Raw genomic sequence first — 576,716 nt, 5'->3', positions numbered from 1 at the left:
TGTGCTGTGTATAACATACTAACCTCAACACACAGCTATTATCACTAGCGAGTTTCTATTAATATATTCACTTTAAGTGTTGCTCTTCATGACCATTTCTAAGTGTTTCTTTTCTTCAGCAAAGGAGACACAATGCAAACTTACCTTGGGATTTTAATCATTTTAAATAGCAAAAATACAAACAAACCCAGCGGCTGTCAACGTACTTGAACAGTAAGGCCAAGTAAAGAAGCATACAGCTTGTGTAGGAAAACACCGGAGCCCCTAGGAGCAATAATTCGCTCTTCTTGATCAAACAGTTTTGCTGTTATCCAGTATTGTTGTGACTAAAGGACTTCCTTGCTGAAGGCCTTTCAGAAGCCAGCAGGTTGCTTTCAGCATAGCCCATGATTCCTTCTGTGCCTTTCACTAACACTTCTTTTTCTCCTCCCGCACTTCTCCTTTCTGCTATGTCTGTGTCCTTAAGTCACAGGGAGAGGGAGCACAGTTGTTTTGATGTAGGACTTGATAGATTTGTTTGCTGCTGCATTCATTTGCTCTGTATCAGGGAGCTGACAGGCCGTAAAATGAAAATTTGCCTTAGATTTTCAGCATGACTGTTTGGGGGCAAATGTGAAAGAACTCCCCATGCATTGCAGATAGACATTTTTTTTCTATGTCTTTAAGTGCGTGCATGTTATGCTGGGTGATTAATAAGGATTCAAACCTTCCTGTTGACTGGAAACGATGCAGATTATGTCTGTTTAAGTTTTTTCTTCCTTTCTTTTTCTTGGTTTGACAAATCCCCCCACACTGAATTCATGTTGTCCACGATGTTGTGCTGCTGTGATGAGAGAGGTTAAAAAAAACTAACAAAAAAAAACTGGTCCACTTATTTTCTTCCTGTTGTAAAGGAACCTCGTGATTAAAAAGTGACAGTTATGGATAGAGTCCTGCTTTTCAGGTAATTAGATTAAATTAAAATGCATGTTGTCATCTTGCGATGCCCACAGCCCCTAATTAAAATGAATGTGATGCAAACAACAGGAAGCGTTTTCTTGTTAAAAAACAAGTTGAAGGAGAGAAAGTCAAACAACAGACTGGCCTTTACCGAGGCTAAATTAGAAACCCAACCTGCTCTCGCAGAAATACGGGAAGTGACCACAGCCTCTGGAAGAACACATTATGTGGCTGCGCTGTGGAAACAATGCCAATGGAAAGCCAATTAGGAACTTTATTGTGGTAGACACATAGATTCCCTGATGGTAATGTTGAATGAAACAGGCACAGTCCTGTTTGTGAATAGCGTGGCGGTTGCTTGAAACAAACTCATCTTTCATCCAGGAGACTGGGGTTCAACTCCCCTCTGGGACTGTTCCTCGTAATCACTTTTGTTTTCTGTGACAGGCGGCAAAAGCATGTGATCGAATTTAAGGAAAGATCCTAGTTGTGGTACACTGAATAAATTCATAGAACCTTTTTAGGAAAATTGCTGATGTTGTTACCAGTGGAGAACAACCTTTTTTTTTTATACACTGTGGGCATTTCACAGTGTTGAAAGTAACACGTTACTGTAATCACATTACATTTTTCTGTAACGCAGTAATGTAACGTGTTACTGTACTAAACTGAGTAATTACATTACAGTTATATACAATTAAGTTGTTACTTCATTCATAAAGGTTCTTCTTTAATGCAAACTGTGTCCAGGACACACACAACTGCATTATGTTGGTAACACAACTTTGGCTCTTTGCATGCATCTGCAAAAAACAGCATGCTAATGCAAAGCTAGTGGAAAACCCAGAGCGTCAATAAAGCTGAGTGGATGCCAGTCCAGCAGCCAGAGTTTGAACTTTAGCAGGTAACAAAGGCAGTGATGAGCAGTCAGGTTTGACGCCTTAATTTCTATGCTTTCATGTTTGTACAGTATAATCACTGCAGTGATCGCTTTAAAGTCTCTGCCGATTTTGTGTTCATATTGTAAAAGCTAAAAGAGACAGTCCCTATTAGATTAGTAATTTATGTTGGTTTGTGGGACCGTAGCCTAAAGGCCATTACACACTGAGTATGTTGTGAAAAGCAAAAAAACCCCAACTTTTTTATTTATTATTATTATTATTTTTTATTTTATTTCCAATGAGAAGGCAGTAAAAAAGGGAGAATTTCATGGAGAAGGTTAAGGTTTATGGAGTAAAGGGAATGTAACAAATTTTTTTTTTTTTCCTGGTGAGTAATTAAGTAACTTAACTGCATTGCTTTACAAAAAAAAAAGTAATGAGAAATGTGTAATATGTTACTGTTTGGAGTACCGACCCCAACACTAACCAAACCAGAGTTATATTCTGTGTCATGCATGTAGTGACGATGATGTTGGTGCAGACTGTAAAATTGTATAATATCATAGCCAGCAGGTAAACAAACATTTAATTTTTTTGGTAACTTTACGGTGTCAAAAAGACAAAACACTGTGTGCTGTTTATCGTGGGCAGTGGTAATGGCCTTGATCATGAGCAGTCACCAAGGTGCTTCCTCTTTGTTCATGTGCAGGCGATGCGTGAGTCGAAAACCAAAGCAGGCCTTGTTGTGGCACAGGCAAGGTGCTCGTGGACAGCACGACACCCCCATTGCTCTTTTCACCTAGTTGCCCAGCTGGTGTCACGGAGCGCGTTGGATGATGGAGCACTCTCATTCCGAGCTGAGAGAGTGCTGAAGGTGAGAGTCGGCCGGAGACCCAGTTCTTTAATCCTGGCTGGCTTCTGCCACCTTGTTTAGCAAGATAAATGGACTTTTGACACTCAGTCAAATCACACGCTGGCCCAGCTTTAATAAACAGATGTTTTGTTTTGTTTTTTTTGCATTTTCTCATCTCACTCAACTGCCATGTGGTAATCAGTCATCATCATCAAGTTATAATAAAACTTGACTTAAACAGTAATGTCCTTGCAAACCAACTACTAGTCCAAAACACATATAAATGCAATGGCACGGCTATGTATGATTGTGTAGCAACAGAAGCACCAAAAAATAAAAATAAATGTTTTCAAAGCAGTTATATAGTTCATTGACTTTAAAAGTCAAAAAATAGAATTCAAAGGATTGTCAAAAAACAAATCTGTTCTTCAAGATGAGACGTGCGCGCATGCTTTTCTGACAGTCGCAACTGTTGGTGTGCTTTGTGGAAGTCCAGGTGTTCTTCAGACAGGCAAACCATGGGGGGCAATTACAGAGGACGTCCAACACCTGTGTCCACAAGTGAGATGGGAGCTCAAGAACATCCCAAATGACATTTTGTCAAGAGCGCTTAAATTCACGAGTGCTGCGCCAGGGTCTATTTCATACAGTCTGTCAGAAGTTTTTAGCCGAGAAAAGCCAGTGACGATGCTGTCATCATTTACAGTTACATATTACTCGTGTTTAGAACCAGATAAACACCAACAATTAGCAGACTTAGGGCATTAAAGACTGCTGCAAAAAGAGTTGTACTAAGAATTAACAATGAAGTGTTTTACAGCAAGCACTAGTAAATGCATTAAAGTTCCTTTTTTCTTGAATGCCTCGCCAGATTACATGATCCAGCTTGTAAAGTGCATCTCTCACACCGACACATCCTTGTACTCTCTGTAAGCACTGATGGCAGATCAGTTCAACACAAGAGCGAACACCACGTGAATGTTTTCAGCTGTGTCTTTAAAATAAAAGCTGTTTAGTGCAAAAATAATTAAGAGTATACGTGGGATTGGTTGCCTCTTGAATTCAAATTATGGGGAGATAGATACCTTCTGCATTCTTTTCCATTATACAACCTGATTTTTAAAAGAGAGACACTGCATATTATCCACAGAAATCAGCGATTTGTAAGTCATATAAACCCTGTTTTATAGAAAATGGTGTTAATAAAATCTTGAAAGGTTAAATGCAGCTTAGAAAACAGTAACAAGTAGTCTCAGGTTATTGTCTCCCCAGAAAAACAAAAGAAATGCTTTGGGGAGACAATAATGTGACGGAACAGCTGCGGAAGTGACAAGCTAACAGTAAATGGCTAATAGCGTACATGTATCAACATTACTGAATCATATTACACACATTATATGCATCTTTTTCTTCCTCACAATGCTGATGAATGTTCTGCTTCTTTTAAGCTTATCTCAGGTCAGTCCTTGGCATGTTTTGCTTTCTGTGGCTTCTGCAGCTGTTCCGTCACATTAATGTTTCCCCAGAAACACTTCCGTTGTGTTTTGTGATATTTTTTTTCTACTTCCATTGTGCTTTATTCAACTTTGCTGTGCTTTATGTGCTTTTGCAGTGTTTTTTTCTATCTGCTGGTGTGTTTTTTTGTAACTTGCAGTTTGTTTGACCTCTCAGAGCTAACATAAAAAAGTTTACTTTTACTGTTTCCTCTTTGTCACAGCAAAACATTCACCTCTGTAGCATCGCCTTCTCACACCAACCCTCTGCATGTCTTTCACAGCCACATATTGTTCCATCGCCTCCTTTTTTACAAGACTCGATATGGGTTTGGGAGCAGAGGACAACAATTGCTTACTTTTGTAAGCGAAATATTTTTCCCATTCTCACTTTATGTAGAAATTCAGAACAGTTTGAGGTCTGATTTGTAACAGTGTTGCCATTCATAACTCAAGAGTGTTTTACAATAGAACCCGCTAATGCTAAGCTTTTCATCACAAATGCTGGCTTTTGATCTGCGTGTTCTTCTTTAGCCTTGAGGACACAATCTCCGACCCAAAAAGAACTAGAGTTGTGATTCAATAGACATTTTGACTGAATGTGTCTGAGCTCAAAGATGGCAGTTTCACTTGATGTTTATATATCTTTTTTATTATTCTTTAATGTTTTCTATAGTTTTAGCTCGTATTCACGGAAGCACTAGCAAACTGTTCACTGATGATGGTTTTCAGAAGTGCTCCTCAGCCCATGCAGCGATTTCCACTCGAGCATCCTATCTGTTTTTAATGCAGTGCTGTCTGCGAACTGAACATCACATGTTTTCAGTATTGGTTTTTTTCCATCTCCTCATCTCTTGCAGATATAGAGATTTCTCCAGATTGTCGGAAGCTTTTAATGACATTATGTGCCACTGATGATAACATCTGAAAGTAGCTTGCAGTTTTCACGAAGAAAAGTTGTCGTCTTAAAAAAGGAGATTGTTTGCCCACAGTCTTCCACGAGGGTCGAGCCTCTCCTACATGTTTACTAAAGAAAAGACGTTTCTGAGGTTCTCTTTTCATGTCTTAAAAACTCTGTCCACTGGAGTACAAGGTACTTCATGCTTATATGTTGAATTCAGTATTGATTAAGTATTTATTCCTTCTTTGTTAAGGCAGTTTCTAAAAAATGTAAATAGCAAACAGCTGTCTCTGTAATGAATATCTCTTGAGACAAGACTACACTTGTTTTTGTTTAGATTCTGAAAAGGTAAAGTTGCGGGCAATTGACTGGTAAAGTGAGCTCGATGCCCCGTAGTGAACACACCGGCTGTGGGATTTCGGCCTTAATGTTTCAGGACTTTAAAACAAAAGTGAAACAAATATTACCTTGCAGCATTAAAGTTCCTTTGTTCTTCCCCTTATGCAATTCTGGGTCACTGGAGGTGGGACCATCCTTGCAGAGGCAGGCTACACTGTGGTCCGGTCACCACTCTATTGTGGGACTAGGACAGACAACCATTCAATTTAGAATTACCAACTGCATACCAAATGCATGACTGTTGCAGTACCTGGAGAAAGTCCATGCAGAAAGGCCTCAGTCAGCCAGTGAACCCAGGACCTTTATGCTGCGAGGGGATGGTGTGGCACACCACGATGCCGATGCCAGTCTAATGGAAGACATCTATTCACCCGTCTATCAGACTGTCATCAGGATAGCCGAGATATGGCAGCGTCTCAGACCGGCCTACTACTGAGAACTCCAAAGAGAATTGCCCTCACTTACTATAAAATGTAATGCTCACTGGTACTGTACCACCAGTTTTGCTCATACACTACCAGCAGAGATCTTTCTTTCCACCCTTTGTTTATCTCTCCATCTTTTTTTCGGAGACATCTTCCCTCCTGGCTCAGAGCATAAATGGATTTTCATGCATCATCTGAGCGTGTGTATTGGAGTTGATGGAGTGAGGAGGATGACGCAGATTCCAGCCACACAGCTCCTGTCCTGCACCTTTCTGCCAATTCCCTCTTCCTCCGTTAGCTCCCACCCCTTTTCCTGAGCCTTGTTTCTTGTTTCTTCCTGTTTGGTCAATTGCACTGCTCTACAGACTAAACTCTGTTTTTGCAAAGAACAGCTTTGCATAGGGTTTAGCCTGTCGTTGACTGTATGTATCTGACAGTACACCACATTTAGATAGAAAACAACATGTCCTCTACTCTTTGTCTTAGTTTGTCAGATTATAATTAGTTTGTAGTTTAAAGTTTAGTGATATTTTAAAAGACTTTCTTCTAGTCTGGGTTACTCCAGCTTTAGACCCCACCCACTCCCTCTGTGCCATCAGAAAGAATGAGAACTGATATTGTTCCCCTTACCGCAAGTCAGCTTCCCATTTGATTGCTTATCTCTTTTATTAGCTTGATGCTATTACTGGCATGGCTTCTTGGCTTTCATTATCCATTTTTATGCTGCAATATTCTCTTGGAATTGTTATCGGAGGCGAGTTCATCTTGTCACGTTGTTTATGCGTGATTGATTTGTGGGTTGCTGATCTCACCCTCCACCCCTTGCTCAGTGCCGGCTCGTCGAGCCGACAAGGTTACTTATTCACAGATGATAGACATCTTTATTAGGAGAAGAGAATGCTTTAAAACCTTAAGCACAGGCATTTATCTGAAGCACGGCATCTTATGGCCCAACACCCGACATGCCCAAACTCATTCATCACGAGCAGGCCGACGGCCCAAGTTCAGCCTGTTTGCCCTCTCCATCAGCCTGAAGGACAGAGCAAGCCAAAGATGGCAGCAAGAGACAGAGAAGAGCAGTGAGCGTTTGTCATGACAGAACTTGGCCTGGGGTAAGTCACTTCCCAGTTTGTGTTGACCACCGCTATTTTTCTGCTCATCAGTATGACCCTGTAGGTTCAGCTTAAGGTTGAAATTTGCTGAGCTGTCAGAGGAGAGTAGTTTTCTTGGCCAAGACGTCTTGGAATCCAAGAAGAAAAACATAAATTAAGTAGTTTTTTTTTCTCTCACGCTCTCTTTTTTATGTTTTAATGTATCAAGCAAAAGTAGATGACTTTGAAAATACTCATTATGGATTCTACTGGAAAAAGAGAGCCTCGTTTACCCAGCGGCCCAAGCTTGAGTCTTTATGCATTTATGCCTGTGTAATGAAGTTTTTGCCCAGTAGTGATGGCAAATGTCATTAATGCTTGCAAAAATGATGACTTGGAGTGCTCACATTAGGCCAAAAGTGCGGATGCTACTTGTTTTCTTTAAGACCTATCATTCTCGCCTCCTGCTGTGTATAATGGCACTTGGCATCAGTCGTCGATGACGAGGCGATTTGATTTATCTCTCGCCATTTAGTCTTTTCAAATGTGTGGCACGGCTCTGCAAGGGCTATGGTTATCACGATGAACCTTCACCAGTCAGAATGAAGGGTATGTATACACGCACGCACGCACGCACACATTTTTGCATGCTTGGTTTTTGTAGTTTCTGAGATTGCTTGCTCAGCAAAGGCATTGCCTTTCAGGCTCCGTCTCATCCTGTAGCTCAGTAATCCTGTTGGTATTACTGAAGCCCTGTGAAGCTCAAACAATCCCTAACGAGCTAATAAGTTAAATAAATATTTTTAGCCAGGACAGGTGGCTTCCACTTAGAAATAGCATGTTAAGCATGCAGTATTTAGATTCTCCACGGGGATGTTTCATTTTCATTACTTAGTCCAGCTGATGGCTTTTAACCTTATTGACAAAAAAGGAGTCAGTGTAATTTAAGACTTTAAATGAGGGCCTTACTAGAGATTCAAAATTTCAGCGTTTAATGTGCCACTTCTTTTGTCTTTATTGGCCAGCTAAATGGTCTTTTCCCAGAGCTTTAATTATTCATCGGTATTAAAGTTTAAATCCACTGGCTCTTGGGGATGGAGTCATATGGCTTTGAAATACAGGTCATTAACATTAAACGATATTAGCTTAACTGTTCCAAGGTTCTTTGTACCTTTTGTCTTCTGGCTCTTGAAATGTGCAGTGCTCACATGACAGTGGGTTGAATTATAACATCGCACACTGAGTTTTGGTTGGTATTAAAAAAACAGCCCCATCTTAAAAAAACTAACACATTCACCATCGTGTAATATAAATGCAGATGTTAAAATCACATTTTACTTTCCTCCTTTTTTAATGGAATGTGCTTGTATTTAATTATAGGGGGTGAATAATAGACAGTTTTATAACTTCCTTAAGAGCAGGCTGCTCGTTTTCTTCCTTCCCCTAGATCAGCATTGGTAGCATAACGAGAAGAGGTCAGTGTCGAGCAACTCGATGTGTCAGGCGTCAGTGTGACGCCCGATTCCGTAATTTTTGCCGATTGATTATTTATGCTTGGCTGCCAGTTTACATTAGAGCCCCTGCTGCCCCCAAGAAGATTGCTTCCATGTGCTCAATTGATCCATGTTTGAAGTTTAATTACCATTTGATAACCATTAGCCTTGTTGACATCATAACAGAATGGGTGCTAAAGTGGCTGCCTTGACAGTAATAATTGGTCAGTGTTGATTAGATGCTGTCCAAACACTTGGCTTAACTGTATTTGTGGGAAGATCATAAAGTGCTCAGTGCACTGCCCAAGACACCACAACTTAAAAACAATTCTACAACCCTTATTCACTCAATCCAAGGTTGTGTGTTGGTAACAGGTGTTAACCCTTCCACAGGGTTAGGCACAAAATGGAACATAAAGTCATGGCAAAATACACCTTTCAATTCTGAGTTTTTATGTGACATGACATATACAAAATCCTTTAAATACAACCTTGGATAAACAACAGCCCATGACCTACTACCTGCTACTTGTTTCTTTAAGAAAACTACACCATCTTATCGAAGCAGTGTAAGAAGAACTCAGTACACACCATTCAGTAGCTTGTAGAAGCATGTTTGGAAATAATAACCAGAATAATGTAGCTTCAGTTTGTTGAAGTTTGTGGGAATTTGTTTAATTACAGCTCTCTTAGGTTCCACCATAGTATTCCGATCCACTGGATTTTGACTGGGACATTACAGAACCTTGAACCTTCACAAAAGAGCTTTCTTCTCTTTTTCAGCCATTCTGTCATAGATTTGCTGGCTGATGTAGTTTCAGCCAAGTTTTAGTGTTACAGATGGCCTCATGTCTGACTCTGAACCCCTCTGTATGCTTTGATATACAGAGGAGGTCATGGTGAACTCAATGACCGCAAGGTGTCAAGGTCCTGTGACAGCAAAAATAGCCTAAATCCTCACCCCTCTACAGCCATACTTGACGGTTGGTATGAGGTGATTGTGCTTATATGATGTATTTAGTTTTCTCCAGACATGGTGCTGTGCATTATGGCCAAGCATCCCCACTTTGATCTTGTCAGTCTGAAGAACATTGTTCCAGAAGTCTTCTGATGCAACTCTGCAAACCTAAGCCATGCTGCCCTGTTGTTTTTAGAGAGAAGAGGACCCTTGATTATTGCCTACTTGATAAATCATAAGTCTTGGACAAGAATTTGATATTAGGGAAGAGAAAGAAGTTTCTGGGAGTAAAAGGTGGTGGATTTTTGCTCCAAGTCATGAGTGATGATAGTGGTGATGCAGCCCAAAACAAACTCCTGTCTATTTTCGATGCAGTGTGTGAGTGGATTCACAATGAAGCCTCTGTGTATGTATAGTAAGAAAGATCTGTATTTGCTTGTCCGTCTGGATTCCTGGTCAGGCTGCTAGTTTATTCTTTTTGTCCCTTTTGCTTTCCCATGCTGTCAAACTTAATTCTGCTGTCAGTTTCAGGTGCTGTAAATCTCAGTGCTTTTCTGTCATTCTGCACTTTCACACCATCATCCATCCACTTCCTTACCATCCCCATCTCATCCTGGTTACCCAGGCCCTCATCCAGGTCTCTTAACTGTTCAGCATCTCCACCAGCACCTTGCTGTCTACCATTGTTAGGGCTATGCTTCAATCATTTGCAGCGATTGTTCTCCCTCTTGTTTTTCAGTAGAACTTGAAGTTAAATGCAGGCTGGTGGATGACTTCAAGGCATTTAACCCAGTTAATGTCAAAGAAAAGCCCAAGCACATTCGAGGTCACGCTCCTGACCTGATGTGTCATCTTTCACTGAGGATTGCTCTTTGGTCTCTGGGTCAATGCCTGAGACACAACTCTCATTACCAGTTTTATTATCCTTGACTTGAAGGTTACGCCAGTTTGACACAGAAGTTCATGTTTGCTCTCTCTGCAAGTCTGAGGTCAATTGTGAAATTACAAATGCACGTATGGTCAGAAAATGACTTCCGGGAAGCGATCCAAATATATCAGGAATGCATGAGGAAGATTTAATTTTCATTATTATCACCATGGATACTGCCTTGTTGAATATTTTTAAACAGTGATGAAATGTCCAAACCAAATGCAGCCACCGAGAGGTCATTGGATTATGTGCTGCTAAAAATAAGCCTGTGTTGTTAAATGAGTGAACATCAATCTTCCGAATACTTGACTAACAAGAGCAGAGACTGTTGTGTTCCACTTCTGCTGGAGAAGCCTGTACATTAAAAAATGTACATAAAAATATTAATATGTAACAAAATTAACTACTCAGTGTGTCGCTATTAGGTTCTGTATTCAAGTTTGTTTCAGATTGTTTGAAAAATCACATGACTGACTTGGGTTACGCCGTGAAAAACCATCAGTACTGTCACACCTCTGGGTATGATTCACTCTGTTGGGTACAGTATGATGGTTCACCAGTAAGCCCATGTGAGTGCAGTCTGAAGAGGACTCATAAATCTTTGCAGTCTTTGATTAGTGAAAAATATGATTGACTTTTCAGGGTCTGATCGATGAAAGCCCTCACCGTTGATGGTTCAAAATGGTATGCCTTCAGTATTGATAAGCACTCATTGGGTGGAAAAAAAGTCTACTTGTTGGATCGCATGAAGCATTTTCGACTCTCAGGTAATGGAACTGTCATTCTTCCTCTCCCAGATAAAAATCGTCCTCCCCTTTCCTCGTTCCTTCCTGCCATCTTCTGCCATATTAAAAAGGGTTATAAATTTAGCAAGGTGGCAACACTATTCCTGAAATAACTTGACTGTTTCTTTCTCTATTGCTCGCTCGAACTAAAACGGAAAAACAGACCCGAGAAATATTTAAAAAGAGAATTAAAAAGATTTTGTTTGTCAGTGGTCTGTATGAATTTATGTTGGTCTTCTGTTTCTTGGGATCTTGTCTCTCAATTTGCATTGTTCATGGTGAAGTGCAAAATTGTGATTGAAATTTTTGTAGAGTGATGAAATGAAAGGCTAACATCATAATGTAGTGGTTCTGTAATTCTCGATACATTAAAAGACAATCACCTTCGATAACTTACAGTATCTGTTTCATTTATTATGGTTTAACACTAAGGTTTTGGACAGACTAGTTTTGCTTGATGAAGCTGTTAATGAAGATGTTGATGTCTCATTAAAAAGTTCATCAACATCATCATCCATGAATTCAGCTTTTTAAATGCTGGTAAAAGACATGCAAAAGTTAGGAGCAGGTCCTTTTTAGTGGAGTTGGGCAGATCGATCCAAATATTGACACTGATATCAGTATTGGTCAATACTAACGCACTTGGATCGAGACTTTGTTTCTATCCTCGAAGTTCAGTATGTTTCCCACTGTCCGTCCATCCATCCATCCATCCATCCTCTGTTCTGCAATTGAGGGTCACGGGGGACAGCTGGAGCCTATCCCAGCTGTCTTAGGGAAAGAAGCAGAGCACATCCTGGAGAGGTCACCAGCCTTTTGCAGGGCTAACACAGAGAGACAGCCAATCATTCACACTCACATTCACACCTGGGGCAATTTAGAACCACCAAACAACCCAACCCCACCGTATCCCACTTAACTGTGTTAAATACATATTTTTTTTATTTAAATGAAAAAATAAAGTCACGTCAATTCTTTATAGCCTACAGCACATTAAAACAACAGAAGCTGACCCAAAGTCCTTTAAAGCAGCGGTCCCCAACCTTTTTTGCGCCACGGACCGGTTTATGCCCGACAATATTTTCAGAGACCGGCCTTCAAGGTGTCGCGGATAAATACAACAAAATAAAACTAGTACCGGTACCGAAAAAATAAGATTTATTCATAATACACGTGAAAAGACCCAGGAAAACCGAGTTAACAATAAAAACGATAACAAAATAACGCTGAAAACCGATAAAAACCCTGAAAACCATACATTTCACACCTGAGCCTCAACTCTCGCGGCCCGGTACCAAACGACTCACGGAGAGGTACCGGTCCGAGGCCCGGGGGTTGGGGACCGCTGCTTTAAAGAGATCCACATTTACATTACAGGTCTCTAAAAAATACAGTATCACTATATAAGGAAACTGTGTCAACTAAACTGCATTAACTAATTAAAATCACAACACTGTTGTGTTGGTGTTCCTTAAAATGTATTCAGAATTTGGCAATCGTAGAATGATTCATCTCATTAATCATGACACACTGCTCTCCCCTATATAAGCTCCCTTTATAGGTTAAAAGTATCGGTATCAGTAATACTAATTTGCAACCACTACTTTTAGAATTATTTTTGTGTCTAATGAGGTGTTTCTTTAGATTATATGGGTTGCTGTGGCCAGCTTTCTAGTTTTTGTTTTTGTTTTTTTTTACATATTTTACCGAAAGTCCGCATTGAGTTTTGAAGCCCAACTGAGACTCCTTTTGGCTTACCGCCGCTGCCTTTGCTACGTGTGTTTATTGCCCTTCAACACGTCACATGGGTGACGTCACATGGGTGCTCTAACTCAACTTTGTTACCAAATTTAGCACTGAATGATTTAGTGTGAATTTATATCCGGTAGTAGCCCTACAATCCAAAACGCGGGAATTATTTATTTACTGTCTTCTGGTGCTACTGAGTGTTTAACATGTTATTCATTTTAAAGTTGTGTAAATTCCCTCTTACCATATTTTCCTAAGCATCGTTTGTTGTTAACCTTTGTTCACTTTATCGCCATTCATGTGAGGTTTGTGGGGAAATCTGTTTAGAGTGACTGCATACATTATGTATTATAATATATATTATATTAAAGATATAAAAATATCAATCTTCAGTGCCAGTATATTGATAATCATACAATTTCCCCTTCTGATTACAATATATTGTGATGTTGATATTTTGTCCCACCACTATTCATTTTATTTGATTTCATGTTCAGTCCCCTGTAATTGCCTGAATAGCTGATTTACGATTCTTGTCACTGCTGTTTCATGTACAGAACATGCTTTCTCTTTGCCACACTGAAAGTTATTATTGACGTGGGAAGAGCTTTTATATCTATTATTATCCCTGTTACTACTTTATTACTGTGACTGCAGGTTAAAAGAGTAAATGGTGTTGGTGGATAACTTCCCTGATTCTGTTTCGCTGATTTGCTGAGGGGTCAGCACGACATGTGACATGACTCATACTGTATTTCTGGGTATCTTCCTACAGTTATTCTATTTCAAGAGCACCTGGGATGTGTGGGATATTTTTTGTATTTTTTTATAGGCTGTTCACTGACTGCACACGTGTCAGAAAGAAGGTAAGAGAAAGAAAGTGAGTTATGGAGAAAAGTCTCCAGAGATTCTGTTAAATCTCCCGTGCACCCTAGGAAGAGTGCCATCTATACAGTTGAAGGCACAGGGAATGTAGGAGGGAAAGTGAATGAATATTACAAGAAAGAGGCAAAAGGATGTGGACATGGAGTCTATATAAAATCAGCAGTGTCTCAGTGGGCTGACTATGTGGAGCTCTTGTGCTCAGCTCATCAAATAATGCAACACTATGGCTATTAACATTACTGCATACTGTACCACTCTATTATCACAGTATTTAATGTCTTAGAACTGTGGACCGTCTATGATCCCTGCATATTACTTTGTAAAAGCTCATTCGTTTTTCATGGCTGTTTCGGGTCATGTAACCAGATTGCAATTGCCAGTGTTCAGGTGGCTGTTTGTTAAAGCAGCTTTCATCAATCAGGTTTTTAGATTTGGCACCTGGCTCGATCAGTTGGTACAACATGCTGCCGACAACCCTGATAAATAAACCTGGAAGAACTACCCGTCCCATCTGCCCCTACATATGTCATCTGATGTAACTTACTGGGATGGGAGCTTACACCTTACTGAGTCTGAATCAGCACACGCTCTGCTGCCAAGTGGCTGGAATACATTCATTCAGAGGAGGATGTACATATTTCACAAACAGAATGAGACTTCATTTAAGATTTTAAAGGGCTAATGGTCAAATATACGTGATATTTAAGAGCTCATCCATGGATACGATCTATTTCAAATTAGCAGTTTGGTAGTTTGTGTGTGAGTTTGTGATTCTGACCCCCTAATGCACCTGTGGTGTCACGTTTTCTGATACTGCGCATTCATCATCGCCTTACAGTGCAAAGCTCTGCTGGAAAACAGGGATTCACGCAGATATACTTTGATCCGCATCATCCACGTGTTGCAGAACGAATTGCAAGTTTAAGGCTTTCACATTGCTAGCTAACATTCTGTAGCGTCATTATTTTGCTTTTGGGGACAGATACGTGCTTTGACATTGTTTGGAGGGGGGGGGGGGGATTTGTGTCACATTCAGCCAGTCATAAACTAAGGGTTACATGAGATGAGCAAATTGTAGTTGATGTGATACAGGATTATACATTGCAATTACTGTTAGTTTGCAGGTTTGGTTAGTTAAAGACAAGGTAAGAGCAAATTTAGCTGCAAGAAAGTTGACTGGCTGGATAAAAAAAGATCTCCTGAATAGGTTAGCATGAATTACTCTTGACATTTGTTTGGAGAGGGAACATTTTCCGAACTCCGAGAACCTCGGATTTCAAGGAACGACAGAAATAAAACTAAACTTTGAGGGGGGACATGGAGAAGCACTTAAAAACTGAATAGATTACTGTTTGTATCCTATTGTGTGGTGTGTTTCTGTGTTATAAAAGTTGCTGGTGAGATGTTGCATTATTCAGCAGGACAGCATAAAAGATGCAGCATGCAGGCAGAAAAATTCTCATTAAAAAATTAGAGCTCTTGTTCCCTTACTTTATTAATGAATCAATTTATATATATCATTTAATATCCCTGTCAGGTCTAAGAACATGTCTGGTAGGGCTTAGTGACTTAAGGAGTAGCTCACTATTGTTTTTTCTATGTATGTGTTGCAGTGACAAGAAAAGTGTTGATATACTTTTCTTACACGGGGTAAGAATTTATGTAAACTCTGAATGTATAGAGAATGTTCAACAACAAGCATAATTAGCACTGTGTGCAATGCAGTGCAGGGCCTTTGCATCATCTGCTTTTATGGCAGATTACTGCCATGACACCAGACATCCCTGTGGGATAAACAGTACAAACATCTGAGTCCCTGCGATTCTGGAGAGTCGGTTTCTTCTAAGTTATTAACCAATAATGACAATTATGTCTGCACGTGTCTCGGAAAATGCAATGCTTATTTTTCAGAACTGCTTTTAACTTAAGTTCTGTATCGTGTCAGCCGACATGACATTCCTCCTAGGTGTGTATATATATATATTTATATACAGCTTTATTTTCATGCACTGCTTTTCAATTATAGCCCCTCAGGGGATGGGGAGCACTCTATTATGTGTTCTCTGGCACAAAGAAACTTCCATTTTCCTCCAAACTTTCAATATATCTTAAGCTATGATGGCCTACACATCCTTATTTCTTCTCTGTGTGGAAAATGGGGATGATAAAAGTGAAGAGGAAATCCCTTTTCATTATTTATTTTCAAAATATATGCTCATTACTTATTATCTACAGTACTGGCGGTTATTATTATATGTATTTTTGAATAAACAAGAGATAACTGAAATCCCCCATCTCTTTCCATAACCTTGGCTCAGACCTGGAGCTTTAGATAATGAATGCAATTAAGGGCTTGCTGCATTAAACCTGCTGGTAAACAGTGGGTTTAAGAGCTGCACAATGTTAGACTTACAGTCAGTTTTTAGGGCATTTATCCATGAGGGAGAAGCCATTTTCATAGATGAAGGGAAACTCTTTCCACACACAGCGGTTAAGGCAGGTATTAGAATAAAAGCACTGATTGTCACTCTGTAAAAGAGTTAGTGCATTAACTGTGTGTGGAGGGCAACTTCAAAGAATTATGTCTGTTATTTCTCTCTAATTAGGAATGCATGCCAGTGAATGTAGCAGTGATATGTGATTATTTTTGCTTACCAGCAGTATCCTCTAATTGTTGTTTTACACAAAATACAAATAAAATGATTGATTCTTCACTCTGAACATACAACCCAGTGTTATATTTATTTTTCCTTAAAAAAAGACTTTTCTCCTAGCAGATGCATCCAAAAACCTGACATGCTGATAATAAAACCACTCTTCACTTAAACGCATATTTTTGAATAATCAAAAACGGGGGAAAGAGTTTTGAAAAATGCAAAAAAACAGACAACACTAACTGTCCATATTCAGCTTGTGTCTGGTAAAGCAGTTTGCACCCATGTTGCAGAATGTATCACATTAAATTTTGATGAGAACTGTACCTAGTTTCAGGTTGGACTGTCAGCGTGAAAGCCCCCAGAGGTATCTATTCTATCTCCAAAACAGTGCAGCCACTGAAGGTTCTCCACAAATCTTTACTATATAACATGCCTCCTGCTTTCTTGACAGCAAATAACTTAACTTGTATGTGAGCATTTTCAGAAGAAGACAAATAACGCAACAGTTCAAGCCGCAGGCTAGACACACCGAGCCGAACCATCACAGTTGGAGAGCAGCGGGAAAGCAGAGTTTGTGGGGTTTTTTTGAGATTGCTGTGCAGCTTCAGAAAGGTGCGTGAAGGCGATACGGTTGACGTGTGAGTGTTGTGGCATACTACGGGGCCATCTTATCTGTCATGGATAGAAAGAGTCCTGTGGCATTTTTCTAATCTGTTTTCATTTTCTAATTTCCTGAGTGTACCAACAAGGTCTCCTGTGAGTGAGTACTTGTCAATCACAGTGTGAAAATATTATGCTCCAATACAGTCCAGCAGTGATGCCGTAATCTACTTCCATGCACAATAAATCGTGAATTATAGCAGCAACATACCCTTGAGTGATATGTTGTTAAACAATTTGTGTCTGTGTGGTTATTTTTATTGGAGTAAACATAATTTTGCTTTGATTATAATTACCTTTCAGGTGGTTTTCATGTGAATTGAAGCACACCACCAATGGTTTAAACAAATTTTGCAGTTTCCTGTGGAAAAGATCCATTTTGTGTCTCAAAATGCGCGCACACACGATGCCGCTCATTTAGATGTTTGATTTAAAAAGCAGGTTAAAATAATGGTAGCCTGTGACACATAAGGAAATTATAGTTGGACAGCAGTGGATTAGGACAGAGCGCCGAAAACTCTCACAGAACAAGAATTACAGTTCAGGCTCCTAGCAGTCGGCCCTTATTAAAATAAAAGGTTGTAGCTATGAATTGAGTGTGTCGGAAGGGCGCTGAGAGTTGTAACAGCTAAGCTGTCCTAAATCAAAGAACAGATGGTTAACTTACCTGCTGCGAGTCGTTTGGTCGACACCGATGCAGAGAGGATAGATAGGAAAGGTTTTTATAGAAACTATAGCAGTTGTGCAGAATTGGATACATAAACTCATCGGTTTTTGTCATCAGTGGTAAAGGGAACAATTTACTTGCACATTTGTCTAAGGGGAAATTGAATTTTAAAGATATGGAGTACTAAAAGTGGATTTGGTGTACCAAGGTTTTATGAGTCAGGCAGTACAAAGTGTATAAACTTGGCCATTTTGAAAAAAAAAAAAAATTCAGCTGTGGCGTTGAGTCAAATAACTGTCATTTAAAGTCAGTTCAGCTTTTTGTGTGTGCTTATTTCAGCATGCTAGCTTTCCACATTATTAGTTCCTGCTTGGTAGCACTGGGCTGATCTGCCTTTAATGCAATTGTTTTTAGTGCTGATAACAATGGGCTAGAAATTCTACTCCATATATCTTTAGATATTTAAGCATATACATATATAAAAATGCGCCATAGTCACTGTTTCTTAACTTTCCATTCATTGCATAAACTAGGACATTAAAGCAGCTATGCCTATGTACTCTTTACTATAAACTTGCTGTCAGGCACATCTTCCATAATTTTTTAATTCTGGGGCATAACAGTGCATCTATAGTAGGCCAACAATATCAGGCTTTATTAGCATTGAGCACATTTGTGAGTCTCACCTTCATGATGGGGTTTTCCTGACCCACCACATGCTGGAGGCGTTGCATTGAGAAGTGGTGACTCTGAACTAATTGACAGGAAACCAGTCTGAGATCATATTAGCTTTGTAATATGATGTAATTCTTCTGGAAGTAGTCATTAAAAATATATTTAAGTTATAAAGGGATAGGCATGAAAAAGTTGTGTAGTGTCAATGTTCCTCAGTTTATATTTACTGGTCAGCTGAGCTAATTGTGACACAACCAGCTGAAATTGAGACTCATCAGACTGGGCAGTGTTTGCACATTCTTCTATTATCCAACTCTGGTGAGACCATGCATTTGTAGCTCCGGTTTCCTGTTCTTAGGTGATATGAGTGGTATCCGATGTGGTCTTCTGCTTCAAGGCTTAATGTGCATTCAGAGATGCTCTTCTGCATACCTTCGTTGCAACAACTGGTTATTAATATATACCATTTTTTGCCACTCTAATGCTTAGTTTTAATGTCAGCAGACTGTCTTGACCATGTCTACATCCCTAAATGCTTCACATTGCTGGCATATTATTAGCTGATTAGATCAGGGTGACAATGTTTTTCAGTGGATTTGCTTTCTGGGTAATCCAGCTTCCTTCCAGACTCATGCATTTTATGTTGATTGGTGATTCCTAAATCCGCTGTAGCTACACCATTGTCAGACAGCCATTAAAAAGTACCAGTGTGCATGCAGCAAAACGAAATATGTCTATTTATTTTATTTCACACATACTTTCTTAGGAAGTCTTGCACCTGTGTTACCCATGATGGAAATGGATTTCTGGCACTTTGATTGGAGTTTCAGGTGTGTAATGCCAGTAGCAGCTAATGCGGTCAAAGCTACTAGCCTCCAGCAGAGAAAAAGGGAGAGGCTGCAGAGGTCTGGTAAACCCATTTCTTCATAGCTCCACACTCAGAGATGTGTTCTTTTTCAAACTACATACTCCATTCATTGCCAGTATCACTTGAGGCAGTCTATCAGACTTTGTGGAGCCACAAAAGGGTTTATGCAACTTTACTTTATATTTACTTTATATGTAGTTATCAAGACCTCATATGTGTGAGTGGTTGTGTTCCCCTTTTAATATTTCCTCAATGAACATCCAAATTCTGAATTATTGCAGCATATTTTGTCAGTGTTTTTCAATTTTTAACTGCACCATAAAACAGATTCTTGAGGAGTGCGGAGTAATAATGACTATATTATTATAAAAAACACAAGAAAAATGTTCCATGATCAAATTTACATTATTATCAATATTAATTATTTATCTGCGCAGAAAATAATTTAGATGGTCATTACATGTCAGGAAATCTCTGATGCACCGCATGTAACTCTGAATATTAAATGGTCTGAATATTAAATGCATGCAGGTACACATAAGCGTATTTGCTAAAGGACAAAAGAGGAAGATCTGCAGGTGGGCTAAATAAAAGTCATATTATTGGCAACAAAAACACACACACAAAAAACAATCAAATTAAAGCAAATGACACCTTTTCAGAAAGCCAGCAAGGGGTCTGTCAGCCTGATGGAATCCTCATTTCTCTGGACCATTTGGCAGAGAGTTGCACCCCTCTTTTCCTCGTTCTGCCTTAATGGCCACGCTGACAGTGACATGATATTCCACATAAAAGGAGCCAAGAGGAGCGAGACCGGGTGCAAAACTTCCATTAAAGTGATCAGAAGTTGTGTTGCTTCGAGGCCTTGACAGGGTTGCCCATTATCGCCTTGTCTGTTTTCCCCCCAGTTTAGATTTGGTTAATGCTCAGATTCTGCGTTTAAGTGCAGCGCGCTTTGCTGTGAGGTTTCCTGGATCTTTATATGAAAAATGGGTCCCAACCACTGAGGCCGTAGCCACTACAGTACGACTGACAGTTGCGAAACTTAATGAGGATCTTTTTCTTCATGTCTCTAAATATTTGACCATTTATACCTCATGTTTGTGTTAATGATTTTATTAATTTCTTTGCAGGAAGAAAGAAAAGAAGTTAAAGTCTTATTTAACTAAAAGTATTGCTATAGTTGTATTGGATTTTTGTGTGGGGGGGATATTTAAGAAACCATCTCACAAGTGTGTACTTTATGTCCATACATGCATGTGACATTTGTTTGCAAAAATGAAGGGGGGGGGGGGCGAGTTTGTGTATATCCAAGTGTACTAGATGCTGTCTAAACACCCCAACTCCTCCCCTCAGCCTTGTTCCGTCGGCACAACTTCAGCAAGCTAATTATAGCCGTCAATCACTGCTGTCTCCCCATAGTTTTTTTTTTTTTTTACCCAGCAGCCCCTTTGTGCCCTTGCCCACTGCCGCCCACACTGCTTACAGCCAGATTAGCTACAGCCAGGCGCCGCAACGAGCTCCACTGCATATGAGAGCGCGAGAGAGTGTGATAAGAGGAGGGAGGGGATTCGAGGTGCTGTTGATGGGTTTTGCTGCATGCTTTGATGGAGATAGTTGCCCAACATCCATTTGGAGCCATGTTGAGCTGTTTCTATAACAATGTAAGGTGGAGAATGTCTTAAATCTAACGACACGAATCTAGGAAAAGTTGTGGCAGTGAATGAACGTTCGACCTTTTCTTTCTTTTTCCTCTCATTAGCCTGTGTCGCTTTCATTTACATCAAAGTCACCTTTCCTTTGAAGTTATATCTAAAAGCACTTGTCTCGAGTTATGAAATCACTGTTTGCTTTTTCCTTTGTTGTGCTGCTAAAATTAATTAAAGATTTGCTACTATTTGGAACGCTAGATCAAGTTCAGTAAAGACCACAATAACGTTAATCAGCGCTGATTAAATGCTAGGCGTTATTAATTAAAACAAAGGCAACAGAAGTGGATTATTATAGGTCTCTGTAGGTATACTTGCCTGCTGAGATCTCCTCCCTCTCACCCTTCTTTATTCCTCCAGCTTGTTATTACATTTTCTACACCTGGGGGGCAGTGTTGTCTTTCCTTGTCTCAACTCACAATTACAGTTGCAGTGATATACACAGAAGCATGCTGCTGGATTTCATTTTCATATTACCATATTGGTTGGCCCTCGCTGTTGGTGAGAGGGAAATAGTGAGTCTCCCCCTGACTTCAACATCTTTAGAGTATGTGATGAGAGGGATGTCTGACCCCACTGAGGTAAGATGAGGTTTCAGACACATGGAGGCAAAACGCGTGCATACATGTATTCAGGATGTGCATCCAGTATTTAGTAATTTCACGTAGCGCTGAAGCTTGCGACAGCCCCCCAGATTTTCTCTCATGCTCTATTTTAAATATGTGTTACTTTTTTAAGGAAAACCACAAAAAAGTAGTGGCGAAAAAAGAGAAAAAAAAATGGGGGGTTTAGACCTCTAGAGAAAACGAGAAAGTTTTAGATTTTGAAAAAGGGACTTTTTTGAAAAAGGACAATTGCATTTGAATGTGTTTCCACGTGACTCGAGCAATGAATCGCCGCCTTCCTAACTTGTCCTAGAGGGAGCAAGATGAAGGTCCAAGAACCGTCTCTCCCATCTTTAATCACAACAACAACCATTATGACTGCTGGAACAGAACTGATCTGAAAACAGCAGCTTGCTATCTGCACCCTGCAGTGGCTCCACTGTGGATACCATTACATGATAAACACCTTTCACTATCAGAACCCAGGCGCAGTGCAGTACTCGGAGTCCAAGAAAGTTGGACTCAGAAATAGCAACAGGAAACTTGTTGGACTGATTCTGTAACTAACTTAAATAGGATCACGCATGGACCTAAAACCAAATTTGCATTTAACGAGCTGTGAACACATCAAGCTCCTGTTATATACTCTTTGAAATTTACTCTGGTAACAACAATAATGAGAGTGCATTTTTGTGATTGGAGGACCTTAATGATCAAATGATACACATTTAGAGAAGGACCATCTAAAAGCACCTGGATTTTTTTGTTTTGTTTTTTGGGGGCCTGGAATATGCCAGACAATTTCAAAAATGTGGTTCAGACCATGACCACGCATATGCCATTACTCCCCGAGAGAGAGAGAGACCAGCTTTTAAGTGTGATTGGCTCTTTGGCCACCGTGGAGACCATTTTATTACCCTCACTGGTCTAAATCTCAGCAGGCTCATGACCATGAGCAAATGAATAGATAGTGATGTTCTGTTTACCTGCTGGGCGAAGAACTTCCACCATCAACAATTCAACAAGGCTCTGCTTGTACCTACTGTGAGATTAACTATGCATTCAATTTCTATTAGAAGAGAAAGTGATTCCAGCAGTTCATGTGCTGTGAGTGCAGGAAAAAGTTGCAAAGGTGTGCAAAGAAGCAAACTAGGTTCCTGTCAAACATAATATTCATTCCCCGGTTGATGAACACGATAAATCCGACTCACCTGTCAGCTGTTATCAAATCCTCGAATGAACATTTTGCCACTTGCAGACATTATTTGCACATCTTTATGACCTCTTCGCACATTGCAAACAATGACATCATTTCGAATATACTTCCTATATAGGTTTTCGCAGGTGCATGGCCAAAGATCTTTGTTGTAAAAATAGCCACTGATGGTTAAATCAACTAATGCTTTAACTCAAGGAACTAATTCAAACCGTAGGTATGATATAGTTTGTGTTCCTAGGGTGAGAAGGGAGGTTTTAAGCAACAACGTTCCCACTCTGTTACATTATAGAGGAATATAAAGCCTTAATGTGTCTTTGACATCTAAATTTTAAAAGAAAGAACTAATGATTATGAAGCCAGTGCATAAGTTTAATAAGGCTGATTTGTAGCTACTCAGCTGCCTACATTCTCAAGTGTTTGGGCTGCTGGCCTATTCTTTATATCACTTTTTCTCTCTCCAAGCCAGATCCTGAGGTTCGAGGTCCTCTTTAAATCCAATGTACACATCTTAAAACTAAGGGGGATTGTGGATACCAAACCTTAAAGCTGTCCCTTCATAGCCTGGACTCCGTGGCATGCTTTAAAAAACATCTTAAATCTTACCTATTAAGAGAGGCATGGAATGTTTTTGTGTTTGTGTTGTTTTTCAATGCGATGCACTTTGTGACTAGTTTCTTGTTAAAAGGAGCCAGGTCTCTTGTGAACAACCCAATAGAAATAAATTTTATTTCACAGATGTTTCACACTTTCTCATATCTATCATCATTGCACTGCCCCAGTGAATTCCTCATCCAATGGTAAACGGACTGCTTCTTTTCTACTCTACCTGCTTTATGTAACTTGCCTCATTTTATATGCTTTAGAGCAAGTGTTTCCTATCGAACGTTCACACTTTGACAGATGCATTGCAGAGCAACTTGTGGATTGAACCACCAACCTTGTGATTAATAAATAACCTATCTCCGGAGCTACAGCCCCCCACCAAAATTAGCCTCTATTCCATGTGCTTTGTGTCTCAGCGCTCTTCTGTCATTCTGCCTTTTAGACTCTTGCTCAATACAACCCACGTCCTTCACATCTGTACCCCATCCTGGCCAGTTAGAGACCGTTTCCAAGACTCTGGGGTCTTCTGGGGGGGGGGTCTGGGGGTTCTGTGATACTTCCTACCATCGTTGGACAACATCTGGTTTGTAACAGAGCTTCATCAAAGTTTAATCACCAAACTCAGTTCTTCAATAAAATAAGTTCTTTCAAATGAGCTCTCCTTGTTGATCTGAATGCAATCCAATAATCAGTCAGCAGGAAGGTAACAGGGTAACACAACACCCAATTTTCAAATGAGTATTCATGTTCTCACAAAGAACATATACTGTCAAAATAAAAGAATTATATCCTCAGTATAGACAATAAAGGTTTGTTTTATCAGTGTGTTTAAGTTTATTAATAATTAAATAGCCCAACCAACCCTGTTTTTTTCCACAAAATGTACAATATACTTGGAAATGAGTGATATCATACACTACATTTGAACTTTAAACCTTATGTGTGTGTTAGTGGTTAAAGTGTGAGCACAAATTACAGCTAAGAGGATTAGAAAAGTATAAAAAAAAGTACATCAAAGTTCTTAACATTGTAAATGTTAACTTTTAACATTGTTCTTGAGGTTCCATTACATGAAAGCATGTGGTAGTGTTCCATAGTGCCAAATACTAATGCCTCTACTGAGTTTATCTCTTGAGCAGTGAGGTCCTGTTACTCTTGTGTGGCCCTGGCAGTTAATGAAGGTGCCAGGTCCGAGCCCCGACAGGTAAAACAGTGGTTTTTACCAAAATGAACATAAAGACGTTCAGCCAGAGGCTGTGTACTGTTACAAAAAGTGACATTATTTTAAAGGTTCTGTTCTTCAGCTTCTTTTCCCTTACATCTTTCTCTCTCTCTCCATTTTCTGTCTTTGTCTTTGTGTTTTTGTGTCCCTCTTGCAGGCTCTAGTGAACACAAACAGCTTTTGTCAAGGGATTTGTGGATGTGTACGACTCGAGACTGAGACTTGGGAGCACTGGGCGTGCCTTTTGTTAATAGAATACGCATGGTTGGGTCTCCCTGGGGCTGTTAGTGATGAGGGGAATGAAAATGTTAATGTTTTTGGAGCTGTCGTGGGTTCTCAAAGACCTCTTAAATTAAACCTATGTACATATACCCTGCCCGAGAGGAAGCATGGATTTCTTTAGAAGTGAAATATCTACGTTTCAACCCATATTTAATTGTTTTTACTGCAAAACTAACTCAAGTCATCGTTGCAAGTTCTACTGAGACTTTGTAGGTTAGGCTATTACTAAGATATATACATCTATGTAGATCCAGAGAGGAAATATATTGCAGTCAGTTACATAGGTTAGACCAGAGAGGCTTCAGCGGTGCAGTCGAAGAATGTCTTCGATTTTCTTGTCTTCACCATCAAAAGCAACACTTGCGTGGACACACCGGACTGCAGAAGTTGACTTTTTATTTACGGTCTCACGAACATCATCCAAAGAGGACCTGGCAGATATTCAAGTAGTGTTGGGTTCCTCGGTGTTTAGTGCTCGCTGTAAATAAACATGTCACATCAGGAAGATATTATTACTGTTGACCACTATAGTCGGGTAGTGTGGTAAACAGAGTGGCCACTGTTTAATGATCATGTCAGGCTGACAAAAACGACAAATCAGCACAAGGCTGACACTAGTAGCTGCTGTTAGAGTGCAGACAAAGACGAGGGGAATGACTGCTGTGTGATTTGTGAAGAAAATGCGGCTGTGTAGCACACATTACTCCAAAGGCACAAGCTAACCACTAGATATCTCTGTACTTTCCTGAGTGGAACAAACAGATAAAGTGGCAGTCTGCTTTAAGGATGTACTCTGAGGTTAGCCTTGTATAGCCAGTATCCACTGTATGAATCATCTTTTCCAATACAACGATCACACAATCATCCAAACATGCACTTGGAAAAAAACAAAAAACCCCTACCATTCGGTCATTTACACCCGGCTGATACCTCTCGTACACTTCCCCTTTTCCATTTATGCGCCCTCACCAAAAGATTTAATTTATACACAGTCGAAAAAAAGAAGAGTTGTGTGGTTTCTCTAACTCCCTCTTTCCTGCAGCAAGTGTCAGAGGCAGTTCATATTGGTGCGGCAGAAACGGGATAAAGTATTTCTGCAAATATCCATCTTGACAGTCCATAGATCAGAGAGGGAGGGAGCACTTCAATGCGTGTTCACCAGAGTGAGCGGCAGTGTCACAAAGGACGTTTTCCATGCTCTCTCCTCTTTTCACCTCAATTTATTATTGTCGGACAGGTTTTTCTATCAGCGAGTGTCCTGAAATGGAACAATGTAGATTTTCTAAGCTTTATTTAAAGCTGTGTTCTGTTTTCCCCCTAAGCTGCTAATTTGTTTAGCGTATATTCATCAATTAATCAATTTCTATCTCATGAAACCACAGGGAAATGTTATATGCTTTGCTGTTATATGCTCTTCCGTTGCAATGTATGAGAACAGAGTCATGATTCATGCAAAATGGTTGGGCTCATGCCAACTTTATCTAAAGCCGGATCATCAAGGTGAATAAATGATTACATACAAACAACGATTTTGGCAATGCTGTCGTTCTTTTTAACCATTAGTTCCAAAAACACAACAGTGATAGAAAAAGGAACATCAGGGCAGAAACAACATAAATTGGTAAAAAATAAACAACAACATTATAACAGGTAGATATTAGGATGTGATTGTGTGTGATAAGTGTTGCATGAGAGTGAGTGCTGTGTGGGTGTGTTGCCTTTTAGCACCTTAAATACCACGCCATTGTCATCTCTGAGTACCGATAGGTGGAGCCGATCAATCTCCAGGCCCTCCACACACCAAAGTGCACCCCCAGCATTTGAGACGTTAACCCCCTAGTTGCTCCCGATGGCGGGTGAGCATTTTGAACGACAACTGTGTCGTCAGACGTGAAAGTCTGTACGTGAATGGTTGAATGGCAGACATGCTTTAAAGCACTTTACTGAGCTGAGGTTAAAAGTGCAGATTGCTTAAAAAAACACAACCAACTACATTATTGACCACAATCAGTAAAAACCCTCTTTATGAACCCTGAAGCAGCTTTCTTTTCTTGTTTTTCTTTTATGGTCTTTTCTGTGTAATGCAAACCAATCTGAGCAGCGTTAAGGCACCAAAGCACCAAGACCGGGGAATTATTTTATCTATTTGTAATCAGTGTCTGATCCTCACTTTTACAAACATTCAAACAGGCATCGTTACTTGTGCCTATTCTCCAGTGAGCCATAACTGTTCCACAAACAAGCTTGGAGATAAACTCAAATCTCACATCAAATTTTACTCAGCATTTCATCAGTGCAGTCTCACCATCAAGTTCCCAAATCCTGAAGAGAATGCCAGACTGTGTCCTGCTGACATGTGCAGTCATTTGTAAAGTATGCCACAGCTGAAATGGTAGGATGATGCCAGGATGTGGCTGGTTTATCTTTCTCAGTCATTAAGCGAGTGTGCAGTGCTTTCAGCCCACCATAATTAGACTAACAGTTGTAAAAAAAAATTTTTTTCCTGAACTCTAGAAATTCAATATAACATCAAATAGTGAGGATACTTCAACAGAGCTGCTGGTTGAATCAAAATGGCAGTGAGTGTCCAATTAGTTTCATATATCCTATTCTTTTCCGCTTAGTATTAATAATAATAATAATAATTATAATGGATTGGATTTATATAGCGCTTTTCAAGGCACCCAAAGCGCTTTACAATGCCACTATTCATTCACTCTCGCATTCACACACTGGTGGAGGCAAGCTACGGTTGTAGCCACAGCTGCCCTGGGGCAGACTGACAGAAGCGAGGCTGCCATATCGCGCCATCGGCCCCTCTGGCCAACACCAGTAGGCGGTAGGGTAAAGTGTCTTAGCCTGATCCACGGTCGCCCACAAATGCCATGTAAACCAACAAACTGATATCAAAAGAGACTGTCTGGAGTACCAGATATGACTGAACACAGTGGTACAGTAATTCTACTTTGAGAAAGCACTTGCTTTACCTACTAGGAAGTACTTGCAATCGACCTCCAACAGGAAAAAAAACTCAACTCCATGACTGAGCAACCACCAATTTTCCTTAGTCGCACGTAAGCTGCCATTCTAATTTACCTCTAGTGTCACTGAGCAAGTAAAGACACTACGACTATTACAAAATGATCGTGTATGCTATCATTTATAGATCACAGAAAAATGAAAACTTAATATTGAAAAAAAGAAGTAATCGATACAGTACAATGGTATGGTGTAAATTTCTTGTATTTTTCATGTGTAAAATCACTGCAGTGAAGCAGACTGTATGTTTGCTGGCACTGGAGATGCATGTGCTGCCTCATGCAGTCACTTCATCTGGCACATTTTCACCGCCTGCACATATGGATTGTCTAAATTAACAAACTCTGGAAGTAATGCCTAACATAAAGTGACAGGTCTCATTACACTTCATATCCTCATTAAGAGTCCCAATCACGATTCAGCCCAGGTTCACATCACCAAACTCAAACAAATTTATTTCCTTCACTTATCATATTCCATTCCTAAATGATATCCCAGGGTCGGAGATATCGCTGATTATCTATCTCATTTTGGCAAGTTGTGAAATAATCAGCCTAATTGCTGTAAACTTATAAATGCTGTGCAAGTAATGTTGCATGATGGATGCACTGACTCTGACAGAGGTGAATAAAAAGAACCACCGACGAGTAGGTTCAATATACATCAACATTCCTCAGGGCTCCACGTGCACATTTCCAGGTGAACTATGATTTTACAAAGGGAACATTGCCTGCAGATGCATGAGCAGTTTTATTAGTCTGATCTTTTAGTGCAGCCCTTTTTTTTAACTTTTGGTCCACATACACAATTTTTGGATAGAGCAACAGTTCATCCTTGATTCCTCTGCAATTAACAAAGCTGTCTTCCAAAGTTTGTATTTGAAAAAGACTTTAGCTTAGCCTCAGAGAAGAGCTCTTTGGATTTTACTGTATGAGTTATGTACAACTGGAAAAAAAACAGAACCAAGGTGGGTGAAAGGTGATAAATATGTGCAGTCTATTTCATATTTTGTAGCTATTTAGTTGGTGTGTTTTCGGTGTGAGTTCAACCAGTTAGTTTAGCTGGTCTCCATCTATCGCACGACCAACCAAAGTGACATCCAGAGGTGGCAAAAGTAAAGGCATTATGTACTAAAGCAGAAGTACAGTACTCAATATGTACTCAAAGTAACAAAGTAAAAAAATAACTCTTTGGATTTTTCTACCAGCCATTTTTTTTGCAAAACTAACTGAACCTTGTGCAATATTGGTTTGATAATAAAATGATATTAATAAATGAGAATACAAACTTTACTTCAGTTTAAAATGGAATTGTAATAAATGTAATCCACTTGAATCAGTTAAGTAGAAAATGAGCAGAGAAAAAGAAGGAAAATTTTAAAATATCTCTATTTTCTGTTGCCAACATTGTCGAGGGTGACTTTGCCTCTAAACAGAAAATGAGTAGGCGATGGTTTAAAGTGGGATTCAGCAGGTGGGGGAACTCTAAAATCGGTCGTAGTGGCTCAGCAAAGAATCTCAATTTCTATTCAGAGCTCTGGTAGTTTTTCTTTGTGTACAGGCTGTGATCAGCTGATCTGGGCTGCTGGTGCTCTGAGGTTTATTCCTCTTTGTCGATTTACACACCTGAATTTAACAAGATGTAAGCTGGTGTTTTATGAGTTGTCCTGGCTGATTTCCATCATCTACATTGACAGCACACTGTTTATGCTGTCTTCACACTAAACAGTATGAAGGTGAATATCAATTAATGAATCTAAGCGTCATCAGCTGCACTTCAAATTTGTCTCTGATATACTTAATAAAACCTAACCATGAGCACCGCAGCCACTGTGCACCAGTTCAACACACTGTTTTATTTTAAATCCATCACATTACATGTACATGTGACAATACTAAAAACGTAATGTTACATGAACAGACCTAACATCTGATTTAAAATTGTGAGGCGTACATGTAAGCATTCAATTCCCAGTTTATCAAATCCCACTAAGCAGTCCTTACCTTAAAACTATAACCTCTTTTCTTCCTCTCCTGCGCTGTCTTTTGTATCTTTTGCCATCTCTGAGTGAAGTTAGCTCTCCTCCTTTTCTCTCCCTGTGAAAAATAGCATCTGGACGCTTAGCTAGCAACACAGCTAGCTACCATGTTGTGCGAGAAACTGCACACAAAGTTTGTGTTTGCTGATGTTTGTTGAGCTGATAGAAACTCTACGTTTGAAATAACCTGCTACTTGAAAAACATTACGCCCTTTACGCTTTCTCGCTTCTCACCTCTCTTTCGCAGTATTTTAGCATCTAGCGCTAGCCAAATGCTAAAATACTGCAATACTGTAACTTATTGACACCAGAATTTAAATACCTTGGACTCCCTATCAGGGTTTGGAACTGAAGAAGCCTTTCGGATGAGTGACGAAACATCTTCAGGAATATAAAAAAAGGAGTTCAGTTGGCTTCAACCATGACCTGAATGTCTGAAGGCCTCACAGACCATCAGACACCATATGACTTACTGATATTTCTGTGACAGTCTGATATAAGCCTATAATAACCACTGATTTCATTTCCAGTAACCTTTTAACCATGCACTTGCACATTTCCATGGAAGTCCATCAGAGAGATTAGGGGCTGTGGTCTGCACAGGATTTTATCATGATTTTATTCAATCATGGCTTTTGCTGCAGGCTGTCTTAGAAGTGTGTTGTTTTAGTTTAAAGAACACACTTTGAGTCTGCAGGAAGTGGAATAGTAAGACCATGAAATTCCAGATATATCGGACCAGTTGACCACATACAACACTGTAACTTCCAAACCTCAAGACATACTTGCCAAGCAAACCACAAGAACAACATGACTGCTCTCCAGTGAGCACAGGCCTGCTATTTGTCATACATACAAGTAGTTCCCACGATCAAGATCAAACATTCATTATAATATTATAACTATATGTGGGGTACATGTTATAAAGAGATGGATTTCAGTTCTTTTTCTGTCCATACCATACTTTGCCCAGTGGTAAAATTTATCTATCATTATATTCTGAGTGTTGTGTTTTGACATGAAGGGCCGTTACACATGATATGTGCTCTTCGTACCAGTTTTTTCTCCTGTTGATGTAGAGGAGATGTTGGATTTCTCCATAGCGGATAGCTGAGACGAGGGGATATCAGATAGCCTCAACACTCCAAGTGATCAATATGGGATGGTGCTATGCGATAACAAATGACTGTCATGGGGCACTCATTCAAGAAAATGAAAGCCCATTCTCCAACCCTGAAACAACAGAATTCAGTCATTTTTCATCCTGGGGGAAGGGGGGGGGGATGTGTACCTGTTACGGTTTCCTTATTTTCTGTCATACTGTTACAATGGTAAATGTTTATATTAATCATGAACAAAGTTTCAGATAATAAGCTCAAGCAATTCCTTTGACCTAATAGGGAGAGAACTTGTTTCGGACATACGATGAATAGGAAATATTTGAACTGTTAAATTAACCGAAGCTATTCCTCTGAAGTTCAAGAAAAAAATATAGAGCTGGAAGTTACCATAATTTTCGCTTACTTAACAATTGTAGCTTTTAGGAAAGCCACAATACCAGAGGTTTAGTAGCTGGTACCAGTACCTGTAGAATTCAGTTCTACTAACACCTGTAGCAGCTTTTGCCTAAAACAGAAAATGAAAACCTCCAGTGCATAGGCCTAGTGGGGGGCAAACTGAAGCTGCTCATGCAGATAGCCGTAAGCAAAGGAGACGATTTTTATTAGCTTTCTGGTTTCTGTTTGTAGTTCTCTTGTTGTCTAAGCCATCGGTCTAGTAGACTAGTTGACAGATTCCGAGTTTGTACCAAATAGACTTCATTGAAGGCAAACCATGATGCATGTTGAAAATAATAAGTGCATTTTGCTACTGTTAGCAACAAAAACATTGAGTTTGGACCATTTCCTACTTGGGCAACAGAAGAAAAGATTATGGCCTTAACGGGCTAAATAGAGAAGTTTTTGTGGCTCTTTTTGGCCCCCTTTTCTGTCATAAAAATTGTTGCTTTTAGGTGATAAAGTAAATCATCATGCGCCTCCTTCTTCTAGCTTCTCACCAAAGTAAATGTTTTCCTTGTACAGTTGCACAAACAATAAATCAGTAGTGGTGGGCTGATGTTATTTGCCCTCTCGTTCCTCTCGCACACGGTCTCATATATTCACACACGCACATCACAGACACAGACAGTAATCCTCTTAAACTGCTTTTTATGCAACCATTTGTCATCCCGCTGTTGCATCTTGGGAAAATTGCAGCCCTACAGGAAGAGAAGGCAGTGAAGAAAGACAGAGAGATAGCAAACAGAATCACGTAGCAACCTTTTGTAAATGGCCACTTTTCAGAGTCATTAAAGAGGATCCAGTAGCTCAGGACTCATACTGGCAGTGAACGTCTTCCCACGCATCTTTACTCCTAATAATCACTGTTAGCGTCGTGTAATCTCTTTCAGCTATTGACATCAGGGGGAATAAGGTGGACCTGAACCAGAAAGTAGTTATCCTTATCATTATTCTTCAATTAAAGGCCATGGGCATTAGTCTACAAGAAAGACTGGGTAAATAAAAGCCTTTTTTTCATTCCAGTTGAGTATAGAGCTAAATCTATCAGTTATTTGTAACACAGTATGGATAGATCATTTCTAATTTTGCAGCCTGCTATTATTTTATTTGTCTCTGTTGGTAAATCCACTTGATTAACTATAGAAGTGAAAAACTGAAACATACACAGTACAGTAGATCATAACATTACAGTTAGAAAACCAAACCAATTGTGGCTTGTTTGGAAGGATTCCAGAGAGGAAGTTTCTTCCCTCTTAAAAGAACGTGGCAGCATAGCTTACATTTGCAAAGTTGCATCTGAACAAACCCCAAGACTTCTAGAACAATGCCTTTTGGACTAAAGTGCAGATATTTAACCATAATGCGCAGCACAAGTATGGCATAAACCAAACACAGCATATTAACACAAACATCTCATATCAAGCAGGATGGTAGAAGGGTGATGATTTGGGCTTGTTTTGCAGCCAGAGGACCTTGACATCTTGCGGTCTTTAATTCAGCCATGAACTCCAATCTGTCCAGCAGCTAAAGCTTGGCTGAAATTTGCTCATGAAACTGGATGGCGAGCCCAAGAACAGCAGCAAATCCAAAAGTGAAGAGTAGAAAAGAAAAGAATCAAGGCACATTGATCGAATCAAAGTTCAGACCTCAACATGACTGAAATGCAGTGGTGGGAACCTAAGAGGGCTGTGCATGAACAAATCTCGCAAATCTCAATGAACTGAGGCCACATGGTAAAGACGAGAGGGCAAAAATTATTGAGTGACTTATAAAGTCATGCAGAAAATGATTACTACAACTTCTTGCTGCTAAGGTGGTTAGACCTTAACAGCAGTCAGTTTTTCAGAGGAGCCCTGTGAAAACTTTCTTTTTCTCATGACTACATGCTGTTTTGCTATTTTTGTTTTTCTCTACCTCAGGCCACCATACAAACTAATGGCTGCAAGTATGGCGATGTTGGTCAGCCACCATGTTGGTCCAGATGGAAATATCTCAAGCCATTAAATGGCCTGACATAAAAGAAGTGTCCAGAAAATAAATCCTAATGACTCCGGTGATCTCCTGACTTTACCTCTAGCACCACCATGAAATGGTGATTTGTCATATTGGTTAACTACCATGGCCATTACCTCTTAATTTTAATTTGAGTTTGGCAGACTGCAGGGGCTCTCACAGCCTGAAGGGTCTATAATTATGTGTGCTTTGGTATTTCAGTGTTATTTTTCAAAATAAATGACAACCTGACCATATATTTTATGTTTTGGCAGCCCCACTAAGACTCTAGTTGACTGGAGACATTCAGGTAGTATAAATGGATAGACTCACACGATGCTCCATTAATGCATGCCAGCATAACAGCTGTACATAAAGGGCATTCACAGAACAGACTTGGTTAGTGCAGCTATCAGAGTTCTCCAGAGAAACAATAGCACTTTTGTCCCTGTTTTAATGCAATGTCAAGACACTTCTTTTTTTTCTTTTTAAATCACCAAACTTCTTTACCGATAAGCCCGAATAATCTAAAGCAACAACAGAGTGAGCTGCGACTTAACTCAATTTATATGCAAATGTAATATTTTCTGTGTAATGAGCTTATTGTATTATGTCAGCACTGACTGGTGTTGTTTTGTGTCATTCGGAATGAGAACCAAAATCAATATCGGTACCTTATTATTCCTGTTCTTCAAGATGGTCAGAGATTTGCATTGTGCGCTCTGCGTTGGCCTTAAATCTATGACAAGAGCTAGCAGTGCTGAACATAAAGGGGTGAACATAAAGGGGGATTATGTTTATTAGCATTCAGTTCACATAACAGTTTCCTTCGGTGGCTGTGAGTTGCAAAGCATTGTGCCAACATGTGCTGTTTAAAAGTGTGGATTATTTGTAATGTCATCAATACACCTAATTGAAAAGTCAGCTAAAGTAGATGGAAACTGTTTGGAATGATACCTTTATGCAGTGTGTGCGTATGTGTGTGTGTGTCCCTTGTGCTTGTACAATGCGTAAATGATCCATGATGCATGTCGAACTCTTGTGTCAGCACTTTACAGCGAATAGGTGTGATAAAAAGTGAAAAAGTTGTGATTAGTAAATGTGCATTCTTTAGATCATAGCAGGTACTGTGCACGTTTGCCTGAAGTATCATCAGTTATCACTGTATTGTTCTTTATGGCGTTGTCCTTTCATCCAATTCATAACTAAGGTTCAAATGCTATTAACGTTATTACTGTGATAAAACACACAAGAGATTTAAAGACGCATTTTCATCTGTTAACTAGCTTGATCTTGGTGTTTTGTCTTTTATAAAGGGAGGCTCACTCAGGCAGTGTTTTAAATGTTTTTAATCCAGGAGCCTGGCAACACAGCCTTATGTTAACTGTAAAGCAAAGCAATTAAGCTCATTATTGTGTCTGCATTTTGCTTGCCAACACAGGAGTGCAGAAAACGCCACAGAGCTGTGACATTTCTTATGGTAATATTCTCACTTTGTACAAAAGTGAAAATGGAGATTGAAGGTGTCAGCAAAATGTATGCGCACATCGACCACTTAATGTCTTTGCTCATGACAGCAATATTAAAGTAATACCGGGTATACTTTTGCCATTTCGTTTAGCAGAGTTCTGTCTATGTGGTGTTTTTCACAAGTGCGATAAAATGTCTAACAGGAAAAAATGCAAATAAAAAACGAAATATTTTAGATGTAAGGAACGACTGCTAGTAAAGCGGGGTGGTGTATTAGCCGAGCTGTTACAGGAACACATAGCGTGATGACTGTATTGACTTTTAGTGGGTAAAAATTCTGATATCAATAACTACATTTACTGCAGACAGTGCAGGGAGAATTTTAAATAGTGGAGTCAGGGCTGCTTTGCATACAAACAAATGATTGCAAGAGCTGTGTTCTTCACAGCTCCTATTTCTGTGTTATTTTATATAAAGCAAACATAACTACATGGAATAACATAGGTGGATGATACCTGCTGACTTTTTAAAACTTGTTTGTAGTTTAATTCATACTGACTTGCCCCTTTTAATAGTGGTATCAGAGACTGTCCTTCTCCAAGGGTCATTAGTCAAAGCTGTTATTATGACCTACTGTTTTTTATTATTAGTGCTGTTAATCTCGTTAAAATGACGTTAACGCCATAACCGCATTAACGCGGCAAATCTCCGTTAGTGAGTTAGCATGGATCGCCCCTGTGTGGGGGTGCACGGTGTCAACGCGTTAGCTCGGTTAGCTTCTTAACGTGTTAGCGCCGTGCAGCCCCACGTCATTTTAACGAGATTAATGCTGGCAGCACTAATTATTTTTTCAGTTTTAAATAATCTTAAGATTCTGAGTGAAGTCGTATACTTAAAATGCACGTGTGTTATAGATAAACGTGCTAACTTGCCAAGTTAATTTGGTGACTAATGCTAACCAAACAACTAGTGAAAAAGGAAGTATGTAGTGAGTTAAAGCAAAACTTAAAAATCATCCAAAATGGGCCTGAAATTCAACTTTTTCCAGTCTAAAGTCTGTTATATTTGTAGCTCCTAATAGATGTTTTTGCTTTATGTTTTTTTTTTATGTATTTTATGAAGAGAAACACATTTACACTGTTTCAGAAAATGCATACTTAGCCTTATCTTGTTTCAGAAAATCAAACAAACAACTGAGATATACTACTGTGCAAAGCTCTTGAGCCTCGGATGGTGTGTTCAATGGACTTGGACAGTTACCCAAGTCCATTCTGGCTCCTTGGGCAATATTCTGGCCTGAAGGTCTTTCAAATTTTGTTTTGGGGCATTGGCTGCTTTCGCTTAAGACTAGCACAGTACTGTATAATGTCTGTCTAAGTCAAACCTCATTCACTTCTTCATAATGCATCTCAATTAAGTCAACAGATAAAATAAAACCAATCAATGGGCACATTTGCCCTCCTACCAGCAGTACTGTGACTCCAAAGACAAACAACATTATTGGTGATAGGCGCAGATCATCTGTCAGCTACTAGCAGGAAAGAACTGCTGGTGCCACAAACCTTGTGAATGTTGAGTGATTTTCCCTCAATCAGTTTCCCCAGTTTGAAGAATCTTATAGAGCTCAGTGATACCAATCCCCAATCCCCCACTGTTACAAAGCTTACAAGACCACCCGAACCACGTCAAAACATACTTTTTTGTGCTGCCTGTCTTTATTTTTTATGCTGACCGTCTCCTGCATCTTGCTATACTCTGCTTGGAGGTCATTGCCTTTCTGCCATCATTCCTGGTTGAAGAATTGTAAATTATTATTACTTCTGCAGGTATCATCTAAATATTTATTATTAGTTAACAATGATGAGTGGTGGACGACCTTTATAGAACTATTCCTTCAGGAAATGTACTGATAAAACACCTCTTAGGTGAGAGGTGAAACTTATGCACAAAACTTAAAGAAGTCCAATGGCTTTCTTGTCCTGTGAGGACCTCATATCGCAAAATTTCGCTAAATAAACAGCTTTTAATTATCTTGCTTGCCCTAACAGAACACTATAGTTTACTATATGGAATGTTAACATCATGTTAACAATTTTCTTGCACACACACCCTGTGTATGAAAAATCTACTTCACGTAAGAAGGTCTGTACTTTACTGAATCCAGCAGATGTTTAAGTAGGATGAGCTTCTGAATGTGATGCTTGTTTTTTTGCTAACGAGCCTCCATAGTATACTGTTTAACATGTTTTATTTGACAACCAAAAGATTGCTATTCTTTAGGGTTGCACCAGGACAGCCATTCAGTGTGAAACTCTGCTAAATCAAACTTGCAGAGTAACCTGTTGTGACAAGGAAGCAGCTGGAAGTAGTTTTATCCCAGTTAGTCCTTCTACTGACATAGTAGAAGTACCAAAAACATTTTGCCATCTATTTCATGATTTTATTTTTTTGGAGAATTTTCTGGAGATCGTGTGAGTAAACCGGAGCATTATATCACAGCATAGTTCCATTTCCCCCCCAAAACCACTTTGTGAACATAACCACTCTGGAAGCTGTGATTCACTCCTTCCTTAAGCTGTTGCTTTTGCAACTCCAGTCACGAAACAATAAACATCTCTGACAAAAACTGACGTGTTGGCTTACAAAATGCAAACAACAGGAGTTTATAGAGGCTAATTTAGTTGTTTTCAACAGCAGTGACACATTGGAGGTCTGGTTCCATTTCTGCCAACAATGCTGTAATCAGCTGGTACTGATTCAAGAGGAAAATTTAGAGATTTATCTCAAGTGTGATGTTTAGAGAAACATTGCTGGGAGAGGAAGAAGCAGAGAGAAGAAAGCTAAAATAATGCTGAAGAGTGAAAATGAGGCAGCAGTAGAGGTGGACGGACAGAGCTGGTCAACAAACCCTTAGTTTCCTCTTCACCTGACACTGTCAAGATACAGGCAACATGGAGGAGGCTGAAGATGGAGGGCTGGAGGAATAGCAGTCAGGGGAAAGGAAAGCAAGCGCAGGCCAGACCCTGATAACGGAGAGCTTTCGGGGCTCAGGACAGGAGTGGGAGACATTAGCCAAATCCGGACGGATCACAAGCCTCTGGATGCAATCCAGTTTTGCGGGGCTGCGATAAGGAGGCTGATTATGTGTCACCCATCAATTCGCCCACCTCCCGCCGCTGTCTCCCTAGCCATAAATCCACTCATGACAAGCTCTGCTCCTCGGCAAATCACCCCTCTCTGCTTCGTCATTCTGTTCACTTCTGTCCGTAGCATCCTCTCAGTGGTTTGCTGCTAAGAGAAAGTAAAGATGGGGATTAAGCAAGTCTGGAAGTGACTGCAAGGATTGGTTTCAATGTAAAAGAGATTAATTGATAGATCCTTTCTGAGGGAGTCAATCTTTCTGATAGGCAGGAGTGGAGTTTCTGGTTGTACTGAGAATAATACTTTATAAGCAAAGCATTTAATAAAATGTCAGAATCAGTAAAGGCACTTTCAAATGTATGTACAATATGGTTATGAATCTTAAAATCTGATCCAGTGGGCAAATCACTGGAAAGAAATGTTAAACAATAACTGATTATAATCGCTAAAGATAATCATTTATTTCCCCCAAATGATCAGACAAATATTAACAGATCTAGAATTAGTTTTTTCTTTTTTTTCAGCAATTTCCAGATGTCTGAGTTCTGCATTATTACATACAGCTTTTTGCGTTCCTATCTCTTGGCAACCTAATATTTTTCCTTCCTGTTCACACAAAGTTTTCCTTAAATAGTCACTTCAAAGTGGCATCCGCAAATTACAGCTGGTTAAATGCTTTTAGCACTTATTAATTACATTAGGAAACCAAATTGGGCAGCCGAGCTTTGATTTATTACTCAGCTAACTAGTTTTGTCACTCTGGGAATATGCAGATGGGGGCGGATGTTAGGATGTTCGCCATGAGAAAGATGGAGAGAGACAGCATGGCCAAACTCACCCTGACCCTTAAACACATCCCCATGCTAACCTTCATCTAAAGCAACAGAGTCCTCTCGACCCCCGCGGGGTGAAGATGAACACATTCTAGAGTTGAATAAAAGCAGAGTGATGAATAACGTGTAATTTGTCCCTCATGGGTCACTCGTTTAATCCCTCCTCACTTATGATTTACCAGGTCTTGCAGGCCTACATCCTGACCGTGGCATAAAATGCCAGTAATTATTTGCAGAAAATAAGCACAAGAGCTTTATAATTTCAGTTTGCTGTACTATAATTTATCAGCACACTAAGTGTAATCAGACACCAGTTAGATTTAAAACTATACTCTAACCAACAAACCAGTGATGCCACTGATGACATAAAATTTAATCAACCATTTAGAAGTATACGTATCTTTTAAATTAATTAATTTCAGAAGTTTCACCTCTTATCCGAGAGGTTTATATTAGTACATCTACTGATGGAATAGTTAAAAAATTCCTCCACTGCTTATAATTGTCAGCTAATGATAAATATTTAGATGATACCGATTCAGATTTCCATGCAAGTCTTGTAACATTGGGGGAGCATCTTCAAACTGGGGACACTGATAAAGAAATGGTTAAAATTCCTTTGATTTTAAGTAGATGTCAAATCTAAGGTCCAGTACTACACTGAATGACATGTTTTTGCAGTATGAGGGAAAATCACTCAACTTTCATGAGGTTTATGGCACCAGCAGTTCTTTCCAGCTAGCAGCTGACAGATGATCTGGTCCTATCAGCAATAATGTTGTTTGTCCTTGGAGTCACAGTACTGCTGGCAGGAGACCGACTGTGCCCGAGCAGAGTATCAGTGATAAGTTTGGTTTAACCTGTTGATTCAACACAGATGGCTCATGAGGAAGTGGGTGGATACTGTGCACTTCTAAATCATTTCTTTATTTTTTGCAAGGAAAATGGGAAAAAGGTGCAGTGATTTATTGAAACAGGAATTCTGATATTTGACCCAGACAGACATTAAACAATACTGTGCAAAAGTCTTGAGCCACCCTCCACTTCCTTCTATTTAATGCGTGCGGAGATTTAGGAAACATTTGTAAGGATGCATGTATTCAGTGTATAAAAAAACAGAGTTTGTACAGTTCTAATGAGATTTATTTGGTATGACCATCACTGGCATGTTGAAAAATGACGCTCTTGCTAATCAGATGCTTTCCAGATTATTTTCTATGGTGGATCAAAATCTGATGGCAAAGATTTTACTGTATAATTCCATCAAGTTTGTTAAGCTCCTCACCACCGCTGGCTTAAATGCAGTCTCAATGGCTGAGTCTCTACCATGCTAAACAGATCCCTGTCCACTGTTGTGCCTCTCTCCTGACTTCATCTGTGCATGTACAATCCAGAATGGAAATATTCATTTCACTCCTGGACTGATAAGACTTGCTACTGTTAATTTTTCCCTTCTTGTGCAGTTTAGCAGAACTCAGCCTTTTCTCCCTTTTTCTCTTCCTTAAGAAAGCTCTTGGCAGCCACCCATCCACTGAGACTATTTCTGATTACTTCTTTGACATACAGTTGATAGAATAGCTCAAGAGCCAGATTCAGGTCCTCTCAGGTCCTGTGTCATGTCCTTGTTGGATTATTTTTTTTTGGTCATCCTTAAGTACATCATCAAGGATGCTGTTCATCTGCTGCAAATCGTTTTTTGAGCCTGCCACATCTTCTTTGTCCTACACTTGTCAGGTTTCCTCTGTTTGTTTAAGGACACACTCCACACCATGCTGAGATATGCCCAGTTTTCAACTTATATCTCTTTGGAAATCACCTTGTTGGTGCAAAAAATACTATTTTATGTCTGTCAAACTGTGTGATGTGACTCCACTAAAGGAATAGGAACAAATTATGTGTTTTTATGGCAAAGTCCTTGAAACAAAGTGTCTAAAGATGCAATTTAAGTTTCTTTCTCCTAAGTCGTAAGTTGTCTGTTGCTGTGTATGTAGACACAACACTGGTTCCTCGAATTTTGTGCTTTTTGTTATGCTTGATTCATAGGTCAGTGGCTTAACAAATCCCCCCAAAATTTGGTCAGCTACAAGGATGGGACTGAAAATGAATTAAAAACAAACAATATCCAAAGGAAAAAAAAAAAACGATATCTGGGAATGCTATTGCTCAAGACAGCTTCAAAAAATATCAAGAAACTTTGACTCTTTGGATGCAAAATAAACTGAAATGGGGTGGCTCAAGACTTTTGCACAATACTATATAGTAAATCTGAGTCATAGACTTGGTTAAGGCTCTTTTGTTGAAGTATGTAAATATACACATATGTCAGGAAACTGGCATATCTTGGTTTCTGTCATCATTATTTTGCTGTATCCTCACTATACATATTTGTTATCCAGAAGCAGTAGTTTAATTACCAAAATCACAATGTGCTTTAAATTTATCAGCTCTGATTATGGGACTTCCAGCCTATGTTTTCTTAGACTGATAAAAACATGATTTCTCTATGTGCATGTTTATTTTGTTTAAGGTTATAGTCCAATGAGCTCTCTCAGCCACTGATGCTAAGGCACCCTTGTAATGTTAATAAGTGAACATGCTTTGCATTTGAAAATCAATTTGTCAAGTTATCGCTGGTCTTTCCTTCCCAGCGGTGCTCTAAAGGTTGTTTCACATTCCATGCCACTGAAGGTGAAAAAATCCCCAAGATGATCAAATATCCTAAGTGCCGTGCTCGTTCACTGACTGACCCTTCTGTCCTCTCTTGGGGTTGTGGTCAGCGAACATCCAGACTGTATTAAATAACTTTAAAATGCTCTTATATAAACTTTTCTGAAACCATTTTTATTTTTTTAATGTTACCTGAGCTAGAGATAACATTTCTTACAGTGCTGTTTGAGTATGTGCGTTGAGTTTCACAGGGGTTAAGTGCCAACGCCGCCAATAATTTCCATTAGCTTTAGGTGATGGCTTTAAAGAACAAGTGCACAACACAAAGCTGAATAGCTAGATTATATTTGATAGATAACTTAAACAATTTTTCATTGAAGATGTTGTTGTTGAAGCTGTTGAGGTGCATGTTTATCAGCTAAAATATGCTATGAGTGTTTCCGGACCACAATAAACCTTGTGAATGGTGAAATCTTCTTAATGGACTGTGAATTTGCTGTGGCCTTGAATTTCTCATACTACCTCTGCATGGATTCTTGCATCTCTTTCTCAGATTTGCTGTGATAAATGGCTGTCAAACTCCAGCCCGTTTCTCTGCTCAAATGCTGCTTTATGCGCAGCCCCCAGTCACCGCTGCCCCGTCTAATAACTCTTCCCATGTTTAAGCAAAGCGTGTGCCTAATAGACTGATCTCAAATCACACATTAGGGGACGCTGGAGTGAGCTGAATGTCACAGTGCATTTATCTCCTCCTTGCCCCCCGACCAACCCATCTATGCTGGGACCATTATTTAACCTAAGAGAGGTCAGATCCTCCCTGTGAGGCTCGAACGGAGCATGAATTAAACCGAATAGTGTATCCATCCATTAATGTAGCCATTGGCTGCTTTAAAAGCTCTTGGAACGCTACCGTCCTGGACTGCTTTATGGGTGTCACCGACCAAATGGAATGACAGCGGGTGGGCCCGACAGCATGTGACTCCCTCACCTGCCAGGGGAGGGGGTTGAAGGGCAAGAAGAGGGTAGAGAGCTGGGATGCTGCTAGGTCAGCACTTGGCATTCTATGAGGAGAGTAATGATCCTTACAGAGAGATCTTCCCCTCCCTCCTTCCCTCTGCCGTCTGTGCCACATTATATATTTAGCAGAATTCTCTTGGAGGTATTTTTTAAATTTCACTTGCTGTTGGTTTAAGTTTTTCTTACAGTTTCCTTAAAGACTTAAAAGAAGAAAAGGGGGTTTTTTTTTCCCCAAGAAACACCTAAAGCAAGTACAAAAGAAGAATAAACATAACTCGGGGCATTTCAGTCCATCAATAACAGAGATTTTGACAATAGAAATGTTTTATAGACATGTTTGGTTTTTCAATCAACCCTAAAATGTGCATCAATTCAATGCACTTTGGCAAGAAGTTTGGAACTGGAAAGAGAGCGAGCTACAAAAGGGATATTTTTTTTTATTTGACTCTAAAGATGTTTGAGCAATGAAAGGAACAGAGAAAAAAGGCTTTTGTATTCTGACTTAGAGTTTAGCGTTCAGTCGACCAACGGGAGTCAACATCAAGTGGAACAACCTGAGAAATGTACAGGTTGCAAAACAAGGCAAGTCGTGTTCTTCCTTTATCGACATTAAACTGGGTTTCATTGTTAAATTTCATCAGGCTTATAACATAATCGGTGTACAACATTCCTTAGCATTTTGGCTTCTTAGTGAGAGAATTACGCTGCAGGCTAGCTTTCAGGAGCCAACTGGACAGCTAAATTTGGATTTACCCAACAATGAGACCAAGATCCACAGCTGTGTGACCATATTGCATAGAAGACATGGCAAGACATGGCTTATTTCATATTCCCCCAACCATCTGTGATGCATAAATAAAGCTCCAGTTTTCTGACATTCCAGCAACCAAGAACTTAGTTTGTAAAGACAAATGGATTAAATAATGAAAACACACAGAAACCTCAGTCAGGTTTGGTGACTGCTAAAAACAGTGCAAATCTGATCATAAGCAGACGACTTAAACAGATGTTCTGGCCTCTGTTTCCCCCCCCCCTTTCTTTGTGTGCGTGTGTGGTTTTGGTTTAATTTCCATCTGAGTGTCATGGTGTAAATTAAAAGTTTATCTGGGAACACAATGTTGCAAAATTGAAAAAGGAATTATAATACGGAATAAGAATAAGAATAAAAATGCAACTATGTTGGTTCTTTTGCAACTTTGTAATTAGCTTGGCTGATATCCATGTCTCACGGTCTACCAGGGTATCTGGATGGTATTGTTTTTAATGCAGTCAATAAAACAGATGCTCCTTTTGACAGTAAAGTGACTTGGAGACGCTGTATTGACTTCATTTTTTGTAGTGCACTGCATAGCTTAAACCAACAGGGGTCATTCTCTACCGGCAGATGAGGCCAGCTGAGCTCAGCGAGCTGTGAAAGATGGCTGTCATCAATGTTCCCTCTAATTTTTCATGTGTCTGAGCGAACACACAAACTCCCTGATCGGACACTTGGACCACTGTGAGCAACATTAGATGTGTGCACTGTGGTGATGCCAGCATCGAATCCATCCAAGTTACATGGTTTATTAAAATAATCAAATTACAGCATTTATGTTTTTACTATTGGAAGTAAAAAATAACTTGAACTCCAATTTTGAAAACACAACTTTTTTTAAAAAAAAATTTTTATTATTATTATTTTTTATAAAGCTCTGACTTGTATTATGAGTATGAGTCTGTGGTCTGGGAGAGAGTCCTGTAACTCTCTGTCTGCAAAATACAGTATATAATGACCAATGTTGGGCAAATTATTATACAGTTACTTCTTCAAAAAAGTAACTCAGTTTGGCAAACAAAGTTTTTTGCAGCTGTTTACCTAAAAACTATTAAAACTATTTACAGAACAATCAGCTGTTCTGCATCAAATTTGATGCCACACAAATTATTTGTGCCACTCCAAAAAATAGTTTCTGTCCACTATGAGATAAAGGAGAACAACAGCCTGATACCTGCAGGACTGACAGCAGGAGATGTATCACTCCTGTAACACCTGTAACATTCAGCAGTTCTGTAACTCATTGTTCTGACACACACAACAAAAACAACACTGCACACTAACTACACAAGATTTGCGCTAAACGTCGCAAATCTCTCACATCTCAAAACACCGCCGTCACTCCTAAAACTTCCCCCGTTTCTTAACAACTAAATGCCATGTTGCCATATAATTTTTTGATTGGTCGATATGGTACATTTTTCGACCAATTGGAAAGGGTGGGAATTTTTTGCTTTTGTTTTTGCTCTCAGGCGAGAGCGCTTTCGAACCTTTTTTCTTATAAAACGCCGTTTTTACCGTTTCTTCCCGCAGTAAATATAAACAATGATAGTATTCAGGAAGAAAACCAAACATTGCATATATTTTTATCATAACTGTTCCATCTGTCCTGCTCACATCTCCAATGGTTGTACACGTTGTCATTAACGTGGCTTCACTCCACATCATCCACGCCGCTTTGCTAGCTAAAACACCGGTGTCGGCACATAAGGACGCTGTCATAGCCTGTCGTTGATTAGCTGCGTATATATGAATGTGAATCGCATTATTGGCTGGACTATGGGATAAGGTGGCATCGTTCTAATCCCATACAGGAGCAGGCAGTCACTTACTGACTAACACTGCAAAACAGAATTGTTAAAGTTTTAATTTTAATTTCAATTCAGGTTAGTTTTCTTTTTTGTGCACAATGCAGATTTTCTGTGGGCAGAGACCGTGCCAGCAGTGCGCAATTGCGCACACGCGCAGCTTAGAGGGAACATTGGCTGTCATGATTAGTAAACCAACTAGTAAACATTTTGTTAGTATTGTGCAGTGTTGGTCAAGTTACTTGAGATTACTTCCCCCAAAAAGTAATCCCATTACTTTACTGATTACTTATTTTCAAAAGTAATTAATTACTTAGTTACTTAGTTACTTTTTAAAAACACGATTTACAACCTGAATAGGTGATAAAGCGATAGATCTTTCAGCCCAGTTCTACTTTTTCTGCATAATCCATCATACAAAATGTAATCAAATGGAAAAGTCTCTTTTTTTTTAACTTGTTTTATCAGTTTTAATCTTTTAACTTTATGCATCAAGTAAAAATTAAATTATATGCACCATTCTCTGACTTGAAGAAATTAGTTTAACATTTAAACCTATTTTCTGCACATTCCAGCACATAAAATAAAATATTTTTTGTGTTTACACTCGGTCTTTCAAATAGATGCAAGTAAAACAGCAGAAAATAAATAAAGTCAAAGACTAGCGGTCCTGTTGCTCTATTTTCACCTGTAAAGCAGGAGTGGGGTAGGCGGAGGTGTGCTCTGGTGCAGGTGTGCCGCAGCGGTCAGTGGAAGAATCCGCGAGTTTCTCTGTGAATTTCCCATTACGTCGTTGCGCACTCGGTGCTTGTTTAGGGGGGTTTTTTTCGCTGTAAAAAGAAGTTTTCTTCCCACGCACAACGGACACTGACACTAATGTTTTTGTCACTTTTTATGGAATCAAACTCAAAGTAAGGTCAGTACTTCCACGCTTTAAACGGCGTACTCGATATATTATCCATTGTTGATCTGCGCACAGCTGTTGTCACGAACGTCGCACTCGCTTACGTCACTGTCATGAGACATTCTCGCAAAAAAATCACGGTTTTAGTAACGCAGTAACGCAGCGTTCCTACAGGAAAGTAACGGTAATCTAATTACCGTTTTTGCGATAGTAATCCCTTACTTTACTCGTTACTTTAAAAAAGTAATCAGATTACAGTAACGCGTTACTGCCCATCTCTGGTATTGTGGTGTGGTTAGTCCTGCTGTTACATGAGATCGTCCCAAAAGAAGCTGTGCAAACTATTTGTTGGTAGAAATTTGTGGCTAAACTAAAATTTCAGTTCAGCTGTCATGTGTGACAGCTAGTGTCAGAGTGGCACCTGGCCATAAAGTGTGAGAGCAGTTCATTAGTGACTGATGACCTAATTAATTAATAGAAGTTTGAATTTATGCTACTTTATAGTGCTAGCACTAGCATTGTTTTTTCCTTTGAGTTTAGGATCTCCTGTGTACTCACTGTGGCTATACATTGCTCCATTTAGGAGGTTAGGCATCAGTTTACTCTGACACAGCTCATACAACACTTATTTTTTTTGTAATGGTGGACATCACAGCGTTTACTGTGTCATCTGTCCACATTACATCCTCCTGGATTACAGTAACCATTATAGGTCATAACCAGGAGCTGTCAGGACTCATATTTCTGGTAAGGTTTAATAAATTTATTTAGCCATACACTCACATCCCTAAATATGACAGAATCCGTCATCTACCAGGATCTCAGCCTTTTCATTTTATTTATTTCTTCTTCTTTTTTTCTCTTTTTTCCCCACACAGTCATAGCCATATACTCCATGGTAAGTGGCAAAGCACTATGATGGCATGAAGGGATAAAAATTACACACTAATTCAAGCATGAATAATAATTGGTTCTTGTTACTCTCTTCTTTGAACAAAGCTCTGCTTTGTTGGATCAAAAACATGGATTCTTGTGCTGATTTAGGGCCAGTGAAGCTAAAGCATCATCCATTCTGACTTGTCTGAGTAAGCTGTCACAATGGATCTTGGCAGTGCCAGCTAAAAGCTCAGCTAATGTTTGGGGATGAAATAAAGCACCAAATAACACAGCTGCAACATAATAATCAAACCACATTATGCCCCTAAGCTCGGATCTCTGAGCAGGTCTTTAGAAAACGCTTTGATCTAGTTTTTCCAACTAGATGTTTTTTTTTAAGCCTCATGTGAAAGCTGATAAAACTGGTTCAGGGGGTCATCTTGGATCTTTGCATGTGATGGATCTTTACGAGGGTCCTTTGAAAGGACGTTATTTATTATACTATAACACTTCACTGGTGACCTGTGAAGGTCTAGCTTAACAATGATCTACACATCAGCTGATTCACATGCAAGTAGAAAAAGGTTTGGGTACAGAATCAGTAACATCACTGAGGAGAATCAGACAAATGGTGGCTGAACATAGGGAGCTGTAAAGGTTTATCGATGAGTTAAAGGAGCTAAAGGACCCGTTTCCATGCTTTGCATTGACTCTGAAAACCAAATAAAAAACAGAATAAAAATACAGACTAAATGACATATTGGCATATGTATGTCAGCTTTCCCAATGCAATTTTGCTTTTGCAGCTGCTCAACAACAATAAGATCTGGCAACCTTCCATCCAGCAAATGGCCCTATTATTTTTGCTCCTCACTCTCCAGTTACTCTGAATAAGCAGAATTTATCTATGTCAAACAGCCTTGTCTGTGTTGTTCCTTATTTTACCTCTTCTCTTGTTGTCGCTCCACCGCTACTGCCACCCACGTACACAGACAACCCAGCACAACCCCATCACGTCAGCCTTTGCTCTTTAGAACTTGCCTCTCCCTAATGTTGTCTTTGAATTTGCAGTTTTGACTTTTGTTGTATCTTTACCTCTCCACAAGTTTCCTTTCTTTCTATTTTCAAAAAATAATAATGAAATAAAACCAGTTTCAATGTATTTGCCAGTGTTTGGCTGTATTGTGGTGTACCGCAGTATTCGATGAGTTTGAAAAACAACACAATAAAAATGGGGACTTGGACTGTTCTTTTAAATAACGGGCAGTTTTTCGATGCCCAATGTGTGGTTTTAAACTAAGTGTATTCAAATAAATGTGGTTATCAAGGTGTTTACATTAAAACTTGAATGAGTTAACCACGTGTTTGGCGTAATTAGCACTACTGAGAGGGCTAGCTGCCTGCTCTGGCTATAAATTGGCACAGTCTGCACCTAATGATTTCATCACTTCATAACCGTCCTTCCAACTAGTTCATTCATTCAGTCATTACTCAGAATCACAAGTAATGACTAATTATCCCAAAGGGTAAAATATAACAACCCAGATATTAAAAACTTTTCTTATTAATATTTCCGTGTCATTTTTTCATCATCATCATCTTATGTCCACGTCACTGCTGTGCTGTGATATTAAAAATAATAAAAGATATATTTGTCAGTGGGATTTCTGCGAAACATAATCATTTAATTTAATCACTGTATGTCATGGCAGCTCTTTCCCTCAACTGGAGAATCCTTAAGTTAACCTGAGCCTTTGACTTTAAATGGTGATGACACGGCTCTTCACATCATTACTGCATTAATATGCAGTTAAGACCTTCACTGCCAAATGTAATCTGAAATCACTCTGGTGCAATTAAAATAACAGAAATCGCTGAAGGCACTTATATGGTCCTTAAAACGAAAAATGTAAAACAATCAAATGTGTCTGATATTTGACGACGCACGGTGTAACGTTACCTTACCTAAACCCTAACCCTGACTAAAGAGTAAAGAGGACAGTGTTGTCCTGCTGTGTTGTCTGGAGAGTTTATAGCCATTACTCATTTCCACGTCTCTTCCCTAGTTGACTTTTATATTCACAACACACAGATAGACCATGCATTTGTTGCATAAAACCACAATATATTATAGAGACAAGACTACTACCCCCCCCACAAATACTTAGGAAAATACATTAATGTAATGAAACACATATAGAAAAGATACATATACATTTAAGTACATTACATTATGGAATTATAGTATAATTACTTTACACAATTACATCTCTGATCTGGCCAGTCCTTTACCTTTGCTTACAAGGATTTAACATCAGTGATTAATTTGATTTCTGCTGGACGTGTGTTCCACAGACAGGCTTCCTATGGATAACGCCAATTATCCTATTTCAGAGCTACAGCGTGGTATTTCACAATCACCATGCTCGGTGTGACTCCATCACTATCTTGTCTGTAAATGGAAAAAGGCTCTCTGCAGCAAAGCTGTTTATATATTTGAAAACTAATAAAAACTCTCAAAGATAAATATTTTGGATTTGACATTTATATCTGACAATGTGACAAACAAATGCTCCGATGCCACCAAACAGGCTTTTGAGTCATTATTTTCAGACTGGCTGTGTAAGGATGCCAGGTGCTTAATTGTAGACGGTGAGCCCATGCTGTCACACAATATGAAAAATTAGAAAATATCATGGGGATGTCTAAATAGCTGTGTTGCTGGAGCGAACGTGCGGTGTCACATTAGTGTAGATCACCTTATGTTGCAAATTCTCAACCATATTTAAAAGCAACTTTACGCATTTATCATATTTGAGTTGTGGATCTTAATCCGACTCACGGACCGGTACCGGTCCGAGGCCCGGGGGTTGGGGACCGCTGGCATAAAGCTTACCAGTGTTGAGAAGCTGACAGGCAGGTCATAGACAAACACTAACAGCGGTGAGCTGAGATCCTTGGGGATTACCCATTCTGTTTTTTGGTAAAGATGACTTCTCTTGGCCAAACCTCAGACACTGTTCCCTTGTTTAAAGATATGACTTGCAGTACTTACAGGGAACCACAGGTTTTGAGTCACAGCTACAACAGTCCCACTCTTTAGATGATCATTGGCAAGGTTTTTTCTTGTGTTTTTTGTGCCTGTGCGTTCAGCTTGAACTTGATGATGGTTTGAACAGAGCAGCTATCGAGTGGTTTTAGTCTTAATGGATTGCATTTATATGTAGCGCTTTTCAAGACCATCAAAGCGCTTTACAGTTCCACTATTTATTCACACACTGGTGGAGACAAGCTACAGTTGTAGCCACAGCTGGGGCACAGCTGGGGCACAGCTGGGGCAGACTGACAGAAGCGAGGCTGCCATATCGTGCCATCGGCACGCCAACACCAGTAGGCAGTAGGGTGAAGTGTCTTGCCCAAGGACACAACGACCAAGACAGACAGAGCTGGGGCTCGAACCAGCAACCTTCCGGTTACAAGATGAGCTTTCCAACCCCCTGAACCACGGTTGCCCTGAATGCTGTTTCTCAGTTTATACTCAAGAAGTGCTCATTGCTCAAACTGCTTTATTTTCTGGTTTACTATAAATTCATCCCGAAATTGTAAAATAATGTTTGAACAGCTGCTTAGAAAAATACACTTTTATGTACAGACCTACCTTCGTTTATTAATGAGAATCGGATGAACAGCAGTGCATGCTTATTCTTCCAGTGTGGACATTGGAATGACTTCATATCTGTGAATTTCAGCAGCAGTGTGCAGTGATGTGTTTGGTGGCGAGGCAGCACCGTCTGTATTTTTGCAGATGCGAGTCTGTTGCACGCTCTTTGAAGATAAGACATGCTCCCTGATCTAAGTTCAGTGATTATTAAAAAGATACCTCAAGTCGAATTTTGCAGCGCACATCACCATCTTCATAAAACTACTCAGCAATGTATAAGCACGCATAATTTAAAATGTTCTAACTGACTGTGACAGTGGTCCCATTTTCCCTCTATAGCTTAACAGTTCTATTCATAAACTGACTATAAAGAAGCAGATCAATGTGTGATTGCTAAGTAATCACAACGCTTTTATATTTTTATACTTTGTCAGTGTGTGCGCACCTCGAGTCGAGTGCCTCCATTTCACTTTTTACCAATGCGGCGCCTGTGACTGGATAAGCAGATCGAAGCTAATGTCTGTTCCATAAACACTATCCGAGAGACGTTCCACTTGATGGGTTTTTTTTATATATATTTTTTCAGACAAGAAAAGTATTTTCCTATGCTCTGTTGAGTTGATGCATAACTATTATGAAGAAAAGCAAAACCACCCAGTGTAGCCAACCACCAATCAAAACTATTATGCACATATGAGTCATTCATTCTTCCTCCCACACAGTTCAGCCGAGGTGAAAACAAGTAAGGTCAGATGACAAAGTCAGGTCGCGCACGCAAAGTGAAAACCCCAAAATTAAACATAAGATCATTCTCTTTGTTTTCCTCTCCTCATATTTTCCTTTTTATCTCTGTCCAAATTTACACACAAACACACTGCTTGAGTTTTATAGAACTGCTTCTCACTCAGATCAGAAGATGAACACAGAGTTGAACCCGCACAGGCTTCACAATTGAAATTGACGTATAGTTTCTCACATTAGAAGGGAGGTTCAAAGGCATCCTTCCAATGCATTCATATTTTATTTTTAAGGCGCCCATGTTGGGCTCACTTAGAGGTTCAAAAAGCTGTTCTCTCCAGCTCATATTTTTTATTGCTGTTACACCATTTTTCACACATGACAGTTTGCTAATTCACCTAATTTTCCTCCTTTCCTACTGTTTACGTATCACCATCATCACATTCGAAATCGATTGCAAAAGCCAAGATAAAACTTCTTTGGTTCAAACAGCTAAAGTCTAACAAAATGGGAATGTTTCAGTATAACTAAAAAAGGGCGATCGTGGCTCAAGAGTTTGGCGTTCGCCTTGTACTCGGAAGGTTGCCGGTTCGAGCCCCGGCTTGCACAGTCTCGGTCGTCCAAGCCTTCACCCGTTGCCTACTGGTGGTGGTCAGAGGCCCCGGTGGCGCCAGCCTCGCCTCTGTCAGTGCGCCCCAGGGTGGCTGTGGCTACAATGTAGCTTGCCATCACCAGTGTGTGAATGTGTGTGTGAATGACTGGTTGTGTAAAGCGCTTTGGTGTCATTAGGGACTAGTAAAGCGCTATACAGGCCATTTACCATTTTAACCCTGGAGAACCCATGGGGTCAGAGCCGACCCCACTAGTTTTCTAGGGAAACCATGGGGTCAAATTTGACCCCATGGTTTCTCCAGGGTTAAAAAAACAAAAAAGGTCCTAGCTAATGTGCTCAATGATAATAGAACAGCGAGTTTTAAGGGTAAGACCAACGTTATCTGAATAGACCTACATGATCAGTATATACTACGGGTTTTGTGTTTGAACATTTATATAAGTGGCAGGTTTCCTGTGTTGTCCAAAAACTGTTTTTTTTCCTGCTCATTGATGTTGAAAATGAAAGACTGCTTATTAGCCAGCGTGTAGCCTACGGAGCAATCACATGAATTCACAAGGCTACAGCATAAAAATCTCCAAACAAAAATGGTCCAGATTATGATTATTATTATTCCCTAGGATGCTTTCTCCTAGGCTAATATTTCCTTCACTCAGCGTCCATCAAAGTCCTGAAAGTACCACCAACGCTATAATTTGAATCCAGGAACTTCTTGCTGTGAGGCAGCACTACTAATAAATGAGTCACTTTTCTGCTTTGGGAACTAACTTTTTATATTTTGCACTTTGTGCCTGGATGCACAAAGTGTTTGCATACACATTCTTTCCATGTCTTTTGTTTTAAAACAGCTGTATAATATTAAATTGTGGTAGATATTCCCACCATTAAAGCTTCTCCTTCTGCCATATTTTCACAACAGCAAAGAAGAAAACTTGTCTGCAATTTGATTTTTAATTGTTTTAACAAAACCATGCATCTGCTAATCCTGTAACTATTCCGTCATATCCAGGGCATCTGCGCTCATGACTTTCGTTTCCATTCCCTAAGACTTTCAACCAAAATGAAAACTACAACCCAGTGGAATTTGTTCCAGTCAATGCACTTGCTTGGTGTTTTAACCATACTAGGAAAGGTGGTGTAAATGTCTGCATTTTTCATGGGTGATGCAGTAAGGAATGCTGTGGAGAATTGAGTGTTTAGTGGAGTAGCTGGCTGAGAGGGTTAGATCTTCTCTGGTGAGCTGTGGCGACGTCGCTGAAACAGAGTAACCATTTATCATAAACTGAAAACTTGTGCCATTCTTCTGACTCTCAGCATCTTACCATCCAGCCAGACTTGGGAATGTCTTGCTTCCTTTTTATTTAATTTCTTTAGATATCTTGGAACCCACCCCCCTATTTTTAGTTAATTAGGTAAAAGTCCTCTGATTGGCTGATATTCAACAAGACACGCCTTCTTGAAGCTTGGCGAAGTGAATCAATGAAGGTCATCCTTTTAGGAGAGGCCATTATTACAGTATTAATTGTTAGTGAATTAAGTAGCAGTCTGCCTTCAAGTTCTCGGTGTGTTATAGACAAAGTGACGGTAAAATAGAGATAATGAAGCTTGTCTTACACTGTAAATTAATATTAGTCAAGTTTATTTACACTGCTCATTTAAAAACAGCAGCAGCTGATCCAGTCCACTTTCCCCATGTTTTTCATATATATATGAGTGATACTGTTAGACTTGTGACAGTAGAGTAAAGATGTTAGCCAAACTCACCCACACGATTGAAAACCTTCATCCCACCAGAGATTCTGGTCATGTTTGTATAAAAGTGTTATATGTGTTATTGACATTTCTCTGTCTCAATGCATTTAAAGCAGAATTCTTCCTTATTTGCTCTCTTATATTATATTACAATCATGAACACATGTTAAACTTGGCCAAAGTTTCAGATGATTATTCAGTAATCAATCATCGTTATGAGGATTCGACCAGTGTAAACACTCTGGCTCTGCATCGTGTTAAAAAATATATGCATCCTCCTTAACATAGCCATCTCACACACAGTTCAGGCCAATCCAACTGCTATTCAGACCTTCTGTTTATGAGGAGCAGCCAACCAGAAAACAATGTTTAGGAGAGGGTGTAAGGCATGTAAGGCAGTGTTTGTCAGAGACCGCTATTAATGATTCAATTCTGAATACATTTCATGCATAAACGTGCATAAGCAATAAAAAGTGAGATACTTTTTTTGATGAGGACTGTAGGTTTATTTTGCACAGTTTAAATTTAGTGTACAGTGATTGGTCTAATGAGCTGTTATCCATCTTCATTTATATGTAGCTAAATTATGGTTTACATGAAATGGCAATAATTACATTGTGTGAGTATCTTTGAAATAGGGGGGAAGATACATCCTACTGATGTGCTGGGATGTGGCCTCCATGATGTTTCCGGGATTCGTGAGGCTTTTTGGGTCGTAGGTGACACAACTGCGGTTGTTTAAGTTCTGACTTGTGCTCCAGCAGCACAGAGCCGCAGCGCTTGATCCACTGTCTTTTTACTGACCAATCTTAATGGCTTACTTTCTGAGTAGGGTATAGACTCTGTAAAGACAGATTTCCACTGGATAGATCCTTGCCATCCCTTTCTACTCCAGAAGCCTGTATTTGGCCAGCTTCCTTTCAACAACTTCCTCTTTAAGATCTTCTCAGGGCACAGTGCGATCTATCAGGGCAGAATGACAATGTCTAGTTGCAATGATGCTGCTGTGATATGTGCTGGAAACTTAAGTTGCTTGTCCAGGTTTAGCATTATCTGCCGTTCCTTAGCAGTGGAAAGGACCTGCAGCAGTTCTAGGCTGTGGTTTTAGTCACTCTCCTGCCTTGACAAATGTTATGTGCTTTCTGGGGGACAGCCTGGCCTGCTTATTATTACAGGGAATGCAGAATTATTAGGCAAATGAGTATTTTGTCCACTTCATCCTCTTCATGCATGTTGTCTTACTCCAAGCTGTATAGGCTCGAAAGCCTACTACCAATTAAGCATATTAGGTGATGTGCATCTCTGTAATGAGAAGGGGTGTGGTCTAATGACATCAACACCCTATATCAGGTGTGCATAATTATTAGGCAACTTCCTTTCCTTTGGCAAAATGGGTCAAAAGAAGGACTTGACAGGCTCAGAAAAGTCAAAAATAGTGAGATATCTTGCAGAGGGATGCAGCAGTCTCAAAATTGCAAAGCTTCTGAAGCGTGATCATCGAACAATCAAGCGTTTCATTCAAAATAGTCAACAGGGTCGCAAGAAGCGTGTGGAAAAACCAAGGCGCAAAATAACTGCCCATGAACTGAGAAAAGTCAAGCGTGCAGCTGCCAAGATGCCACTTGCCACCAGTTTGGCCATATTTCAGAGCTGCAACATCACTGGAGTGCCCAAAAGCACAAGGTGTGCAATACTCAGAGACATGGCCAAGGTAAGAAAGGCTGAAAGACGACCACCACTGAACAAGACACACAAGCTGAAATGTCAAGACTGGGCCAAGAAATATCTCAAGACTGATTTTTCTAAGGTTTTATGGACTGATGAAATGAGAGTGAGTCTTGATGGGCCAGATGGATGGGCCCGTGGCTGGATTGGTAAAGGGCAGAGAGCTCCAGTCCGACTCAGACGCCAGCAAGGTGGAGGTGGAGTACTGGTTTGGGCTGGTATCATCAAAGATGAGCTTGTGGGGCCTTTTCGGGTTGAGGATGGAGTCAAGCTCAACTCCCAGTCCTACTGCCAGTTTCTGGAAGACACCTTCTTCAAGCAGTGGTACAGGAAGAAGTCTGCATCCTTCAAGAAAAACATGATTTTCATGCAGGACAATGCTCCTTCACACGCGTCCAAGTACTCCACAGCGTGGCTGGCAAGAAAGGGTATAAAAGAAGAAAAACTAATGACATGGCCTCCTTGTTCACCTGATCTGAACCCCATTGAGAACCTGTGGTCCATCATCAAATGTGAGATTTACAAGGAGGGAAAACAGTACACCTCTCTGAACAGTGTCTGGGAGGCTGTGGTTGCTGCTGCACGCAATGTTGATGGTGAACAGATCAAAACACTGACAGAATCCATGGATGGCAGGCTTTTGAGTGTCCTTGCAAAGAAAGGTGGCTATATTGGTCGCTGATTTGTTTTTGTTTTGTTTTTGAATGTCAGAAATGTATATTTGTGAATGTGGAGATGTTATATTGGTTTCACTGGTAAAAATAAATAATTGAAATGGGTATATATTTGTTTTTTGTTAAGTTGCCTAATAATTATGCACAGTAATAGTCACCTGCACACACAGATATCCCCCTAAAATAGCTAAAACTAAAAACAAACTAAAAACTACTTCCAAAAACATTCAGCTTTGATATTAATGAGTTTTTTAGGTTCATTGAGAACATGGTTGTTGTTCAATAATAAAATTATTCCTCAAAAATACAACTTGCCTAATAATTCTGCACTCCCTGTATGGCTGAGGTAACACTCTCAGCAACTGCCTTTAGCTTCTGGTCATGGCACCATCAGTGCCAACTCTCCCTTAAAGCTTTTGGACGGCTGCTCAGGTCGCGTTCGAGTGTCCTCTCACTGAGTGGATTGGACACGTGGCTTGTGTTTCAGTCCAACAGTCTGAGGTCTACAGGGCTAGGTATGGTGTCTTATATAAAGTATGAGTAAATCTTCATGAAATGAATGTAGGTCAATGTAGTCTTTAAAGTGAAAGATGTTAATATGCCTGTCACACAGTCAACATAAACTTAAATTGCTTGGTTTACATCCTTCCTCCCAAATCACCTATCCCCCTTCACACAACTTGCAGATGATATCCAGCACCACTTTCCCTGGACTCCACTCTTTACATGTATGCCAGGTTTTCAGTGACGGTGCGTAGACAGGTATTCTATTGTCTTTAGGAAAACTGACATTTTGTAACTCTTGTATTGGACCATAAATTGCACGAGGAGTCATCGCATTATTATTATTATTTTTTCTACTCCAACTCCAGCGTCAAATAATATGTTTTTACTTTTAAACTGGCTTTCATTGTCTTCTTCATTGCAAGATTTGCACGACTGATTCTGCAAACAATTCTTAAGCAGATTTGTCTGCTTTGGGTTTTGGGTTAGGAAGAAGGAGACGATTCAGAAACGAGATTCATCAGGAGATATTACACATGCCTCAGTGAAACAGGGTAATAAAAGAATGATGAATTCCCGGCCTTAGGTGGACCATAGGCGTAGCTCAGGACTGTGACCCTTACAAATCACAGTGGTTAACACTACCTCAATTTGAAGTGATAGATTTGAAATAAGGCCTTCAGTTCTGCAGATGAGGCGAGTACGGCTCTTTCAGTTGACGGATGTGGTCTTCACGCTCAAGCCTGTAGCATCAAACATATCAAGAGAATGTGAAATAATTCCAGGTGAATTGTCATGGCTGTCATTTTGAAGTAAATTAAACAAGAGCAAATTACCCTTGTCTGTATTTTATTGTGTGTTTCCTGCAATAGGAGAATTTCGACGGCAACAGTTTACAATGAATGTAAACTGTTGTGCTGAAAAAGAGCGTAATTATCTTTGTGCTTACAAAAAGTAAAGGGAAAAAAAGAGAGAGCTGTTTCAACATAATCCTGTTTTTCTCAGCTTTTACTAACTTCATGGGGGGTCTTATTGTGAACAGGCAACAATCTGCAGTGACATTGATTTAGAGTGTAATGTGATGTAGGTCTATATACAGAAATGATTCACGCATTTTACATCCCTAATTGCACATTGTCCGCACAAATTCATCCAAATCCACGTCCTAATATCTTGCATGATTTTCAAAGGCATTGCATTGAAATTGCAAACATTGTGGGATTGGATATCTATGTTTAGAACGCGGTAAATACTGGGTGGATTATTAGCTCGAGGAGCCTGCTGCAGCAACCACCTACATAGGGTGGATTTGAGGCCTATCTTTGGATGCCACCCTGGAGAATATATTGTTTCTATTTCCCTGAGAGTTAATGATATGCTTATGCTATGCAAATTTTTTTGCACTGTTTTTAATTGTAGCGTCTGCAAGAGCCCACCTGATGTTCCACCCCCACTTAACTATAAAAAGCTAAAAATTCAATATGATAAACATGTCTGTCTCCTTACTTGAAAACTTCAGAGAATGTGGTACTTTTAAAGTTTGTTTTTTTTTCTCCTGGGCTGCGGGCTCGCTTCATTTAGTGCCTTTCTAATTGCACACGTCGAAACTTTCTTGTCTTCAGTTGGCTCTGCTACAATTTTAGCTGTTGATACAATTCAATGGTAAAAATGTGTTTATGTTCTGAGGACTCTGGAAGATGTCATTGTCCAAAAGCTGTACCGCAATTCCTAATAAAAGATAGCTACGTCAAAATCTTATGGTGTAGTAAAGCCACAGCACAGTGGAGAGACACAGTAACTTATTGGCCAGGCTGGGTAAACCAAGTGTGTGGTTCCCAAAAGGCTTCCTCTATAAGCAATGTCATGAATTAGGATTGTAAAAGCTTTCCAAATAATAAACCTTCAAGCAGCAGTGAAGAGGCCCAGCAGTTCAGCAAGGTACAGTCACCATGGCAACTTGATCTGATTATGTTAAAAGCATGGCTGCATGAATTGAAAGGAGAAAATGTGTTTTTGCTGATTGCAGCGCCACCATAATGTTCAAATGAAAAGTTTGGAATTAATACATGAAACAGTGGCTGAGGTGCTGTATAGTATAATCCACAGTCTGAAGGCTTCGTCTGTGAGTTCAAGTGGCTATAACAACAACAAAAAATCTTTAAGGTAAGGCACCAGTGTAACACATGCCTATTTCACCCTAGCGCCTCCGTTGAAAAGCTATGATAACATGAAGGGTAACATGAAAGGTTATTACCGTAGAATGTATTATATGGTATCAGCAATGCAAGCATAACAATAAAACATATTAAATATACTGCCAATAATGCAACAGTACATATTTACTAGGAGTGCAACGATACTCGTATCGATATTGAACCATTCGATACAGTGCTTTCGGTTCGGTACGCATATGTATCGAACAATACAAAATTTTTAATTTATTTTATCAACTTTTCTTCTGACGATGCTGTCTGTGTTGAGCGCTCAGTGGATCTGCTTTCGACTACTCTGCCTAGGCTGCACTGTGCAGATCCACTGAGCGCAGCACAAGCTAGCAAGACAGAAGCTAAGCTCGTTGCAACATGACAAAGTGAACCTCCCCCACCCTCATTCAGATCTGGCCTTTGGAACTATTTTGGTTTTCATGTGAAGCATGACCCTGAAGGTAAGTGCGTCATGGACTAAAGTAAAACAGTATGTCGGATGTGCCACGCAATGCGCAATTACATGGGTGGGAACTACTGCGTTAGCGCAGTTTGCTCGTTAACGTGTTGACGCCGTCCAGCCCCACGCACAGGGCGATCCGCAGTAACTCGTTAATGGAGATTTGCCGTGTTATGGCGTTAATGTCATTTTAACGAGATTAACACTGACAACACTAGTGGGAACACAATGAATATGACTGCACATTTATGCCGACATCATCATAGTGCAAAGACAAGTGGAAGCAGACAAAAACGACAAGCATGCATGCTACAAACTTTACCCGCGTCATTTAGACAGCCGTTAGCACATGATTCTCCTTATGGGGACGTGATATGTTTAATATGCTGCTGAGAATATAGCCCAGAAGAAGCGTATAGTATAGCTTTTATTTTGGAAAGAGCCATTTCTCTGTAATAAACTCTCTTTTCCAAAGATGAGTGATTTCTTGATCAGATAGATTTATTATTTTTATCCCTTTGTTGTTTCAGCAACATAAAATTTAAAAACTGTACTTTTGAGTTAAAATATATATTTATAATTTTAATAAATGACAAATTAAAAAAGCATGAACATTTTTTTGTAGCGAAAAAATATCGAACCGTGACACCAAAGTATCGAACCGAACCGTGAATTTTGTGTATCGTTGCACCCCTAATATTTACTGGAATGTCAACAAACATTACACTCAGTTTATACAAGTCTCTATTGCACACATAAGGGCATATTTACTTGACAATGCGAAAAAATAATTTGGTCCATGTCAGAAAGATATGAAATTTATCTCAGTTACGGTGAACAACTCACCTTATTGAGATGCTAAACATGCAACCTAGCTTGATATACTCACTTTTGTTTTATGTTATATTATGTTTCCTCCCTCACCCCAACCGGTCGCAGCAGATGGCCGCCCCTCCACGAGCCTGGTTCTGCCGGAGGTTTCTTCCTGTTAAAAGGGAGTTTTTCCTTCCCACTGTCGCCAAAACACTTGCTCATAGGGGGTCATATGATTGTTGGGGTTTTCTCAGTTTTCTTTGTATTATTGTAGGGTCTTTACCTTACAGTATAAAGCGCCTTGAGCCAACTGTTGTTAGGCGATTTATAAATAAAAATGAATTGGATTGAATTGTTAATTCCAACATATCTTCAACACTGTATTTGTGAAAGGTGTGAGTGCGAGCATGAATCATTATTTGACTCTGTGTGTTATGCTTAATTTGTGCCAATTTGATTGTGTCCATTTGTGGATATCTTTGAACCTACAGAAAAACTTTTTCAATCACAGCAAGCATTCTCCTGAGCAGTCCTCCAAAATGCCAATATGGATGATGTGGAACTGTGAGAATGCACCTATCTATTACTGGATATTTTTTGGCAGGTAGACGGCCACTCCAAAGCAGTCCACCCACTGCCAGCGGACTCCCCATGTTTCCACCATAATTTTGCCTTTAGCCCTGCAATAGATTTGCAGCCTGTCCAGGGTGTACCTTTTGTCCTATGTCAGCTAGGACAGTCAACCCTAAAGTGGATAAGCCAAAAAAAAAGGATGGTGCAAGAGCTCCGTGACTCCTTGGTGGCATTAGAGAGCTAAACAGGGCAGAAAGAATCAGGAAATGCTCAAAAAAATCAAAGTTCTAGAAACTGTTTTTACAGTACGATAGCACAAGATGAAAGAGGGTAACAGAGTTTTACCTCAAGTTTTTGTGATTTATGTTTTATCAGTAGTGTAAACCACATGAAATAAGCCAAACTTTTATTTTAGGCTTATTGCAGGTTACCGGTAACTTGAAAGTTCTGCTTTTGTGGCTCACAAGTGCACTTCAGTGTCAGCGCTCTATTCATGCTGAGGCTGAAAAGAGGCTGTCAAAAAAAAAAAAACCTTTCAAAACCTCTTTACATATGTGCCAGCACTCCTTTCTCCACATAGAAACTGCTGTAACACATCATTCACATTATATTCAGAAGAAGCTGTAAAGTTACGCTTAAATGTAACATTTAATGCAGTTTGAAGATGATGTACAATTTTTTTAGCTTTTATAATCATAAGAACAGTCACGGTGTTAAAATTACCTTATGACACGTGAGAAACATGGTGACACATGATTTCATATGTACAATTACATTCATTCAACAGCAACCGATTGTCCCAATAGTAATCTCAAATTTGTACAGAATATTCCTCAAATTTGAATTTTCCAGACTAAACTGATCAATCATTGGTTGATTACACACTGTTTGTAACAGCATGCTACTTTGAGATGACCTTCTCTTCAGTCCTCTGAAGTGATGTTTTAATGATGCATGAAATGTGCAGATTTGCAGTGTTAGTTTTATTTCAGTGCCCTGCGCCAGTGTCAAAATTGGTCATAGGTGCTTCTATGTCATATTTATGAGAGCCGAGCTGTCTATTCAAAGAGGACCTTTTATACTCTGCACATGGGAACAGGTCAGCAAATGTCAATTGCAGTGATTCATATTTCATGTCAGGATTGAAATGTCTCCCCCTTCCATCATACCGGATCCAACAAAGTGGTAGCGAGGACATATTTTTTAGATATTGGTTTTTTAAAGGAAAATTAAACTCCAGTTTTATCAGCTAAATGCATGTAAAACACGTCGTGCTGCATCAATTCTCTAAGGAAATTCTCTCCACACCTGACTTGCTAGGGGTGGGGACAAAAGGGAAAATAATTTTCTCCCATTTACGTAAATTAGAAATCCAACAAAGGAGGTGCCTTCTGGCAATATCAACAATTAGAAAAGAAAGGAGTTCTGAGTAAAGCCATAAATTACATTTTCCTTAGAATTTCAATGAGGTGAGCGGTTACTTGGAAGTTATCCGTGATTGTATCTTTAATATTTCGCTGGGGCCACGAGGGTTCATATTTTTATGGTCTCTTGCTCACCAAGAAAAAAAATATTTAGCAAATTAACTTTACATGTTATTCCACTGCCGTATTTTCATTAGACTTTTTAATGAGCTTTAACTACAGCCCTCAGCAAAATCTTTGGAAGGGGAAGTCTGAAGTCTGTCGTCTGTTTTGCACCCGGCAACTGTGAATGGTTTCTATTGGCATTTTGGCAAAACAAACAAACCAAAAAATAGATAATATGTGATATTTTTAGCCTGATAAATATCTAATGTTGGCTGGAAGGGCTTTGAGTTGTTTGGGAATTGTCATTGGTCTTTTAAGCTTCAATAAATTTAGGGATGAATGAATAGATAGATGGGTAAAAAGAAGCTATATTTCTACCAGCCATATTATAGATCATGTTTATTCACTCCAACAAGATATGTGAATCGATGTCCCTGAGTTTGTGAACCCCACCCCTCAAAACAGTGTAAGATTTCATGCTGGGCAGCTAGACGCAAACGCAACCCTGTGAAAGAGAGAGATGTCTCTGCTGCTGCTGCTGGAGTATTGGCACCTGCTTAATGGATGTGTGGTAAATGACCCTCATTCTGCAGTGTTTGTCAGCATTAACTGCGTTCCTCTCTGCTGAGAGTAATGCCACAAAACTGCTTGGGTGACACCCTGCAGTGATTTGTCGCTTTCCAAACACACAGCATCATGACACCTCAATAATGGACCTGTGTGTTTTACCCAACAAATGGCACAATGACTGCCACGATGGATAAAACTAGCTTCGTTTTTATTCAGACAGGGCTGTTCAAGGCAGTACAACGGGGCAAGAAAAGTGCAGGTGTGCCGTCATCAACGCGAGATAGATCCACATTGATGACGAATTAATGAAGAGGAATGGAGCACTATTGGAGTGCACGCACCTGAAGGGCCTGACTCCTCTGAAAGCCTGCCAATACCTGCTCAATAAGACACAAAGAGGACACAGGCCTGGAAGTTTTCATCAGAGCTGTTGTTGAGAGCTTCCTGTTTGACTTTAGGGTCATCTTAAAGTTGCATTTAAGATCTTTATAGAGACAACGTAGCAAAGTATGACAAGTCATTTTGCAATTGCTGTTGCTTAGATGTGCTGGGATTTAAAATATATAAATAAATGAAACAGAGAGGCATGACTTCTAGATTCCGTTTTGGATCTGCTCCAATAAATTACCCTGATTTGTTCGGCTCCGTGGCCAACAAATCCATTACTGTTCCCTTCACTAATCTCTTTGAGTTAGTTAGTACTTTTGCCTCTTTCTTTCCGTAGACAGAGTGACAAAGGACTGATGACATGCATAAAATGCTCGCTTTCTCAGCAACTTTAATATTCTAAAGCGCTACGCTTTAAAATAAGCATGCTCTTTATGCGCATGCAGGAACAACATTTGCTGTCAAATCTCCCATTCCACCACACCCCAAAGGACTGAGTCAGTGAACAGTGAACTCAAGAAACAGCAGGTTGTCTTGACCATGTCTGCAGTACAATAGTAGTAGATGCACTGAATGCTACCATGTGACTGCAAACAGCTGAAAAGGCGTACCTAATGAAGTGGACGGTGAGTGTACATAGTGTAAAATATTTAAATACATTTCAATACTTATGATGAACATTCAATTCATTAGTGCTATGTTGCAGTTGATGTTGTTTAGCCTTCATCTCATACTGATACACAATCTGGAGCCACAGTGATCACATTTTAATGCACTTGGTAACCCCTTTAATATAGTTTTTCTACATGCATGGTAGTTCGAGAGCCTTCAGTAGACCCCTGAGTCAGACACCATGGCAGTCAAAGCAAGTGTCCTGTAGTGATGTCGTTAATATTGCTGGATATGTATTAATTCATCCACAAGGCACCAAAAGCAGTATGGCCCTTCCTGTTGGAGGTGGGCCAACAAGAGGGCAGACCAATGTAGCTCCTGCAGACTATTCCCAGGAGGGCCAACAGCACCTCACATTCAAGCTCCTACCCCGGCCTGGCTCCAAGGGGGACCCCAGTAACCCTAACCCAGGCAGGGTATTCCTTAATATATATATATATATATATATTTTTTTTTGGTCATCATAGAGTTTTTCAGAATCACTCTTTCTCTGACCTCTAAGACAGGACCAGTTTGCCTTGGTAGACCTGACCATGGGCAAAATGCTCCCTGGGATCAATGAAATGCACAAATCCTTAGGGCATGTCAGGAGTACTACCTGGGACAGACTCAGAACTTGCTGGAGAGATTATGTCTCTCGGCTGGCTCAGGAATTACTCGGTGTTCCCTCTGGATGACCTGGAAGAGGTGGACAGATTGAGGAAAGTCTGGACCTCTGCTTAGGCTGCTTCCCCTGTGAAGAAACCTAAATAAGCAGTATAAATGGATGGATGAATGGATGGATGGAACCAGGTGAGCGGAATCTGCCCTGAAACAATAGTTTTTATATTGTAAAATGCTGAATTATAACTTAAACTAACCTATTTTCCTAAACATAATCAAGTCAATTCAGTGCCTGGGCCTAACCAAATAGTAAGAGAAAAGAAAATGTGAAAAAGAAATGATGAAAATGATAGCAAATGATGATCAAATGATAGCATAAAAATAGCAGCCCCAGAAAAGGGAGGATAAAGTGATAGTCCCCCTGCGTAACAGTGCCATTGGGGGAGTTGTTTTGGTGGGACATTTGCATGTTTTCAGCGAGCACTGTCATTAAAGTGGTCAATTACCCAGAAAAGAAAATGCCATAAAACCGGGAAAAGATGTGTGAAAATAATTTTACCAATAAAAATGGATAAATGTGCACACTGTTGAGGCTGTGGCTGTTGTTTTGTATTTTAGGAAGGATTTTTACAAAGGCAACACACACACACACACTCATATATACACATATATAGTGAAAGGTATTGAAGGAATACTCCATGCAAACATCAGCAATTTATTTCATAGTTAGCCAATAAATTTCAAAGTAGAATGAATTTAATTTTTACTGTGTTGTTTTTACTTTACTGCATGACATGTAGCTCCCAGTTGTGGAGTAAATAAAATATGATGCACTTTATTTTTCCCAAAAGTTTGGAAATACTTTTGGTTTGTTTGGTTGCTGTTGTTGACTCTCTCCAGAAAAACAGAAAAGAGTCAGGAATGTCAAAAATTGAGTTTGTATTTGGGAGCTAATTAGAGTGGTTTATAGCCGATGTCATGCTAAAATAAAAACATAAGCTAATTATACAGGCAGCAGAAACCCAGAGAAAGAAGAGGAGCAAGGAGAAGAACCATCATGGAAGGACCGGCCCCTGCACGGTGTGTACCACCGGCTGATAGAAGAAGTCGCTGACATCCAGAAATCCTACCAATGGCTGGACAAAGCTGGACTGGAAAACAGCACAGAGGCACTAATCATGGCAACACAGGAACAAGTTCTAAGGACAAGATCCATAGAGGCTGGGGTCTACCACACAAGGCAAGACCCCAGGTCCAGGCTGTGCAAAGATGGCCCACATACCCGCTTGAAGGACAAAGACTGCCCCACAAGGCGAGTGGGGAATTTATATATATATATATATATATGATATACATATGATTATTAAAGAAGACAAGTGATGTCCATGCATGTATATGCAACTATAAATATAAACCCAATCATCTTGCAGATGCAGACTTGTAATATATGGCACAGTATGGTGTTGACCTCATGGCGAGTTTAATCAATGAACCAGAGTGGAAACTTCGTCGACATCAGCAGATCTCAGTCAAGTGAATCCAACGGCAGGTAGTTAGAAGGACACACATGCCTCGTCTACTGTCACTCCTGCAGACTTCTCCTGCCATTATGTCAGACCTCTTCCTTTGTACATATAACACACTGCTGCTTGTGGCAGTTAGACAATCTTTGTAGGCTTGGGTCAAACAAAAAACAAGTTATTTGATTAAATCATCACATTAATAATTAAAAGTAAGTGACTGACTAACAGAAAGGAAAGCTGCCTTTCACACATCTTTCTGCTGCCTCAAGACGATACCGGCATACTTTTTTGAAGCTTTGAAGTGTGCTTGTTTATTATGTATTAAGTGTGCAGGAAGATCATTTGATTGCAGGCCAAAAGAAAAATGCATTTAAATTGGTATTGTTCTTAAGCACAATCTTCAAGCTGAGACCGCTTCAAGGCATTTAGCTTATTAGCTATCAAATAGAAGGACAACAATATTTACAGCAATTATAGAAAGACTCTATAATCAGTGTTTTTTAACTGAATTTTTATCATGCAGAAAGTGCGCTCGGTAAACGCCACGTATGTTCTTGAACACCTGTAAATGATGATGAAATGCTGTTATAGGAATCAAAGGAAACAGTAATTCTAAACGGGTGTCCACACAAGGAGAAATTAACAGCAATCTACCAAACAGAAACTACGAAACATCAACAGAATTCACCAGCTTGTAGCAAAAACAGACAAGATCACTTTTAGTGACACAAAGGAGGCGGGCCCTGTGTTATACTTATCTCAGCTCTGAGGCAAGCAATTATAGTGACTAAGAATGTGATCAAAGAATACCATTGATATGACAGGAAGGTAAATACATTAGAAGGTAACCTATGCAGCTACAGGCTGAAATGCCCACTACTGACCAATCGACAGCAACAAAGTAGCACTCAGTGAGTGAATCACTTTATATTGGAATGGGGGTTTCACACTATTTACCTTCAGGAAGCATAGAATGTACATAAAAGATGGAAAATGCTTTCTTCCATTCATGCAATATCTCTGAAATTAGAAATATCCTGTCTCAGAGTGACGCTGAAAAACTAGTTCAAGCATTTATTACTTCTAGGCTGGACTACTGTAATTCATTATTATCAGGATGCCCTAAAAACTCCTGAAAAGCCTTCAGTCAATCCAAAATGCTGCAGCAAAAGTACTGACCTGGACAAGAAACAGAGAACACATTTCTTCCCTTCACTGGCTCTCTATTAAATCCAGATTTGAATTCAAAATCCTGCTCCTCACATAGAAAGGCCTTAAAAAAATCAGGCCCCGTGTTATCTTAATGACCTTATAGGACATATTAGAGCACTTGGTGTTCCTAGTGTATTTAAAAGTGGAACACGAGGCAGAGCCTTCAGCTTTCAGACCCATCTTCTGTGGAAGCACCTTCGCAGACAGACATGTCTTTTGTCCTGTCTTCCTCCCCTCACCCAACCAGTCGTGAAAACCAGCCGCCCCTCCCTGAGCCTGGTTCTGCTGGAGGATTCTTCCTGTTAAAAGGGAGTTTTTCCTTCCCACTGTCGCCAAAGCGCTTGCTCATAGGAGGTCGTAGGATTGTTGGGTTTTTCTCTATATGTATTATTGTAGGGTCATTACGATATAAATCGCCTTGAGGCGACTGTTGTTGTGATTTGACGCAGTATAAATAAAATTGTATCAAACTGAATTGAAAGTAGCATTTCAGTGTGAAAAGTGAAACCAGTGATGAAGTGCCTTACACCTGTATTTTGTCAACCATTGTTACATAAAGACTTTTGATTATCTGTGTTAAATGAGAAAACAGCTCCTAGATCCCTTGCACGTTGAGCTCTGCAAGCACTTGATTTTATTGGCTCAGTTGCGCATTTTCTAAAATTCAGTCCTTATTAGGGTGAGAAGGGAGGCTCAAACGGAGTATTCTCATTGGTTAATAACCAGTCTATCACAAGTCCCTCAGTTTCTCAGTCAGATCAACTCCTCACTTCTAGTTTCAGAACACCAAGATCACCTCAAGGCTTTACAGTATCAATTCACTAATTATGAGAGGGGGTAGGGGATCTGTATCCCCTGAGCTAAGGTTTTATTTTGAATAGTTCTCTAATGTAGTTCTAATGATGGATTGTATCACATACAGACAAATGGACTTTGAAGACCAGCCTGATCGTTGACATAATGCCTGAGCAAAGAAAAATGCAAATGCAACCGATTTAAATATGGCTAGATTGTATTCATTAAAAACTCATTTGAGGGAGACAAAAACAAGAAATAGAGAGAAATAAAAGAAAACATTGGCTTATCAACGTGACAAAGATGGGAACTTTTCAGTGACATCAAATTTTTAGATCTTCATTGTTTGTGGCATTTTTTTTTACTAGTTAAAAATGTTACACAGAGAAAGTAAAACTCGTCCTGGGGAGGCCTTGACAAGTTAATTTGGCTGCCTGTAATGGAGAGTCTTTTTATACCTGCATTTTCTCTAGCTCGCATTTCGTTTGTTCCTTTGCATGTTAACGCAACAAAATATCTTGGTAATTTTCGGCTTTTAAGTTTCTTTAAACTCTTCTCTAGACTCCTCTTTAAAGATTGCAGTGACCGTACAGCATACATCTTTAATGACTTTAAAGAACAAGAATTGGGTTTGAATTTATTTTGTATCAAAAGCATACATACATGCTCAAATATATACATTACCAAGGTGCACCTCGATAGACACTTTTGGTAGCCATGAACAAGCATCTAGCATAATTCTGGCTGAATATTTGACCAATCTCCTTAGCAGAATTGGCAGAGTTGATTTAAATTGGTTGGTTTCCTGCCACAGACCCATTTCACAAAATTTCAACAGGGTTGAGGTCAGGAAGGACATTCTAGAAATTAAATGTCTGCCAAACACACATGATCCTAAACAAACATTAAAACCAGTTTTGACGTGTGTTTGGGATCACTGTCCTTTTGAAATATCCAACTGTGTCCAAGTTTCAACCATCTAGTTGTTGATTTGAGGTGACGTTGAAGAATTTGTAGGTAGCCCTTCTTTGCCATTATTCCATCCACTTTATGCAATGTACCCATACAACTGGCAGCAACACAGCCCCAGAGCATTAATGCTACCACCAACATGCTTGGCTGGTTCAGTGTTCTTAGGTCTGAAATCCTTATCTTTAGTCCTCCAAACACACCTCTTGTTATTGTGGACAAATAACTCAGTTTTTGTCTCATCTGACCATAAAACTTTTCTCCAGATGACATTTGCTTTGTCTGTGTGGACGACTGTAAATTTGAGTTGAGCTTGAAGGTGTCCATTTTGAAGTAAGGGCTTCTTGGTTTGCACCCTCTCTGTTCACGGCGATGTCAAACTGGCATCACTACGGGTAGTGATGCCAGTCTTCTAGCATTTCCAGTTTATGGCAGGCTTTAGCCTTGGTGGTTGTTGTATTGTTCCTGAACATCTATCAGTGGCTGGACATAGCTGGACTGAAATACAGCACAGAGGCACTAATCATGACAGCACAGGAACAAGCTCTGAGCACAAGATCCATAGAGGCTATGACACCAGGCACGACCCCAGGTCCAGGCTGTGTAAAGATGCCCCTGAGACAATCAGGCGCAGAACAACAGGGTGCAAGATGCAAGCTGGCAAGGCATACATGGAACGCTATAACCAAGTTGCTGCCATAGTATACAGAAACATCGAGTGCCGAGTATGACCTGGAAGTCCCGAGGTCAAAATGGGAGACGCCACCTAGTGTGGTCAAGACCCTGCGGTGGGACTACCAGATGTTTCAAACTGGTGGTGGCTAACCAACTAGACACAGTAGTGGTACACAAGCAGAGGAAGACAGCCGTAGTGATAGATGTATCGATACCGAATGACAGCAACATCAGGAAGAAGGAACACAAGGAGCTGGTCTGTATGCATGAAAGAGTAGAATTGACTTTCACTGGCTGTTTTTAATTAAAAAGGCAAAGTAATATCTAATTATAGAGGGATTCACTATCATGTGTATCATTTTATTGAGTAGTACATGATGGTTTATGGTATTGAACACTGAGCTTAGATCCATAAATAACAGCCATTATAATAGCTTATGCACAAAGGAATTATTTAAAGCCCAAAATTACCATGACATTCATTCCCACGATGAGTTTATGTAAACTTTTGACCTCAACTGTAGTATTGTGGGCTGTGGTAAAACGGGTGGTATTTTGTTAAATACTGTAATGCATCATTTTGATACTGCACCCACTGCTTTTGGTTCGTGTTGACTACTGATGTTGACTAGTGTTGCCTTACTAACAGACACTGAAATGAGGACAATTTTCCAATTGGAAATCTATGTAGTTCTTCCTGCACTTTTCATGGAGCATTAAAACGAACAGCTAAATGCACCATTTTCTTATCCTTCAATACCCTTTTAAAAGTCTTCGTGCTGCCAACTCAAACTATTGAACAGGTTGTATTCTCTTTTCTTTTTATTTCTTGTAAACAAAATAAATCCTCGGATACAAGGTTTGCAGAACTGCAGCGGAGCTCAGACTACCGCTGGCCAGTAATTTGTATTTGACAATTCAAGCAAGCAGCGTACTTTGTGTACTCACTTTGTACGAGCAAACATGTTGGCCGAATGAATGTATAGAAGCCAGATGCTTTGCAGGCACCCGGAACATTGTGCGTATGTGCCCTCTGTGGGAGCGAGATAGTGAAAGTACGGAGGGAAAAAAAGGACCCGAGGAAAGGGTAAGACAGAGGGAAAAAAGTGAATTAAATGAGGTCGAGGAGGAACATATGAAGTGCGGCAGAGGAATAAAAGAAGGGTCATTCAAGAGAACAAAGTCAAGCTAACAAGGTGGGAGTAGAGAAAAATGATTAGAAAAAATATTTTAAAAACTAGAACCAGTAGTGAACATTGTCAGCTTAATACCAGTGGAAAGCAAAAGTTTTCTGCAATACTAAGTTACTATGAAAATGTTCAACGAGAAGTTGATTAATTTAATTGTTTATAACACATTTAAGTGCTTCATGTACTTTTATGTATTTACTCGATGCAATAATCGGCCTGCAGAAGGGTAGCCGGTGGTGGACAGAGTGTCATTCTCTTAGCGAGGTTTGTTTGCCAGGTGATCAATTATCAGTACTTTTGCTGTATAATGCAGAACACTTTTCCATTAGGCCTTAGCTCCTGCATAAAGATATACAACTTTAATTTAAGCATAGGTCTCATAGGCTAATGTGAGTGTAGGAGTGATGTTCCTGCACTGTAACACTATTTTATTTCCTTTTTCTCAACACACATTACATATCTATATGGGTCTTTGAGGCCAAATAGCTCTCAAGCAAACAGAGAAAATGCATTTATTATGACAGTCAGCCTACATGTTAAAAGTTCCTCAAGGTGTTTTTGAAGGCGAGTTGTGCTCTGGGTTGTTTATGTGTGTGGGTCCTGGCTTGGTTATTTAATGCATATACACAGAGTGAAACAACACAGTCTAACAATGGAAGCATTTCAGCAATAAATACTAAACTTTAATGCTAAGTAAGTATGTGAGATTTGTAAAATGTTTCGGAGAATCAAAATTGAGCATTCACATAATCCATGTAAGTAAATCAAAATCACACGTAACTTTATTTAACAGTACAAAGGGGAGTTGTAGCACTAGCACAACTGTAGTTTCACACTGGCAATGTGCCGCCACCTTGTTTGATTTTTGAGCTACAGACAAAATGAGCTTAACATTCATTATAATAGTTTTAAGAGTTTACTAGGGTGTTATTTAATCTGTTCATCAGCTCAGTGCTACAAAGTCTTTTTGGATATAAATCTGATTTATAATTAAATGACTTGGTGTGCAGTCAATTAGACATGTTTCTCCTTACTGGCCCAAAGATACAGATATTAATTTCACATTTCAGAGGGCATCGACAATGTCTGCTAGCAAGTCTGTCCCCTTTAACAGGCTTTGAGATAGGGAGACAGAGCAGCATCTGATGCTCCTTAGTGGCTTAAATTAGATTTCTTTGTATGAAGCAATATTAATAAAATATCCTCTTCATTCTCTTTTCTTTTTTATTCTCAATTCACTTGACAAATAGCTTCTTTTCAAGGATGGCCTGGACCACGTTTGTGAAATACTGCTTCAGGCATTGCTGTGTATGTCACTGTTCCTGTTTGCTCTGCTGGCCATTCTATTAGATTGCATACAATCGCGAGACAGTATATAATTTGATTTCCACTATGCTGACTGCGCCATTAGAGTCTTAGATCAATAACATAGCAGTAGAATTATTAAGAATAAGAATAAGAATGGCAATGTGTGCTAAAACTGACTAAAACAAAAATAACAACGCAATGAACAGAGATGTTTAATAAGTAAAATTTCATCGGTCATTTTGTTTCCTCCTTTGGGAAGACTTGTTGCACACAGGCAGTGATTCTCTGATGGTAGAATGCACTTTTATAATTGTTTGTTTGTAAACCAACACTAAATGCATTTCTTTGTCTCCGGCGATAAGCGCATCAGAAATGCAGAACAGTTATGCCACCGAACTCAATCATATTCCTCATCTATGAGTTCTATTCATTTAGACACTTTGGGCTCCGTCCCTAAAGATGGTCTAATGCTATCCATTCTTTATCCAGGCAGTCAAATGTCATGTCCTTCCACTAAAATCCTAACGATTCACTGACTGATTATTCTTCATTATGCTCTCACGCCTGCCTGAAGTCTGTCCCATCATCTTCTTTTGTCTTTAATGGCAATTCCTATGATTAATTGAATCTATTTTTGTTTTACATGGCAGGTGACGTGGTACGACCGCTTATCAGTTTCTCGTCATTAGGTGGTAGGGCTTGACAATGGGGCCGCTGGCTTGGGTCGACATGACTTATCGGGATAATATATGGCCTCGGGGTTTCAGGTTCAGTATCCTTCCCCACAGGTAATAAGTCTTCGTTTTTGCAGCCATGGTTGGCCCGTCAGTCTGCCGGGTATCCGGTCTTGTAGCGCTATCCCGCTGGGCCGCAAGACGGCTGATGACATAATGTGTAATTTTCTGACCTTATAAAGTATAATTATTTTAAGAGATATCCCTGAAAAGTTTCACTTTAAATTTGACATTTTGTGCTTTTGAATGCATTTAAGAATGAATACTGATACTTGAGTTATGATGATGATACTATGATGCTAAAAAAAGATATCTGGATGTTAGCTCGTGTTTTTAAAGACATTTCAATTAATTTGAGCATGACAGCATCTGCCGATACTGGACTCTATGGAGGTGACTCTGTTTATGAATTATTTAATTACGTTAAATTAATTTCAAATGATTTTTCTTTCAAAGCGAGCAGTTTTAAAGGTCCATTTCTAATTTGACTTCTCCTTTGTGTTTCAACACATGCCACACTTTCATTGTTGTGAAAAGAACTCGCAGTATGTGGCTTGTTTTAAACGGGAGGCCTGTTTTAACTTTTAATTCGCATTTTAGTGCCTTTATGATGATTTTTCTTTCATATGCCTTTTTCTTTCTTAATGTTTTACTTCATTATGTGAAGCACTTTGAATTGCCTTCATGTAGGAAATGTGCCATACAAATAAACTTCCTTCCTCCGCCTTTTAATGAATAAACCTGACAGCAGGATCAGACTTCACATTCTCTTTGTACTCTCTCTAATGGCATAGAAGCTGTCCCCGCACCAGCTCAAAGACCTCATGACAAGCCTCATTCGAGCCAAAGTACAAAGTGACTGTGAGATTAGCCAGACATGACATGCCAGGGAAGGTGGGGAAGCTGGTGATAATGCCATCGGCAGCAGTCTGGGTCAGCTTAGTGCCAGAATAGAAGTTGGCAGGATTGGCATCCCTTACATCCTGCACAGAGATGCCAGGTACCTGTGGGACAAGTGATGTGTGACCAATGTCATGTCTTCAGTGTTACAATTTGCATTTAGCACGGGCTGTCTATTGTACTGCATCATCACAAAGGAATGGTAGGCATAAGCACATTGTCATTTTTTACTGTCGGATATCTTACAGAGGCAGAAACTGGTTAAAATTGAGAAACAAAGGCAACTATTGCAGATATTTTAAATGTAATCTTCCTATGTTTGTGTGAAGGGAAATATGCAGCTTGAGTTCCATCGTGTCCTGTTATGTCTGCTTGTAAACTGGGACGAGAAGTACCACTGGCTTCCAGCCTCTTACCCCTTTACCATGCAGAATGTCCAAAAATAATCTAGCACTTTATTTTCCAAGTATTCCTCTAAACAAAACCTGTGCATATGTGACTTGTTTGAAACCTCTTGTCATGTAGCAGGTGAAAAATGTCACCGATCTGTGCATCTCGCACTTCCCAGCTCACATAATCCAGTGAGGTTTTTGAGTGGTTTCACTTGAATTTTCTGTGCTACACAAGATGAGTTTACTGGGCTGCAGATAACTCGAATGGATTGGTGCAAGGCATGCCAAAGCTCAAGTGAGCAGCACTTCATTTTGCAAACTATTTCACCTTCTCATTCACCATCAACAGGGAGATTTCTAATGCTTCTGACGTGGACATTAATGGTTAGATGTTGATGATGATAATAGAATAACAACACTTTATTTCATATAATGACAAGCCATTGTTAGGGGGGGGGGGTTTGTATTCTCTTCACCACAAACACAATGTTGAGCTTCAATAATGTAATGTTATCCTGTGTGGTTTCATGATTAGATTAGATATACATGCATATTTATTTATTATTTGTATATTTTTCATTCCATTTTTCTGCTGCAAATATTGTCGTTGAAGCTACAGTCATACACAGAACATAGAACTACTTCAAGCAACTTACTAGCATGAGTTTGAGGGTCCTGCTCAGTATCTTGGACTGAACTCTTCTGCACAGAGATCTCAGGTGTTGTTCTTAGGATCAGTTAGAGCTACTCGTCCAGTTTGGGGTCACTGCCATGAGTGTCCGCTGGATTACTTTTGCCCTAACCTTCCACGTCTTCTGTAGGTCTTCTTGCTCAGCCACTTCTGCTGTCTGCTGGTGGCATGTAGCATGCATTGGCCTGCTTTGAATGATGATTCCTCTCCTTGCTCCTCTTCTTTCTCGAGTTTCTGCTGCCTAAGGTATTCACTAAGCACACGACCAGTTATGGCCATCTTCCTGATGTACTGGATATTTGCTGCTTCATCCTGGACACTCACTAGTCCTTGGCCTCCTTCCTTCTGCTTAGTGTACAGTGTCAGGGTGCTGGATTTGAGATGATACCCTACATGCAAACATGTGACCTCTCCATGGTTTTCCTGTGGGAATCCAAGGTACGAGGTAGCTTTCCTCAATGTCTGTAGTGTTGCCTCCTTGCAGTGCAGTCCCCTCATTTCTGACTACTTTCCCTTTTTGTTACCATCTGACTAATCTTCTCCAGTCCAAATGACATTACAGTGCCATTGCTATAGATCCTAGTGGTGTGGATCACTGAGTCGATGTGTCATTCACTCATGGCACACAGCTTTATAGCATCCATGTAGAGGAGGTTGCTAATAATTCTTCCATTCTGTAATTGGTATCCGTAGCCAGTCTTGTTTATGATCTGGATGAGGGGTTTAGGCTTATGCAGGACCCCAGTAGGGACAGAGCATCTCCTTGGTAAATCCTGCACTTGATGGTGACTTGTGTAACTGGCCTGCAGTTGGCCTTTAGTGTTTTTCCCCACATTCCCATCAAATTCATGATGAAGGCTCTTAGGATCTTGTTCATCTTGTACAGTTTTAGGCATTCCAGGATCCATGTGTAGGGCATGAGTCGTTGTTCAGTCTGGTCTTACAGTCTTGAGTGACTGCTCTATCTAAACTGCCCCTCTGGTGTTTCTGCCAATACCTTTTTAGACCCCGCTCATGTGCCTGTTCATTTTAGTCGCTTTGATGCCTGACAGGAGCTTCCATGTTGTTCTGAGGCAGGTTATTGCCCAATAAGTTGATGAGACTGGCCCCTTATGGAGATCCTTGGGGATCAGGACTGTCCGGCCTTCGGTTACCCATTCCAGATGCGTTTAATCCATTAGCAGCTAATTCATTTGTGCCACCAGACATTTCTGAAATGCAGTTAGCTTTGTTAGCCAGTAGGTGTGAAACATGCCATGTGTCAGATGCCTGGTGCTGTCCAACAGTTCATGCTTGAGGCACTTTCTTGGATGTCTGCCCCTGTGATGGTTACTGAATCTTTTTCAGGGAGGTTGCTGTGGTCAGCTCCTGTAACCTCTAGCTATTGATCACTGTTATGTGTTGTGTACTTCTCCTGTATCCTTTTTTAGTATTACTCAGTTTCCAACCTTGGTGAGCTGTATGGGCTCAAAATGTGGTCATAAATATTTTGTACTTGTAAATCAGTTTTGTACTTGTAAATCAGGATTTGTATGTGTAAAAAGAATTTGTGTGTGCGTAAAAAAGATTTGTATGTGTAAAAAGAATTTGTGTGTGGACCAAAAAAACCGTGTGAATCTCTGCAAGTTACAAGTACAAATTTTGACCCTATTTTTCTTCCTTTCATCTGATTGGTCAATGTCATGTCAATCACAAATGTAACAATCCAATCAGAGAACAGATGGGTTTGGCTGTCGGAGGGGAGCTTTTTTGAACTGCAGGTCCTTGAAGGGAATAAATGCCCTTTTACATGCCAATCCAGCATTTTCCTTCATCTCCACGAAGGAAAACAGTCTGTGGTCGTCCGAGTTTGGTGATTTTTGTGTCACAGGTCTACGTGCTTAATACAGGGACTTCCACAGCCTTTTCAACAGCGCTGCGGACCGCGGAGGGGGGCAGTGTTTTGAAAATGACAGTCTTCATTACAAAGCTTTCTTCGTTATGAATTGGCACACACGTTTTTATTGAACATTTGAAGAACTAGCAAAAAAATCAGAAACTCTTGTAGAGGACATAAAGTCAGAGATAGAAACGACAAGGAGCAGGTGCATCTAGTACAGGTAGAGCTGCTGCAAAAACCCACAGAGCCCAGCAGCCAGCACAACAAATTCTGGATCCTTTGCTTTTAGTTAGCATTAGCAGCACATCCTGCGTACGGACTTTTATGCTGCGCACTGTGACTCACAGCAATGGTCCTGGGTCAGCCCTGACTTTGTGTTAAACTAATCCTAAAGTAATAATGGTATTTCTAACCACTGATATACCACAACTTTATCCTTTCAACAGCTGCTGAAAGTTAGGGGACCTAGCTGCTATTGGATATTTATATAGAGATCCTCCAGCTTCAAACTGTATTACCCTTCAAGGACCTGCAGTTCAAAAAAGCTCCCCTCCGACAGCCAAACCCATCTGTTCTCTGATTGGATTGTTACATTTGTGATTGACATGACATTGACCAATCAGATGAAAGGAAGAAAAATAGGGTCAAAATTCGTACTTGTAACTTGCAGAGATTCACACGTTTTTTTTTGGCTAAGTCCACACACAAATCTTTTTTACGCACACACAAATTATTTTTACACATACAAATCTTTTTTACGCACACACAAATTCTTTTTACACATACAAATCCTGATTTACAAGTACAAAACTGATTTACAAGTACAAAATATTTATGACCACATTTTGAGCCCATAGAGCTTTGAGCCCAAATGTTGTTCCCCTGCCACAGAGCATACACTTTGGATGGTTCAGTGGACAACAGCTGGTTTATTCTTCTGGCTTCTATCTCTCTAGTATACCTCTTCAGGCGGTTGGGCTTGGTAGTTTCTGAGGCCTCAGTAATGGACAGTTTACTGTATACTTATGCATCCCTTTCTGCAGCTCCCCATATTTCAGACCCCTTGGGGCTCAAGAGGTTAATATGATCTGTTTATTGCCTATGTAAGAAGATAGCATTTATTATTTCAATTAAAAGCAGTTTACCTTGGGTTTCTGAGTTTTTTTCCTTTTTTGCTATTGTTCTTTGGTGTGTGTGTGTGTGTGTGTGTGTGTGTGTGTGTGTGTGTGTGTGTGTGTGTGTGTGTGTGTGTGTGAGAGAGAGAGAGAGAGAGAGAGAGAGAGTTTCACGGTATATTTCTCTACCTCTACTTTACTTTTTAAACAGAGCTCAAAAAAGGATGAAGCAACACACACACACGTACACACAAACACACACACACACACACTTTTACTTTCCCATTTCTGTCACTAATGGCTCAGTCCCACTAGAGTAAAAATAGCATAGCAACCTTTTTGTGACCAGGGAAAATCAGTGGTTGCCAGGTAATTGCATTTAATTTTTTCTTATTTGGTAACAGAGGTAGTTTTGGAATCCTGAATAGTTTCAGAATTTTTGTTTCAAATCTATGAGGTTCTGTCTGGACTCTGCATGTAAGTAGTTAATATTAATTTATTTTTAATGTGAATTTTTGACAGCAACAGAAATGCAGCAAACAACAAAAAAATTGCAGTTTTTATCAGTTTATCCCTGTTAATTGCTGTATTATCACAAATACATTAGTGCTAACTGGCAAAGCAATTATTTGACTGCATTCAGTTGTGAATTGTTGTCAGACTTATTGCATTTTTCAGTGTTTTATTGTCGTCTTGACTCACCCGAGTTGCTTTGAAGATGGTAACTAACCGTGATCGGTCATAGACCTGGTCCCCATCTTTAAGCAAACATGATCAAAGTAATTTTGGTTGTGCCACAGTCACTGTTTTCACTAGTGTAACTCCTGCATAAAAAGTTAAGATTAGGTATATTTTAAAACCCCTAATTTAAAAAAAAAATATATAAATATATATATAAATATATTTTAGTTTAACCTATGATCTATGATCTACTCACCTCGCAACTAACCCTGTGCTATTAATTTAAATTTATTCAGTTCAATTGTATTTACATAACACCAAATCACAGCAACAGTCTCAAGGTGCAGTTGTAAATATGTGAATATTGGTTTTTGAAAATTATCATTTTGGCAATCAGGGATCAAAATAAATTATTTTAGGATCACTTCTCATCGGTGATGATGCCTTAGCTCTCACAGGGTTAAATAACTTAATATAATCTACTTCATAGTTAATGAGTTTATATGATACATAACGTTCTGTGTTTTCCAGTTATTAGACTCTCTTCTCTTGCATGTAAAGACATAGCCACATAGCCACAAGCTTCAGGGTCAGTATTTCAGGAAGTGCGTGTAGAAAAACCACACAGTCCATACATTATGCATTAAGATCTCACAGGTTCCTGGCATGAAAAAAAAAAAGAAGGACTCGAAATTCATTCACAGCTGCAGCAGCCTGGTCTGCTTTTCTCAAGGTGTAGAGCGAGTTAGGTTGCTGGTTGGATAATGAGACAGATGGACAACACAGATTGCTGACATTAGCTTGCTCTTGATCTAGATCATGATTCCTCATCAAGCTAATCATTTATCAGAAGAGTCCATCTTTTTTTTTTGGAGGGGGGGAGAGGACAAGCTGTGCAGCCCTGGCTGCTTCAACACTTGACCGCATGAAAAAATGGCTTCATGGAGCGTGTTGAAATGACAAAACATTAGGGGTCTGTTGCAAATGCTGCATTCATTGAACACATCGTAACACACTTTGGAGCTCAAGTAAAGTGGCTGTTTATAAAAAAAATTCTAATTTTCCACTGATGTATATATACATAACTCAATGACTGACTAATGTGCTGATGCACTTGCATCTAACTAGAAAAAAAAAACAGATAGAAAATAAAACTGTTCATCAAAGACTGCCCCTCGTAGTTCTTTTAAAGCCATTCATTGAAAATATTTAAATATATTTAAATGTATTATTGCAGCTTTATCAACATAAAGAGCTCAAGATTTCCTTACTCAAGTGCTGTCACTGTAAGCTCAAAGTCTGAGAGTCAAAGTATGAATGAGCCTTCATTTAAGTTGCAGGGAGTAATAATAATATTTCTCTGTGTTCCTCCATGATATGTAATGTTTTAAGTTGACAGGTATTTAGATTAACATTATTCATTTAGATAAATTTTAATCAAATAGCAAATATTTGATTGAATATATAATTCAGCAAAGATGAATAGCTGCTAAGTTAGCTAATAGCTACACCTCTATGTACGCCTCGCAATTCAATAGCTGTAGAACAGCAGCCCTAACTTGGACTAATCATTTTCTGTTTGGCTTTATCAGATCATTTTATTACATTATTATGGAGGAATTTAGGCCCACTCAACTAATTGTTGATTAGTATCAATAACAGGCTTAGCTAATAGCTAACCTAGCTGTTGTTCATCTTAGCTAATAGCTAAATTAGCTGTTGTTCATCTTAGCTAATAGCTACAAGAAAGACTCTAAAATGCAAGTAAATGAATAAATAAATAAAAACTTGCCCAGGATTACAATACCAGAAGTCCAATGTCCTTTCAAACTAAAGCAACATGTGCCATACTGACTTAACCTGCATCTCTGGCCTTTGTGGCTTTGTCGACAAAACTTTCTACTCCCTGAGGATAACAGAATTATTATTGAAAGAAGGAAACATACAACTACTGCACTCACTGACACTGAGTCAAGGACCTGGTGTGCCTTCACCTTACTGAAGGTTTAAAACTCAGCAAGATAACTGTTGTTCAAGTCTATACGATAAATAAAACGTGCTGAGTATGATAGCATCTGAAGATAATTTAAGATGTCATTACCGATTTTAAGGTACCATTAAGGATAAACACTCAGAGATGGATGGTTTTTATTGGCAACAGGCACAATGAGTAGCTCTGCCCTGACTTCTAGCCTATATTGACGGGGTTCAGACAGACCTGGCATGCATAGTTTGTTACAGTGGCTAAGCCATGAATAGATAATCACCCTTTGGGAGAAGGGTTTAGCAAAGGGTCAATTGAGTTTATTTGATTTCTTCAAGCCAAACAAACTTCCAGCAATACATTATTCAGATTTTAGCACATACTGTTGTTTCTGTGGAAACATATTGGGGTTGTGGTAAGAGACCCGAAAACACTCCACACACTGTACGCTGTCACTGAAGGATAGATGTGGTATATTTATCAGTCTCTCTCTTAGACGTGGTTCACCAGAGTGATTTCGACTTGGGATGTGCATAGCATGAGGACATTTCACCAGAAATGGATTTTATTTTATTTTTTGGGCAATATTTTGATTTCAGCATTCCACAATTTGTATGATAATAAACACTGTGCTATCAAAGCAGTTCTCTGGGTGCTCACTGCATCTTTACTGTGTTTATTGAATCTGAACAGAGTACACCACAGGGCATAATCTTAATATTTCTTGAAATACACCATCAGGCCTGACATATTGGCCTGCTCTGTGCCACCCATCTGTTCACAGCTGGGCATAGTGGCAGCAGCCAGTGCAGACCATAGTCAGTGCCACAGGGGTTAGGGCTGGAAAGGAGGGGAACTGTTCTAATGAGAGGCATCCGCACAGACTCCCCATCTATGGAAATATAACAGAAAACAGACCAGTGTTTCCCCTCTGAGTTTCCCATCTCTTTTCGTGACCTAGTGGGAGATGAATGGCTTCATTTTCTTTTGCCCTCGGTTAAAGCGGCATCTTGTCCACTCATTGCCTCTCTCGTCAACTGATGTTGGGAGAGTAAGGAGAAACGTGCTGGTAACATGCCAGGGATTGCTTTTTATGTGTCAACAGAAAGACACATGAGCAAAGCAGGCAACATAAAGGCTTGCAGGCAAATTGGATTTGAGTAATGACTCACACTGTCACAGCAGACAGAGACGTGAAATGAACACCCGGGACTTTACCCGGCTGTAGCAAACTAAAGCAGACCACAGTAGTCAAAACAAAGCTGGGTTATTTAGTTATTGGTCTGAGTTTCTTCAACCTTAAGGTCAGGAGTATAAATGTCTTGATGACGCTGCGTGTTGCGCGCTGCAGTGATCAGTTAACCACTGAAATAGGACAATAGCTTTCTGAGTCCTAGGAACATTTAAACCAAATACACTCTAAATATGTTTGAAAAAGTCCGTTAATACACCGGAATCTCAATACTTATCATTCAAGCTTTGTCCTTCAGTGATCACCAAGTTTAAAAAATGATAACGTATTCGTAACAGTAACTAAGAATACTGTTTTGTTGTTACCCTTCTGGTTCAAAGCATTTCATACAGAAAAAAAGGCTTCACTAACAAGTGACACCACCATCACAGCCCAAAGGAGAAAGCTGCCGATCCTGCCAGTGTTAGGATGTGGACAAACAGAATTTAAGATTAAAGAGTCACTCTAGCCCGGTGTCATGCTGAATAGACTGACTTCTATGTCACGGGAGAAAGTAATTGCCATAAACAAAAACGACAGCACAGACCACAGACTAAACCTTAGCTTACAGCTCATTTCAAAGCTTGGTTTTGCCTACATTATGAATTAACCTCCTAGGACCTGGCGCCCACATATGTGGACATCACATTTTTGGTTATTTAGACCAAAATACTCAATTTTGCTCTACAAGGGCCTGATATCCACTTACGAGGACATCATACTGCTACTGTTCTATCAAAGTTTTAAACGAATATCCTCATATGTGGCTCTCATTTTTCTTAAAAACAAAAATAAGGTAAAAAAAAAAAAAATCTGGTAATTCTTTGTATTTACATTCATCGGGCCCCAATATGCCCAAATATCAAAGAGAAATTAAAAATGCATGCAGTGGAAGAGTTCGGGTCTTAGGAGGTTAAAGCTGTTATATAGCTATAAGCTATATGTAAAGAATTTCCATTACTGTAGGAGAATTTCCAGTAAATATTGTGTTCTTTAAATAGGCTCGATGGCTGCACTCATCCTAATCGCTTCATCTCTACATCTCTTCTTCACTCAAATCAAGGATCCAGACCTAACCCCCACCCTCACCTCTTTTACTCAAGTGCGGCTGGCCGAGAGCTGATGAAGTGGTGGCCATTTTTATGTAACAGATACGAAATGGGGAAACTCCTCTGATGCTATCATGGACTGTGTTATTATTAAGTTCACAGACACGCCAGGAAAAGTGGAAGATTAATGTTTTTCACACGGAAGTAGCACAACTTAGACAGTTACAAAGCAAACAACAGCTCGAGGATTCCCTAGAATATATCTGTGGGACTTTAAGATACGTTTTACTGCACCTAACCTAAAAACCTAAAACATAGCATTAGCAGTGGATCATAGCTACCGTGAGCCACCTACATACATAAACCCTTGCCTGTGAAGACATCTGTAAAAGAGATTTGATAAATAAAGGGTGATAGGGAGTCACATTGTACTGAGGCAGTATAGACTCAGTAAATACAGAATGGCAACTACTTGGGGAAAGGCTTCATTTTCATTGGCAGCTCACTGAAACTTGCCAGCATTGATTAGTCATAATCACCTCCAACCACACAAAAGAGAATAAATGGCAAAAGCTCCTTACTCCATCTCTTCTATTCTTTCTGTAGCAACCAGCCTTCTAATCCAATTATGGTCACACGGTGCTCAAGGAATCTCGTCTGAAATCAGCCTTTGTTGTTTCATCCTCACGAGCTGCATTTACTCAGCAAATGTGAGTACCACATTTCTAGTCTCTCACATTCAGCTGAATGTAATATTCTAGGAGACTAGCACCAACTGTTAAGTAGGTTTTTGTTAAGACCAGTTTTGTAAATGGACCAACCAAGCATAAGCCAGGCTTTGTGATGCAGTTGTATGAACATGCACACATCACTGTGCTCATTGCCTAGTAGCCTGCTCACTTGCAGCCACTATACACAGTAGCATCAACTGAAAATATATCATTGATCCACTGGGACACATTTTCAGTGATGTACTCGAGGTCCCTGAGTGTTTCTGGTCTTTCAACATCTTTCGCCCTCACTCAGACAACCTAGCCAGGTGTTCCGGCAGCACTAGCCCACGTGAATATTCCTCCTAATCCAAAACCAACTTGAGGCCCTTTTTCACCTCCATTGTGAACTTCTGAGCCATAATGCTACTCTGCATTACTTTAATGCAAAGTAGCATGTAGAATACAGGAGAAGGATATTTGTTCTGCAGATCCTCTGCTCCCCATTTCAATAGGCTTGCAGCGTGACTCCCAGCCTCTTTTCTTGCAGAGCTCCATGAGCTCTTGGTATGTGGATTACATCCTTTCATTCACTCCCTCCATGCGGTCCTCCCTGGAAACTGTAAGCTCTAATGAGAGCACCTGCTTGGAGGAGATTGATGCCAGCACCACATCTGGCTTCAACAAAGTTTCCACACATGGTCTGGGAACTTTAGCTGCCCTCCCAGATTGACTCATAGCTCCCAGCCCAATGCTGAGGTAAGCAGCCCCACTGCTGGTCTGCACTGTGGTTGTGACAGTTCCTCATGATGAAAGCAATATTCCTATTTAGGAATACAGCAGACATGTTTGTTCTAGAATAGCTTTGGAGATAGTATCAGCAATTGTCTTTAGCATCTGGTCATGCTACAGTAATGACTTTCCCCCCTTGCAGGATCTGTCTGTCAGATGTTGGTCCACAAGATCTTCTCCAAACTATAGTCCCTGCTTATCCATGCACTCTGCTTCTACATGTCCACCATCCTGCTGTTCCTCCTTGACTCCAGCCCACACATCCTCCAGGACTGGATGGTACCGGTCTTTGCCAAAGCAATCACTTTCACCTGGGAAGCTGCTGTTTATCCTAAATGAAATCGAACACAGTTATGGATTATATTTAGTCCCATGGATTGGCGATGAAATGCCAACAACTGCTCCTATTAGAAAGCACATTATCATTTATTTTGATTTATTGTGATTTTGTGCGAATAAATGCATGTAAAATCCAATGGAGTCAATAGATTAGTAACCTAGAAAATGGAGCTTTCTAACATGTTTTTTAATGTGCACACTGTGAGAGCTTATTTTAACCCAAATGATGATCTTTCCCTAAAACAGTAATTTTGGTGCTTAAACCTAAAACCAAATGTAGGTTTGCATGGAAACAAAACTAAATAGCAAGTCAAAACATTTACCTGTGCTGTTTTACTTCCTTATTTATGCAAATCATTTTTGAGATGTGGAACTACACTGGCAGTGTTCTAAGCTGTAAAGCCTACAGGGCCAGAAATGCTGCAAACTTGATTACTTTAATTGATTTGTAATTGAATGTTTTGGCCCTAAGTGGGATGACTAAGAGGGGTCTTTGGCAGCCAGCCAAAATAGTAAGTGCAGCAAAAACTCGTGTAACTAACCTTTTCATTGAACAATAGCGCTCAGCAAAGATACACAACAGCCATTAGAGGGCCAGAAATTATGTTTCGCAGGCCAACAACATTTGGAACAGTTTGATGCACTGGCAGCATCAACCAGGGACAAGAACTAACTTTTAAGGAAGTGTGTGCAGGAATTCACACTTCTATTTACGATGTGTGTGCTTCTTTTGGCTGCTCTCTTATTCACAAGGGGTCACCACGGCACATGGCTCCACATATTTGACTTGGCAGATTTATACGCCGGATGCCCTTCCTGAAACACCTCCCAAGGGATTTTGGTCTCCTCCTGATCTCAAACCAGGGATCTGTCACGTGTTAGGCAAATGTAAACCACTACACTATAGAGACACAATCTCGGAAATTTTATACACACAGTAAATCATTTGGTCTTTAGAAAATGTCTGTGGAGATCTAAGAAGCAATTTCAGCAGAGGATTTTTGTTGGGTATTTTTGGCCAAATCCAGTCTGCAGTGCTGAGGGTCAACAAGCCAAGGGCCATCTTCACCTGCTGCCTAGCTCACAATGAAGGTGAGCACAATGCCCGTCCACAGGGTGGCGGATTCATGTCATTTCTTCAGGTTGTGCCGGCCAAATTCCGTGAATCCAGGCCTGGCCACTAGATGTTCACCTGTGGGTTCCTCTCCTGGCTCTGGCTCAAGTAAGAGGACCCCGTATCCCATTTCCAGGTAAGGTTAGAGTTCCACTTCATTGGGGTTTGTCAAAGTGCTCTTAGTCTGCTCCCTTCCCTGGAACCAGTTTGTGTTGTGAGACCCTACTAGGGGTTATTGCCCGGACTACATAGCTCCCAGGAACATAATGCCATGTAAACTCCAGAAGTTGCAAACTCACTAAGTTAGCGATTCATTGGAGTGAGGGGGTAGTTCATCTGGAATGCCTCACAGTCACCTATGAGAAAGTGGAAATTGCTGGGGAGAAGAATGTCTAAAATAACCTGCTCAACCCGGTGCCAACACAATCCAAATTGGGATAAGTAGATTTTTTCCCTGCAGCTCTAAACCAAGAGAGGTGGAGTTCACGCTAGGAGGGTCCATCACAAGGCTGGAACAACAAGTCAGACCCACCATTTGACCTAACATGTGGGTTATCATGGCTCAAGAGTTGGGCGTTCGTCTTGTAATCGGAAGGTTGCCGGTTCGAGCCCAAGCTCCGACAGTCTCGGTCGTTGTGTCCTTGGGCAAGACACTTCACCCGTTGCCTACTGATGGTGGTCAGAGGGCCCGGTGGCGCCAGTGTCCGGCAGCCTCGCCTCTGTCAGTGCGCCCCAGGGTGGCTGTGGCTACACTGTAGCTTGCCATCACCAGTGTGTGAATGGGTGGATGATTGTGTATAGCAGCGGTCCCCAACCCCCGGTCCTCGGACCGGTACCGGTCCGTGAGTCGTTTGGTACCGGGCCGCGAGAGTTGAGGCTCAGGTGTGAAATGTATGGTTTTCGGGGTTTTTATCGGTTTTCAGCGTTATTTTGTTATCGTTTTGATTGTTAACGCGGTTTTCCTTGGTCTTTTCACGTGTGTTATGAATAAATCTTATTTTTTCGGTACCGGTACTAGTTTTATTTTGTTGCATTTATCCGCGACACCTTAAAGGCCGGTCCGTGAAAATATTGTCGGGCATAAACCGGTCCGTGGCGCAAAAAAGGTTGGAGACCGCTGGTGTATAGTGTAAAGCGCTTTGGTGTCCTTAGGACCAAGTAAAGCGCTATACAAATACGGACCATACCATAACATACATATTGTTGCACTGTCTTTGGTGAAGGCCCTAGCTAACCACTGCACCACCATGCCATCTCCCATAAGAATCCATTAACATTTTTAGTGTCCCAGTTATCTTTGAATGCTCGGCACTGGCCTGTAATGCTATGCTCTTAACCCACAGCTTTCAGATTTGGGTTGAAGGTGCTAAAAATATGAATTTACAATATACGAAAGATCACAGAGACGCCTATGTGTTTGGCCATTTTTTCAATTCCAGCCAACAATCAATGAATATTCACAAACAGGGTTAAAAAAAAGTCCCCCACATAAAAATCTGAGGCCCCTTCCAAGATCAACTCCAATTCAACAAGATGAGAGTTGAAATGTACTGTATTTGCTGTCGCTCAAAGTGAAGCTCGCACATGCTGAGTCATTTTGACAAACACATTCACAAATAAACTGAAACATTTCTTGTAAGAATAAACTGTAAAACTGCTTCTTCTCTTCCTATCTTCTTCTTCCAATATTATTTTTCTTTAGAGAAAAAATTCAGTCTGCTCAAAGCTGAATGTTAACTAATTATTTTTGTTATCTTTCACTATGGCTAGAGGCCCTATCAGACTTATATGCATGCAGTACAGATAAGGGCTTATTGGCAGAGAGAAGCGGACGTTTTTTAATCATAAATACAGGCTGCTCTGCTCATCAAAGTACCACTGTCTGTAGTTTGTCTAATCTGGTCTTTCCAAACTCACCCTACTTCCTCTGTTTTACCAACAAGATTTTATTCACCTACTACTCCCCTCACACTGTCACTGTTCTTCCATCTTGCTCAGTGTTTACATGTCTTTACCACAACAGATGCTTGTAAGTGAATTTGGCAACACTGATTTAAAGCCACCTCCTCAGAAATGACAGCTGTTATCCATAACCAGATTAGGATAATTTTGTGCGCATTCATGTTTTTCGGGGTGCTATTTAATTCAAGACACGCACAGGAAACTAATGGCTTCATAACTCATGGACAACTAAAATAGTGATTTAATTCTTCTAAAGGGCTTTCAAATAATACATGTTTTGTTTCACTCTTCTGTTGAAGAATGCATCCACTTTTATTTATTTATTTTTTACTTGTGTGCTATGTTGTGTTTTTGCTTCCTGTCTCAATTCTTTCCCTGCCCTTGTTATTTTTTGCTCCAACCACATTTATTTCACTTGTATTTGTTTATTTCTGTGTCCTGGGGCACAACGAGGTCTTGTATTAGAAAGTGAGGATATCTTTCTGTTATCTTGATCCATTTATCCTTACATCAAAGCAAGCAGTACTAGAAGCTGGCTATCAACTTGCTAAGTTAACCCAGGGTTTCTCCTATGCGTTTACATCTAAGAGGTGGCGTTGGCAGCATCTGACCAGTCAAAGTTATGGATAAGTCTGCTGGCAACAGAGCAGCAACAAAGGAAAATAAAATTATACTGTGGGGAAAACAGGAGGTTAAACGCATAACACAGACTGAAAGCAACAAAGCTGCTGCAGACAAAGCAGCACGATGAGTGTCTTTAACAGGAAAAGAACCTAAAAGTAGCATTGTGTTAAAAGTTTTGCATGAATGTATGTACGCTGCAAGCGCTGTGGTCAGTAAGACTGGAAAAGAGCAATTGGGCAAGTTAACTTACTTAATAGATTGTAACCATGTATTTCATTCAGTTAATGTTTCTAAAAGAGTTTCAGCTTTCGGTGTTTAAGAGCCTGAGAACAAATAAAGAATACAAATAAAATAAAGTGCATTCAAACACTGTAGGCTTATAGTCTATGTGCAAATTTGATATAATGTCAGCCAGCACAAACAGACATGCTGTTTTAGAAGGATGTATTATAGAACAACAAAGTTGCTGTATGTTGTTGGCATCCAACAGGAAAAAAAGCATCTAAGAATTTATATTTATTACTAATGCTCATCAAACACACACAAACACATTAGATGTGATTTAAAAAATACCCAAAACTTTAGACACTGCTACTCTAAGGCAGCGGTCCCCAACCCCCAGGCCACAGACCGGTGCCGGTCTGTGAGTCATTTGGTACCAGGCCGTGAGAGTTGAAACTCGGGTGTGAAATTTATGGTTTTCAGGGTTTTTAGTCATTATTTTTTTATCGTTTTTATCGTTAACTCGGTTTCCCCAGGTCTTTTCCCGTGTGTTATGAATAAATCTTCTTCTTTTTGGTACTTGTACAGGGTTTTTTTTGTATTTATCCACGACATCTTAAAGGCCGGTCCATGAAAATATTGTCGGACATACACCGGTCCGTGGCACAAAAAAGGTTGGAGACCACTGCTCTAAGGGATCTTCCAGGTGTGGGCGTCAGTATTTTTGGCGATTGGTCAGTAGATGGTGATATGCTGCTGATCACTAAATCACCTAATCTGTTCTGGAGCACTTAAGTTACCATGCAGAATAAATTACCATGGTGATATGGCTGAGTAAGCCCAGGGTTAACCTTAAAATTAGCTGGACACGAAATCCTGCTTCGTAGCACAGGCCTCAGGTCTCCTCTCCTTGCTTTTCCTCTAACGTCTCTGTGCTTATTTTCAAGACCCCGGTAAGTTAAGTGCACAACCTCACTAACGACAGGTACTATTTATTGTCAGGTGTCAGGCCGTGTTTAACGTCTTCTTAAATTCATTAAAAATTGTTTGATTTTCTATCAGCTGTTGGCCAGTTTCAGTATGAAAGCCCTGGTTTGGGGGCATCATGAAAACAAAAGTGTATCCTCTGAGGCTGGTCATAAAACTTAAAACACAGTTAACCTGCACTTAAAGCATTATCATTACAACACAGATCTTAACAGTATATGAGTTAGCGATGATGGCTCAGTGGAAGGAATGTTTTTTTCTTTTTTATGCACACGTCTTAGTTGTAATGTACATTCTCTACAGGATATTGACTTTAGGTGGAGTAGATTATTTCTCAGTTAAGTCATTAAAAATGATGACAGTGCTTTATTTTATTTCTCTTACACTATTACGGTTCTTTTATCCCACTCCTGGAGGGCATATGAATCAAACGACAGCATCAGTTGTTGACAAATCTGCATGAAGTTGCGGTCTGAAGGATGTATTTAGGATACAGTAATTCATTTTATTTTGCAAAATGTAGGATTAATAAAGAAAGCATCCTTTAAAACCTACATAGTCAGTTACTATCAGCCCATTTTTGTACATTTAAAACAAATGTTTTCATTAATTTTTCACCACATGCTTTTTTTAACTAACAATTAGTGTAAGGGATCGCTTAGAAATGAGAATAGCTTTGGTTTGCCTTAAAAAGCCTTAAAGGGGATGTGGGATGGTCCGTGATTTCTCCTGCTCCTGCTTTAGTTGTAGTTTAGACATTTCTGATATGAACTGTAGGCGCTGGTGGCAGGCCGGTAAGGCAGATAGGATGGAGCACTGTAAGCCTACACATCTCGGTGTGAAAGTCTGTCAGTGAGGCTGCGCGTTTTTTCTTTTCGGTGTGCTGATGCTGACATTGGGCAGAACAGCACTGAGGATGCAGACACTCTTCCTTGGCTTGCATGTGCACAGTGTCACTGTTGTCTTGCCAGCTGTCAGCCATGTTGTTGAATATAGTTTTCACAATATGCTGGTTTTTGCGAGGAGGTGACAGCTCCTGTCTCGTTTTACTCGTGGTTGTGAGCAGACCTGTCTTTTTGGCAATTAGCATGTTGGCCAGGGAGAGTGATGTAAAGAACTTATCCATGCTGACATTTTTCCCTTTTCCTGTGACACACATTCTATGAGATACATCATGATGTCTCACAAACGCCTGTGTATGTGAGCATATCTCTAATGTGCCTTTGTATTACTGGCTTTTTCTGTATTTTGTGCTTGTTTTTTTTTGTACATAAAAATGAGAACAAAATAAAAATGATGGATCACAACAGTCTTTCATTGTAGTACAATAGGGTATATCCCCAATAAGCAGCGGGCTTTGGTGTCTAAAGTTTGACACCTAATTTGTCTGTGATGCTGCTTCCTAACTGTAGTCAGTACTATATACTTGTACACAGTTTGTTCCAAGTAAATGTCATGTTAATTGTCTCTGATTTTAAAAAGCACTAACTTTGTTTTTGTCCTCGTCCAGTGTCTTCCCATTTAAATAGTGCAGGATGTCTACTGCTGTACATATTATACGCTCAACAAATGGGAAGAGTTCACAGTATGCTGCTATTTAACAAAACTGGAGTGGGGCTCAGCATGACAGGCTGGGTCAGATGCACATCATCCCACACGCATCATCTTATTTCTTTGTAAGCCCTTTGATACCGCTCGGTATCACCAAATGAAATCAATGTTTTATTGTTCGGGCTTTTCAACAGTGGCTGGCTTCGCTGAACATGACAAATCTCTCATAAGCTTCCTCTCAGTTTGTGTGATAAAGGTTCTATTAAAATGGCCTTTATTTTGTCTCCTGTGCCAAAACTGCCTTTGCTTTATTCCGCTGGCATAAACCTTGTGAAATGAAAAAGGTAAAAAATGACAGACACAACCTGGCGCTGACGTCTGGGATGACTTTGCTGGTGAGTGTTGTCACCTCTCGCTTCAAAATTCTGCTTCTGCAGCACTGTACTGCAGGGATGATGCGCTAATTTAGCTTACAACAATCACAAACTGTATGTAGATGTCGCTGTGCCTCCCTGTTGGTTTATGCCATAGTTTGCACTATGGCATTATTTGCTGAGTATAACGTTATGGCTGTTGCTTTTATTTTATTTTTATGAATTTATAATATTTGGATGAGAGACTGCTAAGCTCTCAGCAAATCCAAAGTAGGTTGGCTAGCAAGGTGCAGCCATAGACTGTATGGACACAAAAACGTGCTAATTAGTGCTAAGTAAGTTATACACTTACTACTTCAATAATTTTACCTTGCTAATACAGCGTTGGCCCCATTTTGCCTTCAGAACGCCTTTAATTCTTCATGGCATCGATTCAACAAAGTGCTGGAAACATTCATCAGAGATTTTGGTCCATTGTGACATGCTAGCACATGCTAGCGTCACACAGTTGCTGCAGATTTGTCAGTTGCGGATCCTGTTCAACCAAATCCCAAAGGTAGATTGAGATCTGGTGACTGTAAAGTCAATTTGAGTACAGAGTACTCATTGTTATAGTTCTGCTCTAAGTAGCCATCAGAAGATAGTTCACTGTGGTCAAAAGAGGATGGACATGGTTACCTACAATAATTGGTGATAAGTTGTTACTAAGGGCCAGAAATGTGCAAAGTCTTTAAGAGTCTTTAAGGGCCCAGTCACACAGTAACTCCTGAGGAAACCCCTGGGGAAAGATGTGTATTCCCCGACTGGCTGGTTCCTGGCAGTCGTTATGTAAAGTTGGTTGCTGCTCCAAATTCTTCCTTGTGACTGATTTGCTCATTGGCAAAATGTTGCAGGTGCCCGTGCTTTGCATACAATGCAAACTCTCACCAACTACTAGCCAACTGGTAGTAAAACTTAAAAGTTCAAAACGGGAAAGGGAAACCATTCACCTTGAAAGGAAAAGCTAAAGCTCAGCCAACATGTTTCAAAAGGCGTAACAACCAGTTTTTGCAGACAGCTCGGTATGTTACACAAACTACAGGCAACTGGAGGACTCTGCAAGTGATCAATGCAATAGATCTAGCCTAGCATAGCTTTAGTATAGCTTAATAAAACACAGTTGGTGGTGCCAGGGATTAGCAACATACTTTTTCTCATATCCTGTCATTACCCAGAAAATACCATATTAGAATAGAAAGATTAATTTCAAAATGAAAGTACTATAATGTTTGAAAAGCTATTTGGATGCTGTCAAACAAAAAGTGGTCAGAAGTTTTTGGGGGGGTTTGGAAACCTCCTGTAGTTCGGCAATAGTAATAGCAGCTATGATGGTGGTGATAGTGCATGAACTCCTGCTCACCTTTCTGGTTGTCGCTAAAAACCTATTCATTGGCAGCGGGCGCAGATAGGACGGACACACACTCTCACTCACTCTCATGCATGGCTCCCGTGGATCCGCTGGAATTGGTAATGACACAATCCATCTCTAACCTATTTCCAATTCAGCTCTGGGAAATGAGATAGGATGGTAATGGAATCTCATTGATCTGAGTTTGCTCTCATGTTTATGGTCCATAAGTATGAAAGTCACTTCTAATGTTCTTTCCCACACTGGATCTTTTTTGCATGCCATTACATCTATGTGAGGTTTCGGTCAGCATTAGAGTTGAGGGAAAAGTGCAAAATGATTTAATTTGGACTACCTTAAATTGTGTAATTTTAGAATTAATATTCAGCTAAAGGTAAAATGCTAACAAGCATGTGAGGTGTTTAAACACCCATAAGCTAGGACACATATATGACTTTTTATAGGTTTGTGATACAAAGTAAGATGATACAGAGCTAGCGCTAAAAGAGCTGATTGCAGTAAATCAAGTAAATCCCTTTAACTGGAATTGTGAGCAGTGGATAGCGGGAGCGCTGTAGTGTTGATTTTCCCCATGTTTGGGTCTTACATTTCAGGATGATGAAAAAGCTGCATAAATATGAAACAAAGTGAATATTTTGTTTGACTGCTGTATTTCAGATATTTTTTCCCTTTGGTGACAATCAACAAGTTCCACTGCTGTTTGCAGTGACAACAAGCAGCGACTCTGTGACAGCACAGGCAGATTGATCTTCATATTTTCCTTCCAGTATTACCACATCTAACGCAAATCCAATCAGAATATCTAAGCTTAGCATGAAAAGATGTATGAGTCATTTTGCATGGCATGCATTTCACCTGTAATGTAACATCGTAGGATTGCCAAAATGTCACGTCATTAAGACTGGTACTGTATTTTATTACTGCATTAAAATTAATAAGGAACTGGAAAATCCTTGACAACTGTATGCCATGGTGGTTGCTGATGTGATTTAAAATGCAGGTTGTAATCTTGACTTGGCAGGATGTTGCAGTGGTCAGCACACCAAGAAGGTCCTTGTTCAGCTCCACCAGCTTGAGTCTTGCTATGCCTGTGGTTATTGTGTCTCAGTACTCCGGCCTCCTTCTACAGGTAAGTGTTAGGTTATTTCTAACCTGTCCATAGGTGTGACTGTGACATCTCTACAATAGATGGGCAACCTGTCCAGATCGTACCCTGTCTTAAAATCTTTGGCAGCTAGGATAGGCTCCAGCACCGCTCCAGCCCTGAAATGGGTAAGCAGAAAGAAAATTGATGGTGGATGACTGTCGTTTAGTCTTCAGTGAATGCTAAATGTCAAATGGATAAATGCATACAAGTTAATACAAGTATGGAATAGAGCTAAGAAAAGTAGCATTCCCATGACCTACTTCAAAGAAGGTGCCATCAGAAGATGAGCCGGCCTTTCAGTCATAAAATCATGTGACTGCATGATAAGGAGAGCCCTATTACTTTGGATGTTTTAGCAGCTCCTCCGGATCATCCCAACCACCACACACACACACACACACACACACACACACACACACACACACACACACACACACACACACACAGTACCCTTACCTTATCTACCTCACCCTCAACTTGCTTCAGTCCAAAACTATTATGCTACAGTCCATTCACTAATTCCAGCCACTCTTTTACATATTCATCTGCTTCATATTCTTGGTGAATGTGATTGGGCTGACCGCGCAAGACCGCAGCAGTAATGCTTCCCATTGCATCACAAAGTATCAAGCGAAGTGTGAAATTAACTGATGAGATGACGTGTCTCGATTGTTCCCTGTACATAAGGAGTGAAAAGAATGGTCCGCATCAATCCGTGAAAGGTATAGACAGTATAGTCTGTATTAAATATGGTAAAAAACCTCTTTGAAAACCATGTGGATGCGATGCTGGCTCTGCAGTTTTATCCCATGGACATAATACTATAGTGGAAATGTATGAATACTGTCTGGTAGTCCATTTTTATTGCAGTGCCAGCTGGAAGTCACTCTATGTTGTGTTACGGGGAGTTGGTGTAGGCGTGTTTGTACATAGATTTCATTGTTTACCCCTCTGCGGCCACCTTTTGGCTGCTAGTTTGGTGATGTTTGGGCGACTATATTATATATTCCTTCCAACCCAGCACTGCAATAACAGCGCAGCACTTTGCAATGCTACGCGGCAACAGCATTACCCCAGAGAGCTGCATTAAACATAACAAATCCTAACCTGTTGACAGTTGTTTTGTTATGACAAATCAGTTTCACATTCTGCAGCGCAGTGTAATTTAAAATGTGCTGGCTGTGTGCTCCTGCCACTCAAATACACACACGCACACATGCACATCGTCCCTAGATAAGTACAATCTGTTGTCCTTTCGTGGTTCAAACCAATTTGTATACAAAAAGATAAGTGTGTTCAAATGGTCTCTATTGGCAGATTTGTCAGAATGGGAGGGGGGGGTACCCCAGAGATTCAAGGACAGATGAATATATCAGAAAATATACAGAAGCATGTGAAGACTGTAAAATTGATGAATTTACAGTAATTTTACACTTTGCAATTAAAGTCCAAAGCTGCTTTTCTATCTTATGTAGAATATCTGAGATGTGTTGCTAAAATTGCACTTCTTTTTTTGTATTAAAATATCTCTAAACGTCTTTACACTTATAGAAAGACACGTTTCACTGGTCCTGCCCACTTACAATCATACACGGCCCACAAGGTAAAATGAGTTTGATATCCCTGCTTTAACCTTCATCCATATGACAGCTATTCCTCAACTACTTTTCTATTTTATTTTATTTATCTTCTCTGTGACTAATGACTTGCTATATCTACTTAATATAAAAAAATCAATGATATAAGCTACTTTTGCACACATCACTGCATTATCCGTGGGATGAATCCGAACACCAGTCAAAAATCACAGCTCAAAATCCCGACGCCTGCATGACCTCCCGTTATTCAGTTAGACCTTGTTTAATGAAGATTGTTCCCATCTATACGCTACTGGCAAAGTCTTGTTGGCTGTTTTAACTGAGCTCATCGATCCTGTTATGTTTAAGGGGCAAAGGTTAATGTGTTGCCCGTCGATCTGAATCGGGCTTTTACATAACTCTGCAGGTAATGCGTTCAATAAAGCCCCGCAGGTGCCGCATGCACCTTTAGCTCATTTTAGCCTGATATGCTGTTTTGGATCCAGTGCATGGCTTCAGGGAATTCTGCTGCTGACTACATAGAGACTTCATACGCTCTAAGAAATGTACTGATGCGGCTGACATTTGTTGCACAAGGTTTCAAGCTGATTTGAGCCTTTTATAAATAACCAAGACTATTAATGAGGGGGGGGAGCTAATGAAAGAGAGGAATCACGAAGCAGAAGTGTTTCAGTGAATGTCTGACTATCCACTGTGAGTCAGTGCCAGACAACGACCTTATGAATAAATCCAGTCGAGGTGGGTAGGGTATAACAAGAGTATAACCAAGATCAGCCAGCGTTTGCAATATTTTATTCAAGTAAGGACACTTGGATATTGATGTGGACGGTTTCTATTCTTAGGTGAGGCATTCAGAAAAGCTTGTTTGCGGTCACGGCAAGAGCACAAGAGTTCTCTCCTCAGTGAATACTACTCATACTGCAAATACACACTCATTGCGCTGCGGTTTGTATGGACAAGACTGCCATTGCTGACCTGTGATGCTGAATCCTTGACTTACCAAAGCTGGATATTACACTTTAATGTGTTTTTTAGTGCTTCACTGGAGGATAAGCAATGCTGGTTTGAAATGATTTCCTGGATGGAAAATTAAACTGACCAACACCAAAACATCAAGCTGTAGGAAAACCTTTGAAACCGGCAAATCTAGTGAACAGATGACGGCACGGGATGTAAAAACTGTTATCACAGAAAACTAACTGTCAGGAATACAACATCAGATTGAGTTCTCTGTGGAGTCCTTTTCCCTATTACAGAAATGAATGGTTTCAATATCTGTGCAATGGTGTGTTAAGAACGAACGGAATATCATTAACAGGAAAAGAGGCTATTAAAACATTTTATTTCTCAGAAGACTTGGAAGTGAATCCTGCCACTGAGCAGAGCTACTTTTGTTTACAGAAGTCATGCCACATTCACACCCCAACAACTGATCATAATTGAGATTATCATATTAAGTACTTGCAGATTTCATTTCATTAATAGGTACCTTGGATGAACGAGCAGCCGAAATTCTTTTGAATATGGTAACTGAAATGCAGGTTTGATGCCAAGCCAGGTCGTTGTAAAGATGAGGTATGGACATAATCCTGTCGTTAAGTGATGACGTGACGAATCCTACTTCCGGGCCTAAAGTAGTCTGCGTTTAATATGGCTTTTGTGTTGTTAACATGTTTAATGTTTTGTATTTTCTTCTATTTAATCTCAAAAAGCTCCTAAAACAGTCAGGGATCACTGTTGACTTCCCTCGGCTTTTATTACCGCTAATCATTTATTTAAGCTCAGTTTTTGAAACCTTAGGATGTAACTACAGCCCAGCCCATGCAGCAGTATATGAATGACTAACCTCGTATTGTGGATGGATTATCTCAGTTCTTCTCCTGGCTGAAGTTTGGTCCTTTTACAGCATCCTGCCATGCGATTACATTTGTTCCTGACCACCGAGAACACTCACGTTAACTTTTATCGAGTGGAAAAAAAGTTAGCTTGTTTATATTATGCTAACATAGCTGTGTTGCTAGCGGTCACGTAGCACATCATTATATACCAGCTAGCCAAACTTCAGTAACCCTACAAACGTCACTGCTGTTTAGCTTTCTGTCTTCATTTATGTTGGAAGTGATAACAGAGCTGTACGTTTTAATTTGTTTCCAAAACCCCGCAGTCAGGACATGCTATATTGTATTTAGATAGAAGCTAGCGAGCTAACTTCCTGCTAACTTCTAACTCCGTTAAATGTCATAAATTCCGTTTTCATGGATGCCTGGATGTTAAACTCAATTGTTACACCTGGTAGAGCAGAACGCTGATCATTTCATTAAAGATCAGTAATGCCATAGTGATCGTTTGATATATGGACCTGCAGCGGAGTTTAGGCCCAGACACGGCAAGTGACGTCAGACTTAACGACCGGATTGGACCGACAACTGGTCAACAGTTACACTGCATATCTATATGCAGCTTGTGACGGTGCAATAGCTAATCTTCACCATACTGCAGGGCACATTAAGTTTGCTTTTAACATTTTTAGAACACGAGAACTTCTCTCATCCTCGTAGCTGAAGCTCTGAAAGTCTTTTCTTTATTTTTAAAATTTAAAAAAATTTTTTAATACAAACAAAAAAGCACTTCAAGAGAGCAAACCTCCACCAAGGCATCTTGTTCTCTGGGCAGTATTTACTTTTAAGGGAATAATATTATAATTTGTATATATTCATTTTGTACGTTAAGAAGGTTGTAGTGCCATAAAACAAGAAGAACACTTTTAAAACTCATTTTAACTTACATTTAAATACATAACAATTGGAAATTGTTATGTATTTAAATGGTTGTCATTTGTTACTGTAACATACATAATAAAGCAATCATAAAATAATGCAATACCCCCACAAAGTCATGGTTTGCAGTCTCAGTGATTCCCTGATTATATATTAGAACCTAACTAATAATTGTATAAGGGCTTTTTTGTGGCAATATATAATTTTTCATGTGTTTGAACCCCAAATTATTAAGAATAATATAATTTACTAAATAAATAATACATTTTAATTAGAAATAAACATTAATTTACTAAATAATTCTTAACATAAATTCAGCAAAATTTTGATATAAAATATAATACTGTATACATTTTTTAGTAATGTAGTGAAAACACAAAGCAATAGTAGAAAAAAACGTGGCTTGGGATGGTGAAGCACCCCTGTGCTCAGAGGGGGGAGCTTTGTTTCCACGTCATTTCCATATGTAGCTATCTCGAGTGTCTTGCTGAGTGTTCTCATGTTTTTAATATTGTCTTTCCTAAAGCCCCAAGATGCCATTCATATGCATATTTAGGGTTTAAGCTATAAAAATAGGTATTTTTGTGACCGCATCCAAAATTCACAGTTTTTCCCAGTTTGTGGGTGCTCTAGTATACTCAAAAACATAACCGCCTTGGCAGAGGTAAAAATGATGAACTCATGAATAACCTGGGTAACAGCAGGTATCTCCTTTGTTTTCAGGCAGTTAGAAATATTGAATCAGATCTTACACCGCTAACTTATTCTGACTTAAGATTTCTTACACATAAATAAACCCATGGCCAAATATGACTTTGAAAGGCTGTGTTTCTCTGGCTAACTTTAATGTTCATGTTTCTTTGATTACAAACTGTTAAACCATAATTGGCTTACCTGAAACCCTGATACGGATCCGGATCATCTCACTGCCTGCTCCTACTCCTTGTAGACTATAGTTGTGATTTAGTGTCTGCTTTGTGGTTAGCATTAGCTTTAAGAGCTGTTCTCTGAGAAACTGTAATTTATTATGGAGGGAAACTGTGAAATATTTTAAATACACTTGTTTCTACAATAATTAAGACTGGCTATGTATTTCATAGTGAACTTATGTAGGTGTAAGTTTCAAAAGTTTTAATGATCTGCTTTAATAGGATTTTTAAAGAGTACTGATCAAATTAATAAAGTCAACGTGCAAATTATATTAATCGTGAATTATTTAGCTTTTGTTTCCTGCACACGGGAACAATATTATTTATTATAATGAACTGCCATAACATGTAGTTGGTTAAGATTTTTATTATTTTTTTGCTGCTTGTGGGAGGGGAATGTTAAACCAAGAGAATCTGTAAAGCGGAATACATTATCATTTCGAGTAGGTGGTGAAAACCCCGTCTCTTACATTATTATGAGACACAGAAAAACACCTGTTGCTGAAATCAGCGAGGCTTGCAATTTAATTTTATCAGCCCACAAACAATCACTCATTAGGAAGCTGGAATGATGATAGAACCCAGTCAGCTGTGAAACTCTGCATTCGGGGGGCACAGCACATAACAAGAGAGTGCTTTTTTACATGGGGGAGGAACCCGTTTGGCTGAATCCTCTTTGGCAGGGCTGCCCTTGTGGCAGCAACACTGGTTATTCACAGCTAATGTCATGGTCTTTAATCTTTTTAATACCTAATGAAAAAAAAATGAAGCAAATATATGTCCAACATCAAAATTCCCAGAATAATTAACTTACTTACTATTTAATCAAACAAGCATTTGAAATGAACTCAGCAGGCCAACTGTTTTGCAGACAGATACGGGATAAATGCTTGGCTTTCCATTATTATGCACCTCCCAGATGGGATTTGCCTTTGGCTGATTGGCAGATGTTTAACAACTGGGGCCCAAGTTCAAATCTAATATAGCTGAAGCTTCTTTGTTGTTTAGTTTGTGAATAATAAAGAACACCTTTGATTCTAGCCCAGTGTGAAAGCTCGTTTTTATACTTTTGTATATGAATTAATCCAAAAACACAGTTTGGAAGACCTCTGGAAGTCTGCTGATGATCAGCTAATTGGCTTCGGGGTCTTGATCGGTTCTCCATATTGGACTGTTAGGATGGTGTTGATGAAATTACACATGTACTGCACCAGGTTACTTCTTTGATTTTAAAGAGACTTCAAGATGCACGTTAATCTGACATTTGACCTAAAATCATGAAAATGAATAGGTATTAACTATGATAATGGTAGCACTTTCTATTACAGCTCGGTAATAGAGGGGTAACAGTAGGGTAACAACGAGGAAACAAGATTATACAAATGTGGTAATTTAATAACCTAACGCTTCTTTAAGTTAATTTTAATAGGTTATCAATATGTTACCACTTTATTACAGAGCTGTATTTCAATATTATTACCCCCAGTTTTTGGGCTCTTATTATCCTATTAGATAGATTTCAGGGTAATATTACTCAACTGTAACCATTGTTGCTACCATGATATTCCTTGGATGTTACATGGTTATTACTTTGGTAATTGCATAGTAATAACCTAGAAATTACCATATTATTACAATCTTTTTCCCCCCTTGTTACCTTATTATTACCTCTGTATTACTGAGTGCTACCAGCACTATTAATCCATGGATAGTGGGAAAAAAACAACAGTGTGTCTTTCAGGTATCATTTAAATTATTGATTAGTGCTTGCAGTATTAAAATCATCCAACCCTCCCTTGACAAATAAATCCCTCCCCAGTGGGGCTCGCTCACTGTTTCAAAGTACAGCCTGCCTCAGTGTAATATCTTCCTGCTCTAGGCTCACTTGACACCCACAAAGAGACAGCTGCACGTCCTTTGAATCTGCTGAAAAACACAAGTACACACAAATACTAAAGCAGGGTCTGTCAGTTTCCCTTTAGTTACTTGTGACAGCAAAATAAATACATGAGCTCTCTGTAATCTGAGCAGGGCGACTTGCCTGATTTCTCCCTCAAACACACAAACATACACAGCCCGCCCTGAAACGAGTCTGCGTGGCTTTTTCGGTGAAAAGTGGAGTCAGACTCAGCAAACTGCATGGAACATTTAAACTGTTGATATTGTGGCTTTGAAGTGCTCTGGATGAAGTAGCAGAATGGAAAAACGAGATTTCATAATGAAAGTCGAATCAGTTATAGTTTCTATTAAACATGCTGTCGTTAAAAGAGAGTTAATGTATGAGCCACACGGCAGCTCTTGAATATTAGCAATGGAGGCTGGGAGCAGCTCTTTCAGCTCATTATTGTTGTTGTTAAGTTAACTACAATATCACAAATAGCGTAATCAATCCTCACCATTGGAAATTAAAATAAGTAATAGAACTTTAACCATTTAAGTTTATTTAATCACGTCGTCGCATTTACGGTAGATGAAAAGACACCCTCTTATCCTGCTGAGTTTTCAAAGTGAGTTGTTTGTTCGCTTATTTTCTGAATAAATAAACTGTATTCTAATGTGTCTGAAAAAATAATAACGCTGTAAAAAAGAAGTCCAGTGTCTAATTTTGAGAATATTTCCTGAGATGAGTTAAAAAAGGAACAAATCCTTAGTTGGGATTCTTTTATCACAGATTACTGGATCCATATAACGGTAGACAGTCATGTTGACTTTGGACTCGGTAAAACACAGTAGACCAACACCAGCAGATGACATGGCATTACATACTGACAAAACTTCACACTGGATTTCAAACATCTTGAATTCTGTGCTTCTCCACTCTTCTTCCCGACTCCAGGTCTCAATTTCTAAATTAAATGCAAAATTTACTGTAGCCTGGAAAGAGGATTTTGGACCACCGAATAACAGTACGGTTCTTTTTCCTCTTTACCCAAGGTAAGGTACTTCTGACGTTGTCTCTTGTAAAGGAGTGACTTTATTTTAATGCAACAGTTGTAGCTCCTTTTCTGAAGATATCTGTGCATATTGGCTCTTGGTGAACTGACTCCAGCCTCCTTCAGGTTCTTGAATTTACTTTTCTTGACATTCCCTTCAAGGCTCAAACCATCCCTATTTCTTGCGCACCTTTTGCTAACACTCCTTTCCCTTCTACTCAGCTTTCCATAAATCTGATTCAAAACAGCCACTCTTTTGTGTTTATGTGTTTATGATGGTCACGTACCGAGCCCAAGAAATACGCAGTATTTATGAAGAATAATCTGTTCAAACCCAAAATGAAATGTTCTAGTAATTTCAGTTTTTTGATTTTCATGAGCTGCAAGAGTTTGCCTTGAAATTCCACACACCGGCACAGTGGATTCTCTCAAATATTGATCAATTAAATTAAAAACAACATTGACAATATGAATTTAGCAAAAACACCTTAAGAGTGAGGAAGACTGAGGCTGGCAATTCAAGAACTGGTCAAATGTCAACTGTTTTAGTGGTTTGGTGTCACAATCAACACAAAACTACAAACAATTTCCTGTTTGTCCACATTCCATAAAGCGCCTTGAGTGCTCAGGTAGACTGAAAAAGCGCTGTATAAGAACCAGTCCATTTACCATTTACCATTTAAAGCATGGCAATATTTCTAATTTTAAAAAATGTAGGTTATTTTATCTTCAACACATGGACCTTTTGAGTCAAAAACCTCGGATCAAATTCCATCTACGATGCCGATCACAACAGCCGCTGTCTGACATCAAAAATCCATCGTATTTTCAATTGTCCCCGCCAATCATCACAAAAGAGGCAGCCTACAGTGTGGCTGCGTGGTGGTCGATTGAAAGTGTAATTTCTAGTAATATGAGCCCCAGCGGTCGAGAAGAAATTGCCTTGTCTAGATTTCTGAGCAAATGTGAAGTAAAAATGGATGCTCTATTCCAACTAAGTAAGATGGGAATTACAGTGGGCAAATAACGTTGCCCTGAGGTTAGGAAGGCCTCATTGGGCACACCATATGAGAAAGGGACACTTAAACTATGTGCTTTCTATTGCCTTCCCATACTTTTGACAGCATGTGCCCTCTCATCTCAAAATTAATTGCCAAATAATGTGCATTTGAAAGATGGTTTTACTTGACAGCAAAGGATAATATACCTTAGAATAAATATGTTAAAAGTAAAACAGCTACGATTGTCTGTAACTTAGGCTGGGCTGCTTGATTCATCCGTTTAAAAAACTACCAAACTACATCAGGGCAAGTTGTAAAACTTTCTACAAATCATTGAAAAAGGAAGAAAAATAGACATAAAACTGGAAGTTTCATCATTCAATATAACAAACAGTATTAAAAAGACATTTTCCTGATAAATAAAGTAAATTTAGCTGTACTTCAACCCAATATTTATTTGTGAGTTTTGTATAATAACATTTTCATGCTAATTCCTGCCGACGAATTGGGTTTGGTTGAGTTTTTAGTTGGTAAGATTAATCTGAACATTCCAAAGTCATTTAACAACCCAACTGCTTTCAGCAACCCCAAATGTGGTCTTTGCAGATTTCTTCACAAATGGCTGTTGTCAAAATAATGGCATTCAGATTAAGACTTTCCATTTGTTTCCATGAGTGAGGCTGTGGCTGAGCTAATAAATAGCAGTCAGATTCTCCTCTCCAAATGCTTCATTGCAGAGCGTGCGTTCTTGAAGAATTTGCCTGTGCCGTTTTCTTTATTGCTTCATATGTTTCTGTCGTTTTCGGAAAAAGGTATGTAGTGTGGTGGTATGACTCATCCACGGTATTGACAGTATTCTTGATTAAAATCTGAATTATGTAGTAACACTCATTACCTCATGTACGGCAGGTGGCTGGAGCAACTTGCATAAATCGAGGCTGAATAAAGGCAGCGCCGCTTAAGAGAAATAATATTCTTGTTTACTAGTTCAGTTCCAGCCTTTGAGAAATGTAACAGCAGGTAAAAATCTCTAAAGACTGAAGTGCTCTCTGCAGCTGGATCCACAAGAATATTTCACATGAATAAACAGGAAATCATCTCATTTCAGTTGGTGTAAGCCCCAGGAGTAGATTGAGCCAAAGCAACTAGTTACATGATTATACAAAAAATAAAACAAAAGTAGAGTAGAGAGGAAGTGGGGCTCTAGAGATCCATTTTCTGCTGCCTATTTGGATGTGAGCCTAAAGGGCAGTAATCTATGCAGTAACGCGCAGATCTTCATCTCTTCAGCCACCAACTCCAGCTCTCAAACACCGATGTATTTCCAGGCCAGCTGAGAGATATGTTTTCTACATGTTCTGGGTCTGGCCTAGGTCATCCTCCTGGCAGGACAAAGACCTCACCGAGGTGGCTTCCAGGGGGCGTTCCAGTCAGATGGCCAATTCACTTCAACTGACTCCTTTCAATGTGGAGGACTAACGGTTCTATTCTTAAGTCCTTAGCGCTTCACCAAATCTCTGGCTGAGCCTAAACACCCTTCAAGGAGACAAATTTCTGCCTATTGTGTAAATCAGCGGTCCCCAACCCCCGGGGCCTCGGACCGGTACCGGTCCGTGAGTCGTTTGGTACCGGGCCGCGAGAGTTGAGGCTCAGGTGTGAAATATATGGTTTTCAGGGTTTTTATAGGTTTTCAGCATTATTTTGTTATCGTTTTGATCATTAACTCGGTTTTCCTGGGTCATTTCACGTGTGTTATGAATAAATCTTCTTTTTTTTGGTACCGGTACTAGTTTTATTTTGTTGTATTTATCCGCGACACCTTAAAGGCCGGTCTGTGAAAATATTGTCGAGCATAAACTGGTCCGTGGCGCAAAAAAGGTTGGAGACCGCTGGTGTAAATGGTTAATAGACTTGTTCTTATATAGTGCTTTTCTACTCTACTTGAGCACTCAAAGCACTTTATTCAACATGCTTCGTTCAGCCATTTACACCAATCCATACAAGCGCTTTTTCTGTGCTTAAGTGCTCAAATGGATGCGTCAGAGAGCAGCTTGGGGTTAATATCCTGAGTTCGCGTGTTTGTGACACTGCCTCATATTTGCATGGGCTGTTAGAACGTGTATATTATGTATTGCCAGCTGTATTTTTGTGGCATGGTCTGCTTTAAGACTAAAAATTCTTTATCATTGTTTCAAAGTGCATTGTGCAAAATCAACAAAAGCAGGCAAAGGCCAAAAAATGTCCTATTTTTAAAAATGATTTGTGTGAGGAGTTAGTGGAAGACCATGTAACTCTGGGGCAACACGATCTATCCATTTAGTGGGAGGATGCCACAGTCCAAAGACTAACATCACTGTGATACAGCACTTGCCTAGTCTGTATGATATGATCCAAACAACTCTATCTTCTGGTTAAATTTGCAATGTTTCTATTATTTTCTATCCAAGGTTACTTTCAGACTGTTTAGTCACCGTCCAGAGGCTGAGTCTCGAGCCACAGGGCAGTGGTGTTGATTTATTTAACACTGAGCTGTGTGAATTTAGATTTATAGGTGTATTTATGAAATTAAAAACCTCTGAAATTCAAATAAAAATTGTCTTATCTAAAGGCGTCCACAGGCAAGACATTTCATGGGAAATTAAGGAAACAGGAAGTGAAGTATTATAATGACCTCAAGTCATATGTTCATGATTTATCATGGAGATTAGAATCATTAGCAGCGAGAGCAAGGACGGCGAGATATGCGGAGGAGCAAATGGTAAATTCCAGTCCAGCAAATGGAGCAGGGACACAATCATTTGAGAGAGATATCAAACAGGATCTGTTCTATCATGGAAAAACCTTAATATGTGTTATTCTTGGATGCTTTTTTTCCCCTAAAGTGACCAGCTGGATACATTTGAGATAAATTGTCTTAAAGTGCTTTCTTTCAACTGCCAAAACCCAGTCGCTAGATTGGAAAACATTTTGAAAATTGATAAAGTGCAGTTATTTCCCAGTGCAATGACCCTTTTCAAAAGAACATCTCCGGGTGTCCCTCTCAATTAACATTTGTCCTCCTGATACCAGTGACAAGTTGTCACCCAAGGGAAAAAAAGTTAGTAAAGGAAGAAAATGGTTCTGTCCTCGCTTGCCTCCAAGGATCAAAAAATGCTACAGACAGTTTTTTTCCCTTTTCATAGCAAACATACACACTTTCCCTCTCCCTGTCCTCTGCCAGATAGCCCTGAGGCTGCCAGAAGGGAAGCCATTGATTATTTAGCTCACAAGATTTACTTTGTGATGTTCTGAGTGAACATATAGCACGGGAAAAGACTATCTGACTAGAAAGATACATGTTTACCTCTTGGGTGCGATCCATTAAATATGGCGCTTTGATGGTGTCAGTGCGACGGACTCCACTCCATTTCTCCTCAAGTCAATCACAGCAGTGCAGACACAACAGCAGGGGACGCGCATTTCTCTTCTGGAGAGCTGGAGCTGGGATAAATTGTAGTTTAGTAAAATTATAAAGCTTTACAATAAGGCTTATCAACATGGGTAGGGACACAGTTGTTTTCCTTTTTTGTGTACTTTAACTGTGGACACTTGTATTATGAGCCGCAAGTCTGACAAGTACAGAGATTCATTGCATTGTTGCCACTAGAAGCTAGTTATTACTCCAGAAAAAGTATATATTTTTGAGCTTTTTCTGCTCTCAGCCATTACACAACGAAGACTAATTGATCCCTGCAGATGGCAGACAAGGCAATAGGTTATAAAGCCCAGCCACTTTGCTTTCTCACAACTTGCTATCACTTTCCTCCCAAAGTGCCATCAGCGGGCACTGGAGGAAAAAAAAAAATCGGGACATAATTTGAGGCAATACATCTTTGTAGACGGCTACTTCTGTCATCTTAAGTGGACAAAGGCAGAAGAAGAAAACACCAAGAGCCAGTTGTGAGATTCAGACTGAGAGCAGCTCTCTTAGAGCCATTGTGAAAATGTGCAGTGAAGAATAGGAGGCAACACGTGAAAGCAGCTTTATAAAGCTTTTAACAACTGACTTCTTAAAATTGTGGTTATCTACCACGGTCGCCTAAAACAAGCCTCTGAATGACTTGTAAAGCATACGCAGGACATTATGTTAAGTATTATGGGAGTCACTCATTTTCTTCTTTTGCAATAATTGTTGCGTATGTTCATGACAGCCCAGAATTCATCTCGTGTCTGAAATGTTAAAAGTGAAACGGGGACAAAGTAAGCACGTGTTTAATTAGTACTTTCCTCACTCCGGCTGATTAAAATCGTCGGGGTGTTGGCAGTCAGCTGACGCATTATCAACATTTCTTGTGAGAACTTCATTTCATACTTTTTTACGGACCAGCTGATAAGGGTTTGATTTTCAAAGATGACTTAATGATAGGATGGGATGATGGGTAGAGGGGGAGCGAGAGAGAGAAAGAAAGACGTTTCCCTGGAGATGGAGACTTCTGGTTATCACACAGAAAAATGTAATTGAGATGAGGACTCTGTATAGATGTCAAGTTCCCAACACACAGCTTTTTCCTCCCTATCATCTGCATGTAGGGACATGTCCATCTTGTCACAAAAAATACTCAAGGAGATGAAAGGATGCTTGAACACTTTGTTACTTGTCACCTGGTATAAACCTTATACATCTTTTGAGCTTTTATTACTAGTAGTTGGTGAATAAAGGGTATTTGCATCAAATCGCTGCATATGACTATATGCCACTGGTGTCTCCTTGGGTATTAGTGAGACCCATCTCACGCCCACTACATGCACGGCTGTAAAGGAACCCTTGATGCGACATTTAAACATGCTGTGTAAGCATCATATTTCAAAGTGCAGGGTTAAAGGGGATAATCTTTCATTTAAACCACAATGTTTTCCTTAACCTTATAACCGAGACGTTTTTGGCACCCAATCCAAATAGCAGTCTCCTGGCTGGCAAACTTGTGATTTAGTGCACCTCCACCCCTACATCTTCCAAATGTTGACTTTGTCGCTCTTTAGGCTGTTATCTCTCGGCAGCCGAGGCTAAGGTACACCTTGTGTATACACTGTTACCACTGTTGGGGTAAAACAAAAAAGTAACGTCTTACACTTTTTTAATAAAAGTACATTATGTATTTAGTCTATGTGGAATGTAAATCAATACAGTACTCGTTACATTGCTTTTGTGCTATTGTGTGGCGTTGTCTGAGAGGGGAAAAAAACCTTTTTGTAAAGATATACCCAATATCTTAATTATACTGTTTAAATACAGTATAACACAAGCCAACAGAAAAGATGTGAACCAGCTCAAAGAGCATTTGACAGAAGAATGTGCCCACTGCAAAAACAGGTCAGGGTAGGAATGGAGGGTATCCAAGCAACAAGCTTTAAAAGTGTATTGGGTCAAAATTCCATTGCTGCTAGCTTAGTGTTAGCGTGCTATCTTTACAGATCCAAATAGTGGATCTGCTGTTTCCAACCAATAAAAATCCGTGAATGTTCATATCTACACTCACAAAAAGCTTTTTGTATTTTTGTATTTTATTTCTCTATAAGCCCAATACCCAGATAACTTATGAACTGATTTAATGCAAGTAACAACATCATCTTTGTTTACTAGCTATGATTACTAGAACTAACTCGTTTAAAGAGTTTTTAGTAGTAGTTTTTATAACTTTGAGCAAAAACCCGCCCTGCAGCATCTTTTTTTAAAAATTTAAATTCCATCAACAAATTCGACCACGGATTCAAATTTTGGGTGACCATCAGGTTGACATAAAATGAATGCAAACCAAAAACGTAACATGACATTCACAGTGGGACAATGAAAAGAACAAAATATATAGGAGAATCAAAAGAATTGTGATTTACATATGTTAATAATTGCTCTATGTTTGACAATGTTCATGCAACTTGTCCTTAGGTTAAGAGGTGGGCCAATCTCAACGATCATCTCAAATAAAGAGGAGATAGTGTATGTATATATGTCTGTATGTACCCTATGATCATTGTAGTAAAAATACCAAAACAAACACAAAGCTTTAAATGAATGCAAACCTCTTACTGATAAATCTGGAATTAATACCTTTAACCTTGTTAAGTGGACTTTGTAAGTTTTTAAAATAGGGTGATTTGCTCTAGCAGGACAATATTGCAACAAGACACCAACACCAAACGACTCCATGTGTTGACGCAGCATCTAACAAATTGGCATTATGTGACCCCCTGGGATGCGAACACACGGAGACCCACGTTTTACTGGCAGGCAGCCAGGCCGTGTGCTACACGCTACTGTTTTCTGCATTTCCTGTCGCTCTCGCTCGTAATATTTTGTTTTCTCTCACTCTGTCTCTACCCAACCTTGCAATGCAATTACGTACATCTCCCATTGCTGTATATAAAAGCATTTCCATAGTAACCAAATTCCTTCCATAAGGACAATATGACTTAAGGGCTGCCATAATTGTAGGTTGTGGTTGCTAACTGCTTTGGCTCTCTGTGTGTGATTTTTCATATAAAATTGCACCTCTTTTTGTCTGAGGTAAGTACTTGGCTTTTTAACTGTAGGGGGAAAAAAACGCTATGGGTTTTACGGATCTATCGAGCATCCATACGCTCATGCAGAAACCTAGTTATAGAACACAGCAGGAGGAATATTACTGTGTTTTTACAGACTGCAGAGTTTAAACTAGGGCGGTTGTTGCCTCCTTCCTTTGAACATAGATCCTAATGTTTAAAAAGGCCAACAGTTTGCTAGTGTATCTGTAAGATAAGTTCTTTGTGTCGCGGCCAAAGGAGGCTAAAACACTGGTCTTTTATACAGAGAGTAGAAAATGTTACAGCAGGTTAGATACTAATGAGACCAACTAGCTCAGGGTTTCAACACAGGAGTCTGTTTTTCCAAGTTTAGCTTAAAAGGATAAAGTATGGAATTTGCTTCTTTTTTTTCATACTTTCAAAGAACACTATCAAGACCGGGCTCTGAAAAGGCGCTCAGCTGCTGGAACGGCAGCTACAATACAGAGCAGCAGCCCTGTGCTGTTGAACTCAGATAATTCAGCCACAGCCCGCCTCCCCTCCCTCCATGTTTCTCATCCTTTTCCTTCCTCCCTCCCGCTCCATTTCTCTCTCCATCCCGCTCTCTCCCTCTCACCCGTGCTGTCTCCCTCTTTCTTTGAGCAAGGCCTTGGAGGGTTCTGCAATTACTTTTGGGGCCGTTCAGAAAAGGGGATCACTCCAGTGAAATAAATCGCTCCATAACAGCTGCGGTGAAATGTCGCTAATTGCCGATTGATTTGAAGCAGAGGCAGCAGATATCTGCAATGCAGAGCCGCATCTGCCGCACTCTCCTCATCATTCCCCTCTCTGATTATCTATTGTTCGGGCTGTTTACTTTGTAGTGATGAGTGGTAAATGGCAGGTTAAGGAAGCTAAGGGGGCCAGACACCAAATTGGGTCCCTCTCAAAAAGACGGAGTGTAAAATTAGACATAATTAACACTCCCCTTAGGCAGATTCTCCAAACCTCACAGAGATGGCAGAGATGCAAATTAGCTGTAAAGATACACACTTTATATACAAAAACAGTGATTAAGCTGCCTTTAGTGTACAGAGGCTACAGCCTGTCTTGATTGAGAGCAAATTAACCATTGAGCAACTCATTTTGGTTTTCAGGACTCTGGATGTTTTGTTGCATTAAGCACCATGCCAACAGAGAAAAAAGGAAACGGCACAAAGTTAAAAGCTTTGCTTTTGTAATCAGAGTGAAAAAGCTCCACTCTTTTTATTTCCATTTTTGAAAATAAAAAAAGAAGACAGAAAAGAAGAAGCAAACACGTCCCTGCTAGGAGCTGAATGTGCTTTTCAGAACCTGGCTGATTCGACCAGATATGAAAAGTGACAAACTCACTGTGTACCTGACTCAAAGAGCAGCTGACACATATATAAACCAGCTGTATAATTGGTATGCTGTACACTTGAAACTTCGCAGTGTTTACTTACTACTTTATTTGATACAATAAGTGTTTTCTTGCTGATCTTCGCTGTTCTACAGTGACGTCCGATCTCTTTTAAATTTGTTGCAAAGCATATCTTGCACATTTTCTAGTCCGACCTGTCAAATACAGAGAAGATAGTAGGCGTTATCTCTCAGTCCAACTTGGGAAACATAAAGCTTCTAGTAAAAAATTAGAAAACTGAACACATAAATAAATCTGAGACACAATTAAGCTGTAAGTGTAACCAATTCTTGACATACTCTCTTTCAGTAACACAACAGAAGATCTATTTTTCCTTGTACTTGGTCCATCAGCAAAAAAAAAATACTTTGATGTGGGGTCGAAACAAATCATGTACCGCATATATACTGTAAATGCTGCTCTTGCCGCTTGAGTAGTGGTTGAATAAGTGGTGAGTACATGAGTCTTGCTTTGTGCTATGCCAAACAGAACTGCAGTGGCAACTGCTGGATACTCAAGACATGGACATGCTTCAGTTACTGTAAATCGAATCAAACCTACAAATGTATAAGCGTACATTTTAAAGGCCTAAAGTTTGATAACGCTGTCAACACTGGATGCTGTATTTCATGAGATATTTATTTACCGTCTACAAACAGAGTGTAGAGGAAGGAACAGGAACATAAAACAGGTTTAGACCAGAAATAGCGTGATTGGGGGGAAAATACAAATGCACATGATCCTGATCATTAATACAAATGCATGTTCTCTGGCTGATTTGTCATCTTCAACTTGTGAACCATAAAAAGGCGAAGAAGCACAGCCAGTAACTGCTGAGGCTATAAACAACATTTTCCTAGTTGACATTAAATAGATTAAATCTTATGCTTAATAATGAGGTGTGGAAGTACTTATAAATAGATTAAATCCATCTAAAGTTGATTGGCAAATGTTATCAGTCTCAAAGTGTTGATTATACATTAACATTTTTATATTGAAATTCTATCATAAAAAACGTATTTTATTAAGAGAGCTCATAATAGAGTGCATTGTGGATGGTGGCCCCCTGTGGAACAGATTGTCTTTTCACAGCAGGTGGACTGCCATTTGCTGCAAACTCTTGGAACTGACATCATTACACCTCAATTTTGTGATTCATGTTTGTTCGTAGGCGGCGAAATGTCTTATTTCCACCGAATTGGATACTGTTTCCCCAAAAGGTTTTGTTTTTTTTGTGATCATTTTTATGATTCTCATTGTCATCAGCATTTAGAGCATAATGTCGCCTCTGCGATGACTTAGGCAAAGAGGGATCGCTTCTGTTTGAGCGAAGAAGTGTGTTTGAGCAGAGGGAAAAAAACGCAGCGAAACAAAAAAACAATATGTTGGCGCTTCTCACTGTGACAGACTGTGGGTACACGTCCCACAGCTACTTCAAAAATAACATAATTCCTACAATCCTGCTTGACAATTAGATGAAATTATGACAATTATAATAAGTGAGAGGTTTTGTGTTTTGTATTATGATGTGGGCAGGTGTGTACCTTCGAAGGAGAAAAAACAAAACAACAACTTTTAAACCAAAGTAGTCGCACACTCTTGCTAAAGACATTGCCACTGAGACCGTAGCGTCAGCTGATTCTGTCGTGCATGATCGTTCCCTGTTCTCTAACGTCACGTTTACATTAAAAAATGGTAAACTCTTGTAAACATTCATGGAAATAAGTAAGTAAATTTGGGTTTTTTGTAAGGTTTTTTTTTTTTTTCAGTTGCAACTAATATATTTACTACATGGCTGTAAACAGACACCCACTTACACAATAATCTCTTTATAGAGTCTTTACGAATTTTTTAGCTCTAAATTCTAATTCATTTGTTGCCTGTTGCAGTGTCAGCATCATAAACTCCAAAATACCACAGCTTACATGGAACGTGAGTTAGCTTGGTAGGCTAGTTGATTGACCAGTGAGGTGGAATGCAAGTTTTGAGTTACTACTGCAGTAAAGTTTTTATTTTCTATCAAGAAACAATTTTTCGTTAGTTTTAGTCTTTTTGATGAAGAGAAAGTAGAAAAAAATACTATGCAAACAAAATGCAAACCTAATCAATCTACCAACAACACTTAGATGGCATTCAAGACGTTGTGCTAATGGCCTTGGTGTAGGTTCAGCTTTTATTTTGGAACTATTTTTTAACCACTATCAGAACCTGAGAAAATAACGTTTATTTAATGTTAAAATGAAGTAATAATGGATTGTATTTATATAGCACTTTTCGAGACCCTGAAAGCACTTTGCAATTCTAGTATTCAGTCACTCAGACTGACAGAAGCGAGGCTGTCCCTCTAGTCCAGCGGTCCCCAACCTTTTTTGCGCCACGGACCAGTTTATGCCCGACATTATTTTCACGGACCGGCCTTTAAGGTGTCGCGGATAAATACAACAAAATAAAACTAGTACCGGTACCGAAAAAAAGAAGATTTATTTATAACACACGTGAAAAGACAGAGGAAAACCGAGTTAACGATAAAAAAATAACGCTGAAAACCATACATTTCACATCTGAGCCTCAACTCTCGCGGCCCGGTACCAAACGACTCACGGACCCGAGGCCTGGGGACCGCTGCTCTAGTCAACACCAGTAGGGTGAAGTGTCTTGCCCAAGGACACAACGACCAAGACAGACAGAGCTGGGGACTGAACCGGCAACCTCCGGTTACAAGATGAGCTTCCCAACCCCCTGAACCATGGTTGCCCACAAGTAGTCGTACTGGTAGTACCTGAGTACTGGGAAAACCCTTCATGCAGGCCTGACTCTGGCTATATATGATTGTTGTCATTTTCTCTGTATTACAGTTGGGTCTTCACCTTACAGTATAAAGGGAATTCAGGTGACCGTTGGTGTGATTTGGCACTATATTAAAAAATGTTATTGTTGCTTTTGACCTCACCCCAACCAGTCGCGGCAGATGGTTTCTTCCTGTTAAAAGGGAGTTTTTCCTTCCCACTGTCGCCAAAGTGCTTGCTCATAGGGGGTCATATGATTGTAGAGTTTTTCCCTGTATGTATTATTGTAGGGTCTACCTTACGTTATAAAGCGCCTTGAGGCGACTGTTACTGTGATTTGGCGCTTTATAAATAAAACTGAAGTGATTAGAGCCAGAACACATTTTTCCCAATATTTTGAAGAAATAATATTCATTTGCTGTAGTTAATCATGGTTGACATACTGCTGAAGTCCTGTAGCTACTCAGTCATCTTTTTTAGTGTTTGTTTTAATATTAATTGAGGGTCCAAAAATGATGAGGCGCCCACATCAGTTTAAAAATTATTCAGTGAAATTAAATTTGAAAGTGGAATTTTGATTTAATTTCAGCAATCGCTATCTGGGACTGCTCTCAGTGTTTAAGCTAAGCTAACCGTCTTCTGGCTGCTATCTTCAACAAGAAATCAAATAAACACATTTTCCAAAGATTGATTTATTCTATTAAAATTTAAAATGTGGCACAAATGAAGCAAGCTGAACTAAATGAGCATTTGTCTTGAAATGGACGTTTTTTTCACTCAAGCTTTAAACTACCCAACACAAAGCAAACACTGAGTTTCTTTTTGCCACCCTGGCACACAATGATTCATGTTTTCTTTGCTGCCAAAGCTGCCGCGGATCCAAGTTTGATCCCACACAGCTTCTCCCATTACGTAAGCGTGTCCCCAACCCCTGGCCAAGTCCGAGGACAGTGTGGTCAGGCAATAATAGTCTCTCACATAACCAAAGTGCTATGATGTCAACATAATCACATTGTTTGTACAGTAACCACTATTTGGAGAGGTGCAGTGTTAGGTTAGTCCTTCCCTGTTTACGAGACTCTCTGTGTGAGGAAAGTGAATGATGGCACGCTATATCCTGCATGCATCCAAATGTGTCCTGCTGTTCCGCGCTGAATAGTTTCACACACACAGCCCCTCCACCAATCATCGCTAATGGCCTCATGGTGAATTTTCTATGTGTTTCATCTCTCACAAATAGGCTAATTTTAGACCACCCACAAAGTGTACACACAGGCACCCACGAAACCAAAATATTCATCAGACATGATGCAATGCAACCGCAGAAGTGAACAAGAAATGTGGGAATTCATTCACACAATATTCCCAAGGCCCAAGTCTCACCCTTTACAATCTTAAGCCTGACACTCTAATGGCTCACGAGAGGCAGAGCCACTGAGTTGGCGCACCGCTTATGAGAAAAAGACAAACGTCCTGCGGAGACCATTGAGATTGGAGCTCCTGTTTTCATTACTTTGGTTTATCGGCTCAATAGTCACCCCCTTTCTCCCGGTGCTAACTGTCCCCTTGATTTGCTCTTCTCGTGCCGGCACCTGAAACAATTCATTAAAAATGAATGAGAAGAAGCAAAACACAGAGGGCTGAGAGATGAGAGGTAGCAGTAGACAGGAAGAGAGAGCAAAATAACACCTGCAGTCTGAGTACAGGTAAAGATTATTTAAGCTATTCACAAAAATCTCTCTCAGCATAGATCCTGTTCTATAGCTTGTTCTGAAATTTGACATTTCTATCATTTTTATGCCTTTCTAATGATTTTATACGACGCGTGCGGATTCAAGAGGAAGGAAGGTATTAAGACCCACGTCTACAGCTGAAGGCAAACCTAACTTATCATTCCCACAGCTGTTTCTGCCATTGAACGTGTGTTCTTTCTCTAAATTGAGAACGACTCTCAAGTACATTTTCAGAGAGGGGCAATCACAGCTTTCAAGTGACATAATTTCTCCAGTTAGTTCATAACTTCCCTTTCTGTCAAAAGAGCCCATGCTTAATAGTTCCACAATGATTTTTTTATGCTTATGTACCATTAAGAAATCACTGTGGGTGTTTTGAGAATTTATGGTTACATGTAAGTGCTATTCCACTCTGCCTTTGAAGTTAGCTTTTCATGTTGTTGAGCTCCTGAACTCGATGTAGCAGAAAATGTTTACTTTTGAAATGGCCAGTTGTTGATTTTGTGTGATGCTTTCTCCTAATTGTGCTTTGTCTCGTTTCCCACTAGGAAACCTTGAAAGCCACCACCAGACAAGCTTTTCCAGTGTCGTGCGAACTCTCGATGAAACATTTTCTTTGCTCTTTAACTTTGATCATACATACATGAATAGTTAAGGAAAACACATATGGTTATTTTAGCGACACTAAGTCAGCAGTAGAAAAACAAAATCCTCTGTCTTTACATGAATAAGCCTGCAATTTTATGTCAGCACAACTCAGATCTGTTTTTGTTTTGTTTATCTTTCCCCATTTGCATCATTATGAGGAAGAAAAAAATCCATAGTAGGGTTTGAATAGCTCTGTAATGAGGAGGAGGAATCAATCATCCTTTCAAAGTAGGCCCACTGCAGCAATGAGAATATAAATTCATGCTCATAAATTCTACACTTTTAGGTCCCCACATCCTTCTTAATGTCTCTAGAGTTTACAGCGGCCTTGTGTGTGATACTCCACTGTAGATGGTTTGCTTGATTTATGGCTGGTTTTTTCCCTTCTCACTGGAAGGTAATGGTAGAGATGTCCAAGTTAGCCTCCCATGAGTGAGCTATAAAAGTGCTGTAATTACCGTGTTAATTTTGGGCCGAGCACAAAAAGATGTTCTGCCGATCCATCCAACTATCAATCTACCTATCATCTCAGCATTTGTTGTTTGGCGTGTCTGCACCATTATTACATATGTCACATAATTGGGCATAATTAAAAGGAAGTGCAAGTACTGTAATTAATGTCAGTTGTCAAGCACCAAAAGGCAGGAAGAGGATAAGATTTTTCAGAAGCTGGAGCTCAAAGACCTCTGAAATGAAGGCATTTCTGACTGACAGGTTCTAAACTTGGCACACAACATGAATGATGATGCAGATATTATTTGGACTTGGGTGTAGATATGCACTTAACTTGTGTTTTAAACATGCTGGGATTAAAAAAAAACAAAGGAAATGCCAAAGTAACAAAACATGTAGTTTCTACAGTGTCACTTCCAAAGACTTTTGATGTTCCTCATGTAACATTACGAGTTATCTGCCAGATACAGCGCTCCCTGGAGGTTGTAGCCTCTTTGTAGGTGTAATCAGCTGCAATAAAGCTGCTGTAACAAAAACATAATCACCACGATCGTCACATATTCAGAATAGATGTTGTTAGTGGTCACATGCTAATGGTTGAAGCATCCTATTGGCCTCTTACCTTTTTTAAAGCAGGCATCTTGATCATGGGATAGCTGATAGTTTACAACACACTTGCTTAAATTTGTGATGGATCCTGGAATTATGGAAACCATAATTTACTAAATGAATTTGCTACATTCAGTGTGACCTGAAACTAGTATATCATAAAGTGACCATTAAAAAGAATCCAGGTTTAATGAACTTCCATACTGGCCCCAGTTAAAGTAATAATAATTAACAATAACGGATTGCATTTATATAGCGCTTTTCGGGGCCCTCAAAGCGCAGTACAATTCCACTATTCATTCACACACTGGTGGAGGCAGCTACAGTTGTAGCCACAGCTGCCCTGGGGCAGACTGATAGAAGCGAGGCTGCCATATCGCACCATCGGCCCCTTTGGCCATCACCGGTAGGTGAAGTGTCTTGCCCAAGGACACAACAACCGAGACTGTCCAAGCCAGGGCTCGAACCGGCAACCTTCCGGTTACAAGACAAACTGCCAACTCTTTGAGCCACGATCGCCCCAGTGCACAGTTTTACCACAGAAATTATTAAAGTTAGTCTGATTTCTTAATTAGGAGATTTTTGTTTTATGTGATTCACCTGTTTCAATATTATTAAGCTTGAAGTCACGCATGATTAGGGGCACGGTTGTCTTTGAATCACAGGTTATCCAGGTTACTGGTCTTCTAGGCCTCACTCATCTATTTAACCTTGTTTGATAACTATCGTCAGTGGTGACAGTCTCAATACTCCACATGTTTTAGTGGGTAGATCATCTTTTATGGTGTCTAGTGGTTTTTATTTGCCATTTCTTTTGGAAAAAAAGACCAAAAAAAACTGTCTTTTGGATGAGGTGACCATTTACAAACCTTCTAACACTAGTTTTCCTGTCATAGGTTTCCAGACAGTGTGCATGGCACTATATCAAAAACAGTACTTGAATGCTAATAGTTTGTAAGACCTGTGCCTTTTTTGGTCAGCTTCTTCAGAATCAAAAGACCAAAATGAAGTAATAACTAATTTGCTTACTTTATAGCCGTCATGTTGGTGTCAAAGTTGGTGCTGCAAAAGTTGTGTGCTGACTATGAGTCAAGGGTGCCACAACATTTATTTCACATATATGTGCTATATACTTTTGATAACATTTCAGCACACAGAGAAATATGCAACATGCACTGTACATTAACCACAATTCGTTTCTCACTATTAATCATACGTCCGTGGAAGCCTACAGACTTCCATGTCTAAATTTCTGAATTTAAAACACCTGTATAAAAAAATACGTCTAAGACCTAGACTTAGAAACACTGTAACCTTAACACAGAGAAAGAGCAACCTAAGAGAAAGCTCGGTCATTTGTTGTGTTCTCTTTTTGATTAAAATCAACATAACAGCATTATATGCAGCAGACGCAACCGTATCCTAAACAGAGAGGTTCTGGTGAGTGTTAAAGTATTTGACCATTCAGAGCAAGGTTACACGTGGCACTGAAATACTAAAATAGCTCAAATAAAATAAGAAAAGAAAAGAAAAGAAAACATATGGTGCCCATTATTTGTATTCATGCCCATGACCTGTAGGAGGCCAAAGAAAATAGGAAGGCTTGAAGCACGCAGTTCAAGGAATACCGTAAGAAGGGAACAAGCAGCAGGAAGTCAGTTTAATGTGGAACGTGCTGTCATCACCGTTCGGTTTGTTTTATTTACTTATTAGTTTTCTTTAAACTGCATTTGACCCTTACCGCCATGCAAGTTGTGGAAAAACAACTTCACTTAGCTGGGTTCAAAAGTTTCAAGATTTTCTTTGCGAACAGCTAAGAGAGAGCTAATATTTTTAATGTACATCTTCCAGCAAAAGTCTGGGGGCTGATAATCCAGTGTTTGATGATAATATTTGGATTCGACAGGCCAGTGAAGATCAAACCACATAAATAAAATCCACATTGAATAACATGACTTCATTGAGATTTTATTACCCTAAACTCGTGGTTTATACGACGCTTGATGGGTGGCATTTTACTGTATTCAGGTGCAGAGAATTAGACAGGGGGGTTAACACTGGAGCCAGACTTTACCTCCTTTTAACATTAGTTATATCGGCGTGTTGCTGTGTGCAGTCAGGATTCCCTGTGGAGCGGAGCCAGGCATCAGAATGATACTGACATTGCTTTCCCACATCATTTTTGACCCGGAGCTCCCTGCCACATTCAGTTTGTGAGTACAATGCTGGATAGCGCTTTTTATTGTAATATGAAGCAGCCTCTGCAGCCGATCAAGTGGTGACCTAATGCAGGGAAAGAAGAGGCAACGTCCTTTTTGAAAAAAATAAAAAAAAAACACATCCCACATGGGATCTATTTCCTCTCAACATTAATAATACTCTGGAGCATTAAGGCATGCAGCTAAAGCAGATGTATTCTTCCTCAGGCTGATTCAACTTGTAAGCGTTTCCTTTCTCAACCCCCCGCCCCCCAGACCTGAGGCGAAGCATGATTACCCGATTTTAATGAGATTTTTAATGTGATTTTTTTTTTTCAATTCCTTCAAGACAATCCGGCTCTCTGTTATGTACATATAATGGTTAATGTTTGCAGTTTGATGGTATGCAAAAAACGAGCTAATGTTGACATTCTTCCTTCTGATGCTTTTTCTCTTTGATGGGGTAGGTTTGACTTCCCCAAGTTCTGCTTTCTACTTTTCTTTTCGTGTGTTGTTAATAATTAACCTGGGACTTTTCCATCACTTTGCTGCACTGGTAATTAATCAGTGCAAATACGAACAGGTTGCACATCACAGAAGACAGATGTATGATCATTAATTTGAGCCACAATTGTCTAGTGCAGAGCCAGTGGCATAGGTTATAATCTTATGTCATTTGATTGTGCTTGAATCAGATTTATCATACTAACTTTACTAATACTGTTGAACTATAATAACAAACAAAAAATTCTCTTCTCTTTCTAAAACTATCATAGCTCAGTATCCAAGAATAAGTAAAACTCTCTTGTGTTTATTAAGCACCAAAAACATTAAAGAACTTAAACCTGGAATTGTAGAAAGGGGAACACCTGTGGTTACTGCTGAGGACAGCATTTCTCAACTTCTCCCAGCAGTGTGGATGTTATTACTCGTGTTTCACCCTCGAGAGTTTGCTCACTTAACTGCAGGAAACATTTTCTTGAGTGCATCTAAACTATAGAGGGGTCTGCTTGTATACCCCGTTTAAAAAAAAGAAAAAGGTACGTGCTCAGAAGTTTAACAGTCAGAGAAAATTCCTCAGACGTATGATAGTAAATAATGTTGGTAAAAGTCCAGAAAATCTTCTGTGTATTAAACTGACAAATTAAAGTGTTTTGTTAACCAGTCTAAGTGATTCCCAGACGATTGAAGTTACAGCCACTTTGTAAAAATGCATATAATCCAAACGGTTTCTTTTTTTCTGAACTTATTCACATAACCAAATGAAGTTGTACGCGTGGAGTGGTGAAAAAGAGCTGGACTCTGTACACATCTACTCCTTCCAGAGGGGTGCACCAGATGCTGACAATCAAATGCCTTTGATGAACTGATCGCCTGAGCACCTGTAAGAAAGAAGTTTTGGCAGTTTGCTGCTCTGGATAATCAGGTGTGTTAACACAACCCCACGGAGGAAAGACATCAGCTTCTTGATATTGAAGGAGTAATTTTTGCTGCCTATCAATATGGCAGCTGTTTAAAGTCCACTATTTTCAAGCAGGAATGATCATTCCCAAGTGGAAACATTCTAGCAAGTTGGGGTCACACAGGTGGTTGAGGGGTGATGACTGGGATTGTTTTGCAGTCATCGAGTCAACCATGAACTGCTCTGTACTGTATACCAAAGTATTCTGGGGTCAAATGTGAGGCAGTCTGTCTGACAACTAAAGCTCGGCCAATATCAGTCAGCAGGACAGTGTTTCCAAGCACGGCAGCAAATCTACAACACAGTGGCTGAGAAAGAAAAGGATCGAGGTGCAAGTCCAGATGGTGCGGAGTCAGGAGAGAGCCAAAATTCCTCCACAGTGATGTGAGAGACAGACGAAGTACAGAAATACAGAAAACAGTTGATCGTGGATCCACATGCTATTGAAACGTGAACTGTAATTTCTCACTGAACTACACATAAAATGTTCTTTTTCCCATGCCTTTAAGTAGATTATGTCCTTAAAAACCAAATTGGAAAATATTGCATATTGTTTAATGCATTAGAGCCTGGCTGTAGGAAGCATGTGTTCAGAGATGCTCGACAGTCCAGCCCATTTCTGTTTTCTCAAATCTAGCACAAACTGGGACTTAAGGATAAAATTGGTCAAAGGTAAAGGTCACTGTGGCAATGTGTCCATCCACTTCCTGTGAACACAACACATTAAGAAATTGGGGTATTTCCAGATTTATTTTTGCAGAATTTCCTACAAAAACCCAATAAGATAAAATCATGGCACGGGAGAAAGGTCAAAAATCAGTTTCTCTGTACTTACAGTGCAAAGATGTGGCTACAGAAGCTAAAACAAAACCGCTGTCTTAAAACTAAAATTCCATGTTTGCGTGAAGTGAATCCTTGTGCAATGATGCCTGCTGCACTGCCAAATTTTGGGGGTTTTTTTTGTGGTTACAAGTTTGCTCAGAGGTTAGCCTTTCTTAACTGTACTTGCTCCCACTTTCGCTCTCCTCTTTCTTTCCCAGTCTCCATTCCTCGACAATGGGGTCACGGCTCAGTATTAAGCACGTGTCATCCCAAATAACGGTGAGAGACGACAGACCTTTGGCTTCCCGTTCACATACTCGGCTTACATTTGGACTAGACCATGACATCACTGAGGCAAACTGCCTAGTTTCCGTGCCGGATTTGTCCTCCCTTTCAGTTTACCTTTGTTTCCCACTACTAAGACAGCAGCTGTTCTCGGTCCTTTTTTGAATGAAACCCAGGATTTCCTGTATTTCTTTTTAGACTGATGGTCACCATATGCTTGGACAACAGCCAGAGCAATAACAGTCACAGGATTTGAATTTATTTTCTTGAGATACTTCATCCATCAGCTAGTGATGTTCGATTCGTGAACGAATCGTTCAATACTCGAGAATCACTTTACTGACTCGTGAATCATGATTCACAAGCCCAACTGACTCACTGACTCATCCCTATTGCTGTTAGCAAACTAATTCCATTAGTAGAAATATATCTAGCTTATAATTAAAATTGTGGGGGAAAAAAACAACAGCCAGTTTCGTAACAAAAGCATTTCTGCTCTGAACTGGAAGAAAAAACCCTGAGTAGAAGCTCACATCAAGAAAATAGCTCCTCGGTTCAGAGTAGCATTGCGCTGCTAACATGCTAACAACACATTTGAGCTACTCACCCCCTCCCTTCCTGTGCTGAATCGTAAGCATAAGCGAATCACTCAGGACTCGCTCCTCCCTCCTGTGCTGAATCATAGAGTGAACGAATCACTCACTCACTCACTAACCCCCTCCCTCCTGTGCTGAATCAAAGAGCGAACGAATCACTCAGGACTCACTAACCCCCTCCCTCCTGTGCTGAATCAAAGAGCGAACGAATCACTCAGGACTCACTAACCCCCTCCCTCCTGTGCTGAATCATAGAGCGAGTGAACGAATCACTCACTCACCCCCTCCCTCCTGACTCACAGCTTCTTCTTCTTCTTGGTTGGCAACCAATGTTAAGGCGCATTACCGCCCCCTGGCTCACAGCGCAGTGGACATTTAGATGAGAAAATATATATTTGACACACTTAAGGAATATATTATTAAAATACAAATAAACAAAATAAATGTTTATTAAGCAATTTTGATAGGAAATTGCTTAATTTTAGAAATGTTTTTGCTCTTTTTTCTCTATAAAATAGTTGTTGTTGTTTTTTTTTTTTTTGAATCATTCATCTTAGCAGTGGGATTTACATGAAAAGGGAAACAAATTAAGTTTGAGTGAAAATGTAAAATTTTTGCACTCTCTGGTCAACTGACTCAGTGAATCAAATGACTCAAAAAACCCGATTCACTTTGGTGAGTGACTCATTAACACTCGATTCAGTAAAAAGAATCAAATTTACCATCACTACCATCAGCTCTAAAGTGGCGAGATCGAGCAGGTGCTAAAAGCACACCAAGACGGAATACGTCGTGCCGTAAGCCTGAATAAACAAAAGTCTGTCATAAATACAGGACTCAGTGTCACCCCATTAGCAGGTCATTTAATATTAATCTTTAAAGAGAAAGCTCGGGGTATAATACGGGTATTTTGTGCTCACATTAACTTTTTAATTAGATATTTTATTAAAATCCACTCTGTCCTATTATTTACAGTTTTATCTGCTCTAATTTCTACTCATGTAAATTGAGTTGCTGTTTTTTTTCCCTCTCTTTTTACTCTCAATCAAAGATGTAACAACAAGCTATGCCGTAACACTGTAATAACCATATAAAAATGTTAAACACACAACTTTGGTTAAGATTTTTTTTTGGTTAAGTCTAAAAATGAACTAGTTACATTACTGTGGTGGTGAAAATGAAGTTTAACAAACTGGTAAACAGTACTGTAATACTGTAAATACTGTGTATCCGGTCGTTAAGTGATGACGTGACGAATCCTACTTCTGGGCCTAAAGTAGTCTGCGTTTAATATGGCTTTTGTGTTGTTAACATGTTTAATGTTTTGTATTTTCTTCTATTTAATCTCAAAAAGCTCCTAAAACAGTCAGTGATCACTGTTGACCTCCCTCGGCTTTTATTACCGCTAATCATTTATTTAAGCTCAGTTTTTAAAACCAATCCTTGCAGCAGTATATGAATGACTAACCTCATATTGTGGATGGATTATCTCAGTTGTTCTCCTGGCTGAAGTTTGGTCCTTTTACAGCATCCTACCATGCGATTACATTTGTTCCTGACCACCGAGAACACTCACGTTAACTTTTATCGAGTGGAAAAAAAGTTAGCTTGTTTATATTATGCTAACATAGCTGTGTCGCTAGCGGTCACGTAGCACATCATTATATACCAGCTAGCCAAACTTCAGTAACCCTACAAACGTCACTGCTGTTTAGTTTTCTATCTTCATTTATGTTGGAAGTGATAACAGAGCTGTACGTTTTAATTTGTTTCCAAAACCCCGCAGTCAGGACATGCTATATTGTATTTAGATAGAAGCTAGCGAGCTAACTTCCTGCTAACTTCTAACTCCGTTAAATGTCATAAATTCCGTTTTCATGGATGCCTGGATGTTAAACTCAATTGTTACACCTGGTAGAGCAGAACGCTGATCATTTCATTAAAGATGAAAGACTTTAGACAGTTTTTCAACTCTCAGTAATGCCATAGTGATCGTTTGATATATGGACCTGCAGCGGAGTTTAGGCCCAGACACGGCTAGTGACGTCAGACTTAACGACCGGATTGTTTAAAGTAGAACAGTATTTTAAAAAGTTGTAAATGATTTCTGCACTGCTGGTTTCAAAGGCCTTATAAAGTGAGTATGTTTAGGGTCTTGCATGTCTGGATACAAGGTGATTGCAAAGATCACGTGGTGGGAAGCAACCGGTCTCCAAGCAATCATGGTCCGACTTGGACAGACAGATGGCAACACATTGTAATCTCACGGCTCACAATAATAATTATATTTTAGCGTTACAAATATTGTTTTGATTAAAGAGCACGTGCACGTTGGTGAACCAAGCATCACAGAAACATAAAAAATGATTTGGGTAATTATCAGTGCTGTTAATTTTGCATTGGTTGGCGGGCTAATAGATTTGTTAAGCACTGTAATGCCAAAGTTTGCGAGAGTCAGAAAGGAGGCAGGGATGTGACAAGGATTGTGACTCCCCAGCCACAAATTTGACGTGTATACAGAGGACGAGTTTTCTTCTCTGCAGCTTGGAGACACTGAAGCATGGAAAAAAGAAAAGTCTCCAAAGCAGACTCACTGTTTCTACTCCACTAACCCTAATTCCTTGCTCATATGTAAGATATATGTACATACCATGCAGCAGTACACAGTAAGCCTTTGGGTGACAGTGAATTATTCTTAATTCTCGCTGAGGAATCTGTATACAATAAGCAGGTTTAGGTGCGTGGGGTTTTTCAACCCTATAAACTGTTTTTTTTTTCCCACCACAGAGGATTTCCGGGAGCTGTCGTCGTAGCTCTGAGACAGCTCTGAATTTATCTGCAGGCTGTCGCTGGAATTAACACAGATAAGGTGAAAATATGACAAAAGTTTGGGAGTGTAGTCGAAAGGCAGCTCTCTGAATGCCTCATTATATTAAAGAGTAAGAGGGGGGTACACTGTATCTTTAATGGGTCGCATTTGGAGGCTTAGAGTTTGGACGACACCCACAGCCAATTATATCTGCACTCCGGCCAAGCTTAATCAGCACCCCAAGCTCTTTGGGCTTATACATTAAATACTATAACACACTATAAAAAATGTTTGTCATGACACAGTTTTCAATTCCTTTTTTTGTGTTTCTTGTGAAGGAAGACCCTAGTTGTTGGACTATTTTTTTTTTGCCTTTGTTTCTCTTATGTTAACAACTCCAGGCACTCCAGGGTTTTAATGGTAGCAATAAAACGAGTGTCAAGTTAAAGGGCGAAAGCTTTCCACTTCAAATAGCAAATCCAATGTCCCATTCCCGGTATTTATTGCCATTACGCTGCCGTTCAAATTCATGAGTCCCGGCGATCGTTTGTAAAGTTTGAGGAGAAAAACAAATGTAAATCTTGAAATATTTACATTTAATTTTAAGTGCAGGTCCTCCTGCTGCCTGATCATCCACTCAAATAATTAGAAAACTATTTGAATGTGTAAGGCTCACAGCAAAGAAGGCAGATTGTCAATGTTTCTCCTGAGGGGAGTTTGTGGTGTGTTTTCCTAAGCGTATAATCCAAACATCCTTTCTGCTGTACGTTGCCTGCTTGTACTAGATAAATAACAGTCTTGTTTGAAACCTCCAGCATTTTGCTCTCGCTCATATGTACATCACAGCACATGACAAAATCACTTCCTCTCGACGTATTTGTGCGAACTTTACCCATGACCTTTAATTTGAAATATTTTCTATGGCTTTTCTCCCACGAAGACAGAGACGTCTTCTGAGCAGCGCTTCGCAAAGGCAGCTCTGCAGAAGAGTGGTTTATTTTTAAATATGAAATAGTTGCCCTGACTCCAAATGTGACAGATGCCGTTGGGTATTCAGTGAGGCTTTTTACTGCGCAGCTTTACAAAGACTGACTCTTCCTACAGCTACCATGGTACTTTTATAGATACTTCTGGAAACACTTAACTGACTCATCTGTTCTGCGAGTAACATAATCCAATATCTGGGTGGAATAGCTACTGTAATCTTCACGGTGTTACACTAAGAAGACATGACATCACTTTCAAGTTCTCATTGTCAGCAATAATTCACTTCCTAAAAGATCAACGGATAGCTCTTGTTCATGATAACATGACTTTGTTGTATATTTCATACATATACATATACACTAGTTACTGTAATATATGTCTATTTTAAAGGCAGGATAATATCTTCCTGGAGCAAAGCAACAGACACATTTTTCTCAAAGAAGGCATTTCTTAATCCATATTATATATCTCTCATCCCTCAGATGGTGTGTTGGGAGGAGGAGGAATTGCCAAAAAAATCTATAAAATCAAATCCTATTAAAGCGCAATAAACAAGAAGACACTAATCCATCCCACGCGTGCCTCTGCCAACTCTCAGCCCGGCTCTCTTGGTAAGACACTGGCTACAGTTGTACTGAGTATTTACCACTCACTCGCCCACTCTTTCTCATCAGTGTAAATTAACTGTAATTTAGGCGCTAACGCACTGCAAAGTGGGCTTGATGCTCTCAGATAGGGCTACTAGATGGGCTTGATTTTGAGTGTGGCACCGTTGGACGTTGTCTGACTTTGATCAACTCTGTTGTGCTTTGGAACACAAGAGCGCAAAAGCCATCGGTTTATTTTAGGATGCGGGCAGATGAAAACAGCATTTGTATGTGTTTGATGGTGAGCGGGTGCGAAAGCAGGTAAAATAATGTTTTATTCAATATCGTGTGATTGCAGCAGAGGGTGATGGCTCGGGCAACTTCTGTTGGAATTTCTTTGACACCAGGATGAGCTGACGTGTGGTGCAGAAGGACTCGCAGAGGTCTTGGCCTCGACAGCTGCCCCTTTTAGTGACGTCACTGTTGGTTGCAGAGTCCCTACGGCAGCATTTAAGGCTGACCTCATCTTCAGGATCTCATGAGTCAGCAATATTAAATTGCTAGCCGGTCCTCCAATGGGGTAACCCCACTGTGGACATGAGCAGAGCTGCCAATTCCATCTCATACACATTAAGTAAATTGACTTCATCAGAAACACTCCAGGCTGTATTGGATGACATCATACCTATGCTTAGGTTATTTCCTCAAGCTCAGGAGGATGCAAATTTGACTGACCGTACAGTGATGACTGATGTTGGTGGAGCCACATATCTTTCATTTTTTTTCTAATTGCAGATATTTTATAGTTTGGTCACACGTCTACATAAGCATTATATAGATGCCGCAGACCAGTCTAGATAATTGCATCTGTCGTGTCTTAAATGGCTTTGCACAATATCTTTTATTGACTTTTAAATTATTGTCGCTGATGATGGCATTGATTCACCTTTCTGAATCTGCAGAGATGCCACATGAACTCCATTAAGGAAACCTATAGAAATGTTAGTTGTTATTCAACACGATCTTCTGTATTATGAACTCTCACTGCAGCAAACTGCCCTGTTATTTCTGCTCAGCTGGAAATAAGAAGGGGAAAGTTTCTGTTTGGCTCACATGTGCAAAAGAGAACGTCAGATTTGTCCGCTTGGCTTTACTGGTTGCTTGGACTGAGATACTGCACCGTACCTGCCTGTGCTCTGCTAAAGCCAGACTAATATTGATGGGCTCCTATGCACTCAGCTAATTCAGTAAGCATGGTGTTTTTTTCTCAAGTAAACCATCTGTGACCAAGAGGAATATTTCACCAGAGAGCACGTGAAATAGACAACAGTCAAGTTTGCCAACAGAAAGGCATTAATCACAGATGATGAAATTTGCCACTAGCAGATACAGCAGCTCATGATATCCCCATAACCATAAGGTGGCCGGTTTTTTTCTTTGTTTTTCAACATGTAAAACATGTTCAGATGATGGGAAACAGCTAATTAAACAGTGTAGTGTAAATCCTTTACAGTTGCCAATAATAAAGCATCTTTCTGAAGCCCCTTCTGGGGGGGGGCTCTGTTTTAATATGGCAAACTTTAAGACTGTACAGTGCTGTGAAAAAACATTTTTCCACTACGTTTTTCCTATTTGTCACAGTTCCAAACATCAAACAAATGTAATAATAGACAACGATAACCGAGTGAATACAAAATGCAGTTTTAAAATGACACTTTCATTTCAAGGAGCAAAAAAAACTATCCAAACCTACCTGGGCCTCAGTGAAAAGGTAATTGCCCCCTTTGTTAAGTCATTAATTAACTATAATGAAGCACAGATGTTTGAATCACAAAATCAATTAAATATAACATGTTGGACAAAGAGAAGTAGACAACAATATAAAGAAACAGCTGAGAAGCAAAGTCACTGACATCTATCAGTCTGGAAAGGGTTACAGAGCCGTTTCTAAGGTTTTGGGATTCTACTGAATCACGGTGAGGGCTATTATCAACAAATGGAGAAAAATTGGAACTGTGGGGAACCTTCCCAGGAGTGGTCAACTCATCCAGGAAGTTACAAAGAACTCAGAACAATCTCTAAAGAACTGCAGGTCAGAGTTCATGATTCAACACTAACAAAGAGACTGGGGAAAAATGTCCTCCATGGGGAAGATTCAAGGAAAAAAACACTGCTGACCAAAAAGAACATAAAGAAGACATCTTGATGATCCCCGGGACTAAGAATCTGAGGACTAACGAGATGAAAGACTATGTTTTTTCAGAGGACTGACGCCTGTTACGTCTGATGTGAAACTAACAGCGTTTCATAAAAGAACCTCATGCCAGCTGTCAAACATGGTGGTGGTAGCATAATGGTCTGTGGCTGCTGTGGTGGCATTCGGGACCTGCACGATTAAACCATAAATTCTGCTCTCTACCAGTAACCCCTATAAGTGTGTGTCTGCTTAGCTCACGGGCTAGCAGGTGATCAAGTGACACAAGGCTAAATTCTAGCAACCTAGGTTCAAATCCAACCCAAGGTTCTTTGCCTTTTGCTTTCCTGTCCGATCTTTACTATTTATTGAAGGCAAACACCCTCCCCCCCAACCAAAAAAAGACTCCTGAAGGCAAATGCCCAACCTGAAGCTCAAGTACTTGGCTTTTGTAGCAAGATAAGGACCGAAAATACAGCAGCAAGTCCAGCTCTGAAAGTTTTTGGAGTGACCTAGACAAAGTTCAGATTTAAATCAGGCTGAGATGCTTTGACATGACCCTAAAAAGACTCTTGATGCTGAGAAACCCTACAGTGTGGCTGAATTCAAACAATTCTGTAAAAAGAAAGACTCATATCAGTTATCACAAATGCTTGTAGTTTTTGCTACTGAGTAATTAGGCCCGGTATGTCTGGATACATTTTTTCTCCTAAAAAAAATTTAATAATTCTTTTAAATCTGCATTTTGTATTTACTCAGCTTGTCTGATGTTAGATAAATAGATTTAAAAAATCAGGAAGGGGGCAAATACTTTTCCACAGCACTACAGCTCATTTGAAGAATCGGTTATCTTTGGCAATGAGCTGGTAGAAGCAAATCTAATTCTGAAAAAAAGATGTCTGTGAAGGTTCTCAGTCATCCAGGTCATCGTAGTCAAAGGAAAAAAAGATATATACCATCTAGTTCTGCATCCGTGAAACTAAAAGCTAAAAAGTAGAGTGTAACAATGTGCTGGTATTGGCTGGAAAAAAAGAGGGGGGAAGTGTTGTTATGATGTGCAGGATACAGCTAACTTTTTCTTTCTCCTACAAATCTGGTAAAGTCATTAAAGCATTCTTTTCTCCTGCATATGCTGTGAAAATGTTGAGTGAGACTTGTTTAAGGTAGTCATTTGGTTCATGCCTTGACAAGGCAATAATAGCTCTTGTACATACCCGCAATGTGTTGCTCGGCGGTATGGCTCCAGTGCAGCTTGTATGATTTTATTTCCTTCTCTGAGGTTCAGCATTAATTCACTGTTATCACTGTCACACTGACACATTTCAATTGCCGTGACAATTACAATGATAGAAGCAGAGACAGGTGGCAAGAAATATGGTATCATTCAGCTCACACCACCTTAATGTCAGGTGTTAGAAAAGGCCAACGTATGTGTTGATCAGTTTGTTCACAAGTTTCCAAATTAATTTAACCGATCAAAACTGGTCCTGTGTTTAATTTACCACTGAGTTAACTTCAAAAAACTCCACCATTCACCTGTAGTGAGTGCACTCAGGTAGTAAAGTTACTCCGGACCAGATGTGTCCTTGAGTTTTTCCTTATCTGCGTTCAGTTGAGTATTCAGTTATCAGTTGACTGTTTACCTCAGCTGTCAGTGTTGGGTGAGAATCCTGTAAAAATTTGTAGAAGAAGTCTGTGAAGCTTACTTCTGTCCAATGAAACTGATACGGACATGAGTTGTTGTCATGAAGTTTTCTGTATGTTTTTGTCACTGTTAGCTGCTGTTAGCCTGCATTAGTGAAACTGTCTTTAAAGTGAATGCAACACTTGGTAAATAAACTGTTATATGACGTCTAATCAAGCTGTTCATTTGGGGGAAAGTGTGACTTTTAGAACAATCAAGCCTAGTGCTAGCTAGCATAACTTTAGCTCATAACCAGCTAATGTTGCTGTTTAGCCAGCTTGTCAGCTTTCCAAGAAGGGAGGGTTGCATGTCTAATCTGAAAAGGAGAAGCTTTTTCCCACCCTGTAGGTTGTGAGTTATATTAACTATACAACCCTAGCTCTCAAAATCCATTTTTTGAGATTGTCCTTAATCAATTGTAGATCCATGGCGGTGTTGCCTAGCCATAGCATCGATTGTTTTGTTGCATCTAAAAAAAGATACACATGGACATTTTAATGAGGTTAAAACGTGATTTTAATTGAAGGGGGATTTTAATGTAATGGCTCAGTAATGACTGGAGCCAACAGCTTCCAACCCGCTGTCTCAGCATTACAATTCAACTAGATGGTAAGTTTTCCAATAACCATCACCGTACGCTAGCGTCCATACTCACACTCACAAACACTCACATACAATCAAATGAGGCCTGCAATGATAGCCAAATTTATCATCATCACTGCGAAGAGTGAAGCTTCTGCTATACCCAGACATTAACCCACACGCATCCGCAATTTTCTCAGGCTGACACTTCAATTAGGCTAATCCTGCCTGCATACAAAATGCTGCACTTCTTCTCTCTGAACCAGCAATGCTGGATACATGCCATATTCCTGTGCTTTCTCTCCTGCTCTGCATCACAAGTAGAGGAGCTTTATTCAGTGATGGAGGAGAGAATCCGGAATGATCGGTTCCACTTCCAGGCAGAAGCACGGAGAGGGAAGATGCAGGGAAGCAGAGATAGAGAAACAGAGCGGAGGAAGGATGAAGGGAAAGTGGTAGGCGGGTGAGGGAGGCCAGAAAGACTAAGTATCACTGCTATATGTCTCCTGCATCCATATATTCCACTGGAAAATGGAAGATATGGCGTAAGGAACAACTCAAGGGTGTGTCCATAGAGGCATCTACTGTCCTCAGTTGCTGTTAAGCACTTAAAAGAACTGCAAGAATAACACAGCCTTAATTACAAAGCCAGAAAAACCTGAAAATATGATCAACAATCCTCCCAGACAATGATAATGTCACTGCAATGCATTATTATTTGTGCTTGTGTGATTAAGCTGTGGTTATACTTGATTGCACCTGAAATTTGTTGATTTTTTTGAGAGACATAACACATGTTAATCTTGAGGCATTATTGATTACTGTGTGCAAAAAATGTCCAACTATGCTTGATATGGAAGTAAAAAAAAACTCAGTGTAACAGGAAAAAAAAAGTTTTCCTAGGAAAAAAAATAGTTTGCTCAGGTTCACTTCTGTAATTGCCTGCTCCGATGCCTGATTTTCAAAATTAACTCAGTCATCTTAAAGTTGGGAGTGTGGGTTTTTTACCATTTACCTGGATGACTGCTGATTGCAAGGCACTGCAACCTTGGATTTTGTGTGTATGTGTGTGTGTCAGAGAGACTGATTTGACTGAAACATATCATGCAGCATTATAACATGAATGGCAGTGGGTACGGCCGTGACGTTATGAACGCTAACGAGAAATGGCCCGAGAAGATGTCACAGAAGGAATCAGGAGCAGTTTGAGGAAGTTCCACAAATATGTCCGTCCGAGTTAGATCAACTGCTGTCATGTGTAGGCTTGGTCAAGACAGTGGGGGAAAATGGGAGACATATTTTGGGAGGGAATAAATTGACTTGTGAACACAGCTGCTGTGCCATCATTTTTAAAGTTTAAATAAGGTGAATTCAAGTTGAGGTCTGCAAAAGGATGTGTATTCCATCATTTTATTTTCTTTCTTTTTTTTTTTTTTGTTATTCTCAATATACAGAAGTCATTAACACCATCCTCACCCACCAGGATTGGGATGATTTCTTGTGGCATGCAGTAATCAATATGACAAAATGATCACCACCTTACAGAGCAACTCAAATGGTCAAAACACATGGAGGCTGAATGCTTTTGTTCTGTTTCACCTGTCACTCTATAATATCAAGTTTTCGAATCCATCTCCACGATATGGACACTTCACCCCACATCCTTCTTCTTTTAGGCCTTCCACCACTCCCTTCCTGGCATCGCTCCTCCCTGAGGTGCTACTCTAGGACATCTAGACTACCAGTGGAAATACAGTAGTTAATCTCTGCTAGTTAAATGCTCTTGTATTGCCTCGAGCAGTAGCAGTCAACCGTCCACTCTTTTGTGTTTTACATTTTCTCTGGGGAATTTGCTCAGCCTGTTCTAAAGTGTTATATATGGAAACAAAGCAAACATTTTTCAGTCCTGTTATGGTATCTGTACTATTCTTCTGCCTGCTTCCTTATGCACAAAGGGTGACCCCAGTGGAAGGAGCCACATGTATTTGATTTGACATAGAGCTTGACTGATATATTGGCGAATAGAATAGAATAGAATAGAATAGAATAGAATAGAATAGAATAGAAAACTTTATTTGTCAATTCCTTCAAATGTACTTGCCATACAAAGGAATTGAAATTACGTTTCACACTGTCCCATGCGTATACATTGACAACAATAAAGTGCAGATGCACAACAAAAAAAACAGCCCTAACAATAAGGTAATATTGAATGGGGACCTAAAAATAAATAAAATAAAGTGTTCCAACATTAGCTATTATATTAGCTAGTTGCCAATCTGTCAGCATTGGGATTATTAACAGGGGTAGGTGGAAATTTAAAAAGTAACACTGTTAATGTCACACAGTGGAAATTTGTGTTTTTTTGTTTTATCAATCTGTGTATTGGTACATAGTGTTGATTTTATTTGCATGATTTTATTGTGATATTTATACTGCATGGTTTTATCCTCATATTTATATTATGTGTGTTAATGTTGTACCATATTCCTTTAATCCACTGTGGACTAAACAGACAATTGTAGGCACCTGTGAGGTGGGGGCGATCCCCAAGGTGGCCTATCAGCCGCCAGGTTGACCTGTTAAAGGGGATAGTGAGCGCAGAGACAAGGAAAGCGACGCACGAAAGGTGAGCAGGAGAAAAAGGAACGCGTGCAAGCCCGCACGTGTGTGGAAGGAACTGCTGCCTGACTGTGGGGTGCCGCAAGTCGTTCGGCGATCCAGTCCCAACGGCAGGAACGGCAACAGTGGGTGGCGATGCCCGCAATGCACAACAGGGCAGGGATGCCCTTCTGCCTGCATCTGACGGTGAGACGAGGGAGGCCGTGTTCAGGTGTGGAGTGGGGCGGGACTGTGCGGCGACGCGCTGTCCGGATGAGACAGGTCTGCGACAGGAGCCTCCTCCCTGGTCTGCTGCTGGCGAGTTTTACCATACCGGAAGAGAAGTTCCCCTCCTGTCTCTTTCAGATAAGGACCATTCGCCCATGTGTGGCTGGACTGTGGGATTATGGGACTGTGGGAGGGTAATTTTAGCATATGGAAAACATGTTTTAGCCTTGTTTTAATAGTGTATAGTTAGTTCTGCCGGCAGGGTTTTTAGCGGGTTGCAACACTATTTTTATTGTATAGCGGGGATTTTAGCTTGTATTTGGGGTTCTGGCTGTGTTTTTTTTTTTTTTTTTTTTTTTTTTTTTTTTTATGGAAATAAATGGTGTGTTTAAAGCCGGCTTAGCTTCTGTGCTCCGAGCGCTGACCCACTCACTCCCTTTCCGCTTGTATGTATACAAACGTGGTGGTGAAGATTTAGGTCCACCAGTTTAGCGGCTACATTAACACTGCACAGCAAGAAGGTCCTGAGTTTGGCTCCATCATCCGGTTGGGGCCTTTCTGGAGTTTGCATGTTCTGACAATATGCATGGGTCCTCCCCGGGCTCTCCGTCTTCCTCCCTTCTAAATTGCCCATAGATGTGGGTGTGAGTGCGTATGATTGTGTCCAGGGTATACCTGCCTCTCGCCCTATGGTAGCTGGGCTTAAAGACCCCACGACCCTGTTAAGGATAAGTGGAAGAGAATGGATGGATGAATAGAAAAAGAAGAAGTGGGAGAAACACCCTTTAACCGTGTTATGTGTGTTGATGTTGCATGATTCACCCACCAGAGGGGGTTCCCAAGATGTGTATTACTAACAAAATGCGAACGAGTGATGCAGTACTTGTTGTGACAGTAAAAACAGGGTTGTTTCAACCTTCATTGTCATATTTTTAAATCACAAATTTTGGCCTTAAAAGTCCTTCATGTTGAAGATTTGTACACCTGACACAACCCTCCCAGGGATACATGCCTGCTCTCAGGGATCTTTTGCAGTGGCGTCACCCACTACACTACACTTACACTTCCAACTGTGCTAAACTGATTAAAAGTCATTTCAGCTACAAGTCGGTTTATTTTTTTGCAGTTTTGCGACATTAATGACATTAATTATCAGTGAAATAGTTTCATTGTTTTCTGTACGATCCTGTTCTCCTTGTGTCACATTTTTAACAAACTAGACCCAAATTTTCATGACTTGTGAAACTAATTTCTGCAGTATTTTCTGCGCTCATTAGCAACCACCTATTGAGTCACCACTTTTGATCACCACGCACAGTAGGCTCACAGATGAAGGTGCTTCTGAATGTTTTTTTCTTTTTGAAATGACAACAATCTCCATGCTTTAGCAACTTCAAGGGGAATCCAACCTTACTAAAGTAAAAACTGGAATGTGCCGCGCACTGTAATGAAGGCCAGCAACTCTTAGCCTTGCCCTGCAGTACTCGATATGCAGTGCAAAAAAGAAACTATGATAACAGCTGAACTAGATTAAAGGTTGACTCAGTAATCCTATTGAAACCGCATTTTTAATCGGTGCTTTTTGTTCACTATTCAGTGTGCTCAAAATCTATGATAAACGGACTGAAAATACATTGAAAATACTTTTGAAAGTGAAAAACAGCAGCATTTTGATTCTGAAGCGCAGCATGTAGCTGAAGTTGCACAACCTTGACTTTTCTAGCAAGTGCCTCTTCCGTTGGCTCCAGTGTTCGGCAATATCGCTGACTGACTCTGTAAACCTTTATAGGACAGCATGACAGTTTCATATTATCCCTGATATAGCTTTGTCTAATGTCAAAAGCAAAGCTATTGTGAAAAAGACATTGGGAAGAAGATGGACAACGTGAAAGCCTTGTTGTGTACGAGGAGCCCCCTAAAAGCACTTATAAATGGGAAAAAAAATAGGTCCCTCAAGCGGAACTGTCTTCACTATCAGCGGAAATTATATACTCCCTGACAGTGAAATGACTACCAGCTGGTGAAGGGAAAAAAATGAGGGGGAAACATCTAATTTTATGACTGCTTTTAATGACATCCCATTCCCCCACCTCCAACCCCTCGCCCCACTGTGGATTGCTCAAGACCACACTAAGCTGTAATAATGCATTCAAGTTTGAACTTCTTCCACGTTTCTCTATTATATGCAGTAAGCTGAATTTTCCTATTACAGTGAGTTAGTCACAGCCACTTTCAGTTAGCGGAGCTGCCATATGCACAGCGGAAGGGTTTTATCATCAGAAATGTATTATGTAAGATTGACTCTAGGGTGCAAAAGGGGGGGCAAAAAAAGAAACCCCTGTTATCAGCTCCCGCGTCTGAAACGGAAGGATCCTGTGGAGGGTGGTGGTCAAAGGTTTAGAACCATTCAAATGGGCCAAGAGTGTTGATGCGTCCTGTTTACCTTTGTGTTAATGGATTTGTTTGCGGCCCAAACCAACCCTTCCACCCCCCCGTCTCGAAGGAATATTGAGGGCTTAGCTCCATTCACTTTCTGCTGCCCTGGCCATTTATTTTGATTAGGGAATGAAGTCCTCCACCCGGCCCTACCCCGAATAATTGACACTGTGTCCTCCTAGGTCAAGAAAAATATACCCTTAGTACTTATCCCCTTGGTGAAGTGGCAGTGTATGAAAAGATTGTGGCTGAGCACTGAACTGAAAGTGTATTATTGCTTTAGGTTGCAACAAAAAAAAGGAAAAAAAAAAACTGTCGGGGAGCTCGTAAATTATATTTCCGGCTCTTTTTTTCCCCCCACGCTTGACAGGATAATTGATGTGAGCTGTGAACTTCAAATTGGCTTCAACTAGCCTATATATTATATATTTTTCTTTTGTTGTCAGGAAGATCTAAAGTCACTCAGATGTTGACGGTTTAAATAAAGGACGTTGGAGAAAATAGATGAAATATGTTAAAATATTTCTTATGCTGGGCCTTGGTGCAGCTCCTCGGGTCATTTTTTCTGAAGCAAGCACTCTTTCCTCTTCCTTTCAGCAAGCTTTCTTCTGATTGGCTGCCCCTCATAAACACAAACAGTAGGTGGGAGGAGCTTCTGAGGTGACCACATTGGGCATATCCTCTCACATTTATACCACACCAGAGCCGAGAGAAGAAAAAAGCTAACTTTTGTGTGCATGGTGATTACGTGTACATATCCTGACCTCATTATTTGAAACCGCTACTGTAAGAGAAGAATGCGTAATATGCTCCCTTTATATTTTTTTCAGCTTATGTACAAGCTGCTAACAGCAAGTCTAGAATTAACTCACTGATTAAAAATCAGAGTTTTTGCCTAATCCCTTTCACTTCCTTCCTTCTACATTGAGACATTAGTTCCTAAAACAGCACTGATGCATGTCCACTCCCTCGTGAAGCCAACTAGGAATCAGCAGTGCAGGCAGAGAGAAAAGGGGAAGCAGATGGCTGGCCTACAGAGGTTCTGATCGCAGGGATATTGGCAAGATGCTGAGCTGGAGAAATTAACCTTCAGAGGTTTATACACTGCGGCAACTGTTGGCTCAGGCTGGATTGCTCCCTGGCCCTCATCTCACTACCGCTCCTGTTTTTCCAGTCAACCTTTTCACTGAAGTTGTCTCTTCCTTATCGGTCTCGATTTTAATCAATTAACTCCCTGTTTTCTCTGTTTGCTTGCTTTTTTTCTCACTTTGTCACTCAGTAGAAGAAACTTAATCTGATAATATCTTTTCACTGAGATAGCTAGCAATAATTTACACTTCAAAAACAAACAAAAATTTGCAATCACACCGATAGCTGCAGCCTTTTATTTGTCTTCCTTTCCTTTCGTTCCTGCCGCAGTCGTAACTAAAGGTCAAACCTTCCGTCTGCCTCTGAAGTAGCTCTAATATGATGTGCGCATGAAGTCAAAGCCTTGGCAGCGGCGTCAACTCTTTTCTGGATTCGTTGTTGTTGATCTGGGAGCTGGCTTGATTGAGGATCCCCATATGGATCGTCGTCATCAGTCTGCTGCGGGGCATGCTGCCTGTCTAGCTGCTGCAAAACAACACTCTCCACCATTCTGCCGGCAAAAGGCCCCATAGCTGTGTTTCATTTGTAGCACACAGTCACTCCACTTGGTCTACATTGTACCTTTAGTTCATTGAAGCCAAGAATCCAGCAAGTACGATGTCTGTTTGCTCAGCTGTGTAGCTTCCAAGTTTAATATTGGTTTAATATTAGCTTTGCTGGAAGCCAGCAGCAACAGTGAAGTAGTATAGCTCTGACCTTAACAAGTGTATAAAATCTCTGTTACGGTTTGGTAATCGACGTTGTACTAACAGAAACGATATGTAAAGTATAAAGTGACTTTAGTTTAATAGGGTAATCAGTGAGTACTTGGAAATCATTCCAAGTTACAGGCAGCAGTGCTCCATTTAAATTCACTGTGATCTTTCTGTTTGGCTATTTTTAACATGTCAAAGAAACTACTTTAAAGTGCTGTAGAAAGGGCTTAAAAGATGAAACGAAGACCTATCAGTTATTAATAAAAAATAATAAAACACCCAAAGATGTTGAATCAAAGAATGTGGAAAAGTGCAAATGTGTTCATTGCCAAATCTCATCAATGAATGAGATAAGAAACTGAAACAATCCAGACACACATAAAGGAAGAGGTGGAAGAAAAAACATCCAGAGTTTTTATATTTTACTATTTGAGTCCCCTTCAGATTCAGAAAATAAGTTCTGTGCATCATTACTAATATTAAAATGGAAAAATATTAATTGAACAGTGTTTCACCTTCAGGGCAAACATTTGGAAATGTTTTGCACTTGATAACTAGCATTGTGAGACAAAAATCAAATATTTTGTAAATGAAACATTTTCCCTAAGTAAATAGCCAAATCATGACTGGCTCTATATCACAGTTATTTCCAGTGTTGGGTAAGTTACTTTAAATTAGTAACTTAGTTACATTACTAGTTACTTCTCTCAAAAGTAACTCAGTTACTTCAAGTTACTCGTTACTTTCAAAGTAACTAGTTACTAGGGAAAGTAACTTTGGTTTTACTCAGAATTCTCTTGTTAATGTGTTGCTCCCATAACTTTGCCAGTCTTCTAGCTTGCTTACTTGCCACAAGTGCACTGTGCCACCTACCAATAGAGAGGAAAAGATAATGTGCATATTTCCACGAGAGAAATCCCACGCCTGGACCGTCATTGACCGCTGCCATGATTCTAGCCTACGTCACAGCGTCATGTGCGCCTTTTACATCCAACACAAAAACTGCAGTCGTGGTGCTTTCGATTGTACTCAGAACTCAGAAATTCTGCCTTCTGAATAGGAAGATGTAGGCAACACCAGACTGCAGATGAGCTGCATACATGGCTGGACTGGGACAGAAAATTGGCCGGGGCATTTTGACTGCCCGCCATTATAGGAAAAATCATAAAGCCTTTGAATGAAAATAAACACTGTTGTGACAGTGATGTACACTGTTCTGATGGTATATATGCATCAGTCTATCAATCGTTTGTTGTAAGATTCAGATAATTATTTTTTAAAAGCGAGACATTTTAAATGAGAATAAGAAAGAAAAGTATTTCTTTGTGCCCCCCTTTCCCTGTTAATGCCCTACCTGCCCCCCTGGCAACACTTTGCTAGACCCGCCCCTGCACAGTTACCAGCTGTCAGCTACCTAAAAAAGGATCCTGGTGTTATTTGTCTCTCAGAAACAGTTCATAACTTCCCTTCAACTCATTCATGTCACCTAAAAGGTAAACCTGTTTCTCCATCACCTGCTCAGCTCTGATGATTCAGTAAGGACATCTCCTGGTTTCATCTTCATGTTTCCCTCTCACCACATATCCAAACCATATCATGACCAGCAGCTTTTTTGCAGCTGTGGCTCCAGCAAACATCAGCTGATACTAGAAATTAATATTAAATAAATTCTAACAACAGCTGATCAAGCTTAAACGTGCTGCTGTTGTTTAACGCGACATCGGCTGGTTTCCTCTTTCGGCGCAAAGTGAGCGATAAACAAACAAGAGAGCCGATCAGCTGATCATTGATCAGTTTTAATGATTGAAGTAGAAACAGGAGAGGGAGGGGGGAGAATGAAAGAAGAAGAGGCAGCTGTGCAGCAAAGACACAGAATAAATCCAGCTTTGTGCCTTTTTCATTGTAGCTGAATTACGGGACAAACTGTTCCTTTTCACCTCAATAAGAAACGCGTAATATTTTCTCTGAATACCAGACGGGACGGTTGGCAACTCTAATAACTTATGAACAAAATAAAGTTCAACATCATTAACTTCATAGCACCCACCCAGCTGTATAGAAACCCCGTCATGCTAGCTAGCACGCAGTACGGAAAAAGTCAGAATAACGAAAATAAACTCCACCTAAACTTGGTTTATATCTGACCCAGAGAGACTGCAGGTCATAACTTCTTACCTGAAGTTCAGTTCACACTTGGACCGGCGGCCGCCTCGGGTCTCTTTTCCTTCTGCGTCCCTTTTCCTTCATCCACCTGCTGGCTTCCACCACTTGCTAATGTTACTGAATCTGTGGAAGCTCCGCGATAGCCACCACACGAAGTAACGAGTAACGAGCCTATCTAAATCCCAGTAACGACTAACGCGTTCCTGATTTTGGCATAATAACTAGTTACCGTGCTCGTTACCACAATAATAACGTAGTTACTGTAACGCGTTACTTAATAACGCGTTAGTCCCAACGCTGGTTATTTCTGAACTCTGTCTTTTTTCTTAACCATTTATCCAACCAGGGCCGCAGGCAGGCTGGCAGCTATCCCAGCTGACAGTAGGTTCACCCCAGACAGGTTATTTCGAAGCCAATGTAATTGTTCTTCAAAAGATTTCTTAAAATCTTGCTCTGCCACATATATCATTTTTTTGTTGCTTCGTCAGTAATCATGTTCACTTATTTCTACTGTACACTATATTCTATTTCATATTGCCATTGAGTGGACATGAATGTTTTCACAGAGCATCAAAAACAACAGCTCATAATTGTGCTCCATCCATCCATTTTCTTCCCTTATCTGGCTCCAGGTAACAGGAAGTCTAAGCAGAGAGACTCAGACATTCCTGTCCCCAGCCACCCTAATAATAATAATAATAACACCAGAACAGACCTCTACCTCCCAAACCACCTCTTCCACCTCTTCCGGAGGCCACCAAGATCTTCCCAATCCAGCCAAGGAATACAATCTCTTTAGCGTGTGCTGTGTTTGCTCACCTAAGATGCACGCAGGAGGTGTCCTGGTCAAATGAATGAGCCTCAACCTTTCTTTACCTTTAAATACGAAGGAGTAGAGGCTCTACTCCAAGCCTCTCCTCCTTATCTCTAAGGGAGAGCACAACCACCGTTTGGAAGAAGCTAATTTCTATCACAGGGATTTGCAGTCTTATTATTTTAGTCACTACCCAGAGCTAGTCCATGACTTGGAATAAGAACTCCACCCTCTCTTCTGACTGACGACCATGGTTTCAGACTTGCAGCCGAGGGTTCCAAAAGAGTCCAAAAGAGCTGCATTGTCTCTGGAGAACAAACACATGATCCTGAGGTCAATAAAGTGGTAAAAACGTCCCAACTGGCTGTATCTTGAAATTCTGTCCATAAAAAGTATGAACACAATCAGGGCAGCCCTGATGGATACAAACTCTTAAACTCTCAAACCTCACCTGACCTCAAAGCAAGGTCTCACTACAGTTGTACAGGAACTGAATGGCCTATAGCATTGGACCCATCAACTTGTACTCCCCAATCACTCCTCACACGATGTCCAGAGGAACCTGGTCGAATGCCTTCCAAAAAACACACATAGAATGGTTGGGCAAACTCCTGTGTAGTTTTGCACAACCATGAGACAGACTCTTCTCTCCAGCACCCTGACATAGACCTTCCCAGTGAGGATGAGGAATTGGAGTATACCTCCAATTCTTCCTTCTTAAAAACCCTCAGCAAAGAGAGTAGACGCCTGTACCATGAACTTTAGTTTACCCTTGGGGTGTTTAAGGTTACAAATGTAGCTCACTTCTTTTTGGGGGTACGCCACCATGGTTACTCATGCTGAAGACCAAACAGGGTAAGATAAGATAAGATAAGATAACTCTTTATTGTCATTGCACAGTCATACATAGTACAGTAGTACAATGAAATTGGAAAAACTGTCCTACGTCGGCACTACATATAACACGACACGATATGACACATCACAACGCAACAAACAACACAACACAGTATATTAACTTAGTATAAAAAAGACGAATAAGTGTATGTGTGTTGCACACTGTTATTATTGCACATTAATTATTATTGCACCTTGTTATAAATATAAATATTATTATTGTTATTGTTTTAAACATTGTTACCTCCCCCCTAAAAAAGTCCAGGGAGGTAGCCAGTCAGGTCAGCTATTTGCATTGATCAGGGCTATTGCCCTGTTGTAAAAGCTGTCCTTGAGTCTATTTGTTCGGGACCTCAGCAGCCTGAACCTCCTGCCAGACGGCAGCAGCTTAAACACCCGGTGTCCTGGGTGTGTGCAGTCCCGTAGGATGCTGCGTGCCCTCTTGAGACAGCGAGTGCTGTACAGGTCCTTCAGGGAGGGAAGAGGATGTCCAATGATTTTTTTGGGCCATATTGATGACCCTCTGGAGTGCCTTTCTGTGTGCTGTGGTGCAGCTGGAGAACCACACACCGATGCAATATGTCAGCACACTTTGAATGGAGCAGCGGTAGAAGACGGTCAGCAGCTCCTTCTTCAGGTCCATTTTTCTGAGGATTCTCAGAAAGTGGAGACGCTGTTGGGCCTTCTTTAAGACCGCAGAGGTGTTAGAGCTCCATTGGAGGTCTGTGTCTATGTGCACACCCAGAACCTTGAAACTGGAGACCCTTTCCACGCACTCCCCGTTGATGCTGACAGGCTGCAGCTCGGACTTCCTCCTTCTGAAGTCAACTACCAGTTCTTTTGTCTTGGTGGTATCGAGTTTTGTTTGAGCTGAAAGCAGCATGTGCTAAACTACTGCCCACTGATCAGTCAATCCTCTGGAAAATATAGTCACCGTTCATCTAAAGTCTTTGTCGTTTCTTTACAAACATCAATAAGAAATTCAGGTTCTTAAGAGCAGCAAGATTAACACTTACGACTTAAGACTGCAGCAGAAAGAATCAGGCAATCTTTTCAACAGGAATACTTTTATTTAAAAAACACGTTAATAGAACTGAATAAATAAGTCAGTAAATATGATCAGATTTTGCAGTCTGCAATATTTTTGGCAAGTTTTCCCTCCTGGCTTTAAATAGACTTCATTAATGTAACATTTTTACAGTCATAATTACCACTGCACACAACATGCCCACACATTCATACGATGTTAATATGCATACTGTGAAGCACTGTCTTGTTTTGTTTTATTCAATCACACTCACTAACACAGCACTACTCTGGCTGCTGCAAAGCCTTCTTTCAGTTGCTCCCTTTAAAGGTTACCACGTGGGTCTTGCGCCTCCATCTCATCCTATCCTTAGCATCCTCCTCTGTCACACAAACCCTCTGCATGTCCTCCTTCACCACATCCATCAATCTTTTCTCTGGTCTTCCGCTTTTTCCACGTACATCCTTTGTCCAATATAGTCACATTCCCTCCTCTGGCCCAGTGCTGTCTCCAACCTTCTCACCCTAAGCTGCTCTTCTGAGATATCAATTTCTACCTCATTTCTCATCTTTTTAAGTTACTTTTGCTCGTAAGACATCCTGCTAGCAGACCTCTTTGTGATTAGCCCTACTCTGCAGCCACAGACAGGGAGGCGGGGTAAAGAGGGTTGCCAAAATGGTGCTCCATTTGATATATTGAATTGGGGATCAAATTTGCATCAAACCAGAACACCGAGATTTAAAAGCCAGTGGTTTTTGGCAAAGGGTTGAAGAAGCTAAAGTGTCTTTTTGCACCTCATTTGCACCTGCGGAACCTATATTTGAGAACTTAGCAATCCACAGCAATGTTCATATGAAAATAGATGCAGAACGTAGCTGCCAAAGTGCACATTACTGAAAACCACAGGAAGATGAGTCACAAAATGCACGAGTTGATGAAGTGGTAACAGGTGATTGTTTATCAGCACGGGGAAGGAGCTTCGAGAACAGTCAGCGTCTGAGTTCTTGATCGAACTGAAGTGACAATATAATTGAATTCTTTTAACACTCAATTATGTAGTGTTGCTGCAGTAGAATTAGGCACAGACGGCCTTTTCTTCTTTCAGAATTGAGAGAATTAAAAGAAATGTCTTTCTTAAATCCCGCTCAGTACTGCTGACAACAAAGCCACGCAGCATTTGGACATGTTTCATCAAATTTAGGATGTTGAAAATAAAGCACCAGGGGACTGAGGCAAGCTGTCGTCGTTGAATGTGTGTGTGTGTGTGTTGGAGTGGGGTGGTGGGTGGGTGTAAATGAGAAATGACTTGTGCAAAGTGTTGTGACTGGCTGGTTGGTTTCATAATTCTCCAAAAACTGCTGAGAGACGGAGTCGGAACATCTGCTCGACACATCTGAAGTGCAGTCTCCGGTGAAAAATAAAATCTGATGACAGTAGAAGTTCCTTATTTTGTTGTACTCTTGACTAGTGTGAAGCAGACATCTGCACTGGCACGATTGCCCAAGAAGTTTGGGGATTCGTTTTAGCCAATTTCCACGAAATTGTCAGAAACAAGGTGAAGCGATAATCGCTCTCGCTGTGCAGTAATCTGCGATCGTTTCCCCCGCATGTCATGTGAACTTTTGCGTGCATGGTAATATAATACTCAAGCATTCAGAGCGTTCGGTTTGTTCAAGCTTTCATAATGTTGTCTCTAGTCTTGGCAGTGTTTTTCCTCCATAGGGAGTAATGTTCTAAGCATATGTGGGGGTAGCAAGGCTGAAATTAATGTAAATTTATGTGATTCCAATGCTTCATAACGCAGCAGAAAACATCCGAGCGCAGTAAACAACATCCTGTACATTATTCGTGTTGAGTTTTCAGGTGCGATTTGTAAAAACAAAGAGCGGAAGGCAACGTGTCACTCCTGTGGAAATCACTGCCGCACATCCGCTCTGCATTTCTTGTAGTATATCATTGTTTTTGACACATAATATACAGCGCGATTTTCTCTTTAAGACAGGTGCTTGTTATTTGTTGCATTCCAACTCTGCTGTGATCTGACACGTGGACGAAGGCTTTGTTAAGTTTGTTATCAGAAAACACGTTCAGTAGTAAACTTGGGAGTAATGTTTCTCCAGCTCACCGCCAAAGCTGACGGCATCTGTCATTTGCTATCATGTGGAATGATGTTTTCTAATTGAGCGCATGGAGAGCTTCCTGAGTAACTTCTCCCAGCAAGCAGTTATTGACTGTGCTCCCCAGTTGTCAAGTAGTTTAATACTGTTTTAAAAGCTCTTTTTAGTTCCCGCACTTGCTCTTGCTTCAGGTTATTAACATTTTATTGTACTTGTGACATTCTAATTGATGGAGGAACATCCGCTAATGTTATTGTGACTAATAAGTAGTCTAATTATAAATAGATTTTGTGTAGTAAGACTTTAATTAATTCGCAGTGACTCAGTGAAGTTACTGCAGGTAATTATTCTGTCTGTAATAGAACATTTGTGTCCAATTGTTACCAGTAAAACCATATTATGTGCACTTAAATGAATAGCTACTTTTTTGGTTGCTACTTTTATGCGTTTGCGTTTATTTTGGTCATTTAGGCTTCAGCCTTCTGTTAGTATCTACACAGGATGCGTTTAGGCTCAGTGCATTAGCAGGTCGCCTGTAATTGTGGCTCTTTCTAGAGCTCCATACATAATCCACAAAGTCATACATTTACATTTTAAGCCTGGAAATATGCTAAGCTTGGGACCCCTCCGCATATAAAGTGAATAAATATTTGGGACTCTTATGTGGATTTAATGCATTTCTGCAATTTTACTGACTTTCAACATGCCTTTGCTTTATCATGTTGGGAAATGTCATCCAGGATAGAACAATGTCCAGCACGCACATTCAACCCGACTGATGATTAAAACTGTCCTATTAGGTTTGATGCAGAGTAGCAGATATCCAATATATACTTTAACATCATATAATATATTGTCAAAAACATAGATTCTCAAATTTTATTCGTGATATATGGATATCACGTGTTATTAAAGAGTTCCAGCATTTAAAATCTATATAGCACCAATTCATAACAACAAAGAAACCCCAACAATCACACAACTCCCTATGAACGAGCACTTTGGCGATTGCGGGAAGGAAAAACTCCTTTTCAACAGGAAGAAACTTGCAGCAACCAAGATTGTTGCACAGGAGGAAACATGTCACCAAACAACTGGTAGGTCTAAATTGGTTCGACTGCATTCATTCTCCAACAGATTGGTGAAGGTTTGCAACTAATTGCTCTGTACTTTATAAATTCAGACAGATTGCCAACACATTGCAATCAACCAGTTGGTCTGTGTTGAAGTGCACAACTTTCTTCAGTGTGTCTCTTTGCAATAGGGGACCCAACTCAACTTGTTGCCAACAGGAAGTATTTTGATTATATTCTTATGTAAAAGTGAGGTTGCTGAGCAACACTGCTGTTCTGCAGCAACTGCATCACTATTACTGGAAGGATTTCTGCTTCAAATCTATGAAGTTCTGGCTGGACTCTGAATTTAAGTAACTAATGCAAATGTAAGTAGTTCATTTCTCTGCATGGAGATGGTGACAAATATTATATTCACCATTTATCACCATCACAGATTGAATGCAACTGCAATCCAAACATAAACTGACTTAGCTGCATTGCCATTTAATGCATGTGGTTCCAGATCTGTTTCCTGCCTTAAAAGCAACCTTTTTTAAGGCAACGAGATTGCAAGCTTATTGCACACAGTCACAGTAATTTTGATTGTACCTTGTTTTCCCCAGTGTGACTGCAGCATTAGGTAGCCAGGGTCTCATACATCACAAATCTAAAATAGCAATCTTGTCTCTCCTCAGCTCACCGTTTCACCACGTGTGCCACCTTTGCTCCCACTCCTCTCCGTGTGTCACAGTGAAACAAACACACACAGAGCAGAGATGCTTTGTTTAGCTTTTGTACACAAGCCACTGTGGAGCTTTTGATGTATCCCATGACTTGCTTGATCTATCAGAACAGCACTCTGTATGTACTATGGGACTTGCAGATTTTCAGAATAGTGAAACATACACCTGGATAGTGTGGACCAATGTGGATCTCCCTCTATGCAAGCAAGGCGCAGAAGGATGAAGCAAGGATTAATTTGTATTTTCATGGATATATGGACGCTAAATGAGCCAAAGGTAAAAACCATTTAAACATTTAAAGGGATTATAACCTAATAAAAAAACCCTAGTAAATATGTAAATTTGATGAAGAGGAAAGTGTTTTTTAGACATTTAATCAATGCCATAATAGACTTTAAGTTCACAGACACTTAAACAATAGATTAAATGCATAAACTTGGAGCAAAAACCTCAACGTAGCAACAGGGAGCTGCATTTTTTTTTTTTAAATGACCGAATTGAGGTTTTAATTCTGAGTAATAGTACCATTCCACCGTGTTACTAGGGTGAACAAAGTCTGCGTTAAAAAACAAAGCAGCTTCGAAAACATCGCACTTCATTCGTCAAAGGTTCCCCCGATGATTCATTGTGGCTGACATCAGTGACAGAAAAACCAGAGCGATGGAAATCTATTCAAATGTGGTGAGGCTCAATTTCCCCTTTCATGAGAGAACTGTGGATAATATGTTGGACCCAGACCAGTAGGGGGTAAAATAGCTTCATCAGTCTTTTCAAGTCAAAGTGAGGTGGAGGGAAACAAGTGAAACGCCGATGCATAACACTGACATTTTTTAATAGAATTCATTTATAACAAATGGAACTCGTGTCAGCAAAGAACTGGTTTTCGTACAGACTTCTTCCGCCACCAATGTAACCTAAGTAAGAAAATAAAAAGCACTCCTTTCATTCAGAGAAAGAAACATTTTACGCTAACAACTAATCAGAGGTAATTGTATGATCTTTTTAACAAGCCATTTTTTTCTTTTTTTTTTTACAATTTCATTATTTAATTTTCAGTCTATGCATCCAGACGAGAGATAGATAGAGAGAGCAGAGAACACAACGTTTATTTCTGTTAATGACACTCCAAGCTTGAATGGCAAAGCCACGAGAACAGATGGTCGGGGGGACAGATTGTTCTGAAGTCATCTGCTGGAGTAACCATGGCATCAGAATGGATGCTCTTTTTGCCACAAACTTTTTTTTTTTGTCTTTTTCAAGAGTTGATACCATTTTGTGTTATTTACATACACACAAAGTGAACGTTTAAGGAGATTTTTTTTTCTTTTTATAGATGGGTTCAAGTAATATATTATTGGGTTTAGAATCAATAGGGCAGTGCATAGTACAAAGATAGAGAAAGTGCAAGTCTTCCTACCAGGCCAGCTTTGGCCGTTCTGCAACGTTTAACCATGCATATGAAAACCAAAAGAAAACAAATCGATAAAAAAAAGGGGAAAAAAACACAACGTGTTCTGAGATTAACATAATGTAACATTAGCCACCATGAGGTTAAATAATAGCACTTTTATATCTCAAAACTATGACAAAAGTAATCAGTTAAGCAGACACAAATATAACACATAGCTGCTTCAGTTAACAAGGGAAAGAAAGCACCTGGAATGCACATCCACAAAGCCATCAGAGAGGGTACTGAGAAGTTATAGATGCTGCTCCACATGAAGACTGAAACATAACCCAGATAAACCCCCTGTCTCCAACTGCTGTGCCAGAAAAAGAAAAGAAAAGGGGGGCTTGAAACACCGTTTAGGATTGTCAGGATAACATAAATGATGTTTTGTTTGCAGTTTGTATTTCTCTACATATAAAGTAAAAACCTAAGGCATGAAGAAGAAACCCTTCGGTGACGACCTGTGCACTGGGCTTTTTTTTTTTTTTTGGCCTGATCGTTTTTTATTTAAAATCTAAACAATGTTGGGAAATGTGACTGTAAATGGTAAAGAATCGGTTAACCTTAGGTTGGGCCTTAAGACATGATGGATATTATCCTGTTTAGTTCTGACGCCAGTCTCTTCCCTGTTTAAAACCTGTCTGGTAATTGTTCGCAATGTTGCCCGTTTTCTATAAAGGCCAGTAGGCCAGTATACATGTAGTATATATAGATATATACTGTTTTCCTCTAATTCGCTAATTCGCTTCACAGCCACAATAAGGCCACTGAAAATGACACGTATGACCTTTGAAACGTTCTTATTTGCATATATATAATCTCATCATGTGACAAATGAATACTAAAGGTAAATAAACTGTACATTTACACTAAATGCCTCGATTACTCAAAGGATACATTGACATGTTAAATGAAACATTATAAAAACAGGCATAAATATAAGGCACTCTAAATGCAAAATGAAAGAAATGTCCTCACCACCGAACGCTTCGAAGAACCACAACAAAGTGACGTCTTTGTACCTTGCCCTATTGCGTGGAACGTGAGTGCGGCTGCGCGACCCCTCTGTCTCTGAATACAAAGTGTACGAGAGCTCGGAAAAAAACGCCCTGACCGGCACCGGGGCGTTCCCACTCCCACGCCTCGCTCGCGGGGGGAAACGACAATGTCAATGAGTGAACAACATATCCACGTAAAACCCCTATCTAAACACACACATATTTATTGCACAAGAAAAGATGCACTGAATCAGAATACAGTTTTGTCCTACTGATGTGCATTCCAGTGAAAAATCTCTTCATTTCCCCCACAGCACACAAACTCTCAATTTAAAAGATTTCATAGATGATCCATATTTCATTTACATTTTCACTCATAAATTATGTACTTTATCAATATATTTAGAATGTTATTTACTTTAATATATATATCTATGTATATATATTTATATATCTCACATATTTGACAATCTATACCATATATTTATATAGTCGTGTATGTCATCGAATTCATCAGGTTCTCTCTTATCATTGGAACATGGAAGAACTAAGATAATCGGTAGCAGCAACTTCATACTTTGCTCATCCCTGTTGATTCCACAAAGCCCCAGTTTATCTCATGGGAGTAATTAAGTTACCATGTAGGTGATCATGGACAGAAAAAACAAAACCAACAGAGGAAAAGAATCAATTGTTTTAGAAAAAAAACAACAGAAAAATCAAGACCAAAAAATAACTCTTTAACAAAGTTACATTTTGGTTGTGTGAATTCTGTTCTGTGGACTAAGTGCAACAAAATGCACGGGGGTAAAAATAAAAAGCAAAGAGACCCTCTGCAAAACAGCACATACTGTACGTTAGAACAGTTCTACAGCTTTGAGAAAAAAATAATGAACCTTTACGTAAATACATTTTATCACTTTTTCCCCAAGCGATAAATTTGTGTAAAAAAAGGAAATTCACACAGTTCAAAAAAAGCACATCAGCTGTATAATAAAGTACTAAAAAACTAAATCAATAATTTGTATTTATTTCATAGCTCATTTACCCTCTTCCCCAAAATTTAGATGATGAACATTGTGACAGAAAACGGGGCTATTTATTCATTGTTACTTTAAGTCTGTCCTGCTCTTGTGGACCAAGCATTGTCTTCTTTTGTGATGGGTTGTCTGTGTGTACTTGATTGTGAAACAGATTTTTTTTCTTCTTTACAATGTGCATTGAGTTTTTTTTCCCTCCCCCGCAATACTGTGTTCTTCCGATGCCTCTCGTAATGGTTCATAATCACTGATGCATTTCTGACGATGTCATTATTGTTCATTTACTTTTTTGTTGTGTTGGTTTCGTTCAGTTTTATGAGCCCCAAAATGAATCCTTGAAGCAAGAGAAAAGGTAATTCCGTGTAATGCTTCAACAGTCAGGATTCCCTCACTCTGAGTCAAGGCGAGGTTTTTATCGGGGTTGGGGAAATACTTGGTCCTCCTGGGAATCATTTTTTTTTTTTTTTTTTCGTTTTTTGACAAGTCATGTCGCACATCCAACATGTAATGAGTTGTTAGCAAGGAGTTAAGGAGTACTTTCTCAAGCAGGACTTTATGGCTCAGAAGAGAGGCTCACTGGGTTTTCTTTTTCCAAAGGGCCCTCTGCTTTTATCTTCCAATACTGGGTCTTTTACGTTGCATAGTGATCAAAGCTTCCCAAGTACTCCAAGCCAGCTCTGTAGCAGAACTGGTATTGATCCTGGAAACAAAGAAGAAAAGATGGTTACATAGAATCATGTTCGCTACATTTTCCATTTCAGCCAACCAAGAAATTGTCTGTACTGTAGATGCAATTCATTTTTTCCAAAAATAAACACAAACTACATTCTCAAAGCTTGAAATTTGTATGCTGGTCAGTTGAAATGGAGAAGTGGAGAACTGCTCCACTACTAAATTAATCATAGTCTTTAACAGAGCGTCGCTTTAGTTCATCTGTTTGGCTAAAGAGGCTGCTTGGAATCTATCCAGACCTTTCAGGCAATTGGAGCTAACTGTCAAATTAGTAACATAGTAGCTAGTTACAGTCAAACACCTATAGTACAGTATGTAAGTTGGGCTTTTCCTAGAGTGTGAAAGTACACCAATAACAAAGGATGGGGATGGAGGCAGCTCACCTCTGTCTGCACCATAGCTGGTCTTTGCGTCCGTAACATTTTCACTGTCTGAAAGATGTCTACTACGCCCTCATATCTCATTCGTTCCAAGACGATGCTGAGGGTGATGAAAACTCCGGTTCTACCGACGCCCGCGCTGTGGAAAAGAGATCAAGACGGCAAAGAGGTCAATGCTCCTGGCCAGAACCTTAATGAACCTACAAGTAGTGGTTTTTTTTTTCTCCGTGAATGGAAATTGCTAATTTCATCATAATTTATCCCCTAATGTGAATATGTTCTTGCACGTTTTTTTGCCTTCTGAAAAGACAAAGATGGTTTGGTGCATTATCCTGGTCACTTACCTACAGTGGACCGAGATAGGGCCATCTTGGCCGAACTGCTCTTTTGTTTTATGTACTTGGCCGATGAAATCAATGAACCCCTCTCCTGATTTTGGCACTCCTTGTTCAGGCCAGTCTGTGAACTGAAACTGCCTTACTGTCCGTGACTGCCCATCCTGGGAGAGAAATAATGTAGAAAAACGATCATGACAATGAGAATTGAAGCTAGGAATGTAGCTGAAGGTATTTTGCAGGTAGCCCAGTTCATTCCATGATCGTTGTTACAGTGCAATCGTGAAATCTTGAAGAAAGGCGGTTGCGCAGATGCCAAGAGTAAAGCATCAGAGAAAACGTTTTGTTATTAAACAAGACTGTAATTTTACCTGAATGTATTTAACATGAACACTAAAGATGCTAATTCCTTTGATGTGCTACCCTTGACAGGGTGCTTGGAGAATCGACTTTGAGGATGTGCATTACTTAAGTGATGTTGTATCCCCTTGATAAGGAAAGCAATCCCATTGATGAGACAGTGTAACATACTCTACAAAGAAGGGAGTCTGTGCCATTTATCTGTGTAAGCCTTTGATGGAATTAAAAACTCTGGCAGCTCAGTGCTGCCGGCACCACATTTGTTTTTTTTAAACACATTGACATGTGTCATAATTTCCATATATTTATATTTCTTCTCATGTTACACTTAAGGCCATAATGGTGTTGTAAACAAATATTTGATACAATGCCAAAATTGGAGCAAATTACTGCTGCTGCAGAAAAAAATCTAGTTAATTACAGTTCATCATCCAGCGTGTTCAACCCCATTAGTCAAATCTCCTTTCTTGGTAAATAAAATCATGTGATTAACAAATTGCATTATGGGATTTGAGACATTAAAATAACCTATTGTGTGCTCAAACACTCACTCGGTTCTTTCTAAATTGTCTACACCTGCACCTCTCTGTAATCCACTCAGTGTCCTCCATGACCCTTGGGTAGGTCACAACCCAGACGTGGAGAAACAATAGCACTAGTCTAAACTGTAAACAGCACTGATCTGAAGCAATACATTCCCACAACCTTTGATCTTTAAACCGTGTTTTATGAAACAGTGTCTGCTTACCCTGGCATCAGTCACTTTGAACTCTCTCAGGATATACTGGGGCATGTTATACTCGGCCATGGGGTCCACCACAAAGTACTGGTATCTGGCCGACCTTTCTGCTGGCCAGTACTGGTGGCACTTTTCCTGTGGGAAGTGAAAATAGAATACCACAGTGAGCCACAACATTCTCTTCACAGACTAGCTTCATTGTGTTCGTTCCCAGAAATGTCTGTCTTTCAATTCACACTGTATCTGCTCTTTGAAAGCTTTTCTTCCCAGTTCCTGAATCTAAGTATAGCTGTTTTCACACATGCACTGCAGCCCTGAACTTTTTCTAGACTTCTTTAACCCGGCGGAGCTGCACGTGAGGACAGGATGCAGTCGGACCGGAAAATAACCTGTCTTTAACCTGCCGTCTCCCTAGAACCAAGTCTATATAATGTCTGTTTGTGTCAATATGAGAATGGCACAGGTAACAGCTAGGTCACCACTGCTTGCCCCTACGTCTTAGCTCCTACGTTCTCTAAACTTAAACCAAACAGAGTATTTCCAAGAGGACAGCACTGCTAAAGTGGACTATACAGCTTATTGTATTTCATTTCTTTCAAAGATTGCCAGAAGAAAAGAATAGCAAAACAGTGTTTCCGTACCCTGCCCATTTCTCTAAGCTTGGTTAGCATTACAACAATAGTAGAGTTATGCTCCCAGAGCATCCTCCAAAAGTCCTCCGTGGTCTCTGCCAGTGGTCCCTGTGTTGCAATGTAGGCTTTCTGTTGCCTGCGGAAATGAATCACATGACAAAGGGGGGAAATAATCAGCGCGGACGCATATCTGAATGTTACATGGAACTACGTTTGCACTGACGTGAAGCCTTGTGTTGATTCACTTTCATTTTAGTGCTTACCTGTACCCATCAATGAAACTGGCATTGATGTAGTCAGAGCCCTCAACTCCTCGAATGGGCTGTAGACACACTCGTGTGGACTCGTATGGCATTATGTTAACAAGGCGGTTCTTGAACTTGTTGCAGGGGAGATTGGCACTGATGAATCGTGATGTATGGGCTTTAGTGTTAGCTAAACGCTGCAGGGGAAAAAAGGAGGAAAAAAAAGAGATACCCTTGAGTGTATGGGTATCAGGTAAGAACAATGGCATTCAGATGTTTCTGTATTTCCCCGGTGACAGATTGTGTTTGACAACAAAGGTATGTTGCGAGCGATAAAGATCTGAGCAGTCTAGCGAATTACACACCTTGAAAGCGGTGAAAAAGAATCAAAAGTATAATATGCTGCACACAGCTGGGTCATGTAACCATAAAGTATGGAAATGGCATCAAAGTGATTATTATCACAGCTTGCCCTTTGCCCGTGTTATGATGAAAAGACAGGGAAATGGATACACCAGGAAGATTTAAGTAGTCAGAAGAGCAGTGTAATCTGACCTGTTTATAATCTCTTGGTTGAATCAGCATCCATCAAAGAGAACGAAAGTAGGCGCGTGACAAGCAAGGCAATAGCATATATACAGCAACGCTGGTGGAGCCTTTCATTGTAAATGCAGAGTATATTGCTCAAGTTCTTCTGGCAACTGCTCTGTGGTGGGGAAAACCTGTGTTTGCCGTTTTCATGTAAACCAAGACCCCTGTTTTTGAAGGAAATGGAGCTATGGAAGGGGGAGCCAGAAAGGGGGGAAATTTATCCTATGTCATGTTACACAAGTGAGTCAACTAACTGGAATAGAGAGGAAACCACAGGCCCCTTGCTGTCTAGTGGGGCCTAATAGCGGCTGGAAAATAGTTTGGGAGTTGTATTGAGAATGGGAAAAAATGACTCCTTGGTGTGAAGTGGGGTACGGGATGCCAGTGGGGCGCAGGTAAATTCTAAATACTTTCAAATAACTTCATCAGGTGTGGTTTGAAAATACAATATACGATAAAACTGTCTTTAGCATTATTTATCTTAATCAGCCCTTGACCCAAGCCATTTTGCTCAGTGCTTATCCTTTGGTAAAGAGTTAAGATACCTTGAACTCAAGTTCCATGCCGGTGACATTCTCTCCACCCTCTATCTGGGTCAGTTTCTGGATGTAGGCGTATAGGTTTCTGGCGGGCACTTCGGTGGTGCCGCAGTTGACGGCCTCCTGGAGCGCGTCATGTATGAAGACATACTGGTCCTCTGTCTGCACCATGTAGTTGCGCTGGGCACGCATTAGCGTGACGTGCCCGTAGATATCCACGGTCTTCTCGTGCTTGATACGTTCAAGCATGGCATCAATCACGATGAAGCAACCTGTGCGTCCCACGCCGGCACTGGAGCCACAAAGGAGACAGAGATGGAAGGATGGAAGATGGTTATTCATTTATGAAATAACGCTTTAGACTTTATTCAGATGACAGAGTTTTATGGCAAACTCCCACCAGGGTCTATAACCTCATGTTTTTATGAGTTATATCATGCTGATGTTGGCATCACAAGCTTTTTATAAAGCCGGGATAAAGCCACCATGACATCACCCACTGGTCTGCGGACTGGTTTTGAAACCTTGAAACATTTTGGCTGTCACCAGTTAGTTGTTAGAAACCATATGCCACGAGTCATGGGTTGATATGACTGACACACTCATTAGTGACATAAGCGCCTTGTCAATTAGATCTCCCCACCGCTGAATTATACTCTGGTTCATCACTTTTGAGACCAAATGTTTTTAAGCTAACATCATGCAGTACTAAATGACACTTGAAACCAGAAACTGAGACCACAATTTCATCAAGCGCTTACAAAGTTATTAAACTGACTGATATTGGATTTTTTTAGCCCGATATTGGTATTTGAAAATGTAAAAACCCATTACAAAAAAAGCCGATACTTTTTTTGTTTTAGTAGTTATTTATTTGTTTGTTTATGCTCTGCTAAGATCGCCTAGTCGTTGTGTCTGTGGCGTTCCAAAAACAAGCGCTGCCAAGTAAGAAATTGCATAGTGCCCTCTGGTGGAAAAACTGTGCAATGTCAACACTCATATTATGTTAGAGGAGTGTTTTTCCATGTCTACTTTAGTTTAGCTTTACTTAGTTAGCCTAGTTTTCATTTATCGGCTGTTATAAATGCCGATATTGACAGATTAGAAAATAGCTATTGTTGGCTGCTACTTGATGAGTATTAAAGTGAGTAGCCAGGTGAATTTTTATCCAATGACGCATATGCAACTGGATTTAGAAAGAATGCAGGTTTAGGTCATTTTGATCTGCATCAGCCCAGTGGAAGGAGAAGTGTCTTGTCCAAACAAGGACAGGGAGCTTGAATAAGTTCCCTTCTTCCGGTGATGAGGCCAAAAGGTAAACTCTCTTTGCCAAGTTTTCCACTGTAGGATGGACCATTTGGCTTGGAGTGTAATTAAATCTGAAGTGGCACTATGTGGAGAAGAGGGCCCGGTACTCACAGCCTTGAGCAAGCTCAACACTGGCTTTGCAATCCAGTCCTTCTCCTTTGGACCCCACCTGCACTCTTCAACCCATCAGGACTAATAACTTACGCAACAGCAACATTTAACCTTCATCTCGCAAATGAGAAAAGTGCCACTAGAACAAATGTGAACACAAATGTGGCTCCGGAGTCGCAAATTTCACGTGAACATTTTTTATTAATGTGCCGGACAACTTCTGAGAAGTGCAGCTGACTACAATTAATGCCATTAGATTAGTACTGTGCACCTAAATGGAATAAGAGCTTTAGAAGAGGCACTGAAAGCCAGGTCTCCTCATTAAGATTCACACAGGTACATTTGTGCATTAGTGAGCAAAATGCACATGTGGAAAAAAGACATCCTGCCAAAGACAAAAATGTTTTACTGTTTCACTTTGACCTCTCCTTGCAGGCCAGCTTGAGACACGCTCTGTAGATGTAGCGCGTTGGCAGTCTGCTGACGAATGCTCACCCCTGCACATTACATGTTTTAATATTGCATGGTTCAGCACAAAGATGTTTTCTGATGACAATTTATTTACCGCGGGGCGACGGGGTGGTGTTAAATCTTGTTCGTTAACTCTCCTCCCACCTCCCGCAAAGCTCGGCATTGACAAGACAAGTCCTTGCACTTGGCACTCCAAAGTAAATAGGTTATTCAATTCATTAAGCTGACATGCCTACGAGGTGTGAACCATGCTCTTGTGCCTCCTCGTGATGAAGCATTTGTTTTTCATTTGCTCTGAGGAACAGGGAAAGGCTTGAGAAGGAAAACTCAAGAGGGAGTAAAGTCAGTCCCCGGGGGCCAAGTCTGGTTAATGTGCCATGCTGCACTGGAACTGTGCTGCAAATGGAATAAAGACACGTATGGGAGTCATTGGCTTTAACAAATGATCTGATGATCACTTTCAAAATGGCTGACATTGGCTGAATGAGACTGAACTTTTTATTTCTTTCCTGACAAAACTCTTCACACCTTTAGGGCAGAAGGGAAAAAGAGTCAGTATGAGTGAGTGAGAGAGAGAATTGGGCTGCAAAGAAATGTGAAATGTGTCTCAGGGTTATTTGAAGAATGAATCACTTCCAGGTCTGAGAACACCTCAGCTCCTGGCCATGGGATATAGAAACAAGTCGAGATTTTTCCCTCTACCCCAGCTGTTTCCAATCTGAAGGCATTTTACAGTGCAGACTTGAATGTGGGAGAGTGATGACCTGCAAGAGAGTAAGTGACAGAGTGACAGCAGAGAGCTAGAGAGAAGGAGACGGAGGACGACGGGGAGCGCAAGGGCGTTGAGAGCGAAGGCAGACTTGTTTTAGCTAGAGATTCTCCTCGTTTGTCTCATAAGCATCTGGAATTGCTATTAATTAAAAAAACAAGCAATGCTAGGAAAGTGTAATATTTCTTTATTGACAGGTGTGTGTGTGTATTCGGGGTGAGACGGTGCAGAAAGCTGTCGGTACATTTGGCAGTTGAAGGAGAGCTGGCGTACTGACTGCACTAATGACCTGACACTGCCTTTTCAACCAGTCAAAACCAGCTGCTCTGGACGTCGATACACATTAAGTGTCAGACTAATATTCTTTCCAGGAGTTTAGGGAATAAGGGATGGGAAAGAAAGTTCAGCGTGAAATACAGCTGCAACGAGTCCTGTGAAGATAAAGCGTGAGCAGCAGTGAAAGCAATTACATATGTATTGTTAAAAAATCTCTGGCTGTCAGCTAACCTGTCACCATTTTGCTACTCTGCCTATAAAACATGCACACATAAAGCGCAGCTCACCAGGACCGCTGCACTGCTGTTAATGGGGTCGATAATCATTTCAGTCGCGTGCGTGCGCGAACACTTGGAAATGTGGAAAGTAAATCAAAGAGAAAAAGAACGCGTTGCTTACTCGGGGAGTATGGAAGGTTGGTCTTTTAAACACAACCCACTGGCTAGTGTTGACTGTCCACTGGGTTGGCTATAATCCAAACCATTTGTATAACTGTACTGGAATCACTGGGAGACACAGCTATAGCTTGAAGGAAAATAGAGGACAAAGGAGCAACGTTGCTTAACCTAACAGCACCACTGACATTTCATTATGTCTTCAGTCTTTAACACTGGCTTCTCTATCGTCAAAGAATTACTAGCTTTAAAAACCAGTACTGGTATTAGAGTATGACTCCGACCAGATGTGGTGTGGAGGAAAAGCACTGCTACACTGAGCGTTATAAGTCTCTGACCACATGAATGCCACTGGGTGCAGTTAGGTGTGGACTGTTTTGTTTTCGCCACGCCCTGCGGCTGTAACACCTCGTCACAACTGCACAGCCTGTGGTCACCACTAGTAGGCAACGCTGACAAAGTTGGTTGCCTGGTTTTTTACTATGAAAACGAGAAGCTTTTCAAGGCAAGCCTCAGACTTGTGCTATCGATACAGCAATTGCAGTTTGTTATATGGCCACTTGAGGCTTGCCCTAAAAATCAGTCATTTATCATTTATTATTGACCCCACGGATGTTGTAAAACATGGATGTAGCCACTAAGCGACCTCTGCAAACAGTATCCTTCTGATTTGATGGCCTCATTCATTCAATTTGGGTCATACTGAATCAAAAATAAAGTCTGTTATGGTCATACCATGTTTCAAAATGGGGGATTAGCTGTGGTATGAAAAAGCACCCTCATTGGCTAACGACTTATATTGCCAATAAGCAATAAGTGTGTTGTTTCACAGACAGACCCATCATCACTTATCACATCTGGGGGGTTTTGTAACCAAGATGGCGGCGGCACAACTCAAGGCTTCAAAACTGGAAAGCAGTGGGAGACTTCATGGTAGCTATGTCCACCTTTTAAAGTTCTGAAATTACTTTAAAATTATTTTGAATATATATACAGTTGCTTATTTAAATAATTTACTATGAAATTTATAAAAATTAATCTTTCCATTGAACTTTTTTTGTGATTTTCTCCCTTCTATGGAGCTAAAAGAGGCCACCCAAACACATGAAATATCAATGGAAAGCCCAGGATGTCCTCTATTTAGGACATCAGGACTTTGTGTGGTAGCTCAAATAAGTCAAAAGATACAGACCATAAACAAATGTCCATTACAGAGGACATAAATGAATAGGCTGGTTCTGAGGAGGATATTTATATCACACATTGGCCTTAAAATTTTGCATATGAGCGGGTAGCATTAGCAATTTATAGCCAACAGCCTGTGTTGTTTCCGGTTTTTGAATAAAGCTTTCTTGGAAATGCCTCACTTTCTCTTGTATTTTGATTAGAGTGAAGTGTTAAGATTGGATGGACCCCATGGGGTTCTCTGGTTTTTGGGTGGGCCGCAGTACTCTGACACTGGGAATCTTTACAGCGTGGTAAAAAAGGAGGAAGGAAATGGTTTGGCTGTTACTTGTAACTGTGAGTTGTTCTTAAAGTTTCCCTTCTGAGTCACTGGGAGAGGCCAGAGATCACTGTGACATTTAATCATGTCCTTTTGACCTCTTCTGAAACCTCACAATGCCTGACTAGCCCTTTAGCTACAAGAGCAAAACAGCCCCTGACCTGTGGGTTACTGAAAACAGCAGGACCTAGGAAAGCAAGAGGCACGCTATAATGTCCCCGGAAGAAAATTCCTCTAGTCTTACCTTGTGACAAGTGTTCGCTCGGCAGTGGAAAACAGATGAATGTATTTTGATTGATACTCTTAAATACTCCTGCGGGGGGACGCATTAGCTACCCACTAAACCCATATTAATGATGTTTCATAAGCAAGCGCGACAAAAAAGAGTGCTCCCTGTAGTGGACATTTCTTAGCCTAACTGCTTTATACAACAGAGGTATAGCTTACGAGCATGAATGCATTTTGCAGCGTCTGTATGGATTCATCTAGAATCCGAGAATGTGAGCGACAGGAGGAGAGAGAAACGTGCTTCTAATTAGCGACTCGTGAGGGAGGAAATCCTGTGCAGTTGATTTTTAAAAGTTCTAAACCCTCTCATTTAAGCTCCTATTCATTCCCTTACACAAAAATAAATAAAAAAAAATCAAAAGACTTTGATTGCTTGTTTTTTATGCCTTTATGGTCTTTACATAAGGCGCCTGAGCACATGCAAGCTGATTTTTTTTTTTTTTGGGGTGCACCAACTAATCAGTCGACTGCTCCGTAGACTGCACCATGCTGTCAGTTGTGGATTTTTTTCCCCAAGGCTTTTATTTTGGCCTCTTTTCATGTGCGTAAACAGCTTCAAGAAAACAAAAACCTGCACAAACTAAAGGAGAAAATATATCTTTTTTAAAGTATATCTGCTAAACTGCTTTTTCTCTTTTTTAGTGAGTGAAAAAATGTATTGGAAGTAAGTAAATATAAAAGATAGCTCTATTTAAAACTGTAAAACAGAAAGTTAGCTTTATAGGATTTGGAGCTGGGGCATGACTGTATCTGATAGGGTGCCAGAGGAATTAAAAACTCCCATCTGCACGGTGACATTAATTCCTGCATTCTGCTTCACCGTAAAAAAAAGAAAGAAAAAAGTCAGGGTTTTCAATTGGAAGCGATTCGCCAACTAGCACTAATTAACTTCAGCATGTGGTAATTCTAATTCTTCAGTAATCCCCCTACCCTTTTTGTCGCTTTCTGACAAAAGTTTGTATCTGTTACACTCGCTATCGCTGCTTCTTAATTTCGACTCCCCCCCCTCCTCCTTCTGTCACTTTTCTTTTTCTTCTTCTGTGCAGCGCCTCTGATGACTTCCTGAGTTAAGGGAAGCCAGAAGTCTGTGTTATATCTTTGTGCTCTCTGCTGGGAGTCTGGCCTCTTATGTCGCTGAGGGAAGTGAAGTTGGCATGAAAGTTATTTGTTTCAGATGCAATAACCCAGGGGATGAGCCAAGGACTTGTGGGCTGCAGATGCGCGACATGTTAGCGGTGTAGCGAGGAAGACGACAGGTCTGCGCGTAGCTTTGTGTCACCGCGTGGGAGGAGATGTTTAAGTTTGCTGAGGGCAATGACACCAGTACACTTTGTTCTGCGATGTTGAAAACACCTTCTGATTTAAAGTGCTTTCTGTGAAAGCTGGTGGGCTGGATTATTTTCTTTATTTTTGGTTTTTCAGATGGGAGGAACAACAGTTTACATCCTATCAAACAGTCGTCCTTTCACTGATAGTTCATGTCTAATTTCTCTTTCAAGTGTTAGTCCAAAAAGAACTCAAACGTACACCTCTAAATAACCAAGAATATGTTGTGTTTTTGCCATATGTATTCATATATTCATTACAGCAAATGGAGAGAAGAAAATCAATTTCATGCTTCAGGATGTTTTTGCGAAGCCGTGTTGTTTTTTACCTGCAGTGTACCACCATGGGCCCTGCATCTGGAGGATTGCAGGCTTTCACCCGTCTCAGGAAGGCCAGGAATGGAGTGGGGTGCTCGGGTACCCCGTGGTCTGGCCAGGCCGTGAACTGGAACTGCCTCACCTCCCTCTTCTCACTGGAGCCATTCTGAATGTTAACACGGAGAAAAGCTCAGTGACCGAACACAGCTTACATCAAATGATTTGACCTGCAGATGCTGCGCAATACTGCAAATCCTGGTATCGATCTGATACCGAGTAAAAATAGGGCCAGTATTGCAGATATCAATGTTTTTAAGTTACAAAGGCAGCTTATGTAGAGCAGTGTGTCATGACATATGAGATGACACCTTTCAGCTTTTCATGTATTTTAAAACTGTGTTTTTTTAGCCCTGGAATGTAAATGTGCACTTTGGGTCAGCGTCTGTTGTTTAATTGTGCTATAGGCTATAAATAAAATAAGGAATTTAGAGGACAGAAGCAAAGTATCGATCCTGTTACACTAGTATCGATCTGACACCAACATCGATGCTATATTTGCATAGATCTTCCCTCTACTGTGAGGTTTAAAGCGCTACTATACAGCATACAACAGAAATACTCACTTTAAAAAGTGCAAACGTCCTGACACAGTATGTGGCCAGCTCTACCGTGTCCAGCAGGGTCACTTGGATTAGACCGTATGTCTCCGTCCCTCTTGTAGGCCAGTACTGGTCACACTTTACCTGTAGTGGAGAGAAATATCGCATTAGGCGAGGAGTCAATAAAACCTTTATGTATTTGGTGTTTGTTCACAAAGCATGAAGGCTCTTTACAGCAATTCTCTGCATCTCAGTTACACACTCAGTACAAGTGCACCAAGTCAAATAAAGGCCAAATAAATGCCCAAATTCCCTTTATTCTTGCTGACTAGGTTTGATTTTCTAATCAATGAAATAGCTTGAGATATTTGTAGTGAACCAACAGGGCTATTAATTGTCCTGACGTACTCCATAATTACAAAGGTAAGCACGGTGTCCACTCATATTATCGTCTTAGCTTTATTGCTATTTGAGTGTACTCTTGTTTCACAGTAAACGGCCAATAAAACATTGTATTGCAATACTGCTTAGCTGACAAAGAGAAGAACTATTGGCTTTGGGGGAAGGAAAAGCTGGGTTCCAGTGCAACTGTTTTTCTTCAGATTGCCCCCTAGCACTGATGTGGTTTTCGGACACATGCTTCACCAACATATCCTGCTGTAGGATTCTCTGCCACTGATTAATATTACAATTGAACAGCACTCTGGAATCATCAGGTTTTTAACCAGCCGCTAATTCAATTTCCCAAGCATCTGTTATAACATTAACATAAAGCGCAATGAAGTGTCTGTGACACCGGGAGTAATGTAATGATTCATAATATTGTTTACTTGCAAATAGTCGAGCTTTAGATATGCAAAACATATAAAGGCAGCATGAGTGAATGAGTTCACTGATTAATATGAAAGACGTGCACTTTTAGCAGCAACAAAAGAACAATATTTGCAACAAATGTCAAACAATATAGGCAGATTTGAGGGTGGGGGTGGTCTCCCAGCAAACAGCATAGTAATGTGCTTACATAGCACTGCTTCTATAGGCCAATGCAGACACCTGGGCTCTTATTTGCTTTGCAGATTGTGTGAATGCTCAGTGAAACCCGCTCTCTCGATTGAGTCCACACTCCTGTTAACACTAGAGCGGGCTCTTAAAAAGAGGCATAGAAGTGTGAAGGTCAGTAGCTGATGGAGTCCAAGGAAGCTTTCATATGCTCAGTCGAATATGGCAAGACGTTTGGGGTAGGGGGAGGGGGGGATAATAGCTTTTGACTGTGTCAACCTTAAAGAACTAGTGTGTACTGCGGGGAGATGTGGCTTTACGGTCTGTCCTTTTTTTTTACCACGGATTGTAATCCGGCGCCTTAAGCAGTATGAGGCCGATGAAGTAAGTCTGGATACTAATCAGTCAGGACTGTAAGACAAGAGTGTGTGTGTGGATCGAGGATATCAGTGGGTAACAGAATTCTGCTTGGCTGCTTCTTGTAGTGAATAAATACATAAAAACTGTCCCAGAGGAGACAGGACAGTGTCCCAATTAACATTATCCCTGCCAGTGACGAAATATTCCTGCAATCAGGGATTCCGGTGCATCAGTGGTTACAATCTAACAGTGTGCTGCTTCTTTTTATATATGTGGAGCTAAAATATTCTGGGAAGCCTTAAATGATTGATGATTCATGAGTCACTAGCAAAACAATTCTCTGGTGGGAAAAATGTTAAACGGTGTCACGAAAAAAGTCATCATGATTTTATAGATGCTGATGAAAGAATATCGGTGAACTCTAGCACAGGCTTTAAAAATGATTCTTAAAGCTTTACCCTGGACCGCTCTTCTAGTTTGGTCATCATGACGATGGTGGCACTCCTCTGCTCCCAGATCATCCTCCAGAAGTCCCCAAACGTCTCGGGTAAAGAACCCTGGGTGGCGATGTAGGCGTTCTGCTTCCTGTAGCCATCGATGTAGTTGGAATTAATGTAGTCGCTGCCAGGGATACCTGTACAAAAAGTTTACAGTGGGTGAAAATGGATTAAAATTTCAACTTTTGTTTTGTTTGTCAAGCTCGATGTGAGGCAGACCTTAAATGTCACACAACAGTGGCATTTGTGGCTAGGTAAATTGGTCCAGGCGTTTATTATCCCTACAGTTTATTGGAGGTAATTCTCCCCCAAACAGTGTTCGCACAATGCCACGTTATCGTCCGTGGGTCCTAAATTTATGCCAGTAAAGCCACTGTTGTTTTGTATTAAAAAAAAAAAAAAGCACAGCAGTCAGTTTTGGAACCAGTGTTACAGCCCAAAAGGATTTGTATTTGCTATCAACAACACATTTAAATCAACAGCTCCACCCCCCCACCCACCCCTCAGCCCCATATGTGCAACTGAGTTACAGATAAAGCTCGGTCCCTAGAAGTCTATCACCTCACACGGAGAAAAACAAACCAACAAAAAACTCGCAAAACAATTTCCCCCCACCGCTCCTCACTCCTCCTTTCCTTTGCTTATATTAAATGAAAGGCACAGCAGCCTTTTCGAATCCAGGGGAAAGAGACAGAGCTGACAGCTAGTCAATGCTTTAGGACTGGCAGTTTAGGGGCTTCGTGCACACATGGTCGACCAAGATAAGTCTCATCTGCATGGGCGCCACGTCTCAGAGAATCCCCTCACTCCAACTGCTTCCTCTCCCCCCCCCATCTCTCTCAGACTCCCTTTTACTCCCAGGTAACTTATTCAACAGAAAAAAAGGGAAAGAAAATGGAATATGAACACATTCAAAAACCCACACACATTATTTTTATTTATCTTTTCCCCAAAACTGTCCACCGCCCGCTCATTTTGCTGTTGAAGCTGTCCACACAGCCAGGCGGTTGTGCATTTCTGTGATGGACAAGGGATAAGTACAATTAAGCCCAGTGTGTATTCAATTTGAAAAGGGGGGGGAGAGAAAAAGCAAAAAAGGAGACATCACTGTGGTTTAATGAGAATGAAGCAAGTTGTTTAATGCACATTTGCAAATGGATTTTGCCTTTGTGCTTTCTGTCAGTCAGGATTTGTCTAAATTCAACCATTTTCTCTGTAAATAGTAAGAAATAAACATTGCCACGGTGTTGTTCCGGCACTCAGTCGTCAGGGAAAGGCAAAGTAATCTCAGAGAGCTTTTAAAGTACAACACTGTAATTACTGTATTAATGAGGAATAGTCACTACCAGTCGTGGTATAGTCAAGTTCAAACAGGTTAACGTGTATAACGTTTCCGTTAAATTTCGATTCCCGAGCTCGCTTATTACAGAACGTGTGCGTCCGGAGAAGTTTTCTCGTGAGAGTTCCACTTAATTTTCTTAATAAACGACCTCTTTGTCGGTCAGGCGGCGACGAAATCAAGAGCAGAGTATTTTTATTACTTGCGACAGCTTCCGCGCTTGAAATAGATCAATGGAAAAACTAGTGAGCTCATTCATAACTTTGCTATTGCGAAATAACAGAGCTGATGGGAAATGGAGCGCAGATCTTTTAGTTAGTCTGTTATTTTTTTTTTAAATTAACTTTCCAATTTTACATTTTTATTCAGTTACATGTACAAATACCCGACACGAAGTCACGCAGACGTCTCGGTTTGAATTAACACCGGTGCCTCCTCGCAGTGGCTGCACTGACAAATATGTCAAACTCACTAAAAGACTTAAATTAAAGGTAATTCCTGTAGTTTATCTGCATATTTTAAAAATATGGTTTCACGAGCACGCAATGACACCACTATGGAGTAAACGCGACTTTCGGGTTTGATCTAAAACTTTTCTAAAACGCTAAAGTGAAAGGAAGAAAAAGTTTTAGGTTCCAGTTTAGTCTTGCGAGTGTATGCTATGTACGGTCAGGCGGACGGTCAAGAGTCAGCGAAAGTGGAGCAAATTCAGTGACGTCACCGCAATTAAAGGGCCGCCTGTTTGCCAAAGATTCGGTTGATCCGTCCCCCCACATCAGTGAATTCCGTCTTCAGACTCTGATGTGAAATCCCAAATCCCTTTTATTCAAAGAACTCAAAGTAAACAATAGACACATTGCTTGCCGAAAGGCTTTGTTTAAGCTTTAGCAGGAATAGAGGAAGTCCCTCATGTCCCCCTGGCTGAGAACTACTCACTTTCCGCAGCACAAAGTCTCCAATGTGGTTGTACAGATGTGTTTATACGTCTGGCTAATGGAGCTCCATCAGTGCTCAAGCTGTGTGCTGTTTCTGAGAGACTTGCGAAAAGAAGTGTGGATGTGGGGGGCTCTATAAGGCTGTTTCTATCTGTTGTTGTCACATTATCCATTTACTAATTTGTTTATTTGCCTTTCCCCCCCCCGAGAGCAGTTCAGTGGAAATGCTTAATTAATAGCTGTATGTGAAGTTGTGTTTAATCCAATAAAGTGGTGAAGGAGTCGGCACTTAACTGTCCATTTCAAAATGTGCTTTCATTCATTAGAAACTCGTGAGCAACGCGTCTTTAACGTAGCGAGCAGCGTACTGGTGGGGTTCAAATCGAGCCTGTAATGGGCTCAAGTTCGACTCTGAAAGTACAAAATCATGAATGAGTCCTTTCCGTATAACTCTGCACTAAATCAGCACCAGCAATCTTGTGGGTTGTTGTGAGTTTGTCGAGTTCGACTAGGTTAAAAAAGGCACAAAAAAAGTCACGCTTGTGTGTGTATGCTGGATTCAGCGTGTAAATTCTGCTTAAAAACAGGCCTCGGCTTAATGCAAAATGTAACCCTGAAGTGTAATAAAGCAGCAAAGGAACAAATGCCGGTGAAACACACTTGTATCCCTAACTGTGGGTCATTGTTTGGTTTCATTTGAATGCTTGCTTCAGCATTTTAAGACAGAAGTGCCTTTTTCTTTCTTTCTTTCTTTCTTTCTTTCTTTCTCCCGAGGCCATTTTTTTCCCTTTTCTTTGCAAGAACCTGGGGTATCAAAACAAATAAGCAGGCTGCCATGCTCGTGAAGGAATATAATTTAAAAGTACAGTCTGGTTGCACTCCCAAGGTCCCAAAGATGAGGCTGCACCGGCTATCTGCAGAATCGATACAGCAGTTAGGAGCGAGGATGTAGGTGGGCGACATACCGTCAATAGCTGAGAGCAAGACCCTGGAGTGGTCGTAGGCTATCACGTTGGCATATCTGTTCTTTGGTTTGTTGACCTCTAGGTTGGAGTGCTCCCATGTGAACTGCTGGCCAGGGTCGATGGACTGTAAGAGAGAAGATATTTGTTTTGTGACTGCAGTGAAACTATTTTTGCTCCGTTTGGCACGTAAAACAAGATTGAATTTCACTCTTTGGCGATTCCTAGCGCGTGTTGTCAGAATGCCCACTGAAAAATGCATTTCACCTCACAATGGGTGAAAATGAAAATCATATCTATTACATTATACGGGTGTTTAAATAAACCACTTTAAGAGTGTGCTTGGGACTCGAGGTCACGTCTGCTGCTGTTGTTAGACCGGGGATGCTGAAAGGTTGAAGGATACTGTTTTAACATCATGTGTGTGGAGTACAGTACAACACCCACTCTGCATACACAAAGATATGAAGTTGGTGAGTCCATAGATCAGTCTTACCCACACATTTAATCTCCCACACTTGATTTGGGTACTACTACCCAATAGCTTTTTTAGAAAGTGGGGTGTCTACACACACTGGACACAAAGTTCACTCTTTTGCTGTGCAAATGTTAAAACAGAAATGTGGGAAAACTATTTGAACTATGTGTTGTTTTTGGCATGAAATAACCTCTAGATATAAAAGATTAGATTAACAAAATAATGCATTCTGAATTGGTCACAGAGGAAATTGCTTGTGTTCACATCAGCTTTTCTTATTTGATTAGCAGGATTTTATGGCTCATAGTAGAGCGCTACACTTGAGACTAGTTCAGTTTTGATATCCAGGCCCTCCTTCAGATTTGTTAAGCAGGGCTTGATAACGGTCCCGCGTTGCAGAGAAATGAACTATAAAATGTAATATCACAAAGGGAAAACATAAAGACGTGATAGATAGAGTTTCATTTCGCATTAACAGGAAAATATTTTTCCTGTGCTATTAATGATTTTTGGTTTTTTGAGTTAATCTCCAGTGAAGGCGACGGAAGACCAAGTGCAAAATAGCAAAATATGAGAATGATCGTACTTTTTTGATCATCTGTGTCATCAATAAGATCAAAATCTGGCATTTTGGTGCAATTTATTGCTCATAGTTTCTTTATCTTTAACAAGTATAAACATATAAGCAGTTTAGGGTTAAACAAACATTACACGGATGATGCAGAGGTGTGTATGATTAACTTGGGTGTTTTCATTTATTTTACATTTAAGCCCAATGGGAATTTATTTTAAGACTGAGTTCTTTGTATGTAGAAATCACCTAAGCAGAAATATGTGGGAGACAAACCGCAGGCTTAGCCTGATATTTTATCAAAATATGTTGAAACAGTGGGCTGCAACATTGCTCATAATAGGAATCTTTATTTCATTGTGCTCGCAAAATTGCTTTCCACTGCTCTCGAATAAGCACTATGAAATTGGAATTCAATGTACTTAAGCTGCAATAATGATTGGGCAGCTTGGCAGGCACCCATACAGTGACCTCATAGATTTTGGAGTTGTTCAAGGACCTGCAGAGAGAAATTGGCAGAGAAAAGGTGACCGTTCATATCTCGTACAGAAAGCACCTCTTGCTTGCATGTATTTTGAGGTACCATGAGTGTTCTGCCAGTGTAATTTCATCTACATGGCAATACGCAGGTAACAATTACAACTGCCTGAATACAGTCAGCAGGTAAGGGAAACGAAGGCCTGATTGCATGACACTTGTTCATTAATGCACTTTTATCCTGATGATTGTCATGGTCAGTATGCATAGGTGACTAGCAGTTACTGAACCATAGGTCTTAATGTTTAGATGGGAGTGTTTCCCATAGCATTGATACATGCACATATACAAGGAGACACACAGCTATGGCTTCTATTAACATGTTCTTATCATTAACTTTGTTTAGGCATCTCTCTGCAAATACGTTCATTGTTACGTACTTAATTGTGGCCTGCTATGCTCCACAGTCTGACTCCAACTACAACGTATAAACTGCAGCTAGCGATGGTAGTCCATGCTGCTCTGTAACCTCGGTGATCTTGGTGGAGTCGCACATGAGCCAGTTTTCCATGACTCCATGTTCTGGTGAGAGTAGCTCTGCAGCTCACAGCAGAGCAGAGCAGAGCCAGCACTGCTAGCTGCAGTCCAAAACAGTGGAGTTGGAGTTTGTCTGACTGAGGATGATGAAATCTGATGAGTCAGCTGAAGACTAGAGACACCCCTTCAGCCCTGTTCATTATAAATTAATATTGGGTGACAAAATGAACCACCAAATACAGGACATCATTTATATACCAGGTTGTCCTGCCCAAGTAGAGTCAGCGTATGAGAAACAATCGAGTTCTAGAGAATAAGCAATGCTAAACATCTGTCTATACATTTGTTTGCCCCATCCAACATATTTCTCTTGTAAGGTGTAGTGCTATATTTTAAAACCTTTTAGTATCTATTTTCCCACCCCCTTAGATACTGGAAGCACCAACAGCATAATTTTTAATGATGAGAGTTCACCTTTAAATCATAAAATGATATATATATTTTAGTCATGTAGGCTTACTTTATAGCATACACTTGTCAAAGCGGAAAAAAGCACAGGTGTTACTAATGAAATTAATAACCCATTCAGCTGCCTCGGGAAGCAATGTCACTGAGCCAGCAGGCACAATAGCAGGGTCCTGGAACTAGAAATGGAATGTGCCATTATTAGTGTTATTAATTATACCTGTGTTGACATGTCAAACAGCCTAAAGCCTTAGTTTGGTGATGAAAGTAGTTGCCAACACCCCTACCGGCAAGCCAGCCACCAAACACATGCAGCTAAATATCATTAATTTAATATTAATTAAGTAAATTTATGTGATTTGGCCAACACTCCCCCCAAAAAGTTGTAGTTTAAGCAGCTGACTCACACTCACAGAGCTCAATCAACATTAGGAATTTTCCGACACTCACCTCGTACTCCTGTGAAAACTTGAGGTTATCGTTGGCTTTCAGGCGCTCCAGATGATCCGCTAATTCCATGACAGGGATTGGAGGGTGGCTGGCCATACCTGCCAATCACATTGGACCCAAGGTCAGTCCCCAAGTCTTTTGAGAGGGCATCGCCCAAGCACAAGCAAACGGTGAATCATTAGATAAGCGGCATGTGGTTACAACAGGGAAAATGGAAGAGCGGATCGTTGTTAGGCTAGTTTGTTCACTCAAAGCAGTGACCATGCTGGTAAAGAGAATATGGGCACAGAAGCCAATGAGGAGTCACCGAGCACACTTTGCCCCCACTGGGACCTCTCCCTACTGAGAGAGAAGAACGTTATTCACGCTGCAGTGGACAGTTAGCATGACATTAAAGCACAGACACGAACGAACATCCCAAAACAAACAGAACGAAACAAAACGAAAAGACATTCAATGTTAGGCCAGATGTTGACGTCTGCTTTGAGTGATGACATGGTTTCAAGGCTGTCATTTCAAACTCCGCCTCCTGTGATGATATAGGGTTAACATAAGATGGATTAGATGGGGATGGAGATACAAGGCTTGGCAGAAAAAAAAAGAAAAGAAAGGAGTTAAAGCTGAAAAAAAATATTCCAAAAACAAGTCGTGTCAAATGTGTAATCGAGACCAACTAACTTGACAAATGGAGGTTACTGGGGTGACTGGGCGCACCTGAACCTGTGGAGGAAACGGCGGTGGAATTAAATATATTGCAGACGTCAGAGCAATGTGATGACTATTGTCTTTACAAAGAGAAGGTAGAAATTGAAATGTGACAAGAGGGAGCTGCATGATTATGTGTTTTCTAAATGGGACATTCATTAGTAACATACAAATCACCATGCTAGAAGCTTTGCTATGCCACCATGCTTATTTCATGGAAATAAGAAAGCATACGGGGAACTGAAAATCCCAGAATCGCAAATCACTGCGACCGCTTTATTTGCCACTGTTTTTACACTTGACCGCCGGCATTGTAATGTATCAGCTGATTCTCGATCCCCCCTCAAACTCTGCTTTTGTGTCTCACAGGTGGCCTTTGTTGTTGGTGAGACGACACCGGCTTATGACGATAGCTAGACCAAGCATTCAATCCCAGCTTGTCCAATAATGTCCTTTTTAAAACAAGCCTTTGGAAGCGGCACGTTTTTCGACTTGCAGGGTTTGTTGTGGGGTTTCACACATTTATCCAAACTATAATCTCTTTCTCTTTATGGTATCGAAAACTAAGAAGCATAAAGCAAGTAAAAAGCAAAAATGAAATCAAGCAACACAGAGTCCAAAATGAGATACAAACCGCTATCTCCTGGCAGGCTAACTTATGTCAGTACCATACTCTGCAAATGAGAGCATCGTCATTGCTTAAGATCCAGTGTTGCTGCAACCAGTGCATCAAGAAATCAATGCAAAATAACAGCAGATAACTAACTTTATTAAAGCTGATACTTTTGCCCTGCTGATATATATCGCCTGATATTACCTGTTTGCAGATACACCGATGTCGCCATTTATAACAGCTGATGAATGAAAGTTAAAAAACTATAGAAGAGATTGGAGAAGCACCCTATTAACTATGTGGATAGCCTGTCCACCACAGAGCAACCTCTCTGTTGGCTACACTACTGAAAAGGGACTTTTTCCTTCCCACTGTTGCCAAGTGCTAGCTCATAGTCTGCCATCTGATTGTTGGGGTTTTCTCTCTATTACTGTGGGGCCTTTACCTTACAATATAACACACCTTCAGGGGAATGGTATTGTGAATCGCTGCTATATAAATACAACTGATATGAACTGAAACGCTACAAACAACCCGCTAATCTGAGCAGTTTAGAAGAGCATAAAGGAGTAGCTTTTTGTGATAGTACAACAAGATTATTTTTAAGCTGCAGTGTCACACTATCTTAGCAAGAACTCATCAATACACAGATGAAACGTTAGGGGATCTGCTTATATTTTATGTGTCTGAAAGAAAAAGAATATCGGCAGATTTTTGCCTCACCAAGTGTCTTAAAAGTCCTGTCACTTTTGCTCTAGTGTTTGATGCTCTGGGGTGAGAACGTATTGAACGTACTACTTGGAGGCTTGGCAGTATAATAGCAATGCAATAGTCTGTGTGTAGGTGTCAGTGTATTTAAGAGCTTAGATAAAGGGAAAAAGATGAAAGAAAATTCAACAAGGCTCCTTTTTGTTTACGGTGTCAACATCTGGACTATGGCAAAAGATCTCCGCTTTAAGAATTTATGTGCCATCATGACACACCAGCTGGGTGTTAGTCTGTCTCTGCAGAGGTGATATCTCATTTTGGTTTCTGGCACAAGTGGGCATTAGCTAATGGAAGCTGCAGCGTTTTCCCACCCACTCTCGCGTCCCTCTGAAAGACGGCAAAGGCTGTTTCTATTGCAACCCACTACTCAAAATCCATTTCCACCACTGGGGGACAATGAAAGTACCTTTTCCAACACACTGTCGCTCAAACATCAAGCGTCCTTAAGATGAAAATGTCCATTGACGGGGTAAAGAGCTGAGAGAGAGTAGGGGAGAGAGGTGGTCTAATGTAGAAGCTGCTTCAGGACTTGAGAGAAAGTGGTCAGGTGGTAGGAAAAAGAAATGTTTGGCCCTTTTTGAGCCAAGATACCAGCTCTCAAAAAGGCTGTTTGGGGGGAAAAGTGATGGCTTGAGAGGTGAGCGAAATAGTGGAAGGATAGTTGAGATCACTCTGAGCCAAAAGGAAAAATACCCCTCTGCTGGGATGAAACACTCTGTAATGGCCCCTAAAATCATTGAAGAGCATTCATAAATATGCATAATCTTTAGCAAAAATGAGCCTGCGGGGATAATTCATCCTCCTTTCATACTAGCCGACCTGAAAAATATGGCTTTGATATTACAAAATTATTGGCAGTCTCTGAACACCTGTCCCAAAGCAGCGAGTGCCAGAGGAACTCAAACGGCAGTCAAGTGTGCCACTCTTGGTCAGCATGGAGGCAAAGATGCATGCCACCTTTCCAGGCGATAAATGGACTGTGACTCCTGTCTTTTCCCGAGGCGAGAAACGGCCGCACGACTGAGCCACGGCGCGACCGCTCACCTCAGCACTAAAGGTCGGCGCGAGTAAACATCGCTGTTTACAGCTCGTCACCGCTTTCGTATCCCTATGGCCTGCATACCGAATGAAACACACGGACGTTCTGTATTTTGCTCAACTTCCGCGATGTTCCTTGTTCTAACAGGACTACACCGCTACAGAGTGACAGGTCTGGATGACCTGGATAACCCAGGTGCAGAGGAAGATGACAGATGTCACGAAACTGTGAGGCTCGCATTTCTGCCTCTCCATTTCCTCCCTGAGAAATGTCTCCAGGGAGGCCCGTGTCAGCGCTGACCCTCTGTGTCTTCTCAAGCACCTGTCCATCATCTACCTGCAAACTGCTCACACAGTCTGTGCCACACTGCAAAGATGATGTGTTTTTTACAGTGAGGTCATAATAGGCTAGCTCAATTAATTAAAGCAAGCACTCAGTACTGACATCCTCAGTCTTAAATTAACACCACACCAAGACGACAACATGTGGCATCGTTCGGGATACTTACCGGGTGTTTGGAAGTTGAGACGTCGCAGCTCAACTGGATCAGTGGGATGATGAAGCGGCATTTCCTTGCTGTTGGGGAGACTACCTTTTCTAGCTTCAGACTCAGCTCGTTTTCTGTGGAGCAAATTGTCAATTTTAATTAATTCCGGGAGATCATTTGACTAATTTGTACTCAAAACTCTTAATTGTTATTGTGTAACCTCAAAGCTTGCCTCGCGGTCTCATGAATAATGAAGGCACATATGTAATTAAGGAAGTGACAGGGCTACATTCTCGTAGTACATAGGGCTATAAGAGGTAGGCAAAATGACATCACGTTATAGTATAAAGCCATCAAGTACAATACGCCCTTAGACAGTAAATACTACCTTTAGCAAAACCTTTTGTTCACTTTTCACTACTAATGTCAGGCGAAGGTTTGGATACAACTTTTTAGTAATTTGGAAGCTGTAGCTGGGGTTGGTATTAAGAGTGCATTACATTATATATTGATAGTGTTTTTTGTTTCAGAGAAAACTTGCTCCACTCCCTTTTTAGTTTTGTTAGATTTTCGAATCAAGTGCCACTTTCACAGATGTAAATGTAGTTCATTCTTTAAAAAAGAAGCAAGTTAGGGGGCCATGTTGCACCACGAATACAAAGTTAATTAGCAGTTTGAAAGGTCTCCTCCTATCAAACACAGCAGATGTAAGCAACATGCTTCCCAGGTCATTTCAACTCCAAATGAGAGACAGCAGTTTCTATAGGTTTAGGTATCATATGCACAGCAAGGACGAGGGGGGGAAAAAAGGGTTTTGAAAGGAATTAGGTCTTTATCTATTTCTTTCTCACTCTTACCTGTCCGGCTTGCTGCTCCATTGGTGAGCAAGAAAAGAAATATCAACAAAACATTAGGTGGTAAGACCGTTGACTTTGTATACTGGAGAATGCCATAAACTTTTCCTTAGAATAAGTAAATGGCTGGCTTGCATGAGAGACAAACGATACCAATCATATCTCAGTTTTTGCTTCGCGTGCGAGATTAGTGATGCTTCACTTCAGAGATTATGCTCAATTATGCAGCCTTGGGGCTCTTTGTTTCAAATGCTACAGTTTCCCAGGTGCATCCAAGATTTGTACATTGTATCTCTGCTATTTCAAGCAGTTTCAGCTGATTGCTTCTTGTTCGAGCATAAAAGTCATCTCTTGACTCTTAATTGCTGTGTCTGCCTTCTCCTGCCTACCACTGTTGCATTTATTAAAGTCACGACGTCGGCACGTTCAAGTGGGATCAGGATCTCGGATGAATGTGTGCAAGTCAAGCACATAAGAGCGTTCAAATTTGTTTTATTTAAAACAAAATGATCGCGCTCTATTGATTTGGCAGTCCGATCATCCTGTCGTCCCCCCCTGCGAGATCGCTAATAATGATAACATCAGCGGGGGTGGATGTGCTCTCGTTAAGACTGAGATATCCACTCTCTGTAATGTATACGGTACGCTGTGGCCCAAGCACACGAAAACAGAGTAGTAGTACTGCTGCAAGTCAGAGAGAGCAATAAATGAGCATCTCTGCAAACGCAGTAACGTTAAGCACCAATTTAAAAATCAAACAAACACAAATGAACACTGCCCTTCTGTTCTATGTGTTAAATGCCCACATGAAACTACAGTGAGGCAGATTAATGTAATATGACTCTAACAATAATGATAACACTGATTTAAAGCACTGATGAGGATACCTTGCTTGCGATCGCACCGCAACCCTAGTTGGCCCTGACTTCTGTTTCTCTCTGCTCGTCATACCCACGCCCTTTCCTATAGCTCAGCAGAACATGCTTGTTTCCATTTGTTTTGCACAGGAGGCGACTTTTGTCACATAAAAATTGATCTTGACAAGAGAAATATATGCTGGTTATGCACTAAATGTTCCCTAATGTGGCAGTGACACTGGCTGGGTAATCGATGTGTAAATCTGCCTGCCACGAATGGAAAAACCAAAGCCAGCCGCATATGCAGTCCATGCTCACTTTCAAGTCACCTTTGTATTATCTCAAATTTTATATGAACGAATGCCAAGGACAATAAAATGCAAGAGCCAGATAAAGCTGTACCTCTAAACCTCTTTACATTACACTGATAGTATTGATGGATTTTTTTTTTTTTGTCTTCGGTATTGGTACTGTTATGTGATTTGGGCTTGTGCTGACTCTTCAGTTACTAATCTTACCCTTCCAAAATTAAACCTTGAGGACTACTGTTAAATTCTGCTTAGGCCTGGACATTTGATTGAATGAACACTGCAGAAAATCTGCCTTATGTAAAAGGTGAGAAGGGACAAGATAGCAAAGTGTGTAGATGTGTAAGTGTGCACCTTCAATATGTGCCTGTCCCGGCAAAACAGGAGGGCAGCATAAGGTCAAAGCCTGGATCAAGAGCTGAGTCCCCCCTCCTGTGGAATAGGTAGTGGGATAAAGGAAGAGGCTGGGAAGCTATCCCAGGCCCCAGGGCCTTTCAAAGGCTGCACACACACATGCGGTGACATGCAGCAGATAGTCAAAGCTCTCCCCTCCTACGCTTGACTGATGAGCAGTGACAGCACGAGGTCTGACTACCACTAGGGGGTTTTAGGCAAAAAAAAAAAAAAGAGGCTGTTTTGATTCAGTGTGAAAATGCACTACAGCAAGTGTTTTTTTTTTACAGTGTTACATGGGTTTAAGAGTGTGTGTTTGTGCGTGCAGGGGGCGGAGGGACGTGTCTGATTAACTTTCAGTCAACGCACGTGTCTGTTTGAAGGATCGTGGGCGACTGCACTTCATGCCTTGACAGCTTGGGTAGCTGCATTCTTGAATTCACTTACAAGAGATTAAAAGTGTGTGAGTGTGTGTGTGTGTGTGTGTGTGTGTGTGTGTGTGTGTGTGCGCGCGTGCGCTTTGACAGTCACGGCTTGTCTGAAGATCAATGCACCTTATGGTTTTAGCTACATTCTTACATTTAGCATCTGCACTCAAATGTGCTAACTGCACATTCATGTGTGGGGTTTTTAAAATACATTTAAATACTTATTGGTAACACTTGAATGCTCGGTGACTATAGATGACATGAATTTAAAGTGCACGTATGCGGTCTAAGTAGTAAAGTGTGTGTACATTAGTGCATTGTTTTATACTGTCTCCTTTGCAGTCAATGTGCACTAGCACAGAAATAGAGTTCAATGACTTCCCACCTACACTGAAGGGGAAAAAAATACATGGCTCTTTATTGGCTTTGTATTATACATTTTTAAAGTATGCAGCTGGTATTTCCATTGGAATGTGGAGTTTAAAGCTACGGCTAACTGCCTTAGCTAATCACAGACATTTGCTAAGAAACACATCCCTAACATTAGCTGTTTAACAGCTAACTACATACAGAGATATGGCGCCAGAAGTTAGGCCAACCCCTTTAGCGGGCGTTGGTATCAGAGTCTGACGTGTTTGCGTGTTAGTGTGTCTTTTCACGCGAAGCTAGCTGTATATTCTGAATTGGATTCTCATGCTTGTGCTCCCCTGTGTGTTAATTAGCTTTTTAAATCCTCACCTCTTGTAAAGGAGGATGGCAATGACGATGCATATGATGAAGACAACAGCTAGCACAGGCCCCACCACCCAGATGAGGCCCTCCTCCTCATCGATGATTGGCTGGGGATCGATGTCGGCTGAAACGACCGAGTCCGAGTAGGGGCTGGTAGCATACATAATCTGAGCCAGGGAAAAACAAATTAAAGGTAAATGTTCTGAAATACGTGCCATTTTTAAAAAAAAAAAAAGGAAAAGTTTGTCCAGTTTTCTGTGTATCATTTCGACATCAAAAGTGTTGGTGGATACAACAGACCCAATGTAAACGCTTTCCAGGGTGTCAAATGTGCTACACGCAGTCTGATACCCTCTTATATCCGGATTTAACAGATTGTTTTGTTTCCGCTTCTTTTTACTCTAACTCTCGTTGGTTAAAAAAAAGTGTTAGGGGGTGTTAAAAATAACATTTATCCACGGAGTGGTCTCTAACACGCTCCATGTGTGGGTAAGGACCTTCTCACTTTTCTCTGATGCCAAATGACACCTCATGCGTGTCTTTTAGATGCCAGCAGCTTTGACAAAGCGTCAGTATTTGACGCCCTGGGAATGAGAGCGGGCTAGTACATCTAGACCTATTTTTGGGTGCCTGAGGTATTTAAAGCAGCACTGCAAACCTTCAGTTAACATACGGACACTGCAGAGCATATCTTGGCAAAGACAGGCATGACCAACAATACATATTAAAAGCCAATTCAAAGTTTTTCTGTGTAGTTCCTTCTAAGCCGGACTTTGACCAATCAGAATTATCTTTAGTATCTCTCCTATACTGGAGCCTTGATTGAACTATTCCACAGTCCAAGTGAAGATTAAAAAAAAAAGGTCCAGTGGGAAGAAAATATATGCTTCAGTGGGCAAATTAGAGATTTCCCTCCGTCCGTCATTATCGTTTTTTCTCTACCTGAACTCAGGGTTAGTGGAGAGAGTGTGAGGCAGCACTATAGACCCTGCAGCTCATCAACTCCATCATCTTGCCTGCAGCTGCCTAATCATGCAGCTTTCTGGTCTTCAGTACAGACAGACAAATGCACACACACACTAGCTGCAGCAGCGAAGATAAGGCGGACCGCGCACTGCATGCAATTAAAGAGGAGCTCTGTTATCGAGGTGTTCTCGCGATCAGCTAAGGTCTTAAGGGGCTTCTCTCCCTAAAGCAGCAAGGGTCAGCTTCTTCTGGCTGCAGCTTTAAGTTTTAAAGTCCAACACCTCAAAAGGACTCAGAGTAACACATCTGACCAGAAGCCAGCTCCAATCCTCAGCCAGGACGCGGCACGTTTAACCTCCTCTGCTTACCAACACGGACAGCTGCTTTTTATTTTTTTATTTTAAGAACAAAGAATGTGAAATCACTAGCAAGGGGCTTCCTAACGGGAAGAAAACTTATACTCGAGTATCACGGGGTAGACTTACATTCTCGGACATCTCCAGAACAGCAAGCACAAAGAAGATGTATTCCTGGCCATTCTGAAGTTGCTTGTTCTCAAAGTCCCCATAGATCTTGCCATCTCCCAGGGTGAACTGTTTGGGCAGGTCTTTGAAGTAAGCGGCGATATAGGCTTTGGGTTCTGCCTGCCTCTGGAAACGAAGGCCCCTGCTCGTTCGGTTTATCTCCTTCAGCAGCTACAGTGAGGAGTGAGAAGCAGACAGTTGATAACACACAGGCACACGTTCCAGTACACACATGAAAACAAATCCACACAAACCAAATATCTCTATCTAGATTTTTTTCTTCTTCTTCTTCTTCTTTTCCCCTGATCGCTGAGCTGAAAACGCTGATTGCAAAAAAAAAAAAAGGCCGGAACATTACAAGAAAAGATCAATGACTTATTTCGTGTTTTTTTGGACTACAAAAGATTGTCAGATTAAAAGATTGTGTGGATTTCCAGCATATAAAACAGCTGAGGATTATCCAACAGCTTCAAACAGTAAAAAAGACACCAAATTAATTCAAAACTTACACAGCTCAATTATTCTTCTCTTGCTGATAGCATCAGAAAGATTTTTTGATGAAATATGGAGACAAATAGAAGAGAAGAGTTTTCTGTGTTTGACGACTACTGTTATGCGTTTTTAATTCTTTGCCTTCAGTTCGAATGAAAGATGTGTAGAGCTGGATTATATATATTGAGATTAAATTAGCGACATGTTCAAATTCACGTTTAATTTGTGCTTTATTTGTTTGCCGTTTTTCCCTCCTCCGTTGCCTCCTTGGGCGATTCGTTTTAGCGCTTGTGACTCTAATAGGCTGAAGGACTGTGCCCTTCGTACGAGCCATCAGATTTTAAATTTCTGGTACAAAGCGCGGATGATAATTATGCTAATCGGGCCTGGCTAGTTGTTTCGTCGTCTGAATGCATATCCACGGCCTGTGCGTGTGTGCGTGCGCGGCTGTCATTCACTTTAGAGAGGGTGCGCTCATTGTGTGTGCTCTGTTTTGGCTGCGGGGCTGTTGGTGCTGCCCGATAATGTCTTCAATCATCTCTCCTGTCAACACAGCTAAATCTAGCTGCCCTTGGGAAAAGTTGTGAAAAGGTGAGTGCCAATATTGACAAACAAATAAATTCTGACAGAGGGGTGACTTTTGGCCAATCGGTCAAGGCTACAGACACATCGGCACGAGCTGGAAAGCCGATACCAGATGAGACACCGCGTGTTTTTCTTTCAGCCTTCCAGACACGTGCGACATCTCAAGATTTAAAAATTGAGGTATAATTATCAAGATTCGATTTGCGAGTGCTATTCTTTGCCAGCCTGCTTTCAGCCAGCGATGTTATTCCTCGAATTGAAACATTTGCTTACACATACATCAATGCATAGCCCAGACCCCCCCTCACCCCCCTCGAATTATCCCGACTGGCTAAATATAAAAGTTGTCAAGTGTTTTGCGGATATGCAGGTAGCCTAGCTTTGCCTGGAATGAGAAGAGACATGAAGGCCTGATGCAGCTCTTCAGGTAATTACCACAGACATAAAGAGGAGGAGGAGGAGGTGGGGATAGGGGTTTGAGTTTGCAGTGCACTTGATGGCTACTTTATGTTCTCATTTCCATATGAACAGTGCTCTCTGCAGCTATTTGCGTCAATCAGCGGGACTCATCTGCTGTTCTCCCAGCCCCTTATTTTTTTTCCTAGTTTGAAGGAAAAGACGTGTGTGGGCTGCATGTGCGCAAAGTTTATAGGGCTCGTTATGAAGCTGAGTATAATAAGGAGATAAAAAGAAAAAAAAATTATAGCCATTATAACCAATTATGACAATTAAAACCAGATCATCCTTTTCAGCATACCTCCTCCAAATTCATCTCGTCAGGACTATCCCAGGGTTTGAAAAACTTGCCGGTGCGCTGCTTCTTCAGAGGTACCACCACGATATAATAACCCCTGGAAAATATAAAGTGTTATATAAATACAAATAGTTCTGGACTGGGTGGAGTCAGTGGAATAAACAACACGGCAAGAAGAGCCACGGCAACGGCTCCTTCAGTGTCTGTCCGTATTAGAAAGCGTAGTCTGCTGACCAGAAAACAGTGCAAAGAGACTAAAATCATGCTTTTAGCAAGTTACATGATCTCTTATCATCTGATCAGGGATTTCTTTTCTGCATTAATTCAAGCATGTTCATTGAAGTCAGGCAATATGGTTATACCTCGGTTAGGCCCCCTGTGGGCTAATTAGGAGAGCTCAGCAAAGCGAGATGGGTTTTTCATCTCTTCATCGGGGTGGCAACAGAGATAACGACCTCCTGCCAGATTTGGGCTTCCTGGTTTGGGCGCTGCTCTAGCTAGCATTAGCCAGGATAGCAGTGTGGCCAGCTAATGGGAAACTAATTAGCTTAAGCTCTGGCGTGGGAGATAGTGGTCCAAATGTAACCACCGATTTAAAAAGGAATAAAGAAAACCCCAAGATGGGTTTGGAGCTTCAGTCTGCAATCGGATGTGATCCTTGGCCTTCTGACAACCCTGGGCTTTGTTGAAAGGCTGTAAGAGACTTTATAGGGCTTAGAGGAGTGTGCTTAAATGAGCCGGGGTGCTCCACTGTGTAATGACTCAGGTGAAGTGGATATTACACTGAAATGCAGGGATGAATATAAATGACTGTTTTGGAAGAATTACCCCTGACAAGGTCAGCTATCAAGTTAACTTGTTTATTTCCATTCACAGAGCAACAGTAGGAAATACAAATCAGTAATGTGGATGGGGGAAACGAGTTAAATATCCAACAAGACACATTTTGATATACTACCCAGGTCAGGAAATTCAGAGTTGACTCAGGAACGCTGCTCCAAGCTAATCTGTTGACTTATGTTGTTATTATGTGTTTGACTGCATAGCTGCAATGGATGTATTGTATCTCACTGATGGAGCTCAATTCGGGACTGAAAACAATACTTCTGATCTATGCAGCACTAATGAATCAAAAAAATAAAAGGAAAACACATGCGCACGTTTTTTTTCTGCTTACCTTACTCTCTCAGAAGTCTCCACTGCAGGTAGCTCCACAGTCACCATACCGTCTGAGTTGGTCTTGTCGACCAAATAGGGTTTGGTGCGGAGGACGTCCGGGGCCGTCATGGTGGACACGCGGTGCTGAAGACCTCCCGCGCTGTTGCCGCGATTGGTCAAGAGGAAAGAGTACTGAGTTTCAGGCTGAAGACCCGTGATTAGCTTCTGGGTTAACTTCCCATCGACCTCCACACTCTGCCCGTTATCGTAGAGGATCTGTAAAAGGATCATTCACTTGAGGTTTCATGTAGAATACCACATGATTTCTCATGTAGTGTACATTGCAAGTATTTACAAGGCTTTTTGTTGCGTGCATATGAAAGTGCCATACTGAGCTAGGCAATGCTCACAGTGAAAGGTTGAGCAGGGTTGTAGGTGTCTGGAATTTCCCATGTCAGCAGCACCGACGACTTCATGGCAGCTTTCACGTGAAAATTTTTTGCAAACACTGCTAAAAGAAAGGGGGAGCACGTGATTTAGACACAAAACATCCTCTCGCTCTCTTTTTTAAAACAAATCTACCGACAGAGGTCCCACATCGTTGCTTACCTGATGCCTTCTTTAAAACCAGGCTGAAAGCAGCAGTACTACTCTGAACTCAACACTATCCTCTTACCTTCTTACCCACCAGCTCTTAAAATTAATGACTGACCTTTGCTTAACTGACAAGACAAAGAGACGTACATACTTACTCCACGTGCATTTCTTAAATGACTGTTAGATTAAAGAGACTAATGATAGGGCAGTATGTCAGAACCAAAGTCTTCGGGTTGACTCCGTACTTTGACAACTTCTGCCTTTTGAGGTTTTTAGGGAAGTGATTGGAAAGGGCAGAGCAGGGAAAGGTCGGCTTGTTATTGTTATTTTTTTTTAAAGGGAAAGGCCTAAAAAAAATTCAGGGACTGGTCCTACCTTGATCCACAGGCTGTGTCCTGAATTGGACACTTGGGCTATAGGGACCAGCGCCCTTGCTGGTGAAGGCACACATTTTAATATCATAAGTAGTATCGGCCCTAAGGCCATCCAGGATGACTGTCGACTCCGGGGCAGTGATGAAGAGTTCTGAGGGACTGCGCGGGCTGTTGATGTCCTTGTACTGCAGAGCGTACTTCACTATTTGCCCGTTTCGTTCTGCCAGCAGCACAGGTTGCCAGCTAACCTGAATGGTGGAGGTGGTGGCGCCCTCCGCTTTAATGTTCTGAGGGTAGCCGCTTGGAACGTCCTCGTTTGTGGTCACTTCTTTGACCGTTTCTTCACCAAAGCCCACCTTGTTGCGCGCCGATAGGCGAAAAGTGTAAGAGGCTCCCTTGTGGATCTCTTTGGTTGTGTAGTGGTTCTCTCTCTCTGCGAACTCGATAACAGTCAGCGGATCCACATCTTTACGGCCAAAGCGGAGACGATAGCCTTGCAGGGGCCCGTGAGTTATTGCTGGGGGATTCCACTGGAGGAGAGCTGTGCCCATGTTGGTTGTACTGACCTTAAGCCAAGGTTTTTCAGGAACTAATAGCAGCAATGGAGAAAGGGACAAGTTAGAAATATTTGTAGCACACAGGCATTCAGTGTTAGTCAATCTACAATCAGCTATGTCTGTCTTTAGTGTGGCATGACGCCGTACAAGAGGCGTTTCCTGTTTTTTTGTTTTGTCTGTTTACGTTACTACAATAAAAGTGCCTTCAGCTTTGCCATGTCATACCAGTGGGTAAGACTTATTGTTTCTTAATGAGACAGTAATTAGCTGTATTCGTGCTCACTGACAAGTGTAAATAATGCTTAGGATATTACATAATAGTTAGACTGTTATTAGATGCAATACTATAGCATTGCAAAGTGGAGATGTGTCAGCAGTGATGGTTCTGTTACCTGCACCAGTGGTGGTGATCAGCTTGGGCTTGCTGCGTGCACCGTCGCCCTTTGTCGTGAAGGCTGCGACAGTAACAGAATACGTGGTCTCAGCCTGCAGTTCTGTGATGATCATTTCCTGCGAAGACACAAGTCTTGAGTTGCAGGATGCTCATGTGTTATTATGCAGATGCAAGCAAACAGAAGTGGGATGTGATATTAAAATAACCTTCACGAACACATCCCTTTAGCATATGTGAGGCAGCACGCTAAACAGCTGGCCAAAGATGCAGATCGAGAATCCCAGCTGTAGCCAAGCAACAACACAATCAGGAACAACCTTTCTTTCCAATATTTCCAGTGTTTATTATCTTGACTTCACTGTCAGATAAACAGCTCTTTGCAAATCATCTCTCCCTCCTCGCTGACAGGAAGAGACCCTACTGAGCGCAGCAGCAGTTGGCTGGGGGTGTGACCGGGCTGTTCGCCCAGCGAGATTTACCCCTTTGGTGATGGTGGCAACTTTTCTGTCTGTAGAAGGTGAATTGTGCTTGATCAGCAGCTTCTTTTAAGCCTAGTCGAGTTTTTATCAGAAGTTTAACCATTTCCAAACATACTACACGTGACTATTTATCCATTTGCACATGAGTAAACCACAATAATTCAAAGCGCCAACACAGTTCGACATCTTCAAGTTAAAAAGTCACCAAAAATAAACTAAAACGTCACCCCCAACCAGATGGCTGCACCTCCCTGAGCCTGGTTCTGCCAGAGGTTTCTTCCTGTTAAAAGGGAGTTTTTCTTTCCCACTGTTGCCAAGTGCTTTCTCTGAGGGGTTGTTTGATTGTTGGGGTTTTCTCTGTATTTTCTCTGTATTATTATTTGACCTGGTTTTGACATGCTGCATCACATATACTTCAACTCTAGGCATGTGTGATTTGACAGGGATCACAGTGAAAAGCTTTACGTAATAAATAACTACAAAAGTTCAAATTTTATTTCATGTTATATTTTGTTCATCAGCACTTGCAGTTTTTTAAGCTTCAGATGAGCTTCCTTTCTGCAGTTAATAAAGATGAAATAACGCTCAACCTATTAGTTATATGTACGTATGTACATATGTACGGTCATGCAGAGGGTGACAGCAGGAGAAAACATTTGTATTTCGTGAAGTTGAGCTACTCACATGATCAGTTGTATCATCATATTCCCACTGATTTTGAGATCAGAACATGGAGAGAAAAAGAGACAACAAATAAGGCATAGACACTAATCACTGGAAATAAAATGCACACACACACACACACAGTGTTTGTCTACAGCCACTAAATAAATTAAATACAATTTTTTCATAGAATATTTACAGCAAAAGCAGAAATGATCATCCATATACAGATAAACAAGCTTGTGTGTCCAACTGAATTCTCATTAGTGGCAAAACAAGTTACAACTAAGCTGAATAAATAATCAGGCTTACATAATAATAGTTTGCAATTGTGAGTGAGAAAAACATTATGTGTCTCAGATGCGGTGGCTGGCTGAGGGTGGGGTGGGGGTGTTGTACCTGGGCATCATCAATCAGGATGTCCTTGATGGCTGGCTGTCCTGTGGGCTCCCCATTAACCATCCTGACATAGTGCACCTGGTACCCTCGGATCTGACCGTGCTGCTTGGTGGGCATCGGTGAGCGCCAGATCACTTTAATTGATGAGGAGTTGACAGCCTCCACCTCAACTTTACGAGGTGGCCCGCTAGGAACTGGAGGAACACCATGGGATAGAAGAAAAAAGGTGAAAATTATAGAGAACCCCTTCACCCCCTTTTTTTTTCTCTCTCTTTTTTTTTGAATCTCGCCCAAAGCCGTAGCGCAAAATGCTGCAGTGACCAAAAAAATAAAAAATAAAAATCACAAAAGTGCAGCAAACTGCAACAAGCACTGCATGACATCAATATTTCAACAATGGTAAGGAGGGGGGGTAAAAACCAACCGCAAAAACAGGTCTGACAACTGACCTAATGTCGAAACATTAAAAATGGGTAGAGTGGATTTTAAAAACATGGAATAAAAATGCCTTTTTGCCAAAATAGAAAAGTGGAGCCAAAGGAGGCTTCAAGAGTTTCGACTGCTTGAAGCACGGCAAGAATTTTGGCTATGGAGCAAGGAGAAAAAAAATGGGTTAAAAATGACTGTATCACATGACGAGAGACAAAAAAAAATCTTTTTAAAAAATGGCCTTCAAAAAAAAAAAAAAAAAAAAAAAAAATCTTCCACCTTTTGTTTTGCCCACTGTCCTCAATTTGTCAAGTTCTCAAAAAAAAAAAGAAAAAAGTGAAAAATATGATGACATTCGGTAAAAGTTTCAAAAATGACAGTTGGGACTGGAAGTTTGGAGGCCTTCTGCTGAAAATGCCATACCATGTGTTGAAATTGAGCAGCGTACGGGGTGGGGGATATAAAAAAGCCAAAAAATTGTGCTTTTTGCAAAGTGAGTTTCTTTTCTTTTAAAAAAGCATTGTCCAAAAATAGGGTTAAAAGTACTGAGTGTCGACAGTCATATTAGAAGCAGGCAGAGAGGGTAGAAGAGAAGAGGGAGGTTTGTAGATATAGGCAAGGCTGTTAGTATTTGACAGGGTAGGTTAAGAAGGGTAGACTGGAATTGCAGCTGGAGCTTTGTTTTAGCGAACACATACCATCCTCCTCTGTGCGGATGACCTGCGGCAGGCTCTCCGGTCCTGCTCCAACATCTGTATGAGCAGTGACAGTCACACGGTACTCTGTCCATTTTTCCAAGTTTTCCAAAAGGTACTGGGTGCTTTCTGGAGGGATGTTGACGATTTGACGAGTAGTCGTGTCCTCTCCTTCGGTCGCAGCGTACTGGATGGCGTATTGCGTTATGATCCCGTTTTGTAATTCGACAGGTGGTGGCCGCCAACTTACCAGGATGTTGGTGGAGCTGGGGCTATAGCACTTGACTTCCTGAGGTGGGCCCGAGGGTTCTGGTTGTCGGGTTGGATTTGGAGCAGGTTTTTTGTTTTTTGGGGTTTGGTTTTGGTGGGTTTTGGTGAGGCCATTCATTGGGTTGGATTTGGGTTTTTTTTTTGATTTTGTGTTTTGAAAGGAGTTTCAGTTTTTTGTTTTGTTCGGGGTGATGATGGTAGAATTGACCAAACCAAGGGAAAAAAAGAAGAGGGAAATAAAATGATAAAAAAAAAATGAGGCAAAAGCACAAGGACACGTGGGTAAATCAAAAACATTTCAAATCAGTGAAACGTGGAATACACAAATAAAGGCAAAATGAAAGGTAACGACAAACACAAAAGTGTACCAACTCGTGATGAATGGATGGTGGTGACTGGGAAAATTAAATGGACTGATTTACCATATGTAACCTACCTTTGTCATGAACAACAAAAATTTTATAAAAACAAAGAAGACAAAAATCACATATTCTAATATTCTTAGATCCCGTAAATATGAAAGAAAAAAAAAAAAAGCTACACCTACTTCAGATGACATTTAAGTTAAACCATTTTAAAACAGACTAAGAAAAATTTGGCAAGCAGTTACCATCAATCCAAAAACATAAAGGTTGATGCTGTAACTATTTTTAAAAATAGAAAACAAATATATTGTGTTTGTCACCAACCTTTCCGAAGCCTGTTGGTTTGTGGTAAAAGCCTGATTGTACAACAGAGAACTTCCCAAGGAGACATGACTGATTTATTAGATTCTGATAACATTGGCATGCACTGTTTTTTCCAAGTTAACTACATCATTTACTACATCATCTGAGCCGAGTTAGAACTTGTGATCTTTTATACCTACCTGATCCCTGCCCTTGTCTGTCAAAGCCCTCAGATTTAGGTCAGATACACAGAAGTTTCCTCTTCTTTTTAACAACATTCATTTATTTTTCTATAAGAAATCTAAGGCTGGTAATTCTCTGCATTTCCAATTTTTGTTTTTACCCCCCTCCCCCAATTTTAACCAGCTGCATAAATCTGAGGTCTTTCGGGTGAACATGTCCCTAACTACAAAGGCAGTACTCGCTTTGAGCTTTCTATGATATTGAAACTCATGAACGCTCTTCGTTCAAATCTGAATTGAGTATTAAGGTGAGAGTTCTTGAAGAAAATGGAAAAAAAAGTTGCTTTGGTTCTCTCCGTTGTAGCCACATAGAAAGCTCAGACAGACTCCAAAACATTTCTATTCTCTTATTTTTTGGCTGACATGCAATTTCAGGAGACAAGGCTTCCTAAAGGCCAGCTATGCCCTTTCATTTAGGAGAAAAAAAGGAGACACAGATGTGGGCATTCACATAAATAATTCAAGGCTTTATCATTCATTTACGTCTGTTTTTGCACAACAAAGGTGGAGAGCCCGCAGTTTTTTTTATAACCTCGTCTCCTGACTTTACAGGAAAGCCCCGGGTACACCGCCCATGCAACCTTTTCAAAGGGGGAGGGGGATACAGCATGGTCAGGTAGATTTTGTTACACTGATTTTCCATTTTAAGTGTTTACAGCTTTGCTATTTTCAAATGCATCAAACATTTAAAGGGGGAAAAAATCTTATTTGGTTTATCTGTGCTCAGAAGGACCTTTCTGACATTTTTGTCACATCTTCGATTTTTTATTTTATTTTTTTTTGCGGCCCACATAAAACTTTGAATGCATTTGAAAATGTGTTCCTTCCCAGATAGTTTCAACCCTGTCAGATAAGGAAGAAGACCTACGTGTCTGTGGAGTTTCTGCAGAGATTTCATTGGTGTAAGCTCCAACTCCGTGTTTACTTCGGGCAGCCAGCCGAAAAGTGTAAGTAGTGAAGGGCTTCAAGTCCTTCAGTAGGTACGTTGTTGTCGGCTCAAAGCTGACTCGTTTCTGGGAGGAAAGGGTGGCATTGTCACTTTGTGTATAAGATTCGTTAAACTACAGCAGAACAGAAAGAAAATCAAACGATAGGTTTTACTAAGACAGCTTTAATTTGAGCTATTGTCTCACTAAAGTCACAGATTTTACCAATAACAGTTATATCCATAGTTAAACCTCTGAAATAAACAATATCTTAGAAGTGGAACAGTGGAACAACTTCATATTCATGCATTTACTTGGTAAGGATAGATCAACTATGCAGACTAATAACATGATAAGTAGGCAAATAATAATATTATTAAACACAATAATCCCAAAAATGGTTAGAACCTTATTAATGTGTTAAGGAGCATTATGGACTCTTAAGTCTTAACAAAATAGCTTAATATTAGAAAGTAATTACCTCCTCTTTGTCATCTCTCTTTCTGTATAAAAGCTCGTATCCTGTCACTTGATTTTCTTGTCCGGTTTGCGTCTGAGCGTTCCACGACAGCAAAATGCTCGTTTCTGATTTGGCTTCTCCTTTGAAGTCGGTTGGTTGGGACGGAACTGAAATTAGAGTGAAGAGATGAATTCATTACTCGTCATGTCTTGCACTCTCCACTCTCATCCGAATCACGCGTGCACACACACGCCACTTGGCGGTTGAGTTATTGCGATAGTCTTCACAGGACTTTTTCGTGAGACATAAACAACGAGGCATTTGAATCGCTCCTTCTCACTTAAGATTACTGGCTAAACATGTTTTTCACACTCAAAATTTTCATTGCGGGGTTAATAGTAACGATACTTTTTAGCAGCCTTTTTCCGGTTTTGTATTTTCATTCATTGTCACTTTGGCGTTTTTTTTTTCTTAATGATTTAAAAACAAACCCACCTCCGGTCTTTGCAATGATTTGAAGATCTGGAGAAAGAGGCCCATCACCCACTGAAGTGTAGGCTAAAATTTTGATATAGTAGGTCTTATTTGGGATGAGGCCCTGAATGGTGGCAATATTAGACCCCCGGACGATCTGCTTCTCCCAGTGGTTGGGGTGCTGGCTGGGATCCATGGTGTAGTAGACTCGGTAGCCCGTGATCTGTCCGTTGGCCTCCTCTGGCTCATCCCACTGGATGAACGCTGTGGTGGCGCTCATCATGTGACCTCGGACCTGCCTCGGTGCGGTGCTGGGTGCCTGCTCAGCAGTTTTGGCCTCAATGCTCTCGCTGGGTGGCCCTCGGCCGATGTTGTTTACCGCCACCACCCGAAACTCATAGTCGGAGTAGGGGCTGAGGCCCCCGACGCTGTACCTAGTGGTGGCTACGCCATCAATCTCTTTGTACAACTCATCCGAGTACTTGGACTTGTGCTGGATGATGTAGTAGGAAATTGGTTCAGGGTTGCCAGAGTCCCAAGCCAATGTTATGCTTGTGGCTGTGCGCTCTTCCACTACAGGAATACCAGGAGCCTTGGGCAACGCTGTGATGATAATTATGGAATGAATATTAATAAAAATGCAAAACACACAAAAGTCACATATTGGTAGAGGAATTTATTTTACATGCCGTAGAGACTTTATTTTAATTTGTTGATGGTTGACTTTTATTTATAACTTTCATTTACCAGACCGCTGCACACGAAAGTGATGAGCCACAGTGTATGTGGAGTCATAAGAGACTGTGTTGTGCGTATTCGATTAGGTGGGTGGATAGTCTTAATATTACTTTAGTTTTCCTAGTTTACAGTCGTGTAAAAAAAAAGAAGAAGAAAAAAGCGACATATCATCTAATGAGTGAGATTTAAGGCTTGTACACTCCACGTTCGGCATTTCGGAGCGATGTTGTCGTTAATCTTGGGTTTCCCAGTGTTTATCACTTTAATAATTAAACAGGTAAATTTATTACTTTAATTCCCCACACTGTGGCACATGGCAAAAAGATATCAGGGCAATAGATTGTCTTTATACACCATCTGAAGTATGCTTTTGGGGGAGCTCCTGCCAGAGGGTTATATTGTGACTAATATCTCTGTGTTATGTCTTGGAAAAACAAAGCTGAATGTCTGTGTGCGTGGCTCTGTCCCCGGTGTGCTCGTAAACATGGCGGCACCAATCGGGGGTATCTTTCTGACACACTGCAGTGTAGATATGATTACGCACAGATAAGTACCATGTCTACACCAAAGTATACTCACTATGTTTCACCCTCTAACATGCCCCCTCCTTTCTTACAAATTGCTCGCAGAAATGGTGCGCTTTTGGCGCTGTAGCTCTCCAGCTGAGAGATAAGCACTTCACTATATTCTCAGCCTGGCATCTAATGCACCGAGGCTGGTGCCAGGGCTTGTCTAAAGCTTTAAGGAATCCTCTACAGATGACTTATCGTGGCAGTGTGAGGTAAATAAGTTCCTTTAAAGCACTGCCAGTAGTCGCTGCTCGGATAGATTACTAACAAATATTAGCTGCAAACTGGAGACATACTGTATTTTGAAGTAAATACACACTCTAAGAAAAGCTCTTGAACTGAACTATTAATACATTTGCCTCTAGCATTGACATTTCTATGAAAATTACAGTCTTTAATTACAGTATTAGAAGAAGAATTAAAGGCACATGTACCTTTCACTGTTATCTGTGCCGCAGCCTCTATCACCCCGAGGGTTGACATGGCTACACATGTGTAATTGGCCGATTGCCGTACGTCCGTAAGCTCCAAGACGTTACGTCCAATGGGCATATCGTCTTCCGGCGTAAGATCCTCAGCTCCCATCATCCACTTGACATATGGCATGGGGGAGCCCACAGCTACACATGTGATATTGACACTGCCGCCTGGCATGATCTCATTGTCTGTAGGTGGAATGGAGAATCGCGGTGGCACCCGTCGCACTAAAAAAAGACAAAAAAATAGCATTAAAACCAGGCAGAATCTGGGGAAACCTTTACAGAAAAACGGCATTCACCCCAAAAAGAAGAAAAAATTATTTAATGAGAATATTAACAGACTCTTAAATGTTTAATAGTGTCAAATTCTGTAAGATTTCTCCATTTATGAATGTTCTCATGCGATCCGAGACTTCGATTAAGTGGCGAATGGATTAACAACAACACAAGCACCATGCACAAAAAACTGCATCACCATCAGTACAGATGTACAGAACTGCACAAAGTGCTGGAGAGTCGACAGCACTCCACAGTTGTATGCAAACAAACAACTTTCAGGCTGCAAACTTCCAGCTGATGTGAGACAATGTGCCGCATCACATTCTCACATCACATGGACATGTAGGTCATACACTTAAAGGCTTCACGCGCGACAAACGGCAAAAGTGTCTCGTGTTTTTAAGGTCACTACAATGCACTGTTAACAATGCTATAAAGATGGCTAAAAAGGTAACTGACTTTAGACTGTGGATCTGTGCTATACACCTCAGATAAATGTGAAATTTATTAAGAGGAGTAGTTATACTGCCGCTCAAAGCATGAATAATTACAGTTAGTGATCCTACAATTCAATCCATGCCTGGGAACGAATCAAAATCATTTATGATGCTAATTCAAACTGTTTTCAGTATGACTATACGCCTCTCAGTACATTTTGACAGAAAGGGCTAAGAAACGTCATTCAGTTTGACAGCTGTGAAATGATGTGCCATGTTAGGGATTTATAGGAAAGGATTCAATCCTAAAAGGAGGGTAACACACTTAAAGATGGATGCATCTGCAGGGTTCGAACAATGCATTGGTGCAGCCAACTTATCGGTCAATATCAGCTATTGGCTCTTATATCGGTATCAGCATATATAATGATGTTGCATAATTTGTCCACTAGAGGGAACTCTGCAAACAATCAGCAGATTAAAGACTTCTTCTAAAAAATAAAAGCTTATTAAATAAAAACTACTAACAAGGAGTGATAAATAAGTAGGCATAAGCAAATGTTACAGAAATCTGTCTGAAAGAAAAGTATCAGCCGATATACTGTAGGGTTAAATCATCAAATATCGGCATTGTATCTGCTTGGGATCTGGGAGGGAATATCCCCTTGAAATGCTCAATGTAATGTTACTTTTTTTCTTCACTAATACAATGAAACTAACGAAACTAGTTTTGCAGCACATCAATAATGCACTATAATGTGCTATTCCTGCAAAAATGTGATACATTTCACTCTTACGGCAACTCTTTTTAAAAATATTGTTAGATTAAATTACTCTTAATTGTGCAGGTTTGCTCCAATAAAAGATGAATGTTAATGTGTGACGCCGGTAACACATGAATGGTATCGAGGCCTTCTGGAGGAGAGCAAGAATCAATCATGCATACAAGAATAATGTTGGCTTTAGGAGGCCACCACATGAGGGAGTCTAGGGAAAGGGGGCTGCGGGGGCAAAAGAAGCAGTAACAGGGTCAGAGGGAAGACATTGTGTCACTCGGTGTAAATGGAGAGGTTAGCCTGACACTGTTACACTGCTCTAACTGCGGCTAGCACAAGCTAAGGGAGAACAGAGAGCCACAAAAGAAGATAACATCATCTTAGCGCTCAGGTTTATCCAGGGGACGTAGGCACAAAGGAAATGAGGCTGGTGCTACCAGGTGCTGTTGTACAACTTCTAGCAAGGATTGAAATAAAACGTAAAGTCAGTGTTACTGCTCATGGAATTCAAAATAGATTACTCAATAAATTATTTAGCAAACCTGGAAGAAATAAATGAAAGAATAAATCACTTCTAAAGATTGGAATATTTGCAGTTACACTTACGCTGAGTCTAAGCTAGTTACTTGTGCTATATTTGACTAGAACTCAGACGTGCTCTTGCAGCTGCCTGCTACTAATTCACAAAGCCCATTCTGTTGAACAGGCGGCAGCTCTCCAGACAGGAAATCTAGGGGAACTGCTTGCATTATTAAATACAACGTTTCTCTCACTCAATATTTAATTAATATCCAATTGGATCACGCTCCCCACAGACATAATATTATCCTGCTCATTTGAATATCATTACATTTGTCAAGTCTTGTGGATAACGCTCTAAATACATCATTCTTTCATGACTTCCTGCACAGAAACATCCTCATCTGAGGAAGTGGATCATCTCTAAGGGCAGGATTGTTTTTAGAGCTTGATGCCTGCCTTTGGTTCCAATTACAACAAAAGGTGGATTTCGCTTAAAGATGCTCTTATCTGTGACAGACTTCTGTTAGAGGGAAGTTTTTGTGTAGACTAAGGCTTAAACTCTTGTATGCAGAGAAACATTTGACATCCATGTGAATGGAGGTGGTTTTAGTTCTAAGCACCGATAAATGAAAGACAGCGATCTTCCTAATGCTGTTTGTCATTTAGCCCCGTTCTTTTCTTTCTTGTTTTTAACCACCTTACCCTATTCCCCTGCTGTGCTGTTAGTCATCAGAGAAACCAAGCAGGAACACTGACAGGGTAGGAGCTGGGGGAAAGGGGTGGCTAGTCCAAACATTAACAGGTGACCATGCAAATAGACCGTCGGACAGATGCAAATATCATTCCTAAAACCCCACCTCAAGATGCAAAACATGCACCACCTATTGGACAGTCAAGCAAGGACCAGAGGCATTCTCAATGGGAACATGGACACTGAATGTACAGCAGAGAAAAATAATATTCAAAGAAGCAAAAATTTTTTTAAAAAAGGCTAAAGTAACACATCAGTTTTTTTATTTTAAATGTCTCTAAAATGTAGCTAAAAATAATAAAAAAAACACTTGTTTCTGTTGTGTTCAAAAAGTAAAAAACACACCAACCTTCTCGCAGCTCTGAGGGATGTGGGGAATTTGATGCAGAACAAAATGAAATAAGGAAAGGAGAAAAACAAGGGAAACACAGAGAGTAAAAAGGCCATGTTTTAGGTGTTCAGATGCTACTTGAACAATTAGAAGGACCTTCTGTTTGGAGGGCACAGGAAGCTGCTTGCACCCAAGAGCACCAATGTTACCAAGCAAAGTCTTAACCTGTCTAATTTCAATCCTCCTAAATAAGAAGAAAAAAAAATTTGTCTGCTCAAGTCATGTGGTTAGCTTCAAATATAGTAAATATTAATGAAAGTTGATTACATAGCTTATAAAAAAATACTTTGAAACTATAATTAATGAATGCTACCCATAGGACTAAAGAGCACTGTATATATATATACATAAATATATATATATATATATATATGTATATATATAGGTCCTAACATGGAAGGTTTCTAGATTACTGGAGCAAAAACAGTGGGTTTTGTATATAAAAGGAAAAAAAGCTTTGCATACTAAGTGCAATAAGAAGTAAGTAAGAAGAGTTAGACCAATGAGCTTTATCTTTCAGAGGCTGTGCAGCTGTGACTGTTTTCTTTTGTCAGCTAATTTCATCTTTATTGCAGGATAACAAAATTCACAACTGTTACATAATGAAATATTATATTCCAGTTTAAACTCTTGAATTTGGTGTTTTAACATATTCATCGTCAGCAGCAAAGGTAATGGGATTAAAGGTGTCCTTCCATTGTTGACCAGTGGGTAGAAAAAGGAGCTGTTTACTGCTGGGAAAAAAAAAGTCAGGGCTGATGGAGGGGAGGGAGGACGTCCGCCTCCAACAGTTAGGTTTCAAAAGCAATTAGTAGATAAAAACAGCAAGCAGTGTTAGATTCAGGATAATCGAGAGAAAAGGGCCAGAAACATGTAAAAGAGCACTTTAGGTTCAAATCAGTGCAGGTAAGTCAAGTGCAAAAACAAAAAAACAAACCAATACAAAACCTAAACTTAACAAATCAAGCATACTTACAATAGAGTCACACGATGTGGCCCCTGCAGACTTTATTGGCTAATTTTAAAAATTCCTCTTGAATCGTAAAGAGAAAGTTAATGTAATGTTTGACAGAAGCATGCTGGTGGTGCTTAACGCGCGCTTCCTACCTCTGACATATAGGTTTGCTGGGGCAGAGTAGCGGGTTCCATCGTTGTTGGTCGCCACGCATTCATACTTCCCCTGGTCAGACTCTTCGCTCTGCTCTATCTGGAGGGCTCCTGGTTGGGAATAGCAAACGGGGTAGCAAAGTATATTTGGTTAAAGCTATGTCGTTAGCATCAAGTTCACAAGCAAAAAAGAACCAAACAAAAAAAACAACAAACAAAAAAGCAACGGGCTCGTTTGACCTCATGGAGGTCAACGTCAGCACCCTTCATTTCTAGATTTCTTTGTCCTTCTAAGCATCAGTAGATCAGTGAAATGAACCTTATAATTGATCGATATCCAATTAAATGTATGAATAAAATGTTTATAAACTATATAAATTATATTCGATCATTTATTGTCACAGCCTGATCCACTGGCTGAGGTGAAATCGAGACTGTGCCACTGCACTGTAAGTGAGGCAAAACACTGCGATACAAATAGTTTCCTTCAAGAAGCCTAAAGTAGCAACACGAGAAAAGAAAGGAAAAAAAACACATCGTCAACCAAATCCAAAGGGAAAAAAAAAGAAAAATAACACCAAACTCAGTCGCTAATATATTTACCCTCTTGATCATCTCTCAAAAAAAAAAAAGAGAAGCTTTTTTACCTATAGGCTCTAACAAGACACTCATCCTAACGCCAATGGAAAAAAAAATGTCACTTTGAAAAATAGGGGCAAGCCCGTCAATGTACAACATATCACTGGACTGGTCAATATGGGGATGAGTGATACTACTTCAGGGAAACATGGATCAAACAAAAGAGGTTTACAGTATAAGAAAGCAGCATAACAAGGGAAGACAATTGAACAAAAGAATTTTAGGTATGAACTTTAGCATATTCAATCACAAATCAGGTGTATTATTCTGCCTGCAGAATAATTTGGGACTTCATTTAAGTGAAGTGACTTTTCAAAAAAAATGCAGCTCGTACCAAAAAATTGAAAAATGCTGCTGAGACATCTGGAAAAAATGTAATTGAACGTATTATGCAAGGCAAAAGCACCATATAACCCTCTGTAACAAAAGTTTTGACATGCAAATCTTAGCGAAGAAATGTATGTCGACACAACTTACAACCTTCTGACAACCCTTAGCTGAAAAATAAAATGCAATTGTATTAGAAGACAAAATTCAAAATACCGGCCTGAGCCGACAAGAAGGTAACCAGCCACTGCTTTAGCTTGTGAAAGCTACAAAAGACACCCATAAAAATCCACCAATGGGATCAGCAGTGTGGTGTCACATGACCCAGGGAAAAATGGCTTTATGCATCAACAACTCTCCGGCTCCATGTCACACGGCAAAAATGAGCCAATCGGGTCCTCGCCAGACTCTACTTGTTTGCCTTCCCAAACCCTGAAGAAAAAAAGTCAAAAAGTAAAATAGTCTCCAAACCCAAGAAAAGTAAGAAAAATAGGTGAAAGAGAAAAAAAGCACCGTAGAAACTTTATCAAAAAAGTGGTTGTTTGGGCTTTTTTGTAGAGGTACAGGAGAGGAAAGCAAATAGAAGAAATGGAAAAAAAAATAGTTTGCAAAGATAGAAAGAATTCTTTGGGAGAAAAAAGCAGAGGAGAGGCAATGTTGTCGTCAGCACGCCTGCGTGATTCCACAGCATCTGTGCATATTTTTAGTGCTGAACAAGAACAGCTAAGGGGGAAAAATGCTTGGTTGTTTTAGTTGGACAAAAAGAGGGACACATGATTCGCTATGGCCAAAAAGAAAACAAAAATGAAACGTAAAAAAATAGAGTTCAAAAAAATAATTGTCATTGGATATGCTTATTCGAGCCAGGGCAAGCATATCGCAACTGAGCTAAACGGGCTCTTAAAACGAGAACACAAAGAGTAAATAAAGCGTAGACAGAAAAATGAAATACGAACGTAGTCAACGAAACAGGACAAATAAGAAGGAAGGTCCATATGAACGAAATGGGATTCGGTCTTGGTAAACAGGACAGAAATGGAGGTGATTCAAGTGAATGGATGGATTGACAGCAAGAATGAATTTGTATTATTTTCATTCTGTGAACGTCAGTTCAGCACTCTTACCTCTTATTGGTGTACCACCTGGGTGGATAATATGAATGCAAATAAGATTAGAAAGAAGAAGCATTAGTACGTGTAGATAGAGGCTGGGGGCTTTGGAAGAAGAATCAAATTAGATTTAACAGGGTACGTAAATAAAGGTACTACAGGAAAAGAGAAAGGAGAGAGAAAGAGAATAAGAACTTTTTTTTTCTGTACTCTACTGGCAAAGAAAGACAGGATTCATCATAGAAAAATCACTGGTCAGAGAGACACATTGGTGTACCACGGGGAAGTGCCATTTTGGAAGTGGCAATGGCTTCTGAAGACCATCTACTGAAGGGAAAGACTTTCAGGACTTTGTGGTGTGTAAGCTTGAGAGCAGAGATACTTAAAGAAAAAAAAGTGTGATCCCTTTGCTTGACCTGAGCTAAGAAGAGCTGGTCACCTCTCTAAAGGTTCTTTAAATTTCCATGCCTAAGATGTGCTGGTGTTAAAAGATTAAGTGAGTAAGCGGTGGGTCAGTAAGTGAGTTACAAACATGTGAGGACAGATCATTATCCAGGTCAGTATATGACAATGCTAAGCTAAACTTTGGATAACCGCCAGATTGGGTGACGCTACAGCTGGTAGTGACAGGACACCGTGGGGTGAGGGGAGAGTGTATGTGCCTCTAGTAGTAGCCCTGAGACTAAACTATCTGTTAGTAAAATGCATGCCATGCATTTTAATAGTTGTTGGAACATGGAAATTAGTGGAGGTGATGTGCGCTTTAGAGCTAAGCACTTACCAAAGGATTCTGTAGATTTAAAAATATAGAGAGAAGAAAGACAGCATAAGAATATGATTATATTCTTTAGGTAAGTTTAGTTAACAAGGTTTTGTTAATGCTTTATAAACTCTGAGTTGCACGTTAGCAAAAAGGATTAATGCTACACAGTTCTGTTGAAAACAAGTAGGCAAAGAGGTAAGGTTAACACGATGATTTAACAAAGAACAGCTGTGAAATCTGTGAAGACAGGGGGTCAAACACACAAGACTTAAAATTTAAGTAGTTAGGTTAATGCGCTGTTATTAGCTGCTAAATAAAGTTACAGGCTATATGTATGTATAAGTTCTATATTGCAATATTAAAATCAAACTTGAATATATATATATATATATATATAATGAGTATATTGGGGTGTGTCACAGGCAAAAAAAGCAAAGCTGGCATCTAAACATTAAAGCAAGGACTGCTAAAGTCAATGAATCAAGGGGCTGGGGGGAGAGGGAAAAGCTTTACGAAGTTTTACGCACTACTGTGGCTGAATAGTCTCCAAAATTAAATGTATTTCTTAAAAGTAAAAGGCCTTAAAAACAGCAAATATCTACCCAAATTAGTTTAAGATACCTTTTGGAAAGTAGAATTTAGACAAAAGTACATTCATTTGATTTTTTGGGGGAGGGAGCGTGTTTTCCTGTTTTAAAAGTATGCGCACTCCGTTGCAGATTCTGAATGAAGCCGAATGTTGAATATTAATTGTTAAAAGAAAAGACATAAGAACATGAAGAAAATGGTTCTAAAAAATTCTGCACCAATGCAGTGGAAAGGAAATCAACAGAAAACAGCAAAAGAATTCATTGTAAAAAAGTCACAGCAGTGAGCAATGAGGGCAGAAGTTGGGGCAGAAGCCAGCAAACACAGAGGGAGGGGGGAACAATCCCAACAGCCCATGACAACACTGGAAGACAAAGGGAGACACACAAACGGACACAACACACCAGGGTGTACAGAAAGTAGAGGACAGGAAATAGTAGAAACAATGCCATTACCTACAAAATTAAAAGCCAAATGAGAAGTTAAATTATGGGAGGAAGAAGTGGATGAAAGAACAGAGGATACAATAGGGGGAGCAGATCAGATAGAAGAAAACAAGAAAGAAGACTTCCCTGTCCGGTAATTAGATTTTCAGCAGAGGAAACCTACCTGATCTGAGCTGTTTAATGCGCCCATTGTTGTTGCTGGTGTTGACAGGGAGGAAGTCTTTGAACCAAGAGATATCTGGGTCTGGGTTGCCGCTGGCAGCACAGAGCATGGTGGCAGTGCGTGTTCGCTCCACAACTTTCAACTGTGGGCCCATGTCTATGGTGGGGAAACCAGGGGGCAGCTGGTCCTCTGCAAATAGGTTATACAGACATTGTGGCATATATCAGAACTGAGCATAGCATCAAACCTTGTGCTAGGGAGGGGGAAGAGATAATTGGAAAATAAAAGAAGAAAAAAATATTTAGCATTTAAAGAAATAGCTTGTATATATATAGCAGCATTTTTGAATGACAAATACGATACAATAAGCTAAAGCTAGCAGCTAGTTAGCTTAGCGTAAAATGTTAACAGGCAGCTACTGTAAATAAACCTTGGCTTAAGGAAATAAATGAAGAAAAAGGAAAGAATTTTATAATAGGTAGCTTAGGTAGCTTGGGGTAAATTCAAAATAGGAATCAATTATATGTTTTGAGTCTTCATGCTAAGCTAATTTAAGCTAAGTTAAATGACTCCTGAGAGTAATAGATATGAGAGCGATAATAATGTCATCCATCCACAGCATATAAATGCCACTCTTTCTTTTCCTGGGGGAAAGGATGGGGCTTCAGTGGCTACACGTGCAGCAGAGCTTCGATGTCCTTTGGTGATGGCAGGTGGCTTTGCCGTGTTGTAAAAGCTGTCTCGTTCCCACGCACGTCTCAACTTTCTGATTGAACAAGGGCGAGCAACATCTTGCTGCCGTTTGAGAAGTGAAAGAAAATAACTCACGCTGCACTTTTGCCCCAACCATGTTCTTTGAGCAAAACAGAGAAAATCAAAGCCCAGAGCAGTTTTGTCTGAAGCTCACAGCTCCCAACAGGAAGTATTTTCACTTTGAAGCAAGTGATGATCTCTGAGAGTCTGCAGACTCAAACACTGTCTACACCGCAAGATCCCCCATATGCAAAATATCTGCCACTCTTCAACGTTGGCTAAGTCTTAACCTGCGAAACAAGACCTGCTTACTGTCAATGAGGTTTATGTACATCTTTAAGTTTTGCTTTCCCTGCTGCGATATCGCTAACTAGTGTCTTCTGTTGCTTTCGTAAACGGCACCTTTTTGGAAACTATTTCTTCATTAAATTTTCATGAGGCAACATCAGACTAGAAACAGCTTTGAGATGCTATAGTCTGCAGCACAGCCAAACGACAATTATGGCTGCCTTCCAACAATGCTTTTGGGTATCTGGCATGAGAAGCCACCGCCATGGATAAATCTTCTCAGAAACACACAGTATTGCAAATGAGTGATTTCAGACTGTGCTGCAAAAGTTTTCCAATGCAACTCTGCGTCCCCGACTGAACTGATGTGTAAGGTAAAGATTGCTGCATCTTTGAAAATGGACAACTATAGGTTTTTTAAAGCGTTTTGATCATTTCCAAGCCTATGGAGTGCACTCACTCCTTTTAAAAGAAGTTGTTTTCTTTGCCAATATGTGCTTTTAGATATACAGGACATCTTGTCAGGGTACAGACATGGGTGGCATCTGGTTTCTGGAACTGGAACAATGACTCCAAATCCTTTGGGTTCTCTGGGTGGAGGTGGGGGGTTAATTGGGCTTTTCTGGCATATCCCATCGAAGCTTGTGTGGATTGGGATCTGGGGCGTTTGGAGGCTGGGTCAAAACCTTGAGCACCTTGTTCTGCTGTCAGGAGGCCTCTGCCATCAGGGAGTGATGCTGAAATTGGTATATAGTTAAGCTGTGTGTCATACCATGCAGTTAAATGCCAGGAAACGAGGATTCCCAGCAGAAAGCTACATCGTAGGGTTATTCACTTTACCTGTCAGTAGTTTTAATTTTGTGGCTGCCGAGAGCATACGTTATCTTTATCATTTCCAGCTTCCATTAAGGTAATGAAAGATGCTCTGGCTTTACTCTTGTTAAACTTTTGCAGTTATCTGGCATTGTGTCTGCTTGTTGTTGGCACAGTACAGATGCTCGTAAAAACAGCAAGCACTTAATCAAATCGCCTCCGTCACACAGTGGCCTTATTTAATTAACATTGTAAATACTAGAAAAGTATACAAGAAAAAGAACAGGGCTGATTTTTGGATAAAGTACTTAGAAATTATTCAAATATTATTCTTTTTCCCTTGGGAACTTGTTTTTGCCATGATTCATAACCCACGGAGGGTGGCTAAATGATTGATGTTCAGTCTATTGTTTTTTTAATGTTCATTTAATAGTCTTCAAGAACTATTAACATTTTCCATCAGGATATATCACCTTAGAAAAAACAGGTCTACAAATTAAACACTGACTCAGTCTGAAGTGTTTAGAAGATGCAAACAGGCGATACAAATCTCAGTTGTCATTCCCATAAATATAAACTGGTAATTCTGTGTGAGTTTGGTAAAACATCAACATAAAAATGTAAAGAACGGTCACATATGTTTAACTATTGATTTTGCAAAAAAGGTGCAGTACTTGAAGTCTGTGCCAAATTTGGTCCCAATCACTTAGCTCCAATAAAAGCTCTAGGTTAACAACTATCAAGGAATGAAAGAGCAGTTTAATGTGAGAAAGTGCACTGCTCATTCAAATGAAGAAAGACACGGAGGGAGGGGAAATGAATTAATTGTACATGGTAGCTCCTGTCCAGGCTCCCTCCAGCCTGTTCAAGGTCGAACAGACAATTAGTTGATTCTACAGTGAGTCCAAAGTATACCTGATCAAACACAATAGCCAGAGGCAAGCCTATGAGCAGGGATGCGTGTTGAATATAGTAATTAGATGTGACAATCCATGCGAATTAAAATGCAACGCTCACGAGATTGCAATGTATTCTAAAACAAAGTGCTCAAGAGATCATAATTTAGCTATCCTGTAAGTTGTTAAGACTGTTCTCGTGCTGCAGCTTTAAGGACTGCAAAAGAGGGGCAGGGGACATTTCATTTTAAACTGTAAGTGGTGTACTCTGCAAAATCATGAGGAATCACAGCCGTACGCCTGATTCAGCCTACTGATTAACTACAGTATCACACAGAAGAATTGTGTGAGGGGGAAAAAAAATGTGGGGTCAAGTGAACAACGTGCACTTTTGCCAAACCCATATTATCTAAATGAGTGTTACATTTCGCTAAACCATATTTTTAGTGCAGTCAGCCGGTATGCGTCCAGACAAAATTAATGATTTGTTACAAATAGTTCTGGCCTCGTGCATGTGTTCCCACTTTGGCCAGAAATGTAATTTACAGCTGCCTCGTGAACCCGCGCTCATCAAGAATGGTCACAAAGTCACGACATCGACAGTGAGCTATCTGAAAACTTTCCTCGCACAGATCCCAAACTTTAGATACAACAAATGCAACTACATTCATATTCTCAAGCCGCTTGTAACTCTTAGCTCTACCCTCATTTATTTCATAGTGAAGTGAATTACCATTGTGATAATAAATAAAGGAAGGGGAAATTGAACACAATTGGAGGCTGCCGCTGTGATTAACAACTCATGTCAACAGAGCTGCTGCAGCGTTCTCCTTATAAGGCTAAGAGAGCAAAATTAAATCACATTAATTGCTCTTTAATCGCACATGTTGCACATTTTTGAAGAACGTGGTTTATTGACAAGGCATTAGAGGTAAAGACTGAAATAATTAGTCAAGCAGAGACCAAGTGGTTTGCAGTTTTTTCGACTTGCAGAGATTGTCAGTAAGGAGCTGTTTCAGTGCCACTTAAAAGGTCTCAAGTGCATCCTGTCAGGGGGGGAAACTGGAAAAGTTTGGGGCGCTTGCATTTGTTGTTGAATGTGTAGGCTGGGGTGAATACATTATGTCCTAGGTGCCATGAAAACAGTGCTAAGCCGCTCTGTGCAATAAATGAAAGTCAAACCTGAAGGGTGAAATTAACAGGTAAAAAGCGGAATGGTTTTTACATAATTTTTCTCGCTCGCTTATTCTACCTGGCTCCGGACTGCAATCTCAAGGACACCCTAAGACAAGGGCACTTCCTGCTTTACAGACCCATACTGTATATTCAACAATGGATCTACACACTAAATGAGATGGAAGGGAGAGAAATGCTGAAGTCACCTTCTAAAGAAGTGCTGAGCACTGGTGCTTGATATAAAAAGACTCCCAATGACAATTTGCACACATTAGCCACTGCCAGGCTATCAGGCCATATGAGTGTGTGTTGCCAAGTATTGGATGAGTATAAAAAGGACATTGGCTCAAAAAGTACCTCAGTGAGCAGATTTCTGCAGAAGACATAAGGCCATTGGACATAAACTCACCCCATTAGCAGATTATATCTATTGATCACTCATACAGAATACGAGCATAACTGAAATCACATTTTCCTTGTATGACAACAGGGGCCATTAAAGTTTCTAAAGTGTTGCTTCAGTACAGCAATAAATTCAATTTTTTTTGTCATTTTTCACTTGTAACTTAAAAGATTTAGTGACCAGACTGACAAAAACCCTTTTTTTCAGGATTTAATTAAATAGACTTGGTGTAGTCTGAACTGACAGAGGCGCCGTTTAGCCAACCAGTTCCTCACAAGTGTACTTTAGTTGATGCAACACCGAGGTAGCTGTACAAGGCGACGTTTACAGTGTCTTAGAAAACTAACGTGGTTAGATCTATGGACACGAATTCATTTGTGAGGCATGGGGACCTGCACATAAGGCCAGAAACGCTGCCTAAATTTGGCATGCACTTACCTGTTGACAGCTGTGTGACACTGGGTTCAGACATCAAAATGAAAAGCCTGTTTGTTTCTCCTGATCAGCACCTACACAGGATCAGCAGACGTTCAACCGTGTCTTCGCTATCACTTTCATTTATCCGGTGAATGTCAAGCTGTGCACACAGCACAGGTTTTTTAACAAAGCAACGCTGCAGTGTGCCAGTGTTGCCTGGCATTGCATTTAGTTAAGTTAACAGCTTCGCCGCTTTAAGCAAAGTAAGTTTGACAATTTATGTGTACTAAATCTTGATAGTCACACACTGGACTAGAGATGTCAAGAAGCTACACACTGTTCTAAAAATAACCAAGAAGTAGCACACATTGGTTGTGAAATGAAGTGTAAATTTAAAAAAAAAAACAACACATTCCCCATATCGTGAGTTATGGATGCTCTTTTGTGACACTGAAATCACATTTGGCAAATCACAGCTGGCTCCAAAAATACCCGACGAAGGAATCCGAGAAGAAAATAAGCCTTTGTTGCACTGGACTTTCCAAGTAAAGCCATAAAAACATAAACCTTTCCAGTCACATTCTGGCTTTAGTTCTGTGGTTGCTGCACAAGGATTGGATTTGGTCCGACCCCTTTTCTCCCCAAGCGGAACAAGACTTTTCACCCTCGTGGTTGAGGTTATTCTTCGGGGAAAATCCCCCGAGGACATAATAAGGTATATTTGTTGGACATATTTGAGTGGATACAATCTCCTCAAAGAGGCTGTCACAGGTCACTTGCTGTGGCAGCAGCACGGGAGTCTGTGTTTTGGTATCCCGTCTTCGCAAAAGATTGTCAATTATGAACGTGCAGGAATTCGGCTCAGGTGGACGTCTTTAACTATTTACACCACTTCTTGTCGTCGTCCTAAAGATGATTTTTGCCCAATTCAGGAAATCCATCTGATCCTCGCAACCCCTCCCAAGATGAGACTAGCAGAAAAGAAAAGAAGCCGCAAAACATCAACCATGTTGAGTGTGACAGTAGTGCTTATTTTTCTCAGCAGTCTGAGCCCAAACCATTTTTCCCACCACACCATAGCATATAATTTGAAGTTGAGGGATACTGATTAAAAAGCTGTTTCAATGCTCCAAAATCCAAAACAAGTGAGAAAGAAGATCAGAGAATTTAGGAGGGTTAGAGTGCTAATCATATTAATCATACAGGGATTTTACTCAATACGAGAACATTGTTTGGAATCGACTTTGCTAATACATTAGCCTGCCTCGACTCGGTTTTCTAAAAGAACTCTGTGTACACAGTTTAGGAGAAAGGACAGAGAAATTTAAATAAAGTATGTAAAATGAAAAAAGGATGAATAGCAAATAACTATAATTATTAAGAGGCAGACTTGCTCCAGCGCTGCAGGCTTGAGATTGTTCATATGTTTATGGATCTTTTTAAAATTTTGGTTAACTTTTTGCCTAAACATGATTTGTGCTAACGCTCTTGATGTTTAAAGAAAGCAAAATAAAACAAGGTTTTTGTAACGGTGACCAGTATGATTTGTTCACGCTTCTCTAAAAACGCTGCGAGAGACGACCTAAATCCCCGTCAATAAAATGTTCTGTTCGGCTCCTGTTCCACTGACATATTCATTTTTTTCTCCCTTTGGCACGGAGAGGGAACTGTTAATTATGCTTTTGTTTTCACACAAACAAAATTACTCAACCAAACGTAAGAGCTCTTGATTAACAAAAGAAGGCAGCAATTTCATTTTGTGCCAATTCTATGACGGCATCTGTTCCATTCTTCTCTCTCCCCCCCCCCTCCGCTCTAATGTTTCACCACTTTCACCCACATCGCAGTTGATTTCCTTGCTCTATTTACAAGGTACACTTTATACTGTGGTTAAAAAAAAAAGATGCACTTTACAATCCAGCTCCTAATGAGTGACAGGTTCTGAATCTGAGCCCACCCTTTGCTTTATCAGCTACCTGCAGCTTGGTTGAACAACCTCAATCTTGAACTTGGACATAGTTGCTTAGCTCAACACACCATCCATCATTCTGCCCATTAACTTTGGGCAGAGGTGAAACGTGTCCCCAAATTAATTTTTGATCACTGAACTAGGACATTTGATGGTGTTTTCCTACTTTAGAACCTCTTAAATATTCCTTAAAATCTTTTTTCTGCTTTAGGATACCATGCTAGCACGTGGCATGAAACAATATTTAACCCTATAACGCCAACTGAATCATATTTGAGAGTTTGTGAGACTTCTACATCAGCCTGATGTTTTTAAGCATGTTTTTAAGCTAAACTGTCAGCAATAAATTGCACAAAAATGCTGGATGTAGCAAAGATGATATGAATTAAAGCGCATATATGAATACTGAATGAATTTTCAGGCAATTTTTTACATTTTTGAGGCTTTGCAGAGTTAAACAATAAATAAATACTCCACTAATGCCTTAGGATTGCTTTCAGCATATAAATGGGCTGGCACTGCCTTGGGTAGAATACTTGCAATAGTTGAGATGCAAGTGAAAGCGATGACCCCTGACACTGGGAGCATAAAGTAACATTCATAAGTGGCAGGTCCAGCTATTAAAGCAACAAGTCTGAAAAGCACGCAGAGTATAAACATACATGCGCACTTCGTCGCAATTCTTAAGAAACTACGAATCGAGACGTCTAAATTCACCCCGAATGCCCTCAGAGAATTCAGAGCCAGTATTTATCTCGTTGATACATCCCAGTGCTGCTTGGCACATATGTTGTCCAGGCTAAATAAGATTAGGTTTTTTTTCACTCTAGAGCTTCCTTTGAGCCTGATTTTCCAAATAAGCCTCCTGGCACCTGCATTGGGCAGATATTGCTTAAGTAATCCAATAATGGAAAACAAAATGCTCAGCACTAGCATCTAATAGAGCACATGCTGCTGTGTCGAAGGGGGATAATTCTGAAATTCTCCTTCCTGTGTTGCTCTTTAAAGGATTCAGGCTACTGAACTCTGAGTCAACCTTCAAATTGTTTTAAAACGTAGCACGTAGCTTTATGATTGTCTAGACTGGAAGAGACTTTTCAAACATGAGAGTCTGGGGTCGTACTTCTGTACGTCCAAAAGCCTTAGATCAGCCGTATGGGAAAATCTTAAGTGGCAAGGGGTTGCTGCTTTCTACTTCAGGTTTGCAAATGCGTCCGTGCAGGACATGCATGTCAGATCTAATCCTTTTGTATCCAGCAAAGAGCCCGAGGGTTCGTGTTTTCCATGAAAGCCCATGACTCATTTATCTCAAATGAAGATACATTTGCGCGTTTAACATTCAAGATCAGAGAGTGGTGCCTCTCGTTTTGGACGTATACCTGCATGCGCGCTGTATGTGCCAGAGCCTCGTGTTCGGCATTAACGAATCATCTGATGTGAGGTGAAGAAAACCACACGAGGAATGTCAATTTAACAAAAACAAAACATGTTTCTGCAGTTGTTCCTTTATGTTTCATTTTGTGCGGTAAAAACAGCTCCTTGGAATCCTGGCTTGGCTCCGGAAAATATGCTTCAGTCTAGTTTATTAGTTGATTCAACAGGTACCGAGCGCGCTAATGAATATTACCGCGGATGTGCCACAGTTGGCTCAAACCGCTAATTTCAATTTGCTGTAATAGAGTTTTAGGAGGAACATTCCCACTCTGACACAAAGTGGCATTAAGTCTCTCCAGCTTGGTGCCTCTAAAAGGTAGTTCAGTAATTTGCTGAACAAATACAGTCTCTTTGAGAAAACTGCTAAAACCCCAGGGCGGACAACGAGGGACCATCGACTATCCACTAAAACTTTTATTTCCCCGCTGTGGCCTAAAGCAGTGAAAAAAGGGAATTGGTTGTGAAATACTATCCTGTGTGTTCTTTAAAACTCCTGCGATGATGAATGTTGGAACGAAATATGGGAGGAGGAAGGTGAAGGCGCAGAAAGCTCTCTTAACCCGAGGTTCACGGCAGTCTGTCTCGGTGAAAAATAGCTTCTTCTCCCCCTTTTGCCCCGCACTGATTGTTTCTTCCATAAATCCCCTTTGAGATTGTGTAATTAATTGAATGCTGCTTATTTGTCATTAAAAATCCTCACCTAATGCCTGAAATTATGAGGAAAGCATTGTAGAGTCAATCTATTAATCACAGGCAACCCCCTCCCCCCACCCCCACGAGAAAGCCTTCACACGTGAACAATTTCCTCATTCAGAGTGACTTTGGAGAAATAGTTTTAAAACTTTTAAGTCAACATTTTTCTTTCATTAAAGGATTTCATTATGCTCATTTCCAGCTCCAGCTAGATTAGGCTTGCATGATTCACTGTTCAGAATAATCTTAGTTAATCTTTAGCCTCGGAGCTGTTACCTGAGGTCACTTGTTTTAGCTCATCTCGCTTTAAGTCTTGCCTTTTAGTCAGCTTTCTATGGACTGGCTGCTCCTCATCAACAGCAAGAAGGTGAGATCACATGATACAAAAGCCAAATTACACATATTTTCCATTTGCAATTTTCTTGTATCCCGACAAAAACAATACCCAGGTTTCAGCTTTCAGCCTCTCCCTTTAGGGGTCGCCACAGCAGCTCATCTGCCTCTATCTCCATCTCTTCCTCTGTCACATCAACCCTTTTCACGTCCTCCTTCACTACATTTTCTCTGTGGTCTTTCTCTTTCCCTCCTGCCTGGCAGCTCCGTCTCCAACTTCCTGTCCTCCTCTGCACATGCCCAAACCATCGCAGCCTTGAGCCTCTAAGAATAACTTACGTTGAGCAATCAAATTAGAGTATTCTTGTTATTAATTTGTCCACAACGCCCTTAAAACACAGCTGGAAGGTTTACACTGACACGTCGTGAGGTCCACAGAGAGAGCAGCTTTGGTTTTTACAGTTCGATAGAAAATATTGGGTGGAAAAATGATTTCTTTTTTAAAAAAAGCTTTAAAGTGACCCAACCAAATGTCGCTCCAAGCCTGCCTCCCCCCATAGACTTTGTGTTTTTTTTATGGCCACTGCTGCTGGGGCAGATTGGATCAGCCAAGCAGAGGGCATGCAACAGAGATGTACGCCACTTCTGGCAAGGCGACCCAACTCTCCGTAGGTCCAATGTCATTCATAAACATGACGGATTAGCTGTGATATTCCTCCATTTACAACATAAGCGAAGGGAGTGGGAGGAAGAGAATGAAAGCAGAGAGGGAGTGTTAGTGTCGGATGCCCCTTAGGGGTAGCGCTAAAATGGATGGGTAAAGAGCGAGATGAAAAGGAGAGATGAAGCAGGAAGGGCGGAGAGGGGGCCTTTCTCTACAGGCCTGGCTGGGCAAGCAGCAAGACAGGCAGGAAGCCAAGCACAAAGCTCCATTTACACTCAGATGCCCCCCCACTTCTTTTTTTCGTTGTTGCTTTACAGACTACATGTCAGCTCAGCCAGATGTACTGTTCTGAGTAAAGATCACCTAGGGGCAAGGTAGAGAGGGAGGTTGAGACCTGCTCTACCTTCAATCAAGTCTTTCTTCGTCTTTTGCATTCGCCCCTGTTTACCGGCTCCATCAGTCTCGATCCAGTTCATCCCGGGCTTTAAATTTGCTTTACGTCGAGGACTCTCTCGATCAGTCTTTTTGCGTCTCCCGCCTCCGCGTTCGCTTATGTCCTTCTCCCGCCCTCTTCAGGATTTTACTTTGCATATTCCATTTGCAGGTTGTTACCCTGAGCAATGATTCCATTTACTCCAGAAAACAGTGTCCCATTTATTTAGTTGGAAAGGAAGAAAGAAAAAAGAAATATTCTTGTGGATGTCTTCCGTCCACTTTTTTTTTTTTCAACTATTAGTAATCAGCAGAGGAGGGAGCAAACTATTTGACAGCGCTTTCAGCTATTTGCCAAACACAAAGGCAAAATGGATGTCATTTAGTCCCTCTCAGCATCATGAGATGCACCTTAGGAAGCCTCTTCTTCTTTTTTTTCCCCTTTATTTATTTATTTTTTAGCTTTTTCTTAACAGTCCATCAACCCTCATTTGATCCTCCTGAGTGCATTAAGCATTCACAAATAAAGAGGACGTGGAAGGGAATATATAAACAACCGCACGCTACCTTCTCCTTAGAGACGCCTCCATTCTCACCAACGCTCCTGTCACTTTGAAGCACAGACATCTGTTCCGCTTTTATGTCTCAGGCTTAGTCACTGTATATTTACCCTCTCGCCGCCCACTTAGGATAACTATATGTTTGAAACTTTAAGTTTAATAAAGCATCAACATTTATCATAAAACAACGTTGCCTTATTCGTCTTATCGGTTCAGGGGCAGCTGATAAAGGCCAAAGCCAGAAGCCGGAGTCGGCGGGGGCTCAGGAGAGCATCGGCGACTAGGTGAGGTTTCCTACCAGGCAGCAAAAAAAGACAGACGGCGAAACCGTGAGACGCTGAGTTGCTTCATTAACCTTCGTGTACTGTACATTGAGAAGCAAAGGTTAGGTTATCTTTAAGGGTTATGCCGTGGTATCGGTAGACTCAGACGAACACTCTGGGAGACGTATAAAAGGAGTGGTATAAATGTCTGAGGAAGTTGACTTTTATACAAGTTCACTTCCTCCCGAGAAAGGAAAAACCTAGCACCAGCCATTTCAATAATTTATATTTCTAAAAGCTTACTAGCAGGAGAGGGGGGTATAGAGATTATTCATGCTTGCTAACATCCTGCAGAGAGGACCTCTTGGCTCTCAAAGAGCCCTAATGGAAAATGGGGTTGTATCAGGCTTTTCAAATTTAGCAGACAGGCATTCTCCTCCAAAAGTGACTGCGGGAGATGAGTGTCACAGCAGGCGGGTTCTGACATCGTTTTATCACGGATATTGCTATATTGCTTTAAGTTTTGAGATTTGACAGGTGCGCTCAAAGATGATGAAACAGGCAACGACAAAAATATGAGGTTTTATCCCCCTTTGCCTCGAATTAGCCACTGCATTTATTCTTAATATAACACATGTACGGGGAGGGTGCAGTAGCACAAAATTAATTCTTGACGCATCACTTTTCACCAAAGTTGTTTGGTTGTAATTAGCAAGCAACCTTACATGGCTTGAGAAGTTTCTCAAGATCATTAGATGCATTTAGGATGACCCTGCAGTACCAATTAATCTAGTAGAAAATTACTTCTGAGTGCAGCTAAGATCAAAGCTGCTAACATTAGCACCCCTCGACTACCTGGCTCAGACTTACACACTCCTCATTCTATGACCTTGTGTCCCTCCTAGTCTAGCCAAAGGAGTATTCCTGATTAAATATATGTTATGCTCTGCCATATAGTGCAGCGATACCAGCTGCACCCTGTCTTTCAGGAAGCCGGCCTTTGGGTAACTTGTGTGTTTGAGGTAGTGGAGAACTCTCTTGTTTTTCCCAGTGTGCAGCACAAGTACCAGCAAGTAGCAGCAGCCACTGTGCAATGCATGCTGATAGGTGTAGTTAAGTTACTGCAGACAGCTATAAAGTGTTTCCTAGGGTTTCATTATGACAGATATTGCATTTAAAAGCTAGCCTACAGGTCATGCTAGAATTAATTAGCTGAAAAACGGAGGTTTCTCACAGTCAATGATATTACGTAATGTGCACAAACAGTGATTGTATTTTATCGCGCTCGCGAAGTGACGGTGAAAATGTATGAATTAATATCTGATCTCATGGTCGACATAAATGTTTCTCTAAACATGTAGATGATATAAGAAATGTTAGCATGTTAACAGATTCATATAAGATGGTAAACATCCTCAACAGAATGCCCTCTAAGCAGGGTGTCAGATGCTAGTTTGTGCTTAAGCTAAACCTTACGAACTTCTACTGAAGAGTCTTAGCATGGTTGCCAAATCTCAGACTACAGCTTGTGAGACATGCTTTTTATCTGCATTATTATGCTCTCACGATGCCCAAACAAGTCTCACACCAAATAGGAGGAAGATTCAAAGGAAGCCCATCGTGAAAAGGGTTAGATTAAAAAGCTTTTTTAGCATTTGCCTCACAGCCAAAGACATAATTTCAGCCCCAGTCCTTTGTAGATGTGCCTGAAACGCACAAAGACTTAAACTGTTACCTTAACTCATTGTCTTAGGTCATGTTATAAGTTGCATTAGGTTATATTATATTAGGTTTAAAACTGGAGATCGACCATAAGTCTCTTATTGCAATACATTAGATCTAAAATAAGAAATAGGAGACTGCACTAGAACATCTAATTGATGTAGATTCCTGAAAAAGAAGTGAGTATTAAAGGTCAGCACTGAGTGCTGTTTGATCTGGTTACATTACAATACCTCTCATTTATATTGCATTCAAAATCAAACCAATTTGATAAAGTTTGAGAAGTCTATTTGATATTTTTGGAGCCTGATGTATCTAACATTTTGCTGCAGGGATTTTTTTTTAATTATTCATTTATTCATTTATTTATTTTGAAAAGCCTGGATAACAAAGGGCTTATTGTACATTACTACTGAAGTTTTTCGTGCTGCAAGAAACAGAAACTATTTGTTTTGTTCTACCCCTCAGCCTCCTGGTAGACACACCTGTGGCATCAATTTCCAAATCCTAGGTCAACTTGTTCTCAAGTTATCGAGATTTTCAGACAATGTGACCTCTGACTTTTAGGTCGAGATCACTGAGATTCAGACTCATCTGAGAATTTTAGCAGATGCATCTATGGTATCAAATTGAAGCTCCTACGATGCCTCGTTCTCGAGTTATTACATTCACAAACGTAGATGCCTAACCTGTGCCCCCGGCAGGGTGACAACAATACCCCACCAACCTTTTACAGCTGAGGGGTAAAAAGTGTTGGATGGATCAATTCTTTACTCATAAAACTGAAAAACATATAAACATATTACAAGACCTTTGTCGTTATCATGCAAGCATAGAGAAGTTGCATTTATTCTGACCTCACATGTTGAGTAAAACTTATGTAAGTTTGAATAACAGACAAATGCTGACACACAAAAAGTGTCATAAAAAGTATCAAATCTAAGAAGTGCATACATATTTCTTTTAATAACATTCTGGAGTTACATCATTAAAAAGGAGACAACAGAACAACAGGAGCGCATGTAAAATATATATTTTATAATAGTGGCCATAATAATATAATAATGGTCTAAACAATGAGTTATTTACAGACTATGTAATGTAGAAAAAGTAGATAGTAGAACTATGCAGGGTTTTATCTTCAATGTGAAGCTTTTTCTGCAAATTCCAGTTTGATTTACATTTTTTAGGTTTGCAGCTGTGACACAGAGGCCATTCTCAAGTCAGCATTAAATTCAGCACAAAAATGGTGCACTCTGTACTCTGATACTGAATGAGGAAACTGTTCGCACAGTAAAATCAATCGTGACCCTATTACGGGCCGGTGGTGCTGCGAGGCCTCTGTGGAGGACAGCGGCATCTACGGCCAGGAAGCAAACACAAAACGTGCATTCCTCATTTGTCTGAATCAATAATTATTAATCTGTGTGGCCGAGTTTCGTTTTATTAAAATAAATACAAAGCCGAAACACGTGCAGAGTTATCTATCACGGTCTGAGTGCAGTCAGAGAGCGTCTAAGGCACCAGCAGATGTTTTCTCACATGCTACGTGGCTGCAAAAGTCCCAACATCCATCTTGCAAGCAGCACTTTTTGTTTTAAATCATCCTGCATACAATACAGATAATGATCGGCTCTCGTGATTAACCACGCAGTACGTTATAGAGGGGTTTGAGGGATGATCTTTTTTTTCTTCTTCTCCTTCTCTTTTACTTTCCCGTGAAGATCAATTTCGTCGAGGACAGTCAACTCCATCTTTTTAATTACAATAACGAATAACTTGTCATTACGTGCTCCATTTTTGTGACGTATGATGGAGCAAAGTTGAGAAGTAGCATCAAGGCCAAATCCCCAGCAATGTGGCTATTTTATGAAACATCTAATGATGATAATCGACTCTCTGTGACGCTTCCAGCATTGCTGGGAAAAGCTGTTTGTGAGGAAAAAAAATATGCTGCAGATATAATGACTAGTTAGCAACCGCATGAAATGTTGGTGGCCTCTGAAAAGCCAGAGACTGCGAAGAAAAGGAGTTTAACAATCTAAGTATTGTACAAGGATGAATCTGCTTTGACTGTGCAAAAAAAAAAACAAAACAGAAAAAGTGTTCGGATAAGTTTCATACTTAAAAACTCTTACAACGAGTCAGCGTGTCATCCCAGCACCATTTCCTTGGAGGAAAAGTGTACTTTCCTAACAAAATTGAGTGTTTCCATGCAGCAGCTCAGGTCTCGCCTTCTATAGAGCTCCCGCCAGTAAACCAGAGAATTGCATGGTAGCTGCTACTGCTCCCCCTCCTCTCCTGTTTTTTTCTTTTTGCAAGCCACTGATCACAAACACGGTAATTTTACAATGGTCACTTGCTTTCTACCGACTGCTACGCTTACTCTGGCGAGACAGCTGACACAGCATTTATCTTCCCGAGCAATTTGAGCATGCAGACCAGTTTTTGTTCATCTTGCACTCTGCACTTGTTAGAAGCGATGCAAGAGCATACAAATGAAAAATGGCATTTAGGCGGAGGTGTTAAGGTACATTTTAATCCTTATTATGACTCCAAATTTGCTCATTTTTGCTTGTTTCTGTCGACCCACGTGCTGTGGATGTCGGCGTATAAAGCCTGGAATATCAATTAGGCAGGTATTGGCGTCTTTTATTAAGAGTGGAGACTGTTTCTTTTTCCCCCCCCATAACAACGACAAAGAGCCCGGAGTATACATTGTCTATGAATAATCACTGATCATGTAGCGGCGCTTTCATTGCATGTGGAAAGATCCGTCTCAGCTACACAGCCCTGCACCATTCCATACAAATGGAAATGATGCATTCTATTTTTCCGTCACAGGAGAGCGGCTTCCCATTTTCCGCTCCCACTGTCAAGTTGTGCACAGCTGCATAAGTTTGCCTGCTTGTGTGCGGGGCACAGGAAATGGTTGTTGACAGCATAATGGGAGTATGAGGATGAAATATAAATCCTTAATCACGCCTGAATCATGAACTGCAGCACTCAAATGTACACATCATTCTGCAGGAAGTGCCGCTAGCAAAGCGTCTAGACACCGTGCGATGTTTTGTCTACATTTTCAGGTGTTTTTCATGTTTACTTTCAGTTAACCGTCTAAGGGTATATACTCGTTGTAGACGCCTCGCCGTGAGCATGTCCACGCTCATGGAGAAGATTAAACATCGCTTTTACCGAAATCGTATGCCGGCCATGACACCCAAAATGTGCTGCTTCTTCATTTTTCAATCTCTTCGTGTCGTTCTCAATTACCGAGCAAATCGAGACGACCCTAATTCAAAGACATGAATCACGTATGAGTCGGGTCATCTCACAGTTAATCGAAACACAGAACCCCCCCCTAAAAAAAAGAAAAGAAAAAGAAAGTGCAATAAGTAAAGCCGCACCTCATGCCGGGGCCTGGCGGATTTGACTTGGAACATCATTACGTTTCCGAGTTCGCCTTTCATGCAAATCGCTTCTCTAAAGCTTGGAAGTTCATTACTAATGGCGCTTCCCATCAAGTTGGAGGCCCATTGGAATACTAATATCCCCTGGTATTTGTCACCTCAAGTCCCCTCTTCTCATAACACGGCAATTACAAGAATGTGCTGTTCCTTCATGGAATTAGGCATCGCCCCCTGTGGCGAGCTTCCCACAACAGATGCTTTGCAGTCGTTTCCACAGACCATTGGAGCCTAAATGAACTAAACGAACAGTCACTTTATATGTATTAGGCCTGGTGCAGTAGCACTTATCTTTATTTGCTTATTTATCTCTCCAGGCCTGCATCACACACTTGTGTGTAACTTCGGTATTTCTCCAGTGAAATCAATTTTTCATCTTGGTGACAGACGAGCGTTCGAAAAAAATCTGCTGAAGTTTATGTCGTGTGGAATGAAACTAGCAGTGCCGTACTGTACGGAGCACTTTTGGAGGTAGGAAGCTTTTTGGGCTTCTAAATCATTTATAGCACACTCTTGAGGTAACGCTGTGCGCTCGCAAGCTCTTCATATAGTACTACGCTTTTACAATACGGCGTGTCGGCACATTTCCACCTTGCGCCGAACACAAGTCAGCTTGTCTTTGAGTAGCGTTTGCAACGTGAACACGTGTGTGTGGTACGCTGTGTGTACTTATAATCTGCACTACCAATAAACGAAAATGTCTTATTACATTTATCACAAGTACATGAAGCTGTGACTGTTATGTGTCCAACTGGTGCTACTGCTCATACTTATTATTAATGTATTCATTTATTATTAGTTTCATGACCTGTGCTCAATCCTCAAACTCACTGTATATCAAACTCCTGTTATTCCACAGCAGCGGGCGTATACTGAAGCGAAATCAACATATTTTTTTATATTTTTTAAAATTCCAGATTATCAGCTAAATCCTCACAGAGTCAATATTTCACGTATCTACAGGAAGCAACGTGAAAGAGCACAACTTTATATTTGCACCAAAGTGGAGGAGGAAAAAGCTCGGCCCCATTTTTCTATTTTTTTTTTTTTCAGCCGTGATAGGCCTCTACTCACCTTCAATACATTGATGGGAAAGGAGAGCGAGCAGAAGAGCAAAATGGAAATGGTAATAAACATGCTAATGCTAGGCCGCGGAGCCGGGAAGAGCAGCTTCTACCCATCCCTCAGCTATCTATTTGTGTGTGTGTGTGTGTGTGTGTGTGTGTGTGTGTGTGTGTGTGAAGGGAAAATACAGAGATAGAGGCAGAGCGAGAGTGAAAGGGAAGGGGAAATGCACAATATTGCATGTGAGTGAAAGCATGCACACGTGCACACGCGTCACACACACACACTTTGTGCTCCAGAGTAAACAGGAGAAAGCTGCATTTGAACGTGCCACCTTTCTCTTTCAATCGGCCTCTGGAGACAGTGCAAAGGGCCTTTTGTTGGCTCACTGGTGAGATAAGAAGCGAGTGGAGGGAGGAAGGGCTGGGTGTGCGTGTGTGTGTGTGTGTGTGTGTGTGTGTGTGTGTGTGTGTAGGGGGGTGCTTCAGAGACTCGCAGTGCCAGCTTTTTTTCTATAGGATGGAAGCACCCCTCTCAATAGGAACTCATTTGCCATGTTGTGTAATTGTGGCACATAATGGAGCGCACCTCATTCAAGCAGCCCAAGGCTTTTTCTTTTTTTTCCTTCTAAAGCCATTTTCTCCATTCACAGTCAAACAAGTCATGTTTTAGAGAGATATTACGCAGCCTTTTGAGCTCAGGGCCACCACATATTTGCCTCTGAATGGGATGTTAAGTGTAATCAAGATAAAATTTTGTTCACTGCTCCGTATAAAAGAGGCACTGTCATCGCAACTTGATATTTGTCATCCGACTTTTCCCCGCACGCTCGCTGAAAGTAAACAAAGTGGCTGACCTTTCCTGCCCGGGTTGCTATGCACGTTCGTGTAGAGGGCTGTGCGCGGCGTGTTAACAACCACTGGTCCGCTGGAAGGCGCTGACATTGAGCCAACCTGCTGCCGCAACGCCGCTCGGAACAATATACAGCGGTTAATCGCGTGAGAACGCGCCGCTTTGTTTTCTGCACGGTCAAATGAATATCAAAGCTGAAGTGCAGGAGATGAAAAATGACTGATTTGAAAATTATTGCTGAGCTTTTCCATTAAACCACTGCAGGCTAGGAATAGATGGCTATTTGCATAATTTAACTGGCATCTTAATTATTGTGTCAGAAATCTGTATGCAAATGACTTAAGTCACTTAGAAACGGAAACTTAGTTGGCTAAATGGCTAATGGACTAAATCTTATCAAGTTAGAATGCACAACGTGAGTGTAACCGAAGTCTGAAAGTGGGCTTGACTGTGCAGAGTGACGGTGAAAATAAAGGAAAAAAAAAAAAAAAAAAAAAAAGAGGGCAGGAAAGACATCAAACAGATAAATTCAAGCTTACCTGGGTTAGTTGGAAGAAAAGGGTGCATTAGTAGTGTGTGTATGTGTGTGTGTGTGTGTAGTAGGGAGGGTTGGTGGTGGCTTTTTCTTTGCTTGTCGGGCTGTTGAGAGGGACCTACCACGTAAAACAGTGAGTCTGGTGGTAGCGCTCGTCTCTCCAACACTGTTGGAGGCGACGCATTCGTATATGGCTTCGTCTCGGGGCGTGCGCAACGGCTGAATTCTCAGCACTGAACCAGAGCCATCGTCGAACTCAATCACCTGCAGGTGCGAGAGACAGGATATGTTAAAGGAGATTTTTTTGTTCACAATGGGTGAGGGACCTTCTGCAGAAAAAAAAGAGAAAAAACAACCAAACAAAAGAAAAACAAGAAAGAAAGAAACAGAAACAACACTGTCGAGGACATTTAGCTAACAACACTGATGGTGACTGACACAATGTGCTGTCTATGACAGGAAAGCTGCTGCCTACCTTACACTCAACCCTAGTGATTTATGTTCTGATGAATGTTGCACGTTGTTGTTATGTACATATAGAAAGAGTATCTTTAGAATTTATGCAGGATTATTTTTCTTGTGGCTAATTCGTAGGTGCTAGTTATATTTGATTTAAACAAAAACTAGCATACTCTTTGTGGTTAGGCACGTTTGAGTCCATTTGTTATGTGTTCAGCTGTAAATTGCTGGATATCTACTTAAGCGCTGTGCAAGACTTTATAAAATAACCAATGAGGCTGACTAACTTTAAGAATGGGGAATTTTTTTATTTTATTTTTTATTTTTTTTTATCTTGGTCAGACAAATGTTTGCCTGGACTTTAGGTGGCAGAGAATTGAAACCTGAACGTGTCCCACTCTTAAAGTTAACTTTTAAATCCTTTGAAGGAAATGCATCACACTGGATCGTGTCAATGGGACAGAAACAAGCACAAACAGTTAAAGGTGGCTTGATAAACGGTTACGGACAGTTGTACCATGAGGTGAGGTAGTGGTACAAAAAGACAGGATCGACTGCTTTGGACGAACGACACATAAAATGCTGACAAACAGGTGTGGGTTTTTTGGTAGCTTATTCAGCTATGGGTTTGGTTTTTTTTGTTTCGTTTTGCATGCTACACGTTGTATACTCACTGATTTTAGAAAGATCTGTGTGTCATAACTCAATCTCTTTTAAGCATAGAGGTAGATTTCAATAAAAAAAAAGAATAGGCCCGAGAGCTCTGTTGCACACACGCAAACGCTCACACACTCACTCACGCACACACACACAAGCGCACAGGCCTACGGACATTTTTAAAGTTCACAGTATATCTGAGCATATGTTAGTTAACAATACATTTTAAACATTTCATTGGCCAAGCTAAAGCGGGCGATGTGCAGAAACAGCCTCTTTTCTTAGTCAAAGCCAAAGCGCAAATTAAAAAAGGAAGTTGTGAGACTTCTAAAAGGGAAATGGGTTTTTGTTAGAAGATGAAGCGGCAGTGCATGATTGAATCGGTGCAGAATGGCAGCTGCCAGCAAGTCCTGTGAGGCGGTGGAGGAATGAAAACTAGCGTGTTAGCATTCAGCGCAACGTGCGATGCAAACGCGATGAACTCTGATAAGATTAGATTTCTGTGGACATGAGATGCAAAAAAGAGGTGGGAAGAGGTCTCCAAGCTCCCTTAAGCCATCTTGCTGTGCAGTAGCAAGCAAATATGGCATCTAGGGCAGAGAAGGAGGGAAAAAAAAGTGACACTATGATAGTCCCGAGAACTGACACAGAAATTAATAGAAATCTTATCAGTGTTCTGCGATGATGTGTTGTTTCTCATGGGTATTGAGCCCAAGTGCAGATTAAAGCTGACCAGAAATCAAAGCTTCAGCCAAAATAAGGAGGGCACGACATGCATTTAGATAAAGATGCCACAAAGCAGAAGGATTTTTCCAAAGTGAAAGCGCTACTTCCCCCCCTTTCACTTTGCCTGTAGCTGGCAAATGTGGCGCGATGCTAATGGAGGTATCTGGGTCACACCACAAGTTGTGTTGGGTTTTTTCGTGTGTGTTTTTTCTCTTCTATCCAATCTTTCCTTGTCTTTTATTCAATTACAAATTTGTCCCCAGATCTTTTGTGTAGTTGCTCATTAAACCTCATGCATGTTTAAAAGCCTGGCCAGCGTGATTATTAGAGCCTGCTAATGCGTGGTGGCAAGTCAGGGCAAAAGCAAGCGAGGGAGGCTTGGCGGAATGGATTATGTGCGAGCGGAGCCAAAAGCAGTGCTGAAGCATTCCCATTTTTGTCGAGCATTTTACATCAGAACAATAGACCTAATACCTCAAATCTCTGGTTGCTGACTTTCTTCCCCTTCTTGTTCCACACGATCTTCGGCCGTGGATCGCCTGTAGCTTGGCAGATGAAGGATGCTACACCTCCTTGCACGCCTGTTTGGTCATTGGGGGTTCTTAAAAACTTTGGTGGTGCTGAAAAGAGAAGCAGAGAAACAAGAAAAGATTGTTTTTAAATGTGAGCATGCTGAGCATCGCAGAGAATGAGCAATTAATCTCTTATCAAGCCACACACACACACGCTAGAGGAAAAAAAAAGTCGAGGATTTTGGCATGTGGCTTTTAAGGAGATTGACTTTGGAAGTCAAGACAAGAGCTTATAGAGACTTTATTGTGCAAGTGCAAACAGATCAGCTGCTGAGATCAGGAGTAAAAGGACAGAGGTGTTGGGAGCAGAATGTATAAAACATTCTCCTGACCCTGGAAGGATTTTGTGAAATCTCCATTGAAGGTTGACTGACTTGAGACTTAGGGTGGATTTTGTTGCGATGGAAGGGAGAAAAGAAAGAAATTAGGCTTATAAAAACCATTTTCCACTTGTTGTTTTTCATTTGTTCTCAAGAGGAAATTTGGATTTAATTGCCAGTTATTTAGACATAAAAGACTTTCACTTGTGTCAAGGCAGAAAAAAGACCACCTCTTATTTCTCTGCCTGTAAACGGTGCTATTGTGATCGCTATGTGATACTGTCATAAAATAAATGGGAGGAAATGCGAGCTAGATGCATGCAGCTACTCTTGTGGTGATTCTGTTGTTCTCCGTACAAGCTTTCAAACGAGGCTGCAAAGCCAGTCTATTTTCTGAATTCTTTACTTTGTGAAGAAGTAGTTAATTTAATCGGAGCTAGTTGGTAACTAAAACGAGACTCTGATTCAATCCAGTACAATTTTATTTGATATAGCACCAAATCCCAACAGCAGTCGCATCAAGGGGCTTTATATTGTAAGGTAGAGGCCCTACAATAACAGAGAGAAAACGACCCCCTATGAGCAAGCACCTGGTGACAGTGGGAAGGAAAAACTCCCTTTTAACAGGAAGAAACCTCCAGCAGACGGGCAGCAATATGCTGTGACAAGTTGGGGGTGTGGGGAGGGAGACAGGACAAAAACACACCGTGGAAGAGAGACAGAGATTAATAGTAAGTATTCAAGTTCAGGTTAGAAGTGATTAACACATGAGCTAGTTTTTTAGCATCCCTCTGAGACTGGGTGTTTCTGATCAGTAGCATTAGTACCAGGGCTAATATCTGTATGTTATAACATTTCCCCACTTGTTTTCAGAAAAAAGGAGCCTTATAAATCTATTTAGTTGCAGACATTGCTAATCTGTAGAACATCACTGAATAATAGTGGTGCCCCACACAAATGAGACATAAACCTGATAAGAGCTTTGGAATTCTTTGATTGCTGTTCTTTTCGCTCTTAATTGGTCCTTTAATTTGACGCAACAAGTCAAGCGTAAAGGAAATGAGGATAAAAAATGCAAAAAATGCAGCAGGCGAGTGGAGGTGGAGGAACAGAGGAGTGGAAGCGTGTGTGCTTTCTGTGGTCATGGTATGGACGTTTTCAAACCCCATGTGGGCTTTGCAGCGCCGTACGCTAGTATTTGCTTTGGTTTGCACAACAGTGAGGTTGTTCCAATCTTATTCCTGCAGAGTGCATTTTTAGAATTACAAGAAAAACGTTCACTGGCCTAAGTCAGGCTTTGTCAGCCATTACAGCCAATCTCAATCCATATTCACTCGCAACAATTCAGTTCTGTCTTGCCTCCCCCCACCCCAGGATAATCAGCCTCTGCCTCACAAGCTGACGTTTCTTTTACAATCGCACAAAAATCAAAAAGCATGAAAGTGATCGGTTATCAAAGGGACCTGGCTACCCCTGATGAGATTTTGATTGATTTAGACTCCAGCTTTATCATGATCAAGGCTCTTATAATTTCAGTAGCAATAATGTCAGTGCTAAGTCAGACCTCCACCGCCAGTGTTTTCCTCTGAAGCTAGAGTGCCGGCTTCAGTGGGAGGTGCAGCTCCATCTGTCCCCCTGCAGAGCAACTGTTTGCCTTTTATCAATCACTTCAGAAGGCCATTAGAAGCCACACAGCTGCAGTAATGCCAACCATGTGAATCACCTCATCCGAGTGAGCGTGTGTGAGCGAGAACGTGCGACCGTGCTTATTCGCGTGCCTGCCTGTGCACGGGCTGAATGCCTAGCAGCAGTGTCGGCGACGGCGCTGCGAGTGTGGGACAAATTAACCTGCGGGATTCGCGGAGAGTTGACATAAGATATGCGAGTGGCAATCAAAAGAGTGAACAGATAAACGGGCAAGCAGCTGGGCTTCCACTGGGCCAGCGAGTCTGGGAAATCGCCTGATCGCCCCTCACGCACACACGCGCAGGGTTTCTCAGACTCGCACTCTGGTTCACCTGCTGACAGATCAGACAGGTGGGCAGCAGAGTTGACACTGTGTAATTTGTACTTGGCCTAAAGCTCCATTATATCTGCATTTGCGCCTTATCTCATTGACTTGGCCGGGGTGTGGTGCACGTTGGCATGCAGCCAAGAGGGCGCTGATGGGTAATTGATATGCTATTGGGGCTGTTTTCGCTCCCAGGCCATCCATTACGGCTGCGGCGCGTCTCCCTATGCTGCCTGTAATAGACTTCTACGACATGTACGGGAGATCGGCGCTGGAGGTGAGGGGAAAAGTGTGTGTGTCTGTGTGTGTGTGGGAGGAGGGGAGGTGGGGGGGGGGGCTAGTCATAGCACAATGGGGAGTGATTGAGGCGTGACATGGAGGTAATGGTGTTTTCACAGACATGGCCGCTGATATCGCCATCATACCCCCATTTTAGATCTGCGGCTGACAAACATCCATTTTGGTAGGCTCCTCGTACGGCTCCGCGCAGACAGAGGCTGATTGAAACCTCGGCTCTTGTCCGAACAATACCGCGGCTATAACCTTGGCAGCGAGTAGAGGCACGGTCTGTGAGCAAACAGTGTGCAAATTTCACACGCCACAGAGAAACCTTACCAAAGAAACACGATTTTTTTTTTTTTTGTCAGCGACTGTGTCAGAAAATGACTTGTGTTGCGGTATAAAAGCATACGACAGCAGAAAGCAGGGGAGACGTGTCACTTTTTAACTGTAATCACGTTCATTTAAACCAAAAAAATATATATTTAATTAACACAGATTAGCTTTTCAACGCGAGGCTAACAATTTAAGAGGCTCCTTTTACCTCGGCTGCGTGTGCGCGCCTCCTTTGAGAGGTAGCCACAATCTACATAAATTAATGCCATGGCTAGGCACCTGGTAATCCAGTGCTAAGCTGTCAGTGGCAAACAATTGAGAAGTGTCACAAGCTGAAAGGCTTGTGACACGGGCCTGTTCCTGCCTTCCCTCGAGGTCATTATGTAACCTATCCCATACATAGCCACGGGAAAAGACGAAGCATCCCACAGCTCCATTTTTCATGGTTCAATGTTGTGTTAATAATTTGATGTTTGAGTGAGAACCACGATTGTTCTTCAGAACATCCATGTCCACAGGGCTGAGGGGGCAGACCATTCCCTGACGTTAAATATCTATATTTTTAATGTGTGAACAGAAATGAAAATTGGAAGCCTTGAAACAATGTGGGCTGAAGATGAAATGCATAACTGCTCCTGCTACTGCACACTACCCTTACGACTGATGAGGTCTTAAAACATTTCAAGTTTTTTTTTCAACCCATCAATCAAGTTTTTTTTAGCTGATTATAAAGAAAAAACATAAATAAATAACCACAAGGAGTTACGTTTGAGCAGGCACAACATATTACCTACTCTGGAATCAAAAACGGCATATAGATGCCAAAAATTAAACTTGTGGCCGGTATCTTTTGGTAGCCTGTATATAACCGTTATGGTCTGATCTGTGCTGACACTCTGCACCCTGCTGTTTAACAATATGGTGTTACATTGGTGCTAGGCAGCACTAACAAAAAGAGGTGGCTGATCTGCACGAGTCCTTTTCTGGAAACCTATTTAAAGCACGAAGGGAAACTCTGGGATACATTTGATTCTTTCAAGTTGCAACAGTGCATTGCATTTCGCCCTTCCTCTTTTCTCCAGGGCTACGGCAAATGCACCATTCAACCCCACGCAACTGTTAACCCTCAGAAGCGCTGCAATGGTTTGACCTTAATACGGGTTACCAGAATCAGTCATTCACAGAGGCGATGTAGGAGCAACCTTCAGTGCAAATAATTGTTGTGTGATGTTATCTTCCGATATATTTCCGGGGCAGTGCACAAAGAGCCAGTGACACCGGCACTAATGGAAGGATTGGGAGAGCCGCTCCATTTTCTTTTCTGCTCCAACTTGGATTTCAAACAAAAAGTAAGAGGTGTTGGACCTAAATGGAAATCCCCATCCAAATGAATAAATGATGCGAACGTGTTTATTAACTGCAAAACCCATTTAAAAGTCAAACTCTGACATGACACAGAAGGGGAAACATTTCAAGAAACACTGTCGGTAAACTGACACTGCATAAATAAGCTCACATCTTCAGGTTTTTGTTGGTTTGGTTTGATTTTTTTGTTTTCTGCTTCAAGTACCTGCTACAGGAAAGCTCTCCGAGCAGCCGACGGTAAAAGTGAGGACTGGGGCTAATGATATCGATTCTTTTTGTATCATCCCAGTGGGGTTCAGAGGATCTTGCAGATGTGCATTCATTACAAGCCTGTTTGATATTGGCTTAACTCACAGTCAAACACTGCATTTAGAAATGCTGGTTCTCAAAGACATCCGAATCTGGGTTTCGTTCACAATGGCCAAAACATTTCCAGCTATCAGGATTCGCCGTAGACTTAAGTTTGATCTGCCGAGCCATTAAAGAGCACAAATCAAAGAGAGGAAAGAAGAACATTAATAAACCGACTTTTAGCTGAAACCTCTATTGCGTCCAAGATGGCTCGGTTTTCACATTTATACTGACTGACATATTCAATTTCATTTGCATGAAAGGGGCCATTTCCTCTCTGAATCTTTAACTTGCAGGGTGAGGTGGGGTTGCGGAGGGCGATAATTAATCCTAACACATTGGGTGGCAGTCTGCAAATACTCTGCTCCATTTTGGACGTACGCATGGAAGAAAGGAACATTTAAGGATGTCATTAACCTCATTCGACATCTTTAAGCCCCAGCATATCAGCTGTGTGATATTGATGAATTGTCACAATTCGAGCAAGCAACACAAATTAGACTGGAAGGGGCTGCTGGTGTCAGGAGAGGGTAAAAGTGACACATGTGGTGTATATATTTATATATATATGTATATATGCCTCAGACGTTTGACTTACTTATGACTTATAATCCTTTGAGTATTCTGCAAGTCAAACAGCAGCAGTAACTTTGTTATAATAGTTGAAAAAAGGAAGGTAAACAGTGACGGGCTCATTGGTGATTGTAGTTCAGTTAACTGCCTGCACAAAGTCTAGAGACGTCTGACGTCACACCAAACACCAAAGCAGAATGTCTTAACAGCAGATGCACAAAAACAGAGCCAAACAACATAAAGGGAGGGCGGGGAAAAAAACCACAAACCAAAAAGGAACCAAGACAAACCGCACATGCTAATCTTTGGGCACTTCACAGCTCACTATCTGCAGTTATATGATACAAAAAAATGTCTTATAATGCGGAGGAAACAAACTCCACACTGTACGCGCTGACAAAGGATCTCGGCAGAAAGAGAGAGAAAGAATCGGAGCCTAATTAGAACTGTTGGCTGATTTGCATTGCATGCTCATCGGTAATCTTGCCTTAAATGGAATCTGAAATTCTTATTGCAATTAGTGATTACTTGAGAAGGGATATGGCCCCCGAATGATTGTTAATTACTAGATCAGGAATAGTACATTAATTCACTGCAGAGGTTTTAATGCAGTGCAATGATGGGGACCCACTCTTCCATCAATATTGTGCTGCTTGTCACACATAATGAAGTTCATAATGCAAGCCTTCTCCCACACTGCCCCCACCGCCACCAGCCCCTCCCCACTGCTTAAATGTGCTCTCTAAGCAAATTTTCAAACAGTCATTATGTAAAACTAATCCAATGGAATATACAAAAATGCAGCCTAATGACACATTAATATAGAGACTGCATATAGGTAATAGGGCTGCAGGTCCATTTCCTGATAGGGTCACGGTCTCTTATCTGGCTCATGAGCTAAAGAGAGGCGGATATGAATAAATAAATGTATATCAGTGCATTGAACGTGGCTTTAAAGCCAGAATAAAAGCAGTAGGACGCATAATAGCATGCAAACTCTCCTCGCAAAAATACTCAACCCAGTGACTAAGGCTGCTTAAAAAAACATATTCCGATGGGACTGTCTTAACCCCGGCCGGTGTGTATTACTCATGCTCAGTGGCGCTCCTATGGAAGGTCTGAGCTTCTGGCTACAACTCTGCTGGAGTAAGGGCACTTGTGCACAGACAACAGCAACCGCTTCAAAAAGAATGGCTAATGCTCTTGTCCCACATTCGATGCACTGACAGAATCTCTGATGGGGGGGGCAGAAGCGCAAATCGTGCACATAAATGCATGCACAAGCACATGCTCTCACGAGTATTCGAGCATTCCTGTTGGATGGCGGAAGCATTGCAAATGGGCGAATGATGTTAATAAATTGACTGACGTGGGGCGACAGAAAATCGTGACGGGGTCCATTAAATAAGCACATGTTGAAGAGAGGCAAGTTTGGATGAGATGGAAGCCGAAGGGGTCCCTGTTCAATTATCATCGTGGATTCATAAAGGCAAAAACCTCTCAGTTCTGGAGAGACGGAACCGCATGGGTTATGCACGCCTCTTCTGCGGCGTATCGCGACATTTGCAGAGGAAAACTCCCTCTCTCGCTCTCCCTCACTTCCCGTGCTTATCTTTCTACCAGTCACGCACCCGAAAACAAGCTACCGCCGTCTCCCGAGGGGCACATTAGCGAGGCAGAGGGATCCAGTTTGTCACTTAATAAAACGGCCCACTCAAACAGATGGCTTTGTTCAAACGGCCCCCGACGCTCTAAAAGCTGGGACCGGATTGCAGCCGAGGCAAATCAGACGCAGGAATGCTCACCTCCCTTTGCGGTGGAAACCAAACAGAAGGAAACATATAAATATTGAATTGCACCACCGTTGGTGCGAAACCGTCCGCCTGTGAGAAAAATAAATAAATATGAAGGCTGAAGAAGAAGTGGGAGGTTGGGGAGAGGGGGCCGGGCGAACACTCAGCTTCCCTGTTGGAAATTCTGAACATCTGGGCTGAGGTTGTCAAAAGCCACTGCAAAAAAAATATATAAAAAAATAATAATAATACTGAGGGTTCACTTTCAATAAGACTTCATTTTCATCCCTGCTCATTCATTATTTGTTCATTTGTGCATGGATACACAAATCTGGGGCCAATTGGTGTGTGACCATTTGAGGAGAAAACAGTCGAGCAAGAAGTATGAAATTTGGATTTGTTTGTCTTGTTTGTTTTTCCCTCTAACGTCTGAGGGGAGGGGGGGAAGAAAAGAAAGAACATAGATAAGCAATTCTAATTGTGCAGGCTTACTCTGTTTGGTAGTCAGTGCAGTCTATTTGCAAAAAGTTAATTATCTGATAGGATAGGCAGTGGCAGCCACTAACACAGAAAGCCATTCGTTCATTCTGTTATCCACTAGGCAATGGAACGATTCATTAAATGGCAGTGCTGCAGCAAAATGGCCAGTAGTTATCATGCTGAGGCTGCACAGACTTGAAAAGATGTAAAAAGAAAAAAAAATGATAAACAGTCTTTGACCGTGTCAGATTATTGTCAATATAATGATGTGTGTGATTCTTCTAATACAGAAATAATAATAATAATTGTAATAATAATACAAAGATAAAAGATTTTAAACGATGATTTCATTTGTTCAGTTCTAGTTCACTAGCCTCACTCTGACTCCTGCCAAATCACTTAAATAAAATCTGTCTGGTAAAGTGAACTAGGCTAGAAGACCTCACAAAGCAACGCATCATGCAAAGATCTAAAGAAACAGATGAGAAACAAGGTCACTGGCATCTATCAGCCAGGAAACTGTTACAAAGCCATTGCCACAGCTTCGGGACTCCAGCGAATCACTGTGACAGCCACTACACCACAAATTGGAACAGTGGGAAACCTTTCCAGGAGTGGCCGAATTTACTCCAAGAGCACATCGACGAATCATCCAGGAGGTTACAAAGAAATCAGAACAACAGCTAGTTTATGATTCAACGATAAGAAAGAAACTGGTCAAAAATAGCCTCCATGGGAGCTTTCCAAGGACAAAAACCACTGCTGACCAAAAAGAACATCTTGATGATCCCCGAGACCTTTTGGGAAAAAATATTCTGTGGACTGACAAGACAAAAGTTGAGCTTTTTCAAAGGTTTGTGTCCCGTTACATCTGGCATAAAACTAACACAGCATAAAAACAACAAACATGGTGGTGGTAGTGTGACGGTCAGGGGCTGCTTTGCTGCTTTGGGACCTGGAAGACTTGCTGTAATTAACAGAACTAAGAATTCTGCTCTTTGCCAGAAAATCCTGAAAGAGAACGCCCGGCCACTATTTCATGCCTTGAAGATCAAGCACAGTTGGGTTATGCAGCAGGACAATGATCCAAAATACACGTGTTTGCATCTGAATGGCCACAAAAAAACCTAAAATGATGGTTTTGGAGTGGTAGTCTGGACTCAAATCTGATTGAGATGCTTTGGCAAGATCTTAAAAGGCCGAATATATCGAAAACTCTCCAATGTGGCTGAATTACAACAATTCTACAAAGAAAAGTGGCCAAAATTCTTTAATAGCATTGTGAAAGACTCATTTCCAGTTATTACAAATGGCTGATTGCAGTTCATGCTACCAACTGTGGCACGACCTGTTATTAGGTTTAGGGGCAATTAGTTTTTGCACATAAGGCCAAATAGATTAGACGACTTTTTTCCCATTATAAAAAGAAAACTGCATTTTGTATTTTGTCTAATATTAAAATTTGTGATCTGAAACATGTACATGTGACAAATATGAAAATTAGGAAATTAGGAAGGAAACAAATACTAATATATTATTCAATTCCTTTGTGTTTATTGTGTATTTTATATTGTTTCCTATATTGTGTATAGGAAATCAATATATAGGAAACAGGAAATGTATATATATATATATATGTATTGTGTATAGGAAATGAAATAACTACCATGTTCAGCCGGCTCTAATCAAGGGAGTATTTCACTATTCTTGGGCCTGCCCTATTTCTTTAAAGCATAAACTTCACATAATTGTCTTGCCCTCAACCACAGAGCGGAAAAGCTTGCCTCATATTTGTCTCCGTAGGAGCAGAGATGGATTATGTAGCAAATAATTCCATAGATTCGACATTGTATATTTAAACAGACTCTAATTTTATGGATAAGCAGTGCCAAGCCATTTCCGATGGATGCCAGTTGCCGGGCCATAAGAAGTGACACATTCCCTGCACTGTGTTTTCTCAGGCGCTTACAGGCAAACTAGCTCATGCTCCAGCAATCCTGCATGATGACAACTGGCTTCCTTTCAGCAGCTCAGCTATCCTGCAAATGCTCCTAAGTTCAGCAAACCAGGTTATACTAATACCAAGCTTTTTAGGAAAATAAACAGACCTTTTATCCTGGTTTCTCCACATCCTCTGTACACCCAACCATCACATTATGCTAGTCTTCACATTCTCATTAAAATAAAATACAAATTCTTAAAAAAAAACCACACAAAAAAAGAACAAAAAGAAGGAAAAAAATCCAAAATGAGCTCGTCTGAGTACTGTTCTCTGCAACCAGCTGTATTAATGGCTATCCTCACACCAAAATCCTATTACTGGGACAAATGATATAAAAGGGAGGTACCACAAACAGTCACTCAAGGACCAAAGTGACCTTTCATAGGCCACTAATTTTATGCAGCAGTGAAGGAATAGTACTGCATATAAAAGAGAGGACGAAAAATGGTAGTAAGTGGAAGGGTACTGAGATGAAAATCACCTTTTCCTTTATGAAGCCAGCAGTGAGTATGATCTGTCAGAAACCAGTGGCATAGCTGTTAGTGACCAGGAATGTAATGACATGTCAGTTATGACATATCATGTTTTCTTCCATATGTGAACAGAGTGGAAACTCAAAGCATTGCTGTGTTTTGTGCTTATGTAACTTAAGAAAACCTCCAATAAACCAGAGCCAGATGACTTGGGTTGTCTAGAAGTTTTGGACCCTATGAGAAGATCTAACCAACAGAACAGTGCCACAGAAGCCAGCACTGCTCGGAGCCCGTTCAACCTCAGTGCAGAACCAGTCTGCATGTTTCTTCCAAGACTGGAAGAATAAAATTCCAGCCAATTAAATATTTTGTGGAATTCCTTTTGGTAGCACCACAAAAGGCCAATAACAGCAGCTGTTCCAACTTTGGGCCCATCGCACCAGTGCCAGCTTTTTGGTACTGATGTTTGTTTAGGTGAAAATGTAACTATTATTATGTCGATAGAAATGAGTTCTTTCAGGGTTCAAATGAGATTTGGAAATCTTGCGCTTTTACCTGTGAATGTTAGATTCAAACACGTAATAAACCATAATTGTCTGAAATCTTATAATAGCTTAATTTACTGAGTGAGGTTTATAGTACAACTGGCTCATTTTGGCTCATTTTTCATAAAGATATCAGTTACTAACTACGTCAAAGTTTTGTATCTGATCTGCTGCATTTCATTTCATATTCGTATATATGAAAATGCCACGGCATTGTCCAAAAGAATCATCATTTGTAATTAGTTTGCCTTACATTAACTTAGCAACATACCCGATAGCAGGATAACACATTAGCTGTGTCTTAGTGGATTGTTTCTGTCAGCTACACATTATTAATATGTCGCCAACTAAACTGCATGCAGTAAATCTAAGATGTAGTCTTTGAATTCTTAATTGCGAACCCCTGAAGAAAACAGTTGAGCTTGTATGAGTGTGTGTGTGTGCGTCTGTGTGTGGCAAAGTCTTTGAAGAGCTACAGATGGGAAACAAATGAGGGCGGGTGGTATCAGGGTCAGTCTGGCGAATGGGGGTTTTTGACTTGGAAGCAAACGGTGCAATGTCACCCCAGGAGCAAAAAAACACCAACCCTCAGGGGGCGTAATTAAAATAATCCAGTAAAATTAAGTGCTTCAGATCATTTTGGAAAGACTCTTCCTTGATGTGTGCGCGTGTGGATGTGACGATGATTCACGGGGAGGTGTAAAGAGTATATGTGTGTGTCCATGTGTCTGTTTACACTGACTGTGCGCTACTAGAGTCTCTGCTTTTAGAGTATTTGCATTTATCATAATCATAAGCCTGCTGCCACACATATCTGTGCAACGTGCCGCAACATCGCACTTCTGCTTCCATAATGTTTTGCTTTTATTTTTGTCCAAACTTTGAAACTAGTCTCAGGTTTCCATTGAACTGCTTGCATGTTGCGATTACCCCCCAAATAATTGCTTTAACCTTGGAAATATTTGCATCACTTTTAAGTTAAAATGAACACGATCAAAGTGATGAAATTACACAACCAATCACTTTTTTTAAATGAAAGAATGAAGACAAACAATATAAAAGAACACTAAAAAAAAAAAAAAAAAAAAAGTTATTTGCTTTCTGGGAATATAAAACAAAAAAGCTTTTTCTGAGTTTGCCTATATTATAGCCTTTCATATTTGTTTTGATTTAATGGAATATTCTGCGGTGAAGGCATATGAAAAATCTGGAGTACATTTCTGATGATTTGAAGCCTCCGCAGGGCATGAGACTATTGGGGGCCGCAGATGTGGCCTCTGGACTGATGGAGTTGGTTACCCTTCCCTTCTTAGTCCTTTTCACCCTTCGCCAAACTGAGCTTCAGTTGACAGAGTGAGAGAGTACACAAAGGCGCCACCCTCAAGTGCAAATGTTTGCTGGCAGCAATGGGCTTTAGTCCACTAGACGAGTAAATGTGGGAGTTTTTTTTAATGTGTGCTTTAAGTGTATGTACATAAGTGTGTGAACAGAAATACTGTACAGACCACGTTTATTTGTGCATCCAGACATAAGTGCATACTTGTGTATTTTTCACAATACAGCTGAAGTGTTTACACCCCTGTTCTAAGTTAACAATTGGAGTACTTCCTTGTACCCTCTGTCTATTTGTATAATAGCAGCAGACATTAAAGCAAAAAACATCCTTTTTGCAAGGATGGAAAGGTACCACCTTAAAATCAGTACAAACCGGACTGAGACAGTAATCAGGAGGCCGTGCCCCTAAAATGATGCCACGGACTGTGCCCTACTTGGACAATCTTTTTCTGAAAAACAGATGGGTAAGTGCCTCCAACTCGTCACAAGGGTTATCAAATGAAGCCAGGGCTTCTGTGAAAGCTCAGACTGTGCATAAGAAAACAAACAAACTGAAAAAAAAACTTATTCTTTGGCACAAAACTGCAAGACTAACTTCGATAAAGATCATTAAAAAGAGCCCTGATGAATATTGTGGGGACATTCTTTGATCGCACGATGCCAAGATGAATTTGTTTGGCTCAGATGAGGCCCAGTGTATCTGGCACGAACGTTAGCCAGGACTACCACAGTGAATACATAATCACAACAGTGGAAGTGTGATGCAATGAGCAGGGGCACAACCAAGGGGGGGCCAGGGGGGGAACTGGCCACCGCTAAAATTTTCTGTCTTTTTACCTATATTTGACAGCAGCATAATAAAACTGGAAATTTTGTTTTCGTTGTGTCACCCTAATATTTCTAGTGGCCCCCCTAGGCAAAACTTCTGGAGGCTCCCCTGTCAATGAGGTTGCATGAGTACAAAAAAAGGTGTCGGGGGATAAAACCAAAAGACAACAGCACAAATCCCAGTGAACACACCAAGGTAATACTTGACAAGATGACTCAAGTTTCCCAAAGCCTGGCAGAAAAAGAATATTCCAGATAATAATGATCCAAAACAGACTGCCAAAAATTATGAGAGTTTCTAAAGAGGGTGAAAAAAGTAGAAACTATGACCAGGCCAAGTGTGTTGCCTGACTTGAATCAAACTAAAGACATTTGTTACACTCGTATACTCCACACTGAGGATTTTTTGCCATATAAGTTCATATCTGGAACCTTAAATATATTCAAATGTGATAAATAATGTTTGAATACCAGGATCGAAATGTGCTTTGGCTGTTGCTGCCAGATTCCATTGTGGAAAAAGTTTTATCCAAGTTTCAAATCTGCTATTAATTTGTTTTTCACTCTTATCTGAATCATTCTAACAGCGCAAGTGGGTATCGACTGGAGTTATTTTATTGTGGAGCAGTGAAACCACCAAGGAGCGAGAGATAAAGTTAAAAGCCGGTGGCATTGTCACAAAATGCCACGAGGTACTATGATTCCCGGTAAGTAATGACTTCATTTGTCTTCTCACATTGATTAAAGGATAAATAGTAAGCCTACAAATTGACTTGGCGTGAACATCGTGAATACTCCAGGAAATCTAGTGCACTTGAGGGTTTAAAGTGTGAGACTTGTCAAAGTGAGGAGGACTGAACTGATGGGGAGGTAGTCGGTCACGTCAAACACGGGTCCTTTACAATGGTGTGAAATGGGAGTTATCCAACGCATCGCACGGATACGATTCAAGTGTAAGATCTCATAAGGATGTAAAGTATCTGCAATTAATAGTCAAAGTCGCAAACTGCATCCATAATTGTCGGGACTAGCGTAGCTTTCTGCATATGAATAAAACTCGGATGTGGCTTGTAAATGAGTCTCCCTTAACACTTGTGTATCTAAAAAGTACTGACATCACTTCAGCACGCATCTCATTGAATGAGATATCAGCGCTAATGCAGTTTTATCCACTCATTCATCCCTGTATGAGAGGCTTTTTCCTTCCATTCCTCTCTCATGCTCACTTTTCCCCCCCCATCCATTTTTATAGTAATCATCATACATTAGTATAGATGGCTTTAAGAATAAACGAATCCGATGTAATGTAGTGTATTCACCAGTGAGAAACCATCCGGAAAGTTAATACAGTAGAGAAAATGCAGCATTATAAGGAGAAAAAAGAAAAAGAAAAACAGGTCTGCGATGAATGTTGTTTGCCTTTAAAGGAGGCCTAAAACCTACGTTTGTGTAATGTACCGGTAAATAGCAGAAGAATTATGTTTATAGCAGAGTTCTCCTTGTGTTTTTGGAATGGATATTTTCACTCTGCAGCATGTAAGGCGAGTGCGCCGCCATTAATCATTCCACAGGTGCGGCAGCACTGTCAGAAGCCATACGTCCCTTTGCCTTTCCAACCTGGGTGGAAAGTAGAATGGAAAGGAAAAAGGAGGGAAGGAGGGTTGGTGGCTGGAGGTGGAGGGTGAACACATCCATAAAAACAATTTCACTTCCTCTTCTTCCTTTGCACTGGATTTGTCAGTAAGGGGGGTTCGAAGTCCAGATTAATTAGATCCATTTTGTGGTCCATCTTTGTTTTTGTTTTTTTTGCTTTGTTTTGTTTTTTTCCCGCCACTTCCATGACTCTTTTCTTTTCTTTGTCTTGCCTACAGTCCTTACTGCCATCCCAGCGCCATTTATCACGTTGCCATCTCGACAGTGCCTTCCCCCTTCCTTGCTGGGAAGCCATTAGAGCATCTCTGCATCGTGGCGGCCAGATTGCATTCCGGTCCCCGCTTGCGACATTTATCATCTTTTGTCCTAAGTTTTTATCTGCCCCTGCCCTGTGTGAAGCCCTATCTGCAATGCCCACTATAATGAAACACTGGGAGGTGAGGCTCAAGTAAATAACCTAATTAAACCTAGCAAACAGGGACAAAGGGGGGGGGGGGAAATTCACAAAAGGCCTTTGTGAGAATGCCAGAGGAGGAACACTCACAGATGGCAGCGAGGAAGTCGAAGCAGCGATGTGGCACGTGGCCCATACCACCTTCTCATCTCAGTATTTATAGTACTCCTACTGGTGCTGTTGTTTGTCCAAAGATGTCCTCTTTACGTGATTTGGATCAACGCAGAATGACAGTTTATATTTAGACCGGCGATACGCTGATTACTCGTCAGGAATCGGGTTTGTAAGACAAGAAATGTTCCTGTAAAGCAAGGGGATATATCTGTGATAAGGACCCAATACACTGAGTAATGGGTCCTAAGAGAAAATCTATCCTCCCTTCTCACTCGCTTTCACTCCTCTCTCTGAGTCTTAGGCAAAAAAGTCGAGCCAGCTCTGATTGGTCTCATTAGGGACAAAATGAGGAATACTAATCATCAAAATTATCGACGGCACCCCTGCAAATAGTATAGAGTCAATGCAGTAAAATGTCAGGAGGGCATTAGTGGACAATTATTAATCCATATCAAGCTGGGGTGGACAATTTAATTATCACCTAATCAATATTTCCAGATCTTGTACAGATGTAGAGCAGTGACTCGATGGATAGATCTGCCTTTTGAGAAGCCCTTTATTGGATTAAAAAAAAAAAAAGGCAGCTGGGAACAGTAGTAGGGTGGCAGTAAACAAGAAAGTGCTTCTCTGCATGGCTGACCCAGGGCACACGCTACAGCTTCTTCCGGTGATGAGCACCAGCTCCACTGCACATGGATACTTTAGGGAAAATTCAAGACCTGATTTTTTGTTTTTTCTGGCCACACACAGACACCTTGGATGTTTTTTTTGGTTCTGTGCTCATAATTTGACCCATGCGTTTTTCTTTTTGGTCTAATCTTGTTATCTCAAGCAACCTTGACCAAAGACGAGGCTCCGTTTGTGTTTATTGGAGCCTCTAACTTTATCATAACCTCGCAAAGCTCAGAAAGCCACAGGAGCGGTGTGCCGACTGCATTTCCTTTTATCTTTTTTTTAACAATCCCCAGCCCCGTGTCATTATTTGTGCAGCTCTTACTAGTAATTTGTTGCCATATTGTGTCATTGCCAGTAATGTTGCTTACTTTCTGCTGGTACTCTCTGTTTTCTCAGTGCAGCCTGAATAATTACTCTCATTGTACCTGAAACAAACTATCTCAAATATTGTCAGTCAAGGCTTTTGTGGGAGTGATGAGACAAAATGAATGCTGTGTAACAGGCCCTCGTGGATTTCAAAGACGCCGCACAATGAGCCATGGCAAAACAAAAGTGGCTGTCTTCTATGAGATAGCAGTCATCTGAGATAAGAATACCCTCCCGTAGTTTGGTTTTGCTTTTTTTTTTGTTTGCTATTATTGTAACTCTCCGTCTCCATCCCCCCGAATCACTTCAGCCACTACACAGCCTACTGATTACTACAAAGTCGCCTGGACCTTGGTTATTTTCACTATTTACTGCCTTACTGCGTGTTGCCGTGGATTATTATTTTGGCGTAAGGCTGCATTTTCAGAGCACTCTTTCCCCCCCTCACCCAGCACACATTATAAACCTGCAGTACTCTTATCTTTTTCCTGTAATGCTTCAGCGTCTGTCCGCTATAATGCCGCAAGCCGAGAGGACCGCGAGCCACAGTGCTTCTCTTTGTGCAAATGCTGTAAATAAAAACTCTCTTGGTTCACACAGTGTTGACTCTGAGCTCCGATGGAAGTTGGCTGGAAGTTAAATGCAGTGGCGCATACTTTCAAGATAAAAGTCAACTTTTTTTTATTTGCTTTTCATTGTGTATGACAAGAGACTTGAAATAAGATCAAAATGTGACATTCAATCCCAACTGCGATATCTTTAATCTGTTTACCTTTGACTTTCATTACCAAATTTCAGATCCTTAAAAAAAAAACGAAAAAAAAAAGAGTTGAGATCATTTCATAAGATGCCGAGAACCTAATCATATCGGCGGGATTAGAGTTGTAGGCTCCAGGATTACTTTTTGAAAATTATCTCTGAGCTTTGTAAAGGAAAAAAAAACCTCACTAAGCAGTGAAGAACTATAAAAGAAATCCCTGTAACTTGTATTAGCCTCCCCTTCACTTCAGTCCTATCACCTCATCTGGTTCAAATGCCTTTGAAAGTCAATCCATCCATTCTTTTAGTTAATCGTCAACTAAGCTCTTTTCTCTCCCGTAGCTTTATTTTCTGTCGCCCAACTTGTAATCTCTCAGCATCCATGGTATTTTGACATTAGCGCACTGTACAAGCAGCACATTGATGTGGCAGGCATGGGTCAGCATGGATTTTGCACACCATCTGATCTATAATGCACCACAAGTACTGCCCATCTCTTGGTTCCATTAGGTGTCTAGCATGCATGTGTGGAGAACATGCTTCTTTTATATACATGTATGCCACAGAGACAGTGAATATGTGTAATTCAACCCTGCACAGCAGCTACTTTTACCATCTTATGCTTTAGGAATGGGTGCTAGGATTGTGGAATGTGTTGCCAGCCAACAAACTACCATTCCCTGCACACTGTTTGCACAAAGATTACACCTTCACTTTAAAACAGACAAAACAGGTGAGCCAATGGATTCAAATGAAGCAATCACAGGAAGACCACCTTGCAGCCTCAAAATGAACAAACAGGTGAGGGTAACAGATGCTATTAAATGATCAAGAAACATTATCTGTAACTACAGTATATACAGGATGGACGGGTGGAGGATTAAGGCACTTGCTTTGTTTTGCAGACAGACAATGCCTGCCTCAAGTCGTAGTCATGAGAATCTCCCCCTATGTCTGTGTGCAACTCTGATATCTCACTCAATGTAGCAAAACCACCACGCTGTGCTATTTAGCGTTTGGGTTTTCCATATTAATTATTTACCAAGTTGAATACTCAAAGAGACAAACCACTAAATTAGCTAAATAAAATCCCAAAAAATCTCACTGAAGAAAGAAAAAATCAATCTTGGCCAACAGGGACCAAACCCCAGGGAGTGTTTTCATTCATCTGAATATATTTACTATATGACTATTCACATAGCCAGATGCAAACCTTCATAGTGTGTGCAAAACATTGCAGTAGTTACAAAAATAGGGATAATTAAATTCTTTTCAGTATTTAATTTCTGGCTTTTCATGCAAAGACTCTCTTAAATTTTCTATTTAACTGGTTCATTCTGTGGCACTTTGCTACCTGCTAACTCATTAGCGTCTCATGTCCTCATTCGCCTCGCAACCATCCAGATACACAAATAAGGATTTGATGGCAAAACTAAAGCCTATTGTTCTTGAATGTTTCTCCTTGAATCCCAGCAATGAGAGGGAAAGCACGCGCAATTAAATTGTGCCATTTAATGAAAGGCGACAACAGATCGCGCACCGTGTGCAATTTCTGTAACACCCGGGCACGGGCAGGGAGAAAGGTGAAGGGGTGTAAGGGGATCGTTGCGAGGCGCTCTGATCATGTATTTTTCTGCGCTCTGAGAGGCGGGAAAATCTTATTTGGAAAGTGTACTTAATGAAATCCATGTAGGCACAAATCCTGACATCACAGAGCACACTCTGTGCCGTCTTGTACCGACTATCAAGACGGAGGGAAAAGATAAAAGTGCATGAATGACTGTTTAAGGAAGGAGCGAATGAGGTTGAATTTAGGAGGACTAAAGCAGTCCACCATGTTTTGATGAAATATTCCGGACTGCTTGTTTACCTTAATGGGGCTTGTAAAAGCTAACAAGGTCCCGCCTTTTGACTCAGGATTCCACGGTCATTCCAGCCTCTTTGTTGTACATTAATTATCTGCACTTAACTTGAACTATCCTTCATCATGACTCAAGTGATGGGGGTGATTGGGGTAATTAATTAGCTGATGAGAGGGTGATGAATGACATGAAAGATGGCACCAGGGGAGTATTAAAACTAAAGGGAAACAGACTGGTTATGGATGTTATGATGAATGCTGTCTAAACACTGCATAAATGTCCAGGGACCCGTCTGTAATTGTGTGTGTGTGTGTGTGTGTGTGTGTGTGTGTGTGTGTGTGTGTGTGTGTGTGTGTGAATACATATGATGTGATGGGCACTTAGAGTGCTCCACCATTAGAAACAAGAGCTTGGCTCAGGCTCAACTTGAAAAGCCTATGGGTCTTGCTGTGGCGTGAGAGCATTTTCACCTCTCAATGGAGGCTTTCACTCTCATTTGCCATAACTAATAAACCACACTAAAGCAGTGTGTCACAATAAATCTCAGCTCCTCAAATGGCATGACTCATTTGCTGGTGCAGAGGAGCCAAAGAGAGAGAGAGAGAGAGAGAGAGAGTGTGTAAGGTGCAGGGCGTGTGAGCCGGTGTGCGCGAGAGTGAGTTAATGAGTGAGCGAGCGCGCAAACAAGAGAGAGGGCGGAGTGACAGGAAAGACTGACAGATGTAGTGTGTTTGAGAGGGTATTAGGTGAGAAAGATGGCTCTCCTAAGACGGACTTTGAGCACTCACTCCATCACAGCGCTGAATGTAAATCAGCTGTGACAGGAGGAGCTCGGGGCATAAAGATTTCCCAATCTGCATCACGCTTTGGCGAGTGCTGTAGGTAAGAAGGTTGGGATGTAAGCTTTTTGGCTAGGACTGAGAGATCGCCCGGAGGCGCTTCATGGAGATGAATGGTTTAGACCATTAACCCCACTGCAGAATCCCAACACACCCCCGAGGCACACGAATGTGCTGCACTGAGATCAGTGCAAAGTGTCGCACTCTCAGGACCCCCCGGTGTGAGACCAAAGCGCCAGCCTAGGGCCGGGTGTTACCCCCCCCCCCCCGTGTGCACACACGCGCCCAAACCACACGCAGTTCTGAAGTGGGGAATTCAAAAGTGATTGTGAGTGTTTCAACAAACAAATTAATGAATTTAGCAACATTTATTTCCATTTTTCATGTGTAGTGGTTAACACAGTCGCAGGAACAAACAAAAGATCCCCAATTAAAGGGCAGAAGGATAGGCCCAGCCTAAGGAGGTCACAAGCTAGTGTACTCCTCGTGCTCATCCCAAGCCTGGATAAATGGGATGGTTGGGTCAGGAAGGGCATCCGGTATAAAAGCTGTGCCAAATCAAATATGCAGATCCATCTGCTGTTAATACTGCTTGGAAATTAAGTGAGCAACCAAACAAAAGTGCAGATTTTATCCTCAGAGATATTTTCAACAATTTACTGAATGACGTGTAAATCCTGTCTCTGCAGCACAGTCATACTGTACACCACCGATTTCTATGTACTGCTTATGACGTACAAATTAAACAGGATTTTGGATGAGTTTGGTTGTGAATGATGCATACTTTTGTTTATGTAAATCGCAAAGTTTTTGGTAATCATCAAATTATCATCACTGGCCTGATTTGCTAGTGCAAAATTGATGAACAAGACATGAATGTGGAGCAGATGAAGGAACCTTTTAGCCAAATGTACTGCATTAAGTAAACATGTATCCAGAAAAGTGCTCATTTCCAGCTTCATGTTTTTTTTTATTCTTGGACTCTGTAAGAGGAGTTTTGCACGACTCAAAGTTCAAAAATAATGATCTCACACTGGGCTTTGGTGCACCCCAGAATGATTATAGTTTTGTGTTGTCTAATTAGTTGCCTTTTTTATTTATTTAATTTTTTTTTGAGGTTTTGTTGTTTGTTCAGTTCGCTTTAGTTTCATTTTTCCAGGGTAGTTAATTTCCATTTAGTTGTCATTGTTTGACAAAGTTTACTTCTAGTTTACTTTTGAATAAGTTTTAATCATTATAAAATTGAGTCTTATTAGGGGTAAATTTAAAAAGTTCAAAACAGGTATGCCAATTTTTGACAGCACCTAACCCACAATCATGTGGAGACCCAGTCTGGTTTATTTTAGCTTATTCAGTTCCATCTTATTTCATTTATACAGCACCACATCACAATAACAGTCACCTTAAAGTGCTTTATATTGTAACCCAATATTGTAACCCAATGTTCAATAACATAGAGAAAACTCTAACAATCAGACAAACCTTTATGATCAGGCACTTGGCGACAGTGGGAAGGAAAAACTCCCTTTTGACAGGAAGAAACCTCTGGCAGAACCTTGGTAAGGGAGGGGCAGCCAATCTTAAGATAAGAAGGTTTAAGATTAGGCTTGAAACTTTCCTTTTTGCTAAAGCATATAGTTAGGGCTGGATCAGGCGACCCTGAATCCTCCCTTAGTTATGCTGCAATAGGTGTAGGCTGCTGGTGGATTCCCATGATGCATTGAGCATTTCCTTTTCAGCACCTTTCTCACTCAACATGTGTTAATAGACCTCTCTGCACCGAATCATACTTGTTATTAGTCTCTGTCTCTCTTCCACAGCATGTCCTTCATCCTGTCTTCCTTCTCTCACCCCAACCGGTCGTAGCAGATGGCCCCGCCCCTCCCTGAGCCTGGTTCTGCTGCAGGTTTCTTCCTGTTAAAAGGGAGTTTTTCCTTTCCACTGTCGCCAAAGTGCTTGCTCATAGGGGGTCATATGAGTGTTGTTTTTTATCTCTGTATGTATTATTGTAGGGTCTACCTTACAATATAAAACGCCTTGGCGCTGTATCACTAAAATCAAATTGAATCTGCTGTGACCGGTTAGGAGTGAAGAGAGGGAGACAGGACAAAATATGCACTGTTGATCATTTCACGTCATTAAGTTCTTTTTATTTTCATTTTTGAAGCCTAGTTTTTATTGTTACTTCAAGATTAACATGGAAATAAGTCTCAGTATTATAACCTTTGTGCCGCCCCCCACAGTTCAAGCAGCTGTTTTAGCCTCCTGTTCCAGCTCTTTAACTTTCATCTTATCAACAGCCTCTTGCAAACAAAAGATTTGAACAGCCTGTGGTTGGGGGCAGAGCTGTGTGCTCAGATGACCACATAAAGGACATCTCTCTCTATTAACAAGTCAATCTAAAGTTGGGAGATAAATCAGGTAGCATATGGGGAGCAGACAAACTCCAACATGTTTTGGGAACATTATGACTCAAATCCACATGGAACTATTTTCGCTTCTCTTTTCTACTTAAAAGACTTGAGTATGATTTTCTGTACTGTGAGTATAAAAGCATCTTTAGTAAGATTGCTGTGCACACATAGAGGTTTTGTTCTCTCCCCTTCACCTGCACACTGCAGTAAAACATCATCTGGTCTGTGAGCGCTCGTGTATTTCAGACTTGACTAGCCGAGTAATCCCATCGCCGCAGCTACGGCATCAATCCATTAATTGCACTGTCACTGTGGCAATGTCATGAAACACCTGCATTGTTATACAGTTCACTGGCACAGTGTGTGAAGGGTGATCAGATTTTAGTACGTGCGCCAGCAAAGCCCGAATCGTGCCAAGCGTAAGCCCGGCAGATGCAGAACAGCTGGCATTGTGTTCGTCTCACCGGCTGATCCCGGCTTCAAAGACGTGCTACGAGGTCCTCTTTCAATGAGAGTGTGCGCGCATGAGGGAGAGAAAGGGAGCGCAATTGTGTAAGAATCAAAACAAAAAAAAAAACTAGCATGACACACCGTGTTAACGTGGCCCTCTATTGTTTTGCTGACACCATAAACGCTCAACGGACAGATAAGGAGGCGCCAGGTTGACTGAAATCCATACCATTTCACAGTATGACAGACCCTGTCGTTTCATGGCGAGGGATTCAAATCTATGGAATTAGAAAAAGGGATTTGTGGAGTTTGTTGATTGCCACTCCAATGGATTTACAATTTGGATTAAGGTGCTTTTGTTCTGTCAATATTCCCACTCTGAGACGTGAATGGTACAGCATGCTTAATTTGCACCACCACTTTTTAGTCGGTTATTTCTTGAAGAAATAAGTGCACTCAGATGTGGCGTTACTAACCGTGGGGGCTAGCCTTTAATTACCTTCATCGGAGCCTGTACAACATCTCCATATAGCTTGTGATTATCTGCTTTTCTTGAGAGTGGGAGGGTCAGGGGTGTGATGAAAATTGCTTGGCTTTTGTGCGATTCTGTGGTCTAAGTGCGAGACGAAATGACTGCGATCCATGGATGAGAATAATGGCCTTAAATAATACACTTGGGCAAAGTTGCTGGAGAACTCTGCATCCATGGAGTTAATAATGGGCCTGATACAACCTTTACACATAATTGCACAGCACATTGTTGACAAGGAGTTGGTACAGGCCTTTACAGCCAAAGAAAATGATAATGACTTCTTACTCGTTCAGTTCAACATACAAGCGAGCATCTTGCATTGCACCGATAACATTGTTTTATCTCAGATTCCCAGCCTTGTCACAAGGTCTTCATCCAAACAACTAGATGGTAATTAAATGCTGGCACTCTCAGCCGAAGGTGTTCTCACCGCATTTATTTGAAGTGTGAACATGATGCATGCTCTCCCCTTGTAGATATCGACGCTAGTTTTTAAGGATGTACTGCGCTAAGATACGTTTTGAAATGAACGAGTGGAGCCAACAATGAGATTTCCACATGAGCAGCGTCCGGCAGAATGATGAACGAGGTGGTAGACTTGAAGAATTACAGTGATTTAAAGTTGGATCAAAACCCCCTCTGAGAGTACGGTTCTCCTCTTGCTTTGATGTCATTTCGTGCGGCTACACAAACATGTAACCTCGGCGCGCGCTTATTTGTGTGCCCAATTCCGCGTGTGCACCGCAGCGTGTAGGCTGCAGCTCTTAAAGAGTACATACTGTGCATTCACGTGTGTGCGTGCGCGCCCGGTTCCATGGGTACGGGCGTAAAAGCGAACGGAATAGACTCAATTTAAATCAAATTAGCATGTAGGCAAATTAAGCAGACGGATTTAATTTGAGCTGTTGTAAAAATGCTAATTTCAGTACAGCCCGCAAGCTTATATGCAAATACAATACTATTTTACAATAATTCATATTAGGCCAGGCATGCATAAAACACACATTACATCCTAATGTCATCTGGGGAATTGAGTATCATTAGCTTTTGTACTCCTAACAAGGTGAAGCTTTTTAGCTGGTATGTGGGGCGGGCGTATGCATTAGAATTTCTCCACTTATCTGTGTGCATCGCTGCTGCTGCAGCTTTATTCACAACACTGTAACGCTCATAGGAATGACAGTGTGTCTTTGCGCGTGTGCATAATTTGTTATAACTCGTCCAGCAGGCATGCCTCTAATTTTTTCGCATTCTGTTGCTGCTTTACTACTAAACAGATGACACTTATACTCTCCTCTGCTGTCACAGTAGATACTGCTGGGTCATAACTTGCTTCTGCATTTAGTTAACTTATGGGGAAAGGACAGAATCTACTAGCATGGAAACATGGGTGCCTTTAGATGTTGTTGTATTTAATTCTGCCCTTAGCCGCCCCCCATCAACTCTACTATGGCTTGCTTTTTTCACACTGCTGCAGCTCAGAAGAAGCACCACATCAATAGATGATGTGCTGTTTTCCTCCCATGTGGTTCACCTTTGATTGCAGGCTCCAAAGGTTTGCACATACATTAAGGTGCCCGTGGATGTTGTTAGCGCTTGGGTGGGCATGTTGCTCTATACTCGCGCGCGTGAGCGAGATGAAGTTTGGGTGTTAACATCTTAATGTGTAAAGAGGACGGAGCCTTGTCGATACTCCTTTGACGTGTTAAAGAGAATTGGGCTGGCTCGCTGTGACTCACCATGCCATCCACCAGCAATGAGGGCAATCAATTAAAACACTATTAGGCCAAGGGTTTGACGTGGTCCAACACAGCATGGGCTAGAAAGTGTGTGAGTTGGGTTTCTCTACAGATGTAGCTGAGCAAATTTGCAGCTGAAAGACCAGCTGATTTTTTACCTCCACCAGGGAGGTTATGCTTTTGTGGTAGCGTTCAGTTGCCTTGTCTTTCTACCGGTCTTTAAACACGACAGCTTGAAAGGTTCTGAATGAATTCTGGCATCCGTTAAAATTTGGCTCATATTCACCAAGGACTTTAAGTTCAACCTATTGATTTATTGGCTGAAAATGAACAAAAAGCCTGATAATTCAGAACCTATGAATCGTGCAAGTGTGCTGTGTATTGTCAACACATAGAAAGTAGTGTGTAAAAATGTAGAATATGATGTCACACTTCATGAACATTGACAGACTGATCTGAAGGTCATAGTAATAACAGTAATCTGTACATAACATATCAGCATATATGGAATGATATATGGGGATTCTAAAAATGATGTTACTTTGAACCTTTGACCTCGTCTTCAAGATCAGATGAGATCAAACTTTCATAAAATGTTTATATAGTTAGTTTGCATCCAAAATCATGTCACATTTGACCTCTGACCTCACTTTTGCATTTCACAATCCACCTTTCGTTCAAGTTGACCCAAAAATGTATAAGTAAGTGTTGTCAACAGAAAGAGGCTGAGCTGCCTAGTTAGCAAGAATACTACTGAACACTAATACTAAATAATAAGCTCCAATTATGCACAAATCAATCCCTATTATCCATAACCAACTCCCACATACTGTTATTAAAAGTGCAATCAAAGTAAACATCTGTTATGCTTCCCTTATCAGATTTTTACTGCACTACAATCTTAAAAATACATTTAAAAAGAACAAATAAAACTAAATGAATATATATAAAATATAATACTGTTTCCCATAAAGTAAATAGAGAGTGAGCTGTCTTGGGGAGACAACTAGGTTTTTGATGTCAGTGATGTGTGCTCATTGAGAAAAGAAAGATACAGTAAATTACTTCGCAATTTCCACATCTGTAGCTGAATCAGTTTAATGATTAAGCTACATATTATAAAGCCAACTGCTCTAAAAATACAGTAAAATATCACTCTTTGTCATCACAGCTGAGTTTTGAAACTGTTGTATATTACGATATGATTATAACATTATTACAGCAGTATGTTGTTACAATTACAGCACTATATTATTGTCTATTTCTGTTGTGTATTGTATATTATATTGTGTTGTACATTATTTTTGTTGCATGAATGCCAGACTTACCAGCATTGAACTGTTATCTAATAGTTTGACGCTGGCAAATTCTTCCTCTCTGTAATCTAAGTTATATTGCAGGTTGACTTGATTTTTCTGTGGCCCAGTAGCAAAATCAAGCCCCACACCTTGTGGAGACACGATCCAGTCCAAACCTGGTTTGGTTTTGCTTCATATCTGTGTTGGGCTCATGCAGCAAAAGCTCTATCGAGCTAAAGGAGACCCGAGTTATTTAGTTCTGGTGCCCACACCAAAGTTTTCGCTTTAACTTCATCCCTGCGCAGGTGGAGCTGTTTAATGCTTCAGGCTGTCCTCTCATCTCCAGTGAGTCCTGTTTGTATTACTGCTCAGTAAAAGACAGAGAAATTGTTTGTTGACTCTCTCGCACTTTGTCCCCCCTTGGCTCGCTGGGGACAATTATGTCCCCCGCTCCTCCCCCCTTCGAGCTATTGCCGAGCCCAATTTGCTACACAAATTAAACGGGAGGCATTTGAAGAGCAAGGGGAACAAGGTGAAGGAGAAAACAACAGAGAGCAACAGAGAGAAGGCCAAAGACACACAACAGCAGATCGAACAGACCTGCACAGAGATAAGGACATACCCTTTTATATTTATTAAGAGAAATGCATGTTTACTAGGAGTCCTTACTGTTAATTTTCTTAAAGAGTGCCCAATATGTGAGGTAGGACTGGCTCTAAGGCTCGTGCCATCTGTTGAACAGGCAGACTCAGCCATTTTCTGCACTCGTGTGTCTCATATCCTCCACCAGGTCCACAGCCTGAGGCTAGCTCACATCCAAATGGATCCAGAGCAGCAACAGTAGGGTTTTGGTGCTGAGGGGTTAGTCTGGAACAGACTAAACTGATGTGCACTGAGGTCCTCAGTGCACAGCACACATGCAGGGAGAGCCTTTGAGTGTCAGGGCTGGGCATGCACAAGCATCGGCACAGTGGAGGAAATTAAGGAGCTTCCGAGTCGCTGGAAGGGGCTATTGCACGGCTTCCAAACAGCAAGGGAAGAAGGTGGGGAAAAGACAAAGACGCTGGCAGGGGAAACAAAAAACAGAAAGGAAGAAAAAAAAAACAACAGCAGAAAGAAAAAGCCAAAGTAAGAACTGAGGAGAAAATTGGCAAGAGAGCGATTAGGAAGAAAAACAATAGAAAGAAGCCGGGGAAAGAAAAGGAGCAAACACGTGCATGTGGGAGATCAGGCGGCGCAGGAACAGAAAGGAGCAAATATAAATCCCAGAGCTAAAATGTACTGCCTGAAGTGGCTCTGCTTATGAGCAGCCATGTTTTCGCACACCTCGGCAGCAGACACAACAAGCACCGCGTCTCCGTGACCTCCCTCACTCCCACACACCCCTTCAGTCATTAGCAGACAGGCGCTGTGGCTACCTCGTGATAAGTGTGTGTGTTTTGGCTTTGAAATGATGACCCCGCACAGCTGTTAAAGTAGGGTACGGGGGTAGCCGCAGCTGCTAACAACCACACAGCCAAATGAAGGGAATTAATCGGGGGCTGGGGGGGGGTTGCAGGGGAATGGCGAGCACTGAGGCGTCAAGATTTGGAATGTCTGGAAGTTTAACCGAGGCAGTTGTCTGAGGTTGTCTGAGCAAATGTTATGTGAATTCACACTATGCCGCGGAAGATGGGAGTTTGTGAAAAGATGGCTTCCGAAGAGCCCGCTCAATGGTAACGTTTATCGACCGTTAATGCCATTTTGGGAAGGTCCCATAATTAAATTGTGTCAATAAATCCCGGAGCTGCACATAAAACCGGGGAATAAACGGAGAAGACGTTTTCAACTGTTTGCCTCTTCCCTGCTGAGAGACATATGTGGCTTGAGGGTAAGGGGGGGGTTGGGCGCAGAATAGAAAAATAAGACACAGTGAAGCAGATTGCAGGGAACATTTCTCAAGCACAAAGTTGAAAATTTCGCCCATCAATTCCACTTTGCGTTGGCTCCGTTGTCTGTGACCTTGGGTGAACGAGCCCTTCGTTCTGAGATATTCAGCTGAACTGAGGGGATTTCAGGCAGTGCAAAGGGAGCAATAAAAATTTTTATTCATCTCACTGTGACTCCAGTAGCTAATGATTCATGGATCTTAGTGTAAAAAAAAAAAAAAAAAGGTGGTGGGGGATGATGTGGGGGAGGGGGAGGTGGTCTTTTGGTGTAGGACCAGAGCTCAATGAGGTTTGAAAACGGTTGTCACACATCAATGGGCAGGTGTCTGATGTCAAGTAACTCAATTCCAAAGATTTCTCATTGCTAGATTCTTGGCTGAGGCATGAGCGTTTCTGGTTTTTACTGCAGAAAGAAGTAGCTGGAAAATAAGGAGTTGAGATGAAGAGACTGATCATTGTGGACTAAAGGTGTGTGTGTGAAGGAGGCATAGACACAGTGGGAACAGTAAAATAGGACTGATGTAGGAGGGCCTGTTTTCTCATCACTGACTGGGATCACTTTTTAAATATGTTTCAGGAAATAAATAATAACACATTATTAGACAAACAGTGTCTCTTACCCACAGGCCTGTGAAGTTTTTACAAACGCAGTACAGGAAGTATTTCTGCGCATGATGATGTTTAAACAAAAATGAAAGAGATGACTCAAAAAACAGTCCCCATCCCATAAGCAGCGGGACACCACACTCGAGGCCCGTGGGGAAAGCGGACGGTGTACTTACTTTGAGCGTCGGCGAGGTGGAGGAGCAGACCCAGGACAAGCAGCAGCGGCAGCAGCAGCGTGGGTCTGGCTCTGCGCATGGTGGGACAGCTTGGCACCAGCATGCTTTGGCAGCCTCGGTGGCACTGGCTCACAGAGTCCTGTGAGTCAGTCTGGTCTGATTTCTCAGATGCAGGGTATTCACAGCCTATGCGAGGCAAGGAGGGAAAGGAAGAGGGAGAAGGAAGGAGGGGATGAGGAGGGGGGGAAAAAGGAGAGAGAAAGAGAGAGGAGAATGAATGAAACAAAGCTGTTTGGCTCCACGGGTTTTATCTATTCCTGCACATTTCTGACATACCCCCACACAGCCTCGGCTGGAGCTGACAGAGGATAGGAAGAGCCTGATGTGCTCACAGGGTATGTTCTGACAGTTCTCTAAATGGAATAGTCACTTCACACAACGCGTGTGCACGTGTGCATGAGAAGGAGTGAGACGGAGAGTGCAAGCCACAGAGAGAGGGAGAAACCGCCCAGATGAAAGGGCGAGTTAATATGATTTTGTCTTCACAGCTCCGGTCACGAGCGCCAATTAAATACGCTCCATAATATGAGCACCTTCCAAGTCCACCTCAGATCAGCAGTGATATCTGTTTCACATAAGGAAGGCCTCGCTCCCATAAAGCAACAGCCAGGAAATGCAGTAAGAATCCAGAATTGCAAAAGCGATTTCCTATTATTCAGTAAAACTGCTTAAACTTTTAACATCACTGGACATAAAAGTTGTCTGTAAACGACACTGTGCTATCTTGTACACGTTTGCGAAACCCGTTCATCTGTAGCCCATACGCAACATTTCCATCAATTCTTTAAAAGCTCTATACAAAGTAGAGTAGCTTAACTTGGAGCCCATGTATGTGTGTGTGTGTGTGTGTGTGGTTCAGTCTTTTATCCGTTTGCTGCACGAACAACAAATAAAATCTGTAAGACAGAGCGACGAGCCGTTGCCATTCATGTTTCAGCCTTTTATCTCAGGACCACTACATGGCTGTGAAAATCAATGTGATACAGTGAGCTAGTATTAGCCGCAGACCGGCTCCATCCCTTGTCATCCATTTGCTTAAGCCCGAGCTTGATCCTCAGTGATGGATGCTGTGCGGTAGTTTTCGGCTCATAACACGGCTCCCGGCTAATCCGAGTGTGTGAGCTTTGATGACACACTGTACCGCTGGTTAGCATCTTAGCTCGTCTGCCTGCATTGTTCGGCGGGAAGCCGCTGTTGTTTCAGCTGCGGTGGAGACTGGTGGAGTTGGATGCGCGCACGGTATGCGCACCATGACATTTCAGACACTTTGTGCACCATGAGATCAAAAGCACATCAGTTTTCGGATTGTTTTTGGTAACTGTGCACATAAAGGCTTTTGCTAGAAGTATTATTACGCTGGGGTGTTTATCTGCAGATTTGACCACCACTCACTAGTAGGAAGCAAAGAGGGAAAAAAAGGGAAAAACGCAGCCCCTAAGCCCAATCACTAGGCCCGATGATGACAAAGTACCTCATTTCCCTGTTACCAATCATCCTCTGTCTCGTTCTTAGCCTTCCCTCTTTCATTTCTGTGGGCTGTAAATGGCAGAAAAGACGGGAAGATAGCACACCTGTCACACTCGATTTGTGTTGGGGGGAGATAGACACGACTACCTGTCTCCAAGCACCGCGGGGCTAGTAGCGAATGCAAGAGCGGGGGGGACGGGTGGCAAAGGGAATCAATTTGAGGCAATTTCATCCCCACTCACACCACACACACCACACACACACACACACACACGCAAACAAAAACGTGTATGCATATAACATACATCTGAGAACACTAGACAGAATTTTCACATGAGCAGTGTTTGTAGCGACGGTGAATCTGATTAGAATTAACTGGACTGAAAAGCCCGGAGCAGCGGCGCGAGGGGATGGAGCTGCAGCGTGATCCATACGTGGCGCGGTGCGGCGCGCGGCCGTCTGTCTCCTCCGGTTATTGTTTCACGCATCTGCCCCTCCAAATCTAAGTGATAGCCTTTGAGTTAATTAATGAAGTGTGAATTTCCATAATGACACGACATTAGGTAGCACACAAGAAACAGTACTCGGCAGCCCTCCACTTCTCTGTTTGCACCCTGCGTGCATACACACTCCTTTGCACACACACACACGCTGATAGAGGCAAACAAAACCATCTGTATGTTGTGTAACCGCTAGTGAGACAACCAAGAGGCTACGCCATGTGAGTAAATAGAAGGAGAAGCTAATGTAGGCTAAAATGCACCCAGCGCAGCCATAATTTATACCAACAATGAAAGCAATTATAATTGGTGTTGATTTGTAGTGTTCATTTTTACAAGTAAACTGTGCTGCAGATTCCTTCCTAATGTGCTATGGGGGTGACGAGCCACCTGCCAGACCTGGCAGAAAGGCAGCAGTTTCCCAACTGCATTGTTAACCGACAATGGATTTAGCTTAAATACTGCAGATTTTTTCATTTATTTTTTGGGAGTGGAAGCTTCTACAATTGCATATACGGGCGTGCATGCAAATCCGCATCATCCTCTCTGTAAGCATTAGTCGGTGTAAACCAACAGCATCACCTTTGATCGTTTCATCCTCAACACGGCCATTCGGCGTCACTCTGCGAATCTTCTCGTTCATATATTTGGTGGCACTGATGCTTGTCATTGAACATTTATTACAATAAAAAGGGGGAGAAAAAAAAACACCAACAGTCTTGTCTTTCTTCCTGAGCCCCCGGTGGTATTATTGTGTTCCCATTCAGTAGTGTTTCATTCAAAGGATTTTGCTGCTGATAGCAATCATGCATTATTAAACAAAGCCTGACAACATGCACAATGTTAATTAGAAAAAGGGTGGGGGTGTGTGTGTGTGGGGGGGGAGTGTGTGGCAAGAAAAAGAAAGGGGCCGTTGAGCTGTCTACTCTCTCTCTCCCTCCTTCTCCATGATCCTTATCAGAAATGTGAAAGAGAAAAGAGGGTGGGATGTTTATATTCTCCATAATGGCTGGGCTCTATTCTCATTTGAGCATGCCTGTTTGGTATTCTGGTCTATTTAGACAAGCAATATTATTAAGGCTCTAAAAAAACCAAACCAAAACAACAACAACAAAGAATCAGTCATATTTATCTCATATTCCAGCCATACTCCAATAAACTTGTTATAGGGACAAATGCAGGCAGAATAGTTTATGAGCTTCAAAAACAGCGTTTTCATAACATCGCCGTGTCTTTTGCGTGCCCTCCTCCACGTTTTACTGTTTTAGCGAGCTCGATACAAACCGGCCCAAACCGACGGTGCAATTTTTTATTATTTATTAGTTTTTTAACATTTTCAACATGAGCTTGAGCGTAGCATTTGGACCGCATTATGCTCATCCCCAGCGCAAGATGACTAATTTCGCTTTGGCCTGCCCCGGAGAATGTTGAAATGGGGTGTTTTTAATTTCAGGCTCATGCACAAACTGAACTGAACTCGAAAGGAAACGGCAGACTCATGGTATGTTATCCTAACAGACCAGAACGGCCACAAAAATGCCACCAAATCTATTAAGGCCAATCCCTCTGTAATTAGCTCAACACATGCGAGGACAAAAGTACAGCAAAACTACGAAGGATGTGAACCGAACTGGACCGGGTTATAAAAAAGCAGTATCATACCCAGACAGGCACAGCCAATGAGAATGAGTTTCCTTTTACGAGGCAGGGCTTTCTATTTGTCTTCAGACTGGCTAAGTTAAAGAATGCAATAATTACCCTCCATAGCCACACTTTTAAGCAACAGTGATATGCAAGGCTGTGGGAACAGTGGGGTAAACTGCTATGTTATAACTGCACTGGTCTCTGTGATTTCTGCCCTGATGCTGGGAGACACGGCCCGTGCCTGAGAAACCGCATCAGACGACCAGCTCTTGTTGTGAAGCTAAGTGGCAGCGAAGGGGACGCAAGGTGGAGAGCAGAGCAGAACTGCAGCAGACACAGATTCCACCAGCCTCCAATTGCTGTTGACTTAATATGCATGTAAATTGTATTCTCCAGCTTAACACCGTGATGAAGGCACCAGTAATAGATGGCTGGGAATAAAGCTTAAAGAATTCATGGAAATATTTTGTCTTGATAAGGTTTAACCATGTTGTTGATGATTTTCTTGGGTATTCAAATGAAAGATGTGCAATACGGGTGCATCAGAGCATATATGTTTATATATGAGGAACACATCACTCATTTGGATATTAATTAAAAATATGGCACAGTGTGGGTGCCTTACGGAGATGCTAATGTAAATTCTAGAGATGAAATACTGCTAGAAAACAACGAGTATATTTGCTCCTCCACCACGCTGTCCTTGAACACTGAGCAAGTTCATAAAGTCATGTGACACATCAGTCAAGAAGGCCGATATTCAGAGCCCGGTTTATATAATCCGTTAGCCGTTTGTCGATATACAAACAGAGTCCGGAACAGCTTTTCCCCCCAAGACGTGGCCTCAATCGTCCCCCCATACACTACAATAACTTGCACTAACTCCCATTGCGCCCTGTATAATCATTCCCTTAGGAGTAGTAACGTATTTGTTATTATTTTTATTATCTGATCTTTTTTGATGGGTATAGCAGAGATGCTATTCTGTTCGATTCTATATCAGCATTTATACTAGCCAATAAATGCACATGTAAAACCTTAAAGAAACGACAGAATGTTTGGAATACCACAAACGACCAGTCGATCCGAGCAGAGCCGGGCAGTATTTCAACTGCTTGCTGTGACAATAAAACAAGATTGTTTTTAATATTTAAATAAGGACACGGGAGGATAGCAGGAATGGGACTAAAATTCATTTACATCCAGATCCATGCTTGAATTTTCACAATCAACCACAGTAGCTTTGCATGATACAATCCAAAATAATCCGTTTAGTCTTGGTGTACCCTCCATCGACTGCCTGAAATGGGATGTCTTAAGGCTACACTTTGGTTTGAACAGCAGGTGGGCGGGGCAGCTGTAAGATGACCATATAAGGGACAGCCACTCCCACTGACATCATACAGATCTAAGAGTGAAAACCAAAAGAAGTAGAAACAGCTCATACTTCTCATACTGATGATTTCTACATACACCCAAGTCATCATTCGAATCTTTGGCCACGTTTGGTATTATCCTCCACCATTGTCAGATCATATATATATACACAGACAAACATAATAAGCTCCCTTTTAATGAGTAAATACCAATCAAAGCGAAACCTCTGTGGAGTGGTAGTGTATACAGGAGTCAGATTGTCAAAGGGCAAATAAAACATCGCAAGCTGCTGTGTACTAGCACCGCTGCTCTTTTAATAGCTTGCGTCGAAGAAACACAAGGATAGCTGCGAAGGACGCCCCAAGGATTTTCCCAAACATCAAATGACCAGATTTACAGCTATACAGCTAATATGTTTTTGGTTTCCTGTAAATTTTACAGTCTCTCTTCTCTAAAAAAAGGCCATTTTCTTATGTGGACTTCTGTCTTTTCATGAACATTCTTCCCTTGTGTTAGTGGCTTCTGTTTTTCCTTATTTTTCCTTTCTCCCCCCCTTTACTGCTACTTTCTTTCTCTTGCCCGCGATGTGATTTAAGACCGAGTGACAAGGCCTTTTCTCACACATCGCTCTCGATCAGCCGGCATGTGTAATAACATTCCTCAAGCTAAGCTAAGCTATGCCCTCAAGTGCAGCCTCCACATGAAAGACCCTGACAACTACACATTAGAGGAGTTTATTTTCTATACTTATTTATTTGCTTCTACCCCCTCGCCTCCCTCAAACAAGCCTCTCACGGCCATAAACTATTCTCCGGGTGGTGCCGCCGGACTTTTTGCTTGAGAAAATCGGGGTTTACGCCCCTGCCTCGGATGCCTGACGAATTTTTCGGACGAGCAAAGGCTACCGGTTGCTGGGGCTGATGTCTGGTTATATCTTGTTTTCCTGTGAAAGGATCACCCAACATGAAACAGCACAGCGGGAAGCTAATTGGCTCTGATGACATTTGTCTGTCTAATAATTGGTTTAAAAGCACCTGCTGCGGCTGTAGGACGCCGAAGCTATCGCGACCCCATCTCGATTGTGTGTCCGTGGCAAATTACTTCCAGGAGATTTCAAACCACTTCCTCCCCCCACCCTTCTTCCCTGTCAGCAAAAATGATTGTGGACTTTAAAAATGTCACAGCAGAAATAGTGTAAAATACAAATTATTTCTCCTGGGCCTTTTCTGTGATTGTTTTTCTGTTACATTAACTGCCAAAATGGGAGGTTATGCATCTTCATCGAGCAAAAAAAGGAAAAAAAATAATATTAATATTAAAAGTACATAATTGAGCAGACAAAAACAAAAGCTGAGTTGCAGTTTTAAGACCATTACCTTGCTTGGGTGCAAGAGCAGGCTTTTATCATTGCGTGAACTCAGCCCACCCAGACTGACCTTGATGCTTTTTTGGTATGACTTAAAGGAGCGCACGGCGTCAGCTCAGGAATGCCTCCACTCTGTCTGTGTGTGTGCTCGCTTTTGTTTTCAACAGCCTCTCCTTGACTTTTCTCTCCACCTGATCTACCTTGCTACTTTTTCCCTTTCTCTCCCCATCCTCACCCATCTTTCTCTCTCATCTCATTCCTCCCGCCATGTTTCCCAGCAGCTGCTTGGTTCAGATGGATGGTACCAACAGTGCAAGACCCTGACCTGTAGTCTAGTGACTGATTATCCCCGTGCCCTGTTGTGCTGCTCTTTGAACGCATACCAACACACAGTGCACGCACAGGCATAACAAACGCACACACAAACACACACACACACACGTGTGCAAGGTTATGGAGCTATTGGGTAAGCTTCGGGGACACTTGGGAATTTCAAAGTGAGGGTTGAGGGGGAACAAAGAAGCCAAAGTAATCTATTTCATCTTTGTCGCCATTTTTGGATCACCTCCACTGACCTTGTTGACACAACAAACACACTTGCTATTGAACGCTAATGGACGCCACTAATGCCGTTTGAATGGGCAGCGCATAAAACCAGAGCAGAGCACAATCAGCCTTTTGGGATGCATGCGAGCTGTGTAAACTATTTATATGACTGCCAGCTCTTTGGGAGGCCTTCTCTTGCGCTACATTTGCTTGTCACGGCGTGGGCGGCTTCTATAGTACAAGCATGTGCCACTTGGGTCGTGCTTGACCTTGCGTATCAGCATTTAGCATAGGGAAAGAACTTGTTATCATGCAAACAGGCTGAATCATGAGGAATCTATTGTGTTGTGTGCACAAAGTGTGGCGGGATAGAAAGGGGAAAAAAGAGAAAAATAGTAGACGCGGCAACAGCAGCAGCAGCGGTGGCAGCCAACCAGGAATGGATGGGATTAAATTTACGCCGCATGAACTGGGGAGGGCTAAATCATGTTACATATTATGAAGCAGAAAAAAAAAGAAGAGGGAGTGAGAAGAGGGCGGAGCAGAGGGCTGGAAATATAATGGATAAGGGGAGCAACGAGGCAGAGAGGTGGCAAGAGAAGGGAGAGGAGGATAGGGGAAGGAGGCAAGGAAGGAAAGGGGAGATGAAGAGGAGAGCACGCTGTAGGGTGAAAGAGCAGGAGAGGCGGCGACCAAGGGGAGGGAAGCGAGGGAATGTGCCTCACTGCCAGCTTTTTCACACTCCGCCTGTGCTCGTACGCCTGACGGAGGCTGCGTGAGGGAGATGGGAGAGAGAGGAACGAGGGATAGAGGCAGAGAGAAATCAGGCGCTGCCGAAGAGGAGAGGGCGGTAGCTGCGAGACCGCTCTGGCAGTGTGAAGGTATTGTTTCCTGAGAGGGAGGGAGCTGGACAGATGACAGCAGGTGAAAGAGAAAAACAAAATGTGAATAAAACACATGGCAGACTCTTCTCACCCTCAAATGTGCACACTCTGGTTCAGGACTACGTCCAAGCAAATCGATGCGGCTCAAAGAAAAAAAAAAAAAAACACCAAAACAAAACGCACAACTCCCACACAAACACGCTCGCAAACGTGGACTCGGGCACACACGAGCAGAAGAGCGGGCACGCATACCCTTTGCACCGCGTGCTCTTGGCACTCTGACATCTACCCCCAACACAGCAACGGTCTGTGGGAGGATGAATAATCTCACTTCCGTGAGGCAGAGGAATGAGAGAGAGGAAGGAGGGCGAGAGGGAGGTTGTTCCCAGCCCGAGCTCACGTCGTTTTATGGAAAGTGCCGAGCCCTCGAACAGACAAAACAGCGTTCCACTGCCACTCGCCGACGCGGCACAAAACATTAGGACAGAGCTCTATTGAAAATATCGGAATAATACAGCGCCGGGAATTGTGTTGCCCCTAATACATATGGCATAAGTCAACAGCAATGTGCCTCCTTATCTTTTAGAAACAATTGACACACCGAGCTACATTGTGCGCTAGTGACATTTTAGTGGCTTTTGTATGCACGCCAAGCCGTTTGGTATGTAAATACACTACTTAAGCGCACATGAAGGATGTAAGGAGGCGCTGGGGGCATCCACGCTATACTCATAGGCCAGCAAAATAATTAAAATGCCAAGTGTCTTCCATTATCTAAATGCTAATTTGCCTCGATTTACCCTGAGCTAAAATGTAACGCCACATTATGGCTGTGCACTAAGGCGACGATGGGTGAATTTCCCTTCAATTAGCCTAGCACACTGTACGCTATCGTTTACCTGGGGTGAGATGTTTTCATAAGCGGAGATCTAGTCTTGTGAAAATATTAGGGGCCGTTTCATGTCAGTTCTTGGCACTTGCCCCACATCTGCACATACACGGACATATCATCTAAGCTACATTACAGTGGGCCCTGTTATGATGAGCGTTGCTCACATTAAACAGTTAAAAAATCAGCTTTGTAGGACGTCTGTTAGCCTGGATATCCCAGATATGATCATCTAAGGGTCAGAGCGCTGCATATAAGCACTTGATCTCCTCACGCCTGCTATTCAAACTTTCTGTTTGCAAGGATCAGCCAATCACAAGAAAGTTAGAGCTCAAAGAGAGGGCGGCCTTTAAGGCAGTGCAGCTAAAATGTTTACTTTCAAGAGCAAGAATGTTTGTCAAAGCTGACAGCCACTCTTGTTTCTCGCTGGACTTCAGCCAGTGTTGTTTTTGCCATGACTGAGATTTAATAAGAAAGCCTGAGTCAACAAGTAAAAGAGCAGGCAGGGCCCATTAGAAGCGGCAGCTTATCGAAGCTTTTTTTTTTTTGCCTGAAAATTCATCAGTGCATATACGGAGGGCAACAGGACAAAAAATTATTATCACAGATATGAAATGTTTTTGCTGAATACACAGATAGGGGTGAAATTGTGTTGTTCCTGCCTTTCCATCTATATCCTGATAAGACTGTCAGAGGACATGCTAGGTGGGGGTGGGGTGGGTGATGACGAGCATCGTTTTAGAAAGCTGTTTCAATATTTCTGCAGCTCGAGTATCCTTACTAAAGTTTACTGAGCGCTTTGATGCGGGAGCTGCTGATTATAACTTTTATTCGTTCTTGGACGCCCTTGAAAGGTGTTTTAGCCAAGCTAAGCTATTGTTCTCATGAAAAGCAGTTTAGGCTGCCCGCGCACCTCGGCGAAGAGAAAGAAATGGTTCACCCCAAGGCAAAAGCAACAATTCCTCCTTTGTCGTTTCACCAAGACAAATGTTTGCCATTGCAATGTTACCAGACACACGCACACTCACACTCACATGGGGGGGGGAGTAGTTCCCTGTCACTGATGGTATATTGTAGCGCTGGAACGAGACATTTTATTATGCTGCCGAAAACAAATGGATAATCCTTTTCCAGCCACAGTTTGAAGATTGAAATTCAAATCAAATGCCACCTTCAAACAAATGTCAGAGTACAAAATCAAAACCGTTCTGTCAATGCCTGGATTCAAGCAAAGAAAAAGCACAGTTTGACATTTGGGAGTGATTTTCTCTCTCCGTGTCTTCATGCCTTCATATAAAATTAATTTGGTAATTGTCCGGGGGAAAAAAAAATTCAAAAACTCTGCATGTGAACCCACGCTACACAAACAAGTCTTTTTTTTTTTGCTCTCACTTTACATCCAACACCCTCTTAGAAACCTTTCTACATGCTCCCCCAGCCCAATACAAATCCGCCCCCGAACGCTCGCAAACATGATTAAGACACTGTCAAGCCTGACATTGCCATCTCTCCCGTGCTGCCAGTGGCCCTCACTGTTGACTGACTGCGTGGATGTGCCTTATCATTAACGGGGCCGCCCGTGCCACCACGGAGGGGCTTTGATGACAGAAACTAAGGCCCGAGTGCCTGCCCCTCCCATTCCGCCAGCCCAAGTGTCATCTAAATGAGATAGGGCCTAGGAGCTAGGGGATTAGGCTCTGCATAATTACCTATTTAAAGACCCTAATTGAGCATTTCATTAAGAGACTGGCACTGAGATTTTGCCAAGGAGGGCACTACAGGGAGAGAGATGTATTTGTCTGTGCATGCTTGCTGTGTACTGATGTGTACGTATGTGTGGGTTAGCGAGGACATTGGTGTGCATATGCTTGAGTGTGCATTTTGGAACCACAGCAGACTGTAACCTTGAATTCAAGGGTTACCTTGTTAGCAACAAGGTCTCTCACTTAGTTTTGTTTACATTGCACTTAGGACTGTTTGCCACACGATTGTGTAAGTATATCCAGGAGATGTTCACCCTTCCATTCAAGAGTACTATTTAACCTTCAATAAGCTATGTTGCATTACATCTTTATGTAACAGTGCTGCTACAAAGGCATCCGCCAGTGCAAAGTCAGTGCACTGAAAAAACACTGTCGGTATTTACAAAGAAAGAAAGATTGACTTCATTAAGAATATATATCGTTACAGGTGATAAACTCCAGTATTTGCCACTTGATTGAATCCAAGAATACTTGTTCAGTCGATTTATTTATACAATGCAAATTCTGCTCCAGTTGTTCCAACTTCTATTTTGGGATAACACCAGCAAGGCCATTCACAGGAAGCTACAAATCAAAGGCTAACAGCTGAGAGTACCAGGATCTGAAACAAGCAATAAAAGAGCTACACTACAAAGCTGTAATGATTTCCTTGTCTATGAAGCTAACCTAATCCAACAGAAGGCAAATGCGTGTGCATATTGTTCATTTCTTATATTCACTGTCCTTCATCCCAACAGTAAAAGACAGTAAATGAGTTACTGCCACTAACACTGTCAGCTGTCAAGCTCGTGCCGGCTCCTCGATTCCCAGTGGCATATCTAAAACAGCTTTGTCAAACAAGAGATGAGATACAAGACCTACGTGTCTCTTATTTCAATTTAATACTGAAACTCCAGTTCTGCTGTTCAGGTTACCTAAAAGTGTTTCTCAAAAACACAAAAAAGACCACCACTCAGAGCAGAAAGAGTGATAGTCTTTTGTGCGCAAAGCTTTCATTATATTCAATCGAAAAACATATGAATGCCAGTTCAAATCATAATTGCAGCATGTAAATATGAGATATACAATCCTGCACTGGCCCCTGACGGGGATCAAAATCAATGAACTGCACTGGAATCTGGACCACACTGGGGTCCCCAGATCTTTTGTGATTATAACCAGTTTCAGCAGTGACCATCATTAGCAGAGAATGCTAGACCCAGATAGTTTGCTGGGTCTAGCATAGTTCGACCTGATATCCACGACCTAGCAGACCGCAACTCTGCTTTGCCCCCTTGTCGTCATATCAGGGATCACCGGGGACACCGAAAAGTCACTAGCAGTTGCTTGCGCATGATTGACTCGTTTGCTAAATGACTAGCATCTGAAGTGGCAATGCTGGCTGGAGGCTGTTAAAGTCTTTAGGGCAGACACCAGCTGCTAGCTGCAACAGATAAACTGTCCCTTCCTCCTCTCGGGATTCATGTGAGTAGAAGTCTGGCCAAATATGCTCAGGGCTGTGATGACACTGAAACATCATGTGTTGTCTGTGTTGGCAAAGCACCAGACTTCCATTCTTCTCTGACATGCCAGGGTTTGAGGGAACCAGGATTTAGTGGAGGACTGGAGGAGAGAAATCTGCTGCTCAACCTCCGATTGTAACAAACTCAAAAGTCAACGTAACATCAGTGTGATTGACGGACTCTACTAAAGCACAATTGCATGATTTGAAGTTTAAAGTAACTGATATTTATCACCAAGTCTTACTGCAGCACCTCAGTTCATCTCTGTTCAATCTTCAAACCCACTCTTTCTTTTAATCCAACTTTTTTCTGAATGGGTTCACCTTTGTAAACAGAAGGTTTTACCATCAAGTAGGTGTGCTTGAGACCACCGCTTTTATTGACACGCCACAGAGCCAAGGGTAGGAAAAAGAGCCTGAAACAACACATTTAGAGGATCTGACACCTGTGATTGTGGCTCACATGGATTACTTTTGCTCGTTATTTGAAAATTTGAATGTTAAATGTGAGCACATGCCATTACAACAATATTTCTATGACAGAAAATTTTGAAAAAGCATGACAGCTTCTCTTTTATGTTATTAACCTCTGATGCAGTGGGCTTAATAAAACAGGCACAGATACTGTGTCCATGTAATCCGCAGAAATAAAGAAATTTGGGAAAAACACAACAGCTGTGGATGCTGTCGGTATAACTGGCACATGAACCTTGGTTAATAATCTTTTGTTGTTTTCATCTGGCGTTCGAGGTGCTGTTTTTTCTGTGACCGCTTTAATGTAAGCTTGGATAGGTGGGTAGGTTAGTTTGTGCGATGCCTCATCCAAATCTCTTACTTGAAGAATCGTCGTATGACTCTCTCTCTCTCTGCCTTTTGTTGCTTTACAATGACCACGAACAATGAAACGTGCAATAAGCTTCGGAGTCTGGAATATATTCACTTACAGAAATGGAAGATTGGCAAAGGATACACAAGAAAGCAGGAGTCGTAATCTCCAAGAGAAAAGCCCTTTGTGCAACAAAGCGTGCCCATGTTTGCATTTCCTTCTGTAATGAAAATTTTGACGGCTATGTCATTGCAGTGACTGTCAAACGCTATATGCTGCCATAAGATACCGAAATCCTGAGGTTGTACCTTGCGCCACATGTTTAATTTTTGATAACATCAGTATATATATCAGAATATTGAATTAACTAAATTACCCCCATGACCGGCAACACATCTCGAGGTAATCCCATCATACATGTGCATGTGACCACAGTTTTACCCCACAAGCATGAATGCAGACTGCTGCTATCTTTTTGATATTCTTCTACATTAATGGATTAGTAGAGTAGCACTCTATACAACAAGAAAGCCAAGCTGTTGTATAATTTAACATTTGTGTGTGGACAAACTACCTACTCAACTTGTGTTCCCCATCTGAAAACGCCCACAGCAGAGTATCCTCTAAAATAGGCTGTTTCTATTCCAAAGTTCCTGAACAGTTCTGGCAGCCCCGGTGGACTCAATCTAACAGGAGGCCCAATGTGGGCCCTATCAGGACCCATCTTGGCATTGCGCTTTCGATATCTCTCCATCTCTGCTAAGGAGACATCTATCTTGATTTTTGCTGAGTGCCAAAAAAGAAGTAGTAGGAGAACCAGACGGAGAGATTGAGAGGAGGCTGGAAGAAGGGTGATAAGGCAGCTGAGAATCAGAAGAAAGGATCTTGGGGAGCGTGGCCGGAGCGTGCCGGAAAGAGGAACTTCATCTTTATCTAATTACCACAGGGCCATTTTGCCAGGGTAGATAGCGCCAGCGTTTATGGCGGCCTGTTCGGTATCTCGGGACTTTTTACGAGCACACGCGTTCGCGCGCGCGCAACTCGTGCAGACATGATTAACATTCAAATACACTTTGAGTCACACACATACATAAGCCTGAAAGCGTACTCTCGCACATACATGCGGCCCAGGGCTGAGTGCCATAACAGCCCAATGAAATATATTCAGATTAGAAAGGTGTCGCATTACTCTCCAGTTGGATGATAAATACGCGGTTAGCACCATCATTAATCTTGTACCCCTCCCTACCTTCTGCCTCTAGACACGCCGATGTAGAGCAAGCATGCACTGGATGGAGCTAGTGGCTCAGTTTGGGGCTGCGGCGGCGTGGCCGGTGCATGCATGGAGCAGTGGCACTCTCTTCTTGTTCTGCTCGGTCTCACAAGCACACAAGGTCAGGGCCAATCTCACTTCTGAGATCGCTGTTCACAGAAGCAGGGTGGTGGGTTGGACTGAAGTCTTGCTGGCAATTTCTTCTATAAAAGGATCCGCAAAAATGTACAAATGCATATAAGCCCCCTTGTTATTTGTTAAACACGTGGAGCATTTTCTTCTTCTTGAACTCTCTGTTCACTCTCCCTATCATTCCTTTCACGTTCACCTCTCCTTTCTTTCTGAGCACATGTCTTTGTCCTGCCCCACTTCCGTCTTTCATCCCAGGGGTTAGCTGACACAGTGCTCTGAACGACATTTCATTGTAAGTAGCCATTGTCTGGCTAATGAGCAGCATGCATAAAACACACGGGAGACAATGATAGACATACACGCACGGAAACATCAACACATGCTGGGCACAAGGGTGGAGCCACCACCAGTGGCTTAAGCAGCATATTTCTCCAGCAAACACTGCCGTGTCCCTCTAGAGAGATTTCAGACAGACAGTTCAGACAGCGGCACCTCGCCTTCAATACAAACACAGCCCTAGGGAGAGGTCAGAGGTCAAGAGCCGAGGAAATTACGTGTGATAAATTGGCGCTGGTGCCAGGAGTGTTGTGTATATGTGAGGAGGGTCATCCTCCTCTTCCCCTTCATTGGTGTTTTTGATGAAATGTATAGGTTCATAAAGAACAGCCTGTATGTTCGGCATGCTGAAAGTCAGGGTTTTGAGCAGGTTCCTCCCACGTGTCCTCATTCAAGCAGTGTCTCCCGGGAAAAATGCAAGAGGGAGTGCATCATTTGATTTAGTCCAAAAGCAGGACTAAAACGCTCAGGCTTAAGCAGCATTTAGTAGCTTAGTCTAAAATACCCTTATGAGAAACATCCCTAATATTTTACCTAAAATATAAGAAGAATTTTTGTGTACCAGATTTTTCATCCATTCTAAACAGAAAACACATCCAATTCAGTAGCGCACTACAAACTGTGCCCCTGAAAAGTGGCTAGACATCATATTTACACAACGTTTTGCTGATTCAGAAGTTGTGCAGGAGGAAAGTCGGGCTGATTATAAATTCACAGCTAATCTCACATTCCAAGGACAATGTTTTTCGAGGGACATTTACTCATAGTTGTGTGAAACTTCTGTCCAGTCTGGAGCTGCCAAAATACTTGGGGCCTTTTCTTTTTGTTCCTCTCAGATTATGGCATTATTTTCCCCTGCCCACATTCAGTGATCACCATGACAGCAACAGGATGAGTTTTATTCTTGCCAAGACCTTTGAGCCCAACAACAAGCGTACACTGGGACCATTGTGTGGGAAAAGCCAATATAAACTCCTGTGTTTCATTGCAAGATGGCTGATTAGCTCTTAGGGGGGCCGTAAAGAATTTGGTGCCTTGGTTCCGGGCCTTCGGTCATAAGACAGTTGTTAAATTTGGGTGATGACAACTATTGCGTGCAAGCATCACATACGCTGGTATATAAAATTATGCTATAATCGAGCACAAACTCCACACAAAAATTGTCACGCTCTCAGTTACCTTTTGTTGGGCCAATTGTGTTACCACATTTTTATTGGAGCTCTCAGTCGCCCCCAATCACTCTGCGCACCATAAAATGCTGGCAAGTGAATTGGGGCTACTATAATGGTGGCACAATACAGAAATAAACTACTTTTACTGCTGCAAACAAAGTGATGTGACCTGGAAAGGTTGTATTTTTTGCTGCGATAATGACTGTATTTTAGAGTCAAACCTCAGTGTGAACTCTAATTACTTGTCTGGGGCCACTGAGCTACATTGGTCTCAAGCACTTAGTAATGAAGTCCATATTGGGTCCATGTTTATCACATACAACATGAATGTCCTGATTGCTCAATCTCTGTACTCACTGTTTCAAGATTGTTTTCTGTTTGTTTACACGATAACATGGATCTGATATCTCTTGTTAGCATTGTTTCTATATCATCACAATAATGTTAGTTCAGAGTCAGCAGTGCAACTGACCAATTGCATTGTCTGAACATTTAGTTAGCATTAGCTGAGAGGTTAGCTAATGGTATTAACAACTATTACTAACCAACCAACATAGGTAACCTAAATGTGTTTAACAGCAAACCTAACTTATAAATTATAAATTAATAAAGAAACCACTTAAAATGCTGACCAATTGTTCCAAAAGAGAGTTTTAAACAAAGTTTGTTTTCTTTTTCCACCAAGTTCCAAAGCTATTAACGGTCATTTTCAGTGTTGATCCTGGACCAAAATTATTTTGATGATGCAGGAACAACACCAACATGAGGTTATCAGGCACAGCCCGAAGCAGGACCCTACTGCTGTTTACACCCTCCTTTTTCGAGGGGCGGCGTATCAGAGAAACTAGCTTAAATCGAACTATAGGGAACTATACTGGCTTGCTCTAGACACTGAACGCATTGAGTGGCAGCACCACTGACAAATATTAGATAATAAGGGATACTTTGAACTGTGAATGATGCAAAGCCGCTCTAAAAAACAACTTTTTTAAGGTACGGAACTGGAAATGAACACAATAGATCCTCTTCAAGTTTAAAAAAAGCACAAGATAGGGCTGTTCGATATAACGATATATATCGGATGACGATATAAAAACGTCTATCGTTTCATTTTACGCTATCGTTTGTTTCGTGGTGTCGCAAAATAAACTGTTTACGGCAATATTTTTTCATCGTTCTGATGGTCACTGTAGTGGCTATATTAATTTCTTAAAGTTCTCTCTTTCTCTTATATTTTATATAACCACACTACAGACGGACAAGCACCTGTTTTTATGCGTTGTCATTAGCAACAACGACGGTAACACCATCGTGTGTCCGCTTGTTTATGTACCACGTAAACCTTTCACAATAAAGCTCAAGATCCTGTTGAGACTTTTCAAAATAAACTGAATCACGTGAAAGAGCAGATTATTTACGGATGAGAATTAAAAAAGAGCCGTCAGGTGCTAAAGAATAGACCTTAGACTCAAACGTTAGAACAGGCTTTTCCTCGCAGCACGCCGTGTAATAAATACTCACAAAGAAAACGGCGGCCGTTACAACTTATGTCTAAAAATGTATAGTTTCATGCATCGGTTAAAACACTCGACTCCAGCTACATGACGCGCAGCTGGAAACACTTCCCGCAAGACGAGCTGCCCGAGATTCACAGAATTTACAGAAAATGTTACATTTTTGTGATTTATATCGTTATCGGGACGATAGAATTCTTATATCGGGATATGAGATTTTGGTCATATCGCACAGCCCTAGCACAAGAGCATATAATCAAGTGGATATTGTTTTTTTGTTGCCATTTTACAACCATTTACTGACCCATTTGAACTTATCCCAGCTTACAAATCCACTAGACAAGGGACCAATAGTTCATCAAACTTGACCAAGTCGGAATAAAGTTAAGAGATATTTTTAAGAAAACGTCCTTTGACTTTCAAATTTTATATGATTTCATTATCCACACTCTGCAGAACTGGCTCCCAGTTAACTTAATCACTGTGACACCCATTTCTCATAAATATGCAAATACAATTCAGACGTGTTGAGCACTTCGGAGAGGAGAAAAAAAAGTGACTTAAGGCGAAGACTTGCTGAAGACCCCTCCTCAAATCACGAGTCCTCTAATCGCCTCACGTGAGGCGCCGTTCTTCAAAAACTGCGAAGTTTCGAGGTTCCCAGAGCAACATGTTGTGCCAAAACAAAGCATGCTTGCTTGTCAGAGTAAATTTAATCATACAAAATGGGAGCACTCTGTGCTGCTCTCATCACTGCCACTTCTTTTGAGTGGTTGTGTTTCCAATGTGGTTAGAACTGAAGCAGATATGTTGGTAAGAGGGGGGGGACACAACAACAAAGACAGGAGACTTTTCCTGCAATTTCAATGAAAATAATATCATAAAAAAACTGGCACAATGGAGGTCTGGTTATATACAGCAGCTTGAAATATAACTTTACACTCAGGTTCTTTGTATCCCTGTAGGCCAGTCGCTCACCAGTAAAACAGTCCTCTACAGACTAAAAGGCAAGCATGGGTTTGTGAGATGGTGGGGAAATATAAAAGGAACGCAAGGCAGGAGAAAGGGATTTGTAGGGGTATTAAGGCACTGCACGCCTGCTGGCTTGTGCCTTATCCCACAGCACATTCCAGTGGCACAGCGGGCAAAACTTTACAGTGCTCATCCTAAAAGCAACTTCAAGAGTTGGGTGTTCCATCGACAGCTACTATCACCCTTGAAGGAGAGCCATCTCAATCCATTTTCTCTGAGCTGTCTTGTCTCACCTATTGCATTCCCGCTGATCTACTTAATCTCTGACAGGGAAGCAGAGCTTGCGGACTAACAGCTGGGAAATCTGTGCCCCCTACTGCCCTTGCACTCCTGCCTCCCACTCTTTCTCCCTCTCACCGCCCTACCAGGTCGGCTTGCTGACGGCTAATAAAAGAAGCAGCCCTTGACTGTGAACAGCTGGGATCCTGTGATCTAACTCGACAAGCAGCGTGCCGGGTTTTTTTCTCTGTGAGTGGAATAGTAAATACATAAGAACAGCGCGAGGACGAGGGCGATGCATTTAGGACATGGAGAGGAATTCGATAAATGGGGAAAAAAAGAAAGGGAGCTTAAAAAAATGAGAGTAAAGTGGAAAAACAGACATACAAGCATCCACTGGTAGGAAGAGAGCTCAGTGGCTGTCTTGTCCCCAGCTTTTCATTGCCTAACCAGCTAATCAATAGCACAGAGAAACACTATTTCAGCTGGCTCGCTGAGCTCTCTGCACAGGAGAAATACCGCAAGTGCCAACTCAAGTCTCCTTTTGTGGAGTTTCCTTTTTGTTCTCAACAGCATGTGACGGCAGTATTTCGTTAAATATATTTAGCTTATACTCAGGAAGTGATGTATCTTGTGAAGTGGGGAGTGTGCACCTACGCATAACCTGAATTGGACTTTAGAGAGAAGGGAGTGGGTGGGAGCAGCTGAAGTATGTCATTGATATTAACAAGAGAAAGCTCTATTGTTCATATAGGATGGACTGCAGCTTATCCAAAGATTTGGCACAAACAGAACAGCTATTTCAAAAGAATTAGATCATAAAAGGCAAATATATATAAAGACTCAAACTCAAATAACTGTCTCTGTTAAATCAAGCATAGCTAGATCAGGCTATGGCACGCTTGCACCCTTCTACACATCTAATTGGCAATCATATAGGTTATGCTATTTAAGCTACTTTACCCAGCATATGCATACTGCTTTGCAACCCACCTTTTCCCCAGCTGCCCCCTTCATCCTCCATCTGATCTAACAGTGACATATCTGACAACGCCCTGCTGCTACTCCCTCTGCATACATTGAAAGTTTCCCTTGTATGCGTGCAAAAGGTCGGGGAGGTCCCAGAACAGAGTCCTGCCACCAAACATAAATGACTGGCTGATAAAAATAATCTTCTTTTGACTCTTAACTCTTAATAAAAGTGCACAGTGAATTCAAGAGGCGCTGGATTATTTTAGACACTCTTTTTATTCTTAGGAAGCGCTTTGATGCAGCTCGGGTGCAGAAGCTGCTGGGAATGGATGCGGTCCTCCCCTCTTGGCTGTTGGCATTCCAATCTCGAGAGAGACGTGAGAATGGCACCTCTAAAACAAGGACTCCAGTCGGTGTGTTCAGTTGGGGGCTGTGATGTGAGGGAGGCTTTAAATGTTGGCAGACTTAAATAGCTGCTCATATGACCCATCATGCCTGACCTACGTACTCTTATCGCACTGCTGTTCCATAGATATCTTTCCTAATTTCACATGCCTCTGTGTGTGTGTGTGCGTGTGTGCATATGAGTATCTGTGCAGCGGGGAAGTTGGTGAGTATGAAAGACGATTCCAGATGCTCCCAGCTGGCTGTTGCCCAGTGAGGCTAATACACTTCTGCCTGCCTAATTAGAGCACACACTCACACAGGCATGCACAGTCGACCCCTCCTCACCACTCATGTCCCGCTGTTTCAATGGGTTTATGGTAGGAAGAACATATGCCCCCCCAGTGTTTTATACAGGACACAAATGCAGACAGCTAAACAAACAACCAGGGGCTTAATTACCTCATAAGTGAGGCCAGGGGTGAGGGCTGCTGTTGAGTCACAGTAGCATAAAGGCTGTGCAGTGTAACATGGGAAAATGTAAAGCTATGCTGTAAATGTAACTGGTGTGTGGATTTTGATAAAAGCGGTGGGAAAATATTTAGCAAAATATACAAATATGTGATCGCAAGCAGTGTGGGAGTCTAACCAGCTCTTTCAGTACCTCAGCTGCTTTGTGCAAACACAAACTAACAGGACTCCATTTGACTCGTTGTAACGTGGGGGTGCAGCTCTGGCTTCTGAACCGGCCGCCACTCCGCGTGTGCTGTCAAGTGTAACGTGTTTATTCAGGACGTGCACTCAACACGTGTCTGAATGTGTTTACCTTGTTGATCCTTTCTTTAGGCAACCAAACAACAGCCTTGCAAACAGCTCTGCTCTTTAGAAATTACAAAACATGATCTGTCCGGTCTCGTGGACGGCCAAGGAATCACATTTTTCCCAGGAGACAAAAAAAAACAACTAGCCCCTTGGTGGGCTCGAACTTTAGTGCCTTAGGCGACGAGCCTGTGACTGATGTCACCGCCACCGTCACTCACGCTCTGAGGGGGAAGCCATACAATTTGTGTCTGCGAAGAACAATGAATAGAAGAAACTTTGCGACTGTTTCACAAACTACCTTGTCACCGCGCTGTCACAACACAGGGTGTCAGACATCTCCTACCAGCCTGTCAAAACTGGAATGTGGTTGGCAGTCTGACTTCTTCTTCTTCTTTCTTTTATGCAGACAAAAAGCGGCAATAAAGACTGCAATCATCAGGAAAAACTAGGTTTGGTGTGTATGTTTCTCTTCATTGTTGTAACCGCATCTCTTTTTTTGTGTTTCTAAGATTTTATTTGCAAAATAAAGAACCCTCCTTAATAATCAAGCTGTCCTGACTTACTGGAAAATGTCACATTTGGCTCCTTAAACTCATTACATAAACGTCAAAATCAAACAGGAAGAGTTTGTGTATGAATTTGCAAGTCAGCCCACCAACCAAGGTCTAAAAGGGTAAACAAAAGCCTCAAAGCAACACACACTGAAGCAGCGCCAAATGGGGAGAACTGAAGGAGGGGGAGATCGGTTTGGGGCACCGGAGCAACAGAGAAAGAGATCCCAAGGTCGGTGTTCTAGTGGCCGGCTACAGATGAGGGAGGAGAGATGGCGTGGACAGATGTCAACAGTGATAAGCGTCAGGCCTGACGAGCTACAGCTCAGCTATCAGTTACTACTCTGGGCTTGAGGTCGGGCCGATGCCAAGATGATGCCAACGCCTCTCCGTGATGATCGGTGCCTCCGGAGGTTGTGCAAAATGGCTGCCGCCGTGCCAGTGCATTACTACGAGTCACTGGCTCTGCAGTTTTTTTTTTCTCTTCAAAGGAAGTGCCATCTGTGAGTGACAGCGGGGTCTAAGCCATTTATTTTGAATGCAGTAAACAAAGCTGCCATTTTTGCATTTTGGGGGTCTATATGCTTGGATATCACCGCGGGCGAAACTGTTCGCTGTCATGAGAGATATTAAACGCAGTGTGATGTATACCCTTCCTCTGTCTCAATTTATCTAGTCAAATCCGTGCTCTCTCACGAGCATCAGTCAAGCGGCAGGACAAAATAAATCCTCATTTTCGCATCTGAAAGCAGGCTGGACAAAAATCCAATACACAGGAGAGTGCTTGGTCTTGCTTTAAGCACAACAACTCCCGAGAAAAAAGAAGCGGGGCATTGGGAAATAAATCAATATCAGGCTATTTACTATCATATTCTATGGTCATCGATGACCTGTCAAACCATTTATTTCAGAGTCTGGACTGCAAACCAAAATCATTTTCCAAAGAACTTTCTCTACATCCAAAACAAATAATGAATAACTCGCAAATCGATACCGTGTGCTTTATTGAGCTCACATGCTTGATTTGAGTCTGGCATCTGGCCCAATTGTTTTTCATTTGCCAGACATCCTCCTCTCTCCCTCCTTTATTCGGCTTTGTGCGGCACTAAATAATAGCAAAAAGCCCTTGAATGATGTGTGCACGCAGCCATAGTAGGAGGACTATATATTTTTTGAGGATAGCAAAGCTCCCTTGCGTTCCGCCAGCTCCTCTGAGTCATATGTTTTAAGAGACACAATTTTAGCAGACTGATTTGACTGTTGAATTCACAGAGGCTCAACAGCGCGAAGCAAAAACATCCGGCACCCTTGATCAGTGCCTCTCAATAGGCCTCGGCTTTCTCAATGGAATCAGCGTTGGCAGTGCCACATCGATCCGGGTCACACCCCGCTGTTTTACTGAATGGGGCTGAATAAAATCAGACTCGGAGCTCGCCAGGGCAGGGTCAACCGCTTTGACCCCCACTGGGAGGCCAGGCCCCGTCTTCCTGCAAAAAAACAAAAAACAGAAGAAAAAAAACTGCCTGCATCAGCAGGACGCTCACAGAAATCGCTGCAAGAGAGGTTCCGCTAAGAAGCTTTGACTGACAGGCAAGCTCGCATTTTGTGCAGTATTTGACAGGGATGCATAACCAGCTCTTTGAGGAGGTTTTCTTTTAGAGACGCGGTCCCAAGCCAAATCAGTTAGCATGTGCCGCGGAGTGCAGAAGAAGGGGAACGTCGTGAAGGAAATGAAAGTTGTGAGAGAAGCGAATAAGAAAGGCAGCAGTCTTATTTTATTGGAGTGAGACTTTGAGCCTCCTGGCTATTAAAGCAAAATAAACACAGAAAAAAGCTACATTTTTTGCCTTCATCTCACCTAGGAGCAATCCCCGTCTGCCTAAGTATGAAAAAACAGCTGTCGGGGGGGGGGGGGTTTCCACGGCCTCAGTGAGTGAACGAGTAAAGGATATCGATTACCAATAAATTCATTAAAAACTAATGGGAGGTTTCTGTCAAAACAAGAGCTGAGCAGTGAGGCCGTCGTCACCGGGTCAGTTTACTGTTTTGTAAATAAGGCATTGATAATGTTTTAAAATCAGCTGCCCCTTGACTAACCCCCAAACCTGCCAGACAATTAGGCGAAACAGACGTAAAACGTTCTAAAACGCAGACACCACAGTGATTTCTTTGAGACAGTGGCCATTATTTCCCAAAACGAGCACTTGGTAACGGCGTCATATATCTGCTCCTCTTGCATTGCGCATCTGTCACGCCTGATGTTAGCTGGCAGCCGACCAGCAGGGCTGTTTCCATTCTGTCTGCATTTAATGTTTAATATGAAATGAAGCTTTCAAGGTTGTGAAATCTGGCACACGGCGGTTAACTGTACTTATTTTATTCGTTTTCTTAATTCACGCCTGCACTGGTGTCTGTTTAGGGACATCTTTTTTACATGAAAGCTCAAACTGTATTTGCTACCCACCCCTTTCTTTTCTTTTTTACCTGCCTCCTAATCCCCCACCCCACTCGAGAAATCCTGTTTGCTGTATTTGAGATGCAGGGAATTAAACTTTCCCAGAACATCAATGATAAAACTGCCAAGTTTGTTGCCCCCTTTTGCACCCACTGTGACGCCTCTGCTCTTCAGGCCTTCGGAAAGGATGCGCCTGAAGATCGAGATACCGACTGAGGATGTTGACAACTGCTGTTATCGCAGCTCCGCTATTAATAAGATCGTCTGCTAGCTCGTGTCCCGAGGTTTGCCGCTCGGCGTTATCGTGCTCCGGGACAATCTAAAATGAAACAGTGCTGGAAATATGGTGCAGCTGTGATTTGGGGGGGGGCAAAAATAGGAAGAAATGTGATGGGCCATAGTGTCAGCGTGGTTAATCGAAAATAATGGCCAGCAATTTATAGTCGCCATTCCGAGCAGCGCTGGATGTACTGATGCAGGAGATCGAATTTTAATGTCTGCGTTCCATCACTTTATACAGGCTACTGATGTTTAGGGCCCCGGCCAAACAGTACATGAATGTTTTGACGGAGGTTATCATAGAAGCGGTTATAAACAGCACTGTGTGTTCAACCTGTAGTGTGTGTATGTGTATGAGGGCACATGTTACAGAACGCTGGTAAACATCAGGATGATTTGACAGTCATCTGATTTCCACCAGCGGCTATTTTAATAAATATACACGAGGAGGAGGAGGAGGTAAGCTCGTGGGACATGCAAATGACATCCACCTGCGTTGTTGTTGAGGCCAGGGGAATTCTGAGACCCACCTGTATTTTTCTTTATTTGAAACAAGTCAATCGAATCTCCCTCTCTTCGCTAGGTCCTCTAACTTACATAGATCCAGGGGAGAAAAATAAATAATTCCAGATGCTCGATAATCCTATAATACTTTGCTTTATAGCAGCTGGTCTTTGTGCCCCAGAATAAACAGGTTAACCACAGAATTTGTTGGTGTTTTATCAGCAGATCAAACCAGCTTGATCGCCTTTCAACAGATACACTTTTTGTCGGTTTCAGGACTAAAGAAAAGTTTGCTTTTGATTTAGCTCATGCAAATACTGCATTCAGTGCACATGCAAAGCTCATGCAAATTTTTGGAAACTGACATCACTCATTCCCCTTAAGTGGGGCTTCATTTAAACCCCCCCCCCCTTTTTTTTTTTTTTAGCTAAATGAGCCATCGCTTGCAATCTGCAACATTTGTGAAATTTATGTGTTTTTTATGTTAATTGCATCCCAAACAAAGCGCCATTAATCAATCTGTGCAGTCACATGTAGTGATGGATTGAGTCATGACTAACTTATTGATAAGCTGACCTCAGTTGGCTCTTAATGCACATAAATTGTGCCGTGAAGAAGAAAGGGGCTGGGGAGTGGTCTCCACTTCTTCAGTCTATGTTAGCTCGGCACAATCAGCACCTAACCAAGGCGTTACAGAGGCACCGGGAAAGGCCTTAAACAGGTTCTGTTGTGTTTGCTGAAGAGAGACCACGAGTGGCAATAGGGTGGATGCTGATTTCCATACCATTCAACAGCATGTGATCTGCTTTGTTTTGTATCACGTAAAAGAAAGCACAGCACATCTTGACTAACCAGGAAAGGGGCTCGCTCAGACTGGTATTTAAAAGGGCTTCTAAGCACTCCATTCAGATACAGAAATTACAGATCAGCTATGACTCAAGCTCCTCTGTGTTGGTTTTTTAAATTTTTTTTATTAAAGTCAGTTTAAATTGTCGGTTCCCTCGGCTTACAGCACAAATGCCAAATAACCCACCTATAGAGCACAAGAAGCAGAAATCAGCTGCATACAATTTTTCCTTTTACACTGATCGTTTTCGGCATTTCACTCCTGACGTCAGAGCCCTTAATGAAGACAGCGTAGCTCGCCGCCGCCGAGTTCTACACAGCCAGTCTAAAGATTTTATTTCACTGCTTCCACAGCTTGCCTTATTTCACTACGGCTTAATGAGAGTCGTTTGGAATAATAGGCTTCCATTGAACAGAGGCATCTGCATCCACACAGCTCTAAATGAGTGAGCTAATTTCCAAAGATAATCACCTCTCCTGCTGTGTTTTTATGCAGTGATGCTGTAGATTTTTAGCCCTGGATTTAATGAAGTCAAAAATTACCTCCAGTCCTCTGGTAAACGTGTCACTGAAATTTCTCTTTAAAATCGCTAAAGAAAGATGTGTTTTTCCGCATAAAGCTGGCAGTTTATTCAAGGTCCCTATTCAGGAAAAAAAAGTAAACTCTAGAATAGGTTATTACATTTCTATGAGCAAAATACAACTTCTTTTGTAAGAGAGAGAGGGAGGTTATCCTTGATATGACGCCCCGCCCACCTCCTGTCTAAACTTTCTGTTTGCGAGGGGAAGCCAATCAGGAGGGGAGCTAAAACAGCTCATTTTAAACAGTAGATAAACTAAAGCACTGCACTAAGGCTCAGCATAATCTCAATAATGAATTACGCAAAGGAAACTGTAGAAGACACCTGAAACTCCGCATAAGTAAAATGATCATTTGATGTTATGTGAAAATGTGCTTTAATTCGTAGCATCCATTAGGTTAACTCGTAATCATTAACATGTTTTTCTCTTTAAACGTAAGTCCGTCGTTTCACTGACTGCTTGAAATCGGCCGCAGAGAAATTTCGCCTCGCCTGACTGAAACACTTCACGCTGCTACAGAGACATAAAAAGAACTACAAACACTTTTTACATGTTTCCAAGAGCAAACAAGTGAGATTTCTTCGCATGCCTTGGTAATGAAGTCCACCGGGACATTCGGAGATACAATTAAAGGATGAAGTGAGCTCTCTTTTCGCCGCCTATTCTGTCTCCCCACTTTATTCCTCCCTGCTCTCTTGTTTAGTCCCAGTGTGCGTGTGAGCATTGTCACTGATGACACAGAAGCTGTGGCGTCACGCAGTCACTGCAGATGGCAGATAAGAAAAAATAGGGTGTGTGTGTTGGGGGGGGGGGGGGGGGTCAGGAAGGGAAGAATCGCTTACAAACGCTCATAGGCCATTTCGACAGAGAGAAACCCCGGCTTGTCAGAACAAATAGGAAAGGTCACAAAGTGTGACAATTTAGTAATGTCTCATTCACTGCGCTACACTCTCTTTTATTTAACTTCTCGCTCTCATGTCAGCGAAGTTGCCTTTAAATAAAAAAAAAAAAGTCGTGCCCTTCTATTTCTGTAAAGGTTGCGCTTACATGCAGCCACAAGCAAGAGAGACTGAGCTGTTTATCACATTCGCAGCGCATTTATGCAGCCGAGGCTCCAGAGGAGCTGTCAGTAATTTGGCAACATTTACAGTACTTCTCCCCTCGCGGCGGAGTGGCCATCGCATAAAAAAAAAGAAGAAGAAAAGAAAAAGTTATAGAATATGAAAGAAACTGAAATGGAGGTTAATTCCTCGATGCAGTGTTATGCAGGCTGGGGAGCCAAACAGAGGAACGAGGCAACAATATGGCCAGCAGCTAGCGCAGGACGCCGTCCTCGCGGCTTTGCGCTCAGCTTATCACAATAGATTTCCAAATAGCGGCGGAGGGTGGGAAGATGGGGAGAGAGAGCAGCAGGGGAGGGGAAGAAGCAGCTGCATTGTATATGAGTCTTTATGGCTACTAAATGAACCCTTCTATAGACTGTGACACAAACAAACCAGTACTGAAGAACACACAAACACACACAAACACACACACTTATTGGGCTGTCACAGGAATGACAATCAGCTGTGACAAAAGGAGGCGATGGCCAGCATCAAAAGCTAAATCGGCATCCGGCTGCACATTTAACTGACACCCTTTCTCCCTTTGTGCAGACCTGAGGTGAGCATCTAAACTGGGTAATACTTATAGTTAGTAAGCCTGAATCTAGGTTTCAGCGACAATCATGGCGGTAAGGTTTAGATTCTTTTATCTGGAGTAGCTTTCACACACACGCACACACACACTTGCATTCTTGGCCAGTTTTTGCGGTGGCGGGACACTTGTCCTGCTGAGGGAGGCTGCAGCTGGCAGCCATCACGCAGAGCCTTTGTCATGGGGGTGTTTGGGCTGCACCAACATTTAGGTGGGTGGTACGTGTAAAAGCAACGTTTATATGAATGCCGAGACCCAAGGTTCCCCAAAAGAACATTGTGTTATATTCAAGTAATTATTTTGTCTAGAGCTTTTACTCTCTACCTCTATTCACCTATCAGAACTGATCTTAAATCCCAGAGTACGCTGTTACAGCATCTGCAATCTGGGCAACTTGATCTCAGGCTTATTTGGTGCTTCGGGTGATATATGAGTGCCATGTTATTTTAAACTTTAGGAGAAAAGAGGAAAAAGATATATACATGAGCATTCCAACTCCTATTTAAAAACGTTCTCTTAATTCTGAGTTCTGACGGCTTTATTTTGTGATTTTGTGGGTCAGCACCCATCTGACTCGATAAAGAGCGTGCCAGCTCTTTAACTCTTCTTTTCTCAGCATTAAGGAAGAATGAAAGGCGATAGATGGTGTCCAGTTACAGTGATGCTGAACCTCTCTTGGAATGTTTCTTTAGGGTAGCCCGACAGGAGAACGCATGCAAGGACAAGGTAGCGGTAGGTAGAGGATTAAGCGTGGCAGCTACAGTTACAGTGCCCGACACCTGACACAGACTTCCCCCGAACAGCATGAGAAATTCAGTGGAAAATAAGTTATATTAGAGGTCACAGGATCTTTAGCTGACTGTACTATGTAGTTTCCGTGAATTCAATGGACTGATGATGGTATAAAGGTTTGCACCTGTGAGATTTGTACGCAGTGTGAGGTGTGTCCCTGAAAATATAACGTTAAGGCAATGAATGAAACTGAAAAATGTGGATAATGTGGTGCTTTAAAGCTACAGTATGTAAAACTACTGTAGGTTATGTAACAGAAAAAAAGATAAATATACATTACATACATATTTGTGTGTAATTACATATTCGAACAAACTGAAGAATTCTCATGAATGAATGAATCCATTAAAAATACATAGGAGCAGGCACCGGTTTGTGTAAGCCGCCATGTTCCCCTGCCATCTTGAATGCAGTCGCCGAGAGGGACATCGCTGTTCTGCCTAGTCGTGTTTTATGTCCCACACACGTAGTAGGCTAAAGGTGAAGGAGAAGAGAACTCGCAGGCGTTCTCATGCCTCAGAGGCAAATTTTAATCCGTGCCTGCACCTTCAGATTTAAAAAATGAAGGATCATACCAATGTTTTCATAAGTACGATTTCATCTGAGAATAGGTCACACAGAAGTGAAAATGCAAAGGAAAGAGACACACGACGGGCTTTGGGATAAAACAAGGATAATTACAGGTACAGTACCCTTTTCCAGATGGAAGGAGCTGCATAGGGCGAAGGATTTTAAACGCGACACTGAAGTTACCTGCTTTCCGATCGAAAGGTAATTCAACCTAACACCTGGACACATGGAGTTTGAAAAAATTAAAAAAAAAAATTCAAACTTTTTAAACATGTTTGTCCTGCAGCAGCCACCATAGCTAGAATGATGCACTTGAATCTGGTGGTAAGAAAACTGCATGCAATCTGCAATCTACTGACATCTAGTGGTGAGATGTTGCACATCGCAGCTTTAAGTGTGGCAGCTTGGCCTGGTGAATCTGATGAATAGACAACGTTTAGAAGACACACAGCACTAGCATGATATCATCCACTGGCTGGTGAAGTCCTTGAAGCCTTGATCTTGGTGTTTTGAAACTGGACGTGACAAACGAGGGATGGTTCCACCCGAGAAACTGAGGACACACTGTGCATCAATCAATCGCAACATATACTGTAAAGCACTGTTTAATGTTTTTGACTCTAATAGTTACCATCATTTACAAAATGAACATATTGTTGGGCTCAGTATGACAGCGACTGAGACCGTGAACTTGTCGAAACGTGTCGAGATCACAGGGCAAAGGGTCATTTTTCCCTCAGATTTCTATAGAAGCAGAAACCTTTTTGCAACCAGAGCAGTCACCCCCTGCTGGCTGGAAATACAAATGCAGTTTTAAAGCACTTCCACATAAGCTTCGCTTCTTAGAACAGAAAGCTACAGTATGTCTCATCAAAATGAAGATACATGGATATCTTGGTGACTTCACCGGGCTCGGTATGCCTAGCTTATTTATGCTATCTAGCACTCTTAAACCATTTCAAACATCTTAAGCCATTCCACATGAACTCCATTTAAGAGTAACCTAAGTCTGCTAAACAGCTCTGTCTAAAACTGTCTTTCTATGTTTAACTGTTGCCATCTCATCTCCCAGTAGATTTGTATATGTACAACACCAAATACAGTTAATTGCCCAAAGTGTTCACACGAATGTGGCAGGCTGGAAGATACCGACTCCTCATTCGCTGTTTTTTATACTAGTGCCACGTCGGGTCCTAACGTTTAGATGCTCAGTGTAGATGAATGGTACACTTGAGAAACATGCAAATAGAAATAAACGAATAAACAAATTTAAGTATTACTTTATACATCCCTGGTAGCCAAGGGAATTTTCACTATAAATACATTGGTGGGGTCATGTGTGGCATAGTTTTCTAGCCTGACTAAATATAAACAAGGCCTGTCTGCACAGTGTTATCTATAACAGTGTGATGCAACTCTCCGAAACCCCTCTGAAATAGTTCCTAAAATATACATGAAAAGGGAAGGGAAAGATATACCCATTCTTTTGTGTCGGCTGTTTGAAGACCCAGCTACAACCTTGATCTGTCATCCCTAAAATATCACAATGAGGTACGAAATAAAGGATGGAAGGGTGGGGGGGAGACAAAAAAGACTCATGCGCCGAATTAAGTTGTCAGCATTGCTAGCACCGTCGAAGCGCATCTGTTTAACCAACATTATTATTCTAGTATAATGGCGGGGATCAGAAGAAGAAAACACAAAATTTCCTTTGGGTTTTGGCAGGTTTGAAATAGGCAGGACAAGGAAACACTGCAGCTCACATTAATGCCTAATACTCACTCACATTAATGTCTAATACGCACGCATTTCTTTCCCACACAGAGCTCTGTATTCCCCCTGGGCTACCATTTGCTTTGCAAAATGCATGCATGAAATTCTTGAGACCAGGCTCCCCGTGAGAGTCTAAATAATAGATTACCAACACAGCATCCAGCCTGAGCTATAACTTCAGCCCCAACTGTCTGGCCTCATTAGTGAGGGGGGTGTAAAAGATAGCCAGCTGCTAGCCCAGGTGACGGCCCACAGCTCTGGCCTTTGGCTGCAGTGGCCCACCCTAAAGAGAATATACGGCGTCTCGCTCTTTGCAATTCATCTTGTAATCCGCCTTAAAGCTGCTAAGCTTCCGCTGAAGGCAAATGAATGGTGACCAATGGCAAGAAAGATGAAGACGGAGAAAGACGAGAGAGGAAGTTTGAGTGAGAAGCGCAGACAGGGAGGGAAAAGAAGAAGAAGAAGGAGAAAATGTGTCCGATTCAACTGTGAGGAATCAAAGGTGGTTGGTTTGGGCTGTCTGGGCAGAACCAGAGGTGACCTAAGCCATTTTCATCCACTGATTGCCCCCCCTTTTTTTCTCCCTCCTTCTGCACCTCCCTCCATCTTTTTTGCTCTCTCTTCTTTCTCCTCTGTAGCTCTGCCTCTCTCGCCCTCTCTCTCCATGTCCGCTTCCAAATGGCAGTCATTATACCGGACATGAAAAGTCATTTTAGTTCCGCCTGGCTTCTTCAAAGCAGCTAGCTATAATTGCACAGTGAGTAGAGAGAGAGAATGCCGGGGTTACACAGAATTTAAACGCTCACTCGTAACCTTGCAGCGATGCAGGAATTTGAATTCCGATTTAAAACGAGAGACGTAAATGATTAATAATAAAGGAGACATATTCCCACAGCATTGACGCCAGTACGTCCACATGTGCAGGACTTTTTTTCTACTCTATTTCCCAGCTTCTGCGTGAGATTTCTATACGTCTTTCGAGACCTCTCCGCTAAAACACGCGTCACTTCAAGAATTATGGCACAAATCGGGGAAACATTTCCAAATGATGAAAAATCCATCTCCTATTAAATGCATTCCTCATTCGTGAAATTGCTATGTGGCAATGTCACTGAACTTTTTAATGGAATCCTCTGCTCCTTGCCAATTCCGGTCGGAGTCTGGGAAATGCAAATGGGAGACAAATTCTAATCTTTACACCCTTTGTTCCGAAACTTCATTTAAGATAAAAGTCATTTTTATTTGTGGTTTAATGTATGCAAATATTTTTTCTGTAGCACTGCTGCTGCAATAAATCCTGCATCCTGAGTCTATTCTTAGGTTTCGCTCTACCATCTACATTCATACGCGCATGTGTGTGTGTGTGTGTGCGTATATAGACACACTGGGCGTCTGGGTGAGCACAGAAGTGCTTGCGTGTGTTACAATCTCAGGCCTGAAACAGTTTACAGCCCCTGAGGGTCATATATACGTAGCTCTTTACCAGTTTACGAGCTAGCCACCAGTCTGAGCTGAGCACCCCCTCCCTTGCACTTATCTCTTGCACCCTTATATTTGGCACAGCAGGTAGCGTAATTGTTCCTGGAAAGAGCCTATCAGCCAAAGCCTTCCATTTTTGACTTTTCGTCTCAAAGACCTTTATCACAACACCCCATTTTTGCCCGGCTGCTGGCTCTAACCACAGAGTGCCTCTGAACAAAAGTGTCTCCGCTAAGTCGTTTCCTTTTGATGGAGAACGACGGGGTGAGCGAGCAGGGAGGTGAGTAGACAGAGAATACAGACTGGGAAATATGTCTTCTGTACAAGACCAGCAGCCCACCCCAGCCCCCCCCCCAATCCACCAAACGTAACGTGGCTCTCGCGCGCGCGCGAGCAGAAACAAATTCTGAAACTGTCATACTTTAATTGAAATTCCATCACTTGTGTGGCTGCTATTGTGGAATAATTTGATAAAGCTGTGTGACATGAATGCACACAGGCCGCCCGCCACTTCCATTTCTTCCTCCAGCTTTTATTTCCTCATTCTGCCGGTTATTCAAATGAACCTCGCTGGATTCTGCTCTCAGCCTTCCCCAAAAATTAAGATAAGAGGAAATGAGACAATAGGAAGGGCATAAAAAGAAATGATGTTTTGGGTTGCAGTACAATCAAAATGAATCCCTTAAAAAAAATAGCACCAGGCTACCGTTTCATACTCCATCGCCTTCTTTCATGCAGCATTTGAAGCCAGAATTATCATGTTTCGCTAGCACTCTTCAGCTTTCTTCTAAGTAGCCGCAGCTTTCCCAAAGTGTGGATAGTGACAGACTCTTAGTTGCTAGATGGGGGGGGGCTGATCCAAAATGGAGGTCAAGGGCAAAATTATAATACTCTGCCAGTGCTGCTGACCCCGATCCAAATCCATACCCTCATACTTCCACCCCCTGTACGTCCTCACAACTGGCTACAGGCGTTTGGCATCCATCATATCTCCTGAAACACAATCTCCAAGCAAAGGACAGCTGCAACAGAAAAGCACTCCTCCATGTTTCTGTCACTTCGATAGTTCCCCTGTATGTAAAGGCTGGAGGCAGAGCTTCAAGGCGAAGCACTCCAAGCTGTTAGAAATGACACTGAGCGTTCCGCTTTTAACGCTTACAAGTGCATTTTACAAAGGGAGATGAAATCGCCATGAAAGAATGGGGAAGGAAGGCAGAAGAACTTTTCTTTCTAAAATTACACCTCATTTCAATGAGGCTAATTTGAAGCAGGGAGAACACGGAAACAAAACAGGGCAAGGCATTTAAATCGGTCGCAGAATTGGAGAATGGGCGCAAACGGGGAAAGAACAAGCTCAGCTTCTCCCTCCATCCCCTCCGCTGCCAAAAATATTTACGCCTCAGCTTTCTGCCCTGACAGGGTGATGGACAGTAGAGGTGATTTTGCTTGGGCGTGAAAATAGGCTTCTTATTATTCCAACCCAGTGGCAACTTGAATATCAATAAAAACTGCTAGCGTTCCCCTATGTGTAAAACCAATGCCCCGTAGCGGTGGTTTTTATCAAGCAACCCACCCTTGACGCTAGTTATGCAGTACTAGAGGTTACGGGAGGAAATGCTTGCCAAGTAAATAAGTGAGTGAAGCGATTGAATAGAGAGGAAAAACACCGCGGGACCACAGCCAAAGTGAACCAAGGGTAAAGTCATGATCACTTCATTATGCCGCGGTGCAGCTCAGTGTTGTGCGAAATCAAACTGCTTTCTCATTTGTCACAATGCATCAGGCTGGCTTCTGTGAGGTGGGGGTTCTGTAGTCGAAAGAGGGCCCCGAAGCACAGCCGCACACGCCAGATTAGCAGGAAGAAACTTTTAAGTGTGCCATATACAAAATGCACGTGCGATGTATGGCGTGAGCTTCATGGACGTGAACCTTCGTGGAAGCGTTTTCCCTCCAGAGCCCATCAAACTTCTCTCTCGCATCCACCAGCCACCCACCCTGCCAGCTAGCCTGCCTGCCAGTCAGTGGGTAGCTGTTAAGGGCCATTGTTGGCACAAAACAAGCTAGAATACACCCACTGGATTACAGGGGGCAGGCAGCGAGGGGGGGGTGATTGCTAACAGACATATTGGCACTCCATCTCACCCAGTTCCAACACCATGGCGCCTGATAATTGCGGCCTCTGTGTTTACGTATCCATTTTTGTAATGTAAGTGTTGATTTCTCATTCCACACTTGTAACAGGGGCCCTGGCCTTGGAATTCCTCAAGTAGAGCTCTCTCTCTTTCACACACACAGGCACATGTAAAAGCACACACGTAGTACAAAAAAAAAGTTTTTCCTGACATTTCTTTCTTTTCTTATTTTAAAGTCTTGAAAAAACAAAATAAAGCAGTGAGTCAGAGCTACTTATCCGTGCTGAGACAATGGGAGTGTGCGGAGCAGGCACACTTGTTTTTAACCGGCCTCGGCTGTGTGCCAGTTACGGATGGTGGATAAGGAGATATTTAAAGCTCCCGCAGTCCTTCCAGACATCTCTGTTACACCGAAGGCCCTGCTGTCAATTAGCTTTTATCAGCGAGCTTAACATTTAACCAACCAGTGGTGCGGCAATCAAATCGCACAGCTAAGCGAATGCGCACTGGAAAAGAAGCAGAAATAAGAGAAGCGTCTGAAAGATCTCGAGTTCCCTTAAAACATGAAGTTTTCAAAACACCCGCTTTTCCTTCCAGCCACTGTCAAAAATGTAGGATGTGATTTCAGAGTGTGCTTCAGGCACAGAAACTGAAGAAAAAAGGAGCAGATCGGCAGGCACGCTAAAGATGGCCCAAGTCCCTTGTAGGCACTTTCCAACCCCTGATCATTTTTCAATTTAGCGGCTTGAATGCCACAAACTCTTTGCATCCTTTGTGCGTGCACGTTCACACAAACACATTCGTGTTTTCACAGGTTCAGACTTTGCTCACCAGCTGCATATCGTCTGGGAGGCTTTAGAACAGCAGAAGGTGAAGGATGAGGGGTTGGAGTGCAGATGGCCGCGTCGGTGCCACTTTTCGATGACTGAGACTCTTTTCTCCCTTCAGCGACTTTGGGAGGCAGCACTTAAAACGGAACGCCGCCTCGGCGAGTGTCCATTTTGCCTCCCTCTTTCGAGTGCTGCTGAAAGTGGAACTCGAATGTGTGGTGACAGCATTAATTGTGCTGTGTCAAAATCGGGCTAATTGTTTGAGCCTGGAACAGTCGAATGTGAAGGTACAGTGCAGAGATGCTGGGCGTGCTCTTCCCAGAGTGCTCACTGTGCGATGAAAACGCCTGAGCAAACAACCACATTCACTCTGATTTGAATGTTTAAATACACACACACACACACACACACACACAAACAGACACACCATACTGGCCTTTCAAATCACCTCACTAGCCGACTCTGCCTTCGATCCCCTTTTTCATTTACCCAGACAGCAACACCATAACACATCTTGTCACTCTTTCATCCATTTTTTTACACTGTAATCCCACCTAAAGTGAATTGCTGATTATGTAGTTATACACATATTAATTTCCATCAAGCTGATAAACTATCATTTCATCCTTGGGGACATTTGTTACATTTCTAACACTGGTTGCTATACCTTACATAAAGTTTTTCTTTCCTTTTTTCAAGCAAAAGAGGAGGGATCTCTAATCATGGCTTGTAGCCCCTCTCTGCTGCATTCCCCTCAGTGGCTGGAGAGAATGAGTCCCCTAGTGGCCCAACTGGCACACTGAGCACAGGTGGCATGTACTCCTGCTGGAAATAAAGGCTGCTTTCACCTGACTGACAGACAAGTGCTGCTTTTATTATTCTAATTTTTTAAAAGCAGTTAACTTTAACGCCCCCTCGTCAAAAAAACACTAGAAAAATGTTCTAAAAAAAGACAGGTAAGATGAGGGACCTCTGGAGAGTTTTTAGAATGCACTTTGAAAATTCCTCGCACTCCACTCGCTGCCTACAAAGGCAGGATGCACTAATACGAACCGTATACTCACGACAGCCACTCGGCTTATAAAGAGGGCTTAAAATAACGTGGTTTTTAAGGATAACACAGCGCAGAAAAAAATAGTTACCAGTTTATTTTAAAATAAATTTAAAAAAAAATGTAAAAAGAAAACGTAAATATTATAAATACATTAACTGCGTGCGGATAATCTACTGAACACCTCAACACAAACCCCACGTCATGACCAAAATATAGCACAGACAAATTTGCTCACGTGCAGGTGCATTTTAAGGTTTTTGTTTTTTAAATCAGCCAGTCAAAGGAAGCTATTTCGTGTCATTCCGCGCGAATTTCTTACTGTAATGTGGCCCTGAAAGCAACATCGCGTCGCGCGAGTTCACGAAAAACTACAAGTTGGACACACGAACGCAGAGCTTTATCCCCTGAACACGGCAGCGCGAGGACAGAAAAGCCCGTCCACATACGTGTAACGGCCCCCGCTAATGTTTGAACCAACTTCGCGAGCCTGTGCGCGCACCTCAAATCACTGCGGCAGCCACTTCACTTCCCACCGTCACAACCTCCAAACTCCCAGGCTCGTCAAACATCTCTTACCTTATCACCATTTTGCAGTCACTCTCAAACTCAGTCTGTCCTTTATTTTTTTCTGCGTAAAGGGAAGTCGAGTTTCTTTTTCTTCTTTCTGTTTTACATCCACTAAATGGCAGGCGAGTCCCGGGGAAAATACCGTGGAGGAAAGAAATCCGTCCTCAGGTCCTTCTTCTTCTTTCTTTCTTTCTTTCCTTCTTCTTTCCTCCCCCGTCTGTTCGTTCTTATTTCGCGTCTTTCCTTGAGATGTCCGTCACCGGTGATTGGGGGGGTGAAAAAAAAACACGCACGTGGGGCGTGTATAATATATTCTCTGGTTTGGGTCTGTCTCTGTTGTGCTCGTTAGATCTTCATTGAATTGAACGTGGCGAGACTGTGGTTGTGTTTGGAGAGCGCGGTGTGCCTGGGACACACTGCTCTCTCTCTCTCCCCTCACTCATCCGCCTCGGTACGTCTGTCTGAGTCTCTCTCTCTCTCTCCCTCTCTCTCTCTCTCTCTTCACCGAGACCTGAGCACGAACTTGGTGTGTGCGTTTGTGTGTTTTTGCGTGTGTGAAAGGGTGGGTGGGTTGGGGGGGAGAGGTGACGTCACTCAGCGAGGTCCCACTCTGCCAGCTCTCCTGGATCAACTTTCCTTCCCAAGTCCACTGCAGGAATGTCCATTTGGACATGGCTATTTTAGAGGAAGATTGGTGTGAAAGGGAGAAGCCAGAGTGGGTGTGAGTGTTTAGATTTGACCTGGTAATTATTTTCAGATGCTAAATCAAGACAACCTCTTTAGCTCCCATGTGTCTCTGTATGTCAGTTATTTTAGAGTTGTAAATGTGTTGTAAAGATTCCCCCCCCCCCCTTTTTAAGTCATTTTGAATCAGATTCCAACGCGATGTGTATCAGCAACAGACTGTTTAATACAAATAAAAAGATGTGTCTATGGTGCACATATTTAAAGAGAATCCACAGAAATGACTGTCATGAGGTGTGAGGTCAAAAGGGGTAATTGAATGGCTCTGGTTGTCAAGGAGACAGTACATTACAAACAAGTAGAAATCAGTGCAGTTGGTCAGGAACATCTCCCTCTCACCATCATCAGTCGGGATAGTTCATTGCTTCATCTACAAATCAAAGTTAAGACTCTATAATGCCCTCATATCAGACTCCGCCCCCCCAAAAGTAAGTATGTTTCTTTTTGTGGGTCCAAGCCTATTAAAACTGAACTTAGCTTAAATAGGCTTGTGAGCACGGGACATGGTAGAAGTAGAGAAACGTTTATCTCGGGTCCTACCTACTTCCTGTCACCATTGCTTATTTCATCTGTAGTCGCATAAAGTCACAGAATGTCACTCACTTTCTATGATCTCTGGTTACAGCATTGCTGTAAATGACTTCCATTGTGGATGTAGTTTCATGGTGGAATGTATGCTACCATCCAGACATGTTTGTTTTCAGGGAAGGTCTTGCTTATTTTAAGCAAGCCAATGTTAAAACACAACAGTGTGGTAAAGGTCTGGTAACTGAAAGGGGCCTGTCTGCAGTCCAGACCTGACACTCGTTGAAAGCTAGTCTGATTATAAAACCAAAACAATACAACAAATGAGGAACTGATGGAAAGAAACAACGCAATGGAAAGAGACAATCTAACAAGCATCTGGATAAAATGCCAGCCACTCCACTGAACCGAAGTTAGTGCTCTAACACACAAAAATGTCCACAAACATGCTTATTTATTCATGACATTTTCGCAGTTACTTATTGTCAGTAATTGACCTGCAGTGTTCCCAACTCTGGACAGCTGCTGGCTAAACAACAACAGCCTATTATAAGCTAACACTATGTCATATGATGGCATAGTGCTAGCTTGAGTGTCCTAAAAAGCACACTTTACCTCTGACAAAAAAACAAAAACTTACAATCTTACATCATATGAGTTTATTCACTACATGTTTGACTCTATCATTGCTAGATCCAACCTCAAAGAAAGTTTTACTAATTTTAGCTAACCTAGACTAACAGCAGCTAACACTGGCTAACAACCGCTAACGGAGGCTAAGAGCAGCACTTATCGACAGAAAAGTTCAGAATATCCTCAACAACTCACATCAGCATCTGAAGTTAGCTTCACTGACTCATCAACTCGTAGAAAACTCCTTCCACAAAGTTTTACAGCCACCTCCAGAGTAAATAGAGTTGGACAGATTGACAGCTGAGGTAACAGCGGACTGACAGCTTACACTCACTACAGATGAAAAAAGAGTCTTTGGGGTGATTCAAGGGGTAACGATATAAAATACTGAAAAATATATAATTGGCACATATCTGCTTTTTTTTTTTTTTTTTACTGATTTATTAATAAATGTTAAGATTTTTCAAATATGCTACAACATAGTGTGTAAAAAATTGCTCAAAAACACTGGCTGGTCATGGCTGTTATGAGGTATAGTCTAGATTTAATGTTTTTGATATCTCTTGGCTGACTAAAATATATTAGCCCTACACCTTAGATGTACTTCTTTTGCAGGGGTAAAAAAACAGAATTCAGTTGCAATCTACTGACATCTAGTGGTGAGATTTTATACACTGTACCTTTAATTTCAGCTATGGGTTACCAGTAAAGAGGTAGCCTCCAAAATGATCAGTTCCTGTGCTAATACTTGTATAGATGCTGTATTATGTAAGCAAGACAAGATTAATCTGTTACAAAGTGCAGTACCTGAGTAGTAGTTATAACTTTTATAGCTAGTAAATGCAGCTGCCAAGCCAAGAATAAACACAATACCATAAAAGAATCAATCTTAAATACGAGTTGTACTGTACTTGTGTTTGTTACTTGATTATAGATGGTTGCTTTTCCCCACAGTGGACAAACAGAGATGTAGCATTACCTACATTTCCTGACTTTGGTTTGGTTCGTAATAAATATCATTGTGTACAGTAAGGTGCCTCTAAACCCTCCTGAGAGACACAGATCCCTGTAGGGATCTTATATTGATTCTTTTGTCAAACTGAACCTAAAGTGCATGCATGCAAGGCATTGCTTCTTCATGTAGGAAAACTGCCTTTACATATGCAGGAACTAAACCAATGCCAGCCTGTTGATCAGGAACCTCCAAGTCTAAGAATTCCTAGATGTGGTTCATGCATGTCTATGTCACCGCCTAGGCATAATGTCACACAACAAGGGGATAATATTGCTCCTTATAACACAGTGAAGTGAATGGACCTCTGATGTAGGGCTACAGAAAATAACAGCAATGGCCTGGGGAGACAGATGACTAAGACCAATAGTGTTTTCGGAAAAGTTGCCTCTATGGCAGCAAGCCAAAACCTCTGATGAACAACCTGGCCCTGCAGACACGTAGATCTAGCATCCAACAATAGTACACTGAGAGACAGACTACTGCAGTCAGCAGATCTGTTTTCTTACCTGCACTCAGCCACGTCATGTATCTGATTGAGTAACCGTGATGGTGATTTACACCTGCAAATTATACCCAGCTCCATTTTGTAAGGGCAGAATTAGATTCAGTCTATGCATGTAGAAAAAGAAAGTGTTGGTTTTCTGACAATGAACCATGGAGCAACTCGATGAAATTACTGTAAGGTGAACTATTGGCCTCAACTGCTGGCTATGAGAAAGCATTGTGGGAGTGAGACTGTTGTGTCTCAAGGCACAATGCACTGTAGATCACAAATGTGTGGATATCACGACAACACTTTCTTGGATTGTTTGGAATATTATTCTTATGTAAAAGGAGTAGAGGTTGGAAAGCCGATTTGGTTGTAACGATGAGGTGCCCGATTCCAAACATTTAAACATTCAATTTCATTCATAAAACTCAATTTGCTTTAATAAAACAATTCTGTTGACATTCACCCTTGATGCATGACTGCAAGAGATTTTTTTTTTTTTTTTCAAATCTCTCAACAATATTGTTGATCTTTGAATATAATTACGTGGCACTAGATATTAGATTTACAGTTCTGCTCTGCTTCTAACCTTGTTCTTTTATATTCTTGGCACCATCTATAGCAGTAATACAGCAGCACTTGTTGATAAATGGGGGCAAGGGTAGGATTTATCAAGAGGCTGCCTTGCTCCCCTATCGTGGCTGAACTTTGTTGCCCAACAAGACACGGTAGTCTATAAACTAACTGTCCTTCAATAAGAAGGATCCAAGAGAGAGCTGGGAAAATAGATTACCACCTGCTGCAGGTTTACCTACCAGCACTGACAGGAAAAGGACCATTTTAAAGACTCTAGCAAGGGAAAATTTCTTTGTTGTAGGACAGTGATAATGCATTAGTGTTACATGCGTCAGTAGTGTTTGAAATCCTACAGTGGACATATTTACATTTATATGTGCGTGGGGTCATGCAAAGTGTAGCACTGATTGACATTTACTATGTAAATACAATGCAAATGCTAGTAACGATGCTAAAGGTTATCCTGTATCAATATGCATTCGCTTTAGATGAATAATGTAAATAAACTCTCCACCATTTGACCTTAGAACTGAAGAAGCTTCTCGGATGAGAGGTGAAACGTCTTCAAGTAAACTTAAAGAAGTCCAGACGCTTTTCTTTGCAAGCTCCTTTGACTACGATGACCTGGATGACTGAGAACCTTCACAGACACAATGTAAATAAACCCTTTGATGTATGTGCTTCCCTGTGTACGTACCCACACAGTAAATCTTTGGGGATGATTCTGACTTTAGAAAACTAATTAACATTAAATATTCTCAATACTTTGAAATTCTGTGGAACTGCTTTTTTCTTTTTCAGTAGACAAAAATCAGCAGTTGACTGTTGAATAATTTGAATGCCATATTCAATTATAAGCAAAGTAAGCGCTGTGGATATTTAAATAATGTGCTACGCAAGCTATCTGAATTCTGGTTGAATATGTTGGCAGCTATTGCAGGTACCGGCATGATATTTTATACAAACATTAGGCAAATGTCACTTTTCTTCTAGCTTTACCGACAGGTCAAAACTGTTCACATATCCTGTCAAATATCTCAAAACTAGCATAACTATTGGCACCAGTTGGTTTATAGGACGACTCGTAATAACTTCGGACATAACCTATGACTTTTCAGCCTTATACTGCTTTAAAGTTGAAACAGCTTCAGATTTTAAACAGATACTTACATCTGTTAGTTATGTCGCATGTTAGCATTTAGCCCCCATATGCTTCACTAGTATCGTAACTGTAGAGTTATTCTTTGTTAAAAGTACCGCAAGTCCCTTTTAGCAGTGCAGCATCTTAGCCTTTGACAGCTCCTTTGTGCCATGGTGCTTGAGTTGGTGGATCATTTCTGCTTAAGTTAAACCTTTTCCCTCTGCAGGGTCGTCAGCAGTGTCCTCGTGGACAGTTTAAGCTACTGTACAAAGCAGATTAATTCATTAGATGATTTTTTTTACTGGGTGCATTGTTTAGTTCTTTGGGATCACACCTTAAAGTCACATTTATATGTTGTGTTTCAGCTCTGAACCAGCTTGATGAGTGGTTCTATAAGTTGTGGGGAGAGAAACAAAGAACCTTTATTTTGCTTAAAGAGGTTCTGAGTAATGTTTGTCAGATGAATTTGAAAAAAAGGCTACTGTTGACACACACTATCATTGCTCAACAGGTCAATTCGAGTGCAACTCAATCCAATAACTGTTATATCAGTAACACTTCAGTTAGCGTTTTGATTGCGGATAATTAGCAGAGTAACTCTGATTATACAGACTATTTATAATTCAGCAACCACATTTAATGCTAGATTTAAAAAATCAACAACAACCAAAAAAACCCCAATATCTTTCACTGTCAATCTTCTCATACCCCGAGGTTCAGGCCTTCTCACCCTTGACAAGTTGCTGGCACTTTACAAATGACTGTCTGTCAAATCATTACTCTGGTTTCTGTGACCAAAGACAGCACCATGTATAATGCTGCAGAGAAGAGAGGCAACTTATCTGAATCAAAAACAAGGATTGTTGTTTTCAGCTCCTCTCGCCCAGGAGTTGATACATTTATAGCCCCTACCTCCCCCCACAGTCCCGATCAAGTAAACCAGTCATCGTAAAATTAATTTCCCCATCAAGCGAGACTCGCGCTCTTTGGGATAACAATCTATCTTAAGCGGATAAATCTAATCCAATGTGTTGAGACGGATGGAGATTGACTTATTTATGGCCGCTGCCCATGCAGTCGAGAAAGAGAGGAGGGAGGGTGGTGGGTGGAGGGGGCTAAGTGCACCAAATGCCAAGGTGATACTGCACATATCTCCAAGGCACGAAAAATGTAAACCAACACCCAACTCTAGTCCTTGGCTGAGACATCTAATACTTCTCTCCTTCTTGGAATCTGTCAGATGTGATGAATGGCTAAGCATACAGTCATGCCTTCATGAGCAATTAACATTTAGTCAAAAATTGGAAGACTTAATAGTCAAAGAGTTCATCACAGACAAAACAAAAGATTTTTATGATGTCGCCGAAACGATTGTGATGTTTAAACGCGAGATTGATTGCCGTAACTACGCAAACGATATGGAAGAAGTGACTAATTTACTGGTCAGACGCCAGACAGCTGTATACAGAGCCTTAAACAATCACTGATAATGCCTGCACAATTCACTTACTGACCTACATAACTTGGAGACTACACAGTCATATCACACATCCCTGAGGACAAATCACACTTTAATGTCTCTTTTAATGCCAGACCATTAAATTAACCCTGTTTATCTTTTTCCAAATTGCTGCCTTCGAGAATTACCTTGACCCAAGATGGCTGTCTGATGACGAAGGGTGAAAATTGTGTATTATTATTAGTTATTTTCTTGAAAAGTCATGATGGTACAAAGAAAAATTGTAACAATCAGAGTGAACTTTGCAACCTTTAACCGAATTAATAATTTTTAGGTTAATAGTTTTCTGCAATGTTAAGTTATCCTGAATAAATGAGCTACAATCCTTATAACTCTCTGTTTCTCTATCTGATCCGATTTGACTGACACTGCAGCGAATCCAATTTTGATCTAAATGTTGACAAAGTTCACAGACACTGTGACACTGACATTTTTTAAGGTTCAAATGCATAAATCTCATGCAATAACATCCGAAAGATATTATAATATTAGACGAGCTTACTAAAGGTCTGCGTTTCATGTTTGATCTGTTTTCACTTGCTATCAGCTGTGCAGCACGTTACATCAATATGCCATGCAAAAGGTAGTGAGACCAAAGAAGCACACACGAGCACAGACTGCTTGTTCATTGTGTATTAGTTGCATAATCCATAGCTCGGTGTGCAACAATGCGTCAAATATTGCCCTTCGCACAGAGGGTCGCAAGCATATCGACAACGGGAACGCAATGGGCTGCACTCCTAAGGAGGGTAACTTGAACTCTTATGTGACCTGAACAGTTTTTCCTTTCACGGGGCATGTCATGATGAGAAAACCAAAAGCTTAGTCATCTGTTCTGAAACTGCTGAGTCATGAGTAGTCAATATCACCTTATTATGATGTCAAGCGGAATCAGATTTGCAATGAGGCTTGTGGATGGGGCCTCGGTTTGATTTAGTTTAGTGCTGGCATGGGGTGCAATGAGCTGAAAAGCAATTAGGTCCATTAAGAGATCAACTGGGATGGCGTGAGCAGCCGCGGTGTGCAGCGGCCTGCACAGAGACAAAGAGAGAGATAAAGGTAGCAAGGGAGAGAGAGTTGGACAGATTGAGTCAACTCCTGCCTGATGGAGTCACTCTGTGGAACCTAGCTCAGGACACCGTCCACTAAACTGGCTAAAATGTGCATTTGGATTAAATGTTAAATTTATGTGTGAGTGAAGTGAGTCGGGCACAGTGTTCCCCTTACAAGTCTGCATCAACACTGCTTTCATACACCTGATATGGTAGGAGGAAGATTAAAGGAAGTGGAGGTGGACAAGTGAAAGTGGATGACAGGGGCTTTCCCCCAAAACTAATCTAACTGCAGCAGCACTTGACTAATATTCAGTCAGCGTGAAGTCACATTTGCAGCGGCCCTTCTTATGCAGAAGGAGGGTATGCATATGCAGGTAAGCTGTGAGAACCCACTACTCTCCTCCCTAAGTAGCAAACAGCTGTCACGGTGAATACCAATACCTAAGTTGTTGTGCCTTTGAGTTATGTTATGTGCTGTTTCCATGCAAATACAGACCTTCTCAAAACAATGAACATATGGTCTGTATACTTTATGTGCACATCTACTATAAGAAAATACAGGTAAGAACTTAGTAAGTGCCAACAGGCAGGGTTAAAAAAAATAAAGTCATAGCAGAAGAGCCAAAATGTGCAATTCCTGGAGTGGCCACTTGAGGGTGGCCCAAAAAGCGTGAGCCACTCCACACAGACGGTCATTTTAACTTCATAACTTCCCCTCCATAAGTCTGATTCTGCTGGATGTTTCTTCCTGTTACAAGGGAGTTTTTCCTTCCCGCTGTCGCTAAGTGCTTGCTAATAGGGGGTTATCTGATCATTGGTGTTTCCTCTGTATTATTTTTAGGGTCCCTGCAATATAAAGTGCCTTTAGGTGACTGCTGTTGTGCTTTGGTGAGATATAAATAAAACTGATTCGAATTAATTCAGTGGATGACTTTTTAAAATAAATTTTTAATTCTTTTATAAGTTATCTGTTTGGATTTTGTTAGGGGACCGGCCGCTTTGACCTCTGTACATCATGATTGTCTGCTAGACACCAACTCTACTTTGAGCCACTGACAAGTCAGGACTCCAGCCTCTCACCCAAACACGATCATTTATGCCCCCTACAAAACCAAAATGGTAGCAGCCAAAATGTTATCTCCCTGCTAATGGTTCAAAAACTGGAGTCCAAACAGCTGTGGGTGACATGACAGTTACTGCGGCCATCTTTTATTTTCATTTTATGTTAAAGATATATTTAATGAGCTAGGTATACAACGCTTGGTTGATTAGTGACTCAACAGTTCTGCTAATCCCTGAACTCACGTCATTATTGTTTTTCTTTTCTTTTTTTCTTTCTGTTGTATGACAATGGAAACAGTATTTTTGGCTGAATTTTGTCTCATTTAAATGATTTATCGATGAAACAATAAAACAATGTGAAAAAAAGCTGTCCATGGGATGGCCACGGATACAGCGAACCATCTACAGGACTGAGGAAAAAGACCGAGTTAAAACAGGATGAATCATTGCAACGATGTGATAATGTAATATAGCTACGATCCCTTTGTTTTACATTTCAGCTCTTTTCCTGTTTCTTTGCGATTCTCCCTTCCTGCCTGAATTCAAATAGGTGAGTCTGAGGACGAATCACACACTCCCCCTTTTCTGTCTGTTTCCCCTCTATCCACTCCCATTCTTGTCTTTTCATTTATTTAAATTCCTCCTTACTCTAAAAGCCTTTTTACCTTGTCATCATCTTATACCACTTGCTCATTTATCTCCACCCTTCTCTGTCTTGCTCTCTATATCTACTTCTTCTGCTCTCTACCTCTCTGACTTTTCCTTGCCAAACTAATAGTGACACATACCTCATTTCTTTCTGTCTCTTTCCGTCTGTCTCTCTCTTTATCCTGCCTTTTCTCCCCTCTCTTTTTCTCTCTTTTAGCACATGTGGGCATTTACGAGGAGCCTCTCACCATAGCCGATTGATCATGGCCATTGTTTGCACTAGGTCCTCCATTTTACAGTCCAGTGTTCATGAAAAGGAGTGTCTGCCACTCCTATCCGTCACTCCCTCTACTCCCCCTTCAAAAAATATACTCTCCCTCACTCTCTCTTTGGCCAGTGATCCCCCACTGACATTTTCACAAGCACACCTTCATCAATTTCACACCTCCGATGCCCTTCTATGCCAATGTGGGAGGCAGGAGGAGGAGGAGGTGAATTGATGGGTGAAAGCTGACAAAGCTCGCGCGAATCTGAAGCCGGGGAGTGGCAGAGTTATTTAAGTGTAGGACAGATAGGACATGGAGGGTGATCAATATGTGTGTTATCAAAGTCCAGGAAATAAACAGCTGCATGACGTCAAACAAGTGCCCCAATTCAAAAATGTCCAGCAGTATGCAAAAAAAGAAAGAAAGAAAGAAAACAGTTTCATGATGACGACCACACTGACAGCTATTGGAATCTCAGCTTACCATTTGCTGCCCCCTGTAGTTAGCACCGTTCTCATGTACTTCTCCAAAGATGATTGAGGCAGCCTGTGTTAAAACTTCAATAATGCAATAAAAGCCGAGATGAATAAAAAGCCGTCCAGAAGGTAAACATCCTCGGTACCTCTTCCTCCCTTTAGATTCTGGAAATTAGGCTATTCTTTCATCAGCCAACTGGTGCATTTACGAGCCGCTAAATTAATTGGCGGCGGCGTTTAGATGTCAGCTGAAGCAAAGGTAGTACATTCACCTGAACAGTGAACAGAGCCTTGAGCCAAAGACTTCGATGAAACAGCAGAGGAGATGGAGGAAAAGGAGGAGGAGGAGAGTGGAGCAAAAAGAAGAAGAAAAAAGAAAAGAGTCACAAGGTGGCTCATTCACTGGTTCAGGGGTTTATGGGATTGCTCCCAGCTGTCACTCTGTGTAGTGAATTCGCAGCACCGTAATATCTTAATTGTTTCAAATTAAATGCTCGTAAAATGGCAAAGGAAATGAGTTTTTCTCGCTGGCTAATCCAAAGCAGCCCCTTGACTTACATCTGGGCCTGCTTTAAGTGAGAGCTGGTTTAAAAGGTGGAATGGCTCCCATATGAGATAGCTATGGATAGCTCATTGTGGAATTAGTTTTTAAAGGCTGTGAACTACGAGCCGATCGCTGCTCGACGCGTCTCCTAACTCTTTTTTCCTCTTTCCTTTGTCTCCTCATCATTTTTTTCCTCTCCGCTTCCCCGTTTGCATTTTCATCTTTCTCTTTCATTCTTACTTCACAAGTTTATGTGTGTGTTTATTCATGTTTATATAGAGGATGCGCGCACACAGGAGCTTATCATAATAAACAGTCTAAATATCCTGTGGGGATTCACACATTTAGTTTCCCTCTCATCTCCCTCCGGCACTCGGAGTCGCAACTCATTCCGCAGCACACGTTCGGATCACTCAACCTGCTAAAGCGTCCTGAATGACATCAGACTCGCTGTCAAATACACACGCACACAAATATATCCTCCTGTGTGCATGCATGCATGCACATACATTATGCATGTACACGCTGACACACATGCAAGCTTGGAAACATTTAAACCACTCCTGAGTCTATCACCAACTGGTCTATATGCTACTAGAAACTCAAAGCGCACATAAACACATGACTTGTGTGTTAGCACAGTATGGCATCCTTCTTATGGCTATTCTGAATGCAATATCCGGTCTTAATGGATATCAGAATTTCATATTAGCCCCTGTTAACTTGACATCTCCCTCTTTTCATTCTTGTACAAATACCGGCTCAGAACGAAGCCCCTAGCAGGCAAATCCAACAGACAATTATGTGTCATTACATTTGCAAAGTGGTTTTGTGGTGTGGGGGGCTTTAGGTAGCGGTGGCAGTAGGGGCAGTGAAGTAGATTATTGTAAAATGAAACACCAACTGAGGAGGCCTAACACCTCTCCATGAGGAATCAGAGACTGGTTAGAAAAAAGAAAAGAAAAAAAACAGAGGAGAGAGGGAGAGATGAACAGAACCTAACAATACAGTCTTCTTTTTTAAATCACATCCCATTATCTATAGCAGCAGATAGTTAGTATCATTAAAATTAGAGATAAAATTGCAATTAATATTAAAAAAATGTAATTTTGTCATTTGCTAAATGGACTACTAAATGAAGCTTGGGATTGTTTCATCAGTACATCCAAATTACTTATGCCGCTAAGGCCAGAGAAACGTGCAGCACATCTGGGTGAAACTTGTCCAGCAAGTGCACTAATTAGAGCTCGACTGATATAAGATTTTTAAGACCGATACCGATACTTTCGGCGATCCGATATATTGGCTGATATTTTGTTTTCTTACAGACACATAAAACATAAACAGATTTCAAACATTTGCTATGTGTAGCTAGTTATATCCTTAAAATATCCATAAAAAATATCAGATCAAACAGTTGGAGCAACCCACTGTTCCCGCAAAAGTAGCAATAAAAGAAAATGGCAAAAAAACAAAAACAAACCACAACTTCTTACCGATCTTGTTTTATCATCACAATGGTTGATTATGTGTTTTTCCTCTTCCCGACTCAGCTGCCTGCTTGGGTTTGTGTCGTTCCAAACAGGGAAGTTGCAGGGCGCCCTCTAGTGTACAAACTATGCAACATCAACACTATAACATGGTTGAAGGGTGTTTCTCTTCTTTCTTTCCTTTTTTCCCCCATTTTCATTTATTGGCTTTTACAAATGCTGATACTGATATATTGGTGAACAGCTCATATCAGCCTCTAACACCAATACATACTGTGTAATTTGAAAGCTAGTGATTCTAGGAAAGATAGAGTAATGCATAGCAGGGGAAGAATAATGTGATTTGAAAATTAAAGCATGTTAACTAGTTGAATCCCCCCAAAATTAATGCAGTTATTAGCCTGAAAGTGGAAGTACAAAGATACTCAGACACAGAGATTTTTGTAGACAGCCTTGCCTCCTTCAGTTAATGTAGCCTTAAAACAAACTGTAATTTCTGTCTTTCTTTTTTTTCTAATACTTTTTATTTTGTACTTTTTCCAAATTTATAGTACATACAAACAAAAATAAGAAAAATGAAGGCAAAAGAAACAAACTAAACAGAATGAAACGCACATAATCTGTGGGAAGAAAAAACAAATTATACACATATGTAAACATAACTGTCGCGACCCGAACTGGGGCGACCCGACATCTGTCCAAACACTCCTCTGAAAAACTAAATTACGCCACCACAAAATCCCGAGAGTCAGTAGGACACCCCTAAACTCCCATGCCCATTACAAAACCCTATAACCAATTCCAGTCAAAACCCTCTCAATTCTCAGAGAGAGGCTCCTACCAGCCGGGGTATGCCCAAAGTACCGTCCTATCGATCCCGTCCCAAAATTTCTGTCTTTCTTTTAATGAAAGAGAGAAATATTAAATATATGCAACATTTTTTTCTGCTCAAATTTGAATCTTCGTGGAGTGAAAGGGACACGTGTACGGTACAGTGATGATCTAAATACAAATCAGCTTTTAGACTATTGTGACAAAACGTCTTCAGTGACAAAGGTAATCGAGATGATTCTCTTTGAAATGAGCAGATTGTGACAGATGTTAGCAGCAGGGTATGTTTGTCTCTTTAAATTGACATTTGAGTAAGCTACGTGTAGCGCCAAACATGCCAAACCCTAGCTGTAATAATATTAGAATTCCTGTGGCTACTGTGGGTGAAAAATGTGCGAAATCAGCTTTAAAATTGGGGTTTTTTCACTAATCCTTTACATTACGGTCCATCTTCCACTTCTTATCATCTGCCTTTGCTCGTCTGCTGCATGCTGCATTGTTTTTAATATACTGCAGAGAATTCTCAACCCTGTCCTCTGATGCTTCACATCCCATCTCTCCCCTCTAATCTCCACTCCTGCTTCTGTCATTTCCATCTCTCCTCCCCTTCCCTTTCTGTTTTTCAAGCGTCCTTTTCTCTCCCCTCTCATGTCTCTCATCACCTCCACTCCTTTTCATTCCCCCCCTACCTGTACACTACACAACCCTCCCTCTTCTCTGGACTCTCATATGCTCTTGGATCCTTTCCCACTCTTTTCTCTCTTTTCTGTTTTTCTCCGCGACTCTCGCTTTACCATTGTTATTACTTTTTTTTGCCTGACCTGTCTCTGTGATTATCTTGTTACCATTGCTCTGGCAACAAATTCTCTTGACAATCGCTTTTCTTCTTATCCTTACATCTTCCCCATTCAAAATCTACTACGTGTGACTTGTTGCTTTCTGCGGTCGCCATTTATTTTCCCTCCTCTTCTTTTAAGTTTAAATTGTCCTCTATTAACTGTTCCCGTGCCTTACTCCAGACTATGCCTTTTCATTGCCAGCCTCACACTCTGCCTCACTCTCTTCCTCTTCTACTCTCTTGCTACCATGTTTGTGGCCTTTCGCTCTGTGCACATCTAATGGCTGGGGTGTAATCCACTGGCTAATCTGCTGACAGCCTGTGTGACAAGGCATTAGCTTTGTGTCACTGCCTACCATGCTGCTTCTCAGCATGTGTGTGTCAGAGAGAGTCAAAAAAAAATGGGGGGGTTGTGGGGAGAAAAGGGCAAGTCTGTGAATGCTGTGCGTCTGCATGCATACATTTCTTTGTGTATATGCTTGAATGTGTGATGGGGCACAAGTAATGTGTCTCTGTTGCTTGATATCAGCTGGATGCCCAAGCGTAAAATTGATACTGAGGCTCCCGAGTTTTCCACGAACTTTCACCTTTCCATTTTTTTCCACTATTTATGTCCACCGCTGCTCCTCCCCCCCCCAGTCCATGTGTAATAGCAGTTTTAATAAGATACCAGGTCAGAGTGTTAGCAAGAGGCAGACTGGGCAAAACAGCCTTGTCAGGGCGCCTCACTGCTCTGTCAGGCATCCAGCCATGTCAAATAGGGCTCAGTTTGTAACCAAATATTGGATTTTCTATTATTTCCACTATAATAGCTTGGACATGATTGTATTTCTTTCAGCAAAAGCTTATTGTGCTGCATTTAGCTCTAAAGCCGGCTGCTCATTCTGCTGCAGCTGTATAATTAGTACTATTATTGCCATTATTGATTAATCTGTTGATTGTTATTATTCTGTACGGGATCGGCTGTTTTGTCTATACAATGTCTATAATTAGCAAACGTCTCAAAAAAGATGAGTTTCTCATGACTTGAGCGTTGAGTGATTTTGCCTCGGTCATTTGCATGTTTTAACTTTGCGGTTGTTCTTTTGTGCTCATGCACGTCCATGCACGTCTCATTTCTTTGCATCTTTTGTACAAAAAGAAGAAGGTATTCTTTCTCATCAGAGGAACCAGCCCCGCTGAGCGAGGGGGAGCTCACCTTGCACTTTCCTGCATTTTTCTCCTTTTAGCTTCTATCCCTTTCTTTAGCGGTCTCCTCCCCCCGCCCGCGTCTCCACCCGAGTGATCCTGTTATCACAGCTGACCCCTTTGCGAGATCTGTCGACAGCCAAAGAGATTACACACAAGGCCACGGAACACACCGTTTGAAGAGAGTGGGAGAGACTGCCTGATCCCTTGATGCTGATAAAATGCCCAAGGCTTTGGGGATTCAAGAAGGTCCTGTTGGGAATGGGTGGAGCTTTGGGGTGGGAGGGTTGGTTTTTTTAGGGGTTTCTTTTGCTATAGTCAACTTTAAGTCTACTTCTAATCACTTTGCTTTTCAGAGGGGATAAAGGAAAGGAGAATAGGGGCTTGGTTTGGACTGAAAGCGCGCCCTGATGGAGCTGAGGATAAGGTTGTTGTGGCTTGATTCAATAACAGTTTGCAGGAAAACCTAGGTGTAGCATATTGATGGAAAATGCTTTAGAGCTTGGATGAAACACAATGATTTAAAGAAATGGTTTCGTGGCCTTTCCTACATGGATTTTTTTAATTCACGCAGCTCACTTGAACAGCTTGTAGATCCATTCCTTGCAAGAATTTTTCTTTGAACCCTGTCAGCAAAAGACTTGCTTCATCTGTAGTGTAATCTCGCATTTCATAGCTGCTCAGGCTCATAAAGGACAAGTTATATTAGTTTTATTGGTTGCCACCAATGCCTCCTCTGAACATTTTCCAGCTAATGAATCATACTCCCTGGAGAAGTGTGATTCATTTCATTCATGCTAATTCGTGGGTCTTCCTTCGTACATCCCTCCAAACTTCCCGTTTTTGACTGTTTTTGCCGCACGGGGGATACGTCTACCATTCAAGTGAGAACACAGCACAATTATTATTGCTTCATGCAGCACAAAAGCAGAGCGGAGAGAGACAGACTCTTATGAAACACGGCTTGCCAAAATGCTGTCAGAGACGGAGGTTTGATGGCTCACTCGTCCGTGGCCTCCGCATCATGTTGTCTTCACCAGCTGTTGTTTGACAGAAAGGGATTCTTCCCGCAGTGTGCAAAGACACAGCTATCAACTTAAGAGACTTGATAGGAACACACTATGGGGCCGTTTCTCTACTGTATCATAATAGGTATTACTGGTGGAGCATCTGCAAACGGCACCAGATAAAACAACGGCAACAAATTGCAAAGAAGTTGGAAAAGTGGAGCCCTGGTGGTTTCTTTCTCTTTAGAATAGAATCATATTTCTTCCTGACTTCAGGCTGACACTGTAAAAGGTTGTTGCACTGAGATACCTATGTTCATAAAATACATCATAAACCTTTTGGTTCAGCTTTTTAAAGCGGTTCTTTGTCATCGCGTTGAGATTTTGCAGTGGAACCAGGAAACAGGGAAGCGCACCAACGAATGCAGGCCTGTGAAAGAAACTGCCTTTTATTGATCTCTCCTAATTACTCGAGTCAATAAAATTTATGGCTTCAAGGCTTGCCAGAATCCACTTATATGGCATACTGAGTTAAGCAATCACTTCTAATGGCGACTGATTAAATGATATACTGTTGTGTGCCAAACAAAAGCAGTACAGAACAAACATGGTGGGGTTTAAAGCCCAGTATGGAGCTACACTACCAAAGAAGAGCATCAGAACTGAGCATTAAAAACCCCCAAAACTGAACGACGCAAATAAAATGAGCCACTGCTTATTTCGTGTGTAGCTTCCTAAAAGTCAGTCATGTGTTCAGCGTTTTCTACCAAATTCCCATTGTGTACATCAGCTGTAACCGTGCCAGTGAAAGCGGATCGCTACAGATCACCATCCTCTGTGCAGACACATGTATGTATAGACGGTAAAATTGAATAAAATATGACATACTCTACCGGGCTTGTTGCTGCTGATTGTGAGAGCAGGCCAGAGCTCCCTACACTTAGTAGATGATCGTAATTAAAACATAAATAGGAGGTATTGAACTGCATGCAGTCAACGGAGCTAGTTCCAGGGAAACATTGATTCATGCATGCACTTCGAACCAATTGCTCTCCCATGCATGGTGAATTATAGAAATAAAATATATAATATAAAGGGTAGAAGCCTTCTAAATAAAATCAATAGCAAGCTGCCTCGACTTCTCAAATAGTAGACAGTGAATTACAGTCAAGCAAATAACGCCGGTGGTGGTGGTGGTGGGGGTTTACAACATTTTCATGAATGCAGAATAAGATACAGAACACACATTTAAGCTGTGAGTCTGATGAAATATCTCATAGGAATTAGAAAAATTACATTTTTTTAAATGATTACTGGTTCAGTTTTTTTTTAAATATTTGCAATAATTGTTAGCATCACAGAGTGTAATGTGTTAGCATAAATACATACTCCACCTTTCAAAATGTAGCAACTAACTACTACAATTATTATTATTACTACCAGTGTTGGTCAAGTTACTTGAAAAAAGTAATTAGTTACTAATTACTAATTAGTTCTGAAAAAGGTAATCCCATTACTTTACTAATTACTTATTTTCAAAAGTAATTAGTTACTTTATTACTTAGTTACTTTTTAAAAAAATGATACACAACCTGAATAGGTAATAAAGCAATAGACCTTTCACCCCATTCTAATTTTTCTGCATAATGCATCATATAAAATGTAATCAAAAACTTTTTAAAATGAGTTTTAATCTATTAACTTTATGCACGTTGCATCAAGTAAAAATTAAATTATATGCAACATTCTCTGACTGGAAGAAATTTGTTTAACATTTAAACCTATTTTCAGCATATTCCAGCATATAAAATAAAATAAGTTTGTGTTTACACACACTCTTTCAAATAGAGGCAAGTAAAACGCAGCAAAAGATAAATAAAATCAAAGATTCTGCGGCACTAAGTCCTGTCGCTCTTAAATCTATTGTCATCTGTTTAGCAGGAGTGGGGCCGGGGGAGGTTTGCCCGGTGCTGCAGAGGTCATTCCCGTGCTCGCTCAGATTTGAAGCTTAATTTTTCACTGCAGAAGGAAGTTTTCTTCCCACGCAGAGTGTACAGCGGATGCTAATGTTTTTGTCACTTTTTACAGAATCAAACTCAAAGTAATGTGAATACTTCCAAGCTTTAAACGCTGCATGGTCGTACTCTCTCCCGCGCTCCATATTATCCACTGTTGATCCACACATGTCTGTTGCTGCCACGGAGGTCGTAATGACGTGCGTTACTAAAATCACGGTTTAGTAACACAGTAACGCAGCATGTTTAAGGGAAAGTAACAGTAATCTAAATCCTTTTTTGCAATAGTAATCCCTTTACTCGTTACTTGAAAACAATAGTAATCGGATTACTTCCCATCTCCGATTACTGCTACTACACTAAAAAAACACTACTGTAAAAATACTGGGAATTGCAAACAGTAAAAGACACTTCTTTGTGAATACAGTGCACAGTAATGTAAATGCTGATGTCTTTGAGGAAATAATACTGACGCCAAGCTACTATAAATTTTTATGGGATAATGCATTAAGAGTGATCAGCTGTTATCGTGTCATAGTTCAACATGAACTATGACACGATAACAGCGCATCTGTCACGATAACAGACATGAAAACAAACTTAACGTGTATCGTGCATGAGCAAAGACGCGCACATGCATTTTTACAATAATACACCGTTTATGAAAATTACAGCAGGAACAGCAAAACGACGCGGCAAACAAATAACTGACAGTAGAAACCGTTGTTGTAGTGGGCAGACTGAAAAAAAAAAAATACTGTTAAAATGTAGCAAATGCATCTGCCTGTACTTTCCTGTAATTTAAAAGGGAAACTTCTTACTTTGTACCCTAAGTGCTTTTTGCTGTTGTTCAGTGTTAAGGATCAAAGACACCTGTCTACGACTAACACAAAGAGGGAACAAGAAGCATAATTTGTCATTTGCCATAGACACCCGAATAAAAAGGCATATTTTGGTTTGCCATGTTTTTTTTTTTTTTTTTGTTTAATAGTGAATTTAAAATGTACTTCTAAATGTTTCTTTCACCAGACATGTTTTCTTTTTCCTTCCTCTGGAGTGAGCCCAGCCTGGCAGCGTGGAGCTTTATCGCAGTCAGCCATATTTGTTAGTTTGAAAGCATTCCTAATTTACCCCGAATACAGAGAAAATTAGTCCTACTTAAGATAGTCGGCAACAAGAAAGCTTTGTGCAAACACTGGACTTTGATGTGTATCTGTAGTCTGAATAAGCCACAAGCATGCCTTGTGATGACGGTTAATGGAAAAGTATAAAGGTCTAGAGTAATACCAATGCAATCTTTTTTTTTTTTTTTTTTTTTTTACATGACATTTGTTTGTGCTAAACAATAATATCAGTATAGTTACGCATGAAATCCAGGTGCTTTGAACCCAGATTTGTTCAATAAGAATACACACGTGCTGCAATGCACCAAAACTAATTTGTTTAAGTGCATTTACTTCTTCATCACCTAACACAGTTATCTGAGTAATTCATTTCAGTTAACCAGAGCAGAGAGCAAAAATCTGTATGTTCTCCAACCTTAGAAGTTTAAGGTTCACCTCGAGGCACGCTGCTTTTTTTCCCCTCTCTTTCCGTCTGTAAAGCTAATATAGCGTGATGAAGGAACAGAAGCACGTGGATTGTAATTTTGCATAGGTGCCATGTGTTACAGCTTCAGGAGCATTCCTTAAAATGGCTCTGGGCATGCACCTGCACCCCATGTTCCACATTTATAAATCTACATCTTAAAATGACTTGTAGGTTTAAAGCAACAATCCCACACTAACTACACAAAGTGCAAAGTGAATTTTTGCAACAGGAAAAAAAAACAACAACCCCAAACCCATTATGGAACTGTGTAATCTTCACTTCCTGAAAATGTGTCTAATCATCAATTTGCGAACAGTGTCCTTAACTGCTGCCAACCTCATATGGGGGAAAGTGGGGTCAGGAATTAATGGTGGGAAAAAAAAGAGCCAAAGAGGGAGCACACAGAGCAGAGCAGTTACAGATGAGTGCAGGTATGAAGACAGCTGTGGCAGGGGAAAGAGGCTACACAGAGAGTGGACTGGATGTATGGGGAAAATTGGATAGGGAAACAACAGAGGGAGGGGAGAGGCAGGCGAGAAGAGATAGGAAGGGTAGAGTGGCAGGAGAATGAAACAGGGCAGAAAGAAGGGAAATGAAGGAGGGGGATGAAGGAGAAAGGGAAAATTGGAGAAAAGGCAATGGAAGGGAGTGAAGGAAAAGCTTTTCCTCCCAGCCGTATACTGTATCCTCAAAGCAGCTTTCATCCACCCCTCACATCATCAGCCTAGGTTGAGAAACCACTCTGCAAACTCCACGCATAGACACATGCCCAAAAAAAAATGGCCTTTGACTGTAATCACCGGTCTACCTTTTGGCATCATGCAATATCATTTTTTTATGCATTTCATTGCTACTGGGATCTACTTAAAAAGGAAAATGAAAAGCCCCAAAAGGTTTCCTCTAATTATAGACAAAGTGAGCTTCATGAGCCAGCTGAATACTGAAGCCTTTCTAGCTTGTAGGACTTGGCTATAATTGAATGATTTGTTTTTCTTTTGTTCAGCTGGAAATCAAAGGGGCACTTGCACAGGTATATTAGTACAGACAGGCGCAGACACAAGAAAGACAAACATGAGCATATATTAGCAAATGTTCATACAGATAAATTCTATTTTCTGAACTGACAACACAATACACTCGCCAGCCACAATATTAGACCGCCCTAGTGCTGGTTTAGCTTTCAAAGCTCTTTTAATTCTTTGTGAGACAGATTCAACAAGGTGCTGGAAACGTTCCTCAGAAATGTTTTGGTCCATATTAACATGATAGCATCACACATTTGCTGCAGATTTCTTGGCTGTATATCCATGATGTGAATCTCCTGTGCCACTACATCCCTAAGATGCTCTATTTGGATTGAGATCTTGTGACTGCGGAGGCCGTTTGAGAACAGTCGCTGTCATGTTCAAGAAACCACTTTGAGATTATTAGAGCTTTGTGAAATGGCACATTGTCCAGCTGGAAGTAGCCATCACAAGATAGGTACACTGTGATCATAGAGGCAAGAACACGGTCAGCAACGATAATCAGGTCGGCTGTAGAATTTAAACAATGCTCAAGTGGTACTAAAAAGGGGGCCAAAGTGTGCCAAGCAAATATCCCCAACATCATTACACCACCACCACCAGCCTGAACTGTTGCCACAAGGCAAGATGATTCCAAGCTTTCACGTTGTTTACATCAAATTCTGATCCTACCATCCAAATGTTGTAGCAGAAACTCTGGAAAAACGTTGCCTGATCTGAGGAGTCAATCTTTTATTGTCCAGTTAAGGTAAGCCTGTGCAAATTTGATCCTCAGCTCCTTATCTTAGATGACATGAGTGGCTACCTGGTGTGGTCTTCTGCTGCTGGTGTGGTCTTCTGTGATGGCAGATTGTAACACCAAGTTGGCTTTATTGCCGAACAGTAAAACTCTTATTAATCACTCCAGACAACAACTCTGTAGCGCCCCACCTTCAGGAACTATTTCCTGTTTTAGCCCTTTCAACATAAGAGTATGTTGCTCTATAGGATTCCATCACAAGATGCTCTTCTGCATACCGTGGTTGCAACACGTATTTATTTCTACATCATCATCAAGACACTTTTTTAAAACCCTAGAGATGTTTGTGAAACACTCAGACTACCCCATCTGACACCAACATCCATGGCACATTCAAAGTCACTTAAATCACCTTACATCTCTCATTCTGATGCTCAGTTTGAACTTCAGCAGGTTATCTAGACCAGGGGTGTCCAACTCCAGGCCTCAAAGGCCAATGTCCTTTTAGATCGCACCCTGGGTCAACACACCTGAATCAAATGATTAATTTATTACCAAGCCTCTGGAGAACTTCAAGACATGTTGAGGAGATCATTTAGCCATTTAAATCAGCTGTGTTGGATCAAGGACACATCTATACCCTGCAGGACACCGGTCCTTGAGGCCTCGAGTTGGACACCCCTGATCTAAACCATGGCCACACGTCTAAATACACTGAGTTGCTAACATGTGACTGTTTGATTAGATATTTGCACTGACAAGCTGTTGAACAGGTGTACCTAAAAAAGTGGCCAGGACTTATATAAGGCAAAACAAACCTTTACTAGATACATTAAGCATGCTCATGCACTGTGATGCCTGTGTAAAGGCACACAACCTGAATAAATGCTCGGAGCAGAGAGGAGACAAAGGAATTAAAGCGAGGCTGACTAACAGAGTATGACATGTCCAAAGCCTATCACTAATTATGCCCCCACTGCTACAAACTGCTCCCTTACTATGATCCAGTGAAACACGACACAGCAACAAAGGGCTCCAGCAATTACTGCTAAAGTACCCTATAAGTGAAGTGTGTGCTTTTTTTCCTGCATGTTATAAAAGAGTTTGAGATCCCAGTGGCATTAAGTTTCAAACTTTAAGACTTAAACTAAGGCTGATTTCAGTATTGTTTTTTTGTTTAGTGTGGATGCATATTAAATGTAGAGTTTGTGTAATATCGTGGAAAAAAATCCCTTTAAACATTATTTGATTGAGATAAATAAAAATACAGTACTTTCTGACAGTGCTTCATTACTTCATTACTGTGTATTGTTACAGAGAAAATAAAAAATGATCTCATCTTACTGTTTATCCTCAAGGATGGAAAACTCTTGTATAAAACTGCATTAGGTCACCTTAATGGCTTGCAGACCTACAGTGCATTTCCCTGTTTGGGCTAGATGCTTTGATTACGTTCAGCCTAATCAGTTCAAACTTTTATGGATGCTGTATTTGCTTGCAGGTAATTCATGTTAACATCGTGTTTAACCTCTATCTGGTAATTTCACCAGTGGCAATTGAGAGCAATTTCTATCTAAAAATAGTTTTACCTCGGCACACTGGACAGATCTGTGGAGTCTCCGATCTTTGTTCCAACCCGACTTTGTGATTTAAGCTTGAAACATAACCTTTCACACTGCGAGTCACAATGCTTGCTGCCCGGATAAGTAGTGCTTGAATAAGATGAATCACCCCTCAAACTTTGCTTCCAAGGAGCCAGACTTTCTCGTTCTAGTTATCCAGGCTTTCTGAAGGTAAGTATTTTTGCGCCAACAACTCAATTTGCAAAGAGCTATTAACTGAAAACTTGGGCTATCTCGACATGGTGTATGTTGTGTCTTTTGAGGAAACTGACCAATCAGTCGTGGATTGGCCTCCTCTGAGTCCAGAGTTCAACAGTGTGGGATCATCTTCAAGTCAAGTCAAGTCAAAGTTTATTTCTATAGCACATTTAAAAGACTGGCGTACATCAAAGTGCTTCAAAATAAAACCGCAAGGCGGGCAGAACAAGGAACAAATAGTACAATTATAATTAAAATTACATTTACATGGTGTAGTGTAGGCTGAATGAAAGTCAAACTAATTTGCTTCAAAAGCTAAGTTGAACAGGTATCTTTTAAGTGTGATTTGAAAGACTGAATTGATTCCGATGTCGACTGGGAGATTATTCCAGAGTGGAAGCAACGGCAAAAGCACGGTCACCTCTGGTTTTTAAACCAGACCTTCGTTGGATTAGGAGCAGTTGGCTGGAGGATCTCAGTGCTCTCGTTGGGTTGCACAGATCAAGGAGATCAGTTAAGTAGCTAGGGGCCAGATTACTAAGAATTTTAAAAGTGAGCAGAAGGATTTTGAAATCAATGCGATATTTGACAGGAAGCCGGTGTAAGTTAGTGAGGACAGGGGTGATGTGCTCATGCCTTCTGGTGCCAGTTAAGAGACGTGCTGCTGCTGCATTTTGGACTAATTGCAGAGAGAGTTGCAATAGTCCAGTCTAGAAGTGATGAAGGCATGGATACGTTTTTCGAGTTCTTATGTGGCAAATAGGCTTAAATAGGGCTTAGCAGAAAACAGAAAAAGCAGACAGCATCCAAAGAAGAGCTTTGAAAGTCTTTCAAGAAGCCCGGAGAACTATTCCTGAAGGCTACCAAAGGATATTAGAAGAAAGGTTGAGTAAGAGAGGTGGTCAAACCAAATAGTGACTTTCAAGCTCGTTACAATGGCGCAAACTCTGTTTTTGCCTTATATACTGTATTACCATTTCACCGATTGCACCTATTTCTCATTTTGATAGCCAAATAAAAAGAAATGAGGGGTGGCTCAAGACTTGTGCACAGTACTGCATGTATTTTTCATACTGTATTTTAGTGGAACATATCTATTCATCGTGCCTTTCATGGATGAGGAGGTTGTTTAACGATTGTGCCACTCTTCTTGCAGCCACCCAAAAATCCTTCATTTAATGAAATCTTCAGCATTCTCTCATCAAGCAGCAGAATGTAATACATCATTCTCCGAGTCTTTCCCATCTATTGAACTAACCAAGCCCTAGAATCTCATCCGGGCGAACCAGAGCAAATGAATAGAGCATTTCAATTAGGAAATATTCGCTCCTTCTTTTTAATGCAGCACAGCTTTGTGGTTGAGGTTAATAAGAGAAGTGTATTTTTACCTGTGCACAGTGCACTCACTGAGTCTTGTCAACATATCAAAGCATGCACACAATGCAAAGACAAGCACGTCTAGTTCTTTTTGCAAACAAAACAGAAAATGCCCACATAGATTTGTCATTATCGAACGACCCACATGCCCACTTAGATTTCTGCCACTCCACATGTCTTCCCACAATGCAATATTGCACGGGTAGCAGAGAAGACGGGCGAGGCGTGCCATTTATCTCTGCCAGACGTGGTTAAAAACAAGTTTTTAATGTTTTTTTTGTTGGCTGGGCAGGATTTGCGATTGCATAAGCGGCACCCTGATTTTTCAGACCACGCTAATTAAACAGCGGGGAGAAAAGAGCGAGAGGCCTTTTGCTCTCTAACCTCTGTGCTTCCACTGAAACCAACGTTAGCACAGTTCTAGGAATGAGCAGAGAAGGAAACTGAATTTAAAATGAAATGAGCCCATTTTTGTTATTTATTCAATGAGTCTTGCATGTGAATGGACTTTATCAGCTTACCTTTCAGCACTCAAGCAAACTTCCAAAGAGTTCAAGAGCTGCAGGACAACAACACAAGGAAAAGCATGTTAGATTACGGTATGTTCATGTCATCATGAAAGCAATTATGATAAAAAACAAAGGTTAATGTCATTTTGGGAGAAGTTTCAAGAAAGGGAACTGGTGAAGACAGCAGGTCTTGTTGTCGGGGAAATAATTTTAATCAGAGCTACGGCAACGCAATGATGTGCAGCCTTGAGCTGAACTAATTCAGTCCTGCCATTGCTTTTATAGTGTAAAGGGCAAACATTTATTACACACTGATTACATTTGGCAGGCATATGTGTCTGACACTTAAACCCTTGTAATTTTCCACGCCGTTACAAAAACCCCTTCTTCACCGCCGATATTCAATCACGGCGTGAATGCGGTATATTTCCCATGGAGCCACCAAAAGAAAAAGAGTCACGAGGACAAAAGGAGAGGAAGGAGAGTGAGGAGGGGCGCTGAGCAGCTTTTTAGTTTAGTACTAATTAAATGTGGGAGGTGCTCAAAAGGTCAGGGATCGACCAAAGAAAGAAAAATAACACTTAAAAAAAAAAAGAAATTGGGATGTGTCATGGCTGACCGTGTGCACGAGGCGCTCAAGGTCTTGTAGATTATTACCAAGCTCACTTTCAAAAAGAGGGAACTGGAGGGAGATGGGAGAGAAAATTAGTGGTGTGACTGATAAACAGCATATCTCCATGCTCTGTTCCCCCTTCCACCCCTCCTCTCCTTTTTTTTTCCAGCTGGGAGATAAAATTCCAGCTTGGCAATGGTTGCCAGCACAATTGATTCTGGCAAAGGGATACGACTGCAGAGCATGAGGGCTAAGTGTCTGAATAGCTGCTGTCAAAATGCTGAAGGGGAATTTATTTCTAGTTTATATGCGAGCTATATCATGGAGTTACTGAGACTAAATGGCTACAGTTTGATATACAGCACGCTGCCATTTCTCTGGTGTGTAATCATGGCGCTGTGCTCGGGCTTATGGGTGCCGTGCCTGGATTCGGTGAATGGACTGAAAGCAGGCACTCGATTTCTGGGACATGACAAATCCTTTACATTTCCAAACACAAAATCAGCTGCAAACCATTGTTGTAATTACTATGAACTTAATACTGAGCTACATGTGTAAAAGCTGACATCCCTAAAAAACCCCGCCAACTATTTCATGTTAATCTCTCTTCAACATGGCTCTCAGCATCAGTCATATCTTTCAGTAGGGGGGAAAAAAATCTGTTGCAAGCATAATTTGGGGTGAAGCAAACGATGCAAGAGCAAATCAAAACAGAGTTAGGACAGGGAAAAAATCTGTAGTCCCATTGTGTCTGATCCATCCCTCACCTAAAAATGTTTCCTGACCCGTAGGGGATACAGAAAATGATTAATAGGTACACTCCAGCAATCAGCAGGCAATAAGAGAGCCACCTGTCAGAGGTTCTGCTGCCCTTTTTAGATTTATGGCTAATAACGGTCCACGAATGCAGCCACTCAGGTAGCCTCCTGTCAGAGCCTTATAGAAGGAAATGTGTGGGTTTGCAGAACATTGTGAGAGCGTGAGGAAATACGTGAAATAAATCAGAACTGGAATGAGTTTAGCATGTGGAAAACTGGGAATGATGAAGGATGCAAAGTTCCCTCATTAAAACTGAGGCCAGTTAGTGCAGAGCCTGTTTGAAGAGAGTGTAATCAAGGTTATCTTCTTACAACTACAATTTACAGATGTCCATTGAATGCGTCAATGAGAGGATAGTTGTAAAGGAGAACTGCAAATCCAAAGATGAATGACTGAAGTCCCCCACCCCCTCCACACAAACACACACACACACACACGTACGTGATATATATTATATATGTATATACTACATAGATATCTTTGATATATAAGTGAGATCCACTTTGAGTTTTAGACTATCTGAATTTTGTAAATTTTGTCAAAATAAGAACCCTTTGACAGCGTGCAACTTTTTTACAGTGAAGTGTAAAATTCTTGAGCCACACCCTTTTTTTTTAAATAGTGTGCTAGGACATAACACAGTACATAAGGCAAAAAACTGAGTCTGTATTTAAGCTTGAAAGTCAATATTTGGAGTTATTTAAGAAGTCTGAACTCACTTAGGTAAGCTTATCTGCTTTAGAGTCACTTTGTTGGTGCAAAAATACAATTATGTCTGTCAAACAGAGTTATCTTTGGCATTGTTCATGAATTTAACTAAAGAAACTGGATCAAATGATGTATTTCTGGAGCAGGTTGCTTGTGCACACTATTATATATCACTTTAAAATCCTTTTTGAAGGTGTAAGTCTGACTTTTGGGGTTAAAGGTACAATAAGGGTTACATTGCAGAAAATACTGAATATTTACTTCAAGTTTTCGTTGTCTGTTGTGATGTAAAATATAAGAAACCCTTATCAAAATTACATTAACTCTGCACTGCACTTGCTTAAGTCCAGCTATACTTCTGCAAAGGTTAAGCAGTATTTAAATACACACTGATACAGATAGAGCTGACAGCCATAAAGAGGTTTTGGGAATTACTAACAAAACTAATAGTCTTTGCAAAGGTAGATATTACTGCTCGTCATTCTACAATAGACCTTAAGAAGTATATGTGGGAGAACTAATTAGTTAGTATTTAGTATTTAAATAGCTTCCTTCTTGTTGTGCACTCAGTACAATTCTTAAACACTCCACAGAGGTCTCTAAAGAGTCTGAGCTGTCTAATACCGGTTGTATTTATTTAGCTGCTGTATGGCAGCACTTTGACAGATTCTCGATGATGTCTTAAATATCCCCTAATAGTGAAACTAGGGGAGACAGACATGATGACCTTCTTAAAACACCATCTGTTGCACAGCACAGCCACAGCAAGGCGAGATTAGCCAGTGAGATTGAAAGACTCCCATTACATGACACCTGCTCTCCCACTGCACTGTCAATGGCAAAAGACAGTGCTTTCACTTCACTTCATTTCAGATACCATTGAGTGTTCACAATGATTTCATTCTGAAGCCAGTGGAAACATGTCGAAGCTTTTGTAATTAATGGAATTGTAAGACTTGATGGGCACAAAAGCTAATGCGAGCCGCTCTGCAAAGGAAAATGAGAGCACTGTCCTTTGACATTTTCCATTTGTATCTCTGGCAGGTGATTAAGCTCTGAAAGAAAGTGATATTATCCTGCTGTGTGTAAACAGCCTGGGAATATTACACTTGATGAACAGAGATGATGTGCAGCCTACCTAAATTACCTTAGTGCTCCATTTATTCCAGCAACATCACCTCACACCATTATTTCACGGCCTTTGGTTTATACTGCCATTTTTTTTTTGCCCAGGATTTGAGATCTTTTTTCTTTTTTTTGTAAATCTCAGTGTCAGGGTCACTATCCTCTGAGCTCCACACTCCCTCTACCCTCTTCTCCCTGACCCCCACCTCGCTTTCCTTGGAAATTCTCCGTCCATTGCCCTCCTGACAGCCACCCATCAACCCGGGTGCAATTTAAAAAGCCCTTCAACAGCTGCCATTCCAAAGGACCGGCTATCAGTCCAGCTGCCAAAGCCCAGACAGGGACTCGGCATCAGCGAGCAACTTTGAACGTCAGGTCGGTTTCCCCCCACCCGCCAATTCCAAATGGACTGAAGGTGAAAGACTCTATTTCTCAAAGATTGTTTCAGCGGAAGACAGACGGACTTCCTGACATGGCACAGCAAACATCAGGCATGCATAGCGTTTTTGTGTGGAGACAAATAGGTTGACGTCATTTAGGCTGATGTGTACGATTTTGAAATATCAGCATAAAATAGTCAGTGAGTTACGCTTGGAAACATTATGATACTTTGAGAAAAAAAATCCTCTTGGGAGAATTCCATGAAGGGGGATATTTATGTTTCCATAGATATATCACTTTCCTCAATGTCAGGCTCAAGCAGTTTGTGTGTGTGTTTGTGCCTGCCTGCCTTCCTGCATCCTGCATGCAAACACCGCATACATAGCTTGTCTAAATGTGCATGTTGCCGGAAACTATCAAGCGAAAACATCTCAGGCAAGAGGCTGGGCAGCCTGCTGTTGTGCACTTCTCTCCACCATATGTCTTTGTCAGAAATATTTGCTGTGCACCGAATGAGGGATGAAATCAATCCAAATGCTATTTTTTTCCCCAGTTGCGCCTTCTTGAAGGTGGCAAAAATTGTACTGATACTTGCCAGATAAGCCAAAATTGTCAAATGTAACAACTGGCCGCCGGTGACACTCACAAACAGACCATCTGGTCTCGGGTGTCCAATAGTCGTTTAGGGAAAAAAAATGGAATGGCTGAATCCTTTTTTTTTTTTTTCTATCTCAATTAGCAACTGGGAGGAACGGATGGGAAAATGACTCTGCTGCTGTTATGGACCACTCAAAGATGAATGCTATGTGCCAGTTGGGAAATATGTTAAGGTGCTCCATAGGCACAAGTGGAGTGAAAAATGTCTCTTAGAATTACTGAACAGATGCACTCGCTGGCCTTCATTTTCCTAACTCGCACCCACTCAGCTGGACTTCTGCTCGGCTCTACGCTGCCTGAAGATAAAATCAACGGCGCAGCAAGATTGTGTCAGACACAAATATGGTCAAAGTGTAAACTTTTAAAATTTATTTTTAAGGTGAGTTTTTTTTAAACGGGTTAATGTGCACAACTCTTGAGCCACCAAGAGTGTTTTCTTGGACGCTGGTATATAGTAAATGGACTGGTTCTTATATAGGGCACTTTTCAACTCAAGTACTCAAAGCGTTTCATTCAAAATACCGTATTTCCCATTTGCCAAAACATTTTCTTCTATTTCTGACCGCTTTCCGTCTAACATTCACATTCAGATAAATGTTAGAAGCATTGGAGATCAATATCTTTCCCAATGATACTTTTGCATGCAGGCTGGAGCAGTCAGGGATCAAACCATCAACCTTCTGATTAGCAGATGACCTGGTCCCACTGAGCAACAACCACCTTTTGATCGGCTGCTTTTCCACAAAGTTTTCGCCCAGTTATTGTAATTGATAAGTTTAAGAGAAATGTCTTAATTATTCATTTATTTATTTGATGCCAAGCCAGTTAACACTGACGTATGAATCATTCAAGCTTAAAGTACTTAACTCAAGGGCTGGACCGGTCTTTTTATACGCGTAATGCCCAACTTAGCAAAGAACCAATTTCAGATGGTATCATTAGGAAAACATCTCTTCTTTTTAGGCTGAATCTATGACAAAATGGCAATGATAACACAGTCTGGCAGGCATAAAGTAGCATTTTTCAACCAACAAGGTGATTCCTTAAAAAACTATTAGCTTAAAACATATATCGGGATATCAAACAGGGAGAAAAGAGAAAAGACTTTTGCACAGTATTGTGTCACATATCTGCTTTCCATTTCAATAATGGTCTCATACAAATATCTAGCTGGTGCTGATGCTGAATCCATTTTGCATTTTAGCTGAATCACATAAGTCCTGTATGTAGCTGGAGGAGCGAAGTTATTTCCAATCACTGTTTCTGGACCAGCTTCAACCATTGTGTTGGGGACTCTTGCTGTCCGCCAAAGCTTTTAGTTCATTGTGTAGCAGCATCACTTTTGCCCATAGCCACGAGACTGCATGAACAAAAGCGCCAGTTGGCTGGGTCACACTGCGATGCACCTGGGGGGATGTATGCATGTTTTGCATGGACTGTGGAGGGTAATCGCTGGGTCCATTAACATGAGAGTGAGCTGCAGCTTCCAAGCTGGAGAAAAAAAAAATGCCCCAAGCGAGCTGACATTATGAGGAGGCATCTTCCCCCGATCCCTTTCACTGCAAAGAAAGTTAATGGAGTTGAAGTGGGTCGTCTAGAGTTAAATTGAATCTCCTGCCAATGCAAAGGCTTTGATGTGGCAAAGATTAAGGAGTTGTTGTAATTTTGAGTTCAAACCCGGAGTACCAGCATCCACTGAGAGCAACCTATTTAAACCTTTCTTAGTCTATCAAGCACTGGTAAAATACAGCTACTCTTCAGCATATATTAATGTAGAGGATACACGTTGCATATTCATTTTGTACACAGACTGTGGCAATATTGAGCTATTAATCTATAGATGTTAAACAGGACAAGCACAAACACACTAACTGATGCTGCTGAGTGAAACTGAGTGAAACTTCCACACGAAAAGCAAGATTTTAGTTAAAAGCAACACAAGTGACAGGTTTCTAGTGAAAGTTTGTACATACAGTACGTAGGTTTGCTTTGCTTTTTGATGAATGGTTTTGAGTGCAAAGAAGGTCGTGTGTCTTTTTTTGTCAGTGTTCTGCTTCTCTGTAGCCAACAAGTGTAGAAAAAAGTCACGGGTTTATGGTTCTATACATCAGTTAATGGCAGAAGTGTCCTTCCCATGCCCTTCTGTAATAGCCAAGCATCATTAGCGAGGGGGTCAAGAGGGGGGGCAGCCATCCATATGTTTCAATAATTACCCTGCTCTTCTGTCAAAGCCCACACTGTGCTTACGTCAGTGTTAGAGACAAAATCAAATTTGAGAAAAAAACCCCACTTTTAAAATGTTTTGTTTTATTTTTTAGCTGTAAGAACATTTAAGTTGGAGGTGAAAGGTGAAGATGCTACATTTTTGTCACGTGGGACAGGCAGCCGGTCACGCCTCAGCCTCGGTTCCAGCAGCAGCAGTTTCAGCACTGTGAGTGACACATTATTTCTCTGTAACCTCCACCCCTCCCACCCTAACGCTCCCCAAATCATAACCCCACCCCAATCTATTTTCTGCCTGGCTAGTCTTATGAAACTGCATATATTCTGTCAGATTACTCCCATCAAATTCCCATACTGTTTAGTTCTCGGCTGTTTGAGGAGCAGATTTGGATGTTAGGGCCAAAACAACGCAGGATATGTGAGCTGATCAGAGACATGCTACACCCTTGAGATTTCGAAGGGGACCTTTGTTTTTAAAATATTAAATGCATGGTTTTCTGATCCTGTGATGTGACGAATATATTTGGAATAGTGCTTAAAGCCTCAGTGGCACATTATTATGTCTGAATCATATTAGAATTGTAATGCACACTTTATTTTTACGCAGTATTAGTTTACAGTACGTAGTAACACTATAGTAAGAGTGACAAATATGTACGTGCAAGTTCAACTAAATCTTTATTAAAACTCTCCTCATTCATATTTGCAGTTTCTTTGAAAATGCATTTTATTTTGAAAGGTAAACGATCAACGTCAGTAAAACCAATGAGCAAATTAAAATGACCTTTAGTTTCATAATTTGCTTGACTGGACTAATTACTTGTAATGTCCATTAATATGATCTCATTATGATTTTTTTTCCTTCTAATAAGCATCCTATATAAGAAAAAGAAGTGCATCGAGTATAACCAAATGCACAAAAGATCACTGCAAAAATGTCATTTGCCGGGAAATTACCTTAATGTCTGTATTCTGAGCCTGAGCTGGTGTTACGCATAAAAATGGCTGCATGAGAGATAATCGCTAATAAAAATGCACATGAATGGAAGGGTGTACCGGGGCAGAACTAACGGGGTAAAACTAGTTTTATCTGCAAGAAATCACCTTGCGTGAGGCCCCTGCTACAACTGAGCCAGATGGATGGGAAAAAAACATGAAAAACTTTAAATGAGTTATTTGTTTTAAATATAAATAATATGGTCCCATATGTTGCAAGGAAACACAGGGTATGCCCTAACCCAGAGGCACAGACTGTCACGGCCAGGATGGCTAATGTGTCTGAGGTGTGGACTCAAAAGCAGACATAGGAGAGAGAAAACTAAGGTGTAATAAAAAGCAAGCCATTTATTAGGCTGATAGCACAAACAAAAACAAAAACAAGGCGAACTGGGGAAAAACTAAAACATTAAAACTAAGACATGAACATGGCCTGAACACGAACATGAAAACCATGACGTGAGACAATCAGAACATAAGCATAAAATCTATGACACGAAGAGCCGAGAATCACAGAACAGGTAGCAAAACAAACAAACAATCCAACACTAAACAAAGGGAGACAGAGGACTTAAATACACAGAAGAGTAATGAGGGAAGTGGAAACACCTGGGAAACACAGCTGACACAAATAAACCTGACACCACAGAGGAAGCGAAACTAAACACACTGAACATGGAAACACAAGACTTTCAAAATAAAACAGGAAACATGGAGAGAGATAGGCATGACAACAAAAGGACGTGGAACACGCAGACATGAAATACACAAAAGGTTGGGGGAATGGAAAGGAACACAAGGAGAGGAACATGGGAACAGATAAGGGGGACAAGGCAGGGGCATAACTAAAAGTATACATATATGACAAGACAGACTTAGACAGGAAAATGACACATAAACAAGGCAGCATGGAAGATAATATTAACTAGACTAAACCATAACTAAATATTAACACTAGAACTGAACATTATCCACAATGCATAAGAAATCAAAATTACCACTGCAACACCATGCTACCCTAAGAGGAATGCCAATAATATTATAGTAGGATAAGCTACTTTGGATTAACTTGATCCAAATATATTCCTTAACTGTGATGTCACATAACTTGAAAAGCTGCTGTAGCTCTAAACAAAAAAAGAAAAAAGGGGGGGGCACAGACCTTTTGCGCTATTGCATTTTTGAAATCTTACACTAAAATAAGCCTTACTGTCCAGTAATGCTGATAACTCTGGACCTTTAAAAAAAACCCAGTGGAGCATAAAAGTGAAAATGGCAAATGCATCTGCTCACCAAGTCAGCATTCTTGCCATTGTCTATGGATTAGCTACAGTGCTTGGAGCCGTGTGACTCCACTGCCCTTTGCTACTGCAGCGTCATGTGACTGGCTTTAACGCAGTGGTGTTAAAACCAACTGCATCAGCTTAATGGCCATTCAATAATGTGAATTTGAATGAGACTTCCTGCTGCAGTGATTAATGCCGATTAATGCATTTGCTAGCGTGGCGCCGATTGACCATTAAGACAATTTATTGATGTGTTTTGATTTAGGCTTCACCGGGTATCAAAAGGAAGCAAGAGATAAGAAGTTTTGATCATGCAGAGAATCTAATTTTTTTATTGTTAGCGTGCCTCGCTGCTGATTAAGTGAAGGGAATTAAATCAATTACTCTGGAATTCAAAGTGCTGTAGCGCTCAGATCTTTTTAATATTGTTATCCTGTTACTCATCTGCTCTGTCGAAAGTTAAAACAGTGTTTAAACAGGGACATTTACTCTAAACTCGAGCCAATTAATTTCTGATTCAAGGAGATTTGCCTTGAAGAGTTTGCGAAATGTAATCCTTAAAAGCATTTTTGCATGTCTTTACCAGAATGCGCTGATTTCTTCCTCTCTTAATCTTGCAGTCAGGAATAAAGTCACTAGTTATCATCATCACCATCGTCATCTTACATTTTGCTGTCACTCCAAAAGGAAAAAAAAAAGTGAAAAAAGATAACTTTAAAACAAGATATAGAATGAATGATGCAGGGTACGTGGAATGCATCTGTTTACCCTACACAACTTGCCTCTTGATGCATTCATTCAATCCCCGTCCCAACTACTCTCCCATGAATGAAAATCTCCTAACAGCACGCCACAAAAGAACTTGCTAAGCCATTTGGATCAAGAATCTCCCCAGGCAAATCAGCAATTAGAGCCTAAGCTGCCTTGTAAAATCAATTAGGAGTTGTAGTGTGTGTTACAGGTACAAGAGTGGCTGGCACCTCTCTAAATGGACCAGGAAGAGAGCTTTAAGTCTGCCATGCAAGCAACTGTAATCTGCAGCACTTAGTCACCAAATTTCTATGAAATCCTCCTCTCTTTGTGAGTAATGCTTCGTGCTGTTGTCTCGAGTTGCTAGAAACTTTCAGAAGTTTTGACAGCCGAGTTGTATTTCAGAGATAAGGCATACGCCGCTCAGATAAAAGGCTTTAGTATTGTCTTTAACATTAAGTGGAGTTGTTCACCGCTGTTATTACAACAGGAACACTAGCTTATGTTTGATTTGCGTCGCATCTTGTGGTTTTCTTGTGTGGAAGTTTGCGTCTGTCTGTGATAATGCTGCCACAAATGCTCTCTGCAGAATTCAACTCAAATTTACTAGGTGTGTTGAGGTGCTTTCATATGCACACTGCTGAGTAACTTTGGATATTTCTTCCTAGGTACCCTTACATGAGAAGTGCTCTTGAAGAAGTGTCTGGTTAAATGAATGTTATATTGACTCACTTCAATATCTTGTGATAAAAAAACAGAATTTGTGCAATTCTAACAGCCTTGAAAGTCAATATTTGGTATGACCACCTTAATTCGCAAACACAGCCTGAACTCTCTTAGACAAGCATTCTTGTCATTTCTTGAAGTAGTCTTCAGGAATAATTCTCCAGGCTTCCTGAAGGACATTCAACGCTATTCTTTGGATGTTGGCTGCCTTTTCTTCTCTAAAGATGATCCCACACTGCTTCAGTAATGTTGAGGTCTGGGCTATGGGGAGGCTAATCGATGGCTGAGAAGTGTTTCGTTGAGTATTTCTCTATCCAGGTAAGTTTTTATTGCATTAGCAGTGTGTCTGGGATCATTGCCATCCGTGCAAATGAAGCTGCTGTCAATCAGACTCTTTCCGGATGCGATTGCATGTTGGATAAAAACCCGATGGTACTTTTTGGATTCACAACTCCATCCATTCTTCATTTGTACTCAACTTCTCCAGTTTCCTCAATGAAAACAGTGCACACCATGTCAGGATATTCCAGGTTTTCAGCTAATAGATCTTTGCAAACAAACTTGTAGATGCAAAAATACAATGTATTCCTGTCAAGCTGTGTTATCTTTTTTCACAGTACTGTATTTTTACCAGCTGGATGTTAATAAGCCCTAAAACCCCAAAATAAGCTACCCTGTAGGGGAACTGAAAAGCTTTTTTGATGATCCGCTCTAGGTATGACTAACCCCCTAACATACACACAGATACTTGATGTGATGTTAAAGCATTAATAACTGGTGCCTTAAGCCAATGCTGCAAGCATCGTGTATAAGTTTTGCCATACAATATGATTTTGCTTTGTAATGAGCCACTTATTCACTAAATGAAAGCTGCTTCTTCAACTTTCACCATGATAATTAATGAGATCGACATTTTCAATTATCTGTTTCCTGCCTTTGCCGTTTGAGGGAACAGCTGTTAGCGTCGACGGGGTAGGAAGACGGGTGATAGAGAACAAAGAGGGCAGCATCTGGCTTTTTGAAAGATGGCGTATAATTCTTCGACGAGATCTTTGTGTGGCGCACCACCACCAGAGCAGATTTCCACCACGTGTGTCTAATAAAGTGGGACGGTATATACCAGCGCCGGCTGAATTAGGCAGACGTGTGGTTTGTTTATTGTTGCTTCCTGGAACTAATAGATTGTATGGAGACCACAGAAGCTGATAATGTTTGATGCTCTTTTGATGCCATATTTAGGCATTAGTAAAGCACTGCTTACTTCTTTTTACACTTGTGCTGCACAAGCTGCTTTCCTGACGTCCCTCCCTACAGTATGTAGTAACTGAGCGCAAATGGGTCCATTCACAACAGCCTGTCAGAGTTTTTTTTAATGCCCAACAAAGATTTTCAGTGACAAAATGGGTCATGTAGAGGCATGGGGCCCATTTTAACTTCCACCAAGGTCAGTAGGTCTCTGTTGGCTTATGGCCTATTCAGCTGGGAGCTGCAATTACGCTATGAAACTATGTATCACACTGAGTTAGTCACCAGCTTCAGTTGCTCACTAGTACCATACATCACCCTTGGTTGCACCATGTAGAGTATTTGGAAGGCCACAGTGAGCCCACGGGGGAATCATTAGTTCATATGTAAATATGAGAAAGTGGTGCAGATTTCACCTTGCCTGCACGGATTGAGAGCGTAGTAGCTTGGGAATGACAAACGAGGGTCACGTAGCCCAGACACTCCAAACGCCTGTGGTTAGTATTGTTGTTATGATCCTGCATGATAATTGGGGGATGAAAAACCGTGGCGATAAGGCGATCAGCGTGAACACGACCAAAAGTAACCGAAATAAATGGCACAAAAGGCACGAAAGGACTGCCACACTGAAAACGTAAATAAAGTCAAGACATTTTTGCATGACTATATTGCTTATCTTGTCTCAATGGAGTTATTTATGTGCTCCCATTAAGGCCTGGCCACATCTTCATGCCGTTTTGCATATGTATAGTTTTTGTGGGAGAAGGCATGCCCCTTCTGCAGCGAAATACTTTCACGCTGAGATCAGTGGAGCGCGTGCAGTTCAGTGAATGTTGTTGTACATTCTCACTTTAGCACATCACAGGAGACGTAACAGCTCATTCTTCCTCACTGGGCCAGACCGAGTCAGAGATGCAAATACGGGCATTCAAGCATGGAACTCCTGACCTCAGTAGGCAAAGCTAAAATTTTAGAACAGCCAGACAGCACTTTTCCTTTCCCTTAAAAGAACTTGAAATATGCATTGGCTGTTTTATTTTCTCTTTTAATACCATTACAGAAAAAAAGGTCTCTCTCGGCTGATTTCCCCCATCCTTGTCCCCACCTTGCTTATAAGATTAAAAAAAAAAGAAACATCAGAGAGAGATCAGAATCATTGCGCAGAGTGACAGATTCAGTGTAAATTTCCATGCCAAGATCATATCTGGAACACTGCAGTCATAAGATTTTACAGTCAGCTCAAAACAGAGAAGTCTCTCCATAAAACATGAAAATGAAAACCAGTTCAGAGTCTAACTGTAACATTGGTTTACACGTGTGTACACAAAGTACAAACCCATTTCATGTTATGGCAGAAAGCAACAACCCGAGGCAGCAAGTCTGAGCTTTTGAGGGAAATGTAAAAAAAAATATTGAGCCGAAAAATTCAGCATGACAAGAAATACAATGACACCCTTCTTTTAGACTGCATCACTGTTCTGCCTGTATGTCAGTGTATGCTGCTGTCTACAACAATTACTAGTACACTTGCTGAATTTATATATATACATATGAAATTACCTGAAGATCAACGCTGTGAGAAGAAAATCTTACTTGGCTGCAAAAGCTAAGAGAAGCAAACGCTCCGTCATCGGTCGTAAAGCATTTTAAAATAGTCAATAATATTTAGAAACCCTTGTGCCACGCACTTGGGAGGAGTTGGGCTGAGGTTGTGTGGTCAGAGCCGCGAGCCACTCAAGTGACGAAAAATAATTAGCACAATAATGTGGCGAAAAAGGAACTGCAACTTGAGGAAATCAAGTGTTAAGGAACATCTGAGACCGCAACAAGCTGCGCCTATGTTCTCAACAATGCTCAATCATCAGTCCCTGCAGGAGAAAAGCTTCTATTTATAGAGCAAATTCACTCATCCAACTTTAATGGTTCCTTAAGACGGACTGTAGCGTCTGCTGTCAGTGTGGGCTCGTTTCACCAGCACTGTTGCTTATGTGTGAGGTGCAGTACCAAAGGATATAAACATGTGTACTTGTTTGTTATTTATGTGGGAAAATAAGGAAAACCCAAACATGTGGATGTGGTAACTGTGGACTCACTTGATGTTATTAGGTTAATTAAAACCTGGAAATGTCGTAGTCAAGTTGCCCTTAATTGGAAGCTCAAATGTACTCACAACCACATAAGTCTGTTTGTTTTTTTACACAACCTCTCTTAAAAAAGACTTGACAACATTCAGAGCCCCATTTTACATGAAAACCAACATGTGAACCCGTAAAAAGTTTCCAAAAAATCTGGCTAGGGTGGTCATTGTACTAGAATTTCAAACTCGATGCCATTAGTGGCAATTCTATTTTTATGCTAAAGTAATACAAAAAAAAAAAAGAAAAAAGAAAAAAGAAAGCCCCTCAAAATGTAGCAATGTTCAGTAGGCTACCATGAATGCTCCCAGTTGATGCTAGACTTTTCCCAGCTTCAAACTGGGACTTTAAAAGAAACTTTTTAGACAGAAATACGTGTGCTATCCAGTTAAATAACCACCGTCTATTAATGTTACAGATTATACAGCTCACACAGTAAGGTTAGCGTTTTATTATTAGCGATTATTAGCTGCTACGTTAATGATAGCTTAACAGTTAGCTAATGTAGATATTGGGAAAGGGAGGTTTGTTCTCTTTTTTGCACATGTTTGATTTTCCAAAAATGTTAAGTCCCTCCGGACGCAACTTGCCCAGTTCTCCAGGCTTGGGACCAGTACTAGGAGTACACTAGTTTGTGGTCTCCTGCAATTGGCTAGTTTGCTAATAGTTATACGGCTAACGCTAACATCTGTGTTCAAATGGTCAAAAGGGAGCTTCTTCCTGAAGCTGTGTTTAGTGTAATGGATGTCAACTATGTCAATGGCGGTGCCCCTCCCTGTCTGCAGAGGTACTGTGTGAAGTTGTGCGAGATGTGGGGAAGGCAAAGATAGCACCACTGACAGCACAACACAATACTGTTGCAAATGAGTATCTAATCTGGTTAATTTTCAGCATTGCTTAGTATCTGAGCATTTTTTTTGACCACCTACATTTAACAGGGGGAAAATCCAGCTCCTCCATGCTTCCTTCTTACTGTACCATCAATTGGTACTAAGATTGAGCTTAACTCTAATTTTAAATAACCTGGAGTCATATGTTCTTGGCTGCATGGAGTGGCAAGACTGCCGTCTTAGTTATCTTGCATTAACATCAAACAGACCGGCCAGGCTGTATTGTAGAGATAAAAAGACACTGCCCTTGCTATTTGTGAAGTGCTATTCAGTTAACATGACACCGCTGCCAAAACTGTGATATACTTCAATCTATCACCTCGACAAAGTTCATTTGGTGTTATTTGGAGACAGTATGTTGGCCACCACCCCATATAATCAGGAGTCCATAACAGTGAGTTGTAATTATCTGTACCTATATGGTTCTCCCACGCAGTCTATTCTGCTGGTGCTTACTGCGGCAGCTTGCCTGAATTGGGGGTATTTATACATGAAATTAAGGTGTAATTAAAATTGGTCTGGTGCTAAAGGGGCTGAAGGTGATTATGCTCATTTGCATAGCACACAGATTTCTTTTTTTAATGCTGCCTCCACAATTACGGCTAGTTCTAACACATTTAGACATCCATCATTTTTAATATTTCAAACAAAACCCAAACTTGGGGATGATTAGAGAAAGTGTTTATGCGTGATAACATTTTGCATTCTTAATGTATCTCCAGGGTAAGACGAAATGATTGACATGCCACCCGTGTTAGTTAATGAAACAGACTTAATTCTAAATGTGCAGTTCTTATTTTCAAGGCATCTGGCAGATGGTTTTTTTCCCCCCCTCATCCTCCTGAGTCAATTACCTCCATGTTGCTCAGGATACGCTTGGAAAACGTAAGCAAGGAAAGATTCTGGTGAGAATCTGATGAGGAATCACTGAAACTGGACGTCCAAAAATAAACATTAGCATTCAGCTCATTTTTCACCGGCACAACATTATCTAATTTGCTCCATTGGGCTTGTTTTGAAGCAAATGGGGGACTATTATATGGGCTGCAGACCAAGGAGAAACTCATTACTTCTCACATTATCACTGGAAATGCGTGGCGGAAAAACTGAGCTCAGCCTGCTCGCAGGCTAAAGCCTTGGCATCTCGTCCAGGTTGTAAATGGACCCCTCTCGGCTGATACGCCATTGTGTCCAAAGCCATTCCTGATATTTGGTGAAGGGATGTCATGACTGCTCCAGCTGTCACAGGCACAGCTGTTCACTTTCCCCTTGAGTGAGCAGAGCTGCCTTTGCCTGGCGGCTCGATGCTGCGTGTATGTATGGGCCAGTGTGAGTCCAAGCACAAGCATGCAGGGATACTGACAAGGTGCACTAGCAACACAGCTTATTCCAAGACACGGGAATAAAAACAATTGCACACGAGTAAATAGGGAGCTGCAGGCAAGTAAGCTGCAACTATGAAGACTTATTATTTATGTACTACTGATTTTACTGGACCTGGGGGGTGTGAGGCTCAGCATCACTTCATAATGTACTGTAACGATAATTATATTAATAAACAGCAAACTGGTAGTTAATTAAACTTTAGTTAAACATTAGTTAACAGTTTAGAGGTGCAACAAATACAACTTGTAAATGGTTAACAAACGCTGTGTAATCATCTATAAACATTTATTAGCTAGCTATTAAAAAGAAACAGATGTTTAGAAGTTGTTCTGAAAAGCCTACACAGGCAGCTGTGAACCTCAAAAAATGGTTAAGTTCTGTTCTTTCTTTTCTTTAGTATCTTTTTTTAAATTAGGCATTGACACCAGAACAATTTGGTCTGGTTTAAGTAAATATGAGTAGTGGTCAGAAGAAACCAAAACAGGTATACGGAGGACAATTCCCCTATGCCTAGTGCGCGGGGAAAAATGATCAATATCATTTTTGTGACATTTTTGTTTGGTGGTGTGCCGTGTGATTTTTTCAGTATGTGCCGTGGCTCCAAAAGGTTGGGAAACACTGGCCTATTGTATACACCAGCGGTCCCCAACCCCCGGGCCTCGGACTGGTACCGGTCCGTGAGTCGTTTGGTACCGGGCCGCGAGAGTTGAGGCTCAGGTGTATTTCACACCTGAGCCTCAACTCTCGCGGCCCGGTTGGTTTTCAGGGTTTTTATCGGTTTTCAGCGTTATTTTGTTATCGTTTTTATCGTTAACTCGGTTTTCTTTGGTCTTTTCACGTGTGTTATGAATAAATCTTCTTTTTTTCGGTACCGGTACTGGTTTTATTTTGTTGTATTTATCCGCGACACCTTAAAGGCCGGTCCGTGAAAATATTGTCAGGCATAAACCGGTCCGTGGCGCAAAAAAGGTTGGGGACCGCTGGTATACACCATAGAACCAACAGTAAAGATCAACTTGTGGGCAGGGAGGCCGAGGAAAGGCTAACATCAGTAACGAAAGCTTTAGCACGATTTTAGAGCTAATAACTCCTCTATAGTAAGCCGGTGTCCTCCCAGAACTCTCTCACACTTCCTGTTAAGCTTTCATTTGCTTTTATTCTACTCAGCTGCAGTAGTTTGGGGGCTGACACGCATTAATTTGTTCTGATTGGGTTATCTATTACTAATTGCTAAAAATTCATTTTGCCATAGTTAAATTGGTACCGATTGGAACTCCCTTCACCTAAATGTGTCAGGCACATCAAGAAAAACGCACATCATTACTGATCACTTAATTGTTTAACACTCAGTAAAATTTCCTTAACTAACAGTTTACATTTATTGTAAGCAATAGTCGGCCACGTGTTTACTCTTCGCGAGACTTTTGATGACTGGGCCTTTGCTTCTTGTGCAAAAAGTCTCATCAGTAGGACCCGAGGAAAAAGCGCTTTGGATGTATGCACTCATATGTGATCGATGCTTCTCCACTTTGGCCGGGGCAAGCATTATTTTATCATAACACTCTCCACAGCGTGACTGTGTACCTCTCGAGGTCTAGGTGACCGAAGTGCAAAAAGGGCCATATTGATTGCATACTGAAAGAGTCAGTTATGATGAATGGACACTTGCTAAATCAAATTCAGAGATTAATCGGCCAGCAGCAGTGTCATTAGGGCTTTGTGATGGGTGAATTAATACGGTGATTAAATGAGAGGTTGCTACTATGTTACCATGTCAGCTCCTGACAAGCTGACCCAGTATCAGCTGGCAACGCAGTAAAAGATACTTCATCATATTGCACCTTTAGAGTGTGTCTGACCTTTGGCATTAACATTTATCATCCGGGGTTTTCCTAACGCTTGTTTGATGGAATAGTCAGTCGTTCACATGAATAGAAACAGCTCATACCTGCTTGGCAGTTCTGGGTTATAGATGTAATGAGAAAAAAAGAAATCCCAGCGCACTAAGAACACCGCCATAGTGCTAGTTCCAACACAGCAGAATGTGAAAAGACTATGGACGTTTTCTGCATCTATATTGGTGGAGCTAATAAAAGTATTCTTAGCTGGCAGGGAAAAGCAAATGCTGACAAAATCAATGCACCCTACTGCCAAATCCACAAATACTAGCAAGCAGATTTGGCTCATTTTCCAAGCAGGCATATACACGAGAACATGTATACACGCACACACACTCTGTCACACACACAGAGACAAATCTGTGAAACACAGTGTCCCTGTGACCCTTATGCTCCATATGGTCAAGAAGAGGGCAGAGAAAATAAGCACACGGCTCTGTGGGTGATTGCAGCTTGGCAGCCAGCTAAGCCCCGAGGTTCGTGGTGTTGAAGCAACATAGCGATGGCTGGTATAACCCTCTTTTCTGTTGCAGTGCTCGTGTCCTGCTTCGTATAGTGTGGTGTAATGTATAAACATGATGCCTGAAGGGGCAGAAAAACAAGAGCGGTTTTTCTCCCCCCCCCTCCTTTTCTTTTTTGGCCTGAAAATCAGCACTTAGCTGAACCTGATCTGCACAGCTGTAAACATGGCAAACATAACAGCAGAGCATGCATAAATCATGTACAGTGTATACACAGTGTGTGGCTATAAGCACAGAGCTCCCACAGGGCACCATATTGACTGGAAAATTATCTTGATGAGAAAGAAGATTAGGTGAATGGCTGCTAGTGAAAGAAGCGAAGACGTTTCATCAATGGGATTTGCAAACACGCTGTTATGTCAGCACATGCACACTTTGGATTCACCTTAATACAAGTACATATTTTAGAAAATACCTCAAAGGTACTGTAACATAACTGTTTCAGATGCCATACTCTAACGGGCAGGATAAATCAGATCTTTAATGCAAACAGCTTCTAATGTAACTACTTTCTATGAACATGGACCCAGTGTTAAAAGCTATCGTGCTATGTTCTCATTATTTGAAACTTTGGCCATGTTTAAAATGCGCACACGCCACTTAAACATTAGTTATTGTTAATTATTGACAGAAAATAGGGAAAAGCAAAAAAGGTCCATTGATTGATTAAAGAAAAGGCTGGAAGTAATGATTTATTGATTTTTCTCCAAAAACATAAGGAAATACTGTAAAAAAGGCAAAACAGAGTCTGAAAAATGAGCCTGAAAGTCAATATTTGTTATGACCAGTTTTATTCTCAGACATAGCCTGAACTCTCTTAGGTAAACTTTCTTGGAATTTCTTTAGGTAGTCTTCAAGAAAAGTTCTCCAGGCTTCTTGAAGGACATTCAAAGCTCTTCTTTGGATGTTGGCTGCCTTTTGGGGAGGCCAATCTACGATCATTGTGTGTTTTTCTATCCAGGTATGCTTTTACTGCATTGACGGGGAGTTTGGGATCATTGTCATGCTGAAAAATGAAGCTGCTTTCAAGAGCAGAGCCTCCGCCTTGTTTCACAGATGGCTGTAGACAATGACAACAGTACTTCTCTCTTTATTGCCGAATCATTTGTAGTGTTAAATGGTTTAAAAAACAAACATTCCTCTGACAGTGGCCAGGTGCAAGGATTGGACTGAAAATGAGTCAAAAAACAACCAAAGTCCAACAGAAACCTTTAGAAATCCTGGAAAACTATTGCTCAACACCAGGTTAAAAATGACAAGAAAGTCTGACCTCTTGGAAGAAAAATATAAAGAACTAAGGGTTGCCTCAACACTTTTCCCACAGCAGTGTATCTGACCAAATAAAACAGAAATTCAAAATAAGCCAACTCAGTTGCTGTCAAACTGTCAGACAGGCTGTAGTCTAGACTGCACGTCCATGCTTTTTTTTTTTTTGTCTTATTTAGAGCAATGATGGTGGGAGCTCTAAGCACTCTCTATTATCTTTTGGGGGAAAAATATGTGCCAGTCCCACTTTGGTCAAAATGCATGCACCCGATAGCAAAAGCTTTTATGTCTTTATGTAATTTGTGCCCCAGAAATTTTACAGCGTAACTGCTGAGTTTTGCCAATGAAGGCCATACAGTGCACTGCTCGCAAACTACTTTAGCAAATGGGGTTTGCCCCGACAAAAAAGATCATCGCTCGCATAACAAAAGTGCTGGGTGACCTCTGGATGTTTTGATGTGTGAAATAATGCTATTGCCGTACAATATTCATAGAGTGTGACTGGCCATTCACATGTGGCCATATCTTCCAAATGGTTCCCTAATTTGAGCAGACAGGTCCACCACTGGGTCACGCACCAGTATAGTCATGCATCTGACCAGGAATAAAGCTGAAATCAATTTCCCCTAGTGTCTCTTTGAGGCCTTTTGAATAGCCTTCAGTGTTTGTGCCTGAGGGAGCACTTACTCCACTTCTGCTGACCTCTTTGTTCCTTCCCCTCGGAGCATATTGCCCGCATTGAAATGATAACTGCCTTTCAATCTCTGGTCAAAACGATTGGATGCACTATTCAAAACCCTGATAGCTCTCAGAGCACTCAACCACAGTTACCAGCCAAATAAATTTTAGGTTAGTTATCAATACGGGCATAGGGGTTGCAGGAAATCAGCGTACTTCTTTTGACCTCTCTGTCGGTTGCTCAACAGTATTCACCTCTAAACATTTGGGGGTCAAATAACAGCATCCGTAGTTCACAGTAAAGCTTCATGCCTGCTGTTTCCAATCAAGATCTTAGAATATGTGTTGAAATCAGACTACGTACGCTTCACGGCCTTTAACTGCGTGCAAGGTCGAGCTTAGTATGTAACATGGAAGGAACAAATGGAAACAAATGCAATCGCTTTCAAACTTTTTATCACATGCGATTGTAATTCAATTACTGTACCACCAAGGAGGAATGGAATCTGTGGCAGAATGGCTCGTTACGACTCGCTGCTTTGGGTAATGGTGTTTTCTTTGCTCTGGAAATGAAATATAATATCATTAAATAGAGAGATGTAGAATGAAGTGTCGACAGATCCATCTTGGGTGCCTGCTCAATTTGTTTGTGGGTGCTGAGTGGCTCCCCAATGACAGATCCAGCTCATCATTGAAGCATCCGGCTCGTGGAAATCTGGGGATTTGACTCATCCGACATTTTCGAGATTTATGGTTGTAAATTTGTGGATGTAGGAAACAAAACAGGCAATTAAGAGAAAATCCCAAAGAATGCTGAACAGTTTAATGAATTTTTTCTTTCTTGGTTTTTTTCTTTTCGAGGGCCGTGGATTCACAGATCAGGCGACAAATCTTTGCTAGCAATCCACGTGCATGCAACTTCTTTAAATTCGTACCTGTGAAAGGATGAAATCGTCCTCGAACACGGCTATCAGCTGTGACTGAGACTGTTGACAAGTAACAGCTCGGATTTTCAGTGTTTGCAGTAACCTCGAGATAATATTTGCAATGGTACCACTGCTTTTAGCTTCAGATAACAGTTAAGGGGGCTCAGAAAAGGGGTGGGGGTGGGGGGTGATGAAGAGGAGAGGCAATAAAGAAAAGCTTTGATGTTGTCATGCATGATTGTGCGGAGGCATCCTCGGGCTTGTGTCGAGTGTGTTGATTTAGTGAGTGCTGCAGAAACGAGAATACAGATGGCTACTGGTGCTATTTGGGGCCGGGCTCTGAGAATTAGAAACCTCTCCTACATCCATTATCTTGGGTGACACTTCAAATACTTCAGACACGAGCATCAGATTTCCTTTCACAAGTATGGCACTATGCCATTTTAATTAATTTACTTTGGAGGGTGGGGTGACTGTCATTAGGAAAAGGAGCACAGGAGCAGTTTAGGGATTTTTCAGCTCTGAAAAAGCCAACTAACAAGCACTGGGGTATTTTTTGTCTTTTTGATTTCATATCCTTCTATAACACTCATTTATATACGTTTCTGATTCGATAGGCCAAAACATGGACGTCTGCTCAGGCTTCAGACGGCCTTAAATGCTCGTTTTTTTTCTCCTTCTTGCTCTGTATGATGTCACAAAGTGCAGATGTGCTCGATATGGACATCCCAGGCTGTGAGTATGCACCGTACTTTCTTATAGTTTTTTATTTTTAACTCAGTTTAATTCAGGTTCAGTTTCCAGAGTGGGTTTGATCATTTCAGTGTAGCTCTCATTGGTTGAAAATGTTTCTTTTTCATTTAGTTAATTTTAGTCTTTATTACTGATTATTTTATTTAAGGCAAATGCCAGAGACAAGATTTGGGGAAATCAGTATTGATATTAGAATATAAACAGAACTTTTTGAAAGCAGTTGACTCACAGGCTTATAGACATCCAAAGCCTCAATCAAAACATCTGTTAAACCCTCATCAGGCAGTTTGTGATAACAGATTTTACTAAGTTAAGTCATACTAAGAATTGTTCCTCTATATTTTTGATTTTAACTTGTTTTTCAAATATCACAAAATTGCAGCCGTAAAAGGCTGATGGCATATTGTTGTAACCCTGGTGGGCAGGTGGGTGGACGGTGTGGACAACCAAGTTTGTAAATGCGATAACATGAATACAGTGGTCCCTCGCTATAACACGGTTCACCTTTCGCGGTCTTGCTGTTTCGCTGGGTTTTTTTGTTTTGTTTTTTACAGCGCATCATGTTCTGCGTTCTGATTGGCTGTAGACCATTGTCAATCAATCTCGTGTCATGTCTCCTGTTCAGCTTGTCAAATTTCCCTATATCTTCGATCACTAGCAGTGGGACTCTGAAGTGCTGTACTGTATGTTTGTTTGTAAGTTTTCTCCAACAAACAGAAAATGTCGATGAAACGTTTTCAACCATTTCATTCTACAGGGTGGGAAATTTATATGGATACACAGTAATAACATGGGAATGGTTGGTGATATTAAAGTCCTGTTTGTGGCACATTAGTATATGTCAGGGGGCAAACTCCTCAAGATGGGTGGTGACCATGGTGGCCATTTAGAAGTCGGCCATCTTGGATACAACTTTTGTTTTTTCAATGGGAAGAGGGCCATGTGACACATCACACTTATTGGTAATGTCACAAGAACAACAATGGTGTGCTTGGTTTCAGCGTAACTTTATTCTTTCATGAGTTATTTACAAGTTTCTGACCACTTCTAAAATGTGTTCAATGTGCTGCCCATTGTGTTGGATTGTCAATGCAACCCTCTTCTCCCACTCTTTACACACCGATAGCAACACCGCAGGAATATATGTCAGCACAGGTATCCAGTATCCGTAGTTTCAGGTGCTGCACATCTCATATGTTCACACCATAGACAATTGCCTTCAGATGACCCCAAAGATAAAAGTCTAAGGGGGTCAGATCGGAGGACCTTGGGGGCCATTCACCTGGCCCACGACGACCAATCCACTTTCCAGGAAACTGTTCATCTAGGAATGCTTGGACCTGGCAGCCATAATGTGGTGGTGCACCATCTTGCTGGAAAAACTCAGGGAACGTGCCAGCTTCAGTACATAAAGAGGGAAACACATCATCATGTAGCAATTTCAAATATCCAGTGGCCTTGAGGTTTCCATTGATGAAGAATGGACCCACTATCGTTGTACCCCATATACCACACCAAACCATCACTTTTGTTGTTCCAACAGTCTTGGAGGGATCCATCCAATGTGGGTTAGTGTCAGACCAATAGCGGTGGTTGTGTTTGTTAACTTCACCATTCACATAAAAGTTTGCCTCATCACTGAACAAAATCTTCTGCGTGAACTGAGGGTCCTGTTCCAATTTTTGTTTTGCCCATTCTGCAAATTCTGTGCGCCGATCTGGGTCATCCTCGTTGAGATGCTGCAGTAGCTGGAGTTTGTAAGGGTGCCATTTGTGAGTAGCTAATATCGGGATGTTCGACTAATGCCACTCTCCAGTGACATGCGGCGAGTGCTACGCTGTGGGCTCTTGCTGAATGAAGCTAGGACAGCCACTGATGTTTCTTCATTAGTGACAGTTTTCTTGCATCCACATTTTGGCAAATCCAACACTGAACCAGTTTCATGAAACTTAGCAAGCAGTTTGCTAACTGTAGCATGGGAGATGGGTGGTCTCGTCTTGCACTGAAATCTGCTGCAATGACCCGGTTACTGCGTTCACCAGATATCAACACAATTTCGATCCGCTCCTCACGTGTTAACTTCTTCGACATGTCAATGGCTGTGAACAAAGAGAAACTTGTAAATAACTCGTGAAAGAATAAAGTTACGTTGAAACCAAGCACACCATTGTTTTTCTTGTGACATTACCAATAAGTGTGATGTGTCACATGGCCCTCTCCCTATTGAAAATACAAAAGTTGTATCCAAGATGGCCGACTTCTAAATGGCCACCATGGTCACCACCCATCTTGAGGAGTTTGCCCCCTGACATATACTAATGTGCCACAAACAGGACTTTAACCCTTTAAAGCCGGTCGGAGCGGACACGCTCCATTTTGCATAACTATTTTTAAATCCCGGTAGCTCTGCAACCACGTAAGCTAGCGCAATAATTTTTTTTGCATATGAAACCGGAGGAGTTGTACTTACATCTTATGCCATCAGCTTGTCCTAAGTCACAGTTTCCTTCCACATATAGCTTTGCAAAAACTGCATAAAAAGCACTTGCAGCAACAAAAACATAATATTCCAGAAACGGGCTTTGCCGATCCGATCAGCTGTTTGTAACACTTCCTACGTCCATCAGCACGAACTATCGAATGTCCGGCATGACCTGCCCGAAACTGGAAGTGATGTCATTTTGCGGAAATGTAGTTTTTTACCATCGTGGCCTTATGTGCCCATACTTGTGTTTTTAAAAGTTATGTTTGACTTCATGACTTTCTGTGTCGTTTCTGGGATGCTGAGGACTCATATTGCACTGCTGGAAATATTTTATTTTGATGCATATGCTGTTATTTTGCAAATTTGCACTATAATATATTTTTTCGTTTTTCCTGCAGTATATGAAAATTGGTGTATCTCAAAAATAAAACTATGAAGACACTTAAAATAAATTTCCTTTGGTGGGAAACTAGTTTGTGCAACTTTTTTGTATTTACAGTTTTGAGGGATAAGCCTCTTAAATTTCTCTAACTAGAAATATATGTTAAAAAAACAAAAACGATTTTAAATTTTTTTGTAGTTTATTGCACTTTTTTGCAATTTATGTAATTACTATGCACTTAATGCAGACATATTATTACAATTTGGGCTATAATGGTTGTATTGATGTATAAGCAACTTGAAATGCTCCAAAAAATGGCTCCACAGCATGTAAAAATATACTATAAGCTCTGGCGGACTTGGTTCTATGGTAGGTCTTAAAGGGTTAATATCACCAACCATTCCCATGTTATTACGGTGTATCCATATAAATGGCCCACCCTGTATAATACTGGACTTATTTTTCTACGAAGGTTTAAACTTTGAGAGTGTTTAAACAAGAGAGAAAAGTGTGGAAATGTTCGAGCCTGTCGGAGAAAAGTGTATAAAGTGTGTAGTGAAGGGTTTTACAGCATTAAAACATCGACAATAATTGTTAAAAAATGAAGTTAGCTACTTTGGGTATTTCACCTATCGCAGGTTATTTTTGGAACGTAACTACCGTGATAAACGAGGGACCACTGTATAAGGAAACATAGGATTTTGATATTCATACCAGAGGTACATCTGCTAAAAATGACAGATAGCTATGAATCTCAGTGCTACTGAACTTAAGGTCCAGGTCATGAGTCAAGTTTTCTTAAAATCATGTAGGATTTTCATATTTCTGCCATAGATGCATCTATTAGGAAGCTGAGGGGTAGCACTGGTGCCCACCAGTATTTTTAATGCAGTTTCAGTTAACTATAATAACCTTGTTGCACATGCATCAAAGCTGCTTTTCAGATTTATTTGTAAGAGGCAAACAATGACAGCAAAGCTGTCCTGAAAAAAGGATTGTTTTGAACTGGTAATCAAGATAAGCAACTTTTATAACTATTAAAGCGAAATGATGATTTGTAAGCAGGTTGTAGCGAAGGCTTAGATCAGTGTGGCACAGGTTTAATTTAACCACACCAATAAAGAAATAATCTACAAAAAGAGTGATGTCAACAAAGAGCACTGCAAAACAGAGATGCGTGCTCTGTTGCAACAGCAGGGCGCTCCAAATGCCTCACAGGATTCTGCACCTGAGCTGCAGACTAAAGAGCCAAACAATGGGAGGGTGTTTTGTTCTGAAACGCAGTCTGTGTATCACGCAAGCGGGCACTTAGGCAAAGGTGACAGATGTTTCCCTGTATCAGACCCGAGAAATAAATAAATAACTCCAAAGTGCAACAAATGAGATGCGTCCACTCCATGTGGCGGACATCTGTGCGGCACACTGCCTCTAGTCGTGGCCGGGTCCTTTCGCTTTAGCATCAAACAACGATTTTTATTCTTCAAGATCAAACGTGTCGCTTTTAAAAGCAGGAAAAGTGCTCCGTTTGTGAGGGGAAACACAGTTTTTATTTTGGACTTTGCGTGTCTGTGCATGCATGTTGAATGAAGTAACAGTGGAATGCAACTCCTTTGTGTGATGTTAAGACCTGCGAGAATAAATACACAAAGAGAAAATGGGAATACACCACTGTGACTAAAGAGACAATTCTGCGAAGCTTAAGAAGTTGATTCAATATCCAAAACGCTGAAACACTGAGTTATGACTCAGTCATTTTCGACCTTCGACTATTTTAACAACCTGCTGTCACTCTGTTGCAACCGAGCAGATGTGAACTCAGCTCAGTTTTAATTTCCAGGGATGGAAAAAAATCAACTTAGAGGATTTCATTTAAATGTAGGAAGTCTGATGAAAGCAGACCTCTATGTTCTGCCTCATTTCCATCTTTTTTTTTCTTAATATGACACACCAGCAGCAGTCTATTGTACATTTTACTTGCAAGTCATGCACATTTGGCTAAACACAGCTCAGAGGCATAATGTAATCAGGGAAGCCATATTCTTGTTGCACAGAATACCCAATATTTTGGAAAATGGGATTCAGCGCATTCTCATCAAACCCCTGGAATGAAATATGAAGAATTTTTATAGCTGTGGTATTTGCTAGAATAATATGCTCACCAGGTGAATAATCACACTGGCTGCGAATGACAAACCAGTGTGCTGTGCCATAAATACGATGGGAATGGGGCAGAGGAATTATTATTATCCCTTTAGGACAGTGTTCTGCTGTTACTGGTCTAAAATATAAGACTAGTGGTTATACATATAAATTTGAACTAACCCTGTTTGGCACTTTATCGCAATTCTCAAAGGCCCTTTCATAATTCACAGTTGTGGCGACAAGTAGTCCTAAATACTTAAGCCACTGCTTGATAACTGCGATTCACCACACACGGTGACTGAGGGTATAGCTGATACAGCTGAATCTGCAAAAGCTGTAAAATGAATCTGGATGTGTTTTTTTCCACTAAAAAACACACGACACTGCTTCTATTACCTATAACGTGGAGTTCAACCTCTCCCAGTTTAAGTTAAGCAAGTTTTGAACACAAATTCAAATTAAAGCTGATTTAAATACCAAGTGTTTAAGGGCGTCAAGGAAAGATTTAAAGACCCTTGATCTCTTTTTTCCCCCCTCGGTGCCAGCTTTTAGAGTTAATTGCTAATTTGTTATTAATAAACATTAACTGTGAAGATATTTCAGTCTTTACCAAAGTGTTAAAGTGAAAAATTCAAAACATCTTTAGAACAATGAATCGTGGATCATTCATGCTCCTAAAGCTTTGAAAAGAATACGATGTATTAGCTTGTGGTGCTAGACCAAAGTCGCGTCACACTCGGGAAAACTTTGTTGACTGTGTGCAACGAACTTGAGATCTTGTTGTCTTTGAAATGGTTGTCGAAGCCACATACGTGCATCAAAACAGTGATAGAAAAGTAACAAGGCAGCCAGATAGTCATTCAATCTGCTATCAGCCTGCAGTCAAAGCAGTTCAATTGGAAGCTTTAATTGAACGAGTTGTTTGTGATAATACAGCAGATAACTGTCAGAAATTGGCAAAACTTGCAAATCAGTTGCCGTGTGTGTACACAGAAATTCGCATTAGCTACTTACATTTGTAATCTCTGATAGAAATTCCTCCACAATTAGTGATGCAGCTCTTGCAGGACAACAATCTAACTGCAAAATAACACGTGCCTGGCAACCTTGCTTTCATACAGGCATACAATCAACATGTGATAGTGTGCAAAAGTCTTGATCCACCTATCACATCCGCTATGGCAGATGTGTGAGACACTGATGACGGACTTGAACTGAGAGCGAGCCTTTATTTCGGCAGAGCAGAACACAAACAAAAGCACAAGGAGACAAAGACTAAACTAACAAAATTTTAAACTGGGAAAAGCTAAAAAAATAAAACTAGAATAAAGAAACTAAAGACCTGAGACGTGGAACACAGAACACTGACGCCTGAAATGCAGTGGGAGGTACGCAGATGATCCAGCAACAAACTGAGGAAGGCAAAGGGCTTAAATAGACAGAGGCTGTGTCCCAATTCAGGGTCTGCACGCTTGAAGTACGCATTTTAAGTGCGATTACGTCACCGCCACGCAAGTTGTTTATATATATATATATATATATATATATATATATATATATATAGAGAGAGAGAGAGAGAGAGAGAGAGAGAGAGAGATAGATAGATAGATAGAGAGTGAGTTGCCCACCCGGGGTAAGTCTTCTGACTTATCCCACTTTAATGAACGGTAGCCACTAAAAGAGTAGTTACTGTCGCTGCCCTTTTTGTGTGTGTGTGTTTAGCACCCCAGAGCAGAGAACACGGACAGGAAGGCGAGGACGCCGCCGGGTTTCCCCCTTCTGCACCGCTTGCCTGGATTTTTAATTTTTAGTGACTTTTATACTGTGGCGGACGCCACTGGATTTTTAATGTTGTGTTTTATTGATTTCTATTGTGTTGTTCCCTGGCCAGGGTTGTTTTAATTCATTTTACATTTTTAACTGTTTAAATATAATAAATTATATTTTAGATATACAGTTTTTAATTCGTGTGCATTCCCCTGGCTGCTCCACTGCTCTGTCCATTTTGAGGAAGGTTTCCCTCCTTTAATAACACTGTGCAAAAATCACCTTCGCTCCGTTACAAATACATATAATATTGGCCATATTATATTTACATTACCACAGTTAGATGGTTTTAGTCTCATGAACAACATTAGCTAATTGTTATTTACTAACTAATCTTAATGACTGTTCAGTACAGAAATGAAGCCCAACAATCATGTTTTACAGTCCTGTGGTCTCAGCCTCAGATACTCAACTAATCAAAGTGATGTCATGACAAAAACGAATGACCAACAAAACATTTTTTCTCCTTCATTTCTGTCACACAAAGCTGTATGTAACGTTTCTCGCGGTTAGTATCACGGTTGCTAGGCAACCTGAACAGCGCGACGAAGGCTAGACCGTCCCATTTCACAAGCCTCTCACTTCCGCACTTCTCGTACTTATAGTACGCACCGTACGTAGTACGCGTAGTGTGCGTACTTCAAGCGTGCAGACCCTGAATTGGGACACAGCCAGAGGGACACAGGAGGAGAGCACAGCCGGGAGCAATCACAAACAACGAGACTGGGGGAAGCAAAACGTAGCACACGAGACTAACTGTCACGGCTGGGGCGGCAGTCGTGTGGAGGGTGAGAAAGGAGGATCCAAGAGCAGACAATGGCGGAGGTGCAAGTGGGTTTTATTTACAGTGCACAAAACCAAGGTGTGGGCAGAACCGAACATAAACCTAAACTGGGAAAACTAATACAAAATGGAGGACATGAAGCGAGGAGCAGAGAGACACGAAGAACCATGGAATAATACAGACTACACGGGAGGTTCACAGAGAAACACAGACGACGCCACGAGAAGCACAGGCAGACACCAACTATAAATACACACACCAGGTAACCAGGAAATGGCACACAGGAGGGGACACAGCTGGAACTAATGGGCATAACGAGACAGACCTACAAAGTAAAACAGGAAACACCCAGACTGTTTTACAACACAAAACTCGGGACCCGTACAGAGCACAGAGGGAGACACAGGTAGGGAAAATAAACACGACAACCAAACCCCAACAACCAATACCAATCAGAATAACTAGAAAATAATAATCACAAACTCAAGGCGCTGGGTCACCGACCCAGGACCATGACACTATCAAAGTAAAACAGGAAACAAGAGACACTCACAAAGACACAGACTTGACCCTGAGACATGACTGACTGGGGAGACTGGGCACATGAAACTTAAGAAGAGCACAGAGACAGGAACCAAGAGACTAAAAATTATAAATAATAATGAAATCAAAGACTATTAATAATTCAAAACACAAAAAAACTGGGTCACCGAGGACCATGACACCACCCAAATATACATTGAAATACAGTACATAAGGCTAAAAAGTCTGGAGTTTTGTGCCAGTGCTAGCTTTTACACTTTGGGTAATGAATACTGGAATATTCACCTTATCATAAATCCACTGTATGTAAAATAATGCCTTGGTGAATCTAATTTGCTTTAAACCATCAGAATATTTAACTATCATCAAGGGTTTTTTTTTATTCTGCTCAAATGAAGATGTTTCTTTGGTAATTTGAAATTGCACTTCCCATCCTACCAGAGGTGATGTCAAAACATTTACACCCTAGCTTGCAAATCCGATAAGAGCAGATTAAAAAGGATAGTGATCTCGAATCTGTTATTCATAGATACCTTGTGACAGTCCTGCTTGAAGAGCCAATAACCTTCAGAGTCCCCACTTTGTGATGGAAAGAAAACAGTTAGCCTGAATTAGTGAACCACATCCAAAGGTTACACAATGGACTTCCACCACTCTGTTACTTGCCAAAACAGCTGATTGATAGGGAACCTATATCAGTTCAAGTCTTTGAAATGCCACAAAGGATTATGTCCTCTTTGAAACTTGTGATTCCACACCACTAACCTGAGCATTAAACTGGTGGATGATTTCTGATATGTGCTTTGGAAATAAAGAAAGGGCAGCCGTGTCACACTAAAGAGGTCAACGAACTCTAGTGAATCCAAAAGGCGCCGTACTGCTTTTGCAGGGGTCCATTTCCTAAACTAGATAAAGTGCGCCGTTGTCGAGGTAAAAAACCAAAAGCCTTGTTTCTCATTTTCCAAAGGTTTCATTCAGCTGCGTTGGCCTTATCTTCCACCCACAGCCAACTGTATGGACCAACACAGCCTTGATACGACAAGTGTAAGATAAACTTGACAGATCAACTTTTTCGATAGTCACAGCACCCATAAACAACTGGGGCCTCTAATCTGATAATCCACCAATGAAAGATTAGACGCGGGGAGTATTATTGTGTTGTCACTCTTGCTTACAGGGTCACACGGGCTTTAACTGCCAGGGTTAGACATCCCTCGGCAAATCCTGGGAAGGTGTCACATCTCAGCAGGTGAGGTGTGGCGATAAGACAGACCGGGGGGGATATTAAACGGACAAACTGCAATTATCACAGGCATTAATGAGAAGCCAGGGAACTACAGGAGGCTGGCAGGGTGGCTTTGCGATTAGAGACCCGTTCTGTATCTGAGCACTCAGAGATTTGACTTCAGAAACAGTCGTGCATCTATCGACGGCTGTTTGCGCAGTGATATATCCTAAAACTGACCCCTGTAAAATTCACCTAGATTTCATTGGATTTCGAACGCTCATCGCGGGAAGCATCTCAAAATCACTTATGTTACAAACGCCATTAGCGCGACGTCCTCCTCTGTTCTTTTCAGTTTTGCAGTCCTGCTTCTCTGTACATTTCTGAACCTGACATTAACTATCCGAGCAGCCCCTGCATATGCTCGCTGCTATCTCGCAAGACGAGCCGGGGAGTTGGAGTAATTCAAACATTCTTCAAACTGCAATTTATTTTCCCTGAGTTGTAATTATGGTCTATTAAAATGCAAATGATGTCAATGGCAGAACAGCGCTAATCACTCAATGTCTGTTTATGGGCAGTACAGCCACATTAGAGAGAGAGAGACTCACACAATGAGGACTGAGATGAACAGAGATCCTCTATCAGTGAGGGATCCAATAAATTAGAGTCTCAATAGATTGCATTTCCCCCAGGAATATGAAGATACCGTAATATTCCATTTAAAAAAACAGGTTACATACACTGTGCAGCACATTCACAGGCATGCATCAAATATTCTGTATCTACAACAGTTTCTTATAATTATACATTAAGAACATTTCCATTGGTGGACTGCATTAAGCTGCACGAACCGTCTTCAAGCCATCTCCATGCACACTATTACAGCCGCGTATTATCCGTTTGCAGTGGGTGCAAGCGTGCACGTGTTAAGCCAAATGTCATACACAGGTGTTAAATATAACAACTTTTCGAGGACAATAAAACCAACAAACACAAAAATGAAGGCCAACAGTTGCTAAAAATGTACGTGATACTTTCTGTCACTCTGAATAAACCAGAAAAAGACGATAATGCTACAAGCTCAGTGTTCTACACTTTATCTCAATAACAGCCTTCTGCAAGTAACGGGCTAATTTGGGGGAATAATCCGCACTTTTTTTATTTATTTCATTTTTCCACGAAATTACTTTCTGTTTTTTTTATCTTTCCAAATTATGCCTTGCATTATTCCGAGAAAAATGGACAACAGTCGTTGGAACTAATTTTCTATATCATTGACGTCGCGCATTTAAATGTGCTATATTTTTTTTTCTCCCCCCGAACGTCATACGATCCAATTTTAATGTTGTTTAGCTAAAAGCTAAAGTCTCTAATCAAGGAACCAAGACAGAAAAAAAAGGCTAAATTTAGGATTTAATCAGCTGTTTATCCTGTTTCTATATCATTTTTGTCCACCTGCTGATGCCCATGTCAGCTGGATTCTGTGAGCTATATATATCTATTTTTCAAACCATCCCGTATCCATAAATAAAGAAAACCCGAGGCATACTATAACTATGATGATACCTTATCTTTGCTTCATCCACAATTAATCATCAATGCAAAATCCTACAAAATTAGGGCTTACCCATCAAAACTGTAAATGTTTGAAAAATTAGCACCAAACACTGACTTCATAAATGCAGATTAAGATATGATTGATATTTGATTCCCCCCACCCCCACCCTGTTCTAGTCCCAACTTTTGGATGAGACGCCACAGTACGGATGGAGCTATGGGGTCGTATGGGGTCAACAATGATCCATATTTGAGTTTTATTCATGAATGTGTAGCAGAGGTGCAGAATGTGGTCATGCTCACTACACATGATTTACTGTTGCACCTCATGTGAGTGAAAGGCTCACAAGAGCTGTGCTTATGGAGTGATGACTTTGATGAGCATGAATTACCTCGCCGTTGTAAGCAAGCGGCGCGCTGCGTGCTCCTCTCTCTCTGCTGTGTCATTTCAGCACGCCGCTCCTTCGGCGGCTGATGTTTACACATGTGCATGTTCTCCGCTTCCATCACTTTTGCTATGCATTACAGTGAGGCGAGCGGGGGATTAAAGCTTATCTATAATACTGTTAACCATACGCCATGACAACAACCTCATGTCCCCCTCCCCCCCCCCCCCCCCCCCCTTTACTTATCGGGAGGTTATGCTGCTGACAAGACACGGTGTTATTAATAATCAGAAACTTCTGAAGCGTTCACAGGAATGCAGCGCAACAATGCGGTGTTTCAGCTAAAAAATTGGCAAGAAAATAAATCAAGAAATGAATCTATGGTGCAGATGAAGGGGACGCTCCAAAGTAAAATCAGGTTCATGTTTAGATGTTTGTCCAGAAATACAGACTGATTTGATTTGAAGACGTGTGGCGGGAGCTTGCATGCTAACGTTTCACTGAGGAAAGGCTGCAAAACAGGCACGTTAAGACAACCCTGCATGCATATGACACGAGCAAAATGTCACCCTGTGCACTTAACGAATTGAAAACGAGCTAGCCGCAACGGTAGAGTGCTTTTGTAATCACTGATTACAGGATTTGTGAGTACATAAATAGCACTTTGGCCAGATCAATACTGTCATCGCTCCTTCGTCAGCTCACATTAAAAGCAGGAGCTGGGTAATAATGGAAGAGCGATCGGACACACGCAGTCGTATTCTGTTTGATCGTAAGGGGGTGGGTGTCCCCTAGGGCGCAGTCTCCAGCCTGTTGATAAATTCATCTTTCTCGCCGTCCCCGTGGGAGCTTGCCAATGAGTGAGGGGCACTGACTTGTCATTAAGGAGATCACTGCATTGGAAATTGAATTTATTTTGGACTTACAAACAGCTCTGTTGTGTTCTTGAGTCGGCCCGAAGGCCAGAGCAGAATTCCAATACAAAGGTGATGCGTTTGGCTGAGTGATAACGTTCTCCGTTCCCTCCAGTTAAATACACACAGGTGTCAAGAAATAACATGCAAAATTGAGGACTCTGCTATTATAATGAATTGAGGGTGCTACAGTCGTGCTGTGCAGTGGGCTACTCGTTGCTGTTTGCCTAGTTTGAATTGATAATGGCAGCCTTTGGCAACAGCGATGCATAAAAGAAATGCACAGCATATGAATGTTACTAGAGTGGTTGACACGGCCGTGAAGTACTTGCTTTATACTACCATTAGTATACTGGCGATTTCACTTGGCAGGAGGTATAAGAGAAAATGCATAGGCAGAAACCACCCTCACTAACTTCTCATGCTTACTCATGTCCTGTTTTTATATAAGCAGGCCTGAAAAACGACAGACACCACACAGTTGGTAAAAGAGCTTCAAGGGTTACTCCAAGAAGGCTTTCAGGAGTAAAGAGGAGAAATAGGAAGCACACTGTGTCCTGTAGTTGTTTTAACCCTTATATACATGGGTTAAAACAGCGGTCGCCAACCTTTTTTGTGCCGCGGACTGGTTTATGTCTGACAATATTTTCACGGACCGGCCTTTAAGGTGTCGCGGATAAATACAACAAAATAAAACCAGAACCTGTAACAAAAGAAAGATTTATTCATAACACACGGGGAAAAGACCCAGGGTAAACGAGTTAACGAGTAAAAAAAAAAATAACGTAAAAAAGCTATAAGAACCCTGAAAACCATAAATTTCACACCGGAGCCTCAACTCTCACGGCCCGGTACCAAACGACTCGGTCTGTGGCCCGGGGGTGGGGACCGCTGGGTTAAAACATGCATGAGTTTTTGAGACTTCTATATCATCAGTGTGACTTTTCTTTTCCCACCGAAAAAATGAAATAAATAAATTGCCCGATACATTTATAAGAAATAAACTGCAAAAAAAATGTAGTAAATATATGCAAATTAATATATATAGACATAAATATATATATACAAACAAGATTAATTTCTCCTGCTATTCTCCACAATGTTTTTATTTGAATCCAAAAAAAAAAGAAAAAAAGAAATTCATTCATGAAAATCACTGTTGTAACCGCTTTTATTTATTCCGTAGGACATCTATCCATTCAAGCGAATGGGTTTGGTTAACCCGTAAACGAGATTCATATAATAGCTCCACTGCTTCTTAACAGTGCATTATTGGCCTTATGGTTTCATCGCTGGGTAGTCAGTGTTATTTAATGCTGGGATTTTACGACCTATGGGCGTTCGGGAAAATATCAAGGGTCACTCCGCAGCACTGTACCTCCTACCTATGCAAAGCTTTTCCACTTCACCCATTTCATCAAGGTGAGCTAAAGTGTTTACCCCATTAATTTATTTCAGCTAAAGCCAGAGCACTGACCCATAAAATGAGCTAAGATAATACTGACCTTAACATGGTCTTCTGCACATGGAGGTAATTGCTAAGGCTCCAGATCAATCAATATTGACTTGCCAGTTTTTTTCACCCCGCCTCCTTTTTTCCCACCCTCTGTTGCTTGAGCTGAATGTGTAAAATTGGCTTTAGACGGATGGAGAACATATCCCTGATAGTTTAACCTTTATCTAGCTAACATGTTCACTTATCTGTACAATTATAGATTTTGCCAGTCAAGCTGTTTTACACCAAATCTGTTAAGTGTTAAAAGACTGGGGAGTACAGCTTGGATTATTTTGGATACCCTCCCTGCGTTTTCGTATGTGTTAGCTGAATCTTCTGTATGATCTGTTGCCACATGCAACGCCATCACATTCAAACAACAAATTCCACTCGCTACATCTTTGCAGGCGCACATGCATGCCTTTACATCACAATGTACTCGAAGGCATTTAACGCTTTTTTTCCTTTAATTTTTCAAGGTAGGGGCACAGACTTAGCAGGCATTTCCATCTTGACTTGATAAATCTCACAATCTTCTTTTCCTTGCCACACTGAAGTAATTTATTTTCTATCTCTCCGAGCTATATTTTCCAGTTAATATTTCATTTTTTTTTCATACAACCTGACAAAGGATGCCACAAGGGATGATAAGAATTCTGAAACCTTTGCACTCTCTCTCTCTCCCTAGATACAGGGTTTACCTTGACAAATGTTTGAAGAAGTAAGGCTTCTAAAATAACTTAGATTCTAGTGTTTTGTTCTTCTTTCGTCACACACGAAAAAAAAAAAGCTATACGCTTGTCTTCACTTGGGTATGCCGTTCAGGAATGGCGAGGATTGACAACAGATGTTTACATAAGTGCGTTCGGCTTCACGGGTGATTCCAACCAACCACTGGGTTACAACCTGCACCGAGTATCTGATGATAACGTCAAAAACAACACACGCAGAACGAACATCTACCCCCTTCAGGTAAAGATCACAAAGGCTGGCTGACTAGAGACGCTATTTATGGAGTTCTCAAACAGCAAATCCTGATTGTGTCAGTCAGACCTATTTTCATTCCTGCCGGCTAAACATTCATCATTCATTCGCTGCAAATGCGTGCAGTTTTGATTCGGGATTGCGAGGGGCGAATTTAAAGTATTAACGTTCTCACACCAAAAAATAAACCTACTGTCCAGTGATTTCCAAAGCCTGCTTGTGCAGAACCAAACGACTTGTTCCTTGAGTGATGGGTAGCAGTTTCCTTCTGGCTATTCAACTCGCCCTTAATTTGAATTTGATAAGATTTCCTTTAGAGACATTGTTAGGCTAATGTAAATTTGGAGGCACGACTAGAGCCTACAGCTGGCTTAACTTTGATGAGGTGTTAATATCTAATATCAAAAAGCAGATAAAAACCCTTATTAGCCCCAGTGGTCTTGCTAGAGTGGGAACTTATTACACAGAGTAGATGAGATCAAAGCAGATGAAGTAATAAGACTGCCGGGGGCTTTGTTACATGTCCTTAAGCTTTCTGACGGGGTCAACTTAATTTTGTGACTTAAACGCTGAGGGTTTACGAATGCAGACAAGCCGACATTGTTTGAGAAATCTAATTCAGACTCTCGTATTTCATAGACTGCAACATCTGGGGGATTACAGTGTCTCGAGCCAGAGGCAGTTTGATAATCGGTTGTCATTTTAGGAGTTGTATGCCCTTCGCAGCTTCGGCGGTTTCTAAAGGTCTTTGGTTCAATCAAATATTTGTGAGATTAGTTGGGCTGCACTCCTTTCAAGAACTATTTCCATGTGGGATGGGTTTTAATGTTTGCCTTTGGGCTTTTGTAGTAGAACACTCTGAAAATATGCCGGACGAGTGATAATTTTGGACTCTGAAAGTTATTTTGAGAGAAAAATGTGGCCATGTTTTAATAGCCAGCGAGGAATAACATACACTATGAACTCAAACCAGCTTGAAACGTGATCGTAACATAAACAGACGCGGACAGGGACCACTGGGGCTGCGTTTGAAATGCAGCAGATGTGGGAAATTTCTTTTAATATGTATCGTTATTGATTTCTTGTAATCTTACAGCCCCCTAATCACTGGACGATTGTACAGTAGATCCACTATTACACACAGCAGGCTGAAGACATGTAAGTAATAGACTTCCTCGATCTCACAAGAAAGCACCAAGTAAGCACACTGTTTGTATGCCAGCAATCAATGCTGTGGACTTAGAGGAATGAGCTTTTGACTGAGTGACTGAGGGATGGCATCAATACCAAACATTCACCCTAAACAAGTCGGAAAACACCTTCGGTTCCTGCACCGTGTCCCATTGATTTCTATTCAGCTCAACGCAGATTCTGCAGCATTTAGACATTTAATTCCCTCTCAAGCAAAGTCATTACACAGTCGAGCATTTAATTAAGCAATCACAGTGGTGCAATCTGAATGATTCAGTGTCTAAATGAGGGCCAAGTTGGCATTATTGTGCCTTTGCAGTTCCTAACAAAGCCGCTTGTAAAATGTTCAGATTTACGAAAATATTTCATGTCTCCGAACGCATCCCCTCCTTTCACATATCAGTCGCACATCTTCTCAGCATGTGAAAAAGTTCACAAACAAACAAAACAGTCCACTTCTCTCACACTCAAAAATCCACACAGTTACGTTCTTAATTAAGTGTGTTAAAGGGTTTTTTGAGATGGAAGGAGCCAGGTATTCACGGCTGACCTATTTCCACTGCAAAAGAAACATAATTTTAGGGGCATGGGCACAGATGTGTCTGAGGATGTGCTGGGAAGGTGTTCTCTCCTTTCCACGCCTCTGTGAACAGGGCGACAGTTTATTATGTCTGGATATAGCCTGTGCGTGTGCTTGGTTCGCCTTTTCCCAAATGAGCTCAGCTGTAGTGACATTGAAATTCACAAAATGTTCAAAGCTGGTCAGTCAGTGCAGCTTGTGGTGGCTTTCATAATGAAATTTTGACAATGCCAAAAAGGGGATTTATCTGAACCCCATTGTTTTTATTTATTTGCAAATCGAGTAAATCTAATTTTCTTAAGACTGTCGAGTCATTTTTTTCACAAGTAATTATCCCGGAAATTAGTCCTGTGATGCAAAACGGACAAATTTATGCCCTGAAGTTTGGAGGATAAAGAAATGTGTATAAATTATAATACCCTTACAAATATACATCTCCAGTAAATAAGGGAATTACATTAATTGAAAGTTTGTCTTTGTTGCTTTAATGCCACTTGCCCAACCAGTTAAAAGTTAAGAAAAAACAAGTACCAACAATGGAAAAGAAGGAAAGAAAATGACTATTTCTAACTTGTGATTGGGTGGGCAGACTGCAGCCGGCCTTTCAAACATGCCCACTGCTCAAGAAACACACAGAGCTCTGAAGCCGGCAGATTCCTCAGCTACAAAGAATTCATTCTGATGGCTCAGCATGCACGCAGACTTTTCTCACTGCTTGAGAAAAATCACATGCATAATTTCCTCTAAGTCATGTACGGAATGAAACAAATTACTGTTCTAAGATTTTGTGCATGACATTTGACAGCTATTATATACAAATAATAAAAAAAAATTAAGATGTTAGAAACTGGAGACCATTCCAGCATCTAGCCCTGAAACAGCGACCTACTGCTCCTGTTTCCCATATGTTATTTCAACAAGTCCGTCATGATCTAAAAAGCGAAAATCATAGCTTGTTTTTTAAAAGAAAAACAACACACGATTTAGTAACACTTATATCTGATATCTGTGCTTCTCTCCACCTCCACTGTTCTGTGTGTAATCACCTGCGGAGGGGGGGTTACATGGAAAGTGGGTTAAATGGGGGTTAAAGACAAAAGGAAGAGATTAAGACTAATATATAACTAAAAGAATCAAAGGATTCAAAAATGTGGGCATTAGTTAATTCAGAAATTTGACATAAATTGACAGTTATATTAGTTTGCCTCTTTTTTATGTACATTTACACTGATTATCCTGTTTGTTTGGTTCCCAACTGAACTGATTCATTTTTCTGAATATATGATTTTCTGCATTCTTTTAAACTTTTTTTAACACTCACCTTAAACCTCCCCTTATCACCTTATTACCTCGGCATTTATTTGTATACGTCTTTGTACACTTCTGCATTTTCATTGTCTGAAACAGAAGCCTGTCATTGAAAGTGTTGTATGGAGTTAACTTTCCAATGTCCTCAAACATATTTGCACAGACAGTCTTACACATAATAATAATAATGGATTGGATTTGTATAGCGCTTTACAATTCCACTATTCATTCACTCTCACATTCACACACTGGTGGAGGCAGCTACAGTTGTAGCCACAGCTGCCCTGGGGCAGACTGACAGAAGCGAGGCTGCCATATCACGCCATCAGCCCCTCTGGCCAACACCAGTAGGCGGTAGGTGAAGTGTTTTGCCCAAGGACACAACGACCAGGACAGAGAGCCCGGGGATCGAACCGGCAACCTTCCGGTTACAGATGCGCTTCCCAACCCCCCTGAGCCACGGTCGCCTATGTATGTCTGAGTTATCTTGAGGAGTTTTCTTGTTTTGTTTTGTCGTTTTTTTTTTACTATTGTCACATCTGTCTCATTTTCTCTGTATGCACTCATGCCATCTTTAAAATTCCACTTCAGTTCTTTGTTCATATATAATATTACTTCAGTATTTGTGATGATTCAACAAAAATGATTTTAAAAAGTCAGCTTTGAACGGTATTCTTTAGAGTAGATTTTATTACTAAAGGGCGAACTGACCTTTGACCTTCTATACAAATCTGATGCTAAACTAAGCTAATCAGTTTTAAGCTAATGTCACTTTAGCTTTACTGTATGATTCTCATGCAACTCTGGAAAAAATCAATAAACAATTGTATTTAATAAAGGATAGAAAGTGTGCCTTATAAAAAGAGAGATAGACAATTTACACACACACACACACACACACACACACACACACACATATATATATAAAAATGTCTATCTCTCCCTTTAAGTTGAACTTTGACATTCTAAACTCAGACTACAGATGTTAATCAAAGTCAAAACTTAATCCAGGCCTGATAAGATGCTCTATTTAACAGCCTCCTTTTAGCAGGGGGCTCGATCAGGTGAAATGAAGAGGAACTGATTGCTTGTGGTGATTGTGCTGATTACATTTTAAATTTAAAACTTTCCTCCTCGTACATGGTCCTGAACACTTTTCCAGACAATGACATGGCAGACTTAGTAAATGCCAAGGTCCCTGCAATCTCATAGACTGACAGTGAGAAACAACACTTCTATTTCATCTACAGATGTCTTTATATTATTACATTACGAGTGTAAGTATATGTGTTTCTAAAACATTAGTTATGTGCAAATACCCACTTTTCTACTTGTCCAAATCCTAACCTCTACCATTGGTAAAATGTATAAAATAAGGCCGAATTATTCCCAAAAGATGAAAATGCTGCTATATTTTCCCAGGGAAAAGCATTTTCCGCAGTATTCTGTTGACGTTTTGCCACAGCAGCAGTAGTCATGAGAATGTTTTCAAAGTTTGATAAAACAATCATGTTTTGTAGGGAGGAGAGTTCAGCCGTGCTGACCTTCCTTTCTTCTGACTGTGCCCTGAATTCACAATGATTGAGATCCGTGTTGCAATTCCCCCCCTAGTTAAAACATTATGGATGTTTGTATTACAAGTGTCACATAAATGACATTTGAAAATGTACAGCCCGTGTTGTGGGAAGCGGGTAGAGGCGAGGTTATTCTTTGCCAAGTGCTGAGAACAATTAAAAGATGAAATATTGTAACGGATTACAAGCTAAATCGAACAGTGCTCGGTGTAGGCACAGCAGGCATTAACAGCAATCACCAGTTGTAAGCATGATCACAAGCTTTACCATCAAACCTCTTACAGTGACAGAAATGGGCAGAGTGACGAATCATTTTACACAATCTTATAATGTTTTCGGAACTTTTGCATCCTGGTAGGTTTAATGTCATGGCAACAGTATCAGTTCCATTCCATGAAAATCAACCAATCATTTTGCATCTTTTGCAAGTCATACTCCAAAAATCTATGTGCTGGCTTGACATCACACATTACAGAGCTGATGGCAAACTTACATGTGACCTTTCTGCACAGCTGTGAAAAGTTAACTGTGATTTCCAAACACTTGGAGCTAAAGCACAGGGAAACACTGAAATGACTGTACGTATTAGTTTATGTCTCATAAAAGAAAGCAGCTCAGGACTTTATGCGTCATGCATAAAAAGCCTTAGCCACATTGTTGGAGGGGGAAAAAAATACAATTCAATAAAGTCAAGATCTTGATGTCAAATAAATGAATAACTGGGATAAACTATTGCTTCATATTATGCATCACATTAGCATTCAATTTTGTCTACCTGAGCCTGCTCGTGTAGTTAGAGCATGTAAATGCCAAGATTAAACACAGGGGTTACAAAATACTGGATTTTAAATTGATTATCTAAAGTCTCTTATAAGTACAAAACATCAAGAGTGCTGGCAGACACTTTTGCTTGGGAAAATGACAAGCTGAAGGTTACAGCAACTGCTAATCTACAACATTAGCTCCATGAGCAACTTGACGAGAGGCCAAGATCGGCATTTTTTCCCCGTCTGCTGTCTGTTAAGTGTTCTTTTCAAGTCAGTGAAGAACCTCTGTGTATTTTACAGAGTGTATCTCTAAGTATAAATGTATTACATAGAAAAATTCTTAAATGAATACACATAATATAGTCTATCGCATCTATGACAGGAAATCAGTCGTATCAGTGAAAAATATATTTCATATTTATTCAAAATCTTAACTCACCTGTCCCCATCTCCATTAACATACATACACAAACACATGCATGAGTGACGATAATCAGTCCAAAACATGATAACGTTAAAGATAAACCCCAAAGAGAAGAGTAAAATCCTTAGAGGGGCCTACCTTGAGGTCGAAGGTGTGAAAGTCATGGAGCATTCTCTCTCCTGAGACCTGTGACAGAGCAGGTGGGAGGGGGGGGGAGACGTCAGTCATGATTACGCCTCAGTGCAATTACAGGGCAACTCCCCTGACAGTGATTGATCAATGAGGAACTCCTTTAATGAAGACAAGGACTCAGGGGCTTCCAGGAGCAAATTGGCAAAAGTAAGAAGTGGGAATAGTGTCCCAGATTGCCGAGCCTCTAAGAGGATCATCCCGTCTGCAGCAGCAGTTCTTTGGTAGTGGCAGAAGTACAGTATTCACAGGTACATGCCTGACTTTAGCCAGCTGAAAGTAAATTAACTGCATTAATATTTAAAGTTAGATTATGATTGATTCTTGTCAACAATTTCTGTTGTGTAAGAATTTGTGCTGACACTAAGATAGCAAGTGTAGTGTTTAAACACTAGCTGGACTATGGAGTACTATGTGGATATTTTGTGATACAGTGCAACGTCTTGGATTGAAGGATGGTAGTAATACCATCGATGTACTATTAAGATGTCTGCTGTTAACATGCAAAGATGCATGAGAAATCCTCTCTGTGTTGTCTTTGAATGAAAATGCACATAAAGCTTTTGGGTATATATGTTTGAATGGGCACTTAAATGAAATGAAAATGTTTACCCTTACTGCTAACTCTGAGAGGTGTCCAGAGTTCGCTGATTCTATTCTAAGTTCCTTTACGAACTGCTAAGTTTCAGACAAAGTTGACACAGGACTATGCCCAGTGGAGTGGCGCTGCAGTGGTTATATTATGATGTTGGCTTGTTTAACTTTAAACAAAGAATGTGCAAAAAGAACTGAACCGTAGTCTAAAATAGTGCAGACAAAACCCTTTCCAAGTGTTCCTATATAAATGTGCGTGCAGTCATATTTAAAGCAGACTTTAATTAGTATAACATGGTTTTAATCTTCAGCCCTGACAAATGGATCGATCCAATTATTGTGGTATTTGTCATCATCATCATCATGTGTGCCACATTTAACACACACGCATAAGTTATCTGAGAGGATAAAACTGTAATAGCCACGTGTGGTCACGGTAAAGATTCACAGGGAGATGCTGACATGGGCTAGAGCAGGGGAGGGAAATTAATTTTCCCAAGGGGAAACATGGGAAACTGGGAATGTTGTGGGGGGGCCGCACTAAAAAGCTTGTAAAGACATGGGAAGATTATTTGCCCACCTCTGGCCCAGAGGAAACCTGACTCCAGATTTAACAGGGGGATAGTTTAAAGTGCAAAACTAAAAGCTAAGAAAACGTCAGGATGGATACAACCTGACTTTAGAGATTAAGACTCGCAGTAGTATCTAGCCCCACCATATGTTACCTTCTAAATGAAAGTGGGCTTCAAGCCACAGTGCTTCTGGGTGAGTTTTCTTGGGACAGCTGAAACAAAATTGGAGCTTTGTGCTAAGTCACATCAGCTCTGTGGTCATGGTAGTAAAAAAACAACTTTTTTTTTAAAGAAAAGTACACCATCACACACCATAGGGTTGTGTTGCTGCATTAGGCACAGTGTGCTTGAATCTGCAAAGGACACAATAAAATCACGGTATCCAGGCAGTTGCTGGTCATGGTTTTTCCAACAGCATAATGGGATATAAGATAAAATGAATGAAAACAAGAATAAGTAGAAAACGCTGGACCATTCTGAGTCTTGATCCTAATTCTATTGAATATCACTGAGTGATAGCTTCAAAAGAAGGTAAACATGACATTAAACATCTTTAGGGTGATCAACGAGGTAATCTTTCAGGTGTTTTTTGTTTTGGTTTGATTTTGCATTTGGAAGGACTGGCTTGATGATATTTATTGGGCACATATCAGTAGTCCTGATGCACTTTAGTGCTTTTAACTCTGTTACACAAAACAGGCTGGACTCAAGGGCCACTTAAACATGACTGCCTCAGTTGGACTGTCAAGAACAGCCTCATTGTTAAAACACCAGAGAACAAGGAAATCAGGCCCTTGAGGCAAAAGCTTCGTATGCCACTGTGTTGAAATTCAGTTCTTGATTTAGACCTGCAACACTGTGCAGAAAAGTGGACTGCCTTGTAGTCTGACCTACCACAAGGGAGGACATATTTACTTCGTGTTCTATTCATGCCATGTACACAGGTGAGTAGGGCACTTGTCAAAACCAGACAGCCCTTCAAGCAAAACATCTGAATGACCCTTGAGGCACGTGCACAGATAATCAAAAGGACAGAGAAAGATTAATATGGAGACACATATGTTGATACTGCCAAAGAGGAGAAGTTCATACTGGAAGTTTGGACCTGAGTGGTATTCAAACTGGGAATGTGGGACTGGAGACACTAATTAAGAAGATCCACTTGTGTGGTATTAATAGGTGCATCTGCACTTTACACAGTATTTTAGGAAAACTCAAAGTGATCACACCTACACCTATCCTGAACTCTACAATTCAATTTTATTTAATGGCACACATTATTTGTGTTATATGGAAAAAAAGAGATAAATAATCCTGCTCCAAAGCTGCTTTTCTGGTAGTTCCCGATACAGCGATGACTCCAAGACCACAGTTTTCTGTGATGATGCATATGCGCACACAAGAGGACTGAAAGAGATCTAGAATGAACACCAGAAGGCTGAAATTGAATAATTTAGAATTCAATTGTCTAAGAAGAGTTTAAGTTTAGCTACACAGGATCTATGGCAGAGAGGGAAAAATGTGTGTTTCCTGACTAAGTGCGGTTGGCGTGTCGCTGCTGGAGGTTTAGGCTTTTGCTAGGCTAAATCTCTCACAAAAAGTGGATGCCAAGCGGGTAGTAGTTCGCATCGAAAGTGCCAACTTGTCTGCAAACATTTGTCAAGTGGTAAGAAAACTCAAATCACAGAAAACGTTCACAGGAGAGGGGGTCACTAATCAGTCTCTAGGTCCGCATTAATCAGACTTAATAAACTTGCCTGCCTCAGCAACTGTCCTCATTGTCCAGGAAACACACTTAAATGGGTCCTTGGGCTGGTATGACTGGGGTCTAATGCGATATCATTTCTTTATTTTTGATGAAGCACAAACATGTGAGTTATTTAAAGTTGGCTGTGCAGCTGTAAGTTCATACTCTAACCAACTAAGACTATCTAAAGCGGTGGTCCCCAACCCCTTGAGTCGTTTGTTACCGGGCTGTGAAATTTATGATTTTCAGGGTTCGTTATTTTATTATCATTTTTCTCGTTAACTCGGTTTCCCTGGGTGTTTTCCCATGTGTTATGAATAAATCTTTTTTTTTGTACTGGTACAGGTTTTATTTTGTTGTATTTATCCGCGACACCTTAAAGGCTGGTCCGTGAAAATATTGTCGAACATAAACCGGTACGTGGCACAAAAAAGGTTTGGGACCGCTGATCTAAAGAACTGCCACCTAACTCTGCTATCAATGAACATTCAGAGTTTAGCATAGCAAAAGTATGAAGCTCAATCACATATGTAATGTATTTTGTCATCTAGTGCTGTTACCCCTCCCCATCCGACAGCAAAAAACTATGAGTATATATACTATAACTATAAGTCGGGATATCTTTAGTGTAACAGCTGCTCAGCTCGTAGCAGTTCTAAAACAGTCGGCTTTACTTTTGCTTTATACCGTTTGTCTGAACAAGAACAGCTGTATTTTCATTTTACCAGTGTGTGTTGCACTTTGGTTCCCATAGAAACTAAGTCCAGTCACCCACCGATAGCGAGGGTACAACAACTCTGTGAGTGTCTGTAGAGTGGATGCATTATAATAGATCTGACTGTGTCAGCCGTCTCTGGACATAATTGCCAGTAATCAGTACTTAGGCAGCGTGTTATGCAACATCAGGGCTGCCGTATATAGATCAGTTCTATCTCAGGTGACTTTTTTGAAACTGCGAACATTTAGTGCCATAAAAAAGTGTAGGCAGGACTCCATCACACCAGACTACATACTGTGATCATCGACTCTAAACACATGATTTGTCTGGGGGTTTGCTGTGCACTGTATACACAGTGAACTGTATAATATAGTGTAGCATACTCTAGGTGCTGGAAATACTGTGCCTGAAATCTGAAGACATCTACCTTTACCCAAAAAGGCTGAAAATACAAAGGATTACACCATTTGCTGTAAAAGGTTTGACATTTCTCACACACTTTATTTTGGTAAAGTCAGAGAGACTTTGATAGAACAATCAAATTAGTTTGAAACATTCATGAATCTATGAGAAAGGTTGAATGTTTTTTAAGCTTATTTCTGAATGTGGATTCTTTCAAGTTTAAAGCTATGATGCTATCAGATAATTTAAAACATGACTGAGGTGCAATTAGAACTTGAATAGCATAGATTAAAAGTATTGGGCTTTGACAGCGACGAATTAACTAAATGTGTCATGATCTCCTTCATGAACAAAAATTGCCCTTCCTAATTTACATTTTTGGTCAACAAGATCAAAACAAACTAGCAAGAGTCTGTTTTAAATCCACTGGTTCTCAATCTATAAAATGTGCTCCACTTAGCGTTTACAGATGATAATTAACTTAATTTATATTCTTATTTATTTTTAGCTTTTGTTTTTGTCATTTAAAATATTGCTGTATAATTTAGACTAACTGGCTATTAGGTGAATGTAACAATTTTATTTTCACAGTTAAATGGGTCCTCAGGAGCTTCAAGAGCTAAAAAGGGCAATCATTTGCCCAGCGGACCTGCTTGCCTCAGCACTTAAAAGGGACACGTTTAAATGTCCAGCTTTCACCTGGGAATGGCCCACAAGGGGTACTCCTGAAGGGGGCTGGTGGGGCTGGGTCGATGCTGAGGTCCCAGAAAATTGCAAAGTCATCCATCACATTAATGAGTCATGTCACTTTATTTATTTAAAAAAGAAGACTTTTTCCATCCCTTGGATGTTCCCCACTATCATGATGCTGCATTTCATCAGTGCAGGCTGGAGTTAATCGAGGCAAAAGCAGGGCAAGACTCAGGCTACAGTAGCGCAGGTAGTCAGCCAAGTGGAGCTGATTACAGCTAAATGTCGCTCACTTGTATTCGAAAAGCAGTAATCCAAGTTTGGCTGGGCTTTTGGGATGCATATGTGGATGTGGGGTAATTTGGACTTGAAATCAGCTCTGGTTATTAGCAGTTGGGTAAGCTTTGGGCAAAAGGCGGCCCATTCATCACACTCGCAGCACTGGTCTGCGCAACCAGCTGTGCCAGATTGAGATCATGCTCAGGCCAGGAAAAGTTTGGTTTGTGTAGTAAATGTCAGTTGAATAATGTCAGAAATTTTAGGTTATGGGGTTATAGAGGAAAAATACATAATATTTAGACTTTGTTTAAATTCTATATAACAATAGCACCAGAGCAGAAATTACAGTCTGAATTAAAAACCCTCCCCCAGAAGATTAGTTGGAGGTTAAAGCGGAGTAGAGAGTTGCAGCCGAAAACTGCACTGCTGTCAGGATATGAGCTACCAAAACCGACAAGTATCAGGTTATAGTACATCAGACAGTGGCTTCATGGTGTGGTAGTTAACACAGCTGCTTACAAGGGAAAGCTTCCTAGTTCAATTTCGCCCCTCAGGGGTTACAAGCTAATGTATTCTTAATGTCGATCCAGAGCCCAGATAAATGACGTCAGGAAGGGCATCTGGTGTAACAAACATGAGGATCCATCCATTGTGGCCTCCCCTTGGGAAATAAGGAGGTAGCTCAAAGTATCTGTGAGGTTACACAACATCAGACCGGACAACACTGGTGAGTTTAGACAGCTTTGAAAGGGGTTGTTATTTAGCAAAAATGAAACAGCTCATGCAAGCACAACTTAACCTACTTCCTTCTTTGGACAGAAAAAAAGAAGAAAATATTGCCTGATATTCATAAGGTTTTTTCCCCCTCGTCTAGTCTACATGTGCAAAGTTCCAGCTTTGCTTACAGATAGCCAGTATTTTGATATGATCAGCGTCATACAAGATCAACATGCTAGTTCATTTCATGGATACAGTAAGACAGGGATATTCAGCCTACATCTTTTATATTGATAAGGAGAAGATATGCTTCACAGACATCTTGCTAGCCCACAGCTGAAATTCACAAACCTCAAATTTACACGTGTCAGTTTGACGACATAATTAGCTTGTTTAGCTAATCACATTTTTGCAGCAATATGCTAGCAACCAAAGCAATCACAAGGAGGTTTTTGCAAACCGGTTTGAGAGAATACATTTTTCCCTAAAGGGTCACTAGGGAAAAATAGGGGTCACTGAGTGGTCTCTGAGGTTTTAGCAATCATTTTCCCCAGAGTGCTATCAGCTTCCAGCAACCTCTTGCAACCGGTTGGAGAGTGCTAATTTTTCCCTCATGACTCGTGGTTGCCAGATAGTCATGGGCTAACCTCTAAGCCTGTATGACTGGGGGATTAATCGCTTGATCCTACACTGTCAGCATGCTTATCACTATGTCATGCGGTTTACATGTGAGCAAAATCTCAATTAAAGATTTTCTGACTCTTTCACAATGTCTGTCATACTGTGTTTTTCCTTTCATTTGCTCTGCTTTCCTTTCTACAATGTTGTTTTAATTACCAAACTCTATTGAATCAGTGAATTCATAGTCTAATTTACTGGTACAAACTACATGTTCATATTCGTGTAACACGTAGTAGCTCTCAATAATCCAAATAATTGTGCATAGTAGCAGCTGATGAAAGTAACGCATAGAGTTTGCATCCCACGGGTAGAACAGTGGGTTGTAAAAGTTAAGGCATTACCACCTGTGAGCGACGTACGCCTTGGCACACTGCTGCCAGAAAAAGTCAAATCCAAAAGTCTTGCAAACAAACTCTCTGTAAAGTTCCAGCTACAATATAATGTTTATAATATCACTGGCTTCCTCCCATGCTCCATTTGCCTCGTGAAAACTCTAACACAGACAGGGTAGGGAGATTTAAATAGCAGTGTGAGGATATTGGAACTATATGACATTTCTCTTTCCTAGGAAATCCAAATCTGTGATATTATCATTTCAGGGCTGAACGGATTTAAAGCACGATAGACTGATATATCTCGGGACAGGGTGAAATAGATGAATCTCAAGTTATTTACCCTTTTTAATTGGAAATGTCTGTCACAGGGCAGCAAGCTGAGTCCTATTCCAAACCATTACCTGTCTGCCTTGATTATTTCAAGGTATTTTAAAGAGAGTGAAGTGCTGAGTGTCAAAGGTAGCTATTGAATTTATTCCTGTTGGATTTTCTAGGCTTAAAAACACAAGTGCTGAGGAGTAGAAAAGCTCGCAAAAGGTCAAGTTGTTAATCACATCACTACGTTTACTATTCAGTGATTCACAGATGACGACTGACAAGATTTTGCTGACAGGAAATCCAAATAGTCTAATTTACTCTGAAGCTTAACTCTTTAGTTTTGACAACCCCTTGGAGTTTTTATTATTAATCCGTCACCAGTTGAGCATCAAACTTTTTTGTCCAACAATCTAGCAAGAAGTGCTATCCCTTAACAGGGGTGCGGGTTTGTTTTTTAATCGACTTAAACGAGCTGTGGTTTCCTTTGAGCAAGCCCGTGGGGCTTTGCTCATAATTGCTCCCCAGGGTCCTGTCAACAGTTTCTACCTGCTCTTGAGCTCTCATTCCAGGGCTGTCATCCTGGCTGTCTGGGCCCGTGAGTGACACTGTGGAATCACAGGATGAGCTCTGTCGAAGAATATCTCTGGCTCCAAAGGAGAACACCACTGGGACACTGCCAGCCCAGCTCATGATGTCACACTGTGACAGCGGCAACTTCTAAGGCTCAAAGCTGTTGGATGTAGACTGCCCAGGGACTGTGAGGGTTATCACAGGGCTGCCTTTGTGTACGTGCACAGAGTACGAGCAGGAAGTTCTCAGTAAAATGAGACTCAAATCCACACAAATGGAAACTGCCAAACATTATTGTTCTCAAGAACTGTTTTGCTCTAAGTTAAGATGTGTCCTTGGACGACAGTTTGACTGCCTCTGCAAAGGAACGGATGTGCAGCAAGCAGTTCAATGATCTCATCTCTTATTCATAAAATACTACAACTCTTGACAGTACCAACATCTCAGTATATGCTACTAAAAAATATACAAATTACAGCAAGAGCTGCAACAACAGTCACTCTAGTCTGCAGGAAAAAAATACTGTAGCTGACAAAAATCCTGATTTAAGCACTAGTAGTAACATGTTTTCTTTTTCTTGTCTTTTTTTTCTTTTACCTCTCAGGCAGCTGAAAATGTGTTTTGACTCTGACAGTACTAAAAGCAACACTTTTGTTTGAGTCATCTCTCCATGCAAACATGGATTGCGATTGGGCTTTGGCTGCATGTCCACAGTCTCCAACAGCAGCATATAAAGGCTCATTTGCACCATCTGCAGTAGAGGTGACAGGGGCAGCTCCACTGCCAAGGGGCTATTAAAAAAACAGCAAAAGTACAGCTGCCACAGTCTACCTGCTCTTCTGTTTTGCCCTCTATGGATTTTTTTTCTTGGTTCAATTGCTCTTTGGGCAGCTTTTGAAGGGCAATGGTGAAGACAGAGACACTGTCACAGCAGGGATCAGCACTTGTTCTGTAATGTAGTGAGATACACATGGCGACAGGAGGTTGTGGGAAAGGTCTGCTTCACACAAGTGTGTCTGCATTTGGCTCCGGTGTTGTATGGTATAGCTGATTGGGCAGTATGAACAGGAAAAATAGCGTTTAGCTAGCATTTTAGCTAGCATTTTAGCTAGCATTGTGGTTAGAAAAATCTCAGTAACTAAGGGATTGCTTGTCATGAAATTTTGTACAGGCATCTATTGGTCTCAAGAAGATAATTTCTGAGACTTTGGTTGTCTTTAGGATTTGTCAATAAAATGCCTAAATAGCTATCCCATGAATCACATTGAAATTTATAGTAGCTTTTAGCTAGCATTTTAGCTAGCATTGTGGTTAGCTAGCATTCTGGTTAGAAAAATCTCAGTAACTAAGGGATTGCTTGTCATGAAATTTTGTACAGGCATCCATTGGTCTCAAGAAGATAATTTCTGAGACTTTGGTTGTGTTTAGGATTTGTCAATAAAATGCCTAAATAGCTATCCCATGAATCACATTGAAATTTATAATAGCTTTTAGCTAGCATTTTAGCTAGCATTGTGGTTAGAAAAACCTCAGTAACTAAGGGATGGCTTGTCATGAAATTTTAGACAGGCATCCACTAGTCTCAGGAGGATGATTTCTGAGACTTTTGTTGTCTTCAGGCTTTGTCAATAAAATGCCTTAATAGCTATCCCATGAATTGCATCGAAATTTACATCCACGCTAACACTTTAACAACTTGATGATCCAGCTGGCACTAACTATATTAGTTTAATATTAGATTTTTGACCAAATGGCTCCAAAGAAAAAAAAATAGCACTTCAGTCATTACTAATATTAGCATTTTATAACAGTGACGCAAAGCGGTGATTTGCCTAAGTACTGTGTTGCATCACAATGCCGTTAGCATGACTCATATTCTTGTATTAGATTCTGTGTCAATGCTGAATTTCTGCCACATCTTTAGTTTGTTTAAACTCTGAACATCGGTGTCAAAGAAGAGACGAATATGTGCTTCAGCCTGCAGATGTACAGCTAGACAGCTGCAGGCAAATGTTAGTGTGACGTGTTTCTTTGTAAACTGCTGATGAAGTGAGGGGATTCCACTTTGACGGTAATTTGAGCACAGACATTTGAAGACAAGGCTATTCCACAAGGGTTGATTTTGTCCCTTCACATTTCTGTCAGGACCTCCCGCTTCCAGAAACTTCTTAACAAAGTTAGTGATCATCGGTGCAATCTGTCATGCTTTTGACGGTTTGATTGTTTCTGTGTTTTCACATGCAGAGGAGCGGAGAGGAAAAGAGAGCTTCATGTGTTCCTCAAGGTCCTTTTAGATACTCCCCATCCCACATCTCCCTGCACAATTAATTTTATCTTTGGGGTATTATCAAGAGGAAGCCTGGCAAAGCAGCATGACAGAAAAACGGTCCAGAACCCCAAGGCCCAGGGTGGGAATTAATCTGTTTGACAAGATCTCTCACAAACGATTTGCCTGGCTTTCCTTCAGTTGGATGTTGCCACTACCCTGCATATCTGAGGAGGTGAAGAATAAGCCTGCTTTAAATGCAACACAGACTGAAATGAGTTTAAAACAGGGAAGTGAGCGGTGGCAGGGTGCTGCTGATGTGTTGGCTCGACAGGTGTTACAGCAACCTTTATGGTATGCCTGTTAAGTGAGCATTAGCATTGTTCAGATCAACCATGCGTCCAAAATAACGAATTCCCATCGTGGCGGGCTGACATTGGCATTATTTTCGGAAACAAAAGCTGACTTTAGTCCTAAATCAAAACCCCCAAAATCGGTTTGGCTTGTTTTACTCATGCTTTCAAAACTATTGACGTCGAGCAGACGTTTGATGCATTATCTGGGACGCAGAAAATTAATCAAAGTAATGATTGAATAATTATCTCAAGTGCAATTAATTAAACATGCCAATGAACTCATCTTGAACAGCTGTCCTTGCTGCACCACTTAATCACTTGTGAGAATTACCAAACACAAATGGAGGACGCAGAGTGCATGCAATAATCTCTGCAAAGTGCATTGTTTACAAACAGTAATTAATATCACACCGTGTATTAGCAGGCTAAGTGACTGCAGTGCACTTCTGTAATTGTACCAGTGAGACTTGGGTTTCTTCCCCACTCTTGCCTCAGACACCTCTTGTTAAGACAGGAGACAGATTACGAGACCGAGCAGAGACTTTCCAACTATTCCCTCTGATTTACAAGGTTTTTGATTCTGTATTTTGCGGGTGATTCGGTGCCATAAAAAAAATGCAAATAACACGTCATTCCTCATTGCAAAATCCCTAATTTAACCCAAAATGGCCTGGACACCAGTAAAATGATAAATCACCCTCAGCCCAATTTGTATCCACACAGTGTAAAATTGATTTATTTTATGATCCAGCCTCAGAATGTGAAATACTTCCTGCTATATTTGTTGGCAAGAACTATCTAAAAGTGTAACTGAGCTTTTGGCGTCTCTAGTCTCTGGCTGTGGCCATGCCAAATATGGGAGTCTGCAGAACTGTATGATGAGGTAATCACATATAAGGCTTTCCTGGACCATGGAGCTTGACAGTCACAGCAGACTTCAGGAAATGGTCTGTGTGGTTCTGGCACATGCCATACGGTCCTGCGAAAAAGAAAGTCTGACTTCTGAAGCTTCGCCCAAACTGGGTCATGCAACAGAACAATGATCCCAAGCACAGCAGCAAATCCACAACAGAATGACTGAAAAAGAAAAGAGTCGAGGCATCGCAATGACCCAGTCAAAGCCCAGACCTCGGTCTGATTGAAATGCTGTCGTGGGACTTTAAGAACTCTGTGCATAAACAAATACTTGCAAACTTCAGTGAACTAAAGCACCACTATAAAGAAAAGGTGCCCAAAAGTCTTTTACAACCAAGTCATGCAGAAATGATTCTTCTCTAAAGATTCTACAAGCTATTGAATCATGAGGTCTACTTAATTTTTCACAGCACTGCATTGAGCCCTTTGAGAACAGGAAGAACGGCACCGAGCAGTAAACAGTCTTTAAAATAAAGAAATTATTAGCACACCTGGACAGCCCATCGGGAACAGCAGGTACAATTTGTTGTGTCCTTAGGGTGGGTTTGGACTGTCACGGATACTCAGCATGCCCGGCATTATTATCAAAAGCAGGTGTAATTTAATATTCCCGTTCAAACAACTTTCACTCTTGCTGCTGCAGTGACACTGATGCAAAAGCATGTCCTTAAAAAGTAATCATCACATTTCCTGGCGGCAAATACAGTGACCAGCCTTCCCTCGTTAAAGCACAGTCAAAAAATAGTGTAGCACACTGTAACGCCTAACAAAAGTTTTTTATTTATTTATTGTTTGCAGTGGAGTGCCTTTTGTATTTTAAATTATATGCTAAAGTTTGATACTTTCATACTTTCTAAAATCTTTTATGCTTGACTACACAGTGCTAATTTAAACATGTTACCATGCTAACTCTGTGCCTCCTTGGTGTAGGCAAGTTTTTGGGCTTCGTGCATTAATCCATGTGTGATTATGTAGCCTTGGCCATTTGTATACGTTTTGACCATGAAAACTCAATATCTACAAAATGTTACTGATAAAAACACTAACCAGTGGTTTGTTCAAATCACTGGTTTTATGTGTTCAATCACGAGTTAAAGTTATGGTTCATGGATTAAGGCAGTGCTGTAGACTCGTAGCTCAGTCACGATGAACCCCTGCATCGTAACATAGACATCCATTACAATAATATCAGCAATTACATGCAATTATTATAGCTTACATAAAAAGATGCTTTTATCATTAGAATATAAAACCACAGCTGGGTTCTGAATATAAAAAAGGCTAATTAGCATATTCATTATGGTTTTAATATGTTTCACAGTACTGTACTTTCAGTGAGGACTGTAGCAGTGGAGTAAGATACTACAGTAATTAAAATAAGCTTCATGCAAACTGGGCGACTCACTGTTTCTTCTCTCTTCTGAACTTGACAAAATGCACATGGATAATGACAGCGTGGAAAATGAAATGTCTCAAAAGCAAGGTAAGGGGTTGATTAAATGCAGCAGTGGTGGTCTCTTAGAACCATGTGTGAGACAAAGGTAAACCGTTAATAATTAGAAATTGGCACGTTTTTAATTGAGCACAGAATGTGCCCGTGAATAATCCGCTGAAGAACAGTGCTGCTATACCTAGCACGGGAAGGATTTGCTTTAAATTGTGTTAGCAATCTTTATTATTTGAACTTTTGGATAAGTTGATACAAATTACCAAAAAGAAATGACAAATCTATTATTATTAGTTATTAGTAAATTTGCACGTTCTGTCATAACTTTTCTCGACAGAGCATCAAAATGTGATTTATTATGCATTATGATATGTGAAAGCTACAGCAAGAAGACTGCACTAAGTATAAGTTTCATTAAATAGACTGTGACCAGCTATGTCACTTATTGTGTGAAAAAACAATTGTGTCTACGGTAAAACTCTGTGGACTCGATTGGGACAATTTGCAACAAAACAATGAGATGTCCTTCTGTTGTTATAGCGAAGCAGCGTTCTTCTTTCATCTTGTTTTTTCCTCTTTGTTGCTCTTGCTGCTTATTTAGCTTTCTTTTTCCTCTCTGTGTGTATATCCATGTCTTCATATCACGCAGGAGAACACTCTTTAACAGCTTTAAGAATTACCCATTTTGACCGGGTTAAAAACTAAGCTTTAAAGTACAAAGTAATTTTGCTGCTTGTTGGAAGAAAAAACCCCATCCAGTCACTTTGATCATTTTATTGTTTGTCCAAGCAGAGAGCTTTGTTGGAATCGATTTCCCTCCAGTATAATTGGTGTCATGCATGGTTTGGCTAAATAAGCCGTCACACCAAAAGATACTCGGACAAACTAAAAGGGCAATGTTGACATTTTGCTTAAGAACACACCGAGCTGTTACGCTGACCCCCAAAATAATCACATCTACTTGAAAATACCTGTTATCTAATCAACGACAATCGGTGACTAATTATGTTTGGGATCGTTAAAGTTCATCCGCTGCTCTGTATGTAATGTTGTTTGCTCTCAGCAGCTTTATTATTCCTGCTCCAGTTTTTCTAGTCAGGCGTAGTTCATATGTCATTCAGATCAACAACAGGAATAATTTGCCGTTACCAAATTCCCTAATATATCTTGCTTGAGCTTATGTGTTTTTAGCAGACTTGCTTCTGTAATTGAAGTGCATTACCACAAAATAGGTCCACCTCATCATTCAGTCATGCTCAGTCAAAGTCTGTAAAATCCCAATTCACTGTCAGCTATCCAGCTTAATGTATTTTTGTTAACAGAAAGTACAAGGTTAAAAGGTTAATATCTGCCACTGACTACAATTCTCTGTGCTATTGTAGCGGTGTATCCGGTCTCTCTCTCTCTCTTTCTTCTTTGCTCTTCCCCAATTGTGCTATTGTGTAAGTGCACACTCACACAGATGCTCACACACGCGCGCGCGCACCATACACACTCACGGCACTCTCTCTCCTCCCCTCGGTGTAAAGGTTGCAGCAGAGCCATCCATCCAAACCCACAGACCATGAAATTAGGTTAAGACGTAAGGCTGTGAATGACACAGGTGTGGATACAAATGAGAACATCCGAATGAAGAAGTACAGATCCAAGACGGCTGATACTGTAGTCGTTTTAGGCATTTAGAATTATATTTCACAGGTTTCTCCTTCATTTTTATTTAGCCCCACTTTTCCTCCTGTGTATTAGTGGTCAGGGCAGGACATTAGCATACATGCTGGGAAGCTGTGCATGAGGATATTAGGAGCGCTGTCATATTCCAAATCTCATTTCCTTTAAAAAACTTTAAAGTCGCTCATGCTTGTCTGCGCTCCTCTGCTCTCTTGTATAAATCAGAACGCTTCTTTTCTTTCTTTTCCCTTTTCTGAATGCAGTCAAATATTAAAAATTCCCCAGCCCCGCTTGTTATAATAGTTTACGTCCATGTACGACCAGGAATTAACAAGTGATAAGCACGCTTGCAATAATTGGTTCCTGCTAATGTACCAAATATAACAATAACCATATTAACTCTGGCTTTGAGCTTTTCAGCTAAATTACAGAAAAAGACAATTTTTTTTTGTTTTTTTTTTTACAGGAAATATTTAAATATTTAAGACAGAGGCAACTACAATTACTTTTGATAATGTTAGGAAAAAACATTTAAACGCATGTTTAATTTCTAGCATATGCTAGCAATGGCTATCAGTCAGTGCATCGTCTGCTCTTGAAATAGCCTATATGAACACCATGTCAGGAACTCATTTGCACTGATATGTTAGTCCAGTGTAAACCGCCATTGCATTTTTAAGCAAATTACTACATAAGCAAATTCATTGTAATATTTACTGTACCAAGTACTGTAAAAAGTAAATGTCTTCCTTTTTATGACCCATTTTATAGAAGGAATCTTATATTTAAAGTATGGCTCAGTAAATAATTAATTAATAATTTTATTCAATAGACACAAAGTATAGAGCACACGAAAGAGAGGAAGACATGCGGCGAAGGGCCGCGGGCCGGCCGCTGTTTGCTGTATGGTAAGTGGGCGCCTGCTCAATGCACTGAGCTAAACCGGCACCACAATAACAAGGTATAGTTTTAATTTGTAAACATGAAGTATGGCTGAAAAAAAGAAAATCCAAGAAATGATAACAAACAGAAGCCAGACAAAAAAACTAATACAGTTTTGTAAAAGTTTGGAATTATGCTTGAAAATTGCTAACAAAACCAAAATGTGCCACTCATCCTGTAGGAGGTTTTTAATGCATCGGTACCAAAACAATGACTGGAAATTGATGAAAGGATTGAAATGATTTAATTTATTTATTAAAACAGCTTTTTTTCCTCTTTTGCATTAGTGTAGCTTTTATACTCTTCAACAATTAAGGAGTGAGTTGTAATGGAAAATCATTTCCTCAAGTGCTTTTTGAAATGGAGGTTGATAGGAAAGTAAAGTAATTGACTGGTCTTCGATGGTCCCAAATTTAGCTATTAAGCATCATGCTAATGGATGTAGTACTGCATTAACACAGAAGCCAAGAACAATTACTTAAATACGATAAAGGCAAATAGATATCAGAAAGGCTTTGGCAGTTCTACACATTTTCAAAGAGCGCTGATGGTAAATGTCCAATTTACACTTTGAGAAAAGCCGACCGTAACACAATTTCCTCTACGTATAGTGGAGACACTTTTTCAGAGTGCATACCTTTTATTTTTCTGCTCACGTAGTACAGAAAGGAGTAGAGAAACAATCAGAGCGCTCTTAAACCATCAGATTTAGCATCAAATCACTATAGAAAGTGTCACAGCTTTTGAAGGCAACAGCATCTGGAGCTGGTAATGTAGGAGCACTACAATGACTATTGCATTTACTATAATAGGTATTGACCTGTGCATCAGCAAGAATCTGCTGATATCTGCAGTCTTTCAAACCCCACTGAATTCAAACATGAAAAGTTTCTACTGCAATCACCGCACGTCTACATTGACACAAAAGACGGCCGGGCACTTAAAAGAGAATAAAATACGTGCATCGGTGAATGCGATTATCAGCTGAATCGGATTTTGATTGATAGTCCCATCGGGGGCATGTGGGGTGCATGAAAGAGAGAGTCAAAAAAGAATTTGCCGACTAATGGTCCGTTCCGTTTTTTGAATTATGTTTAACCTGGGTATTCAAGATACCATGACAGTGATAATTAAAGACTGGAAGTGTGAGTGGAATTGGAATGCCAGTCAAGAAAAACAAAACCTATACATTCAAACAAAGCTGTGATTAATTTCATTGAAGGACTGAGAAATAATTGCCTTCCAGAGACTCAAACACATTTACATAAAGTGCAAATCGAACTCTGCATTGAGTTGTGTAATAGGAGAAAGACACTGTTCCCCAAAATGTTGCTGAAAACATGGTTTCCACCCATAGCAATAGCATTTGTGTAATAGATTCAGAGAGCAGACAGTTTCTAGGGTTTTAGAATCCACAGTGACAGAGAGCATGTACATTACTAAAACAGTAATCGCTATTATTATGCTGGCACCCTTTTTTCTTACAGCTTGACAACATCACATAATCACATTGTAATAGTGGGGTAGTATTGTGCATTTATCTACATTTAACTGTAAATATCCTGCATAAATATTATTATTTAATATACGATTAAGAATAATATTGCATGGTAATTACATGGTAACAAGTTTGTAATATAAAGTTCTAACATTGTTACTATTATCATCATTGTTGTTTTTAAAATAACAGCTTCTGATAACATTGTAACAGTGGTGTAACACTGTGGGAACAAAGAGGTAATAACCACACAATAACCGTTACTTACATACATATAAATAGTAAATTGCATGGTAATTACATGGTAACTAAGTGGTAACTATGGTAACTATAATATATAGTGGTAACTATAATATATAGTGCTTATTATTATTATCATTATTATAATTTTTATTATGAAAGCGGTTTATCTATCTCTTTTTAATGATGGGTTTGCAACCATCAGGTGACTTGTTCTATATGCTTTCTTCCAGTGCCGGTGTGAGCAGCTCCTGGTGTGACTGTTTTTGGCACAGGCAAATGTGGACTTAGGAGGCCGTAAAGAGCTGTTGACTTGTGTAAATCAGTGAGGTTTGAGGGCATTCAAGGGGCTGCCAAATACAGTTTGCAAAATAAGAGCCCATGCTATGAGCAAGGATAAGGTATATATTTGCCTCTGTAATATAGTATATATAGTATGCCTTTTTTGGAAGATGCAAACCCTTACCACAAATCTCAGTGAATGAATGGAAGCAATTTTAAAGAAGGTACTGACAATATGTACAATAGCAGCACTTACACAATATATATAATATTATAACAAACTAAATTAAAAAAAAACCTTGTATCCTTCTAGGCTGTGTTATTCCAGCATTGCATAACGATATAAACAAATACACAGTGCTTCTATAGTTCTATTCACAGCCTCGGAATGCACAGTTTATATGGAATGAATAAGAGTTAAGTGGAGAATCGGCTCATTTAAGGTGTCGTCCGCGCTTGCTTTTACACACACACAGACACACACATTAAGTTATACTGTATAAGCACTTGCGGGATGCCAAAGGGTCAAGTGGTTTTCACTGCGTGCTAAGAAAAAGTCCTGATGCTTGCTAATATTTCCTGATGTGTTCTTTTATTTGAATACCGGGTGCTGCCTCAGCTAGCTCCTATTGTCAAAGCTCTCTATTTGAATGTCAACACTATTATTACAGCAGGTGATGCAACAGCAGGTGTCTCTCTGCCTGTCTGTCTGCTACGCCCTGCCTGTCTCTCTGTGTCTTTGTGTCTCTCTCACCCTCTCCTGCTTTACTTCCCTCAGTTTTGTTTAATAGCTATCATTATGTGTCTGCCAAATGGAATCCATTTGAAACCCGCTTTTTCTACCCTTTGCAAGCATCTCTATTTTTCTAGGCTTGACATTCTACCACTCTTTCACACTTAGACTGTAATGGGTGAAACGGAGAACGTTCTCTGTTGCTGTCTCGCCTCTCTTTCCCAATTGTTTACAGCTGAAGCCCTGACAGTGGAGCTTCTGACTAGCTTGGGGAGAATGGACACTTTGACATTTCACACCCTGAAATGTGGCAGCGCACGGTGTTACTAGTAAATGCTGTTCATTATGGCCTTGACAGCTGATGACCAAGATTCAACCTTCCCACACCTGCCTCTGCCGAGACCGCACAAAAAAAGGACTTTCTAAATTCGAGATGTTTGGCGCGATCAAAGCTGAGAGGCTGTGTTCTTTTCCTCTGCTCTTCTGTCTCCTTGTCCTTACGTTCAACCATGTAATCAAGTGCACTTTATTGCTGTCATGTCTGCATAGGCCTGACTATATTTTCAACTGAGGCTTCATTGATGTTGAGAGACTCGAGATGGCGAGAGGGGAGGAAAAAGCACTGGGGCTATGGAGATGGGATGATAAATTACCTTATAGAACAAGGAGGAGAGCTAAATAAAAAGTTTATAAGAATTTGAATTGTCGCCGTAGAGTTTTGTAATAAAGGAAAAGTAGCAATGAGGGTTAAATCAATTTGTGTGTCACACTGAGATATATATCCTTCAATATGAGGTTAGCTAAATTTCTCGTCTACATTTCCTGACAAGCAGCGGAGGCGGCAGGATTGGTGGCGCACCTATGAATCGGCAAGCCTCCGTAGGAATTTATTGGGACATATAAGTGTGTGAAATTAAATTGTAAAACTGTACTTCATCTCTACACATCGGCGTATGTTTTCTAACAAACGATTAAAGCTCAATTATGACACAGCTGTAAAAGCTTTATTCTTATGTGATACGCAGAAGGAAATTTAGTTCATGTTCGTGTATTTCCTGGTTCAAACTAGACCCTTAATGAATTGCTTTTTCATTAAGGTACTGCTTTTTTTTTTTTTTCAATTTGTTCAGTATGTCATTGTAAGTCAGCACAGATTTGGCAAGCACACTTTAATGAATCTGGTGTGGTCTGATCGCTTAGAGACTACCACTCCTTCATGAAGTACAATAGGGAATAAGGTGATTTCATTTATAATAGCCTAATCTGTACTTAGGCTGAGGTTTATAGTTGTTTGCTGTGCTTACAGGAACTCTATAGACCAGTGGTCCCCAACCCCCGGACCACGGACCGGTACTGGGCCGTGAGTCGTTTGGTACCGGGAAGCGAGAGTTGAAGTTTTCAGGGTTTTTATCGTTAACTCGGTTTCCCTGGGTCTTTTCCCATGTTATAGTTGTGTGTCTTATTTTGAAAGAAATATTTACGCGTTACCATAGTGACCAGAGAGCATTAAGGGGCAGAGAGGAGGATGTTACTCTCAATGTTGTTGACACATTTCAGGAGAACGCTGCTAATAAAGTTACACAATCACACAGTGAATTTGCGTTTATTATTATATTTACAAAATACCACCGTTTTTGTCTTGGTCGTATCATTTTATTTTGTTGTATATATCCGCGACACCTCAAAGGCCGGTCCGTGAAAATATTATCTGACATTAAACCGGTCCGTGGCACAAAAAAGCTTGGGGACCGCTGCTATAGACTATAACAATGAGACCAAGATGAAATTAGACCAAACTGGGAAATTATACTCAGTATGATAGCTGGTACATGTTAGTATGTAAAAAAAATCTTGTTCTTAAAGTGAAATGAAAGTTCACATGAAGATATATCTTTCAGAAATCCAGTTGAATCAGTTAAGTGCAGTATATGAATGAATACATTAACATTTAGGTGAGAAAAATACAGTATCCTCAGCATAATGGAAAAAGAGGAATAAATGTGCAAGACTGCCCCCATGGTAAACAGACTGAAGCAGACTGCTTGGTAACATTTAGTCTATCAAAGACAAATTCCAAGTTCTTCCTCTAGTAGGGCAGGGGTGGCCAACTCCAGGCCTCGAGTGCCGGTGTCCTGCAGGTTTTAGATCTCAGCCTGGGTCAACACACCTGAATCAAATGATAAGTTTATTAACAGGCCTCTGGAGAACTACAAGACATGTTGAGGAGGTAATTTAGCCATTTAAATTAGCTGTTTTGGATCAAGGACACATCTAAAACCTGCAGGACATCAGCTCTTGAGTAGGGATTCTTTAATCTACTGTTCTTTGGCATAAAGGGCAGAAGGTTTATTAGGCTCTACATTTGAATTATGATTCAGCCATCTGAATTGAAAATGGTAGTAATTTGCCTCAAAACAGTATTGCTCAATAGCCACTACTCCAAAAATGTAACTCTTTGAAACAGCGTGACAAACACAGACTGCTCAGTTTTTAATGTGTTCATACTGTAACAACGATACATTCATCTTCCCTTGACTTCCACGCGGACGTTCAAGATTTTCCTGTGAAGAAGAGACATGTTTGTGCTTTGACACGGTTTTATTTTGACACAGAGTTTATGAACTCTGATGAAGCCTGAGCAAAATATTGTAACTACTATACAACTACTGCCCATTTATTAAATACACAACTCTTGAACGAGTCAAACACGTAATTCAGCCATGTTGCTCAAACCACAGAAATCCAATGTGTTTGTCCAGATGTGCAGCGAGCAAAAGATTTATGAAGCTCTTGACATGTTTATTTAATAAAGAGCAAAACAATCAGAGTATTAACGATGCTTTTTATGATTAGTTTGGACATTTGGACAATAGATCCGGCCGAACGCTGGCCTCTTCGCAGCCGCTGACTGATTATTTAAATATTAGCCTTACACAAAGGCGATGACAGAATCATCAGTAGCTAACATGATGATTGTAAACGTTGTGTTTGCACAGTGTGGACAGAATTTGTGTAAACTTTTTAATGCTTTTACTTTCATTACATATATATTTAAAAAAGCCATTTTTTGCTGTGGGTTATCCATGTAATAAAGAGATAAATGGTGCATTATTACAGATATTTTGCAATATAAAATGACTATGAATGACTTTTTCTTCATTATATAAACAGTTAGAGTTTGTTGTTATTTCATTTTTGGCTGGGCTTACACCAGCCCTCCTCAAATCCTGATTTATTACATGTGGAAGGACAGATTACCCGTGAGGAGCAAGAAGGCGTACTAGACAGTGCAGATGCAGTGTGCTGGGGGAGAAAAAAAATCACTGGCTATTGAGTGCGATCACGAGCTGGAGAATAAATCTACATTAGGCACATTTTATCTCACAGTTTTGAACCTATGTTTAAAACTTGCTATGCTATAAACGTCTGACATATGAGCCTCTCACTGAAGAGGTATGGAATTCATTTCAGCACAACTAAGCATTTTAATATGATTGGTGCTAATATCATTCATATTGGAAAAATTTCCAGTTGAGCAGCTGAAAATTCTCATATCCGGTGGGACGGGGACCGACACTTTTTCTTTTAAAGAGGAACAGCAATATTGCATGTCTTTTTGAGTATATGCAAAGCATTTCCCATTTTCCTCCAATAGCACTCGCTCAGAGCAGCCATGGCAAATATCATTAAATGCCCTGCTAACACCCTGCCTCCCCCCCCCACACTTTCGTGCATGTGCAACCTCATATGCAAAACCACCTCTGCCGTCTCTCTACCCATACTCATTTTTCCCCTCCTTTTTTCTTCCTGGCTATCACTCAGTGGCAGTGCACAAGGGAAAGAGAGTGCATTGATCTGCCAAAGTGAGCAGCCATTTCACAGGGTGAGTCTGTGCAGCATTCCTGTCCCTGAATGGGAATTGCTCATTTCACCTGGCCGCCTTGCCAATAGAAGACTAGTGGGAAGCCCTGCTGGAGACGGACAGAGAGAGGGAGGGAGCGCAGGAGTCAGGGCCCTGGTCAGGGCTTGGCAGGCGGCAGATAAGAGCTCCTCATGTTGCTCCTGCATGCACTTACCACTACTGCTAGGGCTCAGCCTGCCTCTCTCTGTCTCTCTCTCTCTGTCTTCCACACACTGACATGCACATACACATAGCTTTTCTCCACACATGTGAGGCACTAATAATAACTTTGGCGTTCTGGTGAGTCAGCCTTCTTTCCTCAGGCAAGGATAAAACTAAAACATGGTGCCTTTATTGAGTCTAAAATCACTAACTGTGGAATTCCCAGAACAGGGCTTTAACTCAGCCTGTAGTCCATTCATTGCCAAGATGCCATGTGTCCTCAAGATCTAATATTGTGACCAAAGCAGGTGCTGATGAACTGATAAACAAGGCAATACACTATTTAGGATATTCACATGGCCAACATACAGTTCAGGAAATATAGTTTTGGAAATTAAAGTTGCACAGACGAGAACTCTCATGATCAAACCTGACTTATTTAGAATTGCACTGATATACTACAATATGCTAAAAATGTGTGAGATCTGGGCTTTTTCTTGGTATGGTTAGAGTGGGAAGGAAATACTCAAAGTCCTCCTTATCTTGCTAATCAAAAGAGGTTATCCACTAAAGACAGGTTAGTATTTTGCACAGCATCTCCTGTAATGGGTGGATGACTATGTGTGGAAATGAATATATGCTGGGTGCATTGTATATAAAACAATTTGCAGAACCTACTCTATATAGACAAAAGCACTAGACCACCTACACTTACACCTAAAGGAGCTGATCGGGCATGGAAACCAATCTTGCGAAGCTCCCAGCGTGCAGTTTTTGTGCTGATGTTGATGCAAGAGCAGGTTTGGAGCTCTGCAGTTACTTGGTTAGCCATTTGCCATTCGTTCACAAATGTTTGTAAAGGCAGACTGCATGGCTAGGCACTTGATTGTATACACCAGTGGCAATGGGACCAAAAAACACCTGATATAAACGATACTTTCTGTAGCTTAGGTTCAAAATTAAGTTTGGGCGATAGATCAGGTTTTTGGTATCTATTTTTATTTACAACTTAAAAACTGTTGCTGCTTGGACTTCATCCATCCATCCATTCACTTCTGCTTATCCTTTTCAGGGTCGCGGTTGGGGTGGGGCCTATCCCAGCTATCCCAGGGCGAGAGGAAGCGTACACCCCGGACAGGTCGGCAGTCTGTCGCAGGACTAACACGTAAACACAGACAAATATTCGCACTCACGTTCACACCTACGGGCAATTTAGAGTTTCCAGTTAATCTAACCCCATTAACTGCATGTCTTTGGACTGTGGGAGAGAACCCACGCAAACATGGGAAGAACATGCAGAAAGAATATGGCCTGATGGTGGAACTGAACGCAGGATCTTCTTGCTGTAAGGCAACAGTGCTGCTCACCGTGCTGCCACCAGCATTTCGGTTTGAAAGCTGCAAACGCAGTGATGTGGAAACCTGTCACTGGATGTTTGATGTAATATTGTAGAAGCAAGCTGACGACTTTCTTAGCTAACAAGTTATCCCGAAGTAGTAGATAAATTAGCTACATTTTCGCCATTTCATCCCCAAGTTTGTGGCGTGTTTCAAGTTGGTCACACTGATTACTGAAGAGCATTTATTAGCACCCATCCTCAGTAATTCATTCATTTATTTCCAGGCTGGTCTTTCAACTTAGTGGTGCAATTAACTCCCACTGCAGTTATTATCATTCTGAATTTTCAAATCAGCTTTTACTTCAATTTAATTTTGACTTTTTGTTTTACATTCAATTTAGGTTCAGGTCATTTTCAGAGGATTTTCTTATTTCAATTTAGTTTCTTTTACTGACTTTAGTGTTAGTCTTTTAAATTAATATTTTAATTATTATCTTTTATTATTGTTTGGAGTGCACGTGTCAGAGGCAAAGTTTAGGAAAATCAGTAAAGGTATTAGATTATGAACACATAATGTTTTGAAAGCTTAAATTAACATGTTCATCAACTTTTCACATTTAGTTTTTAGTTTAGTTTCACTTTACTATAATGACTTGCTGGATTTGCCCAGGAGGGGGCATTATGGAGCACACAACCTCTAGCTCTTGGCCTAATGCTAGCTGCTTGGAACGTCTGAAAATATTCCCCAAGCCCATCAGAATATACTATATGTGCAGACCAATCTTTTGTTTACCTTTGCTTTTCTTTAAAAAATAAAAATAACGGCAAGTGCTAACATATTGTGTTGCAAGTTACAAAAGAATTTTTTCCATTATGTAAAAAAAAGTTTTTGTTTAGTAAATGGAGTAAGTCCAACCCTAATAAATATCAGCCACAATTTGTCATGTGATATTTTTGCCTGCATAAAAATAACTTCTTGCCTTTTTTAAAGTTTTATCCTGTTTTTGCAGATATTCATATCAACTAAATCTGTTTATGCCAAGTATATCTCGCTCAGAAGCAAAGCTGTAAGCTTCTCAGTATCTGACTCACCTCACCAACATCAACCCCCCCCACGCCCCCAGCGCTCCGCCTCCCCATCCTTCATATGTCCACCTTCCATCCAGCCACTTCATTCTCCCACTTCATCCTTCACATGTTCTCAGATTTATTTCTCTCTATCTCTCTCCCCTGGTCAGCCCACTTCCCTCCCTCCATCTAGCCTATCTCTCGGCTTCTCTCCTTGCTCAGTGACAGTCTCATCACACTCTATCAATCAGGCTCTGAGGCCCAGGTGCAGTGCAGCACGGCATCGCGCAGTCCCGGTCTGGTCCCATCAGTGCCAGTCAGTCTCCCTCACACTCTCAGTCACTTTAAAAAGGTTTAGGTTGCCAGATATAGTCTGTTTCCTCCGCCCCGATCCAGGTCAGGAGACGGAGCTGGAGTCGAGATTCAGCTTAGCGCTTGATTTGATGTCACTTGACATATTCTTGGGCCTGTCTCTGTACTCAAAACATGCAATTTACTCTTTTTTTAAACAAAGATGGTTATTTGGAACCATTATCAGCTCACATACACAAATTTGAAAGTAGAACAAAGTAACCCCGACTTAACGTACTGTGTGAAATTTAAACAAATATATATTTAAAGAACAGTTCAAATCCTCTTGTCTAAAAAGCATCAAGATATTCTGCTCAGTTTCTTACCTGCCGCAGGCCTCATCCTGTGGTTGACGTCTCAGGAAAGAGAACTACATGCACGAGAAAAACAGAAATAGAAAAAGTATAAGAAAAGCATTTCTCTACACAAAGCAATTAGCTCTTACTAAAAATGAATCAACCATGAATTTTTGTATACGGAGCTTTTCAACATTGTTATGTTGCTCATTTAATTAGTTCATGTATTCGGCGACATTATGTACAAAATGTATAGTTAAGAAACAGAAAAGTGCTTTTGAACCAAATTTCAGTTGAAGGAAGAGAAAATTGCGCGTGCGGTAGAGAATGACTTAACCGCAGTTATCGATTGACTTTGTGAATTATGAAAACAAGTGTAATTACATTTTCCTTTAAGTAGCACAACAAATTAGGCTTGTTAGTTATTCTGAAAGCAAAAAAAAAAAAAAGAAAAAAGGAAAAAAAAATGTCTTTTTAAGTCTATTTAATGTGCGGGGAAGATTTTCTCAGGCTATTTTCCTGCTAAATGCATTAGCAGATGCTGCTGTGCCCATACAAGCCTGTGGACTAATATTCTTGTAAATGATTTGCTACTTATTTAACTAACATGGAGAAATGTGCTTTGGGTGGTTACAATAAAAATGAGCTGGTTCTGGGACATTTCTTTCTTTTTTTTTTTTGGATGAGTTTTAATTTGACTCATTATCTTTTGAAACATTATTGTAGAACTTTATAGCGGTCAAATGGGATGATTAGCAAAGATAATTGCGAATGTCACGAACAAAGTAGTGTCTCTGCCCGACACTTATCACGCTGACTCAGAGGCAATTTTCCGTGTGAAAACCTCTTCTTTATTTGCAGAAGCTAAAGGAAACAAGCTAACCTGACATTTAGTTGCATTAAAAAAAAAGGTTTTCAGTTTTACGGTTCTTACATGTAAATTAACGTAATTACCCAGGTGAGGATATGGCTGGCCTCTACAAACTGACCTCATCACCGGTGTGTTTTGCCAGGTTCCTTGTTATCAGCTTTCTCTCTATACACGCCGGTCATGCTAATGAATCCACAAATTAAATTGTACAACAGAGGAATATTAAGGCGCCTGGCGTTTTGATGCCGGGAAGGAATACTCAATTAGGCCGGATTTGGTCTCCGTAATTATTACATTATAGCTAAGATAGCGTTCAATGGCAACAAATGCTCGGACGCACTCTGTTCTATGACGACGGCAATGGGCAAGCAAAGATGAAAATGCCGGCGCCGAAGAGTGAAAGGCTGCAGGGGAAAGAAAAAAAGAAAAAGGCAAGTGAGAAAGTGACAAGAAAGCTATCGCACGGGAGCCCCCGTCTGCAGCAGCCATATTTCATTACACAGCACTGAAGCTTAGGAGGCAATCAAGCATATTTAGCCATCCTCGTATTGCCACACCACCCACCCCCCCAAAGCAATTATTACTCCCCAGTTTTTTACTGTGCTTTGCCATGGGGAAAATGAGCCGCAGTACTTATCAGCTCAATGCATACACAAGTGAGTGAGGCGGAGGACATGTAGGTATGCATATACTGTATATGTAAGTGTTTGTGCAAAAAAAACCAAACAAACGCAAAAAATGGGCATGGGCAATGGTCGTGCTCAGAGCAGGTATTTGGGAGTGGAGTGCCGGCCACTCCAGAGCAATAGGTTACCTACTTTCAATCCCATTAGCTCAGTAACATCAGCACATTTAGGTGCAGCGGGTGGAGCGAGAGGGGGGATACAGAGATAACCATAAACATGTCACCAAAAACGCATTGTTATTTGCATTCATATTGGAAAGAGCCAAATTGATGTGGGGTCAAACAAGGAAGGTGAGGGTTTATGACCTGTGCATAGCTCTGCTGTCAGCAGCTCTGATCTATCGGACCGGCCAGCCTTGTCAGTGCTTTACGCCTGATTATATTATCATGGCTGACGATCAATGGGGATGAATGATCGTTGGTCTGCGGAGAGGAGCAGAATGAACAAAGCAGAACGCAAAGAGTAGATTCTTTAGTAATACAGTGAATGGAAATGAATCCGCCTGGCTGAAGTCATCTAGTTAAGTGATGCATCGCATGCCAGTGCGACACAAAACACTTTCAAAATACTCTGGCTGTGTGTTGCTCTTGTATTCAGTAAGTGATTTTTTTTTCTTTCAGATTTTTTAGTAAAATGGCACAACTATGAAATTTAGGGGGGGAAAAAAAGGAAAACCTTCACCATCCTGTGTGCCGGGTTTTGAGCAGCTAATATGCAGTCATTTGGGTGGTGCAGCCGCCAACTGCAGCATTAGTCCCCATCTGGGGACTTGTGTTTTGGTGAAAGTGCTTCTGCATTTGCGAGACTCTTCAGTTCTAGGCATCCTCCCCAAGTCCATAACTCAACGTCCCTCTATCACTCCCATGCGACTGGCTGTCATAATCATCGGCATTATGCTACCTCAATGGGCCTGATTTACAAGTCTGGACATCACACCAGCTCTGCGCCAACGGGTAAACATGAGGCTGTTTGCTAGCGCCAAGCCTATTTTCTCCATACAACATTTAATGAGCATCAGAGACTGATATTCAACAGAGAAAAGTAGCTTGGATTTATATCTATACAAGATTGCAAACAAAGTCCTTAAAGAGGTTTTAGCTTTTTGTTTCGGAAAATGTGGGATTATCTTTGCTGCTGCGTAGGTATGAAATCATTTTGGACTGCACTTAGTGGGTGTTTTCATTAGGGATCATTTGACACTTGTTGGATTTATAGGGAAAATCAAACACTCATAAACGATGGTAGACTGTGTAGTATTAGATATATATAATATATGAACATATTAGATGTTTGCTTTGGTACATTCAGAGTAATTTGATCTTTATTTGTTTATCATATTCAAATGATAAAGCTTGTGGGCCCAAAATAGTCTCTTTACTGATTGGTCAAAACAACTCAACCCCAACTTGCACCTTGCATCAGTTAGGTTGATAGGTTGGGCCAAGGTCTCACCGTGGTTTCACCTGAAACCTCTGGTGGTAATGACCTGCACCTTTTTTCACAACTTGGCTCCTGCGACGATGCGATGATTAATAGTGGGTCAGCGACCACCTCCAAAGGAGCCAACTCCCAGTAGGGTTTAAATACCTGGGACTCTCCACCTTTTGGTTTTAGAACTGGAGAAGCCTCTTCCTGTTAAATCCAGAATTGAATTCAAAATCCTGCTCCTCACATACAAGGTCTTAAATAATCAGGCTCCATCTTATCTTAATGACCTTATAGTACCATATCACCCTATTAGAGCACTTCGCTCTCACACTGCAGGCCTACTTGTTGTTCCTAGAGTATTTAAAAGTAGAATGGGAGGGAGAGCCTTCAGTTTTCAGGCCCCTCTTCTGTGGACCCAGCTTCCAGTTTGGATTTGGGAGACAGACACTATCTCTACATTCAAGTTTAGGCTTAAAACTTTCCTTTTTGCTAAAGCATATAGTTAGGGCTGGACCAGGTGACCCTGAATCCTCCCTTAGTTATGCTGCAATAGACGTAGGCTGCTGGGGATTCCCATGATGCATTGAGTTTTTCCTTTCCAGTCACCTTCCTCACTCACTATGTGTTAATAGACCTCTCTGCATTGAATGATATCTGTTATTAACCTCTGTCTCTCTTCCACAGCATGTCTTTATCCTGTCTTCCTTCTCTCACCCCAACCGGTCGCAGCAGATGGCCCCGCCCCTCCCTGAGCCAGGTTCTGCCGGAGGTTTCTTCCTGTTAAAAGGGAGTTTTTCCGTTCCACTGTCGCCAAAGTGCTTGCTCATAGGGGATCATATGATTGTTGGGTTTTTCTCTGTATCTATGAAGCGCCTTGAGGCGACTTTTGTTGTGATTTGGCGCTATATAAATAAAATTGAATTGAATTCTTGGATAAAAGGTGATGCATATTCAAAAAAATTCTAAGTGATCGTGCTCAGAAGTTGATACAAACTTTTTGAGATATATATATATATATATATATAGTCCTTTATCTTAATATAATGATTTTCTCTCTTTTCTAACTGAAATTAATTACGTGAACTCCACAGAAGATGATTAGAAAATTGAATTTCTTGCTGTTATTAAACGTCTTTTGCCTTTGATCTCGCTCTCCTTCTTGAGGCGTCACCTGGCCCTTTCTTTATCCCTCTCATTCATCCTCTATTATTATATTAGCCCATACTCATCCACATTTTGCACCTCCTAAGTGATAGGCCACATAAATCAATTTTTTTTAAATATATACACACACAATAACAGTTATATGCAGCTTCCAGACCGCTTGCTGATAGCTGCCATTTCTTATCACCGCAGCTGAATATAGCAGCGTTATGAAGGCACTTTTGCTTGCTGTCTAAAGGGAGGTGACTGAGGGGAGAGAGGTGATGCATTTTTGTTCAAATTACTTAAGCTGCCTACAAAGCTTTCTGTAAAGTTGCAGGGTTATGAAAATTTACTATGAAGAGAAGGGAATCTTAGACAGAGGGGAAAACACAGTCTTGATGACACCTATCATGTGCATTCCTGTGGACTTTAATCATTCTGTTGTGTAAAAATGCTGTCATTCCTGGCTTTGTGTGCTTTATTTATTTATTTTTTTACAGTAAACTCACGCTGCTCGATAAAATCAAGGAGCACACAGAGAAATTCACTCTGCTTCCTTACAACTCTGGCAGAGGTAATAGCAGCAAACGATGTCCAAAATGTGCGCATTCCTCTTGCACTCTGTCACGGGGAACATGCCGGTCCCACGGTTTCTTTTACCAAAAATATTTCTTGGAGGGCGTAATCCTGCCATCTGTGCTATTAATATGAAACTTATTATAAACAAGCTAATCAGGCTTGTTTGTTTTTCCTTTTGTTGAGCTTTAACATTCGCGCGGAAACGGGGCTCAGGTCGAAGCTGAGACGAGCTCTCGTTACAGTAAAATCACACAGGTGTTACAAAGGCACGGAGAGCTCATCAGCACACAGCGTGATGCTGTGAGACCGTTTGATAGACAACAGCACAGCAGGAGAAAGAAGAGCGGAAGTGGGATTCAGAACTAAAGAGCCAAGAGACACTTTCTCTGTCTTGCTCTCAACTGCTCCCAGTGCAAGAGACATGGGCCGCTGCACAGACAGATGGCGAGGAGGTGTGTGTGTGTGTGTGTGTGTGTGTGTGTGTGTGTCTGCGCGCGTGAGTGAGTGTGAGTGGTGGGTGGTGACGCCATTCAGCTTTGTGCAAGTGTGAGAGATGGAGCGCAAGAGATATAAGGGGCGAAAATGAAAGAGGAAAAAACACTGCAGAGGTGTGTGTGTGAGTGCTGACTTTCTCATGCAGCCATTAATCCATGATATATATATATATATGTATTTAAACACACACATACACACCACATCCAAATAGCTTGCGTGTTTCATTACACCATCGATAAAAGTTCATTTGCGCTGTCACTTTGCATTCACCTGTCATACTGTGCAGAGACATAGCAAGTAAGGAACCTCTCCTGATGATGAGAGGCACACCTACTGTGGGTGTGTTAAAAAAAATCTGTATTGACAGACTGCCACCTACTGGATTTTACTGTAATTTCAATTGTACTATCACCCCATCTAATCTCCTTCTATACTGCATAAGCATGTAAACATGCATTTAACCTGTCACATGTTACGCACATACATAAAGCTTCCTTGAAAGCAAGTCGCCTGACAACTAATTCAATATTTCTTTTTTCAATACATTCTTTAAAACTCAAGTTTGCTCTTCCTGATGGTGGTTTTCACATCTTCATGTTAGTTTTAGTTTGATTTATTTAGATGATTTGGGATTTTTTTTTGTGAAATGAGAAAATGGAAAATGTAATGTAGATAATGTTTAATGTTTAGTTTTTCTTGGATTAAATAAAATGACTGCAACTTTTTGTCATTTGAAGATTGAGATTTAAAATAACTAGTTTGGCATCACGGTCAATCCTGATCGAGCGATTCAAAAACAAAGCATGTATTTCGTTTAATTTTTCATGCAAATGAGACTTTACTGAGTTATTAAATGGAAAGCAGTCATTCTAATGACGCAGGTGAATCACGCCTCCTCACGTGGAGGGACTTGGGGAAGGCTTGGAAGGCAAACGGTGATGCATAGCACCATCTTGTGGTTATATAATGCTGGATAAAGGCTGGCAACAAAAACACACTTTGGCTGAAAAATATCTGTCTGTGTAAGAATGATTCGGTTTGAAGTTTCATAGACAGTCCTGAGATAGCATTCCCTCAACATGTGTATCCTGACGCACGTTTAGACTCTTCTTTCATTTCCTTTGGGGTTTGCAGTGGCATTAAGTATGCAGATTGTTTGCCGCACACGTTTACACTATGTTAACTAATGAAAGAAAAAGCTGAGATTATCCATTTGCATGACCAGTGATGCTGCAGCTCCATTTCTTCATGTTTTTCTCTTTTTTCCCTTTTTTTTTGCAAGCAAACAGTATGCGTGTGTTTAAGCCACATCTCAAAAAGCACCAGAACATTACCTGTCACAGGACTAAATGAGCAGCAGGTCCCATGAAACACCTCATCCATAACACCTCGAGACAAACCTGCGCATTGCATTAAACATGCGCACATGCAAAATTCTGCCTTTTTTCTCCACAGAGAACAAGACGAATCTCCCATGTTCGCTTCCTCATAATCACAATACAAATGCGATATTTAAGAATGAGCATTTCAATCACCACAAGTGAGGCAACGGGACTTATGAATGTGCTGTATTTAAGTAAGTAATTTGGAGGTTATCGGAAATTGTCGCTAATCATTTAATAATGCACCTTTTTAGTATTCTCCTGATCCACTGTGGTCACTGCTTCAATCTCTAATCCAGTCTGCTTGTGGCTTAGTAGAGATTTGTCCTGAGAAACCGCTAGCTGCTATCTGACATGAAACAGATTTGATCCATTCTGCACTGCATATCTGTCTTTTTCAGACAGCCAGTATCCAAAAGAAACATGTCAGCAGACTGGGGATTATGCATTGCTGCTAATCACCAACCTGCCCAACATATCTTTGGTTTGACAATCCAAAAGTCATCCCCTCCCCCCCTTTTTCCATTTCGAATACTTATTTTGATCTTCGTTTAACCTCATTGTGCTGGTACAATCAGCTGTGTTAACTATCGACTTCATGCTCCGCCGGGTTACTTGATTATCTTGTGCAAATGAAAAGTGATTTAGCAGGAAAAATCCGAACACGGAGTAATTTCACATCCCTGTTCTACTGATGTTGAGCAAATAGACTCATCATCATCACCACCATCATCGTCGTCATCCAGATTTGCTCTTCTGAGAGCGAGAACGTGAAGGTGGCACGCTTTATTCGCTTCGGGGATCACCATCTATCAAAGCATCATGAAGCTGATCGCCAAGGGAAATAGTTTGTCTCTCATTCCTGCCTCCTGTAAATGTTGACTAGCTAACGCCGCTGTGCCTCGTGTGCACAGAAAAAGAAGAAAAAAATGATAATACAGAAAAAAAAGTGGAACTTCATTAACTTTTCCTCTTTTTTTTTGTCTACCACCTGCTGTGTGCACTTTCATTGTTATTTACTTCTTTTTAGCTAACTGGATATTGCTGAGTCTGGCCAAATGTAAGCACACAACACGTGGGATGAATGTGATGGATTTCTGGTATCACTGGTCTTTATTTGTGGTATGACTATAACCACAATTCCCCAGTCACAGCTTATTGCAGGGTGAAGCTGAGCGAGATATACTCCGCGGCTGGCACGAAGCCACTGGACTTTGTAATAATTCATTGGCCAAAAAGCCCTCCATGTACTCACTGTGCAATATTTATACCCCACGAATGTATTTCTTCAGCTACATCACCGCGCAGGCTTGGGTCAGGGATTTTCTCTCCTCAAAACGGGTTCTAGTATATCAGATGCTGGTTAAATGTGGGAAATGACACTAGGAATTTGCCCCGATCACACTCTGGCTGCTTACAATGCTGCACAGCAGGTAGCTGTTAAAATGCAGCGCCAACATCTAAAACACTGTATGTAGTTTTTTCTCTTCCTGACAATACAACTAAGTTAAAGAGATGAAAATGATGACGCTGTGTAAATATGCAATAGCTTATTTTTTATGTCAGGTTGCTGTAAGCCTGTAATCTTGTATTCATCACTGACAGCTTGTTGTGATATCCTTGCATAGGTACTATGATACTCTACAGTACCTCATTTATTTAAGGTTTTAGTTAGTCCATTCTTTGTTTTGTTTTCTCATTTTCTCATGATTTTTTTTCTTTCTCTGGTTCTGCCGGAGGTTTCTTCCTGTTAAAAGGGAGTTTTTCTTTCCCACTGTCGCCAAAGTGCTTGCTCATAGGGGGTCATAGGATTGTTGGGTTTTCTCTGTATGTTTTGCACCCCACTTTGCAGTTATTTATTTGTCATGTATGATTTTCGTTCCACTTCTCACGTGTACACCACTTTGTACTGGTCTTTCACGTGGAATTCCAATAAAATTGATTCATGTTTGTGGCTGTAATGTGACGAAATGTGGAAAAGTTCAAGGGGGCCGAATACTTTTGCAAGCCAGTGTATTATTGTAGGGTCTACTTTACAATATAAAGCGCCTTGAGGCGACTGTTGTTGTGATTTGGTGCTATATAAATAAAACTGAATTGAATTGAAAGGTGATTCACACACAATGTAAACATCTTACATTGTGATTTAAATTAAAAAAAAAAAAGCCTTTTCTGCTGTTGATGAGGCTGAACGGACACAAGACAAACACCAGAAAAAAATACTGTTATCTCTAGGGGCAACAGTAATTATGACTGGAGGAAATAAGGGAGCATAGTTGAGGTCCATTCCTACGGTGGCCCCTAGAGACTAAGCACGTACAAACTCCAAAACACTTGCAAACTCCAAAACACTTGCAAAATCCAAAACACTTGCAAATTCCAAAACACAACGGAAGTGCTCCAGGACGCTAGGGGCAGTGTTGAGCTTTTGTTACCTAGTAACTACACAAGCCAGGAAGTACCAATGACCAGATTTGGGCTGTATCCCAATTCAGGGTCTGCAGCCTTAAAGGCCGCATTTTAAGGCCGATTACGTCACAGCGACACGACGAAGGCTGTCCCAATTCGAAGGCTGCTCGAAATGCGGCTCTCAAATGCGTCCTTCATTTCCCTGAATTTTAAGGATGGGCCCAACATATCCCAGATTTCATAGTGCGGCGGTGGTGTGGATAATTTTGCCGAAAAAAACGGCAGAAGCGGAGCCACCGAAGAGTAAACTTTCTGAAGTAAGTACTGAATATTATGTCACTTATTTATGCGCAAATGTTTTTATAATGAAGAACATTAAAACATTACTGTTGGCCACATGTTGGGAAAGTTATGTGACATTAGCGATGTTTGTACTAACTTGGTTTTAAAGCCTTTACTTCAAAATATACGCCATTCAATAGTTGACTTTAATCTTACAGAGAATGTGATGATTTTATGGATAATTAAAGTCAGTCATATATCCACAAACACAACAAGCTGAAAGTCAGTGATGCTGCTCGGTTTGCAGTCCTGAATATCACGGCACAAGCAGGATTCACTGCACTGTTAATGTTAGCTATGTTATATTGCTGCCTCTGTTCGGTGGTGTCGAGCCAAACGGACTTTAACGTGTGTTTGAACGAGCTGACGGTTCACTCGTTAAGCTGAAAGAAAGATGCTTTAATCACAGGAGTCACACATGTGTCCACTGTACCATCTGGGAACTCTTCTTGTTTCGTAATAACACAATCCTCCTTCTCTTGTGCTGTTTTGTAGCAGTGTGTACACCTGAGACTGTCACCTGTCTGTCTGTCCTGCACTCTCTCTCTCTGTTTCTTTCTCTCTGATTGTGGAATAAAAGTATGAACATTCATTTATAAGTTACACTTGTGTTTGAATCCTGCAGCTTATCACACATTTGATTTCCATGTGTGACAACTGCAAGTGTCCAGAGTGAGGACAGACTGAGGGACCCACTGCTGCACATCATCTGTGAGGCTTTGCACCCCTGATGATCCACCAGGACAAACTCAGCAGTGTGTGAGGAAGAGGAGGAGGAAGAGCCAGCAGCAGCTGACAGATGGAGAGAATAGATAGACTGTTCCCTGTTTGTGAAGGACTGCTAGAAAAGTTTAGAATCACTAATTGTCTGTCCTGAATCAGTCTTATTAGGTAATGTTCAAATAATTTTATCCTCCCAGTGTTTTCAGTGTGGGAGAAAGTACTCAAGGCCTTCAAGTTACACACTATGAAAGGCAGCAACAAGTTTAACATTCAGAAACCTAAAGTATGTATCAGCAGCAGAATGGACCTAAAAATAAATGTTTGTTTCAGTTCTATGAAGCTTTGAGTATTTTGGATTAGTAGTACTGCTCTGTTTGTTGCATCATATTGCTGTAATTGTTTATATGCTTTATATATTCTGAGGTAAGTTGATCTATAGTGTTACATCATATTCTATAAGGATGTTATGTGTTTGTATACTTTCTGCCCAGTTTGACCCATTTAGCAGAAGTCAACCTGTTTAAGGCTCTGATATATTTTCTGTATGACTTAAAGCAGTTATGACATGGTCTGATTTTCTCACCCAATAAAGGAATATTCAATATATCAGTCTACTCTTCATTTTATCAGAAACAGTTATCACAGCTTGTACATTTTCTTTTTATAAATATATGTAAGCAATGAGCCAAATTTAGTAATGCCAACATACTGAAGGAACAACATTTGTCTCTAATATATGATACACCTATATATACACTGTCAAAGACACTTGTCTTTGAGTGAAGATTTAAGGTGATAAGACATATAAATAACTGCAACTTGAATCTGTACTGAGGCTCAGTATTTGACACAGAGTTCATGTTCACTGCTGTAATAGCTAATGATGATTAATATAATAACTATAATATTGGCCATATTATATTTACATTACCAAAACTTTAGTCTCATGAACAACATTAGCTAATTGTTATTTACTAACTAATCTTAAATGACTGTTCAGTACAGAAATGAAGCCCAAAAATCATGTTTTACTGTCCTGTGGTCTCAGCCTCAGATACTTATCAAATCACACAAAGCTCTTGTAGAAACAAACAAACAAATTAACAAAATATGTTCTCCTTCATTTCTGTCAAACAAAGTTGTATGACACGTTTCCAGCGGTTAGTATCATGGTTGCTAGGCAACCTGGGAAGCGCAACGGAGACTAGACCGTCCCATACAGACAAACTTGCCGTTTATTTTGCAAATCGAGCTCAACACTGCCCCTAGCGTCCTGGAGCACTTCCGTTGCGTTTTGGAGTTTGCATGTGTTTTGTCTCTAGGGGCCACCGTACATTCCCAATAAATGTGTCAAGCATGAGATTCCTTCTTCCATCAAGACGTCAAAACTGTTCATGCTTTTCACAAGCCTTGAGAGCATGAATCTCACTATGATACAATGTAATCGGTTTCTTGTGTTTGTCTCTTTGTTAGCAGTCTAACATCCACAGTTTTCAAGATATCATGTTCAAATTTTGTCTGATGGTAGATACAAAAGACAGCGTATTTCATTTTGGTGAAAATCGACACCAAATGTGAAAACCAGTAAAAAGTTAAAAAGTTATCATTTTTTTTATTGAAACATCACAACAATACACTAAGGCTTGGCGGACCAACTAGGCTGGCTAAGCATTTGACCTTGACCTTCGCTGTTCATGCCCAAGGTCAAAGCTGACCTTGAAAAACAATTGCAAGAAACCATGTTAACTAATATTTTATATGACTATGGAGAGGGCTGTACAACACAGTGTTTATTTTTTCAGTACAAAACCCTAAGACATCACAATAATGACATAAAGTTTCACATAATGACATAATAATTGAGAAATCTGCAAGCTTTTTACAGCTTAAACAGGCAAAGGATTTCAGACAGCTCTGCTCTAATCATATTTGTAAAATTAATAAAATAGACCATATTAGAAGTAATGCTTCAAGGTCATAGGTCAAAGGTTAGGATCACATGAATTTGGGGTGGCCGTCGCTCAGGTGGTACTCGGACGTTTGGTGGCTTGATCTCCGTCTGCCAAATATCGTTGGGCAACATACTAACCCCAAGTTACTCTCTGATGCATCCATCTGAGTTTGAATGTGTGTAAATGTTAAACAGAAAAAAGTGCTTGTGCGAATGAGTGTGAATACATGAATGAGGCAAGTTAGTAAAGCACTTTGAGTGCTTGGATAAAGTAGAAAAGCTCTATATAAGACTGGTCCATTTAGCATTAGGAGAAGGCTTTAGTTTCCACTGGATCGTCTTCAAACTTTAAGCAATATAAGAGTGACTGGGAGACATAAGCACTTCCTTGAGCTCTTTAAAACATGTTTTTTCATTACAACATTACATGACTTCATATTGAAACCAAAAGATTAATATACTACACTAGATTTCCATTAACAATGCTGACATCAGCACAAATGATCTATGAAAACAGTGCAGACGTCATTATTGGGGGTTTCAGTATTACGAATGATGACATCAGCATAAATAACATCAGTTTTAGTATTGCTGTTCCCTGTCGGGGATAGTTAGCTCTCTGAGTGCTCTCGTTTTTATCTGTGTCTTTGTTTGTTTCTTTTTCTGTTTCCTCCTCTAGACTACTGAGAGCTCAACAACCAGGCCTGGCACACAATTACATCTTAGTCTTCTGTAGTTCTTATCTATATCAGATATTATGGTCATTATATTGCCTGGCAAATACCGAACAAAGGGCTAAAATAACCCGCTTTTTGCCTTTTTACTCCTAAAACAGACAATAAAAGCTTTTTATTACTTCAGTTTTGCAACACTAAGATCTCATTTACACTCACAAGCAACCAGCAATCAGCTAGCTTTTTTTAAACCAAATTTAATTAAGGCCTAAAATTGAGTCGAGTCATTGTTTTTTTTTTCTGTGTTGAATTATGACATAGTTAATATTCATTTTAGATGTTAAGCAGACTTTCTGTGTTACGTTTGCATTTTTGCAGTATGTACAAAGCTGATTAAACCAACTTTATGCTGATTATGCACAACTTTTCACTTACTTGTTATCAGCCTTAAATCACTAAATCTTGTCCCATTTCACATATCCGGTCGTTAAGTCTGACGTCACTAGCCGTGTCTGGGCCTAAACTCCGCTGCAGGTCCATATATCAAACGATCACTATGGCATTACTGAGAGTTGAAAAACTGTCTAAAGTCTTTCATCTTTAATAAAATAATCAGCGTTCTGCTCTACCAGGTGTAACAATTGAGTTTAACATCCAGGCATCCATGAAAACGGAATTTATGACATTTAACGGAGTTAGAAGTTAGCAGGAAGTTAGCTTGCTAGCTTCTATCTAAATACAATATAGCATGTCCTGGCTGCGGGGTTTTGGAAACAAATTAAAACGTACAGCTCTGTTATCACTTCCAACATAAATGAAGACAGAAAACGAAACAGCAGTGATGTTTGTAGGGTTACTGAAGTTTGGCTAGCTGGTATATAATGATGTGCTACGTGACTGCTAGCAACACAGCTATGTTAGCATAATATAAACAAGCTAACTTTTTTTCCACTCGATAAAAGTTAACGTGAGTGTTCTCGTGGTCAGGAACAAATGTAATCGCATGGTAGGATGCTGTAAAAGGACCAAACTTCAGCCAGGAGAACAACTGAGATAATCCATCCACAATACGAGGTTAGTCATTCATACACTGCTGCATGGGCTGGGCTGTAGTTACATCCTAAGGTTTTAAAAACTGAGCTTAAATAAATGATTAGCGGTAAGAAAAGCCGAGGGAGGTCAACAGTGATCACTGACTGTTTTAGGAGCTTTTTGAGATTAAATAGAAGAAAATACAAAACATTAAACATGTTAACAACACAAAAGCCATATTAAACGCAGACTACTTTAGGCCCAGAAGTAGGATTCGTCACGTCATCACTTAACGACCGGATATTTTAAAGTAACTGTTTTCAAATTGTTTTCATTTTGAGAAATATGTGTAGCCATACATTGTAGTAAAACTTTTAGTGTCTTGAAATGCAGGAGTAAAAGAGTTTAGGCTAATTCTTCAAACATTTTGTAGTTTTCTTTAAAGATTCAGATGTACTTTATATCATTTTAAATAAAAAGTTCAAGTGTACTCTGTATGTTCTGTAACGAATAACACAAAAAATGAGCACATGGGAAAAATTAGCAAAAAAATAACCTTATCATATTCCTCCTTTTATACTTTTCAAATGCCACAACTCAATTAAACACAAAGTCAATGACGTGGTGTGGAGAGCTTCTGCTGCAGTTTTATCCATTAGCAGCTTAAAGTTGTGAGAGCGATTCTTCTGCTTCTTTTATCATTAAGATGAATGACAACGAACTAATTCAAAAGTGAGCTGACAAAAAGGTTAGGTTTAATATAGAAAATCCAAAAACAGATGCCCTTGCATGAACTGAAAGAACATTTATCCGACTCACCGAGTAATGAGGCTTCTTTGGTGGGATCACGCAGGTGCCAACATGCTGCCCGATGCTGCGTTTTACCTCACCGACACACCAGTGAAATTAATGCCCCCTTTGCCCCCACCTAGAAGATGAGATAGTAACTGAGATAAGAATACAAACCACATGAGTGTGTGCATATAGCCTGCCAGGCAGACTCTGTCTATTCTTTATTAGCAAAAGGAATCAGTGGATAATTCTAATATTAGCATCACTTTCATGTACTATTTTCAACAATGCAAGCAGTTACATGCGGAAGAAGCAGAAAATAATATATATATTTATATACGTATATAAATATGTTTGATATAATCAGATTTTCTTTGTTCACTTTAAAAAATGTAAAACATCGTCTCCAGCTCTTTGGTCTCCAGCTTACAGCTTTTTTTGTAACCCACTATTTTAATATTGCAAACAAAATGATGAAAGAAACCTGAAGGTGCACATAAGAAAGCCGTAATACAAATCTATGGTGACTGTATCTTCAAATGCATCAAGTGCATCATCAATAAACGTATAAATTCACATCTGGTAGGAATATGCACATTAAGAAAAGAGCATGCAAATGAACATAGCTATGTTTAATTTTCATTTGAGTTTTGCAGATTAATGTTGGCCAAAAGAAAAAACGTTGTACTACCTTTAGGCTCGTAATGATTACCCCAGGTCAACCTGAAAGACTCCACTTTGCATCTAAGTGGCTTCCTCTTAGTGTTATTAGAAAAATACCCATCTCGTTTTTCAACTCGTGATGCTCTATTTGCATAGAATTAACCTCTCAGAAGACATTTTAAAGGCAGGCTTAATCTGACGTGCCTCTGGAATATCTTACGTGCATTTGCATAACGTCTGCCTCCTGCTCAGGTGATAAAGCAGTGCTAAGCTGGATTACAGTATTTGGTTCTGTAAGTGTGCGGGTGTGTGTGTAAGACTGCGTACCTGCTGGTGTACCTGAATATGTGCTGGAAACAGGATTTTTTTCTTTCTTTCTGTTTTGGCATGCCTACCAATTGCCAGCAGGGCCAAAGAGAACACTTTGCTATGCCTGACTGACATGCTACTCATGTGACCTCATGAAAGTACAAATCCCTTCAAGCAGTGTAATAAATCATTGGAGCCAGGTCTGGCCCACAACACTTGGATGGATGCACACACACACACACAGTGCCAACCATGATACAATATACTGAAGCCAGTTTAGTCTTAAACGCTACACCTACTTTTGTATCCTTGACAATTCAACCTGCTCCAAAAGAGCTTAAACCTACCCATCTAACAGTTTGTGCCAAAACACAAAAATAAAAACTACTTTTGTATTTTGCAACAAAAAGCTATTTTAGTATTAGAGCCACATCAGTGACGCAGTAAAAGCCCGCAACACTGTACAGTTTTAAGTGATTCGGTTGTTTAATACTCCAAAGATGCATCATTTTTCAGTGCTAACGGGTCACTTCACAGGTACTGTAAGCACTATGAGGAAGTAGACTTCCTACTTTCAGGAAACTTTTTTACTTCTCGGCTGCTATTTTAAACCAGGTCACCTGCTACTGCTGTGAATTCCACTTTATATAACACGACTCCATCTGACAGGCGTAGGGCACCTATGTACCCGCAGTTCTTGGTAAAAATGCATTACAGCATCTTTTTAACAACAGTGCCCCTAATGTTTTTTTTCATCCCTGAAAAGAAACAGCAAATTCGATTTAATTTTAATGACTTAATGGCTCTTAAACAGGGCACTCGAATGGCTTCCAACAGTAGCGAAGCGTGATAGTGACAACTCTGCTCCTGTCATTTACGCAAAGTTAGCCTTCCTCACTTATCTGTATTTAACTGTCTTTGCCTAGCCTTTCCACGCATGTCGCATTTGTCGCCGTCACCTTTAATTTGAATCAGTGTGCCACCTGCGCCTCCTGCAAATTTTTTTTACAAATGCTCCCGGTAATTGCAACAAGGCATTGAGTAGCATCCGAAGCCTTGGTGAAAAAGATCTTTCATTCTTAGTGCCTGCGATCTCATTTAACACACTTAGGGATATATGTGATGCTGCCAGCAGGGACAGGAAATAAAAATGAGGGTCTCAATCCTCCTTAAGAACAGAGCGTGTGATAATTTGATCTCAACACGCTTCCCCTACGAGTGTATTTGATGAGTTCATTGGAAATCCTGTGGACATGTGGAAGAATGTTCTGGTGTGCGCTGGCCTCTGCCCGGGGAGCAGTAACTCAGAGCAACACAAACGCTCCAATTACAGCTGCACCCGCAAGTCCTCCGGGGGAAACCACGGGACTGTTCATTGATCTGAAAAACACCGCTGTGATAGAGGGTAACTTGGCTTCACTTCCAAAGGACATGAACTGTACTTTTAATTATCCCAGCTGGAACGTTATTATGATGATGATAATGAGAGAGACATCATGATTTAGCCGAGGACAGTTCGGCGTTTGCAGTTGTGCAAACTTTAGTTAGTGCAGATTAAAGCGTTAGTGTCACGACACGGCTTTACAGCATAATTATACACTGCAATAACGCTATTTTAATACGGCAGGTGATTCTGAAGATTCAGGGTGTTTGCAGGAGCAAATATAGTGAGAGGTGTGAACAGCGTGCATCACACAGTCTTCATATGAGAACAGCTTTGCTCTTAAAACTGTAGAGCAGCAGCAGTGGAGATCCCTGTACTGCAGAGGGCACCGTTAGCATGCTTTGTGTGTCATCAGCCCAACATGGTAGCCTACTGACAGCATGAGTGGAATTAATCTCAAGCTGTTATTGAATAAAACTGCATTAAAAAAAAAAAGAAATATGATTACAGCAGTCTGCCTTTGCAAAGGCACTCATTTATTTTTCTATAGTTTGTGCAACATTCATCCCGATTTATAATAAAAGTCAGACAAAGAAGAAAAATATTTGCTACAAGTGAGCAATGCATCATGTCCTGACATGTATTCTACCTTTATCTTAATCCATACTAACATCATTTATTTGTCTGACCCTTGATTTGATTTCTGTGGGTTGACATTATTATTCTCCTGCACTGCTGACATTTGAACGCTGGAGGTAGAAAAAAAAGAAATCCCCCAATGGAGTGGCTGTCATCAGTGGAGTTTCTCAGATTAAATAACACAATTGTAGTGTTTGAGTTTTTGTTGTTGTTTTCTTTTTTTCAATCTTACCCGTTTGGAATAATCAGCTGCGATTGCTGCCTCGGACCAGAGCGACGAAAGAACAGAACTCCTCCGAATTTCCCTGCGGGTAAAGAGACAAAGAGGTCAGGACGTGTCACGCTTTAGTCCATTCACCACTAAACACTTAGATCGGTGTACCGAACGCCAGTGCTGAGTTTGCATACAGAGTCACCGCACCGAGGTGAACGGAGACGAGCATGAGCTGGCACACACTGTAGTGTCTTCGCGCTGATGTGTTATCACCGCAGCCCTATTAGGTTTGTAAACATGCTTCATGCACTTTGAGAAAATGACTTTCCATTGTGCATAATGAGAGCTGCTAAAAATAAAACTCCTGCATGAATGCTGACAGTGTCTGCACCTTTTGCTGAAGACAGGATGGCAGGATGTTTGGTTATGTCTGCTTGGAAGTAATAATTTCTGACAGTGCCTTGTTTTAAAAAGCGTGCAAGAAAGCATAAGTATATGCTTGACACACACACACACACACACAGCCAGTTATAATGACATAGTGCATGTAGTTGGGGCTTTAATTGAATGTGGTTTCAGGTTGTGTTGTGAAAAGGGACACAATATCCGAGCAGTATAAAGGCTGATTTTCATTCTTAGGTAGAGGCATAAATATTAAGTCGTCTACGTTTGCTTCAGTTAAGTAAAACACGTGCCCTCAAGATTGTCTGACTACCCTCAGATGTCACAGTGGCACAGGTGATTGACAGATCTCTGGCTGTGTTTGCCTCCCGTGGAGAAAAAAACAAAAAAGCCCACCCCACACAGATAACTGGATGTTGGACACCGCAGCACAAACTACCTCCCCTATCCGCTGTCTTCAAGCGATCTTCAGAGCGCCACAAACATGAATCTCGCTTGACTTTTTCCATCTGCAAACCTACTTCACATCATTTTTTTTCTTCCCCACACCCACTTTGCCGAAGCACTTGATATGCAAAAATCATATGTTTACTTTTGAGATCAAAGTTTCTTTCTCCCTCCCCTTCTCCATTTTTTCACCCCCATCTAAAAATGGACCCGTTTCATTATGCAAGCCAACAAAGAGCAGCGTCTGCTCGCGCAGCCCATTCCAAGCATACTGATTAATTAGCTTGTATAATTAGCTTAATGATTTAGAGAAACATGGCCAAGGCCACCCAAGTAGCTATGCTAATGGACCCCTGTCTACAGCAATTAAAATGCCCATAACTTAACAATGGTGGTGTAGAAGTCCACATAAGAGCTGTTGAGGAAAAAAAAGTAGTTGCAGTAATCAATGCAAGCATCACGTTAGCTGGCGCTGTGGTAATGAATACCTTTGCACTTATCAAATTGTGAAATTGTGCTGCAAGAGTAGCATTTGTACACATGCGGACACCGCTGGAACTCTAAGCGCTAATGAAGTGTTCTCATTTGTCTCTATGATGATTAGTTTTAGCGCCGGCGGTACACTTGGTGCATTTATACCGCAAATTAGCCCAGAAATGTGTTGCAAGACGCTGAAAATGTGAACCCTTCCCTGGTGTCACACAGAGCAAATCTATCGTCCGTCTGCCTTATTACGCCTTTCTATACAATTTCTGTCTGCCAGTTATGCTAACTCCGTCCCTGTATGAGCAGCACATACTGGAAAGTGAGTGAGTTAGGACATGCAGTTGTGGACTTTATAGTTTCCATTAAATGTGAGTCAAACCAGACAGTATCTCTGCTCTCTGACAGTAGCATCAGCATTCCTGGCTGTACTTCAGACATAAATCGCCCATTTATGACCTTCCCCCTGAACAGTAACCAACAGAGACACCAGCTCGTCTCATAAAACCACCAGAATGTTGAACGAGAGAGAGAGAGGTGAAGACATCACTTCCATCGATACACGGCTTCTAAAATGCCAGTCAAGTGGGAGCAGTTAGAAAAAAAAGAAAATCAAATTCCTATTTGTATATTCTTTTATTGCTATGACTGAATGCTGGAAAGATCTCACCTAGTCATAAATGAGTGGTAATACACTACGCACTGTGCCGCTGACAAAGCGAAAGGAATCACGGCGCCATCGAGCTTGTATAAGCAGAGCAGGAAATGGACTGGGTATGGAGGGTGAGCTCAGAGTTTGTTGCAATATTATTCTAAAACCAGTTCAGAGCTTCTGGTGAGATCTGGCACCAAGATACTTTAGAAAGGCAGACTAAAATACATTTTGATGCTGAATGCAGGACTAGTTAACGATTTACAGACCAGTTATGATATTTATACATTTATAATTTAAAATGTTATATACGAGTTGCAACATCAGAAACATCAACACTGATAACTTGGTAAAAGTTGGTTTTCTTTACCTTTGAAATTTAAATTTATTGCTAAGAATTGCCAAATCGACGCTATCGCCTGATAATATCAGCCAGCTATTATACATTATATTATATTCACCCATCCAGTTCATTGAATTCAAGTGTTGGAATCACTTCCATACATACGTATAAATCATACGTATTAAGTCAAGCATCTAGCCATGCTGACTGCTTCTACAAACATTTGTGAAACGATGGGTCGCTCTCGGGAGCTCAGTGAATTCCAGCGTGGTACCATGACAGGATCCCGCCTGTGCAAGAGGTCAGTCATTAAATTTCCTTGCATTGTAACAGGTGTAAAGTTTGGTGCTTTACAGGAGCTGGGCTCGACCCCTTAGTTCTATTAAAAAGAACTGTTAATGCTTCAGCATACCAAGACATTTCATGCTCCTAACTTCATGAAAACAGTTTGGGGTTGGCTCCCTCCTGACTGTGCACAAAGGTGCACAAGCAAGTCCATAAAAACATGGATGAACGAGTTTGGTGTAGAAGAAGTTTACTGGCCTGCACAGAGTCCTGACCCCAAACCAGCAGAACACCTTTGGGATGAATTAGAGCAAGACTTCAAGTGTCTCACAAATGCGCTTTTGGAAGAATGGTCAAAATTTCCCATAAACACTCGTAAACATGTGGAAAATCTTCCCAGAAATGGTGAAACTGTTATAACTGCAGAAGGTGGAACAACATCATATTAAACCCTGTGGATTAAGAAGAGGATGTTGCTCAAATTCATATGTGTGAAGGCAGACAAGTGAATTCATTTGGCAATATAATGTGTCAGACGGGCTCTAAAACTATCAAATAAATTAAAAGCAATATAAAACTGTCAAACACAACAATAAGAAGACGAGGTGATGAAAGAAAATAGGAGACGGCATAAAAGTAGCTCAAAGTGGAAGCATTGAAAAAGCCTACTTATAAAAATATGTCCTTAAGAGACATTTAAAAGACAATCAGGCTCTCAGCAAGCTGCTCTCCTCAGGGAGATTCTTCCAGACAGTGAGTGCCCAAACAGAAAAAGCCCAGTCACCCTTCGTCCTCAGCTGAGACTGTGGCGTGGCTAACAGAGCCTCTGCCAAGGACCTCTGCAGAGACTGCAGCCTGGCAAATAAATGCTCCACTGGAATGTAACTCGTGTGATTTCTGCTTATTAACCCTCTGGAGCCAACAGAGGCGCCGGTGCGTTCACATCACATTACCCATTTAAGATGATCCAGCAGCAAGATCATCTTCACTTGGGTCAAAAGTGCAGATTTTAAACCATATACCAGTTTTTAATCATAACAGTGCAGTTATGTGGATTTTATCACAGTTTGATGCATAGAAGTTGTACATGACAAAAACCAGCCAACAAAACAATCGTGCTTATGTCGCCTACGCTGTGGACACATCTTACTGTAAATAACACAGAAGCTTTTCAGATGTTTTATAATGTGATACACGATAATGATAAACTATGTAAAATGATACAAAAGCAAAACTTCTGAATCACATTGATCGCTATAGTTAAGATAATCTCATTATTCAGGCATTTGTTTTAGTTCGATATTGCATAGCATCGTTTGCTAGCAATGCTAGGTGCTGATCTCCCAAAGTGTGGGGTGGGATTAGGGTTAGAGTTGGCATATATGAGGACTTAGATCAAAGAGGGTTATTATCGTGAATATCTCAGGATCAGGATTGTTAGGAACTCATTCCTAACTATGTTTGTCACTGAAGACAGCTGCTTGAAGCAAAGGCACTAATTAGAGCGGTGACAGCTAGCTATAAAGGGAGCTGCAGGGAATAACACCAAAACACTGAGCTCAAAAAGGGGGAAAATTCATTGTAGAGAAACAGCATTGGGTGATAACTTACTTCATGTTCTTGAGTACCAGGTTCAGTTGATTAAAGCAAAAGAAATTATTAGACATGGCTTAAATGAACGGGCTTGCTTTCTTACACAATTTAGAGAAAGATTAAAAACGAAAATAAAGAGGATCATAGTTCCACCTAGCGCTGGCCCCAGTGTGGCACAGAAAACACAGAACAGCCCATCTGCTAAATGCTTGATTAGACTAGGAATGAAGAAACAAAACTCTGACAGAGACAACAACTTTGATATTATAATTGTTATCATTTTAAAACGGATGCTTAACAGCACTGCCATTTCCAAATGGCTTCAGCATTTCCAGTAGGTTCCATATGCCATGTCTCCGAAAGCCTCTTTAATGAAACAATGTAAGGCAAATGAGTCATTATGATTCGCAGCACTCCCAAACACACTAATTACCACTCAGACTTGATAACAGTCTGTTTGTGTCTGTGTCTGCGTGTTGCCAGCAGGTGCACCGCTATTCACTTGTGCGAGCTGAACATCACAGTCCCGAGTTTGACACCATTGTGTCAAAAACTCTGTGCTCAGCTCGTCAGCTCTGGTGCGCTGTGCCCAAACAAGCCAGCTAAAAATGAGCATTTGGGATCTGCTTTTTTTTTTTTTTTTTGCTTCTTTCACTTTCTCTCTCTGTACCCAGAGCTGCCTCTGCAGCACAGACGCAGAATTAGTTATATACTGCATCATGTGTCTGTTCAGGATTGCTGTCATCCTACCCAAAAAAGGAAAAGAGAACAGAAAAAAAAATAATAATAATAAAAAAAGTATGTTTTTAGGAGAAAGGGGGTTTCATATTTTAGACATATTTGCATAGGTTTGCAACAGTCGGGATGATGTTGACGGATATCACATTTACCATGCGAGCTGTCTCGGTGAGGAATTCAAAGTTTCAGGTATACGGAAGTCACCGATGAAGCACAAACTTGTTTTTTCCCCCCTCATGGGTTGCATTTGCACATTTGGCTTTATTAGCGAAGCTACCCAGTGACATCCTTTGATACGACAAGTCAAATGTCGTAGCTCAAACGAGTTTTGTTCCACGTCAAACCGCTCCGCCGCGCAGCTTTGACGCAAGCTCTGACGAATGGGAGAGGCTATTGGTGTTCGGGTGGAGAACGAGCGAGCGGAGACGTCATCCCTTCCGCGCTCCCCTCTCCCTCGCTTGCAGCCGAAGCCCACTTATCAGCGGAGTTTTCTATCATGCGGAAAACTTTCCATCACGCTCAAACCGCTCCTCCCCAAAGGCTATCATAATCTGCTCAGCATGCATAATGGTAATCGTTCAAATATCTCATCAACGCAACAGGATAAGCATGCTGTCGGTGCGAGGAGGGGAGTGAGTAAGATGGTGTGTGGTAGACGGGGAGCGAAAGAGGAGGTTCGGTAGAAAAGAAAAAGAGGGGAAAAGGAAGACGTGCGGAGAGGGTAAAAGGTGAGAAATCAGATGGGGTGCAACAGGGAAGAGGGAAAACACATTAAGGCTAGAGTGGGAGACTCTAGAGGAAGAGAATGAAAGAGGAAGGAGGACAGAAGAGGAGGAGGCGGCGGTGGTGATGGGGGTAGCTCCACCAGTCTTTGGCACTCTTAGGAAACTCTATGCCACTATATTCTGCCCCCTTTTTTCCCAGTCAGCCTTAGAGAAGATGATAGCATTGATCATCTTCTTAAAAGACTGCTTTTCCTGTCAGTGTATCACCTCTCGTCATTAAGATGACTGCTTGAGTTGCCTTAAAAGGTCTCGTGTCTGGCAAAAGCTGTGAGCTGTTCGATTGTCTTCTACACTCTTTTCCTCCCTATATTCGGACGAGACCGCTGACGAACCTAAGAAGTGTCGTTCATATTGGTTTTCGGCAAAGTCCAGGAATGAAACCTAATCATAACTGTGCCGAACGGTGCCACAATCAAGGGCGGTGGGCGCGCGGATTGAGAATGTTTGCCGCCGGAAGCAAGCGCTCATCAATCAAAAGCGGGGAATTCCACCTCATTTGACGGATGTTCCCTGCTTCTTTGACGTTTGTGCCCCCCAGGGAGGGTGAAGGGGGGTGGGGGTGTGCCCCTGTGGAGTTTCCATCTCAAACCTCATGAGCACCGGGAGTAAGAATAAAGTAAATAGATTTAGTTCTCCAGATCTTTCACATTTCCTGCGCTATAAATCCACTTCTCGCCCGCATAAATCTTTGGGAAGTTCGGGCCGCCCTGTGCCTCTGCTTATTAGCCGACCGGGGGATCAATTTATCACCTTTGAGGACAAAGAAAGGAGCCATCGGGGGGATTCTCTCTATCCCTTTGATTTATGGAGTCAGAGAAGAGGCAGGGCATTTTTGGGTCATGCAAATCCTTCCCAGCACAAGTGCCAGCCCCTCCCACCTCCTCTTTGTGTTGAATTAATTTCTTTGGCAGAGAGAGGAAGCGAGGGAGCCGTCAGGTGCTCGGAATGCAAATGAGGAGGTTTGGGCTTGTTTAAGTAAGTGGTGGTGATGGAGCTGCTTAAATGCAATAACCATATATCAGTGGAAATTACACACATTCAATGATGGCTGATTTCAGGGTTGTTGAGTTTGACTGAATGTAACTGAAAATGCTAAAAAAGAAAAAAAAGAAAATAACAGCACAAATCCAAGACTTGCAGCTTTCATGCAATTCTAAGCATTCACCACTAGTCTGTGCTATTGGTTTAAGCAAATCTTCCTGTACTGCTGTGACCCATTTTTTCTGCCCTCTCCCACAGAAAGAGCTGCAAAAATGTGGCTGCCCCACCTCACCTGTGCTAAGTGGCTACCTCGTCTGGGCGAAGCAACGCCTACCGCCGCCGCTTCCTCATTTGCGATTGTCCTCATGCAAAACGACGGGGCTGGCAACTGCTGGCTTGTGGGAAATGTATTTTATGTGAAGCAGACTTCTTTTGAGGCTGATGGAGTGTTGATGGTTTCGCACAGTGGTTACAAGGCAGGTTTGAAACATTGCATCACGTATTGTTTGGATCTAAGTGTGATTCAACCTACTATCATCAGATGTTTAGAAAAAAAGAAGGTGGCAACGGGAAAAGGCAGCTCTGTCTTAACGTTACAAATGCACTTTCATGCCAGAGCGCTTGTTGCGTTTGTGTAAATTGCGCGTGTCCGCGTTAGCCACGTGCAGGATTGTTTGAACGAGCGTGGTGGAGAACGGGATCAAACGCAGAGAGGCGTCCCGTCGCGCCGAGTCTGGCTACTTTTTTAGTTTGTTTTTAATTATTCAGATTGTGAATTTTAAAACACCTTCCAAGTTACGCGCATTTCAAATCAACCTCAAACTCTCTGCGTCCTAACAGCAAGCTGCGGCGCAGGCTCCACTCCACAACCCACTCGCCACTGCCTTGGCTCTCGTCCACGCTCATCCCTCCTCATAACAAATGATCCTGCACTCGCCAGTGCATTTCTACAACACCTACCAGTACTGCCACATCTTTGTCATTTCCCCTCTCCTGCATTCCTCCCTTCCACTTCTGCTTTAACTTCCTCCCCCCCCCCCCCTCTTTTTTTTCTCCTTCTCTACCTTGTTTAGGCATGCTATCTTTTCCTTGTGGCAGAAAGCATAAGACTCGCCGTTTGCTGAGTGGGCAGCGGGGGAGCGGAGGAGGAAAGAGAAGAAATAGAAAGACTCAGAAGGAGGAGGGAGAAAAAGAGTTATCTAACAGGATTAAAGGAGAACAACGGAATGGAGAGCACTTAAAATACTCATGACATGAGCCCTCTTGCAAAAAGGAGGGGATGAGTAACAATGGCTGAATCACTCTTGAGGTCCTCTGGCTCTAGACAACATGCTCTCTCTCTCTCTTTTTTGCTATCTACGTCTCTCTTTCGCCGCCCTTTCATCTTCTCCTTTCCGTCTCATTTTCACTTACTGGTTAGAGGTCTCGATGGGTCGCGAAGGAGTCGCTCGCGTTAATATGGGAAGCGAAAGGAGGAGGGTACGGGTTAATTAACTATTGAAAAGGAAGACATTCAGTTCAGAGTTAATGGCGAGAGGATATATTCTGTGGTGGAAAATATTGAGGCTATCAGCGTTTGTTGAGTCATTTGGTTGGAAAAACAAACCCACCCGGAATGAACGACCGAATGATGGATGCTGGCTGAATGAAAATATTAAACTAACAGGAGAAGGGGAAAAAATGCAGCGAGGCGAAAAACTAATTTCTTAGTTACTTTAACCAGTGTTTGTGTGTATTGAGACGCTGACAGCAAATAAGGACAAATACCCTTCCACTCAACCCCGCCATATGGGAATCAGAAAGGTAGAACAACATGACAAATTTCCTCGGGGTGGATCGAACTTCTGGGAGAGAATAGCACTTCAAACGTTTGGCGTGCCTCGGCAGCCTCCCTGCCCGTCTGACTTGCAAAGATAGCAGCCGTCTGGCAGCGCGGCCGAACACACACACACACAAACACACTGAGAAGTGCTCCTTCGCACACAGGTGTGGGAGCACACTGGATCTTTGCATAAGCACACACAACAAACTCTCTACTGCTAGTCTCTTCAAACACTCTATCCTTCACCAAAGACACACACACACTTCACCTATTGTAAAGGAAGACATGGCGTATCTTTTGTCCAAACCCTGACAACTGCCAACATTTTGAGTGGATTTTAATGCAGCAAACTAATGTGTTTATACCTGCTATAAAAAGAATGCGCTTGGCGCATAATATATGGGGATGAGGTCTCTGGAGTTGCCGCTGTCTCTCTTTTTATATCACATAACAAACATGTGATGGCAGTGGGAGAGAAACTCTCCAGCCTATGTAAATAGGGCGCCATTTGAATATTTCACACAGGGCTCGCGCTTACCGAGCATCCATTCCTTTTGAATCACCGCTTCTGCCAAAATGGAGGAGAGTAAATAAGTGTATAAAAACATAAAAATAAACTCTGTGTGTGTGTTTGTTTGCACACACGGTGTATTCTGTTCTTCGCAGCGAGCGGTGTCGCGTCCTTGATGGTTATGTAAGGGATGAATTTTAATGATAGTTAGATCATGGCAGCGAGCGCAAAATAATGACGACTAGGCTGGCTGGTAAATTGACTGAGAGATTTGGCTTTTGGTGCTGACTTAAGAGAGGACTTAAGGAGCTTCTGGGATTTGAAAGTTGAAAGATAAAGGCTGAGTTACACTGGGGGATCTGAGAGAGCCTCAATTTTCAGCTCGGTGCCATGACAAGAATCATTAGGCTGGAAAAGAAAAAAAAAGGACGTGATGGAATAACTCAAAGGCATAATCAGTTGTTTACAATGGCAGGGAAGAGTGGAAGAGAAAGAAGAAAGAGACATGTTCACAAATGAAGGTTCCTAAAAACCCAGCCACCACACATCATCTGAATCCTTAATGAAAGAACCCTCGTGTCTGACGATGAAGGATGGATGGGAAAACCTCATATGGAGAAATAAATGGAAACGTGAAGGGAAGGGAGGATTGGCTGGTGGATATACACGAATCCAAGGGGCTATCGGAAGTCAACTCAAGATTCCTGAGGGTGAAGCTGTCTTATGACTACTGCTTTCAATGTAACGCTTCTTTGTGACAGGAACTGGGAAGAAATGGTGTACTTCTCAACTGCTCCAAGAGTAGCAGCAAGCTAACTTTGGAAAAAAACTCACCTTTATTTCAAAGACGAGCACCCTGGTACAGACTGTACACCTTACAGTCTGTACCACCTGGGTATGCAGAAGATCAAGAAGTTTGCCAGAAGTGAATTAACTCAAAAGACTTTGTTCCCAATACCAGTACTCCACATCAGAGAGAAGTATGCAGCTGCTTAACTTCATTCAAGCTGTGTCTGACCGAAGCAGTCCTGATGTTTTAATTATCTGACTTCGTCACTGCTTTATGTAACGTTTTGCTCTTCCTCACATTATAAGGTCAATCATAAGGTAGGCCCACCCTAAAGCATACCTTGCTCTACCTTTCTTTTTGTCTCTAATGAGAACCACAACTTACAAAATGATCATCTTGTATTCAATAATAGTTAAAGTCAGGAACTGTGACTATAAACTCATCTGCAAAGTGTTTACTGAGGTCATAGATTAACAGAGCTAAGGCTTTTTGCAACCAGTGGGAAGCTGCCCCCTGATGCTCATTAGAGTGTCACTTCCTCCTTCACTTTGGAAGCTACGTCAATCTTCTGTATAGAGTCTGTGAGCATAATACAGTGACAGAACTATATAATATTGCTCATGCATCTGTGTTTAGAAGCCAAAGCTATTGCAAACATGTGCAGTGAAGTTGCAGCTGTGATAAAAATCAGGAGTCTACATACACAGTCCATACAGAGTCCAGCCAGAACGTAGAAACCTTCTGTTTGCTTTAAAAATAGTGATGCATCTGCTGCAGGACAGCAATTTAAATGCAAAATGACACAGGCGCTTGGTATTTTTGCTTTTTAAAATGGATATAACCAGGAAACAACCAGATGGAAACTAGCTGATTCACTGACACGGACAGACTCCAACTAATTGCTGTGTTAGCGGTTGATGAGTGACTGCAGCCAGTTGCAATTGCAATTGTTTGGAGACAGGCAACGTGCAATCGCTTTGCGATCAGAAATGAGAGGTGGTGGGTGTTGCACGCTCAACCTCATGGTGATCAGCTGGTCGATGTAACTACTTGCAATCGGTCTTTAAATGTGAAAAAAATTCATGCCAATCACTAGGCAACCACCAATTTTACTTAAGAAGAAGATTGCCATCCTGTATTTTCTTGTTTATTAGTAGTAGGCCGAGAGACTCTCTAAGGATTGTGATGGCCACACAGAATAACCACAATCACTCAACTTTCTGTGCAAAATATAACATATCAGCACAAAGCTAGTATCACAAATGGTACAATCCAAATAAGACTGAAATAAATACAAGGTTCCTTCATCAGTAACTTGAGGCAAACGCCCAGTATTGTCAATCCAACTCCCATTGCTACCAGTAAACACTGTCGCCATGATATGCCCCTAATGAAATGGCGGCGTCGCTGTACGGCAGAACACAGCTGTGTGCTGGTCCGTAAGAAGAAACAATGAAAGGGCAAAAGCGAAAATTGAGACACCTCTTTGAAGCACTCCTTTAGAAAGACACTCCATCTGTTCCAAAGAAGCTCGTCTCAGGCATCTCCCAGGTGGGTGTGAACCGGCCCTTTCTCTCCCTGGGCTGCTCTTGTAAATAAGAATGTGCTCTTAGTCGGCGTGTCCTGTTTGGTAAAGGATTCAGCTCTAAAGACTGCAACAAGACTGAAATAAATCACTCGAAATGTTGGGAAATAATGAACGTAACATATCGCACGTGATCGCTTTAGGTGAAGATGCACCGGCATTTATCAGAGCAGACAGTAAAGTCAAGGACGCTACGCTTTCCGTGATTGCAGGTGATCTGGGACCTGTGATGGAGTGCATCACCATTCACTTGACAATGACTGACGGAATACTAAAGAAGGAAGGAGAACGTGAAGGAAGGCAGGGAGGAGACAAAGGAGGATGGATAGCAGAATATTAAAGCGAGTGCAACTTGAAAGTGGTACAGCGAGAGTGAAACACAAGCAGGGAAGGAGAGGCAGTTGAGAAGAAGAAGAAGAAGAAGAAAGGGGACTGTGAATGGATATTAGAGAGAGGAGCTATTCACCTGGTGTTGATATGGATGAAGGAGAGAGTCATGGGAGGTGGGGAGGGAGAAGACAGCCTAAAAAGTGAAGAGAGTGTGCAAAAGAGAGATAGGGGCTCTTGCTATCCTCTGGGAAGCTGTGAAAAAAAAAATGAGAAAGACAGGTGAGATAGAGGAAATGGGAGAGAATGGCGAGGGGAGTAAGGAGAAATGTGGGATAAAAGAAAAGTAGAAAGCGGAAGAAAAATTTTGGAAGGAGAGCGGAGATAAAAATAGCGAAGGAGACAGAAGGAGAGACATTCTGAACAAGTCCAAACTATCGCGCCTGAACACACTTATCTCCCAAAGTGCAGACAGTACATTATCACCACTGGCACTAAAAACAGCCTGAATCATCAATAAATGAAATCCGGTGCAGGTAAACACGATGCAGTGTTTTAAGCGCAGAGGTATCAGCGCTGACAAAGGGAGCGTGATTGTGAGGGGATACGGCCGCGCCGTACCGCTTCTCATTATCTGCCGCGCGTCAGTTATTAACGCTGTGTCCATTCGAACATCTAATTAATGCAGATAGCCAAATGCCAAACCTGATGAAACGGCGTGATGAGGGATTAGCTGGAATAACAACCGCTCTGACTGGCACAACTTCGGCTCCCTGATTAGGTGGTGGAAGGAGGAGGAGGAGGAGAGGAGAACCATTTCTAGATCACTTAAGTCTCCCCCCCCCTCGCTCTCTCCTCCTACCTCTACTTCACTGTCCTTAATGAAGACTTTTTTTTTTCCTTCAGCCATGTGCCCCCATTCTCCCAGCGTCCCTCCCCTCAGCCGCTGAGTGCTGTCCTAATTCCATTCTGATAGATGGAGAGAGGAAGAGGCTCATTAAAAATGGCTTTGCTGATTGTGCTTCTGTCTCCCCCCCCCCCAGTCAAGTGGTGTGTGCATATGTGAGCTGTGTCTGGTCAAGTTTCTTTTTTTTCCTCTATTTTTCCTGTTGTTTTGTTTCCCCTCTGTGCTGTCAGGGAACGCTGTGGGGTGATACAGCATGTGAAATAAAGGAAATCATTATTTACAGTATTTTAGTGCAATTTTGCAGCAAAGCTTTCCCCTCCAAAACATTATGTGATGCCTTTCATCAAAAGTGTGTGTGGAGGGGCAAAACAAGTACGGAGCTGGGAAAAAAAACGCATCGAGCAGGTAAAGGAAAGTGGTGCTTCTCTTATATGTAAAAAAGAAATAGGCACAGGAGAGTTACAGGAGACGAACCAGACTGTTCTATTCTCGCACTGTCAAGAACAAAAGTATCAGCTGCTGAACAAAGCGCAGAGATGGCTGGAGCGTTAACACGCAAGAGTCATCAGGGACTTTGAGACGAGTCTTTAGATAAAGCTGTGTCTTAAACAAATATCAACAGAAAAAGAAGAATAAAAAACCTGTATTTGCACACTTCAACAGTCAGATAATATCTATATGTGCCCCCATGTCTGTGCATTAAATAGAACCCTAGAGCGAGCAGGTGATCAGCCAAGCTTAGCAAAAAGGCTGGAAGCAAGGGGAAATAGCAAGCTTGTTGGTAGGTGTATTTTTGAACCTTGGAGAGAGAGGCTTGCTGTTTTCTTCTGCTTCCAGGACTAATACCAAGGTAATCAACTCCAGGCTTGATTTACAGTGTTGGCGCAGAGGCGTGAGTTATATCAGTCTTTTATCAAATGGGGGCCGATCAGGTTTTCTTGAGTCGGCAGGTCTGCAAAATACCCTAGCTTTAATGCAGAGCAAATGTAAGGAAGGAGGTCAGACTAAACCAAATGCACTTAGCGGCCACTTTCTTTCTTCTATATCTAGTCAGCAAGTCACGTGGAAGCAAATCAATGCGTTTAGGCGCATTGAGACAACCTGCTGACATTCAAATCGAGCATCAGAATGGGGGAGAAAGGTGAATTCAGGCACGGGGAACGTGGCATGGTTGTTGTTTTCAGGTGGGCTGCTCTGAGTATTTTAGAAACTGCTGATCTGCTGTTATTTTCCAACACAACAATTTTGGGGGGTTTAGAGAAAATGGTCAGAAAAAGAGGAAATATCCAGTGAGCTGCAGGTCTTAGGGTGAAAATGCCTTGTTGAGGCGTTACTGGCAACAGTAGCTCAAATAACCACTTGTTAAGTATGCAGAAGAGCATCAAAGGACAACATATGCAGCCTTGAAGCAGATGGGCTACAGCACCAGAAGACCATATTGGATACCTTCAGATGTTAGTGTCAGAGTCTGGTGTGAAGAGCATGATCCATCCTGGCTTGTATCAATGTTTCAGGCTACTGGGATATTTTCTTAACACACCCTGGGTTCTTCACTACCATGTGAGCATTGTTTAAAGGCCACAGCTTACCTGAGTATCGTTGCTGACTATTTCCATCCTTTTATGACCACAGTGTACCATCTTCTAATTCCTGCTTTCAGTTGGATAACACATCATGTCACAAAGCTCAAATCATATCAAAGTGGTTTCTTGACCATAACAATGAGTTCTCTGTACTCAAAAAACCTCCACAGTCACCAGATCTAAATCCAATAGAGCACCTTCGGGATGTGCCGGAACAGGAGCTTTTCATCATGGATGTGTGAACTGTGTGATGCCGTCGTGTCAATATGAACCAAAATCTCTGGGGAATCTTTACAGCACCTTGTTGAATCTGTGCCATGAAGAATTAAGACAGATCTGAAGACAAACTGTGGTCCAAACTGTATCAAGGGTTTTTGTGTAATAGAAGTTTTTACTAGTATTTCTGTCTGATGGAAACTTGCTGCTTAAATGTGCTTTCAAAGGCCACGGCTGACGTCATAGGGGAGCTGCATGTTTTTCTAAAACCATCTGTATTTTGGGAGCGTGTGACAAACATAATTTCTGCTGTGATTGCTGACATTTTGTAATTACCAATTTGCAGTGTCACTGTCTATGAGAAAAATGACAGGTATAGCTATTAGCAATACTGACACAGGGAAAAGGGTTTGAGTAAATTCTTTAAAAACGTGCATGAAGCACCACAGTTTAGGTGATTTCCTCCGTTGGTGATGATTGTGTCCAAACAATCATAGCTCTTCATTATATTACATCCTGAAATGATATTTTTTGTAAGTTAGCAATGTATAATATGAGATGCAACACAAAAGGATACTTTAAATGATACAAAAACACCAAAACGGCATGTATAAGTAATTCCGGATTTGCTATTATAATTACATTCAAATTAATGATAATGTTTAATTTAGCACAATTCCCAAAAGACAGTCTCAGTGGTGAGACACAGTATTTAGAAAAACTAACAATGAGCAAAGAAGAATTCACAGTCTGGCCAAGGTCACCTCTGTATGGCTCACAGCAGACCTGAACACGGATGTAATTAGTAATTAGTAAAAATCAATTTTACACATTCAGACCCCAAGTTTTTTTTAAATTAAACATATTAGCAGTATGTTAACAGGTTATCAAAAAATGGATAACACTTTATAATATGAAACACAACTAAGCGCATACTTTCCCTGTAATGAAATTTAATTTCAGTGCATTTTATTCGAAATGACGTTGTAATTAAATTTACTCGCTTGTGTTTTAGAGGAAACATAGAAATAACTATACTGTAGTTTGTAAGTAATGTTAACTAATGTGTAAGTAATTTTATGTCTTGCATGATAGGGGTGTATACTGTATAAACAGTATACGGTAGAAACGATATGAATTTGGCCAAAGGTCGAGATTTTGACTATTCCGCTCTACCGCGATAGCGCATGTTGATGGTGTCATCGAGCTACGCCTGTTTTGGTCGAAAGCATCGCAGCTGCTACAAGCAATATCATCTGCAAATTATGCCGGGCGACAGTAATAGCGAAGAAACGAAGCACGTTTTGGAATATGAGGAAAGCCATAAACTGCGCTTCCTCCACTTCCGTACCATTGATTCATTAATGTTGAATTCTCTCGCAGCTGCTCTATTCCCATGTTGTTGCAGTATATTAATGACTAACCTCGTATTGTGGATGGATTATCTCAGTTGTTCTCCTGACTGAAGTTTGGTCCGTTTACAGCATCCTGCCATGCGATTGCATTTGTCCCTAACTATCGGGAACCCTCACATGAACTTTTATCAACTTGAAAAAAAGTTAGCATTCATCCTCCAGCTTCACTGTATTTATGTTACGCTAACATAGCTGTGTCGCTAGCGATCACGTAGCACATCATTATGTACCAGCTAGTTCAACTTCAGTAACCCTAAAAAAGTCACTGTTGTTTTCTGTCTTCATTGATGTTGGAAGTGGTAGCAGAGAAATCTCTCTGTCAGAACCTGGTATGTCATGTTTAGGTGGAAACCAGCGAGCTAACTTCCTGCTAACTTCTAACTCTGTTAAATTGAATAAATTCTGTTTTCATGGATGCCTGGATGTTAAACTTAATTGTTACACCTGGTAAAGCAGCAACGCTGATCATTTTATTAAAGATGAAAGACTTTAAACAGTTTTTTACTCTCAGTGATGTCGCATCACTGAAGTCGAACCAAAACATTTTTGACAGATTTCTGAGCGCCGTGTATCACATAAAATCGGTTCGACGTCAGTAAGCACAACCAGAATTCATACATAAGGTGCACTGGATTATAAGGCACACTGTCGATTTTTGAGAAAATTAAAGGATTTTAAGTGTGCCTATAGTGCAGAAAATATAGAGATAAAGCAATATAGAATATAATATAGAAATATAGAGAAGAAAAGAATATATCGCGATATATATCGTTACCGCACATGCTTCAAATTATACTGCGATATGGATTTTAGGTCATATCGCCCAGCCCCAGTGCACGAATAATTTTAAGTGCTGAATAACTTTTACAGGAAAGGAGACAAATTATTGTGCAAGTAATTTTAAGTACTGCGTAATTTCTTGGTAATTTTGCAGATGAACAAACAATATTTTCCTATCTTACATCGTAGATACACAGTATCAGGGTGCAGGCTATCCATTAATTAGTCCATTAATTTTGGCTTTTTATATCTTGTTTTTTTCCATCTATATTTAATACGCATTACGTTGATGTGCATGATGGATGTTCTATTATTCAATGTTTGTTTGTACTCAAAAAAACTTGTTTTTAATCTTTGTCTTACAGTTGCCGGCTGTAGTATAAAGTGTTAGCAAAAAAATGTGACCAAAAATGACAAGCAGCCACAGGAGGAGGACAGGTTTAAGCATCTGAAAACTAAAAAGCTTGTCAGATTTAGTGTTACGCAGTATGAGGTGCACAGCCACCCGTCAGACACAACCCAGACAGTGGCTCTGGGCTACTTCTGTCTCCCTGTCAAGTACCCATAGGTCAGAACATATCTGACATCTTGGCCATATAATGTGGGCCTGTTGCTAAGCCTCACCCTGAGTCAACACTGTCAGGAAAGGCCAAACGTGGCCCATAGAAAACTACACAAGTGGGTCATGCTTGTGCCAGGCATTCATCGCTCTGGGAGAGGGCCAGTGGATAATAAATTAATGCGCTACAAGATGCTTCCTGAGAGATCAGAAGACAACTTTTGATAGTGACCACTGCACCACACTTGGAGAGCACTACCAAAGGATTCTTTTTAACACACAGCATGCGGTTTCAGTTCTTAAGCACAGTAGTAGATCTTTGATATCATATGCAGCCATCTAGTGGGTGTTACTAAACCCACCAAGCGCTCCAAATAACCATGCAGTCATACTAAATGCAGCCACTCCGTTCCAAACTAATGCGCTCTTTTCTTTGGCTGTGATGCTATACACAAAATAAAACACGTAAGTTGCAGAAATCGGAACCGATGTGATACAAAAAGGAAATACACATAGAAAACAAAGAAAGAACACCAAAAAACTGGGAACGTTTGAGCTGGAACCAGCTGTCTTTCCTGGAATTTCCACTTAAATATATGACCTGAATTAACCCTGGATGTTTTTAGACGGTATATCAGTCAATCTTACATATAGCATATCCCCTTCCACACCTTATTCTCAGCTATAATCTGTATAAATAGCTTTGTGCCCCTGTGTCTTCCCACATGAGACCTAACACGTATAATACACTTACTCTTAAGGGCTGTGCAGCACAGACGTAATCTCGCACATATCACTACTGGGGACAGGCGTCCCTTTATGCAATCAATGCCATGAGACCATGAGCCGCATACATCACTTAAATCTATATAAAGCCTTACAGCCTGCGCACAGGATTTCAATACATTGATGCAGTAATACAGATGTAATTTATGCCCGTTAAGCAAAAATGTGTTACAGTGCAGTTGAGTCACCGCACACATGTGGTTAAGTGAACTATTTTAAATACTCGCATGCCAGTCTGAGATGGCTCCGTCATTCTGTTGCTAAAATTACCACCCCTCTGTCATAAAAGGGATTCAGTACACCATTTAAAGCCTTCGTATCAGTAAATGAAAGAAAAGACCCATGGGAATTGTCTCTTCACTGTCAGCTTGTCTTATTCAGCGTTTGTTTCCCTCTCACAGTCTGAATTTGACTGTTTCCTCTTTTTTTTTTGTCTTCTTGGTCCGCACTGTGCACACAATGCTGCCAATTAGTAAATGTTGAAGAGTGAGGCAAAAATCGAAGCTTTCCTTCAAAATTAATTCCTTGCATTTGCAATTTGGTGCTGCAAAGAACGTGGGAAAGTGCTTAACAAGCCCAACGCATATATGATTATGGCCCGGGATGTGACAGTGATGGGTAGTGCATTGGAGAAGACTGCTTGCACAATTCATAATGCACACACACACACGTACAGAGAAACGTGGGCAAATACTTAAAAGCAAATGTTAAATTCACCTGCAATTGACAGCCGAGGCAGTTTGCAGTGTGACTGTGAATATGAGCACAGCGGCAAAAAGCAGCCTATAGCTGGGTGGATTTTAATTCAAGCCGGCTTTGATGCTTTTGTGGAGTTCATGGGGCCAAAACCACTCAGCGGCATAACATTTATTCTTCCTTACATTTTCACAAACACATGGGAACATCTGCACGCAGAATGAAAGCGTGTGCAAACACCTCCGAAACCTGTATTTTCCTGCATTATCACCACGGCCTTCGCCGTAATATTTTTCTAGATGAGAACTGACGACTTTATGAAGACCGTGCGTTGCGCGAAATGGTTTAAATGGCTCACGGAGTGGGGCGGAGCTGTGCGGTGATGTAGTGCTCAGAAGGCCCAGAGCTTTATGCTTCACATCTCATACTGTCATGCCCAGTCCACGGATTTATCGATGACCCTTAATAAAACTGTAACATTTGATAAATTTGCTGAGCGAGAATGATCAGGGTGATAAATAAAACAACTTGTAGGCTTGGCTGTGGTGTAGCAGCAGTTGTGGAAGTCTGTGTGGTGGATTTGGGGCGTGTGTGTGTGGAGGGGAGGGGTGCAAATGGAGCCTGCAGAGTGAGCTGCATGCTTATTGCCTGGACGGGAGCCCTAGTTAACAGCAGTAATGTATTCTCGGGCATCAAAGGCTCAAAGTTGAGAGTTTTAAAGGAGCTCGTCACTATTGATTTTGAAAGAAGAGCAGCTTCCTGGGTTCATTATATGGGAGCTCTCAGCCTTTACTTTAGGCAGCGGGGCCATTTCACAAACAACAGGGAGCTCGGGGTGAGCATTCCTTTGTTGTTTAGAACAAAAATTAGTTTCAATCATTCGCTGTTTTTGCATTCACGAGCTATAAAGTATAAAACCATGGCTAATGAATACTACCCAAATGACTTGAGGCCCTGGGGCTTTTTTCACAATTAATACACGTTTTAATTGAACTCGGGGAAAAAAGGCACCGTTTGGTGTTAAGCAGTAAAGAAGAAGAAGAAGAAGAAGAAAAAAAAAAACACAAGGACAAGGGCTAAGATTGCTGTGGTTTTCTCAAGCTCGTCTCTCAAGGAGAAATTGTTTTTGTGCTTGTTGCCTTTGAGTCTACAGATTTGTCAAAACAGCTAAAAATCTTGCATTTTCGCGCTTTCTGTTGGGGGGTGGGGGGCAGTATGTACTGTGTACGTGAAGTGTCACATTTAGTTGTGTGAGCGGAGTCACTCAGTGTGAAACTGCTTAAAAAAACACACATGCATATTCATTCAGCTGTTTGAGGTTGTTTATGTGCAGGGAGAGTACATAAAAGTACGAAAAGTAGGTAAAATTGTATTAATTATCTGTGAGACATACCAGCTGAATTACATATCAAAACTGGGACTTTAACTCGTTCAAACATCTGATGCATCTAAATTGCACAGCAGAGTTCAGAATGTGCTCGAACAGATGGCTGATTGTTTTTGGTGGACTCGGAGAGCATTAGACAGGCAAAAGTGTAAACATCAGTGTGGGCAATCAATATCTCATTAGGGTGTCTGCTTTAGTTCATGTTTTGTCGCTTTGCATTCTCCACACACGCTCTTTATCGGATGGGTAACTACAGCCATTTGGTGGGAAGGGCAATGCAGTACATGGCATAAGATACAGGTAAAATGGGCCTCCGCTGAGCTCCACATACTCTAAGCATGCACTTGCTCCGAGTCCATCATCCTGCGATATGATCGGCAGTTTGAAAAACATCCGTGCAGCACAACTGGCTCGCACAACTGAATTTCTAGCAATGCCATCATCCTTTTTAGCATATTTTTAGACGCAGGGAATCAGGGACACGAGATAGCTAGTGGTACTGGTACACTGGGAGATAATGCAGGATGAGCCTCAGGCAAAGGGGGGCTGGAAAACTCTTCTTGTCACTTTAGATAAGAGGAAGGAAATGGGATTGGTTGCTGAGGGACCAGCTAAGTGCTTGTCGCTGTCCCTTTAGCTTAAAACCGGCAGGGTGCTATAGTGCATCTGGACAGGCAGATGCCCATCTCGCTGCGTTCAGTTGTGTATTGGGTTGACTCCTAAAAGGGCAGTCGCAGAGCAAGGTGGATGGTAAGTTTGCAACTGAATTGTGCTTCAGCTGTCACGCTTTGGAAATATTATCTCATGGAAGTGGCAGGGAAGAATATTGGTTAGACAAAGTATCCGTCAAAGAGAATACGCAGACGTGAGGCCCGTATTTTTCCTCTACACTGCTGAGCACCTGAAAGCTCTTGAAAATAAAAAGTAGTTAAGAGAAAAAAACGGCCGCACTGCTTTGAGCTGATAGAAAGGCCACAGTAACTCAGATAACTAGCTTTTACATCCAAGGTATGCATCTACAACATTGAACTGCAGTAGAAGGCCACATCAGGTTCTGCTCCTGTCAGCCGAGAACCAGAAACTGAGCATACAGTTCACACGTTTACTCTAAAATTGGTCAATAGAAGCTTAGAAATATGTTGCTTGGGCCACTTATGATCATATAAACACCGCAGTACACCTGAGTATCTTTGATGACTATGTCCATCCACGTATTCTGATGATAACACATCATGTTTAAAAGCTCAGATCATCCCAAACTGGTTCCTTGAACATGACAGTGACTTCACTCCAACGGCCTCCACAGTCACCAGATCTCAATCCAATAGAGCACCTTTGGTAAATGGTAAATGGACTGGTTCTTATATAGCTTTTCTACTCATCTGAGCACTCAAAGCGCTTTACACAACTTGTGCATTCACCCATTCACCACCATTCGCACAAGCACATTTTTTCTAAGTGCTTCATAGCTAACATTCACACAGAGCAATTTGGGGTTAGTATCTTGCCCAAGGATATTTGGCATGCAGACTAGGGGAAGCCAGGAATCGAACCACCGACCTTCCGATCAGTAGATGTACAGCTGACAAATTTACAGGAACTGTGACGCTAGCATGTCAATAAGGACCAAAATCTGTGCAGTTCTGAAAGCGAGAGGAAGTCCAGCCTGGTACTAGAAAGCTGTACTCAATAAAGTGACCAATGAGTGTATTAAGTACATTGCCTAGTTTTCGAAGCAACCCTTATATTCAATGCACAAGCACGGGCAACTCTCGAACTCCTGATCACACAGAAGAATTTAGAAATGTCATTTCAGTTCTCTTATTGTTGATTATTGATTTCTCTCAGTGGTGTTCATTGTGCTGTTGGTTATAGAGTCACTTAGAGGATGTCTGTAAAAGATATGTTGTGGAATACTTGTTGAAAACTGGAGAAAAAAGTCTTAGTTCTTAGGCTTCATACTTACAGTCTACTGTGATTTTCCCCTATGGCAAAGACAAGGGCTAGGTCAATCTTAATATGAAAGTAAAAATAATAATATATATGCTCTCCTTACACTTGCTTAAATGCAGCGTGATTGCAACACATTTCATTATTCAATTTAGCAAATGGGTTCTCATCACATTACTTTCATTTTAACTGTTGTAATATTCTTCCCAGTGGCAATTTTTGTTTCTTAGTGCTTCATATTATTGTGAAATGATCTGAATGGTTCTCATCTAGAGTCACATATAAAAATAATTAGGAAATGGGTAGTGAAATAGTAGCACTTAGCTGTTTTAAACCTTGTGGGACATTAAAGTCTTTCCAGGAATATAAAGGAGCCACTGTTCTCTCCTTCGACACTTTACACAGGATATGTTTTCTTTATGATGCAGCTTGATTGATGGCTAACGCCCCTCACATAGGCATATTTAAGTGCACAAACATTCCACCTACCTACCTTCCTTCACTGGAAGGTCAGCTGCCATCCAAAATGTGTTTATTTTCAGGGTAATTGCATCAGATTGAACGGTGAAATACCGTCACCTCTTGTCGGTCCCTTGGAAGATTAGCACCAAGGCCATCAGCGGGATCGATCAATGCGCAGGCCATTTGAAGGATGGGAAGGTCAGTGGCAGTGATATTACTCACACTGGGGGAGAGCTTGTGTCAGGGGCTTTAATTTTGAAGAGGCTAAATAATAGTGATAGGTTATGGACAAGGAAGAAGATTGACATCAGTGATAAGACAACACAAGTACAAGAGATTAAGAACTGTGACTGCAAACCAAAGAAAATGTCCGAACTGCACCGGGACAGTAACACAACAGTAATCCTAGGCAATTATTATAAATTTTATGCACTATCCATCTTAGTGTTTTCATAAGAAGGTGTACATGATCCCCAGCTACCAGCACACAGAGAACAAACCCTCCCTCCCACGTCTTTCAGTCGAAGATGTGTACATTTTTGTTTCCTTCTGTGCCGTTTTTTAATGCTGAGCACATCCTCTGGCGGACTCACATCATCAGAGAGAAGGAGCTGACTAATCTCAGTCCCTAAATTTATTCATGTTCAATAAAAGCTATTCATCAGTTTAAACCAGCCTGTAAGTTCAAACTAAATTTGAACCACTTGGGAGAAATCTAAATGACTCGAAGGCAGCGTGGTTAAGCAGCCTGGGTGGAGGGATTGTGAAAGGAAGGGAAAAGAGACGGCAGGGGGAGAGGAAATCGTCCCCCGAGTGTGAAGCTCTGCTAAGCCAGCAAGCAAAGGGTAGATCGCCGAGTGCTTCGCTGCGTGTTGATAAAGGCTTGGCTATTGTTCAGTCACTGTAAACAGGATAGCAGGTGACTTGTCTTTGGCACGCTACGCACATTGATTATTGATCGCTTAGAATGACGTGAGAAGAAATGTTGGGAGGAAACAGGGAGAAGGGAGTAGAGGATGAATATTGAGGAGTGAAATCAAACCGTTTATTAAAGTAAAAAAATTGTTTCTTAAAATGAAAACTGTCATAAAAGAGTTTCAGGCAGTTTAACAGACGACTGCTTGAATAGATCACGAATATAGTAAAATGTTATTCGGCAATGTGATAAATTCATAAGACAAATTGGTAGATATGCACCGATTCCAATTTTCTTGGGTGATTTCAGCCTGCTAATACCAATTTTGCCTATTCTGATTTTCAAGAACTACATATACACACTTACAGCACATATAAGCAAAAGACAATATGATAACAAAATAAAGTTTTCTTTATTGCCGCTATACTTGAAACTGGAGCAGAGCTGTTTCAGCAGACTAGCATACATACATTCTTGCATTCTTTCACTGATGCATTTATTCCACAGAATAAAATAGTGACTATAAAAGTATAAATATACACAAAATCCAGTTCTACTAAAACTGCAATAAGCTACAGGATCTTGTACAACTTAAAATAAAGTACTCTGTTACTGGATAGGTACAAATATTAAAATTAGCTACTTTGAGGCTACGTCCACACGTACCCGGGTATTTTTGAAAACGCAGATTTTTCTATGCGTTTGCGCCTTTCGTCCACACGTAAACAGCGTTTTCGGTTACTGAAAACGGAGATTTTTAAAAACTCCTGCCAGGGTGGATATTTTCAAAAGCTCAGTTTTTGTGTTTACGTGTGGACGAGGTAAACGGAGAAAGCGCAGTGTCAAAGGTGTGCGCCTTTTTTGACGTCACACTGTGCGCCACGTTATTGTTTCGGTGAAATGGCGGACGTAGACAAAATACTGTTACTGTTAATTTTACTCTCTGCAGTGTTTAAATGCTTATATATACACACACAGTTACTGTCCCTCCACACATACGACTCAGTTCTGCTTCTATGCACCATCTTTGTTTACTCTTTCCCACCAAGGCTTATTGACTTCTGATTGGCCAACATTTCTACACAGATAGGAATATAGTGCCACCTGCTGCTTTGGCATGTTCCTAGCAGCGTTTTCCTTAGTTTTTGGCTTTTATGTGTGGACGGGATTTTTTTTATAAACGAAAACGGAAAATCTTCATTTTCAAAAATACCCGTGTACGTGTGGACGTAGCCTAAATCCACCTTCGCCTAATATAGTTTACCTTAGCTTACGTTAGGTTTATATAACAAAACAAGTAAAAACAATTATTTTCCAGTAGGCTTATACATTCACCAGATTAAAAGATATTGACCCTTCTTTTTTTTCTACCTGTCGCCATATTTCTCCTGGCTGCTAGCTTCTGGCTAGCTCTGAGCTCTGGCTAGCGTTAGCATTGGCCACTTGGCCTTTATTAGCTTCTTTAAAATGGCCGTGTTCAGCTGCGTAAAGGCCATCTGTCTTCTGAACCACCATTTTTCACTGTAGTTTTTTTCTGTATTTAGTTTGGTCAACTTTGTGTCTTTATTCACAGTGAACAGCTTGCCCTATAATGCTTATGTCTTACATGTGTAAAATGGAGATCAGATATGCGTGAGATTGAGTGGCCAGTCACCAGCCAGCCTGACTACACAGACTTGTACTTTAATAAATTGGAATGTAACTAAAATTTAATAAACTTTTAAAAAAGTAATATTGCAATATTCCCCAGAATTAGAACAATGAAATATTTTCTTCAAGTCACTCGGCCCTGAAAAGAACATAATGAAGAAAGAAAGAAACTAAAGGCATGAAGGCTAACTGTGGAGTCTGTGCTGTGTCTGGTGTGCAGTGGACCGTGAGACTGCACTCTCCACCTCAGTCACACCCTGCTGTTCTTCTCAGGTAAACACACTACTGAAGCCCAACAGATGAAGTGAAAAACACACAAACCATCACACAAAAAAATCTCTAAAACTAGGATCCCTTAGACTATGTAGTGTGCAGTAAATTTGCACAGGTAAAGAAATGCACCATAAAAAGAAAGGGCTTTCCCTGTTTTTAGTGGCTTAGTAGTTAATAAGCATAGCGTGCAATATTTTCAGAGATTGTTTGTTTTGTTTCATTTTTTCATGACAGCTTGAAGTTCGAATATAAAGTTTGCTGCAAGACTTTAAGAGCTCATCAAAAATGACAACTTTCAAGTGTTGTTATTACTTCTATTGTCTGCGGCTTAACCACCTTCAGCTTCAGAGTGTAAGCTAAGGGGTCTCTCCCTCTCTGTCTCCATCTACTGCTCTCTGTGTCCCTTCTTGCATTGCAGGAAAATGGGAAATCAGAAACATCAATTATTCCAGTAAACAAGTTTGGCCATGTAGAACATTCAATTACACATTAAACATTAATAGCCGGTGCTTATTTCACACATCCATTAGATTGCGCTAAACATGGATACTCCATCTTATTAATAGAGCTTGAGTGACTTGAGTGTTCTTTTTTTTCAACTAGAAATTTAATCAGGGAATAATAATGGTGTGAGTGGTTGGCATTTTGTTATAGAGAAGCTTAAAGTCAGAGAATCACCATACAAAGAGACCAAGGATGAAATTGATGAACGTGGAAGGAAATGAGGAAACTACATTGTAAGGCATGGTGAAATAGGGTGGCGAAAAAGAGGAGAACACTACACCATGAGCACACACCTTTTAAAGTGCAATGTTGGATGAGAGCTATGGTAGTAATCCCCATTTCTCTGTGAATAATACACCTCTGAGACTCTACAGCTAGACCTTCACAAGCCTAAGAAATACAGTGCAGGGACTCAACGCCCAGCGGTGGTTAAGCAGAAGTGTGGTAAACGTGCTAGTTGTTTGCTTTAGCCCTCTGTGTTAACACAGTTAATAATGGGATAATGACTCTGATTAAAACTCGTTGGCACCTTGCTCACTTTAATAGTGGCATTACTCATTATCATACTTGTAGCTGATGAAAGCCATTCAGTTAAAGAGGCCTCTATAAAGCCATGTAATATAGTCATTTTTCTAATTCTACATGGAGTCTGTGTGTGTCATTAAAATTATACAAGATAAAATGACAAAGATTAGGGACAAATTGGAAGAGACTGCTAATTGACATTGAATAAACAGCGGAAAATCCATATTGCATAAAAACATCACAACTTATTTATACATGGATAATGTCGGATGTGGTACCAGCAGATACTCGTAGATAGTTCAGCAGTGTCTGAGACACTCAGAGCAACCTGTCTGCCACTAACAACCATGATATTTTCTAAGTTCCTTGAATCATCTTGCTTTCCCATCCTGATCTTGTTTTGAACTCAAGCAGGTTGTCTTGTCTTGTAAAAAAAACTGACTTGTCTTCTAAAAACGGAATAAAAAAGCCCCCAAAAACATAATTTCATTATACAAGTCCAATGACAATAAAGGGCTATTCTATTCTATTGACCATGTCTACATGCCTAACTGTACTGCTACTCCTACATGTGACTAGAAAACTTTGTGTTAACAAGAAACATATACATATGTACATACATATTTCCGGGTAACCTGAGTCAATAAAAAAATTCAGTTTTTAAACTACGTTTTCATTAATTAAGGAAAAAAGCTATCCAAACCTACCTGGACCAGTGTGAACATGTAATTGCCTCCTAAACCTATTAACTGGTTCTGAAACCCTTGGCCGCAAGAACTGCAATCAAGTGTTTGCAGTAACTGGCAGTAACTCCAGTAGCTGGAGTCTTTCAGAGATCGCTGAGGAGGAATTTTATGCCCAACCTTCTTTGTAGAATTGTTTGAATTCAGCCATTGGACCGTTTTCAAGCATGTTATTCAGATTTGAGTCTGAACTTTGGCTAGGTCACTGGAAAATCTTTCTTTTGGGTTTTTTTTGTGCCATCCAAAGGTGGCCTTAGTGTGTGTTTTGGACCATTGTCTTACTGCATAACCCAGGTTGAGCTTCAGGGCACGAAATGTTGGCCGGGCATTCTCCTTCAAGATTTTCTGGTAGAGAGAAGAATTTATGTTTCCATCAATTACAGCAGTCATCCATCCAGTCATCCAGGTCTGTAAGCAGCAAAGCAGCACCCCAAACCACAACACTACCACCACCATGTTTGACTGTTAGTATGATTTTCTTTTTATGAAATACTCTGTTAATTTTATACCAGATGTAAAGGGATTGAAACCTTCAAAAAAGTTCAACTTTTGTCTAGTCAGGCATCATCAAGATGTTTTTTTGGCAAATGTGAGATGAACCTTTGTGCTCTTTTTGGTTTTCTCCTTGTTCTTTCCCATGGATGCCGTTTTTTCCCAGTTTCTGTTATTGTTGAATCATGACTTTAACTGAGACAGCTGAGGCATGGAGTTCTTTAGTTATTGTTCTGGGTTCTTTTGTGACCTCCTGGATGATTCATCTGAGCAATTTTGGTAGAAGGTTCCCTACTGTTTCAAGTTTTCTCCATTTGTGGATAATGGCTCTCACTGTGCTTCAGGTCTCAGAAATGGTCTTGTCTTTCCAGACCAATAGATGTCCGTGACTTTCTTTCTCGCTGTTTCTTTAGATTGTGGCATGATATATTTCTTTTTAGCCTACTTCATTTTGCAGACAGGTTTTGACTAAGATTCAAATTTGTTTGATCTGAAACATGTACGGGTGACAAATATGCAAAAAAAGGCTTGATTGAAAAGCCAGACAAGTGTTCTGTAAAATCTAGCAGAAAGGTGTATTCAGTTTAGTTTATGACAGACAATGTGCGTATATGACACACGCATCAGGCAGGTCCTGGCAAGGATGTCCAACACTCACTGAAGTCCAAGGATTTGATTTCTTATATTATCTACAAAAGCAATAGCACTCCTGTCTCCTTCTCTGAAGTGAACATAAAATCTATGTTAGTAACGCTAATCTTTTCCAATCTGCATACTGTGCCCAGACAGATTTAAATTTAATTCACTATTTCTCCCACTTGACCAACCTCTTCACAGCAGACACAAAACATCTGCACAGGTTCTATATTTTTGCGAGGTTTGGAGAAAAAACAAAACAAAAGTTAAGTATGTTGTGCAAAGTTTTTGACAAACCATGAAGAAGGATGAAAGCATATGGCAGATCTGGAAAGTCATGGAGATGTGAGTCGGGGTAAACAAGAGGCTTACACTTTTGGAAAGGTGCGGAAATCAACATCTTACACAAGGAGAAAAAAAAATGGCCCTTTTAAGTCTTCCAATCCACCCGCCACTGCATCAGCAACAAGGGGAAGCAATGTGCAAAGAGGAAAGAAACTAGTGTGTTCTCAAGCTGAAAGGTTGTTAATTAGTGTTCATCACACATTTAGTGGGCGTCATTCGGCATTCTAAATTTAAAGATGTTGCGACTGCTATTCTTGTGAATGTGTTAGAAAAGTGTTTTTTCCAACTGCAAAAGTGCAAGAAGAAAAAGTTCCTTGGGTATGTTGTGCAGCACCTCTATATGTTCTGGTCTCTCGTGTGTAATGTATAATTCAGTATATTACTGGCACCATAAGTGTCTGTTCTCCCCACGGCAAATTTAGCGCCTCATGTTGTTTTGTTGACAGCTGTAATATCTGCTTTTGCCCTCTCGCTACTGCTTTCCAGAAGACTCTGGATACAAGACAGAAACTTTCAGAGGCCGTATAAACTGTACTTAAGATACTGTTTCAAATCGCCACAGCGGAGGTAGAGCACACAAATGTCTTAACAATACCGTTGCAAGAAGTCAGTGCCACACGAGTCCTGTAACCTCTTTTAGGATAACAATGTGGGAATTGAAAATGGAGAGAACATTTTACAGCACCGACTAGACAAACGTTAAATTCAGTGTTGAGAGTTATTGGTTTGGGCTTTGGTTCCCGTCTGTGCCTCTCCGACTGTGCTAATCACCGACTCTGTGATTCAGTAATATACACAATGGACGCGTCGTTGGTGGGACGGTGACACACAGAGATTTGGTTTTCATCCACTTTCTGTTTTTTTACTAGCTGTGCCCACAAAATAATATTCTGGCACAAAACCAATGAAGTGATGCTGGAGAGTTGGCTCCCTACAGTAACAGCTGCCCCATGTCTGAGGCATCACATTAAATGATGTCAGTGATCTGACACTAATCATGTGTGCGGCTGACTGCTGGCAGTCCAGTCATCAGATCGAGCTGCCTCCAGCACCACATCACTTCTATGTCAACTGATTGTTCCACAGCTTAAGGCTTGGCTTTCTGTTATTAGATAACGCAGCAAATGTTGTGCATAAGTAAACATGACACTAAGGGCCAGGTTTACAAATGGCTTGCTGAAAAAAAAAAAAAAACTACTGTCAGGATTTACTAAAGATTATGGGCCACACACCAAAGCCTTTGTTTGCATGTTTTTAAAGTTGTAAGAACTTCGGCATTACAAATCAGTTTTAATGGCTACTTCTCTGTTGAATCAAATCTATTATAGCATGATATTAAAATGTCCATCAAATACAGCTATCAATGCAAAGTGCTGAACGTTAGAGTGGACCAATTGTGCTTTGACTTACTTAATCACTACTTTGTCACATATGTGCACTGTTAAAATGATGAAAGCTCGCAAGGCCAAAAAATCCCAATCGTAGCCATCAGACTGCTCTAAATGCTCTGAAGTCGCAGACAGTTCTTCATTATACTGCAGATGTCCTTTGTGTGGTCATCTCAGACGCCCAGCTCTGGCCATGAACAAAGCAGCCCCACCTACATACTGTTCCAGCCTTCTGATTCTTCCCTTTAAGTTGGTCTTAAAGAAAAAGAGGCTAAAAATAATTTGTGTCAGATAGATGATGGACTGGAGCTGCAGCATGATCCAGTATGAGATAAATAAGAATTATTTTTAACTGTAAGTCAGCGGTTGGTCAAGATCTGGCAGCAACTAACGTTCTATGTCATTTCTACCCATCTAACCAGTGACTGGAATCCAGGAATATGCCGACACCCTGAGGTTAAGCGAGTATAATGCTTACCGCATTCGCTATTCGAGTGTTGCAAATTAGCACGCTAACACAATGCTAATTAGGCCAGTACGTTGAGTAAGTATTTCATAAAATCATCCAGCAGAATTTTGGAATCTGTTACAATATCTGTCTGCTCAGTGCAGAAGGCAAACAAATAGATACTCTGACCTAATGATCAAACATGCTCTTTCACTACATCTATGAGTCTTCGGTATGTACCTCTCTCTCTCTATATATATATATATCGATATAAGCCAACATGCAATCTTAGCTTACTGCTTTAGTATGAAGACAAAGATCACAATGACGGACAGCAAAGAGAAGAAACACTTAGAAAAAGGAAAACTTGTTGATTTCCAATCCATCAGGTTCAGACTTCAGCTGTGAGACTCAATAGGAATTCCCAAAATTCAATGCAATGATGACACACCATGCTCAAAGCCAGTTGTAAGAGCCCAGGAAAAAAGACTTAGACGAGCTAAGATCATTTCATACAGCAAAGAAACAAGTTTGGTGAGAATGAATCTCTCCTTCTAAGACAACTTTAGAGGAATTCTTCCATAAAGACAAGTATTGATTGAACATTCTTGAGTTTGATACGCAAGTCTTGTCTCCTCAAGTCTCGGACAGATACGCACTCTCACCTCAGTCTGGCACTGAAAAAAGAGTCACATCGTTATACCTAATATGAATAAAAAAAAAGAAAAGTACAACAATTAATCTGGATAGTCTTATAATCTGAACGAGTTAAAATCCAAATGATAATAGAGGTTTCTTTTTTTAAATATATATCGATAAAGGCCCCAAAAAATGGAATTCATTCGTGGAATGAATGAATAACCCAAGCTCATATACGCTGTGGTCACTTTAGCCTTCATGCCTCCCCTGTAATGACATGTCTTTTCAATAACCACTCTCCAGTTCTAATCTCCAATAAAGTTGAGCAGCTGCTTCCACTGGCAGTGTGAAAGGGTCCCGCACCACATTGTTTTGTTGGATCATCTGGTTTTCTTTCCATTTTTCCCATTTCTGTTTCTTCTGGCAATGTTGCACTTGGTGCTAACACAGACCTTCGCTGGCAGTCGGGTGTGCAGCCGGGGCTTGTGTGAGCTCAACCCTGACTGTCCCTCACACACCCCGGGGCTTTGTGAAAAATGAGACCATGGAGAATGAGATAATAACATTGTGGAATGGGAGTGTGTGAATTTGCAGCCGACTCGCGCTCACGGGAATCTGTGTGCGTTTGTGTGTGCGCACATTAGCGTGTGCACGTGCGGCCTGTGTGGAACGTAATTGTGTCCTCCCATGTGTAAAAACTATCAATCAGGTTCACTTAATGTTATGTCATTATGGGTAAATTAAAATTCCACAGTGATCGATAGGGTATTGACTATCATATTACGCGTGAGCATAATGAATAATCTTTTTTAACTCGTTTCATTCCCAGTTTATTCTGTATTTGGCTTTTGTTTGCGTGTGCAATGGGAAGCAACAACATGGGCAGAGTGTCAACGCTTCTGAAAGCATGACCAGATTAAAAAAATGGAAATTAGTTCGTACCTGAATTAGCATTGTATGCTGACAGATAAGACAGTGAATGGTCCCCCTTGGATTGCTGCCTGTGATTCTGCATGTTCTGCATGCCAGAGCTACTCAGAGTCTCTTTCTCCAGCTAGGGCTGATAGTTGTCACGTATACGTGTGTTATTACAAAACACGACGACAGATCAGCCAAAAACAAAGTAACATGAGAAGACGCGTTCTACTTTTGAAGCACACTTGCGGTCTATAAATACATTAACAGTAGTAACTGCTAAAATGATATTTCGTCTTACTTTAACACATTAGAGCAATCACGGTGACTCACTTCGTCTTTTATGTTTCAATAGCAGCACCCAGCTATTAATGCTAATCCTCATTTCGGGAGCTTTTAAAAATTATTATTATTTTCAAAACTCCCTTTTCATGCCAAATCATGGAGTATCAGCTGGTCTTCATTCCATACAGTTTCCCAAGAGCCTTATAATGATGTGTTTGAAAATCCTTCTGGCTTCATTACAAAGTGCTATTCATCTGAGAGAGGTAGGAACAGAGACAGAGATTGAAAGCAAAAGTGTGTATTCCTGAGTGCGCACAGGGGTGTGTGTGTGTGTGTGCGTGGTTTCTGCGTGGGGTTGGGTCTTTGTAATTGTGCACATGACACCAACACAGAATGCAAGAGAGAAACTGAGTGAGACAGACAGATAATCTCTACCTGCAGTTCAGTCTGAGCGCTTGCTTGTAAGTGCTTCCTTATTTCTCATTAGGACTTAAACTGAGAGGAATTAGTGGCACCGAATGAAAGCTTCGCCTGCTTTAATAATATTGCTTATCCAATTTAACATGACCGGATTATGTTAACATAGTCATTACGCACCCAACTCAAATGTAACTTCGCTGAAGGTCTTCCTCTGAATTACCTGTTCTTCCTCAGTCATTAATATGATAACGTGATTTCATCACCAGAGCCACCGATATCGTTCGTTTTGAATAATAAATGGATCTTTCTCTTTGATGAAGCTGTGCTATTTCATTGTATGTCCAAGGCGTTTTCTCTGGGGATTTGGAATAATCACTGTATAGTTGTACAAATCTTTATGATGAATAAAAACCGCTGCATAAAATTGACAGGTTACCTGCTATTGCATAAACTGCTACCGAGGTGCGTATTAGTGTGCAGAACAAAAAGAGCGCCGCTCGAGTGCAGCTCACAATGCACGGCTCCATCTAGAAAGCGTGAGACAATAGAAAGCTGAATGGTGAATTGTGGCGAAAGAAGAAAAGAAATAAAACGGGCTAAAAATAGACGTTGGACCGTGTTTATGGCGGAAATCCAGGGGGAGGAATGAAAATGTGGGAAAGATTATTCTCTGCCGTTGACAGTGCAGTGTCAGCTTGTTATTCTTGCATACAGTATCTTGATTTCTTTTCTTTGCCTGCCATCTTTCAACCGAGGTGATTACCATGCCAGTTCGAAGAGGAAAGTTTGAGAGAAGGAGAATGAAAGGAGTGAGAGGTGGTTGTATGGTAACGAGATAGCAAATTAATGATGGGTATAATGTCGCGGTGACGCATGTTAACAGGCTCCGAAAAGGGGGGAAAAAATTAATACAGACTTGTGATGCTTTCTAAGACTCTGCTAGTCATCTAATGCAATTTAACCTCTTAAGCCCCAACGCCCCCTGATACGGGGGAAAAAGGCAGGAGATCAGGTAGGCTTGGGGCTTAAGAGGTTAAATAGCTTTGTGTAATTAATGCTGGCTTACATTTACCTGTGTTAACTAAGTTCAACAATATGAATGCCTCCAGGAAATGTCTTTTTTCCCTCCCACACTATCTAGGCTTCTTATTCACAATGGGTCACCACAGCAGATCCATCCACGTATTAGCTTTGGCAAAGATTTGCAAACTCTGGATACGCTTCCTGATGTAAACCTCCATGGGATTTCTGCCTCCTCTCACTCTTGAAAATGGATCTTTTCTGTGTTAGGCAACTGTTATGAACCACTACACCAGCGGTCCCCAACTTTGTTTGTGCCGCGGACCGGTTTAATGTCAGATAATATTTTCACGGACCGGCCTTTGAGGTGTCGCGGATATATACAACAAAATAAAATGATACGACCAAGACAAAAACGGTGGTATTTTGTAAATATAATGATAAACGCGAATTCACTGTGTGATTGTGTAACTTTATTAGCAGCGTCCTCCTGAAATGTGCCAACAACACTGAGAGTAACATCCTCCTCTCTGCCCCTTAATGCTCTCCGGTCGCTATGGGAACGTGTAAATATTTCTTTCAAAATAAGACACACAACTACAACACGGGAAAAGACCCAGGAAAATCGAGTTAAAGATAAAAACCCTGAAAACTATCAATTTCACACCCGAGCCTCAACTCTCGGTACCAAACGACTCATGGAGCGGTACCGGTCCATGAGTCTAAGATAACACTATCAGTTAACAGTGGCACACAGTGCGTACAACCACCAGAGCAACTTGTATGTAGATAGAAGTTAAACAGTTAGAGGAGCCAGTAGCAAACTAATAACAACTAACAAATAAAGCTTTAGCTAGCTAAACTATTACAATAATCACGTGTCTGACGTAATCTTGAAGATTTAATATGATAGATGCTAAAACAGCTGTTGCGTATGTGTTCATGCAAGATCAAATATTATCATTTAATAGTTTGTAGTATTTCTCTTTGAGTTCACTTTTTTTCCTGTCTCTCATGTTGATTTAAGGTAAAAAGGAGCAACTCTACTATCACAGTTTTTTAATAGTTGACTTAACCTTTTGTGCTTTTTAGCCATGCTGAGTATGTGTGTGGAAAACAGAGCCTGGCCTACATTTGCCTGTGACACTGCATTTGAAAATGAGTCCTTCTGAGTCACTACAAGTCCCTTGACCGAAAGCATATTTGAAACTGACCGCGCCAGCATGAGAGCAAAGGATGTGGGAGATGTTAGCGCTGCTCCGGGCAGCCAGGTTGGAAAGTTTTTCCGCTGTTCTGTCCATAATTACACATGGCTGGTGATTTCTGAATAGCACGTGCAAAGATTTATTAGCAGAAAAACACAGAACGTGATCAAATCTAGCCAACAATTACATCGCTGCTTAAAAGAAAACACCCTAATCTGCAAGGCACGTTTTGATTTTAATTAATGAATTGCTCAAATCTATAGCTAATAACACGTGTTATGCAAAGTTTGCCACAGCAAATGTAACTGGAAGAAGCTGCACTCTGGTCATTTGCATTAAAATCGATCTTATTCAGTCACATCCTGACGACCTTCACACCTTCGGTTTCACCGCACTGCCTCCTACGCTTTTCCTGAATCTTGACACTGGATGACTTTAACATAATAAATGAACGCACTGCTCTCAGTTATTATTGTGATGTCTCATCTGCGTAGTTTATAATGCAGTTGTTGTGTTATAGTGAGGGTAGTAATGAAATTATGGCCCTTATTTCCTCATCGTGCATCTAAACCTTGAATCCAATTACAAGGTCATTCCACTCTCCTCGTGCCAAAGGCTTAGCCTTAAGCAGAGCCTGTGATTGCTTAAGGCCCAGAACAAACACGAATTCTATAGACAGTGCCTTCCCCGACCAAGACTATGCACACGCAGTAGCAGCGAAAAAATAAATAAAAACAGCCTGGCTCAAATTTCCCATCTGGCTCCAGGCCTTAATCTGTAACAAGGGACAGCTGAGGACACTTTCTCTCCTGTATTTACAAACCTGGGTTCTGAGTATGGCAGGCCACAGAGGACTAATTAACAGTAGTTTCTATTTTGGTTTCGGTGAAGAAAGCACAAGCAGTATTGCACTGGGACATGCTGGAGCAGCTTTCCGTGTATACAGAGCTCTGGTTAAATATGGCGAAGCCTCTAGAGATCCACTTTTACCACGGTGCAGTACCACTACACTGTTAATGGTCACCACATGGTTAAAAAGAAGAAAGCGGGACACATTTTTAAGGCTTCACATCAACAGTCTGTTACATTTTCCAAAGTGGATACGGCATCCTTTATTGTGAATGATGACGTATTCGAATGTTCAATTATAACAAATACGAGGCTGAACATAAATGATAAAGAAAAAGTTACAGCAAACTCAGTTATGTCCTTGACTAAATGTTTGCTGAATTCCAATGTAAAAGAGAAATTTGACGTTTAAATAAATAGTGTAAACCTTTTCAATCTTATATGAATGAACTTTTGATGCATTACTAGCTTGTTTTTTTATCGCCCATAGCCAGAATACTGTGGACATCGTAGGAGTTGATGTGATGGCGCACTTGTAAAACTCTTTCTGACCTCAAGACCATCAGTTTCTTTCTTTTACAGATACAAATGCGACATGTTGTATCTCTGTCAGAGCAGCAATGGGCAGTAACTGTAAATAACATTAGGCAGGGAGAAAACCTAGTGGGATACATTAGATTTTGCGTTAAAGGCAGTTCTAACTCGGTCTCAAAACCAATTCTTCTCAAAAATAGATGAAAAAAATGATATCAAGTTACATGTCATTGGGAGCATTTTCCGCTTTATTTTTTTGTGGCTTTTGAAGAGGTAACAGAAAATATTTGAGAACCAAAGCCAAAGCTGATGGGTCGTAGTTATGTGAATAATGCACGCACACACACAAAGTAAAAAACAATAAAGGAGGCAAAGTTACTCAAGAAGTTAACTATTGGAAAATCTAATGGGTAACTTTTTTTGACATCTACCGTCACAATCAAAAAAATCACCCTTTCATTGATTCTTGAAGCACTGAATAAAAAGAAAATGTGTGCAATGTGGTTGTGTTTGCTACATTTGCCTGTTTCCAACCAGTGTAGTAAATTTGCAACATGTGCTAGAACTAAGTAAAAACTGATGCATGCCAGTTAGTTTTATTCTTTTCTACCCATAATGGTCGATCTGAGGATGTGCTGGTTTAAGATGCAAAAGACTTGAATGCTATTATTGTGCCCAATTACATTTATGCCACAGGAGCTGATGACCCTGATCTCATCCTTGGGCTCAGTTTAGACGGTTATAATAATTTAATCCAAGTATAACTGTCAGTTTCTATCTACACCAAAGAAGCACGCAGTGTTTTAAACTGTATAGTAGTATTGCTGAAGCTTTTCAAGCATATGCTTTTACATTACATACCTCTAAAACCTTGATAGGCCACCCCCCCAAAAAATACATACATTACTGTCACTTTGCCTCCATCAAAACATTGTTTATCGAATCGGCCACAGTGACATAATCCGCTGGCACACTCTGCGGTGATGTAGATGTACAGTATACATCTGAGCAAGCCGTGAACACAGCCTGTCTCTGCTTAGACTCCCACGAAACATGCTGCTCGATTACAAACAATCCAGCCTGTACTTTATGTGGTAATGCCAGACCGGCAGATGGGTTGGTCACCCAACGACCTCTGACATTGAACCCTCAGAGAAGCGAGGCCATGGATTTTGTCCAGCGGTCTTCATCATTCTCAAATGTTCAGCCAAAATGGATGTATGATGCTTGAGCCAACTTGGGCCAGATGCTGTCTCAAAGGAGACCATATGAATTCGGCTATTATCCCAAAAGATGTGATTGGAAATAGAAGAGATTTTGGTCTGGATAAAAATTCAGGCATGAAAACAGCAGTGTGTTGGTAGCATATTCTTATATGTGCTTAACAAATCTATTAAACCACCTTTCACATGAAAATACAAAAACATCTACCGAAAAACATATTGCTATTTAATAGGTAAATAATACTGAATTCATGGTTCTATGCTGAAATTTGAACACTGGACTTCTTTGAGAAGTCAGAAATTAATCAAGCATTAAATTCAATGACTAAAAGCATTTTTTTTTCTTAAGAATGCAAGTAAATAACTTTAATTTGGCGTGTTAATCGAAAAATATGAATGGGCTTTGCTACTTTTTCCTGCTTTTTCATGGAAAGTTCACGGATAACATCAACAATCATATTGTAGCTGTAGAAATATCATTTTGATTGAAGAGCTTGTGAGCTTACTGGTAGATTAACCGTTACAAAAACATTAAAAAAGTGATTTTGGCCATTCGTCAGGGCTGATAATTTAGGGCAGCTGTGGCATAAATAGTGGTAGTGGGCTAGTAAATTTGTTAAGCAGTGTGTGTATCTAATCACATACAAAAAATGGGCTTCTGTTTGAAATTAAGAGTTCACATGTGCAACATGTGCAACAAGGTCACGTGTTTTCGCAAGCCGAGTGGAAGACAAAAACAAGAGATAACAGGATGATGTAGAATCAAGCAGGTCCCTCATTGTTTCTCAGCCACATTTTGTCATGGCTGCGCCCTTAATCAGCTGAGTGTATTTTGTGTCAGTCGTTTGACTGCTTTTGTTCGTTTAATGACCAAACAGTTTAAAGACACAATAGAAAATTATATTTTTGAGGAGCGGGCTAATTAACGCTGCTTATTAGAGAGAGACGTAACATGGAGTAACAATAGGAAAGGGAAGGCTTGGGGGGGGGGTTGTGTTGGATCCATGCTGCGGCATATCAGAGGTTTTATGCATGAGTTGAAATTTAGCATAAAAAGGGTGTCAAAACTGGGAATGAGAATGAGAGTTAAAAAGCACCGGAGGTGATTATTACACAATGTTAATTCATTCCTGAAGAAAAGAAAAGAAAAACAATGACAAATGTAGTCGGCACAGAAATAGCACTGACCTTGAGGCAACCTTGTTACAAGCCCAGAGAACTATGGATTTTTTTTATTTCAGCAAGGGGCCACTCCTTAGTCACACGAGGGCATTGATGTTTCGCGAGAGACGCCGGTAATCACGACAACTGCCGCCGCGCACTTCTCCGATCTGCATGAGGTGAGTGTCGTTTTTGTGCACCGTCTGATTTGTGTCCAACACCGTTCTGTCATGTTGGTCTGCAGAAGATGAAGCCACTCGCTCGAGCAAACAAGGCTTTGATTGACGTTCAGCTTAATAGGGATGCAACACATGGAGGAGCTGGTAAACAAGCTCTCCTTCCAATGTTGGAATAGAGCGCTTTACTTGGGTGGTTAGGTTGGAGAGGCAATGGAGGTTGTTAGTCGGAGAGAGAGGAAAAACAACACCCTCTTGACACGGATATGGTTGCTAACATTTCCTTGTGATTTCTCTCCAAATGGATAAAAAAAACATTTTTTATTTTTATTTTTTTTTTTACCAAGACTGGCAACGGACGTGTTTAACTCTTAAAAATAGCCTTGAAACTATGAACTAGCAAAAACCAGATTCTGAAAAACAACAAATAGGAAAACAACAGAGGTAGGTAAATAATGGGGTCCTGGGTTAGGTGTAAAGCTAAACCAGGGGAATATAATTAATGAATGCAGTCAGTAAACAAATGTCTGGAGAGTTTAAAGGGGGAAAAAGAAAATTAATGAAACAGGAAACTGAGGAGCTTAAATCGGGTGCCCAGTAACCCTCACAACACAAGCACACACACACACGCTGCCTTGTGAAGTTAGCATCTGATGCTTGGCTTCAGGACCACTCACAGAACAGGAAGGCAGGGAAATAGAGGGAGAGGACACCTTAATATGCCTACACCATATGCCGTTAGCTACTGATGGATACAGCTCTCCCTCCAGCTACTGGAGTAACTTATTGCATTTGCTAGCGACGCTTCCGCTGTTGATAAAGTTAAAGATAAGCCATCTGTTCATTACAGCAGCCCGGCTTCACTTACAGCGATAGGTGCGTCCAAGCGAGCGCAAATCTAAATGTTGTCTGCCTAAAAACTACTGTTCCACGACATCCTGAAAGCATCTACATGCGCTTAGAATGGAAACTCACATGCGTGATCATCTGCCAATGATGAGGGATTATCATGACAATGTTTTTCTATCAAAAATTCGAGGGGAATAACTGACATGCTGCTACCACAATGCAACGTAAGCAGATTTTCCCACAGGCGGGAAATAAGAGTGAACACTTGCTGAATCTGTCACTCAGGTGTAATTATTGCAGAATGTATGCAAAGGCACACTAACAAGCTATCAGTCACATTTCTTATTAACAACTCAACCAGCTGTTGTTGGGAAAAACGCGGGTGGGGGTGTGAAAAAAGCACAATCCACCACAGGGACCAGTATGATTGACTCTGGGTTACGGCTTCTTATAAGCTCGCCTTACAAGAATTCCCACGTTGCCTGTGAACTCCAAATCATTGTTAAAAACACACAGTCCCTCATGTATACCTGCGCTTATTTAGCAAAGCGGGAAGACTTAGCAGATGAAATAAAGTTGTCATAAAATGCACATATAAAAAAAAAAGTAAAGTTTGTATTTATTCTTGATATTTTTTGAATGATATGCAACGCATCGTTGTTGTTGTTTTTTCCAAGGGCATGAAAAACACAGATGGAGACTTGAAAGTGCTGCATTATCTATGAATAGCATTGTTCTTATCCTCTGAGAGATGGAAAAAATATATATATAAATAAATAACTTCAGATGAATCCACTGTGGACTATTACAAAGCTACCAATGCTCTGGATGCTCTCCAAACTTGCCTTTTCTAATTTTCACCAGGCATAGATCTACTTTTAGACTTCTACCACATAATGGTATTTGCTTAACTGAGCAGCCAGCAATCACTCTCCTCTCTGCCAGTGTCATATCACTGATCAAGTGTGGCTCAGTTCCTGTCTGAAAGGAGGGCTGCCAGACATAATGCAATAATAACGGGTGCACAGCTTGCCTAAGAGAACCGAGGTCCTATTTCACTGCTGACGATGCTGGAATGAACTCTTTGTGCTCTTTCTTTCTCATTCTCCCACTACGAAACCCTTGAGCTTGTGAGAGCATAATGAGCCAATTGTAATTCCTCGCCTATAGCTTTGTATTGAAGAGTATATGGATGGGGGGGGGGGAAGAGTGGAGGCACTGGACATTTCTACTCTGAGTCAAAAGACGAGGATTCGAGGATTCTCTCAGGCAGAAACTGAGGCTTTTTATTTTTTTGAGTGATCATTTTTGGAACAGTTACAGAAACAACCGCCTGTAACCAAAATTTTGGGGCGACGTAGGAGAAAACTTTGCATAGGTAGACACCTGAAAACGTCACACACTAATAAAAGAGCAATCTCTGTCTTAATCTCCATCCTTGCATTAGCAATACAGTCAAATCTGGCTAAAAATTGAGTACAGTGTTCATTAAGAATAGGTTTGTATCAAATAAAGAAAAAAGCCAACCTCCACAGCACTTAGAGACTGTATTTGCAATGGCCCCTACTATCAAGTGATAGATGGATCCTTAAAGCATCCATAATCTAGACATTATTTAAAGCTTTTACTGTAACAGGTGGCTTTAATGTAATGTGAATTGCTGACCTTGGGGGGAAAAAAAAGACGGTAAATGCATCAACTAGATGTGATACGTTAAAAATCTAACAGCTTTTAGTCTCGACAAAGAGCACTCCTCTTATCCGGCATAGTGGACGTGAACCTGCGCTGCTCCCCCACAGATGCCTACTGTGATGTTTGACAGATTTCTCCCTCTCCAGCTAGGCTCACAGTAAATGTCCATCTGGCAGCTTCCCATGGGTACTTATTATTCTCAGCTAGCCAGGGGTTTTCTGTTTCCGAGCAGTCAGCCAGCGCCTGCCTCAAAGAGTTGAGAGCAGGACCAGAACTGCTTGCAGATGCTCTGCCGAGTAGCCAAACTGCGCGAGTGTAGTGGCATGGCGCTGGGTATTCAATTACACAATAATGTGGCAGTCTGTCCGAGTATGAAAAGTCAACTGCATTGAGAAAAACTTTGTATCTGAGCCACAACACCGGTCAAGTAAGAGTCGCATCAAGGTGTGCCAGTTTTCTCATTTGTCCAATACACCTCCTACACCTTGGGGGTGAGATGATTGATTTTCCCCTTCTGAACAGATGCTTGGAGCCATGGGTACCACTGAAAAGTCCCGCTGTCCTGGTCTGATGCCCTGCTATGGTAGATTCAGTCATGCAGTTAACCTCCATCACTCTCCTGCAGCCTGCTGAGTGTCTCTAACACACACTGACAAAACATAGGATGCTACACTTCTCTGGACATCCAACAGCCAGGGATATTTTTGCATGTACCCTTCTTTTACGTCTAGGATTTTTTCCACGTAGCACATTTAACAAACTCCCCGAGCTCTCGGTTCAAGGACGGACGATCCGTTAGTTAAAGTAAATCTGTGGATGCTCACTGAGTTGTCCAAGTGCATGGGTAGTAAAGAAAGGTAGCAGCAGTGGAGCTCGGTGACATTACTGGCATGGTAATGAGTGAATAAAGAGCAGAGTCTGCAGCGAGTACAGGGGAACTGGAAATATAAATGCATGCCTATCAAGACACACAAAGACCATATGGGGCCTGTTTAAACTGCACGGCAATCATCCTGATTTAGAAATAGTCGCTTAATCTAGAACATGAGATGCTATGACAGGACTGTTCAATCAGTGTGACTAATCTCACCATGACAAATACCGATGAATGATCGCTAACTAAATCTGCAAACTACATATGTTGACATCGACTTTTTTTTAAGGAGGAACTGAAACAGACAGCTGCTACAGGTCGGCGTCACAGAGACCCTCTGAGTTTGTTAAAAATAAAAATAAGAAACGGAGCAGGTTAAGTTCACAGATTCAGTTACCACGCTCAGCCCATTCTATTCTCAAGGCTTCACATCCTGCCCTTTGGCAAAGCTGCCGGTGTCTCACAAATGTGCAATTGTCCTTTGGTATTTTTGGGTAGGCGGTAGTGGGCTTTCTTTCCCTTCCCAACTGATCACATAAGGATGCTTGAAAAGAACGTGCAAGCATTACATTTAAACACATATGCAGTTGAGCATACTTTTTTGACGCGTGAGGATTGTTGCACAAGTAGTCTTTTGTGCCTAAACAGAGGATTTGAACACAAAGGGGGGGAAAGTGCAAAATATAAAGCTCACACAGTCTTGTGAAGTAGTCACTTCCAGCCTCCAAATGTAGATTTTGTCACTCGCAGTTGAGAAACTCCGAGTTTTAACAACAGTACTATGCAAAAGTCTTGATCCACAACTCATATCTTTATATTTTTCATCCAAGAAGTCAGTCTTTCTTTTTTTAAGTGGTCTTGAGCGATAGTTCTCTAGGCTTTCAACTTTTTCTTGGAACATTGGCTGTGTTTTTCAGTTATTTTCAGTCCTGTGATTGTACCTGACCATAATCAGCCCATTTTTGTTTGCTTCTTTAGCCACTTAACACTGACATATGAATCAGTGAAGTTTAAAAAAGGCACCTAACTCATGGGATGAGCCAGTGTTGTGTCTATATATAACATTCAACTTGGCAAAGAATCAGTTTTAGACTGTATCTTTGTTCACTTTGTTAACATTAGCCTAAACCAAAAACACATCGTTTATTCACATTTGTTAGCTGAATCTATGAAGACAAAAAGATAACGACTTGATAGACATAAAATATTATTTTTTTGCATCAGCAATGTGATTCCCAAAGAGCTATTACCTGAAAATTTGGCTTATCTTGACACTGTGCCCAGTGTGTCCTTCAAAAAATTAAAGAAACTGGACAAGTGGAGGGCAAATGAAGAAGTGACAGACCATCTACAGAAGATGAACAGTTTCTGCAAGTCATGTTCTTAAGAAATAGGAAAAAATCCATCAGAGAAGAGCGCCGAAACAGTTGATCTATGCCACATTATACAAGACTTGGACTGAAAATCACTGGCAACAGGTCTTATGAACAGATGAATCTAAATATGACAATTTGTCATCATTATATCAGGGGGGGATGTACAACAGTGTGTGTCTATAGACACTTTTCACCATGACAATGATCCCAAACACACTGCCAATGCAGTAAAAGTATACCTGGATAGAAAAACACACAGTGGAACACCATCAGTCATGGATTGGCCTCCCCAGAGCCCGGACCTCAACACTATTGAAGCAACGTGGGATCATATTGAGAGAACACAAAACAAAAGGCAACCAATAACCAAAAAAAGAGCTTTGACAGTCCTACAAGAAGCCTGGAGAACTATTCCTGAAGACTGCTTCAAGGAATTATGAGAAAACTGACTAGGAGAGTTCAGGCTGCAATGAAGAATAAAGGTGGTCACACTAAACATCAAGCTGGTTATTACTGTAATCAGGAACTTCCATAATCCCTGCACCGATTTCCCATTTTCCTAGCAAAATATAAGGAAACAAAGGGGGCTCAAGACTTGTGCACAGTACTGTGCACCTGCTTTCTGGAACAACCCCCCCCCTATAACCCTGACATCCGCATTCAGCCTTGTTTTTTCTTCAGTTACAATGCATGGCTTTATTAGATAATCTTTGAAGCAGTTTCCACCACTGTGAGGAAAAGTAATTAATGCAGTTTTGACATATGCAGGAAAAAAGCAGCATCCATCAGACCCACATGAGCACAACTGCACTAAATATGACCTGCGCAGGATAAACGGAATTATAAAGTGAGCCCCTCATCAGCTGTCTTACTAGGTTAAAAACAAATGTGGTATTGAGTCGGAATTTAATTATTCTTTCTTTGTGCATCTGTGTGGGATTTCTAATTAATGCTGCAGCAGATCTGAGAACGCCAGAGTGCAATGCAGTTTGACTGCAGAGAAACTTGCTTAGGAGTGTTCAGTGGGTTGGAAGCAGGAGTTATGGTGTCTTTTTTATGGCTAAGAGTGTAAAACTGCTCCAAGTCTTTTCACCAAGTATAAAAACTTTTGTCCTTTTCAGCTCTTCAGTACATGGCAGACCACCTTAAAAAAAAAAAGAAAAGTTGAAGCATGGATGAACTTTCAGAGGAAAGTTAATTCCGGGAACAAGAAATCCAGGTTTCTCTCACTACATGGCCACTATCCACGCTACCAGCGGTTTCATGTTGACACGTGGACTTGCCGAAACAGCAAAGGGGTTCACAGCTTAGCACATGTGAGATTTCCACACACTCACCACAGAGTGGAAACAAACACCATCCGTTCAATGCTCGTTTGAGTCAACACTGCTGGCGTATTCTTTGAACAATCTGGGACATTTGATTCTCATTTGAATAAAACTCAAATTGAAGGCAAAGAGCACACAATCCACTTGCCAGAGAAAGCCACCATTGTGTATTCTCATGCACACATATGGGAAAACGGGATGGATGGGGATTGCAGTGCATTGCGCACCTTACTGGGCAAACATCAGCATCTCGGTGTTGCGTTGGCTCTTCCCAAGCCCCACCCCACCCGTCACCTAACCCTTTTTCTATATTCATGCATTTACATCACTTCCATAGACACGTGACCACTCAAACAGCGCTCTCACTCTTGGGAATAGTGCTATGAAAAATGAAACAAGTCTTACCTAGTGCGGAATGGTTGGTCACATCTGTAAGCAAATCATTTGGGAAAAGTGGGGGAGGGAGGGGGGGTGAGGAGGAGAGAAAACGAGAAAAAAGAAGAAGAAACGTCAGCAAATTACAATGTACAGCAAGCTAAACTTCAACGCAGGCTGAGGCTGTCTCCGGCTGAAAAATGATCGTCTCCCAGCATTGTACAGAGTCGGGGGGTTAAGAATAGGCTGTATCAAGAGAGGGGGACATCATTTATTAATCGAGGGACATGAAACGTCTGAGATAGTCTCCCCCGAGGATCCCGAGTTTGCACAACTTGCATTAATATTTGTCAGTGTTTCAAAATTTTAAAGGTGGAGGCAGAAATTATGTAAGCAGAAACCCAATCCATTACCTGCGAGTCATCGCCTTTTTTTTTCTTCTTCTTCTTTCGTTCCCCCACTAGTGTAACACAACCACAGAACAAACAAATGTGCTCACACAAATCCACACCCACAGTGTTCCTCGCTCTCTCTCCATATGTCTGTGAGGTAATTAAGTAGCCCTCAGATATCTCTCACCCTATGTCCTGGACCTTTTACTACACTTCCCTGAGCTTGTTAGTCCGACAGCGGACATCCAAGGTTCCGAAGGCGTAATAAAATGGCAGTCTTGCAGGTCTTGTGCGCGACACAAAGACCCCAGGCAGCACGCCAAAAAAAGGCCACCATTTAGCCACATCTTCACTAGTCACTGCTACCTGACATTCCCATGAGTTACAGAAAGGGGTATTGAGATAGGCCTGGTCCCCAACCCTCCCCTCTGCTTTCCTGTACAAACATTCCACCATGCTGAGAAATATGTACTGGATTTCCATTACACCGTGCTTTTTTTTTTTTTTTAACATCGGAAGTGGTCCCTGTACAAATGTACTCTTCTAAAGCACAGTTTTGCTTTCTTGTAAATGTGCAATAAAACACGGAAATGGAGTGAGCTGACAATAACAGGGAATAGTGTGAGGGAAATAGTAGACTCAGGACTAATTCGGAGTTGCTGTTGCTTACAGTGCAGTCTTGTTTTGTTGCTAAGCAGAATGTGCGGGTAATATGATTTATCACCGATGATTTCTATCCCCGCCCCCTCAGCCCCCAAAACTCCCTGCATTCATTTACATTTTTGGTAGGGATGCAGCAAATCCCCACGAGGATCAACAACAAGTGAATGTGATTGCAATATCTGTTTTGTGCGTGAGAACAAATCTATTTTCAGGCAAAAGGGGGAGGAAGACTGGGGTTCAATCTCTGGGACGCTCATTACATTCCGCCTGACACACATCCGTGCTCGCTGCTACTGTTGTTGCTAAACAGAGAGCTCAGCTGAGGACCTTGAAGCTTCATGCCAGGAAAATTGGACCCTGGGGAAGGGGTGTAGCAGGGACTGATGTTGGACTTGAAGTGCTGCGGAGAAGCACCTGGGGTTTCAACGGCATTAGCATCAGTTTTGGGAGAAAGTGAGAGACCGAGCCATGCCAGTAATAGGCAACAAAGAAAATGTAAAAGATACAGTTGTTGTGGCAAATGTTTACATGCGGTGCATTTTGCAATGAAGTGCAAATGCTTGAGAACAATCAAACACGTACAGTTAGATGACTGTACTTTGTCAGGAAGGACAGGTCCTACGCTCTCAGCTATTCCACATTCCTGTGTTTTTAACAGAGAGACTTTTTGCAGTGCAGTGAAGATTATTGATTTTTTTCTTCTGAGTCCTGTGGTGGAAATTTAGGATGCCCAGCCAATCAAAACTAGTGGAGGTAGCGTGGGCCTAAGTGGATTAGACTAGTGGGTATGGCGGAGGGAGAATCTAGAGGGAGAAACTGAAGCTCTGGTGGCTTCAATAAACCCACTCTGTGAACCAGGAAATAGATGGAAGACTAAGACACTTTTTTCACCCTCTCTCACCCTCCTGTTTTAAGCAGATAAGCTGCTTCCAAGGTCTTAGTTATGCTGTGTAGAACCCAAAACACGATATGGAAACTTTTGACAAGTCAAATAAAAAGAAAGAAGCTGAGAAGCCTGTTCCCCGTGTTGTCTTTTCTCTGTTGACAAGAGGGATTTGGGTATGTTTGGAGTGGTCAGTACTGGGGGAATTACAAAAAGCCTCTGAGATGTGGCATAGTGAGCATGTCACAGCACCAACGTGGGTCTTTAGCGAAGGCCCGGGCTCCTTTTAAGTTAAGCCTTGACTAGCCATTGCAATAAAGAAGAAATAGCTTTGCTTTGATGAGCAACTGGCAGCCTCACCGTGAACCCTTTTACGTTTTCTTTTAAATTCAACCTTCTTTTCTTTTGGTTTCTTTTTCTCTGTTTTGTTTCTTTGTGGTTGTGGTGGCAGCTCACTATGACATCACTTGTACCAAAATAGCTTCAAGAATTAGCAGAAAGTTAGTGCATTTCACGAAGAGTCCTGTTGACATTTAAGCTTTCATTATCTCAAGTCTATAGGTGTATAAATACAGTAGTTGCCAGTTATACACTCCATATTTATTCCAGTATCTTTGCACTTTGTACCATTGCACATGCAAATCTGTACATATGCCACACACGTTTTTGTTGTCTGCACATCTTTTTTAAGCACACAGAGAGCAAAAAGAGTCCAGCTCCTTGTAGCTGGCCAATAAAGCTGATTTTGATTCTGTGAGAGTTCATTCAGTGTGTGGAGTGTTTACTTGAGCTGTATCTTAATAACTGGCTGTTTGTTATTTAGGTCTTTGGTTTTGAGTTTTAAAATTTGGGTGATCATCTTTTACCATCTCAACTCGGGTGCACGTCATAACAGTAATCCCCACACTTTTGTTCCCTTCATACGTCAAACTGTTTTAGTGGGTAAATGCACAAAAGAGAAATATTTACCATCTCTTTTCACCAGAGAAACTTCTTACTCAAAGCAGCGATAATCACAGCAGCTTTAGCTCACTTTGCTGTTGCAAACTTCACAACTTTCTTGCCAGATTTAGCAACTTTCCGTAGTCTTTCATCCTATGGTCACACCCGGGAAAACAGTTGGTATGAGAACAAAATTATCGTGAAACATTGTCATCTTGTTATCTTTGAAATAGTTACTTCGAGAACAGGGACTAATCCTGCAACCCCTCGTGGCCCGATGCCATTTTCAAAGTGAGCTTGTTGCGTCAAGAAGGCAATAAAACTACAATAAGAAAAAGAAAGTCTGCAATCAGTTTGCAATTGAATGGGGTTAAATTGGTAATTGCATGCAATCTGTTTGTGATAATATATCAATTTACTGTGATAAATGAGCACAAATCTCAGCTATGTCATTGAAATTCACATTAAACAGAAATTCAAAGAGAGGCCTTGCAGACAATGTGGGCTCATCAGTGCACACTGACTAAGACTGAATCACTAAACTGCCTCAGAGGGACTGCAGTCAGTCTATGTTGGAGTGTTTGGAGACAGACTGCCAGGCGACCTGTGCCAAAGGCCTTGCAATCAAAAGTGTCTGCCACAGCTAATTGCAATCAGTCGCCAAATAGGAAAAAGATTCAGTGCTATCTCTGGGCAATAACTCATTTTTTCTAGTCACAAGAAGGTTGCCATCCTGTTTTTACTCTAGTGTGAATATGTCTTGTTTTTCAGAAGATCTAAACCTAGTCAAAAACTAACACTACTAATTGCTCTAGCTTGGAGTCAACTTAGACAATTTTCAGACAACATTGTGGTTATCAAAGTCACTACACCCCTGTGTTAGGTGAAGCTTCAAATATCTGCTGTTGACTCAAGTCTCCGGAGCTCAAAAAGTGGTATTCGGGATAGTTAAAGTAGTTGCACTGTGAACTCATTTCATAATGAATTGTTGTGCAGAGAAACAATGGTGCCAAAGATTACCCTTTATACAAGAATTTGGATTAAACTTAAAGAGGCATCATCTGCCCTTGGTGGGATTTTTGGTGTGGGGTACAGTATGGTGCGTCCTCTGAGATTTGGCAGCTCCTGGACAAGGACATAGTTTCCCCGAGAGAGACTCTGTTTCACGCTACCAGTGTTGCATTTTGTCATTCGTCTCATAGTGCACCACATCACAGACAACACTGCTGTTTTTGGGGGGGAGTCAGAGGAGCTTTGGTTTTTTATTTTTCTTCTTTTTCTTTTTTTTTTTTCCAACAAAAACCCCCACCACATCTACTTAAATACATTAGCTCAATATTACAGTGATGTGGTTTCAATCTGATTCGTGGATCTCTCGCAGTACTAATTCCAACAATGATAAATCAAACATTATCAGCCAAATGACTATCTAGAAAAGATTTGCCCTCTGCAGATCAAGCCTTAAAACCCTTAAAGACTTCTATCTCTTAACACCAACCGCTGCAGTAAATCTGTAAAGGTCTGATCAAATTGCTAAATAACTTGTGGCTAAATTATCCTCTAGCAGCCACTAGAAATTCTGCACGAACCTTTATTGCCAATTTTCAGTCTCCCATAGACGGGCGAATAAAGGTGAATGAGAAAATTTGTCTCTCAGGTCAAGTAAGGTGGAGGAAAAGCAACAGTTTGATTTGATATATATCTATTACTGTACCTCTTATTGTAAATATTATTTCCTCTGTAATTATCTATGTTTCCTGTTTCAAATACTCAAATAACATGCTGCAGTATTCTTGCAGCTTATGTACAGTACAATGGTATTGGGTGCCTTGTACATAGAAAAGGTGTTATTGTTAAAACAGTATGTTACTAATGGGACCGATACTGACCAGGAAATCAAACTACCCACCGCCCTATCCCCTGTTCCTCTTTCGTCTAGTTCCACAGGGCACCTTTTCAGATTAATTGCAGTTAATCGGCGAGTCAGACATCCCCCCCCCTCAAATAAACAGCTCCACTTTTTCTCAGGGGCACAAGGCAATACACACATGCACACAGAAAGCGAGAGTAACAGCAAGAGAGAGCGAGTGAAAGCTCGCTCTCCTCAAATCGGCTACAGGAGTGAGTGCCCACTAATTGGAAATCAAAAGCAATGGAGCTGGAAGGCAGCTGAGAAGGAACAGTGAAACCTCAAGCGCCTGTTGTCGGTCAATTTAGACCATGACAAAAAAGGCCCTGCTTCTTGTGTCACCATTTAACCTATTCACCAGTGTGGAATGAGAGCAGCTGTTTTTTTACAGTACCACATAATGGGACAAAATGGCTCGGGTTGGCCATGCTCCAGCTAGCTGCAAAAAGGCTCCGACGCAGAGAGAAAAAGGGAAAAAAGGTGCGAAGAAGATACGGCAGGAGACGGGAACGCTGCTGCCTCGTTATCAGCGATGCAGAGAGAGAGCGCTCGCACTCTTCCATCTGAGCTGAAATAAACATTACTTCTTTTTTTTTGTGCGTGTGTGTCGCAACAAACAATTAGAGAAGCCACCACAGCGGCTACAGATGGCCTGGGCTCACACAGACTGCGGAAGTATCTAGAAGTTTACACGAGTCAGACGAAAAGCCAGATCGGCTCCAGAGCCGAGGCTGTTCTCCGACTACAAAAATAAAATAAAATAAAATATTGCTCAGTTGTTTTTAATCTCTTTCCGAGTTGAGGTGTGAATAAGTACTTTGTGAGTGACAGCTTGATGAGCGCAGTTATAGAAACTCCAAACTTCATCAGGCAGTTGTCAGACTCGGGGCTGTCCGGTTTAAAGGCTGCTCAGGCATAACAGTACGGGAATGAGGTATGCTTATGTTAGCACAGCAGCAGATGTTCTGTTTCTGTTCCAGCTGTCTTCTTTTTTGAAGTGCCGTGCTCGGTATATCTCAATCCCAAATCTTTATTACTATCCTCTCATCCACCCTCCCTCGCCCCCCTGGGTCAGGCGCGAGTCAAACTAAGCAATCACAGGTGGACTAATTACTAATAGATGCCTCTTTTTTCCCTGAAACAATTATAATTTCGACACATTTGTCACAGAGTTTCAACAGACTGCAAAAACATTGTAAAAAGAGAGAAGAGAGAGATCACATGTTTATTCCCAGTTTTTACCTGCTATGCTAGAAAAGCACAATAGAAAAAAATGAATGACATAACAGAGCCAACTCAAATGAAGCCACATGTCTGATGTATCTTCCTGGGGGCTTTGCCCACCCTCTTGTATTAAAAAAAAAAGAAAGAAAGGGGAAAAAAAGAAAAAAACAAAAGACTGAAGGGATTTAAGGGACTTTTTCAAATGCGGCTTTTTTCAGGAATTCAGCCTGGCAGACCTTGATGAGTGATCAGAAGTTGGGAGATCATAGACCCGTGGGCTCTATGCTGAGTTCTGACCCTGAGTTCAGCTACGTAGAGGTGGGATAAAGACTCTCTTGCCTGGGGAGAAGTAGAGGGAAGGTCAGAGTAGAAAGGAAGAAATAAAACGAGGGAGCGGCAATAGCCTTGATGCCTCTAGCAGTGCGGCGCCGGCTCGGCCCTTCATATCAGCCACTTGTGAAGACGGGAGGGGGGAAACCCTACAGGCACTCGTATGTCGACCGGCGCGATCAAGGCCAGCTAAAAAAAACCTGGGTCTGGAGCTGCTGTTACTTTAGGCTATGGTGTGAGCTGGAGAAGCTCAAAGAGAGAGACTTTAATGATGTTTGACACTTCACCATTACCGCAGGTCACGAGGACACGCCTCACAATTGACTGCATTTCCAATTGAAATTCTTCAGGTCTAAAGATCGCAGTCATTTACGGCCCCATTGCACGCTAAACGGTCACGCCGACAATCTGAGGAGCTTGTACGAAGGAGTTCCTTAAATCTCTGACTCAAACAGATAATTAGACATAATGAGTAAACAATGCGGCTGCAAGATGTGAGCGGGCTTATTGCTTTTTAATTGTGTTTCTCTCGGCGAGCTGAGCTACTTCTGCGAGCGCCGTTTACCTGTGTGCGTTGGCCCGTGTGAGGCCAGGTGCAGTCATTACCATGGGACAGATGGATCGGCAGAAGCGTTGCTCGTTTCCCTTGCAAGGCAACACGGAGGCTGCCATATGTAAGCTCATCATTAAAAGTGACCTTTGACCCTCCAGCGGGTGCCTGTCATTCTAATGGAGTTAATTAAGAACGTCCGCCACAGCGCGGAGGATGTGGTATTTTCCTCTCTTTGTGTTTGTGGATGTTATTGGCTCGCAACGACGAGTAATATTAATGTCTGCGCGTTGTATATTTGGGGGCCGGCATCCATTCGCACGTTAGGGCGGTTTGCATGTAGTCGTGCGCGCGCGCGTGACTCGGGTGTCAGACGTGTTTAAGTTTGGGGGCTTCTTTTAATATTGCCGACGTAGCTCCTTTGAAAATTCATTAAAGTGCTTCGACCCCTCTGCCATCTGCGCGAGCGAGCGGTAGGGTGTCGTGCAGCTGGGGAGCACGGGAAGATGAAAATTCTGACACAGGCAAAAGCAGGCGGGCGAGCCCCTGGACACAGATTGAAGGCCAGTGATATGCCAGCTTTGAACTGCTATTTATTTATTCCTAGGCCTTATCTAAAGGTTCCATTCAAATTTAGATTCAGAGATAAAGACTGCTGGCAGCAGTCACACATTTCTCTGGCAAATGGCAAAATGTTATGTAAGCGTGATGCTTATAAAAAATTTTTTTTTTTTAAAACAATCCCTTAGAGGGCTAATTAAAAATGCTACACTAATTGCTAAGTGTCAAGCTAAAGTATAATTAACTCCACAATTACATGCAGTGTATTACTGACCGATTACAGCGATAAACCTCAGCTGCTGATGCAAATACAAATAAGCATAGCCAAGCCAGATCATCCTCATTAATATGTCGGAATTTAATGCACATTTGGAGCGTTTAGGCCTCCTTGTCCGACGCTTCCTCGTTAATCCGTGTCACTTCTCTATAACTACCAAAAGTCAGGCTCTTGTCAAGCGTTTCATCAGCACGGTCTCTGGCGCACTCTCTGGTGCCAGTTACTTACTCACAATGAAGCAATATGAGTAGCGGTGTTTATGCCCTGTAATCACTTTCTCCTACACCTGATCTCCTCTTCATAAACTCAGCGCACCAACATTATTGCTGTTATAGTCGGAAATATGGAGCTATGTATTATGCATTAACAATCATCTCCCGGAGGGAAGGCACACACACACACTTTGATGCCAAGACACACACACACGTGCAGCGTCATCACTGGCGAATGTCTGCAGGTATGCTGGAAATGCATGCGAAAATAAGCACGCATAGACATTTCCTTTGCTTTGTCTCCCCCCCTCACATCAGTGTACACAGATGCGTCGACGCTCGCTCACTTTAGCATATGCCTCAAAGCATTGGGGTGTAATAGAGGCTGCCTGCACTTTGCCTCGTCTCCCCTTCCCTGACACTAATCAACACCTCTTCTGCTATTAAAAATTCCTCTCCATGCCTTTTGATCTGCTAACTATCTCATTTGCATGACTGGCGCTCAGCAAACCAGCCTGCTGTTGGGGAGTTGTGATGAGGTAAGGTGGGGCCGGAGGGAGGGGCTGGCGGCCGGGGTGAGAAAAAGGAAAAGTGGAAAAGTAGGGGGGGGGGAGAAGAGGGACTCTCTCTCTTGTTACTGAAACTTATTTCAGCTGCTTAAGGAGCAAAAGATCACGTGTGTGAGAGCGAATGTTTCGGCTGTTTCGTGATTTCAAGTTGTAGCAAGCAGTGCAGTGATCCAAAAATAGAGGGGCTGAAAATAACACAGGGGGGAAAAAATCTCAAACAGGTGGAGAAATAAAACAGCCGAACCCCTGCGTCCTCCTCCTCTCCACGCTTCTTCTTCTCTCCCGTTCTCCCGCCTCTCTTTCTCCTCTTGGCTGACTTTGTGTGGTGCCGTGGGGCTTCCACTGAGCCTGAGCCTCTTTGGCAAGAGCTGTGAGACTGGCATTGAAAAGGCTTGGGTGTAGCTGGGCGAGAACGCGGGAGCGGGCAGGTAGAGAGGGAGAAAGCGGTCGACGAGTGAGGGAGAGAGAGACAGGGAAGTTGTGGGAACCATTGTAGGTGGTTTCAATCATTCTGATGCCATCTGTTCCACTCCATTTTTCGCACTGACAGTGGATATTTTCCCCGGTGAGACGAGAGGAGTCGGTGTGCGTGTGTGTATGACAATGAGAGATAGTGAAGGACAGACGAGTATAAGCACAGAGCACAATATATTTATCTTTTACACACTATACAACTCAACTGTATAACCAGGTGTCTGATTCCAAACTTTTACTTTGATGCAACTAATGACCACTTTCAGGACTCAGTAAGCAGCTGTCAGTCAGTAATGTCGTCTTGCTTTATTTTTCAACTAAAACTACTTCATTAGTGCTTGCACATCAGTGCTAAACACTCGAAGCTGATGGAAATATCTAAGGAAAAAACCTAAGGGCATTGCAAAGTATTAAAAAATTCACCTGACAGATGAAAACCTTTAATTATTGCAGTTCATCTCTAATATATGCCAGTGTTTTTACATCAAATCACAAATGCCAAAATCATGGTTACAGGAAAACCAAAATCAGTTAATCCTTTAAAGCCTGGACCATGAAATAATTGCCCGAATATTTACATAATGGAAAAATGGAGTGAACCTTGTGAATTTAGTTAATTTAATATTATTTGCATATATGAGATTTAATTAGTATCATATTTGCTACAGTCAGCATTGTTTTTTGGGGTTTTTTTTGCAAGTTACTGCTTTAAAAAATTATCTTGCAACTTGGGGAAAATCAAACTGATTATTTATAAGTCTCAAAAAATCTAAAAAAATCTAGTTTATCACATATGATACACTTGGTGTGAGAGGATTAAATCAGTTGTATGTATCTTCTGAGGACCATGAACGCCTTTTGCACCAGGTGTCATTGCTCTGGCTGGGCACTGGGTCCTTCATTCTATGAACTTTTAACTCGTGTTTCCTCTCTGCTTAAACATGCATGAAGTTATTTTATCATCCACACACTTTTCAGCTATGACACTCCTGCCTCTCTCTTCCTCATTGGCTCTTTCACCTCAAGCCCTTTTTGTCACTTTCTGTAATAGCCTCCTTATGAACCCCCCCACCCCACCCTCCTTATTACCTAGCCTGTTTAGCAGGTGTTTCTCTCCCTCTTTGTATACCTCATTTTTATTTCTCCTTCCTGAATAAAAACTAGCACTGAAAATCCCTCTTAGTGTCACACTGCTTGCTTATATAAAAATCCAACTCTTCAAGATAAAAGGCTACTGAAAATAATACCGGCATTAGGGTTTCCTATTTCACAGCGTTTCAGTTCTGAGGGGTCAGTGAATCTGCGTGATGTGGAATATTGAATATGAAGATGGGGAAGCGCCACAGTGTTTTTTCAGCATGTTTGCTCAGTAAACTCAGTGTTATTGGATCTACAAGTCTGCCGTAGCAGTTGAAGGAAAAGGCCACATTCGGCTTACACTGCACCTCGAAAAGAAATTGGCGGGGCTAATGGAACAAAATTCAGGAGAACGTAAAGACAGAATTGTGCAGAGTAAGAAAACAGAGACTAAAGGTTCACCCCTTCAAAACATAACACTAGAGAAATATGAATTTATGCATAGGGAGATATTGCTTTACCCACTGAATTCTGGTATCATATTGTTATCTTCAATGAAAGCAAAAGTGAGTCTATGCTGTGAAAATATAATTTGGTACAGTGGATTTTTGAAATAAGCACTGTTATACATATACACACACACACATACACACATATATATATATATATATATATATATATATATATATATACACATATACATATAAGGATGCCACCATTCTAGCAAAGATGTTACTAATTTGCTACTATTTCACATTTAATGGTTAGCCCTAAACATTCTATTGAGAGTGTGGGCAGATACTGAACCACTTGAGTTACTGCAATTCATTCCTAGAGATCCATGAATATTTGTATTGAATATTATATTTAGCCATTAAACTTTTAGTAGGACATTTATGAAATCTAGAGATATTATCCTAATAGAAACAATGAAGATCTGTTCAAAACTGTATATGAAAAATTCTTCCAGTTCTCCACATTTAAAATTCTTAACCTGCCTGATATTATATGAAATTTTGGGGCCAGATTTATTAATGCTCTACTCCAGCACAAATTGGGCTTTGGTATAAAAAATAGTGACAAGATTACATGCAAGATGTGGGAACTCAGAGATTTTTTACGACTAAGCCTGTTGCATTTGTATGCAATTTGTATGCAATATATAGGAGAATATTTAAATCAACCACACAAACTGATTCTATAACACATTCAATTCTTATTTTTTTGCACTTTGTAATGAAATAAGTTGACTGCGCCTGGGTTTAGAAATTAGGGCAGCCTCACCTGTAAAATTAGCCACACCCACTGGTATTTAGAGTAAATCTGGCCGTATATGAACAGCTGAGAAACACAAAGTCATGACAATTCATCTACATCAAAAAAGCCAAAATATATCTCCCACTACCCCTCCAATGATGAATAAAATGCCAAATCACAACATTAGTCCAGTCAATGCACTTTATTATTATGAGGTCAAGACTTTACAAAACCTTAAACCCAATCCACTGATTCCCTTTGAGCAAGCACCTGGCAACAGCAAGGTGACAGAACTCCCTTTTAACATGAACAGACTTTAGGTCTAACTAGGCGACGGAGAGAAAAAGCAGCAACATATGTTTGCAGTAGCCATTACTAACCAGACATCGAGTCAGGCAAACCCTCTTCTCTCATGTGTAAGATCTAACCAAACAACATCAATAGTCACAATACTCCAACCTCCCAGCGTGCTGCACTTTCAGCAATCAGCAAGATAAACAATAAGACTGCTTAAGACTAGGAAGTAGTCTGCTGGGACCCAATCCCACCTAATAGTCTAATTAAAGCCATTGATTGCTTATATGAGCACACATAAGCAGTGGACATTTCCCACTAAGAACCACCCACAGGTCTAGTAATTAGCACAAATTCTGAGCTATGAGTCAGATTCTGCTGCCTCGTTTGCAGGGCAGCGGTGTTGTTTTGTTTATCGATGCCCTTTACTGCCACGACCTTTCCACGTCGTTCGCATTGTACTGAATGCACTGTCACTCACCTGCAACTGTCCCTATCAGTCCTCAGCATCTGTGTTGAATCAGTGTTCGAATCTCTGTCCGTTTCTTTCTTTTTTTTTCTCCCCCCTCCAACAGCCTCAATGCTGCAGATGATTTGGAAGGACCAGCTGGGATGCTTTGCCAAATACGTTTGTGAGAGCTGTCTGGATTTGATGGCCTCCAGTGACATCCATTGTCAAGATCACAAAAAAGTCCGACGTTTTACCTCTTCAGGCTGTCTTAGGCATGATTTTATATCCTGCTGTTTGTGACTCTTGAACTTACCAAAGGGGAACCATTTTTAATGAATACCGGTTGTCCCGAGAAGGCGAATAGCACCCCCCCCCTTTTTTTTTTTTGAAGTGAATTATGTGATATAAATAGAGTGTGCTCCAACAAAGGACAAGACCAGTCTTGGGGCAGTATATATCCGTGGACTCGTATCCTACAATTTGAGTTTTATCTTCTAGAATTTATAGTAAGGGGGGCATACATGACGATAACAGTATGATTATATCTGATTACTTATGCGTAACCCGAAACAAGTCTTTGTTTGCTCCTTAACCAGACAGCAAACACAGAAAGAGTAGCGATTGCTAGGGCCAAGCTAGGGGTCACTTATTAGTGAGTTATCTTAGTGGACAAAGGGAAGATTTATTTGAACGATGCGGCAAATTGATCCTTCCAGTCTGAGTTAAGCGTCAAGATAAGAAAACACAGGTTAAGCCTCTACGAAAATATAAATTCAGAATTTCATCACAGACAATGAAATTTAGTGACAGAGGTCAACAGGATTGTTTTGGCACAATGTGGGCTGACAGTGCCGTCACGAAGCATTCACTGGCAAGGACGCAAGTGGTTCTCTCAGCACTTTGAGTGCTGAATTTTAAAAAAAGCTTGTTGATTTATAATACAAGGAGAAATGAAAGAAGACTTAATGGTGAACAAAGAAGACATTTTATAAACTCCTTCTAGGCTTAAACGCAGCTACAATAAATTCAGCAGCTCAGAAAATGCTTTAATTTATTCTGGATGTGCCGAACACAAGGAGATATTGCTCAAAACTGTAACCGCTGCATACATTCTCAAGGTAATACATACTTGACCCAGCAAAAAGCACACAAGGCAACAACCCATAGTGCCACAAAAAAATACATTTCTTTTTAAGTAAACGTGCTGTGATTTCTGCAGAAAGTCTGCGGGAGATTGCATCATTTGCTAGCTGCCATTTATTCAGCAGGCCAATAAACCCCGTTAAAAGTGAAAGCACTTTGATTTGGTAAAATATTACCTACTGTATACCAGCAGTAGATCTACACAATGCTTAATCACTTGTGCCCACCATGTGAAAGAGAGAAGAGAGAAAAGAGAGGTTTGCATTTACTGGCAGAAAAAAAGACCGGTATTATAGCTGAGCTGGGCACTAAGCTGCGTCCAGGTGTTCGACTCTTTCCAGGTGGCCATGTAATACTCTTGCCGACCCAGATCATGGCAATCATGGAGCTGGCAGAGATGGCTCACTGCCGACACCAGTGTAGCGCCTGGGTAATATGCCAAGTTGGCAGCGACATGCCTGAAAAGCAGGCGGGCAAACAGGCAGAGAGTCTCGAATGCTCCTGGAGTGGAAAGATGGTGGTGAACCTTTCATTTTCTTTTCAGAATTCATGAAAATGTCGCAGTCTGGTACAAGGCCTGTCTGATTTTGTGACTTGTCAGTGTTAGGAGTGTTGGTACATCATGATCAGAGCTCTGTGTAACAGTAATTGTTTCATCATTTCACTTAGCCTGCCTGCATGGATCATCCTGAGGCATTATTTTCTGTTTTTCTGCTCTGCTGTATTTTTGTGTTTCAGTGACCTACAACTTAGCCGCCTACAAACATATCTTCTGTCAAAGACTGTCAACATGCTATATCATGTTCACTCTAATTCACAGCCAGAGATATGATCTTTATTAGCCCAGGAAGCCAGAGTTATATGAAGCCTGACTCTAGCCCGTAGTGCCCGGGCACTGTGTGCTCCACAGTGTAAGTAGCTTGGCTGGCAGGCATCCACAGACAAGCGCTGCTGTATTTCTGCTTGCCATCCTCTTAGTTGACTGCATGGTAATTACCGTCTCAATGCAGGAAGAAAAAGCAGCTTTTAGTAGGAGGATTGAGACAGAAAAGCGAAAAATGTGGGAGTGTGTGGCTTAGCAGCTTAATGAACATGTCAGATGTATTTAAACAAATGGATTACCACATCAGTATACACTCAACTGTATCATGCTCTTCTCAAAAACACTTGTGAATATGGGAAACATCTACAGGAGAAATCCCCAAAATAGCAGCGGGAACTATCATGTCTGCATTTTTCTATTTCTGTGATACATACAGTACTTTATATAAAACTTTACAATTTCCTGCTCATAGGACGCTATCCATTTACACTCCCACCAGGGCTGTCAAAAAAGAAGCAAAAAACAAATCAAAACTGGATGCTAACTGATACTAAAAATGATTATCCAATTAGAAACCTATTTGCAACAGCATCAACACCAACAGCATTGTCTTGGTCTCGTCCAGTTAACAAGCATCTTCACACAGCTCTTCTAGCGCTTCACTAGCGTTTTAGCTAGCTAACGTTCTCAACTCTAAAAAAAACCCTTTATGAGGAATTTTGAAAGGTCAGTAAAGCACCTGTTTCATCAACTTCGAGGTATTAAACAGTTATCATAAATGTAAACCTGACTGGTGCACACATTAACGTTAGCTATTTAGCTGTAAGCAATTATCCGATAGCCACATTAGCTGTCTTTTAAGTTATCATTAAGTTAGCAGCTAGCGGCTAAAGCTAATAATCAAACGATAACGTTATCGTGTGAGCTAGGCATCAAGCTTTATCATTACTAGAAAGTCTTAATTCAACAGGATAACAGAATTAGTATTCAAATAAATAAAGTATTATTTTCTGCTGTTCTACATTAAAGCAGAGAAAATTCTATGAGGAACTAGAAAGAAACAGTGGCAACGTACAGCTACCTCTTTAAAAAAATGTCCTTTTAGTTTTTAGATACGAGTGAAATTCTAGCATCATGACAACCCTGAACGCCTTGCATTTGCATTAAAACATAAATGACAACCTGAATTTCCTCCAAACAGCAGGATTTCTACTTGTCAGCCTCAGTAAGATTTTTCATTTTGAAACCTTATTTTTATCCCTAACTGTGTTGTTCCTAGATTCCATTTCTTGCAGCTTTTTTGTCCTGACCCTACACGGATGTTTTACCTGAGCTGTCAATGTCAATACATTGACTAAATGAATAATAGATGCTCTTTTGTCATATGCTTGTGTCAAGGCATCTTCTCAGCTCAAAGATGTTCACATGCCAAAAAAAAAGCAATTTGAAAGTTGACCTTAACATTTGTTATGCTGAGAAGTTTTCTTTTTCTTTTCATTACTTAATGGCAATGGTAATTATTTACTAGACAGGGTCCTTCATGGTGTTCATAATCAATGGGGAGAGTAAAAGCTACACAGTTTGCATTGACTGTGTGCAGTTCTGCATCCACAGAAATTCCCATTTGTAAAGAAATGTTCAAGGTGTATATAAGTACACTTGGCATTTGCTCATGAACCTCACTTAAGCTGTGGGCTTGTATCTCAAACCTTGTTTGTAGCCTCAAGCAATGTTTGCCAAGATGCATTATCACCAGTTGGCTGTAGTAAAATAATCCTTTCCCTGCTAGTTAGGAAACGTGTAAACGCTACACTTCGTAGCATGTGAGAAGGGCAAAAAAGTGGCTTGGAATAACGTATTTATGTTAGTGAGTAACCTTGAAAAAAATGTAGCTGTAGAGAGCTGTCATCTCTTGCAAATGATGACAGATTATATCAAATATTTTAATAGAAATGTTAAAGTTTCATCAGAGACATTGCTAATCCAGACTATCACAACTATCATGTTGTAAGCTTTGTGCCATATCGCATGCAAAAGACTTTGACCTCGAAGAGATAGCCAGTTAAACTGACCAATTGGAAGTGAGTGAGCCTGGATGTCTACCTGTTGTGGAGTTCAGAAAATGCCACTTCTACTCATTGCTCATTCTGGACGATGCAAGACCCATTATTCTTGCAGTCATTACTAAGCAGAATGTCAATAGCTTATTAGAAAGAGAGAGACATGGGAAGGGAGATGGATGTATGGAAGAGTGAGGGAGCAAGGTGGGAGGACAGAGGAAAGGAGGAAACCATCAACAGAAACCTGCAACATAGACAATTTCTCCCTCAAAATCCCAACAAGCAATTCCCGAAAGATTCACGCAGGTCAAAGCTTAGTGTTTTAGCAGACATGCGACAACAACAGATGTTAAGTTCCATGTTTGTGCCTTAATTTGTTTTTAATGGGTTGATAATGTGTCAACCCCCACATATTTCCCAGGCTTTTACGTATCTCCCCAAGCAACACGGACGTCTAACGAAAAACGCCGTCAAATCCTCAGAACGCATTTTCATCTGCGCCCGGTTGCATTAACACCAAGACACGTCACATAGCAATGACACGACCTCCCTTTTCCTCTGCTCTGTCGCTCTTTCTTTTCTTTTTTTTCCCCGCTCTTTCTCTTACTCTCGCTGTTTTGCTCCCGTGTCTGTTTCTCTCACAGCATTGTGCAAATGTTTCTCTTGTCTAAGGAACCGTTCCATATGTTTGCAATCACTCTGGCTCCCTTGCCTGCACAGATCATTTAGCAAGCTCCCTCATACATTTCAATTAGGCCCACCTAGCGCAGCCACAGACACGAGAAAGCAATATTGATTTCTTGATATCCTGTGCGTGGGTCGACCCAAATTAACGCTTGTACTGGGGAATATGATATATCCATAACAATTCACTTGTGTTTGTCACCATATGTGTGATATGTTGCATGATTGCTAATACGCGGGGAAATGGCAAGTATTTAACTAAAAATCATGTCGCTGTCAATGCACTGCAGTGGACGTCAGTGGATACAAACATGAGAGAAGAAAAAACTCTGTTGCAAGTGCTGCTGTACAACGCTCCCTGCAAAAACGAGCATTTATGTCTTAAAGCCACAAAATCTGCCTTCGCCCTGAAATATACTCATGATTTAATCATTGCCAGCTTTTAGATGGGTTCGGTTGTGGTTTGTTGGGGGAGCAGCTACTTAATGTTGGCTGTCAGTCAGACTCTACCACCTCATCCATTCATGGCTCTCTGTTAAAGCCCCGAGAGAGTGATCATTCAAAGTTCAGGAGATAGGGATATTACATCAAAGCGCTGATGAGACTTTGGAATCTGGGGACAAGGTTGTTTACACTTAAATTCTACATGCTCTCCAACTCTTTATTACTACTCTTGCTTAAAGCTCGGATAGGATACACACTTTTGCCGCCATCGAGGAAAACAAATCCATAAAATACTGAATGGAAGTCTTTCAGCAGATTGTAATTCAAGTGTTCTGAGAGGGAATTCGATTTCTGCACTTCTGTACAGTTTTTTAATTTTTAAATCTAACACATTATTTGAGACTTTAACCAACTGGATATCTATTCAGGTCACTATCAAAAATCAGAAAAAATAATCACAATTTTCTTTCAGACACATGACACATAAGCAGATTTCCCCAGCATAACGTAGAAAAACTAATTCAATAATAATCTTGTTTTATTGTCACAAAAAGTCGTGGCTTATTTGTTTACACTCTGCCCAACTCTACTCAGAACAGCTGGTGCTAACAGCTGGTTGAAAAACATGCGACATCATCACTGAGAGAGCTGAATGGTGTTTCTTTTGCCTCTTCTTTATATATTTGTTTAATTTATCAGCTATTATAAATGCAGATATATCAGTGATTAACTGATAACCCCATTAAATATTGGACTCAAAAGCTTATACCTTATTATACTTCTGTATTCAGAAAAGGTCTTCATCCTTTTTTTAATATAGTTTTTTGCCTGCTATCTAAAACAAGTTAATGACTGAACTATCACGGCTGTCCAGCCATTTCTATGAACAGCATACAGTATATTGTAATTAATTTTAATGCCTCTAATATCTAAAGACATTCCACCCAGACTACCCTCTAGGTTTCACCACATAAAAGCCTGGCCAGCCTCCATGCACTTCCTTTGCATACAGATTATATCAAGCAAAGATATCCATGAATGTTATTATGAATGTATGACTCGGATTTAAATAGTATATCCCAACTTCTTCTATAGAGATATAATGGGGATGATATATAGTAAGGTAGTGGCATTTAATTGTGTTACTGAGGTCATTTGTAGCTAATGTTGAATAATTGTTCCAGTCAGCTAGACGTCTTGGCACTGCCCTCTTATAAAGATACATGTCCAGCCTTGCGGTTTATCACTGTGGGTTAGATCTATGGGAGGGGGCAGCACACATAGAGTCTGACATTTCCAGTAATTATCTTTATGAAGATGGGAGGCCTCTCAATTAGAGTGGTGCTTGATTAAAAGTAATGGTGCTCCCTCTCGGGCCGGTGGCTAGCTGACAGCCGTACCATCAAGCTCCTTTTTAGCTGGCATGGGACACTCTGTGACCTTAAGCAAAAACTGTGATATTCTATCTTGTACAAAGAAAAACAGTTAAATTAGAAACTGATATCTATTTAATGTCAAGATAATATGTAAATGCACGTTTCTAGGAGGAGTCACATGATAGATATCTTGAGTCCCTTTTACTTTATCCTTTATTCCTTATGTAATGAACACTAAAGCAACTATGGTTTGACTTTATTATGTTTAATAAGGTAAATATGAGCACATTGTTATCTTTCCTACAACCACAAATTCAAGTTTTTTTGTTTATAACAACACAGCTTCACGTGAAGGCTGTGTCGTACCTCTCCGCGTAATGACAGTCTTAATGGAAAACAAAACTGGCTCTCTCGGGAGTGTGATGGTCAGGCTGGCCATTACAGAGTCACTCAATAGCAGCTGATTGACTCGCTCCCCTGCTCCTCTATAAGCCTGTTAAGCGGCTACTCAGCGTCAATGCAGTGCTCTGGGCACTGGCAGTATCCCTGGTCCTTGCTGCTATAGGCCACTGGATAAAGTGCTTACCTTGATTTAGTAAAGTAAACAGCTGTGGACCTCATTTGAGATTGATAGGGATATATATCATATTAAGAGAGAAGATGTGAAAAAAGTCAAGGAGACGGCAATACAAGCACACAAGTAAGCACGAAATTTCAAAGAATACAGCCGACCATAGGATTTTTAAGACCGATACTGATATCTGTTTATCTGATGGCCCTTTTTTTAAAATTCAGGCACAAGACTTAAATAACATTTGTTATGTGTTGTTATTTATGAATTCTTACTAGAATAATAGGACAATGCAATTTAAAAATAAACTAATTTTGCTGTTATAAGAATTCTGGATTACTCGTGTTGCTAACACGGAAGTCGCAGAGTGCCCTCTGGTGGACAATTACTCAACAGAAACCTGAAATTGAAGTGCGTTTCTTCCGTTTCTTTGCTTTTTATATTTTCCTTTATCAGACTTTTTAAATGCTGATATATTTGCAATTAGCTAATATTTGCTAAAATTTACTATGTATACAGCGAAGCAGCTAACACAAACTAGAACATGATAGATAAAAATTGTTTGTTTCAAGGATTATGTTAAGATACTAATGTGACAGCATCACGGGGCTACCACAGATTACAGAACAAAGCTTCAAATGCTTACTGCGTGAAGGTTTAGGGACAATAGAGACTGTTATTAGCTGAAGTCACAGCCATGTCCCTGCCCATGGATCCATTTAAAGATGAGTGCTTTGTTACATGCTGCATTATTATGCTGCTAGTACAGCATTGACCATGAAATGGTGCACCTTGTCTGCAACAAAACTTAGATACACTGTTGCTTTAGCATGACCCCTGATTTGTATTGAAGGCCAGGTTTGTGCCAAGGAAACACTCCTTGGACCATTATACTGCTGTGTGGCTCGTTTGCTAGAATGCAGGATGAAGCCATGGGCTGGTGCAAAATTTGGTTTATAACATTCAGCATCCTGTGCAAAAGCTTGATAAAAGAAGAAAAGTGGATTTAAATTCTTTGGCGTTAGCTTGAATGATCCCGGTCGATGTCTAACTATACTGTTTTTATATCTCAATGCCAGGTTTTCCCCACAAAATCTGCTACCTTATTTATTTTTCTTTCTTTTGAGGCGTTGTGTGAAATTTAAATAACATAGTCTGTGAAGGAAAACAGCTATTTCTGAAATGTTGCCACACTGTCATTGTCACCACTCGCATCATGCTGGTGTTTGTTAAAATAGTGCATGAATTTCTCTTTTAAAAGCATTTCACATTGATGCGTGTTTTGGTGATTTGACTACACACCTATGGTGTAGAATGTTTCCTGAGGTTTCCCACTGTACGTGTGGTATAAAACCATACCCTGCCTCACACAAACAAACAAAAAAAGCCTGTTCAATTGTGATTTAGTGAAAAGTAATATCTTAATGTTCACCTGCAAATATATAGGCATGCATGCGTGCACACTGGGAGATACAGCGGCATACTTTCTGTCATTCCTTTCTCCATTTCCCTTGTTCCTGCAACTTCAGGGAATCTGATCACCTCCTGATGTGAGGCTTAGAAACTGTAATGCAATAGACAGTCAACATATATTTCCCCAGCGAGACAGCCGCAGCTAAAACTTCATATTCTTCAGCGACCGCGCGGCTGAGGAAAGAGATGGCTGCAGGACATCAAGAGGAAGAGTCAAGGAGATGGATGGATGGATACATAGATCAATGTATATACATATATACAAGCTACAAGCTATTCTTCAATACTTCAAGCTGAACTCGCTAGCTGATATAAGTAGGATGGTTCAGTTCGAATCAAACAAGGCCAGAGACTGGAGCCAAGCATTCTAAAATAGAGCCAAGCAAGACCGTGAACCTCTCTTACTTGACTAGTGTTTGGCTGTCCTAAAACACTGAACTGGCTAATGACACCCAATCATATCAGTGGGAGGAAACAGAGCTTGCCCCTGCATCGTCTGGCAAGGAGGAAAGTGAAAGAGAAAAACTGAAAGAGAGTGAGCCAGAAGCATAAGGAGCCAGAGAGATGCAGAAACAAGAAAAATAAATAACAAGAAAACAAGAAGAAAAAAGCAGACCAACAATAGCGGCTCGGTTTAGCCTCGCAAACAGGGACACAAAGAGTCAGAGATGAAGATACAGACGAGTCCCACACATAACTAAATGATCATCATTCAGCGTACTCTTTGTAGTTTCTGTGGACAAAGCAGTGCTTTATAATACCCACATGTAGGCAAAATTAGTGAGCTGTTTTGCTCACTAATTTATTTAACTAGGGGGGGGTCTCATAAAAACACAAAATATTCAGTACATTTTATAAAAAAAAATAAAAATAAATAGAATAAATCTGAATAAAAGCTGTTTTTATGACACAAATGTCAAAATTTCCGATTCTCAGCTTGGCAGGTGTGAGGATTTGCTACTTTTTTTGTGTTCTGTTAGGAAGTAGCATTGGGCATTTAGTAACTGTGACATTTAGAGGCACATAATTGATGGCAATTATGGTAATATCAATCCATCCATAATCATTATGACAACAGCATTTGAATCACAGAGAATATTGTTAAAACTAGGAAAACTCAAAGCCACGTGAAAGTTTCCAAACTGGTTCCACTGGTTTAAGCATTTTTAGACAGTGGTTTCTTTATACTTGATAACACTTCATCGTTTCTTGACTTGCTTAGATTCAATAATGACACGCTAACACACACAGAAAAGCGGTTTTAAATAAGTTTAACACTTTGTTAAAGTTGTGTCCCTGCCCATAGACACGTCAAGAGATACATATGTGTGAACACTGAAACAAAGCATCCCACTCACAATAAATTGATTCCGACTGATGGAGATAAAGAAACGAAAGTCAGATTATCCAGTGAAGGAAACCATATGTGTGTACGTGAATGCGCGCATGCGTATGGTTCGACGAAGCCTGGTAGTAAGAAGGAGGAGAGAGAAATGCCATCTGAGCCAGAAGCGTGGGAGCCAAGGCCTCACATAATACTTGAGGAAATGCATCGGCAACAAAGAGGAACCAGGTGTAATACACTCATGAATAAATATGCTGAGGGCTGGAATTGATCATTAGTACTATCTGGAGGAGGTAAAAAAAAAAAGAAAAAAAGAAACAAGTATGAATAGAGCCCCTGCAATTTGGTGAGTGGTACTGAAGCATGTGATGATCCTTGAGAGATGCTTTCTATTGTTGGTGATGGTACTTTTTGGTTTTTGCCTCTGCAATCTGATTACTGTCTTTTCTTGTTCTATGTAAGTACTATTAGCCAAATAAAAAACTGTCCCAGTTTTACAGTATGAATTATAATGGTAGCTTGTGCACTGGTTTGTGTATCTCTACTATTTTTTCTCATAAATTATGGTGATGCAAGCACAACATAAGCCACTTCTTCATAGTGCACCACTTATACTTTGTTTCATGCTGCACCAAACCTAAGCTGGACATAAATGCTCCTGGGCTCTCGTGTCATACGCTGTGATGTAAAGCCAGGGAACAAAGGTTGTCCATAGCCTGCCTCAGCTAAAGCGTGGAGCAGCACGGTTCTTAATTGGCGCTCTGATTAGAGCGGGATCTGGGCTTTGGGACCCACAGCGCCCAGCAACACTGTCTTCCTTGAGATGTAAGGGTGTTGCTCCTGTCTGTCTTGATTAATGACCTCTCCCTCTGACCTCTCCTGCGATTCCTGGCAGGCTCCTCGCTGAAGCCAGCTAAAGCAAAAAGTGTATACAGTTACAAAAGCAAGCTTACGTGTCTGTTTGCTGGAGCTAGTATACATGCAGCCATGTAGTTGGGTTTAATGAGTAGAAGAAGTAGGGCAGCGACTCCGTTTGAAGGGAAACCAAGCTTGTTGGCCATCGCTGACGGCACACGCGCACCACAAACACGTGCGCACTCTAACTTGCATTCATCATCCTGCAATGGCTGCTCAAATGAAATATAGATGACCTGAAATGCACCTGTTGCTAAGCATCTGCGGGAAACTGAAACAAACACTGCACTGCATATTCCCCACGCAGCCCTATTTTGTCGTTGGGTCAGCAGCATTTCTGTTAGCTGTTATTTATTCTAAGGTTCCAGTAATAAATCTGATTCCCTTACGCTGATGTACTTGTACTTTGGGCACCAGTGAGCATGAGGCAATATGCAAATTGAGAAGTTGGAGAGCTTTCTTTGGGGCAATCAAACGACCTACTATGGAATATTTAACTAGTAAATAAACTGCAAGAGATGCAAAGAAATCCAGTTTACTTTCAGTCTTCTAGTATCTCATATTCTCCAGGGAATTTTGAGGTTCTCTTTAATCTCATCCTTAAATTAAAGAATATCAATCATTGTATGATGCATAGTATCATTATGTTGGTTCCAGTGTAGGTATTTTGTCGGTGTGTAAAACTGTATGACCGTCTCTATTCCCATGATACACTGCATCACTTTTTGTTGTTGTTTTTACGTAAGGCTCTAGACTCAGTAGTAAACTGGTTGGATTATAAGATCTCGTTAAACAAATTCACACTGGTTGGACCGACACCAGCGTTACTCTTGTAAGAACAAAACCAATACAATAGCTCTCCAGAAGTCATTCATTCAAGATAACCTTGGGGTCGCCCCGTCTTAATAATGAATGCGAGTGTGAATTGTTGTCTGTTTCTCTGTGTTAGCCCTGCAACAGACAGGCAACCCGCCCAGGGTGTACACTGCCTCTCACTCTATGACTCTAGTTCCCCCTTAACCATGAATTGGAAGAAGAATAACAATGGATAGATCGATGTTCATAATGTTCAACGGATTTAGAGCAACTTCCAATCCACCCATCCTCTTATCTTGATCTGGGCTGCGGAAGTAATAGGGTAGGAGGGGCACGGTACATCCTGGACAGGTCGCCAGACTATCACATAGAGACAAACAAATACTGGCACTTTAACACCTTTGGGTAATTTAGAATCACCAATTACCCTTACCCTAATAACTGCATGACTTTTAACTGTGGAGAAAACCAGAGTACGCAGAGAGAGCCCATTACAAACTTGGCCAGATTGTGGATTTAAACCCAAGACCTTCTTGCTCTGAGGCAACAGCTCAAACCACCGTGGCATTGAGCTGTCAATACAGATTTAACAAAAGTAGGAAAGCTATGCTTGATGCAGAATTTTTATGTTTTTGTCCTTGACAAGTTAAACCATAATAAATAGTAATACATATACGTGGTGTGTGTATGGTTATCTGCCTCTTATAACCCCAGTGATTTCCCTGTGGTTTGACATCTCGTGTGATCTTGAGAATTTCGTGAGTCCAGGCAACTAACCACCATTTTTACAGATATATTGGTATCAGCATTGACGAACAGAAGAAACACCCTTCAACAATATTATGAGAGTTTACGTTGTTGTGCTTGTCCACCAGAGGGCACTCTGCAACTTATCTGTAAGCGACATGCGTTTGGAACAAGCAGCTTATCTGAGAATAATCAGGCAGAAGGTAAAGGCGCAGTGACTACTTGTAACAATTGTAACTAGTAATAATGAAAGTTATTCATTTACTCCATTTCAGGGTAACGACTCATAAATCAATATACATATCAGGGATATCTGTTTATGTTTAATGATTGGAAGCTGGATATCAGCTTTTTAAATCACCAAATATCAGTGATGGTATTGGTCTGAAAAATCATAAATCAGTGGGCGGCGCTAGAAACGAGTCATATCGCCAAAAAAATAGTTGGTGTTTGGTTCTTCAAGTTATTTTCATGTTTCATGCTTGAGGACTGGAGCATAAATATATCAGATTTCAATATGCTTTTCTCTGATAACAGTTTTATAACTGTAGCCTTGTCTAGAAAAAGCATCGACAGCTCCACTGTCTGTCAGCGCATCATAGCAGACACGTACACATCCAACCAACGGACTGGTCGAAGAATAGGTCCAATTTCCTTCATCACCTTCTGACACAGAAATAAAATGTGTTGTGTAACAGGTAAGGACATACAACTGTTTAGCCATTATGTAAGCAAATTCAGAAAATGTGAAATCCACTGTATTTGCCTTGAGACAGTAACACACACCTAATAAACACAACCTCTATCACAGTAAAAGGAAAGAGCCTTCATCTGTAACGGTGTACACCACCTCCTCCAACCCCCACCTTCTATCCCCTCACCGCTAATTATCCAGAAGATGGATTACATCATGGGATCTAATAGAGAGAGGCACCATTACACAAAAACCACACAAGAAAAAACACACACACTTCCCCCAAGCCCTCATGAAATCACTCAGCTGATCTGCCAATTTAGTTCCACATTTTTATTAACCAAAAAGGTAGAAGCCACTCACTGTCATCACTCAAAAACGTGAACAATACCAGTCAAGCCTTCCTATTGTTAAGATGGATGGTGTTCCATGAAATAAAGGGGTATATTTAGGATAAAATACAATACATGAGTTTGGAGTGGCATATTTTGAACTGTTAAAATCCTAGGCGATAAATAAGGCGAGCATACTGCATGTCATATATTCTTTTAGAATTCTGGCACAGGTTGTAACTTTTAATAAACCAAAAATAAAACTGTAACTGCTACAGTTCTGTTTGTACACCAAAGAAGATGCACTTTGGTTCTTATATATGGCTTTTCTCGCTCAATTTACCATTTACCCCCGCTGAAGAAGGGACATTTTAGAGAAGTGAAGTGCCATTTACTATTATTGGTCCTGCTTCTGCCACCTCTACCTTGATGCTGTCCTCCACGCTAATGTGATTATTTGAAAATCACCAGAACACTGCTGGAAAATAGCAACGGGTTGAAAGAAAAAAAAACTTTTTTCCCCCTTCATCTTCTTTTTTGTCAAAGGTAGGATTGGCAACATTTAAAAAATCTCTTTTCCCCCCCACCAAATCCTCAACTTCTGTTGCCGTAGTAACCGAGAAAGGGTGAATGAGGGGGGGAAAAGAAAATCAACATACAAAAACCTCATGTGAAACCACGATGTTGAAAAACTCACCAAACTTGGCCAGAGATTTTTATTTTTTTATTTTTTTTGATGCCCCAAGGCAAAAATGACATGCATGACAAGTCGGTATACAGACTTGTTTATCACTTCAGAGCCAAGGCAGAATGCATAATGTATTGTGTTTGCTCTGTGCTGCTGTTAATTCATGCTGTAACTAGCTCTCCAAAAAATAAATAAAAAAATACATTAAAAAAAAAACCTCTTCTTGGAGGAAGGAAGTCAAAGCTAAGCTGTTTGCAAGGAGTCTGCTCCAGTGATGATATAACCCATGTGGGGAAGTACTCACCGAGATCAAATCACCTCCTGTGGCACTTCACCATATCTAGCCTCCTTTCACTCATCTATTATCTCCAACTTTCTCTCTGTCTTTGTATCCCTACTTTTTATAACTCTCTCCCCTTCACTGCCTCTCTGTCCCCTCTATCCCTTTAATCCCCTTATCCTTCGCTCTTCTCCCAGATGAGGTGGTCTGGCCCTGGCCTGGCTATTTCACTCCCTTCTAATCACTGTCCCTCCCCCTCCAGTGTCACCTGATTTGCACACTTCATGAACTGGAACGTCTCCACGGCTGGTATTCCCCTTAGCGTTCGCCCAATGGGCCGTCCCCCGTGCTCCCGTGCCACCTTGAACACATCATCGGCCCCGATGACCGTGAACGCGGGAGGCGTACGCATTTGCGCACACGCCGCCACGCTCAAAATAATAATTGTGCTCGCCTCGCTTGCTCTCACCCTTTGTGCCTCACAAAAGAGCGATCACAGGCACGCTGTTTAAGTTGCCACGGGCTCTCCCTCGCTCTCACATGTGCGTACATCCTGTCGGGGGACTAGATGTTAGATGAAGTTTGAAGCTTGATGATCATCATCAGAACAGTCAGAGACGTCTACCTATGTGTTGGGGGAACTAAGCTGCCACTGTCTGTGTAAAAAGCATCTATGGATGAAGTCAGACATTTATTCCCACGTCGAATAGTGGAGGAGGGGTACCACGGCTAATCATACGTATGTCAGAGACAGATATTGAATCCTTCTTTCCTAAAGCAGAGTAAACTGGCTGACTTAAAGCTGAATATTCCATTGCATGCTGTAGTCCCGTCAACGAATGGCTCCCATGCATTTTTCACAGTCCAACCAGTGTCCTCTGGTGCTAATTCACCAGTAAGCCATTCACCAAGGACAACAGTCCCCAACGGGCTTAGTGCAGGATGCCTGCTTGTGTTTTTGTCACAGTGGGGAGGTCTGAGTCATTGTTCACTTGGCCTAAGCCAGTTTTGGCCAGGGAGAGTCAGGCTGATAGGATGCACTGGAGAATGCTGCCTGCCTCATGATCCAAGGGCTGGCCTAATTTGTAATTACCTTCTGCAGTGTTCTGGAAGACTGCAGTTTGTGCTTGTCCAGGATGTGGATTATCTAGTGTACTGAGATGGCAGGGTCATGTACATGCGTGCACACATGCACGCACAAGCACATCCACACTCCCCTAGCAAGAAACTGATGACTTTCCACAGCCTAGCACCTGATTGACTGAGGCAGCCATGTTCGTAATTCGATTTTCCTGCCATGGTATTGTTAAATTTTTAATCAAACCTCTGTGTGCTACCTGCATTCCCCACAATGGATTACATTTAATTGTATAAATTGAATTTGTAGCTAAGAACGAGTGAAGAGTAAACTTGTATCTAGGCGGGGTTACCATCTTGGCTGTTCTGTGCAAGCCTTTGAAGTAGAAAATTTGGTCTACAATCCAGTAGATGCTGTTTTTTTCAGTTTTTCATTAAAAGAAGATGAGTATGGTTATATAGAATGAATTGAATCAAAATGCTCCACAGATTGTCTGTTCAGTCCATATGGCTATTAAGCGGAATTGCCCTGCTAAACTCAATTTTTAAGTCATAAGACACTCCACTCTATTATGTGTGTGCGCATAGGGGAAGTGTTACACAGGAATGAGGCTAGGGATTAAATATGGATAAAGTAGCAGTTCTGTTAAGTCGAATATGTGAGGGGAAACGAGGATCTCTTGATTGATCTTATCTTGCAACTGCCTACCTTTGATTTTGAGTGTCAGACAAATTATTTGACTGCACTCAAGGAACTTTAAGTGTAGGAAACCATGCTTATTTATAATTAAACGATTTATAGCGACAGTGAACTGTGTTCCTTTTACACTCCTGCGTTCTACATCAAAGGATGAAGACAAAAACAATTCATATTTGGCAGGTGGAGCCGGTTAACAGAAATCAATCTGCGAGAACTATCGGCCGAGTTTAAGAAGCTACGACTGCGTTGCAGACAGTCAGAGAGCGAGGTTCGAGGGCTTCCACCTAATTTTAGATGATCGAGCACCTTGTGTGGAAAGGCACTGACATCGCAGCCTCCGGTGGCCTTAAACCGAAAGCAAATATTGCCAGAGAGAACAAAATAACAGGGGGAGGAAAAGAGCATTACTTCCTGGCAGGGTTGACTTCACACATAAGAAGGTGCATGCTGCTCTACTGGCTCTGACCCACATAGAGGCAGAGCAAGGTCTGAGACACCAACAATAGACATGTACAGTAAACGAGACCGCATCAAGAAGAGAGCGTGATGGAAGAGGTGAACTACCAGAGCATGCAGAAACCTAGGGCGTTTCACTAAAGGGAAGGACTCAGCCCACTGAGAGGGCTTTGTGACACCAAGTGTGACACAAGTAGCCCAATCAGCCACAGCGCCACAGTGGGAGACCTGGGAAGGAAAAAAAGGAAGAAGAGAAAAATTCCACAAAGTCTCAGTTATAGGAAGTGTGCAATTAAGGAAAGAGGAAAAGAAAAACTGTCATAACATACCCAAGTTCTGCTTTGACTGATTGACTTGAGCTTATGAATTTAGATTTGTTTTCGAGTCTCAGTTAACAGGGGCAACAACCGAAACACTTAAGTAATTCTGTTTCCCATCTGCTATCAACACGATTTTTAATGAGTAAAACCTGACAGTGCGTAGTGTTGAAACCTTTAAAGGATGCTCCACGACTGCAATCTGCTGCCTCGGATATTCACAATAACATCCTCAATTGGCCATTTAAGAAAGTGTAACTGACTGTCTGCGACATTCGGGGATCTGAAAATCCCAGGGTCAGCACCGTGCGTCACTGGGAGCACTGGGAAAGGCATTTAGCTCCTGCACGTGGTCTCGAAGAGAAGACGCTGGCCTTTTGATTCACAGCTTCATTAAACTGAACGCGCTTCACTGTGAACCACCTGAGTCCTGCCTCCTGCTTGAGACATGTTTAGATGCGTAGAAAGGCAATGAACGGCATGCAGGCCGAGAGTAATTTCCATCTTCAGACAAAAAAAATAAATAAATAAAAATCAAATGCAGCATTTATTTGTTTATTTTTTTGCAATACAAGGAGTGTTTGTCATGCACTGTATTTATCCGCATGTTAATTAGACTGTGTTGATCATTCCGTCATTCCTGTGAACAAGCAATAATGATTATACATGTTTGGATCCCTCGGCAACTGCTAATAATACCACTCAAGGGCATAATTCAATTGGATGGCATAATTGGCACACAGAGAACAGAGACGCTGGGGAGTGGGCTCCCTACGGTCCGTTCTGGAATTATAGTGTGCCGGTGCTGGCAGTGAGGTGCCCTTTAGCTGAAGCCTTTTGCCAAGATTCTGTCTAAGCTCTGAGACCCTGATGGCATCGCTGTCACATCACATAGTGCTGTACCCCGTATTTTAAAATCCTTAAATCATCCATTTGAATGAAGAAAGCCATGTGCAGTACTAATAACAAAATTAGAGAAAAAAACAATAGATTAAAAGAAAACAGAATTATATTTTCCCCACACGAGACCCTCTGCTTGCCATTAACAATAGCTCGTAATGTCAGAGCTAGACACACAATTAGACAATGTAATCTTTTTCAGACCACACAGGCATTAGGATTAATTTCGCAGTAGACAATACAGGGATGCGCTTCTATTCAGCAACAGTGAAATTATGTCACTTTGAGCACTATCCAATCTGCTGGCATCCTCTCGTAACCTCACAATTATGTTAAGGTTGCTCGTGCCTCTCAGGAGCACAGGGGTGACTTTGGACACGGGGAGGTTACAATGAGAGGTAATTGCCAAAATCCACGGCGGAATAGCATGATCTCTTTCTGACACCGATGGGAGGCAAAAGACAAAGAGCCTTATGAATATTTAAATTGCAATTTTCTTCATTTTCTTCAATTGACCCTTTTTTGGCTTTAGCAGAAGGGAAACACTGAATGGATGAGGGTGTCAAAACTGCAGCATGTAACTCAAGACGGAAACCGGAGCAAAGCATCAAAGATGCAGTTTGTTTTCCGAGACGCGCACAAGACATAATGCACCAGGTCAGATTGTGGAGTGATAAATCCATATTTAAAATAAGCAGTATTTACAGATGAGGTCAGAAGAATGTCTTTGGCCACCATAAAACACGGTGGAGGCTCTGTCATGATTTGGAGCTCCATTTCAGCCAGTGTTGTTGGGGATCTTCTCGAAATTTAAGGACTCATGAACATAAAAAGTACCACCATGCAATATCATCAAGCTTAGCTTCTCAGCATGACAATGATCCTAGACACACTGCCAGTGAAGTAAAAGCAAGACTGATACTGGAACAATCTGGGACTCTCCAGTTGCTCTTAGAAGTGAAGAAGCTTCTCGGATGAGAGGTGAAACATCTTCAAGAAACTTAAAGAAGTCCAGACGCTTTTCTTTCCAAGCTCCTTCAGAGACATACGTCCTACGAAATATTGACCACCAAATTTGTACAAATTTAGATTAGTCACTCCATATGACCTGTAATTTTGGTTCATTTTTTGTAAAATTTGGCTCCATGTTTCAATTCCTTATGAATGGCTTTTTGACAGCCACCCTTCAACTGAGACTGATGAGGCTTCAGTGAATGGTAGATGGATCAACTGAAGACTCATTGACATTGTCAGTGCTTCTCCTATTTAAAGTCATGACTTTCAGATACTATTCATCTGCTGTAGATAGTTTTTAGGACTGTCACTCCTTCTTTTGCTGTCCGCTTATCCAGTTTCCTCAAAATTTTCACAATTTTTTAGCTAATAGCTGTTTTGGGAATTTTTCGTAAGAAAACACAAACAAATTACGCTGCCTGAATATTTTATTCTTCGTTGTCTGTTATGTGTAGACACATTGGTTACTGCCTTGAGTTAGTTGAACCTTCTTATATGTAGCTTACCAAACAACAAAAACATTCCCTAAAATTGTCAGGTACAAGGACTGAACTGAAGATGAGTGAAAAAGCAGCCAATGCTCCAAAGAAAAAGTTTGAAAGTCCGAGGACTACTGTTCAAGACCACTTTAAAAGAAATGACAAGAAAGTCTTGCTACTTAAAAGCAAAATAGAAAGAAAGAAGGGCAGTTCAAGACTTCTGTATCATGTCATTAAGAATATTCTTTAATTATTATGATTAAGCCCTGTACACACACAGTAGAAATTTACATATGCAGTTTTTGTTTCTTTAAAATATGATTGCGCCAACTCAAGGACAGACTTCAGTGTCTTTAGTCAAAGGTTTGAAAACAACAACAACAACAACAATAATCATATCAGCAAACTGGCAAACTGTCTTGGGTGTACCCCACCTCCTACCCTACAATAGGCTCCAGCCCCCTGTGATCCTGAATTGGATAAGTGAAAGAAAACAGATGGATGGATAGTGTCATGTAGGAACAGCACAATCACAACAATATTACATCCTTTGAAAAGGAACTTCTAAAACCTTTGCGATTATTTGACTTGTATTTAATTGGGTAATGTAAAGTCTCAAGAAAAGCAGACGACTCGCTGATGAACTATTGATTCCTGCCTCTGTTAATCCCCATTAGCACCACTGTAAATCTAAGTGAAATTCCCTGATTAACAATGTCATGTTTAAAGCACAATCCGAGATTCAGGGCTCCACTAATTTGTGCAATTACTAATCATATCATCTCCATCAGGCACTAATTAGAGCACATGCACAAGAATGTTGGGGCACAGCTGATAAGGGAAAGGCATTAACTGATACATACTGAAAGTTGCAAGCATAACGAGCACAAGTGCCCACTGAGAGCAACGGAAAACTTTGCATGCAAATATAGCTTGAGGTCAAACTGTGTCTGAACACTCAAAACCATATGTCTTTTGTAACAAGCTTTGGTTTATTAAGACATGTAAAAAAAAATGAAACATTCAAAAATTATTAGGATTTCTGTTCAATGACTGAGTTCACGAAAAACAGCCCAAACCAAAAAAGCAGTAAAGCGAAGTAGGAGTAGCAGTGACTACTGTTTGGTTATTGTTTATGTGAAAAAGAGTCAAATAAACAATGTAGAGTAACTGATACATACAAGATTTGGCAAGCCCCTTGCTGATTCTGACAGTCAACCTGCGAGACAGTTGCTTTGCCTCGGTTCACCGCATCTGTCTGACGTAACATGACTCGCAAACAGGCCCAGCGTGACCTGGCGTGCTCAGGAACACAAGCGCTCTGTCTCAGTGCCACGGCTGCCTCGCTCAGTTGCTAACCTCAGGCGATGCTCCATGTTACCGTCACGTAATGATCCCACCGGGCCATTCGAAAATGTCTTACCTCTGCACATCTCCGCTTATTTAGAATGAAGAAACAAGCTCATTTGCAAATGCATTTGAATCTCCGGGTGCTGCAGAGACGGAGAGAGGGGGAGAGAGAGAGGGCTTTGCCCCGGGCAGCATTTACTGATCGGCGGCCCGAGCAGAACAGATTAGCAGGGTTTCATTCACAAAATCCAAACTCACTCAGGGGAGATTGCTTGTACCACTGTAAGCATATTGGAATGGCTCCGCAACCGCCGTTCAATTCCTCCTGCGCTCACCAAAATCCCCTTCCTGCCTTGCGTTTTTGTGCGTAAGCCGTGAATATAAACCGAGAGCGGCGCTTCATACAAACATCTAATAAATGAAATGCTGGTCGGGAAATAAACTCCATTTGGTTTATATCAACCGAAACCCCCCCACAGTCCACCCCATCAACACTCGCCCGGATAACACAGCATTGTTATTCACCTTAAGACAATTATTTGCCTTCCACAGCTGTTTTCCAGCCGCGTATTGCCAATAATCCTCACAGGCGTGGAGGCCTCCCCGTGCTGTTAGCCCAGCACAGTCTCGCGTAATAAAGGACCGCAAATGCCGCAGGTAAGGCTCAGACACACATTCACACACTTGAACACATTTCCCGGTGAGATATGACAATGAAACACCTTTCCCAAGTATCTGACGCCAGTGTCAACTAGCTGTATAAATAATTGTTTACAGTTGTGATATCTAATGGGTTATTTCTTATTTTCCTCTAAGCTGATAGATGATGGTTGAGTCCAGGTTAAATAGCCATTATAACCATGATGCTCAGGCAAAGTCACATTTTTTTCCATTCATATTTTCTTTGGGGTGTTTCTTCCTGTGCTTCGAGAGGATGGATGAAGGTCGAGCCCCAAGCTTAATGATCATTATCACCATGACTCTCGAGCATATTCATTCAAGGTTCTCCACTCCAGCATTTTAACTTTGTTCCTTTGTTTTTTTTCCTAAAGATTGTTGTTTGTATTAGTGTTTTTCTTTTTGCATCTCGGCATTCGCTGAGTTAGATTTTGCATTTTAAGCGTGCTGTTTTGATCATGCCAGTGAGCGCATCATTGAGGCATCTCGGCATCTTTGATGTATTGCATACTGATGGAGCGCATGCATTTTCTCCCCGCAGGTTTTAACAATCTCGCAGACTTCCAACTGTTATTTCAACATGTCAATGAATCATCTGACAGAATGCGCACACAGGGAATAGATCTGGGCGCTGATGAAGACATCCTGCAAGAGCAATTGTCATTTAAAGTGCTGCAGCCCGGGCTAAAAATGGACATCACAAGGCTTACAATAATTCTGCCTTTAATTAAAAGACAATACGAAGGAATCATCGCACAAGGCGTGGCTTTATTCATTGTGCGATTTCAAGTGACAGCAATGACATCATGACGAGGTGTAGCAGCACTGGAAATGAGCCTGGTGGTTTATAATGCAGGAATCCGTATTGATCCAGATCGGTGTAGAGGAAAGAGATCAATAAAGCTGATCCCTCTCAGTTGATCTTAAGAGAGCTGAGGTGCCAGGTGAAAAATGATCCATTAGAGGGATGTGAAGCAGTCTCAGTGGAGTGCATTAAGTCACTGTTCAAGACTTTGCTACTGTCCTGTACAGCTGTATGCGTTTAACCGTTTCACTGCATACTCAGAAGAGGAAAAAAGCAACAAATCTTGCTGATTTATGATTATTGTTCACAGTGATTATTAACAACGCTCTAATATAAGTTACAGTTTTAATATATAAACGTTGCTGGTTAATTTGAGTTAATTAGCACTGTGCAGTTGCCAACTTTCATCCCCATATTAATAAGGATATAAATGTACTGTGCATATTTAAGAAAAATCACTTGATTTGGACACAAGTGTCTTTCAAATCAACACAACATAAAATAAAAAAGTACTGCAAAACCTTTGAATCATACAAATTGCATATAATAATGAAAAAATAAATAGGCTTGCCAAAGTCAAAAGTTCAAAGATAGAAGATAAGCTGGCTTGGCTACTTTGGAATAGTTTCCAAGCACCAATATTTTCATGTAAAGTTCAAACAAATGTATGCTGCCTCTCCTGACACCATCACCATTGGGAGGTGGAGAAAACAGGTTAAAAGTCTTCCAACGATCAGTAATATAACCAAAAATGGAAAAAGCACATTCCACATTTCTGCTACTTTACATTCAGGTGTAGCTTCAAAGGTATAGAGAAAAAATTCCAACTGTTCTGGGTCAGTTTGACCCAGTATTTTGAGTTTTCATATCTTGGTTTGATTTTGTATTTTTGGTTATCTTCTTGGTCTAGATGATGATGATGATGATGATGATCTAGGTTCCAGCTTATTCTGGTTTAGGTTTATTTCTGCCTGTGTAAGGTCCGTGTTTCTTAGTCTGCGTCCTTGTGTATTGTTTCCTGTTTTATTTTGAAGGATTGTGTCTTATGTTAGTGTGTCCAGCTTCACTGCCCCTCCTTTTTACTTCAGGAAAATAAATAAATAAATATATATGTTAGAACTTGGACATTGATTTTTTTTTTTTTTTTTTTACTCTCAGGTGTCCAGTTTTTGGAAAAAAAAAAAAAAAAAAAGCTGGTGAACGTGAGCACTCATTTATCTGTGTGCTAGTGCCAACGCATGATTTAACAAGCTGCAACATCTGCCCTGGTGTGCGATCGCCTCGCGAGGACATTTCCTGGACATTAATCTGAGATTAAAGTTGAAATCTGCAGCAGGACAAGCAGGGATTACCGTCGCCTCCTGTCAGTTTCACTTGGCACGAACATGGTATGATCAACACCTCAGGTATTATCAGGCCCACTATACCGGGTCTCTGCACGTGGCACTGGCACAATATACTATAGGTGTCTTTTCCATTCAATTGTTTAATGGAAATATGGTTACATTTCTTAAAATCTGCCTGTAATTTAATGAACACGTTTATAATATTCTGTGCTCTTAAGGCCACAGAATATTCAATATTTACACAACATGGTTAGACTGAAATTGTACAGTATTTTAGAGTTTGTGATCACAAGTAATGTTTACTCTCATAATTTTGGATCCATTTTTATCCATAAACGCAGCGGTAAATATTCTAAGGCCCTAACTGAAGAGGGGAAACAAGCTAGCTAATTAGGACCTCGATATATTTCTGATTTTCTCTCTATAAGAAACAGACTGTATCATTTAACAGCACCAAATCTGACAAAGGCAAAATAAAAGATGAATGAAAACATCCGTGCGGGTCCCTGAAAGCATACTTGAGAGGCGATAGCTGGCTCTCTGTACTCGGAGACTGGCAGCTTTGAGAGAGGAATGAAAAGGCAGACATGTGAAAGTGTGAAAATTCTTCAGAAAGATAAAACCGAAAACGAAAGATTAAAAAAGACAAAAAAAAATAAAAGGGAGAGAGAGGAAAAAAAGCCATGCCAAAATAAACATCACCACCCTCGCTCTGGCCAGTTAGATCCATTATATCCCGCAGCTTCTTTCTCCATCATTCATTCTTGCAAAACACTGAATCTTATCTCTGGAATAAACATGAAATCCTGTTTAATGAAATTTGCTTGTCTTTTCACCTTTCTTTTACTCTTGTTACGCCGTCAAATGTGTGCGAGACAAAGCAGCGCAAAACACAATATCTATCCGGGTGAATCACATAAGTGCAACAGCCTTGGCCAGACTGATGTTTTAGTCATCGCAAGGGTTCACCCTGCCGTGACCTGGAAAGATTAAGGTACTGCCCACAGCGCACCAGATGACGGACCGCCTCCCGACTATTGCCTCCTCCGACCCTCGTTTGCTAAGGATACCTCATTTTGATCATCTTGTGATCTTGTATTTATTGTGCATTGTTTGCAGATTGAGTGAAGCTTGCGTTAGGCAGCGTCTTGGAAAGAAAAGGTGAGAGAGTATTGATGTAACCTCTTATTGAACAGCTTATTGAACTGTTATTGCAGGGTGGCAGAGAGGTTGCATCGCAATCGGCAGCCTCTCTCTGTTTCAGGGCTGCAGCTTCCAGCAAATGCCTTTTAACAACAGGAAATGGCTTGAAAGATAAGTGAGCTGTTCTCTTACCTCTGTAATTGTCCAAGAAAGAGCAGGCGGTAATTACCTAATGAACAACTGATAGTATAATAGCTGCTTCTTTAGTCACTGGGGGTCTGTGTAACGCCTCTCAGTTACAATCGGAAAGCTGCTTCCACTTTTATTTCATTGTGTCACAAAGACACGGTTATTTAATTTTTTAATTGTTCACTGGGTTGTTGCTTCAGAATTTGAATTTTGAAGAAAACACAGAAAAGACTCGTTGTACTTATTATCACTGTCTGTGTACCGTGCTTGAGGCTAGACTGTACCATTAGCACCCTGACGAGTCAGCAGCCAGTATAGGCCCACGAGCTCATTGCGTATTATACAGCACATCTGTCCAAGCAATAATTTATCAGCTATACTGGGTATTAATACACTTCTTCTTTTATTTATGAAGCCATTATTAGTTTTTTTTTGCAGGTGTACAAGTACTTTGAGGAACTGTATCTCTTTACATCTGAAATAGACATCCATAATCCATCCAAACTCATTATGATAGCAGCCTTTGAATCATAGACAACACTGTTCCCTACTCATTCCACGGGCTAATACTTCATGATTATATTTCTGCTTTTCACGAACAGCAGCCACACACTGACCAGTGGCTACAGCCAATATTTAAAGACAGACAAGCATTAATCCATTGCCTCTTACAGGCACTCAAGGTGGTCCAAGGGTACACTTGATGCTCTGCAAGTAGCCCGCCTGACGACTGCCCGGCTCCTTCCTCAGATCCTGCTCTCTGCTGCCGAATTTGCAACCGCGTTTACACCGAAAACACCCAGAAAGCAAGAACTCTGACTTATTACGCACCCTTTAGACAAGACCCCATCAATGGCTACCTTGACCTTCAGGTGTAGAGGGAAACATCACTGCTGTCAACCTGCAGTTATGATGGAATGCTTGTCTTACAGGTCACAGTGACCTAAACTGGGAATATTACAGCATGCCCATATCCTCCAGGGTAAAACACCAAAGACAGAAAATGTTTTATGCCTTACATACAGTGCAAATAATTAAACGATCAGATGCAAGGCTGGGTTCACGTCCGGCTCTAAGCACCTTCCCTAAGAATATTAATAATAATAATAATAATAATAGATATTATTATTATTGCTGTTGTTCTCTAATAAAATGTTGAAGCAATAACTCAAACGCGAGCAATTAAAAATTAAACTGAGACAATTATTCATTTGTGAAACACAGAGGAGGGAGGCAAAAAAAGAAAAGGTATAATTAAAGTTTTTAAATCCGTTTTTCATTTGATTCACTTTGATTGAACAAAGCGCTGCAAAGCATTGTTCGTCTTAATGTTAACGCCGCAAAAAGTCCCGCTTTCTGGTCTTTCAATCAGTTGCGCGCTCGCTGCATGAATAAACAATGACGCTGTGTTCTGTACGCCACTTGAAAAGCTGAGTAATTTTAGAGAGTCATTTAATCTAGGATGTGACAAAAAGGCATTTTGATTGAGGCATAACTCCAGGTTTGGAAAACAAAAATTGCTCCCGAATTACTACCGGTGGGTAATTTTGAATTTCCTGTGAAAAGCAGTACAAATTGATATAAAATAGATCAATAAAAAAATAAATAAAATTGGTCCATATGAAGGAGAGTTGTTACAATGTGAAGCTTTCAAAAATCGTGTCACTTCCTTCCCCCGCGACTTCGTCATTAACTTTACTTTTGCATAAATTTCAGGGTTTTCGTCACAAACGTAGCAGCCCAGTGAGAACAAATCAAAGTATGCAAAATGTTGCCGTGTTACACAAATAACTGTTTAACAGCAGCCAAGCGTGAGCACTGAAAAGCAGGTTTAAAACTGCAAAAACACAAAACAGAGAAATCCCCTTTGCTGCTTCATTGATGTTGTTTTGGTTTTTTTGCCTTTTCATTCATGGAGTCAATCAGCAGCCGCATTTGCTTCTAATTAAACCGAGGTAAGCTCCAAGGTAATACTACTACAGCAGCATACACATCCCCTTGACATTACGTCTCTGAGCCCACAGAAGGGCACTCTTTCTTGAAATAGATGCCTCCTCCTTAGGAGCTGCCCAGCTGTCAAGGAGAAGGGCACTCACTGTATAACTGCATATAAACATAACACAAACTGCCAAGTGTGATAAGAATGGGAAGGAGGCTTCAACACCAATTTCGACAGAAGACAAATGACTGCTGGTGGACTTATCGTTGTTGATTCGTGTAGCTGGAAGAAGCTTTGCTTTTGTTTTTTCTTCCCCTCTTCCTTCTGCCTGGCTGTTATTTATAGTCTGTTCCCTCACATCACAGGCTCGTTTTAGTCTGGTTTGGGGTTTTTTTTCTGCAAAAGAGCTGAGTGAGAAATTGAATGTGAAATATTTTCATGTGAACGTCCTTAAATGTTAATGAGCAAATGTTTCCAGGTGGCTTTACAATGTCGCGGATTCGAAAACAAGCCACCCTTCCTCTGATCTTATTCATATATATGCATTTAGATACATATGTACACATTTACAGTACTTCCACCAGATAAATGGCTGACTTTGTGGAGATGCACACTCTTTTTTTTCCTTTCTCTGCAACTTTACGCTCTAAAGTCTGACCACATGTGCTGTTTTCACTAAAGGACAATAAGCTGAAAAAGCCCTACTCCTTGGGTTTCGTGCATGTCCAGTCAGGAATACTGAGCAGCCCTTGCTTACGAGGATACGTGATTTTTTTATTTTTTTTTATTTTTTTTAAATTCTAGCGCCTGTGTTTTATCTACTTGGCCTGTCAACGCCGCTTTGTGCGGTGACATAGCTACATCGCGAGCAGGCCCCCGAGGCCGCTGTCCTCTCTGCCACTCGAGCTCCCCTTGTTGTTGACTCAGCATGTTGGACATGCTCCCTGGGTTGCTACACTGCCACGGCTGACACACTATTGGTTAGTATGTATGAGTGTGAGCGCGCGTGTTACGAGGTCAACCGTTGCCAGAGGCCGATTGCTTCAGAAACAGGAAGGTTCCCGGCGGCCACCTGCCGTGCAGACCGTCACCGACCCCCGTGCCGTGCACTGTCATACGCTATCATTGCTATGAGGAGGTGGAGATAAGGCAGGGTGTTGCATGAATTATGCAATGCTGCTAACTGATGTTTACCGGCCGCGCTGGGGATAGCGTCAGCGTACAGTAATGGGTTGCCTGTTGCACTCAAAGTGAGGCAACATGTAAAAATGCTAATTTTCCTGCCCAGCTACAGTTACATCGGCTCCATTTAACATCACTACTGAATATGTAATTTTCATTGTTTTAACGTTCAGAGTTGGCAAAATGCGCCACGCTGTATGCGAACGGGTTCCTTTCTAAAAAGCACCTCTGGTATCTTAATGAACTACAGTAATGAACTGTGTAAAATTATGCATGCGATTAGAGTTTTGTTGAACAAGCCATTTGAGCACGAGACATAATAGCCCCCAATTTTATGGCTAGATTTACAGGCAGTAATCATCTCAGAGTCTCCTCGCCAAATCTCATTCTGTGTGACTGGTGTTCAAGAGTGATTATTTTTTTGTTAATACTCCTGTAATTAAATGCATGCTTAGACTCGGAGTGATTACAGTTCCTGACGAGTAATTGCTCTGCGGTTCAGATCGCTGCTAAGAATGATAATCAAATCTGCAGAGTTTTGTCCGTGTGTCCCGAGAGCAATCGAATGGCATGTGAATCACCGCCCCACGGGGGCAGTCGGATGATAGTCGTTTGCACCGCTACAAGCGCTGACTGTAGATGACTGTAGATGCTGCCATTAATCTGTGTTTTACTTTAAATGCCTATTTATTGATATCAATTTCAGACCAATTATTAACCGAATACAAATATTGGACTCCTGCTGTCCACACCTCCGAGCTACCACGGCTTCAAGTGAGAAACAGCCTGGCTGCTTGGTTGTGTCATGCAACACCTTTAGGACACACTGCCCACATAATCTCAATGCATAAGAAACTTCACACACAATTTGTCAATATAAAGGCACAGTGCAGAATGGCATTCTCGGACAACTCAAGGAAGCACACAAACGTGGACACAACCATAGCTCGGTAGGAAAATCTTGGAAGCGAAACATGTTGAACGACTGCCAAAACAGCAGCACAGAATCTAAAGATCTACTCAAAGTGTAACCGATTAAAGAGCAATCCCTTTGGTAAAGACTTACAGTTTTCTTTCTTTTTCTTTCTTTTTTTGTCTTTGATATTTTTCAGTAGCCCAGAAATAATTACAACTCTCTGCTGTCAATTCAGCTCTGCCAACGTGCCATTATAAGCTATAGTTTAAAGCCAAGGACCGTAAGTAGGCATCACCTTGACGGTGCTAGAAATCTCACAGCTTTATCAGCTCAGCGAGGGCTCAAGTGGACATTGTGTAAGACAGTAAAGAGGACAACAGAGAGACATAAGGGCGAAGAAAGAAAGGAAATGTTTCAATCGCAGCAGTGTCGGGTACAGTTGCAGGACTGAAGATTGCGATAATGATGTGCGTGTTAGAGAGGCAGATTTGCAAACATTGTGCTGCAGCATCAAATTGCTTAGTTCATTTGCACGAGCATAAAGCAGCAATTAGAATGGGATTCTCTGGGATATTTATAAAATCATCCAATCACATAACCGTATTATATGAGAATATCCTTCAATCCTCTAAATGGGGACAAGTTCAGCGCAATCCGATCGTTCAGTCTGACGTCACTAGCCGTGTCTGGGCCTAAACTCCGCTGCAGGTCCATATATCAAACGATGGCATTACTGAGAGTTGAAAAACTGTCTAAAGTCTTTCATCTTTAATAAAATGATCAGCGTTCTGCTCTACCAGGTGTAACAATTGAGTTTAACATCCAGACATCCATGAAAACGGAATTTATGACATTTAACGGAGTTAGAAGTTAGCAGGAAGTTAGCTCGCTAGCTTCCATCTAAATACAATATAGCATGTCCTGACTGCGGGGTTTTGGAAACAAATTAAAAAGTACAGCTCTGTTATCACTTCCAACATAAATGAAGACAGAAAACTAAACAGCAGTGACGTTTGTAGGGTTACTGAAGTTTGGCTAGCTGGTATATAATGATGTGCTACGTGACCGCTAGCGACACAGCTATGTTAGCATAATATAAACAAGCTAACTTTTTTTCCACTCGATAAAAGTTAACGTGAGTGTTCTCGGTGGTCAGGAACAAATGTAATCGCATGGCAGGATGCTGTAAAAGGACCAAACTTCAGCCAGGAGAACAACTGAGATAATCCAGCCACAATACGAGGTTAGTCATTCATATACTGCTGCATGGGCTGGGCTGTAGTTACATCCTAAGATTTTAAAAACTGAGTTTAAATAAATGATTAGCGGTAATAAAAGCCGAGGGAGGTCAACGGTGATCACTGACTTTTTTTAGGAGCTTTTTGAGATTAAATAGAAGAAAATACAAAGCATTAAACATGTTAACAACACAAAAGCCATATTAAACGCAGACTACTTTAGGCCCGGAAGTAGGATTCGTCACGTCATCACTTAATAATCGGATATTATTTGTCATGAGAATGTTTTGGTACAAATGAAGGACTAGAAGATACTCCAGAATGAAACTTTCAGGGTCGCGCCATGTGAAAGGTTTCTTTAGCAGGTTTATAAGCGGCTCTGTTGTCTTTCTTACAGTGGGAAGCGTTTTTGCTTTTCTTTACAATGAAGAATCTTTTTTCTATATGTGTACAGCTGCGATGCAAATTCAGAGGAGACTGATAGTCCTGCACCTCCACGGGTCGCTAATTAACAGGTTATGTGAATAAGTGGAGAAATGAGAAGTTGTGTGCTGACAGAAAAGTTACGTACTGGACAATTTCTTAGCCGGGAGCAGAAACTTCCCGGAGTCTCATTGTCACTGTGGAGGTGGATAATCTAATCTTTGAACATAGCCGGGCTAGTTTTGTCCTTCTGTTTCCAGCCGTCAAGCGTCCCCTGACTCCTGCTTCATAATTAGCAGGCAGACAAGACAGCAGCATCTTCTCGAATTAGCCTCGCTGCCAGTAACTGAGCAGATTTCCCCCCAAAATGTGGAACTATTCTTTTAAATTTCTTAGTGGAGCCACTTCTTCTTCTTTTTTTTTAAAGTCTATCTGTCGGTGAGTGAGTGAGGGTTGTATTTCAGGCCAAGGTGACCACATTGCCAAGAAAATCTACCTGATGCACCCTGCAGCATTCTTCTTGTCGATTTACGGTAGAGCCAGCTTAGTACTAGACTCGGTGTGCTTTAACTTTACAGTACAATTGCTTAAAAAGTCTCTCCTCGCTCTATATTGTGAGTCTTGGAAGGCATGGCTTTGGTGAATAAGGCCCTATGTTCGCTCCCTTCTCCAAGTATCCCCAGGGTCCAAGCCCCATCTCTTTGACCTGTTTCTTTCTGTATATTTTTTTTTTCCCATCAAGGCTCACTCAGCTGTATCTGTCTTATTTCAGCTCGCAGACCTGCTGGGATGCTCTCATTCCCATTGCTCGGGCTACCTTTGACATTGTCGATACCTCACCTGCACACGGGTCCACAGATAAAATTGTACCTCGAACACATACGAGGCAAATTATATCTCCACGCGGTGTGAAAGCAGGAATGCGCTATTAAACGCCGCGCATTCATCCGCCTGCATGCGAGGAAGAGCGGACATGAAACCGCATTTCCCGTACAATAAATAACCTGATTTAATGATGTGATAAATTGTCCGGCTTGAGTTTAATACATAAACATTCGACACTGCAAAGAATTACAGTCTGAACAGTCCATTTATTTAGTGAAAAGTCAGATTCAATCCGTCAGCTAAAGGGCTGCATATACAACAGAATTATTCATATATTAACTAGGGATTTCCATGCTTCCATTACTTATAGGCTCAGCAGAGGACATGTACTGTGGCTCCACCACGTGCGGTGAATGCTAAGCATGTCGAGTAACTTTCCTTTGAGTGTGACTCCACAGAAACCTTATTTTTCGGAAGATGGTTGATAAGTATATCTCCGGGTAGGACCCCGCCATGAAATAACCACCAGTTTAATACACCCAACACCCTTTCAGTGTTCCCAATGTAAGAGTAACAGGATTTCACGCGATATAATGTCTGGAATGTGAGCAGCAGTAGCAGTGCATCATGATTAAACGCTTGCGTGGGTAGGAGCGAATGATCTCCGCATTTGTCACCAGAAGAGTTTAGCGTCCATCAGAGCTGCCAGCGGAGGTGCGTCTGCCACTGAGTAGGAACAGAACAGGCCAGATTGTGTGGGGAGGGAGGCTTTGGCACGTGACCAGGTGCATCTGAAGCCTCCTCTGATCCTCCAATGTGCTGTTGAGCTGCTCTATTCCCTCGACACAACGCCAAACACCTGCTTGGCCCGATTGTTAGACTGAAAGCTCTGTTATCGGCGTGGGCCGTCCAAATGGTGAGGCGCCCTGCTTTCATCAGCATGTAGCATTGAGCTGGGTAGATAGGCAATAGATGTCCGTCTGAGGTTTTCAGTAGACGCAGACTTCATGCGGTCGGGGTCGACACCTCGTCGGAAAGCCACTGCTTGAAGTAATGAAGCAAAACCATGAAATGTTGGGAATTCACATATTTTTTGTGCGAGTGCAAAAGAAGGCCTTAAAACGAACCAGCACTATACATATATGCATATTTGGAAGTAAATTATTTATTAAAGCAAGTTCATTATGTTTTTCAGGAGAGAACGTGCTATGAAATGGAAAACCGCCTATGTGTTCTGCTTCTGTGGATTCCAACACAACATATGAATTATTGGAATGTGCTGCAGTGAAATATTTATGGGTTTATGGTAATTGATTGGGCTTTAATTCAAGGGGCGTGGGTCATCATCAAAAGGATGGACGGTCAACAATGCGAGCTTCCTGTGATGAAATAGAAATGCGTTTGACTAATGAGAAATTCCGAAGGGAGGCATCCATCAGATGGCAACCCGATTCCCTCTCATCATTCGTTGCGATGGCACGAGATGACTGAGGCGCGGCAATATGACATTCTAATTGAGGGCATATTTCAGAGGGGAGAACAACAGCGCGCGCTTGGGAAGCCTATAGGTGTTTTTGCCACCATGTTGCAGGGGCAGCACGGGGAGATAGGAATGACTAAACGCAGTCTTAACGTTGAGCCTATTGGTAAGTCATTAAATGACAGGACTCCAGTGACAGCCAAGATGCGAAGTCGCTGGGGCAGCAGGCAGCTTTTCAGAGTGGACGATCAGAGCGCTTGGCAGCAACGTAATTGATGGAATAAAAACAAAAGTGACGGGAGTTGTTTCAGCTCAATGGCGAAGATGAAGGCGTGTTAGACAAAGATGTCTGGGGTGGATGGCGGTTGGGGAGGAGGAGGAGGAGGAGGGGTGGTGACAGATAAATGAGGCCATCGCTAGCTGAGGGAGGAGGAGGGGAGGAGAGAGTTGCTAGCGAGCTCCCTCGCGATCTGTACCTGCCAAGTCCCTACCCTGAACAGCTGCTAGCAACTCCGAGGATGTGTAGCAGCTCACACCCTCACCCCATCCATCTTTTGCAGCTTCTAATCCAACTGCACCGAGATCCGTTTGAGGTGTTTGGTGCTGCATTTTTGTACACTAAGACCTTTGAAATTTTGCCCTATTGCATACATTATAAGAAATCTCTGAACCAAAATAGCAGCATTTTTTCTAATTGTCACATATTCTTGATCATGTGCATTGCACAGGTTGCAAGTCTATAAATTCACACGTTCTCTGTGATCTCTGTTGATAACCCGTCACGATGACGCTCGATGACAAACTGGCGTCCTCCTTCGCCGCTGTGAAAATACTTTACTATTGACTATTATTATCAAGTCTGAATTTAGCTTAAGCATGCGTGCCGATGAGCAACACTTCTCACTTGTCATTCATGCGAAGCGCCCCGCGCCCCCACTCACAAGCTGATGGTCACTTACAAGCTGCTGCCTGCCATTCATAGCCGCCCTCTATGAGACGCACCTGCAGCGGTGGGTTATGTAACAGGCCAGTGAGAGGGCCGCTCGACGTGCCCTGCATTTGCAATGATGCAAGGCCGTTAAAGACATTCTGTCATCCGGGGAACAGGGGTGTTCTCTTATTCATAAACTCAAAAGGGTTTCAATTAAGCATTTGTGGCTGGCCTCCCAGCGGTTTGCATGTTTAAATGAGAGGCCTCTGTGGGGACGACAACAGAGGAGTTCTCTTAAAAACTGGTCAGAGTCTCAAGATAAAGAGATGATGAAATGTATCTTCAAATTTACAATACACGTGGAGTAATTACAGCCTTTTTTGCAGTTTTCCGAACATCCCCTAACCACCCAGTTTTTTTTTAATACATGGAAACATTTCTACAGTTTCAAATGATTTCGTTGGGTTATTTAAACTTTAAACAACTTTAAAAAGGTCACGCAACTTTAAAATATTTACGACAAGAAAGAGGTTGATGGTGAAGTAGACTCACCCTTCAGATGCTCTAATTTGAACAGAAGCCAGCTCTATAGTAAGTGAAGCTCCACGACAACATGTAGCACCGGCTAATTAAACTACAAAGGGAGTGGAACGCTGCCACGACTGTGACCCAGATGTTAGCACAAAGGGAAAAAAAGACCTTTTTTTTGTCTGGAGAGGTTGTAGCTGGGGGGATCAGCCATGTCTCGTACTGTGTGCTATTTAGGAAAGAACTTCTGCATTTAGCCCCCGGTTCACACCGTCTCTACCACGCAACTCCTCTGTAGATCCATGGTGCACTTCAAGCAAGGCCGTATTAAGTGGGATCAGGTCATCACTCTGGCTGTGATTGCAGCAGAGCTCTGACCTGAATAGAGAACACTGACAAGACCTTTGTTGTGTGGAGGCAAGAAGACATGTTGTTAGAAGAAAAAGATCAGATCGGATGGTCTAGTGTGGTTGTCTGTGGACGTATTTCAATAGGAGAGAAATGTGAGATTAAGACTATGGAGGGTATAAAAAACTACATTAAATTATTGTGATTCTCTAACGAAAAGAAGTACACAAGTGAAGCAAGGGGATTATTGAAAAAATGTAGATGTTCGTGGACATGACATAAGCCTAATGACAGAAAACAGTTATGAACAATAAACAGTTTCTTTTTACTTAGATTGCATTTTCTTTCAAAGCCAACATATATTGTTTCTTTGTGCTGTGTGGTCACTTCGAGGGATAGAAACAGACTTCTTAGCATCTGTTTTGACCTGCTTGAACCACACAGTCTAGAACATTTACACGAATCAGAAGTAATATTCTTAGATTCAAATAATACCCAGCATGTTGTTTGTTAGACTCACTAATGTTGCATGCTGGGTAGAAGAGGACCTTACTTATGCAAGTTTACCAGGAAAAACATTTCTGTTTATTGCTATAAATAAATAAATAATAAGACTCAAAGCAATGGTGCATGAGGTTTATGTTCGATGATACAGCTCTAGAGCTCTACCACTTAGGATTTTTAACTCTTTCAAGGCTGAACACAAAATAATTGCCAGAAAGTTTTTGAAAAACGTGTTTATTGAACCTTCTGACAAAAATAAATAAATCAATAAAAATTGATTTAGAGACACGAGTTTTCATGTTTCATATTTGCTACATCTGGCATTTTCTGCAATTTAAGACTGATGCCAATATTGATGTTTGGTGATTTGAAATCTGATATATTAGACACACAAAACATGTTTCACGAACATCTATGACGCCTACGTATTTACGAGTCCCTACTAAGATAATATGACAAAACAGTTTAAAAATAAACTTCTTCTGTTCTCAAAAAGATTAGATGGCTTGTTTACGCTCTGCCCGACTCAGATGCAGGTGCTCAGATCTGCTGGTTGGTGAGCAAAATATCAGCACATGGCTAATATCTACGGAAGAGGATTAGGGCCACTGGAAAAAAAAGTGGGCATGTCTCTTTTTTTTTCTTATTTTCCAGAATTCTGAGAAAATAGTCAGAACTCTGAGATTAAAGTCAGAATTCTGAGTATAACCTCAGAGTTTAATCTCAGAATTCTGACTTTTTCTCAGAATTCTGACTTTTTCATCTGAATTATTTTTTCTCAGAACTCTGAGTTAAAGTCAGAATTCTGAGAAAAAAGTTAGAATTCTTAGAAAAAGTCAGAATTCTGACTTTTTCTCAGAATTCTGACTTGTTTATCAGAATTATTTTTTCTCTGAATTCCAACTTCAATCTCAGAATTCTGACTTTAGTCTCAGAATTCTGGAAAAGAAGAAAAAAAAGGACGTGCCCATCTTTTTTTCCAGTGGCCCTAATCCTCTTCCGTAAATATCGTCTGACATATTGGGCCCCAGAGATATATTGGTCGGGCTCTAATGAGCTTCTACCTTTAGATTCATCTGGAAATTGCTGATGTTGGCTCAAAAGGGTTGCAATAGTGATGTATGATTCAGCTTAATCCTTAGTTTTTTTGCTTTGGAGTACCAGAAGCACGATTTTACAGCTATAATTAAAACATAAATTATAAATAAACTTCCATCTCAGCCTTTACCTGAACAGCTTTAGCTAGATTAGCATGCTTTTAACATGCATTAGCCACTTCGTAGCATTATACCTGATTTATCTGCATAACCAACATGAATACATGGCGAATTTGTATACCATTACATAATGCTTTTGTCAGCCTATAGTTACACACATGCCACTTACACCAATACAAAATGTGCTCTTAATAAAGAAAAATGACTAAACTGAAGCCCAGCTAAACTGTGGCTATCACAATTTCCCATTCTGTTCTTTGGAAATAAAATCCAATGACATAACTCGTGTGAAGTCAACATATCTGGCCATGACTGTCATCTGCATGGAGGGATAACAGAAGGAAGTGAATTGGGCAATTAAACGAACGGGGTTTTAACCATTTTAAAAGACAGTAGTGAGAAAAAATAATTGCACAAAGTACCACCTTCCAAAAATCTGACGGATGTTTTGCATACCATTGTGTCCCAGCTCACGGATGATTTGCAAGGTATTATTACGGTTTGTAGAAATTAAAATTATGTTTCCAAGACCTCACCGTAGGGTACGATACATGCTGGCATTTTAGAGACGTGTCTGAGCAGAGTCTTGGACAACAGTCCTTTATTCATGACTATAATGTGATAGAACTCTAATCCACGAGTGCATCTGCATTTATATCTTCCGCAAACAACCCTATATCTGGATCCCACCACTGATTTGCATAATTGGAGATTGTGGCCGGGTGCTTGTTATTCATTGACATGACACTGTAGAGAGGCAGATGGAGAGATGTACTGAACTGACTGTTCCAGTTTCTGTCGGGTTAGGGTAGAGACATTTTTGGTGGGGTGGGGGTGGGCTTGTTTTTCAAAAGGTTTCCTCAAGAGAAAGAAATCTTGCTCTCAACTACTAAAAGCAACACAGAGCTCTTAGCCTATTTATTTATTTTCACTTTATTTATTTATTGAGTGCTGAATTGTAAATTTACATATGGGCCAACATCTAAGAAGCACCAGTAACAGCAGCAGGAAAACAGCTTAAGCAAAATGGGCTCAGTTCAGCTTTTCCCAGACAAATTTAAGATTTTTTACCAAAACGAAGCATGTGGAGTTTACCAGCCAGCGGGCTTCTAAATAACCTGAAGTACACAGAGCACCTGACTGAGATGAGACAATGCTGACTGACTGACACATCCATCTCCCCAGCTATCTGTCTGTCTGAGGGAGGGAAGCGAATGGGCCCCTGATGCATGAAGAAGAGAGCACTGCTTATTAGAGAGAGAGAGCGAGAAAGAAGGGTGGGAGATTGCATCGTCTCAATTTCGGTTTGATGAAGGACACAGTGTCTTCTCAGGATGAGCAGTAATCTATGTCATGGTTAGGACTTCAGAGGCGACAGTAAAAATGTGCCCTGATGTCCAACGGTCTGTACAGGACATTTTACAGTGACTCTGAGAAGGCTATTGGTTCTTAGATTTATGACAAAATGTAAAGCCATTGTGATTGGTAGCCTATATAAAGGTTTTTACTATACTTTACCATTGTATAACAATTGTTTTGCAAGGAAAGGGTTCAGAAAATTAGTCACATGTACGTTTTGTTCCAACCTTTGCTTACCTATAAATTTCATACATGCTGTTTTTACAGACTTGTCTCTGTTTTCTGGTTTTATAACATTATATGTAATAAATAACAAACCAAAACAATGTGTCTGAGTTCTCCACTCGCTTATAACATGTGCTCAGCGTCTGGATAATAACATTTGATCCATGGGTCCTTGCATTTACGCCTAAGGTTAAACTTCTTCCTCGTTATCACAAGCGGTTGGCAGGCTCTCCTGCTAAACATTGTGTGCTTGTTTAGCCGTTTAGCCATCCTTTTATAAACATTTTAAGTGTAAAAATATCGGAATAACTTCACAGCAGCAAGGCTGAAATTAACAAGATGAGTTCTATGAATAAGAGAGAATTTTGAAAAATTTAAATATAAAAAAAACATGAATTCTCTCCATACTTATTGGCGGACATGAGAAATTTATAAACTCAACCTGTTCTAACCTGTTCTAACTCATTACGTCTGGCATGCCGACAACAGATGAAAAACCTCCGGCATCATTTTTAGAGCCTCTGTTTGACTTTAATAAATGCCTAAATTAGATGCAGTGAGACCGCAAGGAAGCACGCTTTGGTAGTGTTGTCACTGGTGCTGGATGTGCGACCATTATAACCAAGTAAATGGGAGGTGCATACCAAGCAGTTTTGGTGCATAAACCAAAACAGCCACTAGTGTAAAAACAGTGATCTTGTACAGGAATCAAAGTCCTCTATGCTCATTGGAATTCATGTTATTATCATTTGGAAACAAAGTGTGCCATTTGGGCTAGCTCTTCTTTCTGTCGAACATGCCATGGGAGTTTTCAAAAATTGCTCTGGGAATTTCCTGAAGGAGTGAAATTAACCGCGGTATCTAAGTGGCAGTCATGTCAAAAGCTGCTGAAATCCACTAAATGCTAATGAAATGTGCTTCATCGCTTCCTTTCTTTTCTCAGTGGGCCAGCCTTTACAAAACGAAAGGACGTTAATGCCATCCCACAATTACTGGTAGTGGCGCTATTCAAAGCCATCAATAACATCCACCATGTTTAGTGTGAGGAAAGTCAAATTCTTTCAGCACCATGGTGGTCTTATTTAAGGTCCTTAAAAACGTTACTTCACATTATCCATGACAGAGCGCGTGCATAGACATCAAAGACATCTTTCTAACTATATGTCACACTTCACAGATATATAACAAAAGCCCGGCCCACCTTAACCCTGTACCAGGAGGAAGTAGGAGCAGAATCAGGTGGAGTAAAGTGACCTTTCCATGCAGGCTAGGCATTAAAATGTCTTTTGTTGACACATATTACCCACATTTTGTTATTTTGGTCCAGTTTGGTTATTTTTTTCTCATAACGATGCATAAAAGTGTGTTAATAAAGTTTAAACTGGGACGCAGGATCACAGGAATTCTCTCACAAGTTGCTTTTTAGTTATTTTGACATCTAGTGGTTGGTGTGAAGCTGAGAGTATTCCCATTTTTAATGAAGAGAAAACTATAAAGTAAATATTAATGACACTAGGGATAGCTCTGCTTTTTTAAGAAATAAAACATGAGATTCGGCCTCACTAACAATTTTGTACAGTCTCTAATAATTAATCTACTGTATGTTTGGGAAGTAGTCGAAGTGGCATTTAAGGTGATTCGAATCCTTATTTATTGAGAAGATCTACATTTCCCGAGTGCATGCTGTACACACACACACACACACATGCACAACAACTAAGTGAGCAGTAAATGTCAGTTTGCAATATAGCCTTAACATTTTACTATTGCCTAGCCCTGATGGCGCTTGCTAAATAAAAGAATCTTCCTCCAATGTGACAGCAGAGGTGAGACTGTGGTTTGTGGTCTGACGTATATGTATAAGAGGGCGCTTTATACTTTCAGAAATGTGAAGTTGCTGCAAATTATTTATAGCGCACGTCCTCTCAGCCAACACACCTTTCAGAGCTACATTTCCTGTAAAGGAAGCGCTAGAAAGACATTAAAATCTTTACCCGGACACGGGTAAATCAAATACATCTTCAGCTATATGTTTTATACATGGACATAACATTTTACAGAGAGCCATCCAAAAAAATGCGTGTTTATGAACGGATCAATCAATACATCTGACCTATTACCTGCAAGGGCTTGTCACGGGTACTATTTCAGGTTTACAGCCTTTCAGCGTGAGAGCGCTATTGATTGCTTGCCTTCAGGAACACTTCTGGAGTGAGGACACGAAGGAGGAAGGGGACGGATGAGGAAACGGTTCGTCTCCTGTTATATTGGAGTTGTGGGGTTTTCGGTCTGAGTTTCAACAGATCCACAAGGACGCTAATTTGTGTCGCAGTGTACATTTTAAAGGGTAAAAGTAAAATAGCAGTATTTACAAGATGATGTCATTTGAATAAACTACAGCGGCAAAACTATGAATGGCTGCCAAAGCTTGGGGGTATATAGTTACTGTAGTTCCACAAGGGACAAGTCATACAGAAAATGAGAAAGATAAGGATTGACGAGTCTTGTGTTCTAAAAAGAAAAGCCATCCGTCTATGTAGTTTGACAGTTTGGGTACAGAGTGACACTCCACGCTCAGAAGTACAATAAAAAAAAAGTCTCTGTAGTTCAGAATAAAAGATGGCATCCTTACTGTCCATTCTCATGCTATTTCACAGCGGCTCTTGAACATGAAGCTGTGCACTTCAGAACAAATGTTGTTTTGTCTCGCCCTGGGATGCGGGCACTTTGATGAAATCAGTCCCAGTATGTCTGAGGCGTCATGGTCAGAGGGATGCCTACCTATCCAGCGAAACGCTGAGCAGTTGTGTGCTGTCTGGCTCGGCAAACCATGTTATCTTTCAGATCGGTGATTCCCATGGATAGGCCGTTTGTGTTTGAAGAATCCAGACTGGGAAAATTTGTTTTTAAAAACTGCAGCAGTTCACTGTTTCAGGCTAACATGTTGGCTTTTAAGGTATGCACTTTACCAAGCATTACTCATTTTAACTGAAATGTTCCCAGATGGAAACTACTGTGTGCTGCAGCCCATTGAAAGGCTGCACTAATTGTTCTTCGTCATATTGGATTTAGTTTAGCAGCCGTTGGTTGGCAGGCCAATCCCCCCCCCCCCCCCCCCCCCCCCCCCAAAAAAAAAATTAAAGGGCTCCGAAAACAATACCTCCAGCACACCTGGCAGTTACTGCTTATTGGAAAGACTAGAGGTTGGATTTATGTGCAGAGGAAACATCACATGATTATGTTGTATAGCCACTGTAAACGATGAAAGAAGGAATTATGTCAACAATGACAAAATGAAAGGAAAAAATAAAGAAGAACAGTGAAACCAATCAGCCCGGCTGCTTCCAAAATCAAAATATAGGCAAATTTGTCATAAATCAATTTGCTTTTCACTGCCAGTGAAGTAACTTTGAGGCAGAGCCAGTGCACTGTAGAAATAAACATCACAAACAAGCTCAAAAGAGATTCTTCAAAGGGTCTTTCAAGACAAATGGATGGATGAGGGAAATTAGTCTGAGTGAGGAGGACTGGGCGGGGGTAGGGGGTGGGGGGGTGGAGGGGGGGGGGTGTTCTGCAAACAAGAGGCACTAAAACACTATTTACATTTTTGCAAGCATTTATTTATTTATTTTTCCGTTGGTGTGCCTCTCAGCTTGCAAATATTTGTCACAGTTTAGAAAGAAATGTGTAATGGTTTGTGGTTTTGTCATACAGCTCTCATATGTACAGTTATATGCACAATGTAAAGAGGTGTTGTAGGTAGTGACGATACTGTGGATAGTGTAAAGAACAGTTGGCCAAACAATCAAACCACAAAGCTCATTAGTTATCGGGGCGTGTTTTTCCCAGCTGCTCTTTCGGTGGTCAATGAGGCACTTTCCATCCCATGTTCGTCCATTTATCTGATCTTGTTCAGGATATTACAGCCCCATTATTCTTCTCGAGAGTCATTTTCATGCCATTAGCATGTGTACCAAAAGACTCATTCTGAAAACCTCTTACGATTCGAACAAGTTTTCTATCTCCCCCTCCCCCCCTCTCCCTCTATAAAGCGTTGCTTTATTGTGTTTTATTCCGTCATACTATAATTTTTCTGTTGCATTTTTATGTTTTTGAAGCGAAGAACAGAAAGAAAGTTTGAAGCATTTAATTTCTCCAATGAAAGCAGCTACACTTGTGAAGTTGCGCCTTGAGTAAAAATATTCCAAGACAACTCCAAAACATTTTAATCGTGGCTGTAATTGATAGGGAGGGCCGACTCTGTGAATTAATGAATCCAAACGGGGCCCTTTGATGTGAGCAGGACTGTGACATTCAGATTTGTGCTTGACTGAGCCTGAACCAGATAGCTCCTCAGAAATAGCTGACTTTGGCATTGGCTGGCCGTCATCCATCACATTTGATATCAGACAGCAGACAGGTAGATTAATACCCCCGATACAGATTCTTGAGAGAAAGGAAGCACGCCTTTACTTAAGGTCAGCACATGACTCTTGCTTCTAATAAAATGAAATGTTTAATGACTGTCACTTGCATATCATTGAATAAGTAGATATCTATATCTATATTTTAAGATGCGACACTACATGCCCCAGACATTTTAGGCTATTTTCCACATCTGCATTTAGACTAACAGAAAGAAAATAACCAAAAACACATTTACATGTTTATTTGACTTGGTCTGTTGGGCATTTATGCTAATGAATGCATATTTAAGGAGGTGTCTTTTTTTGCATATTTATAAATATACAATTTTATAAAAGTTATTGTAGGTATTCAACTCGGAACATTTTATGGTAATATCTGAATAACTGAAACATTTTTTATATTAAATACTGGAAAATTGCTTTAAAGGTAGTTTTCTGAATCTGCGCCAAGCTTGAAATCTTCCCTTCAGCAGCATTTACATTAGCAAAATTTTCCAGTTCTATCTTTGAAGGTTTTTACACAGAGGTTTGTTTATCTGTCATTCAGAGTCCAAACAGTTTATTTCTATAGACACTGCAAACAGTTCTTATTTTTTTTCTTATTTTTTGACAGTGTTTTCTCATTTATGAGGTGATTAAATCGAGATATCCAAAATCCTCTCTGTAAAAACGTTTAACTTAAAAGACGCTGAACCAATTACACCCTTTTAAAATACCCTTTAAACAAAAAACTTTTTCTCTTTTGAAATTCTAAGTACAATCATATTCATGAGTTGTCTCCATCACAAAATGTAAACTAAAGGCTTTATTTGGGTCTTTAAATAGGCTAAATCATCACTAGAGGGAAAAATTGACCACTAATGTAATTTCCAAGTGAATTTAGCAAACAGGCAGATCCTGGATGGAGGTCTGGTGGAGGATACATGTGTATTCAAAGTTTAGAGTCATGGGCAGGCTAACCAAAAAAAAAAAAGATTCACCTATCACTCTAACTCAACCTTAAAATTGCTTCTATTTAACATATTTGTGTATTTACACGGTGACATATTACTGTCATTGGATATCTTGGATTAAAAAGTGAACGCAATGTGATGAAATTAGCACTTGCTAGAAGCAAATATACATTGCAGCAGTCGCCTGCTGCTCTTGATCTCTTTAATAAGGTTAAGAAAGCGGACTCAAAGATTCCTCCTGATGCAGCTAAAGACAGATGGTAATAGGACATGACCTGAATAACTGCTGAAAGCTGAGGGTGTTCTGACTGCAAAAGAGATCATCTTGCACTTGAGAGAATTCTGCAGCCGATGGAGAAATAAACACAAGTTAATTGACTCAAAAAAAGCATATTATTGCACTACGCTAAATAGGCAGATGCACAAGTGGAGTTATTTCATCAACAGGTTTGCCACAGGGCCAATTTCCAGACTGCTGGTGGATGTCAGAGCAAATCCTATGTGCACACTCTTAAGGGGGACTTACATCATTAGCTGGATGAGACTGCATGGTCTTGGACATGGCGTACCTCAAGACAGAGTGCGTTTTGGCACATTTAAGGGAGCTTGGCAGCGCGGCGTACTGTATAGCCTTTGGGAGAGGCACACGCCCCAGACAACATGGGCCATAATCTGTGCTAAGATAGAGGTTTTCTCCCTTATTGGTGGAGATTTATGTTCAAAGTCAGTCAAAGCGGAAAGAAAGGTGACCTTCATTCTCAGAGTCTCCAAGAATACAGCCATCATGAATATCAACACGGCTGCATGCATGTTTTTTCGTCCAGGCTGTGCAGATGATTTTTAAATCAATGGAGAGCTTTTTCACCCATGTTTTTAGCATACACCGTATTCCCTCAGAGATAAATCATTCATCCATTGATTGCCCTCTTAGTAGGTGATTCTAAAGGGATCCTGACCTGTCAAAGCTGATTTGTTTCAAATGTCAAAATGCCCACTGAGGTGCCCTGACTTGAACTCTGTCTGATGAGAGAACTTAGCAAAAAGAAAGGGAAAGATTTACCACCAGAGATAGAGTTTAGCAGCTCAGCATAAACTCAATTTATCATCAACACATTATCCTACTCTCTCCTGGAAGAGTAAAGTGGGGGATGTGCCACGCTGCCTCTTCGATTAATGACTATTCCCCAGTGCATTCAAAGGCATAAAAATGCATGTTTTCCCCTTGCATGGCTCACAAACAAAATAACATCTTATATTGTCAGTGATCTATAGGTTGCTCGAGTTTTATGGCCACAAATTAATTTTCTTTAGCGCAGTTGCGAAACGCTCAATCTATAATTACTCAGGGTTTTTGTTTTGGGTTTTTTTGCTAAAGTGAAGGCTCTTGCGCTCTTTTCTTCTCAAATGTCAAACATCATACTGACCTGGTAAATATCCGCTGTGGCAAAAGAAGTCGTTTAAGGTTCAGCACGGGGAGAAATACAGCACACTGCATGGTTAAATGAAAGGGCTGCGAGCAGACCTGATAGATACACTCATTCATCCCTGAAACCCACCTCACTTTGTCAAGTGTCAAATTACGCTGCAGAAGAGGGGGGAAAAACTCTCTATCCTAAGCCCTGCAAAAACCTGAATGATCTTTTACTATGAAGTCAATTTTTTAACCATATGAAGAATGAGAATTGTCGGCACAAAGGGTGGTAAATTGATTTGTGATATTCCTCAAGATTTATATTCTAGGATATTTGGTATAGCATCTGTAAAACTGCACACAATATAAGCCAGCGAGATCTAGCAGTTATAAATAAATATTGAAGGCTGTAACTGCTGAGAAGTGGATGGGTGTTTTTCGAAACCCTAGCGTGATGGTTTTTCTGTTGCACCCTGTAATAAACTCTGAATGGCTTTGTAATTAAAGAATAAAGTTTTTTAACGACTTTCCACTGAATGCTAATGTTACAACAAAGTAGTTTTTTTTGCCAAAATATAATTTGGGTTTGTTTTTTTCCATTTCTTGTAATTGAGTTTAAAATTAATATGAGAACATTTCACATCGTTAGCCATACGGAGGGAAAATGACATGATAGCTGTGAAAATGCCAAGAAAGGCAAAGGGGAAAATCGTTCAGGTCCCAGCAGATTTTTAAAGGCCTTGATGATTCTTCCCAGCTAAACTTGGGATTATTTCAGGAGTTGGCAGTTCATCACACTTGCATGTGGGAGGCGCTGAGGGCGAGAGACTTGTCAGGAAGGCGTTCTGCTGCCAATTAGTATCCATTGGGAGAATATAAGGGCTGCACTGTTGCAATTTTTACAGGGGGCTCCCCCCCCCCCTCCTTGCAGCTCAACTCCTCCTGGGGCATTAGAGCTGTTCCCCCCCCCCCCTTTATCTGAGTGATCAAACCTCTGAGCCACGACACTATCTGTGACACGGTCTGATCAAACCACTCTGTGTGACATTATATTATCACTCATTTGCTCAGCTGGAAAAAGATTTGAATCAAAGTAAATTTCGGAGCAAATTTTAAAGTAGGACCAATGTCAATAATTTGCAGCGTGACAACACCTGCATTTTGAAAAGGTGCATGCGACTATATTACTTGTGTATATTATATTTTTGTCACTTTCATTCAATTCTGTGATAGAGTTTAGACACTGCACGATCGCAGACAAATGCAAGTACAGAATATATTTTCAATATAAGAACATTTAAAGACTCCCTATGTAGTTTGTGACTACTTAATGGGTAGTTGGTGCACAAAAAATACATTGTTGTGATAGTGCAATACACAATACTGCCATTTGTGCTTGCAAAAGACTATAAGATAGCTAGCATCGTTATAAACAACAAATTTCGAATGCTTTTAATTAAGTTATCAATTGCATTTTAGGAGGAAGAACATTCAGCACATTTGAATACATTTCAAAGGTACACATGTGTAAACAGACTAGCTTACATTTGGGTTTACATATTGTTCTTGTGATAAGGTTTTCAAAGAGTCATGCATACGCCTGACGAACCATCAACCAGTATTGGCTTTTTGTCAATATATAGCCAGTCAGCATATAAAAATTGTTGTCTATACAGGGAGTGCAGAATTATTAGGCAAATGAGTATTTTAGGTGATGTGCATCCCTGTAATGAGAAGGGGTGTGGTCTAATGACATCAACACCCTATATCAGGTGTGCATAATTATTAGGCAACTTCCTTTCCTTTGGCAAAATGGGTCAAAAGAAGGACTTGACAGGCTCAGAAAAGTCAAAAATAGTGAGATATCTTGCAGAGGGATGCAGCAGTCTCAAAATTGCGAAGCTTCTGAAGCGTGATCATCGACCAATCAAGCGTTTCATTCAAAATAGTCAACAGGGTCGCAAGAAGCGTGTGGAAAAACCAAGGCGCAAAATAACTGCCCATGAACTGACAAAAGTCAAGCGTGCAGCTGCCAAGATGCCACTTGCCACCAGTTTGGCCATATTTCAGAACTGCAACATCACTGGAGTGCCCAAAAGCACAAGGTGTGCAATACTCAGAGACATGGCCAAGGTAAGAAAGGCTGAAAGACGACCACCACTGAACAAGACACACAAGCTGAAACGTCAAGACTGGGCCAAGAAATATCTCAAGACTGATTTTTCTAAGGTTTTATGGACTGATGAAATGAGAGTGAGTCTTGATGGGCCAGATGGATGGGCCCGTGGCTGGATTGGTAAAGGGCAGAGAGCTCCAGTCCGACTCAGACGCCAGCAAGGTGGAGGTGGAGTACTGGTTTGGGCTGGTATCATCAAAGATGAGCTTGTGGGGCCTTTTCGGGTTGAGGATGGAGTCAAGCTCAACTCCCAGTCCTACTGCCAGTTTCTGGAAGACACCTTCTTCAAGCAGTGGTACAGGAAGAAGTCTGCATCCTTCAAGAAAAACATGATTTTCATGCAGGACAATGCTCCATCACACGCGTCCAAGTACTCCACAGCGTGGCTGGCAAGAAAGGGTATAAAAGAAGAAAAACTAATGACATGGCCTCCTTGTTCACCTGATCTGAGCCCCATTGAGAACCTGTGGTCCATCATCAAATGTGAGATTTACAAGGAGGGAAAACAGTACACCTCTCTGAACAGTGTCTGGGAGGCTGTGGTTGCTGCTGCACGCAATGTTGATGGTGAACAGATCAAAACACTGACAGAATCCATGGATGGCAGGCTTTTGAGTGTCCTTGCAAAGAAAGGTGGCTATATTGGTCGCTGATTTGTTTTTGTTTTGTTTTTGAATGTCAGAAATGTATATTTGTGAATGTGGAGATGTTATATTGGTTTCACTGGTGAAAATAAATAATAGAAATGGGTATATATTTGTTTTTTGTTAAGTTGCCTAATAATTATGCACAGTAATAGTCACCTGCACACACAGATATCCCCCTAAAATAGCTAAAACTAAAAACAAACTAAAAACTACTTCCAAAAACATTCAGCTTTGATATTAATGAGTTTTTTGGGTTCATTGAGAACATGGTTGTTGTTCAATAATAAAATTATTCCTCAAAAATACAACTTGCCTAATAATTCTGCACTCCCTGTATATAAAAAAAAAAAATTTATATATTATCATTTATATATTATCATTTTGATATATTTATCATTTTTATATAACATTTCTTTAATAAAAATAAAAATAGTAAGGGAGAGACACCCTTCAACTGTGTCATGGATTTCATGGTGTATAGTTTGTCCACTAGAGGGAGCTCTGCAACTTCCTTGTTAGCGACATGAGTTGGAATACTGCAAACAAAACAACTGGCTGATCTGAGCAGAGAACAAGTAATCCCCAGCCTGTAACAATGAAACTGTATTTTTTAAAAAGAAAAAAAAAAAAGCGCTTTTGTATTTTCTTTGGAAGGACTCCACATAACAAACGTTAGGGAAATCCCTTAATGAAAAGAGAAAAAAAAAATCGGATAACAAATGGACATGTTTGCTGAAGACTGGGATAAATCAGTGACAACTATAAACCCTGTTGGGATGCTTGAGTTTGAGTTCAAATGTTTTAAAAGAGTGCTTTCTCTGCCAGTGTTAGCAGCCAATGTTAGCTCATAACATAAGAGCAACCTACTCAGTTTTGACTCAATAAAAAAAAATCCAAACATAGAATCATGTGGCTCAGATACTCACGTCCCCACTTGGACTCATCTCTTCAGTGTTTCCACAACTGTCATCATAACTGCATAAATAGACATACTGTATCTAGTGGGGACTGTCAGCAATAGTCCAGAGGTTACAGTTTAATGAGAATTTGGATGTGCCTCTTCTCTAATTTTACTACTAAACTAAAATGATGTGGGCTGCGTGGGAGGCTGGTTCTCTGCTAATACAGGTTCAAGTATACTGTCATGGGTTGACATGGACACACATTGTGCTGTTCCACCTATTGCTACCCCCAATTAAATACAGTGTCGATCTTGTTATATTTGCTTGAGACTCAAGTGTGCTTGGCTCCCAGGATGCTCAAGGTGCATCGCATGCCAGAAAGCAAAGGAATAAACAGCTTCAACTATGGATGGATGCTTCAGCCTTCTGTCTCCTGTGGATTCAGTGAAAGCACGCTGCCCAGTTAGCAGAGAGGAGGGGAATTATTTTGTAGAGGCAGCATTGTGTAGGAGTTGGAAGTATCCCTTTTTCTGGTAATGTGCTTAGCATTTTGTGTTTCTGCTGTTGTAAGCCACGCTAGAAATGACGAAGGCTTGTGCTTATTTGCAGGCAAGCTAGACGCCTGTAATCACATTCATGCATTAAATATAATTTCTGTAAATTGTTGCTATGTCTAATAATAAACACTTCAACATGCATGAGTTAGATAAGGAGGTCAGCATCAGTCTTTTGTCTGTCTAGTACTTTTGTTGCTGAAACAGGCAGCTGATTAGCTTAGACGCACATACAGACTGGAAACTGGAATGAGTAGTTGGGATGCGGAATTTGAAGATGATTGCGGAATACATACACAAAAACAAATAGCAAAGTATCAGTGGTGCAGTTTATATAAAAAGCTGCCGGCAGGTAGTTTCTGTTATTGTTGTTGTTTTCTGTTCCACATAGAGCCAGGTAAGCTATTTAGCCTTGCTCTTTGTTTTGAATCTATGCCACCGAAATGGAGCTGTCACTGAGAACTAGAGGAACCCTATTCTGTATACATGTATAGATGACTTAAAGTAAGGATGTCACGATGCCAAAATTGAATATATGGTGCCAGCACTGGTGCATGAGTTATAAGATTCTCAATTTGATACCCAAACACAATGATGAACACAAAAGTCACTATTTAAATCACTGATATGGTAGCAGATCATTTATTTAAAATGTTAATATTATATTTTAGTGACAGGACACAGACTGTGGGGATAGGTTAATTGGATAATCCAAATTGCCACTAGGTGTGAATGTGCGAGTGAATGTGAGTGTGAATGGTTGTCTGTCCTTGTGTGTTAGCCCTGCGACAGACTGGCGACCTGTCCAGGGTGTACCCCGCCTCTCGCCCTATGACAGCTGGGATTGGCTCCAGCACCCCCCGCGACCCTGAAAAGGATAAGCGGTAGCGAATGGATGGATGGATGGACACAGACTGATAGCTACATTATGTGAGTTTAAGCATTTATATAGCATTAGCAGTTGGACACCTCTTAACCAATTCAGCGTACTTGATTTCATAAAGTAGTGCCTGGTGTGTCAGGATAACAAGAAGGAGAATACTTTGGAAGTTGTTACTGTGATTTCAAACTCACTTACTGTGAATTCTTTGAACAGACCCAGATACCGGTCTTTTAGGAACGCCACTAAAGAAGTATTTAATCGATTTACCTAAAAAGCACGATAGCGTTGCTTGAATATGGGCTTTGCAAATCAGTTATCACCCCTCGGTCATCCACCTTGAATGCAAAGAACTTCCATACCCAACACTAACACAGAAAAAGAAAAAACTTAAGTACTGTCACATTTTCAAAATATTGGTATCGAAAGGTATTAAAAGCACTGGGTCCCAGAGCATTCTCATTCCCAACGCGTAACATACCAACAATGTGTCACATACCAACAATGTGTCACATAGTAATGTGAAAGGTACCCCTCTGCATCCTTATGAAATGCTCCAGATTCTCAATAGAAGTGCGGCTTTTTATGCGCTTGCCTTTTTGTTCACTTTGCGGCTTTCTCTTGCAGCCCTAACACTAACCTTAACCATAACCTTACATTTATAGATTCATTCCAACCCACTCTAATGCCTTGGAAAGCGTAACATACAGACGGGTTGGGCGCCCGAAAGCGTAACATACAGACGATTTGTCACATAGCGTCGGTATGTCACGTTTTGGGATGAGAACATATTGTGGGTCCGGTGATCCCTTCACAATGATGTGATCTTATATTCTTCCCCAAGTTTAAATTGGTGTTTGTGAACAACCACATGAAAAGGCTGTTGCTCCATTGCCTTTTTTAACCTTTACTGACAATACTTGGGAATCCAAGGAAGGCCGAGATGTTTTACATTCAGAACATGTTCAGTACATTACCCATCTCGCTTTAAATTCTAGAGTAAATGCTCCAATTTCTACTGAGCCTTTCACAAGTGGCTTGTTTGATAAGGCCACCACGGCATCACTTTGCCAATAACCAGAGCACCAACAGCACTGCCAGTGGTCTATTATATCAATCCATCCTTTTATATTAAGCACTTGACAACATCAAATGAATTCAATAATTCACAACAGAAGCAATAGATTGCCGAGGATAAAACAATTAAGCTTTTGTCAAGCAGGATCAGAATACCAACAACTGTCTCGTCTTTACATACACAACGCAATCAAGTGTAGCATGTGTTCAAAGTGTCCAGAACTCGGTGTTTTTCTGCTTTAGGCCAGTTATTGAGATGGAAAAAGAAGGTCAGGAGGAAGATTATTTTCATGACAGCGCAGGCTGACAGGTCATCTGCCCTGAGTACAGCTTCACCTTCTCTATTCTGAACTTATAAAATATTCAGTCCACTGGAAGACAAAGGAAGTGCTCCAGTGACATCGACCAACACGAGCTGTTCCCTGTGGCTCTACCTGCGAGCCACGGGGTGTGACTACACCTAGCAACCTTTTGAGCTATTAACCTACCCTCAGTGCCACTCACAAAAAAAGAGGTCAGTCCTGCAACAGGCTATGTGACTGATCATTCAGCTTTTTGAAAATAAATATTAAGTGGCCACAACACTGTTGTTGGATGGCCTTGTAACGAGTGGAATGATGATTCTGGGCTAAAATGGATTATTTCATCGTGCTGCAGGTGCAGAATTATTATGATTTATTCCGCAAAGAGATTTAGACAGGTTATTTAGTTTCATACTGATCAAAATAAAGACGTCGTGTCTGTAAGAGTACAAATTGTTATGGAGATCGGCGGGAAGGGATATGTCACATACGTCACTCGGTCTGTCAACAGCCGTGAACGCTGTATAATTTGCAGATGTCTTGTTTCTATCAGTTTAATATCATGACTTCCTTTTTTTCTAATACCCACACTAACAAGAAAATATAATGCTTTTTAGCATGTCACATTCCTATGCAAAGGTGCCATCTAACAGCCTAAAAGCTAAATCCATTGGCGGTGTCACTCAAAAGCGATGTATTTTGGGAGGCAAATACAGCTTTAGATGGCTTCTCGAGTTTGGAGCTTATGATGTATGCAGCCAATGTTTTGGCCCAGACTGTTGATATTCTCAGACTGCTCTGCCGCAGCAAATTGTCCTTGCTGAAAATAAGAATAGTAGAGTGCTTAAACTGTTTTGTGCCCCTAAAAAAAAGTCATTGTGTTGCCTCAGCAGGAGTCAACAACACACAGTAAAGAGAAGGAATTGATTTGTCTTTTGCTGTAAGTCAACAGTAATTGACTGTGGTTGAGTACTTAAAAGACATTTCCATCTGCAGAACTCATCAGGGGTAAGGGAATTAGTAGCAGTGGGTTGTCTTTTTTTGTATTGGTGTTAAATGAGCAAGTGAATATTGAATAAAAGGCAAGTGTTTTAAATGCTCCGGTTTTACCCAGGTTTGTTGGTACAATAACCTCAGTCTGAAACACGTCCGGTTCAGCTGCTCTGCTCCCGATTTCACTTTTGATTTGCTCGGATTAGTACTCCACAGTTTGGACTCTATGCTCTGTTCAACTTTGGTTTTACTGCTCTGCACAGTCTTAACCCACCCTAATCACCATGCATCAAGTCGCACACTTTTCCCCAGCTCAATATTACATCTGTAGTCCAATCAGCCTTATATATAAAGACAATGTGTATCTATCTACCAGTCATAACTAGCTAACTCTGGTGAGTGCAGCATTTTCCACTTATTTCAAAATCACGTCTTCGGCAGTTCTAGGTACAAGTGACATTTTGATGTCAGACCATGACACCAAAATGTCATAGCGTGCCAGTTCACAGTTTCTATTATTGCTATTTACAGCCTGTGTATATTTCTCTGTGCATGGTGTTTGAGTTCTAGTTGTTTCTACGCGCTAAAAAGGTTGGGGACCACTGTTTTAGTTTACTTTCCTAGCCTCCCCGAGCACTCCTGTGAGTCAAGTTTCTGAGTGTGTTTAGTTATAGTAGTTGGACCTCTAAGTTTCTTGAAGATGTTTCACTTCTCGTCTGTTCTAAAACCAAACAATGGAGAGTCCTAGGTACATAATCCCTAGTGGGAGTTAATCATGTGCCTCATCACATGAGCCAAGATGTGAATAGGGTCGTGGGTGATTATCAGTGGAGGATTCTAGTGAAACCAGTGTGAGACCATATGGCCCATTGAGATCACCTGACGCAGGATGTGAGTGGGCATTAAGGCACCTGGGAAAGGAATCTCAAAACTGGATCGTAGGTGGAAGACAGTTGGTCCAGTCGCTTTCTTTCCAAGCTGAGAACCTACACAGACATTTTGCTTAGTTATTTACTTCCTGTGTTAGTTTGCCGGGTTGTGTCTCTTTTGTTTGCTTCTAGTCCCAATTTAGTTCAGCTGTTCCTCGTTCCCCACCTGTTTCCTCATTCCCCTGATTACCCTCATCATGTCCGTGTATAAATAGCCTCAGCCTTCCTTTGTTACAGCACCTGTTTGTCTGCTCGTCTGCTCCCTGTCCAGTAGCAGAATTAGTTTGCTTTCTTTGATGGACCTTTTTTTTCCAGCTTCTTTGAGTCTGCAGAAATTAATGACACAAAAAGAATCCTCACTATTTACTTTCTTTTCTTTGTTTTGTATGGCATCACTGACAGCAGATCTCCTTAAAACCATCATCTCATGCACTTGGTTATGCCGGTGAGCAAAGGACCGCCCACTCACCTGCGGGTCAAACCATTTATCTGAGAGGCAGCCAATCAGATAAAAGAGGCTGCACAAAGGCCCAATGAACTGAGATTCACCCAATGCTACTCTAACAGGGTCCATGAATAAAAAATGTAGAGAGAACAATTAGCATAATAGTTCCCTTTTAAATTCAGAATTTATAGTACACGACACGACACTTCTAACAACTTTGTAAACTACAAAATATTTCCTGTAAAATAACTACAAATGTAGCAAGAAGCTATTACCACGGTCTCAGTTATTAGTACTTTACATCAGCGCTTTTTTTATAACAGCATTTAAAAAAGTGAAATAAAAGAAGAATATGGAATGAGCATAAAAGTCATGCACTGTGCAAAGTTTTCAAAGTTAGCAAATGACAAAATGGCTGCATCCTCTATATTTCCCTAATTGTGCCTGTTAACTTTTTTTTTGTTGTTTCAGCACTCCCATGAAAACTTGTGCAATTAAAAGATTCAAAAAATAGATAGCTCTGATAAGATGTCCTTGGCAGCAACAATGACCATCTTTGATCTCCGCGTGCTGCTCTCTTGGTGGAACGACTGGAAGTAGCTTGTTAACTCTGCAGTCCTATGTTTCCTCAACAGTCGGCTATGTGATTCATCTCTCTGCTCTTCGGCTACCCCCCTTAATCTCCTTTTCACACAGTGCCCTTTTTTTTTTCATGGGCCTGCTGGTGAGCCGGCCAGCCTGCCTGCCTGCCTGCCCGTGCCTGCTCCTGCTGATGTTTATCATTAGTTCATTAGGGCACAAAATGGCTGCCCAAATCCAGACATTTCCTCACACTCTCCAAGAATTCCTTCCTTCCGCACAACACAATTAAAACCGTCACACAATCCCGGTTATATAAAGTATACCCAACGCTTTGTTCTTTCTTTGTTGTCCTTTTTGTCTTTCATATCATTCACAGCTTTGACTGTAACGCATTACACGCATAAATTAGAGTTAAAAAAAAGTCTCAATCTTGCTTATTACTTTGAATGCTGAGGCCGAATTGCTGCTCTTGTCAACAAAGTGATCAAAGAGACGTTTGAAATGAAGAGGCTTTCTGCACGGGATTCAAATCTGCTAGCATCTAATTGTGCTGTTCTGTGAGAGCTTTAGAAAGGCTGCTGGTGGCTCTCATTTTCTTGTTATTCATTCACAAGTAGGATGTGTTCTGGCAAAATATTTATGCACTGGGTAACATCAACATCATTTGTACTGTGCCTGTTATGCAGAGATGATATTTGTACTGCTCAATTTCCTTGTGCACTCCAAAATCACGTTTTTTTTGTATGTTGGTGATTTGCAGCAAGCTGATATTTCTATTTAGTTGAATGGAAACAAATTATTTAAATATCCCTCCTGTAGATATCACACTATATGATCAAAAAAGGACATGATGTAGTGTTAACAAGGTGTTTTTTCCTTAATTCCATAAGAAACTACAGAAAAGTATTTCATGAAATAGTGATGCTTCTGCGCTGCCGGGGTGGGAAAACTATATATAAAAAATAAAGTTTGCAACAATTCCTCAGGCCTGTCGGGATGTGAAATATTCTTTTTGCTGTCTGAACATGGCTTTTACACAGCTATCATCCTACTGAGAGTCTACAACATGCTGCTTTGTCTTGGGGCCTGAGTCTTCTGCAGATAAATACCAGATACTTAGAACACAGGTTTAACAAGAAAAGCAGAGCTGGACCTCTCACTCAGGTTCAGACACAACCAATATCCCTGAGCATTCAACAGGGGAGCTGGCATAAATAAAAAAAAAAAGCTGGAGTGGAAATATATTTCCAAGGGAACACACACACAAGCAGAGAGGACAGGACAACCCTTTGAAGGGCTCTTGCTGGCTTGCTAGTCTGCCTGTCAGCCACCCTCAGCACGTCACAACAAAGTGGAAGGCATTCCATATTCGACTCCAATTGTCTTGTGAGTCATTAAATTCCGCTCAACATAGGGCCCATTTCACTGCTGACACGACTTGCTGTCACCACTGAATCGCATTGACATTCACAAAGTCATTCTCCACTGGGACCACAAGGCCTTTACATATGTGTGTCTATGTTTGTGGGTACGTGTGTGAAAGACACAGCAAGGCTGTGTCAATGTTGAACGTATCTGGATTGGGGAAATACTCAAATAGTACCTATTACGGCTGTTTAGCAGTCACTCACTGGAGGCGGTAGAACACTTGTGGACTTAACGGAACTATTTCCGTAGATTTGCAGTGATATTGCTGGACGTGCCCACTTGGGTGACCTATTGAGGAACGTGAGACTGCAGCAATACTAGCCCATGGGCCTTTTACATGCGGATGTGTGCAACAATTAATCCATTATGCATGAACTTCCTCCTGGAATGTCAAAGAAAAACTTGGCCAGAATATGAACATAGTATTGCAGAGTCTCACTCACTGTAAAGAACCACTCAGTCTCATCATTTTAAAAAGACAACCAAATCAATAAAATACATAAATAAGTCGTATTAATCTGATGGATACTGGGCTGCGTAATGAGTCCTAAGCTGCAGAAAATATGGTGGTGATGCAAATGTTATGAAACGGGTGTCATTAAAATAGGAAGTCTGAAGAGATTCAATACATAAATAAATATAAAGCACTTTTAATAGAATAGCAGGACTTTTTTATACAAAATAGCACCATTAGAACATTGGATATGTGCCAGTCTATCAGTATTTATAAAGACCAACGTGTTTGAAAGTAACAGTGTCATAATCTTTTTGAGTTTTAATTTCTTTAATTTGAGGTCCCAACCAGATGTTTTTGCTGCATAGTTTGTCCATGAGAGGGCGATCTGCTATTTCCCTGATGGCCCAACAAACACAACAACCATCTGATCTGAGCAGAGTGTAAAGGAGTCAAAAAATAACTTCACAGAACAAAATGTTAGGGAAATCTATTTATGATTTGTGTGACTGGAAGGAAAAATATTGGCCAGTATATCGGAATGTTTCATATCACTAAATATCAGGGTCAGTATCAGTCTAAAAAATCCTTTATCGTTCAAACTCTACACAAAATGATTGATCAAACGTGATTAAATATTGTACGTTTTCCAATTCAGGAGCATCCCTAATGTCCTTTATTTGGGAAATCAGTAACAAAGATCATTTATACTGTAGAAAACTATGTGTTCCCCGAGCCTGGTTCTACTGGAGGTTTCTTCCTGTTAAAAGGAAGTTTTTCCTTCCCACTGTCGCCAAAGTGCTTGCTCATAGTGGGCCATGTGATTGTTGGGTTTTCTCTGTATGTATTGTTGTAGGGTCTTTACTTTACAATATAAAGCACTTTGAGTCGACTGTTGTTGCGATTTGGCGCTGTATAAAAAAATTGAACTAAATTGAATTTAATTGAATGTGTGTGGTAAACATGGGGCAAAATAAAGCCTCCCCATCATAAGCAATATTTAGCTTATGACAGATTGTTTTTACATGTTTGCAGACCATTTTTTGATTCATATTGTTTTATATTCTTTTGTTTTTCCCCCAAATATGATCATTATCATCCTTTTTTTTGCATATTTCTACACAGAAATCAGTTATTTAACTCTTCAAGATAATTGTACAATTAACTATTGTGCATAACAAATCATTTTAAGATGCACACAATGGAAATAAAGGTATAATAATGACATAGAATGAGGCAGGCGTGGCGTATGCTTAAAAACACAATAGCATGTTAACCAAACTCTAGAAAAGACAATAGAATTATTGTTCACCTACACTGCTAGACTTGTACTACATGGTAAATGGCCTGTATTTGTATAGCGCTTTACTAGTCCCCAAGGACCCCAAAGCGCTTTACACATCCAGTCATCCACCCATTCACACACTCGTGATGCCAAGCTACATTGTAGCCACAGCCACCCTGGGGCGCACTGACAGAGGCGAGGCTGCCGGACACTGGCGCCACCGGGCCCTCTGACCACCACCAGTAGGCAACGGGTGAAGTGTCTTGCCCAAGGACACAACGACCCGGGGCTCGAACCGGCAACTTTCCGATTGCAAGGCGAACTCCCAACTCTTGAGCCACGATCGCCCCATTAGGAGCATCCGTAATGTGCATCCCTAAAATTTTGATGCAAACACATGTCTGTGTTTGCATCAAAATTTGTGAGCCTCTAAAAATTACATTCCCATAGCATTCAGCATAAGAGGGCAGGAGGTTGGTTGCTGGCATAAGGCATCAGACTATCATGGGAAAATTGAGTGCGACTCTTACAGGATGGTTATTTTTTAGCTCACTTTCGCACAGGTCACTCGTGGGAGAATTCCAACTCATTTTCACTTTTGAAGTCACTTTAGGGACATCCTAAGGATTGGGATAGAGTAGGAATGGGAAAGCAAGAACATAAATAGCAAAATATATATTGAAAATAAGCATTTGTAAAAAATAGAACTCATAAGAAAATGTGTTTCTCTCAGAGTATAACTGAGGAACCAGTTTAAATGACATATTTAGGACACAGGGCTCCTGTTGTGAACACATCATCATCACAAATCCACGTATGCAAAGAAGCAAGTTATGCAAAAGCCTTAACTAACTTACACTGACACATTTAGTTTATACTGCACTCGTAACACCTTAGCACCTAAAACACTAAAACCGAACACTGTCATCAGCTTAATCTTAAAATGGAAGCAGTAAGAAGATTTCAGCTGCACTGTAAAGTAAGCAGAGTTGTCTTTAGCACTCCTGCGAAGTTGTAAAGGTATTTTCTAAAACACACTGTAAGTTTTTGTGCGGCACAGAGCAAGACGTAAATCCCAATCACTATGCTATTTTTGTAAAGGTACTGTTTAACACCATGGGAAATAAGCTTTCGCTATCACAAAGATGACTCTTCCCTTTGAGCTGTGACGGTACTAATGCCTGTAGGTGTATCATGCTCCAGAGGCACCGAGGGGCATCATTAAAAAGTTAAGAATTATCTATGGATCACAATGAAAATTGTCTACAGTTCATTTACTTCTTCACAGCACATCTGGACATGTTTAACCTATTCCACTGAGCACAAAGTGTAATCCACGGGGCGTCTAAAAAGGAACTTCAAAGAGGATGGCTTTTTTTTTTTTTTAAGATATCCTTAAAATCACACAGAACAGCATGAATCATACACCCAGTTAGCACAGGAAGAAAAGTGTAGGGGTGGGATAGCATAAGGTGGATGTGAGTCACTGGATGTGGAGTGCAGACAGAGAATTCCACAAATGGATCACGATAGCCCACAATCAACCGCTACTGTACAAATAAAGCAACAGCCTTTCTAGTTAAAATTAAAAAATGAGCCTTTGAGCGCCTCGACAAATTAAAATTAGTCTCATGCTTTCTCTTGTATTGTGGCACCGCCGCACACGTGTGGAGAAATCCCGAGCTAGAGACGCCTGTCGAGCTTAGTTACATTTACTAAGCTATCACCGGATAATTCAGCTCACACAAACAAATTCAGATGGATGATTGTGCTCGTTCATTTGCTGCCACAGAGGTGTTTGGTATGCATCACAACTGTATCTAAGGAAATTAACTCATGCTAAAATAAAATCGAGGATGTCCCGACACTTAGAATTTGTCTGTGTCACTTGACTGAGGTAACATGTTTTCAAAGAAGACCTAAAATGGGTTTTTTTTTGATTATCTGTCATAAATATGCCGTTACAGCGGATGCTCGTATCAAACGTGGCTAAAGATTCAAATAATAACGTGAGCAAATATACAAGTAGACCCCGACCCACAATACCTTGCTCCAAGCTGCTCTAAATGTTGGGTTTTAGGCAGTAGCACCCACCAACCAGCTACTGAAACCTTCTGTTTACACGGGGCAGCCAATCAGAGGAAGGCTGACAGGAGGGAGTTAAAAGGGCTTTGAACACAGGATAAAGGGAGTGTCTTAATATAATACACAAACAATTTTCTTGCCCACCACCGCAACCTAACTTGGCACACAGGTATATCTTAGTTTCTGTCATTTTGTTGCCTAGCAACCACCTAGCAACCTGTTTTTTTAAGCATATAAGCACCTGTAATGCCTGATAAAGGCATCTTCATGACAATAATAAGTAATTCAGAGCCTTTACATTTCAGTTATGCATGACAAACCATGATGGCATCACGTTCATGCAAAGCTGCTATAGTAGATTAATAATATGGAACTGAAAGTAAGTAAGTATTCCCATGAAGGGATAGACAAGTACACGCAAAATGTTGACAGGCGAGTGACAACAGCTCGGGCTTCTGAGAGTGTTCCTTCTCGCAGTTTTCTGTATGAGAAAAGGAATTAGAAAGATGCTCTAACTTGTGAAGTCCATTGCTATGTCAGCTACAGGTGATGCAACACAAGGTTAGCAAGGACACTGCAGAGCTGTTGCTGAATGTCGGAGTGCTTTCTCAGGGACAAGCACTCAGAGATCATTCAGTGCTCCACATTGAATTAAAAGCAAAAGTGCGACTAACCCCACTTTCACTCCTATTTTCCTTCAGTGTGTTACAGTGATTGCATTTACACGTTGCCAGCTTATGTACTTGTATGAGACTGACTCAGAGCAGCATTACAATCAATCAGTCACACTTTTTATGCGGCAGTTGGTCTTTTTTTACTCTACTTGCCTGTGTATTAGTTAGTGTGTGTATGTGTGTCTGCGTCTTTGTGTGCATTCACTTTGCAGACATGCAGGCGGGCGGCCATCCCAGCAGGAGGCAGGCTGGGGAAGGTGGCGGCGTGGGGGGGGTTTGTATGAGGGCTGTAGTGCAGAAGTACAGAGAAGAATTATTGTTAGCTCTTGCCGTGTCAGCTGTGGCTGTGGCGAGGCCAAAACAGCTGCAGTCTATCCACCCTCACCTCCCTCTCCTGCTCCATCCCACCTCCCCACTCCTTCTCATCCCTCTGCGCTTCCACCCGACATCAAAGGAAGTCTGTGACATGGCCTCGGCTGAGCTGGCGGGTCGGCTGGAGCTGCTGCACTTAGGGCCATCTACGGTTTCATACCATGTGAACATCCAACAGGGAAGCTGGAAAGCCAAGCAACTTTGTCCTTTTTTTTTCTTCGAGTCTTGTCATCTTCCATCCGGTACTCTGGCTGTCTGACACACGCTAGCATGCTCCCAGCCACTTCGCCGCCATTTCCGTTTCTCGGAGATCATGGTGCAACAGATTGTGTAATAGCCACTTTCTGGCATTGTTGGACACGCCATCTGAGAGACGGGCAACACCTGCCGTGGCAAATGTTGCCCCAAACCTTTCTGTGATCTTCACTAAAGAGGGCTTGTGAGGGAGGGATTCTGTGACTCAGCATGGCCATCGAGTTTTTGTTAAGGATTAGTCATCTTTGTAACCCCGTACCTGGATAAAACATGCCTGTCTGCAGCGGCGACATCATGGAGAATTCCTTCAAAGGCCAACTCTGAAGAAGTTGCACTTTATTCCTGCACAGTTTTACGGTTTTGTCACAACGTGGTTCACATTGTTCAAGGGTTCCAGCTTAAGGGAAGTGAGGTCACTTCAGTGCACTGTGAGAGACACAGTGTTTCTTTAAGGGAGGCGCCAGGGCAGTTAGCCAGCCAGGCACCTGCTGGGAAGATGAGAACGCACCTGGGGTTGAACTGTAGTCAGTGTTCGTTTGGGCTGCTGCTTTTGTACGAGGCTGCGTGCACGAGTCACAGGTGGAGAAGCGCATTTTGATTTTGAGAGAATTCACATTGCTTAAATACGACAATTAAAAACATTTTCTAACAGCTGAATGTTTAAAATTAATACTGCATATAGAAACATGTATGTCAACATACTTAAAGCGCAAACTGTGCAAAAACTGTGACTGACATATATCATTTTTTAAATTTTCTATCAGTTAGAACTGATTCAATACTGGGAAGGGTGATAAATACAAGCCCTGGACCAATGACTCCAAGCAGAGAGGTTATCTAACCTGGTGCTTGTTCATCTCGTTTGATGAAGACAACACGAGTGAAAAGACCTTTACAAAGGCAGACAGACAGATGCTTTTAAATTTCTTAGCCAATGCAGAATTCATGGGAAGATTACACAGAAGTGCACATCAGCAGAAAGGAAAGCTTTTACTCTTTTTTTTTTTTTTGAAGGGATAAGGGTATGGGGGGGGGTGAGAGACTTGGGAATATGAGAATCTTTCTGTCAACTGTTCTGACACTGGTAGGGATGATCGATGGCGAGGTGTAAGCTTAGACAGGTACTATAGGCTAGACACAGACTGAAGAAAGAAGGATATGTTCAAGGGACATTGCTCTGCCGAAATGAGATCTCTTTCTTTGTCTCAGCAAGCGTCAAAAATGTGTCATAGTAATGGAGTTGCACAACCCTTTCATTAATTAAATTTCAACACCTACATAATTAAGCCCCTACTTTAATGAAATCTCTCACGCTTGGAGCTGTGAAGAGAGAACGGGAGACAGCATCTATGCAGTGATAATGAGGGGGAAAATGTTCATCTATAGGCAAAGTCTTAACAAGGTGTTAAAATACAAGATCTTCATTTTCACTTAGGAGTAACATGAAAGGTTCCAGCAATTCTCGCAAAGTCAATCCATTACAGAAGATGTCGGCTGCTCCCAATTCTGACTGATCTACCAAGATCGAAAAATGTAATTTTCGGAGAAAATATGTCAAATCATGTGAAACTAATTCATTTAAGCAGGGGAAATATTCTTCTTTTCATGTGTCTTGTACCGCAACTCTTAAGTATTTCCCACACTATTATATTAACGCCAGCCCGAGTACATTTGGTGACTTATTTTATCTTTTTTTTTCTCATCCATCTGAGAGCTCAACACCATCTGTAAGAATTGTCCACTGAATAGTGGACAATTCTTACACTCCTATTTTAAAAGTTCCTCTAGCCCCGTTGGTTCCTGTCTTGTGTTTTCCTTATGAGCTGGCTCGCTGGCCAACTCTCTGTACTAGCTGTCCTTGATATTTCTCTGCTACTTGTAGTCTTCCTTCTACTATGCAAATCTACAGTGAGCTGGAGAGCCGCTCTGGGAAACTGGTTCATATGGCACTACGCCGAGCTCACTGAGGTCGCAGAGCAGAACAAGGACTACCAGCTGCAGTCCGTGAGCGCGGAGTGAAAGTTCATGCACGAGACCAGAGACTTGCTGGAACTGAAGATGAGTGTCACTCTGTACTTGGAAATGACAATATTTCAAGACAAGAATCTCATCTAAGTGAATTATTAGGAGTGCATGTGCCTCCATTCATGCAGATATAGCATTTAAAATAAATCAATTAATAAATAGCGCGGGGGGGGGGGCTGTTCAAGGGGTGATAAAAGTCAGGTTGCCATATTGACTTTACCATTAGCCTTCAGCCTCCGTGTCCCACAGCAGCTGTTGCAGTCATGTTGCATTTGTTATTGCATAGAGGGGGGTGGGGGGAAAATTCATTGCATTTTTATGCTCCATCCCGTCATACCTTTAGTGACTTCTCAAGAGCAGTTAGGATTAAAAAAAGAAAGCAAAGTCAAGATCCATTGTGGGGCTGTATATATTTTTATATGCCTGTGCATGCAGATCTTCAAAAATCCCTGAGGCTTTCTTAATATTGCTGACTAGAATATACTTGAGCTCTGTAATTACTTACAGTTTAATGTATTATACACTGTGTACACGTATAGGATAAAGAGCATGAACATAGCGCAGAGTGGTAATATATATACATAGACAGGTATATATATATATGTGTGTGTGTGTGTGTGTGTGTGTGTGTGTGTGTGTGTGTGTGTGTGTGTGTGTGTGTGTATGTAACCTTGCATATTCTTGTCATTTCCCCAGTTTCAGCTGAGCCTTGCCTGTCTGCGTACACCCTGTCACACACGCATCTAATCCTAGGAAGGGATTGTCAAGAGTCTTATGCATAATGAAGGTGGCTATTTCTCCTCTCATAAGTAGGCCGGGTAATATGAATTGTAGCAATGTGTTGCAGTTAGTGCACCTTACGCAGCTACACAAATAAAGTGTTGTTTGATATTAAACATGAGCAGGGATGGAGAAATGTAGGAAGGAGTGCATGCAGCGGTGTGAGAGGATTATAGGGCTAGGCTCAGTGCCCATTCAGCACATTGCAGCAAGTTAAGGCTCGGGAGAGCTACGGCGCACAATAGTGCATGACTGATGATGTCTCTGAACAATGGGTTTCAGTCAGTTCAGTGAAATGAGTATAGGTCCGCTTTATTATGCAACTGATGACAGTTTTCCTGTGTATACCTTCACCCCTAATGAACACAGAGATAAGGGTGAAGAGGTCATGTGTCAGGGGTGCAGATCTCCAACCTCAAATCCTGTGCTCTTAACAGAAAGACATTTGGGAGTCAGGACGTAATGAAAAGAAGGTCAAACAATGGAGACAGAGTTCCTCTGAGAAAGGCTCCACGTGAACGATTGGGCAAAAAAAGGGATCTCAGGAGAGCCAACTCTGAGAAAGGAACCTGCTCGGGAAATGAGACAACCTATGACCCGAGCTGTGTGCGAGTGGCACATGGGGTTTTCCATTTCGGCAGTAAGAGAGAGCCGGCGCAGAGGTGTCGGGAAATATTGCCATTGGATAAAAGTTCAAAGCTCGGTTGAGCCTCCCACCAAGGCATTATATTTTGGTCAGTGGGTACGCCCCCAAACAAGTAATCCAGACACCCTGAAACTGAAGTGGAATGAGGTTGTGACAGTGTAGTGAAAATTTCCAAGGAGCCTTTGGGTGATCCCAAGGTCAATCTTTTTTTAATGTTAAGCATGTGAATGTGTTGAGCGCATACTTAACAGACAAAAAGAACCTTTATTTATATTGTTGCCATTTTATGTCATAAAAGCAGTGGGTTGTGTGAGTTTGCTGTTGTTAGTTCACAATGTATATGAATATCATCTCAGTGGGATACGGTGGGAAAAGGCAGGTCCATGACCAGGTCCATGACCAAGTCCATGACCAAGTCCATGACCAAGTCCATGACCAGGTCCATGACCAAGTCCATGACTAGGTCCATGACCAAGTCCATGACCAAGTCCATGACCAGGTCCATGACCAAGTCCATGACCAAGTCCATGACCAGGTCCATGACCAAGTCCATGACCAGGTCCATAACCAGGTCCATAACCAGGTCCATGACCAAGTCCATGACCAAGTCCATGACCAGGTCCATGACCAGGTCCATGACCAGGTCCATGACCTGGTCCATGACCTGGTCCATGACCTGGTCCACGACCTGCCTTTTTTCCACTGTTACTCCGAAATGGTCCATGGTCCTGAATGGCAGGTTCAGGACCATGGACAGTGACTGAGCTGAAAAGTCCTGCTGCAGTTGTTGTTCTTCTCTTATTCTTCTCTTATTATCATTATTATCATTATCATTATCATTATTATAATAGCTAGTGTTTTAAGACACAAGGAAGACATGTCTATAAAATGAATAAAACTGTAGTTCTGTAGTCCCAGCTGGAGCATCATCTGCCTCTTTCACAGCATATCGATGCAGACAGTACAGCAGGATTACAGCAGCGGTGTTTCTGTTATGTGCAAAGTGAAAGCTGGATGGTCGTGATGGTATTGGTGACACTTGTCCAAATAAATAAATAGAAAATAAGCAATAATAATAGCGAAAAAAACAATCAAAGTCATATTTTTTCACATAAACATGTATCTAATTATCAGAGACTTACATACTGCAGACTAGGAATATCTCAAGCTGATTTGAATTAGCAGATACTAAATGAATTCAGCCTCTAGCAATTTGTTGTACCGGCAAAGCATTTAACTTTAAAAAAAATGAATGCATATGTAAATTATTTCATGAATGAATGACTTTTACAACCTAGAAACTGATAAGGATGGGTTATAATTGAACACATAAAGTGTTTTACTTGAAAGTACACTGATGGATTAGCAATTCACACAGCCCAAATTTGTCAGTGAACACATATATAAGAAATAAGAAAATAATTTTTTAACGGGACTTTCTTTCCCATAAGAGATCAAGCCAAGATGTTGAAATGCACATCACAGCGAGATGTTACAAAAAAGTGGGTAAGCTGCATTGACTCTAGCAAGTATTTTTTAATTAATCTGCGAGATGACAAATTTGTGTGGCCTGTCCTAAATAAACACGTTGTCCTACATACACTTCCTGGAGTTGTATTGACACATTTAACGCAGGATCTTTCTCATTAGCTCAGCCACACATACAATTTTTCATTCAAGCGTGCACATCCTAGATGAGGGGTGTGAGTACAGGAAGCTCCTATATTCAATATCCTCACAGATGCCTCTTATGGGAATCCTTCTCACCCCTTGGCCTACATTAGAGAACTAAAGTGCCCTGATTGTTTCTGGCTCATTTGAGGATGGAAACTTCAACTAAGAAAAAGAATATGCACCCCAAAATCAAAGTGTCTGCTCAGCTGGGCTGTGTACTGGAGCTCACTGTAGGGTGATTCAGGACCTCGGACAGCACGCCTTCTGAAATGTATGAATTCTGTGGGCGAAACACTCTTAGCATTTCTTAGACCATGTTAGCATTACACTACGTCTCCTATTACAAGGTCTAATCAGAGATTAAAGGTGAATTTCATTCTGAGATGTGAAAAAGTCTTGTGTCATCCCCTGTTTCCTTATATTTTACTATGAAAATGAGAAATCAGAAGCTTTCCGGACAGTACTCAACAGCGGATCAATTTTCAGATTTGGATTCATCACTTCATCAGACCTGTTGCCACTGATTTTCAGTCCAGTTCTTGTGTAATTTACCATACCTCAGTCTTTTCTTCCTGTTTCCCTTCCATAACAATGGCTTCTTAACAGCCACCCATCCACTGAGGGCATTTCCGAAGGTTCAGATGGATCTCTCAGGTCCTGTGTCAGCTCTTTGCTGATTCCTATTTCCTAAGAACAAGATTTTCACACGCAGCTCATCTTCTGCAGATAGTTTTTTGTCCTGTCATTTGTCCAGTTTCCTCAGATTTTTTTAAGGATACACTGCACACCATGCTTAGATATCCCAAGATTTTGGCTAGTAGCACTTTGGGAATCATCTTTTATTGTTGTTATTGTTGGCTTGTTTTCATAGTTTCAGCTACAGCTATGGGAACAAATTGTGTGTGTTTTTTTGACAAGGTGCTAGGCAACAAAGTACCTAAAGATACTAAAACTGTCATATGATACGTGCAGACACAACACCGGTTCATACTTTAAATCGAGATGAAACACTACACATATAAGGCTAATTTACAACACTGAGCCTTGATTTCACTAACTAACATAGATGTAACACTGTCTGTAAAACTGGATTTAAGAAATAAGCCCTTAAAGTTGAAGTTTTAAAAGCACATGTAGTGTAGCACCATCTTCTGTCAGTACAGAACGCTGCACTGTTTTAAGTCCACTTTAAGTTAGATGCATTTTTATGCTTGAATGACTCAGAGGTCAAAGCCTGCAGAATTATCTCTCAAAAACTAATTTTAAAAAATGACAACATAGTCTGGCTCCTCAGAGGCAAACTATAAAGAGCTGAGAGGAGGCTCAAGACTTTTGCACAGCACTGCGAATAAGCTTATACATACTTAACCTAATTCATATTAATATTGATCAAGACTGCTCCTGTTTGCTTTGCCAGTACATCGGATACTGGTTTGCTTTCTTCAAGTACATTCACACACAAGGCTTCTATTTGTGAATGACTCATTGGAACTGATCAACAATGGATACAAAAGAAGCCAAAAGCCATATTAAAGTTATTGTTACTGCCCTGTGAGGTTTTTTATATTATTCTCAATGGTTTTTGATTGCTGTGGCAGACTGCCGGTTTGACTGTGTTTTTCAAGAGCTTTTCAAAAACTTGAAAGGGTGATTGGCTATTTAAAACGTACATCCAGGACCTATTTTACCTGGGAGAAAATGGAAGACTCAGGAGGGGTCCATCACAATAGAGGCCAAAGGAAACAAGTGAATAACAATAACAACAGGCATAAAAGCTAATGGCGACAGAATCTGAAGAAAGGGACAAAATGAAATGAGGGTAAATTGGGTATAGTGAGAGCGATAAGAATATCACAGAATATAAGAGTAAGTGGGTCTAACAAAAGAGCGAATGGTAGAAGGAGGAGGGGGAAGTGAGCCTTTCTGCCCCATGTCACAAAGAGTTAGTGAGCCGTTAATTCTCCCAGAATTAATAACCATGTGATTTGACCATGTGTGTATAACTGCATGCATACAGTAAAGACCTGTGTGCAATGTACAGCTGAGCTTGGCAATTAATATTTAAAAAAAGAGTACAATCAGTTGAACAACTGCCGCTATCAACTAAGTTTGATAAAAGGAATGCTCTCTGATAAAGGGAATTTCTTGAAAATTGGGGTTAGGAGTTAAAACAGGTTGACACAACCATATTACACACAGTATAATATATAAGCTAGCTTAGTGGAAAAACAGGAAAGACAATGTGGCTTTGGCCAAAGCTAAAAAAATCTAGCTACCAGCATATCTAACCCCCACTTTCTCACTTCCAGCTCATCACTTTCTCTCATCATATTTAGAGAAAGAGGGCACCTCTTTAGAGTCACTCTCCAGTGCACAGGGGTATTTCTTTATTGTTGATTTCCCAAAATAATAATATTAATAATGATAATTTGGTCCACTTCTGGAGCCAGGTTGCACAGTGGACAGTGCAATCATGTAACCCTCCAACTAGGAGACATTAAGACCAAGTTCTGTCTGCGACAGCCATTTTCATTCAACTGTTTATCTGCATCCATGGTTACCACAGTTGTGCGTCCCGCAGCAGCGACGACGCAAGCAGAGCACTTGTGCCCACTGACTCACACTGTCCATTTCTGACGTTGAGGGGCTGAAGTTCGCGGCACTCTTACTGCTTCTCAATAAGCACCCAGTGCAACTTAGGCAGCAGGAAAAAGGTTAAACCTCACTACAGGCTATTTCTTGTTTGCTTCCAGGCATATTTTGGGGGTATTGGCCAAAATGTCCATCAGTCGCTTTAACATTTAAACCTAAATTGCAGACGAATCAAAACAGCCATTAACACTGCCTTATGAATCAAATTGCCCATGACCATTACTTACTGCCCAGTGGCTACAGCTGCGATACAAGCTGAAAGTGCACCAATGTGCTATGTGGCTAATTAAATTTTATATAAAACACGTGTCTACTTAAAATTCAAAATGGAGGTGACACGGAGGTGAAAAGTGCAGTGCATCTGTATGGGGATAATTCAGGCAGGCAGAATTAGGAATTATTTAGTGTAAAATCAGACATGGGGGGGGGGGGGAGAGCTGGAAGCCAAGTGTTAAAGCAAGTGTTTCGGTCTGGAAATGGGTTTATAGATAAACATCTATGAACAAAGCCAACATTAATGGTTGACATTTGTACAGAGAAGCTGAAAGTATGACAAAAACGCTCCAAGAGTAGCCGTGATGGCTGAGTAACTCATGAAAGGAAAAACATGCAGCAGGGCTGCACAGCATTGTCTCCGAGCTGTCCCTGGATGCTTTCCTAAGTGCCCGGTCTTTTCATGTGGTTATCACCTGTGTTGATAATGCTAAATGACTTTGTTTTCGGGTGACTGCAGAGAGAGCACGCTGCGTACATGCCTCATCCTGTCACCTTCTGATTTTCTGAAGCACGACGAGGGGCCCGCGGAAAGGTGGAACTGTTGTGTTTGCATGTGTTTGTATGTATTCAGGGATTTGACTGTGGCACACTGGGAGGTGAGAGGAGGTTATACTTTTGCTGGATAATTAGCTTTTGGGTTTGAAATTTAATGAAGGCCTTGAAAGCATGGGCCCTTCACATGAGTGTGCTAACAAAGTTTGTGCTGATGAGTGGGAGTGACTGACGACCAAAAGCAAAAAAGAAGAAAGGCAGGAGGTATTTCTTTCTTAAATCCATCTTTTCCATTTTCTTCCTACTACATATATTGTTTTTCCTTGTTTTGTGACCACATATGCATTTCCAGAAATACACTGACTGTAATTTTTTGCCATTTTCATATTGGAATTGTCTTTCCTAGAACTCCTAGTTCTCCTTCCTAGAATAACAGAAATTTCCTTTCTCATACCGAGGCTGGTGGCTTGAAGCTGGCTCTAAGCCCCAGGTTGCTTTAGCTTTAGCCACCAGGCTCTATTAGCTTCTTTAAAATGTCCATTTTCAACTGACTGAAGGTGATATAAGTGTCAAATTAGCTTTATCAAGGCGATCCCAAATGGTTTACATTTTGGGGAACCTTGTGACTTCCCTCTAGGGATGTCACAATACCAAACATTTAGTAGTCCTTTCCAGTGCCAGTGCAATTACATGATTATCGATACCCAGTTCTATACTAAAACAAAATAATCATCTCATGTAATGAAATTGAAACTCCTAATTAAAAATTGAACAGTGAAGTTGTGGCGGATAATTTAGATAAAATGTTAGCATAATATTTAGTCAATGGGGCACTGACTGAACCGTTGCCAAGTAATCCACTAATGTTACAGTTGCATTATGTCTGTATAAGCTTTTAATGTAAGCCCCTGCAAATATATTTGATTACACAATGGCAGTACCAGCTGATACCAACTGGTATTAGCATCAGCATTACCTAATAACCAGACTACATCATAGTGCATAAAAATAGTGACTTATGCCTCTGAAAAAAATAGATGGAGGAACCCAAAATATTCAAAATGAGGATTTGAAAGCGACTTCACAAACCACTGGGTCATCACATATATACAGTCTTTAACTGACCAGACAGCAACTTGCAAATTCCACCAAATGCAACTGTTCAAATCTAGTTTATCCAATTATTAGTATTATTGTTATTATTATTAAAAGCACTACTTGTTACATTCCGAGTTCATATTTTATTGATGTCAGGATACACATTATTAATTAAAGGTTACAAATTGCTAGAGCACACATAGAAATGATAAAAAAAAATGACTCCTTTTAAATGTGGTGCTTCTTAGTAAGTTGGCTCCAGCGAGGCAAAAGCTGCTAAATCAAATTCCAGGATTCAAATACCCTGACTACAAGGGAAATGGACAATAGAGATGCAATAAAAAACTTGATGATATCAATGCTCAGGGCAAAAGAAGCTCATAAAGAGAGCAGTGACTTAAAATGTGGGCCACTGTGTTTTTTCTGAAGTAATGAGAGCTGTAATATAGCTGATGAAATCGGGACCCCATGGGCTGGAATTCAGAAAGAAAAGGCATAAAAGCCTTTGATTACAATGCCACAGGCTTTTTCCTCATAATGCAATAACCTAAAATGCTACTGAAATCAGGTCGATTTTTACATTCATGGCATCATTTCTGCAAGACGGGTCACATAAACTCAATCGGTACTATCAGAACGACACTCGGAATTCTAAATCATTGCGTGGTTCGCCTTGTTTGAACGCCAAGTCGTCGCTGCATGCATCCATCCGATTTTCTCGCCATAAAAACCTATTAAGAAAAGCCAGTCTCAGGATGCAGCGGTGAAAGAAGGCAGAGAGGATTGTCTTCTATCCCACACACGGCAGCCCAGTCACCACACTGAATTAGACGTGGAATGAGATGTTTTGTTGGTGTTATTATGCTCACATTACGCGGATTGCTAGATCTTCCCCACTGGGCCCAGTGGGCTCGGAGCCTGAGAGAGAGACAGAGACTGGGAGAGAGTGGCGAGGAAAAGGGGTCGAAGGGAGGAGAGAGGAGGCAAGGGAACCTGCCAAAAAAACAGCTGCCTGGCAAAATGACAGAGACTCCAGGTTTATTTAGGCAGGGGAAAGGAGGGGAAGAAGCAGAACTGGGTATGGAGATGGAAGGAAATTGGAATAATCAGGTCCTAATGTGCTGGGGCTGGCAAACATTTCTGCCCCTATTACACTGAAGGAAATAAAAAAATAATATTGTCAGGCTCCTCACTACTTTTCCCTAAAACATTAAGATGATTAAGCCTCTTCAGTGGTGGGGGGAAAAAAACAATGGCACTTGAAATAATCTGTGGCAGTTGAGCCATGGTCTTGGAATATTAATTGCAGTTTGAGCGGCCAGGGTTTCAGTTTTGTGGGCACACAACTGTGAAGCTTTTTTTTCCCCTTCATTTCCTTGCTCGGCTGTTTGTTGTCTTCGCCTGATTAATTCTATTTCTCTTACCACTGCATTAGTTCTAAAAAGGCACTTGTGTTTTAATAGCTATAATGGGCATAAGTGCATACATTCTGCAGGGATGACACTGATATAATTGAACTAGTTCACTCTTTCTCTATTTATTAACCAATTAAAGTCCCAATCAGCTATCACAGTAAACTGAGGTGGATACTAAAGAAGAAACTAAAGTGGAGCATCTATGCAGCCATGCAGCCATGCTCGACAGAACAGGCAGAGAACACAGACTGGCACCGAAGCGCTCGCTTACGCCTTTGCTGCAATACAGCATGTTTCGTGTCACTCAATATTTAATCAATGCCAACTTCAAAAAATAACTTTGTCATGCAGCACAGAATCAGTCCCTGGGAACTGTGCTCAGCGGGGACAGTCGCATTTGGTATTATTCCTCACACCCGGTGACTTTGCAGGAAATGGTACCCTGTCTCAGGTGAGGCTGGTTATGGGTCCGATTACTCCTGAGCAATCACGTCTAAAGCAATAGCCTGTGCATTTACGATAGGGTGTTCCACAGGAAAAAAAGGGCCAGACAATTATTTTTTTATGATTATGCCGTCATGGTGGATGTGAATGATAATCGCCATTCAAGGTGAAAGAGATTTTTTTTTTTGTGTGTGTGTGAAATGGAAACCAGAGGCTGTCACCGAGCAGTCACTTCTCACTGAAAACACTTCACTTGTGACATACATACAAAAAACCCACCCGCAGCTCCTCTTATGGAAGAGGGGAAGGGGGGGTGGCTGTGCACTTCAATGCTAAGAGATGAAAAATGTGCTGGAAGGAAGGCGAGCGGTGTCTGGCACTGGGCCTGTTAATTGGGAGCCATGCAGGAGTGCTCGTAACTTACCTGAGATTCCCATCGACAGAGGGATCCTTCAGCGGGGGGGAGAAGGGGGGGTGACAGGGTGGGTGGTGGGGCAGGGCGGGTGTCCAGATGCCCTGATCAATGACTGCCATCTTTTACACTGCAGGAGGGCAGAGCCCACAGTGATGAAGACCGTGAGAACAAAATTATGGCTATTTGCACGCAAGAGAGTAATGGGAGGAGAGGGGGTGGGGGTGGGGGTACTGAGAGAGATGGAGACCAGTGAGAGAGGCCCCTCCTGGAAAAATCAATGCTAATGACTGGTGAGTGTTGCCATACACTCACACACTCAGACACACACCCAAGTGCACATGCTTGTATACACAATTTCAAAGGACACATTATGCAATTATACCCATACCCTGTACTTAGGGGCACAGATTCACACACACATCATTTTTTCTTTCTCATGCAAGCACACAGAGCAGAGTCTAGGTGGGTTGCTGCAGCAGCAGTCGTAATGACTGACATCCAATTAAAACACTGTTAAGGAAGCTGTAGTGATTACTGTCTCTGGAGCTCATCGATTGCTGATGGGCGCAGCTGTCTCATTACGCTGCTAAGTACCGCGGCCTATTTTTATTTATCTATTTCTTTATTTATCACTCCCTCCTACACGCACTACAGCTAATGGTGTGGCACTGACCTTTTCAACACCCCCTGCCACCTTTGACTTACAACTCTCTAACTCTGCCCTCCATCTGCGACGGCAGCATTAGGCCGGAAAAGTGAAGAAGGGCTTAAGTGGCAGGTGAAAATTGTTCCCACCTCCTCGCTCGGGTCGGTTGGTACAGCGAGCGGATGTGTTGGCGAATTCAGAGGAGATCGATTGATGTATGCACGCGCTGCTTTTTCAGCAAACTCTCTCGGAGTGAAGAAGAGCCCGAGCGGAGTGACATAAGAGAGGCGAGAGAAAAGAACTTATTTAGCACGTTGTCCCATATGGACAAAAATACAGATGGAGAGAATAGAAAATCCGACTTCCTTCAAGCATTCATAAATTTAATGAGAATCTCCTGAAAAATGAACTTGCGGAGAGATTGCCAGCAGGTGGTACACAAAATCTGCAGAGCTGCAAAGAAAGGCTTTAATCTTTAGGAGTCTAAAGCTCCACCATAACATCATCATTAATGCCGAAGCACAGGTACAAGCAGTCCAACTTTAAAATTAACGAGACTTCGTATAGTCAATATTCAAATCAGTGTGTGTGTGCGTGTGTGTTTCACTCTATGATTACACTCTCCACTGCCCCAATTTCTCAAGCGACAGAAAAGAATCAGCTGTTTCCAGTAGTCTTCTATTTCAGTCTCAGCTAACGTAGCTCTCAAGACAAAAGCCCTTTGTGCTAATAGTTTATGCAAATATGCTAAACATTTACATGCCATTATGTATGCTGTATCACCTGCAACAATACTGTTATCTGTTTTATGTGATGTACAAATATCCTATTGTGATATCATTGTTATAGCCATGCGTTTACATGACCTAGTGTGCACGTCTGTGAGTGTAAGCTGCCTTCAATGATGATTTAGCACCTAAAAAGGAAGCTACTTCAACAACACACCAATTAAGTACAATAGTCTGCCAAATATGCCAGGAAACTGTTGCTTGCTTCTGCACTTAAGCCAAAACCACATCACAGTGCAACCTGGATAGCAGCTGGTGATGTTGCAACCCAAATGTAAACAAATGAGCGTCACTGGAGCACTCACTAGCTCCACATGCTAGCTGCAGCAGTTGCTAGCTGCACTTGCTAGTTGCGCTTGCTAGCTGCACTCCATATGAGAGGAATAGCAGGACTTTAAGCATCTGGTTAAAAAATTAGAACCAAGATACAACATCCCAGGCAGTTTTATTATGTGACAATACTGTGCAGGCTCCTGACCAGCTACATGACTAAGTGTTAAGCAGTCATTTTATACTTTACTAAAAACTTCCAGGGAGAACACTACCTAGGATACTTTTTGTGCTTACATTTGATGTATGCTGTCACTGCTATTGCACTGTAATGCTGTTGCTGCTGGCACCTTGTCTCAGTAGATTCACACTTAAAATTAAGAAGTGTGTCATCATTGACAGCAGCTCATTAGAAAAGAAGGATGGAAAATACTCTGCATTTACGCTTCTAAATGCTGCTGCCTGCAAGCATCAATAAAATGTTCTGTATACTTTTTTTTAATATCGTCAGAAGTATTGTTATCCTATATTTTACTTAAATATCATGACGTGATTTAGAGGCTGTATCGCCCGGCCCTAGAATGTAGTAGGCAGGAGCCAAAAACACATTATTCAGCTATAGGTTTGAAACTTGTGATAAGTGCAGTGGCACCTGCAAAAACCATTTTAATTGGGAACAAGGCCAGAAACAGTTCCAGTTCCAGTGCTGGTTTGCAGCCGTACCTTAAAATTTAAACATGTAAATGTACTGACATCTATCAGAATAAAACATTTGAACCCAAATATGTTCAGCAGATGGTGACAATGCATCATACTCTACAAAGCTGCACAATTTTCTGGTCCACAGTCCTCACTGACTTATAACCCTTTTCACATCATTTCTTAAGACCAGACACACTAGTAATTATTTTAACCTTTTATTTCTCTGCCAGTCATGATTAATAATTTGGTCTCTATGATTTTAGAAAGTGCAGAATTTGCCAATTGCAATTTTCTGAAGTTCAAGGTGACATCTTCACATTGCTGATTTTTTTTAAAGCAACAGTCTAGACAGTAGTAGGTCTAACTGATGAATCAAATTAATAATAATAAATTCAGCTCCACTGTGATACTTTTCATAAAGTTGACGTGGACTCTCTTGGCCAATTAGCAAATGATCCATTGATTTTAAATGAAATAAAAGAAGCTACACTGACTGTTGTTACTATAAAGCCCACTCAGACACCACCTGACACTGCAGTGTATTAATAGTTCAGTGCATTATGGGGCTTTTTTTTGTTTTGTTTTTACACTTAAAGGATTCGTGCAGATATTTTCCTGCAGTATGTACACCAGTCTTGGTTTAAAACAACCAGTCAAAGCTGATGGCCGCTTCCCTCTGAGCCCAATTCTGTTCATACTGTTAAAAGGGAGTTCTTCCTCCTCACCATCACCAAGTCCTGCCTCAGTGTCTGCCCACTGGGGTTCTCTCTTTTATAATGTAGCGTCTTTACCTTACAATATAAAGTGCCTCTGGATCTTGACGAGTTGAACTAATTTTAACTGAATTCACCTGCCTAAAAGGGTTCAGTTCAAGCAAACTATCCAAAAAAATCATGCTAGGTAAGCTAGGGGCCTGCTACCTCAACAACTAGTTAATGACATTTTAATCTCACCAGTTTGCTCATTTAGAGGTTGCAAGATGTCTGCTTTCTTTATTTAGCTCCTGCAGCTTGCAGGTTTAGTCTGGTTTAAAACACAACAACTATACCCTACCCTAAAAACATTTAAGTCCGTTTTAAAATCTGCATTATGACCAGGGGTGCACATAAGTGGTCCGCAGGTGCGCATTCGCTGTCAAAATAAAAGACGCGCACCAGATAAGAAGTTGCAACGCGCGCACCTGTGCACCCCTGATTATAACCACTTTTATGGTTTAATTCTTAACTAATTTAATTACAAATACCACTGGACTGAGGACTGTTTCTTTTCTGTGATGCCTGCTGTGTTTGATTGTGACAAATCCTATGAACTGCAGGTCAAGAACAGAGCTTGAATAATATGATTTAATAAAACTTAAAAAGTGAAAATATTCAGTATCTGAGTGCATGTGTGCAAACATTTGTCACACAGCAATTGTTGGGTATAATACACTTCTTGCTAACCTGCTGTTGATCAATGTGCAAACTGAAATACCCAAACTACTAGCTGCTAGTAACTAGACTTACACTATTAAAGCTATTTTTCACAGATTCAGTTGACAGTTCCTGTCAGTCACTTTGTGCACAAATGTATGTGTTAATAGCTTGCCTTTGTCTGTTTATTAACAGGGATTTCTCATTTGAGGGTCATGAAAAATTACCAGTTCATGAAACATTAAGTTAACTTGCAATTCAAATGAAAAAAAAAAAAAAAATAACAAAGAATAAAAAAGCAAAACTGAAGAATCAAGAGCACAACAGCGTCAGTAATGTGGTTTTGTCTTTTGTGAGGCACCTGAACAATTCATATCCACACAAAAATATTTAATTCTTTGTTCAGCTTTCTTTGCTGCTCATCCACCTTCCATCTTCCTTTTTTCTTAATTCCCTAGCCCCCCTGCATGCTCTCTTCACATCTGTCTGTGCAAGCCCAGGTACTAGGTGGCTGACTTGGACGCAACCATGATTAGTCAAACATGAGCACATGATTACTGTGCAGCAGGAAGCACACAATTACGCAGCCCACCATTTCGGCATTAGCAATTGTCACACTTAAATCTGAAATTTGGCATTCTTAGTATAACTGAATGAATATTTAATCAATCTGTGGCGGTGAGTGAAATTGGGAAATGAAGGGGTTTTAGCCCGTGCTATAAGCTTGTTGCAGAAAATGGACAGTGAGAAGACAAAGAATGCACGTGTAATTAGAGGGAGGGATTGCCAAAATGGCTTTGTGAGGCTGGATGCAGCAGCGGCGGCCTGAGGCATTAACACAGACATTGTCATTGGCAGGGTTCGTATTGATCTGCAAGCAGGTCCAGTGTAACTGAAGCAGCAGTGGAATCTAGTGACATGCTTTTTCTCTGTCAGATGGTGTGACTATAGACTATTTGTCTCGGGTCAGCTAAACACAGAGCTGTAGGGTTACAGGTCTGTGCGGTCACTCGCACTCCCTCTGTTCAGAAGTTTCTCAAACTTTACGTGATATACACACCAAAAATCTTTTTGTAATATATGTGATTACCTTCATTTGCTACAATAGGAATATGTTTGAGCCATGAGGCCTTAAGCTATTTACACAGTTTACTCAGTTAAATACACCGGCAATATATATATATATATATGAAGATAAAACCCTATAATAAAACACAAATAAAGAATACCATCCACCCCACATCATCCACCTCATTTTAAATATATTTCCTGCTGTGTTTCAAATAATCACGCTAATTATTTACACTTCTAATTTAGCTTAAACCTTGGCTCTTACCCTTCATCTTTTATCTCTTCCTTAAGACGTATTATCTTGTCTATCTATTCAATTAATATATGTTTATAAAATCTCAAATTGAGACTTTAAAGTATAAACAAGAGGAGCACATGGAATGAATTCAGTGGCTCGTGTTGCGCCACACTGGCGGCCGATCTAGTGAGCGTTAGATTACAAACGCGTGTTTCAGAAATGTAAGAAATTGCATTCACTTAATAGAAGTCAGCTCCATAAGCCACCAACTTTTTTTAATCCCAGCTTTTGGCTTTGTTGCTGCTGTTAGCCAGCAGCAGCTGTGGAAAAACTTCCGAACCTCAGCAGCTTAGCTGTTTCTCCTCCCAGCTGTTTTTCCCCTCCAACACTCCCTGGACCAATCTTGTTCTTTTCTTCTTCTTCCTTTTTTTTTACACGATTGATAATTTAACAGTAAACAACTGCTGGTTATGCGAGTGTATGTGATATGGTCCAAATAGTCTTGATTATAGCATTCTGCACATAACCCTTTGAAAGAACTGATGTGTTGTAGATATTATTTATTTTTACAGGGAGTGCAGAATTATTAGGCAAATGAGTATTTTGTCCACACCATCCTCTGCATGCATGTTGTCTTACTCCAAGCTGTATAGGCTCGAAAGCCATCAGTTAACCCTTCGCGTGCCCAGGGTTGACGACCCCTAATCTACCATCATGGCTAAAAGTTTTGGCAGCGGCACTGGTTTTGGGTTTCATAACTTTACAGTTTCATGTTTCAGAATTTAGTTTTTCACGTTTCTGTTCTAGTGAACAACGAGTACAGGGAGTGCAGAATTATTAGGCAAATGAGTATTTTGTCCACATCATCCTCTTCATGCATGTTGTCTTACTCCAAGCTGTATAGGCTCGAAAGCCTACTACCAATTAAGCATATTAGGTGATGTGCATCTCTGTAATGAGAAGGGGTGTGGTCTAATGACATCAACACCCTATATCAGGTGTGCATAATTATTAGGCAACGTCCTTTCCTTTGGCAAAATGGGTCAAAAGAAGGACTTGACAGGCTCAGAAAAGTCAAAAATAGTGAGATATCTTGCAGAGGGATGCAGCAGTCTCAAAATTGCAAAGCTTCTGAAGCGTGATCATCGAACAATCAAGCGTTTCATTCAAAATAGTCAACAGGGTCGCAAGAAGCGTGTGGAAAAACCAAGGCGCAAAATAACTGCCCATGAACTGAGAAAAGTCAAGCGTGCAGCTGCCAAGATGCCACTTGCCACCAGTTTGGCCATATTTCAGAGCTGCAACATCACTGGAGTGCCCAAAAGCACAAGGTGTGCAATACTCAGAGACATGGCCAAGGTAAGAAAGGCTGAAAGACGACCACCACTGAACAAGACACACAAGCTGAAACGTCAAGACTGGGCCAAGAAATATCTCAAGACTGATTTTTCTAAGGTTTTATGGACTGATGAAATGAGAGTGAGTCTTGATGGGCCAGATGGATGGGCCCGTGGCTGGATTGGTAAAGGGCAGAGAGCTCCAGTCCGACTCAGACGCCAGCAAGGTGGAGGTGGAGTACTGGTTTGGGCTGGTATCATCAAAGATGAGCTTGTGGGGCCTTTTCGGGTTGAGGATGGAGTCAAGCTCAACTCCCAGTCCTACTGCCAGTTTCTGGAAGACACCTTCTTCAAGCAGTGGTACAGGAAGAAGTCTGCATCCTTCAAGAAAAACGTGATTTTCATGCAGGACAATGCTCCATCACATGCGTCCAAGTACTCCACAGTGTGGCTGGCAAGAAAGGGTATAAAAGAAGAAAAACTAATGACATGGCCTCCTTGTTCACCTGATCTGAACCCCATTGAGAACCTGTGGTCCATCATCAAATGTGAGATTTACAAGGAGGGAAAACAGTACACCTCTCTGAACAGTGTCTGGGAGGCTGTGGTTGCTGCTGCACGCAATGTTGATGGTGAACAGATCAAAACACGGACAGAATCCATGGATGGCAGGCTTTTGAGTGTCCTTGCAAAGAAAGGTGGCTATATTGGTCGCTGATTTGTTTTTGTTTTGTTTTTGAATGTCAGAAATGTATATTTGTGAATGTGGAGATGTTATATTGGTTTCACTGGTAAAAATAAATAATTGAAATGGGTATATATTTGTTTTTTGTTAAGTTGCCTAATAATTATGCACAGTAATAGTCACCTGCACACACAGATATCCCCCTAAAATAGCTAAAACTAAAAACAAACTAAAAACTACTTCCAAAAACATTCAGCTTTGCTATTAATGAGTTTTTTAGGTTCATTGAGAACATGGTTGTTGTTCAATAATAAAATTATTCCTCAAAAATACAACTTGCCTAATAATTCTGCACTCCCTGTAAAGTCTGGCGAGGGCATTAAATGATACTGCACAAAAGTCAAGTGATATTGGTTATCAATATGCACAAGGGCTTCAAATCAAACATATTTCTTACTCTGTACAGTTTGCATCTATGAAGCTCTGAGTAAGCTACGTAATTGCTATACAGCTGTAATAATAATAAATGCATTACCTGGACTGTTCTAAAAGTCCCAGAAATAAACCCCATGGTAAGTTAACTGCTTCGTTTTTCTGCTCGCACAAAAGAACCAATGGTTATTGTCAGACTATGTTGTAAAGAGATGTAGAAAACAAATGTGAACCGAGCTGGATTTAAACAGAATCTCGTTTCTTTTTTTTTCCAAAGCTGCAGTCACAGCCTTTATTTTATCAGGAAAAAAACATTGTGAAAAATATTTTTGCGACTCTGGACTCAAAATTAGGTTGCAAACTTTTTGACACTGTGCGAAAGATTAGATACGTTTTGCTTAAATGCAAGGTCTAAACACTGAAAGGCAAAAACCTTGCAAAATATCAACTACCAACAAAAGAATCACATCTAAAAACACAGTAAGCTAACTTGTCTGTTTAACGATTTAGACCTTGAGTGCTAGCATATCAGAATTTAGAGCCCAACCAGTTTCTCAGCTGTTTATATTGTTGGCCGATATTAATTATTTGCTATTCGCTGATCTACGGGTTTCTGTATTTTATAGTGGTAAATAAATCTTGTTTTGTTGTTTTAAAAAAACAAAGACGGGATAGGAGAAACACCCTTCATCTATTTTATGAGTGTTGACGTTGCACAATTTGCCCACTAGAGGGCACACTGCAACCTCCACGTTGGCAACAACTTCACAAACCGAAGAACCAGCTAACTGAGCAAAGTGAGGCCAAGCGTAAACAAGTAAATAAACAACAACTACATGATAAATATCAGTGAAATAAGTGTATATTTTTGAAAGAAAAAATATCAACTGATATGTCAGATTATTGAGTTTTTAAACTTAAATCTTAAACAAATCTTAAAAATACTAAATTGGTCAGCCTCTATCATAATTGGCATAGTTAAATATGTTTGGCCTTTTTTTCTTGATAAAGCAATGTGGATCCAACTACCCCTTGCCCTTGTCTACAGCAATAGCTCCATTGAGACCAAACTATGTGAAGAGGCTCATCTGTCCTTAAAATTAAAAAATGGCTCAGTGTTTGTTGTAATTTCTTTTTTTTAATTGATTCACTATACGGTAAATATTAGCTTAGGCTATTTGGGTTAAAAAGGCTATTGACTCCAGACACTGTAGCAGTAGGTATTCCAGTTTCACTCCACTGTTGTCCACAGATGCCTAAGGGCAGATTACACTTATAGACTTTCACTCTTTGCCTAATACAGACAGTATCAGGACTATTAAAAATAAAGCCTGCTCAATTTATACCATGGTGGCATTAATACTAATTAGTATATTAGCTTCAGCCTGTCACTGGGAATAAGAGGCAACATTGATCTCTCGTCATCATGCTCATAATAGATTTTTTTCCCTCCCTCTGCATATATTATTGTCCCGCTCTCCTATGGCTTCCTCGGAGAGTTGCTTTCACATTTTAATCTCTCTACTTTAGGAAAAAGCGAATGCGCTTCTCTGCACAGTCGATGCTAATCACAACAGTTGCTGTGCAGCTTCTTTGCATGTATTTTTAGTTGGTTGCGAATTTGTATGCAGTGCAACCTTTGAATTATTGCTGGGATTCCTGTTTAGCCCTTCCTTACCGAGAGCTGTTTAGAAAAGTTGCTGCTGCTAAATCAGCGGGAAAAGATCAATTTGAAATTTAAATCCCTGAACAAGACAAGGCAATGTCATTATATGTGCTACCTTAGTAACACTTTATACAGCGATGTAGCACCTGGAAACTTTAATAATCTGCAGGTGAAATAGAGCTATACTCCTGAATAATTAAATGACCCGAAACATCTATGAGGATGGACAGTGATCACGTTCTTTTTATCTAACTGCACTCCTCAGTTCCTATAATTAACAAAAATACTTCAATTTTTTTCTGTTTTTATTATATTGTTGATTTAAATATATTATTAAGGCAAATACAACCAAAGTCATGTCAATTTAATGTATTACTCTAATCATCTCAGGGCGTATGGTAAAAGCCAAAGACCAACAGTGTCTGCAACAGTATAGCACACAGTAATGCATTCAAGTGGGTTTACTTGCTTGCTTGTTTGTTTGTTTGTTTGTATAAGTGCATCTAATTAAGACATCCTTTTAATAACAGCATCCTGCAGCTCTAAATTATGATTGGATGGAAAATTTAGCAAAACAAAAACGACTGTCGCTGATTGAGCTGTATTATTTTTTTTAAGGATGATCTCCTTTTTGTGGAAACACTCCTGCCCCCTGTTATCTCTTAAACACACACTCAATGTATTCTCTATGAATAATCACTTTATGAACATCACCATCAGCATAGCTATCCACTTAGCCCAGTCCTTGATTGAGTCTATTTGACAGACTGTAGAGGACAGTGAGAGTTTTGGCCTTACCCAAGGGACACACTTGGCCCTTCCAGTAAAAAGAGGCCACTAATGGAAGCAGAGGCCCTCGTCTCCACTCCACATTTTTATGCAGGCAATCCAGGCATTTATGGTAATCATAAAGTGGGGCCAAATGGATGGCAGGGTCAGCTCTGAGCACAGAAAAACACTGAGTGGCGCAGTCTTGTTGACAGCTGCGAGTGCTGCCACCTCCCTGTAAGTTCAGCTACAGCATGACTCTCTCCACGCTCGACGCAAAAAAACATCTCAAGACCTCAAAATGGGACCCCCCGCCCACTCCTCCTGTCTCCTGCTAACGCAGCTTTTCTTGCTCTCACTTTCGGTGTTTATGAACCTCTGGGGACAGTTTATGAAAAATTCATTGGCTCAGTGGGGCAGGTAGCAGGCTTAATGTTGGATCTTTTTTCCCTGCCTTCCTTCCTCCCTTTCACGACACCGCCCGTTTGTCAAGTGTTTGAGAAAACACCTTGCTTAAGACAGAGCAGAGGTGGAGCACGAGTGTAGGGAAAGTGTTGCTGGTGAATCATTACTACACTTAATTAATATGCAAGTGTAAATGTGAACGCTAGTGTTTCTCAGCTGAGATGCACCATGATTGTGGCACAGCCTGGAGCTGCATGCTAATTTATTTTCTCATCTTCCCTGGCTTGAAACTCGTAATTGCTGTTAGCGCACGCTGGCCTGCCAAAAGCCACAAGAAGCTACAAACATTTGTCCTCAGTGTGCCTCAGCGGGTTAAAGAAGTAAACAGGAATAACCTCTCCAAGAAAAAACAAAGAATGAAACCATATTTTTGCACACTTGTGTCGTTTGCAAGGCACCGCCGAGAGTGTAGATTTTCCAGTGTGTTACTGTTTTAAAATTGCCTCTGCTGTGTGCTGATGCCTGGAATGCACATGACACATTGATGTCTCCCGATGTGACGGATACAAAAAAAGCAGGAGGAAATGTTTGCAGTGTGTGTGGGAGAAAATGTGCGAGCCTTAAAACGTCATTTAAGAGCATTATTTTCAATTACAGCAAGTAAAAAAGAAATAATTCACAGTAGGTCAGCATTAAATAGACCGCAGTGATGATTTTATAGTGAAGGGAGCATTGCTAATCTGATGTAATTCAATAGAAAAAGTGAGGGGGAGGAAGAGGAAAGCAGCTAAAGTCTAGACATCCCTGTGGGAAGTCTGTGTGATCGGTGGAGGGAAAAGTTCCTTTGGAGCTTATATTCTTCATGGCTTCCTATTGCTTCAGTCAGACAGAACAAACAGCCAAAAGTGTTCGTCGACAGTTTATGGGTAAAATAGTTTGGAAAGCCGACGTATTTATGTTCAGTAAATTAACAAGATTTCATCGATACCTGTCCAGACATATAATATTATAGAATATTAGGCAGAAAAGACTTTAAAGGAATTCAATAGCAGGGAACCACGAAGATGTCTATCACCAATTCAGTAAATTTAATTGTTGCCAGTTTTGTGAAGTGCTATGATACCAGAGTAGAGTCTGACGTTTGACCCTTTTTATTTGGATCATCATTCTCTCCTATTAAAATATAATCAGTTTTATTATGTCCAGCTAAAGAGTGAAAAAAAATCAAGCAGTGCAATAGTTCTTCAGCTTTCAAAGTTTCTCTTTAAAGATTGTCCATTTCTTCAATCATTTTAAGTCCTTATACCAGACCATTTTCAGGCAGTTTTTTTCTTTGTTTGTTAAGCCACTTAACACTATCCTATGACTCATTCAAGCACAAAAAATGCATCTAACCACTGTGACTAAATATAATGAACAACTTACTGGCAGTTTTTGTTTATAACTGAAATTTTGATATAAAATAGTGTTTTTCCACCACTAGGTTGAATTTCTCAGCATGTTGTGCATTGTGTCAACCAAGTACTAGTCACCGAAGTGTCATCAGAAATGGTCTCAGTGGAAGAGTGGCTGTCAAGAATGGCTGTCATAAGCCATTCTTAAGGAAGAGAAACAGGGAGAAAAGGCTGAGGTAATGAAAATGACACACGACACCTGGACTGACAATCAGAGGCTTTATGAAGTGATGAGTCCAAATTTCAGGTAAGGAGGGAGGTACAACAGTGAGTGTATGCAGCCTTCTGTAAAAAACAGTCTCTGAGGTGGCTTTCAGATACATATCAGCCTGTGGTGTTGGGGATCTTGTTGAGATTGATGGAATTATTGATGCAGAAAAATACCATAAGATTTGGATCCATCATGCAATAGCATATGGAAAATCTCTGATTGTCAGCAGCTTCATTTTTCAGTATGGCAATGATCCCAAACACACTGCCAATGCAGTAAAAGTAAACCTGGATAGAAAAACACACGATGGAGCGCCATCGGTCATGGATTGGCTTCCCCAGAGCCCGAAGCTCAACATTACTGGAGCAGAGTGGGATCACATTGACAGAGAATAGAACAAAATGCAGTCAACATTGAAATAAGAGCCTTGAATGTCCTTCGAGAAGCCTGGAGAACTACGAGACTGGTGCACAGCACTGTATGTACCGCAGTAAAAGCAAATAGTTGTGTGTGGAGGTGCGAAAAGTAAATAAAAGGCAAGAGGCAGGAATCTGCAAAAGACATAGTAAGCAAAACAAAACGACTTCCAAGCCAGTTGCCTCCAACTGCACTACTTACTTTAGTTAATAAATTTCAGAGCTCTTGTAGATAGATTATGAGAGCAAGGCTTCATTTTGCCATTCGCAACAGAGTGACAGGGCCAACAGCAGTGCGGTTTGTTACGGCTGGCTCTTATCGGCTGAATTTTATCTTAGTCCAGTGGAATTACATTTAGAGACCAATTCAAATATACTGTTAGACAGTGTAATCCATATCCATGGCCTCACAAATCCCTCAGAGCATTAATTCATCCCATACAGTCTACAAGATTAATAGCAGGACAGGGCAAGATGTGATAAAGCTAGCAGAATACATTGTCCCACTGGCCAACAGTACAGAGTCTAATTTGTATGGTTTTCAATAGGCTCACACAGTGGTCATTGTTAAGACTCCCAAAATTCCCAGGCACTGGTGTTATGATTAGCTCGAAGAACAAGTTTAACCCAGGTTAGTCCTACAGGTAGGGCTGCACGATTTTGCATAAAATGAGAATCACGATTTTTTGGCTTTGAATTGAGATCACGATTCTCTCACGATTTTCTTTTCCAATATAAATATTTATTGCACTTATTAACTGCACATCAACTTCGTAACAGTTGAGACTGAACATAAAAACAATAAATAAACATAAAAACAACAAATGTCTCACGTTTTGTGGTTGCCGCAAAATGTTGTACTGCTTGAAATTCCGTCTCCACCGTTGCTCGACACTGCGTGTATAGAGCAGGTAGTGCAACAATAGAAAAATAGTTGCGGGACGGCACTGTGTAGCGTTTGTCTAGGGTGTTGATCATTTTCCTAAATCCCTCGTTTTGCACAGTGTTGATGGGAGCCATATCTTTGGTCAGGTGATAAGTAATAGCCTCCGTAATTTCTTTGTGACAGCGGGAGTTCGACGGGTATAGGGAAGCGCTGTATAAGGTTCCCGTTATTGATGTTTGGGTGGTTGACCGGGACGGATTTTCTCCTGTCACTTTCTTGTCATCCCTGACGTGTTCTCCGTTGTTTTTTCCCTGCTAATTTTAGCATCACACGGCACAGCTTCTGTATCACGTGGTATAAGGCTCCGCCCTTGTCATTTGTTGAGCAGGAAGAGTGAGCGCTTGTTTTCATGCAGATTACGTCCCGGATCAAAATGCGGTACAATCGTCGTCGTCTTTTTTTTTTTTTTTAAATCGTTGTCATTTGGAAATTAGATCGCACATAAGTATGAATCGAGTTTGCGATTTTCTAACGATTAATCGTGCAGCCCTACCTACAGGCACATGAAAAAAGACATTAAAGACTTTTTTAATTCTAAGGGCAGACAAGGTCGAGCTCTGTGACAAACAGTTTAAAAACTGACCAAGTGAAACACTTAACAGAGTTTGTGATAGCAACCTGTTATATCATTAGCCAGATTTTAACATTGTCTCCACAATGGCCTGTTTAATTGCATCTTCATTGGTTGACCTAGCTTCTTTAACAGCATAAACTCACATTTTGCAGTAAAAGAAGACTTGTTACCATGTTTTAAATATACAAACTATAAATTTCACACGGCATTCCATGTATTTCAAATAATAGCTTAAATGTTTTCATGAGAATTCATGTCCCAACTAGGTTACTGCGATGCAAACTTAGCCAAAATAGCAGAAAAACAAGAAATGTAAGGAATTTATTAGTTAATAGATATCTAAAATTAACATTCAACTTCTTTGTAACATTTAGATTTACGTTTTTATTCAACTGAAAGATTTAAAAACTGTCTTGATTTTTATTTGAGTCTTACAATACTACTGTGCTACTGGGCTTATCTTTGAACAATAAACCCAAAGCTTAACTGAACCCAAAGCTTAACTGAGATTAAAATTTCTCCTACTTGTCTGAAATCGCTGTATCAAACCAAAATGACGTGATGAAACAAAATGTAATTTGTTAGGCTATAGCACGCAAGAGCTAGGCTAGCTGTTTCCTTCTAGTGCTAGTCTTCATTTTAAGCTAAGACAACTGCTTGCTACCAATAGCATAATCTTTACCATATGGAATCAACAGCACTGTTTATCAGGTAATAAAATAGCCAATAATAATAATGCTTATTATTAATAACTGTCTTGATTTGTATTTGATTTTTATAATACTACTATGCTACTGGGCAGCTAGCTTATCTTTGAACAATAAATGATAAATGGCCTGTATTTGCATAGCGCTTTACTAGTCCCTAAGGACCCCAAAGTGCTTTACACATTCAGTCATCCACCCATTCACAATGCCAAGCTACATTGTAGCCACAGCCACCCTGGGGCGCACTGACAGAGGCGAGGCTGCCGAACACTGGCGCCACCGGGCCCTCTGACCACCACCAGTAGGCAACGGGTAAAGAACGACCGAGACTGTCCAAGCCGGGGCTCGGACCGGCAACCTTCCGATTACAAGGCGAACTCCCAACTCTTGAGCCATGATCGCCCCATAACCCACTAAGCTTCACTGAGATTAAAATGTCCACTGCTTGTCTGAACTCGCTGTATCAAACCAAAATGACATGATAAAACAAAATGTAATGTGTTAGGCTTTAGCACGCAAGACCTAGGCTAGCTGTTTTGTTCTAGTGCCAGTCTTCATTCTAAGCTAAGGTATATGGTTGCTGGCATGAGCGTAATCTTTACCCTATGGAATCAGCAGCACTGTTGATTGGGCAGGCAGAACAGCCTATAATGTACAAATGGAAAAATATGTAAATGCATACAGTAACCTCTGCTTTCTATTTAAGAAATGGTGATAACAGTGTACTTTGTTCATATTTAACCTCCTAGGACCTGCCGTCCACATATGTGGACATCACATTTTGGGTTATTTAGACCAAAATACTCAATTTTGCTCTACATGGGCCTGATATCCACTTACGAGGACATTATACTGCTACTGTTCTATCAAAATTTTAAATGAATATCCTCATTTGTGGCTCTCATTTTTCTTAAAAACAAAAATAAGGTAAAAAAAAAAAAGATCTGGTAATTCTGTTTTTACATTCATCGGGCCCCAATATGCCCAAATATCAAAGAGAAATTAAAAATACATGTCGTGGAAGAGCTCGGGTCTTAGGAGGTTAAACAGGGTTGCAAAATGCTACATTGTTACTACAGTATAAAGCTTCATATTATTTTAAAAACAAACACAATCACAAAAAAAGGTAAATAAAGGTAAATACAATATCTAATTCCATGTATGGACTTTATAGCATTTATGCTATGAGTGTCCATGCAATAACTATGGTCTCAGTTTTTACACAGGCTCGTACAGTCTGTTATGTCCACTAGCAAAACTGCCAGATGTATTACACCCCCACATCACACCAACTGAAAACAGTGTAGCTAAACAGCTCTACTGTTCCGTGTGTGCATCACAGAACAAGAGAGAGTTGAGACGAGGTATTCAAAGCAATTCCGAGTTTCTGGTTTAGGTGGGTAGCCTCATACTGTAGTACTGATAAGTATCATGCTTCCAAAAGTAAATTGTTTGTGTGCGAGTGTGTATTTGAACATATGTTCCTGTGGGTCATGTGGTGTTCTCTGGTGTTTAACCCCCTGCCCTTTCTCTACTTAATGGACTCCCTTGAGGCCTAACCTCTCTCTCACAAACACACACTCGCATACACACCCGCTCTCCCTGACTCCGGAGGTTTCATAATCCTCTCTGCTTGCTCGCACACTTAGCCATATCTGATGATTTTCTGCAGTAATGAAGTTAGCATTGGAGGGAGCACTGCTGTTACATTTTAACATTGATTTGTTCGATACGTGGTGGGTAGTGTATTTGAGTCGAATTGTTCTTGTAAATGCACGGGCGTGTAAACAACATGACGCTTGATGGGTGATGTTTTACTTTCTCGATGTCTGACAGGGACAGGTTAAGCAGGGAGTAAAAAATGATTGGGCCTACAGTAAAGGCAGAGAGAAAAAACTGCGATGTGCATTAGTATGTAGCATGCAGTGTTTTTGGAGGCTCTCTGAGGGTCACAGTATGTTTTGCATCAAATGCAAAATAAGGGCAAGTTCTAGTGCTTCAGCCTCACTCGAGTGTGTGTGTGTGTATATCTATGTACTCCCACTCAGTGGTTCAGCACTAAGATACACTGAAAGAGTCCCCACAAGGAAAAAAAAGATGATGAACTGTTTGTCAGGTAGTTCAAAGGCAAAAACAATCCCACATTCAGACCACACTACGTAGTAGTGGAAAACACGCATTCAAGTTGGAGGAGAAAAGAAAGAAAAAAGATCTGCTGTAAAGCCATAAAATACAATTCATCTTGTCGCGGTCCCTGCAAGGAGCGTGTAATCGCAATGACACACTGGTGTAATCCATTTAAAACACTTTGGCTCAGGCCTAGGCTGCTTTGACTTCCTCTGCAGGCTTGTGCCATCATCTTCATTTCAGATACGTTTCCCTGACTGCCTGCTATTAGCAAAAATGTGTAAGCTGCCTTGTCGTCCACCTGCTCAGGCTGCCAGGCGAGCATCTTGTCCTGGATGCATTACATGACCGGCGAGAGCACAAAAAAAAAAAAACCACGAAAAGATAATAACCGGCTCATCTGAGGCAGAGGTGAAGTGCAAGCCTATTCGCTTGTCCGCAGACATGTAATCTGTCTCGAGAGGTGCTCTCTCTTCTGGCGCCTTTGTGCTTTGACTTTCGGAGGCAGGGTAGACCCACCCAACCTGACTAGGCAGTGAGCTTAGAGTAATGGTGTCACCAGAGCGCTGAATCTCATTGAGAGTTGCTTGAGCAAACATTATCTCACGCTGAAACCACTGCAACAGTGTCTGGAGGGGAGGCTCTGGTGAGTTATTACACAGCGAGTTTTAATCTTACAGGAGGAAATACACGCTTGCCATTTAATGTAAGAAGACCAGAGGGCAACCTGGGTGCATTCTGCATTTGCTTCTCCATGCAGGGTTGAAAGTAATTGAACTAATTAGGCACTCAACGGGACCAAGTTAAACATGCAGTTGCCATTAAACCGTGGATGATTTATATTTACCTATAAACTTTGCCCAAGACTGCTGCTCACCACCGGACTGTTTTATGCATCGTTGGTTTAATTATGACTATTTGTTAATGGGCATTCTGAGAGGTCTGGCGTACTGGTTAAAAATATTCAGGGTCGTTCAGGAATGAAAAGAATGATAAACAGCGGTTTAACAAGAGCGGCGAAAACAACCTTTTTCTTCACAGCCAAAATATAGCCAAAAGTGTAATAGATTTAAAATTGTATACAGAGCTCAATAAAGATTTGCAAAAAATAATAACAGCACTGCACGTTTGATCAGCATTAATTGTGACCTTGCACACAAGATGCTATCAAAACAGCTTAATGCACGAAACTGAAGCGCTGTAAACAAACTCCAACTGTACGAACAAAGCCAAATTATACGAGGGAAGCCAAGCGTTAAGCAAAGTGCAACCACTGGATTATCTTTACACCTTAGGGCTGTGCAATATGACCAAAATCTCATATCCCGATATAAGAATTCTAACGATATAAATCACAAAAATGTAACATTTTCTGTAAATTCTGTGAATCTCGGGCAGCTCGACTTGCGGGAAGTGTTTCCAGCTGCGCGTCATTTTGCTGGAGTCGAGTGTTTTAACCGATGCATGAAACGATACATTTTTAGACATAAGTTGTAAAGGCCGCCTTTTTCTTTGTGAGTATTTATTACACGGCGTGCTGCGGGGAAAAGCCTGTTCTAATGTTTGAGTCTAAGGTTTATTTTTTAGCACCTGGCGGCTCTTTTTTACTTCTCATCCGTAAATAATCTGCTCTTTCACGTGATTCAGTTTATTTTGAAAAGTCTCAACAGGATCTTGAGCTTTATTGTGAAACGTTTATGTGGAACATAAACAAGCGGACACGCGATGGTGTTACCGTCGTTGTTGCTAACCACAATGCATAAAAACAGGCGCTTGTCCGTCTGTAGTGTGGTTATATTAAATATAAGAGAAAGAGAGAACTTTAAGAAATTAATATAGCCACTACAGTGACCATCAAAACGATGAAAAAATATTGCCGTAAACAGTTTATTTTGCGACACCACGAAACAAACGATAGCGTAAAATGAAACGATAGACGTTTTTATATCGTCATTCGATATATATCGTTATATCGAACAGCCCTATTACACCTATTAGAACACAGAAATAACACCGCTAGGCAGTGGTGGCCACCACAAAGCTGTTTTTCTTTCTTTTTTAAAACTACTCATGTTGTTTTTGGAACGCACCAACGGCTCATCTGTGTGCTAGTCCGGTAGCTTATAATGTGCCAGAGCTTCTCAAATAATTGCACTTATCTCGTGAGCAATAATGTCAACTCTCTCTTTTTTTTCTCCTTCCCCTCTCTCGGAGCATATTGCATTCCCCAAGTCAACAGTTCAATCTCACCTTCCCCGCCCACTTCTCTCCGAGCAGCAGATGCCATAATTTTTCTTTGCCCCCACTTCTCTTTCTCCTCACCCACCTTCCTTCTACCCACTAGATGGATCAGCTCTCTCTCTCAATCCATGCTTCCTCTGCACCTCGTCAGACGGGGAGATTGATTTGTCTACAGGACGCCTCTGACCTTTGATATGATCCGATAAGGGACGAACGGCCCTAACCGAATTAGACAATCAAAGGGGAGGCACATTAGAAGTGAGAGGAGGGTGTTTCCCTTTTTTGCTCGCAACATGCCGCTGCTTTATTTTATTTTCTATGACCGTTAAATCCACTGTCCATCTCCTGCCAGCCTCAATCAGACACCCGGGGGAAAATAAAAGATGTGTTTTCAAATTGCACTCTGCCTAAAGGCTCTTTGGGCCAAATTTAATTTTCACCTTGCATCGATTTTCCCTTACTCCCAACTCAATGGATCCTAATGTTATCTATGGTGTATTTCTGTGCTACGCAGGAATAAAAGGGAGGCCTTGTTCTGGACTGCTGCCTGTCAGAAGACACTGCGTGCAATATGTCTTCCTCGTTGCATCCAGGGACCGAAATGATTGAGAAGCTGCCCTTTTCTTTGTGTCAGTTCTGGCATCGCTTTGTGTCTTTGGGATATTTCCCAAATCAACTTTCATCCGCATTTATTGACTTGACTTGACTTAATCCTCCAGTTTGTCTTTAAAACTGATGTTCAGTACTGTAACTTTTAACCAGGAAAAGATATTTGCTTAACGCATCATCCGCATTTTTCAGTCCAGATGCATCCGACTGAAATAGCGGACTTCTGTTGTGATGCCTTCTGTTGTGAAATCTAGACGGCACACATGCAGCGTGCTAGATGCTTTTACTAAAAATACACCTGACGTCAGGGGATGGTGGGCTTTTGTCTTATCTGTAGCTGGATGCAGTGTTGCTACAATGAGTCTTTGCCTGAGTTGGATTGGCACCTTTGGGCATCCAGGTTAAAAATCAAGAAGCCTCACCACCTTTAATCACGATTAGGTAAGTTTGTCTCTCAGCACAGATTGTGAATGTGGTGTTTGTTTTCACTTTTTTTTTTATCCCAGGCTTGATTTCTGTAGGAATAACTACAGAAATAGCTATTTATAAAGATATTTAAACTGGGTTAAGCACATCTAGCTCTATTTATAATGCTTTAATAATTAATGAAAGATAATTTAATTCCTCGGCAAGCTGCAGTCAGGCTATGATGGGAATCACATCGTTAGAAACGCTGCATCGAGTGGAAACAGAAAACACTGATGAAAAAAAAGCGAAATTAGATTATCCAAAAAGGACAACGCTTTAGCGTCCGTCTGTTTGGACGTTTTTAGAACCACTCGGGTGTCGAGGCTGAGGGAACCTTTGTGGCAGCTTACCCTGAAAAACCCATTAATAAATAAATAAATAAAGATATTTTTGGGGGGGGGGAAACAGCTGACAAGCTGGACAGAAGAAAGGATAGGTTTCGACAGATCCCAGCCTTCTTTCACTGGAACATATGAAGAAGAAAACAAAGAGTGAAGAGGATGACGAGGAAAGGCAGTGGCTTCAAAGTGGGCTACAGTGTTGCAAAGCCAACAAATGGCGTGAAAGCACACTCGACTTGCACGGATACACATGAGACCCAGTATCACAAGCCACAACACATAACCAGGCGCGGGTATGAACAGAGGGAGGGTGTTTGTGTGAAGGGTGGGGAGAGCATGAGGAGATGCAATCCCTCCCACCCACCCCTCTGGCAACGTCGGTATCCTCGGTACCATTTGTTTGTCGTCTTAAACTGGCAGAGAGCTCAGGAAGCCAGGGTCTTACATAAACCCTACCCAGTATGGCTCTTTGCTGGGGAACTGATCCCTCCCAAAACCCTCATTGTTATTCTCTCATGATGCTGAGGGATCTGCCGAGCACCCACAGCCAAACCTACAGCAGGACTGAGTGGGAGGTTGGGGTGCTGTGTTTACATGTGTGTGCTCTGTCAGGGGGGACTGAGCTAACTGTACACACAGGATTACAGACAGAGTACAACTTTTAAAGCTGAAATGTCACTCATTTATTGAGGACGTGGTCATCGTTTTTCCCTCAACTTCAAATCGCTACACAGGGGGCAAAAAAATCTTGTTCATTAATCCTTCCAGGTCTGTTACATTGCTGACTTTGCGCGATCATAATCGCTTAAAAGACTCCATGAGACAGGTCTTCTTTGTCAAATTGAATTTCCTCTCCACTATCACCAAGTGGCAGATATTCATCAAGGGGAGAGGGGGAGAAAAAGATTTCAAAAGGTACAATATAATAGGCTCGAACACACTTCCAGGGATGTCCACATTCTCCTACGTGTGGAGATTACACTCTGCAGCCACGGAGCTGCTGACTCTGTCAGGGGTTTGATTTAAATGTCCAAGGTAGAGCTTGATCAAAACATGTCCTTTTTCAGTCTGATCAAAGACAATATGGCCGCTGGGGTCTATGAAATCCATGCTGTGCACTCTCAACCTCTGTATTTACAGAACAGAGCTCAGCTTCATTCAATAAAATATGCATAAAGCACGAGCTGCCTCATGTGATTGCCTCATCTCCAGCAGCTATTCAAGAATTTTCTCTAGGATTTTTTGGGAAATTCACGTATAGAGTTGAAATATCTATTTAGTCAAATTTGGGAAGTGGAATTTATGGGATCTCTATATTTGCCGTGGCTCTGCATATTCTTACATTATACTCGGGCTGTTCTTTAGCTGGCTGTAAAATACTATTAATAAATTATATGCTGTGGATACAAGCCTCACTGATCCTACCACATTGGTTGGACTATTTCATATCCAATTTGAAGATTTATTTATTTTTTTATCTTAAGGCACCCGAGACAGTTTTTCCCCCCTATAAAAAACAAATAAAGACTTTTCTAAAACTAAAACCTTAAAAAGTTTAACTTGTTTCCTCTCTTCAGCAAAACAATAATGTGGAGCCCATCACGGTGTGCAGAAGAAATATTGTTCACAGTGACCTCCAAGTGACTACTGGAATGGGTTCAAGGTATGAATATAAAAATCTAATAGTGTGAATCTGAGGCTGCTGGGACAACTGAGATTTCTTCTATTTGCAGCTAAGGCTTCATCAAAGTATCCTTTATAAGGTGCATTTTTGTCAGCCTTTCTTTTTTCTCATTACTGACCTGAAAGGACAGTAAGAGAAAAAAAAGTTGGCGTCGGTGTTGGAAAAAAAAAGAAAGAGAGATTGGAAAGTGTCTGGAATCATAATCAAGTCTGGGATGTACACAGAGAAAATGAATCTTATCTTTAGGTCAGAGGCGGATGATCTGACAAAGAAGCCCACAAGCTGCCACTCGAGTTCACTTTCCACTTCTGCTACTTTCTTTTTGTTTTTTCCAAATGCTTTGATTCGCTCTACCCTTTCCCATGGTGGAAGTCCCTTGGATAGCAACCGAGTAGGTCTAATTGATTTCTCTTGTTCATGTCGGGTAGAGGCAGCAGCATTGAACTGTGCAGAGTACCCTGGCTCCAGCTTGCCTGCATTATTCCTTTCTGTTTTCTTCTTTGCCTCCATATCCCAGTAGACTATAAGGCCAATATTCAACATACCAGTGCCCTCTAAACTCTCACAAGATGCCCGATGGCTGAGGTATGCCAAAGCAATCGCATGTATGGAGGTAAAATAACACCTTGGCGCGGTACACGTGGCTTACATAAAGGTCAGGCTGTAAGATTACACTGGCGTTTACGCTTCTGAAATCACACCAAGTCGTTATCACAGCTAGACGCTATCGTGCCGAAATAACTAGCGGTAAAGGCGATGATATCATGAATGCCCATTCAGCCGACTCCAGTGCAGCAGCTTTGCAGAAAATAGTAGCTTTGTAGAATTATTCCAATTATTCATATTTCATTACTATAATATATTGATTTTTTTTCCGACAATTAAACAAAAACAAGCCTGCAGTTCCAATTGCTTTTGCATTTCTTTGCACGACATTCAGGAATCCTCGCATTCACCCTACTTCAACAGGGATTGTGACTCAAGGCAGCACATCTATAACATTTTCCTCTTGCCTTTGTCTTTGGTCGGTATCCATCAGTTTTGTCACTTCCTGCCATGTCAGGGGAGCAAGAAGGCAATGCTTTTCTATTTAATATTTTTGTCTGTTTGTTTTTTCAATTTTAACAGCACAATGCAGACCAGATTTTCCTTCTACAACAACAATACAGCCGACAGTCGAGCAGGGAAGGAAAACATCCACCACAACGTTGGCGGCTGAGATGAATTTCTAATCACGCATGATTGAGCTTGGATTAGAAGCACTGCTAGAGAAATTAGGTAACAGCAAATTTACAACGAAAGCGCTCTAACCGAACAGTGTTTTCCGCTGGTTCAAGATCAAGACAGCCAAGGTCAAATTAAAGCTCAGCAGAAATACAAGGAACATCATCTCACAGATAGCATAACTGCCATCATATGGTTGTATAAAGAATACTTAGCACTGCTAATGCATCATGAACCAGCACTGAATAATTCATTGAAATGCCATGAAATTTACATATTACAGAATTGCATTTGTGTAGGTCAAAAATATGACACCCTTCAGTACTGCGCGGAATACTGTGGACTAGCCAAAGATTTACATCAGTGGAAGAAATTAAAGGCAACTTTATTGACAGATCACATGACGGTATAGAGCTTGCATCATCTTTTAATAGAGGTGCTGAATTTAAGCTTCATCTTAAATCATGTATTACCAGAAAGTGGTGGCTGTCATATATGAGTAATTAATGCTACAGTTAGCAAAAAAGAATTTTAAAAAACCCATAATAAGTTTGATTAATGATCAATGAACTGTGCCTTTCCTGAATATAATTCCATCAGATGTTTGTCTGGTACAAACATCTGCTACATATAATCAGCAGCTTATGGTGTCTAATGCTAGCTGTTAGCATACATTAGCTACTTCTTCAGATAACACTGAATCAGTAATGCATGTGTTGGCGTATACATTGGCTATCAGTGTAGCCAAAGATTACATTACTCTGTCATGCTTCAGACTGTTATAAAATATATCTTATTTCTTGGACAGCTAACACTGAAAGCACCTATCATAAATTTACAGTCTTGTTAATATAATGTGCAATTTCAGCTAAATAAATAAATGAAAGAAAACAAGAGTAAATTAATCCTTTCCAGATCCTGAAAACTAGTTAACTAAACATTTTTCTTACAACATAAACTGCTGTAAACTTAATCTAAAAATGATTTGCAGACAGAGAAAACCAAATTCACCTCTGAAACAAAATAGCATGCTGTTTCATTTACTCGTTGTTAATTAGGTTAATCATTAACATGATATGCTTTTTCTCAGTTTATTACTAACAGCGATTTGCTACAATCTTACTTGTTTTGTTGCAGTATAGTAAGCAGCTTATGGTGGCTAATGCTAGCTGTTAGCATGCATTAGCTACTTCTTCAGATAACACTGAGTCAATGATTTGAACTATTTGTCTTTTAATAATGCATGTGTTGACGTATACTTTGGCAGTCAGTGTGCCCAGAGTTTTAAAAAGAAAGACTACATTACTCTGTAGTCACATTTCATCTAACAACACTGTCCATTCAACAGTTTTCTTCCTTTTTCCTCTTACACATCTTTACAATCTGGTTCAGGGTGCAAAGTTGGAAAAACATTACGATACATGACCATGCACCAGACAGCTGCTGCTGCTACTGCAAAAACACACACACACACACACACACACAAAACATGTTGTATAACCAAGAACAGGTCTTGCACAGGCCAAGGGCATCTTTTGAAACTTTACAGTATCTTCACAATAATACATAATTTTGCCAGGAAAACAGATCTGTACATTCCCTTGTAGACTCCAGACTCAATGTTTTTTGTTGGCTTGTTATGATGCAAACTTGTAGTCATTAATCAAGGCTTACCGGGCTCTAACCTGGAGAAGGCAAATATTGATTGCTCTCAGATAAGACTTGACATGCTATCAGATGGCAAAAAAGTACATTTCATCTGTGCCACTTATATAACATCAGTCTATCCTGATCACTTGTAATGCCTCTTTCTGTTTTTTTTTTTTGATTGTTTAACATTAACTTCAATATCAACGCTGGGCTTTTAAATTAAAATGTGACCAGCGTGAAGAAAAAAAAGGATTAATAAACCTCTGTTAATTGGATAACATGAGCAATCTGCAACGGCTCACCTTCCTACTGTATCACATACATCAGACTTAATAGCACTGACATCTCCTGCACGAGGCAAAAGTTGTTGTTTAACAACTTAATGAGTGTCTGATTTATGACTGGCGCTCGGTGTCTGATAAATAAACAGCACAGGTGAGAGGGTTTCATCTCACGGAGCATTTTCTAATCAACAGCTAAGAAGAGACGAAACATTTAAGGTTGTACTTGTGTGCATTGGGCCTGCGAATAAATGTGTGCGAGTGTGCCGTCTTGCTGAAGTGAATTCCACTCATCATTCAATTCTGCCAGAGTGTGCATGAAATAACTGATTAGTTGCATCTATCAAATTCTAAAATCTCCAATATTTCACGTACGTATTGAAATATCATCAAGGAAGCGCAAAAGGTCAATACACGCACTGTCGGGGAGGGACGGGGGGATAAATATCATCCTGTTCTTATTAACAGTCATGTGACAAACCACATCTGAGGCTGTGTGACGCGCATATTCGCGCACATCCACGCGGGGAATGGGTTTGTATTGTCATGTGGCCGCGTGCAAATCTCAATGAGATGCATTTTGTGCCAAGTAGCCAAGGGAGTTGTTAAATGTGACGGCATCAGAACATCCAGTTTCGGAGAGGCTGTGTCCATGAAGGGACAGCGACACCCTCGTGAGTGAGAAGCTCGCTCTGCAAGAGACGTGGAACTTTGGCAGCCCATGCATCAGCTAGCACAAAATGAAGCCTGCCTCATCCAAGAGCATTAAGATGCGGATAAATAAATAAAACATTGCCACCATGAGAGGAGAGGCAATGTGACAGCGGGATTTTTTTTTTTTTTTTTGTGCTTGCTTTCATGTTGGCAGGCGCAGGCATTTTATTTTGGGATGAATCAAAATTTCCTGAAAACGCCTGCGCCAGGTGTATCTAATTATCTGACAGTGCATCCTCATTATAAAACGGCCCCTGGGAGCCGGGCGTTCGGCTTGCCGAGCCTTGGACCGCAATCAAGGTGCTCCTAACAGCCAGCGCACGAAGATAATATAGACACTACGTTTCCATAGATGTACTGAGCCCACTTTTTTTTTTTTTTTTTTGCTGAGAACTAGCTAGTGTTTGCACTTTCACGATACTGTGTGTGGCCGTTTTCTTTAAAAATCCATATATACCTACACGAATGCTGTAGTTTTGCTTGTTTGCGGCGCATCCATGTGACAAACACGTGTCAGTACAGTTAGACAGTCTGAGGAATGAAAGGAAAAACAGCTATACATGTATTAGCAGCTGTTATGACAGCCCCTTGCTGTCTCAGCCATGCCCTGATTATGTCACCTGGATGAAGTTTATAAACCATAATTACAGCTTATTCCTGATTCTCTCCAGGGACGTGCAAGCAGGCAAAAGGAAAAGTGGGTGTGTTGTCAACACGGTCACACTAGAGCAAACTATGTTAGGGCATAATTAATGAGAGAAAAGGATCTGCAGAAGTGGCAGAAGTGCAGCTCTGTAGCTGGCAACGCTGGATGCTGATCTGGTGTGTGTGTGTGTGTGTGTGTGTGTGTGGGGGTCACCGTGGAGGAAGCTTGAGCAACTGTGAGCAAGCCCACCTGTCTTTTTCCTGCTTATGATTTCCGGCCACAGCTTAAATCCCATCCAGCAGTGATTGATGTGGGCTTGGCGAGTGGGTCTGGGAGCATCACTCAAAGGCAAGATGGAGGAAAAGCTGCGGAATGTTTCCAGTTTATGAAGTGGGAGCGCTGCTGGGTAGATGATGGCGAGGGAGGGAGGGGGCATTCTTACCTAGGACTAATCTGTGGAAAGCTTTGCAGCAAATGATTCAAATCCGCTTTATGCTCAAATGTGTGTTTACTCACAGGGACACCTGAGCTGCGTGACCACTGACTTTCAGCATTACTTTTTCCCATATTGCAATTTGCTGGTCATCTAAAGAGGGTGTGAGCACTTCACCTGATGTTCCTTCTAGATTTGGCAACATTATTACCTTCATATAATTACTGCTACTAGAGATGTTTTTTTAATGATAATACATGATTACCTTCTAATTTGAACTGGTTTAAGAAAGAAAGACACAAATATTTAAACTGACAGATCATTAGGGATTAAAATAATGATAAGCAACCCTTAATTACATTCCAAACTAGGATGAGTAAAGTATTTTTTCAATAAAGCAGCTTAATATTAAGACAAACTCATCTGCATGAATAAAAACTGTGTTGCTGAGCCACATTAGCGCCTTTTTATGCGTTAAAATTTAGTGGACCCTGTGTCACAGTTTCCTCTGCTTACCCATTTAGTTCCTTTTGAAATGCAACAGTATCTCTTGCACTGCCTCATGACTGGCAGACCGTAATGCTATTACCTCTCCTTGATGGTCATGCTCACTTAGCCCCCTGTCACTCTACACTAGCCAGCGGAGACACATCTCTCTGACTGGCTGTCCTTGCCCTCATTTGCGAATGCTTCTCTTTGCTACAAAATACCGAGGAACCACAAACTTTTCACTTCATTATCTTGCCTTTTAGAGGCTTTCCACTTTTCTTTTTTTTCCTCGGGCTGCAAAGTATGAGTGCAAATCACGGGTAATTGGCTATATATGAATCACTTGTCAGTAGTAGTCTGAAAAAAAGAAAAACTCTTTAACGCAGGGAAGGGATCGCATAAATTATGGAACGTCCAAATCAGGCAGTGATGGAGGGAGGAAATAAAAAAAACAAAACAAAAAACACAGGCATGTGCTGACACACTACTGCGCATGAGCCACTGTCAGTCACCAGTCAAATCTGGCATCAAAGCCTGTCAGATAACAGCAGCAAAATGGGTAAACTGGGTGAGTCACAGCCCACCCACCGGCTACACCACCTGAGTCAGGAGCTCTTGGGCACGCATCAACGCGCGCGCACACACGCACGCACGCATGCATTCATAGATAGATTAAGCAAATCGTCTCAGTTTGCAGAAGCAAACATTACACCAAACTTTCTCAACACGTCCCACAACTATGGCACAGAATAACCCCCCCCCCCTTAACACACACGCACACATTTCCAGCTTGTTTATGCGTGCCCGCGCATCCTCCGGAGAGGGTAGAGCATCGTTCGGGGCAAAGATGGCTCTCTCCCCATGTCTCTCTCTCTATTTCTATTTTGTGTGTCCGTGTGAGCGCAGTACGTGTTATAAATGTTGACGATATAAATTCTGTTAAATATCTCGCCGCCATCTGGAGTGTAACAGCGAGCGGCAGCCCGGTGCACGTTGCGTTTGCGCCACATTCTCCACAACATCCCTCCAAAGCAAAGATGTGCAAAAAATGAAATTAAAAAAAAAAAAAACACCCCGGGCTCCTACTCACATCGCGGCACGACACAGAACTTGGAGCGGACACAGAAAAAAAACGACACTTTATTCCACACATGGAAAACATGACGAGCCGCTCTCGGCTGCAATTGACAGAATACGAAAAGAAAAAGTACTACTTACTCTATACCCAGGCGGAAGAATGCAAAGCCCTCGCAACTGTAGATAAAAAAGGAAAATAAAAAAATGAGGGATGCGCTTCGTGTTGTTATTTTTCAATCAAAGAGACCAACTTAGTAATGGATAGCTGGGTGTCTTCTCAAACGTGAAGCCTTTTTTTAAAAATAAATAAATAAATAAATCTGTATATGTATGTATAAAAATCTCCACTTACCATGGGCTGTCCGAATAAATTCCTTAGGAAATTCCAGAGGAGTCCCTTCTTTCTTCACTCAAAGTCAGAAAACAGCAATGCCTTTTTCTTATTCCAAAAACAGGCCCCCGAATGAACTGAAAGAGAGAAGAGACCGAAAAAAGGAAGAAGAAGAAGAAGAAGAAGCCACAACAAATTCCGTTAGAACCAGGAGTCCCCCCCTCCCCAACACCAACACCACCACCACCACCCAAAAAGTGTTGACCTAACATCTGTGAAGGAGAGCAAACAATAAAAAAAAGGCAACTCGCAATAAATTGGCGGAATGGACAGATGGTACCTGCTCTCTTTATCACTGCCGACAAAGACAATGAGAGCGGCAATAAGACGGGCACAAAACTGAGAGCTGAGCTTTCCTTAGGAAACGCAGTCCCGGCGTGCTGTCGGATTCTACGCGCGCGCGGGCACGCGCACACACACACACACAGCTGCCGACGACGGCGGGAGCGAAAGCGAGAGAGGGAGGGAGGGGGGGAGAGAGGAGACCTGGGATGCTGCGCTCCAAAGCTGCACTACGCAGTCTGGCCGCTTGATGGCCAGCTAGAAGAGCTGCTGAGACTGGGATGTTTCCCAGCACTGTGAGAAGCTGGAGCCAAGTGTATACCCTCATTATCAAATGTTTAAAAAAATCTCAGTGTTAATGTTAAGCTGTCATCTGAGCTATGAGCCCATCATTTGCATGTTGTGCACTGACAGCTCTAAATTGTTCAAATAAACCCTGAAGCAGGGGCCTCACTTTAGTTCAGGAGCTACATTTAGCAACACAGATCACAAGCGGGTCAGCGAGGGAGACGCTTTACCAAACAGGCGATGCAACTTCTAAAATGTATCGCTGGTTTTTAAAGCATGCTGACGTTACATAACAATTTAACAACATTACATACCAACACAGTGGGGAAAAGCACCAAACTTTCAAAAGTAGAGTTTTTGTAAGTGAAAGATTCAAAACAGCAACAGTGTTTCAAACAACTTCCCCAGATCTAGAAATACTTTCCATCTAAGCTAACGCTATCATCACTAGATCAGGAGCAATTTATTTTACACTTTATTTGAATTAGACAAGTTTATTATGGTGCTTATGTCCTTGGGCACAGTTCAGGGGGATGATATTTTACTTTTATATGATGATAACCCGAGCATAATGGTGGCACAGTCCATCATCTGGGCAGGGCCCCATCTCTGCGTGGGTTCTCTCCAGAAGCTCCTGCGTCCTACCAAAGACATGCATTTAGTTTTTCTGTTAAATGGTGATTAGAAATTACTTGTGAATGTGAGTACAAGAGTTTTCTGTCTGTGTTTTAGCCTTGTAACCGGCTGGTGTTCTGTCCAGGGTGTACCCCCCACATCAGGACCTGTGGCAGCTGGGATAGGCTCCAGCCCCACAGTCTTGAACTGAATAAGCAGAAGAAGAAGAACTGATATATGTTAATATTGCAGCTTTCATTGACTTTAGTGATTAGGATTTCACATTCAAAGAAAATAATGACTTGCGATTTATCGTTATGTGCTGAACTAACAGTCATCTCAGGGGGGAAAAACACTATGCTTCCAATGGATGGATGGATTAGGAGTCTGGCAACACAGTGGCGTTTACTGAGAACTGGATCGCGCCGTAAGACTTGGTCTAAAAGTAGTTTTGACATGTTTTTGCCACGAAACTGGGTCAGCAATAAAATCCAGTGTTACTTACACTAAGTAAATTCAAGCCCACTGCAACTACTGTCATCTAGGAATAAGCATAAGTACAATTTTTCCAAAGACAGTGTGGTTTTTGCTGTCAAAATACAACTGTTGGGTTAGTATACCTTTATAATGATGAACATTGTAAAGGTATACCTAATATATTTGGAGCCCGCCATTGGCTGGAAATCCATGCAGTTCCCATTATTTCACTGAAATGCTCCACAGATAGAAAATACAAATATATATTATGGAAAATACACATTTTTAATAGTATTCAGTAAGACAGAATAACGGCACAGTGGCCTCTAGCATCATTTTAGTATATGATACAACTAGGAACACATTAATGACTACCTTTTTTTCACATTAAAGTCAGTGAATCCTTACAAATTGCAGTGAGAAATGATTTCATGTATTTGTCAGTACTTGAGCAGCTAAAATGTCGTGGACTGTTTCTTAAGTATCAGTCCCTTCAATTTCTCTTTTGTGTTCATCACAATAAAACCTGATGAGAAGTGAGAGGGGAGAAGTTCTTGCTAAAATGAGAAAAACACAATTTGTGATGGTGAATAGCAAAAAATTCTCAGTATCCTGGAAGAGTTCTTTTCGAGCAAAGATGGCGATTATTTGCTCATTACTATAGAAGCTGACATCGTTCCGCTATCAAGTGCAGCGTTTCCATTTATTCCTTGGCTCACCAATTTACAAGCACTGATCTCGAGCTGCTCCTGAGGCCTCGCTGAAGGTGCAAGTTTTTTTTAAACTAATTACGCTGCAGAAAATTCCTACTGAGAAAATACCTGAAAGTGGAATCATCTGATCTCTGCAAGTGAATTTGTTAAAGCTGACACTTTAGATAGTTGTAATTCGTGCTTGCAAATGATAGCTTAGTTTAGGCTGTGGATGAAAAGGCTTACTTTATCATCTTCTTTAAAAAACATAACGAACTGGGGAATATATGTAGCCCATGTTTAAGTTATCCAAATTAATCCAAACCCTTATTACCTGTGCAACACGCAAACTAAGGATCTTACAGTTGTTGCGTAGACAATGCATAATAAAACTAAAAGCAAACCTTGAGGTGTTTCTAGACCTTGAATTAAGTCAAACATTGGAAAGTTTGAAAGAGAAACTTGTCTGCACACAATATCTAACCCATGCGTCCTGCTGGACTTACGTGTAGAGGCACAGATATGAGGAGGGCTACAAAAATAGGTCACGCTAAAGGTTCCCAAGACCACAGTAGCCTTCACATTTCTTAAATATAAGTTCCTCGAAACCGGTTGCCTACAAATGTTGGAGAAGTACCTTAATAAATGATGGGACCAGGAACTTGGTCATTCTGCCTGAGCTCTAGAGATCCTGCTTGGAGATGGGAGAAAAACTTCCAGAAATGCAATCATAATTGTAGGTTTTACCAGTCTGGGCCTTTTATGGCAGATTTGCCAGACAAAAGCCTCTCCTCGGTGATAGACTGAGGAGAATGAAAACCCGTTTGGAGAAAAAGCCCCTAAAGGACTTTCGGACAGTGAGAAACAAAATTCTCTGGTCTGATGAAACCAAGATTTCCTTTGGGAGTGCACTGGCCCCACTACACCTACCCAATAAGTTTTGCTTTATTTTGTAGCTGCAGGCAGATGAAGGTGGATAGACTCAGGAAAGAAGCTGAAGAGATTCCACGTAGTGCAGGTGACGAATGACCTGCGCTGACTTTGAGATGCCGGTTTGGTGACAAGAACTCTGCTAAGATGTGTGGGGTCAGCGGTGACCTTGCCAGTTCTTTTCTTCTTCAACTCATGCTAGTTTACCACCTGCACTTTCTTCAACTCTGCCAAGTTACAGACTTTACATCCTGTAACCAAAAATAAAGTGCTGAAGTTACTGTACACATTCTGCAGGCAACTTAGAGGTCAATCTGTCTGAAGCAGAGTAGCTGTTTGAAGTTTGTCTTTTTTCTTTTTTTGTGCATTCATTGACTCAAACGCATTTATGTTCACAGTATGTATATTAAAACTATCAGAAAACACGAGGTACTTCTTAGTTTTTAAATCCACTGACTATAAAGATTTTCCTGTTAAAAAACAGAAGCCTTTGTGAGAACTGTTAAAGGTTACATTAGGTCTACGGCTCAGCTTGAGTCTGTTTTCAGGCTGTTGGCTTCCTGCAGGTTGGGATGGGTCTGTGCCTACAATAACAAGAACAGAATCAACACAGACTCTGAAAACTGTATTACTTTCATCTTTAAAATAACTTTCAAATTAAAACCTTATGTCTTAGCCTTGCATCATCTCACACTCACTGCTCTGCGGTGGACTGATTCCTTTTGCTAAGGCACTATGGTGAGGTTTACCTACCTTATTTTGCCTTATTACATGGACAGATACATGTTTTGTGTGTGTGTGTGTGTGTGTCTTTGTACAAGTTATTAAATATATTGAGATTGGAGAAGTACAGCAAGCAAAAAGGCATTAAGGAGTTTAATTTACATGCAGCAGTTCTAGTACTCGGTTGGACCCCTTTGGCTTTCAGAACTACCTTAATTCTTCATAGCAGATTCAATAAGTTGCTGGAAACATTCTTCAGAGATTTTTGACCATATTAACATGATAGCATTGCATAATATCTGAAGATTTCTTAGCTATACGGCCATGGTAAAAATCTTATGTTCCAGTCACATCCCAAAGGTTCTCTATGGGATTGAGATCTGGTGACTGTGAAGTCTGAGTGAACCCATTGTTAGGTTCAAGAAATCAGTTCGAGATGATTAGAGCTTTGTGGCATGGTGCATTATCCTGCTGGAAGCAGTTATCTGAAGATGGGTACACTGTGCTCATGTAGGGATGGGCAGAGTCAGCAATACTATTCAGGCTGTGGGGTTTAATACATGCTACATGATGCTAAAGGAACCAAAGTGCAACAAGAAAACTTTCCCAACACCATTACACCTTAAGTAGCATGAAACACTGACAGAAGGCAGGGTGGATCCATGCTTTCATGTTGCTTACACCAAAATACCGAAAATGGAAGCTAATCGGACCAGGCAGCATTTTGCCAGTCTTCTATTGGTGATCCCATATGAACTGTAGCCTCGATTTCCTGTTCTTAGCTGAGAGGAGTGGCACCCGGTCTTCTGCTGCTGCAGTCCATCTGCTTCAAGATCTTGTGCATTCACAGATGCTCTTCTACATACCTTGGTTGTAATGAGTTATTGTCGACATCCTATCAGCTCACAGCAGTCTGGCCTTTGTCCTCGGACCTCTAGTGTCAGCAAGGAACATTCACTGAACTGGAATATTTTCTCCTTATTTGGATCTTTCTCTGTAAACCCTAGAGATGACTGCGTGGGAAAAACCCAGTCGATCAGAAGTTTCTGAAACAGTCAGAGGAGAAAGGCCAGACTGCTTTGCAACGTCCATGTCAGATTCAAAGTCAAAGTCACTTAAATCACAGTTGTCTCCTATTCTGATATTCAGTTTCAGCTTCAGCATGGTGATCACCATGCCTACATGCCTGAATGCTAACATTACCATGTGATCCGCTGATTAGCAAGCAACTGAACAGGTGTACCTAATAAGGTGGCCAGAGAGCGTATATTTAGAAAAACCCCTAAATGTGAGATAATGTTTGGTTTTACAAAACAGTTTGAACATGAAAGAATTTTTGATAATGAGCCACGTATCACATCCTACTGTGTCCAGTCACCACTCACCTACTTAAAGTGGATAATATAACCTTTATTTCCATTGTCCAAGGTTGCGCTCGCCATGCTGGAGAGCTGTGTTACAAAAGCCACCTTTTGTTCATGTGTCATGACTCGTTTCATTTCCTGAGCCTGCCAAGGCTGACTGTTATGTGATTTTTAATCTTTAACCCTTATATTATCCACACCATAGCATATTAATCTGCTTTGCACAGAGGGGCGAACATTTTGTATAAGCATTTTAAATGCACTGTACAGAGTACACATGTATAGAATTGACTACTACTTTTATTTGAGGGTTAATGCTCTCACAGTACTGGTGCAACAGACAAAAGGTGGAGGATAAGGGGATTCCTTTATATTTACATATATATATATATATCTTTATATTTTTTGACATTATTAGATTGGGCAAATATAGCTGAAGTTTTGTCCAAATGTGCAATATAAATACAAGTTGAGTGGGTGAAGCTATGCTCAGTGCTTTGTATCTGGTATTCACTTTGGTTCACAGAAGTTAGGTGATATTTATGAGTCACTGCATTATTCTGGGATACAGGAATTATTTGGAATGTTCTCTTGCTCACACCCGCTTCAAGAGGCGCACTTCCACGGCTCCACAGCTCTTTAATACCTCTTGTGATCACTGCTGGATTATAGGACAAAGCAGATTTGCATATTTTTCTTGTACCATGAAATAATGTGGCCATTTCCAGCATGCCGCATTCCAGTGTACAGTCTGTGTAGATTTACTCGGAACACTGTCGAATGTCTGATGTGAAATACAATCACGTGAGCTGAATGGGCAAGTGTACAGTAGAGAGGATGTAGATGAGGGGGGGGAGTAAAGAGATGGAGAAGTATACTACTCCTGTGATGCTATCATTAGCTCTCTTTAGATTAGGGAGCTAACCTCGCTCTGGCCTTGCCTGAAGAAAGAATGATGAGAGAAACTAAGAGATCAGTTGGCAACGTGCCATGCTAAAGCAACAGCACAAATGCCTCTATGATGTTGGGGTTTTTTTAACAAACATGTTCATTTCAACAACAACAAAAAAAAATTTCACGCTGACAGCTGCAAGCACCAATGTGAAGTCGCCTGTCACAAGCAATTACAGTATATCAGACTGAAGTTCCTGTTGTCCTCAGAGATCACATCTCATGAGGCTCAGGCTGAAAGAGATGGAGAACAGCGACAAAAACATTCAAAAGCCCGTGCCTCCCTGTTTGAATGCCCGCGCTACGTTGGCTAAGGGGAGCTTATAAGCCTCCAAGGCAGCCATACTTATTTGCCGTACTTAGTTGGACAATCTGTATCTTTAAATCACGCGTTCTCGCTTCGACGCTCGGCCGCGTGTGCAGGTGATCAGCGCTCGGCCGAGAAATTTTTAATATTTCTTATATGATGTTATCGTGGCGTCTGCTGCCAGTGCAGGAAAATCTGCTACAACTGCAGCTTGGCTTTGTTTAGTTAAATGACTAAAATGAAATATTAGAGCTTGGAGTAATCCATTACATACACAGCCATCCATTCTTCTCCAAGCCTCAGAGGCCTTCGGCATAATAGGAGTCCTGCGCGAAAGGATCCTAAATGAATGAATTGGGACTGTGATTGATTCTAATTGGACGGGTCTTTTAGAGCCTTTCATCTTAAAATAAAAAAAATAAAAAATTACGATAGTTGCCAGACAAACTTTTTCTCCAGGACACTACACAGCAGTCGGAGTACTTATAGCCCACATGATTAACCTCTTGATAGTGGCATTGTAAAGACACTGTCAGTTAAACAGCAAATGAAACAAAGTTTTTGCCGGGGGACTGCATAGATCTGCACCAATTAGATGACTACTATCTGGCTCCCTGTCACGTAGCGAGGGTCGTCCCCAGCTGTAGGTTTCTCTCTGTCTCTTTGACTCATTAAATGCAACTTGAAACATTTTTGGGCAACGAGTCTTCGCTCCCCCCCCACAGTCAAGAAAGGACTGACAAATGAAAAGTGTTCTCCAGCCCAGTTACTTTTTTCTCTTTCATTTGCACGTCCAAAAGTCACAGTTGACCAGGCATTGTTAACAATGGCTTAATGAAATGGGATTACTCGTATGCCTTGCCAGAAAATGTTTACATGCTGTTTAATCTGAGCCAAGACCCACTGTGCAAAAAATTCCCAGACACGATGACATAATCATTCTGCACTGTACTGTTTAAATTGTATATGCGTTTTCATTTATGCAATATAAATCGGGGGCGACCATGGCTCAGGGGGTTGGGAAGCGTATCTGTAACCGGAAGGTCGCCGGTTCGATCCCCGGGCTCTCTGTCCTGGTTGTTGTGTCCTTGGGCAAGACACTTCACCTGCCGCCTACTGGTGTTGGCCAGAGGGGCCGATGGCGCAATATGGCAGCCTCGCCTCTGTCAGTCAGTCTGCCCCAGGGCAGCTGTGGCTACAACCATAGCTTGCCTCCACCAGTGAGTGAATGCGAGAGTGACTGAATAGTGGCATTGTAAAGCACTTTGGGTGCCTTGAAAAGCGCTATATAAATCCAATCCATTATTAATATATGGATTTTATCAGTTTCTTTAGAGTCTTTAGAGTTGTTCACCTTCTATCTGTTGAAAGTTTCACATTCACGGCAGTCAGGATTAGCCTATGTTAACATTTGTTGGTCAGTGGCAGAACACGAGACTGCAGGAGAAGATGTCATAGTGAGATGACATCAATCTTTTTGGCCTTGCCATGTGCGCCACTTTGGGACTGAACCAGCAGTGCCACTTCTGTGTTGGCACGAGCACTCCAATGTTGGCTTCTTGGAACAGCCAAGCAGACTTGGTCCAAGTGGTTTGAAGCCCCCTAAGCTTAGACTTCAAAGGCCTACTTATTTGTCCCTGCCCTGACAAACTGCTGCAATTTACCCTTAGGCAGAGAGGAACAGCGAGGACTCGGCTCGTTCCTTACTCTTGATTGCAGGGGGTGTCAAGCTTCTCTGCTATCTTAAGGGGAACCCCAACTCCGCAAGAGACACCTCAGTCCATTTAGTTGACAGCTTGGCCGTCCACTTCCATTCTGGCTGAATGGCTGATGTGTGAGTAGCATCATTTCCATAAAAAAGAATACGCTGTAAGATGTTTAAAAAAAATCAAGGAAAAAAATAAGATTATAGTACCTAGAATAACATCGGTATCAAATGAGAATGATATCTAATGGTTTTCTTAGTGCTGCAGATCCAAAAACTTGAAATTTCCACACTGACATTATAACAATGGCAGCTTGCAGTGTGTTTAAGTAGATGCAATTTTTCTAAAATAGAAGAAAAAATAAAGAAAAAGAGAAAAAAAAAGTTTTTTTAGACAGAACAAACACATCTGAACTTTAAAGCATTTCAGTAATCAAAAGAAAGTCACCCTGGTGCCTTTTACTACTTGCTTCTGGCTTCTTGCATGCCACTGAAAGCCAGCTTCCCCAAGATGCCTTTCTTCTGACACTTGCCTTCCTCAGTCATTAAGGTTCAAGGGATGCCGTGGTTAAGTTGATGACTCATAGGAAAACCCTCATCTGGAATAAAGAAAGCATGAGTGGGGAAAAGAGCGGCTGACCCAGTGTGTGTGACACCCAGACTGTAAACTCTGATGGCCTCCCAGCACGTGAACTGCACAGCATTACGCAGCTACATTAACATTAGTTATTATTATTAAAGCTGTTATTATCACAGTGCTCCTGGTGTATTAAGTCATCACTATTATTTCTATGTAATTATACGTTATAAACAAATTGTTACGTATTGTGGGAAGTACAGTAGAAGGTAAGGTAGAACCTAAATTAAGATGGCGATAAATTTAATAAGAAGTGGCGTGGTGCTGTTTTTGGAATGACATTAGGGATATGTATCAACATTGCAAATAGACGGAGATGTACACTCTAACAATGTTAGTCAAATACAGATACACCCAAGTGATTGCATTTATAATGTTTGATTTAATTACATTATAAGTGCCTACTCCTGTTGTTTATCTGGTGTTTTCTTGGAAAATGGATAAAAAGCTTTCCATCTAAATCTATCTTTATTGTTACTGTACCTGAAGCTAAAGATCCTCACATTGCCCGTTTATTTTGGTGCGGCATGGCTGCAACAGCTGCTGCTCTGTGGAGGCGCTTTATCGAGGAAACAAAATCTTCTTCATGCTTTTTGGGGGGTTTTTCAGGGTTTGTTGGGGGGATGCGGGAGGAAGATGTTATCAGAACATACTGATATTGGTTGCCAGTCATGTTATTCAAATAAAACCCTGGAACAACCAGCTAAAATAAGTCACGCAATGCCCACTTGCAACCTTTCATTTGCTGGCTTCGACAAACTCCTACTTTCACACACTGAGTTAATTAGGTCGCCCTCCTTTTTTGCCGCCTCCACACAACAACAAGAAAAAGAAGAAGAAAGACATAAAATCTTTATCTCCGTGACATGAACACTTACTCGTTTCTTCTCAGTCTCTCGTCGGGACACGACCCCGAAGTAGTTCTTGACTGCAGGTGTGAGCTTTGTCATCTTTATCGCATTACGCACCACGCGTCAGCGTGTGAGTGTGTTGTTGAATAGGTGATTTGAAAGGCAGCACTTTGTATATGTGCAGACATTTGTTGATTCTATTATTTCAGTCTTTTAATCGTGTTAACTTTATTTCAGCTCATAATCAAAGGCGGTTAGACTGTAACATAGACATCCATACTCAGGCGGTGGAGATAAAAGGCTGTTTAGTGCTCACCAGTCAAAAAGATGATTAAAAAAATGAGGAACGACATGAGCAACATTCCTTGAAATGTTCGTATCATGCTGATGGATCTCTGCAAAAAGCATGGATTATAATGACCACAAAAATGTACACTGATGGCATAAATTAGAAAAAACAACTTCTGCTAACTACGTGACTTAGACAGAATTAAACAGCAAATAACTCCTAGTGTCAGATCACACTGCATTAAGATTGCTCTCCATCCATTATCTGGACACTTAATATGAAAATATACAACGACTACCTACAAGGAAGAACTTAAAAGTCTAAATCCATTTTCCTCTGTGTGTTCTGCGAATTTAAAATGAGCACCTGCGAAGCTTAAGGAAGCCTCCTTTGCTTAGAGAAAGCCTAATTATCAAACTGTCACTTGCCAGTCGTTTGTGTGTATGCAGATGAAGTGCATCTGCTGCATCAGCCCAACGTACTGTTAATTTTCTTCCCCATCTTTTTTTTTATCCCCTGTATTGATAAAAAAAAATTAAAAAAGAAGAAGATGGAAATGTTGTTGTTTTTTTCTTCACTCCAGCTCGTGCTTGATGTATTTGCAAGTGAAGTGAAGAAAATTTGCATACTGAATATTTTCCAACTTTTTAATATCCTCCTATAAAACTGCCGGCTATCACCTGAGATCAGTTAAAAACGTTATAGAACCATTAATTTTCTTACCTATAGTCAATTTAGCAGCTGCACAGACTGAGATTATATTTTAAATACAGTAGCTTCAGCTAATTTACTCCAAACAAGAATGTTTTAAGGGGAGATCCCAATTAATGGCTAATAAATAACGCTTCAAATTAACCATCACCAGAGTGAATGTTGTTGGGGCATATTATACTATTTCTATAACAAATTAAGTTTCAAATGTTCCTAAATAAGTGTTTAAGATTTTAGCATGAACTACTTGACAGATCATTCATTACACAGTCCCTGTGTGCCACTGCTTTTTAACTGGGCTGTGTGAGTGCCTGTAGCTGTAAATCCACTGCTGCCCACACCCCTTTCAAACAGAGTTTTGTGAGTTACACAGAGGAGCAACCAAATGGGCCAAAGCATACAGGTGACCTCAGGGTAGCAGACACTATACGAGGCATTTTGTCACTTCTAAAATTAGACTTGCGTGAAAGATGGGTACGTCCTATGGATATGCGAAGTGAAGTCATGTGTGGAAAATGCCCCAAACCTGCATTCTTTTCAATGCCGAGCAGGGGACGACTCCTCTGGTTACGAAAAGAAGTCAAATTCTACCAAAATCTGTGGGAACGTGATTATTAGACAAAAACACTGGGCCCACCTACACATTACACCTACAGGAGCTGCTCAGCCATGAAACCCATGCCATGAAGCTCCTGGTGCACCTTTTTTGTGCTGATGTTAATGCCAGAGGAGGTTTGGTACTCTGCAGTTATTGAGTCAGAAGCACTGCAGCACTACTTTGCAAAAACAATACTTTCAGCTCATCTTGGAAGATCTAGGAGGGATGAAATCTAACAAAATGACTTGTTGCCACGGTAGCATCCTATTCAGCGAGCCCTCTGCAAAGGCAGACAGCATAGCTAGGAGCTTGACTTGAAACACCTGTGCAATGAGACTAAAAACACAAGGTTAAGAGGTGTAGCCATATACTTTTGTCCACATAGCTTATCAGTTAAAAATTTAGTTTTGTGGTTTTTAATTTTGAGTATTCAATATGGCCTTTTTGTCTTTTTTTTTATAATAGAATAAAAACAAAATCGCTCGCACACAAACACTTACATACACCCGTATCTAATATCAAAGTGGTCTTAACGTTTCCTCAAATACCCTGCTGTCCAGTGGACAGGCTACAAAGCAAATGATGAGGGTGGACGCATGAGCTGCAGGGTGTGCTAACAGTCCAAATTTCCTGTTGTCGTGGGGGCATCTTCGTTCATCTCAGAAATCAAAGAAATCCACTTCACCCAATCCATCCAATCTATCAGTTAGTATCAGTTACTGAGGAAATTACAGCGTGGACTATGGCTGCTCATTAGGTCTGTCGTCCCCAGGCTTTACTCACCAGCAGGGGGCTAAGCTTATCAAGTATTCATGTCAAAACTGGCTGAAAGGCCAAACAACTTGTTCAAAAACATATTTAATGACCTTTGAAAAAAACGGAAAATGACCGAAATGGTTCGAGCTATTTTGTCTGTCTCTAGACTCACTGGGAGCTCGTCATAATGTCCCTTTTAAAGGCGTAGGGCCAATGTTTTTGAAAAACGCTTCAGAATATCAGCACCGCTCGGTGAGTCCACAGATACATCAAAACCATTTCAGTTCATAAGACGAATTAAGCAGTATGGGGTAACAATTAGTTAGGAGCTTTAATGACAGAACAACCCATCGTCTTTAAAGTGATGTTCGTGTCTGTATGGGAAGGTTTAGCAGCACAAGTCATAATTTTATTTTGATGGATGGTTATAAGGTGTTTTTCTTCGCTCTTTAGTTATCCTTTCCTCTAGCAAAGAGTCACAGCACACCAGCAGATGTTTCAGTTTTCTTGCAATCGATTTTCACAGAGAACAAGAACTACTTCTGCGCTGGCGCTATAGACATTATGGATTCACTAGACTAGAGCTTAAGTGTGTATGTGGCCAGCAAAGATCAGCAAAGGAGTGCTTTAGACGTGCTTGATAATGACACAAGTGACCTCAGATGACAGTTCTCAAAAAGATGCTACAGTTGAGGCTATGTGACTGAATGTATAGATTCAGAACACTGTTCCACGGTCCATTAAAAGCAAACGTATTTTATTAGCTTCTGTGGAAATATCAAGTCCCACTTAAAGAAAGAAGTCTTTAGTCCTCAGTTGTTGGAATCGTTTAAGCTTTTTGCTGCAGTTAACCGTCAATAATAAATTGTTTTCACTCAAGTAAGGTCGTATCATGTAAGTTCATTTCAAAGATCAATGCTCAGAATGTGGTGGATATGCATTCGTAAAAGAAAAACTCACTTGTTTGCCTAACAGGGGGTTCTTTAAATGTATAAATTAAAACTGACTGCTCTTTCACGAGCTCCGGTTGTAATAGAACAGTGCAATCACTCTATGAGACAGCCCATTCAGCACCCTGGTTTGCCGCTATAATCTGAAAGTACGTGGCTTTCACGCAGATTATCATTCATGCACATCATCGGGCCCAGTCGTAAGACATGTAAAGCGGAGTGTGAGGTAGAGATGATCACATTTGTAGACGGCACTTTAGGAGGAAAGGCTCGGTAGCACAATAATGTACGTCTCTTTTCCCACATACAAATGCTCTCTGTGCACCCCCGCACCCGCCCTTTCCTTGACTCTCTCTCACCTCCGAGCTGAACTCCAGTGATCTCCTTGCTATCGATATTATAGCATAGCTTGTGTGCGTTCAAACCTCTTGGTTTGGCCAGTGCACCAATCAGCGTCACCCGTGGGCTTTCACTCCCTTAACCCCTGGAGCCACTGCCCGGCTGCTATTTGATATAGGCATGCTTGTAAGCTCAGCAAACATTCTCTGCTCTTTTCCCTTTACCAAAGAGACACATGTCTCGTATCTCTCTAAAAATCTAAACCCCCGGTTGCAATATAAAATCAAAGGATTGACAGAGTAGATTATAAAGTATCGCTTTATATTTTTTTAACTTTTGCTGCAGAGCCCTCAGATCTCTGCTATCTCAGATTCATCTCGAGTGTGTGCTATAATGTTTACATGACGCCAATAGCCTTGTATTTCACCTAAGCCTGCAAACTCTTTGAGTAAACTTCAACAACTCCTGTGTGCACAGAGAGCGGGAGAAGTGGGGCTTTTTTTGAGCCAGTGCACAAGTTAAGGGAAATTAGCTAAGTGGATTCCATGCTGTGGATAGCTGGAGGGCAACCCTATAGTGCTGAAGATCCCTGTCTTGCCTGGGTTTTGGCTAAAGTCTTTGCACATCTTTGCCATGGAGTGGAGCAGGCATGTCAATAACCTAAGACAAGCTTCACTTTTCAGAGTTCTAGGTGCTGCTCTGCACAGCATATCTCCATTACTGATGGGTGATGTGTCCCACTCGTGGCCACATAAATCCAACAGGAGCGCTAACTGTCTTAGGATCCTTTCGGTGTAATCCCTCTGACCAAAGTTCTTTGGCAGATCTCGAGTTGATGGACAACTTCCTGTCAAACATCCGTGAATCTGTCAGCGCAATGCCACAACTCGGCACTGACATTTCAACCTGGCACAATGCCAAGTTGCATCAATCCATCCTCGAGCTTCTCGGCTCTGAACTGCCATACGACACACTTTGCTACACGGCTGTCAACTTCCACGGAGCAGACGCAGCCAGAGACTGATGCATATTGCATGGCTGCGGGCAACACGAGTACAACCTTGACCAAGAGGCAAAACCTTTAGCCTTACTGTAGTCTAGCAGCAGAGACTTCCACCTAACATCTGGACACATCTGTCAGCAAGAAGCTGAATAAGCTATCCTCGGGTTATCGCCGCAACCTGAATCCCTGAACCCTAAGGATATTTTGCAGACAGCTTAAGGTCAGAATTGCAGAAGAATCTTAAAGTGAACCGTTCAGCTAATCATTTTTACATGAACTGCAACTGATGTGGCTCTGTTTGGAATCTAGAACATAATAATTAAACATTTAAGAAAAAGTTGAACCAAACAACATCTGTTCATCCCCACCCCCACCCCCCCGTTTGTTGTCCAATTTCCCAAAGCTTCTCCTCTACTGGATGAAGAGATTTAGAGTAAACAGATTCACTTGCGTGTGGAAATTCACCGAGAGGGAAAAAAAAGTGCTGGATAATTTGTATCCGTTCTGTCCAGTTAAAGAAGATGCCAGACAAACCAGAGTCATCAGAGCGACATATGCCACAGAGGTTGGCCTCCACAGCTAGAGGCTCTCTTATTAATAGCCTGTCAGAGGTGGTTCTCAGGTGTGGCCGTGGCAGATGGCCTTTAGGGCTAGCTGAAGTGGCTGCTTGCATCTCTGTGTGCGGCACGTTACAAAGAGATTGTGCTTGGCTGTTTTAGATATTCATCTGCATGCACCAAAGCTCTTAATTATCATGTCTAGGCTGTCTTTTTAAATATTTTTTTATCGCTGGCTCACATTTTCCATTTTAAAATGTGCGTCAGACAAATATTAATATACTGGTCACTTTATTTTATTGCATGTGGCTCTTTTGTTGTTGGATTTCAGCTGCGCCGGCTCCCCCATTAGTTTCAGAGTCCGCTTTAAGATTTCGATTTTGACTTTTTGGAGCTCTGCATGGACAAGCTCCAGCGAACATCAGGGAACTTTTACATCCATACATCCCCCCAGCAGGTCCCTGAGGTCATGTGATCGGGGCCTGTGGGCTGTGCAGCATACAAGACTGAGAACTAAAGCAGACGGAGCTTTTGAAACAGCATCTCCCAGACTCTGAAACTCTCTCCCACTGAGCCTGAGATCTGTGGACTAGGTGATCTCTCTCTTTTTTGAAATATAAAAACGTAACAAAGAAAAAGGAGCTAAAAAAAAATCTTCTTTTCCAAACTTGCTTTTGGGTAACTTTTGATGTTCTAGCATTTTCCTTTTTGTTGCGAAGCACTTTGTGATATTTATCTTGAAAGGTGCTGTATAAATAAAAACTTTACCTGCTCACTTACTTTTTCATGCGTTGACGAGCTGTTCCATCGCATCCTGTTTAAACCGTGCGCCGATAATGCCTTGGAAGGGACAGATCAATTCAAAGCAAAGACAGCGAAACACAATACCCAACCAAATCTGTACACCTGCGCTGTTTTTAAGTCTAAATAATTTAGCAGGTATTTCATATTTCACAGCTGAAATACAAAGATTCCAGGAAGAGAGTCTCTCAGATAGTCCAACTTTGATGTTAATGTGCAAGAAGTTGAAGCGACGCATAATATCGATAGGTGGTGGACAAATTAAAAGACAAACCTGGAGCCCTGACCACTACAGTGAGGAGATGTGTCTGATATCTCTGTTGGAGTGCTGGGGGAATTTTGCTTTTTGCTTCGAGGTAAAGGTCACTTCAAATCAATACAAAGTTGTTCTGAGTGATCATCATTATCCTGTGATGAAACCCCTTTCTTAAAAAACCATGATCAGAGTGGTCTCTTCCAGGAGAGCTACATCCACAGGGCGCAGAGAGTCACTGATTACTTTGATGAGAATGAAAAGGAGGTTAAACGTATGTTATGGTCGCAGCTTAAGTTAATGCAGAAGGAAGAGTTTGAAGCTTGACCGTCGTCATAATTGAAATTGTCTTTTGGAATAATGGTGGTTGTTGCCTCATAGCAAGAGGGCTCTGGGTTCAAATCCAGCCTGGGGCCTTTTCGTGTGGAGTTTGCATATTCCTCCTGTCCTTGCGTTGGTTCCTCTCACAATCCAAAGACATGCATTGGGTTCGATGACTCTAAATTGTCTGTTGGTATGAGCAGTTGCCTGGCTCTGTGAGTTTGCCCAGCGACAGATTGGCAACCTGTCCAGGATATACCACGCTTCTCACCCTATGTCAGCTGGAATGGTCTCCAGCACATCCCCATGACCCTGAATTGGATAAATGAAAGAAAATGGATGGATGGGTTTCACTGCTCCAAAAAGAATCAATGCTGAGACATGACTTGAACCCATAATATGAAACTCTTTGGTCCCTTTTTTTTCTTTAAATTGTCACCGTATCTGCAGTATATTTACATCTGCATGAGAATACACTGCATGAGAAATCAGTTAAGGAAAACAAGAGTAGAAAAAAATGGCCGTTAGATATGGGATGGTTAACATTCGCACATTCTTAGAGAGGTGAAATCAATTTTGCATTAGCGTTGTTATTGCAAGACAACGGTGGACCGAGGTCACAAATGGCCTATTCTGCTGCATTAGGTCATTCGGATGTCTGGCAGAAAAAAGAAAGACAGAAAAAAAAGAGCTCGGATTCACACCTCTTAGTGCCTGACCGAGGGTTTACTTTAATAATGCGAGTTTATTGCTTTTAGTAGTGCATGTCATTATTGCTAGGAGTCATGACGGAAAACCCAGGGCTGGAGCGAATACCAATTGTTTTGGATGTGTGAAGTGTCAGTCACATGGCCAAAGGCAAACAGTCATGAAAATGGCTGAAATTCCCTTTTGTAGAAATAAGGTCTAAGAACTGGATGGAAGTTCGGATGAACAGAACTGATGCCGTGCATGGATTGTTTCCAACATACACACACATACATAAAAAAACCCACATCTCATAACAGATTGATTGCATCTTATTGCTGAATAGGTCCTTGAGTGTTCTGAACAAATGGCAGAGCTCAAGGAAAATTAGTTGAGTAGGAAGTATAGAGCTGTATTCAGTCATTTATATGAATTTTAGGCACCTCTGTCAGGCGAGACATTTCAGAAAGTGGTCGTATTCTCCTTTTTTTTTTCTTTCCTCTTAGCTCTATTCATTTTTTGACTTTTAAAAGCTGTAAATAAGAGTGACAAAATAATCCTTGGAGAGTGTAAATGACTTGTGACACACTGATGATCAACCAACTGTTCATTTGCTTTTATTTTTCACTCATCTGTGTCCTTGTTATGAATTCAAAGAAAAGAGCTTTTCACCTGTTTCTTTTTTTTGTGTTTTTTTTTTTTTAGAGCATTTTACTCCATGATATGCTCATTTATCTCCTCACTCTCTGTTTTTTTATTTTATTTTTTACAACAGGATGCATTAACAGACTCGGATGAATTTCTCTGCGGGTATAAAGGAGCGCTCCACCCCCGGTGCATCTCTGTGTTCGGCGCTTTGTCTCGAATCAGAGCATGACGGGGTGAAAAAAATCCATCTGTCTCACACATGACAAGACACTGAAAAAGATCCTTTCATGCTTCCCTGTCAAAATAACCAGAGGCGTTTGACGTTTATACGTAACAGACATTACACGGATTAAGGTTATTACTCAGAGATATTCCAGAAGTCATTTGCGCAGCAAAACCCTCCCCCCAAAAAAAAAACACAGGAACTGAAAAACCGATGATGGATTTCACAAGCGCCAAAACAGCGTTGTTTGTCACTGTCACTCAAGCAATACAGACCCGAGTCAACTCTTTAAAAAAAAATAAAAATGAAAACAGCCACCCTTATGTGTTTACAGAGGTCCTGCCCTTCCATGTGAGAGACATTGAACCGAACTGAATATACAGCACACCTACTTTGCAGCGTACGGGCGATGTTTCTTTGAGCTCCATGGCCAGTTTATATCTCCACAAGGTCAAGATGAACCACACTGCAAATAAAGCACCTCGTGACCCATGCTGATGCCACTTCCCAGTAACTTATTCTTGCATTCGTCCCACCAATGACCCACACACATGCTAATGCATCACATGACTGCAGAGTTGTTGTTATGGCCACTTGAGGGTATTATTTACATTCTGACACCTTCCACGATAACAGTTTTCACCCTATTTATATTTGTGTCAAGCAATGAAGCACCTTCCACTGCGTTAAAGTCTACAAAGCATAATGTAGCACTGCTGCATGGAATGAAAAGGTAAACTGTGCGATTCTGGCTAAAAAGCCTCACGCCCAGAGCTATTTTTTGATATATATATATATATATACATATATATATATATATATATATATATATATATATATATATATATATATATATATATCCCCCCCCCCGTCAACATCTGAGGTAATGGATCTTGTGTTTTCCTGCCTTTGTTCATTCCTTCCCATGTTTAATATCTGATGATATTGGTCTGAGTGTTGGTGAAAAACTCTTGAGCAATATCTTTTCCAGCCCGCCCTCCACCCCTGTCAAAAATTCAATAACATACCACTAAGTTGGATCTTTGAAGTGACTATATCAACCGGCAGAGGTTAGAGGAGAAGAAGAAGAAGAAGAAGTAGGGGGAGAAAAAAACAGAAGCTGGATGATGTGGAAGGGCTCATACGGTTTCCTCCATAAGCAATTATATCAGAGAAATGTGTCTAATATCACGTCAGAAGATCAAGCACCGAACTCCTCGCCAGGCTTCTCGCCAAGACTTGTCAAACTGTTAATGTAGAGAGTTTATTCTTGCTCGCTGTTTAGAGCAGTTTTTATTTTTATATCCTTTTCCCCCCTCCCTCTTCTATTTGCAGCCCACTTGCCTTTTTCCATTTGAATATCAAAATGAATATATTGTTATGCACGTATAGTTCATTACTCAAGGTTGTGTTTTGTTCCAGGGACTTTACTGTGCCACGAGCGCTGCGATCGGCTGAGGCATAGGAAATTAAATCTCTCCTCCCCACTCCTATTCTCGCACACAGTCCCTTTACTTTTTTCTCCCCCTCCTCCTCCTCTGTGTGTCTCTCTCTTTCTCTTGCCAAACATTTACTCTGCTGGGCACACTTTCTGAAGTGTGAACTGAATTATAGATTTCTAATTTCATCTAAACTTGAGGCCAGTAGGCCTTTGGTGAATAGCATGGATATTTTATCACAAATGAAAAAGTAAATAAAAATACAATAGCCTAAGGGCCTCATGAAAAAAAATCACACTTTTTTTCTCTTTTTTTTGAGAGGATAAATGAAGGGAATTTTGACAGTGACAAAGTTTCTGTCATTTCCTCTGGGTTCAGTCCAAAAATAATACAAGCAGGAAGCTG

At 41.0% G+C, this 576,716-nt stretch overlaps 1 protein-coding gene across 39 annotated transcripts; it reads right to left on the bottom strand.

Moving 5' to 3' along the window:
* Positions 1 to 148,514: 148,514 nt before the first annotated feature.
* ptprda (protein tyrosine phosphatase receptor type Da) lies at positions 148,515 to 557,329 on the bottom strand. 39 transcript variants are annotated; one of them, XM_084924268.1, is made up of 46 exons: positions 557,195 to 557,329; positions 556,876 to 556,991; positions 556,665 to 556,700; positions 443,069 to 443,092; positions 397,731 to 397,803; positions 394,531 to 394,639; positions 380,024 to 380,067; positions 354,856 to 354,903; positions 312,177 to 312,214; positions 250,254 to 250,439; positions 221,597 to 221,745; positions 219,406 to 219,547; positions 200,549 to 200,737; positions 199,370 to 199,378; positions 198,604 to 198,621; positions 196,514 to 196,624; positions 195,365 to 195,376; positions 192,206 to 192,475; positions 190,486 to 191,067; positions 190,012 to 190,157; positions 189,473 to 189,617; positions 187,428 to 187,733; positions 186,301 to 186,494; positions 185,923 to 185,949; positions 184,758 to 184,875; positions 183,810 to 184,397; positions 183,248 to 183,348; positions 182,857 to 183,113; positions 181,683 to 181,776; positions 179,810 to 180,019; positions 178,365 to 178,525; positions 175,644 to 175,655; positions 174,808 to 174,920; positions 171,853 to 171,894; positions 171,175 to 171,272; positions 168,200 to 168,323; positions 164,922 to 165,097; positions 163,129 to 163,248; positions 162,517 to 162,671; positions 155,747 to 156,032; positions 154,629 to 154,807; positions 154,375 to 154,501; positions 153,743 to 153,868; positions 152,644 to 152,798; positions 152,303 to 152,438; positions 148,515 to 151,887 (listed from the first exon to the last, which is right to left on the bottom strand). In XM_084924268.1, the coding sequence occupies exons 10-46, from the start codon at positions 250,354 to 250,356 to the stop codon at positions 151,819 to 151,821; spliced, it is 5,850 nt and encodes a 1,949-aa protein (XP_084780394.1). In that variant the 5' UTR covers positions 250,357 to 250,439; positions 312,177 to 312,214; positions 354,856 to 354,903; positions 380,024 to 380,067; positions 394,531 to 394,639; positions 397,731 to 397,803; positions 443,069 to 443,092; positions 556,665 to 556,700; positions 556,876 to 556,991; positions 557,195 to 557,329; the 3' UTR covers positions 148,515 to 151,818. The 39 variants fall into 39 exon arrangements, with proteins under 39 accessions (XP_084780394.1, XP_084780398.1, XP_084780397.1 ...); XM_084924272.1 differs by having other exon boundaries at positions 183,248 to 183,345; XM_084924271.1 differs by having other exon boundaries at positions 221,600 to 221,745.
* Positions 557,330 to 576,716: the final 19,387 nt, after the last annotated feature.

This window comes from Perissodus microlepis, chromosome 3, assembly GCF_051167445.1.
Source record: "Perissodus microlepis isolate ML-2025 ecotype Zambia chromosome 3, ASM5116744v1, whole genome shotgun sequence".
NCBI classification, from domain to species: domain Eukaryota; kingdom Metazoa; phylum Chordata; class Actinopteri; order Cichliformes; family Cichlidae; genus Perissodus; species Perissodus microlepis.
This window is presented reverse-complemented; position numbering and strand designations above follow the sequence as displayed.

Excerpts from the sequence above, each read along its gene's own strand:
- ptprda (XM_084924268.1), bottom strand. The coding sequence starts at position 250,356 with ATGCTGGTGCCAAGCTGTCCCACCATGCGCAGAGCCAGACCCACGCTG. Across the intron at positions 168,324-171,174 it reads AGTTTTCACAGGAGTACGAG|TCCATCGACCCTGGCCAGCA; the intron begins GTGAGTGTCGGA and ends TCTCTCTTACAG. Across the intron at positions 154,808-155,746 it reads GCATGGAACTTGAGTTCAAG|CGTTTAGCTAACACTAAAGC; the intron begins GTATCTTAACTC and ends TTTCCCCTGCAG.